Source organism: Loxodonta africana, chromosome 14 (assembly GCF_030014295.1).
Source record: "Loxodonta africana isolate mLoxAfr1 chromosome 14, mLoxAfr1.hap2, whole genome shotgun sequence".
Classification (NCBI taxonomy): Eukaryota; Metazoa; Chordata; class Mammalia; order Proboscidea; family Elephantidae; genus Loxodonta; species Loxodonta africana.
In genome coordinates, this window is record NC_087355.1 from 38,803,969 (window position 1) to 39,380,684 (window position 576,716).

At 37.3% G+C, this 576,716-nt stretch overlaps 1 protein-coding gene and 1 non-coding gene across 2 annotated transcripts; one reads left to right on the forward strand and one right to left on the reverse strand.

The window, feature by feature from the left end:
* Window positions 1–100,372: 100,372 nt before the first annotated feature.
* On the reverse strand, window positions 100,373–407,446 carry MMP16 (matrix metallopeptidase 16). The gene is made up of 10 exons (XM_003408378.4): window positions 407,039–407,446; window positions 246,597–246,745; window positions 231,449–231,571; window positions 220,690–220,994; window positions 183,379–183,540; window positions 180,875–181,086; window positions 141,713–141,851; window positions 129,179–129,329; window positions 119,394–119,509; window positions 100,373–110,256 (listed from the first exon to the last, which is right to left on the reverse strand). The coding sequence occupies exons 1-10, from the start codon at window positions 407,168–407,170 to the stop codon at window positions 109,922–109,924; spliced, it is 1,824 nt and encodes a 607-aa protein (XP_003408426.1). The 5' UTR covers window positions 407,171–407,446; the 3' UTR covers window positions 100,373–109,921.
* Window positions 322,914–323,020, forward strand: LOC111750109 (U6 spliceosomal RNA). Its single transcript, XR_002785266.2, has one exon. It is a non-coding gene; the product is annotated as a U6 spliceosomal RNA (small nuclear RNA).
* Window positions 407,447–576,716: the final 169,270 nt, after the last annotated feature.

The following is a 576,716-nucleotide window of genomic DNA, read 5'->3' on the forward strand; positions in this document are numbered from 1 at the left end:
CGACACCACGGCAGTGGGTTTTGTTTTGGTTTCGACTACGAACCAGGGATTTCTTTTGTGGTGGTGGTATTTGTTTGCTTTTCCTTTCCAGAAAACAATTTTACTAGCACACCATTGGCTGCAACCTACAACCTAAGCACTGAATTCAAACATTCAAAAAAACTAGACAGAAAGTTGATCTTGTGGTCATGTTTTCACAATTCTATAAAATGCACAGATTGCAATTTAGAGTCCATTTCTTTAAATTTTTACATTTGTAATTCTCTTAGCCCCTCATCCAAAGAGCCAGATATAGCTTTCTGCTTTTAAGTATGAATTTCATGAGATTTTTCTGTGGTGTAATGAAGACAAAAAGCCGTTTTTGACCAAACAAAAAACATTTTAATGCTCAATACAACAGATGTTCCAAGTCAGCTTTGAGTAAATATCAGTACCATCTGGATGACCTGTCACTTTATGCAAGATGGAAAAATTACTGTTTAATAGCTATTGTGAGGAGGCTAGTGTAAAATATCATAGTATTTAAAATTAAATGACGTTTGCATACCTAAAGTGGATACCATTTCGAGATGTTTCACAATTCACTAATTATTATGATTTATGCAGGAATTGTCTAGAAGAAAATTCAGATTATCTTTCCCTTATTCATAAAAGTAAATTATTTATGATGAAAGCTTAAAGGTTTGCTAGTTATTGAAAATTGCCATGCAGTCACATATAATTTTCTCTTTTAAAAAGATGTAAATATGCATATATATATCTAGAACAAACAAAACTTAAAGGACCTCATTAATATCCCTAAAAAGATAGATTACTTACTTGAACTGCCACATAGTTTTCACTAAAATCTTCTGATCTGGGTTCTGAAAGTCATAGTGATTATTATTATTAGACGATTATGATGATTATTTTCAAAGAGAAAATTCCCTATTTCAATATTCAGCAGTCTATCTTACCACTGTTGATTTCTTCTTTATTTTTGCTTTTACCAAGAAACAAATTCTTTTTTCAAAAAGATGATATTTTGTTTTGTTTTCAGTAAAGGTTTACACAGCAATTTAGTTTCCCATTCAACAATTTCTACACAAATTGTTCAGTGACATTGGTTACATTCTTTACAATGCTTGAACAGCCTCATTATTTCTATTCTGGTTGTTCTGTTTCCGTTTATCTAATTTCTCTGCCCCCCTACATTCTCATCTTTGTTTCAAAGTAATTGTTGAAATTTTGTCTCATATAGAGGATTTTTTAAAGGAGCACAGTACTCAGGGGTGATAGTCTTTACTTTTTGAGCCAACCTGTTATTCAGCTAATAGGTAACCTCAAGAATTTGTTTTGGTTCAGGGTTTAAAGCACTCAGGGCAGTTGTCCTGGGGAGTCCTCCAGTTTCGACCAGTCCAGTAAGTCTGGATTTTTTAAGAATTTGAGGTTCCTTTCCCCATTTTTCTCCCATTCTATCAAGATCCACTTATTGTGGCCCTGATCAGAACAGATGTCACACTATCTAATTCTAGCCTCAGAGTAGATGAGGCCATGGTTCAAGTAGAGTATTAGTGCTGTTGACTAATTTCCTCTTTGAGCCTTTGGTTCCCTTCTCTCTCTCTTTTGTCCGGAATGAGTAGAGACCAACAGTGTATTTTAGATGGCCGCTTGCAAGCTTTTAAGACTCCAGATACCACTCACCAAACTAGCATGTAGAATATAAACTTTATGAACTATAACATGCCAGTTGGCTGAGTTGTCCCGCAAGACTATGGTCCTAAACATTCAGACCCAGAAAACCAATCCCATGAGGTATTTGGTTAAGTCTAAGCAGTATCCATAACTGTGCCCCCTGTGAGTTTTACTATATACACAAACATATATGCATGCATATACATATGCACAAACTAATAAACATGAAGCCCTGGTGGCACAATGGTTAAGGCCTAAGGCTGCTAACCTTGAAAGTTGACAGCTCATAGCCACCAGCTACTCCTTGGAAACCCTTTGGGGAGTTCTACTTTGTCCTATAGGGTCACTATGTGTCAGAGATGACCCAACGGCAATGGGTTTTTAGAATGTAAACACACATATATGCCTGCATATACATACCCATATATAGATATACAGTTACACATATTTTTGGGGGGGTTGTTGTTACTGTTGTTGCAAAAAATAAATTCTAAGTGATGACGAAGGACTTTTTATGAGAATCTTAATATGAGGTAGGAAGGAGATTCAGTATAACAGGAGATGCAGTAAATTACTTATGCAATACCCATTCCAGAGATCAAGAATAAACAATAAAAAACGGCAAATACTGATTATTTTCTTGTGTGGTTTATATCTTAAAATAAACCATCTACAGAAAGTATTCAATTACTTTGATGTTGTTGTTGGTAGGTGCCGTTCATTCAGTTCCAGCTCATAGCTACTATAAGAACAACAGAATGAAACATTGCCCGGTCCTGCACCATCCTCAAAATCCTTGTTATGCTTGAGCCCATTGTTGCAGCCATTGTGTCAATTCCTCTCTTTGAGGGTCTTCCTCATTTTTACAGACCTTTTCCTTTACCAACCATGATGTGCTTCTCCAGGGTCTGATTCCTCCTGATAACGTGTCCAATGTATGTGAGACAAAGTCTCGGCATCCTCACTTCAGAGGAGCATTCTGGCTGTACTTCTTCGAAGGCAGATTTGTTCGTTCTTTTGGCAGTCCATGGTATATTCAATATTCTTCACCAATACCATAATTCAAAGGCATCAATTCTTCTTTGGTCTTTCTTATTCATTGTCCAACTTTCTCATGTGTATGAGGCAATTGAAAATATCTTGGCTTGGGTCAGAAGCACCTTAGTCTTCAAGGTGACATCTTTGCTTTTAAGCACTTTAAAGAGGTCTTTTGCAGCAGATTTGCCCAATGCAATGCATCTTTCGATTTCTTGACTGCTGCTTCCATGGCTGTTGATTGTGGATCCAAGTAAAATGAAATCTTCCACAACTTCAGTCTTTTCTCAGTTTATCGTGATGTTGCTTGTTGATCCAGTTGTGAGGATTTTTGTTTTCTTTATGTTGAGGTATAATCCATACTGAAGGATGTGGTCTTCATCAGTAAGTGCTCCAAGTCCTCTTCACTTTCAGCAAGCAAGGTTGTGTCATCTGCATTTCACAGGTTGTTATTGAGTCTTTCTCCATATAGTTCTTCTTCATATATGCCGGCTTCTCAGATTATTTGCTCAGCAAACAGATTGAGGAAGTATGGTGAAAGGATGCAATCCTGATGCACACCTTTCCTTATTTTAAACCACATAGTGTCCCCCTGTTCTGTTGGAAAGTTTGCTTCTTGATCCACGTACAGGTTCCTCATGAGCACAATTAATTAAGCACAATTCCTATTCTTCAAAATATTATCCATAATTTGTTATGATCCACATAGTTGAATGCCTTTGCATATTCAATAAAACACAGGTAAACATCTTTCTGGTATTCTCTGCTTTCAGCCAGAATCCAGCTGACATCAACAATGATACCCCTGGTTCCAAGACCTCTTCTGAATCCAGCTTGAATTTCTGGCAATTCCCTGTCAATATACTGCTGCAACCACTTTTGAATGATCTTCAGCTAAATTTTACTTGTGTGTGATATGAATGATATTGTTTGATAACTGCCACATACAGTTGGATCACCTTTCTTGGGAATAGGTATAAATGTGTATCTCTTCCAGTCGGTTGGCCAGGTAGCTGTCTTCCAAATTTCTTGGCATAGACAAGTGAGCATTTCCAGTGCTGCATCCATTTGTTGAAATATCTCAATTGATATTCCATCAGTTTCTGAAGCCTTGTTTTTCGTCAATACCTTCAGTGCAGCTTGAACTTCTTCCTTCAATATCATTGGTTCTTGATCATATGCTACCACTTGAAAGGGTTGAATGTTGACCAATTCTTTTTGGTATAGTGACTTTGTATTCCTTCCATCTGTTGCTGCACTCTGCATCTTTCATATTTTCCCGGTAGAATCCTTTAACATTGCAACTCAAGTCTTGATTTTTTTTTTCAGTTCTTTTAGCTTGAGAAATGGTGAGAATGTTCTTCCTTTTTGCTTTTCTAACTCCAAGTCTTTGCACATGTCATTACAGTACTTTAGTTTGTCTTCTCAAGCTGCACTTTGAAATCTTCCGTTCAACTCTTTCATTTCATCATTTCTTCTTTTCGCTTTAGCCACTTCATTTTCAAGAGCAAGTTTCAGAGTCTCTTTTTTTTTTTCTGACATGCATTTTGGTCTTTTCTTTCTTTCCTGTCTTTTTAATGACTTTTTGCTGCTCTTCATATATGTTGTCCTTGATGTCATTCCACAATTCATCTCATTTTCAGTGCATGGTGTTCAATGTGTCGAATCTATTATTAAGACGGTCTCTAAATTCAGGTGGAATATACTCAAGATTGTACTTTGGCTGTAATGGACTTGTTCTAGTTTTCTTCAGTTTCAACTTGAACTCGCATATGAGCAATGTTCTATTCTGCAGTCGGCCCCCAGCCTTGTTCTGACTGATGATATTGAGCTTTTTCATTGACTCTTTCCACAGATGTAGTCACTTTGATTTCTTTGTATTCCATCTGGTGAGGTCCACATGTACGGGTGCCACTTATGTTGTTTAAAAAAGGTATCTGCAATGAAGAAGTTGTTGGTCGTGCAAAATTCTATCATGTGATCTCCGGCATCATTTCTTTCACCAAGACCATGTTTTCCAACTACTGATCCTTCTTCTTTTTTTCCAACTTTCCCATTCCAATCACCAGTAATTATCAATGCATCCTGATTACATGCTTGATCAATTTCAGACTGCAGAAATTGGTAGAAATCTTCAATTTCTTCATCTTTGGCTTTAGTCGTTGGCGAGTAAATTTGAATAATAGTCATATTAACTGGTCTTCCTTATATGCGTATGGGTATTACCCTATCAGTAACAATGTTGTACCTCAAGATCGATCATGAAATTTTATTTTTGATGATGAATGTGACACTATTCCTCTTCAATTTGTCATTCTCGGCATAGTAGACCGATTCAAAATGGCCAATACCAGTCCATTGTAGCTCATTAATACCTAGGATATCGATGTTTATGCCTTCCATTTCATTTTTGATGATTTCCAATGTTTCTAGACTCATACTTCATATATTCCAAATTCTGATTATTAATGGATGTTTGCAGCTGTTTCCTCTCATTTTGAGTCATGCCACATCAGCAAATGAAGGTCCCAAAGGCTCGATTCCATCCATGTCATTAAGGTGGACTCCACTTTGAGTAGGAAGCTCTTTCCCAGTTGTCTTTTGAGAGTCTTCCAACCCGAGGGGCTCATTTTCTGTCACTATATCAGACTGTGTTTGGCTTCTATTAATAAGGTTTTCACTGGCTAATTCTTTTCAGAATTAGGCTTTCAGGTCCTTCTTCCTAGTCTGTCTTAGTCTGGAAAGTCAGCTGAAACCTGTCCGTCATGGGTGATCCTGCTGGTATTTGAATACTGGTAGCATAAATAACTTCTAGCATCACAGTGACACACAAGCCCCCACAGTATGACAAACTGACAGACAAGTGGGTGAATTACTTTGATAGGGGTTTGTAAATGATTTTGAGTGTCCAAAAATATTTAATCTCTGACCATTTTTTTCTCTATTATATTAACACAAGAAATGGCATTTAAGGCCATTTAAAAGGGAGTTTAGTTTCACTTTATAATAAATAACTGACATGCAGTTAATATGTGTGGATAATATAGATGACATGCAATGAGCACCTATGTATGTATGTACAGAACAATAACAGTAAAATCACCGTACTTAAGCTGTCTTTAAATTATAAGCGTTTGAGAAAATATTCCATATCTGGTATCCTCAAGCCCTTCTCTTCAGCTCCCACCTCCCTCACTCCCACCTCCATGCAATGGTTTGTACATAAGTGTCTTTCATTAATCGTTTTATGAGAGAAAGAAGTGAATAAATGAATGAACAGTGAATGAAGACCTATTCAGGATTTGATTTTTACCGTTACCCCCCCACACACACACATATGCAAACTATCTATTACAAATATTCCATAGTATTTCATGTTCTAAAATGCTTCTCTAACTCAAGGATACCATCAATGGCTACATTCATAAAGTTAAACAACCAAAAAGTAGTTTGTAGAAAAAATAATTTATTATGTTGTGTTTTACTACCCTTACACTAGAATGTATCTCACTAAGGATTAGTTCCACTTAGAAGCCAGTGATCGAAAATACCGTCTCTTAGTGCCCTGGCCTCTAACTATTGTGAGATGAGATGGGTAAGCTACTCTTGCTGTAAAGCATTATCCTCTCTGGGATGAAAGAAATCTTAGTGTTACAACTAGAACAGGGCTTTCTTGTAAAGCCTGTGAAAACACTTTATGTCCTGCAGGAACAGAATCAAAATCCCCTTTTGAGACCACAGGATGTCATTTTAGTGAACTACAGTGTCTCTTTCAGTGAATTAGACACTATTTAGCCATAGTCTTCAGATACACAAAGAAAGCTGTATAGTAAGAGCATTCTTGTTTTCTCATGAACAGATCCAAAGGACTCTTTCCTCAAATGAGACTGGAAGTATTTAGGTTAACCAGTCAGTAGGTCAGCCAGTCAAAATATTTTTTTATCTTATGTTTTTAACTGGTGACTATATTCAGATGAGAAAAATGAATGAAAACATGCTGATTTAAGGAGATTAAATTAAGCTAGAGTCATATAGGTTACCCAGATAAAAAGAATTAGAGGTGTTTGTTGAGCTAAATTATATTTCTGCAGTACTAATATGCCTCTTGACACAGTGACTGCCAAAAATGGGCTCAAACATAGCAAAGATTTTGAGGACCGGGCAGCATTTCATTCCATTGTACATAGGATCACTATGAGTCTGAACCAACTTGATGGCACCTAACAATGACAACTATATGCCTATGCCATATCTTGTCTAAACACAAAATGCTTCTTTATGCCATCAAACATTTACTCATGCTGTCCCTGTTCTGGAAACCCTGGTGGCATACTGGTTAAGAGCTATAGCTGCTACCCAAAAGGTCGGCAATTCGAATTCAGCAGGCGCTCATTGGAAACACTGAGGCAGTTCTACTCTGTCCTAACAGTGTTATTATGAGTTGCAATCAACTTGATGGCAACAGGCTATTTTTTTTTTTTTTTTTGGTCCCCTGTACTTGAGATTCTTTCTTGCCTTTTGTCATCCTTTTATTTTGTTTATTCTTGCTTTAAACCCCAGTTCAGATGTCACTCGTGCTGGAATATCTTCATTTATCAACACTGTCCTTCTTGTGAGTTGATTATTCATTGAATCAACACATATGCATTGAGTGTCTAGTCTCGGCAAACACTGTGGAAGGTTTCGGAATGCAGATGACATGTGTGATGACACTGATGTGGCCTTTGAGAAGATAAAGTATGGAACCTCCCCATAAAACAGCATCATCAGTGTCATCACAACAAAAATAACACAACAATTACAGCACTAACATAGGATTCTATTCTTGTATGCCAGATACATTGCTAAATGCCTGACGTGTACAATGTTTCCTTCAATTACTTGGCAATCTTAAAACTCATCAAATCTACTCATGGATTTTCAGTGGAAAAGAAAGTTTCAAACAAAAGGAACAGATCAACATTATAAATACCACTGAGAGGTCAAAAAGAAAAGTACTAAAATTTTTTTTATTGAATTTTGTAACTGGCAGCTTATTGGTAAACTTATCAAGAATACTTAGACTGCTGATGATAGACAGCTGGCTGCAGCAGGTTTAGAAGTGAAATGAAATGGGAAAAAGAAAATGTAAAGACAGCTGTCTTAAGAATCTTTTAATAAACATAACTGTAAAAAAAGGATACTAAGCACAGCAAACATTTATCGAATGCTTACTATTTTCTAGGACCTGTTTCTAGATGTCAGATATTATTCTAACTGTTTTACATCTAATAAGTGACCGAATTTTCACAATAAAACTATAAGGAACTGTTGTCATTATTCCCAAATTATTAATGAAAAACTACACTGAAGCACAAAAAGATTAATTTCCCTGCACAACACAATTAGTAATGGCCGAAGTCAAGATATAAACTCAGGCAGTCTGACTCAAGCAGTGGGCTCCAGGGCCTTATACCACTTTGCTACTTTACCTATAGGTAGAAATTGCTCACATTATGTCAAGACATCCTAATGGAGTCTTGATTTAACATTATCTTCTAACTTAGTTTGATTCTAATCTTTTTCTTGCCTTTTCAGCATTTCAAATATTTGTTTATGCTGCCTCACTAAGAATTTTTCTAACCAGTTCAGCCCTAATTTACTTTAAGCCATTCCTCTGAACCACATATAGATACTATGTAATCTAACTGTATTTTATCTACTAGCAGCATTGCTATTATAATTAGCACAGCTACCGAAATTACAGCAAGGTTCCTTTGGTGTTTTAAAAACAAATATTTTATTGAGAGAACACAAAGAGGCCTATTTTATAGTAGATGTCTCTGTATAAGAGGCTATTTTTATTTGAACCATGCTTTATAAATATGAAATTATATGGTGTAATGGTTAGTACTGGCTTTGGAGTCAGGTATACCCTAACACCGTTACTTCCTAAGAGATTTTCGATGGGTTTTACCCAGTCTGATCATGTGTTTTTAATTTTTAAAATCATCCCTTGCGTCATAAGAAGGGCAGTAAGTATTATAAAGTGTAAATTACCTAGAACAGGATTTGCAGCTTTATACACTATTCCATTTATAATGGTGTTAAATAAATGTGATATCTCTGCTTTTTACAAAGACCATTCAGAGTATAGGTCAGTACAATAGTCTGATAAACTTAGTCCCATTACACAGATGAAGAGAAATTCAGTGACTTTCTACAATTTGGAGAGCTAGAATCTAACTTTGAATGACTCTTATGTTAAACAATGTTAGAGTGCGGTTCAAAAACAAATAAAAGCAATCAAATAAACAAACATACATATGAGTATATATAATATACGGATATATATATGAAATTTCTGGTTTTGCTAATCTTTAATTCATTTTATTCATGTAGCTTTCGTTTTTCTCTATAGCTGTTAATCTGTACCTACTCTGAAAATCCATTTAAAACGGCCTGAATAATTCAAACATTTTTCTGTAAATAACATTTCTCTAAACTGTAATTATAAAATGCTTTGCAGAAGAAATATCCCAATTATTTTTTCCTTTTCTTCAATACTTATGTTTGCGTAGTGTTTCTTGCAATGCGCTGACCTTCCCATGTATTTTAAAATCCATATTAATAAGAAAGCCTCAAATGTACATTGCAACTCTACATCCTTAATTGTCTGTTTGTTTTCACTTGAACAGTCACAAAGCGTTTTTGTTCATTAGCTTTAGTGTTCATTACTAGCCACTGAAACAAAATAGATTTCATTTTATTTGAATAAAGCAGAATTCTATATGCTGAGGATTTGTAGATTCATTTTATGATGCTTGAATACTTTTCTTTATTGGTTAGGCTATTCTGGTTTTTGCTGTTTTTCATTACTTGAGGAAAGCACTTTCATTGCTGAAATAGGGAAAATGTTTATTATATATATGTAAGAGAAGTAATAATCTTAAAGCTGCCGTAAAACAAATTTTACCCAAAGAGCTATAAACTTTCATCAATATTACTAGTGTGTGTAGTATTTATACCCAGAAAACCACAGAGATGAAAATGTAGTCATCTTAATTAACAACAATTTTAATTTGCATTAATCACATTAAGTTGTGTAAATAAAGAAAAAAATCTGACTCATTTTACATGTAAAAGGTTTGGAAGTTATACCATATTTGTAGAAAAATAATAAATGACACCGAAAAATTATACTCTAAATACTTTTCTCACCTCATATGAAGCTTATTTTTCAAGGGATTTTAATTTATTTATTTATCCGAATATGTTGAGTTATTCAAGTCACATCTTTTTTATATTTTTGTTTTTCTGTATACTATACACTTCAGAGGGAGCCCTGGTAGCACAATGGTTAAGCACTCAGGTGCTAACCAAAAGGCCTGTGGTTTAAACCCACCAGCCTCTCTACAAGAGACAAGACCTGGCGATCTTCTTCTGTGGAGATTTCAGCCTAGAAAATCTTATGGGGCAGTCTAATCTGTTCTACAGGGTCGCTATGGGTCAGAATTAACTTGACAGTATACAATCACCACAGCGACCATACAATTGAGAGGACTGTTTCATGGTCCCAATCAGCAAAGAAAAAAAAAAAAAAAAAAGGTTAACTCAGCCACCCTATGTCCTAGCAGTATTTTCTCCTAAATGGCTTACTAGGAAAGTTGCTTTCTTCCGGACAAACGTGCTGATACATGATTCACAGCAGGGGTTTTGGAGAGTGCGTACTAGTTTCTGTTCCAAGGGGGGAACTGATTTAATAGGCAGTGTCATGTTTAAACTTTAAAAACTCTTTTCAATTATTAAGATCTGGTTGACACAGTTTGGCTGACTTTCACTTTGGGCCTTACGCTATTGTGGTGACCTATAGCTCTGCTTTCAAGAGAGAAGTCTGCATTCTAGATAGAACCACTGCTAGCCTTTGTGCAAAACAGAAAAAGACACTTCCTCTGGGAAGAACAAAAGGAAAATGTGTCTCCTCTGGAACGAGAGGAGGCAGTTCTTCAGATGGCCCAAATGGCTGTAATTACTCCTTCCTTCCCCCTGTTAGCATCTTTGGGCTTTGGAATAAACTGTTGCCCTCCCTCTCTGAAGTTTAACAGTTCGTCTAAGTAAGCAGCAGGGATAAAGAGATATAATCCAGGCTAACAATTCCTAGGTTAACAATTCCAGGCTGGCGCCCCCTCTTAGGGTTGTTGTTGTTAGGTGCCCTTGAGTCGGTTCCAACTCATAGCGACCCTATGCACAACAGAACAAAACACTGTCCTGTCCTGCGCCATCCTTACAATCTTTCTTATGCTTGAGCTCATTGTTGCAGCCACTGTGTCAATCCACCTCCTTGAGGGTCTTCCTCTTTTCCGCTGACCCTGTACTTTGCCAAGCATGATGTCCTTCTCAAGGGACTGATCTGTCCTGACAACACGTCCAAAGTATATAAGACACAGTCTTGCCATCCTTGCTTCTAAGGAGCATTCTGGCTGTACTTCTTCTAAGACAGATTTGTTCGTTCTTTTAGCAGTCCATGGTATATTCAATATTATTCGCCAACACCACAATTCAAAGGCATCAATTCTTCTTCTGTCTTCCTTATTCATTGTCCACCTTTCACATGCATATGATGCCATTGAAAATACCATGGCTTGGGTCAGGCATACCTTAGTCTTCAAGGTGACATCTTTGCCCTTCAACACTTTAAAGAGGTCCTTTGCAGCAGATTTACCCAGTGCAATGTGTCTTTTGATTTCTCCACTGCTGTTTCCATGGCTGTTTATTATGGATCCAAATAAAATGAAATCGTTGACAACTTTAATCTTTTCTCCATTTATCATGATGTTGCTCATTGGTCCAGTTGTAGGGATTTTTGTTTTCTTCATGTTGAGGTGCAATCCATACTGAAGGCTGTGGTCTTTGATCTTCATTAGTAAGTGCTTCAAGTCCTCTTCACTTTCAGCAAGCAAGGTTGTGTCCTCTGCATAACGCAGATTGTTAAAGAGTCTTCCTCCAATTCTGATGCCCCGTTCTTCTTCATATAGTCCAGCATCTCAGATTATTTGCTCAGCATACAGAATGAATAGGTATGGTGAAAGAACACAACCCTGACGCACACCTTTCCTGACTTTAAGCCAATCAGTACCCCCTTGTTCTGTCCGAACAAGTGCCTCTTGGTCTATGTAAAGGTTCCTCATGAGCACAATTAAGTGTTCTGGAATTCCCATTCTTCGCAATGTTATCCATAATTTATTATGATCCACACAGTCCAATGCCTTTGCATAGTCAATAAAACACAGATAAACATCCTTCTGATATTCTCTGCTTTCAGCTGGGATCCTCCTGACATCAGCAATGATACCCCTGGTTCCTCATACTCTTCTGAAACCAGCCTGAATTTCTGGCAGTTCCCTGTTCATGCACTGCCGCAGCCGTTTTTGATTGATCTTCAGCAAAATTTTGCTTGTGTGTGATATTAATGACATTGTTTCATAATTTCCACATTTGGTTGGATCACCTTTCTTGGGAATAGGCATAAACATGGATCTCTTCCAGTCAGGTGGCCAGGAAGCTCTCTTCCATATTTCTTGGCATAAATAAGTGAGCACCTCCAGTGCTGCATCTGTTTCTTGAAACATCTCAATTGATATTCCATCAATTCCTGGAGCCTTGTTTTTCGCCAATGCCTTCAGAGCAGCTTGGACTTCTTCCTTCAGTACCATAGATCTGTTCCTGATCATATGCTACCTCTTGAAATGGCTGAACATCAACTAATTCTTTTTGGTATAATGACTCTTAGTATTCCTTCCACCTTCTTTTGATGCTTCCTGCATCATTTAATATTTTCCCCACAGAATCCTTCATTATTGCAACTCAAGGCTTGAATTTTTTCTTCAGTTCTTTCAGCTTGAGAAACGCCGAGCATGTTCTCCCCTTTTGATTTTCCATCTCCAGCTCTTTGCACATGTTATTATAATGCTTTGTCTTCTGGAGACGCCCTTTGAAATCTTCTGTTCAGTTCTTTTAGTTCATCAATTCTTCCTTTTACTTTAGCTGCTCGACGCTCAAGAGCAAGATTCAGAGTCTCCTCTGACATCCATCTTGGTCTTTTCTTTCTTTCCTGTCTTTTCAATGACCTCTTGCTTTCTTCATGTATGATGTCCTTGATGTCATTCCACAACTCGTCTGGTCTTATGTCACTAGTGTTCACTAGTGACCTCTTAGGGTGATCAGGTGGAAAAACTTGCATTGCAGTCTGTGCAGTGAAATATATAACACCTGGAATGTAAAACCAGGTTGGGGAAATCCTCAGAGTTCTCCGTCCTTGGTGCAAAGAGTGGGGACACCTGTGGAAGTTTTCCATTCCCTCCTGGTAGTTTTTGAGCCAGGGAGGACAGCTGGTGATGGAACTTCTCCTGTTGTACACTGTCTGTTATCTGTGAGTAATTAAAATAGCTTTCACTATTGCCAACATGTTGTATGTGACCTTTGTGTACTATTTCATCAGGATGAATTGAACATAACACCCATGGAGTAGCTAGTCCCTCCAGATGTAATGCTCATCCCAGTAGTCTGGTGGGTACTTGGAACCTAGAGGTTGCCTTTAAGGTAACCTGCATGTGCAATGCAGGGAACGACTAGAAAATTGTAACCTCTGAACTCATGGCCTGGTGTAAGAGTACAAGCTCAATGTCGCCTCTATTCATCCTGTCAGCTAGGTGCCTTTGTACAATAAACAACCTCTACAACTGCACATGGACTTTGAAAATTATATCACTTTGTTGCTAATGCCTTTTTTCCAAAACAGGAAAGTGATAGTTTTTTTTTTTCTAAAACGTTGGTAATTCTAAGTACCTTCTTTTTACTAACCATTTTATTGTTTTGATCAATCACGTTGTATATCCAAATATTATTTGTAAGGTGGAAGGTGATTTTTTGGACCTCAAGTCACATTTTCCCATTAAACACTGTTGTGCATTGACGCCAGGATTATGTTCAGGTCCTGTGTTCAGTATTACTCATTGTGTGACCCTGGGCACATTACTTTACATCTGTGATCCAAGAGAGTAATAATACTAACAACTCAGGGTTATTTTGAAGGTTAAGTGAGATTAGATTGGTAAACTACCTAGCACAGTGCCTGAACTATGAGATGGCGACATAACCAGGTTTTAATATCTGGAGCTGTGTTGTTACAGTTCTTAACATCTACGGATGCTAACCAAAAGGTTGGCAGTTTGAATCCATCAGGTGCTTCTTGGAAACTCTGTGGGGCAGTTCTTCTGTGTCCTATAGTTTTGCTATGAGTCCAACTCGGTGGCAACAGATTTAGATTTTCTTTTTTTTGTAATATCTGGAGGCTCACCTGGGGAAACGCATTTTTGAAAGCACCTTTTCTTTCACACTTCTGATGGTAATATAATTTTTTTGTTGTCACTATAATCCTCACATCAATTTAGCATGAATCCTTTTTAATGTGTATTTTATACCTATCCTATGAAAATAGATTCTCTACAAATGGTCTTTATTGTTGTCAAGGAAGATGACTTAAGTAAAGGAAAGAAAAATGAGAGGAATAGGAAAAGGAGAAAGCAAAGAAAAAAGTAAGAAAATTTCCTCTTTCTTCCTGGTGGTATGGCCTGCTGTAACCCTTTTTCAAACTATGTTTCTCTGGAAGTCCTGACCTACTACATGCAAAAGTTAAATTAGAAAAAAAAAAGCATTTTTCCTGTCTTTTTTAATCTCTTTCTAACTTTCTATTTTTTTTTTATACGCTCTTTGGAAGGAGCCAAGCCCTGATGGTGCAGTCGTTAAGCACTTGGCTGCTAACTGAAAGGTCAGCGGTTCGAACCCACCAGCCCCTGTGAGGGAGAAAGATGTGGCAATCGGCTTCTGTAAAGACTTACAGCCTTGGAAACCCTACGGGGCAGTTCATCATGTCTATAGGATTGGTGTAATTCAGAATTGACTTGATGACAATGAGACGTGCTCTTTTCCCCAACTCTCAAGTGCACAGAGCCTTGGTGCTAATCTAAGCCTCCCAGTACAGATTCCCAAAGAAGCCCCTTACCAAAATCTGATCTATCCTCCAATTCTTCAGAATAACCTCTTTTATTCCTTTCATCACCCCAATAAAAGCTCCTGTTTTATCAAAAATTGGTTTCAAGGAGGCATTGCAAAGGAAATCATTTATTAAACTGATTTATGTGAATGTATGAATAACCCCTAGCTCCTTAACCCTGTTTGAGGTTATATTAGAAAGAGGAGAAAGAAATATATAAAAATATTGTTAACTGATAAGACTTTAAGAGTTTTGTAATACAACAAAGGAAGAAAGCACCTACCATTTCAGAGAGAAACCTTGAATGAGGGGGAGAAAAAGAGTCACCTTTAAGCAGCCAGCCACTCTTGGAAATCTGCCCCGCCATTCAGATCAGAAGTTTAAGCACTTCTTACTTTTCAAATTAAAATAACAATAATAATAACAATAATCTATTTCTAAACCTACAGCTTTTATTTAATAGCTCTCTGTGTTTGGTTGTTTTTTATACACTGGCTCGCACCAAGCAGCCTCAGGAGGTTTCACAAATAAAGGGGAGTTTGGGCCAGAGCCATTTATTTGCCTGTGTTGTTTGTAGAAAAACAAACAAACCCATTGCAGCTGAGTTGACACCAATTCATAGTGCCCCTATAGGACAGAGTAGAACTGCTCCATAGAGTTTCCAAGGAGCCTCTGGTAGATTCAAACTGCAGACCTTTCAGTTAGCAGCCAAGCTCTTAACCACTATGCCACCAGAGTTTCTGTTATTTGTAAAGTAGGTGTTTATATACCAAGGCTCTCTGCTCTGTTCAAAAGCTCTGTTCAATAACAGCATAATGAGTATAGGAACAGGTTATATTGTACCAAACAAAGGCATTATCTAACGTCTCTGTGTTATGGAGTAGCATGTAGCATTCTTAAGGCTTCTCACTTATACATTTCTGATATCTGGAAAATTTTGTCATACTTCCAGCCTCATTCCTAGGCCAATTTAAATGTTCACCCAAGGAGTTTGCTAGAAAAAGGAAACTAAACGTCTTGGATACGATGTTCAATTAGTAGAGATGATTCATGAATTTAGTAGATACAAAAAAGAATACCTGAAGCTATAAGACTATGGTCAAAGGGTGTTTTTAGTAACCCACACTTAATTGGGTTAGTAAATTGACTTTCAGTAAGAATCTCAACTAACAGGGAAAACACCATGATTGAATATGACTACAGTTTAGCAGTTGCTTCCTTAATTTCTTTTCCCTGAAGAACGACTATGCCTAGTGAATTGTTGAAGCCCCATTAATTTGCTGGACTAAATGTGCATTCCTGACCATCTGATCCAAAAATAGTCAACTGGAAAAAAAAAAAAAAAGAAATGACTTTTAACAGACTGGCATTTTGAGCTGGTATGTAAAGTTGGACAGATTACAGCAATTCATTTAAATTTCCTGGTTCCGTGTGCATGTCAATGATGACTCCAAAGCACCCTCTGATACTTACAGTGTGTCAATCACATTGAGACTCATTCACTCAATTCCACCAGTAAGGCAGCTTGTCACGAGTGGGCCACTGAACAGGCGAAGCTTTGTGAGCTCCTAGACTCCTTTGTCGGCCACCTGCTCTTGCTTTCGTTGGCTTCCACATAAGTCACTTTGTTCCAGGGATGCTGGCATGTGCTCAATACTGGTTAGGACAAGATTAATAGCGTGAACTGACATGGCTTTCCTGGCAGCCTTTGTCTTGCCTTTTCTGTAACACACTCCATCACTTCCTATAATGCTTAATATCTCTGCTCACACAACACGGGGGAAAAATTCTGGCTATCTTCATGTAGCACTTCAACTGAAAATCACACAGTTACTTCAAGTTCCATCATTTTTGAGCTACATATTATAATTAATACATTTATGAAAAGATGAGACAAAGAGGAAATTTAACAACATTGGAGAAAATAGCCTGGATCTCATAAGCCTATTTTTCCTGGCCCAAAATACCCTACTTTACCGTTCTGTAAAATGTTAAGTTTTTAATTTGGCAGACTGGTCTTTAAATTAAAAAAAAAAAAAAAAAAAATTCTTCATTAGACTATCTCAGCCTGTGAAAACTCAAGGTGTAATGTTATAGGTAATGGAAGTGATTTGTTGGTTTGATTGGGATTATTCTCACTTATCTTTGTTGTGGTTGTTGTTAGATGTCTTCGAGTAGATTCCAACTCATAGTGACCCTATGTACAATAGAACAAAACACTGTCAGGTCCTGTGCTGGCCTCACAATTATTATTCTTGAGCCCATTGTTGTAGCTACTGTGTCTTTTGAGTGCCTTCCAACCTGAGGGGCTCATCTTCAGGCACTATATCAGACAAGGTTTTCACTGGCTAATTCTTTTCAGAAGTAGACTGCCAGATCCTTCTTCCTAGTCTGTCTTAGTCTGGAAGCTGAGCTGAAACCTGTCCACCATGGGTGACCCTTTTGGTATTCGAATACCGGTGGCATAACTTCCAGCATCACAGCAACACGCAAGCCCCCACAGTATGACAAACTGACAGACACATGGGGGCAGTTATCTTTAAAAACCCAAAGAAGGAGCTTATGTGGACTGTGTCAGTTCTCCAAGGGGCTCCAAGTTCTCCAAGTAAGATAAGTTCTCACTATAAGAGGGAACAGTTGAATGCAGAGATTTGGCAAACATTCTTCAATCAATTTTCTACAAAAAAAGAATATTTAAAAATCAAACACTAAGTTGATACACAGCTGATTGAACAGAAGTGAGAAAGACAAAAATCTTTTACAGTGGCCTCAATTGGAGAAAATGGATGATGCTGATATTGAGTTTATTTTGGCTGTAGTGAAAGTTAGTTCAGCTCATAAGAGCATGGAGGAGGAAGGGCTGCTTCATTAGCAAATAACAGTAATTCATCAGCAAACCCAGCTATTCATGGGAAGTTTCAAAATACAAACATATAATGATTCTTCTCTCTGAAATTCAGACTTAATTGGAATGGGCTCTCTATGGTGGCACTGATATAGGTATGCTCTTGTTGCTGTATGCTGTCAATTCCAACTCATAGCAACCTTGTATGAAGAGTAGAATTGCCCCCATAGAGTTTTCTAGGCTGTAAATGAGAATATATATCCAGGTCTTTTCTCCTGTGGAGCCTCTGGGTAAGTTGGAAGGGCCAACCTTTCAGAAACCAGTGTAGCACTTAGCCATTGTGCCACCAGGGCTCCTAGATTCAGGTATGTCGTTGTCAGGTGCCATCAGTTGGTTCTGACTCAGAGTGACCCTTTGTACAACAGAACAAAACACAACTGTCCAGTCCTGCACCATCCTCGCAATCGTTGTTATGCTTTAGCCCATTGTTGCAGCCACTGTGTCAACCCATCTTGTTGAGGGTCTTCTTCTTTTTCGCTGACCCTGGGCTTTACTAAGCATGATGTCCTTCTCCAGGAACTGATCCCTTCTGACAACCTGTCCAAAGTCTTATGAGACAAAGTCTTGCTATTCTTGCTTCTGAGGCTGTACTTCTTCCAAGACAAGATTTGTTCCTTCTTTTGGCAGTCCATGGTATACTTGTTATTCTTCGCCAACACCACAATTTAAAGGTGCCGATCCTTCTTCTGTCTTCTTTATTCATTGCCTAGCTTTTGCATGCATAAGAGGTGCTTGAAAACACTATGGCTTGAGTCAGGTGCTCCTTAGTCTTTAAAGTGACATCTTTGCTTTTTAACACTTTAAAGGGGTCTTTTGCAACAGAATTGCCTGATGCAATGCGTCCTTTGATTTCTTGACTGCTGTTTCCATAGGAGTTGATTGTGGATCCAAGTAAAATGAAATCCTTGACAACTTCAATCTTTTATCCTTTTATCCTGATGTTGCTTATTGGTCCAGTTGTGATGATTTTTCTTTTCTCTATGTTGACATGTAATCCATACTGAAGGCTGTGGTCTTTGATCTTTCTCAGTAAGTGATTCAAGTCCTCTTCACTTTCAGCAAGCAAAGCTGTGTCATCTGCATGTCAAAGGTTGTTAATGAGTCTTTAACCCTGATGACCCATTCTTCATATAGGTGTAGATACTTTTAAAATCATACTAGCAGATTCTAATATGCAACCATGGTTAAAAACTAAGGATTTAGCCTATTAATTGGGCTTCTTTAGAGTTTGTTAATAATTGTTTCAATTGGTAAATGTGCACTTATGCAAAATTTCCCAGTCAAAATATTGGTGATCAGGGATGGATTCAGGCATGCGAAGGCCCTAAGCATAGATAATCTGTGGTGTTCCTTCCTCTGCTTACTCAAGCATTCGAACGGGATATGTGAGTTATATACACATGTATGTGTGTGTGTGTGTGTTAGCTATCCACAATGTAACTTATTTTTAAATGCAACTATAATATTAGCAATTGAACACACAAGTGGCATATGCCATTTTAGCAGAATGAGATGAACTGGATTATAAAATTTTTAGTGGATGTACTAAGATTTTTACTAGATGCCACAATTTCTACAAAAAGAATATTCCACATATTCTACAACAAAGAAAATGATTCAGTGAACTGAGTTGTTTCAACAATCTATATAAAATTCTGTTGATCTCTCACAACAAAAAATTGACTTTCACCAATATTGCTTTAAGCGGCTTATACTTCAATTTTGATGCTTGCTTTGTAATAATGCTGTAATTATGAAAGGAACAAATGAAAAGATGTCATGAAAGAAAATCTAATAATCAGAAAACAAATATTACAACAAATTACTATATTTTCTTTTTAGATAGCTCTTTTATCTCTAACATGTTATAATTAAAAATACTTCTTTATAGTCTTTGCTCTCAGAAAGTCTTCAGTGATGTCATCACAGTTAAGCTGCCAAAAAATATCTACTTCCATGCATAATAAGGATGATGAATCACGTTTTTCTTAAGTCATTGTGGTACACTGAAGGTTTTTTAGTTTCTTTAGGGCCAAAAATGAGCATTCTGTCATGCAGTTTGTAATCATTAAAGTTAGGAATATGCGTAAAGCAATTTCAGCATTGAGAAATACAGCTTGTGTATTATCTTCTGTTACAGAATCACACATTGCCCCATCACTAAAATTTGTCTTTCCTGAATCTGTAAACTTACTTCTCATGTAAAAATGTAATTGTTGCATTTTTTCCTAAAGGTTTGAATTTAAATCATCGGCATGCGCCTGCACTAATTTCTTGGCTGCCTTCATGCATTCTTCATCAGGTATATTCATGTTGTTTTAGAAGGAAACTCTATTTGAAAGAACTTCATACACTTTTGCCCATAGTGGTTAAGCGCTAAGGCTGCTAACTAAAAGTTCGGCAGTTCAAATCCACCAGGCGCTCCTTGGGAAATGTCTGGGGCAGTTCTACTGTGTCCTATGCAGTCACTTGGAGTCGGAATTGACTTGACAGCAATAGGTTTTTTTTTTTTTTTGGTATTTCATGCAAGATTCAAGTGTGTCAATGCTGGTGTAAGATGTGGTTATGTGAAATTGATCTCTGGCACTCAGTACTTCGGGAGCACTTCCGTCATTTACTTGTTTCTTTCTAACGCTTCTGTGACAGTGAACTGCTTGATAATCAGTATCTGGCAGTATTTGTTTTGTTGTGTTTTCAAAATTTTCAAAATCTTCTCTTAAATTATGTATGTACCTTGTTAACAACTCATAGAGATCTGTGCATGTCTTTAAATGTACTTCTGAATCTTGGAGAGCTTGTCTAATTCAATGAGAATGCTGGAGTGTGTTATTCCACATAACTAACATAAATACATACTCTAGTGTTTGCATTGTGTTGGCAATGTTTTTACCTTCTCTTTTAGTATCTGTGAATTGAATTATTTTCAATGTTTATCAATCATATTCTAGTTGTGACAATGGCTTAATCCAACCATAGCAAATTGAGAATTAAATGATTTAGGACTGAATAGTTTGCAAACAAAACAATATACAGAGCCCACTGGTAGAGAATACAGTAGCCACTCCCTCTTATAATTTTCACCATTAGCTTTGCACCCCAGAAATAAACACCGGCTGCAGAATCTTGTTTGTTTACCATTCAGAAATTTTCAACATGAATTATCAAATGATCCATTGTGATGTTGGCAATAACTTGGGCCTCTTTCAATCTGATAATTTACATCATTAAAAGAAAATTATTACACAAAGCAGAATCTGTATTTCTGTCATTTATGGGGTCACAGGTTCATTAGATTGTAAAATAGTTTCACCTTCTACACCATTATTACTTTTTTTGCTACAGCAAGGCATCGATGCAGAATTTGGGACAAATTCTGTTAGACTTGTATTGCTATTAGTAATTGCAGCGCTAGCAACATTAGTACAATTCGCACCCATTAAACTCGAACCTTCAACAGAAGAAGTCTCTTCTGATTCATTAAAAAAGAAGTTAATTTTGGAATCGTCTAGGGATTCACAAATCTTTCTCTTTTTATCTTCTTCAAGCTTTTGTTTTGGCATTCCACTTAGTTGTTGCTCATTTTACCTGGATATAAAATTGTGTCACTTTTTAAATTTAGCTCTACTGTAGCAAATAAATTTGAATAACTGAAAATAAATACAATTTATAAAACAAGTAAAATTTATGAAATAAAGTTTACATTTGAATTTGGACATTGCCACAAAAATTTAAATTTCAAAATCAGTAAGTAAAAAAAAAAATTTATCTGCAACATGTACTTTTGTTCTTCAGGTCTGAGAGAGTCAAAAGAAATAGTACTTATAGACAGTTGGAAATAATTTCATTCATTTGTTGTATGATGTTTGTTGCCGGGCCCTTTGCAGATCTCCATGAGTGCTTTTTGTCTTGAAATGACACTTAAAAACTTGCAAACTCACTTTCAGTCCTTTGATGCTGCATCTTCAGAGTTCGTTGGACCGATGTTGACACCCAATGGGATCAGGAATGATCGGAAAGAGCATGATAGAAATACAAGAGTGTGCTCAATCCTAAGGCATGCTTTGGTTTGCTTTGTGAGCCATACGACCAGATATGTCCAAAGTCACAGGATTGTAGTGCCGCTGAAGTGACCTTAGGTGATCGACAAGAGAGAATTGAATGTGAGGTTATACTCGATCAGTCTGAAATGAAAAGGAAAATATAATTTTTACTGTATACAAAATTTATAAAATGTACATTTTCTTTGTGAAATTGTTCAACTCTGAATTTGGAGTTATATACAAAATTGGTGTAACAATAGCACCACTTCTGAATGAGTAAGTTTGTTTTGCAAGTCATAACAATCAATCAATTCCTTAAAAGAACGTCAGTCTGAAAGGAAATGGAAAATAAAATCCATTTATATGATTTTTATTATCTAAGTATTCATTTAATTTATGTCCTCCAGGACTTGTTCAGTTTCCTTACACAGAGGTACACAAATATTCTGATCAAATATAAATGTAATGTTCTGAAAAATGCCTTTCATTGCTTTCTTGGAAGATAAATTTAGAAACACATCATTGTTGCAAAACAGAAACATTTTGCACAATAAATGAATGTTGAATTTTGAGTCCTTTTAATGTGCCTAATACCTCACTTATTAGCATAGATAGACTAATACCAAGCACTGTATCCCTCTCAACACACAATAAAAAATGAAACTCACTTGATACATAAATTAAAACTTTTCATGTTAGATAAATATTAATATTTCCAGTATTTTTGGGTGTTTGCTATTTTAGTATTATATCAAATCATTACTCTTGTTAGTATTAAATGTATGCTAGATTGCATTGATGTGCATGCCAACATATTTTAATGTTATAAATATTATTATTTACAAAACTTAAGACGTAACTCTGTACATAAATGCTGTACAGTTAAAAAGTAACTTGATTGAATGCATCCCACTGATCGACTGATTTGAGTTTCCTCACTTTTGCACATCATCTGGGACTGGAGTTTCCATTGGCTGTTTACCAGGACGTGCGCAAGAGCATATCTTTTGTATCAGAGCAAAGAACATTGCTGGCTTTCCTGGTTGGAGGTGCTGGATCAGCAGACGTGCATAGACAAGACGGGTCTCTCAAAATGGACCAGAGACCTGTTATCTATTAACATAATCCATCCTTGCTCAGTAACCATTTGTGTTGGATCCAGTTGCGTATACAGAGAATGTAGCAAGATTTAGACTTGACAGCCCACCTGCACCTCTTGTTTTATTAGAAAGAAATCGTATACTCCCAAGAGACCCTCTGAAATAGAAAATATCAGTTACATGGGAGGGGATCGTAGGAGACAGATGTCAACAAAGGTGCTGAAGTGGTAGGGGCCTCATAGCTTAAACAACCTTGCACGTGGGTGCCCTTGGGACCCTGTATGAGCTCTCCTTCCAGACTACACATTCTCACACGCTGGAGCTGGTATCAGTTTCATTTAGTGCCCTGCCAGTTCCCTTCTACTATGGTGCTCATTTTTCCTTGTGTTTTGTCTGCTTGGCATCTATGGGTCTTTGTTTTGGACAACTGGTGCCTCTATTTTGTTGATGCCCTAAGCACAGGCTTACCTTGCTTATTGTGTAATCCGTTCCTGCTGGTAACAGATTTGCATTAAGTAAATGAATGAATGAGCGAGTGAATGAATGAATGAATGAATGAATGAATAAGCAAGTAAATGAAAGCAGTAGTTGAGGAAGTTTTCTTTTTGGAGAAACAGTTAACACCATATGTCATCCTTCTTAAATTGGCTGCGGAGATAATGACAGTATCCTATCTGTAGATTTAAAGCAGCCAAAAATGTATGTCACTTGAACTAGAAAACTAAAATTCTGACTTCTCTGAGATTTTTCTTTCAATGTATAAGTCAAAAACAGGAATAAATGCAAGTTGTTTATCCTAGGAAATTGCCTTCTCAATCCTGTAATCTTCTTTTTGGTAAAAAGCCTTGATTACATTATCCTTTCCAAAATGTAAGCCTTCCATTGCAGTATCTGTAGCAGAATTGCCACTTAAGAGAACAGATATCCAATTTTTTCTCTGTTCCATGGTGAAGAGCCACAAGTTTCACTTACAGTGCAGGTTTCCATACATTATTTAAAAGATTTGTCATTGAACGAAAGTTTATTTAGGAGCCAAAAACTAACCCCAAGAGGAAATATGTTCCAATATATATGGTGAGATGCTAAAATGCTCTGCACAGGCATTATCCTTTGCCATTCTCCAACAGTAATTTCTAAATCCATATATCATTTGAAAACTGATCAGGTAATAAGCTGATCGCTAAAAGATGAATAGAAATGATATGATTTAAAACAGTGGTGTCCTTTTCTCCACATTCTTTCATTTTCAGCATACACATTCTTTTCTTTTCCAGGACTATTGACAAGACTCCATTCACAAAGATAATAGTCTATTTTAGTTAGTTAGGGTTTGTTTTTTGAGTGTTTTCTTTATTTTGTTTTGGTTTTAATTGCCAGGAGCATGCATTATCTGCTATTACTCAAAGAGGGCTTTTGTTTGATGGTTTGTTTCTTCCTTCTGAAAATATACATGCTGAAAGAAACTGAAACTTTTGCAAATCGTTGCTACTGTAAGAATCAACTGCTTTCTCTATCCCTCCTAAAATAGCTCAGGCTCTTACTCCCATTACCTCTCTCCATCCCCCTCTCCCCTCCCCCCTCCCCTCCCCTCCCCCTTCTCCTCCCCCTCATTATGCCCTCATTTAACAAATCCATTTCATTTGCTTACACCTTAATTAATTCAGCATATATTTATTGTGGTTCTTAAGCACAAAGCACTACAATATGTACTTAATCAAATAGATGTAGCCTCTGTCCGTAAGACCTACCAGTTCACAAGCGAGAGAAGCAATCATAACAATAAACACACATTTACAAAATGTGGTAAGTACTATGAAATTTGCTATAAGAGAGTAACAGGGAAATCTAATCTGGCCTGGGCAGTAAAGAAAGGATTTTTTAGGGAACTGACCTTTCAGAATCAAAGGGTTGTTGGTTAGAGAAATGCCCCGGGAAAGACCCTAACATAGAAAAGAGCTTAGCACATCTGAAGAACTGAAAGGTAGACAGTGCGAGTTGAACAAATGAGCGATGTGGTCATGGCATGAGATGAATTTTCAGAGGTAGGTAGGCAGGAGTTTATTGACAGCTTCAGAGTCTGGATTTTATTCTAAGGACAATGGAAAGCCTGCAACATATTTTAAGCAAGCAAGCAACTTGGGACAATTAACATTTTAAAAAGATCATTCAGTTTACTTCACGGAAAATGGATAGGAAGGAGGCAAAAGAAGAAATAGGAAACCTCTTAGACCGGTTGAGAGTATTGCTGTCAAATGGAGAGATGACAGGGTAAGATAGAGATGGAAAAAAGGTAGACATATTGGAAATGTATTTTGGAAGTACAATTTACAGTGCTTGGTGATTTTTTTGGTGATAGTTTGGACCTGAGGACAAGGGAGACCGCAGATTCATGAATGACACCTAGGCTTCTCACTTGAGCATCTGCCTATATTTGCAGTACAGACCTTAAACATGTCATTACCAAAGTTCATCGCACTACAGGCAAGAAGGCTTAATACAGTCTAAGTGGTGAAAAAGTCCTCTCTCAGAAAGTCCAAGTTTAAGCCGAAATTTGCATGATAAGAAAGAGTTAGCTTCCTATACAGAGAAGTTGCCTTTCTCTTTATACCATGACTTTCTTTCTTTAGTTCCTACTGTTAAATGAGTCAGTTGCTTTATATCTCCTCATTCAGGTACTTAAGAGAAAGGACGTCTAATTGACACTTCCTATCCTTTACATTCAGGCCATAGACCACAGGTCAGTAGTCAACCTATGTTTGGCTTCTCTTAGATCAAATGTCCACAGTAAGAGCCACAGTCAAGATTTCATTTAGAAGTGAAGGTATGTATTGTGATAGAGACAGATGGACAGCTCCAGAAAAGAAGCTTTCTGGTTCCATGTCTTATTTCATACTTAATGTGTCTCAAAATAATTTACTTGTATGTTCTACTTTTCACTTGGCCCAGTTGAGAGAAACACTACTTTCTTTCTCATGATTAATAAGGGCCTGGAGAGAAGGTGTGGTCCTCTTCAAATTGTTTTATATTAAACTGCCGACAGAAAAGAAATCATTAGTCATGGAAACATAGACATCTCTGAGAAGCCAGTCCAGGGTGGTCGGTTTGGAAAGTAATACTTGGGAGTTATCATTCCCCTGGGGAGATGACTCAGTGGGTGGGGCCTCTGGGACTTCATCTTCCTGTTTGCCAACCCACTTTTAGTGTGTTTCTTAACATCTGTGAATGGTTTAGTGTTCCAAATAAGTAGTCATTAATTCAGCTTTGTTTATTATGGACAGCAGGAACCTCTGAGCCTGTATAAATTCAAAAGGTAGGTAGAAATTTTCTCATGCTCTTATTTCAAGGAGCTATATCAAATATTTTTACAAGAGGTTTCTTATCTACAATTCTTGTTAATTTTAATGGCTCTGGGCTTATTTTTTAAATTGTAACAGAATTGTTTAAAAAAAAAATAGGTCTATTAGGCCAGATTACTGAGGCTGACGTGCATGTTCAGGGATAGCCACAAACGACAACTTGGAGTTTGCTGATATTACTTTCCCTTGGGGGGATCTACTGTGCCCAGGAAGCTGGGCTGAGAACACATCCAATGAAGTATACTTAGTGTTCCAGGTGATATAGATCCCCAGTGCCTCTTTGCTTCCCACTGAGGCACGCCCCAAGCTGGACGCTATCAATAACCTTAACGAATCAAGGCAGATACCAGGTGAGGAGAGCCCAGAGCTACAACTTGTTTTCCATCCTCTCATGCTGAGGGCTTGGGGATGAGAGGACATATCACATTACTGTAAAAGGAAAGTCAGCTTGCTAGTAGTTGCATAGCCTACTTAATTCTGTGTTTTATTTCTTGCTGTTTTATTGGACATTCACAAGGTTTCAGTTCAGCAGGTTATTGTTGTTAGCTGCTGTCGAGTTGGCCCCAATTCATGGAGACCCCATGCTCAATGGAACTAATTGCTGCCTGTTTCTGTGCTAGCTACAGCCTAAAATAGTAAGACACTCTATTAATTAAGGCAGTGTTTCCCAATCTTTTTATGTCATGCCATACAAGGAAAATTTATATTTATAGGGTACACTGGAATAAACAGAAAAGACTCCTTGAGAAGGTGATGACTAGCCTGGGGATTCTAGAAGCTTCAGGCTCTAACCAACCACTCCAAAGTCTAAGGAAACCAATGTCTTGGTGCTCTTGAAACTCATTTTGGCACACCAGTATTTTATGGTGTACCACCAAATTAAAATGAATTAAACAAGATAGTGGTTTATTTCTCTTAAAAGACAAGATGGTGGTCCAGGGATTGTATGTCAGCCAGGAACTCATGCCAGTTCTATCTTGCAGTTCCAGTCTCCCCAGAGCATTTCCCTTGTCCACAAGACCCTGTAGCGCTTGTCACCAATTTTGTGTTTCAGGAAGCAGGATAAAGGACTGGAGGAAGGGAGGTACACGCCTCCTTTTAGGGGTGCAACCTAAAAGTGAACATATGTCACTTCCTCACATTGCTAAACTTGGTCAAATGGCTGGGTCTAACTCCAAGGGGGGTCGGGAAATGTAGTCTTCGACTGGGAAATAGTTTTATTTTTCTATAAGTTATATCATGGAGGAGTCTTTCTGCTGTCTGCTCCCTTTAATCACCTAAACTCATGTATGTACAATTCTTTGCACACGTAAACTATACGCATCTTCTCTCCAAGGGAGAAAATCCCAAATTTCCATTCACCTATTTTTTTTATTGAATTCAGCTCAAATTGTAGGATCTTGATGATACAGAGCTGCCCCCATGAGTCCAGAAAGCCTTCTTTGGGGTCTGGTGATTGCTAAATTAAAAAAAAAGAAGTGGCCTTTAGCCACATCTACTCCCTCCCCTAAAAAAAAAAAAAAAAAAAAAAAAAAAATTTTAACCTGTCTACAATTATGGAATTAGAAAAATATAGCATCACTAAAAATTTATATTCAGAAAATGAAGGAGAATGGGAAATACACAGCAGCCACATGCCCATTATAATTATCAGAAGCCACCAGATGGAAATTGCAAACATGTCTCTGACTCGACAGTGAAGTAAATTCCTTGTTTGTTCCATCTCACAACCGCTAGTTCTGTTCTCTTGGAAGAACGTCCTTATACATTGTCCTCAGTTGTCCCAGAATTTTTCCCTGGGAGGCTCTTCCTTTCCATTGTCCTTGATGCTCACATCTGAAGTGAACAATGGAGGGTTTGCCATTCTTTGTGGCCCACACCTTTTATAGCCCTGTTCCAGCTGCTGAAATTTTGAGGGCACTGACATTGTTTTAGGTCACATACTCTTTGTCAGTCAGTTTGAAGAATTATTGGCAATACCACCCTCTTGAACCTCAGTAGGCTTTCAACAAATTTCATGTGCATGTAACCACCACCAAAAAAGATCTTACTTATTTATATTTTTAGGCCGGAATACCTTGTTTTTTCATGCACTAGTCTTTTAACTCATCGCTACTTTCTTAACTTACTGGGGGCTACCTTAAAGAAACCTGAGATAATAGTCTCTACCAAGCCTAGGGGTAGACATATTAAGACAATTCCTTTAATACGATTTCTGTCACCAGGATGGGTTCCTTTTTTCAGGCAAGAAAACCTCAAATGGGAAGTTTTTGAGAAATACTTGGGGGCATATCCCTTGCTAATATTATCTCTTTGGAGCCACTTCATATAAATGGTTTAGTTTAAGGCAAAAGTTTTTATTTTGTGTTTTAACTTTTAAAGCGCCTAGATACCAGCCACTCAGACAACTAGGATTGCTGGGTGAAGGCAGCATGAACTTCCCTATCCTAGAAAGGTAACTAGATAGATAGACAGATAAATAGGGTAGGGTAGGGTAGGGTAGGGTAGGGTAGGGTAGGGTAGGGTAGGGTAGGGTAGGGTAGGGTAGGGTAGGATAGGGTAGGGTAGGGTAGGGTAGGGTAGATACCAATTGTCTTAGTCATCTAGTGCTGCTATAACAGAAATACCACAAGTGGATGGCTTTAACAAAGAGAAATTTTTTCTCTCACAGCCTAGAAGGATAGAAGTCTAAATTCAGGGTGCCAGCTCCAGGGGAAGGAGTTCTCTCTCTCTGTTGGCTCTGGGGGAAGGTCCTTGTCATCAGTCTTCCCTGGTCAAGGAGCATCTCAGCACAGGGACCCTAGGTCCAAACATGCTATTCTGGCTCTTGTTTCTTGTTGTTATGAGGTCCCCATGTCTCTCCGCTCATTTCTCTCTTTTATGCCTCAAAAGAGATTGACTTAAGACACAATCTTGTAGCTTGAGTACTGTCTCATTGACATAACTGAGTAGGATTTACAGCACATAGGAAAATCATATCAGATGACAAAATGGCAAACAATCACACAATGCTGGAAATCATGGACTAGCCAAGTTGACACACATTTTTAGAGGATACAATTCAATCCAGAACATTAATACATACCAGCATTCGGGATTCCTCCCCCCCCATCTATTTTCCCTAGAGTTAGAGTCTCAGTAGGGTTCCTGAATGGCTCAAACATTTAAGTATTAGATTGTTAGTCAAAAGGTTGGCAGTTCAGCTTCCCCTCCCCGCAGAAGTACCTCAGAAGACAGTCCTGGTGTTCTGCTTCTAAAAGGTCACATCCTTGAAAACCCCATGGAGTAGTTATATTTTACATACATGGGCTCACCATGAGTCAAATCAACTGGAGAGCAATCAACAACTATAAACAATCCCAGCCAGCATATGGGCTGACTTCCAAGATATCACACACAACAATTTTACCAAATACATTGCAATAGCATAATAAGAGTTACTCTTTCCAGCCTGCAATATTTGTATTTTTGTCGTCCATTTCCTGATAGCTTAGCCAACAAATGTTACATATTTCAGGATGCATTATAAGATGACATCATTTTCAAGTGCCAAATTTGTAGCAGTTGAGATATATTTAATTCTTTATTACAGAAATTGAAAATGAAAGTACTGAAACAAGATGAAATTGTATTTCATTGTTAACGTTGCTGTGTACTGTTGAGTTGATTTTCTACTCATAGCGACCCTACATGACAGAGTAGAACTGACCCATAGGGTTTTCTAGGATGAGTAGGAATCAACTAGAGGGCAACAGGTTTGGAATCTTTATGGGAGCAGATCACCAGGTCTTACTTCCATGGAACCATTGGGTGTTTTCCAGCTGTCAACTTTTCAATTATCAGCCCAGCTTTTAACCATTATGCCACCAGGGTTCCTTAATAACAGTCTGCATATGGGCTATCCAAGTTTGCTTCAGGAGCTCTGCTTTACAGTAGCACCCAAACACCCTGGATCTTTCCAGATTGTTGCTTTACCTGTCCTAACAGGTTGTCCTTGGACACATGGTGAAAACTGGCTCATCATTGTATCCACTTTTGGGACAGAATAGAGGAAGAATAAGAGAAAGATATGGCCCTTTAAGATCATGACTTGAAGTGGCTCACACTACTTTCTTTCACTTATATCTTTAGCTAAAATTTAGTAACAAAGCTAGAGCTAGCTATAAGGGATGCTGGGAAATGTAGTTTTTGTCTTGGCAGTCATATACTTACCTTGAACTTCTATTATGTGGAAGAGGAAGTGAGCCTAAAATGGAGAAAATAATGTCTGTTTCTGTCACAAATTCCTTCATTTTTAAAAGGTCCTTACAACAGAGCAATTGATTTTGTTTCCTTTAGAGGAAAGGATTTATACTTCAATAATCCATGACCTCTAGAAATAGAATTTCTGAAAATAGAAAAAGTTGAGAAAATATTCTGATTATAGTCTTCTTTGTTTTACCCATGATTTATCAACAGTAATAGGCACTTACTAGAAGCCTAAAGTACCTGCAGCATCCTTTGAAAAAGAGAATTTTTTTTTATTAATTCTGATTTTTTTTTTTTTTTTTTTTACTTCTTGCTACCAAATATTTATTTGATCTTTCAGCTTAATGGAAGTTGAAGGTTTGTCATGTTTCCAAGACACAATAAGAGCTACCATTATATGTTGAATTTTTCTAAAAACTTATTCAGAATATAAATTACAGCAACTATTAAGGAAGTAGAGAAGGGAGCTACAGTGAACGAGTTTTTCCTGGATACTTGACATGTTTGTGTAACTTTTGAATTTGAAATCTGAAAAATTCTGTTATTACACAGCATGTAGTCACTACTAGTTAGACTATTTAACTGCAGGAAAAAAGGAGCTTCTTGTACTGATTCATAAAATACTGTGTCATATTAATTGTTCCAGCTAATATATTGCTATATAGTGCCAACAATATTTATCAGCAAGCTAAGGTATTTAAAATGGACTCCTTCAACGGAAAATATTTTTTCTATAAAGACTTTTGATAAAGAGAATAACCATTGACTCAAAATTCTTCCACTGTATTGTTTGACACAAGTAACTTGACTTCCAAACAAAAGAGAAAGAATAAGGCAATGAAATTCTTTTAATAATATTTTATTGTCTTTTAGGTGAATGTTTACACAGCAAATCTGATTCCCTTTTAACAATTTTTATACAAATTGTTCCATGCCATTGGTTACAATTTTTACCATGTGCCAGCATTCTCACTATTTCCATTCCGTTTGTTGTTTCCATTGGCCTAGCTTCCTTTCCCCTCTTTGCCTTCTCACCTTTCCTTTTAGGTGAATGTTGACCTTTCAGTCTAATATAGTTAATTGTTTAAAGGAGCACATTACTCATCGGTGACATCATTTATTTTATAAGCCAACCTGTTATTTGGCTAAAAGGTAACCTACGGAAATAGCTTCAAAGGTGATTTTAGGGTGATAGTCTCAGGGGTTCTTACAGTTTCTATCAGTCCAGTAGATGTGGCCTTTTTAGGAAATTGAGTTTTGCTCTACATTTTTCTCCCATTCTATCTGGAACTTTCTATTGTGTCCCTGGTCATAACGGTGGGTAGTGGTAGCCAGACACCACCTAGTTCTTCTAGTCTCATGTTAGGGAAGGCTGTGGTTTGCTTGGACTATTAGCCCTGTAGACTAGTTTCTCCTTTGAATCTTTGATTTCCTGCATTCTTTTCTGCTCCATATAAGTAGAGATGAATAATTGTATCTTAGACGGCCACTCGCAAGATTTTAAGGCTCCAGGCTCTACTCACCACTCTAGGATGCAGAACATTATCTTTGTGAATTATGTTATGCCAATTGACTAAGTTGTCCCCCGATACTATGGTCCCAAACCCGCTCACCCAATAAGCCAATCCTGTGAGTTGTTTGGATATGTCTATGAAGCTTCCATAACTCTGCCCCCTATGTGGTTTGTCGTATATGTGGATATATACGTAGACACACAAATGTGTATATCCATGTGCCTACAGATATACCTATACATGCACGTGTATTTACTTGAATAGGCCATTCTGTACACATATATGCTTCCATATCTGCCTACTTAACTACACACATATTTTTGGGTTGTTTGTACTGTTGTTGCAAAATTGTATATGTTACAGCATTTACCTAAATTATCCCTTTTTCTCATGTAGGTGTTAGTGTTTTTATTTAACCTAGTCAAGTTGTGCTGACTTTACCCATATTTGGTCTTGCCTTTCCCATCACCAAAAGTAAGAAGTGCCTACTATCTAGAAAGTGATTCCTCTTCCCTTTCCTCCCATCCTTGGTAACCATAAAAGACTTTGCTTTCTGTGTGTGCCTGTTCTTGATTTTGTATGGTAGTGGGACCATACAGCATTTGTCTTTTTGTGATTGACTTGTTTCACTCAGCATAATGTCCTCCAGATTCATCCATGTTAAAAGGTGTTTCACAGGCTCCTCATTGTTCTTTATAGCATTTCATTGTATGTATGTACACAGTTTGTTTATCCATTCTTCTGTTGATGGGCGCTTAGGTTGTTTCTATCTTTTTGCTATTGTAAATGATGCAATGATGAACATAAGTGTGCATACATCTATTTGTGTCACTGCTCTTCTATCTCTAGGATAAATATCTAGGACTGGGATTGCTGGATCATAAGGTATTTCTATTTCTAGCTCTTTGAAGAAGCTCCATACTGTTTTCCACAGTGGTTGGACCATTTTACAATCCCACCAGCAATGTATAAGAGTTCTAATACCCCCACAACCTTACCAGCATTTGTTATTTTCATTTTTTTTTTGACCATTGCCATTCCTGTGGGGGTGAGATGGTATCTCATTGTAGTTTTGATTTACATCTCTCTAATGCTAATGATCACAAGCATCTTTTCATGTATTTGTTGGCTGTCTGAATGTTATCTTTGGCGAAGTTGTGTTCAGGTGCTTTTCCCATTTTTTGATTGGACTGTTTATCAGGGCAATAACATTTTTATGTAAAGCGTGTATTCTTGAAGCCTTTGTATAATTCAAAAAATCATGTAATCCAAGACTAATTTTCTCACATCAATAAATGCAAATAAGCATTTGTACTATTTTCTGAAAAGATGGTTCATAAAATGAGGCTGCACTAATATATTATGCTGTACTATTTTAAACTAGTACAATTAACATAAAATGTACAGTATTTATAGTCATCAAGATTTCAGTAATAGCTAAAAAAAAAAAAAAAAAGATTGCATTTGCATCCCACCCTCTCTTTGGAGGCATGTAGGTATTTTAAGTATCCCTATGTCTGACAGTAACCCTGGTGGTGAAGTGTTTGAGTGCTATGGCTGCTAACCAAAGGTCAACAGTTTGAATCTACCAGGAAATCCTTGGAAACTCTATGGGGAGGTTCTACTTTGTCCTACAGGGTCACTATGAGTCAGAATCGACTTGATGGCAATAGGCTTGATTTTGGTGTTTTTTCCCCTGTCTAACAGAATATCTAGTAAATGTTCATAAATATACAATAAATATATACTGAAGGACTGATTTTTGTAAAGTGGTTAAATTCTCATATTTACATGAGGCTGTTGTTTTTCAAACTTGTGTAACTGTAACTTGAAGAAGCAAAGAGAACTCAACAGGATGTTAGCCCAATAGTCAGTTAATTCTTTACAGTTCTTCCAAATTTTCTTGGATGTAACTACCAATGTGAATAAAAACTAAATTGTACCGAGTACTTATTATGTTCTTAGGATGGTCTAAGGAATTTACATGTATTTTCACTTTTAGTTTTCACATTGAATCTGTGAGAGGTATTAATCTTCTCATTTTTCAGATAATGAACCTGAGGCACAGAGAGACTAAAGGAACTTGACCAAGAATGCCAATGGGAGCTGGAGTACAATTTGATGCTAAGCAGGGTACATCCAGAGAGATGCCACATAATTTACACTGATTTACCATGAGAGATGGAGTCCTAGGTGTTGCAAACGGTTAAGCTCTCCACTATTAATTGAAAGGCTGGTGATTTAAACCCACCCAGAGACACCTTGGAAGAAAGGCCTGGTGACCTGCTTCTGAAAAGCCGCAGTCTTGAAAACCACGTGGAGCACAGTTCTACGCTGCACATGAGTTGGAATCAACTTGAGGACAACTGATTTGGGGTTTTTTTGGTTTTAATGCCAAGGGTAGAAAAATCTTCTGGATATTACCATCTTTCCAGAAAATCATTTAAAAAAGTATTTCTTATGGACAAATCCTGTTTCTATAAAACAGAATGCAAATTTGCATGAACATATAAGATGAAACACAAAACCACAAAGAATTTTCAGGATTTATAGGGGGAGCCTTTTGCAGTCTTCAGATTTTCCCTGTTGGTATATCAGCAGAAATTTTTAAGGAGTTCTATGTGAAAATATTCTTAATAAAGGCAGTTAAGTAAAGCAAGCAACACATGAAAAATCACTTGAGTTGAACGGAAGATAGCTGATAACTGAAGGGATTCTATCAAACATAGAGCTTACCTTTCCCTTGTAAGTATTTGATTTAAAAGAAATTCTGTTTACCTATAAATTTATTTTGGAGCTTTTAATAATTTGCCTTCAGTATTTTAAATTCTGATAGACCTCTGGAGGGCACAAATGGTTTATGCTCATCTACTAACTTAAAGGTTTGATCCTACCCAGCTGCTCCAAGGAAGAAAGACCTAGTGATCTGATCCTGTAAAGATTATAGCAAAGAAAACCCTATGGAGCAGTTATACCTTGTAACACATGGGGTCACCATGAGTTGGAACAACTCAACAGCAAAGGGTTTAGGGTTTTTCATGTATGTGCGTTTAAATTCTCTGTTATGTGGAAACAAGAAGTGTTTGATTTGAAAACTGATAAACTGAAGAAAAGGATATACTTTTCAAAGAATATATTTTTCATCTAGTTGTATAAATATTTCTGCCGAGACTTAAATCAACCTGCCTAACTTTAAATCAATGAGCCAGTCAACAGCTAGTGAACTCACAGTGTGTCTACCCCTCTGAAATTGTTTTAGAGATTATTTCATTCTGTGCACCCTAAGGGAAAATACATCTGGTTAATAAAATTTAAAAATATGAATCAACTGACAGTGGGAAAAAAAAAAAAATTCAATCCAATGTTTTTTTTTCTATCATGTAGACAAAACAGCTGGTTGGCTGACTGATAACAATTTTTCACTTTGTAAACGGCTGTATCAGCCTTGCTTTGACAGTGCCTATAACTAATTACATTACCAGTTGATATCCCCTGGGTTTCTTACACCAGCTCGGAGAGCCACAATCTCTGAAAGGCTCATTTGTCTACTACAAATAAAAGGAATGTGGTCATTTTCAGTTTAAATTTTCTTCCCTCTGCCACTGTTACTTACTGTTCTCACTTCCCAAATTTACCAGCTGCTCTCACTACAATGAATAAACAAATCAACTTTATAAGATACTTAGAGAGATTCTTAACAAGATGTCCTCACAAAGCAGAGGCAGCAAGCTCTGTCTGAACGAAGATATCTTCATGCCTAATACGAACACCTGGCTCAAACTTTTAGAAACAAAGGAGAAAATGCATAATAGCCATTAAGATACAACAGCTAAAGAATTAATGACATCATTTAAAAATCTGAAGAGAAGTTTTATTTTTTAACTCTGAGCTCCACTTAATTTTCTGTGTATATAATAATGAAAATATTACTTAAAATAAGAACAATTGTATAAATTATTATTCACTGTGATGTGAAATAATTTGTAGATGTGGAAACATTTGAGAGGTATTTCACATTTTGTAACATTTTATATCAATATTTGACAATATATGTAGGATAAAACATATAAATCATAAATATTAGTAAACATGATGCACTTACATTTAACCAAGTAATCATAAAAGCTTTCCAAACCTCATAAACCTAATGGCCAATAAATTATCTTCTGGGTCAAATTGAAATAATAGACATTATTATGAAATATATGTTTATCTGTGCAGTTTTAAGCAGACATTATGTTCTTAAAATATTTTAAAAGAATAATTGAATTTATTTTTCTGTGCACATAATTATTTAAAATATGGAGTACCTGGGTGGTGTAAACAGTTCGACACTCAACTGCTAGCCAGAAGGTTGATGGTTTGAACCCATCTAGAGGTACCTCGAAGACAGGCCCGGTCATCTGCTTCCAAAAGGTCACAGCCTTGAAAACCCGATGGAGCAATTCTACTTTGCACACAAGGAGTCGCCAGGAGTCGGAATCAACTGAATGGCAACTAAATTATTTAAAATAGCTTTGTTTCATGCCAAGTAAGTGACAAAAAGAATTATATTTTGGCTGTGTATTAAAAACCACCTCAAAATAAAACTCAGAGTGCTCCAATGAATACTTCTTTACATGTATGTCAGAGCACTTTACACACTTGGCTCTTTCTTTTCACAACAAAACTGAGCTTCCGGTATTCCCTGTTTGCTTATGAGGAAACTGAAACTGAAAGTTTACTTAAGTCACACAAGATCTTGAACTCTAAAAGGTGAGTGCTATGTTTGGTCCCTGGGTGACCCAAAAGGTTCTCCCTTGACCTGAAGTTGGCATTTCCCACCCAGCAGCGCCAAGCAAAAAGGACCCAGTGATCTGCTTTCAAGACAAGAAAACCCTATGAAGTAGTTTGACTCCATGGCAATAGGTTTAGTTTTTGAGGATATGGTTACAACCTATGGCTCTTAATCTCCATTGTTCATGTCCAAACTACATATCTGCGGCATACAAGCAGCTGTACCCTTCCTTGAGCGCATGACAGACACTGCTAATCAATTACATCATTCCTTTGCTTCGAGCTTCCACACAGCTCCAGAATCCTCTTCTACTCAGCACTTCAAGAAGCCATTAACAATTGGCATTGGCGTACAAACCGAAATCTCTTTTCTTTCCCTGGACCTTGCATTTTTCACTACAACAGGCTTCCTCTGGAGAAGTCATTAAATAGCGGCTACTTCCCAGATGTGCTGAGGTTTAAAATGTAAAAACCCAGAATATCATGTAGCTGATTAATGTTTTCAAAGTCTTCTCTGAGAGAATATTAAATAGATTCTGTTCAGTGCATCAACTACTCTCTGGGAGCATATTTTTCTCTTTGGAAAGCTGTTTTGGGACAGTTCATTAGCATGATACATTAAATTAGTAATTTTGCAAGCTAAAGAGCACTTTAGTGCATTTAAGTGCCCTAAAATAATGCAGACTCCCTAAGTGCTCTCCGGAAGTCAGTTACACATCTGTATAGCGAATCAAGGAATTGAAAAAGATGAAGGAACAGGACTGTCAACTTTATTTTAAGGCTTCAAGTAGGATGAGTTTAGGAAACAAACAGTGACCAAGGAAAACATCCAGAGCTTGAACAGTTTTCTTAACTCTGTCTGGTTGAGATGCCTTGAGATTTCAGGAAGTTCAGCTAAGAAATTTTTAAAAACACAAGAAATCAGTTGTCTTATAAGGAGTCCCTGGGTAGTGCAAATAATTAAGGAAGCACTCAGCTACTAACCAAGCGACTGGAAATCTACTTCCAAAAAATCACAGCTACTGAAAGTCCTGTGAAGCCCAGTTCTACTCTGAAACACATGGGGACACCATGAGTCGGGGTCAACTCTAAGCAACTTTTTTTTTTCTTTTCTGGTATCATAGAAAATAAAATAAAATTTTGAGATATATCCTTCCAACTTTTGTTTCATTGCATCCTTTCAATTTCTCTTTTTTCATGACCTGTAAGACTTCGTGGGTGCCACCAGTTGTTGGAATGAAAAGTTAGGTGTGCGTAAACTGAGAATACTTTGCCTGAACAAAATGCATGATAAGGCATCTAATTGCCTGCTTTGCCGTCACACACACACACACACACACACACACACACACACACACACAAATCTGGGCAGCTCAACAAATCATCCCACCAATTCCGTGGTTTTCTTAATGAAATTTCTTGATGTGATTGACCATTGGGCTGCTGCAGCTTATTTGGTGGTTTCCTCTTTCCAGTCTTTGAGGAAATGTGACTTGAGATTTATGGGATTTTTCTCTTTAAAAAAAATTTAAATACGAAGATATGGCAAGAAATCCAAAAGCAACAGAGAGAAATGAGGCGAGCACAGATGCAGTGCTGTAGGAAGGCACACGAAATATTTAGACTCTCTGACAATCTTAACTACAGTTGTTTTGAGGACTATAAGCAAAATACAGTTGGAGACATTGTGTCTGGCAATGGATTCTTAGAAATGACATCAAAAGCACAAACAACAAAGGAAAAACTAAATTGGAATTTATCAAAATAAAACACTTTTGTGCATCAAAATACATTATCAAGAGAGTGAAAAGACAACTGAAAGAATGGGGGAATGTATTTAGAAATTATGTATATGGTTGTCGTTAGGTGCCGTGTTGTGCCTGATGTCCTTCTCCACAGACTGGTTTCTCCTGATAACATATCCAAAGTACTTAAGACAAAGTCTTGCCGTCCTCTCTTCTAAGGTGCATTCTTGCTGTACTTCTTCCAAGGCAGATTTGTTCGTTGTTCTGGCGGTCCATGGTATACTCAATATTCTTTGCGAACACAATAACTCAAAGGCGTCAATTCTTCTTCCATCTTCCTTATTCACTGCCCAGCTTTTGCATGTATGTGAGGCGATTGAAAAATACCATAGCTTGAGTCAGGTGCTCTTTAGTCCTTGAGGTGACATCTTTGCTTTTCATCACTTTAAAGAGGTCTTTTGCAGCAGATTTGCCTAATGCGATACGTTACTTGATTTCTTGACTGTTGCTTCCGTGGGCATTGATTGTGGATCCAGGTAAAATGAAATCTTTGACAACTTCAGTATTTCCTTTGTTTATCTTGATGTTGCTTACTGGTCCAGTTGTGAGATGAACAGATAAACAAAATGTGGTGCGTGTATATATATATATATATATATATATATATAATCTATAAATAGATATACAATCTATGAATAGATAAATGAAATGTGGTATATACATACAATAGCATATTATTTTATCAAAAAAGAGGGATGAAGTTGTGATCCATGCTATGATGGATAAATTTGAAGACATTATACTAAGTGAAATAAGCCAGACACAAAAAGGCAAATATTGTGTGATTCCATTTATATGAAATATCTGGAATAGACAAATGCATAGAGATGGAAAGTAGAGTAGTGATTACCATGGGCTAGGGTAAAAAAGAAAATGGGGGGGTAATTTTTTTAATGAGTACAAAGTTTTGGGGTGATTTTTTTAATGAGCATTAATTTGGAAATTAATAGTGGGAATGATTGCACAACAGGGTAAATGTAATTACTTCCACTGATGATACACCTGGAAACAGGTAAAATGTAAATTTTTATTTTAGCACAGTAAAAAAAAAAAAAAAATGCAGTTGGATAGCTTCAGGATGTGCATAGTTGACCATATTTGATTTAATAAAAATTTAAATCATTTCCGAATGATTCTTTTCATGCAATACAAGAATAAATTATCTTCCCAACTGCCAATCACATTTTAAAGGCCCAGACTTTCCTTCAGATCCTCAGGTCCCTGGGCCTGTAAGGAGATGCCAATTTCCCACCCTGGAGAGATGACCTCCTAAGGAATATATTCAAGCTCTTTTGAGGGTGGGCAACACTCTACATGACTATAGTACAAATGTTTGCATTTGTTTGATGTCTTAAATCATTTACCTTTACCTTCCCAAGAGTTCTCTTTTTGCACAGGCCAGACTCTGCCTTTAGGTAGGAGAGAAATGAAGATGCTCTCTTCACAGGCAAGTTATACAAGTTCTTTTTTTAGAAGTGGGTTGTTACCTAGGACCAGTCTGTGCTTCCCCACATTCAAATAATCTAAGGGTTTACCAGTTATAACACTGCACAGGCTACTATTCAAAGTGGGGTGTGTTTCTGGTTTCCTTTGGCAAATACGAGGCTGCAGATATTTGGAGCTCTCCTCTTTAATTTCACCAGTAAGACCTTTTTTTTTTTCCAATATCCAGAAAATGAATGTAATTCTCCTTAGACTTAGACATACACATGTGCACAAAAGCATGGAAAAGGATCAGAGATAAAGAAACAATATGTTCAAGTTCATGTTTGCACTCATTAATTCATAAATATATGCTTTTTGTCATCCTTTCTGTAAAAGTAAAACAGGAATCGGTAACAAACTCTTCTACGGTCACAGGAATGCCATCCTTCTCGTCTGAACGTGCATACTATTTACAAACTGCCAAGCAACCCAGCACTTTATAGACCAGAAACCAACTAATTCTGGGTTTAAGATTGATCCGGGATGACTTTTCTTCATCTCTTAAAAAACCTCAGAGGTCTTAGGTTTATTGAGTTCCTCATGTGTGCCAGGCATTAGCCTCAGTTATCTTTTATCGTTCATTTCACCGTAACAGCAATCACATGAAATAGATGCTATTGTCCTCTCTATTCCCAGTAAGGAAGAGGAAAATATCCAAGTAGACAGATATGAACCCAGGTTTGTCTAATTTCAAAGGATAGACTTTTGACTACAGCATGTGGTTTAGAGGATGGGGCGAGTTGCTCTAATTATTTATCTGATGTACTGATTTTTCTAAAAGACTAATTTAATAAATGAAATTACTTTCAGTTACATTCAGAAATGAAATTTCCCGGGACCTGCCTTACTATTTCTACTTATGCATATGACATGCTTCACTGTAAAAACGTCTGAAAAACCTGTGTATCAACAAATGGAGATGAACACTTGATAAATAATTTCTTCCAAGGTAGACATGGCAAGAAACGAACAAAGAGAAATGTAAAATTATTGACAAGTACTTAATTCTGAGACATTTATCATAATTTTTTTTTCTCAAAAGAAGAATGTTTAAGAAGGTATGAATTACAAGTTTTGCATTGTTTTATTTTTTGTAATTCTGGAGAAAAAAAGAAAAACAAACTCTCTAGAAAGAGAAGATTGATCTGGTAAATAAATTTCTGTCAGCTTAGTAAAATATTTTGCAGCAATTAAAAAAGAAAGATGTGAAGATTATAGAAATATAAGGTAAACCCGCTGCCATCAAGTCACTTCTGACTCATAGTGACCCTACAGGACAGAATAGAAGTGCCCCATAGATTAGAACTGCCAACCTTTTGGTTAGCAGCCATAGCGCTTAACCACTAGGCCACCAGGGTTTCCAAGAAGCATAAGGTAGAAGGGTATGATACAAATATTTCTACCTTATAATTAGTGAAAATTATATATGCATTTTGACAAAATATTAAAAATTATATTGAAATAACAAAAGAGTGAATGCGCTACAGTGGTGTAGAGTGGTGGGATAATTTTTTTCTTTAAACGTTTTCCTTTAAAGTGTCAAAAGTTTTTATAAAGTATTGCTTAAGAAGTAATTACTGACAGCTTACCTTCCATATAGCAAATGGCATGTGAAAAATTTTAATGCCTTTTTCCAAGTGCTTACAATGTAGTCCTGAGCATGTAAAGTACCCTAAAAAACATGGAGGAATTAGAAGCACTGTCTCTCCCATACCATAAGTTTCTGCCATCTTAGAAGTTATACTAACCCCCCAAAACTGCAGAAAGTTTTGTATGGTTACAGAGATCACTTGCTCACTGCCAGTATTATCCACCTCTCAGACTTCAAGGAACAAACACTCGTATTCAAATAAACACATTCTCCATTATATAAACTGCATCATTATAAACAATTTATGTTGTAATCTTGTACTCTAAATCAAATTATTGTTTAAAAAACCTGTTTTAGGTAAGGATTTTCCTTTCTTCCTACAGATTATATATAGAGTCAGTAAATAACATATTCTTCTTGTGATCAGATATACAGAATCTCAAAAAACTCACCAAAATATACCAAAAATAAAGGTACACTTGAATTCATTATAAAAGGATTTTTTATTTTTTGGATAAATCTAAAAACTTAAATGTTACAGATTGAATTGTGTCACCCCAAAATATGTCTTAAAATCCTAACCCCTACACCTATGGTTTTAATGTAGTCACTTTCCATAATGCAATCTAAAAACAAAATAAAACAAAAAAACCATTGCCATTGAGTTGACTCCAACTTCTAGTGACCCTATAGGAAACAGTAGAACTGTCCCACAAAATTTACAAGGCTGTAATCTTTACAGAAGCAGACTGCCACATCTTTCTCCCACAGAGCAGCTGTTGGGTTCAAACCGCCAAACTTTTGGCTAACATCTGGGCCCTTAACCACTGTACCACCAGGGCTCCTTAATGCGATCTCCTATTAAAGAAAAAAGCTCATTAAACTCATTGCTGTGAAATCAATTCTGATTTATAGTGACCCTATAGACAGAGTAGAACTGTGTGACGTAACTACTTATCATAATGCAATCTAATGCAATATAGTCAATCAATCAGTTGAGGTCACACCAGTGTAGGGTGAAACCTAAACCTAATCACTTCTGAAGAGCAGAATGGACACAGAGACACACATGCACACAAGGGAGACAACAAATGCCATGTGAGGATTGCCAAGGAACCAAGGAAGACCTGGGGCTACTGGTAAGGAAAAAATTGACTGGGCAAAGACCCCAATTTGAACTTTTAGCCTCCCATACTGTGAGAAAATGAATATTTGCTCTTTAAAGCCACTCACTTGTGGAATTTTTGTTACAGCAGTGCCAGAAAAGTAAGAAACCAGAGTTTCCCCCTCCCCCACATCTTTCTTCAGCTTTCTTTCTTATAGTATTCAACCTAGAAATTTAGAATTTTACAATTGTCCTTTATTCCTGCATTCGAAAGTGACAAATTAGCACTTATTTCTCCATAGTAGCTCATGAAGTAGGAGTCTGGTCCTGATACTTTGGAAACTCATCTTTGAGAGTCTGAAATTTAACTCACATTGTAAATGAGATGACTATAGCCAGGAACCCCTAGAAGACTAGGGAAAAGTACAAGAGCTAACTCCTTCCCCCCACTCCACTAGCAGTCCTGAAAAAGCTGTCTTCCTCTGAGTGGTAGTATGTGTTCTAACTGCCTTCACCAAACTGACCTTTGTCTATAGCCCCCAACCTAGTGGTCAGACACCTAACAGGGAATAGAGAGTCTACTCTCCCACGCACAGCATTTACTCAGCTTGACCTAGCAGGAGCAGGTTGTGACTGTTAAGGTTATGTGTCAACTTGGCTAGGCCATGGTTCTCAGTGGTTTGGAAGATATTATGTAATCATTCTCCATTTTGGGATCTGATGTGAGCAGCCAACCAGTTGAAAGGCCAGTCAGTTGAAAGCTAGTCAGGTGAAAGCCAATCAGTTGAAAGTTAATCAGTTTCTTTGGCGATGTGGCCTGTATTCAATGTATCTATGGATGTTCTGGCAAGGCTCTCTCTGGATCTTGCATCTGACTCATTATCCTCTGACCTCCAGTTCTTGGAACATGAACCGGTAGCCTGACTCCTGACCTTCAGATCTTAGAATTCATCAGCTTCTGCAATGCTCTGAGCCAGTAGCCTTTCGCCTGACCTGCTGATTTTGGGTTCATCAGCCCCTGCAACCAAGTGAGTCAGGAGAAGCCTCTAGCCTGACACCAGACCCATGGATTTGGGACTTTTCCTTGAAATAAATCTCTCTCTCTCTCTCTACGTGTGTGTGTATATATATAGAGAGAGAGAGAGAGAGAGACACATACGCTTCATTAGTTTTACTTCTCTACGGAACCCAGCTTTAGACACAGGTATCATAGAGGAAATGCTATTTCATCCATGGAGTGCCCCAGAAATTTTCACTGACTGGTATGAAGATGAAGCATTCTTATTGGGCAGGCTGTGGTTGAAGAACGATTGCTTCTTCTTTGTCCCAGTGGTTGAGGTGAGGGGGCATCTGTGAGGTAGTTATGGAAAGGAGGGGAAGCTTCCCATAACATTTTGAAATATTTTAATTTCTGTTCATTTTGAGAAAGTGAGATGGACTCGATGATTTCAAACTCCTTGCCTTTTCTATTTCTTTAACTAAAAGCTCTTTTCAGTTATACTTGAATATAGCACTGTATGCTGCTCTGTCCTCACAGAGACACATTATGCTATAAATGAGACAAAAAAAATAAATAAATGAGACAAGACAGCTTTATATATTCTTTCCAATCTTTGAAATCAATCATCAAAGGAAATCTTTACTTTTCCTCTCATTTTCTAAGAGATAACAAAGAAAATAAATGGCAACCTCAAAGGGAAAACACATCAGATGCAAAATCTAAAAGTTTGTGACAGAGACCGGAGTTAAAGAGATTATTCCATTTCCTGACGGTGGTATTCATAAATGAATTGAGAGCCAGTTTTGTAAAACACTACATGGTCAAGACCAATTTATATTGGTGGATAATTATGTGCCTCTTCTCAAATAGCAGATTTTTCAAATATAATAGATATTTAGTTAGCCTTAGTGTATGGGCAAGATTTCATTTTACTTGGATCCACAATCAAGACCCATGGAAGCAGAAGTGAAGAAATCAACATATTGCTTTGGGCAAATCTACTGCAAAAGACGTCTTTAAAGTGTTAAGAAGCAAAAATGTCACACTGAGGACTAAGATGTGCCTGACCCAAGCCATGGTATTTTCAATTGCCTCGTATGCATGTGAAAGCTGGACAATGAATGAGGAAGACCAAAGAAGAATTGATGCCTTTGAATCATGGTGTTGGCAAAGAACATTGAATACACCACAGGCTGCCAAAAGAGCTAACAAATCTGTCTTGGAAGAAGTACATCCAGAATGCTCCTTAGAAGCGAGAATGACGAGGCCTCATCTCACATACTTTGGACATGTCACCAGGAGGGACCAGTCCCTGGAGAAGGACATCACGCTTAGTAGAGAGTCAGGGAAGGAGAAGAAGACCTTCAACGAGATGGACTGACACAGTGGCTGCAGCAACAGGCTCAAACATAGCAATGATTTTGAGGATGGTGTGGGACCAGGCAGGGTTCCGTTTTGTTGTACATGGGATCTCTTTGAGTTAGAACCAACTCAACGGCACCTAACAACGAAGATTGGGGGCTTTTTTTTTTTCCTCCAGGAAATGATTAATATGCATCCATCAAGGTCTGAAATTAAAACATTCCACGTATGAAAACAACAAATTTAAGCACACGTATTTGTGCCTAATAGAAAATTACTTTACAGTAGGAATGCTATTTTTTTCTCAAAATCTACTATAGACAATGAATATCTCATTAGTGAATTAAATATGAAAATAATTGCCAAGGAAAGAATAGAATATTTCATGAGGATATATGAACAAAAACTTGGATAAGTGAAAGACCTCTAATTTTGCCCAAAACATAAAAAATGTTTTCAAATCACTTCTTTCCAGAAATAAAACTAAGCCATTTCCAAATAACATTCTGTGGGCTGATTCAACTTCTCTATGTGAAGAGCATATTTCGGGCTGCAGCCACATACTGTCACAACCTCTATTTAGTCTTCCCTTTGATGTTATTTATCACCACATAAATATGTACACTTGAAGGCAATAATACAAAATGATTCCCCAGCATCAGGATAAAACGTCTTTCAAACTCAAAGGAAATCAAATCACTTGTACTTACCTAATTTTTTTGCACAAATGAAACAAGGAAAATGTTAACCTACTAAACTCATATACCTTATGGTTCAAAGCTATACTTAAAAAAAACAAGTTCATTGTGGCTAGAACCAAATTTTGAGCTTTATGTGCGATTACTTGAGATGATGCCTTATTCTTTTTATGTCTACAGAATACAAACAAGGAATTGGAAATTTTTTTTTTATTTCAAACATAAATTGTTATAAATAAAGTACCCTGAGCTAGACAAATATGTAAGTATGTTCCCCATTTTGGAACAAAATTTTAAGACCAGGAAACTGATCGTAAGCAAGGGATAACAATTTTCGTTAAAAGACTAAATGTATTTTTATCTGATAGTAGCAATACATATTCATATGGACTTGTTGTTAGGTGCCTTCAAGTTGGCTCCGACTCATACTGACCCTACACACAACAGGACGAACCACCGCTCGGTCCTGAGCCATCCTCACAATCGTTGTTATGCTTGAGCTCATCGTTGCAGCCACTGTGTCAATCTACTTCGTTGAGGGTCTTCCTCTTTTCTGCTGATCCTGTACTCTGCCAAGCATGATGTCCTTCTCAAGGGACTGATCCCTCCTGAAAACATGTCCAAAGTATGTAAGACGCAGTCTTGCTATCCTTGCTTCTAAGGAGCATTCTGGTTGTACTTCTTCTAAGAAAGATTTGTTTGTTCTTTTTTTTTTTTTTTTTGGCAGTCCACGGTATATTCAATATTCTTCACCAACACCACAATTCAAAGACGTCAATTCTTCTTCAGTCTTCCTTATTCATTGTCCAGCTTTCACATGCATATGATGCAATTGAAAATACCATGGCTTGGGTCAGGCGCATCTTAGTCTTCAAGATGACATCTTTGCTCTTCGAAACTTTAAAGAGGTCCTTTGCAGCAGATTTACCCAATGCTATGCGTCTTTTTATTTCTTGACTGCTGCTTCCATGGGTGTTGATTGTGGATCCAAGTAAAATGAAACCCTTGACAACTTCAGTCTTTTCTCTGTTTATCACGATGTTGCTCATTGGTCCAGTTGTGAGGGTTTTTGTTTTCCGTATATTGAGATGCAATCCATACTGAAGGCTGTGGGCTTCATTAGTAAGTGCTTCAAGTCCTCTTCACTTTCAGCAAGCAAGGTTGTGTCATCTGCATAACACAGGTTGTTAATGAGCCTTCCTTCAATCCTGATGTCCCATTCTTCTTCATATAGTCCAGCTTCTCCTATTATTTGCTCAGCATACAGATTGAATAGGTATGATGAAAGAATACAACCCTGACACACACTGTTCCTGACTTTAAACCAATCAGTATCCCCTTGTTCTGTCCAAACAGCTGCTTCTTGATCTATGTAAAGGTTCCTCATGAACACAAGTAAATGTTATGGATTCCCATTCTTCACAATGTTATCCATAATTTGTTATGATCCACACAGTCCAAAGCCTTTGCATAGTCAATAGAACACAGGTAAACATCCTTCTGGTATTCTCTGCTTTCAGCCAGGATCCATCTGACATCAGCAATGATATCCCTGGTTCCACATCCTCTTCTGAAAGCAGCCTGGATTTCTGGCAGTTTCCTGTCAATATCCTGCCACAGCCATTTTTGAATGATCTTCAGCAAAATTTTGCTTGTGTGTGATATTAATTGCATTGTTCTATAATTTCCACATTCGGTTGGATCAACTTCCTTGGGAATAGGCATAAATATGGATCTCTTCCAGTCAGTTGGCCAGGAAGCTGTCTTCCATATTTCTTGGCATAGAGAAGTGAACACCTCCAGTGCTGCATCTGTTTGTTGAAACATCTCAATTGATATTCCATCAATTCCTGGAGCCTTGTTTTTTGCCAATGCCTTCAGAGCAGCTTGGAATTCTCCCTTCAGTACCATCATTTCCTGATCACATGCCACCTCTTGAAATGGTTGAACATCGACTAATCTTTTTGGTATGATGACTCTGTATTCCTTCCTAAGACAGACTAGGAGGAAGGACCTAGCAGTCTACTTCTGAAAAGCATTAGTCAGTGAAAACATTATGAATAGCAGTGGAACATTGTCTGATATAGTGTTGGAAGATGAGCCCCCCAGGTTGGAAGGCACTCAAAAGAGGACTGGGGAAGAGCTGCCTCTTCAAAGTAGAGTTGACCTTTTTGATGTGGATGGAGTAAAGCTTTCAGGACCTTCATTTGCTGATGCGGCATGACTCAAAATGAGAATAAACAGCTGCAAACATCCATTAATAATTGGAACCTGGAATGTATGAAGTATGAATCTAGGAAAATTGGAAATTGCCAAAAATGAAATGGAATGCATAAACATTGATATCCTAGGCTTTAGTGAGCTGAAATGGACTAGTATTGGCCATTTTGAATAGAACAATCGTATAGTCTACTATGCTGGGAATGACAATTTGAAGAGGAATGGGATTGCATTCATTGTCAAAAAGAACATTTCAAGATCTATCCTGAAGTATAACGCCGTTAGGGATAGGATAATATCCATATGGCTACAAGGAAGACAAGTTAATAGGACTATTATTCAAATTTATGCACCAACCACTAGGGCCAAAGATGAAGAAACAGAAGATTTTTATCAGCTACTACAGTTTGAAATTGATCGAACATGCAATCAAGATGCATTGATAAAAAATTACTGGCAATTGGAATGCAAAAGTTGGAAACAAAGAAGAAGGATCAGTAGTTGGAAAATATGGCTTTGGTGATAGAAACAATGCTGGAGATTGAATGATAGAATTTTGCAAGACCAACGACTTCTTCATTGCAAATACCTTCTTTCACCAACATAAACGGCCACTATACACATGGACCTCACCAGATGAAACACACAGAAATGAAACTGACTACATCTGTGGAAAGAGACGATGGAAAAGCTCAATATCATCAGTCAGAACAAGACCAGGGGCCGACTGTGGAACAGACCATCAATTACTCATATGCAAGTTCAAGCTGAAACAAGAAAATCAGAGCAAGTCCTCAAGAGCCAAAATATGACCTTCAGTATATCCCACCTGAATTTAGAGACCATCTGAAGAATAGATTTGACGCATTGAATACTAGTGACCGAAGACCAGACGAGTTGTGGAATGACATCAAGGGCATCATACATGAAGAGGGCAAGAGGTCATTGAAAAGACAGGAAAGAAGGAAGAGACCAAGATGGATGTCAGAGGGGACTCTGAAACTTGCTCTTGAGCGTTGAGCAGCTAAAGCAAAAGGAAGAATTGAGGAAGTAAAAGAATTGAACAGAAGATTTTAAAGGGCCTCTCAAGAAGACAAAGTAAAGTATTATAATGACATGTGCAAAGAGCTGGAGATGGAAAACCAAAAGGGAAGAACGTGCTCGGCGTTTCTCAAGATGAAAGAACTGAAGAAAAAATTCAAGCCTTGAGTTGCAATAGTGAAGGTTTCTGCGGGGAAAATATTAAATGATGCAGGAAGCAACAAAAGAAGATAGAAGGAATATACAGTCATATGGGCTAACATATTTATACGATACATGTTTAGGAGGTGTTAACAAATATCCTCATGCCCCAGAATCACAGTATTTTAGAACTAGCAGATCATGTGGTCCATCTGAATCACTCTCATTTCACAGATGAAGTGAGGCAGTAGAGAGTAATAGTTAAGAACACAGATTCAGGGCTCAGACAATGAAATAACAGCTTGTTGGCTCTTTCACCTATTGGCACCTAATATTCCTGGACAAATTATTAAAGTTATTATGGCTAATATCTATTGAATACTTTCTATGCGTGAAGCACTGTGCTAAGCAACTTATATGCATTCTGTATTTTAATTCTCACAACTCCATGAGGCAAGCACTATTATTATCCCCAACTTATGGAAGAAGAAATGAGAATTGGCAAGTGTGAATAAATTGCTTAAAGTTGTTGGGAGCTCTGGTACTAAAAACATATTGGTTCACTAAAGCCTATGCTAGTAAGTGCTACCCTATCCTATACTGTCTGTCTTAAATGCATCGAGCATCAATTCTTTCATTGTAACATGTAACATTAGAGGTCGTGATAATGAAATGAATAAATACATGAAAGTACCTGGAAATAGGAAACCCCAAATCTCAGGGATTGAAACTCCTATTTCTCAGTAGCCAACCCAGTGATTATTGTTTGCATTATACACCATGTATCATTTGGACTTCTTTTCTACTTCAAGCTAGTCAGGGTCACTATGAGTCAGAATCAACTCAAAGGCAATGGGTTTGGTTTGGTTGGGTGAAATCAGCATACAATCATAATGAGTTTTATCTGTTGACAATGTAGAGTTCTTCTACTTTATGCCATCTCTCAGGGCACACAAAACTAGTTTAAAACAACTTCATATTGTTTAAGAAAATAATTTGATAACTTGAAACATTTAGAAAAAAAGAAAATAGCCTGTTTCCATAAAAAAAAAAAAAAACTAGGCAAATTGGAAGACAATGGGATTAGAGTTTATTGAACCAAATGGGAACAGAAATTTACTGAACATGACTTGTGCATGGGAACAATCTTATTTTGTTTTTTATGAAAGCTGTAATTTGGAATTTTCAGCAGGAATTCTCTAACTGATGAAAATTGAGAAATTAGAGCATACTAAAATCTTGGTATATTAAATGATTAAAAACTTCATAATCATACTACTTGGTAGTATTCCATAAATAGCTGCATTTGGACTTGCTCTTTATATGCATAATGGTGCAGGAACTTAGGAAGAAGCCAAATGACACTGTGATCTCATCACACTTGGGGGGTGCAAGGAATGAGCACTGCTTCTGACATGATTGGGACTGGCTTCGTACAAGGCATTTAACATCTCACAATGAAATAACATATGGGAAAGTTGTAAAGTGCTGTTCAGCTGAGAGTCATTATGGTTCATGCTGATCGCATTCCATTTCTTCTGCTCTAAAATGAAGGATAGGATTGGGAAGCACTTTGTAAACATACAGTTACTTATGAATGTATAATTATAAAGTAATGAATTCTGCATTTTTCATTTTCATTCATAAATGTATTCAGAAAACATTTATTGAATGTCTGAATGTTTAATGGCACAGGTATATTTCATTTTCATGCCAAATTGAGCATTTCAGGAGAATAGGAACCACTGAGTGCTTATCCAATGTCTCCACTAACTCTGGAATTATTGTCCTAATCTCTGTCCTGGCCTCATACCTGGATTTACCCTAAGAATTCTCAGGAAGCCTTGAATTATTGCTGTACAACTAGCTGCATGCTGCGCCTTGCTTTCTGCTGCCAACTGCTTCTGACAGACCTGTTTGCCTCATATTTAGGAATGGGTGACTAGATAGAGTTGTGGAAAAATATTTTTAGAATCACTGTATGTGAGATTAAAATATCACAACCGTCTACATAAAACAGGTTTTTAAAGAAGTTTTCCGAGCTTGTTAGGATCATTCTTTAATAAGAATCGAAGAATGGAATGGAAAGAAATGGAAGGCAAGTCTTCTAGTCTGCTAGAATTTCATTTCTTAAGTTTAGTACTACTCTCAGATACTTACAGCCTTTCTTTTAGAACTTTCTTTTCATTGCCAACCTTAACAAAAGAATTAGAATTTGGTTTAACTGCTTTGTGTAGTTATTATTAGCACAGCCCATTAAAGCCTGGTGTTTACCTTCTCCGAGATAGAGTGAAGCAACAGGGTTGAAGTGTTCACTTGAGTTGAATTGAAAGATTGCAAAGCAATTAAGGCATAGTGTGTTTAGTTGGAGTCTGAAGCATCTGTCTGAGCATTCATTCTATATAATGTCATTCGTAATTGAAATGAGAACCATTTAACTCTAATGCTTTTTTAGGGTTCATTACTGAAATTGTAACACTAATGTCAGTTCATGAATAAGGCTCTGAATTACAGGATAGGACTATCTGCTTCCTAACTGGCAAAGTTTCAGGAAAGGAAGGACGCTGACACATTCACATCCACAGACTAAAACTGCAACTGAGTTGTCATTTAGTGTTTGCAATCCAGGAGAGTCATGTGTGCTGACAATGGATTCATTAGAACCTCTCCTTCCTACTGCCAACAGGCACTGGAAAAAAATGAGAATTTTCTGGCAGTTCCCAGTGTTGACAGAGGAATCAAAGTGGCCTTCAATGGGGCTGCGGTAAAAAGAGAGCTTTGTTTTGTGTTCCAATAGGCCTGAAAATGGTCATTTTGAAACTCAATAAAGGTGTGTGTTCTAGGAAGTCAGGGGGGTTGTTTGTTAATACGTTGGGCTCCCACTGAAGAAGTTGGATTAAATATGTCACTAGGAAATTTATGATACATGCAGGATGCCTCGTGGCTTTAGGTCCCTGAGGTATTCTGAATTAATAGAGAAAAATCAGAGGAAAACACCTTTTTAGTATGAGCCACAAAATAAGATGACTCCATGAGCTTTACAATTTTTTTTAGGTAAATTTTTCTAAAATGAAATTATTGGCTCTTATCGGAATGTTTCAATGATTCAGATAGACAGTAACTTGTTGAGAGTAAATCTTGAAAACTGTGTGTTTGTGTGTGTGTGTGCATGTATTTATAACCAGTTCGTTGAGCTTGAACAGTACAGTCAGCATGGGAGGAAGCTATACATCCTTACCACTGCAGTACGTATTTCTTTCATGTTTCTACAAAATATTACACCACAGTGACTTCCAACACTAGTCCCTGTATCTTTTGGATCTGGTGGCACAGTGGTTAAGAGCTTGGCTGCTAACCAAAAGACCAGCAGTTTGAATACACCAGCCACTACTTGAAAACACTATGGGGCAGTTCTACTCTTTCTTATAGGGTCACTGTGAGTGAGAATCGACTTGGTTTAATTTGTTTTGTTTTTCTTTTTAATTAAAAGAGTTGTTGATGGTTCAAGAAGCCTAGAGAAGTGTCTATCAGATCATAATATATACACCTAAATGTTGCTGGTACATAAGATCTTTCCCTCAGGGTACTAGTCCCCACATCATCATTAAAAGAAAGCATTGAAGGTTGTATTGAATATTTTACAGAATGGTTAGAAAAGGATTAAATTTGTTAAGGATTAAATTTATCAGTAGAATGCAAAGTCAAATTATTTCAAAGTCTAAAGATATTCATGCAATCAGTTTCAATTGACTGCACTAATTTATAGTAAGAATTAAAATTATTCATGTATAACTTTCCAGTACTAAAGAATTGTACAACTTATATTTTTAAGAACTAACCAGTCTAAGGATAAAAAATAAAGTCTGAGTAATAGTAATATTGTAACCCAATGCAGGTTATTGTCCTGTCCTACTAGCTGATCGAAATAAGATGCATGTCACATCACCAGTTGCAAGGGAAACAGAAAGTAGCAATTTATTTTTTGCACAAGCAAGGAGCAACATGGGGCCTAGCAGCCAAAAGGCCACTTGCTCCCCACCCCAAGGGTGCTTGGAGCTTTTTATGTCCTCCAGTCCCCAGTGGGCAGGGATTGGCACCCAAAATCCAACACCCAGATCTCTCCCAGGTCCATATTTGCAGATCCAGGTGTGGCGTCATGTTGTAAAGGAAGGGAACTTTCACTTTACAAATGGGCTCGGATGCACCTATGTGTCAGAGAACATCTTTCTCTCCAGTGATGTTCTAATTCAAGGGTTAAGTTCAGGGCCACTGCTCTTCAGGTCCCCTGCATGTGCCAAGATCCTGGTTTGCACATGCATGGGATTCCTGTGCCAAATTCAAACCAAGGTTAGGGCTGTGGTGATCAGGCCAAGCCGTAGCTAGAAACTGCAGTTTGGTGAGCTATGAGAGGTGGGTAAGCAGGGAAACCTCTGTGGCGGCTTCAATATCTCAAATATCATCTTACTTGGGCTCACAATGAACACTTTTTCTAGGTGCTGGAAATGTACACCTGGGTATCCTCAAGTACTAACATGTGTATCAGACACTCCTGTTATATTTTTAACTGTAGAGTGCTTAACACACCAAAGCTGCTCCACTTTCTATTTCAAAGTAAGAAATCCTTCTTTGCCCTTTGTTTGCTATTAAATTTGAAAGCTCCAAAGTCAGTGTTGTTCCTTACTGAATTTTAGTGGAACAGTCTTTTATACATGATAAACATGACTCTGCAAAATTCAAAATAAACTCATTCTGTTTTTTACCCATTATCTACCTTAATTCTTAGAATTTTTGGGAATTTTAGGTATTTTAAAACATGTCAATATAATTAAATACCACTTTTGTCTTAACAAAGTGTCAAAACTCATAAACAAACTCCTGATTCTCCATTTAAAAAACTTCTCTTTCCAAGTTTTTTTGCCAGCAAAAGACAACTACAACCTTCAAGTTGCTCCAGCCAGAATCCTTGGAATCATCCTTGACTCTAGTCTTTTTCTCACACCACACCCCAAAATACATCCAGAATCTGACCACTTTTTATTATCTCCACTGCTATCACTCAGTTCCAAACAATCATAACCTCAGCACAGATTATTACGAGAGTCTCCTACGTGGTTTCCTTGCTTCAGTCATGTGGATCTAGAATCTGGAAAAAAGAGTGATCCTCTTAATGTGCAAGTCAGGCCCTGCCACTCCTTTGTTTAAAACTCTTCAGTGAATTTTCACCCCACTCAAAGCAAATATCAAAGACTTTGCATTGTCCCAGCTCCATCTACCCTCTCAAAATGAATCTTCTACATTTCCCTTCCTCGCTTGGTCCACAGCAGCCACATGGCCCTCTTACCAGTTCATGTGGTGCTCAAGGTGTCTGTTTACATCATGTTAGCATTGAGCCCGAAGCTTCCAAACTTGATGCAGTGTCTAGTCATCCCCAGGATGTCTATATTAGGGGCAGAGATCTTGGCAACTGTCAGCATGCTGTATGAAGGGGTGAGAAACTGGATGAGGTTTGAAATTAAACATGTCAGGACAAAGAATGAAAATATTATTAGGGCTTAAAAGTACTGTCCGCTGAATTTCTTTCTTGCCGGTGAGCGAGCTGAAGGTGTGCCTGGCGTCCAAGGCTGACTGTGGCCTGATTTCTCAATAGCCAATGACCTTGCCCAGCTGAGCTGACAATCACTCCCAATTCTACTCTTTCCAATTCCAGCATGCTGGCTCTACACCATTCCTCTTCTCTAATCATGATGTACTTAATTGTATAGACTTTTGTGGAGGATGTTTCAACCTGCTTTTACAAAGTATGCAACTTTAATACCTCTACTTGCATATAGCATTGAGATCATGGTCTAATTCATGAAAGATGTGTCCTAGAGTCTGATGTTTGTTTTACCATAAGCAACGTGTGGATGACTCCGTGATCAGCTGGTTATCTCCTCCACCGGAGTTCGGTAAACCTGTACAAAAACTCTTAGTTTATGTCTCCCAAATTCAAGAAGCTGATTAGCCTTGGATGCTTTGTTTCTCTTGTTTTCATTTTCAGAAAGAATCAAGGTGAAAGAGGCCGGAAAAAAAACACAAATATTGCATTTTCATTTTGATGTGATTTTTTTTTCATTGCTATTTTATTTTGTATAACACATAGTTCTGCTGACAGAACCAATTTTTATTGTTTTCATTCACACTTTTGGCAAAACTCATGACAACACCAGGCTATATTCTTTAGATTTCATTTAAATAAGTTCTCTTAGCTGTTCTTCTTCTATTTCTTCTTATTATTTTTATTTTATTTTATTTTATTTGGCTTTTCTAACTTTGTTGACAAACTCCATTTCATCAGAACTAAAAATATGCCATTCAGCACCTGGGTCTCTTCTTATCTGTGCCTAGCATTATGAGGGAAATTTTAAACTAAATAACATGAAATAGCATTTAACTGTGCGGGGCCAGCTGTCAAACTAAACTTCATACAGTACACTGATGAAAAGTGAATTTTTATATTTAACCTCCAAAGCAAGAGCAGCTGGTACTAGCACTGTTTTCTCTCTAATAAAGATAAATCCTATTATAAACAACTCTAGAGGACACCTGAGATGTTCTGTTTCAGTGGAATTTTACTGAAAGCAATACAAATCTATAAATCACTTTCTAGTCTGCACTAATAGAATATGAAAGAGAGCAACTTACAGCCTCTCTCACTAGTGAGTTAACACAAGGAAAGAGAAGTTTTGAAATGTTAGGAAAGAAAGATGGTGTCTAAGAGCCACTGTACTCCTTTCCCTCTGAATCTTTGCCTTCTTGGATGATTTTTGGTGAGTGATTGGGTAATACTTAGAGTTCAGGTCGATGGAATATTCAAGTTGAGGAGGAACTGGGCAGAAATCATTGATACTTGACAGAAGAGAGAAGGAAGAGCAAAGGGCTTAACTATAAGAGACTCAGTTTCCCATTGTTTCTACGATGTGGTGAACTACTGACTGAAGCAATTTAGTTAGAACAGGGTATGTCATTTAGAGAGGAAATCAGATAAAGCACGGGCTATTCTTTGCAAGGAAACAATGCAATTAGTTTAACAAAATACTACTGTTTTCAGGGACAACTAGCCAGGACATAGGTCTAATTTGGTTGTATAAAAAGGCTTTTGTGCTGGTATTGTTGGACTGGGATTTTACCTATGGTTTTCCTGGTATTGCATGGAAAGCAACACTTGTTTACCTCTCTATGACCTTAAAAACGAAAGCAAGTTCTTTGTCAGCCCAAGGGTAGGTATCATTTATGTAGATTGTCAGTTCGTTTTACTGGTTTATTGCAAAGTGGTCTGAGGGGAGAAAAGGAAGTTGGATTCCTGCTTACTCTATGTCTCTATTACCTATTTTTCATATTTCTACCATAACACTTTTTGTGTCATGTTATGATTTGTCTTCTCTGAAACTGTGTGCACCTTGAGAACTATGCGCAGTGTAGTGGTTGGCACATAGCAAGATCTCAATATAAGTTTATTTATTAAAGGAGAAGAATTTTACACCTTTATCCACATCAGTCCAGTTGGCATATACTCCTCAAATTGTCAAACTGAAAAGTCTGAATGTGTTTGCTTAAAATAGAATTTGACCAAATTCTATTCTATCAACTTATGAGTGGATAAATATAAGCGTATCCATACTTACATGGTTGAATAACATTCAGCCATGAAAAGGAATGAAGTATTGATATATGTAACAACATAGTACAACATAGACGAACCTTGAATAAAATATGCTAAGTGAAAGAAGCCAGACCAAAGGGCTATATATTATATATAAGTCTGAAACATCCAGACTTACCAGACAATAAAGTCAGAACACTGAGTAGTGGCTGGCATGGGTTGGGGGGAGTGGGAAATGGGGAGAGACTGCTTATTGGTTAGGGAGTTTCCTTTTGGAGTGATGAAAATGTTCTGGAATTAGATAGGGTTATGGTTATACAACATTGTGAATGTACTCAATGTCACAGAATTGTACGCTTTAAAATAATTAAAACGGTGAGTTTAAAAAAAATGTGCCAATGAAAAAAATAATGAAATTTGAAGAGTAAGTTTCCTGAGAGGCACAAACTGCAGGGTTTATTTTTGTTTTAACTTATCATTTAATATGTGCCAGGTAGCCTTCATGTTTAATTTCATTTAAGCCCCACAAAACTCTGTCAAGCAAGGATTATTGTGCCCATTTTAGAGATATAAAAACTGAGGCTCAGAGAATACACTGTTTGTCTAAGATCTCTCTACTGGTAAATGGCCAGGACTAACATCCGATGCCTCAGTTGGCAAGTAGAGAAGAAGAGAGAGAAGAATGTATATTCCCCTCCTCCCACAACCCTCCCCCACCCTGTACATTCATTCACACCAGAGTAGGGACTTTTTAAGTATGTTTAAGGTGGTATGTTTACAGGAAGTTTCTTAGGCCTGAGGAAATAATGTTTCAGGAAGTAGTATGAAATACCATCTTGAAAAATAATACTCAAGAGACTTGAGAATTGTTATAAGGATGGTGATGCCTCTCTGTTGTTTTGTTTTATCTTTCCTGCACACCCAGAGATGTGACCCCTTCACCAAATTTACTCAGCCAATGCAGTGTCTGATTAGAATCCAAATCTTTCTGCCACAAAGTCCCTGTTCTGATGGACTGCATTATACTGCTTCCCTAGTTCTCCATTCCAATTGAGATGTGCCCTTAGGGTCTACTGTTTGTCTCAGTACAAAAAAAAAAAAAATAGCCACCTGTAAATTCAGGAATCCTAATTTGAAAGCTGAAAAGGCAAGAAAGAGTGGATATCCTCCACCTTCCTCTCTATATACATTTTGAGAAGTGTGGCAGGCTAAATAATGGCCCCTGAAGATGTCTCTGTCCTAACCCCTAGAACGTGTGAATATACTACCTTCAGAGCAAAAAAGAATTTGCGGGTGTGATCAAGATAAGGCTTCTGAAATGGGGAGATTATCCTGAATTATCCAATGGGCTGGATAATCACAAGGGTTCTCATCAGAGGAAGGAAGTAGGGTTAGAGTTAGTAAAGAGATGTGTCCATGTTATGCCGCTGGCTTTGAAGATGGAGGAAGGAGGAACAATCTAAGGAATGTAGGTGGCTCCTTGAAGCTGGTAAAGGCAAGGAAATGGATTCTCCCCTAGAACCTCCAGAAGGAATCAGCTCTGCTAATACCTTAATCTTAGGACTTGTGGCCTCCAGAAGTATAAGATCATATGTTTTTGCTATTTTAAGTCATGAAGTTTGTGAGAATTTGTTAGAGTAGTAATAGGAAACTAATACAAGAGGTTACTGTAAAACAACCTCTTCCTGTCCTCTCTTGTGAGCTGTTGAAAAGATACACAGAGAAGAGAGAAAGCTTTAACCTAACCTACTGCCGTCAAGTTGATTCCGACTCATAGTGACCCTATAGGACAGAGTAGAACTGCCCCATAGGGTTTCCATGGAGCGCCTGGTGGATTCGAACTGCCGACATTTTGGTTAGCAGCCGTAGCACTTAACCACTACGCCACCAGGGTTTCCAGAGAGAAAGCTAGCTAGGCTTAATTTCTTGCCAAGTGTCATATATTCCCAACAACTGTCAAGTAATCTGGATGAAGTTTATTTTGCAAACAAGAGCTTGAACATGCTAGACATGGTTCTAGAACCTAGGTAGAAGTTAAGTGTGTGACCTACTTCTGCCTATTACTCTGACACTTGAAATCCGAGTCTTCTATTTATCTGTCTGCAAATGAAGGTAATGCAATGCACTTGCCCACCTCATAGAAGGGCTGTTTAGCTTCATTTGTCAAAGCTTTTAAAATGCAGTGAAGATAATCAACACTGATCTTTATTTAATCAACTAGGCAAGAAGACAATTAAATGAAAGACCAGGAGTGTGTCTTGCAGCACAATATCTGATGGAGTTCTTGTAGCTCAAACCTACAGAGACCTATATTTAAAATACAATTTCCATAATCTGCCCTATCAAAGTGATAAATTAAGGTTTAGAGTTTCCAATTCCTTGTTTATCTCAACTGCTTAAATTCAATTACTTTAATTAAAATTGCATTGAGAATGCATTTTCTAATTTAGACTTTCAAAGGCCATTGGGGGTTTTGTTCCATTACATCCTCTTCATGTTATAATATTTGAAGAATCATCACTTAATTTTCTCAACAATAAAAGGAAATTTTCCGTCTCGAGTTAATAATTATTGTTTCATCTACCAAGTCACAGAGCAGGTCACAAAATTGACAGTCGCTATATGAGTCAGAATTGACTTGACAGCAATGGGTTTGATTTTTTTTTTTTAAGTTAGCAATAGGTAGAGATAGAATCCACTCTGGCAGAGAAATCTGAAGAGTACATAGAAACCACTTGAACAAGTCAAGGATTTACAACTAGATTGTGTCCTGAGAGTTAGTTGCTTGGAATATGAAAGACTTTTTCCAAGAAAGAGTTTTATGAATGAAGGTTAGATACTCTGCTCAATGGGTGATGGAGGGATGATCCAAAGGGAGATGGGAAGAGAAGACAAAGTGCTTCTAATTTGTTATAAAATAGAAGAAAACAATACTGTTAGGAGAGTTTTATTAAAAATAGAGAAGGATTTCAGATTTAATGGAAAAGTATGATGAAGGGTATATTCTGCAAAGCTTATAGAGATTCTGAAGGGAACTACAGGTCACTTACAGAAGTCTTTACAATAATATTTTATAAACCATATTTTTTTGCTCTATCTCTTTGTATAATAACCAAAAAAAAAAAAAAGAAAAAACCCAAATCCACTGCCATAGGGTCGATTTCAACTCATAGAGACCCCATAGGGTTTCCAAGGCTGTAAATCTTTACAGAAGCAGACTGCCACGTCTTTCTCCCACTGAGCTGCTGGTGGTTTCAAACTGCCTACCTTTCGATTTGAGTCAGGATCAACTAGACTCGAGGCACACAACAATGACAACGTTTCAGTTAACAGTAGATGACTTTAACCACTGCACCACCACCGCTCCTTCTTTGTATGATAGTGCTGCTAATTCATGATCTCTTATTTCAGAAATTTATAAGCTGTTCTTCCTTCTATAGGAAGGAAGGAAACTATAATAATGAGAAGAAAATAGGAAAGTTTAAACTGAATAAATGTGTTTGGGGCTAGACTTCTTCAGTTTGAATTCTGACTCCATCACATTTATCTGTATGGCTTTGAATAAATGAGGGCCTCAGTTTACTCATTTGTAAGGTAGAGATAACAGTAATACCAAGTGCTCTTTTAAACATTTTCTATGATTGACTCGATCAATCATTACAACAATCGTGCTGTTGATATGTGCCGTCAAGTTGATACCGACTCACAGCGACTGTATAGGACAGAGAGGAACTGCCCCATATGTTCTCCTAGGCTGTAATCCTTACGGGAGCAGATCACCAGGTCTTTTCTCCTGTGGAGCCATTGGTGGGTTGGTGCCACCAACCTTTCTTAGCAGCCTAATGTTTAACCACTGCAGGTCCAGGGGTCTTTATAACAATCATATGAGATGTATATATTTCATATATACACATGCAAACATATATGTATATATATTTCTAATCAATGGCAACTATTATAATTAATGCTGATAAGTGATTGACTGAGGTCACACAGTTTATTAGATTGCGAAATAGTGGGGAGTGCAGTATAACTCCCCAGTAAAGAAAAACATGATAAGGAAGAAACGTGAATCAAGTGCTGGTCCTGTGCTAGAAGTGCCTTTTCCTAAGGAAGAGGGAGAACTTTCTACCGGGAGGAGGCCAAACACTGATGAGATAGGATGCAATAGCATGTGATCAATTGTTTGTGCGTGAGAAGTATTTCATAGAGTCACAGAAATTTCAGGGTGAAAGATTCCTCTCAGAGGCTATAAAACAAAAACTCATCCCTTTGGTGATTGAATCACTTCTAAGCATCTCTGCCAAAAAGGTAGTCTGTTTCCCTCTAACACAGTCCTTTTAAACTTTGACAACTTTGGATTATTAAAAGACTATTCCTCTTATTGAGCTGAAATTGATTTTTCTCAAGTTGGTCCATTTGTTCCTGTTTCTATCCATGGGAACCACACAGTATAAATCTAGTGAATCTTCGGCAAGTCATGCCTTTATGTCCTTTATGTTTCAGATGATACCCACACACGTATACACACATGCACTGAGTCCCTAGGGCTAATTACCCCCAGATGTTTCAGCTGATACACTGCTGGCATGGTTTCAGTCTTTTACTTTTGGGCTACTCTCCTCGGAGAACCTAGGATTTTGATTTAGTCTTAAGCTACGGGTATTACCTTCATACAGGCATGGCCTGAGCAAGGCGATGTAGAAGACTGTCTCCTTACCTTAGTCCCATGTCTCAGTTAAACCCCCCAAAAAACCCAGTGCCGTTGAGTTGATTCCAACTCATAGTGACCCTATAGGACAGAGTAGAACTGCCCCATAGAGTTTCCAAGGAGTGCCTGACGGATTCGAACTGCTGACCCTTTGGTTAGCAGCCATAGCACATAACCACTACACCATCAGGGTTTCTGATGTTAGCACAGTTTAATCCACATTACCTTTTGCTTCCCTACCACAATGAAGGCTCTTTAGGTTGGTGATTGCTCAGACATGAGAGCTGAAGAAAGAAAACGAATCCAGGAACTGAGACTCTAGTTTCAAAGACTTTTGAGATAGGGTGCCAGTAATGAAATAAGACATACAAGAGGTTGAGTTGGGATGGAGGGAAGGGGAGATAATGTATCCAGTATAGTGCAAGTTGACAGAAAAAGTTCACATAGAAATGAACTGAAGGAACATGTAAGTGGTGATGCCCAAAAGTCACTGAGATAGATCTAGATCAGAATCTGTACATTTTAATCTGAAGCTCAGAAGCAAAATTAAAGCTGGTGATATATTTTTGGAAAATCATCTGCACATAGGTGTTAGTCAGAAGTGGATTTATCAGGAAGCTGATGGAATTTAACCTTTAGGTTCTGTCTTAGTCATCTAGTGCTGCTGTAACAGAAATACCACAAGTGGCTGGCTTTAACAAAGAGAAGTTTATTCCCTCACAGTCCAGTAGGCTAGAAGTCCGAATTCAGGGTACCATCTCCAGGGGAAGGCTTTCTCTCTCTGTCAGCTCTGGAGGAAGGTCCTTGTGATGCCTCATTCTTGCCTTGGTCTGGGAGCATCTCAAAGAAGGAACCTCAAGTCTAAAGGACATGCTGTGCTCCTGGCACTGCTTTCTTGGTGGTATGTTATCCCCATGTCTCTCTGCTTGCTTCCCTCTTTTATATCTCAAAAGAGATTGGCATAAGACACTATCTAATCTTCTAGGCCTCATCAATATAATTGCTACTAATCTACCTTATTACATCATAGTGATGGGACTTACAACACATAGGGAAATCACATCAGATGATAAAATGGTAGACAATCATACAAAGGAATCATGACCTAGCCAAGTTGAAGGATTTTGGCGGGGGACATAATTCAATCCATAACAGGTTCCCTCAATTGCCTGACACCTTCCTAGGTTAAGCTGTTCTCCCCGGTAGGATTCAGAAAGGGAGTGGCAGCCCCAACCTCATGTCTGAGACATGCAGCACTGTGTGTCCACTATTGCTTTCTAGGCCCTGGTGAATCTCAGTGAGCATCTAAATCCCTCATCCCCAGAGAAGGATCTGAAAGATGCTTCTCCACTCCCTGCAGAGAAGTGTGGTGACCCAGGTGTCACGGCCCATGAGGACCAGACCTGTGGCAGCTGGCAGGGGAACTGGGGCCAGGAGGTCTGAACAACCCAGGATAAAATTTTTGAGGTCATGCCCAGTAAATGCAAAGGGCTGGAATTCCTTGAGGGCTTGCCCCAGGCATAAAGTTGAAGCACTGCTTGAGCAAGAAAGTGAGTGGGAATTTTCAGACCTGACATTACTCCCAAATAAACAACAAAAATGAATTATGAAGCTGAAAGAAACATTTCTTAACTATCAATTATATATATATACACACACACACACACACATATATATATATATATATATACATGTGTACATACTTTGGAAACTCTATGGGGCAGTTCTACTCTGTCCTATAGGGTCACTATGAGTCAGAATCGACTCAACAGCAGTGGTGGGTACATATACATTTTTAATCAACAGTGCTACAGGGAAAACTGAATTATCATTCTATTTTCTATATACAAAGTGATATGAAAAAATGTTTCAAATAAAAAGACAAAACACAACCAAACATGTAGGAAGGAATGCCAGGCAGTAAATTAATAATAAGAAGTTATTTTTGCCTGGACTTTATGAAATTTGTGATACTACTGTATTTTGTTAAATGTGCTTTTTTCTAATTTTTCTCTGTTCTAAATAAATATCAACTACCAAAATTAATTTCATATTTATAAATTTGCTGAGACCAGAACTTTGATGAAATTGATGTTTAACATCTGGGCTGACAAAGAAAAGTACAAGACGAAAACCAAGATGGAGCATTCAGAGAGTTAGAAGTAGAACCAGAAGAAGAAACATCACCTAATGTCGCTGTTATTCTTCCCAGCTTTTTGTGACTCTCAAAGTCCAAATTCTAAATCACTGAGACAAAAATCTATGGCCCAAACCCCATCCACGACAGATACTCGTTCCACCACTATCTGCCCAATATCAATTACATTCCTATGTATCCCCCACCCACCACTCACTATTAATCCTTTACTAAGGCAAAAGAGATAATTAAGACAGAGGTTATTTTATATGCTAATATCTGACAAAGGATTGCAGTTCATGTTATTTTCTCTATCCAAAAAAAAAAAAAAAAAAGCTAACAATATTATTTTCCCCTTCATTTCTCGACTCTGATGAGAGGTACAGATAGTAGATTCAGAACTGAATTTGCTCTCTAGTCTGCTTCCAGCAACTGTAATGTGATGTTACACAGTATCCCTTCCACATATATATTCCACAGTCATATTTGATGTCTTTCCCCCACTTTCTGTAGACCAAATATGTTCTCCTCTAAAATGGGAACTGTGTAAACAGGATTAACACACATCACTCTGTCTCTCTTGTTTTCATTTCATCTGCAACACACCAGAATATATTCTTCACACCTGTTTCAACAAACTTTCACTGGAGTAATTGAATGAAGCAGCATGTGTGGCTCTCTGTTTCTTTAAATCCTGGGAAGACTGGAAAACCATGGGTGAACAGAAGCCATTCATCACAGTTTCGCTTCAACACATGCAGCTTATTTTAGGGCTTCCTGAGGCTCTTAAAGGTGCCTGACATGTCCTCTAGATATTGTCTTATTTGTGCAAATTATCAACACTAATCAGTATTTACATCTAGATTTCAGAAGCCTTTTGTAACTATTAGCTATATTTGCTTAGGAGGCTGTTAAAAGTGGATATTTTAATCCAATACTAGCAAAGCCTTCTAGGAGGACTCTGGGGAGATAGAGACTACAAGCACAGAAATTCAAACTGAAACTGAGTAAAAAGAGAAGAGCACTCTGTATAAACCCTTCCACAGTGAGCATCGGAGAGAAAAAATGATTACGATACCTGGCTGTGTGGCAGGCATTTGCAGAGGTTATGATTCTGTATAGCAAGCCTGCCTGTGATTAAGCCTTCCATGCAACAGTAATATAGGAAAGAGGAGAAAAACAGTTATAAACTTACAGGGTATTTAACATCGACTTCAGACATTTGAGGAAAGAGAAGAGAGAGAGGTGGAGATCTTTGCCATTAGAGTAAAAGTCCCAAGACAAGGAAAAAAATATTTTGTTGCATTCCGTCATGATAAGGGAAGAAACGAAAATGGATTGGTGGGCAGCACAGAAGCATAGTCCAAAAAAAAATGTTGCCGTCAAGTTGACTCCTACTCATGGTGAGCCCATGTGTGTTAGAACTACTGTGTTCTATTGGGTTTTCACCGGCTGATTTTTTGGAAGCAGATTGCCAAGCCTTTCTTCCAAGGCACACCTGGGTGCACCTTTAGGTTAGCAACCAAGTACACTAACCACTTGCACCAACCAGGGGCTCCAAATGAAAGTATAAGAGCATTCGAATAGGACTGGGACAGTTCTTTAGTGCCACTCCTAGACCTGGGAAATAGGGCTTCTGCCCAGGGCCCCTAGTTTTCAAGCTCTTCTGTCTATACTCCTTTTCAAGAAGTGAGAAGTCAATAGAAGTAAGCAAATGTGCCCACACAGAGACCACACATGCACATACACACACACACATTGGGCAACTGGGCACTGGAGTTCTCTGCCTGAATAGTCCTAAACTTGCTTTTAGAACCCTTGTGGGTCTATCCTTTTGAGGGTGGACCACATTAAGAAGTGCTGTTCGTGGATTGGTGGAGTAATCTTGGACATGTGGCCACTTGAGATGCAAGACTGACGTGGGAATGGAAAGAAAAATGGGCAGTCATGGGCTTGGCTTTATGGGTTGCTTCTCCTCTTGCTACCCCACTCTACAGCAGAATTCTGGGAAATCTGAGAATTCTCAGTTTAAGCCTAACTTCCAGGCCGTTGTGAAAGAATATTTGCCAAAGTCAGCCACTGAGCTCTTAACTACTGTGATACCAGGGGTCCAAGACCTCAGTTATACAGACCAGATGGTAAGTACCCCCCCCCTTTTTTTTAATAATTTTTATTGTGCTTTAAGTGAAAGTTTACAATTCAAGTCAGCCTCTCACATAAAAACCCATATACACCTTGCTACACACTCCCAATTACTCTCCCCCTAATGAGACAGCCTGCTCTCTCCCTTCACTCTCTCTTTTTGTGTCCATTTTGCCAGCTTCTAACCCCCTCCACCCTCTCATCTCCCCTCCAAGCAGGAGATGCCAACATAGTCTCAAGTGTCCACCTGATTCAAGAAGCTCACTGCTTATCAGCATCCCTCTCCAACCCATTGTCCAGTCTAATCCATGTCTGAAGAGTTGCCTTTGAGAATGGTTTCTGTCCTGGGCCAACAGAAGGTCTGGGGGCCATGGCCACGGGGGTCCTTCCAGTCTCAGTCAGACCATTAAGTCTGGTCTTATGAGAATTTGGGGTCTGCATCCCACTGCTCTCCTGCTCTCTCAGGGGTTCTCTGTTGTGCTACCTGTCAGGGCAGTCATCGGTTGTGGCCAGGCACCATCTAGTTCTTCTGGTCTCAGGTGATGTAGTCTCTGGTACATGTGGCCCTTTCTGTCTCTTGGGCTCGTAATCGCCTTGTGTCCTTAGTGTTCTTCATTCTCCTTTGATCCAGGTGGGTTGAGACCAATTGATGCATCTCAGATGGCTGCTTGCTAGTGTTTAAGACCCCAGACACCGCTCTTCAAAGTGGGATGCAGAATGTTTTCTTAATAGATTTTATTATGCCAATTGCCTTAGATGTCCCCTGAAACCATGGTCCCCAGTCCCCTGCCCCTGCTACGCTGGCCTTCAAAGCATTCATTTTATTCAGGAAACTTCTTTGCTTTTGGTTTACTCCAATTGTGCTGACATCCCCTGTATTGTGTGCTGTCTTTCCCTTCACCTAAAGTAGTTCTTATCTACTATCTAATTAGTGAATACCGCTCTCCCACCCTCCCTCCCTCCCTCCTCTCGTAACCACAAAAGAATGTTTTCTTCTCAGTTTAAACTTTCTCAAGTTCTTATAAAATTGGTCTTATACAATATTTGTCCTTTTGCAACTGACTAATTTCACTCAACATAATGCCTTCCAGGTTCCTCCATGTTATGAAAAGTTTCACAGATTCCTCTCTGTTATTTATCAATGTGTAGTATTCCATTGTGTGGACATACCGTAATTTATTTATCCATTCATCCATTGATGGGCACCTTGGTTGCTTCCATCTTTTTGCTATTGTAAACAGTGCTGCAATAAACATGGGTGTGCATGTATCTGTTTGTGTAAAGGCTCTTATTTCTCTAGGATATATTCCAAGGAGTGGGATTGCTGGATCGTATGGCAGTTCTATTTCTAGCTTTTTAAGGAAGCGCCAAATCGATTTCCAAAGCGGTTGTACCATTTGACATTCCAACCAGCAGTGTATTAGTCTTCCAATCTCTCCACAGCCTCTCCAACATTTATTATTTTGTGTTTTTTTGGATTAATGCTGGGCTCATTGGAGTGAGATGAAATCTCATTGTAGTTTTGATCTGCATTTCTCTAATGGCTAATGATCATGAACATTTCCTCGTATATCTGTTAGCTACCTGAATGTCTTCTTTAGTGAAGTGCCTATTCATATCTTTTGCCCACTTTTTAGTTGGGTTATTTGTCTTTTTGCAGTTAAGTTTTTGCAGTATCATGTAGATTTTAGAGATGAGGCACTGATCAGACATGTCATAGCTAAAAACTTTTTCCCAGTCTTTTGGTGAAGTCTTTGGATGAGCATAGGTGTTTGATTTTTAGGAGCTCCCAGTTATCTAGTTTTTCCTCTACATTCTTTAAAATGTGTTCTATACTGTTTATGCCATGTATTAGGGCTCCTAACATTGTCCCTATTTTTTTCTTCCATGATCTTTATCGTTTCAGATTTTATATTTAGGTCTTTGATCCATTTTGAGTTAGTTTTTGTGCATGGAGTGAGGTATGGGTCTTGTTTCATTTTTTGCAGATGGATATCTGGTTATGCCAGCACCATTTGTTAAAAAGACTGTCTTTTCCCCATTTAACTGTTTTGGGGCCTTTGCCAAATATCAACTGCTCATATGTGGATGGATTTATGTCTGGATTCTCAATTCTGTTCCATTGGTCCACGTATCTGTTGTTGTACCAGTACCAGGCTGTTTTTACTACTATGGCTGTATGTTGTTGTTGTTGTTGTTGTTAGGTGCCATCAAGTCGGTTAAAACTCACAGCGACCTATGCACAACAAAACAAAACACTGCCCAGTCCTGCGCCATCCTTACAATCGTTGTTATGCTTGAGTTCATTGTTACAACCACTGTGTCAATTCACCTCTTTGAGGGCCTTCCTCTTTTCTGCTGACCCTGTACTCTGCCAAGCATGATGACCTTCTCCAGGGACTGATCTCTCCTGACAACATATCCAAAGAACATAAGACACAGTCTCGCCATCCTTGCCTCTAAGAATCATTCTGGCTGCACTTCTTCCAAGACAGATTTGTTCATTCTTTTGGCAGTCCATGGTATATTCAATATTCTTTGCCAACACAACTCAAAGGCGTCAACTCTTCTTCAGTCTTCCTTATTCATTGTCCAGCTTTCACATGCATATGATGTGATTGAAAATACCATGGCTTGGGTCAGGCACACCTTAGTCTTCAGGGTGACATCTTTGCTCTTCAACACTTTGAAGAGGTCCTTTGCAGCAGATTTGCCCAGTGCAATGCTTCTTTTGATTTCCTGACCGCGCTCCCATGGCTATTGATTGTGGATCCAAATAAAATGAAATTGTTGATGACTTCAATCTTTTCTCCGTTTATCATGATGCTGCTCATTGGTCCAGTTGTGAGGATTTTTGTTTTCTTTATGTTGAGGTGTAATCCATACTGAAGGCTGTGGTCTTTGATCTTCATTAGTAAGTGCTTCAAGTCCTCCTCCCTTTCAGCAAGCAAGGTGTGTCATCTGTATAACGCAGGTTGTTAATGAGTTTTCCTCCAATCCTGATGCCCCATTCTTCTTCATATAATCCAGCTTCTCGTATTATTTGTTCAGCATACAGATTAAATAGGTATGATGAAAGAATACAACCCCAACACATACCTTTCCTGACTTTAAACCAATCAGTATCCCCTTGTTCTGTCTGAACAACTGCCTCTTGATCTATGTAAAGGTTCCTCATGAGCACAATTAAGTGTTTGGGAATTCCCATTCTTTGCAGTGTTATCCACAGTTTGTTATGATCCACACAGTCGAATGCCTTTGTATAGTCAATAAAACACAGGTAAACATCCTTCTGGTATTCTCTGCTTTCAGCCAGGATCCATTTGATATCAGCAATGATATCCCTAGTTTCACATTCTCTCCTGAAACTGGCCTGAATTTCTGGCAGTTCCCTGTCAATAGACTGCTGCAGCCATTTTTGATCTTCAGCAGATTTTGCTTGTGTGTGATATTAATTGTATTGTTCTATAATTTCCACATTCGGTTGGATCACCTTTCTTGGGAATAGGCATAAATATGGATCTCTTCCAGTCAGTTGGCCAGGAAGCTGTCTTCCATATTTCCTGGCATAGAGGAGTGAGCACCTCCAGGGCTGCATCTGTTTGTTGAAATATCTCAATTGATATTCCATCTATTCCTGGAGGCTTGTTTTTCTCCAATGCCTTCAGAGCAGCTTGGACTTCTTCCTTCAGTACCATCAGTTCCTGATCACATGCCACCTCTTGAAATGGTTGAATATCGACTAATTCTTTTTGGTATAATGACTCTGTGTATTCCTTCCATCTTCTTTTGATGCTTCCGGCGTCGTTCAATATTTTCCCCATAGAAAGATTCACTATTGCAACTCAAGGTTTGAATTTTTTCTTCAGTTCTTTCAGCTTGAGAAACGCCGAGCTTGTTCTTCCCTTTTGGTTTTCTATCTCCAGCTCTTTGCACATGTCATTATAATACTTTACTTTGTCTTCTTGAGAGGCCCTTTGAAATCTTCTGTTCAGTTCTTTTACTTCCTCAATTCTTCCTTTTGCTTTAGCTGCTCAACACTCAAGAGCAAGTTTCAGAGTCCCCTCTGACATCCATCTTGGTCTTTTCTTTTTTTCCAGTCTTTTCAGTGACCTCTTGCTTTCTTCATGGATGATGTCCTTGATGTCATTCCACAACTCATCTGGTCTTCAGTCACTGGTATTCAATGCGTCAAATCTATTCTTCAAATGGTCTTTAAATTCAGGTGGGATAGACTGAAGGTTATATTTTAGCTCTCACGGACTTGTTCTGATTTTCTTCAGTTTCAGCTTGAATTTGCATATGAGCAATTGATGGTCTGTTCCACAGTCGGCCCCTGGTCTTGTTCTGACTGATGATATTGAGCTTTTCCATCGTCTCTTTCTACAGATGTAGTCAATTTGATTTCTGTGTGTTCCGTCTGGCGAGGTCCATGTGTATAGTCGCCATATACGTTGGTGAGAGAAGGTATTTGCAATGAAGAAGTCGTTAGTCTTGCAAAATTCTATCATTCAATCTCCGGCATTGTTTCTATCATGAAGGCCATATTTTCCAACTACTGATCCTTCTTCTTTGTTTTCAACTTTCGCATTCCAATCGACACTAATTATCAATGCATCTTGATTGCATGTTCCATCAATTTCAGACTGCAGCAGCTGACAAAATGCAAAAAAATTGTGGCAGTATAATAGGGTCTAAAATCAGGTAAGGTAAGGCCCCCCACTTTGTTCTTCTTCTTCAGTAATGCCTTATTTATCCGGGGCCTCTTTCCCTTCCATATGAAGTTGGTGATTTGTTTCTCCATCTCATTAAACATTGTCTTTGGGATTTGGATCAGAATTGCATGAACCGTATAGATCGCTTTTGGTAGAATAGACATTTTTATAATGTTAAGTCTTCCTATCCACGAACAAGGTATGTTCTTCCACTTATGTAAGTCTATTTTGGTTTCTTTCAGAAAGGTACTGTAGTCTATGTTGTATAAGTCTTTTACATCTCTGGTAAGATTTATTCCTAAGTATTTTATCTTCTTGGGGCTACTATAAATGGCATTGATTTGGTGATTTCCTCTTTGATGTTCTTTTTGTTGGTGTAGAGGAATCCAACTGATTTTTGTGTGTTTATCTTGTATCTTGATGCTCTGCTAAACTCTTCTGTTGGTTTCAGTAGTTTTCTTTACAGTTTTCTGTGTATAAGATCATGCCATCTGCAAACAGAGATACTTTTACTTCTTCCTTACCAATCTGGATGTCCTTTATTTCTTTATCTAGCCTAATTGGTCTGGCTAAGACCTCCAGCACAATGTTGAATAAGAGCGGTGATAAAGGGCATCCTTGTCTGGTTCCCTATTTCAAGGGGAGTGCTTTCAGACTCTCTCCATTTAGGATGATGTTGGCTATTGGCTTTGTATAAATGCCCTTTATTATGCTGAGGAATTTTCATTCTATTCCTACTTTGCTGAGAGTTTTTATCGTGAATGGGTGTTGGACTTTGTCAAATGTTTTTTTCTGCATCAATTGATAAGATCATGTGGTTTTTGTCTTTTGTTTTATTTATATGATGGATTACATTAATTGTTTTTCTAGCATTGAACCATCCCTGCATACCTGGTATGAATCCCACTTGGTCACTGTGAATTTTTTTTGATATGTTGTTGAATTCTATTGGCTAGAATTTGTTGAGGATTTTTGCATCTGAGTTCATGAGGGATATAGATCTGTAATTTTCTTTTTCTGTGGTGTCTTTACCTGGTTTTGGTATCAGGGATATGCTGGCTTCATAGAATGAGTTTGGGAATATTCCATCCTTTTCTATGCTCTGAAATACCTTTAGTAGTAGTGGTGTTAACTCTTCTCTGAAAGTTGGGTAGAATTCTGCAGTGAAGCCATCCAGGCCAGGGCTTTTTTTGTTGGGAGTTTTTTGATTACCTTTTCAATCTGTTCTTTTGTTATGGGTCTATTTAGTTGTTCTACTTCTGTTTGTGTTAGTTTAAGTAGGCAGTGTGTTTCTAGGAATTTATCCATTGCCTTTTTTTTTTCTTTATTTCTAGGTTTTCCAATTTGTTTGAGTAGTTTTTCATAGTAATCTGATATGATTCTTTTAATTTCAGTTGGGTCTGTTGTAATATCGCCCTCTCATTTCTTATTCGGGTTATTTGCTTCCTCTCCTGTTTTTCTTTTGTCAGTTTGGCCAGTGGTTTATCAATTTTGTTGATTTTTTTCAAAAAAACAGTTTTGGTCTTGTTAATTCTTTCAATTGTTTTTCTGTTTTCTATTTCAGCTCTAATTTTTATTATTTGTTTTCTTCTGTTGCCTGTGGGTTTCTTTTGTTGCTTTCTTTCTATTTGTTCAAGTTGTAGGGAGAATCCTTTGATTTTGGCCCTTTCTTGTTTTTGGATATGTGCATTTATTGATATAAATTGGCCTCTGAGCACCGCTTTTGCTGTGTCCCAAAGGTTCTGATAGGAACTGTTTTCATTCTCATTGGACTCTATGAATTTCTTTACTCCATCCTTAATGTCTTCTATAATCTAGTCTTTTATGAGCAGGGTATTGTTCAGTTTCCAAGTGTTTGATTTCTTTTCCCTGCTTTTCCTGTTATTGATTTCCACTTTTATGGCCTTATGGTCAGAGAAGATGCTTTGCAATATTTCAATGTTTTGCATTCTCTAAGGCTTGCTTTATGACCTAATTTCTAGAGAATGCTCCATGTGGTCTAGAAAAGAAAGTATAGTTTGTTGCTGTTGAGTGGAGTGTTCTGTATATGTCTACGAGGTCAAGTTGGTTAATTGTGGCATTTAGATCTTCCATGTCTTTATTGAGCTTCTTTCTGGATGTACTGTCCTTCACCGAAAGTGGTGTGTTGAAGTCTCCTACTATTATTGTGGAGCTGTCTATCTCACTTTTCAATGCTGATAGAGTTTGTTTTATGTATCTTGCAACCCTGTCTTTGGGTGCATAAATATTTAATATGGTTGTATCTTCTTGGTATATTGTCCCTTTAATGATTATATAGTGTCCTTCCTTATCCTTTCTGATGGATTTAACTTTAAAGTCTATTTTGTCAGAAATTAACATTGCCACTCCTGCTTTTTTTTGATTGTTGTTTGCCTGATATATTTTTTCCATCCTTTGAGTTTTAGTTTGTTTGTGTCTCTAAGTCTAAGGCGTGTCTCTTGTAGGCAGCATATAGGCGGATCTTGTTTTTTAATCCATTCTGTACTCTCTGTCTATTTATTGGTGCATTTAGTCCATTTACATTCAGGGTAATTATGGACAGGCAAGAATTTAGTGCTACCATTTTGATGTCTTTTTTTATGTGTTGTTGACAGTTTCTTTTTCCCACTCGATTTTATGTGCTGAGTATATTTTCTTTATATATTGTCCTTTCCTCATATTTGTTGTTGTTGATTTTGTTTCTGCTGAGTCTGTATTTTTCCCTTCTATTTTATTTTGATGAGTAGGATTGTTTGTCTCCTTTGTAGGTGACTTTTCGTTTATCCCTCGCTGCTCTTATAATTCTCTCTTTATCTTTGGTTTTGGCAAATTTGATTATAATATGTCTTGGTGACTTTCTTTTAAGATCTACCTTATGTGGAGTTCTATGAGCATCTTGGATAGATATCTTCTCATCTTTCACAGTATCAGGGAAGTTTTCTTCCAACAAATCTTCAACAATTTTCTCTATATTTTCTCTTATCGCTCCCTGTTCTGGTACTTCAATCACTCGTAGGTTATTTCTCTTTATAGAGTCCCACATGATTCTTAAGGTTTCTTCATTTTTTAAAATTCTTTTATCTGATTTTTCTTCAGCTATATTAGTGCCAAGTGATTTATCTTCAAGTTCAGAAGTCCTAGCTTCTACTTGCTCAATTCTGCTTCTCTGACTTTCTATTGAGTTGTCTAATTTTGTAATTTTATTGTTAATCTTCTGAATTTCTGACTGCTGTCTGTCTATGGATTTTTCCAGCTTATTAAACTTTTCATTATGTTCCTGAATAATCTTTCTGATTTCTTCAATTGCTTTATCTGTGTGTTCCTTGGCTTGTTCTGCGTATTGCCTCATTTCCTTCCTGATGTCTTGAAGAGTTCTATATATTAAACTTTTGTATTCTGCGTCTGGTAATTCCAGGAATGCACTTTCATCTAGAATATCCCTGGATTCTTTGTTTTGAGAGTCTGTTGAGGTGGTCATGGTCTGTTTCTTTATGTGACTTGATATTGACTGTTGTCTCCGAGCCATCTATACATTATTGTATCAGTTTATGCTTGCTTACTGTGTCATAGCTGCTTGATTTGTTTTGTTTTGGTATACCTCTATGGGTTGCTTGAGTGAGCTAGCTTGATTATTTTCACCTTTGGAGGTCTGGTGTCCTGTTCTCAGCTGGCTAGAGCTGTTATCAGTATATCAGTCTAGGAATCCATTCAGTTTTCTTGTATGAATTCAGCTCAGGTTTCCAGGCAGCTGATATCAAGTGTGTGGTACAAGCTCTGTCCTACAGTCTTAGAGGGGCAGGGGTGATTGGCGCATATACTGGTATCTGATTGCAGCAGGGGGTCATGCTCTGAACAAGTCAGGGGGCTGAGAACCAACCCCCATGTGTCTCCAAGGAAAACATGTCTCTGTTCCCTACAGCGTGCTGGTGGGTGGGTTCTGCAGAGGGACCATGGGCACCCAAAGATTTTGGTTGCAAAGAGTGGGAGGTACCAGTTATCTTTGGACCCCTGTTACAGGTGGCTGGGTGACCTGAGTGGAGCTACCAGTCCTTAGGTCCCTGATGTGGGTAGGTGAGGACCTAGTTTAACAGGCAAAGCAATGTCAAACACCCACCTCCCCACTGCACAGCTGAAATGGTTGGAGTTTGCCAACAAGGGCCTATTTTCCCAAAATAGGCCCACACAAGTCCATGGAGAAAGGAAAGGTGCTCAAGGTCCATGGACGGTTTATGCCCGGACAGGAGCCGCTTCTGTCCTGAGCTCCCCCAGTTAATGGAGCTAGCAAATTATCTTTTCCCCCCAATTGCAAATTTTTTCCTTCCCCAAGGCCGGGAGGATGGTTCTAGGTGCTCACCAGGGTCTATCTCAGGCCCAGGGATTCAGCCACTGAAGCCGGCTTGGAGGTGGCGGGGGAGTGCAGTAAAATATACGCAAGTACTTAGCTTTAGCCGAGAATGCCATTCTCCTCAGGTTCCGGAGATGTGAGTAGGCTGTGTGGCTGGCTGCTTCTCCCTGAGGAAACTGAGGCCGAGAGCTAGCACCAGCCTGCCACTGCCGCTCCGGGAATGGTGCCTGAGGGCTCCCTGTGATTCAAGTCCAGTAACTCCTCTCCGCTTCTGAATGGTCTCTTCCTCCCCCTGCCCCTCAGTTCATTGTCTAAGCTTGCCTTTGTTGCTCAGGGCTCCCAGCTTGTCACAAATATACTTGTTTCACTTGTTTTTTCGGGTCTTTGTTGTAATGAGGGCTCGCCAGAAGTGTCTGTCTATTCTTCCATCTTGGCTCCACCTTGGTAAGTCCCCTTTTACAGACTGGAGATGGGTAAGTCCCAGTCCTACATGACCATGTCCCACATAACCCAAGATAAACAAAGTTGCCTTCTTAAGATCTTAAAACTTTGGAACTGGAAATGACTTTGAATAATGTAGGTTGATATTTCCATTTTACAAATTAGGAAACTGAGGCCCAGAGAGGCATTATTTAACACTACCCTGATAATCTCTCCTACATCAAAATGAAAGTAATTTAGTTGGCCTGAAAGATAGAAACCTCTTAAAAATTACTAGAGTTTTTAAATAGTGATTAAAAAAAAAATTATGCTGCATAAATGTGTTCTGGTTTTTGAGGTTGAATGTGTATTGGTTTTCAAGGTTTCTATCAAAATGCAGAGATCTACAGAAGACTAGAGCCCTACACATTTTAAGCTAAGCTGGCTGATAGCTGAATTCTTGGAAACTGAGCAGAATCCAAAAGCCTACAGTATGAAAGGCTAGAAGTAGGGGCAAGTTGAGGAGGTGTGCTGGACGAGGTGTTCTGGAGGTGAACTGGAGGAGAGATCCACAAAGATTTGCCTCCTAGACAATTTTGCCTAAGGCCAGCCCTATATGCAGGGAGATGCTGACTGGAGGAAAAGTGGCCCACTATTTGAAACTGCAGCACATAACATGCTTTGTGGCAAACAGGATGTGACAAAAATAACTACCTTTTCAAAGCACAAGTAGCAGATTTAAATGGTGCACAATGAATTTTTCATCTATCCATTAGATTGCAAACTAGAAAGTCATGGATAACAAGGATGCCTCCATATGTCACTTCAGGGGACTGTTTAAAAATAGAAGACTGCCGGAAAACAGGAGAAGCATAATCAATACTGTGATTAATGGCGGTAATTTCACACAAACATCTGGGCATTTAAATATGCTGTTTAGGAGGTGATTCTCCTAGTGACTAGTGAAGGAATGAATGAGTTTCAAATCAAACATCACTGTCAGTATATTGAGTAACTCGCAGCCACAAACAAATTCAAACTGGAATATTTCCAGCTGTCAAATCTATAAAAAGTTGTCTTTTATTTAGAAGAAAATATACTTTGGGTCACCTCTTTCAGCAATCTTTGTTCATTAAATTAAAGGCACCCTAACAAGTATGTACATACACACTGTCTGCCAGGTACCCAAGCTTTGGCTGTACACTATGGGAAATGATAGGAGTGTGTTACTTGGCTCATGCTCCCAGGTGTGTTAATATTTTTGTTGGATAAGGAAAGAATAATCTCAGGAAACAACTAGCAAGTAATGACAAATGACTGTATTTTCAGACCTTGGCCAATCATCAAAAATATTTTGAGTGTTTGTTAAATTTAATTCAGCAAGCCTGGGGTACAACTAAAGAATCTTCGTGGCCACTTAATGCCTTAGATGGTAATTACCCATGTTTGAGAAACATTGCTATATTGTATTTAAGGAAAGGTGATATAAAATCAATATCTAAATTATACAATCCAAGAGATGAAACTATTTTACCCTAAATAGTCCCCAAATGAACTGACATATTAACATCTTATTTTGAGTAAGTAACTAAGATCTATATTACCATATTAATTTTTTGTTATTTATGAAAATTTGTCACCCTAAAAATCCTCTCATTTCCATCTTCTGTTGAATCCTGGAACAATAATTTCTGTAGATGGGGAATAATAGGGTCAGAGAAATGATTCGCCCGTTCATTTGCTTCCTATCCAGCTCTAATCACCACACCACATTGCCCTGTCAATTAAAAAAATGCCACCATTAAACTTTCAACCTTAAATCAAAACTATCCCATGAAGTCTTCTTTGAAGCAAAAAATAATTTATCTCAATAAGTCAAGTATGCCTACCATGAGTGTTGTGCTCTTTAAAGAATTATCTATGTGAGATCAAACTGATGAAGGCAAATCAAAAGGTTAATGAGAGATTTAGGGCCAGTAATTCTAAGCTAGTAATGGTGGAATAATTTGGAGAAGAATGGTGAGAATCTTTGCACAGCTTGAAGAGTATAATCAATGTCAATAAGTCGTATATGTAGAAATTGTTGAAACGGTGTATGAAATGTGTACATTTTCAACAACAACAACAACAAAAAGCACTACCATTAGTTAGAAAATTAAAGTAAGTTTGTTGCTGATTTAAATACTTGGAGAGCTACTAAGAAACTAGCTGACAATGTCATACATATTTTTGGGAAAAAAACAGCTCATACTTTTAAAGTTTCATAATATTTTATAGCTAGAAAATTCAAACCATGAGCAATGTTATCAGTTAAGTGGATATTGATTTTAGTCATGAGAAAACATTGTTGTGAACAGAGTCTATTCAGTTTCTAAAACCAGAGACAATGAAGAATGTCCACTGGCAAATTGGTTACAGTGATTCCAATCTTGTCCCTTTCCACTCCCAGATTATCCAGCCAAGCCATTAGCCACAATCTATGCTTCAGTGTAGACACCTACCTCAGACCATCTCTCCCTTCAGGCAAAGTGGAAATTTGTCACTTGAATGATTTCTTTTTGGCATTCTACTTCAGAGCCACGCCTGAGTTGAACTATCTACTTCAGAGCCACCCCTGAGTTGAACTATTGCACTGCAACAATTCTCAGTTGGTGTCAGTATTTCAAACAACCTGCAAAACAGGCTTGAAAGTTTTCCTACTCAGGCTACTGCTGTGGCTTGAGGGAGAGGTGGCCTTGCAGCAGATTCAGGTACCTTGAGAATGTGCAGCATTCGTTTGTGCAATTACATAGTGGAGCGGGCCCAAGCAGACCTTGTGAATTCAGGGTCTGCTTGGGCCTGATCCACTGTATACCACTTCCACTGGATAATGGAGTCCTACTGGCATGCCTGACTTTTTGGCATGGTAGATCAGATATCATTGAGTTTATTGGAAGGGTAGGCATCTTGTGGTTCAATACAAAATAGGGCATAGCAGCAAGTCAAGAACTATTTTTCATAAGGAGAACAGTTACTTGCTGAAAAGGGCATAGTTGTTATCCCAGAACACTGCTGATTTCCCCTATGATGGACTGCTGTGTGTTGAGTCTGCCACAGGTAGTTTGAACCTTAGTAGACACACTGGGTAAAGAAAGCCAAGTGGAAGAAGTGTTTACATGACAGAGAAACATCCCTTTCTCTGAACCCTACTCAAACTTAGCAGTCTTTCACTTTATCGAGTAAACAATTAGAAGAACCATATCCAAAAGTAGTGCCTGTGCCTCTTTCTTCATGGTAGTGTCTGCAAAGTGAAGAAACTTATTCTCCAACTTAGGGAGAGTATTCTGGCATGCCCTAAATATTTGAACACCTAGACACTTCTTTGGATGAGACAGACCTCCTTGTGACATTCATTTCCAGTCTTTTGGCTTGTATGCATCTGCATCTCCTAGTTCTTCCTAATCAGGTCCAGCGACATGCTGTCATCTGTCTATTTGTAAAGTTTTAATTCTATGGAAGGCTAAGAATGATTAATTTCCCTTCAAACTAAATTACAAAACAGATTTGACATAACATAGTGGCAATATGGTAAGGGTATACCATCCTTACCAGGTGACGCAACTGACTCTGATACTCTGTACTTTTTGGAATAAACAATAAAATCATATGTCAGATCAGTATAGCTGCAAGTCAAGTGACAGGGACCATGTGATTTATTTCGGTAAAGCAATCACACCTGGAATATATGTAGCAATTTAAATCACCATCTTATTATCATGATAATCCATCATCATTCTCCAAGACCCATTCATATTTAGCACTGGCTAAAGTGGAGAGAGTTAAATGGTGGTATGAGAGAAATCATAGTCCTTGAATTTTTCAAATTTGACAATGGCTCTAATTTTGCTACATTTACTCCAGGGTGGCAAGAGCTCTGGGTAGTGCAAACAGTTATGTGTTCAGCTGTTAACCAAAAGGTTGGAATCTCAAGTCTACCTAGAGGCACCTCAAAAGACATGCCTGGTGATCTACTTCTGAAAAATCAGTCATTGATATCCCTACGGAGTAGAGTTCTACTCTGACACGCATGAGGCCCCCATGAGTCACAATCAACTCGATGGGAACTGGTTTGGTTTTTAGGTTTATTCCAAGGAGGTTGTTTAATTTTGGTATAGGGAAGGAGCCCTGAGAGTTTCCATTTGTTGTTGTTGTTAGGTGCCTTCCAGTTGGTTCTGACTCATACTGACCCCATGTACAACAGAAGAAAACAATGCCAGGTCCTGCACCCCCCTCACAATCGTTGTTAGGCTTGAATACAATGTTGCAGCCACTGTGTCAATCCATCTCATTGAGGGTCTTCCTCTTTTTACGCTGACCCTCTACTTTATCAAGCATGGCATCCTTCTCCAGGGACTGATCCCACCTGATAACATTTCCAAAGTATTGAAATGAAGTCTTGTCATCCTTGCTTCTAATGAGCATGCTGGTTGTACTTCTTCTAAGACAGATTTGTTTGGTTTCTGGAAGTCCATGGTATATTCAATATTCTTCGCCAACACCACAATTCAAAGGCATCAATTCTTCTTCGATCTTCCTTGTTCATTACCCAGCTTTCGCATGCGTATGAGGAAATTGAAAACACAGGTACACCTTAGTTCTCAAAATGACATCTTTGCTTTTTAACCCTTTAAGATCTTTTGCAGCAGATTTGCCCAATGAAATGTGTTGTTTGATTTCTTGACTGCTGCTTGCATGGGTGATGATTGTGGATCCAAGTAAAATGAGATCCTTGATAACTTCAATCATTTCTCCATTTGTCGTGATGTTGCTTATTGATTCAGGTGTGAGAACTTTTGTTTTCTAAATGTTGAGGTGTAATCCATACTGAAGGCTGTGGTCTTTGATCTTCATCAGTGAGTGCTTCAAGCCTCTTCACTTTCAGCAAGCAAAGTTGTGTCATCTGCATAACACAAGTGGTTAATGAGTCTTCCTCCAATCCTGATGCCACGTTCTCCTTCATGTAGTCCAGTTTCTCAGAAAATTTGCTCAACATAGGGATTGAATAAGTATGGTGAGAGCATACAACCCTGATGCACACCTTTCTTGATTTTTAAACCACACAGTATCACCTCGTTCTGTTCGAACATCTGCCTCTTGGTGTACATACAGGTTCCTCACAAGTGCTATTAAGTGTTCTGGAATTCCCATTCTTTGCAATGTTATCCATAATTTGCTATGATCCACATAGTTAAATGCCTTAGCATAGTCAATAAAACACAGATAAACATCTTTCTGGTATTCTCTGCTTTCAGCCAATATCCTTCTGACTGACCTCAGCTATGATACCCCTGGTTCCACATCCCCTTCTGGATCTGGCTTGAATTTCTGGCAGTTCCCTGTTGATGTGCTACTACAAGCACTTTTGAATGATATTCTGCAAAATTTTAATTTTGTGTGATATTAATGTTATTGTTCAATAATTTCTGCATTCTGTTTAATCACTTTTCTTTGGAATGGGTATAAATATGGATCCCTTCCAGTTGACTGGCCAGGTAGCTGTCTTCCAAATTTCTTGGAAGAGGCAAGTGAGCACTTCCAGCACTGCATCCGTTTGTTGAAACTTCTCAGTTGGTATTCCATCAATTCCTGGAACATTGTTTTTCGCCAATGCTTTCAGTGCAGCTTGGACCTTTTCCTTTAGTACCACAGGTTCTTGATCACATGCTACCTCCTGAAGTGGTTGAATGTTGACCAGTTCTTTTTGGAACAGTGACTTTGTGTATCCCTTACATCTTCTTTTGATGCTTCCTGCATCGTTTAGTATTGTCCCCAAAAAATCCTTCAATACTCAATTCAAGTCCTGAATTTTTTACTCAGTTGTTTTTTTAGCTTTAGAAATGCTGAGCATGCTCTTCTCTTTTGGCTTTCTAACTCCAGGTCTTTGCACACGTCATTATAATACTTTACTTTGTCTTCTTGAGCCGACCTTTGAAATCTTCTGTTTGGCTCTTTCTCGTCATCATTTCTTCTTTTTGCTTTAGTTAATCGACATTTAAGAGCAAGTTTCAGAGTCTCTTTTGACATCGATTTTGGTCTTTTCTTTCTTTACTGTCTGTTTAATGACCTCTTGGTTTCTTCACGTATAATGTCCTTGATGTTTCCATATGGCCCTACATGGTTAAATTAATATGATTATAATTATCTTTCACTTATATGGGCACCAAAGATAAAGATTCTACCAGATGCTGAATGTGATAGTCCAAATTCCCTAGACTCCACTGGGGCTAACTTGTATTAAAATCTATCTCCATAAGTCATCTGACTAGAAGATCATAGCTGTTATTTGGGTACCTAGAAATTACAGTTGATACAAAGTCAGTGTACGAATATTCCTGAAATGTCTAGGTATGTACGTTACCTTGGAACATAATTACCCTGGAAAACAGGCACAGATCCTTTTAGGAAATGTGAGGGAAAAGATTCACAGTCACAATTGTGATAAAATTAAAATGTTCTTTCTGAAAGGTAACCAGACACTTCTTTTTTTCTTTCAACAGATGCTGGGACTATGAACTGATTCAGATTTGAAAACTGTACCTTGCCCTGGAATGTAAACTTGTTCTCAGCAATGAGAAACCTATTGCACCACAAAATTTTATCTGAGGTTACTGCTCCTTTGCATTACTGGCTCCTTAGTCAACATCTATGCTTTTCATGTCTATATGAGCTTAACGCACACGTCCATGCTCTAAGTCAGGGGTGGTAAACAGTTCATGGGCCACATATGGCTTGTGGTGTTTTTATTGTACATCCCACGAGTTAACAATATGTTGTGCATATTTAAAGAATTGAAAAAAATCAAAAGATTTCATGACACGTGAAAATTACATGGAATTCAAATTTAAGTGTCCATAAGGTTTGTATAGGGTTGCTATGAATCAGAATCAACCTGATGACAATATATATATTTTTTAATAAGGTTTGTTTACATATTTTCTTTGGTTGCTTTCTCACTACGACAGGAAATTTGAGTAGTTGTGACACAGCTTGTTTTTGTCGCCCTCATCACTTTGCACTGCTACTTCATGCACTACAAATCCAAGTGATACAATTTTAACTTGATTTTGCCTCTTGGACTGCAAAAAATAAATATTTATTATCTAGCCCTTTAATGAAAAGTTTGCTGACATCTGCTGTAGAAGCAAGAGAGACTGGGAAAGCAAGTCATTGGCATTTCCAATCTTCCTTTTGTATGATAAAAGATGACAAAGATTTGTCTTCAATAAAACCTTCAACAATGATTACCATAGAGAATAATAAGTTAAAAATACAGTATTATATCCTGTATAATCCTTTGGATTTTGGCCATTTGGATCAGCACCTATTTTCACTGTATAGTGCCTACGGATGTCTGGAAAATCAAAATCTGTGTTTCTCTTTTGTTTAATCAGTATTCTAATATAATCATATTATGCAAAGATCATGGTTTGTTTTGATGCTAATAAAAAAATGTTATTCAAAATAGGAAAATTATAACTATAATACATAAATGCTTGGATTTTGGTGCCATATTCATCGAAATATATAGGGAGTAGAAGAAAATTTGGCATTAAGTGGCCTGAGTTCAAGCCCTGGCTCCACTTTCTGAATTCAATATAAGCCTGGGAAATTCACTTAACTTCATTTTTCTTCAACTTCTTACCTGTAAATTATAACTTCTAATAATAGTATGAGTACATAGGGTCGCTGTCTTAGGCTGAGTTCTCTAGAGAAGCAAAACCAGTAAAGCATATAAATATATACATAGAGAGAAATTTATATCAAGGAAACAGCTCACACGATTGTAAAGGCTGGAGCATTGCAAGTCCGTGGATCAGGACAGAGGTTTCAGGTAGTTGCTAGGGCTGGTGAACCCAAGATTGGCAGGCCAGAGAGCAGGGCTCTTGCTCACAGGCTGTGAAGTCTGATGAATACCAAGATGATCAGGCAAGATCGCAAGGCTTCTCCTGATTCATGTAGCTGCAGGGGCTGGCAAACCCAAGATCAACAGGTCAGAGAGCAGAACTTTTAAGATTAATGAAGACTAATGAATCTCGAGATCGGCAGGTAAGCTGGTAGCTCAAATCCCAAGAACCAGAGGTCAAACGAACAAGAGGCAGCTGCAGGATCCAGAAGCAGCCAAAATCCTTGACAAGATGAGCAGGAAGGAAGTAGACGGTGGAGGCTGGAGAGATGAAGGCTGAAGGGATGGTGATCTGCTGTAGGCACCACCCCCCACTGGTTCCACTCAGCAGATTTCATCATGCGGGTTTCAACGGGGAAGTGATCATAACATTGCACAACTGCCAAAACACTGAGAATCATGGCCCAGCCAAGCTGACACACAATCTTAACCATCACAGTTCATCCCTTGTCAAATTGGCACCTGTATACATCTCCCCAAACCACACATAATCTCTGAACAAAGACAATCACAAAGTCATACGTGCACCTAACATGATACAACTAACACATGTATAACCGAAAACACCTACCCCCCTTTACATTTTATATTTTATAGGTGAAGAAAACAAAAATATTTGATGCATACATACAAAGCAGAAAACATAACAATTACAGTCCTTGTTTCTGCAACTGGTCACATGGCTGTAACTGGTATTTAGAACTACCTTGTTCCACCTCCCATTCCATATTCCCTGTTCCCTCAGCGAGGACCCCGGCTGGTTGTGGTTCTTTGCCTGGTGGAGTGACCCAAACCTTCATTCCTGGAGGGTCTGGGCCATTAGCAGTCATGTCGGAATTGGGTTGCTGTAGTTTTCTACTGACTTTAATCACAGGACATAGTAGTTCTAAGAGACACCCTAAGGGATCTCCTGCATTCCAGACATACTTTTCTTTACCTCCATCATATAATATCAGTCAGATTTCCTCTTGGTAATCAAGATCAATCACACCAGCCAGTATGGTAACTCTGTTCTTTGCCTGTTGATCCAGAGGCATGAGCAGCCCAAAGCGGCCAGGTGACATTCTTAGCTTCCAGTTCAATGGAATCAGTGATGTGTTTCCAGGTGGGAGCATTATTCCCTTTGGAACTAAGACCTGTAGACCTACAAAGCATAAGGTCATGGAGGCAGGAAGCAAAAATCTTGCCAGTAAGTCACCAGGGGTAAAAGTGAGTGGTGCCACTCCCATTTCTACCCCTTGATTATTGAGCCCATGAATTCTGGCTATGGGAGAAACAGCACCGTATATTGGTTGCTGGTTTAGAGCACACACAGGGAATTATGTCCCCCCAAAACATGTGTCAACTTGGTTAGGCCATGATTCCCAGTACTGTGTGTTTGTCCTCCATTTTGTGTTTTGTAATTTTATGTTAAAGGGGATTACTGTGGGATTGTAATACCCTTACCCAGGTCACATTCCTGATACAATGTAAAGGGAGTTTCCCTGGGGTGTGGCCTGTACCACCTTTTATCTCTCAAGAGATAAAAAGGAAAGAGAAGCAAGGAGAGTGGGGTGGGACCTTATACCACCTAGAAGGCAGTGCCAGGAGTAGATCATGTCCTTTGGACCCGGGATCCCTATAAAGAGAAGCTCCTAGTCCAGGGGAAGATTGATGAGAAGGCTGACAGAGAGAGAAAGCTTTCCCATGGAGCTAATGCCCTGAATTTGGACTTTTAGCCTACTCTGTGGGGTAGTTCTACTCTGTCCTACAGGGTCACTATGAGTCGGAATCGACTCAACGACACTGGGTACCGGGAACTTGAAGAAATAAATTTCTCTTTGTTAAAGCCATCCACTTGTGGTATTTCTGTTATAGCAGCACTAGATGACTAAGACAGTTGCTGTGAGTCAGAACCAACCTGATGGCACCTAACAACAGCAACGATAATAGTGCACATGGGGTTGTGGTGCATCTTGAGGTACGATTTGAGAAAATGCTTTAAAAGCTGTATGTACTATCCAAAATATCCACCACTGGGAGCATGATAGATACTGGGAAATAGACAGTTAGTAAGACAGCCCTAACTCAGTGAGGAAAGTGCTAATATTATATATGTGTGTGTGTGTGTGTGTGTGTGTATACACACACACACACATATATACATACATACATATATAAAGAAAGAAATTGCTGAAAATTGTCAGATGACAAGAAGTATATCCTTTGTTCTGATAATTTTTCATTATCTTTTAGAATTAAGTATTTGTTTTAAATGTTTCAAATAGGATATTTTATTTACTATATGAAGATGTTACAAAGCATGAATTCTCTTCATCAACTCATGTTTTGGGACAATACCTGGGTCATGATAACCAGATCCTTATTTTCTATGCACAGATACAGTTTTTCTATATTCCAATAGATATATCTTATGATGCTTTGTGTACAGAAGACTCTGTATTCAATCAAAGAGTGTGTCAAAAAAGAAACTCCAATTGTCAAGACAAAACTGTGGATGTATTCCTTCCACATTTTGTCAGTGTTTTTGTCTTTACCGCTTTTTGGTCAAATCTTCCCTGACAGCTGGTATTTGTCATATTTCTCTTTAAATCCCTAAGACCTAGCACTTAGTGTGTGCCTAGAATGCAGTTACCCACTCACGTACTAGACAATGTATTAGCTTATCTTCAAAAAACAGAACCTGAGACAAGGATTTAAGATCAAGTAGTTCACTTGGAAGATTATCCCAAGAAACATGGGTAGGGAAGTGACAGGGGAAGGGTGGCCTATAAATGATGTGTTGTCAGACAAGTTATCCAAGTAGGTTAATCCCACTGGGGAATTCTGGTAGCTTATGTAATGTGTACCTTGAAGTTTACCACTAAAATAGTGAAGGGCTATTGACCAGCAGTCATTGGTTTGGGACTGCTCCTGAAGGTATTAGTTCTCTGATACTTCTGGTCTGCCCTACGTGTGGGTTGAGAGAGTTCTGGCAGCCAGAGAAACTTTAGGCAAAGAGTACTAGTAATTAAAGTCAGTCTCCTGTGCTAAGAAACAGTGATTCCAAGAAGATATTAGCGGGGAGGTGGGAACCAGTGGTTTCTGTCAGAGGTAACAATTCAAAAGTAAGTGACCGTAAGTCCTTACCTAAACCAGTGTACTTAGAGATGGCCACTTCTAGCTCAAAAAGTCCAAAAGCAAAGTCATCATTTTCTCCTCTAACTTTTCCCCTTCTGGCCTCCAACAAAATAATTAGAACTCCTGTCTTAACAGTTGCCAAATGCAGGAATAAAGCTTTTACTTCTCTTTCATGCCCATTTTTCCATATCCATTCAGTTAGCAAATCCTGCTTATTTTTCTTTCTGAAGAATTTAAGTCCAACCACTTCTTATTATATTTTCTTTCCTTAAAAATTATAATGTGGTGGAAAGACATGCTCATGGATTAGAAGACAATGTTTTAAAATGTCAATACTACCCCAAACAATCTGTAGACTCAAAGCAATCCGTATCAAAATTTTAAAGGTTTTTTTTTTTTTTTTTTGGCAGAAATGAAAACCCCAATTCTTAAAATTCATATTGAATTACGAGGGACCTAAAATACTCAAAAATAACCTTGAAAAAGAAAAAATAAGACTCACAATTCCCAATTTCAAAATGTAATGTAAAGCCATAATCAAAACTCTGTGAAACTGGTATAAAAATAGACATATGGGTAAATGGAATACAATTGAGAGTACAGATGTGAACCCATACATCTATGGCCAGTTGATTTTTGATAAGGGACTAGGACAACTGGCTCTCCACATACAAAAGAATGGAGTTTAACTCATACCTAACACATATACAAATTAACTCAAAATTGACTGATGCCTTAAACTTAAGAACTAAAACCGTAAAACTCTTGGAAGGAAATGTAGTTTAAGATCAAAGACATTGTTTTTGTCAATGGATTCTTAGATATGACACAAAAAGGAACAAAAGAAAATATAAACTGGACTTCATCAAAATTAAACACTCTTGTGCAGCAAAGGACTTTATCCACAAAGGGAAGAGACAAACTACAGAATGAGAGAAAATATTTGAAAACCATATATAAAATAAAGATTTGATATTCAGAATATATATGGAACTCCTAAAACTCAACAACTAAAAGACAACCAAGTAAAAAATGGATAAGAGACTTAAATAGATATTTCTCCACAGAAGATATACAAATGGTCAATAAGCACATAAAAATATGCTCAGTGTCAACACAGGCGAGGCCAGCACAACTGGACTAAAACCAAAAGCAAAGACATTTCCTGAATACAACCAAATGCTCCGAAGTCCAGAGTAGCAGGGACAAGGGTCTGGGGACCATGGTTTCGGGGGCATCTAAGTCAATTGGCATTACAAAATGTATTAAGAAAATGTTCTGCTTCCCACTTTGGTGAGTGGTGTCTAGGGTCTTCAGTGCTAGCAAGTGGCCATTGAAGATGTATCAATTGGTCTCAACCCACTTGGAGCATAGGAGAATGAAGAACACCAAAGACACAAGGTAAATATGAGCTCAAGAGACAGAAAACCAGAGACTATATCAGCCTGAGATGGAAAGAGCTAGATGGTGTCCAGCTATCACTGATGACTACCCTGACAGGGAACAGAACAGAGAGCCCCTGATGGAGCAGGAGAACAGTGGGATGCAGACCTCAAATTCTCGTAAAAAGGCCAGACTTAATGGTCTGACTGAGACTAGGGGGATCTTGGAGGTCATGGTCCCCAGACCCTCTGTCAGCCCAAGACTGGAACCATTCCCAAAGGCAACTTTTCAGGCAGAGACTGGACTGGACTATAAGACAAAAAATGATACTGATGAGGAGTGAGCTTCTTGGTTCAAGTAGACAAATGAGACTACGCAGGCAGCCTCTGTCTGGAGAAGAGATGAAAAGGCAGAGGTGGACAGGAGCTGGTTAAATGGACTCAGGGAAGACAGGGTGGAGAGGAGGAGTGTGCTGTCTCATTGGGGGAGAGCAGCTAGGAGTGCATAGCAAGGCGTATATAAATTTTATATGAGAGACTGACTTGATTTGTAAACTTTCACTTAAAGCACAATAAATTAAAAAAAATATGCTCAGTGTCATTGTCATTATGAAAATATAAACTAAAACCACATTGAGATACCACTTCTCACCCCTGAGTTGGCTATTATCTGAAAAACAGAAAATAAAAAGTGTTGGCAAGAATGTGGAGAAATTAGAGCTCTTGTGCATTGCTGGTGTAATGTAAAATGGGGCATCCTCTGTGGAAAATGGTTTGGCAGTTCCTCAAAAAGTTAGACACAGACTTACCATATAAGCCAGCAATTCTACTCTTAGGTATATACCCAACAGGCTTGAAAGCAGTGACTCAAACTTGTACACCAATGTCCATTGCAGCATTATTCACAACAGCTAAAAGAAACAAGCCTAGTGTCTATCAACAGATGAATGGATAAATAAAATACGTACATACATACAATAGTATATTATTCAGCCATAAAGCAAAATGAAGTTCTGATATATACTAGGACATGGATGAACCTTGAAAATAAGTCTGACACAAAATGGCAAATATTGTATAATTCTACTCATATAAAATATGTAACATACAAATGCATGTGTGTTTGCATAGACACCAAGGTAGATTAATGGTAGTGGCTGGTAGGGCAGAGCCCTGGTGGTGCAGTGGCTAAGAGCTATGGCTGCTAACCAAAAGGTTGGCGGTTCTAATTCACCAGCTACTCCTTGGAAACCCTTCGGGGTAGTAGAACTACTTATAAGGGTCGCTATGAGTTGGAATCAACTCAAAGGCAACGGGTTTTTTGGTTTAGTGGCTGGTGGGAGGAGGAAATGGGGAATTTTTGCATTTTGGGTACTGCACTTCTGCTTGGGGTGATAAAAATCTTTTGCAAATACTGGTAATGTTTGCACAACACGATGAAGTTAATATCACTGAATTTTACACTTAAAAACCGTTAAAATGACAATTTTTTGTTATATATGTTTTGCTACAATAATAATTTTAAAATTACAATAAGTTTCTGCCTGTCTTACTTCCTGTTTCTATCAGAGTGATCTTTATAATATTCAGGCCTCTTTATACTTCTTCTAATATTTAATAGATTCCCAGAATCTTTGAGATAAAATACAAAATCCTAAGCATGGCACTCAACTCTATTCATGATCTAGGCCCTGCCTATATTTTTGGACTTATTTTTCACAACACTCCTTCGTGTGCTGCAGCTCTGGAATAATTCAGTGTCTAGGATGTGCTACATTCTTTTGCATGTGTATGCCTTTGCATATCATACCATATTCTCTTACATTACATTTCATATCTTATACTGTTACATTATGCTATACATGTTATGTTATTTTTTTTTTTTTATTTAGGCAAATCTGACTACACCACTTGACTCTGTGTATCTTAGCCAATGTCCTAGCAAATATTTAAAATATAACCAAGATTCAATTAAATTGAATGGACAAATGAACCAATACTTTTTTTTTCTGAAAGAATAAGTCCATTGTAACTCCATTAAATTAATAGATAGTGGGTTAATGTTGCATGCATTTCATTAAACCATACAAAAAATTCTGTATCTGATCTTAAATCTAACCTGTCTCTTCAGGATTCTCACTTTCTGACAGGGCAAATGACCTAGAGTTGGTTGACATCTTGTCTCCATTTAATTTTACTGACTATTGCTCAGCCTACTGACACTTTCCTTTGAACGATACTCCTCATGGTCAATAAAGCTGAAAGACCTATCTTTCTTAAGCTGTCATCATTCAAAAACATTTGATTGCATAATTCCCTATGGCAAGGGTCTATCTTCCTTGAAAAAAAATTGCTAGGATTTTCATGGCTCCCCTTTTTTTTCCTGTCAAGTGAGGGGCCACAAATTCTGTATTTGAGGGGTGGAGAGTGGAGGGGAGGTGAAAGAAGAAGGACTATGCTGGGAGGTGGGGGAAAAGAAACATAGCAATCAAAGAGTATTACTAATGTCCAGTGGCAGAGGCAAAGCAGTGAAGTTGTAGTCAGAGTAACTCTATGTCCAATAAAATTCAAGCATGTTGACGATTGATTTTTTTTGGGCTTTATTTTAAACTTTATTTTATCAAAGCAATGCAGGAACACCATTTAAAACATCATATAATACAAAAACAGTGCTACAACAAAATATAACCTTTCCCAATACAGCCATTCCCAGCCCCATCCCCCACTTCCATATTCCTTCTCCCTGAAACCACTTTTGACAATTGTGGGTAATATTTTTCCCTCACATTTATACACCTCAGCCTAAATATATATACTTTTACTTTAAATCAATCAATTTGGGATATTATCTCTTGATTCCCCATTGTCAGGTGAAGATTCAGCTTTCTGCATCGTCTCCTCTGCCTCCACTCTCCCATCCTCTCAATATAGTTTTGTTACAATTTTTGGTTAGGCCAATATTCAGTTTTTACATTACTATGCCTATAGCTATTCAAAACTAAGCATTTAATTGTACTTTTATTATGATTTCTAAAAAAAAAAAAACTTAAATTATCAGCTGCCTTGCTTTTACAATCTTTGTTTTAATTGTGTTTATTGTTGATTCTCCCTATAACTTCCAAAAGCTCTAGGCAAAATTTCCCACAAAATCAATCATCGAGTAATCTATTAGTTTCACTTGTATGTGTATAAAAATGGCATATATGTACACACATATATACATACATATCTATCAATCATCTATCATCTATCTATCATTTATTTATCTATCTTCTATCAATCATCTATCAATCTATCTATCATCTATCCATCTATTGTCATCTATTTATCTCCTGGAGTCATCCATTCTCCTTTTATTTGGACTAGCTGCTCCCTAAACCTACTGCTGTCGTAAGATTTACTTTAGTTATTATTTTAGAAATCTTATGTGCTCCTATTCTTGATTTATTTTCTCGTTTTGAAGGAGCACATCCTGCAGCAGCTTCATAGGTTAAAAAAGATGACAGAATGACAAAAGCCATGAGGATGGAAGTTCTTAATGTTCTCGTATCTTGGTCATAGAGTTCCAACATGAAATAGTTGTCTTTTATGCCTGGTGCACAGTTGTCATCTTGGAAGTGCCCTTTACTATCTTGTTAGATAATTCCTTTACTTCTTTCTTTGTTTTGTTGAAACTCCTTCTATTTTCTGAATTCAATGTCTATTTCTTGGATTATTCATCATTTAATGAAGCACATCCTCTAGCTGAGAAATGACACATGGGTGGAAAAACTTTCTGAGAATTTACTTGTCATTATTTCTATCCCATATTTTATTAATATTTGCCTGGGTACAGAATCCTAGGTTGAAAACAATTTTTACTCAAAATTTTGAAGCCATTCCTTTGTGATCTTTGAGCTTCAACTGTCAGTGTGGGGAAATCCAAAGCCTTCTTAATTTCTTATCCTTTGTAAGTGAATTTTCATTCCCTGGCTTCTGAATTTTCACAATGATATGTCTTGGTATATAATTATTTTCATCCATTATATTGGATATCTCTTTAGGACATTTCAATCTGGAAATTTGTGCCTTTAAATTCTGGGAAATTTTGCTGAATTGTGTAATGATGATCTCTCTTATTTTCTCTGTACTCTTTTTCTGGAACTCCAATTGTTTGCATGTTGTACCTCCTGAACTTGTGGACTTGTCTACAAATTTTCTAACTATTTGTTCTAGCAATTTTTTTTTTTTTAAATATCTTGGTCTTTTTGAGGTATTCTGCACTGTAAGCTATTTATCTTCCAAACTGTCTATTGAGTTTTCATTTCTACTGTCATGCTTTTAATTTCCAAGCAAGAACATTTTTTTTTTTTTCCTCTGTGGATAATAAAGATGGTTTTAAAAGTGATTTTGCCCTGTATAATCTGTTTCCTCCAAGCTATTTTTGTTGATTTGCTTGTTTATTTTTGGTCTTCAGACTAGGAAAAAGGACCTGGCAATCTACTTCCCCCCAAAAATTGGCTAGTGAAAACCTTATGAATAGCAGGGGAGCATTGTCTGATACAGTGCTGGAAGATGATCTTGTTAGGTTGGGAGGCTCTCAAAATATGACTGAGCAAGAGTTACTTTCTCAAAGTAGTGTCGATTTTAATGATGTGGATGGAATAAAGCTTTCTGGGCTTTCATTTGCTGATGAGGTATGAATCAAAATAAGAAGAAAAAGCTGCAAACATCCACTAATAATCAGAATATGGAATACACAAACTATGAATCTAGGAAAATTGAAAGTTGTCAAAAATGAAATGGAATGCATAAAAATCTATATCCTAGGCATTAGTGAGCTGAAATGGAGTGATATTGCCCATTTTGAATCAGCTAACCATATGATCTACTATGCAGGGAATGACAAATTGAAGAAGAATGATGGCTCATTCATCATCAAAAAGAACATTTCAAGATCTATGCTGAAGTATAATGCTGTCATTGATAGGATAATATCCATATGCCTACAAGGAAGACCTGTTAATACGACTATCATTCAAATTTATGCACCAATCACTATGGCCAAAATGAAGAAATTGAAGATTTTTACTAATGCCTGCAGTCTAAAATTCATCAAACATGCAATCTAGATGCATTGATAATTACTGGTGATTAGAATGTAAAAGCTGAAAACAAAAAAGACGATTGGAATATACGGTCTTGGCAATGGAACCACTGCCAGAGATCATATGATAGAATCTTGCAAGGTAAATGACCTATTCATTGCAAATAATATTTTCAACAACATAAATGGTGACTATACACATGGATGGAATACACAGGAATCAAATTGAGTACATCATAGGGTCACTATGAGTTGGAATCGACCCGACGGCAATGGGTTTTTTAATGGTGGAAAGAGATAATGGAAAATCTCAAAATCGTCAGGCAGAACAAGACCAGCATTTGACTGTGGAACAGACCATCACTTGCTCATATGCAAGTTTAAACAGTAGCTGAAGAAAACTAAAACAACTCCACAAGAACTAAAATACAGCCTTGAGTATATCCCACCTGAATTTGGAGGCCTCTTCTTTGGATGACTATCTCAAGAACAGATTTGATGCATTGAATGCTAATGTCCAAAGGTCAGATGAGTTGTGAGATGATATCAAATGTGAAGAAAGCAAGAGGTCATTAGAAAGACAAGGAAAAAAAAAAAAAAAGTAAAATGGATATCAGAAACTTGCTCCTGAACAGAGTAGCTACAGAGAATGAAAGAAATAATGGAGTAAAAGAACTAAACAGAAGATTTCAAAGAGTAGCTGGAGAAGAAAAAGCAAGTATTATAATGAAACCCACAGAGACTTTAAGTTAGAAAGCCAAAAGGGAAGAATATGCTCTGCATTTCTCAAGCTGAAAGAACTGAAGAAAAATTCAAGCCTCAAGCTGCAATAATGAAAAGTTCTATGGGAAAAAATACTGAATGACACAAGAAGATGGAAGCAATACACAAGAGGATGGAAAGAATACAGAGAGTCACTGTACTGAAAAGAACTGGTCAATGTTCAACCATCTCAGGAGGTAGCATACGATCAAGAATTGTTCATATTAAAGGAAGAAGTTCAAGCTGGACTGAAGGCATTGGTGAAAAACAAGGCTCCAGGAATTGAGATGTTTCAACAAACGGATGCAGCACTGGAACCAAGCAACTGGAAGAGATCCATATTTGTGCCCATTTCAAAGAAATGTGATCCAACAGAATGTGGAAATTATTGAACAATACTATTAATACCATAAAAAACCCACCCACTGCCATACGCAAGTAAAATTTTGAAGACGTTTCAGATCAGTTACTGCAGTACATTGACAGAAAACTGCTAGAAATTCAAGCGGGATTCAGAGGAGGATGTAGAGCAAGGGATATCATTGCTAGTGTCAGATGGCTCTTGGTGGAAAGCAGAGAATACCAGAAATATGTTTACTTGTGTTTTATTGACTATGCAAAGGCATTAGACTCTGTGGATCATAACAAATTATGGAAAACACTGGCAAGGCTGGGAACTCCAGAACATTTAATTGTGCTCACGCAGAATCTGTACTTAAACCAAGAGGCAGTTGTCCCAACAGAACAAGGAGAAACTGCGTGGTTTAATGTCAGGAAAGGTGTGCGTCAGGGTTGTATCCTTTATTATACTTATTCAATCTGTATGCTGAGAAAATAGTTCAAGAAACTGGACTGTACGAAGAAGATTGTAGCATCAGGATTGGTGGAAGACTCATTAACAACTTGCGGTATGCAGATGATACAACCTTACTTGCTGAAAGTGAAAAGGACTTGAAGCACTTACTGATGAAGATCAAAGACTACAGCTTTCTGTACGTATTACACCTCAACATAAAGAAAACAAAAATCCTTACAACTGGACCAATAAGCAACATCATGATAAACAGAGAAAATATTGTAGTTGTCAAGGATTTCATTTTACTTGGATACTCAATCAATGCCCATGGAAGCAGTAGTCAAGAAATCAAATGAAGTATTGCATTGGGCAAATCTGCTGCAAAAGACCTCTTTAAAGTGTTGAAAAGCAAAGATATCACTCTGAGGACTAAGGTGAACCTGATCCAACCCATGATATTTTTGATTGCCTCATATGCACATGAAAGCTGGACAATGAGTAAGGAAGACCAAAGAAGAATTGATGCATTTGAATTATGATGTTCAGGAACAAGTGGACAGCCATAAGAATGAGCAAGTCTTTCTTGGAAGAAGTACAGCCAGAGTGCTCTTTGGAAATGAGGATGGTGAGACTTCGTCTCACATACTTTGGACAGGTTATCAGGAGGGTCCAGTCCTTGGAGAAGGACATCATGCTTGGTATATTAGAGGGTCAGCGAAAAAAAGGAAGACTCTCAATGAGATGGATTGACACAGTGATTGCAACAATGAGCTCAAACACAGCAATGGTTGTGGGTATGGTGCAATATCAGAGAGTGTTTCGTTCTGTTGTACATAGGGTTGCGAAGAGTTGGAACTGACTCAATGGCACCTAAAAACACCACCATCTTTGTGTTTAAAGTGTTCATTGGATGCCTAAAATACTTGGTTAGCTGATCCCATTGAACAGGTAGGAACAAACAGCTGATTGGAAACACTGACTACTTGGAGGAACATGTTATTTAGCCTCAGTGAAAGATAATCTTGCTGGTCATTTGTTGGTGAATTCCTGATTACAAAGTCTTATTTTCCTTCCTCTTCAGTTGGTCAGATTCACTAGAAAAGTGTTCCATTCTCTTGCCTAGAAGGAAAAACAAAAACAAACAAACAACATGGCTGTCGACATTTTGTTAGCAAAGCAGAAGAAGGAACCTCAGTGTCTCAGCATTCAACACTCAAAATGTTGTTCAGTTAATTCTGTCTTTGGTATAGACCACGAGCATTCCCCTCTTCAGAGATCCTTTTTTTTACCTTCTCCAAAGGACCAATTCTGAATTTTCTGCTGGGTTTTTTTTAAGAGGAGGAGCAGTTGCCCAAAGGGTCTGGAGTATTTAACTGTTCCTTAAAAATGATTTCCAATCCTTCTTGATCTAGTTGGGGCCCTGGTGGCACAGTGGTTAAGAGCTCGGACTGCTAACCAAAAGATCGGCAGTTCGAATCTACCAGCTGCTCCTTGGAACCCCTATGGGGTGGTTCTACACTGTTCTATAGGGTTGCTATGAGTCAGAGTTGACTTGACAGCAATGGGTTTAAATTTATTCACCCCATTCATCCCCGTTTCTACAGGTACTCGGTACTTCTCGTCACTGACCCTTTAGCATACTACGCTGTACTCTTTGGGTTTGTACTCTGCGTTCCCCTGACAGTTTATGAATTAGTTTCCTTGGATCTGCTAAGTCAGTTACCAGTTGTCCCTTTGCTCTTAGCTTCCCACATTTTGTTGCTATTGCCTCTTCCCTTGTTCTCTCTTTTCCTTATGTCTTTGACAAAAAAAGAAAAAAAAAATTCCGTTTTCTGTAGATTTGCAAAGCTTGGGAGGGAGTGAGACTATATGCCTATACCTGACCCACTGTTTGACCTGAAAGTGCTGCTATCACTTTTAAATATACGTCACACGCTAGATAAAATCTACAAAGAGTTCTCAGGTGAAAGTTATAATAAGCGTAAAGGCCCAATAACAACTGTTCAGGGCAACAGATAACTTTTAAAAACTATTTCTCTCTTTTCCTGGCCTTGAACTGTTCATTTCTGTCCTGCCTTTTGTTCTTCACCTGGCTGTTTCCCTTCTGAACTCTGCCACCCACCTCTTAGTTACTTCTCAGACTGAACGCTATGCTTAACTCTCTGGCTTATAGTCCCAACGCTAGCCCTGCAAGAATTTAGACTGCCATTTTCTCTGGGTAGACAAAATGGCTCCTGTTCCAAAGCCTTTTCACAATGTTTCTTTTGTAAGGACTCAGCCCTACCATCTTACTGTAAGCAAACTAATAACCATTTCTTTGATGCCCATGCATACGTTTGAGAAAGGGAGATGGAGTTTTTCAACATTTTAAATCCTGATCACTGCCGTCCATTCACTGTCTACCACACAGGTCTTCCCACCTCAGTAGCTACTGAGGAATTTCGTCTTGGTTGTAAAACGTGATTGTTACAAGTTAAAGATTAATATAAAAAAGATTAGGCTAACATTGAGGCTTTCTTTATGATGTAATGAGAAACACTGAAAGAGCTTCGGGAAAAAGTAAGCTCTTGAAAAGAATCAAGGACAATTGCTTAAAATATTTTATCTTGGAAAGAAATGCTTTTAAAAATCTTTATTTATAAGACTCATCGAAAATGGGTTAGAGAATGCATAATGCAGCCAAATCACATTTCTGTAATGCCAATTATAGTGACAAAAACACAACTGAATTTCATGCAGTAAACATTTATGGAGCATCTTCTGTATGCACCGCACTGCATGAGGTGCTCCAGGAGAGAACAGTAAGAAGAGTGCAGTCCCCAAGGAGTTTAGACATCAATAAGGGACAAGAAAAGCAAGTTCACATAAAACTATATGCTTTGTCTGAAAATGGCATAAGAATATGGACATAAACTTTTAATTAATCTAGGACATCTTTAAAGGGGAACGGGGCAATATTAATTATACTTGGAAAATAGGATCAACCTAACAAATCCAGATACAAAGGGATGACATAAGGGTTCAAAAGTGAGGTGTTTTATCTATTCAGTGAGGTCAGGAGAGATAAAAATGGAGAGGGTGGAATTCAGTAGGAGCAAAACCATTTGAATGGTTTCAAGTATAAAAAGTATTTACTGGCAAAAAGATCGAAAGGCAAGTTGAGAATAGGTTTGGAGTGTCTGCATGTAAAATCTTTGTTTTAAACAGAGAAATGATATGATTCAAACTCTAATTTGAGAAGATCATTCTGCCAGATGGGCTGGAACAGACAGAGATTAAAAAAAAGAGAGAGTAAGACAGAGAGAGATTGAGTTAGGGAGACCAATTACGAAGTTATCACATTTTGTAAGGCATAAAGTGATGCAAACAAAAATAGGTCAAGAATGTCAAGGAGAGACCAGATGACGATGATACTGTGGAAGGACAATTTTTAGACTTAACAAATGTCTAAGGGAGGTGGATATGTTAGGGAAAGAGAGAAGGAAAAGACCACGAACACTCCAAGTTTTTATGGGTAGGTAATTTTTTTTTTTTTTAACTGAGAGTGTTTAGTGCCATTAATAGAATTAGATAATTCAGAGAAAGCATGCTTACTCTGAGGGGAGAAAAGGGATACTGGCGAATTCCCTCCTTGGCATGTTAAGTTTGGGAGACTATAGAGCCACCTAGATTAATTCACCAGCAAGTGGGTAGAAATGTGAGTCTGGATTTCATGATCGCTCATTTCCACAAGGAGAGAGTACAGAATAAGAGGTTAAAAACACACAGAAAGCATATATAAACCCACAAGAATTAAGTGTAAGAAGTTAGCCATAACGGGGGAAAAAAGTGACTCTAAATTCCAATGTCTAGAAGCCAAAATTTTACAAAAGGCTATGGGCCCAGGTATTCTAACAGGATCTGGAGATGGTAAAACAATAGGAAATGGGTCTGATTCTCAAGGAGCTGTCTAGAAAAACTATCAATGAGAGAATAACATCAATATTAAATACCATTAAGAAGCCAAGTAAGATGGAGAATGAGAAAAACTAGATTTAGTTATAAACCTACTAATTACTCTAGAAGGAACAGACCCAGGTAAGTGATGAGGATTGAAACAAAATTATGACATAAAGTAGGAGTGGGTAAAGAAGAAGTGAAAGGAATAGATTATAGATTTTTCATTCCAGGAAATTACGGGAGATAGATAAGTTGCAGTAACTTGAGGGAGGTGACAGAGGGCATGAGACTGGCTCGAAGCTTTGCCCATTAACATACTTAAAAAAAAAAAGATATAAAATATGTGAAATATGCATACATTCAGCTCAATTAAATGATATTTAAATTCCTCTAATATTCTAGGTATGCTACCAGGCTCTCAATATCCATTAACTGAATCTTTTTATTCAAGATAGATTTTTCTAATTTGGTCCTTCATTGTGGCAAAAATCATGATATGTATCAATACCAATCTGTCTGTTTACATATATATGTATATATATATCATACAACAGTTTCTTTTAGCATTAAATGAAAAATGAATATATGAAAGAAAAAGTAATGATCTAATAAATCAGATTGGTAATATTTCTAGGTCATTCTGTTTTCTCTTTGATAATAAAAACAAGGTAGATTATAATAGTTTCATTCTTGGGTTCTGCCTGATATTAGGGTTTCACAACAAACATATTTCCCTTAGCAGCTTTATAAATATGATTTTAATCTTTGTTTAAAAGACTTGTACAAATAAAAATACATGTATATATATTGCTGGTTGGCTAAACTCTCTAGGTTCCCGCACACCAACATATTCTAAAGACCTAACAACTATTATTGGTAAGTCTTCCTGTAAACTCTTGAAACAGATTTTTCAAGTTCTCGGGAATTTACTCTTGATCCAGAATTCAAAGGTTTAACAAACAGTTCTGTGTTTCTCTAGTCAGAGACCAAATCTAGTCTAGATCAAATCTCTGTGATCCTCTTAGTTACCCTGCTTTGGAACACCTCATTTGTGTGTGGGTTAAAATTCACAAGATAAATTTCTTGGTGTACCTTGATTTTTTTCATGAGAGAATTCCTTTTGCTTCATTCTTAGTGCTCATTCCTAATTCTTTCTATAACTCAGATGATCTTTTGGGACTGTTGACACATATTAGACCTGATTTTCAGGAAAATTTTGGCTCAGCACTTGATTACCTGCAACTGTTTGAGATTCTCAGAAAGACATTTCACAGTGGATCCTGTGTTCAACACAATTCATTAAAATGTTAGATATGAAAATGTTTATCTTTTTTCTTATGTTCTCTGGGTCAGTTCTCTACTCATGACCACCCTTTACTATAAAAAAGAGAAATGTTGTGTGCCGTTGAGTAGATTCCAACTTAGTGACCCTATATGACAGAGTAGAACTGCCCCATTGGGTTTCCTAGGCTGTAATCTTTCTAGGGGCAGACTGCCAGGTCTTTCCTCCCTCAGAGCAGCTGGTGGATTTGAACCCCCATCCTTTCCTTTAGCAGCTGAGCTTAACGATTGTACAACCAGAACTCCATTAAAGAAAAAAAAAAAGGGAAATAGAAGTCCTTAAGTGGGACTATTTTAAGTGGGACTATACCAAAGATTTTTGAGATAAAATTGACTCTTTTGACTAAATTTACCTAGATGTTCATGGTGCATGATTTTAAACAATAAATTTTACTCACATATCCAAAAAATTATTTTTTATTTTTGTTAAGTGGTGGTAGAAATTTCTAACATACCCTATGTTAAGTTTGGGAGTCTATAGAGCCCATTCAGATTAATTTGCCAGCAAGTGGATAGAACTGCGAATCTAGATTTCATGACTGTTCTCCACAAAGGAGAGAGTACAGAATGAAAGAGGTTAAACACACACGAAGGGCATATGTAAACTCACGGGAATGAACTTTGGACTGCTCTTAGTCAGAAGTATATTTGTATGCACAGATGCTTTCTGCTCCTGTCCTCAACCACTGTCACGTGCGTCTGGTTGTTGTTAAACAATTCTCGAATTTACTAGGCCAGACTAATATATTTAATTTACTAGGTCAGTCTAATATATTTGCTATATTCAGGCAAACACATAGAGGATTTTGGCCTATACTACTTAAGAGTTTTCATTTTCTGTTTCATATTGATTAGAAAGACGTAGACAGTAGGGCTACTGCTATAGATCATATCCTACACATTGGTCATAAACGTACGTAAATCATTCAGTGAGTAAAACCACAATGTCTATGAACCATTTTTCTGTTCTCTTATTTATTGACAGTTTTTTTTGTTTTGTTTTGTTTTTTAATTACAACACAATGAGTTGATGGTAAATACAGAAGATGCAATAGTATAAAAAGCCATTTAACCCTTCCCTAGTTTAAGACACTTACAGCAGACAAAAACTGCCCCACCCCGAATCCCCTCCTCGAATGGAAACAAAATAAATATAAATTAATAAATACAAATCACTGCACAGCCCTTAACTCTTTGATTGCCATGGCAAGAACCATGCTGATGATTCTAGCTTGTGACATTTGTGTGGTTAAAGGTTGCCGCAGCAGTCAAAGGGTTATAGCATTGTAAACATAAGTACTTTGTGGAAAAGTTCAGTCATGTTAATGGTCTACAGCAATGAGATTAATAGCATGACCCCTTGACCTTTAATGACGCAACATTATAAGGAGTTAAAGAGATAGTAGCTTGGTGAGCTGTTACATAGTCAACCATTTTATTTAACAATGTGCTATGAGGCCTTGATTTACTAATAAAAGACAACTTGTGAATAATAAACACTGTTCAATGCATTGATCAATAAAATCAATGAAAAAATTAATTTAAGCACCACAAAATTTTGCCTGATTATATCTGACAGTCATAATACACTTTAGCACCATTTATTTAGCCTTATATTTGCACACAAACAAGCTTTGTGTTTGTCAGTAGAAGCTATCTGGAAAAAAAAAGCCAGATTTAAGATGGTATAAATGTATAGAATCTTATGTGAGCAAAAAAACCCCACTAACTTGCAAACCTCAAAACTCATTCAGCAAATAAATGTGTTATTTCTTTCTTTCCTTGCACATGGAAGACTACATATTATCAACATTTAATGAAATAGCATTGAGTGTAATGTGAACTATCCAGAAACTTAGATTTTAATACTCTCTCCATAACATGAAAACATCATGGGGAATTAAAATAAAGGTAAAGTATTATCAGACAAGCAAAAGTTAATGGCCTAAATATTTAATTTCCTGGTGTTTCTCTCTGCTTCACAGTTTGTTATTTAAATAAAGTCTGCTTTAATTTTATTCTTTCAATTTCCCATAACCACAATACAGAAAGGAAAAATGATTTTCATAAAAAGTTATAAAAGGTGTACTGTTTACCCAAGAGACAACTTTCCTTTGTAATTGCTTGCATCTCTTTCTGACTTGGAAAGATAAATGTCTGTGCAATTTTTAAAATTAAATATATGGTATTTATTTGACAAACTAAATTTATGGGGGTTTTCCCCCTTAATCTATCTAGTAAATATATATATATCCATATATACTATATATTTCCAAATCTATATTACCAGATAGCTTATATGGACGGCAGAAATCTCTATTCATTATCATACTGATCCATTATTGGAATCAAGATAATTTTAATACAGGTTTATAAGTTTTAAAACATATTGAAGTTACTACACTTGATGAAGCAGGCAAATTTCTCAATGCCAATAACTGGTTCTTCTAAAAAAACCATCAACAGACTATGGACTAGTTAGATTTTCTGTTTTCATTAAAAAAATTAAGTTTATTAAAAGTTATATTAGTGTAAAATTGAACTAGTAAACTCCATTTATTTCCCTCCTATAATATAAAAACAAGATATATTTGTTTATAATTCGATACCTAAAAAAAAAAAAACTTTCAAGACTTTTAAGCCTGAAGCAAATTTTTATGGCCAAGTTTCTAAAACCCCTGAAAATAGAGGTTCACAATAGGAATGCTGACGCAGTCAAAACCAATGCAGCAGAAAGCTGCCACTGTAATACCCCTATTCTTTTATTCTCTCCCTTTCTAATATATATGTAATTTACACATAAAGGAAAATAGACCGAAGAATCAAGCTTTTCAGCATTCATGTACCCATGATGTACCTTAACCAGAACACTGTATTTTGGTATTTACTTTCCTGTATAATTATTTAGGATACATTCCCCAAAAGCAAGCTTCCTTAGCCGTCTTATCAACAGACACCAGCTATCATACTCAGCATTTCACTTTTTCAGGGGACGAGCTCTATAAAAGTTAGAACCCAAGGAAAGAGATTGAGAGGTGTGTGAAATTTACAGGAACCAAGTCTTTGCATGAAATGTGTGGAAGAAAATACTGACGAACAAAGACATGTTTCCCAGGCACCTCTGACGCACAAAGCTGCTGAATTTGGGTTTTCACGAAGGGGCGGTAAAGTAAAATCTGTAAAAAAAGGGACAAGGTGGAAATTGAAAGGAATGCAAATATAGGCACAGACTGTAGAAGACAACACAAAATGATGCGTCCCTCCCAGCCATCTGCATTTTCAGGCGACAAACACAAGGCAAACAAATAATAATTTCAGAAAAACCAGGCACACAATCACCATTGTTTGGAAATTGTGTTTGTTTGGAAGCGACAAAGTAAGATTTGTGATATTTTGTATTTATGAACATTTAAAGAAATAATAGAGTCCATATAAGATATAAAAGAAGTCAATGACAGAAAGAACTAAAAACCTAACTTTACTGAGGCAATAAAAAAAAAAATAGTATATACTAAAGAGCTGTGAGAAGACAGGCAAAGTCAAAAATGTGGCCTCTGTGATAGTATTTCAGTGGTAACAGAAATATGATATTGATTTAAGGATAACCCTTGCGCTACCACCAAAATTATTTATTCAAAAGAAGTACATCATACCTTAACAGTTGGAGTGTCAATATATAGAGAGGGAACAAGTTCAAACTGGCATTACAGAACAGCATACGAAACATGCATGCTAGTGACTTTTCAAATAGACAGCTCACACCAGGCTTTAGTCATCCATATTGGCAAGACAGGCCAACATAGCAACATACATTCATATAAAGGGTGGCAAGTACAAGCAGCGCCACATCCTATCCTAGGAAAAGGCATCCTACCATGCAGTCATATCTCACCAATGCTTCATCCTATATGAGACATGTATAAAAAGGTCTGTGTCAAAAAGTATTACGCCTGGGATCCAATCTACCTACAAACCAAGTGCTACAGAAATGTCGGTATTGTGAGCAATATGTTTTCATAGATACAAAGAACTGGATAAAAGACTCAAGAAACATCTTCCTAAGTCAAAAAGTTAATCACTTCATTCTTGTTGACCATTCTCTCCTTCTGGATTTTCTACGTGAAATAAGAGTTTGTGGCCTAACATGATACAAGTATTATATTTTCATATTCATATTGAATTGATTTCCTTCTCCCTTCTTAAGGGCATATAAACCCAGCTCTATAGCAGAGCACCAGGCAAAGTTACGTGAATCAGCACAACATTCTAGTTTATGATGTATCTGTCCTGTAGCGTCCCATGCACCTTTTAACATGAGAACATTGAGTGCAAACTTGATTATTCCCAGTCCAATGCTAATGTAAGATAAACTCTAGGATGCATCGCTCTTTAAATTGAAAAGGTATAGCACCTTCAGAAGTCTTCATAAATAAGTATCTCTCATATGTAAGCTTTTATATTTATTACTCAGTGACCATGAGTTACCGGTTTTGCCCTCATTTTCGTTTAGTTATGGTGCCTGTGAAATCACCGTTATAGCACTAACTAGGCTTCTAGCGATCTTACAACCTTACTTAATATAAAGAATTCGCATTGTTCTAAGAAATGCCGCACGTCACGCCCAGTTGTATGCTCACAAGTGTGCTTAAAAATTGAAGGCTCTTACTTCAATATTCTATCAGAAACCTGACAGGAATTTTACAGTATCACATCTGTTACCCAATTTCTGTGACTATATCAAATCAATATTCATTCTTAGGCTTTATATACTATTGGTTTAAATTTCAAAGTAGACATATATATAAAACATTGAAAGTGATATTTGTAATTGAATGTTATTAATCTGACTTGAAAAATCTCAGAAACATTTCAACATTACACCAATGGAAACAAATGAAAATTATTTAAGTAGTACACTGTAAGACAAAGGTTATAATCTAATGAGGCCAAAACACTAAGGCAACTTCTTTGCTACTATGCCAACTGTTTTTTGTTATCATTGAGGTACACATCTATCCTAGGGAAATGGCTTTTCTCAGGGGATTCTAATATTATATATCTTTCCAGTTGAGGTTACCAAACACTTAACTCTGACAGTTTTAGCCTATAAGGCAATGCATGAGTGCTGGATGTGTTTAAGCAGGGTAACATCTAATGACCACTGGCTAATTACATACATTGATAGATCACATAACATGAAGTTACATTTTTCTGTACTATTTTTAAACTTGCTAAGGTAAAATTTCCAATTGTATTATTAAGGAGTGTTACAGCACGTCTTTATTATTTTTATAAAATATTCATTTTTCCTTTTTCTCCATTTCCATTATGTTTAACAAGTATAATATTTAGTGTTTAAATTTATGGTGTGGTATTACCCCTGGTCACTGCTTTCTTTACAAAGTTCTAATTTTTTAAACAGACACATATGCCTGCCAGTTATTTCTTATGGTCATAGTAAATCTGTATCATGAAGATGCATAAAATGCAATAGTATAGTTAGCTCCTCTAATGTGAGTGTCTTGCTATCTTTTGTGGGATGACAAAAGGACTGTGATTGCATTTATAGCTATTTGTAATAGCTCATCTGAACTGAACATCTTCAGTGTAGACAGCATGTTCTGTTTGACATCTGTGATAGTTTGGAATATGCCCCTGAGAGCATGAAACTAACTGAACTCTTTGCTGTATTTGCTGAAAAAGTTTAGCTAACCACCATCCACAAGGTCATTTCAGTACATTCTTCAACCTCACAGACTCAGTACTATCAGTAAAGCACTGTCTTTATTAATTTCTGGAAATAAATCTGAAGCCTAAAAACAAATATATATATATTTTAATGACTCTTGCGTTAACTCAATCTATTTGATTATAACATCCATTCCTCTTCAGATAGCACACTGAGTTTAGTCAATGTGGACACAATGGTTATTCTGCTGTAACACCCACAAAGTGGGGGTACATCTCTACCGTGTTAGAGATACCGGCATAATGATATGCAGAACTTACCAGTATTATATTATTACCCCTAGGATCCACTATATAGATTACCATCCAGGTACTGGAACTACCAGTGAAGTTTTGACAAAGTTCTTACCCATCACACTATATTTTTTAATCATTGACAGAGAAGGAATAATATTAAGTATATAATCACCAAAGTAATAAACCACCAAATTCAAATTATGTGTTAATAACAAAGATTATAGGCAATCTGACCATTAAAATATTTGCATATTTCATTAAACTAACCTGTATCCTTTATTAGTAATTATTTTTTAGTAATCATTACTTAGTAATTTATTACATCTGATTTAGAAAAGCCTTGCCCTCTGATTTATAGCAGAAATTGTCTTTGCTAGTATCTAATTTAGCTACGTTACCTTTGCAATTGTAAAGAGCCTCTGTACTGGTATGCTGTGACTGCATTCTTAGCCAATGCTTGGTTCTTAACGGGTCAACAGTGAAATTCATTATCATTTTTAGGTGGATTATGGACAACCTCCTGTACAGGTCTGATGCAGAGTTACTGCTTTACAGAGAATGTAGGCTCATCAACTGTTTTAATACTTCATTTAGGCCTGCTAATAATATATAGAATAGTATTTGACTAAAATTATAAACTATGTAGAAAATTTAGGTAAAGAACATAGCCATGTAATGAGAAATAATGAAACAGCAAGAGAAATATATCTGTATTTTTTGTGTGTGTGTGTGATCGTGAAGGGGTTTTATTTTAATTTGGGAAACCCAACCTTTTGCTTAACAGCCAAGTGCTTAATCACTGTACAACCAGGGCTCCTTTCATGTTATTAGTGATAGGATAAAAAACAAACAAAAAAAGATAGGTTGTGTGTTTCTACCAATACTGAACTGGTACATTGTGTTGTTGACCCATAGAAATGTATTGTGCATTGTTTTTGAATCAGTATTCATACGTGCTAGAGCAATTAGTCACTGTTTCACTATTCCATTAAAATTGAGGGCTTTTTTCCCCCGAACTTCAAGAGGCAGAGGAGTCAGCAAACATACTCACAAAGTGCCTGGTGTGCAATAAGCAAATGGAATCCCAGTGTTTGTGATTATGTTGCACTTACCAATTTCTTATCTCTTGTAGTCTTAGTCTAATAACTATTTAAATGTTCACCAACAGAATAGCCATATGCACCTTACAGAAATTTCATCTGATATTCAAGTAACTATGACCCAACCTTATCCATGACATCTGCTGGAATTCAAGCATAATGGTACTCTCCTTCCCTTCTTAATGCTAAGATTATTTTCTAGCCCTTATATACTTATAGCCTTAAGATGAATCCAGATATTGTGACAAATGAGTCAAGAAGCAATCGATTGCTTATTCAGTTTCTTTTTCATTTTAGAGAAAAAAGACCGATTTTTGAAAGCAAGTTGATGGAGTTCCTCAATGATCTGCACATGATCCAAATGACACCAATCTTCATTCCTATCTTTAGCAAAATATAATTGCAGTCATTTTTTTCCTGACATCATGTCCTAAAGCATTAACCCCTTTCACAAGCAAATGCTTTGTAAATGAGTTTATGTGTATAGTCCCCCATGCTCAGGAGCCGTGAGTAACTCTTTATGATATCAGCATCATCTAGAATGGAAGCACTGAAGTAAAGTCACAGGGCTGATTCTGGTCCTCTCTGTTTGCTTTCTCGGCCCACATGTACATAATCTCTGATGTCTTGTCAAAACACAGTCTGCGTTGCATAATGTTTTGCTGTAAAGCCTATCTCTTATCTAACTGTTCTTTTTTTTCTTAGCTTTATATTGTATATGCTCGGGTTGTAAGAAATAACAATCTGCCAGGCTCTGCAGCATACTACCCATGATTACAAAATATTTTCCCCAACCAAATCATAAACATGTAGTTTAACCAAAAGGCATCCTAATTTTCATGCTATGTTGAGTATAAATATAAATTCAAGGCAGCCAAACTATCCATTTCCAAATAAGAATGTATACCTACACTCATTAAAAATCATCTGGAAATGTGTATTATTAGCAAATGAGTAAGAAATTTTCACTAGTATAAAATTCCTGCTTTATATAAAAGCCACACTGGCCATTCAAGTATTTGAGGTTTTTTTTTTTCTATAGATTTTGTAATTTGTACTAAAAGGATAAAATTGGACTTGAACTTATATTAAAGGAAAAGCCACTTCTAACTATAGGGATTTTTAGAGTGTGCATGTAAAGAGCAAAGTGTCCATCTGTAAATCTATCATCAATACTCTTCCCCCCCCCCCATGGAAACAGCTCATGCTTACTAGGTTTTTAGAGAACAAATTAAACAATCCAAATGGAGAAGCAACACCAGATTTCCTTCAGTTTGTGCCAGTTTGCAAGTTAAAGGTCAAAGGGCAAAGACATAGAACAGGACTCTTCAAGGAAATTTTTCACAGAAGACAATGTTTAAGTTGTTGTTAATGACAGTCAACAGATCAATAGTCAAGTTCAAGGCAAGCTATTCATTGTTTCAAAAGTTAATCCCCTCAAAAGCTGGCTTTCACACAAAGCCAATGTCTGACTCATGGGGTGCATTCGTTCTGACCATCTCTAATAAGTTCACAGCCCAGTGGCTGTAAAGCCTTTCACTGCAAGAAGCAGCTCCTAAAAATCAATAAAGAGGTCTGTCAGTTGCTGACTTTTCTCTAGGAAAAAAATATTGATACAAACCTGCTCTGCAGGTCACATGAAAATGACAATACTGCTGTTAGGACAAATTACACTCAATAATGAAATGCTTTGGTGGTCTCTTGGCTCTGTCAGTGATCAAATGAAGGGCTAAATGCCAGAAGCCACACTAACCCTTTGAGAACTATGGTTGACATGCAAAGGTAATGCACTGAAGGGTACTCATGCAACCTCAGAGTCGTCGTTTTTGTTCATTTTTAAAACGGCAATGCTAACTGCATGTACCAAGGCAAAATGAATTTACATGCAATGGATTTTAAAACAAGAAATTCAATATGTCTAAGGAAAAAAAAAAGGCTATTATAACCAGTTGTTTAAATAAAATTTCACTCTTACGAGATACTTAATAAAATACCTTTTTATTTGCCAGAAAACGTTTGGCAAGTAACATCATTTCTGTGTGTTATAAATGCATTTATGTAGTACTGTAAATCACTTAAAAAATTACATGGTATTACAGGACATCTGTTTGAAAAACCTGAACTCCTTGAGCCTGTGCCCTGTTTTTACCATCGTCCAGCTCTATAATTTACCAGATACCAAGACTGACATCCCCAAGACTCTGAAAGCTGACCTGATAGTTCTCAAAGGGTTACTCCAATGTATCACTAGTATCACATATCCTTGTAAAATAACTGTCACTGTAATCCACTTCAGAGACAAACTGCTTCTCGCTCCGTTTTGTAATGAATATTCCTGACAGACTCATGAAAGGCCTGGGGCACTGGCCTAATACAGTCTGGGGAGATTATTACAATGATGTAGGGGACGGTGGCTGGAAGGGGTTTAGAAACACTTGAAAACAATTAAAAGGTCCTGTTTGAATATAGCTATGAATATAAATGCGATGAAACATTGAGGACATAGCTGAGAACAGCTGTAGAAAACGAAAAATGGATGTGTTATTAAGGCTGTTACTATATTGCAGATATTTTGGCCCCTTGTTTGTTGGAAAATGGCTGTCCCAACAGTCTAAAGTCCTGCATGTGTATTCCAGATCTCCCACCTGACACAAATGGTGCGTAGGAGACTATCCGTAGCAGTCAGAGAGCTATCTTCTTTGGAGACAAAGCTGTTTTGGGTCTTCACACTTTCCTGAAAGTTCAATGGTGGGTTTTTTGTTTTAAATCTTTTTTCCCCATTGCTTTTAAGCAAAAAAAAAAAAAAAACAAAAAAAAGTGGGTTTTCTCTCTTTTGCTTCCCCCCTCCCCAGAAATGGACTCAGACTTCAGAAGGAAAATCATATTAGAAACCTTAAGAAGAATCGTTTCTTCTTTTTTTCCTCTTCTTTAGTTAATCCTGAAAATTTACTGGGCATCGAGCGTGCAGAGGAAAGGCCTAGAACTGAATGACAAAGAAAGACAAAGGACTGAAGAACGGCAGATACTGTGCATCATGGAAGCTTTCCCATGAGTGTATTTCTACTCATGTGCAGGACCAGCGACCCTCTGGGTTTGAAAGGTTAGCCCCGAATCAGGCTGCCACAAGCCTGCTCCTAGCTAGGAAACAGCATAACAGCTCTTGTCTTGAATCTCAAGTTACCACAAACTCCTGGAAAAGAAAGGAAAACAAAAAACAAAAAACCCTACATCACACCCACTCTTGCATAGAGCGTTTGCAGTACAGTATGTGGCGGGGTGTTCCTTTCCTCTTGAACTGGAACACAGTGTAAACCAATACAAGGAGGCATAAGGCCAAGATGCAGGGAATGACAATAGCTATGGCTTTCACAGTGCTGGCTGTGTTGTCCAGTTTGATGACAATGTCTACATCATCTGGTGGGCTGTGTCCTTCTTTATCTCTGTCTGTTGGCCCATCACAGCCCATAAAATCCTTAAGGATGGATCTGGGATATCCAGGTTCTACCTTGAGTATTTGGTTGTTGAATTTCCAATACTCCTTTCCTTTGTAGAAATATGTAAAGCCTAGGGGTAAAAACACACACAGGTACCACCAATTATTTGTGAAAGTGTACAGTACAGAACTTTTCATTAAACAAGCTACTTTTTTAAAGATGCATTTTAAGGAGCTCCAATTTTTATAGGAAGAAAACGCCACCCTCAGCTCAGCTGACTGATAAAATGGCTTGTTAAAATATGTTGCATTAACTACAATCTGTGACTTGGTGCCTTCTAATGTATATGGAAAGCTCAGCTGAGAGAAAGAAATGTTATCTAGAAAGGACTACTGAAATACTGGGCCATACATCTCTCTCGATATGTTATAATTTACCCCTCGTCCACACCAGAAAGCGAACTATATCCTATTCAGTAACAGCAATTCTGTAAGCAAGCAGGATATCAACCTATATTGGAAGATGCTGAAATAGCCTAATAAATTTAAAATACTCTTTGCCCTCAGGCTACTATTGAGGACATTGTTCAATATGTTATGAAGAGACTTCTCCATGGCACACCTCAAGGGAAATTTCTTATTGTTTTAGTATCAGGAATACGTGTGTTTCTGCTTAACAATATGTTTGCTTTTACCATTTTGACAATAAATTATAAGCTTGGAGATGTTTTCCTTTGTCTTATGGGAAGCTTAAAAAGCACATAGGTATTTATTGTGTAGTAACCTCTTTTCTGGAGGTTTAACCTCTTTTCTGGCTGTAGGTTATGCCCATTTTGTGTACCTTCTCCTTTTGCCCCTTAATTTAGCTTTCTTATTTACTTAGTTTGTTAGATATCTGTCACCTATTTATAGGACTTTTAAAGTCACCATTAATTCTCTCAAGGATAAAGCAGAGCATAAGTAAACCTACAAATATATCTTTAATACTGGCAAGTGACATATATATCTCATGGGAAAGGAGGGTTATGTGGAAGGCTGAAATAACTTGGCACTACATATGTCCCCCAAAATTTACAGATGCAGATAACAGACTTTGAAAACTCATGATAATTAAAAAAAGACAAAAAAAAAAACCATTGCCGTCGCGTCAATTCTGACTCACAGTGACCCTATACGACAGAGTAGAACTGCCCCATAGAGTTTCCAAGGAGCGCCTGATGGATTCAAACTTCTGACCATTTGGGTAGCAGCTGTAGCACTTAGCCACTACACCACCAGGGTTTCCAGTTAAACTATAGATACGTATTTCTCTAGGAATATTCTCCAAGGTTTTGGTTGTTGTTGATCACATATTCAAATGTTTCTCTCTGTCAATAGTCCTTTTTCGTCAAGTTTCTTTGTGACTATACTGTTTATATACTGTTGTTGTTGTTGTTAGGTGCTGTCCAGTCAGTTCCGACTCATAGCAGCCCTGTGTACAACAGATAGAAACACCGCAAGGTCTTATGCCATCCTCACAACCACTGCTGTGTTTGAACCCACTGTTGCAACTACTGTGTTAATCCATCTCGTTGAGGGTCTTCTTCTTTTTCGATGACCCTGTACTTTGCCAAACATAATGTCCTTCTCTAGGGACTGGTCCCTCCTGATAACATGTCCAAAGTATGTGAGATGAAGTCTTGCCATTCTCGCTTCTAAAGAGCAACTGATTTATTCATTCTTCTGGCAGCCCATGGTATATTCAAAATTCTTCACAAACACCATAATTCAATTCTTCTTCGGTCTTCCTTATTCACTGTCCAGTTTCCAATGCATATGAGGTGATCGAAAATACCGTGGTTTTAGTCAGGTGCACCTTAGTCTTCAAAGTGACATCTTTTTTTTTTTTTTTAAATAATTATAGCATTAAAATTTTCTTCTTCACTTCTTGAATTTTATTTCAAGGTCAGAATTACATTCCAATAGTACAGTCACTATTTGGCTATAATTCTTACCTTGAGGTAAAATTCAAGAAGCCAAGAAGAAAAGTTTTAATGCTGTAATTATTTTAAAAAGTACATTTTGGAGCTATCTAACTTGAGGTCTGTAAGTCTTGGTGAGGTTTTTGTTATTGTTTTCCTATTTTATTGAGCATTTATTATGGAGGAGGCACTTTGTTAAAGCATGATATATGCAATTGCAGTTAATTCTCACAACCACTCTGTGAGGTAGACTTAATTACCCATACTTTTCAGGCAACGATACTGAGGCTGAAAGGTAATATAAAATGCCCAGGTCCTGGAAAAAATAGAATTTAAATCTTGGTTTAGTTCTACAGCCTAAGCACTTCAGGATTTTGCTAGGACTTGCTCATTTAGAGATTTCATATGTCTTCTGACGAATTCAACTTCCTAAAACATCACAGTCTGTGATGGATATTATCCATGAAATGAGGAGCTCTGACGTCTCTCAAAAAACTTCAGCTGGACTGGATCATCGCTTCAGGTCACTTCACCCTGGAAATGATTCTGCTCACGCCATGAAATTTTGCTGCTGCTTTTAGTTTCGAAGGACAGTCTCGCAATCAGAGCTGTCTGCCAAGCGAAAGCAGGTGTATGCAGATTTAAATTTTTCTGCAGGGAGCTGGTATTTGATCACGCTAATGAAATCCAATGTAATTACTCAACAAGCTTGGATGGAGAAATTTTGAGGGCCTGCCAGATAACAGTACATTAGATGATCACAGTTGAAAAACAGCATTGATCTAGAATTAAACAGACCTTCAAAATAGGTGAACGTGCTTCTCGGCTTACAAACTGAAAACCCATAGCTGGAAGTGTCTTCCTTATCTTTAGATTTTAGCCAAAGCTAATTACTACAAAGCTACTGGACAGTGTACAGAGGTTTAGACTTTCTGTTTTCATATTTATAAGGTCTGCAGGCCAAATTTTAGAGTAACATATTCCATATTAAAGAGTAGAATTGTAGCTTAGTGAATATACTTGTTAGAAATAAGGAGTCTAGTCAGCAGGAGTTAAATAATATTAAAAAAATATACGTAAGTCTTTGAAAAAAAGTAACCAGAAATCTTTCTGTAAACTGAAATCTATCACACCTTGACCCAGAAAATGTCTCTCTCAATATTTTAGTTTTTTTTTTTTTAATTCATTTATGAAATGTCAGTTGATTGAAGAAATATTTAGGTACTTGCATTTTTTTTTTTCTTTTTAAGAGTTACTGTTGTCGGTGTTGTGCTTATTAAGAGTAGCAAGTTCAGATGAATTCTTACCTGTATTATTCAAATTTAAGAAATTCTGAGAAAGAAATCAATGAAGCGCCAATGTATTATTTGATGATTTTTTTTGTTATATTAGACTTTACTGCTGACTTTTATATTGTTAATTCTTAAAAATATAATGAGTCATTGTCCAACATAGCTGTCTTACTATAGTTTAATACTTTAATTATTGCTTTCATTTCAATAAAAGATTGTTTTCTTACCACTATTACTTTAAGACACAAATGACATTCAGTTGACTGTATTTTCATGAGATGTATTCCATTGATTAAAATATTTATCATCATGCTACTATCTTTACTAACAAAGTGAAACAGTAAATTTTTGAGTAATTTGAACACATCTGCAAACATCCTTAATTAATTTAAATCTTTTCTGCAAATCTAAAAAAAATCGACAGAATCTTGTAGTAAAGACTTATTTTGAAATATAAACCTTTTCTAAAACATCCCCATATTTTTAAGAAGTAAAAGAGTCTCTAGTCACAACAGAGAATCCCTGATGGAGCAGGAGAACCGTGGGATGCAGATCTCAAATTCTCATAAAAAGACCAGACTTAATGGTCTGACTGAGACTGGAGGGGCCCTGGAGGTCACGGTCCCCAGACCCTTTGTTAGTCCAAGACAGGAACCATTCCCGAAACCAACTCTTCAAATAGGGATTGGACTGGACTATAAGATAGAAAATGATACTGGTGAGGAGTGAGCTTCTTGGCTCAAGTAGGCACATGAGACTATGTGGGCAGCTCCTGTCTAGAGGCGAGATGAGAATGCAGAGGGGGACAGGAGCTGGCTGAATGGACACGGGGGATACAGGGTGGAGAGGACAAGTGTGCTGTCTCATTAGGAAGAGAGCAGCTAGGAGTACATAACAAGGTGGGTATAAGTTTTTGTATGAGACACTGACTTGGTTTGTAAACTTTCACTTAAAGCACAATAAATTTTAAAAAAGGAAAAAATAATGGAGTCTCTGGTTTTTACTTTAAACCTAAAAAAAAACACTTTAATAAATGAAAATAATGGTTCAAAAGTCTTTCCAGTGTAATATAAGTTTCTGATATATCAAATATAAATTGAAAGTTGTTGAGTACCTTTATTTGTTGAAGCAATAAAGCATAATAATATTACATAAGTGTTAACTGAGGAAATTATCATAAATGTATAAAATAGCATTACAGTTAATCATTTGTAGAAAAAATTGTGGAGGTCAGAAATCCCCATGATTTTAACCTAAATCTTGGGTTAAATAATATGCCAGTTTTATAAGTTTACACCTTTTTCCAATAACATAGTTTAACTTATGAAATGTTTACCTGAACACTTGTATATGCCCTATTTTCTATTAGGAAAAAAATTCTACAAATAAAGATGATCCGTTAGCCTTTTTAGTAGCATAGTGGTATAGTTGACTAGTATTATTTGAAGTCAGTATGTAAAAAATTGCCATAGATGACTATCAGTATAGTCACGATTAACTCACAAAATTTATGTAAAATTCAGCTGAAACTTATATTAAATATATTTGAAGTTACCTTGGTCTAAAATGAAAGTGCTAAAAATATTGCAAAGAGGGAGACGTCATGTAGACAAATCAGAATGTCTTTTTAGAGGTTTATGGAATGCAGGAAAAACATACACAGCACAAAATCAGCGGGCCAAATTATTTCTTTTGTAGGAAACTGTATCAGATATTTCTTACTGGCATAGAATGAGTTTACATGGCAGTTTCCAATCTTTGTTCTATGGAAAATAAACATTCTGATTGATTTTACAGGACATTTCATATAAAACTTTCCTCTGTTAAATAAATTTAAGAAAAAACACTCGATTAAAGTATATATGTGCATTTTTTTATATGTGTATATACATATATATTTATAGGTTTCTTTAATGCAGCAAGCAATTCACAGAGCCTTTGTATGCTATTGAATAGTTCAAATCTCCAAAGAGAGAATATAATATGCAATCTTCCCAAATGTACTGGGTCACCAATTGTTTTTCCTCACAAAATTCCAGTGAAAATATAACAAGTGTTTCTCTGGAGTTTGGTTTGGATAATAAATTCCTTTTGAATGTCTTCTTTGACTAGCCTCACCTGATCGATTACTACTTTATAATTCAAAATAAAATTAATTGGTACATATTAGTATCTGTATGTATGTGAGTGAGTGTGTGTGTGTCTGTGTCTGTCAATGTGTAGTAGGTGTTGCTTGGTAACAGTGCCTGTGTTCTCTCTGTTTTCCTCTATTCCATGCTTGCTAATGAGAAGATATTAGTGTTTAGTAAACGTGAATGAATATACTGAATCTTGTGGAAGTAACATTTGCTTGCATCAAACTTGTAGATATTAATAAAAAGAGTGAGTATGGAGGTGGGGAATTGATACACCCAAAGAATAGAATTAAGATCCAAACTATTTAAGGCTAAAAGCTGGGCTGTAATCAATTTAATATGAAACGCAGCCATGTTAAACACAGAATCTTGTATGTGTCTTAAAACTGGATTTTCCAAGGAGAGAATATAAAATACCTGGGAGGTGTATCTTGACAGCAATTAATGCAGAAATATTCTGGGGGCGGGGGACTGCAGTGATTCTTTACCACAATTTCAGTATATGTTAAAAATCTCATGCAGCTACTTAAAAGGCTGTCAACTAATGTGTGCTAAGAAGGAAGTATTTCACTACACTTTGCATGTGGCAATTCTTATTTGGAATAGTGTAGCTATTTACAGGGGCAAAAAACAAAAACAGAGATTTGTTACGCTAAGATGATTTTAGGTGCAAAGTGGAAGGATGATGGCTAGGAAGTGACCTTCTGAGATAGCTGGGGTTTGCTTGGTTTGACCAAATAAAAATGTCGGTAAGACATGACATAGATTACTTTAATGACTGTTGTTGTTGTTATGTGCTGTCGAGTCAATTCCGACTCACAGTGACCCTATAGGACAGAGTAGAACTGCCTCCATAGGGTCTCCAAGGAGCAGCTGATGGATTCAAACTGCTGAACTTTGGTTAGCAGGCAAGTTCTTAACCATAGAGCCAACAGGGCTCCATTTTAATTACTATCATGTAGAAGACAATATTAATTTTTTTACTTTGGAGGCAGTGTTATTATAGCATACTCTTTAGGGTCTGGAGTATTTTACTTTCAAAGCTTAGATATGTGTCTACTAGTTGTATGGTCTTGAGCCATACTAGCGGCATGAGCTGAGTGTTGGTTTTCTCATTTATAAATAATAACTGGGTTGAAGAGGTGTTTGTGCCAGATAATTAAATTAAACCATTTATGTAACACACCAATAAATGGTACCAAGTATTCATATTTCATTGCTCAAGGTAGCAGAATTAATATCCATAGAGACATCACAGAGAGGTATCAAAAAAAAAAAAAAGCCCAAAAAACCCAAACCCATTACCATCGAGTTGATTCTGAATCATAGCGACCCTATAGACAGAGTAGAACTGCCCCAAGGAGTGGCTGGTGGATTTGAACTGCCAACCTCTTGGTAAGCAGCCAAACTCTTAACCGCTTTGCCACCAGGGCTCCATAGAGAGCTATATTTCACCTTAATATGAAAAATATCCTTCAAAAATCTATAACTAAATTTTAAGCTCATGGACTTCTTTGGAAAAATTAGCATTAGGGAGTAGATTCAATGAAAAGAATTCTTATACTGGTGGAAAGGTGGACTAGAGGAAACATTTCAAACAAAACATTGGTTTTTTTTTTATCATCTCTGATTTTATGAATGTCAAATACCATGTTCATGGGCTCATCCTTATAGGAAATTACTAGTTATTTTATAAAAAGTCTTCATACTCATTTTAGAAAAAGAATAAAGGCAAGAAAAGAGAAACTTTACTATCAAACTTACTAGAGTTAATTACTAGTAAGATCTTGGTTTAATTTTCTTTGTTTATATCTTTATACAATGTGTGATGACTATTATTTAAAGATAGTCTAAAGCAGTGATAAGAAGTCAATAAATGTCAGCTAGTGTTGGCTTTATCTGGGATAAAAATAAGCCCGTTTGGTCTAACCTCAGGAAATCGGCCCAATTGTTGTTTTTTTTTTTTAATACTTTTCATATAATTGTTCTAAATTTTTAAACCAGCTATAATTGTTAGGGTGATCTCAGTTTTCTGCCTTCAGTATCATCATCTTTCACATTTTTTCATTTCTTTGTCATCTGCGTTTTCAGAGTTTCTGGAGTCTTTGTCCATTCTTGATTTAATTTTACTGCCTCCAACGTGAGTGCATTGTGATGTCCTTCTTTTTCTTATTGACTTCCTTTTTATCTCAAACAAATTTTTTTTACCTCAATCTGTCCTCTCCTTACGGATTTGTGCTTCTGCACATACAGCCTATGTCTTAACTCAGCCCTTTAATTCTCTGAACCAATGGAATATATACACAAAAAAAATTAATTCTGGGCATCAGGGCTCTTTTTGACTTTGCCTCTGCTTACAGTGTTTTATTTGTAAGATATTATTGCAGAATGTAGCATTTCGTTACATATAACAATGCTCAAAAGCAGTATTTGTGCATATACTTTTCTGACTGGTATCCATTCACCCACAGTCTCAATTCTTCCAAGTTTATCCTCGGTGTAAATTTTTCTGACATTCTTGTAATATGCTGATGGTTAATGATAGTTTCCAGTAGTGGTGTCATTTTTTATTTCCCCCAATCTTCTTCCTTTTTTCTTCTTTTGGTTTTTCCTTCCACTGTCATTGTTGTTAGGCGCTGTCAAGTTGGTTCCGACTCACTGCGACCCTATGTACCAAAGAGTGAAACACTACCCGGAGTCCTGCGCCATACTCACAGTTGTTTTGGTTGAGCCGACTGTTGCAGCCACTGTGTCAATCCATCTCGTTGAGGGTTTTTCTCTTTTCTGCTGACTCTGTACTTTCCAAGTGTGATGTCCTTCTCCAGGGACTGATCCGTCCTGACAACATGTCCAAAGTATGTAAGACGCAGTCTTGTCACCCTTGCTTCTAAGGAGCATTCTGGTTGTACTTCTTCTAAGACAAGATTTGTTCATTCTTTTGGCAGTCTATGGTATACGCAATATTCTTCACCAATACCACAATTCAAAGGTGTCAATTCATCTTCGGTCTTCCTTATTCATTGTCCAGTTTTCCCATGCATATGAGGCAATTGAAAATACCTTTAATCTAAATGGGTTTAATTTTGCTCTTGCAAGCTATGTTTACTCTTCTTGCAAATGTTATGCTATGAGAACCTACATAACATATGATTTTCTTCTCATTCCTATTGTAAGCCATTTGATCAGGTATGTTTTTTTTTTCTCTGTATTTCAGAACAATGTCTTTTTCCTTTCCTTTGTTCTGGAGTATTGTTTATACATTCTATTTCGAATTATTATTATTTATTCTCATTTACTAATTTTTGAATGAGGAGAGAAAGGTTCAAACTTTGCATATGTCAAAGCTTCACTTGGGACCTGGCTTCATCTCAAATCCTAAAATGGATACCAAGGTAAGTGTGCAGCTCTCAGGCCATTTTCTTGTTATTAAGTAATCGTATATCCATGCTACCTGACTGTATTGACTTGGGATCTTCCTTGTTTTCTGACACTCTGAACTGAAGGAGTGTATGAAAAATTATAATCCCTAGCATGTACTATTATCAGGTGTCTCTGCGCCTCAGCCCTCACTTACAACAGGCCTTCCTTTTAACCAGCTCCTCTCTTTATAGGAATTTCAGTAGAAGGATAGGTGAGGTTACTTCAAAGGTATCCACATCTTCCATTTAAAAATACTTCCTTAATTTTTTCCAAATGATTTGTATAAACTAAAATAAGTTGAGGCAAAAATGTCTACTGCATAATATTAAACATGTATCTAGGAAGAATACAGCCCTGGTATGGCACTTTCCAATGGTTTAATCTAACACAGTGAAAAAGTAGAATGCATTATTAAAATATTCAGTAAACTCACAAAATGTATAACGTGCACATTGCATACCATTTTCTTTGTGGACAAAGGCTCCCTGAGGAGATTCAGGAATGCCTTTCCAGACTGTGATTGGCTTGGGATAGCCGGGATCCATGGTTTTCATTTCTTCACTGTATCTCCAATATCTGAAAAAGGAAAAAAAAAAAAATGTGCATAGGCAAGGAAATTGTGTATACAAATAGTAATAGGTAACATTCATTACATCCTTACTATGTGCTTGGCACTATTACCTGTATACCAGTTTCTGATTTACAGAACATGAGTTAGGAAGCTCTGATTTAAATCACTGGAAAGACACTGTTACAAAACATTCTCTTATTTCTCCTGCATATGTTAAAAATGGGTACGCTATTATGTATTTATTCAGCTTGACAAAATTAATAAAAAAATGCTAGCTAAGCATACGTATGATTCAAAAGGTTATTACAAATCTATGTATCAATTAGAGGTTTTCATGAGTCTTTTTTTTAATCTTAAGCAGCAGAACACTTTTTTGAAATAAAATCGTAAGCAGAATCTCAACTGACTGATTCATGCATTCTTTTATTCATCAAATATTTACTGAGTGCCTACTATGTTTGTGGCACTTTTCTAGGTGCTAGAGATACAGTCTTAAACAAAATAGATATGCCTCAGCTTTCATCGAGATGACATTTTAGGGTATGTGGGAGATACAGACAATAAGCCAATTAGTCAATGAACACATACAATGGCAGGAGAAAATAAGAGTCATGAAGGAAACAAAGCAAATAAGGAGTTATATAGGAATAGGAGAAGTCATTTTAAAATAGTGGGCATAGGAGTCCTTTCTCTTTGATAAGCAGACATTTGAGCAGAAAGCAGAAAAGAGTGGGGAGTAAGACAGCTTTTTGGGAGAAGGGCATTCCAGACAAAGAAGCTAGTGAAAGATCCTATGCCAGGAACATGCTTTGAGTGCTTGAGGGTCTACAAGGAGTCTAGCGTGACTAGACTTCAGCTAGCAAAGGGGTAATGAAGTTAGAGTGGGAATGCAAATCTATAAGTACATAGGGCCTTTAAGCTAGAGCAAAGTCTTCAGTTTTACTTTAAAATAGATGGGAAGCCGAAGTAGATTCTGAGCAGACCAACTGCAAGATATGGCTTATTTTTTAAAGAAAGATTCTGGTTGCCTTAGGTATGGTAGATTGAAGGGAATAAAACAGAAGCAGGGATTCCAGTTAGGATGTTATTGCAGTAATCCTTAGATTAAGGTGTATGCTGTAGAGATGTTGATAATTCAAGGGATTTGGGATATACTTTGAATAAACAGCCCAAAGGAATTACTAGTGGATTGAGTAAGAGAAAAGGAATCTGAACCTGACTCGAGGATTTGGGTCTGGTCATCTGCAAGAATAATGTTCCTTTTCAGGATGAAAAGGAAGGCCAGGGATGGTTTGAGGAATCATGAGTTTGGTTTCAGGTATGTTAAATTCAGATGTCTGTTAGACCGCAAAGTGGGGTTGTTGATGAGGCAGTTGGGTATGTGTGTCTTGAGTTTAGGACAGGTCTTGGCTGGAATCTTTGGTATACAGATATAAAGCACATAAAAGCAAACTGTATCCATATCCAGAACTCTTTGCCACCCATCCCCTCACAGGATGGCCCTTAAGTCACTTTCACAGAACCACTAGGCTTCTAAGGATTAAACTGTGAACATAATTACTTTGGATCAATCATTATCATTCTGTATATTCTAAGAGTCAGAGGGGTTTATATCATGAATATTCAAGAAGGTTGACAACACTGGAGAGAACTCATTTGGGAGTTCACACTGATATCATACAGCTAGGCCAGGAATAATGCTTTATATGTTATCCTCTTTAATCACAACAAACCCATGAGATGGTCATCATTGTTCTCACTCGAGGAAGGAGAATCCTTGGAGAAAAACAGTAGATTTATAACCAGGTCTGTCAGATTTCAAAAGTCTCTACGTTTCTCATCATGCCTACCAAATTTTCTAAATTTATTAGACAACCCTCCATACACACTAAAATATCTCTTACTCTCTCGTAAAGAAGGAGCCATGGTGGCGCAGTGGGCAAGTGCTTGGTGGCTAACTCAAAGGTTGGCTGTTTGATCTCACCAGCCACTCAGCGGGAGAAAGATATGGCAGTCTGTTTCCGTAAAGATTTACAGCCTTGGAAACCCTATGTGGCAGTTCTACTGCGTCCTTTAGGGTCACTATGAGTCTGAATCAATTCAACGGCAATGGGTTATCTCCTAACATTAATATTCTAGGAACACAGGTTTGGAAAATGATGGACATAATTTATGATCCCATGATTAGGCATTTTGGTTAAAATTAGAAAGGGTAACTACTTTCTCAAGGTGTTCATGTGCCAGATCTATGGAGGGTTTTTTTTTTTATCTCCAGAGCTGTGGGATCTTGTGCAGAAGGTTTTGCTATAGATTCCTAGAAACCTCACTCAAGTAACATCTGGAATATTAGTACATCCTCTATCTGCAATCTCATATTGAGAAACAATTTGTTTCAGAAAGTATCCCAATAAGTAAGCCACAACAGTTTATCCCAAAAGGAAAACAAATTGTCACGGGTGTTTGTAGAAGGTGCTTGTGGAACTGATCTCATGGACAGATACTTCAATGGAAACACTTCAATACTTCCCAGAGAAGTATTCAGCAGAAAGAATTGTGACGAGGCCTGTTTTGCTGGAGAACTAGTCAAAATCATTAGTGGATGGTTCTACCAATTGCGAAATACATTTTCTTCCACATTTTTGTTAAAACTGGAAACATCTGCTTTTAAATTATTTCTGAATATTCCTTTCCCATAGAGCTTTCCGTGATGAATATAGAACGGTTAAAAAAAAAAAAAACTTTTTTTTTTTTTAATGTGGTGGACATTGTACTGAGAATCCCAAGATCTCTTCTCTCTAGCAAATGTTTTGATGGGGTTTACAACAGTCATATATGTTAAGTGGATCTCCCATTTGACCCAAGAAAGCTCTTCATAGGGAAATAGTCAAATATCTTATTCAGCTGAGTCTAAGAAACACTTTTTTTTCCCACACTTTATATCTCTAAAAATCAGGATATACCTTACAGTTATATGATGTTACATTTATTATGATGTTATAAAAACAAACTGTGTCAAAGTTTACTTGGCAAGTTTTTTCCTTAATGATAGATCAAATCTTACAATAAATGGCATTTTTAGATGACAAAAACTACCTTAGAGCAAGCTTTTAAATGCTGCTAGCCTAGAAGTTTGGAATAATTTTAAATTCCTGGGAACAATGGGATAATATCATTGTCCCCAGGAATTTAAAATTATGTGGTTTAGGAAAGATTACTACATACTTAGGAACTAGATTTGTTTTTTGAGAAGTAGTTATAAATTATTTATGTAATAATCATACCTATATTTTATACGGGAACCCTGGTGGTGTAGTGGTTAAGTGCTACAGATGCTAACCAAAAGGCTGGCAGTTTGAATCCACCAGGCACTCCTTGGAAACTTAATGCGGCAGTTCTGCTCTGTCTTATAGGGTTGCTATGAGTTGGAATTGACAACAGCAACTTTTTTTTTTTTTTTTTTTAATATTTTATATAGCACTTTGTAGCTATAAAGTAAATTTATACATATAAATTATGCTACCTTATTTCACTTAAATCCCTCAGCCATTTTTTATTGTATATTACAATGTTCTATATGAAAATGTCCTGACCATAAATGTAGTATATATGGTCACTTGATTCAATCAATGTCAGAGCACTGGCCATTGTATTACTGAATTGGCAGAGCTGGAATTCAAATTTTGATTCATTGCTTAATAGGATTCTCTACCATGTTTCTGCTAGTATTTTCCTTTGTATAGCATTCCTAAAATAAATCCACCTGTCATTATTGCTTTCTCTTCTATTCACTCGTATACCATTCACTTACCAACCATTTTTTGAGTACCTGTATTATATGCCAGGCACATAAGGTTCTCAGAGATCACATTTCAAGAAAATATTAATGGAAAGTGAATTTTATTAGCCTCTCTTGGAGGAACATAATTCTGGTATGGATTTGTCAGAATAAAAGCATTTCTTCCTTCACTCTCTCCCCCAGCAGATAACGTAAAACTATAATTTGGGATCATTTCACAGTCTTTGAAAAACTCAACATAAGCTTGGGCCCTCAGGTTATCTGCTATGTGTCATCATTGATATATATCCAGTAAGCTTGAATAAAATTAGATCTATCTCTAACTATATTCAGAGCTCTAACTATATTGACAGCTTCCGTATAAAAGGTGCTGAGGTTCACTCATGAAGATAAGTTTGTATTTTAATTTTCAACATATTTGAACATATTACATGAACAAAAAAGCTCAGTCTACTGATTTTTGTTTCCCTTAAAAATAAGCTTATAGATTCACTGAGAAGTATATTAGCACATTCAGATTGGAAAACTATGGAAATAAACTATTCTTTGGGCTTAAACTTTTAGAAATTATGATGGGGAAAAATTTTGGAATTATAAGTAGGAGGGTCAGCAAATGAAAGGCTATCATAATAGAAACTTACACCTTTTTCTTCTGATTTATCAGTCATTTCTACTGTAGAATTATGACTTTAAACAGTTGATTCTTGGAAGAAAGTATTCCAAATTAATACTTCAAAATAAATTATGGTCAGAAATTAGATTTATTCATCATTTTTTAGCCTGGATCACAGGTCATATCCATAAGCTTTTCATGGAATAGTATATAACCCACAATATTTTCTTAAATTCCTTCTCTGCTAAGAAAAAAAAAAAAATGCTATGAAAAAGTCAGGAGTGAAATATTTCAAGGGGATATTGCTGGATATTGAACAAAAAGTGACTCTAAGAAACATTTCACATGGCCTTTCCATTTCTTCTTCCTATTTGTTCTCAATTCTTTCCTCCATAGTCAAGACTACTCACTTTTGTCAAGTTACCCCAAAATACAGCACTACTTATTTTTCTGTACCGAAAATATCACGTGAAACTTAACTCTAGAGACATTTTTAAAAATGCAACAGAACAGAAAATACTAATTTATGATGTCATATATTTTATAGTGTGTTCTTAGATGATTAAAAATACATTAAATAATTATTTCATAAACACACAACTTAATTTGGAATAAATATATTTTTTCTCTTTGACTATTCATGGTAATAAGAAAAACAAAAAACGAAACCAAAACCCGAAGGGGGTCTAAAATTTATCTTCTTTCTTTGAAAATATCTTCGAATTCTCAACAGTTAAGTTTAGAATGAAATATGGCACTAGAGTGCTGGGAATATCTGTGAGAAGATGCTAACAGATGATTTAGAAACATAACATTTTAGAGCTAAATGCTACGAGAAACAAAATGCATATAAGTTTCAAATGATAGTATATGAAGAAAAGGGCAAGTAGGAATCTGAAGGACCAAGTTTTCTATAAGTGAATAGTTAAAACAGTAGAAAATTTTAATTTGAATTTACAGATTTAAAGAGCTGCTATTGCATCTACTTCAGCTGTCTCTATACTTAGGAGACTTCATCCAGAATTTTAATGCCACTTATATACCAATTACTCTGCAATCTGTGCCTCTCTGGACCTGACCTTTCCACTGAGACGCAAACGAACATATCTTACTCGACTTGTTCACTTGCTGTGTAACTAGCCCTCAATCTGAATATGGACACTTCAATCCCTTAATCCCCTTTCTGTAGTACTTCTTCCCGCATATGTTCTAGATCCAGAAATGGAACCATTCACTAAATTATTTAGGTGAAAAACCTAGAAAATTACTTTTGGTTTTTCGTTTTTCCTCACTGCTAAAATCCAAGGCATAAGGAAAATTTGTTTTCATTTACATTCAGAATGTATCCTAGATCCATCCCCTGTACTCTACCTCTGCTGCTACTATCGTCTCTCTCATACTACTGTTTCCATAGACTTCCAGTCACCCTTCTTGCTTCCACTCTTGCTGCCCCTTCTTCACAAGGAACCTAGAATGATCTTTGTGAATGCTAATCAGACCATGTCTTTTTTTCTGTTTATAACCCTCCAATGCCTCTCTGTTGTATTCAGAATAAAAGCCACTTTGCTGTTCCCTACAGAGCTCCAAGTAATCCCTATGCTTTAGCTATCTTTTTTTTTTTCCTTTCTTATTTCTAAATATCCAGCTTTGTTTCCACATTACTGCTTTTGCACTACTACTTCATCTGCCTACAATACACTACCCCAAATAGCTTCATGTGGCTAAAAGTTCTCCCCACCAATTTCCTGCTCAAATGTCCTCTTCACAGAGAGACCTTCTCTGACTTCCACACTAATTTCCCAACTAATCCTACCACCCATGTGTCTCTATAACAGCGTCACCCTGCTTTATTTCTTTGTAGCATTTCTCAGTGCTCAAATGATCAGGATTGCTTATTTGTTCACATGTTTATTTGTCTCCCCCAATAGAATCTAAGTGCCATGACAGCAGGAGCCTTGCTGGTCTTTTCTACTACTATATCTTTATTACCTAGCACATATCATAGAGTATATGTTTAAATATATTTTTTGAATGAATGAGTGTCATGGATTGAATTATGTCCCCCTCAAAATATGTGTTAACTTGGTTAAGCCATGATGCCTAGTATTGTGTGGTTGTCCTCCATTTTGTGATTGTAATTTTATGTTAAGAGGATTAGGGTGGTCACAAGTACAAGAAATTTCCCTGGGGTGTGGCCTGCACCACCTTTTATCTCTTAAGAGATAAAAGGAAAGGGGAGCAAGCAGAGAGTTGGGGACCTCATACCACTAGGAAAGCAGCACTGGGAGCAGAGAGTGTCCTTTCGACATGAGGTCCCTGGATCTGAGAAGCTCCTCAATCAGGGGAAGATTGAGGACAACGACCTTCCTCCAGAGCCGACAGAGAGAGAGTCTTCCTCTGGAGCTGATGCCCTGAATTTGGACTTGTAACCTACTAGACTGTGAGAGAATAAATTTCCCTTTGTTAAAGCCATCCACTTGCGGTATTTCTGCTACAGCTGTACTAGATAACTAAGACAATGAGTGAGGACTGGGCCAGTAGCTGTTTACAAAAATCATAAGGAAGCAGGCATCACAGCTATTCAGAATGGGATTTGAGAATGATGAATACCTGTTCAGTGTATTTTTGAAGATTTTTAGATTTTGCTATAAAGAGAACAAGATGCAGAGCTAACATATAACAGCACTTGGACCAAATCCTATTTAAAGATGTTCTTTCTCTAGAAAGCTATTTTAAATGATTCTAATTTGAGTGCTTTTCTAGAGTTTTTGCACTTTCTAGCTTACCACAGTACCTATCACTCTCTATTGCCTATATGCTACTAGTGCTATACTCATTAGTATGTAAGCTATTTGCCTTATCCCTCAAAGCAACTGAAGTTTTTCTACCTGGTTTAGATTATCTCTAAAGTATCTTTCTGATTTTGGTCTTAGAGAAATAGAAGCCTGTTAACAGAGCTTTCTTCTTTTTTTTTTTTTTTCTTTTTTATAAGCAGAAAGAAGATAATGGGGGAGGAGAGGAATAATAAGTAAGAAGAAATTTTCAATGTTTGCTCTAAAAATATATATGCACCCACAAAAAATATATATGCACATATAAAATGGTTACTATTGATCAGTACTATAAATATACAGTCTATAAGGAAGAAGGAGGCCTGGTGGCACGCTGGTTGAAGAGCTTGGCTGCTAACCAAAAGGTCAGCAGCTCGAATCCACCAGCCATTCCTTGGAAACCTTATGGGGCAGTTCTGCTCCATCCTATAGCGTTGCTATGAGTTGGAATCGACTCAACGGTAACAGGTTTGGTTTTTTTGGTTATAAGGAAGAAAGACTCACTGAACTGTCATATAATGGTGACAATCAAATTAACTCAATCAATGTTGAAGTTAGATAGTTTACTATCTTTTCCACCTACTTTTAAATCTAAAATGAATATATTTATAAAATGTAGTGTGTCTGGAATTGTACAATTATATATACATAAAGTAATCTGTTTATGAAACATCTAAAACTCATGAAATCTTTAGAACAATAATAATTTTGTAAACTTTAACATAAGGTCACACATGGAAATTAATCTTGCTTTCAACATTTACAAAACCTACAATACCAGTTATTTAAACAGAACTTAAAATAATAAAAGCATTTCTAAACATTTGGCTATATTTTGCATGTGATTTTTCAAGTAGGAAACACACAAATTAAAAACTGTCTTTCATTTAGTGCAGTGTTTATTTTATTAGAAATTCTGATATCTAATCTTCATTTATTTCAGTGGTTTGAGTTGTCCCATACTTAATCTCTGAAACTAAATTTTTCACAAAGTGCTAAATTTCTAGAAGGGAAAACATTTTAAAAGTAATCCCTGCACATGTGGAAAAAATGGATGTCTGATAATGAAATGGCAGTTTTCATTATCTATGAAACGCTCATTAAACCTGTTTTATGAATGCTAAGCTTAGTCACATTTTCTATCTTCCAGAAGTTAACTTCTCCAATGTGTCTTCTCAAGTTTTTGTTTCTACCTCTTTCTAAAAAACAAACAAACAAACAGCAACACTCAATTGTGTAAGCAGCACGAGCTGGGGAGTTAAACTCTTAAGGGTTGTTACTTTTAAAAAATATTTTAAAAATATGTCATAAGTTTGCAGATTTATTTCCATTACTGGGCACACCTAGCAATAGTGCAATTACAATTTGATTTTTCATTTTTATTACCTTTCTATTTAACATTAATTTAAATTAACAAAAATATAATCTTGGACTTACATATATTTTATACGCACTGGTATTTATACTAAGAAGCCCTGGCGGTGTAGTGGTTAAGTGAATGGCTGTTAACCTATAGGTTGACAGTTCAAACCCCCCAGTTGCTCCATGGGCAATGACGTAGCAGTCTAGTTCTGTAAAGATTACAGCCTTGGAAACCCTATGGGGCAGTTCTACTTTGTCCTATAACGTCGTTATGAGTCAGAATTGACTTGAAGTAACAGGTTTGGTTTGGGTTTTGGTGGTATTTATACTACCTGTCAAAAAGTGGGCAGGGGGTGGAGTTATGTATATAGTAGCTTTTGTAAGTCATATAACTAACAATACATTTATTTTTTCTGACTATTGTTAGCAGTGTCATAACAGGAAAAGATTATAAGAGAGACAAAATAACATACCATACTGAAATCTAAAAGTATTTAGTTTAGCAATAGTTATGTTGGCTTACCATTCTTAATACCTGTTTGAGGTTACCTATGTAAATAACTTCTTAAGAAACAGAACCCACAACTAAAGTGAAATTATTTGAAAATGTTCACAATTAACAAAGGGCCAAATTTAAAAATGTAATGTTGAGTATGAAAACACAAAAAGCCTGTGCTAAAAAGTGTTTTTTTTTTTTTAAATGAAGTATGATCATAATGAAATGCAAAGCAAACATACATATATACATTACCTAGACTGGTTTATACGTATATTAAGATTATGGAGAAATAATATATATATATGCGCATTCATAAAAAAGTCACATTAGTTTAATATTTATACACAGAGTCAAATTTTTGAATATATTTGAGAATTGAATATCAAATTATTTTGAATATTATTTAAACATATATTTCAAAAATATTTTTGACCACATCAGCTCTTGCATTTATATCCACATAAGTGGATTTATCATCAACAGTACGTTTCTGTGACAGACCAAAAATGCTGACTTCTCTACTGTGATTCACACATTAGTTAACTGCTTCCCTCAGGAGAAGTGTGTACTGACCTGTCTCCCTTGAAGAAATAGGTTTTGCCAACATCCTCCCACCAAATGGCTGAATCAATACCGTGAGGGGGAATTCCACTTCCAAGAGTAATCAAGTCATGAGGGTAACCAGGTTGAAGGGTAGTATCCTTGAACACCCAGTATTTGTTACCTGTGTGAAATAAATGCAAATGTATAATGCATTAATTCAATTTCAGGAATTACTGGGATCTAGCTATTAATACAACGCATTAAAAATGATTTTACATTAAATCCAGTAAACAGCTCAGTACGGGTCACCTCTGGAATAGCAACACTATTTTTGAAACATCAATGTAATTTTTAAAATTGCATAGAGTGAATAGCTATTTAATAATGCAATTTGATTTTGTGAGTTAATTTAAGAAATAAAATAGACGTACAATTTACAAATAATTAAATCTGGATCAAGGATTCTTCTTCTAGGAATTAGAGGCTTATTTCTGTTCAAGGCTAAATCATTCAGGTGTTTTGCACACTCTGTGTGGCCTTACTGCTTTACTGATTATAACCGCTGTAACACTTCCTCTGTGCTGGCTCTTTCCTTTTATTATACAAACATTCACAGATCTCTTTCGTCTTATAAACTCATCCTCCTTTGACCTTACGCTCTCTTCTAGCTGTGACACGATCCCTCTTTTTTAGGGTTATAATTGAAGGGAAGAGAAATTTGGAGAATTTTAACCCTGATGTTTGGAATTGCTGGTGCATGGCACTATTAAAAAGCAGACAGACTTCAATCAGTTTTACTGCTGTTTTGAATTCTCATCGCTGCGCTGGCAGACCGCATCACCTCTCCCCTCTTTGCTCTGCCTCCTTTCTTGTCTCCCTGCCTCCAGCCTGTCTCCCTTTTATTTATTTTTCACAAAGTTGCTAAAAGGATCTGCCTGAAATACATACCTGATTATGCCTCTCTTTTGTTTAATTTTTTTCAATGAGAAGCCATTGAAATACAAATTCACGTACATGTTTTTTCAAGGTTCTTCTCAATATGGATCTCTTGAAATAGTACTGCATTCTGTTTATCTCCCTTTCTGGGAAACTGGTATGCATCTTTCAAGACTTATTTTGACAACATTTCTCTGGAAAGCATTTCCTACCTGAGAAAGGTAGACCTCTTGAATTGCTGGAGCACCCAGTCTTTACCTTTATCATATTACTTAGTCCACTGTATCTTCATAAATCACATGACCGCCACCCACTCCAGGCTGTAAGCGACTCGAGGACAGACTTGATACCTGACTCATTGTTTTCCTGCAGCACCTGGTATGATGCTTGAGAAGTAGCAGGCGCTTAATAAATGGTCATTGATTGAGAAAAACATGTTTAACATGACATGAGTAATCAAATATGGGGCCCTTGAGTGGTGCACATGGTTAACGCACTAGGCTGCTAACCGAAAGGTTGGCAGTTCAAGTCCACCCAGAGGCACATCAGAAGAAAGGCCTGGTGAACTACTTCTAAAAAAGAAAAAAAAATACTCATTGAAAATCCTACAGAGCACAGTTCTGCTCTGACACACGTGGGGTTGCTACAAGTTAGAGTCAACTCAGTGGCAACTAGTTAACTGGTTAATTAAGTATAGCATCAAAGATATAACCACCAGAGACAATAAAGACTTTATAATATTGTGGGGCATTACTTTAGCATGGCAATAAAAATGAATTTTACAACCATATCAAGTCTGAGAAATGTAAAGGCATGTCCCAGTATTGTGCTGGAAAGCCACTGCATTTAAGTGATTATATTTAACTGTATGTTGGGAAAGACTGTTATGAAAATACAAACTTATCGTGGACCATTGTTTAATTTGAATAGTTTATGAAGAAACAATTTTGCCCCAAAGATCCAGGATCACTTCCTTGCCAGAGACTGCGAGACAGAAAATCCAGAGAGCTATTTCTTAGCTTGTTCTATGTTTTAGTTATATCTCTGTGGCATTTTAAATAGGAAGTCCTGAAACAATAGAAGAAAAAGAAAGGTCTATTCTGTTTGCTTCTGTTTGGTAACTTATTGCATGCTTTCCTTTCATCTCATTTTTAATTAGGAAAGGGCGTACAGTTTGAACATCTCCCAGGCTGGCTGTTTAGAGTAAATCTTTTATCAGCTCATCTCAGCTGGTTGTCCCTTCTTTCAAGCAGAAGCCTTCTAGCATGCTTCAGAACACTTCTGTTTGCTCGTCCTTGCAGTTTCTAATGCTCTTTCCAGGCCTGGTTGTGCTCACACTAGGTTCATCAAACCCCAGGATGCCCTGGGCAGATGTAGCACTAGAAAATGTTACAGAAGCTCAGTTTACAGGGAGTCTCAGGAAAGACAATGTGAGAAAAATGAAAAGGAGTTTATAGTTCTAGGAAATTCTTGTTACTCTATAAAAACTATTTTTTAAATGTATTTTAAGAATACTTTCCAATACTGTTGGTTGGTGTTTTCCATCAATAAAAGGAACAATATACCTTTCATTTTTAATGATCAAGGCCTTTTACAGAAGATCTCAACTAACTTTATCCTCCTGTTAAGAACACCACCAAGGTATTTAAAAATGCACTTATGTTCCTTTTTAAAAACAGACAGAAAACTCATTAGTAAACATCTGTTGGAAGGTTGCATGAAAAAGATACCAGTGGTTATACACAGAAAGATTAAAAGAAACAACACCTTGCCTGCTAAGTATTCGTGGCATAGAAATCAATGAAAAGATTCGACAATTACTATGAGTTATACATTTAATTTTCCAAGGCTTTTTCTTTTGTACTTGTTGAGGTAAGATTTTCACATGACAAAACTGAAGTGACTTCATTTCTATTTTTCAGTTTTTGAGTAAGTATGAGAAATTCATATTCAACTATTTTAAAGCTTTAATGTATGAGAGGCCGGTTTTTAACCAGCTTAGCATCACAGTCTGGGCCTCAAGGAAAATATTGCCTCTTCGACAGAATGAAGGCATTTACTGGATTTCACAAGGAGGGGGACGTATTCTGAAGCAGGTGGAAAAACTGGTCCTTAGTGACATTGCACTTGGCTGAATGCAGAGGATAATATCAACAAATCAGAGTAAAGACAGAGGAGGGTTTATAAATAAAAATAATCTCAAAGAATGTTTAGAGTTGTAGATATCTTTAGAGATCATCTACTCCAGTGATTTTTCAATGGGATTCATCCATCCATCCATCCCACATCTGTTTACGGACAGCCTATTTATAGCCAGTTACTGAACTAGGCACTGTAAATACATCCAGGAAAGAAACTCACAAGGTTCTTGCCTTTGTGGAGCTCATGGACTAGTAGAAGAGACAGAAACTTAGTTTTTAAGTTAAATGCTACTCACACAATGAAAAATGTACTGCTTAAATGACCTTTTTTTTTTTTTTTAAATCAAGAAAACAGTGCCTTTTCTGTAAGCAAGATTCATACATGCATTTTTACTTGAACTGAGCCACTGTTACTGATGGGAGTGATTGTATTGTTCAGATGGTCCAGATCAGAAAAATGGTTGACATTCCAGCCTAACACCTTCATTTATTTTACAATTCATAGACGTTACATGCCTAAAGCCACACAACCAATTGCTCCTAGATCTGTAGTACAGTTCAGGTGCTTTAATTCATTTTTCATCTCACTATTCCAAGTTGACCTGGAAAGAGAAACCATCCATATTCTGGCTTTCAGAATTTATGATGATTTCCGGCTTCCTTCCCACTTTATCAACTAATCATTCCACATTTATTAATGGAAGTGTTGATGAATTAAGCTATTATATAATGCTCATCCCTTGCTCATTGTTTCTTCAGTAATCAGATAACCTTCGTGCCTTATTACTAAAAAGAGAAAATTCCACAGTATTTTTTTCTCCTTTAAGTTCACAAAACTAGAATCTATTAGAACAATGTTTCAGTAAACTAGAGCTGCTAACTCAGGGCTGCCTATTTTTGTAAATAAAATTCTCTGGGAACACACCCACACCCATTTGTTTCCATATTGTCTATGGTGGCTCTTATTCTACAACAGGAGCCTTATTGGTTATGATAGAGATCACATGACCTACAGAGTAGAAAATACTATGTGGTCTTTTAAAGAAAATGTGTGCCAGGCCCTCGGATTAGAACATAAATTCCTTAATGGTGGATTTTCTTCATATAAGTCTGCATTTAGATATTACCAAAAACAAACCCATTACCGCTGAGTCAATTCTGACTCATAGCGACCCTATAGGACAGAATAGAACTGTGTTTTCCAGAAGTGCTAACCTTTTGGTTAGCAGCCGTAGCTCTTAACCTCTCTGCCACCAGCATTTCCATTTAGATGTTATTTAGTAAATATTGTTTGTTGGTTGATTTACCATTCAACAATTAAATATTCCTTGAGAAAATTTCAAAGATTTAGGAAAAAATACTTATTTTCTTTGTTAGAGTCAGTGGTTTAATGGTGCATTCATCAGGATTGAAGTCAGATAGAACTAGGGGTGATAGCTCTCAAAATTATGAGCTGTGAGATCTTGGGCAAGTTAGTAAATCTCTCTGAGCCTTCCTTTCCTAACTTGTGCATGAGATGCTGACACCTCTCATGCAGAGTTCTGAAGATTATGAGAGAGCAAATGATAAACACCCACATCGTATCTGGCTCCTGGTAACCAACAAATAGGACTTATTATTATTATGTCATAATGATCACATTGGTTTACTACCTACATTAATAAATAATACCAAAAACACATAATTGAAAGTACACTGATCTAGACTGTGACCATTATTTAGACTAAGTTTTAATTTCTATATTTTTTGATGGGTTACTAAAGAAATTTGAATAAACGTGAGAGTCTGGGAGCCATATAACTTTTTTTGTTGCCAGCATTTATTTTTCTGAGTTCTACAGTATTATCTACTAAGCAGAGAATTTTGTATGATTATGTAAATGGGGCAGCGATGGAGGTGCCGTGTTCACGTTTCTCTTCAAGAAAGAACCTTTCCAGTTGAACTCGACTGCCTTAGGATCTTCCACATCCTTGAACCAAGATCATGCTCTTCTCCGGCAGCCTCTAATAAAAGAATGAGGGCAGCAGGGTACTAGGGTTCAGCCATTTCTGCCCCATGTGAGACTCTAACAGGCCTTCTTTGCTCCTGAACTCCCCGCTGGGTTCATCAAGACTCTTGTCCTACCTGCAGCACAGCCTGAGGCTCTCCCAGCCTGTTCTGCTTCGCAGTCTTTTATCTTTTATAGGTTTACCTCCCTCTCTCACAAACCTCCAGACCTCCTGACTCTGTCTCAGTGTTTGCTTCCCTCAGAACTCAAACTGACACGATAAATAAGAATGCAGTAAAGGTTTTTGAAAATAAGGAAAAATTTTAGATACTGAAGAGAAAATACAGTAATTTCAAATATACATGTAATACATGCAAGCAAGTATACATGAAATTAGCATAAGAAAAATATATTATGGGCTTTCTGAATCCTCATAAATAATCACGGGCAAATTATTAATGAAGATTTTAAAATACTAAATGCTTGAGCCTGGATGATCACTTCATTTCCACTTACAATAAAGACATTAATATTAAAACTCTCTGAAGCTTTACAGTGAAAGAAAATAACACAATTCATGTGTTACAAATCTAATTTGGGGAGTACCAAAGCTTCTGAATGTAAATTCCTTAATCTAGTGTAACTCACTAGATATATTTTTCCATTACCTCTTACAGAGAAATAAGTAATCACTGCACTCATTTATTTAGAGTAAAAGATCTTTTTTAGGTTTTCCGGTGTACTATGTAAGGAACAATCTATTTCTATCTCAAATGAACTTCATTAGCACTCCCTAAATGTTTCAAGAGCAATAGCATTTCTTAAGCAATCAGCTTTTCTGTGCCATTTTCCAGTGCCACATATTTCAGACAACTCTTCTGTCTTGGTACACATCTTTTGTGTGCCTTTATTACTTGCAAACTTTAAAATTTTATTCAAACCCATTGCTGTTGAGTCGATTCCAACTCACAGTGACCCTATAAGACAGAGTAGAACTGCCCCATAGAATTTCCAAGGAGCGCCTGATTTGAACTGCCGACATTTTGGTTAGCAGCTGTAGCACTTAACTGCTATGCCAGTTTCCAAAAACTTTATTTCCCTCCTCTTTTCCTGCCTCACATGTTTTACTTCCCATCTTACATGTAATTTTTGCCTCTTGAAATGAAACTGTCAAATAGGGTGATAAGTACTACTTAAAGTTATAAAGTGATAGCAGCAATACGAATTTCGAGACAACTTTTCAACTACTTGGTTTTGACTTTTACCAATTTTGACAATACTGGTGGATTCATTTTTAAATTTATTTATAATTTTTGAAGGAGATTATAGTAGCTCTATTTTTAATATAAAATTTTGATACTCTTATCTAATACCATTCGGCCTGAACATGACTAATAACTGAAAATGTAAACATCTGGCTTGATTATGCTTACCAATATTACTCTATTAAGTTGTGTTTACCCGAGCAATAGTGGGCTGGCTGCCTAGCACACAGCCTAAAGTATATTCAGATTCTGGAGAAAAGCTTATTGCTTCCCTGAGGTGTGATATACTTTCTGTTTCTGGGGCCATCTAACTGAAGAAACCACCTTTCGAACGTAAAAGACAACCACTCAGTGTCAGTTGCCAAATGTCAAGTAGAGGGATGACGCAGTCTGTTCACAACTTGGAATGATGCCAGATATACCATGTGATAGTCACACATAGCAAACCATGAGGCAGGCTGGCACTGAGAAAGGCCTGCACTTCATATATCTAGCCTCACAATTAAGTACAACCAGTGATACTGAGTAGCATCTCGACAGGTGAAGGGTGACATTAGGTACTAGCTTCCTTAAATGAAATCTGCATATGTGAAGTTGAAAGAAAAAAAAATCATTTAAAATATTTATCTACTTACTTGCACTTCATTTCACACACACACAAAATTGAGGGCTCTTATAGGAAACACATGTGATAAAACATTAATAAAAATAAAACTACGGAACTTAGAATACCAGAAAGACCAAACCCAGTGCCGTCGAGTCGATTCCGACTCATAGTGACCCTATAGGACAGAGTAGAACTACCCCATAGAGTTTCCAAGGAATGCCTGGCAGATTCGAACTGTGGACCCTTTGGTTTGCAGCTGTAGCACTTAACCAGTATACCACCAGGGTTTCCATTGGAAATTAGAATAGAGAGCAAAAATAGAACATACGAAGAAATATAAAATACCAAAGATGGGATTAATCAAAATGTGGGCACAGAAACATTTTTCATAGTCATTTCCAATATAAGCACTTATTAGAATCTAAATTATAATCATTGTAAATACTAACATCTAAAAATACAGATTTTATAATATTTTTAATATGATCTCTTCAGTAATTGGGTCCATTCTATACTAAAACTGTAATTTCTCATCCTACTGTATTAATAACACTAGAACTTTAACCAGGTAGAGGAGAGGTTGCTGTGGAGTTAGGTCCCTCTGCTATGACAGGACACTCCACTGTATTATCAGTGGGCTCAACTATGGAGCTAAAACCAGGATAGGGTTAATTTGCATGCTCATAAATAACATGCTCTAGAATAATGGAGGGAAGGAGCCCTGGTGGCACAATGGTTAAGCACTTAGCTGCTAACCGAAAGGTTAGCAGTTCTAACCCACCCAGTAGCTCTGCGGGAGAAAGATCTGGCAATCTGTGGCAATCTGCTCCCATAAAAATGACAATCTACATGCAACCAATGGCATGGGACACTTTATGTACAAACTAGCGAATTGGAAACTAATTTGCTCAGTAAACTGTCACCTAAAGTACAATAAAAAATGTATTAAAAAACAGTAAAAAAAAATTTGCAGCTTAGGAAATTCTATGGAGCAGTTCTATTCTGGCACATGGGGTCATTACAGGTTGAAATCGACTCAATGGCACCTAATAACAACAACAGAATAATGAAGGAGTAAAATTCTACTACCCAGGGTCATCGATGTATGTAAATTTATAAATACGTACATAAGCTTTCCCAGTATAAACTGATGTGCCTACAAAAGCTTTTTTTTTTATTTTAATAGCTTATTGAGGTATACTTGCACATGTTTAAAGTATATAATTTGTTATGTTTGATGTATGTATATACCTCTGAAAGCATCAGCATAATCAGATAATGAACAGATTCATCACCCTAAAAACTTCTCTCATGCCCCTTTGAATTCTGTACACTCCCTCCCACCCCAAATCCTGGATGTCATCATGCCACCACTGAATTGCTTTCTGACATTATAGATTACTTTGCTTGCTCTAGAATTTTATATGAATGCAGCAATATAGTTTGTATTCTTTTTTTGAATTCTTTCACTGAAAGAATTGTTCAATGGATTCTGTCACTCAGCATAATTATTTAGAGTGTCATCTATGCTGTAGTATGAGTGAATGGTTTGTTCATTTTCATTGCTGAATGGTATTCTGTTACACGCACGATCCACCCAGGAACTCTATGTGCACGTAATACTATTCAGCAATGAAAACGAACAAACTGTTCACTCATACTACAGTTATGTACCTATTTTGCAGATTGATCTGTAAGTACTTGGTACTTTTCGATGCTACTGTAATATAGGATTTTTAAAAATCAATTCCTGTTTATTGTCAGTAAATGACGGTAGACAGTTCTTTATAGATCTTTTGATTTTCAGCATGTCTTGCAGACAGACGCACTATCTCTTTCTTGATTATCTTTCTAAGGACATCTGTATGGCAAATAATCTTGGATTATACAGGTAGTGTCTCCCTGCTCAGCAAAGGGAAGGTTTGTTTACTGTCTAGTATAATAAAGAAAATAACTCCCTTTGGGCGAAAAAGTCAGGCATGCTTATTGCCCATTTTGAAAGATTTAGGTTCTCTAAGGTTGAGGTTCTTCTCCTGTAATGTAACCCATTGAATGTATAGTTGCTACCTGCTCTCTCTGTCAGCCTTTGGGAATTGGGGCTCATATAACCAGCACAACTGGTTTTGTCTCATTTGTCTGTCTTGAGTCTCATGTCTTCAGCCAGCATCAATGAAAGTGAGGCCGTCTAATTTATGAGCTTAGAAATAGAAATCTCAAACTCTTCATAGTTCTTGGAAAATGTACAGAAATTCAATTGATTTTTGTATATTGATCTTGTATCCTGCAACCTTGCCAAACTGAATTATAAATTCTAGAAGATTTTTTGTAGATGGCACCTGATTTTTTACCTAGACAATCATATTCTCTGTGAAAAAATACAGTATTATTTCCTCTTCCAACCTGGCTGCTTTTTATTTCTATTTCTTACCTTACCGCACTAGATAGAACCAGTAGTGAAATGTTTAATAGAATTGGTGTGTGTGAACATTCTTGTCTTGTTCCTTAGGGGGAAAGCATTTACTTTTCACCATTAAATATGTAGGTTTTTCTAGATGCCCTTTATTAAGTTGTGATGTTCCCTTTTTATTCCTAGTTTGTGGACAGTTTTTATCAGGAATTATCAAATTCAACAGTAGCCATGGTTCAATCTGGCTGGGATAAGCTGGGATAGACTTGTTTAGGACTAGAAATACTTATTTTGGTGGATAAACTTCACTTTGCATTTATTCAATAAGTCTTTGGTGAGGGTTTACCATATATTTCCACTATTAAGGCAGGGATCAGGAATCTACTACCTGTGGCCTATTTTTGTATAGCCCATGATCTAGGAGCAGTTTTTACATTTTTTAAAGAGTTTTTTTAAAAAAAGGATATATAACAGAGATCGTATGGTTTGCAAAGCCTAAAATATTTACTATTTGGTCCCTTATAGAAAACGTTTGGCAATCGCCGGTTTAAGTGATAGAGAATGTGATAATAGAGAGAGAGAGAAAAAAAAAAATGGACGGAATCTCTTGCTGATATTCTAGGGAGATGGGCCCACATAAACAATAAATAAGTGAACTGTGTAGTTTGTCAGATGGTTTGTAGAAAATTAAAGCAGGGAATGAGGTTTGGACAGGTAGAGAGGAGGTGTAGATTGCCTCATGTTCCACAGAGCAAAACTGGGGGGTGGGGATGGTCTGCAGCTTTGGGATGAGGAATGATGTGGGCATCCTGTACTTTTTGAGGAGATAAACCAAAAACCCAAACCCGTTGCCATCCAGTTGATTTCAACTTATGGTGGCCCTATAGGACAGAGCAGAATTACCCCTTCGGGTTTCCAAGGAGCGGCTGGTAGATTCAAACTGCAGGCCTTTTGGTTAGCAGCTGAACTCTTAACCGCTGTGCTGACAGGGGTCCTTTTCAGGAGATACAGGCCTTAAATAGATGTTGCGAAGGCAGAGAGAGTAATTCTGATTGTGACTGTTGTGTTGGGGGTAGGGACGGGAGGTGGGGTTTACCAGAAGCCCAGAGTTCTGAGGCTCTTCTCTCCTGACAGTGGTGAGCTGGAAATTAGGGGAGGGGGTGTGCTTACTAGGAGCACCCAGTGGGCTGGCTCCCTCTGGATAAGCAATGGCATCTGGATCAGCGTGGCTGCATGTTCATAGCTGGACTTTGAGATTTATATGAATGCAGTGTGGAGAGTAAACTGGAGGAAGGAAGCTCCAGAGCAGGGTCTTTTGAGTGGTAAAAGTTCTTAAACATTTCCTGATATTCTCAATGTGTCAGAAGAGGCCACTGATAAGTACCACATTTTAGAAATCAAATAAATATGTGACAAGAGACAAAGTTATTCCTGTTGTTAGCGCTGTAAGAAACATCACATTGAGTCAAATTAGTGTTCAACCATATTGACTTTATTGCTTTTTACTGAAATGAGTGTTGAGAGGTGTATGAGAAAATATAAACAAAATTCGTCTTCCTGGGTTTTGCATTTTTACGAGTGCTCTGTGTAGCTCGGAGGGCACCACTTTAAAAAGGGTGGCCTGGGAGGGCAGTCTAGGCAGTGCCTCTCAGGCTGACTGCTGGAAGATGAGAAGGAGCTAGCCATTTCAGGAGCTTGAAGAGGCAAAGGGAATAAAAGTGAGAAGGCCCTGAGGCAGTAAAGAGCTGTCAGAACACTGATTTGTGGCTGTGGCAGTTTTTCCTCAGGCAGTTTTGTCAGAGAGCACTATTGATCCTGTGATGAGGCAGAGCCCCTGGGACAGAACTCAAACCCAGGGCTACCTCAGAGCTTATCCTTCACCTCTTTCTCTGGCTCATGGAGCCAAAGAAGCGTGCCAGGGAAGGGAATTCCCTTCTACGTCTGTGCCCCTAAGATCCGTAACTTTTAGCTGGTCTGTTTGCTTCATCCCCAGTAACACAATGCAAGTTCACTTCATTTATATGCTCACTATAGATAGCTGGAAGGCAATAAGATTAAGTCGTCACAATAGCAGCAGCAACAGCTGGCATTAATTGAGGGCTTGCATGTGCCATGTACTTTATATGTAGTAATTAATTTAGTAACAAAATAATTTCAAGATGGGGACTGACATTAACCCCATTTCCAGATGGTGAAACCCAGGCAAAGAGAATTGAGGAACTTACCAGTACATACAGCTGGTATTCAGAGTTAGCAATATGACAATCTCCATATTATAACTAATGTACTGAACTGCCTCTTATCTCAAAGTACAATTTATAAAGATAAAATAGATTCCAGGTATACCCTTTCATTTTATATGGGTAGGTTGGGCCTCAATTAGTTACAAGTGTTTTCCAAACCCTGTGGTTTTCATTACCCTCCTCATTTCTACCATTTCTTCTATTTTGGTCCTCAGAATAATTGCTTATTTTGGTTAAGATATCCTCTTCCTTCCCTCAACCTCCATCCTTGTTTAAGATTATTTTTAATCCCATACTCTCTTGAGTAATACTTTCAGTCATATTCTTTCTGTACTCTAGTTCTCAAGCTTTAGGTCAAGTATGTTCTACTCACAATTGCCTCAATTCTCCAACCCAATCTGTCTCTTTTCCTTGTATTTTACCCGTGAATTTAAGTTTTATGGTTTTAAGATATCAGCAAGTGTTAAGGATAGGTGCCAAGCACTTGAGTAAATTCACTTTACCAGGTAATCTCACTTTTGAACATGAGTCATGTAGTACTTATGCAATTTAAATTTGTTACAGAAAAATGACAAGTTTAATAAATTTCATGATATATTCAGGTGAATTTTTCTACTCATGTGTTTACTTTGTCCCTTATAAGTAATTGCTTAGCTTATTGAAAATTATCAAATATATACTGATTAAACAAAATAAAGTTTAAGAGATTATATATAAAAATAAGTGAAACAGAATACTTTCCAAAGTGACTTAAAAAGAAGACTTACCATACGAAAAACCATCAACTAGAAAATTAAGATATATCTTTCATTTCACTTAATTTTGTATTGTGAATAAACAGATACGTTTTATGGCATAAAATCCCCTAGCTACCTAACTTCACTCAATAGGTTTTAATTCTAAACTTCTAAGTGTATTACAGGGACTTCGTCAAAATGACCAAAACACGACAAAGCAAGACATGGGAAGCATTCTTACCTTTAAAGAAAACAAAATTCCCGTCACTGTTTTCATAAACTGCGTCAATACTAGGAGGCAGCCCCCTCCAGAAGTAAGTAATTTGCATGGGGTATCCATCCATCACCCTGTTGTTTCTCACTCGCCAGAACCACTGGTCCTGGAAAGCAAGCAAAAGCATCTCTCAGCAAACACACAGATCTCTGCGGCAGCTCCCCTTGCAATGGTGCAGCACTTCTAAAACCAAGATAATGTCGATACCATTTGCTTCCATTAAAACAGTCAAAGAAAGAGCTAAACGACTTGACTATAAAGATCACAAATGTTTTTATAGTACAGTACCCACAGAAAAAAAAAAGGGAGTGGTTAATAGTGATGGAAATATCACATTGATGAAAGGCAGTTTCACAGCCAATTATTGTAACTGCTGTAAATAAGTTGTACACCTGTAAAAAGTTGAGTTTGCAAAAGTTGTGTGATAGTTATATATATATAAGTATGACAAAAAAAAAAAGAGTAGATGCTGAGGCTGCTTACGTACAACCAAAACATCCTGGGATTTGATTTCTTGGTTTGGAGTTTAGGGTCATGGTTTCCTGGGAAATCCCACTTATTGGCCTAGTAACATGTTTTTTTTTTTTAACATGTTTAGTGATTCTATTATACCTCTTAGTTTATTGCCTAGTGCCTGGGTCCTAAAAGCTTGTAAGCGACCAGCCAAGTCACAATGATTGGTCTCTTTTTGCCTGGAACATCAGAGGAAAAAAGAGGAATAGGAGGAGGACATGGAGTGTGTGGCTAATTGTCTCCATGACCAACTGTCTCTTTTGCCATGAGACCAGAACTGGGTGGTGCCTGGCAATGTTTTATATATATATATGTGTGTGTGTGTGTATATGTGTATATATATACACATATACACACACACACATATATATATCAGAAGGGAAATGAAAGTAGATCAAGTTTTACTAATTGGTTAAAAAAAAAAAAAACCTTAAGAAGCATCCTCTACTTAAAATAGGTCAATGACATCCTGATCTTTATATTCAGACGGCAGGAGAACACCTTTTCTGTACAGTTGTCAGTCAACAAGATGCCCATTAGAAGCAGAATTTAAGGGAAAAAAAAATTTTTTTTTAGAAGGAAAGAAAACTGAATTTCTCCTGTATGTTATTTTTTCATGCTGTACACTGCTCTGTACTCCTTGAACTTGTTATCTCTGTGAATATAATGGTCTGTCTGGATCCCATGCTACATGGAAAAATCAGTCTTGCATAAGCCCATGAATGCTTGTATCTCAAGTGTTTAAATGGGAATTTCTATTAGGTAATTTTTAGACACTATTTTATTTCATAAGTTGGCTTTGCATATATGCTAGTAGTAATTATTATTGGTGTATCTTATCCTCTGTCCACCCCCTTCTGTAAGGAAAAAACAAAAAACAAAAAACCCAAACCCACTGCCGTCAAGTTAATTCCAACTCACAGCAACCTTACAGGACAGAGTAGAACTGCCCCACAGGGTATCCAAGGAGTGGCTGGTGGATTCGAACTGCTGACCTTTCGGCTAGCAGCCATAGCTCTTAACCACTAAGTCACCAAGGCTCCATCTATAAAGGCCCCTTCTATAACGGTGCTAGCAAAAAAAAAAAGAGGCCAGTGGCAACAAGCAAATAACAGATTTACTGCTCCAGAGGTTATTCCTCTTTCTCTTTACATTTAAAGCCAAAACAAAACTTACATTGTTGGAAAGGGAGAAAACAAATTATTTTTACCTCCATGGTCTGAAGACCTTTATATATCACACCCTTCTAGAAAATGGAGTATATGCTAAACATCTGCTTATGCAAGTAGTACTTTTGTAATCTTGTGATTCATCTTTTTTTTTTTTTTTTTAACAAGGAAGCAGCTGGTCCACGGGGTGGAGGGGACTTGTAAATAATTTTAAAGTTTTGGCTTCTAAAAAGAGCACTCAGTTTTACATTGCTCTTTCCTGCTTAATTTTTATTTCCTTTATGTAGCTTCTACTATGTGCAAGGTACTTTTCTAGAAATAGGGACTCCTCAATGAACAAAAGTCAGATATCCCTACCAACCTGGAGGATACTCTCTAGTAGAGAGACAGTGATAATAAATAAGTAAAAGGTGTAATGTATAAAATAGTGATAATAAATATTACAAATGAAATAAAGCAGGGAAGGGGCGTGAAGAATGTTAGCAGATGAGTGTGTGTTGAGTGAGAGTCTTCAATTTTAAAGAGGGTGGTCAAAGAAGGTTTCAGTTATAAGGAGAGTTTGCATGGAGACTTAAGTATCATTTTAAATATCCTCTGTCTATAAATTGATCACAAGCCCCATTTCTGAAAGGACAAGTTTTAGTGACTGCAGTGTGCCTTTACATCCTCTGTGACAGAAAGCTTTCTAAACTATCTTTTGTACTGTAGTTTTCATCTATAGTGAGAAGTTGCTAATATGTTCAGTAGAGGCACATCCTGAATAGCTACAATGTATATGACTCTGGCAAGGCTTCTGTCAACAGAAATAGTCATGAATTCATCCATGATTCCATATTACCTGTTGAATTTTTGCAAAACGACTATGCTTATTTTAGGGCAGAACTTCTTTCCTCCATTTGGGGGTTGTGTTCCTATCTTCAGACTGCAGCATTTGTCTGTCCCAAAGAGCCATCGGCCCTGTCTCAGTATGTGGGGAGATTTCAGCAATGTGGAGAGCCTTCTCGGAGAAAAACTGGAGTACAGTCTAGAATTTCCCACTGGTATTTTTTTTTTTTATGGACCAGCGAGCACCTCCAGTGCTGCATGTGTTTGGTGAAACATCTCTTTTATGGCAGTCTATAATTCTAGCTCATAGCACTTAAACAATCTGATACCACCTTATTGCTTTTATGATTCAATGCCTTCCTCCTGTTCCACTGTGCTATATGCTTCATGTTGTTATTAGTCGTTATCGAGTCGGCTCCGATTCATGGTGACCTTATGTATAAGAGAACAAAACATTGCCTGGTCCTATGCTATCTTCACTTATTGTGCATTTTTTTTATCATTTATTTATTTATTGTTACACAGACTGCTGATATAATTTTGAAACTATTACAAATAAGAAATACGTTAATATTATTAAAAGGAAAGATTTTTATAGTTAAAGAAAGGAGATATATTAATCAATATTGAATTTCAATTAGAAATGTCAATATGATTCATGATATAAACACCCACACCCAATTGCTAGTTTGCTCAAAGGACACAGAAGTCACACTACCCCAGCAACAGTATTCCACATCTAGAATAAAGATATTTGGTTATAAATATCATTTCATCTATCCCCATTTAAATGAAACGGGGCTTCTACAGAATGGCTGATTCTAGTCCTGGAACAGGCAAATTGCAAGGTGAACCTGGAACAATTTGTTCTGACTAGGAAAGGCATCACTCAAAGACTAACGAATGTGTCAAAATATCACGGAAGCTAAAGAGAAGGGTTTCTAATAGTCAGACCTGAGATAAATTCAGAATCAAAAAGAACAGTGCCTGCAATAGCTTATAACACATTTAAAAAAGAAATATATGAGTTAAATGTAAAATGGACTTTCTGGTCACCAGTGGAGCAGGTCATTGCAACAACTCTTTCCATAGAAAATTGGTAACTAAAGGCAAAGAATTAACTACGGAAAAGAATTACGTTGCCTTTTCAATAGGAAACTGTTGATGAGAGAAAATTTTTTTAAGAAGAATGCCTGCTAAACATAAAAGGGAAAACAGAAATAGGAAAGTCACCATTTTGCAAATCCCAATGAATTAACTGGTTCAAGCAAGGACTACCATTGGATGCTAAAAATCATTTTACCTACTATAAAATATTTGCAAAGTACCAAAATTGCAGTTCACAAACTACCTGCTATTTAAAAAAAAAAAAAAAAATTGCTTTTTATATTGAAGTAACTGCAGATTCACATGCAGTTTTAAGAAATAATAAAGAGATATTCCTTATACGCTCCTCCTAGCTTTCCCCAGTGGTAATATCTTGTGTAACTACAATATCAGAATCAGGAAATTGAGATTGATATAATCCATCTACCTTATTTAGGTTTCACCAGTTCCATATGTACTCATATGTGTGTATGTGTGTGTATGTGTGTGTACTTGTGTGGGTACATGTGAGTGTGTGCATAATCATGCTAATTTTAATATTAGAAAAGTGTACTTTTACTATGCAGAGATACAGCAGAAAAAATCAACAAGAGAAATGGAACTAGTTTAAAAACCAAGGAATTTAAGCTCTAGGTCTTTTGTCTGAGGTTCTAGTCAAGTGATCAAACTTTGCATCAGTGATAGTGGGGAACCTGAAATTACCTGCGTCCTAATGGAATGCAATGTAGACTGGAATGCATTTGAAGGTCACAGAATCACCTATGAAGTATTCTGGCCAAATATGTCAAAACTAGAATCTAATTGAAACTTTAGATTGAAGTTTTGGCTTAACTAGTAAAAAATGTCTGCTTCGAGCATTATGCTCTTTCAAGGACTATCTATATGGGATCGAATTGACAACAGGAACTGGAAGGATTAGCTAGGAACCTTAGGGGGCAGTGAGTTTATGTTAATGCAGGAGCAACAACTCAGAAGAGGAGGGTGAGAATGGTTGCCCAAATTGAAGTGTACATGTAAAAACTGTTGAATTGTACTTACAGAAATTGTTGAATGTTTTGCTGTATATATTCTCAACAACAATAAAATTAAAAAAAATATGTAGGGAAAATAACAGTTGTTAAATCTAGATGTTAGGTAAGCACGTTTTCATTCTTTCAACTTTTCTGTTTTTGAAAATTTTCATAATGTTTAAAAAGTAATAAATACTAAAAAAAGAAAAAAAACTAGAAAATACAGGAATGTGAGAAGAAATAACTCCACATTATATTTTTGGAACATTTTCTTCTTGTAGGACTTTTTTATATTTATATTCTTTTTTAAAAATTTAACACAAGGAGAAATGACACCTATATATTCTCTATTTACTACTTAATATCACCTTAAAATATTATTACATAAACTTCATAAATATTTGTGATGGTTAAATACTATTTTGGTTGGTGAACCTCCATTTGTTAGCAATTTAAATGTGATACTATAAATAATGGACCCCTTTTGTTTTTTTTTTGGTGGCACAGTGGTTAAGAGCTCAGCTGCTAAACAAAAGGCCAGCAGTTCGAATCTACCAGCTGTTCCTCAGAAACGTTATGGGGCAGTTTTACTCTGTCCTATATAGGGTCGCTCTGATTCGGGGTCGCTCTGAGTCGGAATCGACTCGACGGCAGTGGGTTTTTTTTTTTTGTTGTTGTTATAGTGGGTTATAGGGTTGCTATGAATCAGAATTAGCTGGATGGCAACAGGTTTGGTTTTTGGTTTAGTTTTATTATAAATAATGCTGCAACCGACATCTTTGCAAATTAAAAAAGAAACACAAATGCAGTTTGTGCCATTTCATTAGATGTAATTATGCTTCATTTGATAGTAACGTGGACTGCAAATACAAAATCACATGGTAATACCATATGAGTGCATTTTAAATTCATTAATTAAGTTTCACATTAAACTATCGTTTTCAGATTCACTGTCTTTACAGAGAATTGTAACAAGTAGTGTAGTGTTAAAAGAAAGAGACCAAGCCATTTATATTTAATTGCCTACATTTCTTTTTGAATATCTGGAAAGAAAAACTAAAATTATAACTTGGAGGAAAAAAGAACTATATGAGGGAGGCTTAATAGATGTATCTGGCAAAGATAACACCCTTCTGAGAAGCTTTCATTATCTTACCCGAGAGCTGACATAAGGTGGCTTTTGGTATATAAATGTTACGGGAAAACCTGTTCAAAGCAACCATTAGAATGCACTTTTTCACTAAGACAGTCATAAATGTCTGCAGTGATTTTGCAGGCACGATTTTCAGAGTTCATCAATCAAGGATTGACCAGACGTAATTCTGCGAGAAATGATGCAGCTGTATATCTCAATAGGTCAAATCATTTTGAGTATTGCCTGTATTTTTGAAAAATGTTCAAAACACAGAATCACTATAATAGAGGAAGGAAGGAACATATTAACAAGTGATTTCTGTAAATCATTTCTAAATTCACAAGTCTGGAATTTCCCCTAACGTCCTTAACGCTTTCACAGAAGGATATGTCATGCCCTTTGAATTTAGAAATGCAAACTATTTTAATAAGTAAACTGCATCTTTGTGTTTCAAGGGAAGTGAAATTGACATTTTCAGAATATTTTGTTTACTGCTTATGCCAACTTTATATGATACAGTTTATACTCTCTAAGTGGGAAGTGTTTTTATAGTTTCATTGAAAAATCTGGACACCATAGAGTTAGATGATATGTCAGCTACAGATCACTTTCATGTTAATTCATATTTATTAAATAAGGCAGAGAACAGAGATTTTTTTTTAAATTAAAAATACACAAGTATCCATGCTATTGTTTTCTCTTCCAAGTGCTATACATGAATAATAAACACTAAAGAAGTGATGCTATACCCAAAGTTTGGTTTAATACAGAGGTCCCCAGGCTGCAGAAAATTCCACTGCCCTTGCTTGGCCTACCTCACAATTCACATTAGAATTCCTGCCTAACTGCTTGGCCTGCCTCGCAGCCATTTTTGCATTAAAATTGCAGTTCCTTTGCTTGGTCTGCCCTGTGAAAATCCTGGCGCCTGTATGGTATGATTAAGAATGTTGCTGACAAAACTTGTATTAACTTCCTACCTGTAAACCCCTTAAAAATAACTTTTTCCCTCGCCCTCTTGGAGCTCTTGGCAGCAATAGTTCCGATTGCTTCCTTTGCTTGCGCAACAAAATAAAGGTACCTTTATACTCTCCCACCTCGGTCTCTCATTTATCGGCCAATATGAGTCACGCTGAGCAAAACCTGGGGTTTCCACTCAGTAACAGGTTCATTTTTGATGAGAAGCAAAAGGAATATGTGTTGATGCTGTTTTATTTTTAGGTTCTTGTATCTTTTCTCCTATTTCTTCCTGAATATGCTCTTGCTTAGAAACCACTTTGAAATGGTTGTGATGAAGAAAAGAACAATTTACTTAGAAAAAAAAAAAATGCTTCATTGTTATACTGTATTTAGGGAAAGGAGACACATTGTCCAGATATAACTGTACCACACTGCACTATGCCATGTTTTGTTTTGTTTTGCTCTTCCTTTAGGATCTAAGCACCATGAATATTGGCAGGGTGATCTAAATTTCAATTTACACATCATATAATTAAGTGTTGAAAAATATAAAAGATTTCATTCCACTGCTCTAACAGTTCTGGATTCAAAAAAATGAATACTTCAAGAGTGTATATTCAGTCTAAAGAGGAGGAGAGGCAAAGAACCATTTCAAAATGCTGTGTGAAATACTGTTTTTGCTTGCTCTATAAAATGGGAACTACCATTTAGTGGATATAATGAGCTGGAAAACAGCTGTGTCATTAATACACCTATCAAGAATTAAAAAAAAAATTACCACGCCTTTATTTCTGACCTGAAAGAGATCGCTCATTTACAGTAAAAATGATCTTCTTGCTAAGTATAGAGCTATTTTTACTCAAGGTACATAGGGCAGTGTATTCAATTTAGTTTTTTAACTACCCAATCTAAAGTTGTCTCCTCAGTTTCTATCAAATTACCCCACTTTATTTTCTTCCTAAAACCTGCTGTTCTCTGAAATTATCTTGTTTATTTGTCCACCTGTATCTCATAAGAGCACACACCTAATTTGTCTTATTGAAGTACGGTATTCCTTAGCCTTGGAACAGTGCCCAGCACTGTTTGTTGAAAGAGTTCAAAGACAGAGAGTGACTAACAGTGACAAGAAAATGGAAAGACAGATAAGCAAATCTTTTGCGTGGTCCTGAATGTCAGGGATTGGCTGGTCAGTATTCAGCTTTGGTGTTCTCCTTCTCACAGAAAGCCTTCCTAGGTCCTGACCTCCTATGCCTAGAGCACCCTACCTCCACCTCAGCATCTAGAACATTGTATGGAAATCACCACTTGCCAGTCTGTTTCTACGTGCTCTTCTTTCCCATGAGCTTCATTATCATTCTTTGCCTACTTTTTTTTTTATAAAGACTCAATTCAGGCTTCACTACTCCAGGGATACTTACCTGCAACTATCCCTCCTATTCCTCAAGGACTCTTCTTGTCTTTTAGGTGACCCTCCTGCTTATTCCCAGAGGATCCTGTAACTCGGGTAATACTGGCCAAAGTACCATGAGATAGTCCTGTTGTGGAAGGTGGGAAAGGGAGATGTTTCATGATGTGACATAGGAAGAATCAAAGGGCTGAGCTAGGGCTGTGAGGTATTTTTTCAGCTTGGTCTTCAATCAGACATATTCTTTTCCCTCAGACCTCTGCCACAGCACAGAAGAGGAAACTCATTTGGCTGGAAGAATGTAGTAAGTACAGCAGACAGTCAGCATTAAGAATGATATACTGAACAGAAATAAAGAGACGACAATTAATAGACTCCACTTATAAACTCTAAGTGCAAAGGCCTAAGGGGGAGGGAGAAGGCAGGTAGGATACCCTGGAGGGAACATGCCAGAAGAAACGCATTTTTTTTTTCCTTCAAAGGGACCCAAAGTTACTTGTCAACAAATTAGGTGTTAAAGAACTATGTTAAATTAGATGTTTACTCCCAAGAGAAAAGAGGAGATGGGGCAGAGATTTCCCAAGAAATTATAAAGCAAAAAACCCTGAAAGATTCCTAAGTGACTTCCTTTCAGAGTTCAGGAGCAGTTGTTGCCATAACAGAAGAAACTAATTCTCATTAGCATTACCTAATTGCTTTATGCTAATGTGCTCTTGAAAACATTCCCTCTGTTGTTACTCTTTTGCTGTGGTTTATTTACTTGCATAGAGAGTTCAAAAGGTAACTGCCCTTCCTTACACTCAGAGTAAATCCTGAAGGAACAACTTGATTTACAGTAGTGATGAAGTTCTAAGGCAGCCCTGAGGGAAGTCAGATTATTATAATCATTAGCAAATGGAAAGTAATTGTGCTACTGGTTTGTTTATTCAAGTGAAACAAATACAGGTTTTGTCCACTAATCGCTTAACTGTTGAAGAAAAAGAAAAAAAAAAAAAAAAAAGAGAGATCTCCAAAATAAAAATAAGTAAATAAATGTCCTAATTATTCATTCAAACAACTGTGCCTTGAAGAACTATGCTGGTGGGGTCAAAACATTTTTGAAAATTATTCTGAGCAACTAGGAATCTAAAGACAGAGAGGAATTAAATAACACTGATATATAAGATTTGATACTTTGTGGATATACAGAAGTGTAGTATAGTAACAGGAGTCATTTTTGCATAGAAGGGAAGATGAGCTTTCTCACTTGGGTAGAAAGTTCGTAAGTCAACAGAAATTTCAGAAACCTTTGAAGGTAAGGAAGGATGGTGTTGAAAACCCTTTCATAGAAAAACTGTACGGGTGTTGTAGGAAAGGAAGTTAACTCAGTTCACACCAAAGGAAAGCACAAACAAATTTATGCTCCATTAAACTTAAGGGTACTTTGGAGTGCCCTTCTATTCAGCACACACGGGGTCATCATGAGTTGGAATTGACTCAATGGCAGCTAACAACTGGTGAGTAAGAGAGGACTACACATCTTGGGAGAAGGTGACACAGGATTTAAAGATTAGGAGAGAAAAGTTTAAGTGGTACCAGATGGGGATGGGTGTGCTGTGAGGGTGAAGTGGTAACTAAGGACAACTATGCCTCATATAAACGGCATATGAAGAGGAAAGAAAGGAGCTTGATGGGGCAGCCAAAACCATAATCAACAAAATGGAATATATAATAAAACAGGAATTGAAATGAAGGAATCAAAGGAGGAGGAAATGCGGTAAAAATGTAGAATTGGAAGAGTCTGACATGCGCTATGTCTAAGGGGCAGATGTTTACTTGGGGTTAGGAAAGAAAACGCTAGGGATTCGGCGGGGAAGCATATAGGAGGAGATATGGTTGAAAGTTAAGTGCAATTGAGAATATGTGACCCTGCCTATAACTCTTCATGAAGGTTCATGTTCACATGGAAATAAGAAGAGGATATCAGTTTATTTAGTTGGTCAATTTAATTTATTGTCTTTTGCCTATACGTGAAGGGAGAAATAAATTCCTATTTTTGGAATGTTTTGGAGCTTTTCAGCTTTTCTTACTTTTTATTGTGTAGTTAAAGATGGACTCATAGTGACCCTATGAGTCCATCTTTAACTAGGGTTGCTATGAGCCAGAATCGACTTGATGGCACTGGGTTTGGTTTTTGGTCTGTTTAAAGGTGAAAACCCTGGCGGCATAGTGGTTAAGTGCTAACCAAGAGGTTGGTGGTTCAAATCCACCAGGCGCTCCATGGAAACTTTATGGGCCAGCTCTACTCTGTCCTATAGGGTCGCTATGAGTCAGAATCGACTCAACAGCAGTGGGTTTGGTTTTTTTTTTTTTTAGCTAGAGATGAAAAGAATTTGAGATTGTAATTGGTTTCACAGATATCACAAATATAGGTGAGTCATACACATCTGTTCCTAAAAAGTTAGTTATTGATTATTTTGTAAAGCAAATACTATAGTAATTGAAATAAAGCAGACGGTTATTTAAAAAAATAATGTTAAGGCAAAGAATCATGTTATCTTACATATATTTTATAAATACTGTATTTCAAAACTTAAAACGATATGAAAAGAAGTTTGTATCGTGACTTTTTTAATGTTAGATATTTATGATTCAGATTTTTTTCATATTGGGCAACATTTAAACCCAAAATATTTTTTTCTATAAAGAAAACTGAGTTAGTGAGTTATCATAAGGATAAGGTCAGTGAGTTGGTGAAATACAGTCCAGATCATTACCCTCTGATTGATGCTCAAATTCATAGTGAACGTTCTCAATTATTAGATAATTAAAAGAAAAATTATTTGTATATTACTGATTATAAATTAAAAAGTATCTATGTTAATTTCAATTCCGAAGTTGAAAATAACAAAGGAAGGGGGCCTTTGGTAATACTGAAATACTTTTTGTTGTTTATTGTCGTGTGCCCTTGAGTCAATCCCAACTCACAGTAACCCTTTAGGACAGAGGAGAACTGTTCCATAGGGTTTCCTAGGCTGAAATACCTTCAGTGGTTTGAAAATCTCTCATCTGACCCAGTTCATACAAAATTAGCTTAATTACCTAAGTATTCTTCTCTTCAGTACAAGCATATTTATATATATACATATATATACAGTTGAGTTCAACCTTCCAAGGTAGACTAAAGAAAGTAATTCATATTCTTTCTAGAAAATCTTGGGAATTCTTTCTCTTTCCTATTTACTTTACAAAATGCATTTTTGACCTAAAATAACTTCATTTGGAGCCTCCTAAAATTACTCCCACAAGTCTGTCAGTTTGTCATACTATGGAGGCTTGTGTGTTGCTGTGATGCTGGAAGCTATGCTACCAGTATTCGAATAGCAGCAGGATCACTCGTGGTGGACATGTTTCAGCTGAGTTTCCAGATGAAGACAGACTAGGAAGAAGGACCCAGTGGTCTACTTCTGAAAACCCAGTGGTCTACTTCTGAAAAGAATTAGCCAGTGAAAACGTTATGAATAGCAGTGGAATACTGTCTGATATAGCACCAGAAGATGAGCCCCTCAGGTTGGAAGGCACTCAAAATACTATCTGGGAAAGCTTGTTTGCTTGCTGAAAGTGAAGAGGACTTGAAGCACTTACTGATGAAGATCAGCCTTCAGTATGGATGACACCTCAACATAAAGAAAACAAAAATCCTCACAACTGGACCAAGAAGCAACACCATGATAAACGGAGAAAAGATTGAGGTTGTCAAGGATTTCATTTTACTTGGACCCATAATCAACACCCATGGAGGCAGCAGTCAAGAAATCAAACGATGTGCTGTTGCTGTTGTTGTTAGGTGCTGTCAAGTTGGTTCCAACTCATAGCGACCCTATACACAACAGAATGAAACACTGCCCAGTCCTGAGCCATTCTTACAATTGTTGTTATGACTGAGCTCATCGTTGCAGCCACTGTGTCAATCCACCTCGTTGAGGGTCTTCCTCTTTTCTGCTGACCCTGTACTCTGCCAAGCATGATGTCCTTCTCCAGGGACTAATCCCTTTTGACAACATGTCCAAAGTATGTAAGACACAGTCTCGCCATCCTAACTTCCAAGGGGCATTCTGGTTGTACTTCTTCTAAGACAGATTTGTTTGTTCTTTTGGCAGTCCATGGTACATTCAATATTCTTTGCCAACACCACAATTCACAGGCATCAATTTGTCTTTGGTCTTCCTTCTTCATTGTCCAGCTTTCACATGTATATGATGCGATTAAAAATACCATGGCTTGGGTCAGACGCACCTTAGTCTCAAAGTGACATCTTTGCTCTTCGACACTTTAAAGAGGTCCTTTGCAGCAGATTTACCCAATGCAATATGTCTTTTGATTTCTTGACTGCTGCTTCCATGGGTGTTCATTGTGGATCCAAGTAAAATGAAATTGTTGACAACATCAATCTTTTCTCCGTTTATCATGATGTTGCTCATTGGTCCAGTTACGAGGATTTTTGTTTTCTTTATGTTGAGATGTCATCCATACTGAAGGCTGATCTTCATCACTAAGTGCTTCGAACATCGAGGAGCTAAAGCAAAAGGGAAGAATTGATGAAGTAAAAGAACTGAACGGAAGATTTCAAAGGGCCTCTCAAGAAGACAAAGTATTATAATGACATGTGCAAAGAGCTGGAGATGGAAAACCAAAAGCGAAGAACATGCTCGGCATTTCTCAAGCTGAAAGAACTGAAGAAAAAATTCAAGCCTCGAGTTGCAATAGTGAAGGATTCTATGGGGAAAATATTAAACGATGCAGGAAGCATCAAAAGAAGATGGAAGGAATATACAGAGTCATTATACCAAAAAGAATTAGTTGATGTTCAACCATTTCAAGAGGTGGCATATGATCAGGAACTGATGGTACTGAAGGAAGAAGTCCAAGCTGCTCTGATGGTACTGGTGAAAAACAAGGCACCAGGAATTGATGAAATATCAATTGAGATGTTTCAACAAACAGATGCAGTGCTGGAGGTGCTCACTTGTCTATGCCAAGAATTATGGAAGACAGCTTCCTGGCCAACTGACTGGAAGAGATCCATATTTATGCCTATTCCCAAGAAAGGTGATCCAACCGAATGTGAAAATTATAGAGCAATGTCATTAATATCACACGCAAGCAAAATTTTGGTGAAGATCATTCAAAAACAGCTGCAGCAGTATATTAACAGGGAACTGCCAGAAATTCAGGCTGGTTTCAGAAGAGGATGTGGAACCAGGGATATCATTGCTGATGTCAAATGGATCCTGGCTGAAAGCAGAGAATACCAGAAGGATGTTTACCTGTGTTTTATTGACTATGCAAAGGCACTGGGCTGTGTGGATCATAACAAATTATGGATAACATTGTGAAGGATGGGAATTCCAGAACACTTAATTGTGCTCATGAGGAACATTTACATAGATCAAGAGGCAGGTGTTCAGACAGAACAAGGGGATACTGATTGGTTTAAAGTCAGGAAAGGAGTGCATCAGGGTTGTATTCTTTCACCATACCTATTCAATCTGTATGCTAAGAAAATAATACGAGAAGCTGGATTATATGAAGAAGAAGGGGGCATCAGGATTGGAGGAAGACCTATTAACAACCTGCGTTACGCAGATGACACAACCTTGCTTGATGAAAGTGAAGAAGACTTAAAGCATTTACTAATGAAGATCAAAAACCACAGTCATCAGTATGGATTGCACCTCAACGTAAAGAAAACAAAAATCCTCACAACTGGACCAATGAGCAAAAAAAGATGCACAGCATTGGGCAAATTGGTTGCAAACGACCTTTTTAAAGTATTGAAAAGCAAAGACACCACCTTGAGGACTAGATGTGTGTCTTAGGCTCAATTCTCTAGAGAAGCAAAACCAGTAAATATATATATATACTGAGAGAGATTTATATCATAGAAATGGCTCACGGGATTGTAGAGGCTAAAACATGCCAAGTCTGTGTATCAGGATAGAGGCTTCTCTCAATTCACATAGCCACCGGGGCTGGCGAACCCAAGATTGGCTGGTCGGTGAGCAGGGCTTCTGCTCTCAGACTGTGAAGATCAATGAATTCCAAGATATGCAGATAAGCTGATAGCTCAATCCCAAGAGCCAGAGGTCAGACGAACTGGAGGCAGTGCAGGGTCCAGAGTGAGCAAAAAAAGCCAGAACGTCTGCTTATATTTGGATGCAGGCCACATCCCCAAGGAAAATCCCTTTCAACCAACTGGCTACTCTCAGCAGATTCAGTCATGGGAGTGATCACATATGAACACTGAGAATCATGGCCCAGCCAAGCTGACATACAATTTTAACCACCACAGCCCAGCTTGACACATGTACACATCTCCTTAAACCATATATAATCTCTGAATAAAGACAATTATAAAGCTATGCTTGCTCCTAACAAGATACAACTAACATGTGCTCAACCAAAAACGCACTAGCCCTGTTTACATCTTATATTTTATAAGTGAAGAAACAAAAATATTTGATTAGCACATACAAAGCAGAAATACTCATAACAATTACAGTCCTCATTTCTGCAACTGATCACATGATTATAACTGGTATTTGGAACCACCTTCTTCCACCACGCATTCCATATTCCCTTTCCCCTCAGCAAGCAGCTCAGCTGGTCCTCGTTAGGGGTCATTAGTAGTCAAATAGGAATTGAGTCTCTGTGGTTTTCCATTGACTTTAATCACAGGGCATGATAATACTAATAGATGTGCTAAGTGATCTTCTGCATTCCAGACATGCTCTTCTTTGCCTCCATTATGTAATATCAATCTGATTTCCTTTTGGTAATCAGGATCAATCACACCAGCCAGTATGGTAACTCCCCCTTCCTTGCCTGTTGATTCAGAGGTATAAGGAGCCCAGTGTGGCCAACTGGCATTCTTAGCTTACAGTTCAATGGAATCAGTGATGCATCTCCAGGTGGGAGAATTCCTCCTTTTAGAACTAAGACCTCTAGACCTGCAGAACATAAGGTGTTGGGAACAGGAAGCAAAAATCTTGCCAGTGGGTCACTAAGGGTAATAGTGAGTGGTGCCATTCCCATTTCCACTCCTTGATTCCTGGACCCGTAAATCCTGACTATGGGAGAAACAGTACCATATATTTCATGCTGGTTTAGAGCATATGCAGCCTTCTGGAGAATACTACCACACTCTCAATATCAAATGTCTTAGGCTGGGTTCTCTAGAGAAGCAAAACCCACTCTCAGGCTGTGAAGATCAACAAATTCCAAATCTGCAGATAAGCTGACAGCTCAAGTTCCAAGAGACGGATGTCAGACGAACAGGAGGCAACACAGGATCCAGAGTGAGCAAAAAAGCCAGAACTTCTGCTTGTGGTTGGATGTAGGCCACACCCCAAAAGAAACTCCCTTTCAACTGATTGGCTACTCACAGCAGGTTCAATCATGGGAGTGATCACATATAAACACTGAGAATCATGGTCCAGCCAAGCTGACACACAATCTTAATCATTACAATGCACCTGACCCAGGCCACGGTGTTTTCAACCACCTCATATGCATGCAAAAGCTGGACAATGAATAAGAAAGTCAGAAGAAGAACTGACACCTTTGAATTGTGGTGTTGGCAGAGAATACTGAATTTACCATAGACTGCCAAAAGAATGAACAAATCTGTCTTGGAAGAAGTACAACCAGAATGCTCCTTAGAAGCAAGGATGGTGAGACTGCATCTTATATACTTTGGAAATGTTATTAGGAGGGATCAGTCCCTGGAGAAGGACATCATGCTTGGTAAAATAGGGGGTCAGTGAAAAAGAGGTAGACCCTCAGTGAGATGACTTGACACAGTGGCTGCAACAATGGACTTAAGCATAGCAACAATTGTGAGGGTGGCACAGGTCAGGGCAGTGTTTTGTTCTGTTGTGCATGGGGTCGCTGAGTTGGAACTGACTCAATGAGATCTAACAACACTAACAGAGTTATGCAGGAAACATTATTTTCATACATGATTTCTGCAGGTTTTTTTTTTTTTAATTGGCAGCAAGTAATCATTATAAATATAAAAAATCATCTTTTACATGAGAGGAAAACCAGATTTTATCTACTGTCAATGACTAATAAAAAATATAGATCACTTACTGCTTTATAATATTTTAATGCTTTCATTCATTCTTGTCGAATGATTTTTTTTTGATACCAGGGCAATAATATCTACTTTTCTCCAGGAAGAACCTTATAGATGTTCTCTTCCTTAATAAGATTTTGTCACATCTATTTCTTACCAGTCATAAATAGTAGAAGTTATGACTGTGAACACAAAACATGTCAAGAAAAGAGAGGCTAATGTTCTCCAATTTGATAGCTTTCTTTATATTGTTATGGTTTAAATCTTCCCTGTCTACAGTGTTACACTAATATCTCCAAAGCCACTAGGTGAGAAAATTACATTTCAGCCCCTGCCAAAGGGCGAATGAATGAGAAGGTGGCATAGCAGCAACATGACTAGGTAATTACAAATGCACTATTTTTAAGATACGCTTTTAACCAATGTAATCCCAACTGTGACACAGAAAAAAATCTTCTTTGAACTTTTATTAATAGTCCAAAGGTAAGGCTTCAGAAGTAAAAAAAAAAAAATAAAATAATTCATATGTTCCAAGAAATTAATAAACCATTTAAAATTTATTACCTAGACCTGTGCTGTCCAATATGGTAGCCAGTAGCCACAAGTGGTTACTTAAGTTAAATTAATTGAATAAAAGTAAAAAATTCAGTTCATCAGTCATACTAAACCTATTTCAAATGCTCAGTAGCCACATGTGACCTTTGGCTACCATACTGGGTGGACAGCACTGGGATGCATGATCTCCATTACTGCAGCAAGTTGTACTGGACAGTGCTCCTCCAGAAAATTACACTTCTGTCCTTAAGATTTTAAAATATTCAAATGGTTGTTATGATTTTTTTTTCTTTTCTAATTTGTTTTAAGACCACTGTATTGCTAACAAAATATATTTCTAAATGCAGCAGTGGTCCAAGACTATGGGAAAATGTTGACTGAGATATCCAAAGGCACAGTGTTTCTAGAGCCACTCTTTAGCAGACATATTGTAAACTAAAAAAAAAAAAAAAAAAATTACTTTTTTTATTGATCAGGAGCTTGAAATGTTTCTACAAGTCAGCTGATATAGTCAGCTGAAACGCTAATTGTGATATCATATTTGGGGGCACCATGACTAACGTGCTCAGATTTTTTTTTAAGAAACCGAACAAAATCATAAAGTTTAACTGGAATGTTCTTTTTCTTTTAATTGTTTTCTTTTTCTTGTTTACACCTCAGCTAAAACATCACATCTTCAGAAAGACCCTCCTGGACTACTCAGTGTATAGTAGCTCCTTCCTACCTGTCTCAGCTCCTGGCTTCTGTCACATTACCCTATTTCACTTTCATCATTGCATTTATTTGTGTCTAATATACTTACATTTGGGAATATACTTATATATATTTATTTGATTTTATTCTGTTTCCTTCTCTCCCCAAATAAGTTCATTGTAAGAGAACAATTTTATAGTGATCAATCAAATCCTAAATGGTTTCTAGGCAAAGGCAAGCAGTCTATAAATATTTACTGCATGAATAAATCAATTAATGAATTAGAAACAAAATAAAGATTAAAGTTATTCAAAGTGGAAATATGTTTTTTCTTTTTTTAATAAATATAAAGTTGTATTTTCTTAAAAAAGATGTATTTTCTTTTTTTCTCCCAATGTCAATTTGGCCATTAATATTCTCTGAACTTTATATCTGAAATATAGTAAGTAACTACAATGTTGCATATTGTCCACATAAGTTTAACTTTATGGAAGTTAAATAAGATTCAGCCTGTAATAGATGAGACTGGCCATCTGTAGCAGAAACTCACTCAAGACATAGTATCTCTTGTTGAAACTGAGGATGCATGCAAGTCTTTTGAAGAATGACAAGAGAAATTAAGACCCAGTTTCCAAATATTCTGAAGAATTCTAGTATAAATGGAACCTTTGAAATGGGCAAAGAAGATTGTACATTTTCTGAAGGAGGGGCATAAAAAAGGTTTTTGTCAGGGAAATTTAAATACTACCCAGGGGAGTGGATGCCCTGAAAACATAACACATGTAACACATATGTAACTTAACACACAAAATTACAGCTACATGCTAGTAGTAATATTATGTTATGAATTGAATTGTGTCCCCAAAAATATGTGTTGTAAATCCTGACCTCTATGCCTATAGTTAATTCCATTTGGGAATGGGTTGTGTTTGTTATATTAACAAGGCAGGATTAGCGGAGGGTGTTTTTTAAGTCAATCTCTTCTTAGATATAAACAGATTAAACGACAAGGAAAGGCAGAGAGAGATAGAGAGATGCCAAGCCACATGAAGATCACTCAGAAGCAAAAGCTCAAAAGAAACAAGAACCTTCCCCCAGAGCCCACAGAGAGAGAGAGCCTTCCCCTAGAGCCTGCACCCTGAATTCAGACTTCTAGCCTCCTAAACCATGAGAAAATAAATTTCTGTTTGTTAAAGCCACTTACTGTGGTATTTCTGTTATAGCAGCACTAGGTTTCTAAAACACACGGGGAGTATCAGGTTATCAAAAATTAATGGCTCTCGGGACGCTGCGAAGATTGTATAACTGCTTTGGAAGCAACTTTCTGATTATAATCTGTTTTATCATGCAGACTTTTCTTGAGGATAAATAATTCATATTTTTCTTTGTGATACTTATAATTTTCACTGTAAATTGATAAGTTACTATTTTAGCTCATGCATCTGCCAGGCTTTTGCCACTTTAGTTTGTTGAGTGAGTCCTTGAGAGCCTGAACCACTAGGGAAGGTTGGCCTGTAAACCCAAGGACTAGGACTTGAAACCCTGTAAGTACCCGCCAGTGAGTAACAGCTGACCTCTTCCTAGCCATTTTTAACATCCTCAGAGTATAATGCAATTCTGATTTACAATACCTTAATTTTCTACTAAGGAGCCCTGGTAAAGCAACGGTTAAGTGCTCAGCTGCCTACCAAAAGGTTGGCAATTCGAACACAACCAGCGGCTCCATGGAAGAAAAAAGATGTGGCAATCTGTTCCCATAAAGATTACAGCCTAGAAAACCTTATAGTTCATAGACCTTGTCACAGAGGGTCCCTATGAGTTGAAAATAGACTTGTTGGCACCCAAGAACAATAACAGTTTTCTTCTGTATCCAGGTTTTGGTTGTTTTTTGCCTGTCTTAACAAATTATTTTTAATACAAAATGTAAAACAAAAAACAAAACAAAACAAACAAAAAAACCAAGCAATTAAAAAATAACAACACATTGTTGATATTTTTAAATAATCCCCAAGTGGAATTTTGGATAGCAGAAGAGACATCATTTTAGTCCTTCCCTGGATAGGCAGATTCCAAACGCTGGTTGTTGTGCCTTGTTTAAGGACTCTCTGAGTGACAGCTGAACACAAAACACAACCTGAAATGGTATTTTTCCCTTTTATTTTCCTGTATGTACTGGCAATTTCGGTGAGGCTATAAATGTCTTAAGTTTGTAATTAATTAAAGACCTTTAAGAAAACCATCTCTACATGCTGTATCAGAGATTGACTCAAAACTCACTTTAATATGACATGCCATAACATGTATTTAGTATAAGGTGGGTCTGTCTTGGGCCTAGACCAAGGTGGGATGTATTGCTGGAAATCAGAGAAAGAACTCTTTATTTCATATATAACATAACCACATACTGTGGGCTCTTGGGGCACCACAATGGTGTATTTTTAACGTGGGATAATTACATTCATTTCTTTTTCCCAAACATACTTTAAAAAAAAAAAAAAACTTTACCTTTAAAATAACTATTCTATGGTGATTTCTTCTACATAACCCAATAGAATTCTTGCAAAAACCAGGTAAATCCTAGATAACTACAGATTTTATTGACAAAAATTATTACTACCAAAATAATTTAAGATTGTTTTTGTGCTATTGTCAATTCATAGACTAATTTATAAAATAATTACAATTATCTAAATTATTGATAATAATAAGAAAAGTAAAAAATCAGAAGAATTAACTAATGATTTTAATTAGCATTATTTTTAATGCCAAATAAGATGAGTATTGCTTTATTTTCAAAATTGCTCACTCACCAAAACTGGTAAAACATGAGGTACTCAAAAGAAATGGAATATTTCTCCCTCTTCCTAGGTTCTGGCTATTCTTTAGTTTACATAGCACAGATCCAGGGTTAAGAAGGTCTCTTTATTTTTATAATTCATAAAATATTTTACAAAATATTTATGACATTGCAATATATAGCCCTCAAGGAAATGAAAGGAGACATTGACCAGCAACACTTCCCAAAAGAAGTTACGTCTTCTTTTCCCTCATCTAACACTTCAAAAACATAATTTCAAACTGAAATATCAGCAGTAGGAAAGTTTGTCCATTTTCTTTCCAGGTCTCATGAAAAACTGTTAGTCCCTTGTACTGCAGCAGCAGTTAATAGGTTTTACTTGGTGTGTTATGCAAAGCCTCTCTGTGCGCCAACATGAAAAAGGCTTTTAAAGGAATGTCAGCAGCTTTAGAAACTGCTTGTCAAAAGGATTCAGTTTTCTTTCTTTGGCCTTCCTAACCACTTTCAAAGGCTTATTTCATTCCTGGTAGTTTCCATATTATTAATGCATATAGCTTGCAACTGTAACTCAGGGTGGGCTGCATGGTTACAAAATTATAGGCAGAGTTGATTAGGTATAAAAATAAAAAGCAGAGCTCCGCAGATTTTACAGTACGTTAATATTTTACTGCTGGCAATGGTTAGTGGTATGGCGGAAAAGAAGGCAGCGATTTGCTGAAAGGCATTAAAAAAAGGCACTCCATTAATTTTGCCTTGAAAATTTTGCAAGTTTATTATTATTATTGTTACAACTACGGACAGACCAAAATGCCCAGAGATTTTTTTTTTTTCTTTTCTTTTCTAGTTTCTTTTTCCATCGGCGATGCAAGTCAGAATGGCATTGCAGGGAGTACTGGCTAGGAGACCTGAGTTTTGGTTTTGACCCTGGCCCTTGGGTTTGGCCTTCAGTAAATTAAGGCAAGTTGCTTACCCCTATGAACAGCACCTTCCCCGTCCATACAATAGGGAAAGGATATCTGAATACCATTTTCAGTTCAGGCACAATGTCACCGGGCAATGGAAAGCATTTCCAAGTTTCCGACTTGGCTAAAGCTTACTAGAAAATTCACAGGAACTAATTTTGCTGTTTACAAATATTTGAAAGATGAACAACAAAAAAAATTGCTTGATTAATTAGAGAATGTTTGTTTTATAAGGTGATTTTTCTGCTCTCATAAAAAAAAAAATGCAGTCCAAAATGTAGTACAGGTCTAAAACAGAATCTATGCCTGATTATTTAATGATCTCATGACTATATAAGGGTGTCTTTTTTTTTCTGAAAGTACCTTCATGAATAACCTCATCATGTTATTAGCTGAACATTCAAAAGACTTCCTAAATCAATGATTATCTAGAATTCATTCATTTAATAAATACATACTTTCACCCCCAAGGTCTAGGCACTATGCCATGCACTGAATATACAGCGGTAAATAAGAGTGCAATAAGAAAGCCATGTTCAAACTTTAAGCACACAACTTTTTACTATTTGGATCTCACTGACTTTTGAAATACTAAATAATGCTATCCTTAAAATACTGCTAAGGGAGAAAATACTCAAAATGTATTTTTACAATGTTTTACAATATATGGAAATCCTGGTGGTGCAGTGGTTAAGTGCCATAGCTGCTAACCAAAAGGCCGGCAGTTCGAGTCCACCAGGTGCTCCTTGGAAACCCTACGAGGCAGTTCTACTCTGTCCTATAGGGTTGCTATGAGTCGGAATTGACTCAACGGCAACAGGTTTGATTTTTTGTTGTTGTTGTTGTTACAAGACATATTATATGGTCTATAAAAAGTCTGGCAGTTTGGATCCATCAGGCGCTCCTTGGAAACCCTATAGGGCAGTTCTACTCTGTCCTTTAGGATCGCTATGTTTTGGATTCAACTCCACGGCAACAGGGTTTATGTAGTACCTTGAGGAGTCCAGGTGGCACAATGGTTACGCTGCTACCTGAAAGGTTGGTGGTCTGAACCTACTCTGTGGCTCCTTGAGAAAAAGACCTGGCTGTCTGCTTCCGTAAAGACTATAGCTTAGAAAACCCTGTTGGGGAGTTCCACTCTGTCACAGGGGGTTGATATGAGTTGAAAATGGATTTGACGGCACCTAACAACAACAACATAGTACCCTAGCCACAATTCTAAAAGCCTGACAGTTTGAAAAAAGAAAAAATCTTTCCTCGGTTTGGCACGAGCTTATTTGGTAGAGGAGTTTTAGAGATTTTTTTTTTTATCCACAGGTTGGATTATGGGTTTCATCCTATATGGAGATATTGTAGAATAAACGTTTAACTGGACATTACTCTGTGGAAATATAAATAAAAAATCTGATTTTTGAAATAAAACTAGCCAGCCTCAAGAGTTTTAGATAATAGATCATGGCCTAAAAAAAAGCAAAACATTAAGAAAAGTCTTACTTGGTCACATTGTATTAGAATAAAATCAGCACTTCAATGTTCTTAGTTCAAATTCACATGGCAACAGCAATGACATTTTTTCAACAAAATTGAGGATTGCATTTCCTGCTGCCTAGATTCTTCAGAGGATTGTTGCCACTTTTGTTTTGTCTTTTGGTGTTTTAAAAATCAACAAGAGAAACGGAACTCGTTTAAAAAACAAGGAATTTAAGTTCTAGGTCTTTTGTCGGAGGTCTTAGGTATATAATTTACTGCTGGGATGAGTGTTATATCCAGGAACAGCTCCTGTCAGGAAGATTGATGAGATGCCTTTCCAGCAGGCAATGTGGAGGCTGATGGAATTCATAAAATATGCAACCCTCACGTGGAAGTCACACCCTCTTCAGGCAAGAATTGTCTAAATATGGAGCTATTTGAGTATTTAGGTTTTAATTTTTTTAAGTTCCCAGCCAGACTCATCCATCATTGGAAACACGAGAAAACATCCTGACATTATAAATCCTAACATTGAAAACACTGAAAGTGATCATATTTTTTATTATGGCCAGTAGAGAGATCTTCCTTCCATCTCTGAAATATGAGTTTATGACTTCTGCAGTGACAATTCCAGTGTGAGGGAAGACATTACTGAGACAAAATCTGTTTTCCTAATATTGGTTCTAGTTCTATGTATGAATATACACAGAACAGTGCCCTTTACATGGCTGTTTTAAATATTGGAGGTCTATATTGTCAACGGCACTGGGTGGGTTAAAGTGGAAACCCTGGCGGCGTAGTGGTTAAGTGCTACGGCTGCTAACCAAGAGGTTGGCAGTTCAAATCCACCAGGTGCTCCCTGGAAACTATGGGGCAGTTCTACTTTGTCCTATAGGGTCGCTAGGAGTCAGAACTGACTCAACAGCAGTGGGTTTGGTTTTTTTGGTTTATACTGGAAAGTTATCTCTTTTAGTTTTTCCTGACATGAGTTTTGATACACTTAATCAGGCATAAAATGTGTTATGATTTCAGTTTAGATTATCTGAGAGGAAAAATAATTCATTTTTGAGTTAAATCTGACTATGATTTATATTGATCCTCAGTAAATAATTTGTCAAGGACCTTTTCTATACACAGGTCCATGTTACTCAAGTATTCTATTTGGATTTGGGAAGTAAAAGATTGTGGTTTGGAACAAAGGATCCTCCACTTTTCCAACTTGCAAATGAGAATCAATTATAAGGAAATCTACAAGTTAGCATGTGAAAGAATTACAAAACTATATTCAGATTCAAGGAGGCCTTACTACGAGAAAAGATGATAAACTAGAACATTTTTAAAAAAATCTCTTAGATACGCAAAAACAAAAACAAAAACTTTTCAATTGAAGAATATGTCACTGAGGTCAAGAAATCTGGGGAATTTGGATAATGGTAAGTATTTATTTCAAAGAAAAAGTGTGTGATTACAGATTAAGGAAAATCAAACACTTAGATGAAAATGTTTAACATTCATTGACTTTTGAGAAGAGGAAAGCAAGGTTGACAACAACTTTAGTGTCCAGAATCCACATGAACCAGCTGGATTTTGACAAGTGTGAAAGCATCCAAGTATAACATTACGAAAAATAATTTTACCAATATACAAAGAAATACCAAAATAAGTGGAAAATTCTCCTAGTGGACAGCTATAGTTGTCTGTAAGTGGACACCATGTGAAAAATTTTTTTTATGCCGATGGAATTATATGATCACTATGTTGCTCTCAGTTCATGTATAACAAATATGCAGATTCCTTATATAAAGCTCTTTACAAAGAGTTTCATTACCATAATTATAATAAAATTAATTTCTCTGCTATTATAACACCAATTTTTTCTTAGAAACACTAGAATAAGAGATATATCCATAATTAACTATTATCATAAAATCTAACTTACAACACAGTTCACGATATTCAATATCTATGCATAGGTTCTAAAAAGAATATAAAAAATTTATTCATTATGAAAAAGAGAATTCCTTAAATGAAAGCCAAAGCAAGTGACAAAGAACGACAGAACTTGACTAAAATTTTAATTCCCAACCTTGATTAAAATATGTCACGTTTCCAGGCTTCATATCACTCACAGTAACTATCATTTTGTCCACTTTACTCACTTGAAATGTCTACTTTTTAAGACAGCTGAAGCCTCCAATTTAGCATTAATGAAATCTAGAATTACAAAACTGATATATAGGTATCATACATTAAAAAAAAAAGTATCCTAAAGTTTGTGCCAATGATGACAATGCCTCACATTAGTTCAGCTCCTTTGAAACATTCAAATGCTTTCACGTATTTTGCCTCGTGAGATGGGTAACACAGCTCTTATCACGCACCCTATTTTCAGTGCAAAGACTGAAACCTCCTCAAGTTAACAATATTCTAGCATTAAACCTCATGTCTCCCAATTCTTAGTCCAGGTTTCTTTTCAACAGAGTATGCTATTTCTCTTATAAAAAAGAATGGACTGCTTATTTTCAATTTAAGCATCTCTTCGTCATAAAAGCCTTTCCTGATCTTATGGAAACCCTGGTGCAGTGGTTAAGCGCTATGGCTGCTAACCAAAAGGCTGGCAGTTCGAATCTACCAGCTGCTCCTTGGAAACTCTATGAGGCAGTTCAACTCTGCCCTGTAAGGTCGTTATGAGTCAGAATCGACTTGACGGTAATGGTTTTTTTTTTTTTTTTTTGAATCTCAGGGAAGGTCCCTGGGTGGTGCAAATGATTTGCACTAGACTAGTAACCTAAAGGGAGCCCTCGTGGTGCCAGTAGTTAAGCTTTCAGCTGCTAACCAAAAAGTCAGCAGTTCAAATTCATTAGCTGCTCCTTGGAAACTCTATGGGGCAGTTCTATTCTGTCCTATAAGGTCACTATGATATGGAATCAACTTGATGGCAGTAGGTTTGGTTTTGGTTTTTTACTAACCTAAAGGGGCCCTGGTGGCGCGTGGTTAAAAAGCTTGGCTGCTAACCAAAAGTTCGGCGGTTCAAATCCATCAGCTGCTCCTTGGAAACCCTGTAGGACAGGAAGAGGTTGCTGGCTACCCAGCAGCTCTGTGAAAGAAAGGTCTGGCGATCTACTTCCATGAAGATCATAGCCAGGAAAGCCCTATGGAGCACAGTTCTACTCTGTAACACATGGGGTTGTCATGATCAGATCTGATTTGACAGTAACTTTTTTTTTTTAAATCTTAATGACCAGGTTTAAAACAAAACACAAAACAAAACAAACCTATATGCTTTTATTGTACCATCTAACTTCTTTGCACTTAGTACAGATGTAATTTTCCTTCTCTTCTGATTAGTTGATTAATGGCTATATTTTTCTACTAGGCTGTTAGCTCTTTAAGAGCGGTGGCACTGAGGTAGTTACAAGGATCCTCATCTTACAGATGAAGAAACTGAGGCTCAGTAGTGGAATCCTGACCACACGGGTATACAAAATCTAGGCTTTTCCTCTTCTATTATCTTGTATATTTTCTTAAACAGAGCAAGGACTCAATACATATTCATCAGAGGAATTAATTAAGAATGCCCCAGTATGTTCAAATGACTATATCAGTACCCATTTCTCTTATTTTCCTCTATTAACTAATTCCTACACCATATATTTGTGACCAAAAAAAAAAAAAAACAACTTTCATAAATACCCAAAATGGGGGTAAGGGAGCTGCCCATATAGTAAACACTGTAATTTTTTCAACGGTCTTCAGAATTCCTGATCATAAAATTTATTTTAGACATTTTATTTGATTCTTTGTCTCTTTGTGAGCAATATAGGAACCAGACTGATATACGCACAGTAAAGAAATTTTTAAAAACTGATAACATGACATTTAAAAGTTCCAGAAGTCAACAATGAAACTTCAGCATTTGTCTTTCTAATATTAACTGCAAATACAGTGGACAGCTGGAAAACCTTGTCCCCATTCCAAGGGATTTCAGGATTGTGACAGAGGAGGTATGTGTGTCAGTGGCACAGGAAGGGCCAGCTCTGACATCAGCTCCTTTGACCTTCAGCTCAGGGGTATAAGCAGTCTTTGTTTTCTTAATGATCTCACCAGTACCTGGTTCTAAAACCTGCACTTTACAAGTGAGTAGCACAGCACCATGAACACAGAGACACAGCAGGTGCTTTAGGTGAGATGCAAAGAACAGAGGCTACTAAACGCTTAATTCTCCAGATAAAGAATATGATGCACCATTCTTCTGAATAAAATTTGAGAAAGAAATATTTGTACAGAGAAAGAGAAAACAATCTAACTTCTTTACACAGAAGTCTCAATAATCTGGTACGTGAAAGGCCTGGTACTTCCCACCCAGTTCTACATAGTACATCTCCTTGTGTCTGACCCTCTTTGATCTGTTCACAGAATCACCTCCCGGTGACACATGAAGGCAAGCCCCATCTTTGCTGCTGCTGTTGTTTTTGATCTAATTCTGGCCCTCTGTGATTCAGTGTCAAGCCACCTATTCCTACAGTTGCAATTCTTAGAGATGCTTTTTGTCACGCTCCCCAGGTTTCTGTTTTGCTACTCTTCTTCAGTCCAAACATTTAGGAACAGGGCTGTCTTGCCCTTACCAATTCTTCCTTCCAGGAACCATCTTTTACCTAATATTTGTCATAAGCTCTGCCTCCTACATTCTGTTCCCACTGAGGCACGCCTACCTAGCCTGCTCCGTTGTCCAGTTAAACAAGCAAGATTAAGTCTCAAGTTCTCAACATGGCATATAAGATCTCTTCCAATTTTCTTCTAGTACATTTATGATTTAATGTTTTTATATTTAAATAACTGATTCACCTTGGATACTATTTAGCTATCTTTGTATGTTTTTTTCTTTTTACTCTATTCTCTTGTTCTGTCTAGTTATTTTTCAGTATCAACCTGTTTTAAGTAGATTTGTTTAATAGTAATTTTTGAAATCCAGTGGGCATATTTGGTGCTATTCTTATATTAATTTCTTCCAAATGAATCTATATATTACCTAGTTAAAGAATAAGGTGCTCTTTTTAATTGATTTCTCATCAAAACTATAGATTAATTTAAAAAATGTCATTTTTATTTTTTTGAGTCTTCTTATGCAAGAATACAGTATGTTTCCATTACTTAAGTTTTCTTTTGGGATTTTTATTGCAATTGTTTTTAATTTGTGGAATAATTTGGGGAGAAGGAACACATACACACACACATATATCTATATATAGCTCAGTTGCTAATCAGAAGGTCAGCAATTCGAATCCACCAACTGCTCTGTGGCAACCCTATGGGGCAGTTCTACTCTGTTCTATAGGATCACTATGAGTTGGAATAGACTTGACAACAATGGGATATATATATATATATATGTATTTTTTTCCCACAAAATTCTTTTCTTTCAAACACACAGTGATTTTTTTCCATTTATTTATTTTCATCTTTTAAATTGCACATTTTTTATATGGAGCCCTGGCGGTGCAGTGGTTAAGAGCTTGGCTGTTCACCAAAAGGTCAGCAGTTAGAATCCGCCAGCCACTCCTTGCAAATCCTGTGGGGCAGTTCTACTCTGTTCTATAGGGTCACGATGAGTAGCAATCAGCTGGGCGGCAATGGGTTTGGTTTTGGTATAGAGAACTGACACTTTTGAAGACCTAGATAAATGTCACATAATCCACAAAGCACAAAAGTAATCATGATATACTTGACTGAAAGTGGGAATGGAAAGAATAAAATCTAATTGATGATTTATAGAAGTATAAGCGGGCAACAGTGGTACAGTCACAAGAGACAAATATGAGGGAAAAATCAGAAAAGTGTTATTTTCAAAACTTAAAAAAAATAAACTACTCTTTATTTTCAGTGGAAACCCTGGTAGCATAGCGGTTAAGAGCTATGGCTGCTAACTTAGAAAGTCGGCAGTTCAAATCCACCAGCCGCTCCTTGGAAACTCTATGGGGCAGCTCTACTCTGCCCTATAGGGTCACTATGAGTCGAAATCAACTCAATGGCAATGGGTTTGGTTTGGTTTTTGGGTTTTTTATGTTCAGTGTAAAATCTTGAAACTACATTTTGCATATAAATCTTGAATTAACATAAAACTGGTCTGAACCATGACTTGTGCATATGAATACTTTCTATATAAAAACCTCAATATAAAGTGATAAATTCTAACAGATATATCTGCAACAGAAGAATACACATTTTTGATACTGAAAAGATCTGGATTATCATTAATGCTAGAACACAAAGACTGACATTGCTGTGTGGTGAAAGGTTTTGCACACTGGCTTACAGCAGATATATTTTCAGACAATTTTTTGCATGATCATGTAAAATTACACTGACCATATTCTAAATTTGTATAAAAATAAAATGTACATGAGAAAATTCATCTTATCTCTAAAATATGTTACCATCTAAGTAAGCATGCATTAAATGGTCTATTTTATGTTGCTAATAAAAATAGTTTTCCTGAATCCAACAAAAGTATCCAAATATACAGCTCAAAATGTTTAAAATCACCCAAAATAAGTAACTGGAAAGGAAATTGGAACCCTAGGTGACTACGAATCCATTCCTGCTAAATGATACTTATAAGCTTGTCCTAATGGTTAAGCAGTCAGGAAATGTCAACAGAAGAATTTAAAGGTTTCAAGGAGAAATCTTAAACTATAATTGAATACAAATATTGCAAAAAGCAATTAAAATTGCCATTTAAAATGCAGTATTACACACAATTCCAACTGCTTCTAAAATGTTTACCTAAATTATTTGAAAGACTATTATTCTGTAGTATAAAGAAATTTTAATTAATCCTCTGCTTACACTGTCTTAGTGATTGCTCCCTTTGGTCTCATTTGAATCTAGCCTCAATTAGAACTTACCATTAATATTATCAGATAACATTTCCTGGCAGCACAGAAATGACGCTATGACTCAGGGTAATTTCAGGTTATCCCATGCTGTATGATTTCCCTAAGCATTTGTTTGTTTGTAAAACACTTTTTGGATTCTCCAAAAGAATATTTTAAATCATTTCATTGAGTAAAGTGCTGTGAACAATAATAACAAACCGTGCCATTCCTTTCCCTTATACCATAAGTCTTAAAGTCATTTTCTATGATCTTCATTCAGCTAAAAATTATTTTAAAATATAAGTTCAAATAGAATGGGGATTTGAGTTAATGAATATAACAAGCAGTTAAAAATGCCGAGTCTATCTTGCTATATAAGAGCTATTATTTTCTAGGCTATGATTTTCTAAGCTTACTATATACCTAACACGACAGTTATTAGCCCATTATACAGATGCAGAATATAAGCTCAGAGATATTTAACAAATATATATTGGCCACTATGTTCACGGCACTCCGCTCGGACTTCTGCAATCTAGTAGTGAACAAGACGGATATAGTCCTGGCCTGGAACTATAACTTAGTATTATGACCATACTGAGATCACAAGACTGTTAGCAAGTGGGATCTGACTCCAAGAAAATTTCTAACGTCTAAGTGTTTAAGCACTGCACTATCCTGATGTAAACAAGGACACACAACTATGCAACAGGAATGACTTACACCTCTAAAATGAGATTTCAGAAAGAATTTTTCAGTTGTAAAAGACAAATCCAGCCCATTCTTTGGGGGTCACAATACACCACAAAGTATAGAAAACCCACAGTTATTCAACTTTTCTGAGCCTCTGCAAACATTGTCGTTACCTCTCATGTATCTATCCCCATGTAGACTTTAGTAGCAGACAGACTTTATAGGAATAGAGATTGGAGATAACATTCTGCTACTTTACATACAGCCGCAGAAGTCTGGAGGAGCAATGAATATTTAGAATCTGATGGACAGATCTGCAAAGTCCTTGAGGTAGGAGTGCCTGGCAAGTTCAAGAAAAAAACAGGGATGCAAGTACGGCTGGAGTTGAATGAGTAAAGGTAAACAACAGAGAAGGTTCGATCAGAGAGGTAAAGGGAAAACGGGCTTATCACAGAGGCTTGTCGACCACTATGAGAACTCTGGTTTTTACTTTGTACAAGGTTGGATGGAAAGATATTGAACGGTTTTCGGCAGAACAGAGATATGATCTGATGTCGGTTTTTACAGGATCATTCTCTATCTAGTACTGAAAATAGATTGAAGGGTAGGGGCAAAGGAGGAAGCTGGAAAACCAATACTCAAGGTGAGATGTGATGGTATTTTGGACTAGGATGGTAGCAGTGGCCAGGGAGAGAGATGGCTGGATTCTGGATGTATTTTGAAGGTAGAGAAAAGGTGATACTGATGGACTGCATTGGGCTATGAGGCTAAGAGACTTCAAAGTTTCTTCCTGAAGAAATGGAAGAACGGTGCTGCCAGTATTTTGGATGGAGAATAGAGAGGCAGGAGGAAGAGGTTTGTGAAGGAAGATCAGTAGCTCAATTTTGAGGATATTGACTTTGATGTCTGAGTGGAGAGGTTAAGCAGGTACTTATATAAATAGTTTTCAGGTGCTTCCTTGCTTCACTTTTCTAAGTCCATAGGTGTGTATCTTAGAACTTCCAAAGCTGATCAAATATGATCAGGCTAATGATTTTGAAATTTTGGGTTTTCTTCTTATCCTGACCATGCTACTTGTTGAGAAGTCACCATTTGGACCTTATGATTGTTTCTACTGTGGCTGCTTTATTACTCCCACACTTAACCCTCTAGCCTCTCCTATGGAAACAGACCATTATTGTTCTCTGGTTTGTGGGCTTCAACATAAAGGAATCATTTCTGACCGTTCAGTTAATTTTAATACTTATATACTACCCTTTATCTAGGAGAATTCAAGCATTTTCAGGGAAAAATGTGTTTTTAAAAATACCAAGTGTTCTTTGTTATTCATACAAAAAAGGTTCAACATACACTTGGGGGAAAAAAAAAGCAAAAATGTTCTGTGTGTGTGATGTGATAAATTGGGCAGAGTGGATTTATTTATATAAGTGATGTGAGAAAGATACAGTTCCACATTTTAAGGATGCTAGAGTTGAAACAAGAATATGCAACAAAGGAAGAAAAAAAATTTTGAAATTAATATAAAAGAGTAACTCTTGGTCCAGGGTAGAAATTTTGCATAGGATGAGAAATAAATTGGGATTAAACACCAAGAGATAAGAAGCAACTGAATAGAATAGATGAGAACGAAAATGTAATTGAGGGGAAAAGCTTACCCCTCTAAACTATATTTCAATAAACACCTCAGTTCTGAGTCTCTGCCACTCTCTCTTTTTCTGTCTCTGTCTCTCTTTTTTTGGTATAAAACCTCTCCTTTAATGAAACAAACCACCACCTTGTCTTGCAATCAGGCCATACCCTATACTTAGCTTGGCTAATGAGATATTGCACTTTCAACGCAAGTCAACCTAGAGCTGCTGAGGGCAGAATCTGGAAACTGTGTTTCTATGGAAATGCCTGGTGCTATGATTTCTCAGTAGAATAAAGTAGCTGGTCATAAGTGAAGACAGTAACATTTAAGAACAAATAGTTTGTGACAAATAAATAGAAAAAGGAAACAAATGGTTTCTATTTTGGCTTTTTTTTTTTTGGCGGGGGGTAAATGAAGAAATGCTTTTCTTACTCAGAGCCCTGAGCCCTGCCCTTCTATGTTAATTGGGAAAACTCATTATCACACTTCCCTGAATGCCATTCCATGACAGTCTTGCCTCTTAAAACCATCCTTTCTAGCTCCAGTGTAGAACAATGGTCTTTTCTTGTTCCCTTGGTATAAAAAACTAGTCAGTAAGCAAATGGAACCGTCTTTTTATTTTTTGTACTAAAAGAACTTCAGGTGTTTGATACAATTTCTCTTCCAGTTCCCAGGTTTAGGCAGAATATAGATACCATTACAGTCTTTCATATACAGTGAAAAACACTGTGTATTGAAATATATTCTGTGTAACTTTGGCTAATTATATCTTCTAGCTTTCTTTCATACCACAAAATAAATAAAATATTCAATGTTTTTATCTAGTCAAAAGACATTTTGAGAGTATTCCTGTGAACAATCAGATCTTGCTATTGTCAGCTAAGTCCCAACAACATGGTATGACACAAATAGCTTACAGTCTTCAGGGAACATCTTTACAATCACCGTCTCTAAAGTAAGGACAAAACTTCTTTTGTTATTGCTATTCTGTTTCTCTGTTCTTTGCATTTTGTTTCAATTTTCATTTCCTTGCTTTAGCTGGTTTACTTTCGCCAAAGATTTAGAAGCTGCATTGAAGGCTTCACTTTCTCATGCATAAGGAAAGAGGTTTATATATAATTTTTCCCCATACAGAAGCACATATGTAGGTAAACTTACTTTAAATAATAATTAAGTGCCTAGAAAGTTCAATGAAAATCAAATTCCTAAGAGGACACCTACTACATACATATATATATATATATATATGCCGAAACTCCTATTTTTAAAGAAAAGTATCTTCCTCATAAGAAAACAAAAATTACCTGATATTAGCTTTCATTTAGATATAGATTTTCATATATTTTTCTTGAAGACCATACATATGGAATTTAATAATACTCATGGAAATCTTTGAGCAAGTAAATACAAAATACCAGAGTAAAATGGTTTCAGTTCTTTTGGTTGGCTATTATTGTGTGAGGAGCCTGATGGCACGGTGGTAACGAGCTTGGCTGCTAACCAAAAGATGAGCAGTTCAAGTCCACCAGCCCCTCCTTGAAAACCTTATGGGGCAGTTCAATTCTGTCCTATAGGGTCGCTATGAGTCAGAACTGATTATTTTATTGAGAATACTATTCCTCGTCACTGAGTTCTATGAAGCCCACATGAACCGATCTCTGCTTTGAGGAAGTTTATAATACAGTTCTGGAACATGTTACAATAAGAAATAATTGGAAAAGGCAGAAGTTGATAGCATGTTAAGAGAATAAATATAAAAATCACAAGAAACAGATTTTGAGCCAAAGTAGTTATCAGAGAGGGTTGGGGCATTAGGAAAATATTGATGAGGAAGATATGGACAAGCAGAGGCCTAAGAAGAAGCTTCAGACATTAAAATTAAGGTGAAAATCACTGTTAGATGGGTAGGATTGAGGGGACAAAAAGACCTGTCTATAGCTTACATAGAGAGTTTTTAATTAAGGGAAGTAAAAAATCAAGATAAATTGGAGTGAGTCAAATAATGAGTAATCTTAAAATATACTTGAAGTCAATAAGGAGCAAACTATGAGAAATGATGTGTACATTAAAGAATATACACGTCATTTTTCATCCCCGGTGGTATAGTGGTTAAGTGCTATGGGCTGCTAACCAAAGGTCTGCAGTTCAAATCTGCCAGGTGCTCCTTGGAAACTCCATGGGGCAGTTCTACTCTGTCCTATAGGGTCGCTATGAGTCGGAATCGACTCGATGGCAATGGGTATGGGTTATATTAAAGAAAAGTTTAGAAGGTGGGAGTGTGCAAGGTGGGCTGGCAGAGAGTAATTTCAGGCAGGCAATTATATTCACTTAGAGAAGAAGGTAGTCTAGACAAAGTAGCTAAACCCAGTGCCGTCGAGTCGATTCCAAATCATAGAGACCCTATAGGACAGAATAGAACTGCCCCCTAGAGCTTCCAAGGAGCTAGAAAGGGAGAAATTAGGAGACAAGTAGTCATTCACAGAGAAAAACAGAATCCCATTATTGTCATGTGTATGCATGCTCACATCCTTCTGTGGCAAAGAGGTGAGGAACCTTTGTGTAAGGTGCTCTCACTCACCTGTCCAGCTTGAAAACTAGAATATATAGTTCCAAAAATCCAGAGCCTTGTCTGCTTTGTTCACTGATACACATCCAGTGTCTAAACCAGTGTCTGGATCACAGCTGGGATTCAATTAACATTTCTTGAATGTACTCTTTCAAAATATAGTTTAAAATCCACCTTTCTTTTGAAGCTTTTTTGGACTTTTTCAGGGAGCAAAGTTCAGTGGGAAAGACGTGGATTTTGGAGTCAAGCAGACCTGTGTTCAACTACTGACTACCACTTAAAAACTTTCTAACTTAGACTAGCTACTCAACTTTTATGATTCTCAGTTGTCTTACATGTAAAACAAAGGGTGAAATCTACCTTTCAGTGTTATTATAAGGTGTAGAGACTATAGATATAAAATGCCTAGTGTACATTGAAGCACTTATCAGTTACCCAATTCATGGTAGCTATTAACTAAAAGCAGGTATCATTCCATCACGCTCTGTGTCTCCATTCAATGCGGTATGTATTTGCATTATATCACTGATCACTTTGTATTAGAGTTAACAAGGAATCCTGGTGGAGCAATGGCTAAGCGCTTGGCTGCTATCTGAAATGTCAAAAGTTTGAACCCATCAGCAACTCCAAGGAAGAAAAGACCTGGTGATTTTATCCCAGAATATTTCAACCTAGAAAATCTTATGGGGCAGTTCTACTCTGTCCGATAAGGTAGCTAGGAGTCGGAGTTGATTTGATGGCACCTAACAACAATTCCAACAACATTAGAGTTAACATGTCTTTCTTCCTGCCCTCAATACACAAGCTACTTATTGTACCAAATACTCATTTCATTAATGTTCCTAGAAACTTCCTCTAGAACAATTAAGTACAAGTTTCCTTGTTCTACTCAAGCAGACTTGGTACTTTCACTTTGTGTCAAGGTTGTACCTTCTACTCTTGTATGTTAAAAGCATCTTCATGTCTGTGTTCACTTATGGAGTATGAGCCATGAGGACAAGGATGCTATCTTCTATTCACACCTTCTTAATGCTTTGCAAACTACCCTGGGCATAAACATTCATTATGTGAAAGATGAAATAGTTATAAAAATTATGAAGTTATATGACTAGGTTTCCTTAAGCAAGTGGCGATTAAGAAGTATACAATACCTATGAAAAGATGTTACCTTCACCAGGACTTATTCTTAGCAAGAGAGCAGAAACTGATGAAAAAGAAAATGAATTCAGACATACTTTAGGAACTCTGTCTCACAAAGAGTTTTGTTTAAGGAATCCATGATAACATGGGATTTTAGAGGAGCAGGTTTTACTAATGTTTTTTATACACTTGTTTGGATATTGAAAATAGTGACTTTTGCATTCTACTTGAAAGTTGATCTATATACTTTTTATCCATTCCTGATTCCAGGAACCTGTGATCGTAGGACCTCATTTTGTCAGTCAGCAGCACTTACTAAGCTCCCACAACGCGGAGAGCAAAGCAGTTGGTGAAACTGATCATTACATATACAGATACCTGTTTCTCTGAGATCAGCAATCTAATTAGGCAGGATAAATCAAAGAGAATAGACCACAGTAAATGTCACATCACGTTTTGTATTTCTGCAGTGTGATAGTTAAGGTTAAGTGTCAACCTGACTAGGCCACGATTCTCAGTGGTTTGGCAAATATTATGTAATCATCCTCCATTTTGTAATCTGATATGAGCAGCCAATCAGTTACGAGGGGAGTTTCCTGGGGGCTGTGGCGTGCATCCAATATATATGGATGTTCTAGCAAAGCTCGCTCACTCTTGACCCTGAATTCAATACTGCATTCACCTTGTCATTCTCTGACCTCCAGTTCTTGGGATGTGAGCCAGCAGACTGCTGCCTGACCTGCGGATTTTGGGTTCATCAGCCCCTGCAACCACGTGAGTCAGGAAATGCCTCCAGCTTGCCACCTGATTCACAGATTTGGGATTTGTTAGCCTCCACAACTTTGTGAGCCATTTCCTGAAATACATCTCTCTACATATATTTATATATACACGTCACTGGTTTTGCTCCTCTAGAGAACCCAGTCTAAGATATATAAGTGAGAAGATAAGGTTGACACTTTGGTGATATCGGTATGACATAAAGGTACAAAGTTGTGAGGTTAAAATTCAGTCAGAGTGAAAAGAAAATTCTTCAGCTATCATCTGGTGTCTTGTAGAACAAATGACTATATTGTGTTTTCATTCTATATTTGCTGTGGAATTTGCCACAATGAATAATGATCTATATATACATATAGTGGTGTATTGAATTACTGTTACATGGTCCTTCTAGCCAAGATCTTGTGACCACCTGGCCCGTCTTGCCATGATCTTGTGACCACCACAAAATGACTGGATGGAACTATGCAAGTAAGGTGCTCGTGGTCCACCAAGGGGATTAGACAGTCCACTGATAATGCAAATAAGGTGCATGCAACCCTTGCAAAAGTGGGGCTATGTAAGTAAAGTATAAGGAAGCTTTGTAGGTGATTGGTCAGTGTTGCCATTCGGCTAGGCTTAATAAAATGAGCCAATTCCCAAGAAGTGAAGAGGGTACTTCACTACTGTCATAAAAAGAGCCAGAAGTGGATCATATCCTTTGGACCTGGGGTCACTGCATTGAGAACCTCCTAAACCCGGGAGATGGAGAGAGAAGTAACGCTGGAGATGAAGTGAGTAGGCAAGAAGTAGCTGCAGAGAAAGAGTGGCAGCAGAACCACAAGACTGGTGCGAAATGGTGCAGTGGGCCTCAAAGCCCAGAGAGAGAGATAGCTACAGTGGGCATGTTGACCCCCCACGTGGTAAGACAGCTGAGTGCTTTTGGGCATGAGGCTTCCTGGTGGAGTGGGGTGCCTTCGAGCAATTAATGGCAAAGCTAAAGAGCTCTGTAATACTTGCCCAGGCAGTAGGGCAGAGGCAAGGGGGAAAAGGGGCTGAGGAAGAGGCCTGCTGCAGGTTGTCCTGATTGAAGAGCTGTATCCTAAGTTGTTCCTGATCCTGAACTGTAACCTGTTACTTCTTTAATAACCCCCATAATTGTGAGTACAGTCTGTGAGTTCTGTGTGGCCATTGCATGAATTTTCAAACTCAGCAGAGAAGCAGAGAATGCCATGGGAGGGCTGACTGGTGTCAGAACTGGTAAAAACAGTTGGAGAGAGGAGGTATGCCTGACCTCCACCTCATAGGAATCAGCCTTGGGCTGATGCTGACGGTGATTCTCCTTCCCTATCGTGAAGTTAGAGCAGGTCTGATGCCACCATACCATTTTTACAGCTATATGTATATATATAAAAATGTGTACATATATGTGTGTATATAAAAAATGTGTATATATATACACACATACGCACACACACATATACATATATGTACACATTTAAGTACACTTTTTCTTGTTGAATCTAAATTTATTAACCTACTTGAAAACTGAACGGGAGATAGCTAATAAGCATTGCAGGGCATTTTTATAATTCAAAACTCTTTTCATGTATTTAACAAAAGCATTGATTTCTCCTGGAAAGTATAATGCTCTTGTGCAAATTATATCAAATCCAGATCTTATTTTCCAATACAGTAAATAGCATACTTTGTCTACTAAAAATTATATGAAATCTGTATTTTTAAAACATAGCCTCCGGTAGAAATGACATTCTGTATAATAGGACAATATTTCATTACTTATTGATTCATGTCCACCATAAATGAGAGCATATTATTTTATTTTTAAATGGATGATAGTGGTACCATGTGGCTATTTTAATACTCTAATGTTTAATGCCACCATACAAACTTAGCTTCTTTATTAATCTTTAAGATGGGTTTACAAATATCGAGAGTGCAAAATTATTTTTCAGTATTGCAACTACATTCACTTACTTTGATACGCTGTTTATTATTGTCATTATCTGAGAATAAAATGGCATTGGGAAGCACATTTAGTAAAATGTAAAATTATCATAGCATTTTCAGAAAGATGACTCCATGTAATGTGCCTAGTTTTAGGTTGTAGCTTTAAAAAAAAAAAATGTATATAAATTAAAAAAAAAAAATTAGATATAAATGCCTGACTAAAGAAAACAACAACACATTTGGAAATATTTAAATTCAAAACGATAATCTCATAGAGGAGATTGACTCAAATGGTTACCAGTAGACCACAAACAAAATGATCAATACTCTTCCTAAAAGAAAAAAAGCAACGCTTTGTCAAGTGAAATTATACGGGATTTCTTAAAGATGTATAAACCAAAGATACAATAATTGCAGTAGGTGGGGAAGTGCCTAAGCTCCCAAGCAAATCATCCCTATTAGTTCCTATTCATGATTTAAATTACGTTTTTTTTTACCTCTTCATAACATGCAGCGCTTTCATACTCTCGCATTTCTGGGCATTTTAGCTTTTGCTGACATGAATGCGTTCCCAAAATAGAACATTACTGCAATCTTCTGCTAGACATTTAAGCCCGTTTGTACGTTTATTTTTTAAGATGCTTTTTTTGAACCTTCTGTGAGAGGGCTGGGAAGGTAGTGTTAGAAAGAATGAGAACTTGTTTTCTAAAGCGACACAGTAGACATTTGATCTACCACCGTTAGCAAAAAAAAAAAAAAAAAAATCACAGCTTCCTACCTTGAAAACAAACATCTCACGGCGAAGAATAGCTAGAGTGTTAAAGTTCCCATCACAGATGTTGGGTTTGGCTCCAGGATAGGAAGGTCTGCCGGTAGGAGGCCTCGGAGGTTTTGGCCGGTCGTTCTTCCTCGGGTCAGCCGGGGGAATAGAGCGGTGCGGGGGCACTGTTGGTAGAGGTCTTGTAGGTGGAGGAATCTTGTCAGGTGGACCTTTTGAAAATATGAGGACAGTGCTTGGCTCACTTAAAACTGGAATAGTGCTGGAAAATATTCTACAGAGGACAATCACTCATCAGTGGAGGGCACAGACTAAGTGAGCTAAGAGGTCTTTAAGATCATATATTTGGTGAAAAAACAAACCATCCTACCCAAACAAATCATTCCCAGGCTATCTGAAATTGTCCTTAGCATGCTCAATTCTGGATCCAAGTAGCTAGGCTTTCTTTGTTAATTTTTAATGATATTTTTATAGCTTCACCACAGTCCTTACAGAGAGAGCTCCTTTCAAATCTTTTTTGGAAGTAGGTGGTATATAAATACTAAATAAATGAAAATGAATCCTGGAACCATTCACGTAAAACTCAACCACAGCTAATCCCAGATTTCAATAAACAATGATTCTATGCAAATATTTCTAAAAGATATATATCATCGAATCAAAGTTTATTCTATCCTATGTTTCCAACTACATTTTTAACCTTTTCTTGACTTTGATTATTTTCTTCTAATGAAATCTTTTCACAAATTGCTGGAAAGCTCTTTTATTTGAATACCTGTACCTAAAGCATCTATTGATTAAAATATCACTGGTAAAATATTAATGTGAAGAAGCATTTCTAAAAAGAAGCTTCTAAATCAAGCCAAAGTTTACACATGTAATTTGGCACAGATGTTAAACATCTTTCCTCAAGAGGTTTATTCTTTTTAACAGAAATACAGATCTGTTCTCACTTAGTGTTTAGATTTGGAAAGAATATTCTTTTGTAGACCTTCAGTCTAGACTACTAATTCATGAGGTCATGAGAAAGAACCTCCTTTCAGTTAACCACTTAGGAGGAATTTCTGATGACACACATTCAGGCACAGGATAATATGCCCTCATAGTCAACATATGAGCTATTTAGCTTTGCGTCAGAGACATTTCTCTTTTCTCAGTATCCCAACCATAAAGAACAGCACAAAAATTGACCTTTTTTTCAAATCCATTTTAACCCTGAGAGAATGCTTACCATTGAGACATTTAAATTGAAAAAATAATGAATGCAAACCAAATTAGTGAACTTAAACTATGCTGTTTAAAAATGCAAATGACATCTTCCGGATACTGGATATTAACATACAGATAGCACATATTTGTCTTTGTAGTATAAAAATGAAAGCTTCACTTCATTAATTTAGTAAAGCATAGTCACTAATATGTAAATTATAAATATCACATTCTTAATAATTATGGATGAAATCAATGTCTTCACAAAGGTCAACAGTTGTATTATGGGAGTTAGGATCATAGTAAATATGTATAATAAATAATCTTTCCCCCTTTTCTCTTACTTTGCATTCACATTGACTAAGTGATAGTAATTTTACTCTACTAGAATTCACCTTTATTTTGAGCTATGTGTTAGTAAACTCAGCCATTTGTTAAATTTCACTCCCATATTTGTTAACTTTTACTCTGAATCAGTAATTATATGCTTTTGAGGTCATTTTGTTCTAACCATCACACAAGGGTAGTTTCTGGAACTTGAAAGTGATTTATCTACAAACTACCTCATATCAAAGCTCGTAAGCAGTGAGCCAATCTGCCAGTTTGTACCAAAGACTTAGCATCTTATTTTAAAGGCTTATATTTATCACTGTTTTCATTGGTTACATTAACTTATTACATATTTTACCTGAATTTCAAATACTAAAGTTGATCAGATCATTAGTATAACTATAGGTTTAAGGCTTTCCCATAAGGTATACATCAAGATACCTGGGGCTTTTGCCAACAAAATTTATTGATAGAAGAATTTTGCAAACAGGCCAGGTTTTTATCAGTTTTTACTTCTCACATATACTTAGAACATCTATCTCGAAGAGGAAAACACAGCAGGAATTGTGGACTTCACTGTAGGGCTAACCAAACAGAATTTTTTTTTTTCTTTTCTTTTCTCTTTTGGTACATACATATATATGTACCAAAACATCTGACATCCTAAAAATCTTCACATGTACAGTTCAGTGACATTAATTACGTTCATCATGTTGCTCAACTATCACCCTTATCCAATCCCAAATTTAACCATCACTCTTAAGAGATGCTCAGTGTCCCCTAAGTATTGAGTCCTCCTTTCTTCCACCTTCCCACCCATTCTGTTAACCACTAACAAACTTTGGTCTCTACATGCTTGCCTATTCTAGGTATTTCATGTAAGTGGGATCATAAAATATTTGCCCTTTTGTGACTGACTTATTTCACTAAGCATGATGCTTTCAAGGTTGACAGTAATTACCTACCGTATATCTTCTGAATGCCCTGCAAATCATCATTAGGTAGTTTGAAGTTGTCAGTTTCCATGTACTGGTAAAATGGAGCCATGATGGCTGTGGGGTCATTGGAATGCTCCAATCCCAGAGCATGTCCCAGTTCATGAACTGCTACAAGAAATAAGTCATTTCCTGTGTAAATAAGAAGAAAAGAAGATATTGTAACTAATATCCAAGTACAGGCTGAAAACGACAATTTGGTATTATCAAAAACAAAGAAAAACAGAAGGAATACTTTACTTCAACTATCACCATGATTTGAAGATTGACATTCCTACTTGGCAAAATCCAATATGCATGTTAAAAAAAAAAAAAGTATGGATAATGAAGTCACAGAAGAAAATGGAAGAAAAGAAAAAAGCATAAAAGTTGAAGAAAAAGTAGTAGCATCAGACATTGCTACTACTGCTGTTGAAATAGTCTTCAAATTATTAAGCACTTAATATGCAACATATCACATTCAACATGATTCTACCAACAACTCTGTAAAAAATAATAGGAGAGATAAAATTCTTTATTTTGGGTAAGTTAAGGAACAGAGGTGACAATTCTTGTCAAGAGGGGCAAATCTTTGTATTTTCAGAGCTATGATGAGAACTTGGGTTATTTTGACTCCCAGACTAAGGCTTTGATTTCCTACTAGCCTAGAATATAGGAAAATATTGTAAAATAAAAGCCACAGATAGGATAGCAGTCTTACTAATGGAGGTTCTAGTCTAAGCTTATAAATATAAATTCTAATCAATTCTTAAGTAATCTCAACAAAATATATTTATCTCAGAGCAGCTGCTTCTCATTGAGATGAACATCTCTTTTGTCTCTGGTAAACTTGCACAGTGAATCATGCAAACCCTACAGGGACACTTGGTCTGACTTTGTGCAATCAAATTCCTGCTGATGACGTCTACACGGTGTCCACTCCTGAATCATCATCACTACGCTCATGAGAAAAAGAGGCAGTCCTACATTTGTATTTGTTAATTCTAAAAATTTAGTTTAGCCACGCAGGATCAAATAAATGCCGCAGTTATGCTTACGTGACTTATGTTTCCAAGTGAAAAGTTTAACATGACTGACCATAAAATGTAAAGTTTTACATGGATGTCTTGCTATGAACACAAATTATCTCAAGCAATTGTCCTGAGTCATTTTTTAAGAAAAAAAACAAAACAAACTTCCCAACCATTTTTGTAATGCACCATGATAATTCTCTCTAGAGGGCTACGTTTTATACCCCAAATTCAGGAGTATAGCTAACATTTTTTCCACTCCTGGCTAGTCTGTCATAGAGGAATGAAAATGATGGAGCATTGACTCCTTGTATGACACTAGCACATGGCAAATGAGTCATTTAAACAATACTTCCAGGTGACTACCTGTTTCTTGAAGAATAACTCACTAAATACCAGAGTGAAACAATGAGGTTTAAAAAGAAAGAAAAAATCCTGTTTCCATCCTTAAAAAGCTTATTTTCTCCTCTTCTTAAATTGCTTAAAAGTGAAGATCAAGACAAACAAAAATAATACATATTACAACTCATTGCCATTGAGTTAATTCTGACTCTTGGCAGACCTATAAGACATAGGTTTTCCACAGAGGAAGTGGTAGATTAGCACTGCTGACCCTTTTGGTTAGCAGCTGAGCTCTTAACCACTGTGTCATCAGGGCTCCACAATATGTATTAGCTATAATAATAAAGTTTTATAATAAAGTAGTAACTATCATTTACTGAAAGCTACTAATATTTCTCTGAGAATTTTGAGTATTTTTATCTCCATTTTATCATTTAAATCTTGCAACAATCCCATGACATGCCAATCATTGAGATGGAGCAAACCACAAGAGGAGCCATTTTTGCTTTTTTTTTTTTTTTAATCAACACTAAAATGAACACATTTGTGATTTCCAATAAAAAGACACCATTGTTTGAGATGCAGATCTGATATTGACAGGGCTTATTGCCAACCCCAAATAATGTGTTAAGTGGTACAAGGACAGGCATATGAGTGTTTTTGAGCATGCTCACACCTAGAAACATGGGTCAAGTTTGTCTGGAACATGCAACCAATGGATTAAAAGTGAAAGGAAATTTTCACCAAGAGCAAACCTAATTATGAAACAAAAGTCTATCAAGCAACCAAAGGGCCAAAAGAATTAAGGCTGTCAGAGCAAGAGCTGAAGACTCAGGAGTGGGCAGTCAATTCTACCATGAAGAATTACAGTCATAACTGTGAGAAGACACTGCTGATTCAAAAAATACCCACAGAGACTCTTGGCCTCTTATCTACAAAACAGATACAATTTCTTGGTTAGAAAGTCCCAATGTGGCCTCACAGGGATATGTCTTCCTTTTATTCTTCAAGTGAAGAAAATTCAACCTTCATAATCTTCCTCCTTGTCCTCTTTCCTAGAAAAAAGTACCTTATACACTGTGCATGGGTGGTGCAAATGGTTAGCATGCGTGATGTAACTGAATGGCTGGAGGTTCGAGATCACCCAGAGGCACTTCAGAGAAAGGCTTGGTGATCTACTTCTGAAAAATCAGCCACTGAAAACCTGAGGAAGCTCAATTCTACTCTGACGCACATGGAGTCACCACATAGGAATCAGCTTGACAATAACTGGTAACTGGTAACCTATGCCTAGATAAATGTGTAGAAACTCACTCTCTCATTCTGAATATTGCTTTTAACCCATCACTAAACTTTTGGACCTAGCTGAATTATTAAAATCACCTCAAATTTTTCACAGGAAAGCTGTCTTTCAGTCACAAATAATTTCTTTTTTAAAAATTTTTCGGCTAGTAAGAGGAATTAATCACTGAAGTCATTTAGTTTTATGTACCTGTTCTCTACAGATCAATCAAGTTTTTCCTAAGCAACATTTCCAAGTGTGGAGTGATTCCTTGTCTAAGGAACAAAGTAAGGCTTTAGAAAATTAATAGGATCAGGATCTGAACCTATGACCTGTTGCATATGCCACAGCACTTTTAATCCGAAATACTGGCCACGGGCACCAAGTAATTACCATTCTTCAAATGATTGGCAATAATGTAATTAAACCTTACTTGGAGCTTCACAATAATTTAAAAGGATAAGTTGTTAAATAAAGTGCTACCCTCTGATTTGAATGCTACTGGGAACAAAAGTTGTTGGCACATGATGGGTTTTAGACAATTAAAATGTACCAGACCCTTTTCCTAACCATGAAAATAATAACTGCTCCTGTAACTTGTCATTAATTCACATTATTCAAAATTCTCAGTTGTAATACGCCTAGATCTTATCACTGTGCAGGCAACAAAGGAGAAATCAGCCTCCCAGTTCTTAGTACAGAAATAGTACTTGCTCCTTTTGCAAGGTTTGGAGTTTTGAGTCTGTTGCTTTCAATTGTATCTCTAATCTTCTTCCCTTTGTATACTCCAATACAATTTCAGAATACTGAACTGTATAATATGAAAGATAACACATTATTTATCACATCATTGTCACAATTATGTCTCTATATTTTATTCCAAGCTCTTTCACCCTGCATGCATTTTCACATGTTGTTCCCTCTGTTGGTCTATCCCACATGTTAAAAAATGATTATATGTGTATATATGTGCTTACTAGTGTATAACATTCCAGTCACAAAAATTTTAAGTAGATGTTGTGAGTAATCTTAACGTTTATAATCCTATCAACCCACTTCAACACTAGAATGTTACCAGCAGCACTGAATCTATTTCTGGTTTCTATTTTATACCATGTATTTGACTCTCCAATTCACTCCAGAGGGAACCACTAACCTGAGTTTTGAATTTCTCATGTCCTTGTTTACCTCTTTATGGATATGTATATATTTTATACAAATATGTATGTTTCAATAAATCATAGTTTTTACTGGAGTTTGGGCGTTATAAAGATGGTATCATTTTGTATGTCATCTTTTAAAACTTGCTGGAATCCAGGATTATTTTTTTTCTACTATGTATTTCTTAACTTGCTTTTTCAGTCTTGCAAAAATCTTACTAGTCCTTTAAAACAAAACTCAAAACCACCTCCTCTATGAAGCCTTCCTTAACTTTTCTTTCTCTCTGTATCCTTTACTTCTGGCACATAACTGGATTTTAAGGCAGCTATTTTAAGGCATACCATAATTACCCTAGCAGCTTCTGATACATGCTGTTGTTGTTGCTGTTGTTAGTTACCATCATTTCTGATTCACGGAGACCCCATAAGCGTAGAATAGAACGCCACCATAGGGTTTTCAAGGCTGTGAACTTTTGGAAGCAGATCACTAGGCCTGTCTTCCAAGGTGTCTCTGGGTGGGCTCGAACTGTCAACCTTTCAGCTAGTAGTTGAAAGCTTAACCGTTTGCACCACCATGTCGTTGTTAGTTGCCATTGAGTTAACTCCAACTCATGGTGAATCCATGTGTGCAGAGTAGGACTGCTATACAGGATTTGCAAGGCTGTGGCCTTTTGGAAGAAGATTGCCAGGCCTGTCTTCTGAGATGCACTAGGTGGGTTCAAAATGCCAACCTTTCAGGCAGTAGTCAAGTGCTTAAACAGTTGTGCCACCCAGGGACCCCTCTTTGTGCCACCATAAAAGTCCTTAATATTCGCTTGTAGGTTGGATAACTGACAGAAGAAATTTGAACACACTCATAACTTTAAAGTCTAAATATTAAATTTAAAATAATTAAATTCATGTTTAGTAATAAAATTCAGAAATCATCACTGAATCTTTGATTAGTGGAAAAGTCCCTTGTGCTTAGTAGATAGGATGGGACGGGCCTTTTCAACCCTGAGCCCTTTCAGAACTATGCATACAAAATAGTTTGACAAATTGAGAAGCTAAAAGGTATGTGGTAATCAGCCTCCAAGATGTCTCCCAATAATCCTGCCTCCCGATAATCACACTCACATTGTATCAGAGTTGTATCTGGCTGAGATAGTGGAATATGGTAGAAGTGGCTTCCAAGGGTAGGTCATAAAATATAGTGTGACTTCTGTCTTCCATCTTGTTTTTCTGTTTTTTCTTTTCCTCTCATTCTCTTTCTTCTATCAGTCACCCTGGGGAAGCCAGCTGTCATGTGTGCAAACAATCTTTTGGAGAGACTGCAGCCCAGCAGATAATTTGACTGCAATCTCATCTGCTACCCGGAGCCAGAACCATCCAGCTAAATTGCTCCTGAATGTCTGATCCTCACAACTGTGTGAGATAATAAATGCTTGTTGTTTTAAGTTCCTAAGTTTTGGAGTAATCTGTTATGTAGTAATCAGCTATTTCCCTGCCTGGTGTGCTTTTTCTGGGCTGTTAAACCTGATGACTTGGTTGTACCTACTCTACTCCTTTCTTTGCATTTCTCTGAAGCGGGGGCCACTACCTAAGCAGAAGGCAATGCTCTGGCTATGAACACCTTGGTGGTCAGGGACACTGGTGGCCCCTGCAAGACTGCCAGAGAAATCTGGTATACAGGTCTGAAAAAAATAACAGGCCAAAAATACTCCTTATTGAACACCTATTAAGAACCAGGAATATGGCATTGAATTTGTCACTGAAACATCATGACCTATACTTTATTACTCTCCCTTCATGAATAACATTCTCAGAGGTCATGGAATTTGCTCAGTTGGGTAGCCCATCCAAGGCAGAGTTGATATCTTAGTCCTGGGCTGCTCAGCTCCAGGCAAGAGTTACATCACAGCTTTGGTCTACAATATAGAAGCTGAGAGAAACCAATCTTGGGTGGATTTTTGCACAACTCTTTCAGTTACTACTACTCTTCTATCCAGCCTCCAGTACTTCAAGGACTTGGTACCCTTTTTTTGCCGTTCTACTTGTCCACCATTTCTGTCGTCAATACTTCACCTATGCTTGGCTGCTCCCCTAGTGCTGCAAGCATCATGATAATTGCTTGCTTCCTCCTCTACACGCTTTCCTCCAACTGAGTCTTATATAGTTTAACTATAAAAAAAAGAAGTCATTTATTAAGTTGTTTACCACTTGTGGACAAATACAATGCAATGCACAGTTGCTGTTATGAGTAGCATTTTACATGTGTGTCAGATATATTTTACTGAGTTTTATTTAATGGCAAGTCTGATTTACTTCCATATATGATCTGATCTTTACAGTTTTTGTTGTACATAATATTCTGCTCCCACACTTAAAAAATTAAAAGGCAATAAAGTAGTATTTACAAAGTATTATAAAGGCAATTGGAAGACACAACAGTTAAGATCCGTGTGTTGAGTAGAGTACTAGGTATTTTACATGTATTTGATTGTTTACTCCTTACCATATTAGCCACCAGTTGACATCAAGTCAGTTAGGACTCTTGGTGACCCCATGTGTGTCAGAGTAGAACTGTGGCTTTCAATGGCTAATTTTTTGGAATAGATCATCAAGCATTTCTTCCAAGGTGTCTCTGGGTGGACTCGAATTTCCAGCTGAGCACGTGAACCATTTGCACCACTCGGGGACTTCACCATATTAGTTAGGTTTTGTTATTATCATCATTTTACAGATTAAGAAGCTAAGACTTTCATAGATTATGTGACTTGCCAAAGTTACACAGTTAAGTGGCAGAAACGAATTCAAACCCTATATAGTCTAGCACCACAAATCTCAGTGTGCTAAAGAAATGTATTTCACACTTTTTCTTTAGCCCTCCACATTTTTCAGTGCTTGAGCCTGCACATCCCAGGACACAAAGGCCACTTTGTCAAGCCACCTATTCAAACAGTACCAAAACACAATACAACAAAACAAACAAAAAAACCCACTGCCATTGAATTTTTTCCAACTCATGAAGAGTTTAAGTCCATCCAGTGGTGCCATGGGAGAAAGGCCTGGCAACGAGCTTCTGTAAAGACCACGGCAGGAAAACCCCATGGAACAGTTCTACTCTGTAACACATCGGGTCACCATGAGTCAAAGAGCACACCTGCTGCTTAAGGTTCTTTCTAGGACTCCGTAACAATAGTTAATATTTCTTGTCTTGACTGAATTAATGCTAAAATTAATATTTTAAAATTTACTTCCTCAGTACAGTTCTGGCTGCTTGAAAAGTTTTACTTATTTTCATTGCTTCTAACTTATAATTAAGTCTAAGAGCCTGGAGCGAAATAAGTAAATAATTTTCAAAAGAAAAGGAACCAGTATTGTTACAGTTAGGAGAAAGGTTCAAAGGCGCAGTACATGAATTTTCAAATTTAATTATATTTCACAACATTGCTTCAGAAACTTGAGGAGGGCGTGCTAGGAATGTTAGAGACCTGTGTGTTTGGATGTGGTTAGGTTCGAAGCATGACACTAGGCACGATGAACTGCCAGACTTAAAATACAAGGAAAATGAACTGCCATCTAACAGGTCTTCCAAAATGAGTAAAAGTATTTTTTTAAAATATGCAACTACTAAGCATTCATACTTTGAATTAAACAAGCACTTTAGAATATATCAACATAATTAAAACAACTTGCGTCTATGTTATCCAAAGTGGAAAACCTAGGAAAATATTTGCATTGTCAAGGTCAAAGTATATCTTTTTATTACTTTAAGGCTGCAGTTTAGATATGAACTGAATCTGTAGTGAATCAGACATGTCTTCAATTAATCCAGAAAATTCTTGCTAAAAAAAAAGCAAGACTGAATGTGTCTCATTACACCATACTACTAACAAGGCTGTTTTTCCCCCTGTCTCCTGTTGAGCCTAGTCAAAGCTCTAGGAACATTCTTAGTTAGGTCCCCTGTCACTTAGTCATGTGGGGTTTATCTGTGCAGTAGTATTACCCCTGGGCAGCTCACTCTGACTGGTCTGGATGATTCTGGGGGCCTATTTCCCTCTCTCTGCCGTTACGTGCAAAAGAGGTCAATTGTAGTGACTGTTTCAATGAAAGTAATCATACAATAAATTGCAAAGCTGTTCTTCAGTAACTGATTTGAATACTTGCTCCTGAACAGGATGTGAACTAAACCCCCATGCTGTCGAGTCGATTCCGACTCATCACGATCCTATAGGACAGAGTAGAACTGCCCCATAGAGTTTCCAAGGAGTGCCTGGCAGATCTGAACTGCTGACCTTTAGGTTAGCAGCCGTAGCACTTAACCGCTACGCCACCAGGGTTTCTGTATGTGAATTATATGTGCTATATTCTTCAGTTATAATTCTAAACATGCCCAGGGTGACAATCCTGGCATATATGCTACAATTTCCACATCTGCAGTAACTCTGGAACATACACATACACACACACACACTTTTTTTTAAAATTACTAATTAACCTACTATGCACAAGGAACAATTTATAGGATTATTGAACTTCCAAGAAACAATTTATCATGAAACGCAATTAGTTTTTCTACTGTGTGTTAGACGATGAGATGTTCCAGGGCTCTAAAGATAGATCACTCATGGTTCTTGTTTTTAATTAAGGGGCTCTGAGTTTAGTTCAGTGATTCTGAGCTCTTTTGGGCTCACAGGTCACTTGGAGAATCAAGAAGTATGGAACTTCTTCCAAGTTGCAAAAATATTGGATGTGAATATAGAATTATTTTTATTCCATCAGGAAACCCTGGTGGCATAGTGGTTAAGAGTTCAGCTGCTAACCAAAAGGTCAGCAGTTTGAATCTACCAGGTGCTCCTTGGAAACCCTATGGGGCAGTTCTGCTCGACGGCAATGGGTTTGGTTTGGTTATTTTTTTAAGTACTTTATGACAAAACTGATTTAAAATTCTGACTCAGCTATTGACCATATAAAACATAGTAAATTATCAATCTCTCTCCCATTCAGTTTCATCATCTGTAAAGTGGGTCGATCATCGCCTACGATATAGGGTCGTTGGTAGGATAAAACAAGATCATGTATATAAAATATTTAGCATAGTGCTTCAGACATAGTTAAGTGCTTAAAGAATGGAAGTTGTAACAATAAAAATAACAACTGCTACTACTCCTATTCCAGTAATTAATGAACTTCACAACAAAATTTTAGGCAGAAAAGAGAAAAAATTTCACATGAGAAGATATTAAAACTTACACAGAGTCAGAAACCCCTTAAATATTAGAATAGGAATTTAAATATCAGTTCTGACTTTACCAAAACTAGCATATTAACTGGTAAAACATGGTAACGATAGGTAGTGATAGGGTGGTGCCCTGGTGGTACAGTGGTTAAAGCTTGGCTGCTAACCAAAAGGTTGGCAGTTCCCATCTACGAGGCAAGCCACTCCTGGGAAATCTTACGGGGCAGTTCTACTCTGTCACATAGGGTCACCGAGTCAGAATCAACTTGATGGCAATGGGTTTGGTTTTTGGATTTAGTGATAGGGCTGGGAAAATATGTTGGGATCAAGTTTTGAATTACGGGCTTAAGAGTTTGGTCATTATGTAGGAGGCAGTGTTACGAAGGTTTGATATCGAAACGATATTGCTGTAGAGTAATTCAGCAAAAATGTGCAGGTTTAACTGGAGTGGAAAAGTGGCTGAAGGGAAAAACAGTAGTTAGAAGACTACTTCAATAATTAAAGTTACTAGGTGATGAGAATCTAGACTAACGTAGTAATGAAGAGAACAGAAAACTGGAGGCCCTGAAACTGGAAAGGAAAATGTTTAAGTGATAGAATGACTGAAATAACGTTTTGAATTATGCTGTTTCTCATTAGTATATTAGAGTTGGTCATAAACCTTGAGTCACCAAAATCCATTTAAAAATGCCTCATATTTTACTATCACTATTGCTAAAGATAGCAATATTTAAACTAGATTTTCATTTTGATTTTAAAATGTACTAAGCTGTAATGATTTTTAAAAGCTGTTCATTTAAGACTCACATAAATACTTCACATTATTTTCACATAGCAGCTAAAATTGGCTTTTCTTTGCAATTTTAAGCTTAACTGAGTGATGAATAATTAGCAAGCGATTGTACCAAAATTTGTAAAATGTTTCATCCACTTGCTTGTACTAGCATATCTAGACTGTAGTTCCCATATGTACTTTATTATATCCGTCAAGCATTTCTTTGCTGATGTGAGCTTATCCTACGGCAGAGGTTCTCGAAAGGCTTAAGGCAATATGATTGATATGGTGCTGCTATTGCTGTACACAGGAGCAGGTTCACGACAATAGGATGGGTTGGCTCTTTTTGAGTAAGGGCATTGGACTTAACTGTGGTGCAAAGCAACAGAACTGGAAAAGGCCTGGCCTCTGTAAACCGCATACGCAGCTGCGAGCTCAAGGTCAGTCTGCGTGCATGCAGTGGAGAAATGCCTTCTCTGCCTATCAGCCTATCACAGCCTTCACAAGGTTGGAAGCCAGTACATGCTTGCACGCTTGCAGATAAGATGAGATAATAGGCAAAATAATTAATACCTTTTGTTCACAGCTTAAATTCATTGTTTTTTTAGCCTAAATATTTGGACACCAGAAACTGTTTTTTTTTTTTTTAATTTTACATTGGAGAGGAACTTCCGATCATAACCCTAATGAAACAACTGTTATTAAAGCATACCTAAGGAGCGAAGCGTAGAGCAATTATATTTGAGGGGTTGTATTTTGTGGTTTATACTTTACGTATTAAGGCCAATGATGAGTCTGCACCCCCTGGAAAAATGCTGGGAAGTTATCTTTTTTTAGGATGCCATAGGAAGAAGACTAAGGAACTGGGATGGGTGCAGGACTCATTTGGATACCTGGATAGGCTCAGGTAGTTTCCTGGTACATTTTCACTTCTTAAAGGAAAGAATGGAAAAAAAAAAAAAAAAAAAAACTTGGAGCTGGCCCTTGAACTTGTGTGATTTTTAAAGGAATATTTTATTCATGGTTTATTAGTTACTTCTGTAATTCAAAAGTTTTGGATTAAAACTGTACACTCACTTAAAACTATAGGGTCGCTATGAGTCGGAATTGACTCGATGGCAGTGGGGGTTTTTTTTAAGGAAAAAAAAAAGGCTGAGGAATGGTTGGATTAAAATAACCAGCTCTGCAGAAATGGGATGCAGGCCCTCACAGACTGAGTGTAAAAACCTCAACATGAAGAGTGTAGCTGGGAAGAATTAATAGGAAAATAAGTGGAAAAATGTTACAGGAAGACCAGAGTAGGTTTAGTTGTGTATGAAGTGACCGGAGTTGGGCATATGGCCCTCCGAGTAAGCCCACACACCATGTTTCTTTGGGCCTTAATGTGTTTGCATACGTAGAAGTGACTGGTCTTTATTCAAATATAACTGCTCGCTCTCTGACAGCTAGGAACAGAAGAAGGGATTATAGAATTTAAAAGTTGAGGGATAGAATAGTTGTTTTTTGAATTTTGCTTTTTCTAGCTCATTGCCACCTGGCAATTAATTTTAGTGCTATTATTGACCTGACGGTTTAGGCCTGGATAATTTTCTGTTTTCGGGGGGGGGGGGGGCGGAGGAAGCAGAAACAAAAACCCTCTAGACTCAAGTATTTGTACAGAGATTACTAAAATCATTATAAACAAATTTGTTTATATAGAACATTAATATAGAAATCAAACAACAGCAAGTTTAGTAAAGAAGCTATGGGAATGGCTCATTCACATCTCCTGAATGTGTGTGGCTGAAGTCTTCCCTTTTTTTTGTGCTTGGAGAAGAGCCTGTTTTCACTGAGCAAGATTTTTTTGTTAATATTTATTTTTTAGAGGAGACATTTCATTTTCATTTTTTCAAAAGCAACTCTTTCTTATTCTCCCCATCCTGCCTTTTTTCATGAAGATCTTCAATTGTAAAACTAGACCAAGGTGTGCAAGACATAGAAACTCAACAATATAAGCTTAACACCTTAATGTAATTATGTATTTTTATAGCACACTTCATACATATATATAGTAAATATATATAAAGTGATATATATATTACTTTCTTTATAGAACACTGTGAAACTTATGCTTGCCAGTAGCGTGGCTGGCATCAATTTACTGGACTGGCCTACAGAGTGATTTACCCAGACCTTGAAATCAACAACCCAGGGCTCTCTGACAAAAGGGTTATTTATTTTAAATATTTATTTTAAATACGATTTCTCAACTTGATTAAAGTTGTTGACACCAACAAGAAAGTGTAAAATCTGTTTGACTTTCTGTAATTCTCATTTCGTCACAGTAAGTCAAGCTCATATTTGTGTCCTAGGGACTATGAGATAAATGTAAATTTTCATTTGAGTAATAAATTATTCTTCACTTGTGAAGAAAAAAAATTTAAATGCAGAATCACAAATTTGAAAATTCTTTGTGCCATCATTAACAGTGAGGCCAATTTATAAAAAATATTTTAGTCAAGCAGAGAATTATAGATATACATTCAGATGGCACACACGAATAAAATCAGAATTCATGATTGGCCTGGTGATCACACCCCAGAATTGTGCAAACTATTTCTGGATCTTTCTAAAGGATGTGATGTCACCTAAGTGTCTTCCTTATTTTCTTTCTTTACGTTCGCCTTCACAGTAGTGAAACTGAAATAACAGAGTAAAAACGGAAGCAAAAAAGGACAGTTCTTTTTAACAATAATATTTTTCTCATCAGGCTGTGAGTTATTCAATGCATTCTGTAATTAAAACGCATATTTAAATTATTTCGGCACAGGTGTAGCAGAATAGCTAGCCCTTTTTATTTACTAAACAAACATTTGAAAGGCCAGGGTTTTAGCTTAGCAGTTGGCAGACTATTTTGTTGGCAATATGCTTATGAATTTCAAAAGTTCTGAAGACTGTTTTCTTTCTAGGATACATGACTTGGAAGGAAACCATAACCCCAAGGTCTTGACAAATTGTGTGTGTGTGTTTATAAGTAATGTAATGAGTAAAGCACCTATGTTTCATGATTTTTACACATTCTATGAAAATAAATTCATTTAATAACTTTAGTGCAGTCTTGGAAATTTCTTCCAGCAAGACTTAAAAATATATTAGAAATACTGACTTAATAAAAAAGCATGTAAATTCTTGACTTTGAGGTTTCTTTTAATTATCTTTTAATTACAAAGGATTTAATTAACTAGGAAGTAGTTTCCTCATCTACTAAAGGAGAGTGAACATTAACATCTTGGAGTACATACTATGGCCCAGAAAGTTAATCCTCATAATAATCACTTGAGGTAGATATACCCCCAAAAACCAAACCTGTTGCTGTCAAGTTGATTCTGACTGATAGCAATCCTACAGGACAGAGTAGAACTGCCCCATAGGGTTTCCAAGGAGCAGCTGGTAGATTTGATATAATCTCCCCCATACAAGAGCTGAAGAAACAAAAGTACAAAGTGAATAAGGTGATAAAAGTGCCAAGTGACACAGGTGACTTTGTACCCAAGTCTGTTTGAGTCCAAAGTTTTTACCTATACTGAATATGACTCTCAATTAATTTATGACCTCACAAAAAGTCCTGTCTTAAGTAAAGTGCATCATTTTAACCAGGGTAGAAGATACCAACGTACCTGATGAAACAAATGACAAAGATGGGAAATAATACTAATGCCAAAAGGAACATGATTTCCTTTAATGGAAATCAGAAGAGAGGCCTGGTAATCTACTTCTGAAAAATCTGCCATAGAAAACCCTATGGAGCACTGTTCTACTCTGAAACACATGGGGTGGCCATGAGTTGGAATCAACTTGATGGCAACTGGGTCCAAGTAAGTATTTGTTAATGGTTTACTGCATGTCCAATCAGTAATAGATAATATCAATGGGAGATACGAAAGTCTCCGGGGAACTTAGTAAACTCTACTACTTAAGGCCTTATCATCCTATGCCATATTAAGGAGTGTTAATAAAACAGCACTATCATCACACTACTCCCTTGCTCAAAATCCTAAAATGGTGCCCTACTAGAGTTCAAATTACCTATAAAAAACTATGCTTCATAATTTGTTTTAGCCTTTCCTCTTCAACTTGTTTGCCACTATTAACTAACATATCACTTAATTCTTAACAGACCTGCTAACAAGCTATATTAAGTTTTACCCCTCTCGTTTTCTTCATGCTACTACCCTGAAATTACAAAGCATTTACCTCTCCTCTCTCGCTGTTTTAAAGTTTTAGTATCTGTCGAATTGTGATCAAACAGTCTTGGGCAGTCACTATTATTACATCATCAAGAATTTAAACCTGGAATTATATTAGTCTCGTATTGTTCTCTAACTGTTTAGAGTATGAAGCTAAATACATAAAATATATAAAGACAGAGTCCATGTTTTAGACTATTTTTGTTTTCTCTATTAATGATTATCAAAGTGTTGATAAGTAGCAGGACTTTAATAAATATTTATTCATCAGAATTACAATCAATTAAGGACCATATTACATGACAACTTTAACAATTTTAGCTGTACCTCGAATATGCTGACAGATTGCAAATTAGATGTACTTGAAATACTCTGAAAAGTGATGCCATCATAATTTATTATTAACATCAACTATAATTGTCCACATTCTACTTTCTAAAGTAAAGCAGAAATTTGACATTTTTCTATTATTTTCTACTTTTCACAAAAAGTCCACTCTTGTCCAAATTATTCATAAACATTAAACAAAACCATCCCAATTCATACTGATTTATAGGCATGCTGCAACTAAAACAGATGTCCATCTTAAAAAAGTTCAGAAAAATCTTGGACTGATTATGTCTTTTTGTCCCTCAGTGGCCTTGTGTTTTGATAGCTTTGTTGCTGCAAGAGACATGTGTACTTCAGAGCCTGAATCTCCCTCCAAAACTACCCTATTTTCACATATTCCCTCTGGCCTTGTTCTGCTCTGTTTTGTTTGTCATCCTAACAGCAAAGTGATATTTACCAAAAGCTATTTTTTATTCTTAGCTGTGGAGAAACATACATTTTATATATTCCACTAAGTTACTAATATATGCTATGCCTTAGTAAAAAATGGCAAATGAAAGATTTTGTAATTAGACTGAGTTAAAATACCTGAAAAGTCTTGGAAAAAATCTTTATGATTTTTCAGGTATGCGTTGTAAATAACTTCAATAATGAAAACTGTTTTTTATTGCTGCATAGTAAATTGGCAGCTTAAAAAAAAAGACATTTATTATCTCACAGTATCTTTGGGTCACAAATCTGGGAGGGGCTTATCTGGGTGACTCGAAAAGGGGAAGATCCACTTCCAAGCCCACTCACCAGCTGTTGGACAGAGCTGAGGTCCTTACCACGTGGGCTCTCTGTAAGTTGCCTAAGTGTCCTCTTGACATGTTATCTGGCTTCCTCCACATGGAGTGATGAGAAAGAGTGAGGGGCTGCTTGAGATGCAAGCTGCAGTCTTTCATAACCTTATCTTGGAAGTGATTTAACATCATTTTGCTCATATTTTATTCATTATACATGAGTCACCATATCCAGCTCACATTCAAGAAGAGGGGATTACACAAGGCCATGATTACCAAGAGGTGGATCACTGGTGGCTATTTGAAGACTGGCTTCTCCAAGATCAGTGACAAGAGTGTGATGATTAATGTTATGTGTCAACTTGGCCAAGCCATGATTCTCATCATTATATAATTATCCTCCATTTTGTGATCTGATGTTAAGGAGAGTTTCCTTGGGGGTGTGGCCTGCATTCAATATATATGGATATTCTGGCAAAGCTTGCTCCCTCTTGATCCTGCACCTGACTTGTCATCTTCTGACCTCTAGTCCTTGGGATGTGACCCAGCAGTCTGTGGCTTGACCTGCCAATTTTGGGTTTGTCAGCCCCTGTAACTATGTGAGTCAGGAGAAGCCTCCAGCCTGATGCCTGCCACATGGATTTGGGGCTTACCAGCCTCCACAACTGTGTGAGCCATTTCCTGAAATAAATCTTTCTATATATATTTATACACATACACTTCATTGGTTTTGCTCCTTTAGAGAACCCATCCTAAGACATTTGCTACCGAGAGTGATGTGCTGCTCTAACAGATATCTAAAATGTGGAAGTTGTTTTGGAATTAGGTAATGCGTAGAGGCTCGAAGAGTTTTAAGGTGCCTAACTACAGGACTGCTATGAATCGGAATCAATTTGATGGCAATGGGCTCTTTTGTTTTTTGTTTTTTAATAGTAAAAGCCTAGATAGCCTTGAAAAGACTTTTGGTCGAATTATAGATGCCAAAGGTGATTCTGATGACAGCTCAGAAGGAAATGAGGAGAGCTACAAAGAAAGTTTCTATCATCTTAGAGGATACATATGGTGCCAGCAGCAGAGTGTTGCTAGAAATGTGGACATTAAATATGTTTCTGGTGAGATTTTAAAAGAAAATGATGAACATGTGACTGGACAATGGAAGAAGGGTGATGCTTTTTGTGCAGTGGTAAAGAACTTGTCTGAATTATGTTCAAATGTTTGTAAGTGATGAACTTAGATATTAAGCTGAGGAGATTTCTAAGCAAGATCTTAAAAGGAGTCTCATGGCTCCTCCTTGCTGCTTATAGTAAAATGTGAGAGAAAAGAGATGGACTTGAAAATGAACTGTGCAAAATGAAAACAGAACTTAAAGATTTGGAAAATTCTGTACAAACTAAGGACATGTGTCCTAGAATGTTCAGCAAGGATGTGGCTAAACAATCTTTTGTTAAAGAGATTGAGCCTGTGACTGATGGATCTAATCAACTACCAAAGCAGGAAACCCATCAACTTAGACTGAATGGGTCAGAAATAGGATAAAAGGGAAGAAAATTGTCTGCCTCTTGAATTCTACAGGTAGGAAAAAGGCCAAAGGTGTTACATCTGTTGTCCTCCAAAGAAGGAAAAGGACCATTCCCGGAGCAGCTTGGAGATCAGCACAACTGTTGGAAGGAGCACGGGAAGCAGGGCCTTCTTGGCTTCAAAGGGTGGGGCCATAGTCTCCTGGAATTCAAAGGGTGTGGCCACAGCCTCTTATGTTTAAAAGAGTCAGATCTGCACCAACTTGGCTCCAGAGTGAGGGCTGCCATTAAGGTGTGCCAGGGGGATGGGGCCACCACCCAAAGCTGAGAGGTTGAGGTTGCCATGCCCAAAGAGCAGAAGAAATGGGCTTGCCAGAGGCAAGGGGGTGAGGTCATTACTCAGATGGACTAGGAGAATGGGGCCTCTCAAAGCAAAAGGAGCAGAGTGCCACTCCAGTGGGCCTGGAAGGTGAAGCTGGAGCCCAGGGCTGAGGGGCCTCCACCCAGAATTCAGAGGGCATGGCCAACAATAGAGTCTGGAGAGCAGGGCCATCGTCTAAACAGTCCCAAAAAGCAGAGGATTATTTTCAAGCCTTGAGAGCTAATGTAAATTTTTCTGCTGGGTTTTGGACTTTCTGGGTGCCTGTTATCATTTCTTTCCCTCCAATTTCTCCTATTTGTAATAGAAATGTCTATCTTGTGCCCGTTCCACCATTGTACTTTGGAAACAGATAACTTGTAGCTTAGATTTCACTCACAGATGAAGGGGAATTTTGACCCAGGATGGAATAAGCCTAAAGACTCATTCATATTTGATTCAGATGATTCAGAAGGTGAGATTTTGGACATGGAGATGATTTAAGACTTTTGGCATAAAGTGAGGGGGTGACTGTGTTTTACATGTGGGAAGGACATGAATTTTAGGGGGACAGAGGGTGGAATTTTAGGGACTGAACTGTGTACCCCCAAATATGTGTTGTAAATCCTAACCTCTATGCCTATGGTTATAATCACATTTGAGGATGGGTTGTCTTTGCTATGTTAATGAGGCAGGATTAGTGTAGGGTTTATGTTGAGTCAACCTCTTTTGAAAAATAAAAGAGATTAAACAAGTAGTCTAGGAAGCAGAGACAGGAGAAGAGACATGCCAAGCCACATGAAGACAAGACTGCCCAGGGACAGAAGCTCAGAAGAGACAAGGACTTTCTTCCAGAGCTGACAGAGAAAGAAAACCTTCCCCTAGAGCCGGCACCCTGAATTCGGACTTCTAGCCTCCTAAACTGTGAGAAAATAAATTTCTGTTTGTTAAAGCCATCCATTGCATAGCAGCACTGGATAACTAAGACAAATAGTGAATACTACCATTTTGGAGCAATGTCTAGGTTCTAGATATTAAACTAGGTATTTATACTCATTGTAATAACTATTTTTCCCATTTGTAACAGCTATTTCTCCATTTTTTTCCCTATGAGGAAACTGATACCCAGGGATGTTAAATAGGTAACTAATAAAATATTACTAGAAATTGACAGAACAAGGATTCAAACTCAGGTCTGTCTTCAAATTCAGCACTTTTTTTCCCCTTGAACATTTTGCCTTCTTTACCTTCTATAATAGTAATAATGATAAATTATGCAAACTGTGATGAATTGTACTCCACACACTCTTTCGGGAAATTATGTTCCTCAAGTATAGAAAGAATAGGAATCTTTTCAAATTATCCCACTGTTAACTTTTATATATTTGGTTCTAGAGGAAAACTACAACCTTAAAGTTTGCCACTTTTCAATGTGACCCTTAGATGGACACAGAAATACTATCAAACAGGTTTGATTTGCTAAATTCTGAAATGGAATGTTTGTGCTCAGAATAGTTCTTCTCCTAAGAGTCATACAGAAAAATGGGGATCTCTTCATCTTTGCCTGGAACACTGTGGGGGGTTGCATGAGTTCTCCCCAGTCACCTTTCTTTCATACAGGCAAGAGAATCAGGGAGTAGGTGGTTAAACGTAGTCTGTGGTGATTAAACAGAACTTTATCAAGTGAATTACAATATCTGTTGATTGTCTGAAGGCTATACTTTCCATTCCATTCTGCCAGAGTAGTCACATTCTCCACAAGTCATCACAGCAAGTAATCTAGAGTCTTCCCTCTGCATCGTTAGCAAAGAGATGACGCATATTTTCAGATTAATGATTCTTAAGATTCTGTAGCAAAATTACTGGACAAACATAATTAGAGCTTAAAATAATGATATAGAATTAAATACACTGCTTGGAATTTAAATTAATAATCTGACAAATATCATTACCCAAGTTAATATCATAAATCTGATTATGCTTTTTTTAATTGCCATGGTTACTATTATGAGAGCTATCCTATCATCATCTAACATATTAATTAGATTCATTTTTGGTCTTTTTGTATCCTGCTGACCTTCATCCTGTGAGATCATTCTCAAGTCAACTGTGTAAAAAACAAAAGGAAAGAATTTGGATTGTACTTTTAATATTCAGTATGCAGAGAATTAGGCACCGTTACCTGCTGTATAGAAAACAGAATGCGAAAACAAGAAGAAACAACTAAGTCAGTGCTTCAAAAAGTATCAAAAGACTAAAAAGCAAGATACTACTGTACATAAATGTAAAACAATTGTGAAAAAACGTCCATATAAATAATTATTTTTTAACATTTGCTTCTTACTAATCTAATTAGGAAACCCCAATATTATTTCATCATGTGCAACAGCTCTCAACACCTGCCCCTGATCAGCCACTAAACTATAAAGACACATAGCTCTTACATTACCAAAAACTTCTTTCTTTGTACTTACAAAAAATAAAGAGATCCTCTCTATCTACAACTAATCTTCCTAAGAAACCCGATTTTTACCCAGGGAAGTGCCTGTATTTTCTATACGTTTCATTTCCTCTTTCTAAGCCAGTTTCCACTTCATGACACAGCAGACCCACCTACTATCTTCATTCAATTGTGGTCAAGTGTTTTATGGTCTTTGGTATTGTACACTGTCAAAGATTTCTGAAAGTCTGAATAATTTTAATACACATATCTCTTCTATTTTCTCAAATATCCTCTCAACACATTTCAATTAGTCAGACTTTACCCTTTCTCAAAACAATATTGCTTTTTGTCTAGTAGTGTATTGAATACAAACGTTCTCTGTACCTAACCTTTATTATTTTTATCCTTTGCCTGACTATAAATGAAACTTGCTAATATTCAATTTCTGCCCCACACTATAAAGCACCTGGGCATAAAGCCACTGATACTTGTAGTTTTATTTTGCTAACTTGGCTTAAAATATCACAAGACTGACAGGTATTTGATTTGTTATTCTCCAATCTGTTGATTTCTAGAAAAGTATGTGATGGAAACTAACAACAAGAAGTCAGTAGACTTTTGCCCAATAAGCTTTCCATCATAAAAAATAAAGATAATGAATAAATCTTTCCTTTTTCCATAATGAATGCACTGTTACCAAACGAAATCCATTGTCAATGAGTCAATTCTGACTCATAGTGACCCTATAGGACAGAGTAGAACTTTCCCATTGGGCTTCCAAGGAGCTGCTGGTGAACTTGAATTGCTGTCCTTTTGGTCAGCAGCTAAGCCCTTGACCACTGAGTCACCAGGGCTCTGGCAACAACTGTACCACTGATCTTAAAATCGTCCCATTTATTCTTTATACAATTCTCTTGCTTTAAATTATTTTAAAGCTCTTTTATTGATCTTTTAGTCCTTACAAGTTCCTAATCAAAGTTTATTTCAGTCTAACTTAATCCACCTACATACATTTATTCATTAAGTAAACATTTATTGAGTATTGAATTAAGCACACAGACCTAACTCTCAATGAGCTTAGTCTGATAGGACAAATAAATAGAAAAATAAAAACAGCTGAAATTACAAAGATATCAGTGAATTCAATAGCTATACGCTTGGTATCTAAAACACTGCAGGCAGCGTCTTCAGAGACAAGTAAGAACCCAGCCTTACTCTATGACTGTCAGAAAGATGTGTAAGCAAGTTCAAGAAATATTTACGTGTTAAAAGTGCTAAGATACAAGTATGTATAGGCTAGTGAAGATTTAGATGAGCAAACAAACAGTTCTACCTGATTTTGCTGAGGAACTCAGTTTTCAGGTTTGAAACTGGAAGCAGGGTAACCAGTTATGTTCTATTTAAAACACCTATATGAAAATAATTAGGGTCTGAATCAAGGCAGATCCCTGGTGGCACAGTGGTTAAGTGCTTGGCTGTTAACCAAAAGGTCAGCAGTTCAAACCCACTGCTGCTCTGTGGAAGAAAGATATGGCAGTCTGTTTCCAAAAAGATTTACAGCCTTGGAAACTCTGGGCAGTTAGTCTCTCCTACAGGGTCTCTATCAGTTGAAATTGATTCGATGGCAATGGATTTGAATCAAGGCAAAGGAAGCATGGATGGCAAGGGTTGTATGGCTTTAACAGATATTTTAAAGGTACAATCAATGGGACTAAGTTAATATGGAGAGTAGATAAGATAAAGAGGGGGGGAGGAAAGAAAACAGAATGACGCCAGGTTTCTGGTTTAGATGATGAGATGGATACTGATACACTAACAAAGGCAGCAGATTTGAGGACATGACATGATATGCTCACTTTTGAATGTATTCAGTTTGAGATTCCTGGGGAGCAGTAATGTTTGGGAGTGGAGTTCAGAAAAAATATATGGCTTAATATTAAAGCTTTCACAAGTATTTATTATGCAGTTTGGGGATATTAAAAATAGTGCTCCTATAAACATTCTACATGTCTTTACATACACACACACATGCAGAGGCTAACACCTGTTCAATGATCATGCATATATTCAGATTAAATAGTGACAAATAGTTTTCTAATTTGTATTTCAATTTATAACCTTCTCCAGCAGTGTATGAGAACTCCAACTATTTCACATTTTCATGAACAACTGCTACAGTCAATCTTTTTATTAGCTATTCTGAAGGATGGGTGGTATCTCGCTGTGGGATTAGTTTTTATTTCTCCTATGACTAATGATGGAGCCCAGGTGGCTCAGTGATTAAGAGCCATGGTTGCTAATCAAAAGATTGGCAGTTCGAATCCACCAGCGGCTCTCTGAAAACCCAAATGGGCAGTTCTACTCTGTCCTATAGATTCCCTGAGTCGGAGTCTACTCGACGGCAGTGTGTAATGGGTATGACTCACAATGTTGAGCAACTTTTCATATGATTATTTGGATATTACTTTTTGTGAAATGCTTGTTCAAATATTTTGTTTATTTTTATATTGGGTGATTTGTCTACTTCTTTTGACTTGTAGCAGTTCTTTATATTAAGTCAAAGACTGGGAGAGGTCTGAGTTTGATCCTACTTGGGAGTAAGAAGTTAGCAAGCCACGACTGCATAGATGCTGGAAGAGAAAGAGGATCTTATTACTTATGGCACAGTAAGTATCATGTGCATCAGTTCTCATTTTCCTACATCTCACAGGGGTAATGTGCATGGACCCAGATGGATGTCTGTATTCAAGTGTGATGCATTAAAGGAGTAAAACTCTGAGATCAGGAAACCCAAATTTTCTTAATTGGCAGTAAGCATGCCTGCTGTTTGTTCTAGAAGCTGGTATTATGTTTAATTTACTGGACTGTAAGCATGACCACATCACAATTCTTTACAACACACCAAAAAACACCAAACCCATTGCCGTTGAGTCGATTCTGACTCATTGCGACCCTATATGAGTTACAACATACAGATAATATAAATATCTATCCCTAATCAATGACTTTCCTTTTCATACTCTTAATGGCATTTTTTTTAATGAACAAATGCTCTTAATTATAATGAAGTTCAATTTACAATTAATGTATTTTTGTTTCTATATCCAGTTGGACTAACACTATTTATCAAAAGGCCATCTTTTCGCTACTATACCGTTGTGTAATGATTGTCGTTAAACAGGGGCTATATGTATGTATGGGTCTATTTCGGGATTCTCTATTCTTCATTATTGTATTTTTATGCAAATAACGAGCATGTTATACATTTTTTGCCAACTTCATCCTCCCCTGTGAGGTATTTTCGTAAGTGCACTGTGTTAATATTTTTACAGCAATATGTAAAAAAATTAGCATACTGTGCTAATGAAAAATACATCTCAGAGGGAGGGCTAGGTTGGCAGAAAATGCCTAACACGTGCGTTATTTATTTAATAATATGGTAGTACCTTTGTTGACCTTTATGCCAATATATCACTCTCATGATTATGGTAGCTTTACTAAAAATAAACCCTGGTGGCATGGTGGTTAAGAGCTGTGGCTGCTAACCAAAAGGCTGGCAGTCCGAATCCACCCGGTGCTCCTTGGAAACTCTAAGGAGCAGTTCTACTCTGTCCTTATAGGGTCACTATAAGTTGGAATCGACTTGACAGCAGTGAGTTTGCTCGTTATCTTTTTGGTTTGTTTTACTAAAAGTCTGGATATCTGGTAGTGTAACTCCTCAAATGGGTTTTTTTCTTCTTCAGGATTGTCTGGCTATTCTTGGACCTTTACACGTACATCTGCCTTACGACTAACTCCCTTTACGTTTTATTCTAATGTGGGTCTGTTAGCAGCACATTATTTTTGCTATTCTCTGTTCACAAATTTATTTTGCACTCATTTTGGAGAGATTTTTTTCCCCCTGAAATAGAGTTTAAGGTTCACAATGATTTTCCTTAAACATTTTAAGATGTCATTGCATTGCCTTCTGACCTTTAATGTTCATTATGAGAAGTCAGATGCCAGTGTTACATTACTGCCTTGAAGGAAAATTTTTTGATCCCATGGCTGCTTTTAAGATTTTCTCTTTAGATTTCAGCAGTTCTATTAGGATGTGTCTTTGAATAATTTTCTTTGCATTTAATCTAATTGGTGTTCAAAACACTTCTTGAATCCATGATTTGATGCTTTTCATCTATTTAGGAAAATTCTCTGTGATTATGTCTTGAGATACTACTTCTATTCTTTTTCTCCCTTTCCTGTCTTTCTGGTACTTTAATTCCACACGTCAGATTTTTTTTCTCTTTCACTGCGTCCTATTTGCATGTATATATCTGTATCATTTTCTCTCTCTTTTTTTTCAGTTTTGCTTTCTCTGTGCTTAAGCCTGGATATTATCTACTGACCTATTTTCTAATTCACACGTGCTGTATTCTACTGTGCCCTCCCTTATTTTTTCATCATTATTTATTATCTTATTATTCTCTATCATTTTTTCAGTCCTAGTGTTTCTATTTGATTGTTCGTAAAGTATTTATCTGTTGAAATCCTCCCATTTTCTAATCTACTTCTTGAATATATTTACCACAGTTATTTTAAAGTCTATGAACGATTATTCCAATATCTAGTTCACTTGTGTACCCATGTGTGTTAGTGTCTATTGATGTTTTCCTCTACACACATTTTTTTTTTTTTTAATGGCTAGCAATTTTTACTGAAAGTCAGACATAGTATATTAAAAAATCTGGAAAATCTAGATGATGAGATTTTCCTTCAGGGTATATTCATCCTATCTTTTATTATATACTTAAAATGGGAGAAGATCACCTTCATCTTTTCAGAGATTTCATGAGGATCTCCACATCTCAAGTCCTGGTTTTCCTGGCTGGAATCTGATGCCTTTAAACACACACACATACACATACATATGTATATTATTTAATCTGTCTTTTCTTGATCTCAGTGGCAATAATGAATGCTCTGTTGTGAGCTCTGCTATCACAGCCAACACATTAAAATTTTTAAGATACACTCAACTATTTTTTTCTTTTTTTACTTTGCCAGTGAGCACTAAAGACATTTTAAAATGCTTATTACAATTTAAATTCTAAGTGTATGCACACACACACACACACACACACACGCACACACACACATATATATATACATACATTTATATGAAATAATAGTTTTTCCTAATTATCTCTAGGCTACTTTGGGACAAACTAAGTTCTTTAGTTACAGTTGATTGTTCAGATCCTAATATTTTTGTGTCTCATTTAGATTATTTTTCTGTAGATAATTTCCTACACATCTCACAATAAACACATTTTCTATTTTCATGCTCAGTCACACCTCCGTGGATTCCCCTTATAGCTTTTCACATTTACCTCTGCAGTTTTTCTTTTCGAGTGAGTTTAGTGGCTTTAAAAATTCAGGTGTTTCACAATCCACTCTCTCCTTCAAGTTACTTATGATATCATAGCCATAGCACTTATTCTCAGAGAACCCCATTACTAAACATTCCTTAATCATATATGTAGCCATTTCTATATTCTACATATTTCCCTTAGGTCATTCTCTTTAAGCTCATAGTAATTCATACATAAGTATTTCCTAACCTTTAGTATAAGGCTCTAGTAAAATCCTTTCGTGAAAAAATGCATCTATGTACATTTAGGTAATTTTTCCATTCTTTGTCCACATATTAATTGACTTTCTTCCCTCAAAATATGGGAAAAGCAAGGAACATGACCATTTTTCTAACCTCTTCTTTATTTCCCGATGTAAGTAGAAGAATCAAAGTTAATAACAATCCCTTTTTAACTATTCATCATTAAGTGAATGAATGCAATTTTATGAAAATTAGAAAAGTTATCCATATTTCAACTGGTCTTTTGAATACATTCCCCAACTTTTCTTTATCTTTTCCCCTCAAAATTTTTTGCTATAGTTCTTCGTCTTGAATTTTTTCTATGATTTTTTAAGAACCATACTTTGCTTTTGTACACAGTAGTATTAGTTATCTTATGCTGCATCACCAATCTCCCCAAAACTTACTGGCTTTAAAAAACAACAATCAAGAGGCGAGGCCAAGATGGTGGAATAGACAGATGCTTGTCTATTACAACAAAGACCCAAAAAAACAAGTGAAACGAGTATATTTATTACAAACTAGGAGCCCTGAACATCAAAGGCAAAGTTAGAAAATGAACTGAGTGGCAGGGGGAGGAAGAGACAGTTTAGAAGCAGAAAGGAGTTTCTGGACCTGAATCGCTGGGAGCCTGCAAGCACCATTCCTGGGAGAGGCTGCAGTGGGCTGGTACAAGCATTTGGCTACAGTTTCCTCAGGGAGAAGCAGCCAGCCATGCAGCCTACTCACACCTCCAGACCCAGAGAAGAATGGCGCTCTCGGCAAAAGCTAAGTACTCCCATATATTTTAGTGTGCCCTCCGCCCTCAAGCCTGCTTCAGTGGCTGTCGATTCCCCTAGGGCCTGCTGCACATCCTGAGCCATTCCCCCAGCCTTGGAGAAGGAATAAATTCACAATTGGGGGAAAAGATAATCTGCAAGCTCCACTAACCTGGGGAGCTCAGGACAGAGGTGGCTCCTCTCCAAGCATGAATGGTCCATAGACTTTGAAGACCTTTCCCCACTGCATGGACCTATTTCAGTAGAATTGGCCCTTGTTGGCAGACTGCAACTGTTTCAGCTGTGCGGTGAACAAATGGGTGTTTGATGTTTAACATCGCTTTACCTATTAAACAGGGTCCTCACCTATCCACAGCAGGGGCCTAAAGACTGGTGGCAGTACTCAAGTTGCCCAGCCACGTGCAAAAGGGGTCCAAGGATAACTGGTACCTCCCAGCCCTTACAACCAAAAGCACTGGGTGCCCATGATCGATCTGCAGAACCCACCCACCTATGCACTCTAGGGAACAGGGATGTGCTATTGTCATAGACACTCGGGGAGCTTGTCAGCCCCCTGCCTTGTTCAGAGTGTGACCCCCCTGCTGCAACCAGCTACTGGTACCTACACCAATCATCCCTGCCCCTCTAAGACTGTAGGACAGAGCCTGTACCACTCACTTGATGACCAACTACCTGGACACCTGAGCTGAATTCATATAAGAAAAGTGAATGGACTCCTAGGCTGATATACCTGATAACAGCTTTAGCCGTCTGGAGACAGGGAGTTAGAGCTTCAAAGGCAAAAATAAGGTAGCTCAGTCAAGCAGCTTACCTCCCAGCCCTTATAACCAAAAGCACTGGATGCCCATGGTCCATCTGCAGAACCCACCCACCTATGCACTCTAGGTAACAGGGATGTGCTTTTGTCATAGACACTCAGGGAGCTTGTCAGCCCCCTGCCTTGTTCAGAGTGTGACCCCCCTGCTGCAACCAGCTACTGGTACCTACACCAATCATCTCTGCCCCTCTAAGACTGTAGGACAGAGCCTGTACCACTCACTTGATGACCAACTACCTGGACACCTGAGGGAATTCATATAAGAAAAGTGAATGGACTCCTAGGCTGATATACCTGATAACAGCTTTAGCCGTCTGGAGACAGGGAGTTAGAGCTTCAAAGGTAAAAATAAGGTAGCTCAGTCAAGCAGCCTATCTGGGCATATCAAAACAAAACAAAACAAGAAGCTAGGAAACAGTAAGCAAACATTAAATAAACCAATACAACAACTTATAGATGGCTTGGAGACAACAGTCAATATCAAATCACATAAAGAAGCAGGCCATGATCACTTCAACAAGCTCTCAAAACAAAGAATCAAGGGATCTCCTGGATGAAGGTGCCCCCCAGGAATTACCAGATGCAGATTACAAAAGATTAATATACAGAAATCTTCAAGACTTCAGGAACAAGACCAGGAAGGACATCAGGCAATACACAGAACAAGCCAAGGAACACACAAGATAAAGCAGTTGAAAAAGTTAAAAAAGGTTATTCAAGAACATAATGAAAAATTTAATAAGCTGCAAAAATCCATAGAGAGATAGCAATCGGAAATTCAGAAGATTAACAATAAAATTACAGAATTAGACAACTCAATATAAAGTCAGAGGAGCAGCATTGAGCAAGTGGAAGACAGAACTGGTGAGTCTGAAGGTAAAGCACTTGGCACCAATATATTTGAAGAAAAATCAGATAAAATAATTTAAAAAAATGAAGAAGTCCTAAGAATCACGTGGGACTCTATCAAGAGAAATAACCTATGAATGATTGGAGTACCAGAGCAGGGAGGAATAACAGAAAATACAGACAGAATTGTTGAAGATTTGTTGCCAGAAAGCTTCCCTTATATCCTGAAAGATGAGCAGATATCTATCCAAGATGCTCATGGAACTCCACATAAAGTAGATTTTAAAAGAAAGTCATCAAGATACATTATAAACAAACTTGGCAAAACCAAAGATAAAGAGAGAATTTTAAGAGCAGCTAGGGATAAACGAAAAGTCACCTACAAAGCAGAGTCAATAAGAATAAGTTCGAACTACTCGGCAGAAGCCAGGCAGGCAAGAAAACAAAGGGATGACGTATATAAAGCAATGAAGGAAAAAAACTGCCAGCCAAGAATCATATATCCAGCAAAACTATCTCTCAAATGTGAAGGCAATACTCGGACATTTCCAGATAAACAGAAGTTTAGGGAATTCGTAAAAACCAAACCAAAACTACAAGAAATACTAAAGGGTGTACTCTGGTTAGAAAATCAATAATATCAAATATCAACCCAAGACTAGAACACTGGGCAGAGAAATCAGATGTCAACTCAGAAAGAGAAATCACAAAAACAAATCAAGATAAAAAATGCTCAAAACAGGGAAAGATTGATGTCATTATGTAGAAGACAACATTAAAACAATAAAGAGGGACTAAGAAATGTAGTCATAGGTCTTTATATGGAGAGGAAGACAAGGTGATATAAAGAAATAAAAGTTAGGTTTAAGCTTAGAAAAATAGGGGTAAATATTAAGGTAACCGCAAAGGAGACTAACAATCTGACTCATCAAAATAAAATACAAGAAAAAAATAAAGACTCGGCAGAAATAAAATCAACAACAACAAGAGGAAAAGGCAATATATAAAGACAAACTATGCAGCGTAAAAAATTAAGTGGGAAAAAGAAACTGTAAACAACACACAAAAAAAGACATCAAAATGACAGCAGTAAGCTCATACCTACACATAATTACACTGAATGTAAATGGACTAAATGCACTAATAAAGAGACAGAGAGTGGCAGAATGGATAAAAAAACACAATCCGTCTATATGCTGCCTACAAGAGACACACCTTAGACTTAGAGATGCAAAGAAACTAAAACTCAAAGGATGGAAAAAAAAATATCAAGCAAACAAAAATCAATCAAAAAGGAGCAGGAGTGGCAATATTAATTTCTGACAAAATAGACTTTAAAGTTAAATCCATCTTAATGGAGAAGGAACAACACTATACAATGATTAAAAGGACAATATAACAGAAGGATATAACCATATTAAATATTTATGCGCCCAATGACAGGGCTGCAAGATACATAAAATGAACTCTAACAGCACTGGAAAGTGAGATAGACAGCTCCACAGTTATACGAGGAGACTTCAACACACCACTTTTGGTGAAAGACAGAACATCTAGAATGAAGCTCAGTAAAGACATGGAAGATCCAAATGCCACAATCAACCAACTTGACCTCATAGACATACACAGAACACTCCACCCAACAGCTGTGAAGTATACTTTCTTTTCCAACACACATGGAACACTCTCTAGAATAGACCATATATTAGGTCATAACTCAAGCCTTAGCAGATTCCAAAACATTGACATATCACAAAGCATCTTCTCTGAGTATAAGGCCATAAAAGTAAAAATGAATAACAAAAAAGCAGGGAAAAGAAATCAAACACTTGGAAACTGAACAATACCCTGCTCAAGAACTGGGTCATAGAAGACATCAAGGATGGAATAAAGAAATTCATAGAATCCAATGAGAATAAAAACACTTCCTATCAGAACCTCTGGGACATAGCGAAAGCAGTGCTCAGAGGTCAATTTATATCAATAAATGTACACATACAAAAAGAAGAAAGGGCAAAAATCAAAGAATTAGCCCTACGACTTGAACACAAAAAAAAAAAAAATAGAGAGTGACAAAAAAAACGAAAAAAACCTGCCAGGCACCAGAAGACAACAAATAATAAAAATTAGAGCAGAATTAAATGAAATAAAGAACAGAAAAAAAATTGAAAGAGTTAACAAAATCAAAAGCTGGTTCTTTAAAAAATTAACAAAATTGATAAACCACTGGCCAAACCAACAAAAGAAATACAGGAGAGGAAGCAAATTACCTGAATATGAAATGAGATGGGCGATATTACAACAGACCCAACTGAAATTAAAAGAATCATATCAGATTACTATAAAAAATTGTACTCTAACAAATTTGAAAACCTAGAAAAAATGGATGAATTCCTAGAAACACACTACTTACCTAAACTAGTACAAACAGAGGTAGAACAACTAAATAAACCCATAACAAAAGAAGAAGTTGAAAAGGTAATCAAAAAACTCTCAAGAAAAAAAAAAAGCCCTGGCCCGGAGGGCTTCACTAAAGGGTTCTACCCATCTTTCAGAGAAGTGCTAACACCACTACTACTAAAGGTATTTCAGAGCATAGAAAAGGATGGAATACTCCCAAACTCATCCTATGAAGCCAGAATATCCCTGATACCAAAACCAAGTAAAGACACCACACACACACAAAAAAAATTACAGACCTATATCCTTCATGAATTTAGATGCAAAAATCCTCAACAAAACTCTAGCCAATAGAATTCAACAACACATCAAAAAAATAATTCACCATGACCAAATGGGATTCATACCAGGTATGCAGGGATGGCTCAACATTAGAAAAACAATTAATGTAATCCATCATATAAATGGAAACCCTGGTGGCGTAGTGGTTTAGTGCTACGGCTGCTAACCAAAGGGTTGGCAGTTCGAATCTGCCAGGTGCTCCTTGGAAACTCTATGGGGCAGTTCTACTACGTCCTATAGGGTTGCTATGAGTTGGAATCAACTCGGGGGCACTGGGTTTTGGTTTTATCATATAAATAAAAGATAAGAACCACATGATCTTATCAATTGATGCAGAAAAGGTATTTGACAAAGTTCAGCACCATTCATGAGAAAAAACTCTCATCAAAATAGGAACAGAAGGAATATAATAAAGGGCATTTATACAAAGCCAACAGCCAATAACATCCTAAACGGCGAAAGTCTGAAAGCATTCCCCTTGAGATCGGGAACCAGACGAGGATGCCCTTTATCACCACTCTTATTCAACATTGTGCTGGGAGGTCCCAGTCACAGCAGTTAGGCTAGATAAAGAAATAAAGGGCATCCAGATTGGTAAGAAAGAAGTAAAAGAATCTCTATTTGTAGATGACATGATCTTATACACAAAACCCTAAAGAAAATTACTGAAAGTAATAGAAGAGCTCAGCAGAGTATCAGGATACGAGATAAACATACAAAAATCAGGTGGATTCCTCTACGCCAACCAAAAAAAATTGAAGAAGAAATCACCAAATCAATACCATTTACAGTAGCCCCCAAGACGAAAAAATACTTAGGAATAAATCTTGCCAGAGATACAAAAGACCTATACAAAGGAAATTACAGGATACTACTGCAAGAAACCAAGAGACCTACGTAAGTGGAAAAACATACCTTGCTCATGGTTAGGAAGACTTAACATGTAAAAATATCTGTTCTACCAAAAGCGAGATATACATACAATGCAATTCTGTTCCAAATTCCAACGACGTTTTTTAACGAGATAGAGAAACAAATCACCAACTTTATATGGAAGGGAATGAGGCCCTGGATAAGTAAAGCATTACTGAAAAAGAAGAACAAAGTGGGAGGCCTCACACTACATGATTTTAGAACCTATTATACCATTACAATAGTCAAAATAGCCTGGTACTGGTGCAAAAACAGATACATAGACAAGTGGAACAAAATTGAGAATCCAGACATAAATCCATCCATATATGAGCAGCTGATATTTGACAAAGGCCCAAAGTCAGTTAAACGGGGAAAAGACAGCCTCTCTAACTAATGGTGCTGGCATAACTAGATATCCACCTGCAAGAAAATGAAACAAGACCCATACCTCACTCCATGCGCAAAAATGAGCTCAAAATGGATCAAAGATCTGAACATAAAATCTAAAACAATAAAGATCACTGAAGAAAAAATAGGGACAATGCTGGGAGCCCTAATAAATGGCATAAACGGTATACAAAACAGTACTAACAATGCACAAACACCAGAAGGGAAACTAGGTAACTGGGAGCTCCTAAAAATAAAACACCTATGCTCATCCAAAGACTTTACCAAAAGAGTTAAAAGACTACTTACAGACCAGGAAGAAGTTTTTAGCTATGACTTTTCTGATCAGCATCTGATCTCTAAAATCTACAACGCAAGTGCAAAAACTCAACTGCAAAAAGACAAATAACCCAAATAAAAAAAGGGCAAGGATATGAACAGGCACTTCACTAAAGAAGACATTCAGGTAGCTAACAGATACACAAGGAAATGCTCAAGATCATTAGCCATTAGAGAAATGCAAATCAAAACTACAATGAGATTCCATCTCACTCCAACAAGGTTGGCATTAATGCAAAAAACACAAAATAATAAATACTGGAGAGGTTGTGGAGAGACTGGAGCCCTTATACACTGGCGGTGGGAATGTAAAGTGGTACAACCTCTTTGGAAATCGATTTGGCGCTTCCTTAAAAGACTAGAAATAGAACTACCATACGATCCAGCAATCCCACTCCTTGGAATATATCCTAGAGAAAGAAGAGCCTTTACATGAACAGAAATTTGCACACCCATGTTCACTGCAGCACTGTTTACAATAGCAAAAAGATGGAAGCAACCAAGATGCCCATCAACGGATGAATGGATAAATTATGGCATAGTTACACAATGGAATGCTACATACCAATAAAGAACAATGATGAATCCGTGAAACATTTCATAACATGGAGGAATCTAGAAGGCATTATGCTGAGTGAAATTAGTCAGCTGCAAAAGGACAAATATTGTATGAGACCACTATCATAGGAACTCAAGAAATAGTTTAAACAGAGTAGAAAATATTCTTTGATGGTTACGAGAGTGGGGAGGGATGGACGGAGAGGGGTTTCCACTAATTAGATAGTAGATAAGAACTATTTTAGGTGAAGGGGAAGACAACACACAATACAGGAGAGGTCAGCACAACTGGACTAAACTAAAAGGAAAGATGTTTCCTGAATAAACTGAACACTTTGAAGGTCAGCGTAGCAGGGCGGCGGTTTGTGGGTGATGGTTTCAGGGGACATTTAAATCAATTGGCTTAATAAAATCTATTAAGAAGGCATTCTGCATCTCACTTTGGAGAATGGTGTCCGGGGTCTTAAACGCTAGCAAGCGTTCATCTAAGATGCACCAATTGGTCTCAACCCACCTGGAGCAAAGGAGAATGAAGAACACCAAAGACACAAGGTAATTATGAGCCCAAGGGTCTGAAAGGGCCACATAAACTAGAGACTACATCAGTCCGAGACCAGAACTAGATGGTGCCTGGCTACAAAGGATGAGTGCCCTGACAGGGAGCACAGTAGAGAACCCCTGAGGGAGCAGTAGAGCAGTGGGATGCAGACCTCAAGTTCTTGTAAAAAGATCAGACTTAATGATTTGACTGAGAATAGAAGGACCCCAGAGATCATGGTCCCCAGACCTTCTGTTAGCTCAAGACAGGAACCATTCCCAAAGCCAACTCTTCAGACAAGGATTGGACTGGACTATGGGATAGGAAATGATATTGGTGAATTGAGCTTCTTGGATCAAGTAGACACATGAGACTATGTGGGCAGCTCCTGTCTGGAGAGTTGATGAGAGGGCAGAGGGGGTCAGAAGCTGGCTGAATGGACAGGAAAACAGAGAGTGGAGAAAGGAGCGTGCTGTCACATTACAGGGAGAGCAACTGGGAGTATATACCAAGTTGTATATAAATATTTGTATGAGAGATTGACTTGAACTGTAAAATTTAACTTAAAGCACAATAAAAATTAAAAAAAATAAAAGAAATACTAAGCACCCACTTAAATAGCCTTATAGCATCTCATAAGAGTGAATATTAAATTTTTTTGGTATCTTAGAAACAAACAAACTTGATATTTTATTTTGAATTACTATGCATGCTGTGAAAACAAAAGGTCTTGTTAAAAAAAAAAGCATTATTTCAATTGGTGTGTGTAGGTGCATGCACACGTGTGTGTTTATTTACTTATTTATTTTAACATATTTATTGTTAATTATTCTGTAATTCACTTAATGGGTTTTAACTTGAGTTTTCGAAAGGTGTCATGACTATAAGCACATTGATAGGGAAGTGGGTAACAATGAATTAAAGGTTACTGGCAGCCTAAGACACTGTTTATCTCTTGAGGTAGACGGAATTCAAATTGCCTTCATTAACCGAGCAATATGCTGTGGAATATGAGCTGGGTTCTTATCAAGAGGCTCTTTCATTTGTATTTTTGCTAAATAACCAGGCTGCTCTGTTTTCTAGCTGCTCAAGAGCTGTGAATAAGAGAGAAAGGAAATAATTCAGGTAACCGAGCCAAAGGGGCATTTGAGGACTAAATTAAAAAAAAAAAAAAAAGCCTATCAATGAAGATATCAGAATTGTGCCTTATATATGTCTAATACAAAAAGACAGTATTACACATAGTTACGATCTAAGATGTACAAATACATTAATTCTTTCCACATTCACCAGGACCATAAGCAAAGCTAGAGGCTGTTCTCTTGATAAATGATCAATACTTCAGCCTGACACTACCCTAACTGCCCTGCTTTGGCTGGTAAGAGTTTGAATTTCAATTAAGCAGTAAATCTTTATGGTATCTCATCTTCAATAGTCAATTAACATCTCCCTAATCCCCTGCAATTCTGAAACACTATTGTTTTGCACAGTCATTTCCTTTAGGCTCACTCACAAAGCAAAATATCCTTATGCAACTGGTAAAGGATATAGACACATATTTTCCTCCAAGTGAAAAACCAAATATTAAGTAATTGAGTAATTGTTTTATTTAGGTTTTTAATGGCATGTCTGTGTAAAGAATATTATAATTCCAAAGTATAAGAGGCAAAAAAATATATTAATGCATACTTTCAGTCAAAACGCTATATACTTGATTGTATGCCTTTAGTTAATACGTTACATTTCAGAAATTTTTTATATATACTTTCCTTGGACCACTTTTATAAGCATTTATCACACTGGTCAGACTCAACTCTGTAGACATTCTCATCCAAATGGCTCTCTAGATTTTTTTCTTCAAAGTTTTTGTTTATTTTCAAACATGTTAGTTGATATCTAAAAAATCAGCCAACCTAAAAAATACATACACCTAAAGAATTTGTGCACTGTTCTTTATTGAACTTCAATACTTTAAGAGAAAATATAAGCAGTTTGACAGGGACCATCTCCTATACATAGGATTTTAAAGCAATTTTAAATTTATGAGGCCACAAAGCCAAGTCAGCACAATTTCAAAGCTATGGATTTAAAGTAACCTTAACAATTAGATATACTTTTGGAGTAAAATGTAATTTTCTGTGTTCAAAAGTTTAGAAGAAGGCTTTTCCACTAGAACCAAATGCAGTTTTACCTTTCTCAGCAAAATTCTACCATTAACTGTTGATCTTCTCCATTATTTAGAATGTAAAGATTTCTTCCATTATTTAAAATAATCTTAATAATCAACTTGAAAGATTCTGAACTACTTCATTAGAATGCCTGAATGATTTTGATAAAAATGGGATAAACCTATTTTATTTTAAATGATTTATGTATCAGGCCGTTATGAGTCAACCGCCACATGCCCGATATCTTATTATTAGATGTTCAGGTACAGCGTAGGTAAGACATGCGTTCACTGAAAGTACTTCTACTTAGTGTTCACAGCCCTGTAATAGATGCTACACAGTAAGAGGAGGCATAAGACACGAGGGGCTTTTTGAGCCAGGATTTAACCATAGGTCTGTCTGACTTCAAAGAATCTGGCTTTCTATTCCATGATACTTAAATCCCCCAACATACTTGGTGTCAGTCTCCAAGCCAATTCTTTTTCTTAATTTTTTCTGCATTTTATTTTATTTTTTAAATTGTGCTATAGGTAAAAGTTTACCGCTCAAGTTAATTTCTCATACAAAAATTTATACAAGTATTGTTTTCTGACATTAGTTGCAATTCCCACAACGTGAACAGCACACTCCGCCTTTCTACCTTGGGTTCCCTTTGTCCCCTCAACCAGTTCCTGTGCCTTAAAAATAAAGTCATAATTTAATATTATAACATGCAAGACTCAACAGCAATTAACAACAATAATGAACATATTAACAATTCAAAAGATCACCTTGTTCACAATTAGATACTGTACCTTCTTTTGGAAAACATGGGCAGCAGTTATTATTTTTTCTTTCTTTGAAAATTGGCTTTATTTTAACTCAACTGAATTCACTCCATCCAAAACATGCTGAACTCTGAGTATCCTAAAATGCAAGGCTATTGTACTAATAATACAGGTAACTAAACTTTCTAATGACTAACAAAGCTTAATTTGATGACAGGTTTAAATTAATCAAGAAGGAATTAAGAATTTTATTACCTGATTACTATCCATTAAAGTAATGCAACCTTGAGTTTTTGACAATATTTTACTATGGCAAGAAAACAAATTTTAAGTCTTGATAATAAGAATTCCAGAGAGTTACCTTTGTAACTCTAAGATTCTATAATTGTGCAACTTTTTAAAATATAGAAATGAAATATAGGCTGTTATCAAGGAAGAAACATCTTTGATATCAAGTAACTACTCTTTTAGTTACTGAGTTTTTTTATTTTTACATATTTTCACATATGGGGATAATTATAACGATTAGAAAACTGAGGTATATTATAATATAGTCACAAGAAACTGGTTTTTGAGGAAAATAGACATAATACAAAAATAATAGACTATAGAGTTAAATCAAGTTAGAAGGCCAAACCAGTGACTGAAATAGAAAATGAATAAGAGACGAAAGAGAATGGAGCAAAAATGTATAGAATAGAAAGACAACAATAGTACAGGAAATAACACAGAAAGCATTTGGATGGCAGTCACTTCACAAGTCAATGAGGGTTAAGTCTCAAGTGAAAAAACTGGCATAATGTGTAGATAAAATAGCAGAATTTGCTTGATGTATGCCCCCTGACTTAAATAAACCCCCCAAAAAAGAAAAAAAAACCCACTGCCGTCGAGTCAATAAATCTTTTCAGACATGACACTTTACAGAAAACAAAACTCCCTTCGTAGTATTTCTAGAATACAGGGCAAGGTTCTAGTCTTCATTCAAAAGAACACATGAAAAAGTATATTATCTAATGATCCATAGAAATTGCTGTCTTAAAAGGTTATAAAGATTCTCACATATTACTTTATAATTTTAAAAGGAAATTTAGAATCAAGACATCTTAAGTTTGTAAAACAGTGAGTCGCTAGGTCATTGTAAAATTAAAAATAAAAGAGGGGAGCCCTGGTGGCACAGTGGTTAAGAGCTTGGCTGCTAACCAAAAGTTGGCAGTTCAAATCCACCAGCCACTCCTTGGAATCCCTATGGGACAGTTCTACTCTGTCCTATAGGGTTGGTATGTGTTGGAACCGACTCAAGAGCACCCAACAACAACAATACATATTGGGGTGAAAGGCACTTACCATCATGATTCGGATTTCCTAGAGTCCATGGCTCATCTGAATCAAAATGAGTATCTCCCCCAATTCCTGGTCCAGGAAAATAGGCATGTGCCAAAAATCCTCCCTCTCCATCAAAGGGAGAACTGTCTCCATGAAAACCAGATGCAAAAATGATGGTTATATCCACATCACGTTTGCCATTTTCTAATTCACTGTAGGGAACTTCTTCAAATGTCAGAGGAGTTACATTCTGCCACACATCAAAGGCACGGCGAATAGCTTTACGGGTCTCAGGGTCACCTACTTTTGGAGTTACGTTCTTTATACTGAAATTAAAAAAAAAAAAAGAATAATCACTATGGTTTTGCTATATTTAATCTGATTTATTACAGATTTTGATATATTCAGTTCAATAAAATATTAGGGAAAATAGTCTTATATTAAATAGGAAAGATCATTCATTCATCATGCCTGTATGGTTAGATTTCACTATGTTGTGATCATTTGATGCTCAGCAGTAGAGTATTCATCCTCCAAGGCTATAAATGAGAAAAGCTTCTCTGCAGAATGTTTAACAGTGGGGTAACTAGATCAATCAGCCACTTTGTTTGTGGACCACAACAGGAAGGCAAACACGTACAGCAGTTTCAAGCAGAAATAAAATTCTCAATTTCTTTGTGGTTATAATTACTTTTAGAGACACACCAGTCTGGATGCACAGCCATTTCCAAACAATGTCTTTATCCTTTCCTTTATCTAAAAGCATCAATTCAGCAGACACAGCCATTTCTTAGTTTTAAGAAAAAGTCTGTTAATTATAATTTCTGATGTTCTATTATTTTCTCATTAATATTGTGAGTCAATAGCTGTTTAATACAAAAACTTAACAATTATATAAACATAACGATGTAATGCTGACATTTCCTTTAACAAGTATATTAACCTTGGTATTAATAAAAAAATGAACAAAAAATATGAATATTGTTTTTGATTCTTTCAGCACTAATCAGATATTTCCCTTTTCCCAGTTCTTTTTCTACTTTTTGCTAAATAGGACATAATTGAAACTACTAGATATTTTTTACATTGTGGTAATATAAATTCATACCATCCTCATGAAAAGCAATGAGTAAATACCATAAAAGTCATAAAAAATTTCAGACACCTTTCAACCAATAATCTTACATCTACGAATTTAAATGCAGGAAATAATCTTAATAAAAAAGAGGATACAGTATCAGGTAAATATTTATTGCAATGCAATAATAAAAGATACTTAGAAGGTAAATTATTTACAATGAATAGAAAAATACAGTAGTCCCTGGCTTAGGACAGGTTTATGTCCCAACGACTACTCCTCCATGAGTCAGGACTGACATAGTAGAATACCTCATTTTTTTTTTTAGTTTTCATTATTATTGCCTTTGATTATCAGTATCTTTATAAATCTGATCTTTATTTGTCTTTGGGGGTTAGATGCATTACATCTGAGAATGGTAATATCAGCAAATTACACTCTGCAACACTGTATGTAGTACATATTACTAACGATAAGATGTAAAACAAAACAAAATAAAAAGTGAAGGTCGTAAGTGTGGTTCGTCGTAACTCGAATACATCGTAAATCGGGGACTATCTGTAGTTAGATTATGATGTCTTCACTGCATGCCATAATACATATGTTGTTGTGTGCCATTGAGCGGATATACAGGACTCAAAATTACTTTGCCTTTTGAAGGACATTTAGCTAGCTGCGTGGAAAAAAATTTAAGATGTATTGTCCAGTAGAATAAACAATATACAGATTATATTTGTAATCTAATTGTAACTATGTCAACAAAATTATGAATATTAGGAAGAATTATACTTAAACAATAATGATGTTTATTGGACTCTTACTATGAGCCAGGCAAACATATCACAATATCTTATTACGTAACTGAAAGAGATGGATATTTACACATGTTTTACAAAGAAAGAAATTAAGATTTAGAAGAATTTAGAGAAGGAAAAGAGGAAGAAATGTTGGGAAAAGGAAGGGAATATTCTAGGAAAAAGAAATGGCAAGTGAAAAGTATGGTAATGAAGACATGCTTGGCATGTTCAAAGAACAGCAAGGCAGCCTGTATGGTTTGATCAGAGAGAGAGGGCAAGTGCTAAGATAGGAGATCGGAAAGGTGGCAGGAGACCAAATAAGGTAGGCCACGAATGAGAGGGGAAAGACCTAGGACATCATGAGCAGAGAAGTGCCAGTTGTCACACATTTTTAAACAATGACCTCAGCCACTGTTAAAAGAAATTGGGAGGTTTGGATGAGTAATGTAGAAGTTGATATTGTTTTCAAATAAAGGAAAATCTTACAATAGAGAAAACAAATGAAATCTTATTAATGTATGTATAATTCATAATAGTTCTGAGAAAATGGAGCAGTTTAATATAATACAGAATAATAAACATGGAACACTAGTTAGATTTAAAAACACATCACTGTGTTTTTGAAAGCCATGCACTAACTGGCTTCCAAAATTACTTAGCCATAATATATATGATATATGATGTCATTAATAAATACAAGACAGTAGAGAATACTCGAAACATAAAGGTAGAGCTCTGAACTAGGTACAAACATAACAGAGTTTAGAAATTTTTGTATCATAGAGAAATGGGTTTTATATTTACTAATAACTGAAATAATAAAGGGCATAAAGAGATCATGGAATAATAAGTAAAATAAGGCTGTTATTCTTGATACAGTAATTCTAATAAATGATACACAGATGACTAATGTATATTTGCTACTAAAGACTATGCTATAAAATGAGTAAAATTAACTTTACTGAATTTTATGTTATGTGAACTTTTATGATAAAAAAGAAGCTTAAGTTTTGAAAAATTTAACAAAGCCCAATTTAAAATTCAAATGTTTTAACTTTGCCTCTCTTTTTGTTCAGTAGAGTAGTTAAAGTGAACAAATTTCTCATTTTAATAAGAAAGCTAATTTCATTTTTTGAAGTCTCTATCAGGCTATTTCGTTATACTATTTCATTGATTCTTTGAAATTTGCATTTTGGTTAATTTTGGAACTTTATCCAAAACAGTGATAAATGTTACCTTTAATGATGATGTTTTACCCTATCCTATGTAATGAAATTGATGAAGTGAAAATTTCCAGATCTCTTTATTCGTCAGAATGATTGGTACTGCCAGGGAGGTATATTAATTGACTTACAAGCGAACCCTGTAAAGTCAGGATTCTCTAGTTTTCTCATTGGATGTGTAACAACTCATTTGATAACAAATTCTTTTCAATTTTTTGATAGAGTGATGAACTTTTTCAAAGTTAGAATGCTGTTTTGTCTCTAATACTTGAAAGTTAGAAGGAAAAAAAAACCTTAATAGCTTGATTTTTGGTCTTGTATATTAAAATCAAAAAGGCTTGTGTCCTGTTTTTAATTCTTAATAGAAATATGCAAATTACTCAATGATAAGTGAGATGGTAGGTTTACTATACCACTTCTAGGGTAATTTAAGAAAGTGTGAGAAACTGACATTTAGAGAAACAGTACATTTTGAGGGAAAGAGACCTTTACTAACAAAATGCAGCTGAAATGTATGTGTGTGTTTTCTTTACTAATGGTACTACAGAAATTAATTTGCTTATCAGTTCTGTAAAATAAATTAATGTGCAAATGTCAAAACAACAAACATCTACTCATTTGTACAGATTTATAAAAGATGTGAAATAAGGCCTCGTAATATGTTTTGTCCCTTTCAAATCATGTAATCTCCATTTACCTACTCAGGGGGACATAAATATTACACAATTCTCAACAGTATTTTGCTCTAGTTAAGATGCTGAAATGATACAGAATTCTTATTTCAAAATTATTTTGCTATGGACATGGCTCAATAACTTTAGTCAATTCGAGAGACAAAAATCAGTTTTACAGACCAGCATACCCAACTTTTTATGCAAAAGGATTAGCAACTAAATGGAATTTACTGCAATAATTGGGAGAATAGATATGATCACTAAGAATATAATAGAATAAAATAATAAACAATTCAGTTAAATTCTACACAGATCTATATCCAGAATGTATTTTAATACTCCATCAGGAGAAAATTAAACAGAATAATTTACTTTCGTCCACATTAGTGTATTTCTACACAAATACATTTGTTTGCCAACTGCGCCCTCCCCCCCATTGAGGTATTGCCATAAGTGCCACTATGCCAGTTTTTTCCACATGTTGCTGTAAAAAAAATACAAGCATAGTGCTCTTACAAAAATGCCTCGCTCAGTGGGGGGGAGGGGAATGTAGTTGGCAAAAAACACATAGAAGGCACACATTATTTCCACAAAAATACGGTATTTTTGTATAGTTGATGTGGCTGCACAACATATTCTTTTTTTAATTTTTTTTAAGTACGAGAAATGGTCACAGAATAGAGATTGAATATGGAGTTCCTCCAGGAAATCCTACATTATATATTTGGCTATTTCCCAAGATACTAGCTTTCTAGACAAGGCAGAGTTCAGTATGTACTACTTTCAGTCTTATTTAAATAGGGTCAATTTCTGGACACACGAGTTGAGTTCTCTTTGAAGTCAGTAGGATCACCAAGTTCAGTGCACTCTTTGGGTTCAGAGAGAATGATGAAAAACTTTTCTGGGCAGGAAGTCCTTCTTCCTTACCAACTGTTAAGTATCTTTGCTCTGCATACACTACTGAAGTAAAATAATAATTTCTAGTGTGGGTCCTCAGTAGTTACAGAAACATTCATTTGAAACCAGAAGTGTGAGCTAAAGGATGAATGGACTGGGAAAATTAATATGGATTGATAAATTATATACTGTTATATTAATGTAATATAATACCACATATTGTTAGTACTCATTAATATAATATACTTTAAATATATATTTATCTGCTAATGTAGATACGTGTCCCATTGTTTAACTTTCCCGTAAGACACTATTTTGGGATTTAGAACTCATAGAGAAAAGGAATTTACTCTAAGTCTGCTTTATACAATCGCCAGTAAACTTGAGAAATAAAGATCTATTTGATAAAAGTGATAACTATCTTATTGTCATGAAGAAAGTCTAAGCAAAATCTGCTTACAGTTCGTAATTTATGATACAACCATTCACTCAAGGCCTAGTAGGTTCTGGAGAGAATAAAGCAGATATATTCTCTGATCTAATCAAGTTCTGGCTTGGTCTATTAATTCGAAGTAACACACAATGGCCTATTTTGAAATTATTCATTTACTTACTTGTCTGCCATACTATACTTCATACTCCATGAGAGCAGGGACCTTGGCTAACTCACTCATCTATCGCCTGTGCTTGTCACATAATTGCTGTTCAAAAATCATTAGTTTAACAAACAGGGCCTAGTTATTCAGGAAGTAAAATTTGCCAAAACAAAAAAAAATGATCATAAAGATTCAAGTAAGAGATGAATGGCCATCAGTACTCATACTATAATTACTACCAATGTAAAAGTCAAGCCATTAGTCAAAGTGACATGCATCGCTAAGAATCCTTAAATGAGTCTTCCTGCAAGGCCTCGGACGTTCCCATTTTAGGCATGAAACACCAAGGACATCAAAGTGCAATGCTTAGAAGCCTAGATATTCCCTTTAAATAGACTTTTCTGGAATGTTCCTTCCAATTTCACATTTTATTAAGGTTGGGTAGAGATCTTAAGGTCATGTAATCTAACTTCCCAACATTTTAAGAAATGGTCTCTATTAACGGACAAGTGGTATCAGACAAATGATAAATTTCTTGGTTTAAAGGCCTCTTAACCTCTGGTGGCTCAGTGGTTAAGAGCTCTGCTGCTAACCAAAAGTCCAGCAGTTCGAATCAACCAGCCACTCCCTGGAAACCTTATGAGGCAGGTCTACTCTGTCCTATACGGTCACTATGAGTCGGAATCGACTCGAAAGCAAGGGGTTTGGTTTGGTTTTAATGATGAGGAAGACACATAGAAGATTTCACTTTTTGATAGCTCCAAATATTAGATTTTTCTGAAAGTCTTTAAACGTTTGAGAATTTTCCCCTTAAATATTCTTTCTATTATGTTGAGAATCGTTGGCTCTAATCTTGAGCTTGTCTTCATGCACATTTCTGTCAAGCTTCCTTAGCATTCTGATTGATTTCTCAGAAGTGGACATTAATTTGCCAGGAAGCAGCTTAAAATGTGGTGGCTAGTAGAAAAAAGAGTACATCAGGCAAAGCTTGGCCAAGAAAGCAAAGAGGAAAAACTAGTATCATCACTGTCATGGGCACTATGCTTTCTATCCATGTAACCTGGTCATTTTAGGGTTTTTTTGTTTTTTTTTTTAATTAATTTTTATTAAGCTTCAAGTGAACATTTACCATTCCAATCAGTCTGTCACATGTAGGTTTACATACATCTTACTCCCTTCTCCCCATTTTAGGGTTTTTTTGAGCCACCTTATACTGTTGGCTCATAATGAGTTTGCAATTAAATAAAACCTAAATTCTACCACCCACCACCTCAACACCTGTCGGCATGCTGCCACGGCACATTTTAGCTATCCTTTTCATGAATAATAATTTTTTTTTGTTTGTTTAAATGTCAGACTTTGTATTTCTTTCTCTATATATAGTATGAAAATAGTAGAAAATGCTTATATACTACTTATACACCAGGTAACTTCTTAAAGCCTTACATATATTAACTTTTCAAATAAAATCTCCTTAGCTCTCACAACCAACTCACTATAGTCCTGTTAGAATACTCTCAATAATTTTTGTGATTCGACTGGGAAACTAAAAGTAAAAATGATGCTTAACATTTACATTTACTAAGCACTTCTTATATTTCATGCACTGTGCTAAGTTTTTTTATTTATTATTTCACTTAATTTCCCCCAAAACTTCATGAAGTAGGTACTGTTATAATATTTACATTACGCACAGGAAAATTAAGACTTAGGCAATTTTTAAAAACTTGATCCTGGTTTATAGGTAGCCAGTAACAGAACCATGATTAAAACCCAGGTCTTACTGCAAACTAAGACTATTAACTGTGATGTGCTCATCAACTTGGAATTTTATGGGCCAGACACCTGGTTATAGGAATGTCTTAAAACTGACAAAGACAGTTGTCAGTATAAGGACACAGCATAAATGGCACTATAATCAGTTGGCTTTTAACTTGAACACAGCGGCTTTTTTTTTTTTTTTTTTTTAAGACAAACCATGTAATCAGTACTTAAGGATGCAGGGACACTAAATAGATTGCATTGTGCACTGTCAAGAGTTTAGAAATCAGATCAGAAAAAAGATACCACCTGAAATGAAAACAAGTAAGTATCAATATATAGAGCTGTCTGTGGTTTCATAGTTCTATAGTGGATTATGGTATTTCACCCACTTAGAATTTACCTTTTTTTTTTTTTTATTTAAACATTATGGGGTAAGCATCCAATTAAAGTCCCTAGGTGGCGTAAACGGTTTATGCTCAACTGCTAATTTAAAGGTTGGCAGTTCAAACCCACCCATGTACCATGAAATAAAAGTCCTGGTGATCCACTTCCATTAAGGTTACAACCAACAAAATCCTATAGAGCAGTTCTACTCTCTAGTGCATGGGGCCACAACGAGTCAAAACTGACTCGAAGGCAACTAACAACAACAAAGCATCTAATTCCATTGATTCCCGTATGGGTGACTGATTTTCTCAGAATAACTCGGTAAATAATATAGTCTATCCTGTCCCCACTAATCTACAAGTCTGCTCAGGTTTAAATCACATTTTTATATATGCCTGGGTCTGTTTCTGTGATCTCCTATTTATAATACTAGCCTATTTGTCTACTTTTGCCTCAATTAGTATTGCTTTAAAAGAAGTCTTCATATCTAGCAGGTGAGAATATCTCAGCTAATCTTGGGCCTTCACTCTTCCTTAGAAATTTTTTATTCAGTTTTTTATACAAAATATCCTGTTACGATTTTTGTTAGAATTACATCAAATTTGTGGAATATTTAAAATTTCAATGTATTGAGTCTTTCTACTTAAGAGCACAATACCTCTCTACATTTATTTTGAGCCTTTTTTCATGTTTCTTGATAAAGGTCAGTCTTCTGTAAATTTATTCCTAACTCTTATATTATTGTGTCTATTTTAAATGGCACCTTTGTAAGGATTATATTGTTTTTTGCACACGTGTGTGTTTACATACACTTTGTACATGGATTTTGTATCGAAAGGTAGCTATATTCTTTTATTAATTTAAAAAATTATTGAGACTTTCTTCTGAGTTCCCTATATAGAAATGATACAAACTGTGACTAATCAATTTGTTTCTTCTTTTCAAATCCTTATACCTTTTATTTTTCTTTCCTTACTATTAAAATTAGTTGTATAATGCTGCTAAACAGAAGTAGCAGTAGCAGGTATTTTTACTCTTCTTATAAGATTTTTTCAATATTTCACATTTATTAAATGAGAAATATATAACCAATCTGTAGTATTTAATTTTTAGATATTCCTTCTCAGATTAAGAAAGTGCCCTTCTTTGCTCAGATTTGTAGTTATAAAAAGATGTTAAACTTCCTTGAATACTGTCCTACAACTACTAGGGTGATCATCTGGAATTTCTCCCTTAACGCTCTACACCACTGTAAAATGGAAGCTCAATGTCTCCACTTGACCTACATACTCACTTCCCTCCTGTTTCCTGGTTTCCCTTTACTCTTGGCCTCTACAGATTCCTTCTTTTTTATTTCGGCTTAAAGGTGATTTTTTTAAAATATATTTTAATTTATTTAATGTATTTTAATACAGTTCATTTAGCATTTACCTCAATCAGGAGAGTGGATCAGAATGTCTACTCTGCCATCTAGCCAGAAAAAGAATCCCTTTCCGTCATTTTTATCAAAGTCTACAAAACTTTTCAAGATCTATACAACTCCCTCAGCTCACTAAGCCTTATCTGATGACTCACTTGGGGAAAGAGAGTGTGTTAGAAAAGGGACATAAATATTCCATTTACCAGAAAAATATAAACTATTTCATATTAATTTATTGGTATAATAGATTCTTAATTGTGTTTTGGAAGTCTAGATGTTATAGATGATAAGCAAGTTTGTAAAGTAAAAAATCTGATCATCAAATTTAAACATTTGGAGAGTAGGGGGGTTAGAAGCTGGCGAAATGGACACAAAAAGCAAGAGTGGAGGGAGGGTGCGGGCTGTCTCATTGGCAGAGAGCAATTGGGAGTATGTAGCAAGGTGTACTGGTGGCGTAGTGGTTAAGTGCTATGGCTGCTAACCAAAGGGTCAGCAGTTCGAATCTGCCAGGTGCTCCTTGGAAACTCTCTGGGGCAGTTCTACTCTGTCTGCAGGTCGCTATGAGTCAGAATCGACTTGATGGCACTGAGTTTTTTTTTTGGTTTAGCAAGGTATATATAAGTTTTTGTGTGAGAGACTGACTTGATTTGTAAACTTTCACTTAAAGCAAAATAAAAATTAAAAAAGAATTTTTTTAAACATTTGGTAAATACTAACTTTGTGGTCTTGGCGTAAAGCTGCCTTCTCTTATTTTTCTTAGCTACTAAAATAAGTATGTATAATAAATGAGTAAGTATGCAGTAAGTATGTATATGACAATAATCTAAAAGCATGCTAAGAGGACAGTATAATACTGTAAAATTAGACTGAAAAGAGTTCTTGAAATAACCAAAATAAGTTCAAATGGCACATAGCAGACTGTATGGATGGGAAATACGCCTATATTAAATTTTTAATTTTATCTTTAAGCACATGTGAATGGCTACTTAACACAAAGAATGAGAATTATAAAAGTTTTTTTATATTCTATTCATGTGATTTGACAGAGTTGGTTCCCGACATCCTACTCTTTCCCCAAAGCACCCTCCTTCTATTCTAATCAGTTCTTTCTCACCCTTTGGGTCTTAGAGGAAGGGTAAGACCCTTCTTTGGTAAGACCATTCCTGGTTTTCTGTAGAGTGCTTTAGTGTCCCTGGTTTACATCACTGTTGTGTTCTCTTCTTTCCCTCTCATAAATGGCATCACGTTTATGGTCGTTCAATTCCTCCATACAACTGTCAAGTTCCATGAGGACAAAAAGCATTACCATATTTTATTTATTGCTATATCCTTAGTGCCTAGCACTGTTCTTTACTCATACTGGGATTCAATAAGCAGTAGTTCAATGAGTATATATGAACATCTCCATGAATAGCAATTGTCACACCAGCTTGGAAGACACTTAAATGCCTTAGGCATCCTTCACTTGAAGACAAAACAAGATAGGATGGCCCACTTGCATCACTGCCAAAAAAGATACAGAGGAAAATGGGTAGCCTGAGATTACAAGTTAATTAATAGATTCCAAGACATTTTCTTTAAATGGAAATTATTTAAATGCTACTTTATCATATGATTACTTTTAGAATAAATGCTTGCCAAAGAATGTAATGTGTTAGAATATATATATGTATATATATATAGCGCATCTCAAAGTCCCTGACAATATTGGCATTCATTCCGTAAACTAGATCTGATCTACCAAAAAGACCAAGTGTCTCAAAGAATTTTTACAAATAAAGAATTTATTCTCTTCTCAATTGCAGAGTTTTAAGTACCTTAAGTCAACGTTACACCACCATATGTTAACACGCAGTCATTGTGCAGAATATAGCCAAAAAAAAGTCAAAATAAATATTAGTGCAAAAATGAGAAGAAAGGAAAATTCACCGTGAATTGTTATACCTGTAGGTGATGTGTCTGTGCTGCCACTTCTGTCCTGTTAATGCATATCGCTTCCGACGGATATTAAATTTGGAGCTACCTCTTGTCTGGTCAGGTACACCACAGCGAGGCTTCTTCATCCAGCTGCAAAAAAGCAGTACTTTCCAGTTATTTACCAGCAACGCTAATCAATAACATCAAAAGGAAATCAATGAAGAAACTAATCTTAGACTGTGATGATCAAAAAGGGAACCATAAAGGGGGAAATGATCAATTTTCCTGAAATTTGAAATAGATTTTTTTTTTCCTGAATGATCCAGAATCACAAAGTAACTACTCAGATTCTTCAGATAGTTTTTATCTCTCTAATTTGTTTTGCACTAAGGAACTATGAAGCTTAAAGCTGAGGTGAGAAACTACGAAGCTTAGAACTAGAATCTGCTGTTAACAAAGTATGTGACTTTGAGCAAGTCATTCATCCCTGGTCTCATTTATAAATTGAAACTGTTTAAAATTAATAATCACTAAGGTCTATTCTAGCTTTAACATAAAATAATTACATTATTCTATGACATTAACTTAAATTCCAGGAGTCAAGAGGTTACATACGATTTTCTTCAAGCTTATATAATAGCCAAATGTTTGTTCAAATAACATTTGCATTTAACCATCTTTTTCTTCTTTCCACTTTGATCATAACTCTAATATCCAAGTAGCAGTCATTGGCTAAACAGTGTCAGGAAAGCAGTGCATCAGGGTTTTATCCTTTCACCATACCTATTCGATCTGTATGCTGGGCAAATATGCTGAGAAGCTGGACTATATGAAGAAGAACGGGGCATCAGGATTGGAGGAATACTCACTGACTACCTGTGGTATGCAGATGACACAACCTTGCTTGTTTTGAAAGTGAAGAGGACTTGAAGCACTTACTGATGAAAATCAAAGACTACAGCCTTCAGTATGGATTACACCTCAGCATAAAGAAACCAAAAATCCTTACAACTGGAGCAATGAGCAATATCATGATAAACAGAGAAAAGATTGAGCTTGTCAAGGATTTCATTTTACTTGGATCCGCTATCAACACCCATGGGAGCAGCAGTCAAGATATCAAAAGACACACTGCATTGGGCAAACCGGCTGCAATAGATCTCTTTAGAGTGTTAAAAAGCAAAGATGTTACCCTGAGGACTAAGATGCACCTGATCCAAGCCATGGTGTTTTCAATCACCTTGTGCATGTGAAAGCTCGACAATGAATTAGGAAGACTGAAGAAGAATTAACACCTTTGAATTGTGGTATTGGCGAAGAATATTGAACATACCATGGGCTGCCAAAAGAATGAACAAATCTGTCTTGGATGAAGTACAACCAGAATGCTCCTTGGCAGTAAGGATGGTGAGGCTGCGTGTCACATACTTTGGACATGTTTTCAGGAAAGATCAGCCCCTGGAGAAGGACATCATGCTTAATAAAGCAGAGGGTCAGTGAAAAAGAGGAAAACCCTCAATGCGACACAGTGGCTACAACAATGGGCTCGAGCATAACACAGCGGCTGCAACAATGGGCTCAAGTATAACAACGATTATGAGGATGGCACAGGTCCAGGCAGTGTTTCTTTCTGTTGTGCACAGGGTCACTATAAATTAGAACCAACTCAGCAGCACCTAACAATAACAACAGTCATTGGCTTGGGAAGTTTAATAATAATCAAAATTCAATGATTAAAAAATATATCTGTTCTATAATGTGAGATTTAGCATCACAAGAATGAGGTTTAGTATGCATATTGGGAAAATGAAATATGGCTTTCAATGTATTAATTTTAATAGATATATACATATATGGAGCCCTGGTGGCACAGTGGTTAAGAGCTCAGCTGCTAACCAAAAGGTTGGCAGTTGGAATCCACCAGCCGTTATTTGGAAACCCTATGGGGCAGTTCTACTCTGTCCTATAAGGTCGCTATGAGTTGGAATCAACTCGATGGCAATGAATTTTTTTTTTTTTTAATACATATATATTTGTGTAACTTTGTTCTACAGGGTCCCATTTGACCTTTACCATGTTTCCTCCATATTCTTACATCCCGCCTAAGGAAAAAGATGTTCACGATTTTGAGTAGCATTTTTTTTTTTCTTTAGTACCTCATAAAATGGTTTGTTGTTCATTATTTCCTTTAATTTAACAGTTACAAAGCTAATGCAGGATCTACATGGTGCTACATGAATCAGAAAGTAGACATTAGAAAAAAAAATCAATTTCTGCTGTATTTCACCAACTACTTATTTTCTCCTCTCTTTAAACAAAAAGAATTGAATGTGGAAAATGACTATTTAAAGATGAACGAAATCATTTGCATGTTATGTGAGATAAGTCAGCTTATCTTCATTTGTGAATATAAGAATACTTTCATGTAACAATTAAACAGTGACTTTTATTTCTTTAAGAAAGATGTTATTTTTCCAATTAACATTAAAATTTTCTGTTTAGCAAATTCTATCCCAGGATTAAAGGCACTCTAGGATTATTTTGGGAAATCACCCTTTCCTTTTTTTAAAGTCTCCAAATCATCTGAGACTCTGTAAGTACGAATTCCAAAGAGGCTACCCAGATCTACTGAATTGAACTCTCTGGAGTTGAGACTAAAACCAAAGCCAAACCCATTGCCATCAGGCCGACTGTGACTCATAGCGATCCTACAGGACAGGGTAGAGTTGAGACTGGAAACCTCCTATTTTTAAGCAGCATTCCTAAGGCATTCCTAAACCCAATAAAATTTGAGAGGCATTTCACCAAACTGTAAAACACGGGCAGAAAAAAAAAAAAAAAAAAACAAACCCAGTGCCGTTGAGTCGATTCTGACTCATAGCGACCCTACAGGACAGAGTAGAGCTGCCCCATAGAGTTTCCAAGGAGTGCCTGGTGGATTCGAACTGCTGACCCTTTGGTTAGCAGCCATAGCACTTAACCACTAGGCCACCAGGGTTTCCACTCATGGCCAGGGGATATACATATTCCCAGCACCTTCCACAATTCCAGCATATAAAAGATATTCAATGAATATTCATTGTATAGATAGATAGGAACATTAATTTTTTACATGAAAAATTATTTTTTATTACTTTTTGTAAGACTTAGATACAAATTTAACTAGCAAATATTAATCATTAATGGTATGCCTATGATGATTTAAGCTGCTTTCATATAAATGTTTCATTAATTATAATATTCCTCAGGCAGGTACTTATCCTTGCTTATCTCACTGAAGGTACTGGGACAATAAACAATATGCAACTATGAAATATAAGGAAATTCACTTAATGTGAAGTGTGCTACACTTACATTTAGCAAAGAAAAGTATTTAAGTAAGCCCCCTGGAAGAGAAATATTTTTGAAATGGTTAGTGGGATAAAAATTGGAAAAAAGAGAACTAGCTATTGTCAGGGTAAAAACTTATTTTCATATGAGGATATAGTCTCTAAAATTACTTTAATCATCCATAAAATCCAAAGATGAGGGCGGTAACCATTTTGGACTCAAAACTTCAAAAATACTTAAATTTATTAATGTAAATTTTCATTTTAAGTCATGGATATGTTGGTTGCATTAAAAAGTTTATTAGCAAAGCATGTACATCATCCTAAAGACAGGGTTTATGAGTATTTTACTCCTCCAAGGAGCCCTGGTGGTACAATGGTTAAGTGCTCAATTGCTAACTGAAAGGTTGGAGGTTTGAACCCACCAGCTGGTCCATAGGAGAAAGACCTGGTGATCTGTTTCCATAGAGATTACAGCCAAGAGAACCCTATGGGGCAGTTCTACTCTGCCACATGAGGTCACTGTGAGTCAGAAGCAGTCGGATGGCACCCTCAACAACAACAACAACAATTTAACTCCTCTGCTAATTCCTTACGTATTTCTTAGGCTTTTGCCTATTTCATATGTTTTTTTCTTATGCTTCAACTACTTGTTCGTTAATTTACTCAATCACTGACTCATTCATCCTATAGTATTTTTAGCTCTTACAACATGCCAAGAGATGTGAAAGAAAGCATGGATAAAAAAATGAAAGAGGCGAAAAGTCCTTTCCTTGCGAAACTCACAGTCTATAAGTAAGACACACAGGATAAAAAATTACGATATAATTGGGTAAGTGCTCTTATATCTTCATGTAGATATCTTGTCACCATTTCTATAATGTTACATGTAACAAAAACAAAATCATGATTTTCCTATCCCAAATTTACATTACTTCCTGTGATATCTCAGCTGAAAGCCTCAACGCTCTTCTAATGCCCAAGCCAGAAATTCAGGTAACAGCCTTTGCGGCTCTCTCCCCACATCCAAGCAATCACAAGGCAATTTCTTTGGCCCCCAAAATTTCTCATGTATCCCTCATTCTCATTCTCATCTTCCTTCTCACTCCTAAAGACGAGCCTTCCCGAAACACAGATGTGCTCTCTGTATGCTCCTGAGTATGCAATGCTTCTACAGAAAGAATCTGATTCAGGCTCTTAGAAAGCATGTCTCCCTAATTCCCAAGATCCACCCAGGTTTCTGCCTTTGTATGCGGTGATCTCTGTCTGGAATGCTGTTCCCTCCTTGTTCACCCTGAGAATTCTTCAAGATACGACTCGCAGAGGTATGGTTTATCATCTCAACACAGCACTTCTTGTACTGTGAATTCCAATTTGTGTGTGTCTGTCTCTGTCTTCCACCGCCTGTGAGTGGGGCAGCAAGCTCAGCATGAGGCCAGAGTCCAGTGATGTCGTCGATAAGTAACATGAAGCAAATGAACTAAGACTGCACGTTGTGTCCCCTATACTGATTCCCTCACTATCCCGCGGGTTTCTATCCTATGTACTTCTCAACTTAAAAAGAAAAACAAACAAACAAACAAAACAAGATCAGTACTCTTGAGAAAAGTTATATTGTAAAGGTTGAGAACAGAACCCAGGCTTCCAGAGTTCCTACCCAGGTTCCACAAACTCCCTAGCTCTATGACATTAAACAAGTTACTTTTCCTTTCTATGGCTCAGTTTCTTTATCTATAAAATGGGACTGATAATGTTACCTCCCTCAACCTCAGAAGAAAGGCCTGGAGATTTACTTCCAAAAACTCAGCCATTGAAAACCAAATGGAGCACAATTCTACTCTGATGCATGTGGGGTCACCATGAATCGAAGCTGACTTGACAGCCACTGGTTTTATTGCTGAGGACTGAGTTAAACCATACGAACACACAGAATATAGAATAATGCCTGGCAGGTGGTAACTGCTGCCGATATTATTATTATTACACAAATATGAGGAAGTAGTGGTACTGGTAGTAGTGAAAGCAGCAGCAGCAAGAGCAACACATAGAAATCAACATATTTCAGCCCACCTTGTTGGACGGGTTACACCAAGTAATTCATGTGGTTCCAACAGGGTATTCTTTTTTTTTTTCTAAATAATTTTTATTGTGCTTTAAGTGAAAGTTTACAAATCAAGTCAGTCTGTCACATATAAGCTTATATACACCTTACTAAATACTCCCATTTACTCTCCCCCTAATGAGTCTTTTTTTTTAATGAGTCAGCCCTTCCAGTCTCTCCTTTCATGACCGTTTTGCCAGCTTCTAACCCCCCCACCCTCTCATCCCCCCTCCAGGCAGGAGATGCCAACACAGTCTCAAGTGTCCACCTGATACTGATACAAGTAACTCACTGTTCATCAGCATCTCTCTCCAGCCCATTGTCCAGTCCCTTCCGTGTCTGATGAGTTGTCTTTGGGAATGGTTCCTGTCCTGGGCCAACAGAAGGTTTGGGGACCATGACCGCCGGGATTCCTCTAGTGTCAGTCAGGCCATTAAGTCTGGTCTTTTTGTGAGAATTTGGGGTCTGCATCCCACTGATCTCCTGCTCCCTCAGGGGTTCTCTGTTGTGCTCCCTGTCAGGGCAGTCATCAGTTGTGGCCTGGCACCATCTAGTTCTTCTGGTCTCAGGATGATGTAAGTCTCTGGTTCATGTGGCCCTTTCTGACTCTTGGGCTCATAGTTATCCTGTGACCTTGGTGTTCTTCATTCTCCTTTGATCCAGGTGGGTTGAGAGCAATTCATGCATCTTCGATGGCCACTTGTTAGCATTTAAGACCCCAGACACCATACTTCAAAGTGGGATGCAGAATGTTTTCATAATAGAATTTACTTTGCCAATTGACTTAGAAGTCCCCTTAAGCCATAGTCCCCAAACCCCCGCCCTTGCTCTGCTGACCTTCAAAGCATTCAGTTTATCCCGGAAACTTCCTTGCTTTTGGTCCAGTCCAGTTTAGCTGACCTTCCCTGTATTGAGTATTGTCCTTCCCTTCACCTAAAGTAGTTCTTATCTACTAACTAATCAGTAAATAACCCTCTCCCACCCTCCCTCCCTCTCCCCTCTTGTAACCACAAAAGAATGTGTTCTTCTCAGTTTATACTATTTCTCAAGATCTTCCAACAGGGTATTCTTGATATTTTGATAATAAAGATACCTATACACTGTCCTATTTTATGTAAATGAAGTTGGCTTTGACTTCCACCCAAGTTTGCAGTAATAAGTAAGAACCACTACATATGAAACAATCAGTGTTCATCAGCTTCAGTAAAAAAAAAAAAAGAAAATTTTCCCACAAATAATTAGGGCATTTGTGCCATAACGATAGTGCCACCATAGGATAACTCCAGGAGGTATCTTCACGTTATAGTCAATATACATGGTGTCACCTGAAGGTGTGCCAGGAAGGCAGCACTTAAAACAGAATTCAATGGGAACAATACCTCTTGGACTTGGAGTTGTACCACACACAGGCCCTGTATACATATGCCTACTTTTAGCAGGAAGAAAAAATAACTCCCTTAAGAATTGATACTTTAAGAAAAATATCCACCAGTAAAATATATGAAACAGGCTTTCACCCTTCAGGTTTCTCCAAGTTTTAATTACAGATAAGAATAATGTCTACTGTTTCTAGTTGTGCCCAACTGATCCTTCTAGAAATTTTTGAATATGCTTATTTTTATCACTTTGAAAATTCTTCAATTCTGTTTGTATTCATAGAGTCAAGCCCAGTAATCATGGCGTAGTAAAAATAAATCAACTTAGGCCTCAGAAATGTTACACTGACAGCCCATTCTCATCCATGGTCTCTTTTGTTTTTTTTCCTATCAACTCATTAACCTTCTGTACAGGCCCACATGTTACTCACAAGGCTAAAATGGCAAAGTGAAAGTACTTAAGAACCTGAACACAGAAAATAAACATACTAAGCTACCATGATCTGCAGTGTGGACAAAAGTTCAGTGTTAGCACCTACTTTTACTTTCACCTTTTACCTTTCAAAACAGGAATCTAAGCTCCCTACTCAGTTAACCATCAACTAACTGTTCTTCTGTAGCTACCAAAGTGAGGGCTGACCCAACATCACATTTTGTAGTGTTTGAGTACCACTGAGGTATTCTGAAATGAAGAAAAAGAACTTTAATTTATGACGAAACTGACTTTTATATTCAAGTTGAAGGAAAAAATGCTGTCTTAACTTGATAATTTAGATAAAAGAATAAAAAAATCAAGAAACATATTAATAATTGAGGCAAGAAAAAAACTTGGAGCTCTTGATTTATCTACATAAACATTTCAATCCTTAAGTTATGAGTTAAAATACAACTACAGTTTCATAATAACTCTCCAACGAAAGTTACTTATTCAGCCTTAAGATAATTTTAATTAATTAAGTTAAATTTCTGGGTATGGTTTGACTAAATTAAGTCAGCTTACATCATCAGATATAATTCTCAATGTCTTTCTTTAGTTAAAGCTAGATACATGTTAAGAAAGTACATTGGTTTTATATAATAAATTTTGATATTCTCAAATGAGTGAAATTACTAGTCAATTAGCTAGTTTTCTGAAGCACCACAGTAATAAAACGTGAATTGGGAAAATGGCATTTTCATATTTTAAAATTTTTTTCTAAGTTTTAAATTTATCATTGAGGAGTTTCCATTCTATATATCTCCCATATTGGACTGAATGATGAAGATAAAAATAAATAAATAATCCTCCAAAATTCCAGACAAATTAAATCACCAAATTATTTTACAATTCTTTTTATTTCCTCTTTTAAGATACCTGAAACACAGTTTTGTGCTTTTCTTTATTTTTTAAATTATTGAAAAGAATTACAATACGGCCTTCAAACAGGCAAAGCTAACAAGAGAAATTATAGGCATAAAATTAGTTGAGGTCACCCTGTTGATCTGAGTGTCAGTGGTGGGATCAAAAATGTTCTTGTCATATCATGAATAAAGGAAGGGGAAAATGAGAATGTAGTAGTATGAAACAGAGTTAAAACAAAAAGAGGGAAAGCAAAAAGGAAAGTTTGCAACCTAATGTGATATCAAGCAGGCTTCAGAGCACACCACTGTGCACACAAAAAAGATGAACTAAGATAATGAAATTCCTAGTATCATTATAAAAACCTCACAAACTCATTTTCATTAACTCCTTGCTATTTTCCCCCCTTGCTAAATATATTCCTTTTATGCATAATAGAGATTGTTTCAGTTATTAAGAATTGTAAGTAAGCATGCTTATAAAAATTCGCTAAACATCCCACAATAAAAGAACCACTGCAATGTATGAGATTGCGTTCATTTTCTTTGAGGGAATAACTATCTATTACAATCTTCCCAACACCACAGCTAATTAATATAAAAACAATATAATATGCCATTTAATGTAATAAGTAAATTTATTGCTTAAAAATGGTTAATTGCTTCAACGTAACATAGGGATAACTGCAAATAGGTATCATTACTTTTAATTGTTGATGTTTTGTTGTTGTTAGGTGCCATTGAGTCATTTCTGACTCATGCACACCCTATGTACAACAGAATGAAATGATGCCTGCCCTGTGCCATCCCCACAAATGTTGTTATACTTAAGCCCAACATTGTAGCCACTATGGCAATCCATCTCATTGAGGGTTTGCCTCTCTTTGGCTGACCCTCGACTTTACCTATCATGATGTCCTCCTCCAGGGACTGGTGCCTCCTGATAACATGTCCAAAGTATCTGAGATGAAATCTTGCCATCCTTGTAAGGCGCATTCTGGCTGTATTTCTTCCAAGATAGACTTATTCATTCTTCCGGAAGTCCATGGTATATTGAATATTCTTTGCCAGTACCAAAATTCAATGGCGTCGTTATCTTCTTTTGACTTCTCTATTCATTGTCCAGCTTTCACATGTGTATGAAGCAATTGAAAACACCATGGCTTGAATCAAAGCATCTTAGTCTTCAAAGTGACATCTTTGCTTTTTAACACTTTAAAGAGGACTTTTACAGCAGATTCACCCAGTGCAATGCGTCTTTTGATTTCCTGATTGTTGCTCCCTTGGGCAGTGATTGTGGATACCAGTAAAATGCAATCCTTGACAACTTCAATCTTTTCTCCATTTATCATGATGTTGCTTATTTGTCCAATTGTGAGGATTTTTGTTTTCTTTATTTTGAGGTATAGGTTGAGGTGTAATCCATACTAAAGGCCGTAGTCTTTGATCTTTATCAGTAAGTACTTCAAGTCATCTTAGTTTTCAGCAAGCAAGGTTGTGTCATCTGTATATCACAGGTTGTTAATGAGCCCTCTTCCAATCCTGATTCTGTGGTCTTCTTCCCAGCGTTCAGCTTCTTGGATTATTTACTCAGCACACAGACTGAATAGATATGGTGTAAAGATACAACCCTGACGCACGCCTTTCCTGTTTTTAAACCATGCAGTTTCCCATTGTTCTGTGAGAATGACTGCCTCGGGTTCTATGTACATGTTCTGCATGAGCACAATTAAATGCTCTGGAATTCGATTCTTCCCAGTGTTATCCATAATTTGTTATGATCCACACAGTTGAATGCCTTTGCATAGTCAACAAAGCACAATTAACCATGTTTCTGGTATTCTTAGCTTTCAGACAAGATCCATCTAACATCAGCAATGATATCCTCGATCCATGTCCTCTTTAAACTGGCCTGAATTTCTGGCAAATCCCAGTTGATGTACCGCTGCAACCGTTTCTGAATTATCTTCAGCGAAACCTTACTTGTGTGTGATATTGATGACACTGTTAGATAATTTCCTCATTCTGTTGGATCACCTTTCTTTGGAATGGGCACAAACATGGATCTCTTCCAGTCAGTTGGCCAAGTACTGTCTTCCAAATTTCTTGACATAGATGAGTGAGCTCCTCCAGTGCTACATCCATTTTTTGAAACATCTCAGTTGGTATTCGGTCAATTCCCCTGGAGCCTTGTTTTTCGCCCGTGCCTTCAGTGCAGCTTGAACTTCTTCCTTCACTACCATCAGTTCATAATCATATGGTACCTCCAGAAACAATTGAGCATTGACTAATTATTTTTGGTACAGTGACTCTGTGTATTCTTTCCATCTTCTTTTGATGCTTCCTGTGTTGTTCAATATTTTGCCCATAGAGATCTTCAATATTGTAACTTGAGGCTTGAATTTTTTCTTCAGTTCTCTCAGCTTGAGAAATGCTGAGCATGTTCTTCTTTTTTGGTTTTCTAATTCCAGGTCTTTGCACGTGTAATTATAATACTTTATTTTCTCTTCTCAAGCCACACATTGAAATCTTCTCTTCATCTCTTTTACGTCTTGATTTCTTTCATTTGCTTTAACTGCTCTACATTCAATAGCAAGTTTCAGAATCTCTTCTAACACCCATTTTGTCTTGTCTTTCTTTCCTATCTTTGTAATGACCTTTTGCCTTCTTTGTGTATGATGTCCTTTATGTCATCCCACAGCTTGTCTGGTCTTTGGTCATTAGTATTCAATGCATCAAATCTATTCTTGAGATGGTTTCTAAATTCAGGTGGACAATACACAAAGTCATATTTTGGCTCTCGTGGGGTTCATCTCATGTTCTTCTTTTCCAACTTGAACTTGGATATGGGCAATTGATGGTCTGTTCCGCAGTCAGCTCCTGGCTTTGTTCTGACTAATGATATTGAAGTTCTCCATTGTCTCTTTCCACAGATGTAGTCGAAATGATTTTTATGTATTCCTTCCAGCCAGGTCCATATGTACAGTTGCTGTTTTTGTTTTTTTAAAAAAGTATTAGCAACGAATATGCTGTTGCTCTTGAAAAATTGTTTCATGAGATCTCCGGCATCATTTCTATCACCAAGACTGCATTTTCCAACTATAGATTCTTCATTGTTTCCAACTCTCGCATTCTGCTCACCAGTAATTATCAACGCATCTTGACTGCATGTTTGATCAATTTTAGACTATAGATGATGCTAAAAATCTTCAGTTTCTTCACCTTTGGTATTAGTGGTTAGTGCATAAATTTGAATAACAGTTGTATTAAACGGTCTTCCTTGTAGGCTTATGGATATAATCCTATCACTGACAGCATTGTACTTCAGGACAGATCTTGAAATATTCTTTTTGATGATGAGTATGATGTCATTCCTCTTCAACTGGTCACTGCCTGCATAGCAAATGATATGATTACCCAATTTAAAATGGCTGATACCAGTCCATTTCAGCTCCCTAAAGCCTAAGGTATCCATCTTTATGTGTTGCATTGCATGGTTGACAATTTCTAATTTTCCTAGGTTCATACTTCATACAGTCCAGGTTCTAATTATTAATGGGTGTTTGCAGCTGTTTCTCCTCACGTTGAGTTGTGCCACATCAGCAAATGAAGGTCCCGAAAGCTCTAGCCCATATACTTCATTTAGGTTGACTTTTCTTTTAGGAGGTAGCTCTTCTTCAATTGTATTTTAAGTCCTTTTCAGCCTGAGTGGCTCATCTTTTGGCAGTACATCAGATAATGTTCCATGGCTATCCATGAGGTTTTCACTGACCAATTTTTTTCAGAAATAGACAGCCAGGGCCTTCTTCCTAGTCTTAGTCTGAAAGCTATGCTGAAATCTGTCCATTACAGGTGGCCCTGCTGGTATTTGAAATACTGGTGGCATAGCTTCCAGCATCACAGCAACACACAAACCACCACAGTATGACAAAAAGACAGACGCGTAGTGGTACTATTAATTACCCAAGAATTATATATTAAATGTACCAAATGTCTGTCTGCCAGAGAAGGATATAATTTATTTAATTTTAAAAACAACTTATCTTGACGATAGTATAAAATCAGATGAGAGTTTATAGCATCAAAAATAGAGCCTAAGGTATTATTTTAGTATTAGGGAATAATTTTGGTCTATAACTGTAGCCCGTATTTCCTATCATAAAGCTTAGATATAAATTCATACCTGATAATTTGACAATGTAAAATAATACAGTGCAATTTCAATAAGGATTGTTACCACATATTCATTTAAGATTACAAAACACAGACAATTGCTTTAATAGCAGGATTATGGGGATTATACTTCCAAAAACAATACACTATATGAGCTGAACACCTAGAGCGATAATATCAGTGGAGAAAAAAAAAATGCACAGGAGGTAAATTAAGCCACAGAGTTGGTAGCTTGAGTGATAAGGAGGGTGAAGTCCCCAAGCAGACGTAAGAAAACATAGGAGGCATGGCAGGCTATAAAGGGAAAGTGAAGAGGGTTTAATGAGGCTTGAGCGCATTCACTCAGAAACCACTATCAGGTGTAACACTTTTTAGATGGAAATGTGTGTCTCCAATTCTAAAGTATAAATTAGGACAAAGTTTTGTTAAAAAAGAAAACAAAACTAAACATGAACATCAACAAAAGCAAACAAAAAAATGCTTTTAAATTGAAGTCTGACTATACAATTGATCTTTTCTCTATAATTTGCAGGAAATGCTCCTTTAACTCCTGCTCACTGACAACATCATGTCTCCCAGTCTGGACTCTGGGCCACCATATACCAGAAAAGGACCTGTGTCCTCTTCCACAGGTCCACGTTTTTTTACATCATGTGGCCAGAATACAACTACATAGTTGCTTACTGCTCAGACCCTTTCCCACAGAAGCATACGAATAAATTCTGCACAAAGTCCTTTCCATTAATATTCTGACAAAGACTTTCCCCAGCTATTTTAGGAAATCAAATCTATTCATCCCAAGTCCTTCCAATGACCAGCAAGAGCTCTCAAAACTGGGGGAAAACGCAGCACCCACCTTCTGTAGAACTACACTTTCTTAATATTGCTATCTAGTATTTAATACTTTTTTTTAATACTTCCTTAGTATTCTGGCACTAGTAAGTTAGACATTTAAACAATTTAAGCAATATGTTTCCTAAGTCCTCAATTTACATGTTTTTTTTTTTTTAAATATGTGTCATATTTTCTAAGAAAGTAAATCAGAAGATAAGAGCCCTCCATAAAAAACAAGAATGCTGTCCAGAGCACTTCGTAAAATGTTGGGATGAAGAATACAATTTGAATGAAATCCTGTACTATACACCACAACAAATCACAGTACTTGCTGGTTTTTGTTTTTTTTTTTCCAATTAACTAAAAACTATATTTATTCACGACAAGAGATATATTATAAATTAAAATGAAAGTTTGATATTACATTATTAAGAGAGAATTGCAATGGTTAGAGAGCAGCAGGCCCAAAATCGCCAAATTCTATTCCCAATATTGGTAAGTTTAGAATTATTGCAGGATAAATTATATAAACTATTGATTCTGATTTTCCATATACAGACCAAAGTTAATACATCTCTTTAAAGTGCCAGAGAAGATAATTTATTTAGATTTTCAGACTGCTTTGAAGTTTAAACATCAAGCCCTGTCATGTGCTTTTTTGTCTTTATGAATTAGAAACAGTATGATTAACGTTGTGATGTAAGGATTAGAGGGAAAAATTGAATTTTAAAAGCATATATTAAATTAATTTAATATGTCAAAATTAATTAAAAATACATCTGGGCCCAGATATTTCTATTTAAGTTTTAAAAAGAAAAAGAAATGTGTTTTTCTTAAGATAGATAGCACAGCATAGTGGAAACATTCCCAGATTAAATGTCAAAAGACTTGGATTCTACAACTAACTGGGACTTCACTTAGCCTTCAATTTTCAGTTTCTTTACCTGAAAAAGGAGAGAGAAAAAAAATTCTGTCTGGTCTGTTGTGGAGAGTTCATGTATGATGATCAAGTTAAATAATGGAAATAGATACACTTTGTATCAAAGACCCTCTGAACACAAATGATTTTTCCCTCCACCTGATATGGAAAGGAGTAATCACTTTCTCCTTTGGCGTCCACAAGCAATAAAACTGTTTCATAATATAGTGGGAGTTACAGTGTACCTGTGGTGAAATAATCTGTGCCTATATTTAGATATACAGTTTACTCTCAATTCCCTGGAAGAAGAGATTATTACTATATATGCCTTTTTTAAAGACCAAGTACTCAGTAAGCAGTCACTCTCTGAATAAAGAAATGAATGATCAATCAATCAATAAAATCTCAAATACTAGCAAAGAGTAAAAACAAACTCTTTTTAGATAATAACTCGAAAGTAGAGATTTTCCAGTGAAAACACCTTGATTTAACTCATTTGGGGAATTATCAACAGGCTAGGAAGACCTTGATTTGCATTGTTTCCCAATTTCCATGATGTAAATATTTTCACTACGGTCAATTTGAAGCTACTAACCTGATGTCACTTAACAGGGATTTAGGAAGAGATGTACACAATCTTCTCTTGTGGCTCTACAAGCCAACCCCAGCACACCACTGCTTGTCTCTCCTTCTGTAGTAACTTAAATTGCACACCAATTTTTACTCTCATTTTTCATCTTTCCTTTGCTATTTTAAAAAACTGTGTTGTGAAAATCAGGGAAGTAAACTTGACTTTGGGCCTTGAATGTTTTGGAGCCCTAGTGGCACAGTGGTGGTCGGCTGCTAACCAAAAGGTTGGCCTTTCGAATCCACCAGTTGCTCCTTGGAAACCCTATGGGGCAGTTCTACTCTGTCTTATAGCCCAAATTGTCTTATAGGGTCGATGAAATCTCAGAGGTGTAGAGTTAACATAGGTTAAATTCCAAAGAAAAGTTCATGAGACAAATTACTCAATTTGCGGTTGGTGGAATTTACTTAAAATTTTCCAGGCTACTTAGTTTGGCTCAAAAGCAAAAAGGAGAGGAATGTGGGTGCCATTACTTACTCAATTGTGTTTCTGTCCACTTTTCCTGTCATGTTAATGCCATAGAACTGCTGCATGGCAGCTAGGGCGGACTGCATGGTCTCTGCAGAGCGCAGCACCGACATTCTGGGGTCAGTCGGTGGCAGGTAGCCGTATTTTTGTAACCAAACCTGCAATAACAAGTACAGTTCCTTTTAGATCAACTTACACCTTCACAATAATTTTCTAATTAATTCATGTCTATTGTAGATTTTTATACATTATTTCCTCTACAAGGGCATACATTATTTAAGTGTTTGATCTATTTGTTATATATACTGCATAGTTTAGGTTATTTTAATATAATTTCAGAGGTTGTTACGGATTTTTCTACATACTTACAAATTATTATGTATATATGCATACATATATGTATATGATTAATCATTTGTTGCAAACTCATAGTATATAAGGTACTACAATAAATAATGGATAAAATCACAAATAAGACTGTCCCTGCCCTCCAGGAACTCAACCTCCCAAAATGAAGGATGGTACTTTTCAACAATGTGACCCCATTGAGACATTTATGCTGGAAGGGGTAGTTAATATGCTCATGTTATCTAAAAATGCCATTTTCCTGAAAAATAGACCAGTGACTACAATGGTGACAAATAGCATCTTCACAGGGAAACTTGTTTATTAGATATTTTGGGTATAAATTCCATGCAATCAGTCTATTTGATTATAGCTAGATGTCTCCAAGTATAAGTAACTGTCATGTAAGGAACAGTCTTTAAGTTTCACTTTAATCCAAACCCTGTAAGTAATCAAAATTTTCACATATAGATGAAGTCCAATCCTCTTAGTAATTATATCTAGCTCTCTCTTTAAAAGTGCCAAGATTTTTATACGTTCCCCCCACCCCGCCCCAGACTACTCCCCAACTCTTACCCCATCCTCTGGGGAAAGAGGGATCTGTAGGATAGTGAGAGAAAGAAGATGGAGTTGAACGTACATCTAATCTTGATTGGAACTGGAACAACAATTCAGAGTCATCTGAGATTAGATTGGAAAAGTAATACAAAATTTATATTCTTGGAAAAATATATCTCCACCAGGGAGCAATCCTTTCCAGTTTTAGAACTCTACATATTCATTTTAAATGCAGGATCATATGTTCAGCCCATATCCCATCCTCCTGTCCTTTACCTCAGTCTTCCCTAGGGCTTTAAGCTTTTTCTAAGCTCAGTGAACTACCTGTGTAATTGATAAGGGCCAAGTATTCTGCCACTGGTACAGAATAGAAGCTGTGCTATTTATTGGAAAGTGTTCACCAGGGTGTGTTTTCCTTACTACCTGGCTCTATTCATCATATAAATGATGATCCTATGAAATTGCAGCTTTTCCCCAATACCTGATACACTCCCTTTATGAACTTACAACTACAACACAGGAGAGTTACTTTCCCAGTGGAATAAACAGGATATTTAGAAGTTAAATTTCACCAAAAGAAAGAAAAAAAAAAAGGTGATGCTGACTATCTCAAAGTCTTTATGTGAGAAACACGAAATGGAATAGTTTGTAGTTTTTCTAAGAAATTGACCCCCCCACCAAAAAAAAAAAAAAGTCCAGTACTATAAGCACAAACCTTTGAATATAAAATGAAATTATTCTAAAACAATTTAAGAGATGAGCAATGCATCACTGTCAAGAAGCTTTATTGGTGAAACTCAGTCTAGTAAACTCATCTACCATACAGCAATAACATACCAAGATATGCTTCTCATTTAATCTGTAATGAATAGGCTGCCAGGAAAGACACATACATTCAGTTATCTAGTTAACAGTGATGAAGTCTGAAAGAGACTCCATTTTTTTCTGAATGAATGAGACAGTATTTCACTGACAATTTACTATTTAATAGGAAATTCAATACCTATTATACAATTTCTCAAAAATTAAAATATTTTATATTCATTTTTAACAATATAATTCAACAATATTCTTACACAAAACTCCATTTCTGTAACATGTTGCTTGCATTCATTTCTTGCTGGAGACCTGACTTGTTGCTAAATTACTCACGGGTGCTAAGCTACTGAAATTACATTTATGAGGACAGTAAAGAGAAAACCATTAATAAAAAAAAAACCTATGTTTTATATAATAGAAGTACTGTATATCACTTTTAAATGCATTATAAAAATAGCATGTTACATGTTATATATGTTACATATATATGCCTTAATTTTTTCAATCAAATGATTTAGAATAATATGAAAAATAAATTGTGATTTTTCTTCAAGTTCCCTTTTACATTATGTCATTTATCATGAGAGGCTGTTTCTCAAAATGATTGAGTAGTGGGTAATTCTGTTTAATTTTAAAACGTCAAAAAAGAATCCACCACTTTATGGGCAATATTTGTTTCCTGGCTGACAAATCAAGGTTATTAAGATCAAGAGTCACCCTGAGATGGTCACTCTTAATGACGTTTCATTTGTTAACAAATAAAGATGCTTTCATTGATACCAAGAATTGACCAAAAATAATTCCCAATTCCACTATGTATCTGTCAGCTTGTCATACTGTAGCAACTTTCATGTTGCTGTGATGCTGGAAGCTACTCCACTGGTATTTCAAACACTAGCAAGGTCACCCAGGGTGGACAGGTTTCAGCAGAGCTACTAGAATAAGACAAGATAGGAAGAAGGGCCCGGGAGTCTACTTCTGAAAAAACTGGCCAGTGAAAACCTTATGAATAGCAGTGGAACACTGTCTGGTATAGTGCAGGAAGATGAGCCCATCAGGTTAGAAGGCACTCAAAATACGACTGGGGAAGACCTATTTCCTCGAAGCAGAGTCTAACTTAACGACGTGAATGCAGTAAAGTTTTTGGGACCTTCATTCACTGATGTGGCACTACTCAAAATGAGAAGAAACAGGTGTGAACATTCATTAATAAAAGGAACATGGAATGTATGAATGTGAAAGTTGGAAACAAAGAAGAACCAGTAATTGGATGATAGAAATGACACAAGAGACAGCATGATAGGATTTTGCAAGACCAACAACTTATTCAACAACATAAATGACATCTATACACATAGACCTCACTGGATGGAAAATATAAGAATCAAATTGACTAACATCTGTGCAAGTGCTAAAATGATGGAGAAACTCAGTATCATCAGTCAGACCAAGTCCAGGGGCTAACTGCAGAACAGACCATCAACTGCTTAAATGCAAGTTCAAGTTAAAGGTGAAGAAAATTAAAACAAGGACACTAGAGCCAAAATATGTCATTGAATATAGTCCACTTGAATTTGGAGACCATCTCAACAACAGATTTGAAGCACTGAACAATAATGCCTGAACACCAGATGAATTGTGGAAGGACATCAAGGACATCAAACATGAAGAAAGAAAGAGGTCATTAAAAAAAAAAAAAAAAGACCAAAATGGATGTCAGAAGTGACTCTGAAACTTGCTCTTGAATGTAGAATAGCTAAAGCAAATGGAAGAAATGATGAAGTAAAAGAGCTGAACAGAAGGTTTCAAAGGGTGGCTCTGAAGATAAAGTATTTGTACACTTCATTAAGTGTGTAAAGTTCTGGAGACAGAAAACCAAAAGGGAAAAACACACTCAGCATTTCTCAAGCTGACAGAACTGAAGAAAAAATTCAAGTCTCATGTTGCAATTCCGAAGGATTCAATGGTCAAAATATTGAACACCACAGGTAGCACCAAAAGATGATGGAAGGAATACACAAAGTCACTGTACCAAAAAGATTTGGTGGACGTTCAACCATTTCAAGAGGTAGCATATGATCAAGAACCAGTGGTATTTAAGGAAGAAGTCCAAGCTGCGCTGAAGGCACTGGCAAAAACAAGGTTCCAGGAATTGACCAAATACCAATTGAGATGTTTCAACAAATGGATAGAGCACTGGAGGTGCTCACTCATCTATGCCAAGAAATTTGGAAGACAGCTACCTGGCCAACCACCTAGAAGAGATCTATATTTGTGCCCATTTCAAAGAAAGGCAATCCAACAGAATGTGGAAATTAACTAACAATGTCATTAATATCACACGCAAGTAAAATTTTGCTGAAGATTACTCAAAACCAGTTGCAGCAGTACATCAACAGGGAATTGCCAGAAATTTAAGCCAGATTCAGAAGAGGACATGCAACTAGGGATAGCATTGCTGATGTTAGATGGATCTTGGCTGAAAGCAGAGAATACCAAAAAGATGTTTACCTGTGTTTTACTGACTATGCAAAAACATTTGACTGTGTGGATCATAACAAATTATGGACAATACTGTGAAGAATGGGAATTCCAGAACATTTAATTGTGCTCACTAGGAACCTGTACATAGAACAAGAGGCAGTTGTTCGAATGAAACAAGGGGATACTGCATTTCTTAAAGCCAGGAAAAGAGTGCTCCATGGTTGTATCCTTTTACCATACTTACTCAATCAGTATGCTAAGCCAATAATCTGAGAAGCTGGAGTATACGAAGAAGTATGCAGCATCAGGATTGGCGGAAGACTCATTAAAAACCTGTATTATGTGGATGACACAACCTTGCTTGCTGAAAGTGAAGAGGACTTGAAGCACTCACTGATGAAGATCACAGACTATACCATCAGTATAGATTACACCTCAACATAAGGAAAATATCAATCCTCACAACTGGGCAAATAAGCAGCATCACGATAAATGGAGAAAAGGCTGAAGTTGTCAATGATTTCATTTTACTTGGACCCACAATCAACACCCATGGAAGCAGCAGTCAAAAAATCAAATAACCTATTGTATTGGGGAAATTGTTTGCAAAAGACCTCTTTAAAGTGTTGAAAAGCAAAAATATCATTTTGAGGACTAAGGTAAACCTGACCAAAACCAAGACATTTTCAATTGGTTCATATTCATGCAAAGCTGGACTAAGAATAGGGAAGAACAAAGAATTGATGCCTTAAAATTTTGGTGTTGTTGAAGAATAGTGAATATACCATGGACTGCCAGAAGAATTAACAAATCTGTCTCGGAAGGAGTAAAGCCAGAGTGCTCCTTGGAAGACAGGATGGTGAGACTTCGTCTCACATACTTTGGACATGTTATCAGGAGGGACCAGCCCCTGGAGAAGGACATCATGCTTTGTAAGGTAAGGTAGAGGATAAGCAAAAAAGAGGAAGACCCTCAATGAGATGGATTGACACAATGTCTGCAACAATGGGCTCAAACATAGCAATGACTGTGAGTGTGGCACAGGACCAGGTAGTGGTTTGTTCTGGTGTATATAGGGTTGCTATGAGTCAGAATCGACTTGACAGCACCTAACAACAACTAACAATTCCCACTTGAAATTTGCGGTGCATCTTTCTACAAAACATTCAGATATCAAGCATGACCATAATGGTGTTATGTTACAGCATGAAACCAGCAAGTCCTCAACAATATTTCAAAAACTACAATAGAAAACATCATTCTATGTCAATGTAAAGCTTAATGCATTAATCTGATCCATAGTGCTTTTTCAAACACCTAATATTGACTATCTAATATGGAAGCCCTGGTGATATAGTGGTTAAGACCTATGGCTGCTAACCGAAAGGCTGGCAGTTTGAATCCACCAGGCGCTTCTTAGAAACTGTATGGGGCAGTTCTACTCTGTCCTATAGGGTCGCTATTAGGCGGAATTGACTCGATGGCAATGGGGTTTTTTAATACACAAACTACAGATGACAACAAATACTTGCTTAATCTTTGAATCATCAAGGGAGTATACTTTTTTGAGGTTTTTTTTTTAAACTACTTCCTTTAAGCTGTTGAGACCACAGAAGAAATCTCAGTCTAATTATTGTTGGTAACCTGTTGAAGAAGATTTGTACCATAGAGCCCTATATAAGAAGATGCTTATGCTTCTTGGAGAAGTCCAAGTAGTTCAACATGGTGACCTAACACTGGTCAAATACAAGCTGTGCTATAAACTCAATATCAATGGCAAAAAAACCACTATGGTCCAAACTCATAATGCTTTGTAAACATTGGCTCTCAAATTACCAATGAGTGAAGTTCAGGTACAAAACTTTTCCATAATCATCAGAGAAGTCTGGGAGCCTCTGGTATAAGCAACACTTGAAATGTCACGTTATTCTATTTCTATAGAATAAAGCCTTTTCTTTTATAAATAGAGAAATATAGCCTTAGGACTTATGATTCTATAGTAGTCAGCAGTATGAGGTTTTAGAAATTGAGATATAACAGGGTAACACAGAGGAAAATCTTTCTCTTTCTCTCTCTTTTTTTTCTTTCTCTTTAAATTATAAACTGATCTTAAAGAAGACATTAGTCTACAGGACTAACTGCCTACACAAACCACAGCCTCATCTATCCTGAGACCAGAAGAACTAGATGGTGCCCAGCTACCACCACTGACCTTTTTGGCCAGAGACACAATAGATGGTCTCAGATAGAAACTGCAGAACAAAACTCAAATTCTTAAAAAAAAAAAAAAAAAAGGCCAGACTTGACTGGCAAAGGCTAGAGGAACCTCCAACACTATTACTTTGAGATACTCTTTAAACTTTGAGCTGAAACCACTCCCGGAGGTCATCTTTCAGCTAAACAACAAATTGGTTCATAAAATAAACAGTATCACCCATGAGTCTTGTGCTCCTTTAAAAAAAAAAAAAATCTACATGAGAACAAATGGTCAACATTTACCCTAAAGTAGAGATGAGAAGGTCGAGAGGACAAGAAAGCCAGATTAATAAAATGGAATAACCAGAACAGAAATAATGAGAACATTGACACAATGTGAAAAATGTAACCAATATCGCTGAACAATATGTATAGAAATCATGAAATGGAAATCTAATTTGCTGTGTAAGCTTTCACCAAAAACACAATAAAATATATTTTTTTAATTATAACCTGATATAATTTCCTATTTGATAAAATTTAAAATAGATCTGCAAAGCAGTATTTAAAGGTGTATTTTATCACTTAGTCTTCTGCTGTTCAAAGTTTGGTATATAATCTTTTGTGTCTTTTACACTGTTTATAAAAATACATTTTGAGATATACATATATATCAGAGCCCTGGTGGCACAGTGGTTAAGACCTTGGCTGTTAACCAAAAGGTCGGAAGTTTGAATCCATCAGCTGCTCTCTGGAAACCCTATGGGGCAGTTCTACTCTGTCCTATAGGGCTGCTATAGATGTATATATCATGAATTATACCACAGATATTCATTCTCATCCCTTGGTATTTGAAAAAATATCCCTGTTATCAACATCACTGTAAAATGCTGCCTCTCTTGGATGATTGAACGTACTAAATTTGACTCCTGTGATTGTTCATCCCTTGATATATTTTTGTCTTAAGTGTACGGATGGTTAAGAGCTAATTTCTTCATCTGTGCATTTAGGAGAAATGATATCTAATTTATAGGGCTGCGGTATGTTTGGTATGTGTTAAGCAAAAAAATCCATAAGGCCCCCAACATAATTCTTGCTCAGTCTTTTTTTTTTTTTTTTTTTAATACTTATTACTTGATGCCAATTACAGATTATTACCCTGAATTCTTGACATTTCTCCTGTTCAACTTAAGATTTGTTCTTGGAATTGAGTAAAACTGAAAGTACAGGTGAGGTTTAAGTGGTCACACTTGTGACGACGGTTGAACTACAGAGGATGAAGAAGCACATACTGCTTGAAAATTCCAAAAAAAAAAAAAAGGGGAAAGTATGAAAAATTTAGTCAGTTGGTTTTTTTGCTTTTTTTTTTTATTTTTCTCACTGGACTGACGTGCATTGGAGAGCACTGGAAATGTATCAAGGACAATCTGTGAGGCAAAACTTTTCTCCTTATGTCATCTGGAACTTAATCCCATCTCATTATCACTGTAACAACCAACCACAGAACCTCAAATGGAGCAACAAAATCTGGCCTTGAACTGCATTCCTTGGATGACTAACTCAATCAAATGTCTTGCTATCTTACAGGCAAAACCAATTTTCTTGACTTAGTGATAATTCAACTGGATGAGAAAACAGAAGATTGCTGCTCTTTGCAGAGCGAGAAGATGTATCAAGCAATAAAAGATAAACACTAAATATGAAATCATGTGCCAATAGGCACTGCCTTTACTAGACTGCAGTATAAATAAGAAAAAGTGTAGGAGACACACAAAGTTTCAGCAAAATCCATTTGAGAAAGAATGTCTTTGTCATTAATATTTCATGTGATCATATTGTTAATTAACTCAGTTATCCACACCCACATATCAGAGTAACAACCTAATAGATGGTTATCAAACAAAGAAGACATCAGTAATTTTTACAACTAATAGCAAATCTAGGCAGAGCATTTTTAGAATATATATTGTTCTTTATTCTTTCATGTCAATACTATATAGAAATAAAATTCCCTCTAGTCTTTGAAGCTAAGAAATTTATCAATGCCTTAATATAAAACTAAGTACTATTCATTTACTGAGGTGAATCACAAATGCAAAGACAATTTAAAACTCTCTCATTGGCAACAGATAACATATAGAGAAAACCCTTTGAAATGATGACCCTGAATAACTCTAAGAAGCTCGGATATTCTTCCAAAAAATTCTTTTTAAATAATTAAACTACTGAATTCATTAAGGGAAGAAAGGATATATTTTAGAGAGTATAGAAATGTTTGGATGGGAAAAAACAGGGTAATCGGGGGGTCATGTTTGGCAAATTTAATTTAATGAAAAATCATTTTGCTATACCATAATGCTTATTTGTGACTTAGCCAGTTATTTCAAGTATAGCTCATTTCCAGCTAAAGTGTCCTCTGGCCAAATGTAAGTTCCTTGTACCCAATGATAATACAATCCAAATTCTGGTACTCAGTGTGAAAAGAAAAGTGCAAAGGCGACAAATATATTTTGTAGGATTTACTTAGTGACAATCGTGTTCATTACATGACTTTACAAATATTTCCTTTTATTATTTTTGAATATAATTTTAAAAAATAATTGACTTCACATTAAATTGTAACATACTAGCAAGATATTTAAATACATAATGGAAAATGCGTATTCCGATATAACTGATTTTCTCAGATAAAATGCAACTGAAATAATGTATTTTTACTCATTAGATTCTCTGATGTTGTAAAAAGCTAACTTGTATTTTTGAGTATAAGCTTTCTAAACATATTTGTTAAATTCAGTTATGAACTAAAATGAAAAATTAAAAAGTGATCAACCCTTTATGTGATAGTTTCATCGGCAAAGTCAGCATAGATATTGTCTAAGAAATACCATATATTCACTGGTTATAAAGAATGGCAAGATTTAGGGCCTAAGTTTTCTAGTCTGAAAAGTGGTCATAAATATGAATTACAACTACCTATTAACCAAAAAATTAAACTGATACGAGAGTAGTCATTCAGAATTGGTAAAATTGAAAATTCATAGAGTCAGTTAACGAGGCAGAAATTAGCCATTCTATTCACTGAAAAACCTAAACGTGCTCTAAATCGCCATCCCCTCTCCACCACGAATGAATCAGTGTATGAAACTGCACATACAGAATTCAATTTCTTTAGAATATTACTGTCTATTAAGTGGCTTCTTAAAATAGAAATGAAACAGTGGAGGGACTAAAAGTTACTCCACTAAACATTTTATCAAGCAAGAGGCAACTACCATTTGGACAAGGAGACGGAAAACAGCTGAGTCATTAGTACAAGTAATAATCATAAAGAGCCCTGGTGGAGGAATGGTTAAGCGCTTGGCTGCTAGGCAAAAGGTTGGCGGTTTTAACGCCCCCAGCATCTCCGCGAGAAAGACCTGGCCATCTGCTCCCATTAAAGATTACAGCCTAGAAAACTCTATGGGACAATATTACATGGGGTCACTATGAGCCGGAATCCACTCAATGGCGCCAAGTAATAGCACAGTAATCATCATCATGACCATATTTTTACCTTAATATTAATCTCACTTGTAAAGGCTGGGTTAAGTTTTATCCGTGCTGCAAAGGCGTGCACTGCACTTTGTACTTAGCAGCTATGTGGAAAAAACTCTCAAATAGTAATGGCTTAACTCTGGAGAGAAAAGCTGCGGCCCTTAATTGGGGTTCTACCATGTGCTAGTCAATGTGCTGAAAAGTTGCAGAGTCCTACGATATACTCTTTATCTAATCTGCCTCTGAACTGACCCGACGGCAACGGTTTTGGTTCAGTTTTGGTATCTGTCTTTACTGGCTTTTCCTAAGTATATTTTAGATTTTTAAAAACATTTTATACATAGCAAGAAGAAAGTCTTGGTGATCTACTTCCAAAAATTAGCCAAAGAAAACCCTATGAATCACAACAGGACATCATCTAATGATATAAGATGAGCCCCCTGGGTTGGAAGACACTCAAAATACACAGCGGCCACAACAGTGGATTGGAGATGACCAATGATTGTGAAGACAGAGGAGGACCTGGCAACTTCTCTGTTCTGTTTTACATGGGGCCGCCATCAGTCAGAGCCAACCAGAGGACAACTAACAGCAACATATACAGCAGAAACACACACACGCCCTGCTGCAACAAAACAACCCCACTCCTCCAAAAAAGCAAACACAACCAAACAATAGCAGGATGTGTATATTCTAGCACAACCCCCAATGTGTCTTCGGTAGACAGAAACAATTACCAAAAAGTAACTCCTTACAGTGATTACCGACAGGATTCTACTTTATATCAAAATCCTTTCACAAACCCAAAAGCAGAGTAAAATTCCCCTCAAATCTGTGTTTGTTTACATGAGCCAAGAGAAGAAAAGAGCTGGGCGATATCCTAGGGCACATCACCCAGCTCTTTTCTAAAATGCATGTATTTGAGATTAAGTTATGTGCATCTTCGACGCAACTTGCCTTTATTTGGCAGATTCAGTCTCATCAACACAAAAAAATGGTTGAAAAAATTAATTTTAATTAGGGTCTTCAAAGTGGGCTGCAAAATGCGCCATTGAGATGTAGGCACAAAATACTGCAGCATTTTATGTAATGCGCACACACGTGCACAGATGCACACCTACACATGAAACCTAAAACAGAAAGAAGAAATAACATTATTTTTATTTAATGTACATATTGACCCTGGTACTCTGACTCAGGTCAGACATCAAGTCTTCATTTCTCTCCTACATTCTGCTGGTAAAGGTTCACAATGTAAAGTGGTCGTCAGTGTCACTTTCAACAGTTAGTTCGATTTCAGCACATGGTAACATATGGCTCTTTTAAATGGATTTATGGATTATATCATTTAAAAATTAGAAGTCTCATCACTAGTTGATTCCTACTCATGGCAACTCCATGTGTGTCAGAGTAGAACTGCACTCCACACGGTTTTTAATGGCTATGATCTTTCAGAATCAGATTGCCAAAGCACCTCTGGGTGGATTCGAACCACCAACCTTTTAGTTAGTAGCTGAGCACTGAATTTTACCACCCAGGGACTTCTAGAAATCTTACAACACTTTGTAATATGATGGAGAGTGACCAAAAAATATTTTGTAGAATATACCGGTTTGTTGATTATCTCACGACAAATTAAATGGGTTGTCAAACTTAAATATGAGTTAAGTATTTTCTTTTACAAAATGACAAAAGTGCTGACATTCTGGATGCTGATTCTGCTGATTTAACCCCTGAATAGCTATGTCTGGGGTTTAAAAAACAAACACAATCTGTCTCATCAAAATAAAAGAGATGTTTTAATAACACAGGAAAAAGGAACTGCTTTTGAAAGAAACATGTGCCATGATGAGAGTATTTTAAAGATGGATGTCCGGAAATGTTCGCATCACTGTATGACTTTGTGCTCAAAGAGATTTACCATTTATTAAAATTCTCTCATAATTTTCTACTTTAAAATCTTGGCAACAGAATTTGACAACTATAAAATAATCTGCCAAAAGAATACTTTCAGCAGGTTTTAAACTCATTCGTTGAAAATATGAAAATACAGCACCTTCTGATTAGTTGTCAGGAACAACTGGTGAATGTCAGGGAAGACGCAAATTCACCTGCTGTATTTTACCTAAATCCTTTGCGTAACTGATTGACAGGATTATAAAATGAGCCTCATCATTTGTAATCAGCCAATGATGCAACTTTTCCATTTTCATTGACGTATCTTCCTGATGTGTCTCTTGGCAACAGCAATTCTTAAGACAAAGATTAGAAATAAACTGATCATGGAATTTGCTGTATTAGGAAGTGTTTATACTAACATTTTCAAGAATAAAGACACATGCATAGTCAGTAATGGAACTCTGAAAAAAAACAGTAGTTAATGATATTTCTGATAAAATCAAAACAATGTAAATATAATAAAATAAAATGATTAAAATTTTGTATCATCTTTAGCTTAACATCTATTTTTAGTATGTTTTACCACATCTATAATATTTAGTACAACAGTTCAAGAATATACTTATAAATAAAAAATGGGTACATGTTGAAAAATTGATGGAGATATAAAATCAAAAAAGTGTCGTGATCACTGAACTGCTAGAAACTGTTTTTTAAAATGTAGCTACTTTCTTAAATTTTCTCCAAAGAAGCCCTGGTGGCACAGTGTTTAAGAGCATGGCTGCCAACCAAAAGGTCAGGAGTTCAAATCCACCAACGGCTCTTGGAAACCCTATGAAGTAGTACTACTCTGTCCTGTAGGGTCGCTATGAGTCGGAATCGACTTGACGGCAATGGGTTTATATATTATGACTATGACAATTCCCAATCCCTTCTTTTTCTGTTATGCACTATTGAAGCTGCTCACATCTTACAGAAACAATTCCCTAGAATGGCTTCCAAGTCATTCATGATTTGGTTTCAAACTACATATGCCCTTGTTACTTTGTTCCATGGAACCTATTTTTGGTCACACTAATACACCAGTCCCAGCTCTAAAAGGCCTTGAAAATGACAGAAATCCTACCACTCCTCTACTGCCCACTATGTACCAGGGGATTTATATGCATCATCTTTAATTCTTCCACCACCTGTCTGTCAGTTTGTCATAATGTAGTGGCTTGCATGTTGTTATGACGCTGGGAGCTATGTTACTGGTATTTCAAATATCGGCAATGTCACCCATGGTAGACAGGTGTCAGAGGAGCTTCCAGACTAAGACAAACTAGGGAGAAGGGCCTGGTCATCTACTTCTGAAAATTACCCAATGAAAACTCTGTGAATCACAACAGAATATTGTTCGATATAGTGCTGGAAGATAACTTCCCTAGGTTGGAAGGCAACAATGGATTCAAACATGTTGGTGATCGTAAGGATGGTGGGGGACCAGGCACCATTTTGTTCTGTTATGCATGCGAGTCGCAATGAGTTAGAGTCAACCCGATGGCAACTAATGACAATGACAATCCTTAATCTTTGTAAAATGTCTGCAAGCTAAGCATTATTAGCCCTGTTTCATAAATGACAGAATTAAACCTCAGAAAGATTAAGTAAGTTGCCCAAGGACACACCAATAGTAAGAGGAGGAATCAGTATTCAAGTAGAGGTCTGACTGACACCCAAGCTTGGCTCCCTGCCTGTCTGTATCTTAGGAAACCCTAGGAGACCCTATTCACATTTCAAAATGAGAAGGCGGACTCTATGAAAACATACATATAATAACTGAGAGCATTCCATTTTTATGTAAACAAAACACCCCATTTAACATCAAGAAAGGACACCGAATTGCGGCTGCATATGTTCTAGATATAACACTAACACCTACTTTCCAGGGGCTCTCTAATTGCCAATGTAAAATAGTCTTGCCCAAAGCCAAAAAACCAAACCCAGTGCAGTGGAGTATGAGTCTTGCCCAGCCCAATTCCCTGCTAAAATATTTCACTTAGGGCCATTTCAGTTTCACAGTGTAAAGACCACTGAACTCTCTTTGCTAAAAGCCCTTTGGTAGGGCTTTTATCCTTTCTTCTCACTGTATTAATTCTCTCAGAGAAGTTTATTATTGTAGCCACATCACTACCAGTCAACAGTGTCTACGCTCTTTGATTATCTCTTCAAAACCCAAACGTATCTGCCAAAGACACATCATTTAACTCTCTAACCCTGACCTCACCCTAATGTCCAGACTCTACTATCACACTGCGGTTTAAAGAAAAAATATAGGAGTCATCCTTAATTTCACCTTTTTCTTCATCATGGATATCCAATCCATCATCACATCTTAGCTCCATTTTGACCTTGAATCAAAACTCTTATTTCTGCTGCTATCCCTTGTTCAAGAATTCCTGGTGGTGCAATGATTAAGCCCTCAGCTGCTAAATGAACAGTTGGTGGTTCAAATCCACCCAGCACCTCTGCAGGAAAAAGACCTGGCAATCTGCTCCCATAAACATTACAGCCTAGAAAACCCTACGGGGCACTTCTACTCAGTCATATGGGGTTGCTGTGAGTCAAAAATTTCTTGCCGTTACCACCACCACCACCAACAACAACCCCTTGTTCAAAACACCATCATTTCCCACCAGACATTGCAAGATTCTCCAACTGGCTTCTGTGCTTTCATATTGCTGCCACTCTCTTTCCTTCCCCCACTAATGTGAGTTATACTTTTTAAAATGTAATCAGACCATGTTATTCATTTGATTACAGCCCTTCATCAGTTATTCACAGCACTTAATAAAACATCCAAAGTCATTACTATGGCTTACAAATCCCTGCACAGTCACAGTTAACTCTCTACCCTGTTTTCACAGCACCCTCTCTTGATATTTCAAGACACACTGTCCTTTTTCCAGTTCCTGGAACAAGTCAAAGTTTTTCCTACTCAGGCCATTGCATTTGCTTTTCCTAGTGTAGGAAATTTGTTTTTTTTCTTCTTCTTTTTTTAGAATTTAACTCAAATTAGACTTTTTCAAAGACGCCTTCCCTGGCTCCACCTCACCACCACCAGTAATCCCATATATTACTATTTACATTCCACATCACAATAGCCATCCAGTTGTTTTGTTTATTTGTGGGTTTGTTTTTTACCTTAATATCCTGTTTAACATTGTAGGCCCAACACAGAGAACAGTTCCTGGCACAAGGTTGAGCTTCAGTAATACTTGTTAAATGAATACACAAAACAGCAAATTTAGAGAGACAGCAAAAGTGTAGAATGCATGTATTAAGGCCCAGTTAATATCACAATTGAAACCATACAAATAATTTTTTGCTACATTTTCTGCCCACTGGGTTTACTATCCAATTATTTACCACCACCACCACACAGCTAGGCTCCACCAGAAGTCTGGTTCTCCAAATGTGAATATCAGATCTTTGGCTTATCACATACACAGCGGAGGTTAGTAACTTCCCAGGGAAAACTGGGTAAGCTCTAAGAAATATGGACCATGGTAAAATATGAGATGACAATTTAGATCACTGGTAGGAAGGCATTGGGTGGTTTTCATCTTTGTTTTTGCAGGGACAGATTACCCAATAAACAAGGTACACACAGGCTGAATTATGCTTACTGACTCATCCGTACTGCACAATTTCCCCTGGTTTTCACCACATCATGTGCAGTTGTGCATTCCAGATTAGTAAGTAAGCACAATTAAACCCGAGTCGGAATCGACTTGACGGCACTGGGTTTGCTTTTTGGTGTTGGTACATTACTTATCTGCTCCACAGGACCCATATGTTAAAAAGGAACAACTCCCAAAATGTAAAACTTCTATTTCTTTTAAAACACCATACCTGTCTGAAGACAAAGGAGAGATGGTACCCTGCCTTTTCCTGATTCTACCCAATGGGAAGAAAGAGGTTTGATTTTACCAATCCATTAGTAAGTATACTGAGTTTTGGAAGTGCTAAACCTCAATGTCAATTTGGGTGCAGGGCAGAATTACTGAAGCAAATTCTTCTGATATAGCCTCAGAAGACAGAGTGAATAATGGAAGGGTACTGAAAAACAACAACAACAAAAACAAATGTTTTTCTCCTTTCAGTAGTGGGTGCTCTCACAAATCAGTAATCTCTCTCCAGGGACAATCTTATGTTTTAATATCATGAAAACAGTCTTTGCCCCAGAGGCTATATCAAACTCTAAAACTAAACCCGCTGCCATTGAGTTGATAGGACAGAGTAGAACTTCCCCATGGGGATTCCAAGGACTGGCTGGTGGATTCGAACTGCCAACCTTTTGGTTAGCAGCCGAGCTCTTAACCACTACACCGCCAGGGCTCCAGAGGCTACACAGTTCTTAGAAATGTTACACTTGTTTTCCAGGGGAATAGCGTAGAATTAGGTTATGAGTTTAACATCTATTATAACTAAGATAACAAAAAGATTAAATGTTTTTCGATATTTAAAACTTTTTTTTTTTTCAAAATAACGTTACCTGTGTTTTAATAACATATAGATTTATAGTTAATGAGTGAAAAGTAATGAAAGTTTCTCAAGGGCAAGAAGCAGTATTTCAGGTTCCTTGAATGATGGACCAGTGCCATCGAGTTGATTCTGACTCATAAGGACCCTACAGGACAGAGCAGAACTGCCCCCATAGGGTTTCCAAGGAGCACCTGTTGGATTCAAACTGTTGACCTTTTGGTTAGCAGCTGTAGCTCTTAACCATGACACTACAAGGCTTTCTTCCTTGAAAGAAGAAGGGACTAAAACAAAACAAAAAACTCTTGTATGATGTACTCATTCAATGAATATTTACTGAAATCCTATTATGTACAGGCTCTGGGCTAGGCCTTGGGGGTCACAACAGTGAACAGTACAGTAGCCCTTGCTCTCACGCAACCCTCTAAGTTTTGGGGTGGACTGTTTTGTGGCAATGTAAAACTGGAACAGCATCAAAGAACTTTGAGTTTTCAGGGAATTGAAAGAAGGCCACTGTGGCTAAAAAACAGTGAATCTAGGAGAGTTGCATGATCAGATCACACAACAACTCTACGACTTTATGCGTGGTGTGATATGGAAGGCAGAGAAAGGTTTTAAACCTTTAAGTGGTATGAACAGATCTGTGTTAGAAAGGATCATTCTAGCTCATTCTAGCTGCTGTGTGGGTGGGTGATGAATTGGACGGAATATGAACACAAAAGCAGTTAAGAAGTCACTGCAACTATGGTGGTAACTGGGAAGATGGAGAAGTAGATGGATTCATGATGCATTTTAGAGGTAAACAGACACAACTTTGTAAGCTGTAAATTATCGTAGTTATTACTATTATTATCATCCTACTTAAGTGTGTAGGGCAGTGGTAGTGCAGTGATGTAATTCTCGTCTTCCATGCAGGAGACCCGGGTTTAATTCCTGGGCAATGCATCTCATGCGCAGCTACCACCCGTCTGTCAGTAGAGGCTTGTGTGTTGCTATGATGCTAAACAGACTTCAGCGGTGCCTCCGGACCAAAACAGACTAGGAAGAAAGGCCTGGTGATCTATTTCCAAAAACCAATCACTGAAAACCCTATGATCACAATGGTCTGATCCCATTGTACATGGTGTTGCCATGAGTCAAAGGCTGACTCAACCGTAGCTAATAACAAAACAACATTTAAGTGTGATCCACTATTTGACACATACTGCTTTTTGGGAGCAGACTGCTAGGCTCTAGGGATACAAAGATAAACAGCAAGCTGCTTGCTATCAAAAAGTTCTTCCATCTAGACATCAGAGAAAGAAGCAAGCACTTAGTGTGGTGTTTTGATAGAAGTTTGTATGTGGTACTATAGGAGCATATAGATAGCACGCTCAAATCTAACAGGGTGGATTTGGGGGTGGGGGGCGGAGGTGGTAATACAACCTTAAACATAATTTGAAAAACATCTGAAAAATCTAAATCTTCTGAGTTTATAAATAGCCTCTTCTGTCTCCTTTCCATCTTCAATGGCACCTCCGTAAACCAAGCTCTCTTTCACTTGTACTTACATAGTGCAACAGTTTTCTAATTGACTGATTCGTTTCCCTAGCTCCTTACTCTTTCCATTTTGAACTATCCTACTTAATACTGAAGATTAATTATCTTAAAATATCATTTCCTTTATTTAACTCTCCTGCTCAAAATATTATGATTGCTATCATTTACTTACAAAACCGGTTTAAAATTCTTTATCGTGCATATAATAAATCCAAGAGTTCATACATCTCTATTACTAAAAGCCTATATACTCCCCAGACATTATCCAAACTGATCTATTTATGGGCTACCAAATGTAGTTCCTAGGCTTCGCCTATGTTTACACTGGCCCCATACTACTACGGCTCTGCATACACCAACATGCCTTGGCCGACTGAGTCCTTGTATTCCATGAAGTCTTTACCCTTCCTTATCTCTCCCCTCTAGCCTCCCACAGCATTTAGTGTGTGGATAGCTCACAGGGCAATTTGCAAGTCATCACATGAGAGGTAATGACGAGTGTGGGTATGGGCAGAGGCTTTGGGTCCAGAAGACACAAGTTCAGGGCCTGAATCAGACACTGAACAAACTTAAGCAATAGTGCACGGCCTTTGTAAGTCTTAGTTTCTATGCATGTAAAATGGAGATAATGATATTGCTACTTCATAGGGTGATGATAAGAATTCAATAAAATACTCTGTTCAAGAGTGCTTAGCACAGGAATAGCACAAAAGAGCTCAGGAATAGTAAATCTAACTACATATTTATACATGTTACATTGCATACACAGCATAATTACACTTCCAAAATATCTGCAGAATACATGGCAGTTTTGCTAAAATTCTTGATTAAAATATCTATGATCTCTAAACTCATTAAGAAGAAACTGTAAGACCAAAAAGAAAACACAAAACTGCTCCTCTGCTGCCACAAGCCCTGGCTGACAAGCATCTCATGAGCTTCTCTGGGATTTCATCTTCCTTTGAACTTTATCTACTCTGTGCTTCAAGTCCTGTTCTATGCTCACTGGATTCCTCTCGGCCTCTTGTCATATGTTGTAACTTATATTAACAAGACTTTTAGAAGACTATCTCAAGTCTGGCACAGGCATCAATGTCAGCTTTCCATCTTACCTTCTCCCACGTTTCCTTCAGCGAACATGTCCCTAACTGCATTTATTGTATCTATGTGATTTTTCACCCTTCCTTAATACCTCTGTGGTTTAGTTCTCCTAACCAATCAACAGTTACTTCTACACACCAACTGAGTTTTCAGTCCCCTCACCCTTAATTGACTTCTCTTTGGTAATGCTGCAGGTAAGCTACATCCTTGTTATCTTATGCTTCCTGGCAATATGAACACTGATATAAGATTAATGAAATTAAAAGGGCTGTTCTATTTCAGAACGAGAGACAGTGGGACAGAGGAGAGGTTGAGGGAGACAGAAAAGGATAGATAGATAGGGAGGGAGGGACAGAAGAAGAGGAAAGGAGAGAAAGCGCATGAGCCACATGTGAGTGATCACGTTTAAAGGAAGAGGAATGTTGAGTGGCTAATGTCGGGGGACAAAAGGAGAGATTTCTATCAGCCACAGCTTTTCATTATAATAAATTATTTCAACATCCTGTTGCACAACCAGATATGATATTCAATAAAAACCAGTTGCCATCAAGTGGACTCCTACTCATGATAATCCAGTGTATGTCAGAGTAGAAATGTGATCCCTAGGATTTTCAATGGCAGGTCTTTTAGAAGTAGATTGCCAGGCATTTCTTCAAAGACACCCCTGTATGGACTTGAGCCTCCAACCTTTCAGTTAGCAGCTGAGCACCATAACCTTTTGTATCACCCATGGACTACAATAGGCAAATGGAAATAGAGGTATGGAGAAAGGTTAAAGCCAGAGATATGTATTCGGTACTTAACAGTCTAAAAGTTTAAAGCCACGGGTGCTCAACAGATGAAAGGCAGTATAAAAAAGACAGAAAGAAAGAGAGAAGAAAGAATCAGCATTTAAAGTTTATCAAAGGAATCAACAAAAGAGGCAACTGAGACACCAGGAAAGGAGGGAAAACGCAGGAAACAGACATGAAATCTGAGAGAAGATTCTTTCAGACCATATGCATCAAGATTAATAAATTTTAAACAAGCAACTCAGAAAACTAGTATTATAAAGTACTGGCAAAGCTATAGAGTAACAGGCCCTCTTCCACAATGCTTTGTTGTTGTTGTTGGGTATGAGCCGATTTTCGACTCACAGCAACACCATGTGACAGAGAAGGACTGGCCTGTAGGGTTTTCTAGGCTGTAATCTTAACAGGAGCAGATTGCCAGGTCTTTGCCCCATGGAGCTACTGGGTGGGTTAGAACTGCCAATCTTTTGGTTAGGAGCCAAGCACTTAATTGCTGTACAACTGGGGCTCCTTTCCACAATGCTAGTGGAAATGTAAATTTGAACAATACACTGGGGAAAAGATAGGAATATATTCAAGTAGATTTAAATTCACTAAGTCCCCATAGAGTCGTTTCTAGGTATTTCCTTACTGAAATCCTTGTACATGCGCACCTGGGTAATTAAGTTGTGTTATAATATTTCAGCGGAATACTATATAGGAGGGTGGAAAAGAGATGTTGGCCTTCTCTTGGCGTCTGGCTGCTTCCTTCCAATATTACAGGTCTCAGCTCAAGTGGTACCTTCTCATGGAGAAGCCTTTCTGGATCATTTTACATAAATAGGTCTCTTCTATTATTTTCTATTATCATAGCCTATTGGATTCCTCCAAAGTATTTTCCAAAACAGAAAATTATTTTACTTAACTTGTCTCTCACTTCCAACACTCTGGGTTCCATGAAGGTAGATCCAGGCGTGTCTTGTTAAACAGTACATAGAACAGTTCCCGGTATGGAGTATGTATTTGATAAATGTTAAATGACTAGAAAAATGATTATAATAGAATATGAGACAGCCATAAAGAATCAGATGGACTCCTATGAACAGATATGAAGAGGTGCACATGAAATATTGGCTCTGTGAAAGTACAGACACATGTCATAGTTGTTAGCTGCCATCAAGTCAGCTCTGACTTATGGTGAACTTATGTATAACAGAATGAAACAATACACTGGGGAAGAGATAGGAACATATTCAAGTAGATTTAAATTCATTGCCTGGTCCTGCATTGTCCTTATAATCATTGGTATGTTTGGGCTCAAACATTCACACACACACACACAAACACACACACATCTATATATTATGCTTGCATGTGCATAAACCATTTCTAGATGTTTACACAAGAAATTATAAAAAATCGATATGTTTCGTGAGTAGAAGTGGTAGGTAAAGGGTTGAAGTAGAAGATTCCACTTCTGCATGGTAAACTTCTAAAAAATTCTATGATTATGATTTAAAAAGACCTAGTAAATATGAAAATTCAGAGACAAAGTCTAGTTAAAAGCAATTCTTTTTTTTTTTTTGTATAACATATGATGTCCCACATAATTTTTAAAGATTGCTTAAGACAATACTCTCTAAATGTATTTCAGGGACTGTACTTGTACTGATTAAACATAATGAGTTCTATGTTTCCGTAGCAATATCATTAGACCACTAACCCAGCAAACATTATGTTAAGATCCTCCACACTGATTCTTACATGTTACTCCTTTGTGTTCAATTTAACATGTTATTTTGACTTGATAAATACTGCAAATTAAAATTTAAAATAGGTCAAGACCCCAAGCTGTTTGAGAATAAGGGAAACGGCTTTGTGGAAGAGAATCACAGGATTATGTTTTCATTTATTTAAAAATATTCCACCCCATTCAACATTTAGCATTGTTCCCACAAATATATTCAGTAAGATTAAAATAAATAACATTGACATTTAGAGGAAGAAAAAGAAGACAATACAATAATGCCAGTGAAAATGATCAATTATAACTGTCACAGCATTGTTTTAAAAGGAGCACAATTTTTTCTCTGGTTTTAGTACTAAGTGCCATCTCTCCCATGAGCCTTCTGACCTTATTACCCTAAGGTCATATATTAGCCTCCAACTCAGATTCCTGATAACAGACCAAAGAATAAGCAGTCTGTAAAAAGAAGTAATCACTTAGAATGGTGAGCATTAACTATACATATGAAAATAAATCAGATTGTTCTATTGGTTTGCCCATAATTTTTCTTCCTTATGCCCCCAAAATGGTATCACAAATATTTGAATTGATCTGTCTATTCCAATCCCTCTACACTTAGAGAACTCATCTTCTCCTAAGGAAACACATTACTGAGACTCCTTGACCCTACCAGGGGCCTGGCATACAGTGGTTTTTCAATATATCAAGGTTGTTAACAATGACGATAAAAACAGTGTCTTCAACCAACACCTAAATGTTGATGACTCCTTTATCTATAGCTCCAGACCAGCCTTTCACAAGTGCTCCGGAAGTATGTGTAACATATTTTACCAAATATCTACATCTAAACCCTGGTGGCATAGTAGTTAAGAGCTACAGCTGCTAACCAAAAGGTCATAGTTTGAATCCACCAGCTGCTCCTTAGAAACTCTATGGGGCAGTTCTACTCTATCCATACGGTCGCCATGAGTCAGAATTAACTCAAGAGCAACAGGTTTGTTTGTTCTGGTTTTTATCTACATCTATTTGTCTCCATGGACACCTGAAATTCACTATGTTTAAAGCCGAACCATTCATCTGTGTTCTTCTGACTTCCAGTACCGGCAAAAATGGCCCAGTTCTTTTAGTATTTATACAGGTGAAAGGCACTATTCAACCAAATTCCAGATTTAGAAGTTAACCTAAATTTATTCTTTTTTTTTCTTACATCTCTTAACCTCTGTGGAGAAAATCTGTGGGGGATTTTAAGTATATATCTCATTTAGCAATAGTGGTATAGATTATTAATATTCAAGATAATACATACACATCTTACAGTCTAATTTTGGGAAAATATGGGCCAAAAATACTCCTGATGCAAATATGCATCACAATATCACCTACAGGAAGCTAAGCAACTCTCAATAATCTAAATCAGCAATTCAAAGCTTAAAACAAGAATGCTATCAATCAAAAACCTTCAGATATAATTCAGTGGCATTGATTACACTCTTTGAGTTGCTCAACCATGCTTACCCTCCTTTTGAGTTGTTCCTACTCCACTGACATAAACTCACTGTCCCCTAAGCTTCCTATCTAATTTTTTGAGTTGCAGTTGTCAATTTGATCCCATATAGTTCTCAAAGTAGACATTTTTTACTAGTTAAGCTAAATTACTGGCTGGTTTTAAGAAGACTTAAGGGCATCTGCCTCTCCATCTGGGAATCAAACCCTGGTCTTCTGTGTGACAAGTGGGGCTACTCAGCACTAAAAGTTTTGCTGTGTGTATTCTCAACAAAAATTAAAAAAAAACAAAAAACAGATGACTGGACAAATAAAATGTGGTCTATCCATACAATTGGATATCACTCAGCCATAAAGGGAAATTAAGTTCCAATACATGCTGCAATATGGATGAACTCTGAAAACATGCTGAGTGAAATAAGCCACACACAAAGGACAAATTTTTTATGATCCCACTTATAAGAAATATCCAGAAGAGGCTAGTGCATAGAGACAACAGTTTATTAGTAGTTACCAGAGTTGGAGGTAGGAAGAAATAGGAGTTATTGCTGAAGGGGCACTAAGTTTCTGTTCAGATGATGTAAAACTTTTGGAAATGGATAGTGGTGATATAGCACAACACGGTGAATGTAATTAATGTCATTGAACTGTATACTTAAAAATCATTAAAATGGCTAATCTTTTGTTATATATATGTTTTACCACAATAACTTTTTTTTTTTTTAATGGGGGGGAAAAAAAAAGCCTGAAATACTGACCACATTTACGGTGCCCTGATACCAAGAGTTCTTCCAGAAAATCAACAGATTGCCTGTGTGCTTACACACATGCTCAGAAATCAAATTACGCATCAAATTTCATAATATGCCATTAAATTAACATTGTAAATAAATTCCAAAAAATGACCAAGAATAGTTTATGGTTATTATATTTTAGAAACTCTTATAAATCATTTTAGATATTAACATATTAGTACTAAAAATATATTTATTAGGTATGTAGCACTTGGTGGCTGGTTCATTCATTGAATTAAATCACTAAATATTTATGGAGCACCAACTGTGTGCAAGACACAATTGAGCAGACCAGGTAAGATAAAAATCTGGGCCCTCATATAGCTTTCATTCTAGTGGAGTGAGAAAGATAATAAACAATAAGTATAATGAAAAAAAGGTATAGATAGATAATCTATCCATTTATACATATAATATTAAACAGAGGTCCCTGGTGGCACAGTGGTTAAGGGCTACGGCTGCTAACCAAAAAGTCAGCAGTTCAAATCTACCAGCCACTCCTTGGAAACCCTATGGGGCAGCTCTACCCTGTCCTATAGGGTCATCGTGAGTCGGAATCAGCTTGAGGCAATGGATGGGTTTGGTTTGTTTTTAAGAGCCACGGAAACTATAAAACAGGGAAGAAGGACTGGGAAGGGCAAGTTACTGACAGAATGGCCAAGCAGAACCTCACCAAGAAGATAAGAATTTGAGGACAGCCTGGAATAAGGTAAGGGAGTGAGGCATGTGGATATACCAGTGAAGAGCCCCCCAGGCAAAGGGAACAGTGATTGTAAGGGCCATAAGGCAAAGGTATTCCTACAGAGCTAGAATGGGTTGAGGGGAGAGCAATAGGAAATGAAGTTACAAAAGTTGTAGAGAGGATAAGGCCACACGGGCTGTTCTAAGGACTTACGGCTTCCCTTCTTTTGGAGATCATGGACCACGGGAGAGTAAGTATATGTATTTATCTTATCCCTTTCTGTAATTATAAATAAATAAATAAGCTCACAAAAATTGTTTATAAATAATACTGTCTTTTTTTTTTTGAAGGTACAGTGTTTTACTTATTTTTGCCACTTCCACACAATGTTTCACTGAGATCTATATAAAGTTGAAGGCCTATCAATATGTAGCTATTTTACACTTCCTAATTTTTTTTTTAATACCAATCCGATCACGTCCTCTATTTTATCAAGGCTTTAGGCTTTGGCTTAAGGTATTATGAAACTCAGTCTTTTGGGCGGGGGGCTTTTATTTTTTATTTTTCTTGTGCTTTAAGTGAAAGTTATAAATCAAGTCAGTCTCTCATACAAAAATTTTTATATACCTTGCTATGTACTCCTAGTTGCTCTCCTGCTAATGAGCATACTCCTTCTCTCCACCCTGTATTCCCCGTGTCCATTCAGCCAGCTTCTGTCCCCCTCTGCCCTCTGATCTCTCCTCCAGACAGGAGCTGCCCACATAGTCTCAAGTGTCCGCTTGAGGCAAGAAGCCCACTTCTCACCAGTATCATTTTCTATTTTATAGTCCAGTTCAACCTCTGTCTGAAGAGTTGGCTTTGGGAATTGTTCCAGTCTGGGGCTAACAGAAGGTCTGGGGGCCACGACCACCAGGGTCCTTCTAGTCTCAGTCAAACCATTAAGTCTGGTCTTTTTACGAAAATTTGAGGTCTGCATCCCACTGCTTTCCTGCTCCCTCAAGGGTTCTCTGTGGTGTTCCCTGTCAGGGCAGTCATAAGTCGTAGCCAGACACCACCTAGTCCTTCCGTTCTCAGGTTGATGGAGTTTCTGGTTTATGTGGCCCCTTCTGTCTCTTGGGCTCATAAATACCTTGTGTCTTTGGTGTTCTTCATTCTCTTTTGCTCCAGGTGGGTTCAACCAATTGATGCATTTTGGATGGCCGCTTGCTAGTGTTTAAGGCCCCAGACACCAGTAACCAAAGTGGGATGCAGGATGTTTTAATAGATTTTACTATGTCAATTGACCTAGATGTCCCCTGAAACCATGGTCTCCAGACTCTTACCCCTGCTACTCTGGCCTTCAAAGTGTTCAGTTTATTCAGGAAACTGCTTTTGATTTAGTCCAGTTGTGCTGACCTCTCCTGTATTGTGTGTTGTCTTTCCCTTCACCTAAAATAGTTCTTGTTTATTATCTAATTAGTAAATACCCCTCTCCCTCCCTCCCTCTCCATGCTCGTAACCATCAAAGAGTATTTTCTTCTGTGTTTAAACTATTTCTTGAGTTCTTATAAAAGTGGTCTCATACAATATTTGTCTTTTTGCAACTGACTAGTTTCACACAGCATAACACCTTCCAGATTCCTCCACGTTATGAAATGTCTCATGGATTCATCAGTGTTCTTTATCGATGCGTAGTATTCCATTGTGTGACTATTACCATAATTTATTTATCCATTCATCTGTTGATGGGCACCTTGGTTGCTTCCAACTTTTTTCTATTGTAAACAGTGCTGCAATGAACATAAGTGTGCATGTATCTGTTCATGTAAAGGCTCTTATTTCTCTAGGATATATTCCAAGGAGTGGGATTGCTGGATAGTATGGTAGTTCTATTTCTAGCTTTTTAAGGAAGTGCCAAATCAATTTCCAAAGTGGTTGTACCATTTCATATTCCCACCAGCAGTGTACAAGTGTTCCAGTCTCTCTAAAACCTCTCCAATATTTATTATTTTTTGTTTTTGGATTAATGCCAGCCTTGTTGGAGTGAGATGGTATCTCATTGTAGTTTTGATTTGCATTTCTCTAATGGCTAATGATCGTGAGCATTTCCTCATGCATCTGTTAGCTGCCTGAATGTCTTCTTTGGTGAAGTGCCTGTTTATACCCTTTGCCCATTTTTTAATTGGGTTCTTTGTGTGTTTGAGTTGAGTTTTTGCAATATCATATAGACTTTAGAGATTAGACACTGATGGGAAATGTCATAGTTAAAAACTTTTTCCTAGTCTGTAGGTAATCTTTTTACTTTTTTGGTAAAGTCTTTGGATGGGCATAGGTGCATGATTTTTAGGCACTCCCAGTTATCTAGTTTCTCTTGTGGTGTTTGTGCATTGTTAGTAATGTTTTGTATACTGTTTATGCCATTTATTAGGGCTCCCAGCATTGTCCCTATTTTTTCTTCCATGATCTTCATCATTTTAGATTTTACATTTAGGTCTTTGATCCATTTTGAGTTTGTTTTTGTGCATGGTGTGAGGTTTGGGTCTTGTTTCATTTTTTTGCAGATGGATATCCAGTTATCTCAGCACCATTTGTTAATGAAACTATCTTTTCCCCATTTAACTGACTTTGGGCCTTTGTCAAATATCAGCTATTCATGTGCAGTTGGATTTATGTCTGGATTCTCAATCCTGTTCCATTGGTCTACATATCTGTTGTTGTACCAGTACCAGGCTGTTTTGACTATTGTGGCAGTATAATAGGTTCTAAAATCGTGTAGTATGAGGCCTCCCACTTTGTTCTTCTTTTTCAGTAATGCTTTACTTATCCAGCACCTCTTTCTCTTCCATATGAAGTTGGTGATTTGTTTCTCCATCTCATTAAAAAATGTCATTGGAATTTGGATTGGAAGTGCATCGTATCTATAGATCGCTTTTGATAGAACAGACGTTTTTACAATGTTGAGTCTTCCTATCCACGAGCAAGGTATGTTTTTCCACGTATGTAGGTCTCTCTTGGTTTCTTGCCGTACTGTCTTGTAGTTTTTTTGTATAGGTCTTTTACGTCTCTGGTAAGATTTATTCCCTAGTATTTTCTCTTTTGGGGGCTACTGTAAATGGTATTGATTTGGTGATTTCCTCTTTTACATCCTCTTTGTTGGTGTAGAGGAATCTAACTGGAAACATCAGTCTTTTAGATACTTGTTAATTTCTTGATTTTAGAAGACTCTCTTGTTCTGTTTTTTTATGGTATCTTGATAAAATATTTGATAAATATATTCATGTCAAAATAGCTTTTTATAAATAAAAAAAATATAAATAGGATAGAATAATCACAAAATGCAAACAGGTATCTCATGCCCACCTCAACAGAACTTTCCAGGCCTGCCCACTTCATGCCACGGTAGTTATTCCAGTGGAAGTAAGTGTGTAGATGACATGAAACTACCTTCTTAAAACTTTCAATCAAGTGGATGTGAAAGACTTTTTAAAACATTATAAATGATAACCTGCATGGGAGATAGAGGCAAATAATTTAATTATGAGACAGTCAGGAAATGTTTTCCTGGGCAGGTTGCATTTGGCAGGGACTTGAACAATGTGAGATTTTGATAGCCAAACAAGGCAGAGGTGAGCTCTAGGACATGACAAAGATGTGAGGGCCATAGGTGTATGAATTACCCAAGAACAAGTCATGAGATTTATCTGAGTGCCAGTGAGCAACAAAATTAAAAGGTAAATTAAGCCACACTGTGGAGGCCTCTGAAGGATTGCAAGGAAGGGACTCTTATGATCTGAATGTTTAAAACAGTTTCAAAACATTAAAATGCTAGTATTGGTCCTATCTATGAAAGTCATTTTTTTTTTTTCTCCTATAAGGAAATCTGCCTGTTCTCATTCTGCGCATCATCTTTAGGTTGTAAACCAGTTGAGGCTCAGGTTTATGTTTAGCTGCTCTTCAAGAATTCAGTACAGGATTGTAGACACCATGTAATACAAATCATATGCCTGATTAGTATATCATACATAATCTTATAAGCAGGATTATAAATATGACAATAAACATAGCTACATATACTATAAACAGATGCTTTTGGTTAATTTTTTTCCGTCAATAGTTTCCTTTTTCCAATATGCATATTTATTTATTGCTTGAAAAGGGTTTTTATTTAGGCAGTTCATATAAATAATCAACTATGCCATTTGCACATTCAGTGCTTAAAAATGAATTCTGATCACTGCATCCCAAACTACTATTTACTACGTTGTTTTGTTTTTAGCTTTAGGAAGGTCAGAATAAACTGGTCATGTAGAACTATTGGAAACAACTATTCTGACCTGAAAATAAACCTGCTAATGTGTTTGAACTGAATAATTCAGCATATCATTTCTCAAATTACAGAACCCTACTTTCAGAGTATGTTAACAAGTGATTTTCTGAGAGGGGAGGGGGGAGGGGGGAGTTTCATAGTCAAACATATGTGGTAAATGCTGAGTGAAACAAAGCTAAACAAGTTTCTTTCTCAGGGACCTCAGAGCGCTAATGTGAACTAAAAATCAACAAGAGAGGATTAGAGTAGACGGCATTTTCCAACCTTACTTGACCACACAACCTTTAACTTATGTATTTTTTCCAGAATACCCATTAACATCTCAGAACACAATTTGAGAGAGTTTCTGGCCTAGAGGATTAGATTAACCTCTGATCTTTTCTGCTATGTTTCCTGAGCGAGGTGTTAAATAAATCCTGACTAAAACTTCACATCATTTAGAAACAAGCACCACCTGTTTAAATATTTGAACTACTTGCTCTCATTTTATATTGTGCATAAAGGATCTCTTTCAAATCAAAAATAAATTCCGAAGACTTATAATTTACAATTTAACTAGGTTTAATGTGAAACATCCAAAAGATATTTTATGTTGGATAAAAATGCACTGAGAGAGAAAATAGAATAGCTCACACTAACATTATATAAAAAAAATTATATAGCTCAAATTAAAACTTCGCACTTCACATAAAATGTATCCACGGCACATTTAAAATGTATACAAATTGTTGCTTGTCCATTTTCTGCTTTTAATTTATCTCTTTATACAAGCTATGTAGAATTACCATATTTATTGGGATTTGGGGAGGCATTTTAGTGTCCTTAGAGATACTCCTTTACAATTACTGAAAATATTTTTCGTTTTAGTTAATCGTAACAATCTTTCTCTGAGTATAATGAAATGGATAAATACACAGAAATACATGAATGCACACTCATTGGAGAAAAATGTAATTAAGAAAATTAATCCCACCTATCCAGCCATAGCTACAATGGTCTTTTCAATGCATTTGCTTTGATTTTTCTCACTCAGGACAGGCATATTCATTGACACATGCACACACCCATAAAAACATAATACATATACAACCCTCCCCAAATCTCCATACTACCACAGTCACCACAGCCATAGAAGCACCCGCTAACACTCATACTAACCTTTCCACATCCCTGACATACTGAGCCATACTCCAAACACACACATGAAACACACGTATATATAAATATAAACCAAAAAAAAAAAAAAAAAAAACCAAAGCCACTGCCATTGAGTCGGTTCTGACTCATAGCGACCCTATAGGACAGAGCGGAACTGCCCCAGAGAGTTTACAAGGAGCACCTGAAGAATTCAAACTGCCGACCTCTTGGTTAGCAGCCAAGCACTTAACCACTACGCCACCAGGGTTTCCACACATATTAAAAAGAAAAACCCAGTGCCATCGAGTCGATTCCGACTCATAGCAACCCTATAGGACAGAGTAGAACTGCCCCATAGGGTTTCCAAGGAGCACCTGGAGGATTCGAACTGCCGACCCTTTGGTTAGCAGCCATAGCACTTAACCACTACACCACCAGGGTTTCCCCACACACATATAAACACCTAAAAACATATACACGTACTACGACGTGTTGACCTCAGGATGTACACCCAGTTGTTTTCCTCCTTCTATTTAATGTTACATCGTGAACATTTCCCCATATCTTTAAACTTTTAAAACATGATCTCCTTTTTTAGCCTTGCCCAGTATACTTTTCCCAGATTCCATATTTTTTCTAATTTATAAAGCTGATTGTGTTTTCTAGCCTTGATCAAAAGTATTCAAAGACTCTACAATACCTATAGAATATAATTTAATTTCTGCTCCATGGTCTACAATTTACTTCATAAGCAGACAGGACGTGTCTGAAGCATAGCAAACACTGTTTAATTTAACTTTGAACAGTAAATTCCTTAAAACATGTAAGAACTTAAAAATATTGTCATATTATTTTTTTTAATGACGTCCATAGATAAAGGGTTAAGATCATTAACAGCAAATGAAAAACCGTACAACCACAATTTAGAAACTGGTAAAGACTATGTACAGAAAATTCCTAGAAGAAATACAGATGACTAAGGAACATGAAAATATTCAAATACAGCTAATCAAAGAAATGTAAATTAAAACAAAATACCATTTTCCCCTATAAACTTAGCAATGATTAAAACATTATAATCTTCCTTTTTAAAAAGGGAACACTGAATCAAACATTCTCATACCCTGCTGATGGTATAAATTGGCAAACCACTCTGGAAATGATTTTGGCAAGATGTTTCAAGAGCTGTAAAATGTTCATACATTTTATGCATTTCTAGGAAACTTACATAAGAAAATAGAGAATCACAAAGTATGTTTGTACAAAGATTTTCATGAAGTATCATTTTAATAGACTTTAAAAATAACTAAACATAAAATAATAACAATGATTAAATACCCACACCTTTTAAAGTAGAATATAACTCAGTCATTAAAATGATTTTTATGAACTCTTTTTAATGACATGTTAAAGGGCTCCTGTGAAAATGTTAATGGAAAAAAGTCAGGGTAAATGTGTATGATACTGACTACATATAAAAAATGTTCATCAAATAAAGACTGGAAGTACAGTTGATAGAATATAATTTACAGTTCCCCCTAAGTGATAGATTATAAGTGATTTTTATTTACATGTTTATAACATTGAACCCAATGTTTAATGGGTTTAATGTCATCCTCACTTCTGAGAATCTATCTTAAGAGAAACCCAAATATGGGCAAACTGATGACATACAAAGATCTTCTTTAGACCAATATTCATGAATATGGCCTGAAATAGTCCACGTCTTATCAGAAAGCTACTACTAAATAAACTATGGCACACTCATACTAGACTTTTGTGTAGTGAATAAAATTATATTTAAAAGTGAATTCTTAATAGCATAAAAATTTTATGAAAAGCAATGCATAAAACCAAATATATAAGATGGTTGCACCCATAGGAAAAAAATGCAAATGAAAAAGATAAATAATTAAAAGAATTACTAATATAGAAGTGATAAGATTGAAGTCATTGTATTGTTTTGTTACTTTCTCTTCTGTTATTTTGTATTTTTTCTGAGGTATCTAGAATATATGTGTATAACTCTTTTCACATTAGGAAAATACAAACAAATTAAGCAGTTCTAGTAAACAACCACATTCTGTGAGAACACATATTCCTAATGCATGAGGAAACAACAACAAAACAGGAAAAAGTAGAAAGAAAGAATGAGAAAACAGGATTGGCTCTCAAATCTAAATCTGGCTAAAAGACATGGTAAAAACGATGGGAGACAGGGTAGAAAAGATAGGCTTTAACTAGATTAGAGGAGGTCTTAGCCAGGGTAAGATGTTTGGCTTTTATGATGTTGGAAATAATTTGTTTTGTTTGGGTTTTATTTGTAGAAGAATGACAGGATCAGACCAAATATTTTTGTGACATTTATTTTTACAAAATGTTATTAGATTAAGAGATACTAGAGGAACCTGCTCAGTTAACAGGCCAGAGCTATGACCTACAAAATCAGTGATTAAGTTTAGAAATAGGTGGGTGATTATGGATAAATAAAGACAGGAATGGAATAAGTTGTAGAATTGCTAAATTTTTTTAAAAAAATTGATAGGGGAAAAGGGGAAACAAATCTGTTACCATCGAGTCGATTTCGACTCATAGCAACCCCATAGGACAAAGGAAAAGAGGCTGGTGGATTTCAACTGCCAACCTTTTGATTAGCAGCCCAAGGCTTAACTACTGCGCCACAAGGGCTCCGGAAAAAGGGGAGATGAAAGTAAATTACATGGATCTGTGCTTCCGAGTCTAAACGACTGGAAGAACATGGGGTGAAGCAATGGAAAATTCAGTTTGTGGTTAGGATATGCAACATATTTTAATCCTTTGTTTATGTCTTGTTTTTCCCCCTTTGAGAGAGTGGTTATGCCCTTTTTTCATCTTTGTATACACATATCCTAGCAAAGTATGGATCACTTTCTCAATAAAGGTAAATAAGTATACAGAAACAAAACATAACCAGCATGTCAACAATTTTACATGGAAGCCAAGTGTCACACATGCAACAAACATTACTATTTGTAATGTTTGTTATTGTTCTCGGCATATTCCTAGGATAAGGCTTCTCAAACTTTGCTGTACCTTAGAAAAACCATAGGGCTTTTTAAAAAGACAGATTGCTAGGCCCTACTCCCAAGTTCCTAATTCAGGAGGTTAGATTGGAACCTGGAAATCTGCATTTCTATCAAGTTCCCAGGTGATGATGATTCTGCTGGTCTGGGGACCACACGTGAAGAATCGAGAGCCATGTTACTCACGAATAGTAAAGATAAACTATTTTAAGTAACTAAGAGTAAAGGAAACATAGTGAAGGACTAATACTGCAAATGATAACTCTCGTGCAGACCACATACAAGAACTTTAATGGGTAGGTAAAATGGCTGTTTGAGTAGGTCATGTTTCAATTGTCATCAATACAAAATCTGAGGTCAAGAACCTAGACTGCAATTTCAAACTGAATCTAAATACTAACTTCTAGATAGTCACTAGATCAAAGTATTTCTTTAGTGAAAGATAGAAATGAAAACAAAAGGAAAATAGTTAATAATTAAAATTTCACTTTCTTATACTGATTCTCAACACATTACAAGCCAGTTCATGGGAGGAGGGGAGGTGAGTGGAAAATCAGACCACATGTGACTTACTTAAAGTTTGCATTTGTCAATAATGGCAATGATAAAAAGTGATATTAAGATCTTCTAAGAAATGTGATCATCTTTCATAAGATTAGTTGTTGTTGTTGTTGTTAGGTACCAAAGAGTCAGTTCTGACTCACAGTGACCCTATGTACCACAAATGAAACACTACCTGGTCCTGCACCATGCTCACAATTGTTGTTATGCTTAAGCTCATTGTTGCAACCACTGTGGCAATCCATCTCATCGAGGGTTGTCCTCTTTTCTGCTAACCCTGTATTTTACCAAACGTGATGTCCTTCTCCAGAGACTGATGCCTCCTGACAACATGTCCAAAGTATGTAAGATGCAGTCTCACCATCTTTGCTTCTAAGGAGCATTCTGGTTGTACTTCTTCCAAGACAGATTTATTCGTTCTTTTGGCAGTCCATGGTATATTCAATATTCTTCGCCAACAGCATTGGTATGCAGTCTTATAAATACTGGGTAAACAAGCTACGTGGTTTTTCTTATTCCCAAATTTGCCACTTGCATACCTATTATTCACAATTATTCTGGAAATCATATGAGGTTACATAAATTACAAAATCTTAGAACTCAGAGATCAAGTCACTCCAAGACATGTAGTGAAAGACCTCTGGCATTTACTATCAGGGTTTAGGAAGTCATGTAACCTTGCTAGGCCTGAGCATTTTCATTTGTAAATGAGGATGAAACATTTCACCTTCAAGGCATTGCTGAATTAAGTTAGGCAATATACATATTACTTCCCAACATAAAGAAGGTCAATAAACATTATTTAAATGTTTTGTTTGAAGTATCTATAATACTATCTTTGAACCAGTTACAAAATTCCCTTTTCTTCTTTCTTTGTACCCATGATGGAATTAAAAAAAAAAAAAATTTTATGATGGATTTGAGCCAAAAAAGTAGAATCAATAAAAACCAGAAACAGTGAGTAGATGTTCTAATAATTCACTGAAATAACAAAGGTGTATCCAACTCAAAACTGAGCCCTATTTCTCCCAATATTGGTATAAAATTATTAACTCTTTAGTCAACATGAGATTTCCAGTGTATGTTGCAATTTATTTGATGAGCTTAATAAACATCATCCCTAGAATTTAAAAGTAGAAGCTGAAATTATCCAGGATGTCTTTACCTAAAATCTGTACAATACAGATAAGAGCACTCACAACTTTTTTTTTTTTTTTTTGCCATGAGGGTTAAATAAAAGGATATATGAAAATTCTTAGCAGAGTAACCATAGCATGTGCTCAGTGTTAGCACAGAAAGGCACACACATTCCACCAACTCTAGAAATGAAAGTCCAGCGTAGCAGATAACACATCAACCAGGACACATGTCACATCTAAGCCATGAAGCTCTTTTCTTCAACCAAAGCTTACAAGACCCATTAAAAGTCACTGGGATGCCACCTGGGAAAATATCTTTGGTTGATTCCCTCACTTCTATATCCAAAAATATAAACTTCACCAAAATTATAATAATTTTTTTTTCTTTAAAATATGTTGAAGTTGCAAACAAGTTCTGTAATAGGATGTAAACCATTTTCAAAAAGTTTTTTTTTCCCTCAAATTATTTCTAAATGCAATAAACATATATATACATACTTTTAGGTTATAACCTTGAAAATGTCACATTCTGATTCATCATCTTACTTAAAAAACCATTAAAACATTCCGAATTCTAATATGACACAGTGTTATGACGCTTCCTGAGTCAAGATATTTTAAAATGCTGGTTTCATTTTGCAGCACGGATACCAGACCATTTAAAGAAGCAATGGAATGGGGAATGGGGAGGAAATCTAGAGGTTATCGCATGTTAGTTCACTAGCCTTTCGACTATGAGGATCAGAATTCATGTAAGGGAAGTGAAGAGGTGGTTTCCATCATCAATTTAAACCTTGATGGATATTTAATGCAAATCTGAACTTCTGAAAAAGCTCTCACCTCAGATTTCAAAGTGAGTTAGTAAGAGACTACGCTTTATTTCTTTAATTGCATTGACATGCACTTACGCAACATAGAAAATGCCATTTTATAGACAGAAAAACCAAAGCAATCTTCCAATGAGTCGGTGACCCAGAAAAGACACTTCCTAGACTGTATAAAACTAGCCAAACGATTCCCAGATTCAACAGAACTATATTCACTGCACATTAAACAGATTAAGCACATATTTGTAGAGACCTCATTAAACCAAAACCAAACTTGTTGCAGTCGAGTCGATTTCGACTCATAGCAACCCTATAGTGACCCTACAAGACAGAGTAGAACTGTCCGATAGGGTTTCCAAGGAGTGACCGGTGGATCTGACCTGCTGACTTTTTGGTTAGCAGCTGTAGATCTCAACCACTGTGCCATCAAGGCTCTAGAGTCCTATTTATTATCTATAAAGATTTTTTATAATATTTTTCAACAGAAATGTCCCAAGGCCCCTGAAAGAACAGTACTATGAACAGGTTGATCCACAGGAGGTTTTGTATTATGACACTCTTCACAGAAACAAAGTCTCAGGAGGTTCTGAAGTTTTCTAAGTATTTCCTAAAGTTGTATAAGAGAAAGCACTCTAGTTCACCAAACATTTAATGTTGAAATACACGATTACTTTGCAAATATGCTTTACCTGGCAAGAGAGCCAATGTAAGTCAGCAACAGCTATTTTACACAGTTAAATGAATCAAATATTGTCAACATAAACAGCAAATGGAGCCTGAATATAAGCCATCAATTTCTTTTTGAGCAACAACTACATTTAGCATTGAGTTAAAGGAGTGTGGAACCGGTGCAATAAAACAAACAAACAAACAAAAAAAAAGGAAAAATCTGTTGCCGTCGAGTTGATGCAACTCATAGTGACCCTTTAGGACAGAGCAGAACTGCCCCACAGGGTTTCCAAGGAGCGCCTGGTGGATTCAAATTGCCTACCTTTAGTTTAGTGGCGTAGCTCTTGACCACTGCACCACCAGGGCTCAATAATGAGACAATTTTTGCTTTTGGTGAATTGAGAATCTACCTAGAAAAAGCATTCACATACATAAAACAACTTGAGAAGCAGCAGTGATCAGTACAGGCGGATGACATATAACATATGTAAATACTGTGGGGGTCATAGATATTAAAGGAGTCATAAGTGCACTCCAGTTACAAAAAGGTCCTCCTTCAGAAAGCAGTAAAATCTGGGCCAAGTTCCCTGCTCAAATCTTTGCATGGATGCAAATGAATTCCATGCATTCCCACTAACAGTATCTTATTTTCATGTCTCATTGCTTTTCTTTCACAATCTCTCATTTCTACTCAATGATCTAAATTATACAGTGTTTCTAGAATACCTTCCTAAAGCTTAAGTCAGATCATGGTGCAGCGAACAAGAAGAGTTAGACTGCTCTGGAGTCAAGAGGATCAAGCTTTGAATCCCGTGTCTGCCACTTATGAGTCGGAATCGACTCGGCGGCAACAGGTTTTTTTGGGTTTTAAGTGACCTTATATATCTTAATGTTTCTAAACCACAGATTATTCATCTGTACAACAGGGATAATAATATACCTACCTTTACATTTGCCATGAAGAAGAAAAAAAAAAAAAAGCCCGTTGCCATCCAGTCGATTCTGGCTTATAGTGACCCCATGGGACAGAGTAGGGTTTCCAAGAAGCAGCTGGTGGATTGGAACTGCTGACCTTTTGGTTAGCAGCTGAGCTCTTAACTACTGTGTCACCAGTGCTCCTTTGCTATGAGGGTTAAATAAAATAATACATGAAAATTCTTAGAGTACCCAGAACACAGTAAGTGTTCAATTAATGTCAAACATTATTATTATTATCATGACATTCTCTGCATCCCAACCCCTACAAAGAAAAAAAAAAAAGTCCTTTAAAATTGCTTATTAGATAAATTCTGGCTTCTAAGCCAGAAATCCAAGCCCTTTCACTTTATGGCCCAGCCTGCTTTTCTAGATTTCTATCATACCACCATCCCCTTGGCAATGTGTGTTGTAGTCAAAACCAGATGGCATGCCCTGCCCTGAATTTGCCCCATAATGTCCTATCTCTCTGCTTCTGGATATCTTCTTTGATCAGCCCCAAATATCTTCCTATCCCACATTCAAGGAGCCCTGATGGTGTAGTGGTTAAGGGCTTCGCTGCTAACAAAGATGGGCAGTTCAAACCCACCAGCCTCTCCACAAGAGAAAGATGTGGCAATCTGCTCCAGTGACGATTTCTGCCTTGGAAACCATACAGGGCCATTCTATTCTGTCCTATAGGGTCGTTATGAGTCGGAATCAATGCAATGGCAAGGGGTTTGGTTTTTTGGTTTAACCCACATTTGCCTTATCAAGGTCTTTGATGGTCAAAGTGCTGCCTTGTGCACGATGGAGCAATGATCCACAACCAGATACAAAGTCTCCTTCTTTTTGACTCTAAGACCACAGTCTATCTGGACAGATGACCATCATCTACCATGGAAGCTGTGTTCCTGTCAGGGACTGGGCTTTTCTTACTTTTAAGTGATCAAAGCTGCCTGCACATTGTCTGCACAAAGTAAAATTGAAATAATGCTGAAAGGACGATGAATGAAACATTTAACAAAAGGCTTTTCAAGACAAAACTTGTCATTAAAGTGGGGACTTCTCATAGAATAAAGCTTATTCACATTTGGACAAATATCTAAGTACGGGATACAGATGAACGGTGCTTTCCAATTTTATACAATTACTGTACTTGAAAGGACCCCAAAGTGGGTGTCAAATCTAATTATTTAATAGTGATGGCTGTATTTTACAGCCAAACAGGCAAACTGACATACACATACATTATATACAACTTCAAGGACCTAATCTACCCTCTTGAGAAAATATTATTCAATTAAAGACAAAAAAGTAGCTAGCAATGAAAAATTAAATCACTGTTTCATTAAGTGCATGCTTTAATAAATCTCTCAAAAACAGATTTATGCTCATTTTTAGATTTAAAAAAACCTTAAATCACTTATCCTTAATAAAACAATATAAAGTCATGTTACGCTCATATTACCAAACAGCAGATAGATAGCTTAGACACTCATTTAATTAACTAAACATGTTTATTCATTTGAGTTCATGATCTTGCAGGCCTAATTTCGCCTCAAATATAAGCTAGAATTTTGGCTATGTTACAAATATAAAATGTGACATTCACGTTTTCCTGACAGTTTAGTAAAAGTTAAACTATTCAGGCAAGAGTATGATATAATTCAAATTGAGTGAAAACAATTACCTTTCACCCTCACCCATTCCAGGGATAGATTCGGATTTAGGAGCAATGTATCCAAGCTCTTCTGCTTGAATGGCTCAGGGCTCCATGGGTCTCTCCAGTAATTATTTTTAAATTAATGACTGCTTTCAGATTTAATCATTTAACTAACTTTTCTGCCTCGACCCCTCTTTAACGCAGCTGATCTTTTGTTTCCTTCAAGAGAAATTACGGCAAATATAGCAAACTCCGGGTTAGGCTCTGACCTTTAATTGCAGACACAATTAGAGCTGGGCCGCTTTAACCACTGTGACTCAGCTGAAAAGAAGGGCAGTAGAGAAAGGTCACGAGGCTAATGGAGGAAAGGTGCTAAGTGGCCTTTCAAACCCCAAAGTATCTATTGCCCTTTATTCCATGCACTCATTCCTTGTCTAAATGTCTTTCAGAAAAGGGACAGTAAGTTCACAGCATTGCCAAGTTAATACTTGAGGGTAAATAAGGCTCAAACCATGGATCAGGTACTCTTCACCTGTGTCCCCAGGAAGGGCTTCAGGCAGTCCATAAACTTCCTTGAACTCTATGAAAATTCCGTGTTTCTTCCCTTCTTTTTGCATAGCAAGTTCATAGCTTCATCAGTTTCTTAACATCCAATGATGTTAAGCATCATTGATAGAGAATAATAAGATTTGTGTGGAAATATAAATTAATTTACTTCCAAATAACTTTGTAAAAAAGGTTTATGCGTGTTATTTTCAAAGCCCGTAACAGTCAAGTCGGGGAACAAGAACATAACTCCCAGCACCTAGGCAGAGAGTCTTTAGTGAAACAGCTAGATGTCTTAGCAGAAATGAACTAGCAGTTAACTCATCTATCAGCTTTTTTCCTTGAACTGATGATTTACTAGAAAGAGGAGGCGTTTCCTAAAGTGGAAATGTGCACTCGGAGTTGGAAAGTGGAGGCAAAAAGTCTACCAAGAGCAGGTAAAGCAGATGAAGCAGGACAGCACAAGAGGAGGAAGTGCAGCGGAGTGGCTGAGACTACACGTTCTAGAGTCCGACACTCTGGACTGGAATCCAAATCTAGTGGTGCAACCTCAAAATTTGTATCCCACTGGGTTTTTGTGAGGATTAAATGTAATGTTTTTAGGACAGCAACTGGCCCATAATAAGCATTCATTATCTGTTAACTAAGGGCAGTGGTAGAATTTCCACCTTCCATGCAGGAGACCTGGGTTCGATTCCTGGACAATGCACCTCAAGCACAGCCGTTGCTCTTCTGTCAGTGGATGCGTTTGTGTGTTGCTATGACGCTGAACAGGTCTCATTGAAGCTTCTAGACTAGGACAGTCTAGGAAGAAAAGCCTGGCAATCTACTCCTAAAAATCAGCCAATGAAAACCCTATGATCACAACAGTCAGATTTACAGCTAATCATGGGGATGACATAGGACTGGACACCTTTTATTTGCACTGGATATGGAGTTGCCAGGGGCTGATGGCAGGTAATAACATCCGTGAACTGCTGCCACTGCTGATGACATTAGCTGCTGGTGGCAGTAATCACGATTATCTTAGTTATCTAGTGCTGCTATAACAGAAATACCACAAGTGGATGGCTTTAACAAAGATAAATTAATTCATAGCCTAGAAGGCTAGAAGTCCGAATTCAGGGCGCCACCTCCCGGGGAAGGCTTTATCCCTGTCGGCTCTGTGGGAAGGTATCTGTCATCAATCTTCCCAGGTCGAGGAGCTTCTCACGGCAGGGACCCCAGTCTAAAGGACACGCTATTCTCCTGGCTCTTGATTCTTGGTATGAGGTCCTCATGTCTCTCTGATCGATTCTCTTCTATCTCAAAAGAGATTGATTTAAAATAGAACCTAATCTTGCAGATTGCATCCTGCCTCATTAACATAACTGCCTCTAATCCTGCCTTATTAACATCATAGAGGTAGGATTTACCACACATAGGGAAATCACATCAGATGACACAATGATGGAAAATCACACAATACTGGGAATCATGGCCTAGTCAAGTTGACACGTATTTTGGGGTGGACACAATGCAATCTGCTGCTATTCATAAGGTTTTCACTGGCTAATGCTTTTCAGAAATAGACTGCCGGGTCAAAAGACACATTGCCTTGGGCAAATCTGCTGCAAAGGACCTCTTCAAAGTGTTGAAGAGCAAAGATGTCACCCTGAAGACTAAGGTGAGCCTGACCCAAGCCATGGTATTTTCAATTGCATCATATGCATGTGAAAGCTGGACAATGAATGAGGAAGACCGAAGAAGAACTGACGCCTTTGAATCGTGGTGTTGGTGAGTAATATTGAATATACCTTGGACTGCCAAAAGAATGAACAAATCTGTCTTGGAAGAAGTGTGGCCAGAATGCTCCTTAGAGGCAAGGATGGCAAGATTGCGTCTTATATACTCTGGACATGTTGTCAGGAGGGATCAGTCCCTGGAGAAGGACATCATGCTTGGCAGAGTACAGGGTCAGCAGAAAAGAGGAAGACCCTCAAGGAGGTGGATTGACACAGTGGCTGCAACAATGAGCTCAAGCATAACAACGATTGTAAGGATGGCGCAGGACTGGGCAGTGTTTCGTTCAGTTGTGCATAGGGTCGCTGTGAGTCGGAATCGACCTGACAGCACCTAACAACAACAACAACAATGCAATCCAAGACAATGATGGAAGAAGATCCCACCTAAAATGGACATCCAGCTATTATAGTAGCTAAAAGTGACGCATGGATTGATTCTGTTCACATTCTCTCTCCTTCCTATGACTCACTCTTCAGATCTGGGCCACCACTGACCTCACCTGCTCTGACACTTACTCTTCAGCTATCTGTTTCAGGATTTTTCATACTATAAAGTACACATGGCAGAATCAGTACTGGTAGTAATTAAAATAAAATCACTACTTCACAGTTTCTGTGATGCAGGCAAGTCAGGCCAGATTATAAAGAGCCTGTACAGATGAAAAATTTATCTGAAGGGCTGTTCAAAGTCTTATATAAATTAATTTTAAGTGAGCACATAAGCATTTGACGGTGTGGTAATTAATAATCCCACTAAACCTTGGGGGTCTGTCTCTCCATTTTACTGATAAGATCATTGTCATGGACTGAATTATGTCCCCCCCAAAAATGTGTGTATCCAACATGGTTAGGCTGTGATTCCTAGTATTCTGTAGTTGTCCTCCATTTTGTGATTATAAATTTATGTTAAGAGGATTAGGGTGGGATTGTAACACCTCCCTTACTCAGGTCACCTCCCTAATCCAATGTAAAGGGAGTTTCCCTGGGGTGTGGCCTGCACCACCTTTTATCTCCGTGGAGATAAAAGGAAGGGGAAGCAAGCAGAGTGGTGGGGACCTCATATCACCCAGAAGAAAGCAGTGCCAGGAGCAGAGCACGTCTTTTGGACCTGAGGTTCCTGCACCGAGATGCTCCCAGTCCAAGGGAAGACTGATGACAAGAACCTTCCTCCAGAGCCAACAAAGAGAGAAAGACTTCCCCTGGAGCTGACACTCTGAATTTGGACTTGTAGCCTACTCAATTGTGGAAAATAAATTTCTCTTTGTTAAGGCCATCCACTTGTGGTATTTCTGTTATAGCAGCATCAGATGACTAAGACAATCATCTTCCAGGGCATTCTTCATAAAAATTCTGGCTAGAATTTTAGAAATGGAAGGGACTGTGAACTTTATTTGTCCAATCATATTTTTTTATACATAAAGAAAAAAAGGCATGGACATTATGTGTTTTGTTCAAAGTCACATAGCTAATTTAATAGCAGGGTTGCTTCAAATGCACATTCTGAAACTCAGCTTTTCTTAATTATATGGGGGCACTGCAGGTATATATTGCAAATTGTTGCTACAGAGGTTGAGGCTATTACAGGTGATCTATATTAGTGTGGGCATTTGTTTAATTGTTTCAAATACTGAACATGAATGTATTGGCACTAAATTGATGATCCTATTATTGTGACCAATCTTTTATCTTGGAAATGATCCATGGGTTTATAGTTACTCTCATTTTCACACAACAGTATATTTGCATATTCACTCTTTCAAAAAATGCTTTGGCATCAGTCAACCTAACGTTGGCGGGAAAAACTCCAAAGTAGCATGCACACTCCTGGCAGCCTAGTAGACAGAAATCAGTTATACTGGGATGAATGTTTCAGAAACGTATACACATCACGTTTATCAAAGCTTTGGGATGTCAAGCAACTACTTCAGCAACCTCAAGGTGAGGGTTCAGTCACAGAATTCATGACTTCCGTGTAGGAGACACAGGTTGGATTTCCAATGAATGCACCTCACACACGGCCACTACCATCTGTCAGTGGAGGATTCTATGTTGCTAAGATGTTCAACAGGTTTTAGTAGACCTTCCAGTCTAAGACAGACTAGGAAGAAAGGCCTGGCAATCTACTTCAAAAAGCCAGCCAATGAAAATCCCATGGATCACAACAGTTCAATCTGCAACCAATTGTGCATGGGCTTGCCATGAGCCAGAGACAACTCAATGGCAGCCAATAACAACAATAATTTATCTCCATGACAACACACGAATACCTACAAATTATAACATATCTGGAATAAAAAATCTTGAGTTTACCTTTCTGCAACTTTATAATTTGGTGTTTCCTTACCCTCCCATTTGTGCAGGTAGCTGGAGGTACTATGGTGACACTGGGTATTAAAGCAGTGAATTAAACAGACATGACTCCTGCTCTTAAGAAATATATAATCTAGTGAATAAAAAAAAAATTAAAATATAATCGCACTTACAATTTAACTGATATTACCAAATTATACGTATTACATTGGCAAATGTTGTGTTATATATAATTTTATAACAATAAAAAGTATTTAAAGATCTATAATCAGACCTAAATGGGATTGGATTTTTAATAGTAAAGCACAGCATAGTGGGAAAGGCTCTAATAAAAATCCGCACTCTGGAGTCTGGGAAGCTTTCACCTGAAGAAGGACATTTAGTTGCGATCTGAAAGTTAAGTAAGAATTATCCAAGGAAATGTGGTGAACAGTGTCATCCATGGAGAGAACAGCATGGTGGAGGCCCCAGGCAGGAAGGAATTCAGCACATTTGCATATTTTAGAAATAAAATGAAAGAACAGTATGACAGGAGAGCAGGAGGCAAGGGCAAGGGAGAGGGAAGTGGGGCAAGATGTTGGGCCTTGCAGGAAACGAAGATTTTATACTTTATCCTTGGACTAACGGGAAGTCATTTCAGGCTTATACTTAAAAAAAAAAAAAAAAAAAAAAATTTTTTTTTTCTTACTTAAGCAGAAGGGTAGCATGATTCGATTTGCTTTGTAAACTGATGACTTGCTGTGTAGATAATGGAATGAGAGGAGGCAGGAGTCAAGTCTGGAAGAATGGTTATGAGGCTACTCCAGGGATCTGGAATTGTTCCAATCCATCCAAATTTTCCAAGCTAACTGGCATAAATTTGTTCATAATGCCCTCCTAGTCTCTGCAGTGTGTATAGTTACACCCCCATTTCCAGTTTATTTGTGCTTGCTCATTTTTAATTATTAATCCTACCTGAGGTTTGTCTATTTCTATTAGCCTTTCTAAGAACATTATGGCTTTTGTGGATCCACATATTATATGTTTGTTATATCATTTTGTATATATTTAATGTATATATATATTTTCTATATCATTAATTTATGCTCTTCTCTTCATTACATCCTTTCACCATTTTGGATATACTCAACTATTTTCTAATTTCTTAAGTTGGATATTTAGCTTCTGAATTTTTGAATCTGATACTAATATGTAGTACTTATTTTCATTTAATTCCAAATGTTTTCTAGTTCCCATTAGAATTTCCTCTTTAATCTCTGAGTTGCTTAGATGCATGATTTTAAATTTTCAAACATGCAGTTTTTTTCTTACTATATACTGTACTTCCAACTTTTTGCACTGTGCCCAGAAAGTAGTTTCTGCATGAGACATGTTTTAAGATGTTGAAGCTAACTTTATAGTCCACCAAAAGCCATTTTTTATAATGCACCATATGTTCTTGACAAACATGTGCATTTCCCTTGGGGATGGGTAAGATTACCTACATAGAGAGTTTAAAGGGATAAAAAGAGGAAGAAAAGCCATGTCCCCTTTCTACTAAATGAATATTTGCCATATGTTTGAGAATTCCTGACATACACATACTACCATCAGTCATACAGAATTATTGGTTGTTGTTAACAGTCATTGAGTCAGCTCCTGGCAACCCAATATACAACATAACAAAACACTGCCTGGACCTCTATCTTCATGATCGTTGGCATGTTTTAATCCATTGTTGCAGCCATCCTGTAGTGCCTTCCCACCTAGGGAGCTTATCTTCCAGGCACTATCTGACTATATTCTGTTGTGATCCATAGAGTTTTCATTGGCTACTTTTTGGAAGCAGACCACCCGGCCTTTCTTCCTATGCTGTATTAGTCTGGAAATGCCACTGAAACCTATCCAACATGGGTGACCTGCTGGTATTTGAAATACTGGTGGCACATCTGCCAGCACCATAGCAACATACAAGCCACCACAGTGTGACAAACTAATAGACAGGTGGTGGATAGGATTATTTAATGTCTTTTTTTTTTTTTTTTAACATTTCCATTCTCTCTCAGATTCTCTTTCCTGTCCTAGAACACCTGCCACCCTTGTTCCACAACACACATTTTCTTCATCTAGCTAACGTGTAGTTATCTTTTACAACATCACCTAAAACAAAGTCTCAATTCATGAATGGATAAATCAGCCAATGAGTTTTGTTTAAATTGCAAGTGAAAATACACTAATGAAACACTAGTTAATTGTGTAAATTTATCCTGTTTCGAGAAACATGTTAGGATCACTCAAAAGTAACTGCTTTATAAGAAGAAAAAAGTTTATATTAAAAGTTGATTATAAAATTTATTTTTTTTTAAAATGCAGAGAATCCCTTTACAAAAAAGTTCAGTATTGATTGTATTAAACACAACACACTTTCCAATACTGAACAAAAACGTCACTACAAGGAATGCTTTCTTCAAAACTGAAGGGCAGTTTATCGAGTTTTCTCTGTAGGTGGTGGCAGTGAGGTGTTCCTGAACTTGGAATGAGGAAAAAACATGACCACCTTCAACGCAGAAACATATTATCTACACCTTTATGTGGAGGGCCAGTGTTTCCCCCGTTTTCATTGAATTAGTTCTACAAGCTGACTGCGGAGGCGATGGTGGTTTCAAACTGTCAACCTTTTGCTTTAACCACTGAGGTATCAGGGCTCCTTTATCTGAAGTAAGCATTTATTAATATAAAGATTCACACAATAGGGGAATTGTTCTGTGTTTGACAACACTAAACAGAGGTGAAGATGCAGAATTTTGGAGACACAATCTTATCATAGGACAGTGTACTTCTCTACATGGAAGCTATTTCATCTGGAATCATCTTGACCTAGAAATATACCTAAGGGGGGGGGGCGCGGAGAATCTCTCTTCACTACTTTTCTATGCTTACGAAAAACCCATGATTACTAATTTTGTTTCTCAATTTCCCTTGTTTTTTTTTCATTGAAGCATTAATTTGAAAGAAATTATTGCATATTATTATTGTCCTTCTAAAAAACGGAAATTCAAATAATCAAATGCACCAGTAAGCACCTTAGTGAAATTCAGGAATCTCTGCAAACTAATCCACCAGGCGCTCCTTGGAAACTCTATGGGGCAGTTAAACTCTGTCCTATAGGGTCGCTAGGAGTTGGAATAGACTCGATGGCAGTGGGTTTGGTTTTTGGTTTTCTGCAAACTAATGACCATAACAGGAAGCCAAGGTAAGGTATATATTTGGCACAGGGCCAACACCCTTTTCCAATAGCATCTCCAAGTACCATGTATCACCTTCGAAGTATCAATATCTATTCAAAAAAAAATCGGAAAAAAGCTTTGCATTTCAGGCATGTATGAGAAAAATTGCACACTGTAAACAAAAAACATTGCCGTCAAGTCGATTCCAACTCATAGTGACCCTACAGAACAGAGTAGAACTGCCCCATAGGGTTTCCAAGGAGCACCTGGTGGATTCGAACTGCTGACCTTTTGGTTAGCAGATATACCTCTTAACCACTACGCCACCAGGGTTTCCAGTATGGCCTTACACAAAACAAAACCCACTGCCATCGAGTCGATTCCACTTCAAATCTCGCCTTATCCAAAAAAAAAAAAAAAAAAAAACCTGTTGCCATCGAGTCGATTCCGACTCATAGCGACTCTATAGAATAGAGTAGAATTGCCCCACAGGCTTTCCAAGGAGTGCCTGCTGGATTCAAACTGCCGACGTTTTGGTTAGCAGTCGTAACCAGAGGTATTATATTTAACTTACTTTTCGGAACAAACATGCTTACTAAAAATTTCTAATAGGCATGGTTATCCTTAATCTTAGGTTACATTGTAACTTGAGGAGATGATGTAATTTTGAATGTTCAGAGAAAAGGACTAAGTATTTTTTTTTGGCCAAGGCGGATATGAAAATAGAAAATATGACATATCATTAGAGGTATCTAAAATCTGGTACTTTAGAATTCTTCCCTTACCTGTTTTTGGTCCCAATCTTAAGAATTAAAAAATTAACGGAAATTTAGCTCGAAAAACTGAAAGTATATAAACTTTTTGGTTTAAATATGGTATTAGAAAATACATAATATTTACTTAAGCCACAGGGTAGCATACATAATATTTTAGCGCTTGGATAGAAAATGAAAAAGGAAGGTATGGAAACAGCTCATTATAAGACCTTGAAGTAAAATAACAAAATAAAATGAATATATGTTTTCCTTTTTTTCTAGATCCTCTTTACATTTAATGGTGACAGAAATAGCACACACAGCTGTAGGTGGCAGTATGTAAACATAAAAAAAAATAGATTTATCACTGTTTCTTTTTTTTCCTTGTTTCCTAACATTTTTTTATTTTCATTTTGTGGTAAAGTTCCAGGCAAAGTTTCTAGATTAGTTGTGAAAGAGTTAGACATTTACTCTGATGCTGCCTTATCAACAATAGCCTTCTGGCCACTTCCAGACAAAGATTATAGTGGAAGAGGAGATATTTCAAGCCAAATGATACTTTGCAATAAAATGGAATATGTTTCCCTTGCATGGTCATAGCAACACGAAGACCTGTGGTCCAACAGACTGGGCAGAAACTTGAAACCAAACTCTGGTAAATTGTAGAGGAGAAGATACCACAGAAAAGTACTGTTATTTTGTTGTCCACATAACCTCCACTCAGGCAGGGTGAACTCCCAACCTGAATGCCACATGTATACAGTAACAGATGGTTTCAGTCAGTCCGAAAGTAAAAACAGTACTCTGAAATTGTAAATATGGGAAAACTCTATCATGGACAATACAAGTCACCATAATAAAGGCCTTGGATAGACATAATTTAAATACTATGACTAGAAAATTTATATCCTTAGCCCTCTTCAGGTTAGCTAGTAGACTAGAATTAATCTCCACATTCCTACATTGGTGGAAAAGAAAAAAAAAAGTTAGAAAAGAATGTTACTCTGATAATTTTTTTTTTTTAATGGTTTCTGGTTGAAGAGAGACATTTGGATAGTGATAGCAAGCCTACACTGACCTTAACATTTCTAAAAACAAATGTCCTCTGATTTAAGAAACCAAAGCTAAATGTCTGCTTACGAGCTTGTTTTTCTGGATCCTACATTTTCAAAAATCTGAGTTCTTAGTCCTTTGATCAAGCCACCATCTGCTTCCCAACCTCAACCTCAGGCTCCTGACGAACTGTGCCCCAAAATGAAAGTTACCATTGTTAACACATTGTAAGAAAAGAAGATAAAAATATTCCCAAGGTCATATATGTTTGTTGAGGCTTCCTATTTGGATTAAATGCCATTAGGAATCATTCTGTTTGACATTATTTAGGAACGCAGAGATGTACTGTGCTCATACTTCCACCCACACGAGCCACAGGAAAGCTGGAAGGAAAGACTCATCAGAGTGTTGATGTACCAAGTAAAGGTCAAGGTCCGGTTCTCACCTGACTGCCTCCAAGGCTCCATTTGCAATTATGGCTGACACCAGCCCTGGCCGTTCCTGAGACTAAAGACATTTAATTCCTGTCACATATATCTTTCTAATTTTGTTTCTACAGTCCACATCATTTCACTCAGATAATGCAGCAGCAAAACTTGAAGGAGGACAGAATGATATAGTAGAAGCTTAAAAAGCTGTATTTAGGGCAAGAGTCCTCAAATTTATTATGGAGTTGTATTAATACTCATTTTTGCTGACATAGGTAAGATTTTACGTTAACAGTTGGAAGAAGGCCCAAACCTTTCTGTGGAGCTCAGAATTGTTTAGTAAGCAGGGCTCTTTTGTGCTGCATGTTAATATAATGGATGACACCATTGTTTCACTTGGGCAACTGTTCAAAAGAGATGAATAATGAACTGCTTTCTAGGTAACAGTCTTCGGGTTCCCTGCTGAAGATAATACAAAGCTCGGGTTGCTAGAATTTCATTCTTACAGCCATTCATTTTAGCCAAAGCATTAACCAAGAGGGAAATACAAAAGCAAAAGACAGCTGCAATTTAATATTTTTACAAAGGTAAATTAGTTACCTGAGTTATTTTCTATTAAAGGTTAAAAATAATGAAACCTTTTTTTTTTTTTTTTTAGTTTACGTGGTGAAAAATCCTCCTAAAGAACTTTTAGAATTAAGTTGATGACTGATGATGTGTCCTTTGCTCAAGAGAGGTGTTGATTATCACTCTAGTCACAAATGTCTCTTTGGCCCGAAGCCACCATTGTATTATATCAAATCACAAGAAAATAAATGCAAACTTCTCAGCAGCCTCGATTTCTCATCTGTAGAGTACACTTGCCTAATCTATTTCACAGAAATGTCATCGGTTGGAAAATGTGCAAGTGTAAGATCTATTATCTTGTGAATATACAGAAATATGTTTTATTACTTCCAGAATCAAAATAGGACTGAATAGTATCGATGGACCTGAATGTAGAAGCCACATCAAACTGTGGGGGTGAGATTCTGAAAACTATTTGGAGATGAGTAACTTAAGACCAAAGGGTAAAAAGCAGTTTTAATTCCCCTCATGGTATATTATTCCTTTTCTTCATAATCTAAATCATATATCATATGTGTGTGTATATGTGTGTGCTTGTAGTTATGTAGACATACACACATATATATTCTCTGATAATGATCTTTTTAGCTAACATATATTTAGCATTTTTTATGTAACAGGCACTCTCAAAAATAAATTACTTTCACTAACTTAATTAATTCTAACCATAACCCTATGGTATACATTATAACATGAGAAAATTAAGACACAGAGAGGCTAAGTAACTTGCCAAAGGTCACATAGCTGGTAAAAGGCAGACCAAAGGTTTGAACATTAGCAGTGCAGCTCATAGTTTTTGGCTCCTAACTACTCCACATAGCATTCTCATGACACACAGACACAAACAAAATTATGTACCAGAAAGGTTTTGAACATATTTCTATCAGTACTCCATTATTATCCCTCTTAATCGCAGTAAGTACTACTTAGATGTCGCCTCATTACCCTGGGATTTAAACTCCTTAGACTGTCAATAAACCTCTGGCCAAATACACGTCCTCAGCTCTACTGAGGCATCTCTTAGCTCCTTCTTTCTGTACCAACACACTGGAAAGGGGGGTATAAGGCCAGACTGATTTGACTTCACTATTTTTCCCCCTAACTTTTAATGCAAAATCTCTATTCTTTCTTTGTTTTATGGTTTATGACCCTTTTCTTCTCTCAATTCTCCAGTTCCCTCTTTTTCTAAAAATTCTTAACAGGCATGGCTCTTAACACAGATATCAGAACTGAAATTCTTCTGGTTAAATACATATATATCTATACACACGCACACACATATGTCTATATATATATATATGGAGCCCTGGTGATGCAGTGGTTAAATGTTAGGCTGCAAACTGACAGGTCAGCAGTTTGAACCCACCAGCCACTCCTCGGAAGAAAGGTGTGGCAGTCTGCTTCCGTAAAGATTTACAGCTCTGGAAACCCTATAGAGCAGTTCTACTCTGCCCTGCAGAGTCACTATGAGTCGGAATCAACTTGATGGCAGTGGGTTGGTTTTATATATATGAGTCTGAATCGACTCGATGCCAATGGGTTTTATATATTTATACACACACATATATATATACATATGTTCCCATACCACAGTTTTTAACCATACAAGGTACCCCCAACATGGAAACCAATAACTCTACATCTGTGATATTAGGTGGGCCATTCCTCACTACTAAGAGTCTAAAGCCATTGCCATCGAGTCAATTCTGACCTACAGTGACACTATAGAGACCCTTTAAAAAAAAAAAAAAAAACCCTTTAGGAGAGGATAAAACTGCCCCATTGAGTTCCAAAGACTGTAAATCTTTAAAGAAGCACACTGCCACATCTTTCTCCTGAGAAGAGACTGGTGGGTTTGAACCATCGACCTATTGGTTAGCAGCCCAGTGCTTAATCACTGTGACACCAGGGCAGAGTAGAACTGCCTCGTAGGGGTTCCAAGGAGCAGCTGGTGGATTCCAACTACCAACCTTTTTGGTTACCAGCTGTAGCTCTTAACCACTGAACCACCAGAGCTCCAGTTGTTAGCTCCCAGCAACCAGTTGTTAGCTAAAAATAGCTACTTACTACATAAAAATAGCTAGGAGATACTAAATCAATTTTAGTCAAAAACAGAGTGATTATTTTCAGGTTTTAGTGAAATATTCTAGAGCTAACAGGAAAACTAAAATTCAATGTACTTTTTCTAAGAAGAAAAAGTCCACAATGACAATATGGTCACCTTAAATCATGTATTTCATAGTCGGTTAATTATCAAACATAGAAACAGCCAATGACTTGATTGTTTATCTTCAGTAATATTTCAAATAATGGCTAAACCTTATTTAAAAGGTGGCCTATCTTGAGGTATTTAAACATCCTTTAGGATAATTAATCCAATATTTTCAAGTCAGTGTGCTAACCAACTCATCCATAGTCTAGAAAAAAAAATATATGAGAAGGTCCTTTTCATACTGGGTTACTTTGTCACTACTTTTTTTAAATTGTACTTTAGATGAAGGTTTACAGAACTAGTTTCTCATCAAACAGTTAATACACACATCGTTCTATGACATTGGTTAACAACCCCAGGACATGTCAACACTCTCCCTTCTCAACCCTGGGTTCCCTATTACCAGCTGTCCTGTTCCCTCCTGCCTTCCAGTCCCTGCCCCAGGGCTGGGGTGCCCCTTTAAGTCTTGTTTTATTCCATGGGCCTGTTCATTCTTTGGCTGAAAGGTGAACCTCAGGAGTGGCCTCATTACTGACCTGAAAGGGTATCCAGGGGCCACACTATCAGGGTTTCTCCAGTATCTGTCAGGCCAGCAAGTCTGGTCTTTCTTTTTGAGTCAGAATTTTGTTCTACATTTTTCTCCAGCTCTGTCCAGAACCCTCTATTGTGATCTCTGTCAGAGCAGTCAGCGGTGGTAGCCCGGCATCATCTCATTGTACTCGTATGTCACTACTCTTAATCTCCCCTGTTCTACTTGTTTCCTGCCTTTGACAATACATGTGAAGTAAAAGATCTCAAAGTCAGGCCCCTTACATTTTAAGGGATCTTTTTCGGTAAGCACTTGTACAAAGCAATCTATTCTCATTCTGACTGAACTAGTGTTAATAATAGCTATGCCAAAAATGTGAGCAATTTGGCCATTTTCAGGGAGGATATATTTTATATTTAATGGTTCATTTCATTTTCCTCATGAACATTATCTTATCCGAAGGCATGACTGCAAGACATCACATTCCATAACATGAATAAGTTTCCCTATGCAAGCCATGCACTACAGAAAATGTGGCAGGGTTGCAATGGCCTACTTTAATCGAGTATCTATGCGAAGCATCCCTGCTTATTTCAGTGTAATGGAGCATTGGTTTAAAAAAAAAAAAAATGAGGAAATTGTAAATATACCTAGATTACGATTTAGAGATCATATTTATAAGAATGTTTTTATATTCTAATTTAATAGTATTCATTCATGTGACTTTTCAAGTTATAGATCAAATGTTTTTGAGTCACTTGTTAGACCTAAAAAATTAAATTCATCAAATAGTATCATCATTTCCAATTCAGACACATGAGCCTAGACACAGAGTATACAGCACACCTAAAACCATACCTAAAGAATAAAACCAGAAAAACCCACTGCCCAGTTGACTTCAACTCATTATGACCTTATAAGAGACAGTAGAGCTGCCTCATATGGTTTCCAAGTCTGGAAATCTTTAAAGACTGCTACATCTTTCTCCTGTGGAGCAGCTGGTGGGTTCGAACTGCCGACCTATCTGTTAGCGGCCAAGCACTTAACCACTGTGCCACCAGGGCTCCTACCTAAAGAATAAAAAAAAAAAAAAAAAAAAAGCTTCTGTATAACAGCCAAAATGATGAACAGAGTGGCCAACCTGGTCACCTTCATGAACGATTGTATGGCAATCTCTCATCAACTATTAAGATAGTAGAAAGATGATACCGCTTTAGTGGCATAGTGCCTGTGCATCAAGGCAATTCCTATAAAAGTCTATTGAAAGATAAACACTAACCAGTTCGACCTCAGCAGATTAAACAGTTTTTTTATGGAAACGTTTAACGGTCCAGATTTTTTAAAAAATTATGCATATATACTACTGGGTAAAGGGAGAACTTAAGTCTATTTTTGTTTAAAGAAAAAATCCTCTCAAAAGACATGTGATACTATTTCATTAGAGTAACCATGTCTCTTATTCAGTGGACATTAATATCCAGCAATTTCAACTATCCAGACACAGTCCCCAAAAAAGAAATATGCCACACATTGCCTTCCAGAATTGAAAATAAATTTCAAAAAATTTCATTCACCAAATAAAGTCTCACTCTGAGTATACTTATACTTTTTACATCACTCTAAATAGAATGAATATCACTTTATTTAATCTATGAGAGAATAAAATGTTGAATCAGAGAAAGCAATTCTTCTAGAAGTCAAAGATAATAATAGTAATAAATTAATGAAGAATAAAAATATTAAACAGCTCCAAGAACTGCAGAGGTATACTGGGGCCATTCAACGCAAGGGCACAGTCAATAAAATTTCCTTGAGTCTTTACAGAAAGTTTAAAACGCATCCAGAAGGCAGTGTTTAAGATGGCAGGAAAATGTTTAATAAATATCTTTTTAAGGATTCCCAACAAAATTTTACTGGAATGTTTCCAGGATAAATATTCCACTGGAATATTCTCTACTGTACACTAGAATATTTCCTTCTATAAAGCACTTTCAGTCTTGTCATTTTGAGTATGTTGTAACTCTCTAATATAAATTGTTATAATTTTATTCATTTTCGGGAACAGATAACAAGGTACCCGGTGGCCAACAAGGAAGCACGTAACATGTAAGGATCTGCTTCTGTGCAGCACTGGTTGCCCCTGTACATTCCCCACCGATGTTCACAGTGAAAGGCCAACAGGCTAGAGAATAAGTGTTGCGGTTCCCAAAAAAAAACCTCATCCAGGAGATGGTGCACAAGGAGGGATACTGAAAATAAAAAGATGGGGTATCCTTGGGGCAACTCTAGATGGAACAGCTTAGAGACAAAGAGCCCTGGGTCATAGATGGGGGGTATGCTATGTGTATAATAGCTCTTCTGTTTCCTCTCCCAACATTGTCCTGGGCAGATCATTCATCACTTCATTGTCATTCCCAGCTGCAATAATAAAGTCATAGGAGCACATGACAATGCGGCGGTCCCTGCCAATCTCCCGGCATTTGCTCCCTCCACCCTCTCCTACCATGAGCATTAGGCCTCTGAGCTTCTCAAGGTTGGCTGAACACTGGCATCACCAAGGCAGCTTTTAAAAATATAAAGCCTGGGTCCCACCCCAGACCAACTGAATTAGAATATGGGGTGGAGGGCATCACCAAGGCATAGATATTTTAAAATTTCCAGAGATTGTACAGTCATCACCCTGTAGCACCATCTCCTCAAGTAACTCCCAACAAACCAAGAAAAAGACAAGCTGATAATCTCTGGAGATTCTACACATTTATAGCTCGACCTCTATAAAAGAATGACAATATACTGAGCACCTACATCACATGATGCAGAACTGATAATCCAGGCAAAATAAGTATCTAAAATAAGCATATTAAATATCATCGAAGAGATAAGCTAGAATTTTGAAAATGTGAGCAGGCAAAAGAAGACCTAACAAACAACTGAAAACATTGGATGTCTAAAATATAATAGTGGAAACAATAAATTCAACAGATTACCTAAAGAACAGAATGGTTCTGGGTGAATAATGAATTACTGAGCCAGTAATGTAGACTGAGGAGTGTAATCAGAAGGCATCAGGAAGGAATAAAAGGATGGAAAAAATAAAGAAAAGGTGCAGAGACGTAGAAGACAGAAGCAGAAGTGGCAAAAGATGAGGCCCCTGTCAGTGATAGAGGTTCTCACACGCACTTCTCCTTCTACCAGAGAACATCCGTTCTTAGAACCTCCTGGATTAAGGTCTCATGGCTCCCTGTGCTTCCATTCTGGACCTCCAAGGTCAGTAATACCTCACAAATCTGCTCATCACAATATACCCAGAAGAACCTACCTGTGCAGGAACAGGAAAAAGAAACTATACTAGGTGGAAGTTGATGAGAAGAATCTTATTGCTGGAGTTGTGTTGGACATTGTTAAAAAATAAACTTCTAGAATATTTCCCAATCCCAATACAGTTTACAATGCTATGACCAATAGCTGGGACTTAAAGTAATATTTTCATAAAATTTAATTTGTAATTTTATCTGTGATTATATTAGGGAAAATCTTGTATTTGATCTCTTATAAAATTAATCTTCAAATGAAAATAAAAAGCCCTGTCACCTAAAGAACTCTTCAAATTAGCTAGCCTGGGAGGGATCAAGGGTCAGGGTTCCTCAGAGGTGCCTGGAGCCAACAACCCTCACCAGAAAGACAAACAGGAGACACCAAACTGGAAAAGCTGATAAAGCCACAAGATGCATTGCAGAGCCAAGGTTCAAAATGCCATTCAAAACACCAGAGGGTAGGTAGCAAAAAAGAACCTTATCTGATTGGGACTGATGTAGGTTTAAGGAAAAACCCAAAATTTGGAACCCAAATAGGCAAAAATGAACATAAACATTCCAATAAAAAAGAAGCACTCCAATGGGGTACTGAGAAAATACTTAGGAAATGAATTATTGTTTATAGCTTGCTTCTTAGGTACAGCAGAAGCCTGATGAATGGGTGAACCCAAACAGGATAAGAGCACAAGGAAAGAACAAAAAAGACCTTTCTGATATTACAACTATGCTTATATAATTTACCCAGCCTAAAGATGAATGTGTCTCTAATCTTTAATGATGATGTCTACTCTTTCTGACTCCTGGGGTAACCTTCCCATTCTTATGTTGGAAGGGGCTTTTTCCTTGGAGTGGCCCAGTAATAGAAGTCACCTTCTATTTCTGAAACCTGAAAACACCCTGCCTCTTAGCCAGACAAGTAGTTCTCTGGAGTATCATCCTCCCTTCTCAGCAAACACCTCCTCCAGACTTGAGGGAGAAGGCAAACACAAGAACCCTCATAGCTGTGGAACCCTGTGCCATAGAGTCACGTCTGTGAGAACACAAAAAACCTATGAGAAGGGGGAGCAAGAGTGTAGGCAATAAGATGGAACTGAGTCTCTAAGGAGCCTTGGTGGTGCAGTGGTTAAAGTGATGGACTGCTAAGCGAAATGTCAGTGGTTCAAAACCACCAGCAGCTCCGCAGGAGAAATATGTGGCAGTCTGCTTCCTTAAAGATTTACAGCCTTGGAAGCCCTACGGGGTTGGAGATTGCTATGAATCGGAATCAACTGGAAGGCAGTGGGTGGGTGTCTCTATCCAACTAGATGTGTTTCTGATATATCAGTTCCTAATATATCAGCTAAGAGGCAGACTATAAGATTTTGTCTGTTAAGCTTTTCTGTCTGCTTTTCAACACGCACTTTATCTATTGTTCCTAAAATATTATACTTCTTTTATTTTGGCAGTGTTTGAGCACATGAATAGTCTAGTTAGACAAGCAAACATTCACTGTTGTAGCCATCTTACCTTCCTATTAGCTGATTCTATATTTTCATAGCACTGAAGATATGCTCTAGCCATAAAAATAATTTCAAAATCACATCATGCCTTAATAGCTTGGCCAAACATATATTCTCAGTGCCCAGAGAATACTTCCCTTTCTCCCTTGCAAATTCTATACCATTCTCATGATCCATCTCCCAGAAACCATCAAGATTAAGTAGCTCCCTAATCAGAAAGCTTGCAAAGCTTACTCTACTACAGAGCATACTGTAAAAGATTATACTCTTTTTTTTTTTTTGACTGGGCATAGTCTCTTAGTTTTATATTCCAAGTATCTAATATGATGTCTATATACAGAAGGCATACTTGATAAGTGCTGATATTAAGAAGATACAAGCTTTCAAACTTTTCACATCATTAAATAAAAGGCCGTAAAAGTTAACTGTGATGCTACTATTAATTTTGGCTCCCTGGGAGGCACAAACAGTTCAGGGTTAGAATACTATCCAAAAGGTTCAAGGTTCAAATCCACTGAGAGGTGCCTCAGAAGAAAGTCCTGACAATCTACTTCCAAAAGATTACAGTCACTGAAAATTCCACGGAGCATAGTTCTACTCTGAAACGCAGGGGGTCGTCATAAATCAGAATCAACTTAATGGCAACTGGTTTGGTTTGGATACTATTAATTTTATTTTAAACTCAGTCAACTATGAACAATTTGATTTTTCCTTTGGGTGTGGTTGCTTTTCCTTGGGAAAGCCATTAAGGAGCTCAACTATTAAAGCAGGTTGTTCTGAGAAGTAATGACAAAAATCATCAACCAGCTACATAAAATGTGCAAAATATCAGTGGGTGAATGATGAAAGTATTTCATCTTTTAAAATCCATATTAAGCATGTGTACGAGTAGCATTAACAAGCCCTTGAAATTTACCAAAGCAGTTCCTCAGTGGCTGTAATTCTTTGGTGCAGCTTTTCTAATTGTCTCGTTTCAATGACCTTCTGATAGTTGGAGTTTTTTCAATAGTACATTGTGCTAGCCCTCATGCTCACATGCTGTTTCTAGCTCACGATGCTCATTATCCTAATGGACAATTACAGCTCTCCAACTGATTTCTCAATCACTACAGTTAATAGAAAGATTGTCATTATTGCCTATACTTTCAGCCTTTGAATGGCAAATGGCACAACTCCATTTTACTTATCTCCCTTCTGAATTATTTTCCCAGCTCTGTAAAAACAAACCAATATTCTCTACCAGGCAAACATAAAGAAGGAATATAAATAAATATGAAAGTTCAAAATCTAAAATCAAGCTCTAGGTAAAAATTAAGTTAAACAGCACTTTTTAATAAGAACATTTTAGGAACAATTAGTTTCTGCTTCTTAACAAAGGGCTTTTTTTTTTTTTAACAGAATTTAGCAGAATTGTAAAAAATTTAAATCATATTCCACATCATTTTCCAGACTTTTATTATACTCCCAAACCTTTTTTTAAGTACGCAATAAAAACTAAATGAACTTAAAATACTCCTTAAAACATCCAGTCTTAATATTTTTGCAAAATAAGAGCGGAATATTTTTCATTTTTTTCTCAGAAGCAGATATATGAGTGGTAGCCACCTAAAGCAGAGGTCAGCATCAAACGTAACGGCTAACGATAAATTCTCTTCACTGAGCATTATGTGTAGTGGTCTCTTCATCAACATTATGTTCAGTTTTGTAAACATAAGGACACAGGCACAGAGGCTAAGTGGCTTGTTAAGGACCAATTACCTCATGCTGGCTCTATTTCAAACTTCTAATTCCTAGGCTAGAAGAAGTTAGTTGCTAAAAGTCTGACTCAGATTTTAAAATGGTATGCTCCTTTGATTTTTATGGGTGATTTTATACATATATATTTTCATCTAAAAAATAAATAAAAATACAGCCTTCATTTTCTATTTTTTCAAATAAATATCTATAAATGAACTTAGTGAATGTCTCTGTCAACTTCCATCTGAAGGTACAGACAACATGCTGTTTTTACTTTTATCATGTCTTCTACTCATGGTATTTTTTTCTAATGGATAGTGTCCATATTTTTCTGACAATTTTATCTATTGTCTTAAATAATAAATAAAAGGTGACTTTCTTTTTGGGCCTATATGTATAATTTTTGTTGAATGAACATTGAGTATTATTATACATTAAAAAGCATTTTTCTGTGGATATTTTACTTAAGAGTTGAATGTCTGCAGATATATACAGTATTTTCGAGATGCTAATTCACTTATTCTTGCTGTAGAACAGCAGCTTTTCATTCCTGTTTTTTTTTTTTTTTCAGATCCAATTGGGACATCTAAAAAGATCAGAATTGGGTTGCATTCTCTCCATATTTCCATATCACTCCAGTTTGTGCTAAAAAATTGATTGTAAAGAGAAAGTCTACACAGAAATTAATTGAATACGTGTCACGGATTGAACTGTATCCCCCCAAAAAATTTCTGTCGACTTGGCTAGGTCATGATTTCCGGTATTATATGACCATTTTGTCATCTGATGTCATTTCCCTATGCGTTGTAAATCCTATCACTAAGATGTAATGAGCTGGATTAGTGGCAGTTATACTGATGAGATCTACAAGATTAGACAATGTCTTGAGCCAATCTCTTTTGAGATACAAAAGAGAGAAGCGACCACGGAGACATGGGGACCTCATACTACCAAGAAGGCAACACTGGGAGCAGAGCATGTCCTTTGGACCCAAGGTTCCTGCACTGAGAAGCTCCTTGACCAGAAGTAGACTGATGACAAAGATCTTCGTCCAGAGCGGACAGAGAAAGAAAGCCTCCCCTGGAGCACAAGGCCCTGGATTCAGACTTCTAACCTACTGGGCTGAGAGAGAATAAATTTCTCTTTGTTAAAGCCATCTGCTTGTGGTATTTCTGTTATAGCATCACTAGATAGATAAGAGTAGTAGAAGGAAACTTAATTTATCTGACTCAAGCCAAATATATTTGAAAAAGCATTTACTAACTCAGTAGTAAGTAAAAAATAAATGAGCACATCTTTGTGAGCTAGTTTAGAACACTTGATAAAGAGTGGAAATGAAAATTCTGAGAGGGTAGTTATTCGGGAAGACTGTTTCTCCCTTAATTAAAATTCTAGTTTCCTTCTTTCCATCTACTCTCTCGGCTTTGCAGTATGGTAGTCACTTATTTAAAGAGGTGTTGGTTAAACAGCACACCCTGCATGTATTTGATGCTCTTCTTATTGGAATTATTATTAGTATTTTTTTATCCTAGAGATGGCACATAACTCCTCAGCCCTAAAGCGTGAGTTGTTCATTGTGACTTCCTTCCATAAGCTGCAGTTTGGAAAGGGAGAAAAAGAGTAACCTTATAATAAAGTAACCTAACAAACACTACCTCGGCTACATGATCAAGGTTAGCATCAAGTGATAAGTCATGATGATAGTATGTATCCTTGATATGGTGCGATGAGATTGGCACTTTTCCTCTGTGGTCTTTCTCACAAATACTGATAAAAACCAAACTCATTGCCATGGAGTCAATTATGACTCATACCGACTCTATATAACAAAGTAGAACTGCCCCATAGAGTTTCCAAGAAGGCCCTGGTGGATTCAAACTGCCAACCTTTTGGTTAGCATCCATAGCTTTTAACCCCTATGCCACCAGGGTTTCCAAATACCAGTGACCCTAGTCTAATCATGAGAAAAACATCAGACAGTTGAGGGACATTCTATAAAAAATGTCTGACCAATGATACGCCTCAAAACTGTCAAGGTCATCAAAAGCAAGGAAAGTCTGAGAAGGAAAGTCAGCCAAAAGGAGCCTAAGGAGACAATATAACTAAATGTAACATAGGACCCTGGATAAGATCCTGGAACTGAAAAGGGACATTAGATAAAAACTAAGAAAATCAGAATAATGTATGGACTTCAGTTAATAATGACTCAATCTTGGTCCATTAATTATAACAGAGGAAACTGGTTCTGGAGTATATGGTACTCTCATCATAACTTTTTTGTAAATCTAAATTTAACCCAAAATTAAAATTGTGTTTAAAAAAAGAAAAAGAATTTATATACACACCCACAAAACAGGTATTATCCTTATTTACAGTTGAGAAAACGGAAGTTCTTAGAGATCCAGTGATCTGCCAAGATCAATAGAAGAGCTTGAATTTGAACCAATGAAGGATTTTCAAATTTAAAAGCAAAGTTTTCCTCCAACGTACCAGTTGCCTCTTGAACAGGATTTAATCACAAATAAAGACTTGACACATCCTTTTGAATTAAAATAAAACCCACTGCCATCGAGTCAATTCTGACTCATAGTGACCCTACAGGACAGGGAAGACCTGCCTCGTAGGGTTTCCAAGGAATGGTTGGTGAATTTGAACTGCCAACCTTTTGGTTAGCAGCCGAACAATTAACCACTGTGCCACCAGGGCTCCAAATGGCATGGTAGATCTCCATTTCCTAAAGGATGAACAGGAAGAGAAGGGCTGTTAGAATTGTTTATATATGTGCATGAAACATGGCAGACTCTTAAACTTATACACACTGATAGGTAGTTGAGCAATAGTCTAATTTTTCCACTGGTAAATAGTATAGCTTGGACAGTCCTTTTTTGAAAGTGATGAATCCAATCACTTATATCCCAGTTTCTGCAGTCTGCAGTCATGGCTTTAGAGAACTTTTTTGCAGATGCTGGTTTCATTTTCCCCTACTCTATCTTTTCATTTATCCAGAGGTCATTCTTATCTCTCCTTCTGCTTGAACCTCAAAGTTGTCCCAGCTTATCTTTGTAATGTCTCTGCACCTGGCATCCCTGATCTTATTAAAAGAGCTCATCTCCTGTCTTCCTGCTTGGAACTTTTTTAGGCAAAAAATTTTAACCCATTTTTTCTACCTCTGCCAATTCTACCTTCATAGCTGCAATACTTTATAAGCCCAGTTTATAATCAGTAACATTCTGAATATTTAAATCATAAGGAAAATGCTTCCTTAGGTTACTTCTTCAAAGACAGAACCTAACAAAAAGACAATGTTTCTTTCTGTAAAACAATGTGATGAATGTACTATTAGCCTTTGTCTAATAAGAATTCATATTTTTCTGTGAACAGATTAATGGGTTAATGTTCTTTCCTTACACCATCAAAAACTGAATGGTCAAATGGATTTTTCTCAACAAGATCCAATGCTGAATGATCTAAATATGTGGTTATGTGACCTAAATGCTTTGTTTTCTCTTTTAAATATAGCCTTGTCTGGACTCTGATCTCTTCCCCGCCCAAGAAAGAAAAGTCCTAAAGCATTTAGAATCCAATAACCTTATTCTTAAAGCCAACCCCAACTTTTAACTACCCTCCCATAGACAATTGTGAATGTTGGCTACTAAACCAGTATAGCCACAAAAGCACGAGAGGCCAAAAAATGCTGTTAGTGTTACTTACTGAAGACCCTCAGTGCCTGGCAGTAAACTGACTGTGCCCTTTAACACTCCAGTGAACTGCATAGTCACTACTCTCCCACCCATATCCATCCAGTATAGCAGCTGCTACATGGACAAGAGATAAACATCTGGGAAGCAGTTTTAGGAGCCTCTAAGAGGAGATATGGGAGCAGAGCACAGGAGTAGGCCCCGGGCCCCTGTACACATAGGTCCTAATGGAAAGAAAAAGTTCTTCTGGGAACTGTGAATGCTTAGGAGGATGACAGACATACACTTCTAGGTATATCTAGCCAGGCAGTGACAGAGAGATTTCCTTGGTTTCTGAATTGTTTATCCCCAGCCCTACCTTTATCTTCTCACTTAACTTACCATTTTGAAATGATCTCCTTTTGTTAATAACTCCCCAAGTGCTCAGATATTCCTCCCAGGTGGGAACTTGGCTTAAGCATCTTTTTATTCCTAGGATGTAATGGAGCTTAGGCAAGTAGTCAGTTATTTCATAAATGTTTGCTGAATTGTTGAATGCTTTCCAGGTAGGCACTAAAACTACAATGTAAAGACGATCTCAAAAAGTGAGTATATATGCCCTTTATGCTTCAGGTGTTCCAGAAAAAGAACTGCAGTTTGGTTTAGTTACTCCTTGTTTTATTGCTGCTAACAATTTGAAAATAACTGGTAAGATTCAAGAGTTAAAGATGAAAGTAATGCGAAGCTGGCAGATTTCTAAAGATGCATTTTCTTCTTTAAAAAATGTTATGCTGCTAAACAATCATAGCAGGTGGGAGCTATTGAAAACCTACAGCAAGAAAAAGCTTAATATTAAAAATTAAAGACAATTCAATTCAGCCATAAAAAAGGCCTTTGACATAGTTGATAATCCATGCAGGCAGCTAGCTATATTTAACAATAATTATTTTGGTTCTACTGTTAATGTTTAAATCAGATACATAAACAGCACTTTTATGTTGTTTAATAATCTCAGATCAGTATCCCTTCTGATGTCAATCCTGTCTCTAAGTCCCAGAGATGCTTGTGCGTGGCTCCTTTCAAATAATGCTGTTTTCATGAATGAAGGCAAAAGGTGGGGTGGGAATAACATGTCTAATGAAACAGCACCTTCCTATTTTTCTGACTGAAGTCAGGCTTCCCTCTGCTCCCTGAGGTTCCCATAATAACAAAGACACACAAAGGTTTTATTGTTGGTGAGAGGTAGTCCTGACTCACACTGTGTCCTTAATGGTTTGCCAAGAACTGCTGGAGTCAAATCTATCACTTAGTGACTCAGAGTCATTCTGAAATGGCAAAAAAGTCCCTATAAGAGCCCATCCATTTACTTGAACTAGTTTAGTAGTTCTAGGTTGCAGAAAATATATCAGAGTTACTTCAATTTTGCCACAATAGTAGTTTTATTTTCAGAGAAGTCTCTTGAGAAAACATCTGCCAATGATATCTAATATTTATTCAATGTTCTCAGAAGACTTGTTTATGACTACTCTAATAGACACAGTATCTTAGGCTGAAAGAACTTAGACATCAATTACTCTAGCTCAAAAGATCTCATTTCACAGATGATGAAACTGGGTTGTAAAGATGTTAGACCACTGGCCCAATGTTACAGACCTAAAGAAGCTGAGATAAGAACCTAGGTCTCCTGACAGCAAGAGGAGGTGCTATTTTCACCATGTCATTTTTCTGCCCAATAAACATTTCTGTGTAAAATCATAATAATCAAAAAGGAAGACAACACTTGAAACAATTTGTTTTCCTCCTTCACTAAAACAGTCTTGAAGTATCTGAGATTAATGAGGGTCAAGCTGACTTTTAAAATACATCCAGAGAACTTGGCAAGTCTTTCCCAAATTTAACAATGATTGATCCATGGAAAATTTTCCTCCTAACATACGAATCCTTTTTGTGCAAACATGTTCAATCAACCACTTGTGAATGTCTTCTATTTATAGGAAAATGTTCTGATGTCAGTCACAGCATGATAGACTTTGGAAGCAAGCACAATTTGAATGTACATTTTCTGGCATATATGTGAAAATAACCACGTATTATCAATTAAAGAAAATCATTTATTTCTTTTTAACTTTAGTAAATTATGTGAGGTAACATTTAGAGAAATACAGATAGTTTGAATATCCACTACAATCAAAAACTGCTCTGAATTTCTGCTTTCTTGTTTTTAGTAATCTTTCAATATTCTAGGGCCTTGGACCCCTTTTTGAGTTGTCCAATACCCCCAGAAAACTGAAACTGGAGCCAGGATTAGACCTACACAAGGCATGGCACACTGCTTGCCTCAGTCTTCCTTCCTTCTAACATATAATCAAAAAAAACCAAACCCAGTGCCGTCAAGTCGATTCCAACTCATAGCAACACTATAGGACAGAGTAGAACTGCCCCATAGAGTTTCCAAGGAGCACCTGGGGGATCTGAACTGCTGACCCTTTGGTCAGCAGCCATAGAACTGAACCACTACGCCACCAGGGTTTCCTATGCATGTCTAAATTCTGGGTTTCCGATATAAGATTAAGCACCAATTTACACTCAGAAAAGGAACAAGCAAAGCTTCTTTTATTGCCAATTCCCATGGCTTTTTTCTGAGAAGACAAACTACTGAAGTATGCAGATATATATGACTTTGTCATCATCTTGCTTTCTCCCCTCCTCTCTTCTCACTGTTCTTCCATAATTACTCCATCTCATTCCTTTCCTCTCTCTGTGTCACACACACACACACACACAACACACACAAATACACACACACCATCTTACCATCAGAAAAGCTGTAACACAGGATTCCTAACTCAGAGAATGACTGGTTTATAATCTCCTGTTTTAGTCTACTTATCACAGAAATACCACAAGTATGGCTTTAACAAAGAGAAATTTATTCTCTCACAGTCTAGTAGGCTACAAGTCCAAAGTCAGGGTGTTGGTTCCAGGGGAAGGCTTCAATTGCTCTGTCAGCTCTGGAGGAAGGTCCTTGTCTTCAATCTTCCCCTGAAGTAAGAGCTTCTCATTGCAGGAATTCCGAATCCAAAGGAAGTGCTATTCTCCTGGCTCTTTGTTTCTTGGTGATATGAGGTCCCGATGTCTCTCTGCTCCCTTCTCTCTTTTATGTCTCCAAAGAGACTGGCTTAAAACACAACCTAATCTTGTAGATTGAGTCCTGCCTCAACAACATAACTGTCATTAATCCTACCTCACTAACATCACAAAGGTAGAATTTATAACACATAGAAAAATCACATCAGATGACAAAATGGTGGATAATCACATAATACTGGGAATCATGGACTAGCCAAGTTGACATACATATTTTGGGGGACACAACTCAATCTATAACACCTCCCTTAGCAAGAATACAAACGTCTACATTTTATGACCATGCTTTTCTTGCTAGAAACTTTTGACAGGTCACCATAGCTGTTTTTTTTTTTTTTCCCTTCCTGAATCTATTTAATTAATTCTGAACATAACATAAAGGCTCATTTTAAAAATATAGAAGTCCAGTTTCTAATGTTTCAAATTCAATAATTGCATTTTCTTAAACTTTATAACTACTTGTCACTTTGCATCCTATTATAGTGCTTCTTCACGCACATTATAAGGTTAAATTTGATCTGATCCCACCGGACCCAGTGAATCTACTCATAGAAAGATTGGTTTACCTATTCATTCAACAAACACTTATATGGTTTACCCCCTAGTTGCTTACAAATCAAAACTAGCTCTGTAAGATAAAATGGGTATTAAAAATTCAACATTAGTTGCAATTCATCTGATGAGTTCTGAAATAGCCACGGCTGGTTCAAAAGTGATAAGGAGGCAATGAATATGGACCTATTCAAAAACCACCTTTAAAACAGGTGACTTTCAGAAAGAAAATCACTGTCAAAAAGGTCTATTTAATTGAAACATACAAACTTTTGAATAATCAAATAATTGTGGCATAGATAGCAATGTCTTATATTTCTAAAGTTATTGATTTATTTTCTTATTCCTTAGCCACATTATAGTACAAACAACAAACACCTCCACAGAAACCTCTGGAATCTCCTGGAAGAGACCACACAGGGATAGGAGAATCCCCTTGTGCTTCATTTCTCCTGGCTTTGCCTTTCTCAGCTTCACATGGCTAGAACCAGTGAACTTCAAAGCTGAATAGTCAGTTCAATTTTAGTTTCTAAACTAATCCAACCTAATGCAGAAAATACTTCAAGAATCTTGACCATCCAGTCACTAAAACTTGGAAATTAATACCCATCCAAATTCAGGGACCAGGTGCTCCAGCTCTCTATCCCACACGACTTCCTTTACGGTTCTCTGTTCCTCATCTCTTGTCAGATGGCTGGAGCCCTGCTCCTCCTAGACAACTGTCCGCTGCTCTCCAGGCTGGAATCCTCATTGGCTCATCCAATTCTCATAAATCCTCATGAGCTGGGTAAGACCATCTTCAATTTACATGTAACAAAACAGTGTTTGGCCCAGAAAGAAAAGCCACTCATGGTAAAATTAGAAATGTGGTTGGGCTTTGGGACACATAGATTGGTTTTCTCAGTTCTCAAGGTCAAAATGCTTAGGTCAGGAGAGAGAGCTGGTTCTGGGCAGCACGTGCCCACACCAGAAATTCCTCTAGGGTTTAGCATCCACCATGCCTAGCATGGTCGATATGTTCTGGAGAAAAAAATGTGTGTGTGTGCGTGTGATAGAGACAGACAGTGACAGAGACAGACAGAGGCAAGGGGAGAGAAACTGAAAGACAACTAAGAGCTATTTAAGGAGTAATACATGAGAAGTCCTGGTAGTGCAGTGGTTAAACTGCTCAGCTGCAAGCCAAAAAGCAGGCGGTTGAAATTATGGGAGAAAGATGTGGTAGTCTCTCTTCCTTAAAGATTTACAGCCTAGGAAACCGTACAGGGCAGTTCTACTCTATCTTATATGGTCACTATCAGTTTGAATCAACTTGATGGCAGTGAGTTAGTCTGTTTTTGTATACATTTATGCAGTGTGATGACTGCACAAACCCAAGGGATATTATTCATAATAGCTACAATGAAAATAGCATTCCCTGGCATTGTCCAATGCAGCAACCCTGAAAGAGTAACATCAGGAACCCAGAACTACTACAGTAAAACCTGTGAGAGCCGGAACTCAAAGGGACTGATTTGTTTTTCCAGGTCTCACAAGTTTTTCCGCCTTTGATAGGGTGCAGTCTTACCACTTTTCTATCATTCTCTATTAGTGGATAATATTTGGCTTTTCCTTCTCTGACAGGTTTCCACCTTACACAGGTTCCAGTTTTCACAGGTTTTTAACGTGAAGGCATGAGTTTTAAATTTGAGAAACATTCTGCCCTCTGTAACCCAGAGAAATAAATGTTGGCCCTAGGACCAGAAGCTCTTTAGCAATGGATTGTGGTCAGGTGTCAGAATGGGTGCTTACTCAGGGGACAAGGAGTAAAAACTTATTAGTTAGAATCGAACTCAAGATCTCTGTCCCTTTCCAGAAAACAAAAGCCTGTTTTACCCACAATCTTCCATGTCCCAGCTGATGACTACTGTATCTTTCCAATTGCTTAGGCCAAACCTGGAAGCCACACCTGACTTGTCTCTTTCTTACACACTCTTTCCGAATCCTTCTGGCTCTACTTTCAGAACAAAGCCAGATTCTGAATACTATAATGACCTTCTAACAGGTGTCCTGCTTCAACTTTTGTCCCAATGGCTCCCCCAACACCATTATAGTCTATTTCCATCCTCCCTGGAAAAGTGAATGCCCTTACAATGAAATCTAAAGTCTTAGTGGTCAGGGCCCCCTTCTATCACCTTTCTGGCTCCCCTCTACTAATTTCCTTCTTCCTCACTCCTCTCCAGTGATGTAGCTTCCTTGCTCTTTCTTGGACAAGACAGGCATGTTCCTCTGGCCTTAGGGCCTTTGCTCTCTGAATGCTCATTCTTCATGGAATACTTTACCCCAGATATACATTTCAATCACTCCCTCACCTTCTTCAAGGTTTTGTTCACTTGTTAACACTCTCTATGAAGTTCTCTAACCATCCTAGTAATACTGCAAATTACCCTTTGATTCCTCAGTCCAGACATTTCTGATTCCCTCTCCACTGTTCTTTTTTCTTTCTTTCTTTAAGTCATAAATGTATCTAAAACTGAAATACTAGGTTGAATATATCCTCATCATCTTTACTATATAGTATAATAAATGTGAGTTACAAGAGGAATCTGTTTGTTTTTTTCACTAATGTATGCCAAACACTAGAACATTGCCCAGCACAGCGTAGCTGCTCAACTAACAGCTGCTGAATGAATAAATGATGTCTGAATTTTAAAAAATATTAGCCAAAGTAGTGGCCAGTGACCACAACAAGAGGCACAAGTAAATAAATAACTCTTTAAAAGGGATTGTGGTTTTCTTACCGTCAAAAGTCTTATTTTTAGTAAGCATTTCTGAGAGGGCCTTGTTATTATCAAAAGTTCAGTGGATCTCATGATAGGAGGGTAGGACCCGAGGAACTGGAATATAAAATATAGTGCTACCTCATTTTGTTCTCCAGTTTGGTCAAGTAGATTATATGCAGACAAGGAAAGTGAGGTCCAAAGAAATTAAATTCTTATTAAATACTGCAGAGCTAAGCCAGAGAACCCAGGAGCGTTAAATCCACAGTCCTTGGTGTTTCCATTCCCCTTCACTTCACTCAGTCAGGACAGGCTTCCTAACGTGAGAGTCTGCATGGTAGCAGCCGCCTGGTGACCGATATCACTGTCTACAGCTCAGCTATGAAAAGGATGGACAATGTAATAATTAGATCATGGGGTATCAGAATTGGATATGTATATTGTTTTATTTGCTTCAGTTGCAAGAACTACTGGCTCTACATTCTTAAGCCTTTAAAATTGTTTGTATTTTCATAATCTGAATCTTTTGTGACTGCTAATACTTGGAAGCACATCAAAGACAGCCAGACACTGAAACTCTGAGGTGACCCATTTTCATCATAGGCTGAATGACTATCCAGCAATGGGTGGTAGTGAAAATTTTTACTTTTCAGGGTGGCTGAAATAAGTGATCCTAAAAGCTTCTTCCTGCTCTCAGTTTGTTCAATCATTGGTTACTCACTCCCAAGCAATGATCCTAACACTTGTATTTCCTCACAGTACTCAGTTATCAAAGCTCTTTTTATTGCAATTAATACCTGTTCATAAATATCATGACGTTCATCCTAGGCACCAGTGTTTCTAATGATACGGGTCAAGGTTCATGTCACTCTATTACATTTGTTTTGCCGATTGCTTCATCTTCTATCACTTGCGCACCTCTATTTAAAGATCTGGGAAACTTTGGAGAATTCTCTGCCTTTAAAGGAAACCCACATTTCTATCACATCTGGATCGTTTGTGATGCCATATGAAATTCTGAGAGTTTCTTCTCTCACTTGGATTTGAATTCTTACATTTTTCTCACCCTGGGATTTGTGAAACTCTGTCTTTTTGTTTTTCCCAAGTCCCCGTTACAAATCTAAATATCCATAAGTTCCTTGTCTTGGCTGTTATGTCTGAATACTAAGATTAATATCATCTCCATTTCACCCATGTTTTTTTCTGGCTGATCAGCATTATGCACAATCCATTTGTTGTTCTTCGTCAACATTTACAGACATGAAATTTTCAGTTCAAGAAGATAAGACTTTATCAGATGCTCTGCTTTCAACAGAATGAGCTTCAAAAGAACTGGATCATCATATGTAAGATTTTAACCAAACCAAACCCTTAAAAAAGAAAAAAAAATGATAGTCTTCATTAGTCGGGTGAAATTAAACCAAACGAACTTCTCAAAGATTAGACCAATACGACTGTAACTGTTTTGTCTATTAAATTAATTGTCATAGTTTGATTAGACCAGAATACACAGGGCAATATATATATATATACACACACACACACACACACACGTATATTTCAAATCGTACAAATTAAATTTATAAACCAAGAAGAGAAACAACTTTTCAAACTATCCAGCTAAAAATGATATATGTACTTTACTTGAACGTCGTTTATAGGATTCATAAATGTGTAATGATTCTAAACCAAATCAGATAGTTTTCTCTTTAAAAACAAAGAATTTAGAAAAATTAGGTCATGTAATTAACAGTAGTATATATACATATAAATACTATATATATATATATATATATATATATGAATTTAGAAAATGACTTAGGGAGAAGGCACTGCATTAAACAAGCAGACAAATAAAGGCCAACATTATCAGGAAGGCATTGTTCTAATGAGGACATGCTCTCCAGATCCTGGGAAGTATCTGTTGACAAACCACAAATGAAACACATGAAATCTTCATGCTAGCATGTTGGTAGATTTTTTTTGACCCTTTCATATTTTCATAATGCAAGCCCAACACCAAATGGAATATCACGACACAAAAATATAAACAGTAGAAGAAGTCAAGTTTACACTGCTGAAGTAACTGGATCAGCTAAAATTTACTTCATCTTAGCTAGAAAACATTCTCATAGGAAAAGGGAAAAAGCAAGAATTTGACAAGTAAACTGGAGATCAGACCCCGAGCACCTTTGCTTGTTAGTTGTGTGTCCTTGAGATGCTTCCTTCACCCTAAGGATTTGTTCCTTATTTATGAACCAGGAATAATGATAATAATACCTGCCTAGCAAGGTTTTCACAAGAATTGGATGTAGGCTAAGAAGCTAATTCACAGCATGATAAACAGCTGCTGAATATGTGATACTGTTTTAAAATTAAGCTTGTTCTATATAGTACTCTTTATATTTCTTAGGTTTACATGTCTTGAAAATAGTTTTCAATTACGTCCTAACATTTAAAAGATAACTCAAGTGGCTTTTATTTTAATTATTCCTACTCTCACTGCATCTAATTATACTCTAAGCTCTTCAACTGATAACCACTGAATTTACATACCAAATAAATATTTATTTTGTGATTCTTTCCAGATAACTGTATGGTTATATTTTAATTCTTTAGCGTCACGTCCTATTATTTTACACTTTCCTTCCACTAGAAATGTTTATTCCTAAATGAAATAATCTCATGCACTTAACCTTCTGGTAAATTATATTAAAAAAATTAAAAAAACAGGTGTGGGGGACAGAAAAAAAAGCTTTAAATCAAACAGCAGTTTCACATTTCATGCAGCTTGCCTACATTTAGTTTCCATCCGTTTTTTAATAAAATAACCAAGACTAGCTATATGACTTCACTTCATTGTAGGTCACTTTTATCACCTGAAATATTAGCATATGGACTGAATGACCAAATAAGTTTCAAAATGCTATAATTTTATTAGTACTCATTTTAAACCTAACATTGGAAAACGTCAACCAGCCCTCTGTGTTATCTTCAGTGCAGATCTCTATGTTCATTCATACTTGGAACCCTTTTGCATATCCTTAGGCGTATTGCAGGGTTTTTATTTATAATTTTGTTTTAAATTCTATATAGCATTTTACTCAGGATTTTAAAACCTTTTTATTTGTAGACTTTTCAGAGGTGTTTTTCGCTTCATTCATATTCCTTTTCTCTGCACACTAGCAAAAGCTTCTTGAATACGTGTTCTTATCAAACCTACTGTATACAAGGTGATGTGCTTGTCCTCAGGATACAGAAAATGACACAAGACGGTCCTTGCTCTCCAGGAACCCAGAATCTCCTAGGAGACAGCCATGTGTATATTTGAGTAAATATCTATGGACAATGCCCTCTAGAAACATGTACAAGGCAGATGAGAACCAAGGAAAGAATTACAAGCCAAAAGTCGTGAAGATTTACTAGGAAGAAGCCATGTCTATTACGAATTTTGAAGTATAGGCAGTCCTCAGCTTATAAACGTCCCACATTTTTACTAACCAACCCCCGTAAAGCCTATTGTGTTAAAAATTCGAGGTACATTCAGTGTTCGTAATAACGAATGGGCACTACTTTGCAACATGCATCAAAACATTATTATTATTACTGTGTTATTATGTTAAAGATGTTTTAGTGTATCTGGAAGCTTTTTTTTAGTATCTTTATGCAGAGAAAAGTACTCTAAGACAAACATTTGACTAACTGATCTTAGATAGCAACCACACTTAACTGTTCCAACTTAAAGGAAAGATTTAGGAACGGAACTCGTTTGTAATCCAGAGATTGCCTGTATGCGTAAAAAGTACAGGTAATGAGGAAACAAAAATACCAAAGAATGAAAAGTTAAATATAATTTATAGTTACTTTTGACAGTCATTGGCATATTTCATGTACCTATTGAATATTAAATCTTTCTAGTTATGTTAATGCCCTGCAAAGTTGGTGGTTCAAATAACCTGGAGGCACCTTGGAAGTAAAGGCTGGTGATCTACTTCTGAAAGGTTACAGCCTTGAAAACCCTATGTAGTAGTTTTACTCTGCCTACATGCGGTCGTCAAGAGTCACAATCAACTTGATACCAACTACCAACAAAGGTATGTACTATATACAAGGCTTAATATCTTTAATGGTAAAGCTCTTTCTAATTTTACTTATAATATATTGCCATGAATTCCACTAGAATATAAACTCCATCAGGACAGGGGCTTTTTGTTTTTTTGGGTTCACCAACATAAGCATTAAGAAAAATGCCTGACTCACACTATGCATTCAATGAATATTTGTTAAAATGACTAAAGGAACGAATTCTCTGACATTTCAGTTTTTACAAATATTTACAGAGTGAGAGTACACTCTCTATATAATACATTTTTGTCTCACTATCCAGTATAAGGAGATACAAAGAGGACTAATGTCTGAACCTTATCTCATGGAGTTCACAATAGAAGATAATACTAGGATCGGCTACTCCTCAACTCTCTGAAAGAAAAATGCTTTCCACGAATAGAGGGCAGACTAATGGAGAAAACCAAACCCAAACCCACTGCCATCGAGTCGATTCCAACTCATAGCGACCCTATGGGTCACAGTAGAACTTCCCCATAGAGTTTCCAAGGAGCGCCTGGTGGATTTGAACCGCCGACCTTTCGGTTAGCAGCTCCAACACTTAACCACTATGCCACCAGGGTTTCCGACTAACGGAGAGGACAAGTGAAAACACAGAAAGAGTTTCTAGTTTAATTGCCTGAAGCCAGGAAAGTCAGTTAAACGATGATGACACTCTGCCTGCTCAAGGCTTGCTTTTTACCTCCTTCTCTTTATCTCTTGCTTTGTCCAGGTTGCCTGTGTTACCACCTTTTTGGGTTAATATCGTTTCCTTCCCTGCCAGCCTTCAAGAATGAAGATGATTAAAGTGGGCCTAGTTCTGCAGTCAGAAGCCTATACTTAAGATCAGTAGCTATAACAGGCCTCCAATTTCAAAAACTATGAATAGGTACCAAAGTGAGTTTCCAGTGAGTCAGCTGTAAGGCATAATAATTCCTGCCTAACATCACATCAGGTCCCTCCCTGACTTGAAAACTCACTGTCTGCCTAAGACCTCAATCTCCATCCCTACATCTCTCCCTTCTATTAGCTGTTGCCCTTCGTTCTAAAACCAAGGAAATCACTAAAAAAAGAAAGACTAAATAAAACTTTTTATTTTTTATGAACAAAGTATTCCATTTGAGTAAAATTTGCCCTGTAAATTCCATACTGCCTGGTGCACAGTAAATGTTAAATAACTGCTTACAATAACAGGGAAGAGAGAGCGCTTATAACTCAGAAAATGATATTTTTATTTCTGATCTGGGCAAAATGAATCATGCTCCTTGCTCTCAACCTGAACAACTTAGAAATACTGTCTTTCTAAGAAGGCACAGTATAAAAGTTGGAATAGTGCAGGAAATAAAAAAAAAGAAAACTATCACTGATAGAGAGTAATTTAAAATCAAACTAGTTGACTGACTTCTATCTAATTTATACAAGTTGCACAGCCATGATTCAGAAATTTAATCTATCACTTACAACAATGTGACAACTTTGGAACCATCATAAAAACCCCAAGGACCTCAGGTGGTGACTGCATGAAGAAATATACCTCCTATCTTTCTTTCTTCCTTTATTCATCATTCTCACATTACAGGTAAAGAAAATGAAGATGCTGGGGCACAAAGAGATTAAGTGCTTTGTCCAGGACCATATGCACAAAAAAATGGCTGAACTGTCATTTGAACCCATGTCTGTCTGACTCCAGACCCCAGGATCTCTAGAGAGCTACAGCTGCACTCTCTGGATACTTTCTTTCAAGTCAAATTTACACAGTTTCAGAAGAAATAGGTTAGGCTATACAATTGAATGAGCTCTCAGTGGATGTGTCGCCAAAGAGCATAGTATAATGATTAGACCAAAAAGTCACAATTATTAAATTAGAAGAACAAAAATGATAATGTTCCCACACTGATAAGAATGCAGTATGTGCACAACTCAAGGCATTGTTTATTGCTATTCGGTAGCATCTATCACAATCTTTTTTTTTTTTAATCACAATCTAAAAAAGTTAATATTACTTAGTGCTTTAGAAAATAAATCCCAAATAATTTAAAATTGTGGACAAAACAAAATGTATGGAGAGATCCACCTTACCATTATTTATCATAGCAAAAAATAAAAAACTAAATAAAAAACAAACAAAAACAACAAAAGACATTTCCAACAATTAGAATCACAAACCCAAAACCAAACCAACTGCTATTGAGTTGATTCCCACTCATAGGGACTCTACAGGACAGAGCAGAACTGCCCCATAGGGTTTCCAAAGAGCAGCTGGTGGATTTAAACTGCCAACTTATTAGTTAGCAGCTGAGCTCTTAACCACTGTGCCACCAGGGTGCCAATAGCTACGTTAGTATTGGAAGTTGATTCCATTAAATACTATGGAGACATGAAAAATAACTGATTATGAAGATCATTTTAAGAACATGTGAAAATACTTATGATACATGTTGGTCCTATCCCTCAGCTCCAGCTACCTTACCCCCGAAGGTCAGAGAGAACAGAAACAACCTGACTCCAACCTGGACTCCCTAAATGTTAAGTCAGTTCAGTATGCTAAGCTGGCATGAACAAGGACTAACCCAATAAATGAACTGAATGTTGCTTCCTTGTCCTATCTCCAAAAACACATTCATTGCTACTAGAAAAGGTAGAAAGCTTAACTAAGTTGACCAAGTGAAATGAAAAATGATGTATTCAAAAAATGCACGACAAGATAAAACAAACCTACAACGATATCATTGGAGGGAAATAGTAAAAATACTCCCAATAATAAAAACTTTCTTTTTTCAATTATGACCTATTTTTTATATTTGTATAGTGTGGTTCTGTGACTTTTCAAAAATAGTTCAATTTTTTTAATCTATACGGTCATTCACAAACACTCAAATTTAAGGTATGCATGTTTGCTTTTGCAAAGTCAAAGATATTATAACATAATGAAGATAAAAAGACATTTTCTTCGCCACCTAAAGCATCATTATTTTACTTTTTTAATCTAAAATTTTGTAATATCTTTCCTACTATTGCTGTACTCAATTACTGCAAGCCTCTGACTAAGGTGCTAAAATAAGCATATATTGACATATTTTCTATTTTGTACAGCTCTAACTGAATATTCATGTTACCAATAAAAACTTGGTGTAGTCTCTCCATAGTCTAATATCATAAATGACAATCAATTTACAAATAAAATCCAAAAAGACAAATCCTTTCTTCTTCTACCAAGAAAGTAAGTCAATCAACTAAGACTAAAATTACTAGTTAAAAAACAAAAAAAGTGCTTGCTTTGGCAGCACATATACTAAAATTGGAATGATACAGAGAAGATTAGCATGGCCCCTGCACAAGGTAGGCACACGAATTCGTGAAGTGTTCCATATTTTTGTTCAGCAGAGTATCAGGATACGAGAAAAACATACGTTGGATTCCTCTATGCCAACAAAAAGTACATCGAAGAGGAAATCACCAAATCAATACCATTTACGGTAGCCCCCAAGAAGAAAAAATACTTAGGAATAAATCTCACCAGAGATGTAAAAGATTTATACAAAGAAAACTACAAAACACTTCTGCAAGAAACCAAGAGACCTACATAAGTGGAAAAACATACCTCGCTCAGGGATAGGAAGACTTAACATTATAAAAATGTCTATTCTACCAAAAGCGACCTATAGATTTAATTAAACACTGATCTGAATTCCAACGATATTCTTTAATGAGATGGAGAAACAAATCACCAACTTCATATGGAAGGGAAAGAGGCCCCGGATAAGTAAAGTATTACCGAAAAAGAAGAACAAAGCGGGAAGCCTTATTCTACCTGATTTTAGAACCTATTATACCGCCACAGTAGTCAAAACAGCCTGGTATGGTACAACGGATACACAGACCAATGGAACAGAATTGAGAATCCAGACATAAATCCATCCACATATGAGCAGTTGATATTTGACAAAGGCCCCAAAGCAGTTAAATGGAGAAAAGACAGTCTTTTTAACAAATGGTGCTGGCATAACTGAATATCTATCTGCAAAAAAATGGAACAAGACCCATACCCCACACCATGCACAAAAACTAACTCAAAATAGATCAAAGACCTAAATATAAAATCTAAAATGATAAAGATCATGGAAGAAAAAATAGCGACAATGTTAGGAGCCCTAATACATGACATAAACACTGTACAAAACATTATTAACAATGCAGAAGAAAAACTAGATAACTGGGAGCTCCTAGAAATCAAACACCTATGCTCATCCAAAGACTTCACCAAAAGAGTAAAAAGACTACCTACAGACTGAGAAAAAGGTTTTAGCTATGACATTTCCGATCAGTGCCTGATCTCTAAAATCTACGTGATACTGCAAAAACTCAACTACAAAAAGACAAATAACCCAATTAAAAAATGGGCAAAAGATATGAACAGGCACTTCACTAAAGAAGACATTCAGGTAGCTAAGAGATACATGAGGAAATGCTCACTATCATTAGCCATTAAAAAAAAATGCAAATCAAAACTACAATGAGATTCTATCTCACTCCAACAAGGCTGGCATTACTTCAAAAAACACAAAATAATAAATGTTGGAGAGGCTGTGGAGAGACGAGAACACTGATATGCTACTGGTGGGAATGTCAAATGGTACAGCCACTTTGGAAATCGATTTGGCATTTCCTTAAAAAGCTAGAAATAGAACTACCATACTATCCAGCAATCCCACTCCTTGGAATATATCCTAGAGAAATAAGAGCCTTTACAGAAACAGATACATGCACACCCATGTTCACTGCAGCGCTGTTTACAATAGCAAAAAGATGGAAGCAACCAAGGTGCCCATCAATGGATGAATAGACAAATAAATTATGGTATATTCACACAATGGAATACTACACATTGATAAAGAACAGTGATGAATCGTGAAACTCTTCATAACATGGAGGAATCTGGAAGGCATTATGCTGAGTGAAATTAGTCAGTTGCAAAAGGACAAATATTGTACAAGACCACTATTATAAGAACTCAAGAAATAGTTTAAACACAGAAGAAAATAGTCTTTGATGGTTACGAGAGGGGGCAGGGAGGGAGAGAGAGAGGGGTATTCACTAATTACATAGTAGATAACAACTACATTAGATGAAGGGAAAGACATCACACAATACAGGCGAGGTCAGCACAGCTGGACTAAACCAAAAGCCAAGAAGTTTCCTGAATAAACTGAATGTTTTGAAGGCCAGTGTAGCAGGGGCGGGGGTTTGGGGATCATGGTTTCAGGGACATCTAAGTTAATTGGCATAATAAAATCTATTAAGAAAACATTCTGCATCCCACTTTGGAGAGTGGCACCTGGGGTCTTAAATGCTAGCAAGTGGCCATCTAAGATGCCTCAATTGGTCTCAACCCACCTGGACGAAAGGAGGATGAAGAACACCAAGAACACAAGGTAATTACGAGCCCAAGAGATGGAAAGGGCCACATAAAGCAGAGACTACATCAGCCTGAGACAAGAAGAACTAGATGGTGCCTAGCTACAACTGATGACTGCCCTGACAGGGAGCACAACAGAGAACCCCTGAGGGAACAGGAGAGCAGTGGGATGCAGACCCCAAATTCTTGTAAAAAGACCAGACTTAATGGTCTGACTGAGACTAGAAGGACCCCAGTGGTCATGGCCCCCAGACTTTCTGTTGGCCTAGGACAGAAACCATTCCCAAAGCCAACTCTTCACACAGGGATTGGAGTGGACAATGGGTTGGAGACGGATGCTGGTGAGGAGTGAGCTTCTTGGATCAGGTGGACACTTGAGACTATGCTGGCATCTCCTGTCTGGAGGGGAGATGAGAGGGTAGAGGGGGTTAGAAGCTGGCAGAATGGACATGAAAAGACAGAGTAGAGGGAGGGAGCAGCCTGTTTCACTAGGGGGAGAGCAACTGGGAGTATGTAGCAAGGTGTATATAAATTTTTGTGTGAGAGACTGACTTGGTTTGTAAACTTTCACTTAAAGCACAATAAAAATTTTAAAAAAATTCATCAATGACAGTCATATAATTATAGTATAGCTTGAAATTTAGAAAAAGATGTGAATATATTATTTATAAACATAGCTACAGGATCAAAAAATCCTCGTGTTTATATATTAACTATATTATGTTCTTCAGTTAATACAGACACTTTAAAAATTGGCTACCAGATGTCAATTTATGCCGTTGTCGTTGGACAAAGCTGTTAACCATTGTTTCTTGCTCATCTACAGATAAGGATAATCCTTTCTCTCTGTTAATAAAAAATGCTTAATGATTAAACAAAATACTATTTGTAAAACAGCATGTACAATCAATGGATATTTCATTTTTATTCTTATGATTATTAACAGAAACCCTGGTGGTTAAGTGCTACGGCTGCTAACTAAAAGGTTGGCAGTTTGAATGCACCAGGAGCTCCTTGGAAACTCTATGGGGCAGTTCTGCTCTGTCCTATTGGGTCGCTATGAGTCGGAATCGACTCAATGGCAATGGTTGGTTTTGAGTATTAACATCACTACTGTTACTAGCACATAATGAGTACATATTCTTTATCACATCATAGTTTAAACTTGTTAAAACACTGTCGTTAGATGCCATCGAATCAGATCTGACTCATAGCAAACCCATGCACAACAGAACAAAACACTGCCTGGTCCTGAGCCATTCCCACAATCACTGCTACATCTGAGCCCATTGTTGTAGCCACTGTGTCAATCCATCTTGTCAAGGGTCTTCTTCTTTTTCGCTGATGCTCTACTTCACCACCTTTGATGTCTTTGAATTGTGACAAAGAATATTGAATATACCATGGACTGCCAAAAAAAGTGAACAAATCTGTCTTGGAAGACGTATAACCAGAATGCTTCTTAGAAGTAAGGATGGCGAGATTATGTCTCGCATGCTCTGGAAATCTTATCAGGAGGGATCAGTCCCTGGAGAAGGAAATCATGTTTGGTAAAGTGGATGGTCAGCAAAAAAGAGGAAGACCCTCAACGAGATGGAGTGACATAGCGGCTGTAACAATGGGCTTAAGCATAACGATGATTTTGAGGATGGCGCAGGACGGGGCACTGTTTCATTCTGTTGTACATCGGGTTGCTCTGAGTCGGAACCCACTCGACAACGGCACCTAACAACAACTGCTACTTTAGAAAGCACAATGTCCTTATCCAGGGATTGGTGCCTCCTGATAACATGTCCAATGTAAGCAAGACAAAGTCTCACTCTCCTCACTTCTAAGGAGCATCCTGGCCGTACTTCCAATACAGATTTGTTCGTTCTCACAGGCCATGATAATTCAAATGCATCAACTTTTCTTTGGTCTTCCTTATTCATTGTCCACCTTTCACATATATGAGATGACTAAAAACATCACGATTTGGGTTAGGCGCATCTTAATCCTCAAAGTGTCAATATACAACTGCATTAACCCTGGTGGTATGATGGTTAAGAGCTATGGCTGCTAGCCAAAAAGATGGCAGTTCCAATCCACCAGGCACTCGTTGGAAGCTGTATGGGGCAGTTCTACTCTGTCCTATAGGATCTCTATGAGTTGGAATTGACTTGATGGCAATGGGTTTTAAAAGTAAATTATTCACATTAAATGGACATTAATGTTTTAAGTCATAAATGGCTTCTAATATGTAAATTGATAATTGGCTAATTACATTCATGATCCCAGGTAACTAATGAATTTACAGAAGGATCTTGCACTCAAGTACCTATCTTACAGTTCCTTTCAGTCAAGCCTGTCCTAGGCAAGGGAATACACTGAATTCTGAACTGCTGAAGGTATTTAAACACATTTGTGGAAAATATGTTGCAAATATGTTATAAATTTTCTTCTTTTATTAAGCAGAACTTGGTGATTTTGATTTAATCATTCCCTTAGGTCTCAATGCCATCACTATAAACAGTGATTTTTACCATCACCTAGTATATTTACACACAATGGATTAGATGTGTGCTGATTCTGATAATGTCTTATGAAGATCAGAAAACACTCAGGAGACAGATATGCTGATCTTCGATTCAACTATTTCACATGGACAGTCATATTATCCAGCCCTGAACAATTTTACTGCATATTAGTACTACGTTTTTTTTTTTTTTTTATAATAACTTTTATTAAGCTTCAAGTGAACGTTTACAAATCCAATCAGTCTGTCACATATAAGTTTACATACATCTCACTCCCTACTCCCACTTACTCTCCCCGTCTTGAGTCAGCCCTTTCAGTCTCTCCTTTCTTCACAATTTTGCCGGCTTCCCTCTCTCTCTATCCTCCCATCCCCTCTCCAGACAAGAGTTGCCAACACAATCTCAAGTGTCCACCTGATATAGTTAGCTCACTCTTCATCAGCATCTCTCTCCCACCCGCTGACCAGTCCCTTTCATTTCTGATGAGTTGCCTTCGGGGATGGTCCCTGTCTTGTGCCAACAGAAGGTCTGGGGAGCATGGCCGCCGGGATTCCTCCAGTCTCAGTCAGACCATTAAGTTTGGTCTTCTTATGAGAATTTGGGGTCTGCATCCCACTGATCTCCTGCTCCCTCAGGGGTCCTCTGCTGAGCTCCCTGTCAGGGTAGTCCTCAATTGTGGGCGGGCACCAACTAGTTCTTCTGGTCTCAGGATGATGTAGGTCTCTGGTTCATGTGGCCCTTTCTGTCTCTTGGGCTCTTAGTTGTCATGTGGGCTTGGTGTTCTTCATTTTCCTTTGCTCCAGGTGGGTTGAGACCAATTGCTGCATCTTAGATGGCTGCTTGTTAGCATTTAAGACCCCAGACGCCACATTTCAAAGTGGGATGCAGAATGATTTCATAATAGAATTATTTTGCCAATTGACTTAGAAGTCCCCGCAAACCATGCTCCCCAGACCCCCGGGCTTGCTCCGCTGACCTTTGAAGCATTCATTTTATCCCGGAAACTTCTTTGCTTTTGGTCCAGTCCAATTGAGCTGACCTTCCATGTATTGAGTGTTGTCTTTCCCTTCACCTAAAGCAGTTCTTATCTACTGATTAATCAATAAAAAAACCCTCTCCCACCCTCCCTCCCTCCCCCCCTCGTAACCACAAAAGTATGTGTTCTTCTCAGGTTTACTATTTCTCAAGATCTTATAATAGTGGTCTTATACAATATTTGTCCTTTTGCCTCTGACTAATTTCGCTCAGCATAATGCCTTCCAGGTTCCTCCATGTTATGAAATGTTTCAGAGATTCGTCACTGTTCTTTATCGATGCGTAGTATTCCATTGTGTGAATATACCACAATTTATTTAACCATTCATCCGTTGATGGACACCTTGGTTGCTTCCAACTTTTTGCTATTGTAAACAGAGCTGCAATAAACATGGGTGTGCATATATCTGTTTGTATGAAGGCTCTTGTATCTCTAGGGTATATTCCTAGGAGTGGGATTTCTGGCTTGTATGGTAGTTCTATTTCTAACTGTTTAAGATAACGCCAGATAGATTTCCAAAGTGGTTGTACCATTTTACATTCCCACCAGCAGTGTATGAGAGTTCCAATCTCTCCGCAGCCTCTCCAACATTTATTATTTTGTGTTTTTTGGATTAATGCCAGCCTTGCTGGTGTGAGATGGAATCTCATCGTAGTTTTAATTTGCATTTCTCTAATGGCTAATGATCGAGAGCATTTTCTCATGTATCTGTTGGCTGCCTGAATATCTTCTTTAGAGAAATGTGTGTTCATATCCTTTGCCCACTTCTTGATTGGGTTGTTTGTCTTTTTGTGGTTGAGTTTTGACAGAATCATGTAGATTTTAGAGATCAGGCGCTGGTCGGAGATGTCATAGCTGAAAATTCTTTCCCAATCTGTAGGTGGTCTTTTTACTCTTTTGGTGAAGTCTTTAGATGAGCATAGGTGTTTGATTTTTAGGAGCTCCCAGTTATCGGGTTTCTCTTCATCATTTTTGGTAATGTTTTGTATTCTGTTTATACCTTGTATTAGGGCTCCTAGGGTTGTCCCAATTTTTTCTTCCATGATCTTTATCGTTTTAGTCTTTATGTTTAGGTCTTTGATCCACTTGGAGTTAGTTTTTGTGCATGGTGTGAGGTATGGGTCCTGTTTCATTTTTTTGCAAATGGATATCCAGTTATGCCAGCACCATTTGTTAAAAAGGCTGTCTTTTCCCCAGTTAATTGACACTGGTCCTTTGTCAAATATCAGCTGCTCATACGTGGATGGATCTATGTCTGGGTTCTCAATTCTGTTCCATTGGTCTATGTGTCTGTTGTTGTACCAATACCAGGCTGTTTTGACTACTGTGGCTGTATAATAGGTTCTGAAGTCAGGTAAGGTGAGGCCTCCCACTTTCTTCTTCTTTTTCAGTAGTGCTTTGCTTATCCGGGGCTTCTTTCCCTTCCATATGAAATTGGTGATTTGTTTCTCTATCCCCTTAAAATATGACATTGGAATTTGGATCGGAAGTGCGTTAAATGTATAGATGGCTTTTGGTAGAATAGACATTTTTACTATGTTAAGTCTTCCTATCCATGAGCAAGGTATGTTTTTCCACTTAAGTATGTCCTTTTGAATTTCTTGTAGTAGAGCTTTGTAGTTTTCTTTGTATAGGTCTTTTACATCCTTGGTAAGATTTATTCCTAAGTATCTTATCTTCTTGGGGGCTACTGTGAATGGTATTGATTTGGTTATTTCCTCTTCGGTGTTCTTTTTGTTGATGTAGAGGAATCCAAGTGATTTTTGTATGTTTATTTTATAACCTGAGACTCTGCCAAACTCTTCTATTAGTTTCAGTAGTTTTCTGGAGGATTCCTTAGGGTTTTCTGTGTATATAATCATGTCATCTGCAAATAGTGATAACTTTACTTCTTCCTTGCCAATCCGGATACCTTTTATTTCTTTGTCTAGCCTGATTGCCCTGGCTAAGACTTCCAACACGATGTTGAATAAGAGTGGTGATAAAGGGCATCCTTGTCTGGTTCCCGTTCTCAAGGGAAATGCTTTCAGGTTCTCTCCATTTAGAGTGATATTGGCTGTTGGCTTTGCATAGATGCCCTTTATTATGTTGAGGAATTTTCCTTCAATTCCTATTTTGGTAAGAGTTTTTATCATGAATGGGTGTTGGACTTTGTCAAATGCCTTTTCTGCATCAATTGATAAGATCATGTGGTTTTTGTCTTTTGTTTTATTTATGTGATGGATTACATTAATGGTTTTTCTGATATTAAACCAGCCTTGCATACCTGGTATAAATCCCACTTGATCAGGGTGAATTATTTTTTTGATGTGTTGTTGGATTCTATTGGCTAGAATTTTGTTGAGGATTTTTGCATCAATGTTCATGAGGGATATAGGTCTATAATTTTCTTTTTTTGTAATGTCTTTACCTGGTTTTGGTATCAGGGAGATGGTGGCTTCATAGAATGAGTTGGGTAGTATTCCGTCATTTTCTATGCTTTGGAATACCTTTAGTAGTAGTGGTGTTAACTCTTCTCTGAAAATTTGGTAGAACTCTGCAGTGAAGCCGTCCGGGCCAGGACTTTTTTTTGTTGGGAGTTTTTTGATTACTGTTTCAATCTCTTTTTTTGTTATGGGTCTATTTAGTTGTTCTACTTCTGAATGTGTTAGTTTAGGTAGGTAGTGTTTTTCCAGGAATTCATCCATTTCTTCTAGGTTTTCAAATTTGTTAGAGTACAATTTTTCATAATAATCTGAAATGATTCTTTTAATTTCATTTGGTTCTGTTGTGATGTGGTCCTTCTCATTTCTTATTCAGGTTATTTGTTTCCTTTCCTGTATTTCTTTAGTCAGTCTAGCCAATGGTTTATCAATTTTGTTAATTTTTTCAAAGAACCAGCTTTTGGCTTTGTTAATTCTTTTGATTGTTTTTCTGTTCTCTAATTCATTTAGTTCAGCTCTAATTTTTATTATTTGTTTTCTTCTGGTGCCTGATGGATTCTTTTGTTGCTCAGTTTCTATTTGTTCAAGTTGTCGGGACAGTTCTCTGATTTTGGCTCTTTCTTCTTTTTGTATGTGTGCATTTATCGATATAAATTGGCCTCTGAGCACTGCTTTTGCTGTGTCCCAGAGGTTTTGATAGGAAGTATTTTCATTCTCGTTGCTTTCTATGAATTTCCTTATTCCCTCCTTGATGTCTTCTATAACCCAGTCTTTTTTCAGGAGGGTATTGTTCATTTTCCAAGTATTTGATTTCTTTTCCCTCGTTTTTCTGTTATTGATCTCTAGTTTTATTGCCTTGTGGTCTGAGAAGATGCTTTGTAATATTTCGATGTTTTGGACTCTGCAAAGGTTTGTTTTATGACCTAATATGTGGTCTATTCTAGAGAATGTTCCATGTGCGCTGGAAAAAAAAGTATATTTTGCAGCAGTTGGGTGGAGAGTTCTGTATAAGTCAATGAGGTCAAGTTGGTTGATTGTTGTAATTAGATCTTCCGTGTCTCTGTTGAGCTTCTTACTGGATGTCCTGTCCTTCTCCGAAAGTGGTGTGTTGAAGTCTCCTACTATAATTGTGGAGGTATCTATCTTGCTTTTCAGTTCTGTTAAAATTTGATTTATGTATCTTGCAGCCCTGTCATTGGGTGCGTAAATATTTAATATGGTTATGTCTTCCTGATCAATTGTCCCTTTTATCATTATATAGTGTCCTTCTTTATCCTTTGTGGTGGATTTAAGTCTAAAGTCTATTTTGTCAGAAATTAATATTGCTACTCCTCTTCTTTTTTGCTTATTGTTTGCTTGATATACTTTTTTCCATCCTTTGAGTTTTAGTTTGTTTGTGTCTCTAAGTCTAAGGTGTGTCTCTTGTAGGCAGCATATAGATGGATCGTGTTTCTTTATCCAGTCTGTGACTCTCTGTCTCTTTATTGGTGCATTTAGTCCATTTACATTCAGGGTAATTATAGATAAATAAGTTTTTAGTGCTGTCATTTTGATGCCTTTTTATATGTGTTGTTGACAATTTCATTTTTCCACATACTTTTTTGTGCTGAGGCGTTTTTCTTAGTAAATTGTGAGATCCTCATTTTCATAGTGTTTGACTTTATGTTAGTTGAGTCGTTACGTTTTTCTTGGTTTTTGTCTTGAGTTATAGAGTTGTTATGCCTTTTTGTGGTTACCTCATTATATACCCCTATTTTTCTAAGTAAAAACCTAACTTGTATTGTTCTATATCGCCTTGTATCACTCTCCATATGGCAGTTCAATGCCTCCTGTATTTAGTCCCTCTTTTTGATTATTGTGATCTTTTACCTATTGACTTCCATGATTCCCTGTTATGTGTATTTTTTTTTTTAATTAATCTTAATTTGTTTGTTTTTGTGATTTCCCTATTTGAGTTGATATCAGGACGTTCTGTTTTGTGACCTTGTGTTGTGCTGATATCTGATATTATTGGTTCTGTGACCAAACAATATCCTTTAGTATTTCTTGTAGCTTTGGTTTGGTTTTTGCAAATTCTCTAAACTTGTGTTTGTCTGTAAATATCTTAATTTCGCCTTCATATTTCAGAGAGAGTTTTGCTGGATATATGATCCTTGGTTGGCAGTTTTTCTCCTTCAGTGTTCTGTATATGTCGTCCCATTCCCTTCTTGCCTGCATGGTTTCTGCTGAGTAGTCAGAACATATTCTTATTGATTCTCCCTTGAAGGAAACCTTTCTTTTCTCCCTGGCTGCTTTTAAAATTTTCTGTTTATCTTTGGTTTTGGTGAGTTTGATGATAATATGTCTTGGTGTTTTTCTTTTTGTATCAATCTTAAATGGGGTTCGATGAGCATCTTGGATAGATATCCTTTCGTCTTTCATGATGTCAGGGAAGTTTTCTGTCAGAAGTTCTTCAACTATTTTCTCTGTGTTTTCTGTCCCCCCTCCCTGTTCTGGGACTCCAATCATCCGCAGGTTATCCTTCTTGATAGAGTCCCACATAATTCTTAGGGTTTCTTCATTTTTTTTAATTCTTTTATCTGATTTTTTTTCAGCTATGTTAGTGTTGATTCCCTGGTCCTCCAGATGTCCCAGTCTGCATTCTAATTGCTCGAGTCTGCTCCTCTGACTTCCTAGTGTGTTGTCTAATTCTGTTATTTTATTGTTAATCTTTTGGATTTCTACATGTTGTCTCTCTATGGATTCTTGCAACTTATTAATTTTTCCAGTATGTTCTTGAATAATCTTTTTGAGTTCTTCAACAGTTTTATCAGTGTGTTCCTTGGCTTTTTCTGCAGATATCCTAATTTCATTTGTGATATCATTAAGCATTCTGTAAATTAGTTTTTTATATTCTGTATCTGATAATTCCAAAATTGTATCTTCATTTGGGAAAGATTTTGATTCTTTTGTTTGGGAGGTTGGAGAAGCTGTCATGGTCTGCTTCTTTAAGTGGTTTGATATGGATTGTTGTCTCCGAGCCATCACTGGGAAACTAGTTTTTCCAGAAAATCCGCTAAAAAAAAACTGCAGTCAGATCCCTATCAGAGTTCTCCCTCTGGCTCAGGCTATTCAGATGTTAATGAAGCCGCCTGGGGAGGGTGGGGGAGGGAACAGAGAGATAGGAGAGTAGCACCTCAGAATATAGCCAGAGTTGCTTGTCTTGCTTGGAATGACTGTTATATCTGAGATTCCCGCGGGCGCGTCGCCTACGTATGCTGGCTGTGTGGAGATTGCCCCCAGGGGGTCTGGCCCGCTGGAGTCACGGTCAGACCCTCCGCTTCCAGCCCCACGCCCAGCGTCAAGGCTCCCCTACTGGGACGGTGCACTCTCAACTCCAAAATCAGTCGCTGCCTCCCGGGGACTTCTCGTCCCTCCAGCCGCGTGGCCGTGCCGCCCCCGTGAACCAGGTGGGCCCCCTCCCGGGGTTAGTTCAGATGGGTGGAGTAGCTCCCCGTGCTTGTGCCGCGACCAAGTGTCCCGGCTGGAACGCTGTTCTCCCCACTCCAATACCAGTCGCTGCCTCCCGGGGACTTCTCCTACCGGCTGCGTCCCACGCCGCCCGCGCGACCCAGCTGGTCCCCTTCCCGGGGTTAGTTCAGGGGGTGGAGCAACTCTCCCTGTTTATGGCGTACCTGCAAGCAGTCCAAATCCCTGCGGGACGGTTCCCCGGCTCGGATGCTGCTCTTTCTGCTCCAAGATCAGTCACTGCCTCCCGGGGACTTCTCCTACCGGCTGCGTCCCACGCCGCCCATGGAACCGGCTGGTCCCCCTCCCGGGGTTAGTTCAGGGGGGTGGAGCAGGTCTCTGTGCTTGTGCCGTACCTGACTGGTACGCTGGCTCCAGGCTCTGGAAACTATCGCTGCTTCCCTGTATTAGTTCGTTCTCCGTCTCTAAATCTGTGTTTGTTGTTCAGGGTTCGTAGATTGTTATGTATGTGATTGATTCACTTGTTTTTCCGTGTCTTTGTTGTAAGAGGGATCCGAGGTAACGTCTGCCTAGTCCGCCATCTTGGCTCTGCCCTCTAGTACTACGTTTTTATGAGAAAAAAAACCACAATTTATAACAGTATTAAGCCTATAAACTGCAATTCCCCAAACTCCTGCCCTATTGCTCATTTTTTACTACCGTACTTGATGATATAATCAATACTTGTTCACTCCTGAGGGTATGTTTTCTACCCAGTCACTCAATTAGAACTCCATCTCTAATTCTGACTCTTTACAAACTCTTGAGCAAAAAAGATAACAAGCAGAGTGTGAATCACCTTCCATGTCTACTAAAAGAAGCATCTCAAAGTACTTTCCATTAATATGCATGTATATACAGACCATATAATCATCTACAGATGGAAGAGGAAAAAGATAACTGATATTTACTGAGTGTATTTTATGATCCAGATACTACATTTAGTATGATACATACATTATATCATTCAATCTCCAGAGCAACCCAGTGAGGTCATAAATAACTTAAGATTCAGAAAGTAACCTGGTGAAGGTTACTTGGCTAGTATCTCAGTTCTAAAGCCTATGAGCTCTTCAAGGCTAAAGGCTGGCTAGCTCTGTATTCCAGGGCCTACCACCGAGCCAAAAAAAGTGAGTCTTTCAATGCTTAAGAATAAAGTGACATTTGAACTCTAGTTGATCCAAGCCGAAGCTCTGCTCTCACCGAAACCAAAAACACACAAACAAAATTACAAAACAGAAACTCTCAGGGCTATGCATAGCAGTGTTACCTGGAAGAGGGTACACACAGGGACAAAGCTATGTACTTTTTAACAGTAACATTTACTTGAATTTAACTATACAGAATGCCACCTGTTAACAGGAGGGAGGCGCATGATAGGCTTAACTGAAGAAACAAAACTACGCCCATGTTTTATTAAATCAGTAGAAAAACACAAATAATAAAAAAAATTCCTTTTTGTAGGTTATGTTTGTAGTTTATTTGATTCTCAAGGCTTTCTGCACGTTTGGCATGGTAATAGGGACTTGTTTACAACATTTTACTTCATAAAACTCTAAAGCATTTTTCTGGAACTTCAGCAGAAAGAGAGGACAAGCCACCCATTTTTGTTTTACTGTTTTTTGCAAGCATTAGACAGAAAGTGCACACCTTGAGGCTCCTCCCTGGAAGAACTGCTTGCTACTCACCAGAATCTGTATGTTCAGGTTTGCTGGCTTCCATCTATACAGCGGCTGTTGGTTGGTCCCATTTTAGACTTCTGAGTTTCTTTGGGCTTTGAGGGCATTTTAAGCTCTTTGTTTTTAATATCCTTTCAGGTAATGGGAAATTTTAGAGTAAGGAAGTTTTTGAATTCAAGATGATTCTTTACGCACCACTGTCTCTGCCACCACAACACTATATAAATTACAGATATAGAAAATCAATTGCGAGAAATAAGATACTCTGCTCCATGAATTATAATAATGTCATCTTCCATTATCCCAACAAAAATGTTCAAAAACAAATGTAACACAAAGAAAGATGCAATTTCCTAATAAACTATTTTCTTCTGTATTTTAGACGTCTAACTACATTGACTTCAATTTTCCTCTTTGGTTAAGTGCTACAGCTGCTAACCAAAGGGTCGGCAGTTTGAATCTGCCAGGTGCTCCTTGGAAACTCTATGGGGCAGTTCTACTCTGTCCTATAGGGTCGCTATGAGTGGGAATCATCTTGACGGCACTGGGTTTGTTTGTTTTTTTGTTTGTTTTTAATCCTCTCAAATGTATCATAAAACCAAAAAACCAAACTTGTTGCTGTCAAGTCGATTTTGACCCATAGCAAGCCTACAGGAAAGAGTAGAACTTCCCCATTGGGTTTCCAAGGAGCAGCTGGTGAATTCAAACCGTGGATCTTTTGGTCAGCAGCTGAGCTCCTAACCACTGAGCCACTATGGCTCCCAAATGTATCATACCCTGTATAAACTTCTCTGGCATAGTATTCAACGCAGAGCAAAAATTACAGAAAAGCCAAAGGGAAGAGGGGCTCTATGAGTAGAGATTTCCCCCAGTCAGGGGTTGGTGCTTAAAAATCCTCCACAAAATACATACTGTATATATCTGATATATTTATCTACCCCAGCTCGCCTACAAAAATGACAAATATATACATCACTTTAAGTTAGAGTTAGACACAGAAGAGTACCTAATAACTATTTAACAGAAATAAAAAATCTCATAGTTTTGATTATTTACATTCTGTATGTTTTAAAGTATTAGAAATGGGAACAAGAAAAATTTTAGGACACACTGATAGATCAATGATCAGACATGCACTGAGCACCTCATAAGTGCAGGTACATGTAGTGGTTATCTCCATTGCCCAAACAATCCTTTGGGACACGATACAGACCAGGCCTGCCATGCTCAGAATCTCCTGGGCCTGGGACACACCACCCAGATAACTACCTATGGCCACTGACTAGTCATCATTAGCCACATGTGCTGGGGCTGCTCTTGTGTCATAGCTAAGCATTGTTACATAATGTGGAGATAATGCAACTATATGGCAGATCACAAAAATGATTACATAAACTCAGATATTAGATTGTTTATCGAATCACATATAAAAAATCATCCTAATGATTCAGGGCACTGGGACAAAAAAGTTCCTAATTAGTCTTTCGGTGATCAGGAAGCATACCACCTTGTACTGGCTTACCATTTCCCTTCCATGGGTATGTTTACCATGATGGAATTAGAGACCTGAAAAGCTAAACTGATCAAATATTCTCTACTTGATACCACCTGAATCCTTTGCTTTAAGCAATATCCTTAAAATTTACTGCAGAAAGGTATAATTTAAGTATCATCCATGTGCCTAAGCATTCTTTCTCACCGATATTCAAACCCTGTCCTCAGCGGAACTATCATTTCCATTTTTCAGATAAGAATACCGAGTCGTAGAGAGGTCAAGTAGCTGTACCAGTTAATAAGGCTAGTAATTTACCAGGGACGTGATCTATCTGAACTAAGGTCTTTTGACTCCAGATCCATTTTGGGTTTTCCATTTAGGATTTCAAGCATTCAAGATATTAGAAAACTGTGTGAGGCACTGAGCATTCAGCAGTAATAAGACACGGTCCTTATTCACAGGGAGCAAATAGTTTAATGGGGGAAAAAGACCATTAGTCAGGAAATCACAATGCAATGATGCAAGTGGTATGATAGGGGTAACCGAGTAAAACAACAGTGAATCTTTTGCACAGACATGGAAGGGTTAGAGAAAGCCTTGCAGGGGAATTGGTGCCTTCAGTAGGAAAAGTCTGTGATTATATTCCTAGTATAGTCTGAAAGTACCTTTAGACAAAATAAACAAACATGCAAACTCCTTTGTAAAACAATCTTATCATTGTTCTTTGAGACCATAATATTTGGCTATTCCATGACTACAGGAATATTTATGTTCTGGAAACAAATAACGTTTGACAGAACGAAACCCTGACATATGACGTTATGTGTTAGATAACTTCTGTATGACCCAGTGAATACATTAGTGATGGAGTTGACCCAAGCCGGGGAAAGGAAATCTACACTGGCAACTCAGGGGCTTTAGGAAGACAGAGAAATGGAAACGAAGGACCTAGAGATCATGAAGTCCTGGGTTGGTCACAAACTCAGCAATCTGGACCATTAACTTTACTAGAATTGCATTTTCATTTGTAAAATGAAAGCTTGCTCTATCAATCTCTCTTAATGGGATACCATTGACATTCTGTGAAGGACAGTTCTTCATTATGTAGAGCAATTCCAAAATCATAAGACCATTAGCATCAGTACCCTCCCTCAAAATGCTAGATGTGCCCCCATTAGTGAGACAGACAAAAATACCCCTATTCTACCCACTTCTAAATGTCCCTATCCCCTTATGGAGAATCATGCCTGGTTGAAAACCAGTAGGCCTCCAGGTTCCTGATTCTGCCATCTGTAACTGTGTTTATGCCCATCAGAATAACAGCATCTAGTTATTGGGGAATATGCCATGCTTTGATATACTTTCTTCACTTGAAAAAAAAATAATCTTTGAGTTGAGATTCACTAACTAAATTTTTATAAAATCACAGAGTTGCCAGCTGTTTGGGAGACTACCTAGTACAGAATTATCATTTTATAGATCAGACAACCTAGTGAAAATGTCACATAATTGCATAAGAATCAGGTCTCCTAACACCTTACCCAGAATACTTCTTTTATGGTTTCATACTTCCACTTCTCTTGCACCCCCACATTTTTCTAAGTTGCCTCCTACTACTGTAAAATGGGCATTTTGCAACTTTGAGGAAGTTTTCTCACAGAAGTAGAGTTCCATTTATTGCTCTCTAAGAGATCATCTACTTAGTAGCCTGTAGAGACATAAAAAGAAAAGTGCCTACCCTAAGGTGAGCAACTGTTCAGTTTCTCAAATTGGAGGCCCTAGAGCATGAAAAAGGGAACATTTTGCAATCTTTTTCTAGCCAGTTTTATTATTTGGACTTCAATCATGTTGTATCAGTGGCAATTATCCTCAAATAGCTATTTCATGACTCCTGTAAAACTCTGCTTTATACATTTTCTTACAGAAACTGGTCTCATTAGTTGAGAATCTAATATCCATTCTAAAATAGGTGCAAACATGGGAAAACCACAGGAAATTAATATGCATACAGAAGGAAGATGCTTATGTGAGGAGTGTTAACTAACGTGACAGTGGTGGGCAACCAAGAGGTTATTCCTAGTCATTTCCACCATTTGCCCCCTCACATCTTCCTGCAAGTATTATGAACTTTCATTTGTTTTTACATAGGAGGACATGTATAGAGTTGTTAGGTGCCATAGAGTTGGTTTTGACTCATAGCAAACCTATGCACAACAGAACAAAACATTGCCTAGTCCTGAGCCATCATCACAATCATTGCTGCGTAGGAGCAATTTGTTGCAGGCACTGTATAAATCCATCTCGTTGAGGGCCTTTCTCTTTTTCATTGACTCTACCTTACCAAGCATGCTGTCCTTCTCCAGGGACTGGTCCCTTCTGAAAACACGTCCAAAATATGTCAGATGATGTCTCACCATCCTCACTTCCAAGGAGCATTCTGGCTGTACTTCTTCCAAAATAGGCTTGTTTATTCTTCTGGCAGTCCTTGGTATATTCAATATTCTTCGCCAACACCGTAATTCGAAGGCATTAGTTCTTCTTTGGCCTTCCTTATTCATTGTCCAGATTTTGCACGTACAAAGAGAGAGCTAATATTTGTATAGTGCTTTAGGAATCACAAAACCTTTTAGGAAAACATGATCATTTGATTCTTATAAATTCTGGGCTCAGCCATTGCCATTTACAGCTGTGCAAACTGAGGAGTCTAAAAGGTTAAATAATTTGCCAAAAACACTACTGTTAGCAGTAATACAGTCACATCTTAAATACACAGCTTCTCACTTGAGGTCTCAAACACTTTTCTTTACCCAAGACTCTCTCTCATTTATTATTATTTCCTTGTGCCCCCACAATACCCAAAAGAGACACTGACATAACACCTCATTGCACTTATTAATATGCCTGCTTCCTCACACCAGATTGTGAGCTTTTGTAGTCTACCAACCACATCTGCCTCACTTTTCTACAGCCAGCACTTAGCACAATACGAGGCACATCACTGGCACTTAATAAATGCTCACTGAATGCATAAAAAAGAATGCCAGCTCAGGCCTAGTTCCATATTTTCCTCGTTAAAAATTAAAGGTTAGTGGGTACAATTATTAGACATAGTGCACGGTGAAATGATGTCACTCCTAACTAACGCAATGAAAATTCACGTGGAGATTCAGGTTGTAATATGTTCAATATAGTCAATTTGTGTACGCTCATTACAGTTAATTAATAAATGAGTAAAATGCTAAAAATACAGAAATTAAGATAAACATTTTTGCAAAAATTCTATTACTGGTTCTAAATTTCACATCATATTCCTATTCAATGGTACTGAAAGACGGGTTATCATTACACACTAGTGTGAATGAGGAGGTCAAAAGATAAACAGCTTTTAACATGGTTTATATAGAAAAAAGTTAGAATTAAACCAACTCGATAGCAACGGGTTTGGTTTTTCAGGCTTTTTATCTGTATGAAACAGAAATACCCTGCCAAAATATACAAATATCTCCAGAGAACAGACTTTCTATCAAACGTTTATTCATTCATCTCTTCAGCAAGCATGACTATTCTATGCCAGGCACAGAGAACACAAGGAGCAACTTCAAGGAGCTTGTAGTCTAGTTCTATGATTTGCATACTTTTTAATTTTTTTCCCCCCAGATAACTCTTTTTTTTTTTTTTCCCCTCAAGTGGAATCTTACAGGAACGTCAGCTCCTACGTAAAAGAGATAAGACAGAGGCACCTCCAATTAAAAGGGATATGTGGGAGGGAGGTGGAGGAGCCACAAAAACTCAACTTCCCTTGTTCCTTAGAAGCCAATTTCTCTCCAGAAGTCAATTAGAAAACCACTGGTCTAGACTTCCAAACATCTGGATTTTCGGCAAATGTTTAGATTTTCCTTCTGTCCATATGACAGACATCAGTATAAGTACAATGTTTCTGTTCATTCTCTTGTCAATATGCATGTCACCCTCTGCTTTTCCTCAAATCCCCTAGCCCTTTATTGTTCTTTTTTTACTCTTCCCACTCACTATTCTTCCATTCTTTCCATCCCCAGCATGCCGCCTCCCACATTAAAAGCACTGTACGCCTGTCATGATTCTTAGCTACATGTGGTAAACAAAAAAGCAGGTCCCATTTTTCATAGAACCTTGGGATAGTGGATCTGTGCAGAGGCCCCCAAGTGGAAGAAGCTGCAGCTCAGACTGAAGCACTGGGTTGTATATAAAACGCAAACAGAAGCCACTGCACGTGGCTGATAAGGAAGGGTTCTTTATACAGTTTGCGGAACAGACTACGGGGTGGGGGGGAGGGTATTGGTTCTGTGCCAAGGTGTTTCTGTGTTAGGATTTCATGGATTTATTATTATTGTTATTTTACTTTCAATTTTATTTATGGAAAATAGTACTAAATAAGCATAAAGATAAAATTTAAAATCATTCAAGTGTTCCTGTCAGAGCACCAGAAGGTTTGATCACTATTTGATGGGACAGTGACCCTCTGACAGAGCGGTCAGTCCGGGCTTTTCCTTCAGCCCTCAAAGGGGCTTGATCTAAGACTTCAAAGCCAAGGCAGTAGTGACCCTGTCACTGACATGGTGCTTGTCGCTCACTGTGCATGCCCTAAATAGCCAAAAGAGCAAAAGAGCAAAAGCTCTCCCTTTGAAGAAAACACTATCATAGAGGAACTAAGATGAGCAATGACAAAAGTAGACAAGGTCCCTGCACCCATCTAAGAATAAGAGAGACAGAAAGGGGAATGGGAGGAATAACTTATTTGCTCAGAAATATAATAAAAAATAAGATTGTGAGAAACGAACTGATACTGAAACGAAGGCTGACGGTCCTCTGGAATGAGCCAGTGCTGTTACAACTCTAAATGTCTTCCACCCAGGTTAGTTAACAGCCACTACCCCAACCCTTCTTCCATCAATAACCAATGATCCAGCTAAAAAAAAAGAAAAAAAAAATTCTTAGCTGGGTCTCAGGATCTTGATTCAGGTCTGGGAACAATGTCCATATAACTGGTCACTGCTGTGCTCTATGATCTATTATAAAGTTTAAGTACTACTCATGATGAAAACCTATTTATACAGAAAAGTGTTTAGGTGGAATTTCAAAGAAAAACTAGACATACTACAAGTTCATTTCCCAGGCCACCATTTTTAAATGCATATGTGTTTTACATGTTCACCGTCACGAGAATACCTCATGTTACATTGAAGTAGAAAAATTCTTTACCTTTTGTTTCCTTTATCTAGTTAGAATCAAGTATACAGAATTTTTTAACACTGACATTATGTGATTAAATTGATGTGCTCACATATACATTCAACCACCTCAACCCTTCTGGAATGGCACTGCCTTTTTAACTAGTCTGTTAGGCAGAAGAGCAATGTTGTATCCCCAGGATCCAAATTAGTGACTTCTAGAGTAGAAGATCTCAATAAATAACTGCTGAATAAATGCATTATGAGCTTATTAAAATGCCATAACTCTCAAGTACAAAACTCAAGACCAGACCCATGTCACAAAGTTATTAAAACAATTTTAATAAATTTTAGGAAACATAATGTGAGAATCCCACTTCCAAATTTCCTCCAACCCTTATCAGATCACTTCTGAATATATCAGGAAGAAAAGGAAGGAGCAGAGGGTGACATTATACAAGAATCAGAGAGTAGGGCCTGAAATTATCATATTCCCAAAGCAACTCATACAGTACCTTAAATACAATTTCAAGTGTAATTAGACAAAGTATTTATAAGTCAATATATAGTTTTTTTTTATATATAGTTTACAAATATATGCATAGATGTTATATCATTGAATATTTACAACAGCCTATTATGCCCACTGGAAACCCTGGTGGAGTAGTGGTTAAGAGCTACGGCTGCTGACCAAAAGGCCAGTAGGTCGAATCCACCAGGCACTACTTGGAAACCCTATGGAGCAGTTCTGCTCTGTCCTATAAGGTCACTATGAGATGGAATCAGTTCGACAGCAGAGTTTGGTTTCTGGTTTATCATGCCCATAAGGTGCCCTAATGGTGCAGTGGTTAAGCGTGCAGCTGCTAACTGAAGGTCAACAGTTTGAACCCACTAGCCACTCCACAGGAGAAAGATGTGACAGTCTGCTTTCCTAAAGATTATAGCCTTGGAAGCCCTATGAGGTGGTTCTACTCTGTCTAATAGGGTCGCTATGAGTCGAAATCAACTCGATGTCAATGGGTTTGGTTCATTACACCCATTTTATACATAAGAAAACTGAGAATCAGAGAAGCTACTCTAGAAAGCAAAAGAGAAAGGGGATGGATGCCTATACTAAATTCACAAATGCTTGGCCTAAGCCTATAAGAAGTCTTTGACACAAAATAAACATATACAGGCAACTCCTATTCATCCACTGGCTGTCAGACCAATTGTCATTTCATCCAAGGTGTCTCCTTAATAGCCTATACTAGGTCATATCTCTCTACTTTGTGTCTTCCAAGTTTCTTGATTTCTCTACACTCATACAACTTGATTATTTTTACGTAATTAATTATCTTCCTAGCAGAATGCCTAGAATCAGAATACAAACAAGTTACAGACATTCCAGCAGCTACTGGAAAGAAGTCCATCTAACTCATTTCTCTTTGTTTATGCCCAAGACCTGTTACAGGATCTGGCATTTGCTGGATGTATGAATAATAGATGAACGGGCCTAAAGTAAAGGAGGCACACTTGATTCGGAATTAAGATGCGGTTTAAAGCCCAGGACAGCTTAATGTAAAATGAAAGAGAGAAATCCTGATATTCTATGGGGGGAGTATACCACAGAATGTCACACCAGATCAAAGACAGAAGTGATACTTTACGGATTATAAAACTAAAAGAAAAGAAACAGTACTTATGGGAAACTTCATCTATCTATTAATTCCAGAATTCTGAATTTATTAAGGAAGAATGCTGATGGATTCTTTTTTTTTCTTTCTACCTTCTTTAGTTTACTAGTAAAAAAAATTTTTTTTAATTGTACTTCAGATGAAAATTTACAGAACTGTCTTCTCATTAAACAACTAGCACACATATTTTTTGCGACATTGGTTAACAACCCATGACATGTCAACACTCTCCCTTCTCAACCTTGGGTTCCCTATTACCAGCTTTCCTGTCTCCTCTTGTTCTAATCCTTGCCCTGGGCTGGTGTGTCCCTTTAGTCTCATTTTGTTTTACGGTCCTGTGTAATCTTTGACTGAAGGGTGAACCTCAGGAGTGACTTCATTACTGAGCTAAAAGGGTCTCCAGGGGCCATATTCTCAGAGTTTCTCCAATCTCTGTCAGGCCAGTAAGTCTGGTCTTTTTTTGTGAGTCAGAATTTTGTTCTACATTTCTCTACAGCTCTATTTGGGACTCTTTTTTTATTGTGATGCTTTTCAGAGCAGTTGGTGGTGGTAGCTGGGCACCACCTAATTGTGCTGGACTCTGTTTGGTGGAGGCTGTGGTAGTTGTGGTCCATTAGTCCTTTGGACTGATCTTTTCGTTGTGTCTTTGGTTTTCTTCATTCTCCCTTGCTCCAGACGGGGTGAGACCAGTAAAGTATCTTAGATGGCCGCTCACAAGCTTTTAAGATCCCAGACGCTACTCACCGAAGTAGAATGTAGAACATTTTCTTTATAAACTATGTTATGCCAATTGAGCTAGATGTTCCCGAGACCATGGTCCCCAGAGCACTCAGTCCAATAATTGGGTCCCTCAGGGAGTTTAGATGTGTCTATGGGAACATAGATTCTTAATTGCTTCGCACTATGCTTTTATTACTTGGGTTATGGAAGCAAATACAGGAACTTTTCTCTAGATTTGATTCTAAGATAATAAATATTTTGGTGAGCTATATATTTTTTATATACTAGAGGAATCTAGACAGAAAATCATTGTCTAAGCAGATCACTTAAGCGCTAATGAGTAGCAAGCACACTAGGCATTATCAGTTATGGATTCAGGTTTTAGGAAAGCACATTTTCAAAGTTCCAGATAAAAATTTAAATTTAAGCCCACAGGCAAATGCAAAAATGGAACACCTCAAAACTGAGCATCCCAAACACAAAATGTTGGCTTAAATGTGCGTGGTAAAAGGGGCAGCTACAAAATAAAAGACGGAAACTTGATCGACAATATAAAAGTTAGTTTAAACAGGTAAAATGTGTACCCATGTGTTCCACTATGATTATATAAACTGGCTTCGGGGTCAGAGAAGGTTGGATCTGGACATCAGCTTAGGAACCCACCAGCTAGGAATTTAACCTCTTAGTTTGTCCATCTAGAAAGTGGAGATAAAATTTACCTCATAAAGCTTTTGTGGAGATTAAATCAGAGAGTTTATATAAAGTGCTTAACACGGTTTGTGGCTAGGTAGTGCTCAGGTAGATATATGTGTGTGTGTGTGTGTGTGTGTGTGTACCAGTGTAGTGATGGTCCTACTATATTAATAGCAGTATTACATTGTTATCTTCACCAGGGTGGTGATGGGGTCAGATGGCCAGTGGCATTATCGTTGTTATTAGCATCACAGCATCATCAAGATCATCATCATTAGTCCCAATAATATGAGTCCTGGACAAAGAGGAAGTGTTTTTAAGTTACTCTAAAAAACATCAACAACAACAACAAAGGTGTAACAAACAACAAGCTTAATGGCTAGAACATATGTGCCATAACAGTCAAAAAGCAGAATAAATTGAATTCTATTTTATTTCTGCTTCTTTATCAAGGAAAATGACAGTGAACACTGAAAAGACAGAAAAATGTGCTTAAGACAGAATTGAAGCCCTGAGATTAAAAAAAAAAAAAAAATCTACGCACACACTAACAACAACAACAAAAAGAACCCAAACCTGTTGCTATCGAGCCGATCCCGACTCACTGAGATTTTATAGGACAGGGTACAATTTCCCTATAGAGTTTCCAAGGAGCTGCTGGTAGATTTGAACTGCCAACCTTTTGGCGAGTAGCTGAGCTCTTAACCACTGAACCACCAGGGCTTCAACCACACACTACTGCTATGTGTAAACCCAAATTATTCTGTGGAAATGGAATAATTTGCAGGCAAATGTGATCACATCAGCATGGTGGATAATATTTGTGTTGCCATGAGAAACAGGAAAGCAGCCAAAACCTAGAGGCATGCAATTGTGAAACCCATGTTGAAAAGGTTGGCAGGAGATGAATTTTTAAAATTGCAGATCAGTGAACATTGATCGCTGATGAAATCTTGCACAGATGTTTTGTCAGCACACAGTAAAGGGAGCAGTGATCACCAAATACTAAGTCAGGGATATTGAATCAAAGCTTGGACTATCTGACCTCAAAGTTTCTTCCCAAGAGACTCTCAGAATCAAAATCCTATGATTCCATAATTTTAGACAAATCAAATAAGATAGAACAGTAATGGAACTCCAGAGTTCAGTCTCTGCTACTAGGCAGGCTTCAAATAAATCATTTCAGGAAAAAAAAGTGTCTCTCCCGCTTTGAATAGCTAAATAATAAAGCATCTGTCTGCCTTTGATGGAAACCTGGCCCTGAATCCTCTGAGGTGACTCATTTGAGGAATATGCCATTTTGTTTTGGGTTAATCTTGCATACAGTGATATTGTGACACAAATTCTAACATAGAATGGTACTATACATTCTAGCCACAAATTAAATTGAATAAATTAAATAAAACAAATGGTCATACACCAGTGAGAGTTTCCTAATTAGAATGGTTGAAACTAATTGTTGGTTTTTTCAAATGTTTTATAGATTGGTAGGAATTTACCCTTTGAAGGACTTTTTCTTATGCAAATTTTTTAAAAACCACAAAATTTTTGCAGAGTTCTTAAAAAATAATGTTGTTTTTTGTTATGGGTTGAGCTGTGTTCCCCAAAAGTGTGTGTCAAATTGGATAGGCCATGATTCCCAGTATGGTGTGATTGTTCACCATTTTGTCAAGTGATGTGATTTTCCTATCTGTTGTAAATCCTACCTCTATGATGTGGAGGAGGCAGGATTAGAGGCAGTTATATTAATGAGACAGGACTCAATCTACAAGATTAGGTTGTATCTTGAGTCCATTTCTTTTGAGATATAAAAGAGAAAAGGGATTAGAGAGACGGGGGACCTCATACCACCAAGAAAGAAGTACCAAGAGCATAGTGTGTCCTTGGGACTTGGGGTCCCTGAGCTGAAAAGCTCCTAGACCAGGGAAAGATTGATGGCAAGGACCTTCCCCAAGAATCGACATAGAGATAAAGCCTTCCCCTGGAGGTGGTGCCCTGAATTCAGCCTTCTAGCCTCCTAGACTGTGAGAGAATAAATTTCTCTTTGTTAAAGCCATTCACTTGTGGTACTTCTGTTAGAGCAGCACTAGATAACTAAGACATCATTTTTAGCTGCCATCGAGTTGGCCCCCAATTTATGGTGACCCCATGCACAATGGAACAAAATGCTGCCCGGTTCATGATCAAACAGTTGGGATTCACAGGGTTTTCACTGGCTGATTTTCAGAAGCAGATCACCAGGACCTTCTTCCTATTCCATCTTTATCTGGAAGCTCCCTGAACCCTCTTCATTATCATAGCAACAATGCAAGCCTCCACTGACAGATGGGTGGTGGCTGTTCAAGAGATGCATTGGCTGAGAACTGAACCTGGGTCTCCTGCACGGATCCTACCACTGAATCACCACGCCCCATTACATATAATAGAAACTGTCCACTTGCATCTTCAAATCCAATTAATTTCCTTAATAATTTAATAGCAGCAAAAACTGTATTCTAAACATTGCTATTTCCTTCTAGGAAAGAATTCTGTAATAAAATGGTATTCTTCAGCAAAGACCCTTGATGTTGGCACAATGCAGCAGGAGGAGAAGGCATCAAGAATGCCAGGAAGGAGTGGTCCATGACATAGGAGGTAAGCCAGGGCAGGGTTAAGTCACAGAAACCAAGAGAAGGAAGTGTTTCAAGAAGGACGTAGAAGTCAAGTAAGGTAAAAACAACAAAGAGGTAGACATTAGATTTGTCATCATGGAGGTTACTGATGTTCTTCACAAAACAAAAACAAAAGCATCCTGTCAAAGAGTTAGACATCCCACGGGTTGTTAGAGAGTGTGTGGTAAGGAAATGGAGAGAGCAACTATAAAGCTATCACCGTTTGCAAAAAGTTGTTGTGAAGGAAAGCAGAGAAATGGATGGAATGGTAATTTAAGGGGCACTATTCTGTCACATGGAAACCCTGGTTGCATAGTGGTCACATGGAAACCCTGGTTGCATAGTGGTTAAGTGCTACGGCTGCTAGCCAAAGGGTCGGCAGTTCGAACCCATCAGGTGCTCCTTGGAAACTCTACAGGGCAGTTCTACTCTGTCCTACAGGGTCGCTATGAGTTGGAATCGACTCGACGATACTGGGTTTGGTTTTTTGGTTTATTCTGTCACATGAAGCCCGGGTGGTGCAGTGGTTAAGAGCTATAGCTGCTAACCAAAAGCCTGGCAGTTCGAATCCACCAGCAGCTCCTTGGAAATCCTATGGGGCAGTTCTACTCTGGCCTATAGGGTCGCTATAAGTCAGAATAGACTCAACAGCAATGGGTTTATTCATTCACATGTGACTGCCGCATTTACTCAGTTTCAGGCTCTCTCTCTTCTCTCTCACACATATACACATTTATATATATATACACACACATATATATATGTAGGTATACATATATGGAGCTCTTGTGGTGCAGTGGTTAAAGTGCTTGACTGTGAACCAAAAGGTTGACGGTTTGAATCCACCGGCCATTCTACAGACAAAAGATGTGTCAGTCTTCTTCCATAAAGATTTCAAACCAAACCCATTGCTCTTGAGTCGATTCTGGCTCATAACAACCCTACAGGAGACAGTGGGACTGCCCCATATAGTTTCCAAGGGGCACCTGGTAGGTTTGAATTGCTGATCCTTTTGTTAGCAGCTGTAGCTCTTAACCACTACAGCCTTGGAAATCCAATGGAGCAGCTCTACTCTATCCTCTAGGAAATCGACTCTACGGCAATGGGTTTGCTTTTTTTGGTGTATATATATAAATACACCAGCGGAAATGATTGAGTGGAGGAGAAAGTAATATTACAGGAGTAGAGAAAGAATATGTGCAGAATCAAAGTTCAAAGCTCTTCATAAGATGACGGGACACAAAGCAGTAGCACCAGCAGCTGCATTGCTAACATTTACCGTCCGCTTTCTATATGCCTGCCAGACACTGTCTTAAGTGTATTACTTATACTAAAACTTGGATAGACTGGCCTTTAAGAAAAGTGGTTTTATAGAAAGAGAAGAAGGTATAAAAATTATTTCGGAGAGCAGGAATGAAAACATACTAACAGGAGGGCAAGAGACTGTTCAGCCGTACTGAGTGTCTGTCTGAGATATGTGAGGCTGAAAAGGGAAAATCTGTGTTTTTCTTCAGCAATGTTCAACTCCTTGGGTGCAGGCGTGAGATCTATGGGTGGCTGAGATTACCCAGGGCTGGAGATTTGTTTGTCTGATGAGCACAGTGAAAGAAGAAATGGAGAAGGAATGTAAGGTTATTTGCAAGGGAAGAATTACGATGTTTTCCTTTTGATTGTTACCCAAACCCATAGGTGTATTTTATAACATTCTTTGTGATTGGTCTCTGATTACTTTTCCAATTTATATTTTGTCCTTCACCCATATATCATCCCTAAGCCCACGTACAGATTCAGCTCCTTGTACATGGCTAAATATGTTAGGTGCTGTATCATCTTTATGCCTTTGCCCGCACTGCCCCCCTTTCTGGGCTCTCTCTGCCCTGGCTTCCTCTTCACCTGGCACACACTTCACTGGTCTTCTAAGCCTCAGCTCTACACTCAGCTCCTCTGTGCTCCTACAGCTCACAGCTTGCCTTTATTCTGGCATGTCTCACCTTAACTACGAGTGTGAGACTTCACCTGCCTTCACCAACAGACGGTGATAACTCCTAGAGGATGACACTCTGTTTTACTTAGACTGATACATCTGGTACCAACCCCAGTCCTTGGCACAAAGTAGATGCTGAAAATAAACGTGTTGAATAACTGCATGAAAAATGATTGATTGGATGAAACAATGAACGGCGCGTATATTCACTTACAAACAGATTCCAGAAGATGCACTGCCCAAATGTAAAAGATTCAATCTTCCGGTCAGTAAAATCTGCCTCGTGAAAGGCAAATAAGGAATCTGATGAGACTCTTTCATCTATGATCTTCAAGCAAGGATGGAAATTAATATTTGCTGTTTTACCAGGTGCTAAGTGATAAATTTTTAAGTGATAAAAGGAATCCCTAGATGGTACATGCAGTTAACAGAATCAGCTGTTGGAGGTTCAAGTCTACCCAAAGGTGTTTTGTAAGACAGATCTGGCAATCTACTCCCAAAAAGCAGCCACTGAAAACCCTACAGAACATAGTTCTACTCTGACACACATGGGGAGTCACTGTGAGTCAGAGTCAACTCCACAACAACGGTTTTTTTTTTTTTTTTTAGGTGATAAGAGAATAACTCACAAAAAAGAGAGAGAGAGAGAAAGACATTTAAAGTCAGCCTGGACTGAGAGGAAACAATCAGAGCAACCAACATCAGTACCAAAGACTTTAAACAAACCAGAAACAGGCAGGTTTAAACAGGATGTCCTGGAAACTTCCCTTAATAATAACCCGAATTTACATACAAACGCATATTCATTCATCTATCCTTACCGTATGTTATTGCCTCCTAGAAAGAGACCCACATTAAAGTCCAAATAACAATAAAGCAATGGTTAGCTGGCCAAGATATTGGAGGAGGGTTCAAATACTTAAAATAGAGAACAATATGAATAATTTAGCCTTGCAGTGCCATTTCCCTAAAAGCATAAGAGTGTGTATGTGTGCGAGTAATTGTGTAAGTGCATGTGTGTGTGTTTGCATGTGTCTATATGTGTGTGAGTGTGTACGTCTGTGTGTAAGCATGTGTGCATGTATGTGCATATGCTTTTTAATAATCTGCAAATATTCTGTGGTCTGGGGCATCTTTGGCTGCATGAGTTACTCGTCTCCCTTGGGAAAAATTCTGTCATCTCTGTAGAAGCTTAAATAAGATATGAAAGTAATTCTCTGCTTCCTGCTTTCAAATACATTGCTTTGTATTCATGCGAATGTTCAGCTCTGTCGCTTGGAAAATTCCGGAGAAGTACTACCCTACATAACTGTGAAGAAAAAAATGAGTTACCCATCATTTCGAAGAACTTATTTTTAAATTTCCTTTAAATATGTAGGATTTACAATACTAAAATCACTTGCTTCATCAGTCCATGTCTTACATCATGAAAGCAAGTGTGTAAAGCACTCATTCTGACTCATACATTTTTACCCAAAGCTAGTTGGGGCTTGGTAATTACCTACCATTGAAGAAAAGTTAGCATTCCCCATCTCCAAATTATGAATAAGAGAATAAGTGGTTAAGAGTAACTATTCTGAACTGATTAAGTTAATTAAATTTTAATTAGGTAAAGTTTTATTCTGCCAGATTTCAACTTAAAAAATATAATAATGATTCCGTTGAATACACAAATCACAAATGTTTAATAGTAATGCACTAAACTAAAACAGTCATCTTTCTTTTCTGCTAAGCATTTTTTCACTTCATAAGATTTTCAATCAAAAGATTTTCCGTGTATTGAATATTTTTAAAGTTAGAACATCTTAGTTACACTACACAGTTTAAAAAAGGAATGAAATAAATCTTTATGGAAAAGAACATATGCAATACATATTAACTAACTATTCTCAAGCCACCGAAGTAAAGCTAGAGATGTTCAACTTTTACATGTTCATTTTTTATTCCAATTTCAAGACATTTGGAAATCTGAATATGAGCAAAAGCAGTGAAAAGCTCAGCAGCTCAGTACAAATTACTTTGGATGTATCTCCCCTATATATTTAATTTATCATTATGATTATGTGTATTTTCTTCAAATTCCTTTAATTATGAATGTTTCATCTATTCAGACTAAGTTTTAAAGCCTCCAGATTTACGTCTACACCCAGGTGTACCATTAGGATGAAACTCATCTAAGTTTTAGGAAGATTCTAATCAAGAGATTCACAGATGTCTTCCAAAGAGTGCAAAATAGAAACAGATACATTTCATTTTTTCTCTTTTCTGATCCACCATAGCTGAAATTGTGCTCCAGGCAGCTGCACTGGTTATTCAGACTTTGTGAACCATAAGGATAATAATATTTACTTAAATTTACTACCAAGGAATCAGGTTATAAAGTTGACTACTCTTTTGATGATAAATTCGACAAGCAATTAATTTATGGTCTGCTACTAAGCCTTCAGGTCCCTGGGTGGTACAAATAGTTTGCACTTGACTACTAACATAAAAGTTGATGGTTCAAACCCACCCAGCAGCACTGCAGATGAAAAGCCCGGAATCTGTTTCTATAAAGATTACAGCAAAGACAACCCTATGGAGCAGTTCTACTGTAACACATGGGATTGCCATGTGTTGGAATAGACTTGAAGGCAATGTTTTGTTTTTGTTTTTTTACCAAGTCTTCACTTTGTATAAGACTAGTGATAGAATAATCTTTAGCACATTCACTTTTCAATTCTAAGACTAGCTCTATAAAATTGGACCCAATGTGTTCTCAGATGATGCATTTGTTTTGAGAAACGAAGTAAGAGAGGTTGACCCTTCCTTGCCAAAAGTAGGTAGTCACCTACGTGGAGATATTTGACGTGCTAAAACTTAAAGTGTATCTACAAGATCTCCCCCAGCGTTACCAATTGCACTGAATTCCCAGATAATTAATGAGACCCTTCAATGAGTAAGGTGCTAATGCTAGGTACATGTGCCTGAAATTCTACATATAGGAAGGGGAAATGGCTAAAAGTATTTGAAAGGGAAGGCCAAAAAGACCAAAGGCAAATTGTCATCATTCATTGCTTAAATCTACTCCTCCTCTTGGTCTCCTAGTTTTTAAACCATTACCACTCAAAATGAAATCCTGAAGCCTGTACTTTTAATTCTTCTGATAGCCTGATACCTCAAATTATATTAAGGCCCACAATGTAGGTCTAAAATGTAAGTTTGTAATGGACTGTGAAGACCCATCCACTTCATGGAAATGCTTTTGTAAAACGTTTGGGTTGTAAGCTGCTGTGTGGCGTTTGATCCTGAGATCCCGGTGTGTTTTAATATCGGTGCTACAACATCTTCACGTAGGTTGACAGTTCTTTAGAAACATGAAGTCATGGGAAGCATAAGAGACATAGGTTTGGGGTAGCTCCCTTTAGAATTGGTGTAGAAGCTACCTTAATTACAGTGGAAGATATCGCAAGGTTATAGCAGCTGTAGAAATGAATCAGCTTCCAAAAAGAATCTGAGTAAAACTCTTCTACATGATCTAGAATTTTTTAAAACATTGGAGTGTGAAGAGGCTTATGTACAATAATTTTGAATTTTCACTGCTTTGACCTAAAATGGGAGAATGATAGGATGGCCATTTTGCAATTTGGTAGAAACTAAGAAATGCCTCAGAAGGGGAAATTTTTCACATTGTAGGAAGCAATTTGAGAAGATTTTACTATGTTCTGCTTGCAATATGACTTTATCATCTGGGGGAGGTTGTATAGTCCCAATAGTGAGTTTGCACAGAAAACACAGCTGCATCTAATTCAAGAAAGGAAACAGGTAAAGGGTGAACTCTTGGCCCAGTGCTGCACTGTCTAATATGGTGGACAATAGACACATCTGGCTACTGAACACTGGAAATGTAGCTAGTGTCACACTTCACATTTTAAAACTGGAGCACTGTAAAAGAAAATGTAAACTATCTCATTAATAACTTTTGTTGATTACATCTTGAAATAATATTTTGAATATACTGAAATAAATAAAACATTAAAATTAATTTAGCCTGTTTCTTTTTCTACTTTTTTTTTTTTAATGTGGCTACTAGAAAATTTAAAAGCATCTATGTGGCTAATATTATAATGCTATTGGGCAGCACTGGTCTAGTTTATTGAGTGGGTAAAACAACACCTTTTAGAAAACGTTTCAGTGGCTTCTGGAACAACATCAAAGGTTATTTTATGCAAATTTTGAGGGGCTGAAGTGGCCACTGCATCATTCCCACATAGGAGCGAGGGAGTACAAACAAGGTTTGTAAAAGTAACCTCACAAAGTTGCAAGGCAGGGCTTTCCAGGAACTCATTAATTACTGTCTCAAGAGGGGCAAACCCTATTTTGCCATAAAAGGAGTCACTGGCTTTGGTGATTAAGAGGGAAAACAAAATATGGAGGAATGTTTACCATACATACCAACTATAAGCAAGCGCTCAACAATTCTCCATACTCCTTCTCAGGGTATCCTCTAAAAGGAACTCTTCATATGCAATGGAGTCTTCAGACACGTGCACAATTAGGCCTCAGGGAAGATGGTACGTCTCAGTTAAGAGGCATAAGGCCCAGACTTGAGTGATGTGTTCAACAGAAATGTCCTGAAGCCAGAACGCTGGTGGCAGCAGAAACTAACAGGAGGCTCCCAAAGAGGCAGATGAACCTCTGGAAAGAATTCAGAGGTCTGGCCAACATTCCCCACCATTCCTCTACTTCTGTCCTACCAAGCAGAGAGTCTCCATCCACAGATAACCTTCAAGAACCTGCCTGTGACTTTACAAAACTCTGAGTCCACAAAAAGCTGGACTAGCAACTGTTTAAGTGGCACAATTAATACACATACTGTTTCCTCTGTGTTTTCTTTTCATGTCACATAATGAACCAAAGACATTCTGGGGTTAATGCCACAAAAATACTGTATTCACTTACTTTATGCAAATTTTTGTCCATAGAGGGAAGAGACATGTTTGTGAAAAGCATCCTCAAGATTGAAACTACCTGAACAATACTTATTCTTCTGTGTATTGACATTATCGACATTAAAAAATTAAAAATACATCATTTAGTTACATACATAGAAAGATGACAAATAGAGAAATATAAATTGCTTTTATTTTGAGGAAAAATCTCTATTGAATTCATACTTAAAATGTAATTTAGAAATCTGGTATAATACAACATTGGTCTGCAATATGGATTATACTTGTCCCAGGATTTGTGGAAGATCATCTACTGGGGAGATGGAATATAATTCTGGACCTTCTTTCTATAATGATTTTATCTTGTCCTTCTTTATTTCTATTTTGAGTATGCTTTAGTAGATTTATATAATTTATCAATAACCAAATACTTTGGGGTATACCAAAAAATTCAATCTTTAAAATAAAACATTTTAGATATCATTGCAATAATTAACTGCACAGTTAAAATAAAGACATCATTTAATAATGAACAGTCTAAGTTCAATCCACACTGAGCCACTTTTAAAGGTTTACTAAAACTTGTACACTGATAATTAAAAATGGACAATTTAAATTATGAAGATCTTTACATCTTCTTAAGATTCTGTATCTGCATTTCTGAGTCCCTATAGCCCTAAAATATCTTCCCCACTATGTTAAAGTGTGAGTGCATCACTGTTCTCTTTAACCAGCTTCTCACGGTACACATGAAATCAGAAGAACACAAACCTGAAACAAAAAAATTTTACTCCAAAGCAAGAGCTGGAAGTCATAAAAACACAGGAATCCTAAAAGAGTGCAAGCCTTTGATCAAAGAACCCAAAAGAACAACGCTTTGCAATTCCAAATTTTAACTTAATTCCTCTAGTTGTCTATTCAGGTAGAATTCATTTGTCTATTCAGGCAGAATTCAAAAACATTCTCTGTTAAATGTTGTTCTTTAAGGATGTTTCAAGGCAGAAGAAAAATTATTCAGATTAAAAAAAGGCTGTTTTAATTAAGAGTTTATTTATACTATGCTTTTTTTTTTTTTTAGGACCCACCTTAAATTCACTGGGAAAAAAAAAAAACGGATTATAGATAGAGTTTATTGGCTCAAGGATCAAGGAAGAGCCTCCATGGGAAAGAAGGCATCCTTATATACTTTTTAGTCAAAACATCAGGGGAAGATACACAAGGGTAATACAGGTGAAACTCATTTTTAAAATGATCCTTTATGGAAATCCTGGTGGCACAGTAGTTAAGAGCTACAGCTGCTAACCAAAAAGCCAGCAGCTGAATCCCCCAGGCGCTCCTTGGAAACCATATGGGGCAGTTTTACTCTGTCCTATAGGGTTGCTCTGAGTCAGAATCCATTCGATGGCAATGGGTTTGGGTTTTTAAAGGAAATTTGGTGTAATGTAGGAATGGCAATGGCTTTGGCTGCATTAAGTAGGATACTGAAGCTGTTCAGGCTGCTAATATTAGAATCAAATTAGAATCTTACTCTACTAACCCCCAGGCCGGCTATCTTTCTAGTCAGTAGTTCTTAGCCAGGGATACCACTGAAATCACCTGTGGGCCTTCAGGTAGTACATTTACTAAAACCCCAAGAGCCCAGAGATCTGATTCTATATGTCCACAGAGACAGCCTGACACACACCTTGTGGCAGAAGCACTGCACAGCCCCCCACCCCCCAACTCCCCTCAAAGTCATGGAGTAGACAATTAGCAGTTTCTGAGATCCATTTATGTTTTCTCTTGTGGGCCCATGCTACACCATCAACCCAGGAAACCCTCTTTGCCTGGAAAATGTCTACTAATTCTTCTGGGAATTTCTTTATAGAGCATCTCCTGACCATTCTTCCCCTGTCCTGACAACTCTTCACCCATAAGCTATTTTAGGTCCCACGGCAGAGTTTTAAGTTTTCTTCACATTCCTACCTGTTCCTTGATAAATAAAATTCCACACAGTAGCTTGTAAAGAAATATCAACAGACTTCAGTAAGGAATTGAAACTCATATTAAAAAATTTCAGTTTTTCTATACACAATGAGGTAAAACATATAATGAAGTGAAAACTATACATATTCTGTCAATGGATTCTACTGGGTGTCCCAGGGATACAGTCATATAATAGGAAAATAATGATGAACATGTCTTCTCTCTTCCAACATGTATATGCTTTTTTTTCCTTCTTTCCTCATTATATTGACTGGAACTTCCAAAACAATATTCATAACAGTGAAAGTGATCTTGCTGTAGTTGTTTTCTCTTGACTTAACTAGAAATATTTCCATCAAATCACCATTATTCATGATGTTGATCAATAAACAGGCTATTTAAGGAGATAGTCATGTAATTGTATCCTACTAAGACGGTTTTTGTTCATTAAAAAAAAAAGTTATGGAAATCAGAGTTTGTCAAAAGCTTTTTGAAATTCTTTGAAAGAACCATATAGTCTTTCTCTATAACCTGTTAATACAGTATACGATATTAACAAATTTCTTATTTTTAAACAATCTTTATCTCCCAGGTTGAGTTTCACTTGGTCATTTTTTTTTTCGTATATTGTTTAATTCAATTTTATTCAAGATTCTTACACTGAAATTTGTGTTGGTAATACTTTATGACTTTCTGTTTTATACGTGCCACATTTTAAGTGATGTAATGTCAATATGGCACTCTAATACAAATTCATTCTTCCATCACCTTAATTACTACACATCTCTTATTCACAGTACCCTGGTCCTGTCTCAGTCGGCCATTGTTTCCGGGTACACTGAGGTAGATCATTTAATAAACAGAATAAATCCTCCTCTTCTTCAAGAGAGGTCCATTGGTTTCATTTAACTGTGGAAATCATAAGACACCAGGGGTCAAGATGAGATTGGATTTTATTATAATTATGATCAAAATATTTTATATAAAACTACTGTAATTCTATTCTTCCTTTTTTGCTGTTTTCTTTCTTTGGTTATGTTTCCTTTTACATTAACACAACTAAAGCAGCGTGTTAACTGCATGCAAACTTAAGTCAGCTAGACCATCCCTTTGGCTATAGCTGTTAATGCTTATAAATTTGTAACAGTGGGCAAGTTATTCAATCTCTCTATGCCTCCGTTTTCTAATATAGTTTTTGGCTAAAAACTATGTTAACTAAAAAATAAAGTTACTGTGAAAATTAAATGACACAATGTACGAAATGTGGTTAGCACTTTACAGGTACTTGAGTCATGTTTCCCTTCCCATCCTTTTTCTAACCCCCTACTTGCTGTTTATGGATACATGTCTATGAAAAAAACTTGTTGCCATCGAGTCGATTCCAACTCAAAGTGACCCTATAGGGCAGAGCAGAACTGCCCTATAGGGTTTCCAAGGACAGGGTAGTGGATTCAAACTACTAATCTTTTAGTTAGCAGCCAAAGTCTTAACCACTGTGCCACCAGGGCTCCACACGTCTATAGGGTATACAATTAATTTCACTCAAATAATTTGGCCTTTGTTCTAGATTCCTGGGAAATACCTCTAAATCTTTGGGAATGCCTGAGTGATTAAAAATCTTTATGTTAATGAGGTGACTTGGCATGTGGGGTTCAGAAGACCCACCACTTGATATCAGCCCAACCTTTAGGGAGGGAAGAGAGCTGGAGATTGAGTTCAATCACATAAGCAAAGTTTCAATCACTCATACCTATGTAATGAAACCTCAGTAAAAACTCTGGATACTGGGAGGCGGGGCCAAGATGGCAGAGTAGTCAGATGCTTTCTGTGGTCCCTCATACAACAAAGAACCAAAAAAACAAGCGAATAGATTATATATGACAATCTAAGAGCCCTGAACATCAAAGGTAAAGTTGAGGAATCAGACTGAGCAGCAGGGGGAGGGAGAGACGGTTCAGAAGCAGCAACAAGTTGCCAGACCTGATCCAGCAGGAACTGGCACCCTGCAGGCTGAATTGGCTGGCGCAAGCGGTGAGGCAAGCAGTGGTGCTCAAGATGCATTTTCCATATCGGGAGAGACCGAGCGGTGGTGAGTCTACTCCAGCCTCCAGAGCCAGTGAAAAGCGACTCTAAATCGGCAAAAGAGAAGTAAGTGTGTCTAACCTACCATGCGAATCAAAAAACACCCTTTTGGGAAAAACTTCTCTCCCATTTACCTGCCCCCTCCCCACTCTGCGCTGGGTCCCAGGCCAGCTTCAGAGATTCCCACATCCCCTGGGCCAGAAATAGGACCTGTCATGCACCCTGGGCCATTTCCCGGCCTAGGAAAGTAAACAAATTAACAAACAGGAAAAAAACAGTTTGCCGGTTCCCCTAAGCCTGGAGCTCAGGGCAGGCACAGCTCCTTTGCCTAGGCACAGGCATAAGAGGTCCATGGACTTTGAATGCCTTTCACTCCTGTACAGATCTGTATGGGCCGTTTTCAACAGCGCAAGCCCTCATTAGCACAGTATAACAGGATATATACCTGAAGCCTAACTTCAACTGTATCAGCTGTATAGTGAAATGACTGGTTCGTGACATTTGACATCACTCTGTCTATTATGCAGGGTCCTCACCTACCCACATCAGGGGCCTAAGGACTGGTGGCTCCACCCACACCACCTTACCACCCACGACAGAGGTCCAAGAATAAGTGGTGCCTCTCAGTCCTTACAGTAAATAGCACTGGGAGGGATAGTCTGGCTGCAAAACCTGCCTACCTACGCACTCTAGGGAAGAGGAACCCGCTTTTCTCCCACACACTCAGGGGCAGCTGTCAGCCCCATGCCTTGCTCAGTGACCCCATACTGCAGCCAGATATCTGTGCCTACACCAATCACTTCTGCCCGCGTAGGACTGCAGGTGAGAGCCAGCACCACAGACTTGATGACCAACTACCTGGACACCTGAGCTGAATCTATACAAGAAAAGAAAACAGACTTCTAGGCACACATACCTAGTAACAGATCTAACCACCTGGTGATAGGACATTAGAGTTTCAAAGGCTCCAATTATCCAACTAGCTCACATGAGCAGCCCATTGGGGCATATTAAATCAAAACAAAACAAGAAGCTAGGACACAGCAAGCAAACATAAAATAAATAAACATAATAACTTCTTGATGGCTCAGAGACAACAGTCAATACCAAATGACATAAAGAGGCAGATTATGATGGCTTCATCCAGCACTCAAAACAAAGAATCAAGAAATCTTCCAGAGGGAGATAACTTTCTGGAATTACCTGCAGTAGAATACAAAAGATTAATATACAGAACTCTTTAAGAAATCAGGAAGGAGATCAGGCAAAACACAGAATAAGCCAGGTAACACAGAGACAAAGCAACAGAGGAACTTCAGAAGATTATAGAAGAGCATAGTGACAAATCTAATAGGCTGCAAGAATCCACAGAGAGATAGCAAACAGAAATCTAGATGATTAACAATGAAATTTCAGAATTAGACAACTCAATAGAAAGTCCTAAGAGCAAAACTGAGACAACAGAAGTCAGAATTAATGAGACTGAAGATAAAGCACTTGACACCAACTTATTTGAGGAAAAAGCAGATAAAAAAATTTAAAAAAATGAAGAAACCCTAAAATTTATGTGTGACTCTATCATGAGGAATAACCTACGGGTGATTGGAGTAAGAGAATGGGGAATTGGGGTGGGGGGTAACAGAAAATAGATAATTGTTGAAGATTTGATGGCAGAAAACTTGCTTGATATTGTGAAAGATGAGAAGATATCTATCCAAGATGCTCGTGGAACCCCACACGTGGTAGATCCCAAAAGAAAGTCACCAAGACATATTATAATCAAACTCGCCAAAACCAAAGATAAAGAGAAACCCTGGTGGCATAGTGCTTAAGAGCTATGGCTGCTAACAAAAAGGCTGGCAGTTTGAATCCACCAGGCACTTTCTGGAAACCTTATGGGGCAGTTCTACTCTGTCCTTTAGGGTCGCCATGAGTCAGAATCAACTTGATGGCAATGGGTTTAGTTTTGTTTTTTTTTTCACTGGTAGGCATGAACGAATACTCATCTACAAAGGAGATTCAAGAAGACTAAGCTTGGACTACTCAGCAGAAACCATCCAGGCAAGAAGGTAATGGGATGGCATATATAAAGCCATGAAGGAAAAAATTGCCAGCAAAGAATTATATATTCAGCAAAACTGTCTCTCAAATATGAAGGTGAAATTAGGGCATTTTCAGATAAATGGAAGTTTAGGGAACTTGCAAAAACGAAACCAGAATTATAAGAAATACTAAAGGGATTCCTCTGGTTAGAAAATCAATAACATCAGATAACAACCCAAGACTAGAACACAGGACAGAACAACCAAATATCAACCAAGATAAGGAAGTCACAAAAACAATTCGAAGATACAACACTGAAAATAGGGAAATAAAGATGTCACTACGTAAAAGATGACAACATTAAAACAGAGGGATTAAAAAATGTAGTCGTAGATCTTTCAAAGGAGAGGAAGTCAAGGTAATATAAACAAATAAAAGATTGGTTTAAACTTAGAAAAATAGGGGTAAATATTAAGGTAACCACAGAGGAAACTAACCAATCCTACACATAAAAATAAAAAACAAGAAAAACATAAAGACTCAGCAAATACAAAATCAACGACAATGAAAAGAAAACACATAAATGACTCCACACAGAAAATTAAGTGCAACAAAAAAACTATCAACAACACACACACACAAAAGACATCAAAATGACAGCACTAACCTATAATTATGCTGAATGTAAATGGATTAAATGAACCAATAAAGAGACAGAGTGGCAGAATGGATTAAGAAAAACATGATCCATCTATATGCTGCCTATAAGAGACACACCTTAGACTCAAAGATATGAACTAAAACTCAAAGGATGGAAAAAATATATCAAACAGCAATCTTAAAAAGGGCAGGTGTGGCAATATTAATTTCTGACAAAATAGAGTTTAAAACAAAATCTACCACAAAGGATATGAAAGGACACTATATAATGATTAAAGCGTCAATACACCAGGAAGACATAACCATAATAAATATTTATGCACCAATGACAGGTCTTCAAAACACATAAATCAAGCTCGAAAGCATTCAAAAGCGAGATAGACAGCTCTACAATAATAGTAGGAGACTTTAACACACCACTTTCGGTGAAGGACAGAACATCTAGAAAGAAACTCAACAAATATACGAAAGATCTAAATGCCACAATCAACAAACTTGACCTCATAGACACATACAGAACGCTCCACCCAAGAGCAGCCAAGTATACTTTCTTTTCCAACACACAGGGAACATTCTCCAGAAAAGACCACATATTAGTCCATAAAGCAAGCCTTAACAGAATCCAAAGCATTGAAAAACCACAAAGCATCTTTTCTAACCATAAAGTCATATAAGTAGAAATCAGTAACAGAAAAAGAAAGGGAAAAAAAAATCAAACACATGGGAACTGAACACCTTGCTCGAAAACTGCTAGGATTACAGAAGAAATTATGGATGGAATAAAGAAGTTCACAGAATCAAATGAGAATGAAAACAGCCTACCAGAAGCTTTGGGACACAGTAAAAGCAATGCTCAGGGGTCAATTTATAGCAATAAATGTACATATCCAAAAAGAAGAAAGAGCCAAAATCAAAACATTAACCCTACAACTCAAACAAATAGAAAAAGAGGAGCAAAAGAAGCCCTCGGGCACCGGAAGAAAGCAAATAATAAAAATTACAGCAGTATTAAATGAAATAGAGAACAGAAAAAAACAACTGAAAGAGTTAACAAGGCCAAAAGCTAGTTCTTTCAAAAGATCAACAAAATCGATAAACCATTGTCCAAACTGACAAAAGAAAAACAGGAGATGAAGCAAATAACCCGAATAAGAAATGAGATGGGCAATATCAAAACAGACCCATCTGAAATTAAAAGAATCATAACAGCATACCATGAAAATTGTACTCTAACAAATTTGAAAACCTAGAGGAAATGAACAAATTTCTAGAAACATACTACCTACCTAAACGAACACAAACAGAGGTAGAACAACTAAATAAATCTGTAACAAGAGACTGAAAATGTAATTTAAAAACTCCAACAAAAAAAAAAGCCCTGGCCCTTACAAATTCACTGCAGAATTCTACCAAACATTCAGAGAAGAGTTAACACCACTATGACTAAAGGTATTTCAGAGCATAGAGAAGAATAGAATACTCCCAAACTCATTCTACGAAGCCAGCATAACCCAGACACCAAAACCAGGTAAAGATACCACAAAAAAAGAAAACTTCAGATCATGAACATGGACCCAAAAATCCTCAACAAAATTCTAGCTGATAGAATTCAACAGCATATCAAAAAATAATTCACCATTACCAAATGGGATTCATACTAGGTATGCAGAGACGGGTCAACATTAGAAAAACAATCAATGTAGTCCATCACATAAATAAAACAAACAAAAAGAACCACATGATCTTATCAATTGATAAAGAAAAAGCATTTGACAAAGTCCAACACCCATTCACAATAAATTCTCTCAGCAAAATAGGAACGCAAGGGAAATTCCTCAGCATAATAAAGGGCATTTACACAAAGCCAACAGCTATCCCCCTGAGAACAGGGACCAGACAAGAAGGCCCTTTATCACCACTTTTATTCAACATTGTGCTGGATGTCCTAGCCAGAGCAATTAGGTTAGAAAAAGAAATAAAGGGCATCCAAACTGGTAAGGAAGAAGTAAAAGTATCTCTGTTTACAGAGGATATGGTCTTGTACACAAAAAACCCTACAGAATCCTCAAGAAAACTACTGGAACTAATAGAAAAGTTCAGCAGAGTATCCAGATACAAAATAAACATACAAAAATCAGTTGGATTCCTATACACCAACAAAGAGAACTTCGAAGTGGAAATCGTCAAATCAATACATTTACAATAACCCCCAAGAAGATAAAATACTTAGGAATAAATCTAACCAGAGATGTAAAAGACCTATACAAAGAAAACTACAAGACACTACTGCAAGAAACCAAAAGAGACTTACATAAGTGGAAAAACATACCTTGTTCATGGATAGGAAGACTCAACATTGTGAAAATATCTATTATACCCAAAGCAATCAACAGATACAATGCAATCCTGACCCAAATTCCAATAGCATTTTTTAATGAGATGGACAAACAAATTACCAATTTGTTTGGTGGAAAGGGAAGAGGCCCCAAATACGTAAAGCATTACCGAAGAAGAAGAACAAAGTGGGAGGCCTCACACTACTTGATTTTAGAACATATTATACCGCTTGGGTTATACCGCCACGGTAGTCAAAACAGCCTGGTACTGGTAAAACAGATACATAGACCAATGGAACAGAATTGAGAATCCAGACATAAATTCATCCACCTATGAGCAGCTGATATTTGACAAAGGCCCAAAGTCCATTAAATGGGGTATGGCAGTCTCTTTAACAAATGGTGCTAGCATAACTGGATAACCATCTGCAAAAAAACAAAACAAGACCCATACCTCACACCATGCACAATAAATTACTCAAAATGTATCAAAGATCTAAATATAAAATCTAAAATGATAAGGATCATGGAAATAAAAATAGGGACAATGATCAGAGCCCTAATAAATGGTATAAACCAAATATAAACCATAACAATGCACAAACACCAGAAGACAAACTAGACAACTGGGAGCTCCAAAAAATCAAACACGCTCATCAAAAAACTTCACCAAAAGAGTAAAAAGACAACCTACGGAGTGGGAAAAATTTTTTGGCTACGATGTATCCTATAAGAGTCTAATCTCTAAAATCTACAAGATACTGCAAAACCTCAGCACCAAAGACAAATAACCCATTTAAAACATGGGCAAAGGATATGAACAGGCACTTCCCCAAAGAAGACATTCAGGTGGCTAGCAGATACATGAGGAAATACTCAGGATCGTTAGCCATTAGAGAAACGCAAACCAAAACTACAATGAGATACCATCTCACCCCAACAAGGCCGGCATTAATTCAAAGCACACAAAATAATACATGTTGGAGAGGCTGTGGAGAGACTGCCACACTTACGCACTACTGGTGGGAATGTAAAATGGTACAACCACTTTGGAAATCAATTTGGTGTTTCCTGAAAAGGCTAGAAATAGAAGTACCATACGATCCAGCAATCCCTCTCCTTGGAATATATCCTAAAGAAATAAGAGCTGTCACACGAATAGATATAGGCACACCAATGTTCATTGCAGGACTGTTCGCAAGAGCAAAAAGATGGAAACAACCTAGATGCCCATCACGGATGAATGAATAAACAAATTATGGTATATTCACACAATGGAATACAACACAACAATAAAGAACAACAATAAATCTGCGCAATGTCTCACAACATAGATGAATCTGAAAGGTATGATGGTAAGTGAAATTAGTCGCAAAAGGACAAATATTTTATGAGACCACTATTATAAGAACCCAAGAAAAGGTTTAAACAGAAGAAAATATTCTTTGATGGTTACGATGGTGGGGAGGGATAGGAGTATTCACTAACAAGATAGTATACAAGAATTATCTTAAGTGAAGGGAAGGCCAGCACACAATACTGGGAAAGTCAGCACAACTGAACTAAACCAAAAGCTAAGAAGTTTCTTGAATACAACCAAACACTTCAAGGGACAGAGTGGTAGGGAACCTGGGGTATATGGTTTCAGGGGATATCTAGGTCAATTGACCTAACAAAGTTTATTAAGAAAATGTTCTGCTTCCCACTTTGGTAAGTGGGGTCTGGGGTCTTAAAAGCTAGCAAGGGGCCATCTAAGATACATCAATTTGTCTCAACCCACCTAGAGTAAAGGAGAATGAAGAGCAACAAAGGCACAAGGAAAATAGGAGCCCAAGAGATGAGGGCCACATAAACCAGAGACTCTTATCAGTCTGAGACCAGAAGAACTAGATGGTGCCCAGGTGCCAGCCATGACTGCCCAGACAGGGAACACAACAGAGTCCCTGAAGAGCAGGAGAAAATTGGGGTGCAGAACTCAAATTCTAGTAAAAAGACCAGATTTAATAGTCTACCTTACACCGAAGGGACCGCAGACAACATGGCCCCTGGACTCTCTGTTAGCCCAAAACTAAACCATTCCTGAAGCCAACTCTTCAGACAAAGATTAGACTGGACTATAAGACATACAATGATACTTGTGAAGAGTGCGCTTCTTAGCTCAAGTAGGTGCATGAGACTAAATGGGTAGCTACTGCCTGGAGGTGAGATGAGAAGGCAGAAAGGGTCAGGGGCTGGTTGAATGGACACGGGAAATACAGGGTGGAAAGGAGGAGTGTGCTGTCAATTATAGGGTACAGCAGCAAGGGTCACATAACAATGTGTGCATAAATTATTGTATGAAGAACTAACTTGAACTGTAAACTTTCACTTAAAGCACAATTAAAAAAAAAAACTCTGGACACTGAAGCTCAGGTGGGCTTCTTGGTTGGTGAAAGACAGGCAAGGACAACATGTCTTTGGGATACAAATGCTCCACGTTTAAGGCGCACCCAGACCTCACTCTATGAGACTCTTCTTTATGCAAGTCCTGATATGTATTCTTTTTTGCTATAACAAGACTGTAATACTAAATATAGCATTTTCCTGAGTTCACTGAGTCGTTCATGTGAATTATCAAACCCAAGGGTTTAGTGGAACCCCCTGAATTTGTAATCAGAGGGTCAAAGTGAGGGAGCCCTGGAGACCCCTGAGCTTGCACTAATGTCTGCAATCTTCGGCTGATCTGGCAGTCTGGAGGACTTTAAGATCTGACCCTGCTCCAGGTGGTTAGAGGAAGAAGAACTCCACTTGCTCTTGGTGTTAGAGAGGAGGACATTCAGAGTTGGTGCTGAAAGACACACTTTAATGCAATTAATTACCTATGACATCCTTTAGGGATGTCACCTTTTCTTGCCTAGACGCTGAACCAAAACCTAGAAAATTCACCATTGACTGAAAGCACATTTTACTACTTGCAAATAAAGTAAAAAAAAAAAAAAAGTTTTGAAAATAAACCACATTAATAATAACTCAGTTATACTCTGATCTTTGATGGGCTGAACATCCAAAAATTCACTTACATTCCCATAAATGTACTGCTTCAATGTGTTTCCCTCTGCTAATACAGGCAACACCCACATAAGCTGCTTGGTGATATTAACTCATGTTAACAAGGTGAATCATAATATTTTGAAAACATTACAATGGTACTAACAGTTCTGTGTTTGAACACTGAATAAATGTTGAAACAATCAGTGATAACTGTTAACAATAAATTCATGGCCTTTTCTAAGTCAACCACCCCAAAGCAACATTTTCTTTTGTCCACAAACTGTAATTTCTCAGAAAAATTTCTTGATCACACCATTAAGACAGTAAAGATTGTCCTCAATTGTTTTTGGGAAAGTCACTTGCAATGGCAACAGGTGCTGGTTCACTGTACTGCTAACCCTGAAAACACACAAGGCAATGTTTGTCACACCAATCTAACAGCTTTTACAGATGATGCTGCTTATGTATCGCAGACATACAGTCATGGGTAAATAGCTCTCGAATAATTTCTGTCAACACTTGGCTTTTGCTATCAATGTGTTGCATATTAACTACGCGCTTATCCAAACTGCTTTGTTAAAAAGAACCTGAAGAATCATGTAGCATAATTCTTTCCATTTAAAATGATGATACTGATTTTAAGGAAAACATTAAATAACTAGACCAAGGCCATGCAAGCAATGAGTGGTAGAGGCAGCACTAAAGTGTAGGCCTGATTATTCCCAACTCGGTGCTCTTTTCAATACAACCTGTTATCTTAAAATCAATCATGAAGACCACCAGCACTGTGGTCTTGAAACACTGGGAAGCACTTCTGCAAAGGAGAAGACAATGTTGATCGCCAGGATACTGCTGCTGAGCACCATTACTCATCCCACACATATTTAGACTCGCTCTACAGGCTCAAGTTTTTGCATTAATGTTTCCTAAAATAATTTCTCTCCAGCCAACTCTGAACTGCTTTAATTCCTCGAATGTTTCAAACTCTCTTTCCTCCAAAGCTACTTCCTTTATTTCTAAGTATGTACATACTTATTTAAATTATCTATGTCCCTGATATACTATAAGCTCCAGGAGAGAGGGGCTATTTTTTCATCTTTCTCACCATTGTATCTGCAAAGCTTTTTAGACAATGAAACCCAAAGAAGCTATCCATGAAAAGCCCTTCATTTTCACAGTATCACACTCTCTGCACTATTTTTTCAAACTAAGGCAAATCCCTCCGACTATATTAGAACACATTCCCCCTTCATGTTTTATTGATAGACGTGAACTTTTGATTACCTCGTTTCTTAGATATATCACCTCTTCCCCTCAACTAGATCCTTCCAATGCTTTTAAACATACTCAAGCATCTCCCACTTAAAAACGAAATGAAAAACCCTCCCTCTTACCTGCCTCCATCAACTACCCTTTCTCCTCCTCTTAAAAGCCAACTTCATATTCTCATGATACTTATTTTCTCAGCAACCACTCACTCCGAACTCACTCCAATCAAGAATGAGTTCTTACAAACTTCTTCCACCAATATTCTTCCAGTATGATCTCAGTAAGTCACCAATAATGGTCCATATTGATACCCTATTGAACTCTTTTACCTTTCAACAGCCTGCTGAATTGTTATCCACCCCTTTCTCTTCAATACTCAATTCCCTTCAAATCCCTGACCCAGTGTACTTCTTGTTTTCCTACTGTCCCTTTGCTGCTTTTTTTTATATCCTTTGTCTGTTCTTTTTCCTATACAAGGCTCTCTTTTTGGTCCTTCTACTATCTTTATGCTTTCCTAGCTCCCTAGGTAATCTTATCCCCACCCTTGGCTTTGGTTACCAACTATGTACTCAGGACTCCCATATTTATAGGGACAGTCCAGCCAAAACTTTTCCTTTGATCTTAAAAATGAATTGAAAATTTCTTTTTTATCATTCCTTATAAATGCCTCCAACTCTACATGTTCCGTGTCAAACTCCTAACCTCCTGCTCGAAGTTCCTTCTGTTCCAGTGTTCCCTACCTCCCTGGGTGTCACTCTCATTCAACCAGTTACATTAAGCAGAGACCTAGAACTCATTTTTGACATCTCCAACTCCTTCTACTGCATACTTTTGGTCATCAGTGCTAAAGATTTTTCCTACTATATTTTCCCTTTAATTCATCCTCTTCCTTCCAGCTTCAGTGCAACCATTCTAGACCTGGCCTCATCTCCCATCTAGAATGCTTCAATAGCCATCTAACTGGCTTGTCTACTCTGGCTCCAATTCAATACTTTCTCCACACTGCAACATACTCTCCTGCCTATTTAGGACCATGGAAGGGCTTGTCATAGCTCCCAAGACAAAGACAAAGCCATTTAAGCTCTGCATGGTCTGATGCCCTACCTACATTTCAGCCCCAATTTATAACCAGCTACACCAGCCACACTGGCCTTCTTTCAGTCCTTTATTCTCAGCACCACTCTTCCTAACCTCTTCTGTATGTCATTCTATCTGCCTGAGAAATTCCTCCACCCTCTTCATATTTTAAATAGATAATCCCTGTCCATTCTTTAGAAGGCAGATCAAATGTCACTTGTGAGGAGAAGCCTGCCACAGCGAGTTCAAAGCTAAATATTAGTTTTCATTCAATCGAGTACTCTTCTTCTAGTACCTACCACAGTATTAATTTTTTTATTTGCTTAACCCATAAGTACCTCTCACCCTTTGGGCCTTTGACTTGATGCAGAGACCCTGCCTCTTTTTGTTCACTGTTAAAGCCCTGGACTAGAGTGGGCATTCAATAAACATTTGTTAAACAAAATAATGAAGATGTGAATGGATAAATGAATTGCAGGACTCAAATATTGGTCGGTAAAACTCACTGTTTCAACAATAAATAATGAGTACCTATTAAGTGCTAGTCGCTGTCTGATACATTAGGCAATAACTAATGATTATTGAACTCTTCCTGTGTGTTACATAGTGCCTAGAGCTTGAAGTTATCAGAGCTTAGTTTATGTAACTTCCACAAAAAGGTTGTCAGATAGGTACTAATATTATCTCTTTTACAGATAAAGAATGTGAGACTCAAAGAGGTTTCATGATTTGCTTAAGGCCACTTAAGCAGTAAGCAGAAGAGTCTGAATAAAATCCAGGTCAATCACACTCCAAAGTCTGACTGAGCTCCTTGAATGAGTGATGATATTCATACATTTCAAACATAACAATTTAAATAAATGACTCTTTCAACTTCATGAACAAAATGTGGAAAGCACAGTCCTGAAATTGCCTAAAAGAGAATGTTATATGTACCACTTGGCCCACACTAACTCAAAGCCTCATTTGCTTTTGATTCACAAGTCTGCTGAGTATGATGCAGGGTGATTTTGTCCCTATAACTGATAAACATGATATCCTTCAATTGCTGAAATAACTAATTTAACCATTCCATTAGTAAAGACAAGCCCCCTTAAGCTTAGGCAATTGCACAATGAAACACATCTCTGAAATTCGGTGGAAAATGGTTCTTCTTCCAAATGCAGTTAGGTAATTGTGGCAATTAACACACACATTGTAGGACACCACATTTGCTGCTGAAAGACCATAAGCACCAGGTGCTGTATCAGATGACAGCAGGTTGCTGGCACTAAGTACTTCAACCAATGCTGGGAACATCCCAAGTCCTACCTAACCTTATTAAAAAAAAAAAAAAAAAAAAAAAAACCTTATAGACCCAAAAAACCCAGTGCCCTCGAGTCAATACCGACTCATAGCGACCCTATAGGACGGAGCAGAACTGCCCCATAGAGTTTCCAAGGAGTGCCTGGTGGATTCGAGAAGGTTCATTAAGCACTCCGCTGAAGTGTACGGTCCATCATTCGGCAATTCGTAAACATCCTCTGACCAGTACTGGGTGTCCTTAGGGGGAAAGGTTGTTGCAAATTAAAACAATAGAGTCCATTTTTTTCTACCCAGAAAATTGGCAAAGACTTCTTTTTTAATATAGAAATTGATGTTGGTGAGGATGCTATAAGATAGAAACCCCTATCGGGATTATTGGTACAACCTTTTGGTAAAGCACTGTTGACATATATATCCAGAATTTTAAAAATACCCATACATTTTGACTTAACAATTCCAGTTTTCTAGAACTTGAACTTCAGGAAATAATCAGAGACGTGGACAAAAACAAATTCACTCGTGCCCTATGAATTCATTTATTCAAACTCATTTGTTCCTTCATACACCAAATGGTTATTAGACACCTTCTGGCTGGGTTTTAGACTGGGAGGAACAAAAAGAGCAAGACAAATTCTATCCTCACAGGTCTCATAAGGAGCCAAATAAGAAACTGGATAGTTTCAATTTGTGGGTAAATAGGAGATGAAGTCCCTCTTCCAGACTGGGGGTGTTGGTGAGGTTCAAGCCGATACCTGACAACAAGCATGCATTCATCAAACAACAAGGACATGGAGACAGGGAAGAACAGCCGAATCAGATGGTACACCACAGAGGGTGCAGCACTTGGGAGGAGTGCATAAGAGTGGCAAGGGATTGAAGATAAAAAAAAAGACTGAAAGGAATGTATCACAGGTTGTGGCAACATGAGTCATTTTGTTTTCTTTTTCATACATTGCCATATTTCTAAAATTTTCTACATTGTTCATTAGGACAAAAACATTTTAAAAGCCATCACTTAAATTAGAAAAAAAAGAAGACAGTTGTAACAGCACGGTTAGGCGACCCATAAAGTAAGCCTTTAAAAAATTCTCACTTCAGAGGACGACTGTCGTCAGGAAGAAAGTAATAGAGTAATAGATTTCAAAAGCTTCAACAAATAAAATATATGTGTGTTATACACATACATACACACAAATTATTTTCTGCCATAATGACTGTCATTACACACATAAAATTTTAGATCTTAATTAAGAATATATATGAGTACTGACACTATGGATCAGTTCATGTCATCCTCTGATATACAGGATCTGCATTTTGTGGGGTACAGTGCAGAGTCTGTCAGCTTGGAGATTTCCAGTTAGCAGATATGCTATTATGAGCAAATCATATAACCTTTTGAAACCAAAATTGCATACTCTGTTCAATGAAAAAAAAAATGGATTATATAATCTCAGAATTTTATTTGCCCCTAAGTCTATGGATCTCTAAGGTCTTTTCCAGGTCTAAATAATTTTCACTGTAAGAGTTTTATGAACTTATAGAGGTACTTAGTTATCCAACAATAATTCAGTGAGTTCCACCTCATTTGTGAGGGACAATTTTCTCAATAGGCATTAGAATCCACAAAACTCTTAGGTAGAAAAGCAAGGAGGCACAGGTGAGAATTCGTGGCACATTTCATACTGAATCTAAACACCAATCCCAAGTTGATAACACAGGAATGGTGCTCTCCAGATCATGACACCTTACCTGTTTTTCAATCTTTTATAAAGAAAACACAGAAGTGATCTTAGCCAAGATGGAAAAATTTCACTAAATATTTAACAACTGAGAGATTACCCCATTCTAATGAGTAAAACTTTAATTTGAAATGTTAAGTCTGTTAAAAAACAAGATCAATTTTTAAAGGAAACAGGATTTAAAGTTACATTCTGCTACAAGCCAGTCCCTGGAGAAGGACATCATGCTCACTAAAGTAGAAAAAAAAAAAAAAGTAGAGGGTCAGCGAAAAAGAGGAAGACCCTCAACGACATGGATTGACAAAGTGGCTTCAACAATAGGCTCAAGCATAACAACTGTGACGATGGCGCAGGAACGGGCAGTGTTCCTTTCTGTTGTACATAAGGTCACTATAAGTTGAAACTGATTCGATGGCAACAACAATAACAACAACAGATGTGGCTAAAAATTTTTAAAGCACCCATTAACACAGAAGTACCATTGTATGCCAACACCACCAGCTACTACTGAATGCTAAAAGAAATTGTACTTAGAGAAGTACATTAAAAAGACTCCTGCTTCTATAGAAAGATTTTATACCTTGGGAGGGCATCCTGGTTTTCTTTTACTCCCTATTTTAGTGAAAAAGTAAACTCAGTGTATCAGAGCAAGGAGATGGAGAGGTAGACACTTTTCTAGACTATGAAAGAGGCAAATGAAAGCAGCTTTTTCTTAATTACTGGAAAAAATACAATTGGGGTAAATTAATGAAAACTGAAGGTGAGGCTAAAAAGTTCAAGAGAAGACAAGGCTCTAGGTACTTGGAGAATAAGCACTTGTAACTTTTTCTTTTTTTATTGTAATTTAACATTTAGAGTATATTGATTTAAAAAATTGACCAAGGACAGAAAAATTAAAAACATATCAAATTTTATTCGCAATAGATGTTGTTGTTGTGTGTCATCAAATCAATTCCAACTTACGGCGACTCTATAAGATACAGTAAAATCACCCAATGGGTTTCTTAGGCTGTAATCTTTACAGGAACCGAGCACAGTCTTTTCTCCAGCTCTTTTCTCCAGCGCAGCCACTGGTAGATTCTAACCACCAACCTTTTGGTTAGCAGCCGAGCTTTAACCCCTGCACGACCAGGGCTTCTTTTCAATAGATAGGTTTTTGTTAATACCAGTTACCATTTTGGATGATTAGGTGTTTACCAGATGCTTTACAAACATTATCTTTAATCCTTACAGCCGTGGTACTGGGCAAGCATCATTGCCTTGGTTTTTTACATGAAGACACTGCTATTCAAAGACGCTAAACAATTTGCCTAAGGTTACAGACAGCTAGTATTTGGAGGGGGTGTTATTTTAACTTGATCTCCCTGGGTACAATGTCCATTCTCATGCCACTGCACAATGGACATTGCTCATTGCTTTCTGAAAATAGTACCTTGACAGCTAAGGTCAAAAGTTATTAAATAAGAATTACTTGAAAAGAATTACCTGCTTTGTTAAAAGGATTAACTTTAATACGAAATTATATTTGTAAATTAGAAGTTAACAAAATCCTATGAACCTCTCTTAGTTTATTTTTCTACTCTCTCTTTTTTTTTTTAGTTCATGGTACCAGTAGATTTAACTGTTTTTTGATGGGGGTCATGGGGACAACAGATCTCTTTGAGAGTCAGAATAAAAGACCTCAGGAAAATTCAAATATATGAATACTACATATGACCTTCAGAGAGTTCATAATGACTAATGTGCATATATCTCACCCTCTAGGGTACTGTGAAAGGTGGTACAGAGGTTAAAGCACTCAACTGTTAACCAAAAAAGTCAGTGAATCGAATCCCATCTGCTCTGTGGAAGAAAGATGTAGCAGTCTGCTTCCTTAAAGATTTACAGCCTTGGAAACCCTATGGGGTAGTCCTGCTTTGTCCTATAGGGTCGCTGTGAGTTGAAATTGACTTGACAGCAGTGGGTTTGGGTTTTTTCGTTGTTTTTTTTTTTTTTTTTTTTTTAGGATACTGTGAATACCAGCTAAGGAACCCTCAGCACTAGGTACCAAAATTATCCCAGCTAGACAGATCGAGCAGTCTTCAAGTAATACTGACACCTGGTGATCATGTACCCAAATTACAAGTTGGGAAAAAAGATAAAAATAAATAAAAAAAAAATCAAATCAATAAACAATTGAAAATGAAATACGTAACAGAAATTATGATTGGAAAAAGCAAATCTATAAAAGAAAAAAGATCACTTTCTGAGATGATAATGAAATAGGTTGTACTTAGCATCTGGATAACTAAGCAGATTTTCCTTTACTGATATTCATAAAAGCTTAAATATGAAAATTCATAAACATTTTTTAATCCAATCATTACCACCAAATATGCATTGAAACACTTGGCTGCAAAAATTAACATGCAATAGAACTATATTTGTAAATTAGAAGTTAGCAAAACCTATAATCCTCTTAAGTATCACTGTATTTTTATATTAATACACTGTGTCGGTAGTTTTAATTCCTAGTTGACAGCAGGTTTTGAACACCTCTCAGAATCTGAAGAAAGAACTCCTGGACAATACACGTATTCGAATGTTTCATATGACCTCACAGTGCCCTGATGTCCATCTACATAACCATCTAGGCTTCCATGAACACCAGGTAATGAACACTCAGCTATGAAAACCACAACTACAAGATTTGACAGATAAATGAAATTCCCCAACTGTAAGTTTGGTTGTATCATTATCAATATTGAGTATATCAAAGACGGTCTTAAGTAGTTAAAAGAGAATTAAAACAAGGAACACTAATCATATTCCACAAAGTTTTCTAGGCTCTGGGAACTGGATTTTATTTCCTATCACCGTCTTGCCTTTTCCTGTTTCCCCATACAACTTATTTAGCTAATAGTGGCTTAAGCTATTCCCTCTCCAAACACTACTGATATTTATTTTAAGACAACTTTAAAACCTGATAATGGGTAGAACATACCTTTAAACTGACAAGTGGGTCCCTATCTAATGAAATTCAATCCATTAAAAATATATTAATGTAACAATCCAATTTAGTGTATTAGTTTCCTAGGTCTGCCATACAAAGTACTCCAAAGTCGGTGGCTTAAAACAGAGATTTATTGTCTCACAGTTATGGAGGCTAGAAATCTGAATTCAGGGGGAAGGCAGGGCCAAGCTCTCTCCAAAGGCTATAGGGGGAGGTCCTTCCTTGCTGCTTCCAGCTTCTAGTAGCCCCAGGCATTCCTTGGCCTGCAGCTGCAGCGTAACTCTATTATCACATAGCTGTCTTCCCTCTGTGCCTATCTCTATGTCTCTTCTCTCATTTTACAGGAACACCACTCACATTGGATTAGATCCAACCAACTCCTGTATGACTTCATGTTAACTGATAACACCTTCAGAGATCCTATTTCCAAACAAGGCCACCTTCACAGATACCAGGGGTTAGGAATATATCTTTTTGGAGAACACAGTTCAATCCACAACAATTAGCTATTGTTCTTTTTTCAAGTAAAATTATCACCTAAATGACAATGAGGATAAACACTTTTTTAATTTCCTTTGTGTTTAAAAAAGAACAACCTCCACTTTCTTTGAATTTGAACATATAACAAAAATATAGTGGCAATAATTTATCAACCATATACTATATTGTGTTTTTTAGTCTCATGTAATTCCCATAATCTTATTAGGTAGATACTATAACCCTATTACCTATAAAATAGGTAATCGTATTTTAAGAAAATCAAAATGAGCATCAGAGCATTTAAGCAATTTGTCTAAAACCACAGAGTAATCAGTGAAGTCAGGATGTAAAGACAAGCCAGTGGGTGCCTCTCCCAATCGCTCCTCTACGTGAAGCATTCCTAGTTATTCCAAACCCTATTAGCCAGTGTCTGTTGAACAACTACAAGGTTTTGAGCACTCTTTTAGGGACTATCTAATTTGAGGAGCAGTGGTTAAGGGACTGGCTGCTAACCAGTTCGAATCCACCAGCTGCTCCTTGGAAACCCTATGGGGCAGTTCTACTCTGTCCTATAGGGTGGCTATGAATCAGAACTGACTCGACAGCAATGGGTTTGTGTGTGTGTGTGTGTGTGTGTGTTGTCTCTAATTTGAGAAGAAACACAGGAAAGAAAACATAAATAGTAGTCTGAAGATCATGTTAAAACACCTGAAAAGTAGGCCAGGCATCAGTTCAACTGCTATTTATAGTTGCTCAAGCTGATACGAACTTTCCAAAAATGGACAGTTACTGAAACTTGATACATGAAGATATCTGTGCTTTTTAATAAATCCTCACATTCCATTAACTATAGAAATCTTATATTCATATCTTTATGTGCACATGTGCACATATACACAGTAAGCTTTCCTGACAACCATATGGTCTTGGGTTACAGTTCCCCAAGTCAACGTCTGGAACTGAAATCCATACCAACTATGAGGCTGCATGAATTGATGATTAAGCTGTGTGTGTGTGTGTGCGCACACATGTACAAGTATGTGGGTGTGTGTTTTCGTTTGTATTTCTTTTTGTTAGACCTAACGGCTCACTATTAGCAATGAAATACAGGAGTGATACATTCACTTGAGTCTTAATCCCTATTTTCAAGGGATTAACAATGTAAGTATCCCCTTGATCTTACAAAATATTGTGCACATTTCTGGGTATAGTACATAGGAAATAAGAGTCAAACCTCCTCCTAATTCACTAACATTACTAGTAATTAATCAAGGCACACTTCGCTTCCACGTTGACTCCTGGATTTAAAAGTATTCTTTTCTAGAAGATATCCTCAACACCAACTTCCAATTTTCCATCAACAACCAAAAAATTGATCTCAGTTCTTGATGCTTATCCCTGGAACAGAGAAATATAGGTTCTCTGAGACACAGAAAGGAAAATAACAGCTGAGCAAAACTCAATAATTTCAGGTAGAAACGGCTATCGGTAGCAGAAATCCACAGTTTGTGAAGCTGAAGAAGATGGAATGGAACATACATATATATACACACATACATATATATCTCATATCACATAGCCCAATAAGCTCTGTATTCATAGATTCTTTCAAGAAAGGTTTATACTATACTCTACATTACCACCAAAACCTAACCAAACCAGTTGCCGTAGAATGGATTCCGACTCACAGCAACCCTAAAGGACAATGTAGAATTGGCCCATAAGCCAAGAGCAATTTAGCTATTTTTGAATGATGACCTCAATTTTCCAAAGGGACTGAGTCTATCAAAGAAAGATATTTTCAAATACCTTTTTTTTTTTTAATTGCTGCTCAAATTTGATAAAACATGGTGGTTTCTGGAAAGAATTCAGCAATGTTCTCCAACCTTTAATCGGTGTTCATAAAACACATGTTGGGTTCAAGAAGTAGGTAATTCTGGAAATTGTGTAGTAATTTCTGTGGAGGTAATACGTGAAGCACAGATGGTAATACATTTCTTCTACAGGATATATTTTTTATGCAGAATGATATTATCATGAACCCTGTACTCTACCATATTTCTCTAACAAGATGTGAAACCCCACCATAATAGGCACATAAAAAAGCGAAAAAAAACTTTAGAATGTTTTGCTTGAAGACATTAAAAAGTTTCATAAAGGTTTTATGCACGTGCACACACACACACAGATTGCACATTGATTCTAATTATTAATTGAGAAGAGTCTATATGAAATACCTGAATATGTTTGCTATAATCCACTTGTTTTTTCCACCTTAAACTTCTACAGTCTAGATCATGCATTCAACAATCATTTACTTAGTTTCCACTATTTACCAGGCAATAGAGGACACAAAGGAGTCCCTGAGGGGTGTAAGTGGTTAAAACGCTCAGCTGCTAACTGGAAGGATGAAGGCTTGAGTCCACCCAGAGATGTCCTGAAAAAAATCTTGTGATCTACTTCCAGAAATTCAGCCATTGAAAACCCAACGGAGCACAGTTCTACCCTGACACAGGTGGGGTCGCCACAAGTTAAAATCAATGCAACTGCAACTGGAGGCTTTATAGGTTAAAGATGAATAAGAAAAAGACTCTACTCTCAAGAATTCTAAAAGAGAGCTGAAATGAAATGAATAATGATTTAACTTAGTGATTTCAACCACATTTGCTCCAAACAACAGAGATGGCAATAATTTTCCTGGAAAACAGAGCCAACAGAGGCCTTCAGCCTGCTGCCTGACCCATGGATTTGGGACTTGCCATCCCTCACAATTGTGTGAACCATTTCTTTGAAGTAAATCTCTCTCTATATATTTATATATACACTTCATTGGTTTTGCTCCTCTATATTATCCAGTATATAATGGATGTTCCAGGTAAGGCACACTCCCTCTCCCTCTCTCTTGATCCTTCACTCTCCTCATCACCTGACCGTTGGTTCTGGGGACGTAAGCCTGCAGAAATCTTCAGCCTGCCTCCCGACCTGCAGATTTTGCATTTGCCAGCCCTGCAACGCACATCTAAATATCTATGAAAAAAATTGTCATTGAGTTGATTCCGACTCACAGCAACCCTATAGGACAGAGTAGAACTACCCTATAGGGTTTCCAAGGAGTGGCTGGTGGATCTGAACTACCAAGCTTTTGGTTAGCAGTTGTAACCCTTAACCACTGCACCAGTAAAATTATTATTCTAAAATTAAAAACGGATTTCTAGTTTGCTTATTAAAAAGAAATAGCGTATTTTGTTATTCAAACTTTGGACCTCCACATTTTACTGTTGCATAGTCATATCTTTATCAGATCGACTAAGATATGGCTTTGCTATTTTATTTGAAAGCCCAAAGAATTAGCTCCCACAAAGCTAAACACTTGTGCCTGACACCTTACATCATAGAAAAAAAAAAAATGATTGCCAAGAATAACCAGAGAAGTTAGCTGTCATGTTTAACGTTATGTGCCAACTTATCTCGGCTGTGATTTTCAATAGTTTGGCGGAGGCTGGACTGATTGCTCTTCTATAATGTAATACAATGTAATCACCTCCACGATGTGCTCTGATGTGATCAGCCAATCAAGTGAAAGAGGAGTTTCTTTGGGGGTGTGGCTTGCCTCCAGTATATAAATGGATGTTCCAGGTAAGGCACACTCCCTCTCCCTCTCTCTTGATCCTTCACTCTCCTCATCACCTGACCTTTGGTTCTGGGGACGTAAGCCTGCAGAAATCTTCAGCCTGCCTCCTGACCTGCAGATTTTGCATTTGCCAGCCCTGCAACGCACAGAGCCAACAGAGGCCTTCAGCCTGCTGCCTGACCCATGGATTTGGGACTTGCCATCCCTCACAATTGTCTGAACCATTTCTTTGAAGTAAATCTCTCTCTATATATTTATATATACACTTCATTGGTTTTGCTCCTCTAGAGAACCCGGACTAAGACACTGGTTAAAGGCAATATAATGGAAATGGGCCTTACAACCACCAATGGCTGCTATTCACAGAAAAAAAAAAGAGCAGAGTGCTCGAAAAAGGAAATGCCAACAACTAAAAAAAAAAAAAAAGGCCCATATGTGTTTTTGCCAACTCCCAACAACTTTGCTGTAATATCCAAGAACGTCTCTGAGACCCCAGTACAAGCCTTTGTTGGTGCTGGAGAGAAGAAATGTGCAAAAGCCATTCTGATTAACCATAGAGATAACCTCTTTAAATATGACCCACCCCAAAGCTCAGGATTAGTCGCCAAAGCTTTAAGGGCTTGTCCATTAGAGAAAAGACATGGTGGCACTTCCTCCTTATAGACTCAGTAGTGTTTTTCTGGTGAAGGCATTGGTATAGTGCGGATGGAGGCTGCTTCTCAGCAATAATTCACCTCAGCTTAAATTCTGTCAGTACTGTGCAGCGGTTGCACAAGTATGTTCTGGAGTTAGACTGCCTGGAATTGATTTCCAGTATTCACATTGATAAGTTGCCAGGCTTTAGTTAGGCAAGTTTCTTAATTTTTCTGCAACCTCAGTTTCTGTATCTATAAAATGAGGATGGTAATAATATGATATACACCTCAAAGAGTTAAAAAACAGAATAATAAATGTGACATTTGTCACAGTGTCTAGCACATTTGTAAACTGATCAATAATTTTTGGCTCTCTTTCAAGGCAAAGAAGCCAAGCATTTGAAGATATCAATTTGAGAAAGGAATTTATTTCAATGAAATTGAACATTACTGTACAATTCTACCATATCAAACTAGATTCAGTAAGTTCAGTTGTACCCAATGCAAAGACCTGAGTCTGTTAAAAAGGGTAGTGAAAAAAGAAAGTGTTGGGTAAATAAAAGTAAAAAGGTAACTAAAAACATACCTACGTCCATTCAAAGTGATTACAGGGTAAAGACAGAAGGTCAGTAGAGGAAAAATGAAGACAAAAGGTTGCAGTAACATTTTAAGTAAAACTCATAATAGCTTTGAAACATCTCTCCCCCCTAGTCCCCCTACACTCCATGTGAGGAACAGTATAAGAAGGCAGATCCATCTAGGTGTCAAAGTGCAGACTCAGAAGGAGAAATTGTACTGCTTGTAATTGCCAAATTTACGTGTGGAACAAGAGATGAACCAGAGAATTACAGGCCAATAAACCTGAATTCAATTTAGAGAAAGAAATGGAAAACACGTGGAATTGCTCAGATAACAAACCTTGAGGAAATCCTGTAACCATGGTTCTCAAAGCAAGATCAATGGTTTGGAGGCATTAAAATCACATGGGGGGCATGGAGTTTTTTTTTTTTTTTTTTAACATAGATTCTGGAGTACTACCCCTCCACAGCCTTGAACAGACTCTCTGGGAGAGCCCTGGTGGTGCGTTGGTTAAAGCGCTCAGCTGCCAACCAAAGGTCAGTGGTTCGAATCCACCAGCCACTCCACAGGAGAAAGATGTGGCAGTCTATTTCAGTAAAGATTTACAGCCTTGGAAACCCTATGGGGCAGTTCTACTCTGTCTTATACGGTCACTATGAGTCGGAATTAACTCAATGGCAATGGGTTTTCTGGTTTTTAGAGAAGCCCATGAATCATTCTTCTAGACAAGCTTTCCCAGGTGACCCCACTGCACACTGAAGTTTGAGACCCACAGTTCCAAGGCATGGAAAGACATGACAGTGGGAGATGATCAACAAAAAATTAAATACCACTGGCATCGTTTCAAGTCAGGGCTACTTATTCTGTAATTAGCAACGTACATGAAAAATGTTATTTATATCATTTTATAAGGGATGTATTATTTCAAATACATGGTTACATGGCAAGAGTACGCAGTTTGAGGATCACAGTGGATTGCAATACATGATAACAGTTAATTTTAAAATGATCTTTTGGGTTTTTTTTAAAACCTGGACAAGCTATAGGTAAGTTATCTTAGTTATTTTCTAACATTATACTTGTAAATTGTAACTTATTTAGTACAAATCCAAAGCTTTTCTTTAGACTAAAGATTTTAAGATTTATGGGGAAAAAGGGTAGAGATAACCTTTCAAGGAGTAAAAGTTACAATAGACTGCGAAATAAAGTTGGCCTCACTCAGCGAAAATCTTAGTGCTGGTTACTCGCACACAGTGCCTCTGTGTGCATCTGTTCCCAGTCTGAAGAAAATATATGGGAAGCAGATTAGTTCATACATATATATATATATTTTTATATATACATATATATATTTTTTTATGGCTGACCTCTTCTGTTCAGAAAGTGAATATATAAAACCCCTCACATCACAATTTTGTTTATCCATTGGTAAACCAATATGATGTTTAAATAAGAACAAAAAAAGAAAGTGTTCAAAACTCCAAATTCTTAAATTAATGCTAACATCACGCCTCCTGACCTTCTATTTGGATTTCACCTAGAAGCAGAGAGCAGAAAAGGAGAGAATCATGGGAGCTGAAGCCCCATTTTCCAACACCCACTTCTTCCTCACCTTGAAATAATACTTTTGACAAAAGCAGCACCACAGCCATTCCTATGATACAAACATAAAAGTGGATGATCCTGCCTGCTGATTGTAAAGCTATCCAAATATTTCTCAAAGCCAATTGCCACCTAAGAACTTTGAGTTGTCATTACTTCAACAAATGAGTCAGTTTCAGGTGATCTATAATGATATATATAATAATATTAGATTGTTGTTAATGTCTTCTGCAGTGATAAGACTTGAAAAAAATCAATGAGTCACCTGCATCTAGGAAAACAGAATCCTTCTTATCCTCAAGGTCCTTGCTCCCCAGCCTTCTATAAATGAGTCTATAAATGATGACTTACATTACAAACCTCAGAACTTGGAAGCATATTGTCTTATTTTCTACGTCTGCATACCTTGACTCCCCAGACTACACAGACGGTGTAAGCCTTCACATCTAATTTTTCTGTGTCCTAGATTCTGGACACAATCCAGAATGCATCTTTATACACACAGGCTTATATTTCTTTCCAATTAAAGTAAATATAAATGGCTGCCATGCCAAAAGCATTCACATTAAAAAGATGAAAGCAATGTAGACTACCTGCAAGTGGTACCTCTGGAAAAGCAGGGTTGATACTTTTATTGTAGCAACTACCATACTTATACACATAAAGTAAAAATACCTTCTACTGGAGGGGTAAAAAAAGAGGTCCCTAGGTGGCACAAGTGGTTTGTGATCAGCTGCTAACCTAATTAGTTGTTCGAACCCACCCAGGGTTACTATAAGTCAGAACTGACTTGACGGCAGTGGGTTTGGTTTGGTTTTGGAAGCTCTACAGAAAGACTGGAACAGAGAAAGAGGTAATGAGAGAATATGAAAGTCTTAGAATTCTCACACTAAACAAAGGCTGAACTTCAGAAGGTCATGTCCTTTTAAGAGCCTGAAATTGAAGTAATTTTTCTCCTAGCTAATGAAATGCCATCAATCAAGGGGGATAGAGTACAAAAATGACCTCAAAGCCATTGTAGATAGGAAAAACGAGGAAGAATCATGAAGTTCACCATTTTCCAAGCATGTGTTGAGAAGTGTGCAGAGACAGGAAGCTGAAAGATTAATGTGAGAGGAGGCATCGCTTGCTTAATCATTATTTTTTGCCTTATATAAATGCATTGAAATATTAATAAATCATTTACTCTGCCTTGCCATAAAAACAATATCCTTTATCTTAAACCTGGCTTGATGAAAGACTGGGATTACCCCTCAAAGGTCTCCGTCTAATAATTTTAGAACAAAGGACAAGCATTCTTTCTAGCAATCCTAATTCTTCTAGGGATGATGTGCCTGGGGAAAGTAAAACCTCCTTCCTCAGCCTCCCTTTGTTTCCTCCATAACCCTCCTTCTCTGACTCTTCCCATTTTATAACTGTAATAAGTCTTACATGTAAGATTTAAAAAAGGGATCATCTCTGGAGCTTAAGTGTCTGATCCTCTTTACTCTTTTCCTGGAAGCAGGAAAGCAGTTATCACGTTTTAGTATCTCTATGACTTTTTTGCTACAAGGTTTAAAATAAGATGAAAATCCCACTCATATCCATTGCCTTCCAGTTGCTTCTGACTCATAATGACCCTTTAGGACAGAGCAGAACTGCCCTATAGTGTTTCTAAGACTCTAATCTTTATGGAAATAGACTGCCATAGCTTTCTCCTGTGGAGTGGCTGTTGGGTTCAAACCGTGACCTTTAAGTTAGCAGCTGAGCACTTAACCAGGGCTCCCAATGAAAATCCCAATGAACAGCTGATTTATTTTTTAAATCATTCAGAAAGATTTCTTTCAATATATGCATCACACATATGCTATATCCTGTATCTTTCTTTTATGAACACATAGATACATGGATGTGTACATTATGTGGACATAGTTGGAAATGTGCTTAATTGTAACATTATAGTGATATTAAACAAAGATGAAATAAAGATGGTCCTATTTAATAGTGTCTAGAACTAAATGACTGAATCATCTTAGCATAAATGCTACTGAGGAAGAAAACATATATCCAATAAAATTCTTTGAGGCACACTGAACTTGTCATAGTCTGAATTTATAGGGTTTTTGGTAATGTCCTGATAATCTCTTTCTACTCTTTTGCCCCACTAAAACCAGTTTTCAGGAATACACACATACAATCAGACATCAATATTAAAATGACTAAAACTTTCTATTGTTTCACATGATATTTTTATTAACAGAGACGGGAATCCAAATAATAATAAAAAACATTTATCAATCATGAAGCACAATGATTATTTCTGAAATTTGACCACAGACATCATAGCAGACTGAGTTTTTTTTTTGTTGTTGTTCCTTTTTTTTTTTTTAACAGTAGTATATTCTCATAATCCCTTGTAATAACAAGGACATGGGAGTCAGAGCTCCATTTTCTACTCTGGTTTCTCCTGTAAACATTCCATTAAACCTGTTACTTCCACTTCCAGGTACTCCCATTCATCAACTAAAAAATAAATTGATCTAGATTATAGTTAAGGTCCTAATATGGAAAAAGAAGATTTAAAGGAACAAAGAATGACACCCTAAGCACTTTGCTGTCACATTATCACATGAAGTCAGTGGAATGCTTCTAGGAAAAAAAAGTTATTCCTTTGTTTCTCTCACCTCTTGAGGACAAATACTGAGCATATGTCCCAAACTGGCTTCTTAAACTCAACCTAACGGAACTTTAAATGGCCTCTTGGTTTTATCTTCTTCTCAGTCACACTAGCTCAGAGCCCTGCCTCATTTAGTCAATTTTGTCTTTGATTATACAGAGAAATCTATGCACCAAAAAAGTTCCTCCTGTACTCCTTCTTCGCTGTCACCTAACTCCTGTACTCATGACAACTGTCTCTGAATTGGTAACAATCCCATAACACAAATCCAAACTTCTATAGAAATACAGAGGGGGAAATGACAGAAAAAAGGAGAAAAGAAAAATAGTCTGAAGGTAATTGCGAACATATATGTGGGCGGGGGGGAATGTGGAATAGAAGGGAATATAGAGAAAATGGGCAGAAAAAGAACAAGTGAGTTCATGTGTTTTAGACTCTAACTGTTAAGTTCTGTCCAGCATGCCTTCTCAATTTTCAGAGGAAGCTGCTATTACCCCACTCCAACTCTCCGATTATATTAGGAGCTGCCATTTATGAGCCCCATAAACTACCTCCAGCTACAGGGATGGGCAACTGATCCGACTGGGCTGACGAGAAACCTTTAGGAATTTCCATAGCAAAGCTGGGAGTATATGTCAAGGGAAGCAATTTTCTCCCAAGTGGCAAAGTGATAAAGAAGGTTTCCAGCTAATAAGAGAGACCTACACTACATGGAGAAAGACCATCTACAGCAAGAAAAAATGAAAACAACCAACAAAAGAAGCTAAGAAGGCAAGAGAAAAGGTTCTGCAGAGGGTTCTGCTTTAAGGTACCTACAGCTGCCCCACACTCGTGTATGCAGTCCTTATCCACCATCAGGGAACTACGGTAGTATTTTCCAATGAACGTCCTGTATAGAACTGCCCCATAGGGTTTCCAAGGAGTGCCTGATGGATTCGAACTGCCAATCTTTTGGTTAGCAGCTGTAGCTCTTAACAACTACACCAGCAGGGTTTCCTATATGGCTCAAGGTAGTTCTAACTGTCTTTCTGCCGGATAAAACCAAGATTCTTAAATAAGTGAATACCCAAATCCCATCACAAAATGAATCAATCCATTCATCATTTCACTCAGGCAACAATTTTTTCCACCTACCATTGTGATGATCATTAAAATAAGTCAGGGATCTAAACTTTAAGGAACCTTTTAGTCTACAATGTTAAAAGAAAGAACACATTAAAAATTAAGGAAGAAACACAGAATGTCTGTAATATAATACAAAATTTAATTTGTCATGCTGGTCATGAAATGTCCTCACCAACAATCTTAATTTAAAGGCAATACATGGAGATTCTAGAATTAATTATCCTGGATAAAGTGGTTAAGAATTTAATTCCTTTTTTAAGGTTAATAACTGACAATTGAAAACAAATGGCTCTTTATTTCCCTTAAAGTCAGAGTAAAGACAATGATGCCCAGTATCACAATAATTACTTAGCACTGCTCTGGAAGAAGCAGTCAGTGCAATTATCTAATAAAAATTAAAGAGAAGGAGGCAAGGTATCTTTAAGTATAAATGCTATAACCACATACCCAGGCTCCTCGGGACAATCCCCAGAAAGACTATGGGAAACAACGTGAGTATTCAACAAGGTGGCCATTTCAACATTAATACAGAAAAGTCAGTAGCCTTTCTTTAAACAAAAATCACTTGGTAAATACAGCAGAAATTTGCATTCTAAATAGCAACAAAAAGTAAGGGATTAACTCCATATTTGCAGAAAACTGCAAAATTCTACTTAAGAGAATAAGCAAAAAAAAGCTTGGTATTTTCCTAAGAAGATTTAGATAAATTTGTGGACAAAATTGTATCCAGAGATGGTTGAGACTGTTCTGCGGAGATGACAAATGTAGAACAAAATTCCAATTCACACACAAAAAAAAAAACAACAGACTTACCGGCCTGTCGGAGACTGGAGAAACCCTGAGAGTATGGCCCCCGGACACCCTTATAACTCAGTACCAAAGTTACTCCTGAGGTTCACCCTTCAGCCAAAGATTAGACAGGCCCATAAAACAAATGAGACTAAAGGGGCACACCAGCCCAGGGGCAAGGACAAGAAAGCAATAGGGACAGGAAAGCTGGTAATGGGGAACCCAAGGTCAAGAAGGAGAGAGTGTTAACATGTTGTGGGGGTGGCAACCAATGTTACAAAACAATATGTGCATTGTTCAGTGAGAAACTAATTTACTCTGTAAACCTTCATTTAAAGTACAATTATTAAAAAAAAAAGAATCCACTAGGATACTCCCTCCATTTAGGGAAGCTGGGAAATTCATAACTTTTTATGACCTGCCAGGAACGTCAAGGCACTTCAGCAGAAATTTCCCATTATCTTGTTTCAAAAAGAGTTGGAAAATTTTCTGTCACCATTTTTAAGTCCCGTGAATATTAAATGTCATTAATAAACAATGTCAGTGCTGTATAAATTTAAAAAAGAAAAGAAATAGATTCAAATACATATGAGAATTGGTATATGGTAAAGACAGCACTTCAATCAGGGAGGATGTGGTAGACTGAATTATTGGTCCAATTTTTCCCTTCTCTTTGCACCCACATCATTGCCATGGCCTCATCAGAGGCTAAGTATACAACCCTGCTCCTTGACTTTGGGTCTTGCCATGTCACTAACCTGCTTTGGGCAACTGAATGTGGTAAATGAAAACTGTGTGCTAATTACAAGGCTAAGGCTTAAGAGATGTTAGATATTGCTATTTTCTCTCTAGAACTTTTGCCATCACCAAGAGAACATATTCCAGTCTACCACTAGTTCCAGGATATGAGATGTATGCGTGAAGCCACCCTAGCCAATCTACATGAAGCACAGGTCCCCAGAACAGCCCATAGATCTAAGAGATCATATGATGGGTCTCTTAAGCCACTGCATTTTGTAGTTATCAGTGTTCAAAAACACTAAGTGATATAAAGGGTTTATCACTCAATATATAGTTCTAAAAAAACAAAACAAAACCCATTGCCATAGAGTCAATTCCAACTAGAGTTTCCAAGGAGCGACTGGTGGATTCAAACTGCTGACCTGTTGGTTAGCAGCCATAGCCCTTAACCACTACACCACCAGGGTTTCGAGCACCTGTTAAGCAATTCTAGAGAGAATAAGAATGAGTTAGATTCCAATTTCAGTGCCTACACCAAAATTATTTTACATAGATCAAAGATTTAAATTTTAAAAAAAGTGAAAAAGAAACATGAATGGATTTTTAAAACAGTTTTGAAATGCTAGAGACTTTTTGAAACATGATATAAAACTAGGGCATAATATAAATAGCTCATCTGAAGCAAATCTATTAACAAAATCAAAACATCAACAAATTCATTTTATTACATATAACAGTATTTAATAATAAAAATAAATAAAATGTATTTTTAATAAAAATAAAATTTTAAAAAAGAAATACAAATGGACTAAAATATATAAAATTGTCCAATATTGATATTATTAAACTAATTTTGCACCTATCAGATTAGCAAAATCATAAAAAGCACTGGCAAGTGTATGTGGAATCAACCATTCTCAACCACTATTAAAAAAGAAAATTCAACCACTATTAGTAAATAGTAAATTGATGGATTTGGGAACGGTAATTTGGCAGAATCTATCAAAACTAAAAATAAATTTAGCCATGAATTCAAAAATTCCACTTTTAGAAATTTTCTTCAGTAGATAAACTCACATATGCTTAAGGATGAACAATGCATTACTGTTTATAATAGAAACGACATTAGAAATAGCCTCTTCGTCCATCAACAGTATCATACGAGTTATAGAGTTATATAGCCGTATACAGCGTGAGGTATTCTATATGTACTGACACAAAAAATATCTCCAAGGTATATTTTTATGTTAAAAAATGCACAGAACGTTGTATACAGTGTATTCCTTGGAAAACAGGAAGGAAGTAAAAAAACGTAGCAGGGTAAGAGGGAGGGAGAGAGGGAGGGAGGGAGAGAGGGAGGGAGGGAGAGAGAGAGGGAGGGAGGGAGGGAGAGAGAGAGGGAGGGAGGGAGGGAGAGAGGGAGGGAGGAAGGAAGGGAGGGAGAGAGAGAGGGAGGGAGGGAGGGAGGGAGGAAGGGAGGAAGGAAGATATTGTATGTTTATATCTAGAAAACTTCTTGAAGTTACTCAAGTAAGCACAAGAGAATAAAACAAGCTTTTTAAAAAACTGAATGCAAACTCCACCCTTGAGCAGATCGCTTTCTTGAACCAACAGTTTCAGTAAGTTTTACCACTCCTAATATGATGCCAGGGTCGCTATGAGTCCCGATGGCAGTGCGTAATATGATGCCATAATAGCAAGACTCATTTACCTTGTTAAAGGCTAAAGTGATTTCATATTCAGAGGGCTACATCCCCTCTCCTTTTCTTAAGAAGGGGGCAATCCAGATAGCCAGTCTATGCATCAATGAAAGACTAAAGAAAGCCTTGTGATTTCCCTGTGGTCATCCTACCTATCACCAACAAGGGGGTGCTCTGCTGGGGAAAATCCATCAAGTCCGAACGTCTCAAATCAAGTCTTCACGGGTCTTCAACACTGTGCTTGTTAGAGCACTCAACACAAGGTAAGTTATTCAAAACAAATTCATATCATTAAGCAATTATTCTCTCTTGGGGTTTTACATGGTAATGGATACCACAGTTAACAGCATATCAATTTTTTTTCTCATCTATGTTGCTAAATGATAATTACTGAAATCATTTAAGACATTTCTTAAGTATTGAAGTAAAATTGTTTTTGCTCTTTCCTAGAAACTATATTGGGGAAGTTGCCATTTATTAACAGTAACAACCAGAACAAAATTATTTTCCTTTTATAGTTTTCAGAGGTATTCTGATACAAACCTCTGGAAAAACTGACCTGTTTTACAACTTTTTAAATGCCAAACCAAAAGGTATTTATATAAATGTTCTATTGGTGAAAGAAGATGCAAAACTCAATTTGCACCAGAAATACTAATGTAACATGATGGGTGATAACTAGAAAAAAATACAAACATCTGGCTGGATTTGAACTGTCAACCTTTTGGTTCCAGCCAGGCTTTTAACCACTGCACCCAAAGGCTCCAACCCCTAAACAGGGATTGTTATATATATGTTCCAGGTAAAAAAGAGAGAAAAATTATTTTATACAGTCCCCTTAAATCTCTCCCCAGGAAAGACTAGTTTGGCCAACATGGTTACAGAGACAAGAATACCAAAACACAAAGGCAGAGAGAGGCAAATGAAGTTGATTCTTAGCTTCTAAGTGTCCTTGGGCCAAGTCCAACCAGCTAATAAGCCATTTAAAGATTTTCAACAGTAATTTTAAGAGTAAGCCTTTTGTCTTACATACAAACATCAATATCTAACTTTGAGGTAAGATGAAACTATTCATGATGATAACTGTGAAAGGTACTTTGAAGCGTAAGCAGAGAGTTTATTAAAAATGCATAATGGGGTCATTATCTGGTTGGGGTGAAGATGGGAATTACAGAAGACCTGAAAATGGTTATGCTGAGCACTAAGAAATGTACACAAAGGTAGGGGCAAAATGAAGGAGTTAAGCATTTTGATAAAGGCTCAACGATAGATCCTAGGTATACCCAGGAGGGAAAAAGAAAACACTTTAGCTGCCAGAGCAGTGGCTCTCAAAGTTTGGTCCAGGAACTCCCGGGGGTCCCATACTGCGTTCAGGAGGGTCTGTCAGTCAAAACCATTGTTGTATGATGTTATTTTTCTTTTCATTCCCATTATCTTGCAAATAATAGTTTACCAGAGGTTATATGATGGGAAAAATAACAAAGAGTGAATATAATGTGAATATGAGAAGGCAGCTGTATTCTTTTAAGACAGATATAAGATATTTGGGAAAATATAAAACAATGTCTCTTTTCTTACTAAGTTTTTATTTTATAAAGTATGTTCATTTTTCATAAACATATTTATTATAACTTAATGGCTTTATAATTTATCTTTAAGTGAATAAATAAATCTTTTTACACTTTCTGATGTCATTGACTACTGCTGTAAACATAAATATAATCCACATTAAAAAAAAGCTCTTTGGGGTCTTCAGTAATATTTAGGAGTATAAAGAGGTCCTGAGACCAGCTTGAGAAACACTGTGCTAAATCATAGGAAACAGATGAACTTCTAACTATGAGACTCAAGAAAGTGTTGGGGTCCAATAATGAACCGTTTTGCAGACCATAAAACGATACAGTGTGGCAAGACCACAGATAATAAAGGCTCAAAATGGGGTTGCAGCAAAACAAACAAAATAGATGAACAGATCGAAGATACGTGTTCTAGGAAATAAGGCAACTGATTAGATGGCGCAAGTGAGGGGCAGCAAGCTGGGGTTTGCTCTCACTTTTCTTACATGAACAACTATGTGGTAGGCTGTTCCAGCACGGTGGGGGAAATACACTGGAGGAGAGGACGGATCAAAATGCCTGGCATCGGATGTAATACATTTAACAAGTAGATGAACATATAGGTTAGACCTGAGAGGAGAGACATGAACTGGACACAAAAGCTGGCAGTTGTCTTCATTTAGGTATTTTACACCATAGGAATCCAAGGCATTTCCGAAAGTAAGATTATAAAGACAAAAACACAGGCAAATGCCAAGCCCCAGTCAGACCAGTTAATAATCAGGCGCTTTGATTTTACAGAATAGTATAATAAAGCAGATTGCAACAGATCCTTTTCCATCTCAGTTAAGGCTACAGCATATGTGTGATTATCAGCACTTACCATATATTAGGCTGGTTTCTACATTCAAAGAGCTCTGGTGGCACAGCAGTTAAGTGCTCAGTTGCTAACCAAAAGTCTGGCAGTTTGAACCCACCCAGCAGCTCCACAGGAGAAAGACTTGGAAGTCTGCTTCCACAGATTACCGTCTAGAAAGCCCTACGGAGCAGTTCAACTCTGTCACATGGGGTCTCTATGGGTAAGAATCGATTTGATGGCACTTAACAACAACTACATACTAAGAACTGGCTTACATAATCAATATACTATTTTTAACAGCTGTGTTTTTTGCGGTATAATTAATATACAATAAACTGCACATATGTTAAATGCAGAATTTTATGTTTTCACATATACTAAGAAGCCATCGCCAACAATCAAGAAAATTAACATATTCATCTCTATCAATAGCCTCCTCCTGTCCCTTTGTAATTCCTCCCTCCCCTATCTCCTACATCTTTCCTGATCCCCATGGAAATATATCTGCTTTCTGTTACTATCTACTTTCTATAATTTTATATAAATGGAATTCCAGTGTGTGCGCTTTTATCTAGTTTCTTCCATCCAGCAAAATTATTTTGAGATTCTTTCATGCCATATTGTGTATCACTAGGATATTCCTTTTTATGGCTCAGTAATATTCCTTTTTTTTTTTTTTTTTAATATTCCATTACATGGAGGTATCAAAATTTGGACATTTGGGTTGTTTCCAGTTTTTGGACTTCCTATAACAGTTCATGCAGTGCTGGTCTGTTGATGATAGAATCTTTGAGCTTTTGTATATCTGAAAATTTCTTTATTTCCTCTTTATTTTTGAAAGACGTTTTCACTGAGCATAGAATTCTTGGCTGACAGTTTTTGCTTTTGTCTTTTGGTATTTTTAAGATGTTTCTCCACTGTCTTCTCATTTGCATTATTTCCGACAAGAAATCTGTCATCCTTTCTTTGCTCCTCTATACGTCTTTATCACTTTTTTTTTTTTTTTGGTGTAGTTTTCTTCATGTTTCTTGTGCCTGGGATTCACTAAGCTTCTTGGATCTGTGAGTTTATACATTTTTCAACAAATAAGGAAAATATTCTTTCTGCTCCCCCTACTTCTTCAGTAACTCAAATTACACATACAGTAGACCACACATAGATGCTCCCATCTCATGATGCTTTATGCATTTTTTACATGTTCTTTTCTGTGCTTTACTGTGGATAGTTCCTATTGCTATGACTTTACGTTTACTATTTTTATTCTTCTGTAATGCCTATCTGGTATTAATTTCATCAAGTTTATTTTTTATCCCACGTATTGTAGTTTCCATTTCTAGAAATTCAATTTGGGTCTTTTTTATATAGTTCATGTCTCATATTTTTTTAACATAAAGAATAAAGTTATAACAACTGTTTTAGTATTTTTTTGTCTGCCGATTCTAACATCTGCATCATTTCTGGGTCACCTTAAACAGATGAACCTTTCTCTTCATTATGGGGTGTGTTCTCCTGCTTCTTTGAAAGCTTGATAATTTTTTATTGGATGCCAGACATTGTGGATTTTGCCTTGTCGGGTACTAGCTATTTCTGTATTCCTAGAACTATTAGTGATGGCTTTTGTGGAAAGCAGTTAAGTCACTTAGAAACAGTTTGATCCTTTCAGATTTTACTTTCAAAATTTGTTACAAGGGACCAGAACAGAGTTTAGTCAGAGGTTAATTATTTCCCACTCCTGAAGGAAGATCTTTCTGAGAATTCTACCCAATTTCCCATGAATTATGAGGTGTTCCATGATGGAACAGACACTATTCCTAGCCTTATATGAGTTCTGGGCACTGCTCTCCTAATCCTTTCAGTTGATTCTTTCCCCAGCCTCCAGTAATTTCTTCACCCACCAAAACCAAACCCCTTGCCATCGAGTCGATTCCAACTCACAGCAACCCTATAGGACAGGGCAGAACTGCCCCACAGGGTTTCCAAGGCTGTAAATCTTTATGGAAGCAGCCTGCCACATCTTTCTCCCAAGGAGCCACTGGTGGTTTCCAAACGTTGACCTTTCAGTTAGCAGTCTATCGCTTTAACCACTGTGCAACCAAGGCTCCTAATTTCTTCACTGTAATGCACAAATCAGAACTCAACTGAATACTTGAGGGGAACTCTGTGCAGATCTTCAGTGTTTTTTCTCTGTGCTGCTCTCCCCATTCCAATATTTTGACCTGGCCACCTTGGTCTCCTCGTACTCCCAGCTCCATCTCCTTAGATCAGAGAGTCTGCGGGGCTCAACCTGGGTCCCTTCTCCCTGTGCTACAACCTGGAAAGTGTCAAGGCACTAAGTTGGGACAATCACAGAGCTCATCTCATTTGTTTCTCATCTTTCAAGGATGGCTCTTCTTCACTGCTTGATGTCCAAGGGCCTGAAAACCATTGTTTTTCTTATTATTGTTGTTGTTGATGATGTTGTTGTTATCTCAGAAAAGAAGGTAAACCAGTAGCTTATTACTCCATCTTGGCCCAATATACTTTAACTCTTTAATCTTACAACAACCCTTGCATTGAGTCTTATCATCCCTACTTTACACATGATGATGTTGGGACACACGGTGAACAAGTAAACTCGCCAGCATTCACAGAGCTTGTGTTACATTTAAGATTTCTAAGCATGTTGCTTCCAAAGTGATTGTACATGACCATTATGATATTGCCTCTACATGAAGTGAGAAAGTACCAGGGTGAGTGTTTAACACTGGGACATTTTGTAAAATCAGCTATATCCAACTCCATAAGCTGGTTAAGAAATAGTGCTCCTTTGAGAGGCTAATGAATGAATGACGTGCATCATGAAAGATACACACAGTAACAATCTCAAGGGCTGAACTGTGTTTTTACATCTTTGGTCAACCACCAAGTTGGAATTCCCATGCCCTCCACAATGAAGCTAACAGCCAGACAGCGGGCCTATTCTCAAGCAGTAGGGTAGAGCTCGCTCACTTCTGAGGGATCTGCTCCATCTTTTGACTGACTTACTCTAAGGAAGATCTCCTTTGTATTTTAAATAAATAAATAATAAAATAAAAATTTAAAAGGAATAAAATTACTCTGTTTCCTTGTAGCCTCCACCTAATCGATACAAGTTATAAACACAGCTAACACTAGCACTTATAAAACGTGGTAGTCAATGTTGTTGCTGTTATTGTTGTTAAAAAAAAAACAAACCCAGTGCCGTCGAGTCAGTTTGGACTCATAGTGACCCAACAGGACAGAGCAGAACTGCCCTATAGAGTTTCCAAGGAGCGCCTGGCGGATGCGAACTGGTACCGTCAAATAGATTCCAACTCACAGCGACCCCGTGTACAACAGAACGAAACACCGCCCAGTCCTGCATCATCTTCGCAATCGCTGTTATGCTCGAGCCCATTGTTGCAGCCACTGCGTCAATCTATCTCGTCGAGGGTCTTCCTCTTTTTCGCTGAACCTCTACCTTACCAAGCATGATATCCTTCTCCAGAGACTGGTCCCTCCTGATAAGACATCCAAAGCATGTGAGACGATGTCTCACCATTCACACTTCCAAGGACCGTTTTGGTTCTGTCAATATCCATATACACATACTTACTCTCTTCCCCAGCAGGGACCTGTGTGACAGGTCTTTTAACACAACTTTCCCATTACATTTTCTGTAACATTATACTATAATCAAATCTTCCTAAATCATTCAAATAGCACATTCAATGATAAAATGCAACATTATAAATAGTTGAGTGAGATATTATGATTTATTTAATATTATAGGTAATTTAAGATTGTCATACATAAGTTATCAATTTTCTAATGATTAAAAAAATCATAGAGTAGTCAACAGTAAAACTATATTGACCACCACATAATCAATCTTGAATCAACAAAGCAAATCAACAACAAGTCATTCAGTTTTTACTCTAGGTAAGACGCTCTGCTCAGGATAGGCTCAGAATTTTCATTATGCAGACAAATTATCTCTATTCAATTTGTAATATAAAAGATGTTAGCAGTATACCTGAATCCAACTGTCCTTATGGGGAGCCTGGAAATTAATTCTTACCTATGTTTACTTAGAGGAAAAGGCTCCCAGGCCAGCCCTCCTGCTTTGAATCTGGGCTGCTGCACTTCAACACTTTTTAGCTGTGTGGCCTTGGAAAGTTCCTTAACCTCTCTGTGCCTCAGATTCCTCACTTGTGAAATAGGAGTTGTAATGCTAACTCACAAGATTATAATGAGAAGTAAATTAGTTAATATATATGAAGCAATTGGAACACTATCAGACACATAACAAATGCTCAATAATTGCTAATTAACAGTGTTTTTATTATTATCATTAAAATAAACGTGTTCAAATATTTCCATGTATTTGCATTTTATTGGCTATTTGGACCCGTGTCTAATTAGAATGTAATGCCAGTGCATAATCGTTTCTATACTCCCAGTCATCAGCAGGAATCACAGAACCGAGGCACCAACCTATTCTTGCTTACAAAGGAGGCTGCATGGCATTGTCTCAATGCTGTATGATGACACCTGTGCTATAGATAAGCAATAAATATCACATATCTCTTTTATAAATGGTCAAAATCAGGCAAACGGCTGCTTAAGTAACATGCTTGAGTCATCATGGTGCAAATAATATCAATCAATGCACCCAAAAACCCACTGCCGTCGAGTCCATTCTGACTCATAGCGACCCTATAGGACAGAGTAGAACTGCCCCATAGAGTTTCCAAGGAGCGCCTGGCGGATTTGAACTGCCAACCTCTTGGTTAGCAGCCGTAGCACTTAACCATTACGTCATCAGGGTTTCCCAATCAATGCACAGATGGGAGCAAAACTGTAAGTTATGTGAATAGAGTTGTTGCAATGACAAAAACGCCCAAATCTTCAAAAAGGTTTCATCCCCTAAATAAGTGTGCCCTTACGTTTTACAAGTTTGTCTGCAATGTCATACAAACTCTTCAGCAGGTATTTGTCTCTGGAAGTTTTCTGAATTCTATTCTACCCTATTCACATGGAAGGGAAAGGGGGATGAATGTGGTTTCTCCTAAAATTTCTCCCCTCTTCCAAGCCAGAGATCTTGCCATATAACTAATACCTGGGTCACCATGGTGGCGTAGTGACCAAAGGTCAGCAGTTAGAATCCACCAGTCGCTCTTTGGTTTTATTCTGCCTTACAGGGCCACTGTGAGTTGCAATCAACTCGAGGGTAACAGGTTTTTGTTTTTTTTTTTTTTTGCGGGGGGTGGGGAGGGTCACCATGAGTCAGAATCAACTCAAACGCAACTGGTTTGATTAAAGACTCCAGCTAGAAGAAACAAGTAGGATCAGGAAAAGGAACACCCTAACAATCGCTTAAAGTGAAGAGAGAATACACAGGCATTAGAACCCTGAAACAAACAGTGAATCACTAAAAACAATGAGAAACTATTAACATAGTGTCTAAATTCAACCCTGGAAAAGTCCCCATGGGGAAAATACCTCCACCAACCTCACTCAGGGCCTCACTGCCCATCAGCTGCATGCAAGGTACAAGGCTGCATTTCGCTGACATCACGTCAGCTGGGTGCAATTTTGGGACATGAAACAAAGTTCATAAAATGATCCAGCTTCCATCTAAAAAAGGAAGCTTATCCCCCCTTGATTTAACCGTGGCTAAAAAAAAAAAAAATTTTTTTTTTTTAAGGGCAATACTGTAAAATTCCATTCAACTGAGTTAGGTTTCTTTCGGGTTTATTTGGCCATTTGAAGACATCAAGTCTAAAGACAATCTCTTCTGAGAACATCTGTTTGTGGGTCATGACTTACTTCATTTATCCATATCTCACTTTTCTATAAAATAAAGAAGCTGACTCAAAAAAAATTTCAAAAACCTGTGAATGATGCTTGTGAGTAGGTTATAATACCTTAACTAAATTTTGGCATCTCTAATGCATTCGTGGATTTTTTTTTTTTTAATCTCCTCTGCTCAACTGAAAACATTTCTGAGGTTCCTATTTAAAAACAAGACACTTTCACAGTTTGGTGGATAATTTCTTCCATATTTTTTAAAAAAGAATAGGTTTAAAAAATATTTTAAAATCTGCTTTCACTGAAAAGTATTTTTTTTTCTAAAAGGTCCTACATTAAATAAACATTAAAAATAAAAAAACTTTACTTTCACAATTTTTTAAGATACACATAATCTAAAAACCATGATCAATTTAAATTTACTCCACCTCTAAAATTTTATTAGTCATTTGAGTTAAAACGGGAATACCAAAAGCACCTAAAGTCACTACAATGTACAGTTTCTGATCTATTCGAAACCTAAATTCAGGAGACATAAAAAGCAGTCTTACATTATAACATCCATTATTAAATTGTCACACCCAGAACTTTTTACCCAGAAAAGTGCTATTTTCCTCCTTAGTTCATCAAAAATGTGATCACTGGTGTCAAGCGGCTCTCAGTAACCCCAATTCACATCTAAAATTGTCAACCATGTGTTCACTGATCTCCCAAACTATGTACGATCGGCTATGATTCATTTTAAGACATCTGATTGCAACCGGTGTCCTTGATTTTAAACAAGTTCTTCCAAGCCATTGGAGTTTTTAAACAGCTCAATAGCTCCCTCTAGCCTCTTTTTATATACTACACCTGGGGGTCACATTTTCTAATCAAAGGTTAGGGGGCTATGGTAGAACTGCTCTTGCTCTCTTGGCTGAGCTATTATGTGGCTCATCAAGATATTCCACTGATCTAAACACAAGGATGCACAATGCCAGATAGTCATGGTGCAACACCAAGACAAAGAACATCCAGAGTGCTAAATGACAGAAAGCAACAATCAAATATGGTTTCATGAATTACCTCAAAATCTATAAATCACTTTCCCGAGAAAAAGAAAAACTGAGAGTGATACATATTTTTCAGTATTTTAGCATTTTAGTATGAAATTTTTGTTGTTGTTCACATAAGCTACAGATTTTATAAAACACATGCAATCTGATTTTCACATTCAAAATCAACCGTGTGGTGAAGAACAAAAATAATCCTCAAAGAGCCATTTGCGGAAAATTATTTTCCACAATCGGCAAATGAGACAGAGCATAAGCACTTTCATTTTACCACAAAATATGTGTGTGTGTGCATGTGTGTATGAATTTTCAGATTCTCCTTTAAAAAATCTCAGGTGATCTTATTCCAGCTTGCCTTTTTTATGACTGAAGTATCACCTGAAGATGATACATGTTTTTCAAAATAACATTAAGCCATATTTTTAACATCAAAATTTTAAAGTTTGCTACCTTCGCCAAAAATTGATTTCAAAATTACATATAATTTGCTGCCAGTGTTTTTACTACTCAACAGAAGGCTAGGATTATTTCCAAAATGGAACACCCTGTGTCAATACAGATGATAACAAATGTTAGATCTAAGTTGTACATTATGTATTTCTTCATGACATGCATTTCAGAATGATTTTAGGCAGAAAAAAAAATCTGAATTATCTACCTTTGTGATCTACCAGTTGCCAATGAGTTGAATGTGACTCATGGTGACCTCATGTGTGTCCGTGTGGAACTGTGCTCCATAGGGTTCTCAATGACTGATTTTTCAGAAGCAGCCCTGGAGGAACAGTAGTCAAGAGCTTGGCTGCTAACCAAAAGGTCGGCAGTTCAAATCCACCAGCCGCTCCTTGGAAACCCTAAGGGGCAGTTCTACTCTGTCCTATAGAGTCACTATGAGTCCAAATCAATTTGATGGCAATGGATTTGGTTTGATTTTTGGTAGATGGCTAGGCCTTTCCGAGGTACCTCTGTGAGGCCTGGAACCCCTAATCTTTCAGTTAGCAACCAGAAGTTTAACTATTTGCACTACCTGGGGACTCTCTCTGTGGTCTATGTACTCCCAAATCTTCAGAGTAAATATATGTACATTTGTCCTCCTCTTTGGCTATACAGATTAAAGCTTGGAAACTAAATACTACAGAATTCCAAATTTGGGAAAGGGTCCTAGTGACTATTTGGTTCAATTCTCATTTGTGCAGATGAAGCCCTTAAAGAAATACTCGTTCCAAAATGAAAGCTATGTGAGTGGAAGAACCAGAGTTGATGCCCATATCCTTTGACCACTAGTCTAGTGCTCCACTATGCTATGCTATTAGTCCCAGTGTTACACCTACAGGTTTGTTTGTTTTTCAATGTCTCTGTCATTGTAGAAAACCCTCTAACCTCTTTTCCTGCCCATTCTCTTCCTCCTCTATAAATTAAAAAAAAAAAAGAATGAAAAAAACTTTTACATTCTGGATTTGGGATATATTACAGAGCTGGCCTTAGTTATACACTGAATTCTACCTCTACCCTGGAAATGAAGCACTTGGACCTTGAGCCAATTAAAATAAACAGGCCCACTGAATCATAAAGCTCTATTTATTTCCCATGGTATTAGAAAAGATGAACAGATTTCAGCAAACCCAGTCCTGTAAAAAGAAGGTGTGAGCTGAACTTGACATTCCATGATAGTAACAGATGACAAGACAAAATGTGAAAATCACATTCCTGAACTAAACTGTCTAAGAAAAACCCACGGGAAGAAAATGTACTGATGTTAGATTGGGTGATTCTCAGTATATTACATTTTGAAAAAATGAAAAAGGTATTAAAATCTTCCTAGACCAGTTGGTATGTGCTAACCTGACAGACTTTTACATAATTGTATGCTAGCATGACAATTATTTTTTAATCTTTATTTTGAAATATAGAGAGACAGAGAGAGGGAATAGAACATGCCTTACATAGTTAAGCACTCAATAATTTGTACATGTCATTATTGATATATATATATATATATACATACATTAAAAAAAAAAAGTTGCTGTCGAGTCGATTTCAACACACAGCGAACCTATAGGACACAGTAGAACTGCCTACATAGAGTTTCCAAAGAGTGCCTGGTGGATCTGAACTGCCGATCTTTTGATTAGCAGCCATAGCTCTTAACCACTATGCCAACAGGGTTTTTATATATATAAAATCTCTATGACTATATAATGATATTCATTTAATCTCCAAAACAACCCTGAGCCAGGTACTATTTGTATCCCCATTTTACAGATACGCAAACTGAGACTCACCAAGATTAATTAACTTGCCCGTTATTACTCTGATTGCAAACAAAAGAAATGGAATTAGCGCCCAGGCAGTCTGGCTTCAGGATACGTGTTCTTAAATACTATACTATACTGCAATAAACAACAAATTGATGGCTATAATTACATTCATAGATATTTAAAATGAATAGTGATGGAAAATAGCATGAGAAATGACTTTCTAAATTTGAAATACAATTGCTGAAAGGTCAGAAAGTTCCTAAAGGAATAAAGAAATAAATCTTTTCTGACATTGAAAAAACCTAACTCACTGATTCAAATGTTTAATGGCTTTTTTTGTTCCCAAATAATTCTAACTGGTCATCCATCAAATATTCTGAACAGTACATTTACAGTAGTTGAGGCAGGTCAGGTAGTGAAACAAATTTGCGTAAAATAATTGATTAATCCAACTTCAGAGAAAAGAATTATGTTACTAAACAAGTACACTAAAATTTCTTTATGTTATAATGGTGGCACAACATGAAAAATGTAATCGACATCATTCAGTTGTAAATGTGGAAGTTGTTCGTGTTGGCTGATGCTTTGGTGTGTATGTTTTCACCATAATGAGAGAGAGAGAGAGAGGAAAAAAAATTGTTAAAAAGCAACATATCAATCCAAGGAAAAAATGAAATAATAAAGTTAATAACAGAAGTAAATTTGAAAGTGCACTATTTTTATTGTAACCTTGAAAAGCATGAATGAGAAAAAGTTGAAACTTTAGATGTCATTTTTAACCTAACTCCTGATATATGAAAGCAGTTATCTCATGAGACTCTATCCATACTTAATACGGGAGAAGAGAGTGAAAGAAAAAGACCAGATGGATAAAGAAGGATGGACTGGGGCTGTTGCTCTCTGTGATTCCTCATGGGGGTAATAAGAAACACGCTCACCTGTAAGGCTTTTGGAGCCCTAGTGGCATAGTGGTTAAGAGCTAAGGCTCCTAACTAAACGGTCAGCAGTTTGAATCCTCTAGCCACTCTTTGGAAACCCTATGGGACAGTTCTACTCTGTCCTATATGGTCGCTATGAGTTGGAATTGAGTCGATGGCAACAAGCTTGTTTTATTTATACATTTATTTATTTTAATAAGGCTTTTATGAATAACCCTATATAAGGGCAAACCTAACCATGCAACTTTGAACAGAGAAAGGTATAGTCAGGGTGGTACACAGAAGCAGCTGATAAACCTTAGGACTGGCCAGCCTGCTGGGTCTCCCTGTCATTGTTTCTGGCCTTCTGAACATTTTGAACAGCCAGCATATTTGGGATGACTTATAAAACTTAGGATTTCCAGCAGACAAAAATTTTAATGAGTCAGTCCCGTAACTGCTGTCGTTGGTCAGTATAAACTGCTATGTTAGACAATGATGGGATGCAGTCGGGAGATTCCCTCACTCCAGCAGGCTGAGGAGATTGTGGTAGCATCATTCCTCCATCAGCAAATGAAATAATGAATCTTGATTATTTAAACAAGTGGAGAAGAGAAGATATGAAGAGTTGTCCCACACATATATAATGTTTTAAAATCTGTAAATGGTAATATTTTATCTCTGGAAAGTATTATGATCCAATGACTGCCAAGTTTATATGTAATACCATGCTGCCCAAAACAAATTCTGATCTTTTAGGTAGGTCCAGACCATTCTGACAAAGTGATGAATAAATCCTAAAACAGAGCAACACATTGCAAGTAAAGTCTAGTAAATGCTTATGCTCACAATTCATCATATTTGTCAAAGAGTTCCCTTTAAAGTCCAGAATCTCCTTTTATTTTTTTAAATAAAGAGCAACGAAATCAATTTTTGCTTTATCAAGATTTTTTTTTTTTTTTTGGTCACAAAAAGCAATCAACTTCCTATGCTTTCATATATGCACAGGGTTTTAAATATCATTGGTTTACCAGTAAATTGGCTTAAAACCATTTTTCTCAGTAGAAATGTATGGTATTGTTTAAAAACAATAAAAATGTTGTATTTAACATTAAATGTATTTAATATCTGACAAATTATCAGAGTTGATGAGAGTTATTATTATCATGAACTATACTCATCTCAACTTCCATGAGGAAACTGCTTAAGGTATATGTCCCCCCCCCCCCAGAAAAGGGACCCCAGGATCATGGACATTCCCACTACAACATAACTATTTTAGAGACAAAATGGCTTTTAAAAGGGTAAAGATTAAATCATAACTTTAACAATTCAGCCGCTTTTGACCAATGAACACCTCTGATTCAGACTACTGTCCAATGATAACAGTCTTTGACTTTTAGTTAATATTACCTACATATGGGTAAGTTCTTTGTATCATGCTAACACTACACACTTACAGACCCATTTCCCAAAAAGGGATCCAATGACAGACAAAAATCTTTATCTGAATGAGCATGTACTGAAAACTGAACTTTAAAAATTCTTTTCCCTGAAATAAAATGAGAGGAAGGTATTGAATTGCTTTCATAGTACTACTTCTGGTAGTGTCTGACTTCTTCTTAGCTGTCAGAGATACTCCTTTTTGCTTCTTAATAAACACACAAATGCATTCTTGCTCTGTAACAAGATTTCCTTAGCATACTAAAAAATACCTCTCACTCCAGTAACTGAAAATCCCAAATGTTTACTTCCTTAAAAAACCGACAGGAAAGAGCTACATGAATACTTCTATCCCTAGTTCCCCAGGAAGGGAAAAAAAAAAAAAATAGGTGTTTAAATCTTAAATCATAGGGATACAAAGTATGGGGTACCACCAATTGTTAAATTCAGTAAGGAATAAAACATTCAACGTTATAATCTTAGCTGTCAGCATAAAAACCATCTCTCAGGAGCTTCATTCCAACTATAATAACCTGATGTGCTCATGTGAAAAAAAACTTATGATCATATGAGCTTCATGCATGATTAATACCATTAATACCAATACCATTACTGGTATTTTAAGACTGTCCTTGAGAATCAATCAAATACAGCACGCCCAGTATACGTTTTGCAACCAAAAATGAAAAACACAACATCAGTGCCTCTTCTGGAAAAGTGATGGACTACTCTTCCCATTAGTGTTTCCTGTCAAAAAAAAAAAAAAAAAACATCTAACACAAAAGAATCAGGCAGAAATTCATTTTAGAAAACATCCTGACATCCCATGATCTTTACAATATTTTGATTTAGCTAGCAGCTACTCCCTATGATTAAAAAAAAAAAAAGAGGGATAGGGGTTATTCTAACACAAAAAAAGAAGCATACAAGCCTAACTAATAAAATGCTCAGGGGCTTAAAACAAACTGTGAATCATAATCTACTCTAAGATGTTAAGTTATTAGAAAATTTCTTCTGTATCAAATATGGTTTTTCTTTTTAGTTCTCAGGTGGCATATTCCTCTTATCTTACCCAATTGAATCATTTCATTACTCAACATATATGGATGGAATCTTTTAAATACTCTAAAAATGGGAAAATAGCTCTTTTTTCCCCCATGAAGCATATTTTTCATATATATCTTAATAAAGAAAGAGATCCTGGGAAGTCAGAATTAAATCAGTTTGGTATTTTTAGTAAAAGCATAACTTTTTTGTCTAATACTATCTAATCGAACTGACTGATTCAACTTAACAAAAAAACACAATCTATGTTTTAGCTACAAAAAGGAACCTAATAATCATCAACATAGATATTATCCCAATAATACCTGAAAGCAAATGTTAGACTTGCCAAAGGCAGGCAGCCAACAATCCAGGCTAGCCTTTCCTCCTTCCCTCCCCGCAGTGAGCAAGGTACAACCTAGCACTGACTTTTAGCCAGCCCCCATGCCCCATCTCAGCACCTTGACCACCACCAAACAGTAACAGGCCCTTCTGTTTACATTGTAATTAACAGTTTCCCACTCTCATTCCTCCAGGCAATGAACATTATTCCTTCATTTCAACATCAAATTATCTCTTGATTTAAATATTAGGTACAAAAATCCATTTGTGGCATGTAATTCCAAAAGTTCAAACTTGCAATCAAGAAAATTCAGACTTTCAGCCCCTTTCCATTGGTCTCTTTATACAGAAAAACAAAGCTTTATTTTTTTTTAAAGGTTAAATGGATTTTGGCTTTCAAATTGGGGTTTGTGTGTAATATATTCACACTTAACATCTGTAAATGTCTTTGGTGCTTTTAATAGTGGCTGTTACTTCTTCAAATACTGTTTCCCTACAAACCATCACTTATTACATGAAGTTCTCAGAACAGTTTATATAAACAGAGTTCTATTGAGAATGCTTTCACACATGGCATTTATTATGCACACTTTGTACATAAATCAGTTACATGGAGTATGTTCAAATACTGTGCAACAGGTCCTGCTATTGTGTAAACACACACTCCCCAAAAGATGACAGTGAGCTTTATGAGATCAACAATATAAGGGCAACACACACACACAAACACACGTGCACACACACTATTCCCTAGAGGCTTAATCAAAAGTCTTTTGAGATGTCAGAAGACTTAAAATTTATGACACGGAGTTTATTTTAATAAGACCCTCTTACTGTCGTTGTCACCCCCCCCCCAAGTGCATGATACACTGGTGTTAAGCCCAGGTGCACACCCGCTTCCATTGATTTACTGCACATTACTGGCTTTAGTGCTGAGTTGATGACAGGAAGAGTACTTTGGCAGAGATCTGACAAGTCTTTATCCTTAAGTTCCCTTTTGCTTCATGCTTGTCTGTTCCCAAAGCTATCAAAGTAAAGCCAGTGACAGTTTAAAAACCTCTCAGTTCTGCCATGAGGGTGTGAAATAAAATTAAAAACACACCCCAGAACTACTACATTGGGCCACGTTTATTTTCAATTGGCGGAGGAGGGGGGAGGGAAGACACTTTGAAAAGCGATAGATCTCATGTCCTCTGTGTAGCCAGATCTAGTTACAGTGTATTAAGTTATGTCTAAATGAGAAAAAGACTGTCTAGTCAAGTGTTTTATCGCAAAGTAATGTTATTGAACATATCAAGTATTCCCATGCTCTCCTCTAGATTCTTTGATTTTTAACCTCCTTTGTTAGGCACTAAACACGGGGAGAAAGATTTCAGGAACAATACCAAGGAAGCACATGATGCCAAGGAATTAATTTCATTTTTCGCGAGCTGTATATTCATCACAAACCCAAGCTCCCTTTATTAACCTACACATTTGCTAAGTGAAAAAATGGATCGGCTACAATTGTGCCTCTGAGCGCGCAGCATCGTGCTTTGTGCTGCTGGGGATAACGGATTCTAGGTTTCAAGCGCATCCATCACTTAAGACACAAGGAAACTCAGCAAGGGTCTCGGCGGCAGCAAAGGAAACAATGTGTTGAGACCCTGGCTGCTCTGAGCTACGGGGCTCGGAGGGGTGAACGAAACGTTTCGGCGAGCAACCCAGGCAAGAGGGTAGAAGAAAGCCCTCGTACTCTTACCTCCACATTGAAATACTGCTCCGATCCGCAGACTGTAGCACATAAAATCCAAAGCAAGGTTTGCAAGAAAAATACCCCCGAGTGATGCACGAAATCCAACCGTCTTCCAGTGCTGAATGTGAGTAAGATCATAGTGAACTGTGCTTCAATGGATGGACGAGCTCCCCTTCGCTTTCTCCCTCTTTCCCTCTCCCTCCCTCCCTCGTTTCCTTTCAAAAAAAAGTCCTCCGGGTGGGTAGGGAGCTTGCAGGTTCACCCACAGCCGGGCAAGGGGAGGAGACAGGGGGCCCCAATCTCCGCAGCCCCGAGAAACAGCGGCGGAGGCAGGGTCAGCAGCTCGTATCCACCATCCTCAGGGGCCCGTCACCCGGAACGTGGCGCCCAAGTTCACCGGCTGTTCCGGCTCAAAGCGCCGAGTCGCAGCCGCAGCAGCAGCCGCCGCCGCCGCTGCCGCCTCCAGCCCTTGCGTCCTGCTCCTTCTGCTCTTCCACCTCCTCCTCCTCCGCCGCCGCCGCCGCCCCCTGCTTCAGCGGGAAGGGCCTCCGCTGCTCCTCGCACTCTCGCCTCTGCTTCTCCTTCCCTCCTCGCCTCGCTCCCCTCCAGAATGTTCATCCGTAATCTACATAACTCCTCCTTCCCGGGGTTTGCCTGGCTCCCCGACTCTTAGCGCGCGCGCGCGCGAGAACACACACACACGCACACACACGCACACAATCCGAGACACACACGCTTACACCGACACACACACACACACACACACACACACACACACACACACACACACACAGCCCGACACATACACACAGGCGCGCGCGCGCTTCTTAAAGGAGACAGCTCTTAAAAGCTTCCCCGCGACTGTACGGCGCACCGTAGGTAGCCAGCCCGCGAGAATGGCCCGGGTTTGGGACGAGCTCTTTAACAACATCCCCTATCCCTCACCCCCGAGGCAGGCTCAGGGGAACCTGGGCGGGCTCCATCTTTTTCTCTACCCAACCCTCGTGTAACACAAGGAACAAGTGCGCCCGGCCTGTACTAGGGTCTGGGTAGGGCTCAGGCTGTGGACCCCAGTTGGAGCTGGGGAGTGGTCCAGGCCTCGTCCTGCTTTAATCCAGCGACCCTGGAAGGTTCGGGGCGCTGAGGATCCAGGACCGTCCGGATCACTGTAAACTGCCTGGGAGCTCAGGTCGTCTGCCAGGGCTAGCCAAGTTTGGAAAGCGCAAGATGGCAAGTCCTGCGTGTCCAAAACTTTATCGGGGTCCCCCATCCTGTGCCCTGGTGTCTCCCTGAATTCCCTCTACCATCACTAAACCCTCCTCCCTGTCTCGGGGGCGGAAGGGCGGGTGCTGGGAGGGTAGGCACAGGGTTTGGGTAACTGGCCTAGCATAGAAGCGGAATGCAAACGCTCATTTCCCAAGGTTGTTCTGTCCGGTGGACCCATGCACACATTGGGACTCAGGAGGGGTGGTCTTGGGTGTTAACAAAACGTCGGGCAAGAGCGGGAAGGGGCGCTGGGAAGAGACCGGCAGAGGGATAGAGGGGAAGGGTTAGGGAAGGAAGGAGAGGGAGCCGCCTGAGGAAAGGCAAGTGAAGCAGCTGGCAAGGGCGGGAGGAAGAGGCTGCGCGCAGACTGAGCGGGGGAGAGGCTAACGGGCGAGAGGAGAGCTGCAAGCGAGAGGGGGAGGCTGCTGGCAAGAGGCGCAGGATTGCTGCGGGCAGGAGAACTTCAGAAAAGGCTGCCAAAAAGGACTCAAGTTGCAGTAGTGTGAGGCAGTGGACAGGGGGGGCAGCAACCACCAGCCATTGGCAGGTGATGGTTTAGCTTGAAGAGAAAGGGGGAAGGGCAGGAGGCAGGCATCTGTTTGGGTGCGATGCCAATAAATGTGCTTCTCCTTGGCAGCCAGCAGAGGGGAAGAGGAACCCACGGGAAAGAAATGCAGGTGGGGATGGGAATGAAGTATGCCCCAGGTAAGACCGCTACCTCGGTGAGGTGGAGGACAGAATTGATGAGGCAAATTTCAGGGGTGAGCTGGAATAGCAAGTAGGACAGCAAAAGGTCCGCAGATAAAAACGTTGAAAAATGGTTTGCCAGAAATTGCATTCCCAACCAAAAAAAAAAAAAAAAAAGAAAGAAAAACCAGTGCCGTCAAGAAATTGCATTGGAAGGTAGTAAATTGTATCCTAAAGAGGAAAAAAGCTAAGGAATGGGACTTTTCGTCTATTGTTTAAAAATTGTAATATGAGGCAGCCAACCTGACCTAAAACACACAGGAAGCCTTTCCTGACTGTCTGCTGTATACACAGCATGTAAGATCACACAGAAGAATTTTTGAAGAGGTTATAAAAAGCAACACCTTATATCGTATAAGCATATTCAAATTTACAACGCATTTCCACACATATTATCTCATTAAATTCTCACAGCATTCCTGGGTGTTTTGTTCACATTTTATGGATGAAGACAATGATGGTAATAAAAGACAACTTCTCAGAAAACTGTACAAGTGGCACAGTTCAAGCCTGAGTTTTCTGACTCCTAGTCCAGTGCATTTTCCACTATACTCCAGTGACTTTCCATGTGGAAATTCATTCCAGCTCTTAATAGGTTTATGACTCATAGATTGAGATGAATTACATGAAGGAAACAATGAACAATTTAGGGTAACATGAAAGTATGGTCATTATGTAGAAATTATATGGTGTTTTTTTCTACGTCAATGACCACTGCACCACCAGCACTCAATGTTGATAAAGTGGTCCCTAGGTGGCGCAAATGGTTAAGCTCTCAACTACTAACTTAAAGGTTGGAGGTTTGAAGCCACCTAGAAGTACCTCTGAAGAAAGAGCTGGCAATCGGATTCTGAAAGAGCACAGCCTTGAAAACCCTACTCTGCACACATGGAGTTGCTATGAGTTAGAATCAATTTACCTACAATTGGTTTGGTTTTTGTTTTTGTATATCAATATAGGAGTCTCCGTGGTGCAAATAGTTAACCACCTCTGCTGCTAACTGAAATATTGGAAGTTCAAGTCCACCCACAGGTACACTGGAAGAATGGCATGGCATCTACTTCCAAAAAATCAGCCACTGGAAACCCTATGGAGCATAGTTCTACTCTGACACACATAGGGTCACCATGAGTCAGATTCAACTCCAAGGCAATTGGTTATGTCGATATAAAGTAATGCTATATGGTGGGAGCTATTTGTCGATAAATGAAGAATAATTTTTGGTATACATTAAAACTAGCAGGCTCAAAATTGTAGAAGAGAGGAAAGAAGAAACAAAATAACATTAAGCCAAAAACAACCAAACCCACTGCCTTTGAGTCAATTCTGACTCATAGCAACTCTATAGGACAGGGTAGAACTGCCTCATACAGTTACCAAGGAGCACCTGGTGGATTCGAACTGCCAACCTTTTGGTTAGCAGCCATAGCTCTTAACCACTATGCCACAAGTGTTAGAGATAAATAGTATATTACAACCATCAGACAGAATCTTGAAGGTTAAAAAAAGTTCAAACTCTGTTCCTAATCCTTAAGGTAGTTTTGCAAAGCAGATAAAACAAATTTACATAAGACATACGTGAGAGAACAGTTTTCATTTCCTTTCTACATAAACCAGAATATAGCCATTCTTTTTCAAGGAAGTTGAATAGGATTTGAGTACTGCTGGGCTACCAGCAAGGTGAGATTTATTACTGCAAGCAAACTTTTTAGTCAAAGATAATATATGACCTCAGAATGGAGAAATATATCGACAGGGTATTGGTGGAAGGTAAGGTCTGGGAAGGGGCTTATAACAAAATATTGAATTAACATTTGATCAAACAGGGTAACAGAACTAACTGATTTTAAAAAGGAATAGATGTCTAGGGAGAATTATCTTAGAAATTATGTATAGGATTGCCCATTTGGAGGGAATGGGTGCAAAGAAAAGCAATTAAAACTAAGTTGTAATCCAACTATGAAACTGTAATGTGCAGTGATGTGTCCTTGGAAGGCTATACTTTTCAAGAAGGGATTGTGACCGGGGGAAAAAAATTTCCATTTAAAAAAAGGAATCCTAAACTCAAAAGATAATCTCAAAACAGTGATTAGTAATAATGACAATAATTGTTATTTATTTTGCAAACACAACATGTTAAATTCATTAATGGCCATTCAATGAGCAATGAATGAATTAATTAGTGTTCAAAGTTCTGGAAATACTAACAAAAACAAAATACTGTTCCATTCCAGTGATAGGGGTCAGAAGGATTCACAATCCAGTGAAAGAGACAAATATATAATAGTTATGGCAATGTGGTAAGCACCCAAAAAAGCCAAAAGCCAAGCCCACTGGCATCGAGTCGATTCCGACTCATAGCGACCCTACAGGACAGAGTAGAACTGCCCAATAGAGTTTCCAAGGAGCACCTGGTGGATTCAAACTGCCAACCTCTTGGTTAGCAGCCATAGCTCTTAACCACTAGGCCACCAGGGTTTCCACACCCAACTAGTGGCAAATGCAAGATGCAGTGTAACAGGATGGAAGAAATAACTTGATTTCCTCAGGAGCTTTTGAAGAAAGTACCGCAAGAGAAGTGGTCCTAAAACAGAAGCTTGAAGGAAGAGTAGAAATTCACCAGGTGGATCAGAAAAGGAAGGGCGTTACAGACTCGTATAAAATACCACGGAGGAATGGACACATAAGATGTGTATGGGGAACTACAAATTGTTTGTCAGGACTGGAGACCAGGATGTGTGTGAAACAATGTCAAGGTCTGAGGTTGGATGAGCATGCAGGGATAAGATCACGAAGGGTCTCGTGTGCCATGTTTAGGGCTTTAGACTGTACCTGGAGGGAACCCTTAGGAGGAAATCGAATATTCACTATTTTTGCTGTATGTTTGCGAACTGTGACAGTAGTCACCTTCTAGAAGTTCTCATATATATATATTTTTTTTACCTCAGATGTTAATATCTACTGTTTTTATCTTTGTGGACCTTATATCATTATCTACGTGGGCCCACTTGCAGAAATGCAAATGTTTCTTTGTCAGGTGAGTTTGTTATTCCATCTCTTACCTGTTATACACAGTTATCTTTTAATGGCCCAGAATTGTGAAGCTCCTTTTTTTATCTTAGTGGTATGAGCTTCTTCGTTGTGGTCTTTTTTTTTTTTTCCTTATCCACAGTAATTTAAAAAGTTGTTTTCCTATCCACCAAGCCAAAACTCCATTGCCATTGAGTCGATTCCAACTCATAGCAATCATATAGGACAGAGTGGGATTGTTCCATAGGGCTTCCAAGGTTGTAATCTTTATGGAAGCAGATTGTCACATCTTTCTCCCACTTGCTATCCACAGTAACTTAAAACATACACTATCATCTTTCCCATTAATGAAATCTTTTCTCACAACTCTTGCCTTAACTTTGGGTGATTTCTATCAGTTACCTTCTCTCTTCTCAAAATTTCACAAAACTAAGGAACAATAACATGTGACTAAAGAACAGAGAACACAAAAGAGATTTAAAAACGAATAAGAAAGAGTAGGAATAATTGCCCCTGGCAAAGGTTAATAGCAATTCAACAAAATTATACATGAGATCCAGGAAGGAATCTGAGGAAGTAAACAATACATGTAACTCTCAAGAGGCAAATGACTAATACTTAAAAGTGAGCAGTTCAATGATATACTGCGATGTTCAAATGATTATAACTGCCTAAATAACATTGGAGTCCTGGTGGTGCAGTGGTTCAGCTCCGGGCTGCTAATCAATAGGTCAGCAGTTCGAATCCACCAGCTGCTCCAGGGAATAAAGATGCAGCAGTCTGCTTGTACAGGTTTACTGCCTTGGAAACCCTATGGGGCAGTTCTACTCTGTCCTATAGGGTCACTAGGAGTCAGGATCCACTCGACACTGGGTCTGGGTTCTTTGTTTTTTTTTTTAATAACTTAAAAAAAAAAATTGTGGTCGAGTTAATTGTGACTCATAGTGACCCTATAGGACAGAGTAGAACTGCCTTTGTAGGATTCCAAGGAGCAGTGGTGGATTTAAACGGCCAAATTTTGGTTAGCAGCTGAACTCTAAACCACTGAGGTAAATAATACACTACAACCTTCATTGAACCAGATTCCATAGTAAGCTAGAGCCTTCAGGGTGAGTTATAAAACTTGGGAAGTTACATAAACTTGTTCATTGCTATATCGTATTAAAGTAAGTGCTTTCTACCATATTTGCATCAGATGAACCTGCAGCATTTTTATAAATTTTACTGAAATAATGCAGAGCATCAGAATTCTTTCACGCATGCGCTATGACCAGGGTGTGCATATATGTTTAGCCATCATCTACAGCCTTGTTATTCAAGGTGTGCTCCCTGAATGTAACCTTAAGACACGGGGAGGTTGTTGGAAATGCAGAATCTCTGGCTACACCAAGATCCCCAGGTGGGTCATGTGCAGGTTAAATTGAGAAGCATTGCTCTAGAATTTGTACACAGCAAAGCTAGTTGCACAGCAGCAAAACCTTCCATCAGTTTAATGTTATTAGTATCATGCTTAAAGCACAGGAGCTGACCAATTTTAATCAGGATAATCCTTGTAGTACTGAAATGGGTTTTTTCTTCACAAAATATAAACCCCCATGGCCTGGATTCGGTGATATAACTTCTAACTTTCATTGGCATCATGTTTCTTGAATACCCATTCTGTGCAGAGAGCTGTCCTAGTTTGTTACTTAGAAAAATTACCAGCTATTATCACTGCTCATGAGGCAGTATGGTTTTTGTTTTGATTGACTTATGCTCTCTTTTTGCCCCAATAACTCTGAGTTTTCTCAAATATTTGGTTGTCTGCCCATTTATTTATTTCATTTCTCCACTGAACATTCATTAACCACTGCAAAATGCCAAGCAATTAAAGGTGTAAAAAGATAAAAGTGAAGTGAGCTAAGATCGACCACCTCAGTTTGGTTAAGTTCTAATGTAAATGAGAATGGAGTTTTGGACTTCAAAGTTGTTTTCCCTTGGATTTACTGCTGAATCAAAGTGTGTAGAAATGGTGCCCAGTGCCTTCCTATTTCTTCATTGTGGAGTACTTGAGTTCCCAGATGGCTGGGAAATATGACGAAACCACCAGGTCAGAGAAGCTAAGAAACAGTGGACTTATAGCTTTTTATTCCACTGGACTAGTAGTAGAGGGCCTCGTCTGCACCCATAGCTGTGTCCATTGTCATATAAGGCCTTTCCTCCAGCAGTACAGTTATATACTTCCCAGTGACCTTGGTCTGCTATAACACATACTAGGATTTGCAGAAGCTCAGAATCTGACTCTGCTCTTCCCTCTCTCTACCATCTCCCTAAGAGTGGTTCTTTACTCTTTATCTGTTCCAGTCTGGCGATGCTCAAATCTGCATCCTTAACCTTAAGCTCCATCTTATGGCCTAGAATTCATACCATTTTCATTTAAAACTCAGCATATCCCCAACCAAACTCACTACCTATCCTCTTAGATGGTGTACTCTTTAGATCATTGATTTCAGTCTGGACCCACTATTCCACTGGTCACAAAGACTCCGAACGTTGAAGACACCTATAACTGTAATGTTAGTTTATATTCTGTGTCAAATCAGTCACCAGAAGCTGTCATGCCTTTCTGTGCAATACTACTCTTTCCTAAATTCACACTCTCATTATTTCACAACCACTGAAGTAGTCTCCAATATGTAGCACATGTATGTGGTCTTTTTATGTCTCCAATTATTCTTCATGCTCATCCATCAAAACCTCCCCATTTACTATTTTTACATATTATTTTCAGCCTAGACATGGCATTTATAATTTGGAAGGGTATTTCAAAAGCTCTCTTCTTTAAATTCTTCATTTTTCAGAAAAGGAAATTGAGGCTCAGTTTTGAGGTTGAATAAGTCACATGCTAGTTGGATAACCACATGCGAAAAACACATGTATTCTGATTTATAGATGATTGCTTTTTTTTTTCAAAAGATATAACTTTTTTCTTTTTAATTCTTGCTACACTGAATTGTTTATTTTTAGGCGTCTCCAGAAAGGAGCTGTTCTGGATTGAGCTGTGTCCCCCAAAAAGATAGACAAGTTCTAACCACTGGTAACTGTCACCTTGTTTAGAAATAGAGTATTTTTTTGTTTTTGCTTTTTTTTAAAATTGTTTTTTAGGTGAAAGTTTACAGCTTAGGTTAATTTCTCATACAAAAATGTATGCACATATTGTTACATGACACTAGTTGCGATTCCTATAATGTGACAGCACAGTCCCCCTTTCCACCCCAGGTTTCCCGTGTCCATCCAACCATCACCTCCTGCCTTTTCATCCTGCCTCCCAACAGGAGCCACTCATTTGGTCTCCTGTATCTGCTTGATCTAAGAAGCACACTCTTCACGAATATTATTTTGTGTTTTGTAGTCCAGTCTAATCTTTGTCTGAAGAGTGGGCTTCTGGAATGGTTTTGATTCTGGGTTAACAGAGCATCTGGGGGCCATGGCTTCGAGGGTTGCTCCAGTCTCAGTCAGACCATTAAATCTGGTCTTTCTACGTGAATATGAGTTCAGCTCCACACTCTTCTACTGCTCTGTCAGGGACTGTCTGTTGTGTTCCCTGTCAGGGCGGGCATTGGTTTTAGTTGGGCACCATCTGTTTCTTCTAGTCTCAGGTTGATGGAGTCTCTGGTTTCTGTGGCCCTTTTAGACTAATATTTTCATTGTATCTTTGGTGTTCTTCATTCTCCTTTGCTCCAGGTGGATTGGGACCAATTGATGCATCTTAGGTGGCCACTCAAAAGCTTTTAAGAACCCAGACGCCACTCACCAAAGTGGGTTGCACAACATATCCTTATGCATTTTGTTACGCCAGTTGACTTAGATGTTCCCTGAAACCATAGTCCTCAGACCCCAGCCCCTGCCACTCTGTCCCTCAAATTGTTTGGTTGTATTCAGGAAAATTATTAGCTTTTGGTTCAGTTCACTTGTGTGGACTTTCCCTGTATTGTGTGTTGTCCTTCCCTTCACCTAATATGATTCTTGTCTACTATCTAGTTAGTGAATTGCCTTCTCCCTCCCTACCCTCATAACCATCAAAGAATATTTTCTTCTTTATTTAAACCTTTTCTTGAGTTCTTATAATAGCGTTGTGAGATGTTTCACAGATTCATCATTCTTTGTTACCGTTTCTTAGTATTTCATTGTGTGTACATACCATAATTTGTCTATCCATCCGTATGTTGATGAGCACCGAGGTTGTTCCCATATTTTTGCTATTGTGAACAGTGCTTCAGCAAACATGGGTATGCATATATCTAGTCATGTGACGGCTCTTATTTCTCTAGGACATATTCCAAGGAGTGGGATTGCTGGATCTTGTGGTACTTCTATTTCTGGCTTTTTAAGGAAGCTCCAAATTGATTTCCAAAGTAGTTATACTATTTTACATTCCCACCAGCATTGCATAAATGTTCCAGTCTCTCCACAACCTCTCCAACATTTATTATTTTTGTTTTTTGGATTAGTGCTAGCCTTGTTGGGGTGAGATGGTATCTCATTGTAGTTTTGATTTGCATTTTTCTAATGGCTAATGATTGTGAGCATTTCCTCTTGTATCTGTTAGCCGCCTGAATGTCTTCTTTGGCAGACATCTGTTCAAATCCTCTGCCCATTTTTTATTTGGGTTATTCATCTTCTTGTTGTTGAGGTGTTGCAGTATTTTGTAGATTTTAGAGATTAGACCCTTATTGGATATGTCGTAGCCAAAATTTTTTCCCAGTCTGTAGGTTGTCTTTTTAATCTTTTGGTGAAGCCTTTGTATGGGCATACGTGTTTGATTTTTAGGAGCTCCCAGTTATCTAATTTGTCTTCTGGTGTTTCTGCATTGTTAGTTATAGTTTGTATTCTGTTTATGCCATGTATTAGAGCTCCTAGCATTGTTCCTATTTTTCTTCCATAATCTTTATCATTTTTGATTTTGTATTTCAGTCTTTGATTCATTTTGAGTTGGTTTTTGTGTATGGTGTGAGGTATGGGTCTTGTTTCATGTTTTTGCAGATAGATATCCAGTTATGCCAGCAGCATTTGTTAAAAAGACCATCTTTTCCAGATTTAATGAACTTTGGGCCTTTGTCAAATATCAGTGGCTCATAGGTGGATTAATTTACGTGTGGTCCCTCAATTCTGTTCCGTTGGTCTATGTATCTATTGCTGTACCAGTACCAGGGTGTTTTGACTTCTGTGGCAGTATAATAGCTTCTAAAATCAGGTAGTGTTCTTCTTCTTCAGTAATGCTTTACTTATTCAGGGCCTCTTCCCTTTCCATATGAAGTTGGTGATTTGCTTCTCCATCATGTTAAAAAATATCCTTGGAGTTTGGATTGGAATTGCATTGTTTCTGTAGATCACTTTGGATGGAATTGACATTTTCACAATGTTGAGTTTTCCTATCCATGAGCAAGGTATGTTTTTCCACTTACGTAAGTTTCCGTTGGTTTCTTGCAGTAGTATCTTGCAGTTTTCTTTGTATAGGTCTTTTACATCTCTGGTTAGGTTTATTCCTAAGTATTTTATCTTCTATTGTAAATGGTATTGATTTGGTGATTTCCTTTTTGAAGTTCTCTTTGTTGGTGTAGAGGAATCCAACTGATTTTTGTATGTTTATATTATATCCTGATACTTTGCTGAAATCTTATTAGTTCCACTAGGTTTCTTGTGGATTCTTTGGGGTTTTCTGTATATAAGATCATAGCATCTGCAAATAGGGATATTTTTACTTCTTCCTTACTAATTTGGATGCCCTTTATTTCTTTTTCTTGCCTTATTGCTCTGGCTAGGACCTCCAGCACAATGTTGAAGAAGAGTGACGATAAAGCGCATCCTTATCTGGTTCCCATTCTCAAGAGGAATGCTTTCAAACTCTTTCTATGTAGGATGATGTTGACTGTTGGCTTTGTATAAATTGCCCTTTACTATGTCAAGGAATTTCCCTTCTATTCCATTTTTGCTGAGAGTTTTTAACATGAGTGGGTGTTGGACTTTGTCAAATGCATTTGCTGGATCAATTGATAAGATCATGTGGTTCTTATCTTTTGTTTTACTTATGGGATGGATTACATTGATTGATTTTCTAATGCTGAACCATCCTTGCATACCTGGTATGAATCTCACTTGGTCATAGTGAATTAGTTTTTGATATTTTGTCAAATTCTGTTGGCTAGAATTTTATTGAGGATTTTTGCATCTATGTTCATGACGGATATAGGTTTATAATTTTCTTTTTTTGTGGTGTCTTTACCTGGTATTGGTATCAGGATTATGCTGGCTTCATAGAGTACTACATCCTCTTCTATGCTCTGAAATACGTTCAGTCATAGTGGTGTTAACTCTTCTCTGAAATTTTCGTAGAATTCTCCAGTGAAGCCATCAGGGCTAGGTAGGGTTTTTTTGTTGTTGTTGTTAGGAGATTTCTTATTGCCTCTTCAATCTCTTCATTTGTTATAGGTCTATTTAGATTTTTTACTTCAGTTTGTGTTAGTTTAGGTAGGAAGTGTGTTTCTAGAAATTTGTCCATTTCTTATAAGTTTTCAAATTTGTTGGAGCACAGTTTTTTATAGTATTCTGTTATGGTACTTTAAAATTTCAGTTGGGTCTGTTGTGATATCCCCCATTTCATTTCTTATTCAGGTTATTTGCTTCCTCTCCTGTTTTTCTTTTGTGAGTTTGGCCAATAGTTTATAGATTTTGTTGCTCTTTTCAAAGAACCAGCTTTTTTGGTCTTGTTGGTTCTTTCAATTGTTTTTCTATTCTCTGTTTCATTTACTTCTGATCTGATTTTATTATTTGCTTTCCTCTGGTGCCTGAGGGCTTCTTTTGTTGCTTTCTTTCCATTTGTTGGAATCGTAGGGTTAATGTTTTGATTTTGGCCCTTCATTTTGGATGTGTGCACTTATTGCTAAAAATTGATCTCTGAGCACTGCTTTTGCTGTGTCCCAAAATTTCTGGTCGGATGTGTTTTCATTCTCATTTGATTCTGTGAATTTCATTATTCCACCCTTAATTCCTTCTATAACCCAGTAATTTTTGAGCCAAGTGTTGTTCAGATTTGGATTTTTTTTCCTTTGTTTTTCTGTTATTGATTTCTACTTTTATGGCTTTATGGCCAGAAAAGATGCTTTGTAATATTTCGATGTTTTAGATTCTGTTAAGGCTTGCTTTGTGGCCTAATATGTGGTCTATCCTGGAGGATGTTCCATGTGCTTTGGAAAAGAAAGTATACTTGGCTGCTGTTGGGTGGAGTGTTTTCCATATGTCAATGAGATCAAGTTGGTTGATTATGGCATTTAGATCTTCCCTGTCTTTAATGAGCTTTTTTTCTAGATGTTCTGTCATTCACCAAAAGTGGTGTGTTGAAGTCTCCTACTACTACTGTGGAGCTGTCTGTTTCTCTTTTCAGTGCTGTTAGAGTTTGTTTTATGTATTTTGGAGCCCTGTCATTGGATGGGTAAATATTTATTATAGTTATGTCCTCCAGGTATATTGATCCTTTAGTAATTATATAGTATCCTTCCATATCCTTTGTAGTGGATTTTGCTTTAAAGTCTATTTTGTCAGAAATTAATATTGACACTCCTGCTCTTTTTTGATTGTTGTTTGCTTGATATATTTTTTCCCATTCTTTGAGTTTTAGTTAGTTCGTGTCTTTGAGTCTAAGGTGTGACTCTTGTGGGGAGCATATAGACAGATTGTGTTTTGTTTTGTTTTTTTAACTCACTCTGCCACTCTGTCTCTTTATTGGTGCCGTTAGTCCATTTACATTCAGTGTAATTCTTAATAGGTGTGAGTTTTTTTTTTTTTTTTTTATGAGTTTAGTGCTGTCATTTTCATTTTTTGTGTGTGTGTGTGTGGTGTTGAGTTTCTTTGTTCCATTTAATTTTCTGTGCTGAGACCTTTTTTTTAATATATTTTCTTTTCATCTTTTTCATTGTTGTTGATTCTGTATTTGCTGAGTCTTTATGTTTTTCTTCTTTTTTATTTTGATGTGTAGGTTTGTTAGTTTCCTTTGTGGTTATCTTAAAATTTACCTCTATTTTCCTAGGTTTAAACCAGTCTTTTATTTCTTGATATAGCCTTAATTTCCTCTCCATATAAAGGTTCTATGACTACACTATTTAGTCCCTCTTTTTTGTTTTAATGTTGTCATCTTTTATATATTGACAGCTCTGTTTCCCTATGTTCAGTGTTTTAGCTTTGACTTATTTTTGTGACTTCCCTATCTGGGTTGATATGTGGTTGTTTTGTCCTGTATTCTAGTCTTGGGTTGTTATCTGATATTACTGATTCTTTACCTGGAGGACTCCCATTAGTATTTCTTATAATTTTGGTTTGGTTTTTACAAATTACCTTAACTTCTGTTTATCTGGAAATGCCCTACTTTCACCTTTATATTTGAGTGGTAGTTTTGCTGTATATATAATTCCCGGCTGGGCTGGCAATTTTTTTCCTTCAAGGCTTTATATACACCATACCATTGCCTTCTTGCCTGCATGGTTTCTGCCAAGTAGTCAGTTTAGTCTTATTGACTCTCCTTTGTAGGTGACTTTTCGTTTATCCCTAGCCAATCTTAAATTTCTCTATTTTTGATTTTGACAAGTTGGATTATAATATGTCTTGGTGTCTCTCTTTTGGGATCTAACCTGTGTGGGGTTCGATGAGCTTCTTGGATAGATACATTCTCATGTTTCAGGATATCAGGGACGTTTTCTGCCAGCAAATTTTCAACAGTTCTCTCTGTATTTTCTGTTATTCTCCCCTGCTCTGACACTGCAGTTACTGGTAGGTTATTCCTGTTGATAGAAAAAAAAAAAAAAAAATAGAGTCCCACATAATTCTTAGGGTTTCTTCATTTTTTTAAATTCTTTTACCTGATTTTTCCTCCAATATGTTGGTATCAAGTGTTTTATCTTCAGTCTCACTAATTCTGACTTCCATTGCCTCAATTCTGCTATGACTTTCTATTGTGTTGTCTAATTCTGAAATTTTATTGTTAATCATTTGGAATTCTATTTGCTGTCTCTCTGTGGATTATAGAAGCCTGTTAAATTTGTCATTTTGCTCTTGTGTAGCCTTCCTAAATTCCTCTATTGCTTTATCTGCGTGTTCCATGGCTTGGTCTGCATTTTGCTTGATCTCCTTCCTGATCTCTTGAAGAGCTCTGTATATTAATCTTTTGAATTCTACCTCTGGTAATTCCAAGATCTTATCTTCTTCTGGGAGGTTTCCTGATTCTTTGTTTTGGTCGCTTGCTGAAGCCATCATGGTCTGCCTCTTTATGTGATTTAATATTGACTGTTATCATCAATAAGTTATTGTTTTTATTTATTTTATGTTTGCTTACTATGTCCTAGCTTCTTGTTTTGTTTTGTTTTGATATGCCCAAATAGGCTGGTCATGTGAACTACTTTGATTATTAGTATCTTTGAATCTCCATGTCCTGTCACCAGGTGGTTAGAGCTGCTACTAGATATGTGAGCCCAGGAGTCTGTTTACTTTTCTTGTGTGAATTCAGCTCAGGTATCCAGGTTATCAGTCACCGAGTATGTGGTGCAGACTCCCACTTACAGTCCTAGATGGCAGGGCTACATAGGGGTGATTGGAGCAGGCACAGGTATCTGGCTACAGTAGGTAGTTATATGCTGAGAAGATAGGGGGCTGAGAGCTGTCCCTGGGTGCCCAGGTGGAAGGTGCATCCCTGTTCCCTAGAGTGCATAGGTGGGTGAGTTTTGCAACTAGACTTTGGGCACCCAGTGCTGTTGGCTGTAAGGACTGGGAGGCACCACTTATTCTCAGACCCCTGTTGTGGGTGGCTAGGTAGAGTGGGTGTAGCCACCAGTCCTCAGGCCCCTGATGTGGATAGATTAGGACTCTGCTTAATGGGCAGGGTGATGTCAAATATCATGAATCTGTCACTCCCCCTAAGCTGCTGCAGGTGAAAATAGGCTTCCAGTATATGCCCTGTTGTGCTTTGCTAATGAAGTCCTATGCTGTTGAAACGGGCCCACACAGGTCTAGGCAGGGTGAAAGGCATTCAAAGCCCATAGACCCCTTTTCTTGTGCCTAGGCAAAAGGGCAGTTCCTGCCCTGCGTTCCCGGCTTAGGGGAGCTGGCAGATTATTTTTTTCCTGTTTTATCATTTCTTTATTTTTTCCCTCCCTAAAGTGGGGAGACTAACTCTGACATGCAGTAATCGCTGAATGAAGCAGAGCAGGTGGGGGATGAGTGAGGAGAGAGAAATACTTCCCAGAAGGGGAAGGGTTATTTTGATTCTGTGTGGTAGGTTAGATGTTTGCACTTAACTTTCGCAGATCCAGCTCTGCTTCCTCCTGGCTTCAGAGGCTTATGCAGACCCTGTTCCACTTGGCTTCTCCCAATGTAGAGAATGCATCCCAAGCACTAGTACTTGCCTCAGCCATCATGCGCCTGTCAATCAAGCCTGTCACGTCCTTGCTGCTTCTGTGCTGTCTGTCCCTCCCCCTGCCACTCAGTCTGACTCCTCACTTTTGTCTTTGATGTTCACAGTTCCTAATTTGCCATATATAATCGATTCACTTGTTTTTTCAGGTGTTTCTTGTAAGAGGGGCCACAGGAAGCTTCTTGACTATTCCACCATCTTGGCCCAATGGCTGCTTTTTAAAGAATAAAATTCCTTATGAAATAGTTTAGATATGCCAAAAAACAGTATGAACCAACAACTGAGTTTAAGAAATAGTTTCATTGCTATTTGACTCATGATATGTAAATAATAAGTAGCCCTGTTGGTGTAGTGGGCTGATAATTGTGAAGATTAAAAATAAATAATATTCTGTGAATTATCAGACATACCATGATTTGGTATGTGGTGGCAGATGTGATAAGAAAGGACATTTCATTTTGTGGGCAACTGGTAAAATGAAAGAGAGGAACTGAGAGTTCCTTTAGAGAATTGTGTAGCTATAGGAAAACTATTTTTCTAGCTTTTATTTTCTTCATCTGTAAAATGGGATTTGATACTATCAAGGTGGTTGTGAGGATTAAATGAGACATGTGTGGAAACATTCTGTAAATTTTAAATGCTAAACAACATAAGGAATTATGTGGAAATCACCTTTTGTAATTATTGCATGGTGGCACAGTGGTTAAGTGCTCAGCTGCTAACCAAAAGTCGGTGGTCAAACCCACCAGCCACTCCACGGTAAGACGATGTGGTGAGGGATATGGTAGTCTGCTTTCGTAAAGATTAGAGACTTGGAAACCCTATGAGGCTGTTCTACTCTGTCCTGAAGGATCAGTATGAGTCAAAATAGACTCAATGACAGTAGATTTTGTTTTGTTTTGTTGGCAATGCATACAGCAGGCATGCAGCAAAGGCTCATTGAGAGTCTAGTTAACAAGGGAAGCTAAAAATGAAAACAAAACAGAAATGTTCAGAAAGTGAAGATGCTGTGAAAATATTCCTAATGGGTTATATTGGGAAGTAATAAACACAGTGTATTTAACTGCTATTAATAAAAATAATAAAGTTCATATTTCTTAGCAAAAGAAAAGGAACTATAGAATGGCAATCTTTAACATTGTTATCGAAATACAATTATTGCCTTTTAAAACTATAATATAGTATTAAATGCTCTTTTTATTAGTTCACAGGCAAAGAAAAGGAAATGGAAAATGGAAATTAGATTGACATCCATTAAAACCGTTAAGATCACAATGAAAATGTATGATATAAAAGTGAATATCTTATATTAAATTAGAGACATTGCATTAGAATCTAAACTTGTGGAGTTCAAAGAAACTTTTATGAGCTCATTTCCAACAGCAATGAGAAACTAAACATCCAAGTTGAAATGTCCTTTTTCTACATATTAAGCCAAAAATAAAATTGAATTAGCTAATATCAGTATAGTTAGAAGGACAGTAAAAAGAACATGAGAAAAGATGTTAGAAAACCTTAGTCCTAATATATTGAATACTTCCACTGTATATTCTATCATTTTCAGATTATTTAATCTCACTTGTCTTCAATTCTCACAATGTTGTAATAGGTAGATTTATTCATATGGTGCTTATTATTAAGAAACTTAATATGATAATGAACTTGGTTGTCTCCTTTATCTTTCATGATCTGGCTCACTAACAATTTTCCCCTTTGTTGAAAAGGGTGGTGTTGTAATTGTCTGATAGTCTGACTAAGAGATTTACTTGTATAAATCCAGAGTATTCAAATTTCCTATCATGTATGTCCCTGTGTGTTAATTTATCATACTGTGGTGGCCTGCATGTTGCTATGATGCTGGAAGCTATGCCATAGACATTTCAAGTACCAGCAGGGTCACTCATGATGGACAGACTTTAGAAGAGTTTCCAGACTAAGACAGACTAGGAGGAAAGGCCTGGCAGTATCATTCTACAAATTAGCCAATGAACACCCTATGGGTCACAACAGAATATTGTCCAATATGGTGCTGAAATATCAGCCCCCTAGGTTGAAAGACATTCAAAATACACCAAACCCATTGCTATTGAGTCCATTCCAACACATAGCGGCCCTATAAGCCAGAGTAGAACTGCCCTGTAGGGTTTCCATGGAGCAGCTTGTAGATTCAAACTGCTGACCTTTTGATCAGCAGCTGAGCTCTTAATCACTGCCCCACCAGGGCTCCTCAAAATGCACAGCGGCTGCAACAGTGGCCTCAAGCATACTAAAGATCCTGAAGATGGCGCAAGACCAGACAATGTTTCCTTCTATTGTACCTGGGGTCAACATGAGGCAGAGCTGTTTCAAGGGCAGCTAGCAACAACAATGTCATATATGTTAGATGTATTTTATTAACATCATTAAAATATCTGATTTTTGTTTAAATTGGAATAGTTGTGATTTTTTGTCATTTACAAAGTCAAAAATAAATAACTCATTCATTGTAAACTACAAAGTAATCAATACCTGGAAATCGGGAAGTTTTTGCTATAAGAATTTATTTCTTTGAAAAAATAGCCATAGCCATTTCAAATGAGCTAAGACTTCAGAAGGTTTGTTTGTATATTCAATAGGTAAACAGTGTGATTACACTCTAAGAGCATAAATGTCAGTATATCATACTTCAGCATTACAGCTAGGACTTAGATTTTTTTATATAATATTTGACTATTTTCTATAAGATTAAAACTTACTCATCCAAACAAAAGTCTTAAAAAAGAATTAGAAAAAATGTTGTCTAAAGTATTTATACCTAAGACTTTCTTGAACATCAGATATCATTATATATTTCCATGAAAAACCATCATCGTGTTAGCTTAAAGAGTCAGAAAAATATTTTAGGACTTGGCTTAGAATCTTATAGTTTCCATAAACCCAAACTAAACCCATTGCCATCGAGTCGATTCCAACTGAAGCCATCCTATAGGACAGAGTAGAGCTGCCCCATAGAGTTTCCAAGGCTGTAATCTTTACAGAAACCGACTGCCATATCTTTCTACCAGGGAACAACTGGTGGTTTCAAGCTGCTGACCTTTGTATTAGCAGCTGAGTGCTTAACCACTGAGCCACCAGGGCTTCTCTATAGTTTCTACAGAAAAACCAAATATACTGCAAATTGCCCACAAGTGCAACTAAAGTGTTACTCTTAAAAAATTCTGGAACTAGAAGCATGATAAAGCTTTTGAAATTTTAAATTATCCATATCAAAGGGAATCTCCTTTTATCCGTTTTTTGTTATTTAAACTTCTTAAAAATTCTGTGTAGCACAGTTATTTTGAAAATATATTAAAATAATGAAGTCAGCTGGATATAATTTACATGAAGTTTTGCTTCATTTTTACTTTTCATTTTAATTGGATTGAGACCAAACTTCCTATGTCTTGAGGACTCAACTGCTATTCCAAAAATTATAGAAACACTTACTTGTGGAGTGATAAAGGTGTATATTTCTCATTTCACTTTCTCATCCAATGAAAAAAATGCATTCTATTACTAATAAATAGTCTTTCAACCACTTCTTGAAGACATCCAGCAATGGGGGGAGTTTGACTGCCTCATGAGACAAAAATACTTAGGCGAGCTTCTTTGACTACCTCACAAGGCAAAAATACTAAGGTGTGCCTGACCCAAGCCATGGCATTTTCAATTGCCTCATATGCATGCAAAAGCTGTACAATGAAAAAGGAAGACCGAAGAAGAATTGACGCCTTTGAATTATGATGTTGGTGAAGAATATTGAACACACCACGGACTCCTAGAAGAACGAACAAGTGTGTTTTGGAAGAAGTACAGCCAGAATGCTCCTTAGAAGCAAGAATGGCGAGACTTTTTCTCAAGTACTTTGGACATGTTATCAAGGAGGACCAGTCCCTGGAGAAGGACATCATGCTTGGTAAAGTAGAGGGTCAGCGAAAAAGGGGAAGACTCTCTACGAGATGGATTGACACAGTGGCTGCAACAATGGGCTCAAGTATAACAACAATTGTGTAAATGGCACAGGGCTTGGTAGTGTTTTGTTCTATTGTACGTAGGGTCTCTATGAGTTGGAACCGGTTCCATGGCACCTAACAACAACAATGATAAGTGTGTGTGGTCTATGGGATTTTGATTAATTTGCTCTATTGATATTATATAGAATTTTTGTAACTAAAATCATTTTTCAACAAAAATGATATATACACAGTTATTTTTATAATTTATTTTATTTTTGTTGTTGTTGAGAATATACGCAGCAGAACATACACCAGTTCAACAATTTCTACGTGTCAGTTCAGTGGCATTGATTACATTCTTCAAGCTGTGAACCATTCTCACCCTTCTTTTCTGAGTTGTTCCTCCTTCATTAACATAAACTCACTGCCCACTAAGTTCCTTACCTAGCCTTTCAAAATGCCGTTGTCAATTTGATCCCATACAGATAGATTTTAAAAGAGTGCAGTGCTCAAGGCAGACATTCTTTACTTGTTAAATTATTGTTTGGTTTAAAGAAGATTGCAGGGGTATTTTTTGATTTAAGGTTAAAAGATTATCTTAGAGCAATAGTTTCAGGGGTTTATCCAGTCTCCATGGTTCCAGAAAATCTGAGTTTCATGAGAATTTAAAATTCTGTTCTGCATTTTCCCCTTTGTGATTAGGATTCTCCCATAGAATCTTTGATCAAAATATTCAGTTAACGGTAGCTGGGGACCACCTGGTCTTCTGGTCTCATGGCAAAGGAGGCAATTGTTCAAGGAGGCAATTAACCACATTCCATTTTCTTCTCCTATTCCTGACTCTCCTTCTTCCTCTCTTGCTCCAGTGGAATATATATTAGTTACTGGTGAGAATGCAAAATGGTACTGCTGTTGTGGAAAACAATATGATGGTTCCTCAAAAAACTAAAAATAGAACTACTATAATTCCACTCCTAGAAATATACCCAAAAGATTTGAAAGGAGAGACTCAAACAGATAATTGTACACCAATGTTCATTGCAACACTATTTACGATATGCGAATGGTGGAAACAACCTAAATGCCCATCAATGGATGAATGAATATACCATTATTTTTGAAGCTTTAATCCCCACAGTATATGAAGTCTTTGTTCTCAGCATATTTTGTCATTTTCCAGTTAGATAATCTGTTGCTCTGGAAAATACCATCATCTCAGGTATACTATCAACAGAGCATACAAGTTTCTCCATTTTAAAATGAAATTAAGAACATGAAAACTTGTGATTCGTGAAACTAACCAGAGCAGAAAAATTATATGTTGGAATTCTGCTTATGAACCTACAATTGGTTTAAAGAAAGTAATGCATGAATACAGTTCCCACAAAATGTTAATCTTCAAGGTTTCTGGGGGCTTTGTAGGGATGAGCTAGTTCATCTTCCTATCCAAGATTTGAATCTTCTGTACAATGTCCTCAAGGTTTTTAATTAAAAGACTCCATTATTATATCGTAATTAGTTAAATAAATATGAATTCTTAGCAAAATTCCATACTAAAAATGAATATAAAATGTTCTTAGTGCAAATTGAATCTCTATTTTCAGAATATTATAGTTATATTATTTGATCTTCTGTTATTATCACATAATGGCTTAAGCTTATAAAATTCAATTTTAAAAATTTTCCAAGTTTTATTTGTCATTGATCTATGTACTTGGTTGTGCCTTAACATTAATCAGAATTTAGGATTTTATTTCTTGCCTTTTAGGATGTGAATATATTCTATAGAGAATAAAATTAGTACCTTTCTTCAGGAAAGGTATTATTGACTTCCCTTACGTAAAATTAGCCCTAATACAGAACCAGAAGTCCCCGGGTCGTGCAAATGATGAAGCACTTGACAACTAACTAGAAAGGTTGGTGATTCAAATCCACCTTCCAAAAGGTCACAGCCTTGAAAACCTTGCGGAGAAGTTCTACTCTGTACACATCGGGTCACCATGAGTAGGAATTGACTTGATGGCAACTAACAATAATGATAAAAAAAAAATGATACAGAACCACAAATCTCTGCTCTTTTTTTTTTTTTCCTCTCACAGTAAATGGTGTGACATTTTAATAAGGAGGCACTAGTGGATATTGAAAATTGCACTTAGATGCTAGTCTAGAAAGTTTGTTTCTTTATTCTGGCTCTGTCAGTAAAAAGCTGATTGACTTTAAACAAGCCTGTCGACCATTCTGTGCTCTGTTTTTCCTGTTTGTGAAATGAAGAATGTGGATCAGATAAATTTTGAAGTATCCTACAGTTCTCAAGCTCTTTAAATCTATAAATTGATGCTAACTCAAAAGTCAAAATCAATGCCTGTCTTGCTAGAAAGTCAGAATATAAAATATTAGACTAGGTGTAAGTGTAATTTAACTTAAATATTTTTCTGTTAATTTCATCTGTATCGTATATTGACTCAGAAACCCTGGTAGCATAGTGGTTAAGTGCTAGGGCTGCTAACCAAAGGGCTGGCAGTTCGAATCTGCCAGGTGCTCCTTGGAAACTCTATGGGGCAGTTCTACTCTGTCCTATATGGTCGCTATGAGTTGGAATTGATTCGACGGCACTGGGTTTGGGTTTGGTTTTTGGTTATATATTGACTATATTAAGTAAGTGAGAGCATTTTCCTGGATTACTCTGAATTTAATTCAGAGGAACACATGGACTGATATAATAGTAAAGAGTTTTTTTTTTTTTTTTTTTATGTCCACATAAGTCTTCTTGGTTAAGAAGTACTCTAGCACTGGTACAATGACAGACACATAGACCAATAGAACAAAATTGAGAATCCAGAAGTAAATCCACCCATTTGTGGAAAACTGATCTTCAACAAAAGGTCAAAGTCCCATTCAATGGGAAAGAGACAGTCTCTTTAACAAATGATGCTAGCAAAACTGGATATCGATGTGCAGAAAAATGAAACAAGATCCATACCTCACACCAGATACAAAAACTAATTCAAAATGAATCAAAGACCTAAATATAAAGCTAAAACTATAAAGTTCCTGGAAGATAACATAGGAACAAAGCTAAAAAAAAAAAAAAAAAAGTCCTAATTTTTGGCATAAATACACTATCAAACACAACTAAAAATGTACAGACAACAGAAGATAAACTAGATAACTGGGACCTCCTAAAAATTAAATACTTATGCTCATGAAAAGACTTTACGAAAAGAGTAAAAAGGGAACTTGCAGACTGGGAAAATTTTTTTCGTAATGACATATTTGACAAGGGACTACTCTCTAAAATGTATAGAAAACGTCAACAACTCAACAACAACAACAAAAGACAATACAATAAAAAATGGGTGAAAGACATGAGCAGGCACTTCACTGTAGAGCACATTCAGGCAACTAACAAACACATGAAGAGATGTTTGTGATCATTAGCCATTAGAGAGATGCAAATCAAAACTACAATGAGATACCGTCTCAGCCTTGCAAAAATGACACTGATAAAAAAAAACAAAACAGAAAACAACAAATAGTGGCTAGGTTGTGGGGAGACTGTAACTCTTACACATTGCTGGTAGAACTTTAAAATGGTACCACTTTGAGAAACGGTATGGCACTTCCTCAAAAAGCTAGAAATACCTTATGATTCAGCAATCCCATTCCTAGGTATATATTCTAGAGCCATAAAAGTAGTGACATAAATAGACATATGCACACCAATGTTCATTGCAGCATTATTCACAATAGCAAAAAACAGAAACAACCTAAGTGCCCATCAGTGGATGAATGGTTAAACAAATTGTGGTACATACATACAGTGGAATACTACGCAATGATAAATAATAATGAGTCTGTGAAACATAACATGACTGAATCTGGAGGACATCTTGCTGAGTGAAGTAAGTAAAACACAAAAGGACAAATATCGCATGATACACTTTTATAAAAAATCAAGAATAGGTATACACACAAAGCAGTGTTCCTTGATGGTTACCAGGGATGGGAGGGAAAGGAGGTGTAATTGCTTACTAGATAGTAAACCCAGTGCCACCCAGTCAGTTTCAACTCATAGTGCCCCATAGGGTCTCCAAGGCTGTAAACCTCTACAGAAGCAGGCTGCCACATCGTGCTCCTGCAGAGCCGCTGGTGGTTTCGAACTGCCATCCTTTCTGCTAGTAGTCAAGTGCCTTAACCACTGTGCCAGCAGAAACATGTTAATTCTAGCGATGAGAAAGGCAGTACACAATATGGGGAAAGTCAGCACAACTTGACCAAGGTAAATGACACTGAGAGGTACACAAGAAAAAAGAACAACTACCATAAAGGCTACCACATGTTCAATTTTGCAACGACAATAATAACAAGAAAAAATATGTGAGTGGTTACATAGGTAGATATGTATGCTATATGGGTATGGGAAGTACATGGTCATACATATATAGGTATATTTGTGGGTGTACAAAAAATATGTTTGGTGTGCTGCATATATATTCATACATACAATTAAGCACATAGGGGCCACGGTTATGGATATTTTCTAGTCATCCAAACACCTCGTGGTGTTGATTTACTGGGTTTGAAGGCTCAGGACCATAGTCTTGTGGGACAACTAAGTCAGTTGGCATAAATTAGTTCATAAAGATAATGTTCTATATCCTAGTTTCGTAAGTAACGTCTAGGATCTTTAAAACTTGCAAGCGGCCATCTGAGATACAACTATTGGTCTTTTCTCATCTGGAACAAAGGAGAATGAAGAAAACCAAAGACCCAAGGAAGGAATTAGTCCAGAGGACTAATGGCCCACTCGAACCACCCCCTCTTCTAAACCAGAACTAGGTGATGTCTGGCTACCACTACCACCAGTTCTGACCAGGGACACAATAGAAGGTCCCGGTTAGAATGGGAGACAAATGTAGAACAAAATTCAAGTTCATAAAAAGAGAGAGATTTACTGAACTGATAGAGACTAGAGGAACCCCTGAGGCTTTTGCCCTATGATACCATTTTAACCTGGAACTGAAGCCACTCCCAGAGGTCACCTTTCAGCCAAATAAGAGATTGGCTTACAAAAGAAACAATAACACCCATGAGGAATGTGCTCCTTTAAACAATCAATTATAAGAGACCAAATGGTCAACATTTACCCAAAAGTAAAGATGAGAAGACAAGGAAAAAAAAAAAGGAAAATTGGATGGATGGAAATGGGGCAGATGGGGTGGAAATGGTGAGAGTGCTGACACATTGCAGGGCTGTAACCAATGTCACAGAACAATGTGTATATGAATTGTTGAACAAGAATCTAATTTGCTGTATAAACTTTCACCTAAAACACAATGAAATATAAATACTTAAATAAAGAGCTACTCTGTGTATTTGTATCTGGGTGTGTCCTTGTCTGTGTGGCTCATTTATCTGATTTTACCACTAGGGGTCATCATAAAGTGTACTACTGAGAGGAAGACAGCTTCTCAGGTTGTTAATGCCTTTTTTTTTTTTTTTTTTTGGATAGGTATAGCAACACATGATAATCACATTTCTTTAGGAATTTTATAACTTAAAAGTGAACTTCTGTGTAAAGTGGCCTTTTATATTGACAGTTACGTAGAAAGAAAGAAAAATCATGTTTAATCTTCCACCTTCCATTCAGTTGCTTCAGATTTAGCATCTGGTTCGCATTGTGAACTTCTCGCATTTTGTTTTACTTCTGCCAGTTCAGCTGCTTAAAGAGATCAATATAATTTCTAAGTATTTTAAAATAAGTCAATATATTGGTTGGTATAAGGTGGTCATTTACTTATTTGTAAGCAAATATCTGTTTTTCATTTCAATCAAACAGAGATAAATCATAAGAAATAATAATATATGACAGTCGATTACTATACAAGTGAGAATAAGGAGTTGTATAAGTTAAGATCTCAAGCTGCTAACCAAAACGTTGGCAGTTCGAATCCACCAGCTGCTCCTTGGAACCCTATGGGGCAGTTCTACTCTGTCCGATAGGGTTGTGTGAGCCTAAATCTATTTGACGGCACACGATAACAACAACATAGTAACAAGTATAATATATACCAATAAAGCATTTTGTCTTGTTAAATTTGGCAATTTCTAGTCATGGTAGAAGTTGTTCCCAACTCCTTAGTGGATCATTAATATAGTTTTAATGTTTAAAATTCATGAATGATTTTTAGCACTGCTTAATTGAAAAACACATTTAACAGACTTGTAAAAAAAAATTAGGATTAGGGTTGCCAGATTTAGCAAATTAAAATACAGTATTCACAGTTAAATTTAAAGTTCAGATAAACAAGTTTTTTGTTGTTTTGTTTTTAGCGTAACCATACCCTGTGCAATATTGGGATATACACTAAAGAATTAGCCTTTGTTTATCTGAAATTCAAATTTAATGGGCCATCCGTATTTTATATGGCAACGCTACTTAGTGTATAAATATGTAGTTGCTTAAAGCTAAAATGTGTGTGTGTGTGTGTGTGTGTTAGCTATAGTTTTACTTTGGTTACCTGGAAGTCAACTTTTAGACTTCTTTAAGGCTAAAGAATGAAATACAGTCAAAATGACAGTCAGGCAAGCAGAGGAAGGCAAGCTGGAAGGGAAGGAAGAAGAGAAGGGAAGTGAAACTGAGAGAAAGAGGAAGGAGAAAATAACAAATGTTTCTGTCTCTGGAAAAGTGACCTGTCAGCATCGCAACTGTGGAAATAACCAAGCGGGTGTAAGAGGAAGGATTGTGCTTGATGCTCTAAAACCGATATACTTCCCACCAGCTGAAAAGCAACATTCAGATTGGTGAGCAATTGGTAAGCCCCTTAGCACAAAAAATTGAAAAACACATGGCAGAGAGAGGAAGAAGGCAAAAACAAAAGAGAAATGATGGTGAAAAGGGAGTTACAAAGAGCCTAGGTAATGACAGAATAGGAGCAGAGGTTAGAATCTTAACAGAAATGAACAGCCAGTGACATAATTTAGCTCTGTTATCTGTGGAGATAGAATGGAGTGGGTAGGGTTTTCATTCTCAGGAATTACGAAGAACATCCGTGTCCCACACGAAAACCACTGGGCCACCTCTGCATCATGTAAGGAGTAGAAGTTTGGAGGGTGATGGTAATAAGAGATAGGTCATACTGATTTGTATTAGTACTAAAAAAATAAACTGGTATTGATTAACATCTGCTTCCTTTTTCCATACATTAGAAATTGTGAGATTCAATTAGCCAATTTGGTTATTAATTGTTGCTGTGCTATGCTGTCCACTCTTTAACAGCACTCACATTAGAAGTTGATGTGCTCACATCTGATGTCTCTCCAGGGTACCAAGATGACTTGTGTGATGAGTCCAGCCATCATGACTTTTGGACTCATTGTTTTCATACTTCCTAATACCTGCAATATTATTTATAGGCTGTGTTATGGACTGGATTGTATCCCTCAAAAATATATGCTGAAGTCCTAACCACTGTACCAATGAATGTGATCCTGTTTGGAAGAAGGGTTTTTCTTTTGTTATGTTATACTGGAGTAGTTGTTGTTGTTAGTTGTTGTCGAGCTGATTCCCATTCATGGCAACCCTGAGTAGAGTGGGTCCTGATTCTATTCCCTCCTTAGTGGTCTTTTATAAAGGGGAGTATGGACAGAGAGAGATAGACACACACTGGGGGGAGACACCATGTGACAACCGAAGCAGCTGTATCTACAAGCCCAGAAACACCAAGAATTGCCCCAGTTACTAAAAGCTGAAAGACACAAGGAATTTCCCCCAAAGCTGATGCCCTAAATTTGGACTTCTAGCCTACTAAACTGTGAGAAAAATAAACTTCTGTTCTTCAAAGCCAACCACTTGTGCTATTTTTTATTGCAGCCCTAAGTAACTAAGACAGGCTGGAAGCAGACAAGGTTGTTTGTTGTTCTTGTGTGCCGTCGAGTCAATTCCGACTCATAGCTACTCTATAGGTAGGAAGGTAGATATGTTCATCCATCTAATCTTCCCACACATACCTTATTCCAAAAAGCCTTCAGAAGAGAAATATATTTCCAGTCACTTCATTTTATAGCCTAGAAAATTGATTCCAGAGAGTTTAAATGAATGGCTTGTTCAAGGTTAGGTCACCTCTCTTGACTCTTTCTTCATTATTTTTTCCATTAAATCATTTGCATGTTACATTTGGAAGCTATAGATCCAATGGTTTGGGGATATAGAATACGTGAATGCATGTTAAAAGATTACACTAGCTATTTCTTCCACCATCATGGACTTCTTTTCTCTCTTGCATTTTCTAAATTGAAATAGTGTTTCAAGTTGGAGTAAGACAGAATAAAATAAGATTTGGGTATCATGCTTTGTCTCTGTTGGCAGATGGCTTAAACGGAGAGCACCTTTGAGCAGTGTGGCTATTTCTCTTCATCCTTGTATTTTTCTTGCTCTGAATACAGCTCCGAAAGTCCCAAACTGTCTTTAAAATGTTCACTAAATGTTTTTATTACTGTCTTTATAAAATGTTTACTAAACATAATCACATCTGAGCTTTGTTCTTCAGACACTATTTTTCCTTTTCATGTTATATTTTTAAAATAATATTTTCTTGGTTATATGTTACTCATATGATTGTAAAAATAATTTGAAATTTACAAAATGTGTTGCTAATTAAATCACTGCAATAAACCAGAATTTAGTACCCAAATTATAGCTAACAAGAACTAAATTACTGCAAAGTGACACATTTAAGTGGACAAAGCACTGTTCCATCCCTCCAAAACTGTGTTTTAATGTATAATTTTTGTGGAACAGCTCTCCTCAGTCCATATGAAACCAATTAAGTCACTACTAGAATTAAATATTAGCAGATGTTACCAAATACAATACTTGTTAGCTGTCTTATCTAAAGCATGCTATTACATGGTAAACATGCATTAATCTATTTCAGACTATAATTTAAGGTCCTCTGAACATCGGCAGTTGCCTTCTTCTTTCAATGTCACCAACGTATATCAAACAGGAACTTGCTCACTTCTCTTGACACTGTCCAGCTCACAAGCAATGTCCCATGATTTGTTTCCATTTTTTCCTGTTTAACAAACATTTTAGAGTTTTTTTCTGAGAACACATCGTTGCTGTGCAACCATGATGTTAATAACTAATCTGAGGAATGAAAACAATCATTTGAACTGCAAAGAAATTTTATACTTCTTGAGGGTGGATTGTATAAAATTAATAGAATGAATTACAGGAGACAGCCACCTCTTCACTTTATTTTTTTATATAACAGTACCTAATTTATATAAAAGAGTTTTGGCTTATTAGGATATTAGGAGAAAGATTCTTAATTCTAGTCCCCTATGAAAGTCTAAAAAAAAAAAAAAATTTTTTTTTTTTTTTTTAATGAAAGCCCAAGAGCCCTGGTGATTCAGTGGTTAAAAGTTTGGCTGCTAACCAAAAAGTTGGGAGTTTGAATCCACCAGCCGCTCCTAGGAAACCCTATAGGGCAGTTCTACTCTGTCCTATAGGATCACTATGAGTCAGAATTAACCTAATGGCAATGGATTTGGTTTTGGTTTTATGAAGGTCCATGACAATTCTTGGAAAAATTATGAATTCTGTTTAGTAATAATTTCACATTACTGTTCTTATTCGGAGATAATATTCAATGTGTTTCACCCATGTCTACATGTCTTATAAGCCAGACACTCACTGCCCTTTGTTCTCAACTCTCTTTTCAAGGATGTTTGTACAGTGATCAGACTTTGAAGATATAGTGTCTCATTCTGGAGCAAAGTGTAGGCATGTTTACTACCTAGCATAATAAGATAATGATTTCCACAGGAGCAAAGGGCAGGCATGCCTACTTCCTATTATAAAAGGTCCAGATTCCCTAAGCTTAGGTTTCCTCTCCTGAAATCCATCATGTTTCCAGCAGTCATCTGGCCCTCTTCACATCTCCCTGTGAAAACTGGGGCTCAGTGAACCTATGCAAAAATACAGATACCCTGGTTAATGTTGCTGCCATAAAAAATAAAGTCCTTTGTTTTTGACCCAGTTACCCTGTGTCTCTGGCCATCATCTATGAAACTGTGGCAGACTAACTTGTTAACTTACAAGCTGGGTAAAATCTCAGACCCTTCACAGTTCTTGAAATATGCTTTGGTGATGAGGATGGGATGCTGACAGAGACATGAGTTTCTGGAAGAGGAAGGATGAGGCCACCCAGACTGATAGTAGAATTTAAGAAAAGTGCTTGGGAATTGGTGGTAGACATGTTGACCAATTGTATGGCTGGTCATGTAGGCAATAAATAATCACCCATTTTATTGCCTGTTAATGAGAAGAAATTGGGGATATATAGGCTGACTTCCAGGAAGTAGGTTCAGAGAGCACTATACTGACATTACCCTGATTGTTGCTAATTCTCCTTTGTGGGAAGGGGTAGGGGGAGAGTGTTCCTGAACATATGAGCAGATTCAGACCCATCCCACTGTGGCATCTAATAGTAAGATTAGTACTGGAAGGGCGAAAGGTTCTGCTTCCTTTCAGGCAACTATTACAGAGATGGGCACCTACATAAGCGTGAAAGGGGGAAAATTTACAAGTGCTATGGGCAGAAACCAAGGAGCTCTGTTGGTATGGTGGTTACAGCAATTGGCTGCTAACCAAAAAGTCAGCAGTTCGAAACCACCAGTGGCTCCAAGGGAGAAAGACGTGAGTCTGCTTCTGTAGAGATTTACGGCCTCGGAAACCCTATGGAGTCACTGGAGTCAGAATCAACTCAATGGCAGAGGGTTTTTTGGGGGAATGTGCAGAAACCAGAGAAATTATAAAAAACCTGACTACTTCATTTCAGAGGAGAGGAGGAGGGCCTTGTAATGCTTGTTAAGAAAGGAAATAACTGGGATATTTGCTCAGCACCTCTTACAGTCTATCATGCCAATCTTAGGTCCATTCAGAGATGACAGTAAAAGTTTTTTTTGCCAACAGGCCCTGGATGCTATAAGGGAGCTTTGGTGTTCTGGAGAACAATTCTGAGACAGAAGAACTCTTGTTGGGAAACACAGATGAGGCATTGACTAGAATTCAGGCTTTTACTGCCCCAGGTGAGAATTATAATACTGACAAAGCTGCCCCACTGGAGAATGAGAAACAGACCCAAACAAATACGAAAAGGAACCTCTTAAAACTAGAGGTAAATGTGTCTTACTTGTTGATGTGCCATCATTCTTTCCCTTTAGTCCACAGATCCCTGTTCCCCCTCTATGATAACCTCAACTGCTTTAAAAAGAAATATTATTAGGGTGGGGTGTAAGTCTTCTTGTTTTCCAAGAGGTACTGAAGGCCATACATCCAAACGTGGGCAACTTTGGAGGAAGGAAGGACTAAAACATTTATGGCTATATTGGATTCAGATACTCAAGCCACCATCGTACCCAGTCCTGTGGGTGTTAGGCAGGGTTCATAGTGGGGAAGGAAACCTAAGTGACCTTGTGGGTGGGACCCATGGAGCTAATTCAATCAAGTGTTGTTTCAGTTTCTACTACTGAATGCATAATTACTTGTATTGATGTTTTGTATACATGTAATTTGAATACTTATAAGTTTCAGAGGAGATCCCCTGATTGGAAAGAGCAGCTTTAGGAAAATACTAATACTTTTGGGGCCACACAATTCAAGTGTCCCCTTTGAGCTCTAAGTGCCAGAGATCAATGATTTGCCACTGGATCCTTTGTCAATAAGAGACAAGCTCCTCACCATGGTGTCTCTTGGGGGTTTGGAGTCATATCCTCTCCAATATGGCTACCAAGCACACTCCTTTTATAAATCAGCTATTGTGTTGTTACTGGGATTCTTACTGAACCTGAATACCTGAACCATGGAGGCTTATGGCTCTCTTGCTTGATATTCCTGTTTTAAGGTGGGTTAATTCAAACTCAAAAACCAACAAGGTAGGAAGGACCAACAACTGGAAATTACCTATTTGGTAATGCAGCATGACAGAAGAACTGGATGATAACTCACTACCATTACTCAACATTTTGATCAAAGAACCTATAGAAGAATCTTGATGAAAAGGGGGAAAATGCAGACCAGAATTTCAAATTATCATGGAATTCAGACTTTCTAGAGCCATTGAGGCTGGATGAATCCCTGAAACTATTGCCCTGAGATAATCTTTGAACCTTAAACCTTAAATAAACAAATAGTACCTGAAATCATCTTTAAACTAAACCCATTGCCATAAAGTCGATTCTGACTCATAGTGACCCTATAGGACAAAGTAGAGCTGCCTCATTGGGTTTCCAAGGTTGTCAATATTTATGAAAGCAGACTGCCAGATCTTTCTCCCATGGAATGGCTGGCGGGTTTGAACCACCGACTTTGCAGTTAGCAGTTGAGCACTTAACCACTGTGCCACCTGTGGAAACCAACCAATAGGTTAGCTTTATGAGTAAAGTTCTTTTAAAGAACTGTCTATGTGGGATCAGATTAACGACAACATTCAAAATGTCGGACAGGAAGCTTAGGGGGTGGGCAGAGAGTTTATGTTAAGGGGAAGGAACAATTCAGAAAAGGAGGATGAGAATGGCTGCACGCTTTGAAAAATGTAATCAATATCATTGAATTGTACTTGTAGAAATTGTTGAATTGGTGTGTTTTGCTATGTATGTTTGTAACAACAATGAAGAAAGGAAAAAAAAGGTGGCGGGCCAGGTCCTAGGGTCATTGCAGCTTTACATAAAAAAGTGGCAGCTATAACTCTGGGAAAAACTATAAATCCCTTCTAGCTTCTGAAGCAAAGCTGGTTCTATAGGGCACTCAATTCACAGAAGTTCCCCTAAATTCCTGAGCCTGGTTCACTGATGTTTCAACTGAACTGAAACTTGGTAGTGTCCACTAGGGCGTTGTGGCTGTTCTGCCTCAGCTGAGCTATGTTGAATTGAAAACGGATGTGCTATCTTCTTTTAGTGAGTAGGACTCAAGGACATTGTCACGGCTCAGGCAGTATTCTGCTTGATGAAAACAGTTATAATTTTACTGGCTCTTGGGACTTTGCCAGTGGCCTACATATTTGGTTGGCCACACAAATCATGGTAGTTGATTGAATTTTCTGGGTCACGCTTGTAGATGTTCATGGTAAGGGCCTATTTCTGAAGTTTCACTAAAATCATGAGTGAGTGAGCATGTACCGCCCAGATTTCCAAAATTGCTGCTTAGATCCTTCATCTTAGTATGGTGACATATCCTTCATCATGATGTGGGTAGAGCTTAGAAGACTCTATGTTTCTAAAGCTGGGCATTTGTATCAATGAATAGAGAAAATCACTGTACTCCCACGATAGCTGATTTCAAACTACCAATGTAATGTCACTGAGCGTAGACTTGTGAAGAGATGCACGCAGTGGATTGTCACAATGCAGTACAGTTCAGCTCCAGCACATTTAGTGCTTGGTCCTAAGTAGGTGCTTGATAAATGTTTCTTGAATGAATTATGTTTTATTATTTAAGGTAATGCATAACAGCATAAAGGAGCCCTGTTGACACAGCAGTTAAACTCTCAGCTGGTAACTGAAAGGTGGGTGGTTCAAACCCACCAGCTGCTCCATGGGAGAAAGATGTGGCAATCTGCTTCTGTAAAGATTTACAGCATTGGAAACCCAATGGGACAGTTCTACTCTGTCCTACAGGGTAGCTATGAGTTGGAATCAACTCAATGGCAGTTGGTTTTTTATAACAGCATAAGGAGAACTAGGGACAAAAACTAAATGGCTAAGAAAAAAACAAAAACCAAACCCAGTGCCGTTGAGTCGATTCCGACTCATAGCAACCCTATAGCTAAGGCAGCCTCCAAATATAGCATTAATAAGATGCATACCCATAAACTAAACCCATTGCCATCGAGTCAATTCCAACTCATAGCGACTCTATAGGACAGAGTAGAACTGCCCCATAGTTTCCAAGGAGCAGCCGGTAGATTTGAACTGCCAACCTTTTTGGTTAGCAGCTGTAGGACTTAACCACAACTCCACCAGGTTTTCCTAATAAGATGCGTGGACCTAGTTAATTAGGAAAAAAGGATTCTGAGATAGGAATCTGCATGCATTAACATTTTTGGCTTTTAAATACTGATCTTTAGTATGAAAATAAAGTAGAGCCTTGCTGAGAAGTGTGAAAAATGAATGTTAATTGAATTACTTTATGATAATTATTTTACATCGTCAGTGAAAATTGTGGGGCAGTAGGTAAGCTTCAAAAAATGAATTGAATATGATTGAGTGTATAACACTGTACTTTTCTGGATATGGCACTTGTTATAGCTGGAAGATATTCAAACCACACATTTTTGTGAGGTCTGAGAATGATAAATCATTAACGGTAAACACATCATACAACACATAATAAAGAAGAAATGTTAGAAGATAGTCTGCAATAGGATAAGGAAGAGAAGAAAGTTTTGTGAGAAAGCTATATTAGCAAGATAATGGGGATGCGTAAGCCTTGGCAAGTTATTGACGCCCATAAAACCTTAGAAGCCTCCACCCATCTAGTCCCAATTCATCTCACTCGTTCGTTGACAAAGGGCACTAATTAGAAGTATCTATTTTTTTTTATTTCTTCAGGTATGTTGGGACAGAGAATCACTGAGAAGTACGCAAATAGTACTATACACTGTACTGTGTTGCTGTTTCTGGTTTCTAGAGATGTAGAAATTGCTCAAACTCCAGGCAAAAGGTAGACAGGAAGAAGCTCCAAGAGGGAAACAGAGGAACTAGGGGTGGGGGAGGACATTATGTGGGGTAGTAGAGGAGAAAATAGTTAGGAACCTAATCCAATATGTAGTTAGAATGACCTTACCCACAAGGCCTAAAATATGGGATGTAATCAGCAAAAGTTCAACTGAAGTCCTAAAAAATAGGCTTTGTCTAACCTATGTACTCCCTGTTAGTTTGCTTTTCATGGAAACTGTGGTATGAAAAACAAACCCATTGCCATCAAGTAGATATGACTCACAGCGACCCTATAGGACAGAGCCAAACAGCCCCATAGGGTTTCCAAGGAATGGCTGGTGGATTCAAGCTGCCGACCTTTGTTCGGCAGCTGAGCTCTTAACCACAGCACCACCAGGGCTCCCTGATATGAAAGTAGATATATATTTGTGTTTACTTTTTATAATAGCACCAAAAAAAAAGCCTTTGCCATTGAGCCCAACTCATAGCAACCCTATAGGTCATGGTAGAACTGCCCCAGAGAGTTTCCAAGCAGCGGCCGTTGGGTTTGAACTGCCGACCTTTTGGTTAGCAGCCAAAGGCTTAACCACTGTACCACCAGGGTTCCTTATAATAGCACAGAGGTGAGGAAATCATAGGAGAAAATAATGTTTGACACATAACATAAATCATTATTAATGTCACTTTTAAATATGAATGTCCTACCTTTCAAACCAGTCCCCAGAAGGTAGCCATTGAGGCTTTTATGGGGTACAATGCCAGCATCATTTACAATGACATGTTCAAAGTGGCATCGAAAGATTGTTGACGAGGAGGTGATAAAACCAAAGCTACACCAAATCTTTATGTGCAATGTAAAGGCCAAAGAATTTGTCACACGATTTTGTTTGCTTTTGTTTTTGTTTTTTTTTTTTCGTAATCCTATGGCTTGTCTTTTAGCATTACAGCCTGAAAGAGTGCCATTTCAAAGGCTGTTTCATGAGAGTGGGAGCAGCATAGACCTGTTCCCATAAAGCAGAGGTCACAGGCAATCTCCATGGGAGTGTTAGAGTTAGGAATTGCCTTGCTGTAAACAGCTGTTTAAAAATTTTTTTCCTATTGCTTTTCACGATTATCTTTTATTCTTTCAAAGAGTGACCAGTCGATCAATAATACTTATTACCTGACACTGCATTTACTGCTCATTTATTACTCAGCTCTCCCAATTTACTCTGCCTCACCTAAGAAAAATATTGAATATACTACATTATTTGAAGAATTACAGAAAACCAACTAACATTCTAGAAAAGTGACTGAGGGAGAATTTGGTAAAATGATATATTTAACAGCTTTCTTAGGGAACATAGAATTAAAAAAAAAAAAAAAAAAAAACCACCCAGCGCCACCAAGTCGATTCCAACTCATAGAATGAAAGCATGGAATTTCAGCCACATGTGATTGGGTGAGAGTGTAAACGTATGTCTGTGGAAGATGCGAAGGGGGATAATCTCATTTATAGGTAATTAACATATTAAATTAACCCGTTATTTTATAAATTGAAATTAAAAGAATAGAGTGGCTAAAATACAGCTCCCCTCTGTCTCTCCACAGTCAGCACGGTTGGAAAATGAATTCATATGGGATGCCAACAGGGCCAGGACCAGGCATATGTCTCTTTCTCCCTTCTTCATCTTTTTTTTTTTTTTTAATAAACACACATCTTCTTTCCAATGCACTTAGTCTCCCACAGTTAGTTTTTTCACTCTTCCAATTTTCTCAGATTTGTGTATTTTACTTACCTCGATATTTCTCAAAGTTTGATCCTTCCACCAGTATCAAAGTGATCTAAGGTTCTTGTACAAAATGCAGATTGTGAGCCCCCGCACAGGGCTCTGGAACTGCTGTAAGTGGGTCTAAGCATTTGTATTTCTAACAAGTACTTGCTGTGCTTATGCCCATTTGAGTTTTAGAATCACTACTCCTTTTTTTGACTCCTGGTCTTTGGATGAGGTAGCAGGGAACCCATTAGAAATGTCAGCAAAGACCTCCACAATATGAGTTAGTCCTTATATGGGTAAAGACTATAATAACAAGAAAGAAGAAAGAAAGAGAGAGAGAGAAAAAGAAAGGAAGAAAAAGAGAGAAGAAGAGAGAGAGAGAGAAAGTAGGGAGGGCGGAAGGGAGGAAAGAAGGAAACAAAGAAAGGGGGTAAACTGGCATTACCTCAAAATGAATTATGTACAGTCTGGTAGGATCAAGACAGTCTCTGGAGCCCTCTGGGTTTCCAAACGTTAAAGATCACCCCCTCATCTTTTCTGACCTTGAGTAAATTATGAGATAAGAAAAACAGATTCAGATACACATTTTTTTTTCCTTAAACATGATCAAGGCATTTTATAAATTTAACAGAAATTTTATTTAGTGTAAACGCTATGAATAGTGTGAAATTTTCCAAAGTTCACAAAATTTTTCTACTTTTATAAATGATTATTGAAACAGATTGGAAAGCAGATTGTGTCCTTTAAACTACAGCAATTACCTGAAATGGGAGCCTCATCAAAAGAAAAGAAGGGAAAAAAGAAAGGACGGGAGGGAGGGAAGGAGGGAGAATGGAGGAAATGAAGGTAGAAAGGGAAGAAAATAGAAAATGGGAAAGTTTCATATTCAAAATATCAAATATCTTCCTTTCAAATGTTATTCTATCAAATGTTTTCCCCTTACATTACAATGACATCCTTTCACCAATTTTCAGTGTTTTAATTTTGAAAACAAGTTTCTTAAACTTCACAGTTTTCTGGAACATCAGTGGAAATGATTAGGTTCAACAATTTCTCAATTACAAACTGAGGAACCAAGAAACCCACATTTATTTAAAAACTCCATCTCCATAATTTCTATGAAAAGGGAAATATATTAAAAAAAAAACTCTCTTTAAGCTTTTCAGATGATGAAGACTTTTATGTACATTAATTCATGTACTATAATTCTTTATTAGATGTTGAGTCACTTTACACCAAAATTTATTTTTTAAATCTTATGGACATAGGCTAATTGCTTAATTCTGTGGCTGATCTGCCTGTCATACTTAATTATAGATTGTTGTGAGCTACATCAAAGTTTTGTTTGGTGCCTGAATTGCCTGCTTGTTTATTGGTTTAGGCGCAAATTGCCTATTTAAAGAAGATTGTAGTTTATGATATCTGGTTTAGAATAGCATTTGGCAAGCAGTCCCCTGATACAGCCTCTCCTGCTTTCTCATTAAAATTCCTAAGAAGACACTGGAAAAAAGATGGAAACTCACAATGCCAAGTAAGGAGAGGGAAAGAGGAACTATCCATTGACAGACTCTGGCAGGAATTAGGGAAAATAGTGTTTTCACCTTATTTCCCCTCATTAAAACAGAAAAGCTGAGAAAGGATTAAAAGAAAGGATTAACCCTACCCCACTGATGCTCCTGGCCCCAAGACCCAGGGTGTTTAGTAGAATTCAATTGTCTTTCCTCCTGGGCCAAGGCTGCTTTTTGAGACTGTGACAATATTGTTTTCCCAGCCTACTCCTTCATATATACAGTCACTGATCCTTCAAAGCTCAAGAAGTCACCAGGCAGGAATAGGGGTAACTGCTGACAGCACTTTGTTTTCTAGAGGGTGTGGTCCCACAAGTAAAGGGTTGTCAAAATGGCTGGAGAGTGAAGGTAATTTAGGTGCACAGCATCTAAACCAACCAGATCACAATGATACAGCTTGGTATGGAGGTTGTGCCTGAGTAAACTCTTAACAAATTATTCATTTCCCAGCTTCTGCCATATATTTAAGTTTAGTTCTGTTGATCTCAAGCATAATCATCTCCTACATGCCAGGGCTGATCTCTGACATTCTGTGCAGATGAAGTTCATGGTAAATCTACATTCCCTCCTAGGACACAATGCTTTAAGGTGAGGATATTGAACTTTACCCAAGCGAGGCCTGAGATCCTAGAAAACAGAGATGGTTAAAGAAATCACCCTCCCTTTTTCTGTTCCACAAATGACTTCAGGCAAGGAACCATACTTCCCACTAAGAATTAGATAGGGCTCACAAATGCCTTCCTTGCTTACCCTATGACAAGGCCGGACACAACCACTCTAAATTTCCATTCTTTGCCTTATAAATGATTAGCTGATTTGTTTATTACCACTATCAATCAGAGCAAAATGCTTGTTAATCAAACTTTCGTTAAGCTTTTCTCCTTCCGCTAGGCTCATAAACTTTGACTCATTCTTAACCTAAGCTAGTATGTGACCCTACTTTAATGACCCTTCTTGAGAATAGGCAGACCTCAGGTACAACATTTTCTGATCTGCTATCCAATCACTCCATTCTTTCACCCCACTCCTCCACACCCTATTCTTTTTAGCTTTGTTTACTTCTCCCTATAAGTGAAACATTTTTTTTGCCTATCTCTGAGATGCTTTCAGATTTGATGGTTGAAATGTCCCCCTGTGGCAATGATCCTCCTCCCCTAGTGTAATGTCCCTTTCCTCCTTCTTGCAAGAAATCTCTCTATCTAAGTCTGGATTTGTTTTTTGTTTGACAAAGAATTCTTCTAAACTCCATTTTTGCCATTCTTTTGGGGGCTATATTTATTTCAGAACTATGCATATATTCTCCTTTACAACACACATCACCTGATCTTACTCAGACTAGTGGTAATCCTTTGTGATCCTTGAAGATATTTTTCTTTCAGAAAAACTTCCCTAACCCCCTAAGCCATATGCTCCCATGGCAAACCATGTCCTAAATTTGGTTTGTGTTGTATTTCCCCACAAAATTATAGACTCTTTGAGGGAAGCAAGTCTTATTCTGCCAACACCTAATATAGGCACATAGTAGATGTTCAAGAGATATTTGTTGAAGGAATAATTTAAAAAAATCGGAAGGCAATTTGCCATGGCTCTTCCTTCCTACACCCTAATCAATAATCTTATGAAATGGGCAGTGGTCTCAAAAACAGCATCAACATGTTCCAAGTATGATCATTTCCTGGTTAATTAAGAATAAAGCTATCTGGCTGAAGAAGTAGACAAGGGAGAAAGACAGAAAGCTTTCCAATTTTCAGTCAGGCTGGCAGTTTTCTTTCTGTTTCTGGCCTAATACTCAGAAGAAATTAGTTTTTCAATTCAGTTACCTCTGCCTTCTAAGTGGTGCGAATTTCTCCAACTTTCACAGTAGTCTGCAAGTCATTCCTTGTGTTTCAGGGATGTTGTAATTTTCCATCATCTATTCTGTGTTTTTTCCAGGTATTCCAGTGGAAAGTTAGAAGAGGTTGTGTAAAGACCACTAGCTAAAATGAATTTTAAACCGCAAACTTAATTAGAGAAAATTGAAAGACAGTTTACTTGAAAGACTTTGGAGTTAACCTTCAGAGAAAGAATTCTTTTTCTCCCTCACTCCACCCTGCCTCTGCTTCTCTTGCCTGCTGCTTCTGTCCATGTCAAAAATTGTTATAATAAGAAGATGTACCAGGAAAGGGAGGAGATGCAATTCTAGCTGCACTTAGCAAGAATGTGATATGTATCAAATGATGTAGAATTATGTTATGATGTACTAACTCTGAGAAATTACTCTTAGTATCTGAACCAGTAGGTTCCCAGCAGAATATACATATAGTACAATTGGGGTAGTTTGGTTAATAATTTTTAAAGGCAGGGTATAGAAAAACCAGAAGGGGAGAGCATGATGCAGGGCTAGTAATGCTGAAAACTCCTTAGTTCACCTAGGCATGGAAGAGAAAATGGAAGGAATTGTTAGTGGAACCTAGAAACAGATAGAACTGCCAGCCTGCACCAGTACCACAGAAAGCAGGCAGTAATAAAAGAGTAAGTACCCCAAACTCACTCTTCTCTCTTCTACCAATCTTCTGCCAGTATTCTACATTGGGCAAATACCACCGGAAAACAAAAGCAAATAAGCTCATTGATATAGTCCATACAGACGGGGGGTCAGCAAACTATGGGGCCACGGACCAAATCTAGCTTGCTGCATCTTTTACCATGGCCCACAGACCAAACCCAGTTTTCTGCCTGTTTTTATAGGACATGTAAGTTAACACTATTTTTTACATTTTTTAAGAGTTCCAAAAAAAAAAAAAAAAAATCGTGATGTGAAAATTATATGAAATGCAAATTTCAATATCTATAGAAATTTTTATTCGGACACAGGATGGTCATTTGTTACCTATTGTTTATGACTGCTTTTGTGCTATGACAGTTAAGTAATTTCAGCAATGCTAATCAAAATCAAACCCACTGCCATCGAGTCGATTCCACTCATAGCAACTCTATAGGACAGAGTAGAACTGCCCCATAGGGCTTCCAAGGAGCAGCTGGTGGATTCAAACTACTGACCTTTTGGTTAGCAGCCATAGCTCTTAACCACTGCACCAGCAGGGCTCCTCCTTAGAGCACTACAAATCACAGTAACACAGTTATAACTCAACAGTCTTTTGAGTACCATATTAATCACTGTAGTGTTCTATTTTATTATTTTTTTTTCATTACTAGTGAATACTTATGTCAAAATAAGAAGAGAATGGTGGGCTTTAAACATCCATGCTTTCAAGGCAAATTGGGATATGGGTTATTTTGATACAGAATTTGATGAAAAGAATTGTGTTTATTATTCAATGATATTACAACTGTGCTAAAAGTACAATATACATTGATGTAAACGTAAACACTTGTGACATTTTTCCAAATTTTCAGGAAGGTGAAGTCAGAAAAATTAGAAAAGTTTAAATGAAATATTTAATCACAGCAGCATTTCTTAACAATAAAAAATGAAAGTGAGGCTAGAAAATAAAACTAAATTTCTGAGTTGTTGTTTGTAAGCCAAGCAAAAGAAATGCATTTACTGATGGTGACTTAATTAAATTGTTTTTTTATTGCAGTGGCCAAAAGAAGGTGCCCAGAGAAAATGAAATTGTTTAAGATTATTAGCTTTTCAGTAAAAACAATTGTTTAAAGAGTTGAAGACATTAGAAACAACAGCAATAGTCAATTAAAAAAAAAAATTGATTTCAAGTGTTTTTCCATAGCTCCAGATGACTCAACAGATGTTGCTGATATTGATCAGATGTTGTTTATTTGCACAGTCAATGCCAAATTTGAGGTAACTGAAGAATCAGCATATGTGAATATTCTGTGTGAACAGGCAAGAATACTATCAAAAATGTTGAGGAAACACAATTTCAGTGCAACCTGAAGTGGAATCGGCTAAGATGTATTGTACCAACTGATGCTGGTTAAAAAAAAAAAAAAAAATTATATGTATATATATACACATACACACACACATATATATGCGTGTGTGTGTGTGTGTGTGTATACAGGCCAAAATCCCTTATGAATATAGATGTAAAAATGCTCAAAAAAATACTAGTGAACAGAATCCAACAGTGTATCAAAAAGTCATATACCATGACCAAGTGGGATTTATACTAGGAATGCAGGGATGGTTCAATGTTAGAAAATTCATTGACATATTACACCACATCAATAGAAAAAGGAAAAGAATCACATGACCATTGCTATGAATGCAGAAAAATTATTTGGTAAAATCCAACACCCTTGGAAATGCTGGTGGCATAATGGTGAAGATTTTGGCTGCTAACCAAAAGGTTGGCAGTTCGAATCCACCAGGTATTCCTTGGAAACCCTATGGGGCACTTCTATTCTGTCCTTTAGGATTGCTATGAGTTGAAATAGACTTGACAGCAAGGGGTTTGGTTTTTTGGTTTGTGACGAAAACCTTACAGAAGACTGGAATAGAAGGGAAATTCTTCCGCATGATTCAGGGCATATATAAAAAGCCAGCAGCCAACATTGTACTTAAAGGAGAAAGACTGAGAGCTTTCCCCTTGAAATCAGGGACAAGTGTGCTCATTCTCACCACTTCCATTCAATATTTTATTATAAACCCTAGCCTGACCAATAAGATAAGAAAAAGAAATAAAAGGTATCCAGATTGGAAACGAAGTAGAATTATCTCTACTCACAGATGATCTGATGCTATATATAGAAAACCCCAAAGAGCCCACAAGAAAGTTTCTACAGCTAATAGAGGAATTTTGCAAAGTTGCAGGGTGCAAAGTCAACAAAGAAAAATTAGTTGGGTTTCTATACATCAGCAATGAGAAATCTTAAAAGAAATTAGGGAAATGATTCCATTCATAATAGCATCTAAGAAAATAAAATACCTAGTAATAAATCTAACCAGGAGTGTGAAGAACTTATGCAATGAAAATTATGAAACACTGCTGGAAGAGATTAAAGAATACTTAAATAAATGGAAAATGTTCCATGTTCATGAACTAGAAGAGTTAACATTGTTAAGATGTCAAAACTACACAAAGCAATCTATAGGTTCAATGCAATGCCAATCAAAATTCCAACAGCCTTCATTACAGAAATGCAAAAACAAATACTCAACTCTATGTAGAGTAGTAAGTGTCTCCAAACAGCTAAAGCAAGGTTGAAAGAGAAGAACAAAGTAGGAGGACTCACATTTCCTGGTTTGAAAACATATTATACAGCTACAGTAATCAAAACAGCTTAGTACTGGTATAACAATAGACACGTCAACCAATGGAATAGAATTGAGAGTCCAGAAATAAACCCACACATCTATGGTCAATTGATTTTGACAAGAGTGCTAAGTTCATTAGATAGGGAAAGAATAGTCTCTCCAATAAATGGTGTTGGGAAAATTGGATTTCCTTATGCAGAAAAATGAAATGGGATTCATGGCTCACACCATACACAAAAACAAATTCAAAGTGAATTAAGGATCTAAATGTTCACACTAAAACCATAAAATTCTAGGAAGAAAATGCAGGGGCAACTCTGTTGGGACGAGCTTTTAATAATGGATTATCTAATATAATAACAAAAGAATAAACAGCAAAAGACAAGACAGATAAATGGGACCTCCTAAAAATTAAAAAGTTTCATTCATCAAAAGACTTTACCAAAGAAGTGAAAAGACAAGCTACAGATTGGGTATATATAACTTCTACAACTTAACAGCAAAAAGACAAATAACCTAGTCATAAAAAAGACAAATTACTTGAATACACATTTCACGAAAAAGGGCATTCAAATACCACCAAACACACACAAAAATATACTCGACATGATTAGTTATCAAAGAGATGCAAATCAAGATCACAGTGAGATACCGTTTCAGTGGTTAAGTGTTCAGCTACTAACCAAAAAGTCAGCACTTCAAATCCACCAGCCACTCCTTGGAAACCCTATGGGGGCAGTTCCACTCTGTCCTACAGGATCGGTATAAATCAGAATTGACTTGACGGCAATGGGTGTGGAGGATGGCTAAGTTTTTAAAAACAAAGAGAATAACAAGTGTTGGTGAGAATATTGGGAAATTGGAACCCTTCTCCACTGCTGGCGGGAGTGTAAAATGGTACAGTCATTCTGGAAAACAAGCTGGTAGTTTCTTAAAAAATCAATAATAGGACTACCATATGACCCAGCAATTCCAATCCAAGGTATATAACCAAAAAGACTTGAAAAGCAGAGACTGAAGCATATACTTGTACACCAATGTTTATTGCAGCATTGTTCACAATAGCTAAAAAGTGGAAACAATCTAAATACCCACCAATGGACAAATGGATAAACAAAATATGGGTGCACACATACAATGGAATACTACTCAGCCAGTAAGAGAAATTAAATTTTGATACATGCTACAATAAGAATGGAGCTTGAAGACATTATGCTGGATGAAATAAGTCAATCACAAAAGGACATTCTATGACCTCATTTATTTAAAAAGACAAGAACAAGCAAATGTATAGAGACCAATGTTTATTAGTTGTTAACAGGGACAGGAGGAAGGGGGAAAGGAGGGGTTACTGCTTATGAAGTACTACCTTTCAGGTTAAGATGATGGAAAAATTGTATTGATTCAGGGTAGGGTTGCACAGCCAATTAATGTAACATCTGGCAATAAGATGTATACCTGTAAAAAGTTGAATTGGCAAAAGTTGTGTTGTAGATATATCTACAACAATGACAAAAAAAAAGAAAAAGGAGTAGTTGTTGAGGCTGCTTATGTACAACCAAAAATTTAGTTCCGCGGTTTGGAGGTTTAGGGTCATAGTTTCATGGAATATCCCAGTTAATTGGCCCAATAACGTGTGTCGTTCTTTTCTTCTACCTCCTAGTTCTTTTCATAGTGCCTGAGGTCTTAAAAACTTGCAAGTGACCATCCAAGGCACAGGCACGACAATTGGTCCCTATTCACCTTGAACAACAGAGGATGAAAGAGAGTCAGGGATAAGAGAAGAAAATGGAATGTGTGGCTAATTGCCTCCATGAACAACAGCCTCCTTTGCCATGAGGCAAGAGCTGGATAGTACCTGGCTATCTTTACTGGACATTTTGATCAAAGATTCCATAGGAGAATCCTCATCAAAGGGGGGAAAATGAAGACCAGAATTTCAAGTTCTCATGGACTGCAGGCGTTTTGGAGCCGTGGAGGCTGGATGAACTCCTGAAACTAGATAATCTTTAAACCTTAAACAAAAAATATCCCCTGAAGTCTTTCTAAAACCAAACAGTACTTTATCTTAACTAGTAAAGAATGTCTGCCTTGAACATTATGCTGTCTTAAGATTTATCTATATGGGATCAAATTGATGGGGGCAGCACATGTATGTAAAAAGAGGAGGAATAACTCAGAAAAAGGTGGGTGAGAATAGTTTCACAACTCAAAGAATGCAATCAATGTCACTGAAAGGTACATGTAGATACTTGAATTGATGTGTTTTTTGCTGTATGTATTATCAACAACAACAAAAATAAACTACTTAAGATATATGTGCGTGTGTGTGGTAGAAAAATAATTCTAATTCTAATTTATTTTTACCTGGGCTTAGGTGCCCGGGTATAGGGGAGAGGGTGGGTAAATTGACTGTTCCATATGTAAACCTTCAATTAGTGCCCTATTTTCAGCCATATAGCTTTCTCTGTCCCTATGCTGAACTTGCCATGGCTTCATCTGTGAATACAGTCACCACAATGTATATTCTATATGGGATCAAATTGCTATTGTCAATTTGATCCCATATAGAAAAATCTTAAGTGACTGTCTAGTCACTTCCTCTGGTATCCCTGGACAATCAATAATAGTAATTTACTTTGAATTTTTCAGATATTTGTTGAAATATTTAATCACCAGTGGCCCATTCTCATGTTCTTTTCTTTAATTCCTTCTGTATTTTTCAGTGAAGTTTTGAGAGAGAGAGAAGAGATAAAAATGAGACATGTGTCTCGGTCTCTCATATTGAATATGGAAACACACATTCAGCAAATATTCGTTGAATACCACTATGTGTCATAACTCTGCCATATCATAAGCCAAACAAAAATCTCTACTCTTGGAGATTTTACCCTCTAGTGGGAAGAAGGAAACCCTGGTGGTGTAGTGGTTAAGAGCTATGGCTGCTAACCAAAAGGTCAGCAGTTCAAATCCACCAGGCACTCCTTGGAAGCCCTATGGGGCAGTTCTACTCTGTCCTATAAGGTTTCTATGAGTCAGGATCAACTCAACAGCAATGGGATTGTTTTTTTTGGTTTTAGTGGGAAGAAAAATTGGTAAGTAAACAAACGGTGAAAATACACTAAAACCTTATGATAAATAATATGAAGAGAAAGGACAGAATCCTGTGAGAAAGAATGACAAAGGAGACCAAATTTCGATTTGATGCTCGGGGGAAAAATAACAACACTGAATAGAAAAGAATTAAGTCATTAAGTAAAGTGGACCCCTGAAGGATAATCAAGAGCAAAGCATGCAAACAGAAGGCGGCTGGAAGAGCAAGGCAAAAGGAACTCTATTTGAAAAGGCCTTTATATAGGAGAAGTGAGTGAATTCAAGGAATTGAAAGAAAGTCAAAGAGCCTGAGTGAGAGAGTAGTAGACCAAGAAGAGTTTAGAGACAAAGGCAAGGTTCAAATTATTCAAGGCATTATAAACTACAGAATAGTATAGATTTTATGTACATTGAAATATTTTAGTCAAGGTTATGCCATAAATTAACTGGTGCTTTAAGAAGATCATTTGCTTTTCTGAAGATAATAAGTTGGAGGGAAAAGGTGGGAGGCAGAGATAATAATCAGGAGAGTATCTCAGTAATTTAGGTGAGAGATAGTGCAGAAGAGAAAGGAAAGATGATAGATTTAATTGGATGTGAAAGACAGAATCACTGAGACTTATTAATGAATTGTTTACGGAAAATGAGGGAAAGAGAGGGATCCAGGGTGACTCTTGAATTTTTTATTATAAAACGGATTGTCTGGTGGAATTTTTATTGAGCTGGGGAAGACTGCGGAAGGGAAGAATGGATTGTAAAATATCCATATGCAAATACCAAGAATAGAAGGCTGGTCTGAAGATTTAAATTTTGTTTTATTGGTACATATGTGGCAGTGAAAACCGTGCAATTAGATAAGAAGACTTAATGAGAAAGGAAAAAAAAAAAAAAAGAAAGAGAGAAGAGGGAACAGAACCAAGTGGTCAGGTCAGGAAGAAGCAAAAAAAAAAAAAAAACAGCAAAGGAGACTGAAGAATAATTTAATTAGAAAGGTGCAAGGGGAAAAAAAAAGTACAGGAAATTCTGTATCATGAAAGTCAAGAGAAAAGAGTTCAAAGAAAGAATTTTTCAAATGAGAGACAGGTATACATTAGATTTGTCATTATGAAGATCACTGTTGACTGAAATTGTTGGCAATTTCAGCGGATTGGGAACCCAAGTTAGATTGGAGGATGTGGAAGCGCAAATGGGAGATAAGGGAGTGATTGCGCAAAGCATGTGCTGAAAAGTTTTGTAAGACTTCTAGATATTAAGGAGATCAGAAAAGAACTGAATTGGGTAAAGAGGAGTTTTATTTGTTTGGCTATAAGATGAATGGTATTACATCTTATGTAAAACTTCCTGCCCAGTTAGCTCAGACCCATAGATATGCCTCTAATGCTCTGAATGGCTGCTACAAGGGAAGACGCTTCCCTCAGTGAGTCGTTGAACAGCCTCAGCAGTTGTCCTCAGTGTGACTTAAAATTATTATAACTTTAGATGTGTGTCATGATGCAAAACGTGTTGTCTAGCAGTGACTCTGGTACAAGGAAATCATCCATGAGAGAAAGGAAGCTTAATGATGTAGGAGGAAGTGAAAATAACCAGAGGCAGTCATGGAAAAGGCAGCATATATAGAATGATTTCCCTTTGCCGAGAGAAAAAAAAAGTCCCGTCCTTTTTTTTTTTCTTTTGAGGAAAAAAAAAGAAGGGAGAAGTTGCTGGGAGATGCAGGCAGGTTTATAGTTTTGTTTTTGAACAGATGTGCATGTTTTCAATATAAAATACAAGGTAAGATTATCATGTGAAAGTGAGAAGGAAAGTGGTAGGGTAGCATTTGAAGAGTAAGGTGGTAATGTGGAGTAGTTATTGCAAAGAGAATTAAAGAATAATTTTAGTTGGTAGAATGGTTGTATGCTTGTTGAGGTCCTACTTTTTGTTGGATTATTCTGGTTAAGGAAACACTGGTGGCATAGTGGTTAAGAGCTATGGCTGCTAACCAAAAGAGTCAGCAATTCGAATCCGCCAGGTGCTCCTTGGAAACTCTATGGGGTAGTTCTGCTCTGCCTGACAGGGTTGCTATGAGTCGGAATCTACTGGATGGTACTGGGTTTTTTTTTTTTTTTTTGGTTTTATTCTGGTTAAAGAAGATGTAATAGTGTTAAATTTAATAATATAACCATTTTTATGTAGTACCTAAATTCCAGTGTAGCTAAAATGGCAATTTTCAAAGGTCAAGGATGTTTTTCTCCCTTAGGGCTTTAGCCCTGACATTATAGGCAAAGTAAGCACACAATAAATATTTGTTGAATGAATGAATGAATGAGCGAACCAACACCAACCCTGACTCCTACAAAAGATTTTAAGGGACCAAGAGGCTGTTCAATTTTACAGCATTGGTTTTTGGAGAAGAGCCACATTTAGTCAATTTATCATCTCTTCCATCTTCTCCTTTTCTGCTTTTTTCCTTTCCCCAAATAAAATAAAATATTGAAGCCACCACTTCCAGCCAAATCCTTTTAAAAAATATTGCTCCCTAATGTAAAGGTTGATTTTCAGCCAAAATGCCTATAACTGATTTAATTGGACAAATATTAGAACATTAAAATTTTAATCATAAATCTTCCAAGTAAGAATTATCTTTCTAGCATAATATTTCCATCGTGGATGTCCGTTCCCAAAGAATGCCGAAGTCAGCTCTTTTCCATGAATACTCTACGGCATCAGATTTAAGCTACAGCTTTAAGTTGATTGACGCCACTTTCTTTCTGCTTCAAGGAAACCTGTTGCCTCTTTTGGCATATTTACTGCTGCCTTTGCAGATGTATGAACTATCCCAAGCATAACGTGACCACAGGTGTTAGAAATCTCACTTTGATCAAACCCCCACTGTGTTGCTGGAACTGCCACTGGCAGACCCTGGTTCATGGCTGATTGTCATTGTTCAGCCTGCACACTGGTTGTGTGGGGGCACTAATGGGTTTAATTTTAATAGCCCACAATGCAACATCTTTATGTTGCAGTTTTTAAGAGAGTAAATATTTATTCCTCACTACCTTGTTTTTTTTTACTCTCCAGTTGGTTAAAGGATGACTACTCCGTCTGAGCTAAGGGATTTCAGTGTATTGGTGCTTTCTGTTTAAAACAAGTACGCAGATGATGTGAGATGGTTTGATCTTCCCCAAGTGACTATAAAGCATTTTAAGCAGCTTTATGCTTCTTTAGACCAATAGAAAAGGTCTATAGAAAAGCCATGTTATAGTAACCAAATGGATAGCATCGCTGTCTGCTTCTGGGGAAACCAAGCTTGAGGTTTGTTTACCAATTTCAAGTAGAAAGTGCTGTGTGACTGCCAGCTTCTGATCTGAGTGAAGCACACTGTCTTTCATCTTCACAGTTCTAGCACCTGTTTGTGAAATTGAAATGTAGTCTTGGAAGAGATTTTATCCTCTGCTAGCTGCAGGGTAAAAGCAGCATTCCTAACTACTCTTAAGGCCTTGGGGGGGATATCAGGAAAAGTAGAGAAAATGCATCACAAAAAGGCATTATAAAGCACAGCAGAAGGAGTGATCTGATTAGACCGAGTCTGCCTCTTGTACCTATAGGTAAATCACAGAGACTGGGCTAAAGATTGCTGGAGATCATTGTGAAACTCTAGGTCAGTGGAAATTATGACCTCTGAATTATGAAAATTAACTAAGAAGGTGTGATCCTATCCAACTAAAGGAGATGTGCACATTCCTCTCTTCAGCAAATTAGTTTTAAAAAATCTGAAATACGACCTTTAAATATTATATTAACCTGTTGCAGTGACCTCATGTGTTTCCGAGCAGAGCTGTGATCCACAGGGTTTTTAAGGCTGCTACCTTTTTAAAGTAGATTGCAAGGCCTTTTGTCCTAGTCTACCTTTGTCTGGAAGCTCTCCTAAAACCAGCATCATGGCAACATGCAGACCTACAATGACAGGCGAGTTGTGGCTGCACATGAGGGGCATTGGCCACGGATCAAACTTGGGTCTCCTGCTTAGAAGGCAAAAAGCCTTTTCTCAAGTCAATAATCTGCCTGCTGATAAAGCTGCGACAAAAGGACACAGATGAGAAAATCCCATACAAATAGCGCAAGAGTCATTGGATTTAGCCCACTCTGAAGACCACCCTCCTCTTGGTCTTCTAGTTACATGATCAGTACATTTTATAGTTTGATCCAGTTTTGGTTTTATGCTACTTACAGATGAAAGCATTCTGACTGATACATATGGCTGTTATTATTCTTGGTTGATTAGTTGCAGTACTCTAAAAAGGTGCCAAATATGTTCTATGTGTTATTCCCCTTGAGTCTCACAACAATATAAGGAGCACTGGTGGTGCAGTAGTTAAGTGCTTGGCTGCTAACTGAAAGGTTGGTGGTCCAAACATACCAGGCTCTCCGTGGGGAAAAAAAAAATTGGCTAGACATATCTGATAAAGGTCTAATCTCTAAAATCTCTAGAATACTTCAACACCTCAATAGCAAAAAGAAAAATAATCCAATTACTAAACGGGCCAAGGATATGAATAGACACTTCAACAAAGAAGACATTCAGGCAGCTAACAGACACACGAGGAAATGCTCGTAATCAGTAGCTATTAAAAAAGAAATGCAAATCAAAACCACAAAGAGATACCATCTTACGCTAACATCACTGGCATTAATTAAAAAGAAAAGAAAATAACAAATGTTGGAGAGGTTGTGGGGAGATTGGAACTCTTATGCACTGCTGGTGGGGATGTAAAATGGTATAAACACTATGGAAAACCATATGGCACCCCCTTAAAAAGCTAGAAATAGAAATACCATAAGATCCAGTAATCCCACTCTTAAGAATATATTCTAGAGAAATAAGAGCTATCATATGAATACCCATGTTCACTGCAGCATTATTCACAATAGCAAGAAATGGAAACAAAAGTGTCCATTAACAGATGAATGGATAAACAAATTATGGTACGTACACAATGAAATACTGTGCAACGATAAAGAACAATGATGAATCTGAGAAACATTTCACAACATGGATGAATCTGGAGGGCTGAGTGAAATAAGTCAATCACGAAAGGAAAAATATTGTAAGAGACCGTTATCATAAAAACTCAAGGAAACTCTTACACACAGATAAAACAATCTTTGATGGTTAGGAGGGAGGGAAGGAGAGAGGAAAGGAAATCACTAACTAGATAGTAAACCAGAAAAACCAAACCCACTGCTGTCGAGTCGATTCCGACTCCTAGTGACCCTATATAGTAGACAAGCATTAAGTTTGGTGAAGGGAGAGACAACACACAACATAGGGGAGTCAGCACAACGTGTCCAAGGCAAAGTCATAGAAACTTCCTAGATAACATCCAAACATCATGAGGGACTGAGCTGCTGAGGCTGAGGGCTGGGGACCATAGTTTCGGGGTATATCTAGGACAACTGTCAAAACCTAACTCATAAAGAAAGTATTTTACATCCTACTTTGGTGAGTAGTGTCTGGGGTCTTGAATGCTTGTGAGCAGCCATCTGAAATACACCTATTGGTCCCATCATGTTCAGAGTAAAGGAGAGTGAAGAAAACCAAAGACACAAGGAGAATATTAGTCCAAAGGACTAATGGACCACATGGACCACAGCCTCCACCAGCCTGAGTCCAGAAGAATTAGCTGATGCCCAGCTAACCCCACTGACTGCTCTGACCAAGGATCACAGTAGAGGTTCCCAGACAGAGCAGGAGAAAAATGTAGATCAAAATTCAAATTTACACAAAAAAAGACCGGACTTGCTGGTCTGACAGAAGACCATTTGGGCCCCTAGTGTTGTCTCTATTTTTCCTCCATGATAGTTACAATTTTATGCTTTATATATTAGGTCTTTGATCCATTTTGGGTTTGTTTTTGTATATAGTGTGAGGTATGGGTCCTGTTTCTTTTTTTTTTTTTTTTTTTTACAGATTGACATCCAGTTTTACCAGCCCAATTTGTTAAAAAGACTGTCTTTTCCCCCATTTAATGGACTTTGGGCCTTTGTCAAAGATCAGCTGACCATAGGTGGATGGATTTATATCTGGGTTCTCATTTCCGTTCCATTGGTCTACGTGTCTGTTGTCATACCAATACAAGGCTGTTTTGACTACCATGGCTATGAGACCAGGCAGTGTGAGGCCTCCTATTTTGTTCTTCTTCTTCAGTAATGCTTTACTTATCCAGGGCCTCTTCCCTTTCCATATGCAGTTGGTGACTTGTTTCTCCATCTCATTAAAAAATGCCATTGGAATTTGTTCAGGATTGCATTGTATCTATAGATGGCTTTGGGCAGATAGACATTTTCACAATGTTGAGTCTTCCTATCTATGAGCATGGTATGTTTTTCCATTTACTTAGGTCTCTTTTTTTTTTTTTTTTTTTTCTTTTGGTATCTTGCAATAGTGTTTTGTAGTTTTCTTCATATAGGTCTTTTACATTCCTGGTTAGATTTATTCCTAAGTGTTTTATATTTCTAGAGGCTATTAAAAATGGTATTTTTTCCCAATTTCCTTTTCAAAGATCTCTTTGTTGGTGTATAGGAGTCCATCCAATTTTTGTACATTAGTCTTGTATTCTGCTGCTCTGCTGAATCTTTCTGTTAGTTCCGGTAATTTTCTTGTGGAATCTTTGGGGTTATCTATGTATAGGATCATAACTTCTGCAAATAGAGAGAGTTTTACTTCTTCCTTTCCAATTTGAATGTCTTTTATTTCTTTTACATGCTTTATTTCTCTAGCTAGGACTTCCAGCACAGTGGTAAATATGAGTGTGATAAAGGGCATCCTTGTCTGTTCCCATGCTCAGGGAGACTGCTTTCAGCCTCTCTCCGTTGGCTGTTCGTTTTGCATAGATTCCCTTTATTTTGTTGAGGAATTTCCCTTCTATTACTATTTTATTGAAAATGTTTATCAGGGACAGGTATTGGACTTTATCAAATGTATTATCTACATCTATCAAGATGATCATGTGATTCTTTTGTTCTATTTATGTGATTGATTACATTGATTGATTTTTCTAATGTTGAACCTTCCTTGCATACTTCATATGAATCCCATTTGGCCATGGCATATTATTTTTTGATATGATGCTGAATTAATTCTTTGTCCATTTTCTCTGGGTTCTCAAATTTGTTGGAGTACAATTTTTCATAGTATTCTATTATGATCCTTTTTAATTAAGCTGTGTCTGTTGTAATGTTATTCATCTCAGTTCTTATTTGGGTTATTTGCTTCCTCTCCTGTTTTGTCAGTTTGGCCAGTGGTTTGTTTATTCTGTTGATCTTTTCAAAGAACCATCTTTTGATCTTGTTGATTGTTCCCATTGTTTTTCTGTATTCTATGTCATTCTGCTCTAATCTTTATTATTTACTTTCTTCTGGTGGATGTGGACTTCTTTTGCTGTTTTCTTTCTATTTGTTTGAGTTGTTAGGGCTAACATTTTGATTCTGACTTTTTTTTTTATGTGCATTTTTTTTGCTATAAATTGACCTCTGAGTACTTCCTTTGCCGTGTCCCAAACTTTCCGGTATGATGTGTTTTCATTCTCATTTGCTTATAAGAATATTTTATTCCCTCTTTGATTTCTTCTATTACTCAGTCATTTTTAAGCAAAGTGTTATTCAGTTTTCATGTATTTGAATTTTTTTAAACTTGCTTTTCCTGTTATTAATTTCTACTCTTATGGCATAGTGATCAGAGAGAATGCTTTGTATTATTTCAATGTTTTAGATTTTACTGAGTGTTGCTTTGTGGCCTAAAATGTGGACTATTCTGAAGAATGTTCTATGTGCAGTGGAAAACAATGTATACTTTGCTGCTGTTGGTTTAAGTGTTCTATATACATCTATAAGGTCAAGCTGTTTGATTTTGGCCTTTAGATCTTCTGTACCTTTGCTGAATTTCCTTCTAGATGTTCTGTCCTTTACTGAGAGTGGTGTGTTGAAGTCTCCTACTACTATTGTGGAACCGTCTATTTCTCTTTTCAACGCTCTTAGAGTTTGTTTTATGTATTTTGGAGCCCTGTCATTGTGTGTGTAGGTATTTATGAAGGTTATGTCTTCTTGGAGGATTATCCCTTTAACCTTTATATAATGTCCTTCTTTGTCTTTTATGGTAGATTTTCCCTTAAAGTCTACCTTATCTGTGATTAGTATAGCCACTCCTTTTGTGGTTACTGTCTGCTCGATATATATTTTTTCCATCCTTTGGATTTTTTAATATATTTATGTCTTTGTGTCTAAGGTGTGTCTCTTGTAGACAGCATATTGATGGGTCATGCTTTTTTATCCATTCTGCCACTGTTTTTCTCTTTACAGGTGCATTAAAACCATTTGTATTCAGTGTGATTATCAATAGGTATGAGTTTATTGCTGTTATATTGTTGCCCTTTTTTTCTTTTTATGGTGCTGATGTTTTCTTTGTTTCTCTCGCTTTCCCGCACTGAGTTCCTTTTGTTTGTGGATTTCCTTTTCTTTTGTTATTATAGATTTTGTTATTACTGAGACTTTATGTTTTTCTTCTTTTTTATTCTGATGAGTACTTTCGTTAATTTTCTTTGCGGTTATCTAGAAATTTACCCTTAAGTTAGAACCAGTATTTTATTACTTGATATCACCTTGACTTCATCTCCATTTGAAAATTCTATACCTACACTATTTACGCCCTCTTTTATTGTTTTGAGGTTGTTGTCATTTACAGTTTGAAGTCTTTGTTCCCATGTTTTAAATCATAGGGTCGCTATGAGTTGGAATCAACTCGGCGCTACTGGGTTTAGTTTAGCTTTGTTTTATCATTGAGAGTTCTTTACCTAGGTTGCTATCTGGCTGATATTGTCCTGTGTCCTAGACTCCAGTTGTTGTCTGATGTTGTTGGTTCTCAAACTGAAGGTTCTCTTTAATATTTCTTGTAAGTTTGGTTTGGTTTTTATGAATTCTTTCAATTTCTGTTTATCTGAAAATGTCCTAATTTTGCCAGCATATTTGAGAAAGAGTTTTGTAGGATATATTATTCTTGGTTGGCAGTTTTTTCCTTCAAGGTTTTATATATGTCATGCCATTGCCTTCTTGCCTGTATAGTTTCTGCTGATAATCACAGTTTAGTCTTATTGTTTCCTCTTTGTAACTGTTTGTTTTTCCTTAGCTGTTCTCAGGATTCGTCCTTCGTCTTTGATTTTGGAAAGTGTGATTATGAAATATCTTGGTGAATTTCTTTTGAGGTCTATCCTGTATGGGTTTCATTGAGCTTCTTGAAAGGTCAGCTTTTCATCTTTCATGGTATTTGGGAAATTTTCTGCAAATCTTTGACAATTCTGTTTTCCATTTCTCCCCTTGTTCTAGAACTTGGATCGTGTGCAAATTTTTGCTCTTGATTTTGTCCCACATAATTCTTAGGTTTCCTGCATTCTTTCCTCTGATGCCTTCTCAAACAAAGTGCTGTCCATGGAATTGTTTTCAATCTCACTGATTCTGTCTTCCATTGTTTCAAATTTGCTCCTAAAATCTTCTACTCCATTGTCCATTTCTGAAATTTTATTGTTTATCATTTGGATTTCTAGTTCCTTTTGTTGTATAATCTAATTGTTTATATATTTAGACATTTTGTTCTTCTATTATTTTCCTGAATGCCTCTATTGCTTTGTTTGTGTCTTCATAATTTTGTCTAATTTTTCCTTGAATTCTGTCTTAGTTATCTAATGCTGCTGTAAGAGAAATACCACAATTAGATGGCTTTAACAAAAAGAAGCTTATTTTCTCACAGTAAAGTAGGCTAAAAGTCCAAATTCAGGGTGTCAACTCTAGGGGAAGGCTTTCCCTCTCTGTTGGCCTTCTCATCAATTTTTCCTCAGACTAGGCGCTTCTCTGCACAGGGACACGGGGTCCAAAGGACACCCTCTGCCCCCAGCACTGCTTTCTTGGTGATATAAAGTCCTCCTGTCTCTCTATTTCCTTCTCTCTTTTATGTCAAGAGATTGCCTCAAGACACAATTCAATCTTGTAGGTTGAACCCTGCCTCACTAACACAACTGCTGCCCATTCTCCCTCATTAACATCACAGAGGCAGGATTTACAACATATAGGAAGATCACACAATACCAGGAATCATGGCCCAGCCCAACTGATACACACAAATTTGGGGGACATAATTCAATCCATGACACTTTTGTCAGTGTTTTCCTTGATCTTTTTCCTAATCTCTTGGAAAGCCCTAAATATTAGTCTTTTGGATTCCATGTCAGGTAGTTCCATTACCTTTTCTTCTACTGGAGGTCATCTGATTCTTTCTTCTGGCCACATGCTGGAGCCATCTTGTTCTGCTTTTTAGTATGTTTCGATATTGTCTGCTATCCCTGAGACATTAAGGTACTATTTTCTTTATTTATTGATTGTAAATTCATTTGTTTTGTCCTGTTTCTTTTGTTTTGTTTTGATATGTCTGAATGGTTGGGCCAGGTGTGCTATTCTGCTTGTTTATCTGTGGGCATGATAGCTGTCATCACCTTGTCTGGGTGACCAGGTCTGCAGCAGGCATGGCAAGCCCTCTTCACTCTACATTGGATTGGTGAGGTGGCTGAAGGTGGACTGGGCAGGTGCCTGCCTCCTGATGTTGGTCTGGAGTTGTGGGAACATTCACAGCCCCTTGTCAGATAGGTGGGGGTGTCAGACAGGGAGTGTTATTGGCTTACTTCCCACCGTTCAGCACCTGGTCAAGTGGCAGGAGGGAAGGGGCATTGTTGGCCCATTGCAGCGGTAGGCCTGATCTTCAGGAACATTCTATCCACACAAGGAGGTGGGGTCAGTGGGCGGGAGGATGGTGTACAGGGCTAGGTGAGGGGGTGGGGGAGAAAGAAAAGGAAAAGAAAGAAAATTAAAAAAAAAAATAGCTGACTTGTGGGGATGGCTTGGGCCTGGGGGTCAGTGGGAGTGGGGAGAGGTGATGTTTGGGGCTAGGTGGGAGGTAGAAAGAAAAGAAAATAAATGGCAGTGGGAACAAGTGTACAAGTAGGGCCTAGGAGAATAGCAGTCCAAAGCACCAGTGGAACTCTATCCACGGCGTCACAGCGTGGGATGGTGGGAAGGTAGGTGAGTACTTTTTGATTGTGGAAACTATGTAGTGTAATTTCAAGACACCTTAGTCATCCCAAAGAAAAAGGAACATTTTCATAATTCTCATTGCTATTAAAGTTCAATGCTGTGATTAGACATCACACATTTTTAATCACATAATGTCAAGGTGGCCACATTTATTCAGAGCTCTTTGAGCTAAAGTATTTATGTAAAGCTATTAGTGAGACAGTTGGAGTGCTTTAAGGCACAAGAAAAATGCCAATGGAGAGAATCAAGACTGCTCTCTTATTGACAAATCTGGACTCTTGCAATTACTGTGACAAAATGAAAATAAAGGAAAACCTATAATCTATATGAAATAATGTCACACAGAAATCATGAGATGTTGCCCTTTCATTGGCCACAAGAATGAATGAGGCACTAAAGAAATGAGACTCTGGTAGGTCTTTGAGGCCACATTCCTTCACTTAGAAAGGTTAAGGAATTCTCTGTGGAAGATACACTCTGTCCTTTATATTTCATCCTTTATCCTTTATGTTATACAACTAAGTGATATTTTGAATGGTTTCTTACAGAATTGGGCTCATTACTTCTACCTTTGCTTCTATGGAATGTTCAGCATACCCAGCACGCAGAAACATTCTGCCTTCCCCCAGAAATGGAAAAGACCCAAACAGAACAACGGGATAATTAATATATTAGTTGCTTCTACATTTATCTTTAGGGAGAGCTAAAATAAAGGCTATTGAAAATATCACAGTGTAATAGAATAAAGGGCATGGATTTTTTTTTTTTCTTTTTTACTTATGAGTAGTAGTGACAGGGTCCAAGAGAATGTAGCGGTTAAGAGCTTAGACTTTGGAGCCAGACTGCCAGAGTTTGAATTTTTCAGGGTTTGATTTTACATATACATACTTTCTATGGAAACCCTGGTGGACTACTTTCTATGGAAACCCTGGTGGGGTAGTGCTTAAGTGCTACGGCTGCTAACCAAAGGGTCGGCAGTTCGAATGTGCCAGGTACTCCTTGGAAATTCTATGGGAGAGTTCTACTCTGTTTTATAGGGTCGCCATGGGTTGGAATTGACTCAACGGCACTGGGTTTTTTTTTTTTTTAATACTTTCTATATATACATATGTAGGTTTTTTTTTTTTTTTTGTAGTATCTATATAGAGTTGTGGAACACTGGTGCTGCAGTGGATAAGAGCTCGGCTGCTAACCAAAAGATCAGCAGTTCAAATCCACCAGCTGTCCTTAGAAACCCTATGGGACAGTTCTACCCTGTCCTACAGGGTCACTATGAGTCAGAATTGACTTGATGGCAACAGGTTTCGTTTAGTTTGGTTTATATAGACTTGTGGTATTTAGGTGAATTAATATATTAATAAGTTTAAACTATGACATGGTAAAGAATAAACAGTCAAATGTGTTCTAGTAACAGTACTGATGTTAGTAATCATAGTAATAAAAATGAAATGGTTACCATATAATATGCCAGGTACTGACTACATTTGGTGTTTTACAAATAGTATCTTATTTAATCATCAAGCATCACCTTGTTAAGAGAGAGAGAGGATTATCCTTGTTTGTAGATGAGCAAGTTAAGAAACATGGTTAAGAAACTTGTCCAGATTTATATATGAGTTCCAGCAAACTTGGATATGCCTTGTGTCAAAGACTATGCTGTTAACCACAACCCCAAAGGATTTTCTTTGATGTGTTCTCATTTGAGCTACAATAGACCACTGAGTCTCATGTAAGGAGACATAACTCTTTTTTATTCATACACAAATATTCTATATCCTTTGAACATGATGTATTGCTTAAAACAGAACTTGCATTTTGAGGAAGTGAATTAATGATAGCATCATTTTTAGGAAACTATTAAACCATTGCTGTGATTTAAATGGTGTCAGAAAAGCTGACAGGCAATATCAGTCTATGCTTACAGCTTGCAAACATATGACTACAAGGATGGGGAAGTGCAATGAGGCAAACTTATAACTATGCCTCTGCACCATCAAAATGCATGGATCAAAAATTTAATAAAAGCAGGCAAAATTGCAAAATTTTGTACTTAAATATTATTGACGTTGATTATGTGCAATGAAAAAAAAATAATTATGATCAGTATTTACTTAACTGCAGGCTGTTTAAGGACAGGGATCATTTCTTGTTCATATTCCCCCACACTACATGTACTAATTTATCCTTATACTATACAGCTGAATGAAACCTGCACAAAATTCATCAACCTACCTTTTTCTCTACTACATAATTCTTGTTCCTATGGAAGAAATGCCCTGGTCTCATTTAAAATCAATAGCTGCCTTTGTGCCCTGAATTTAATTCCCATTTACTTTTCTCAAGGGTATAGTTCTGCAATTTCCTTTTCTCTCTCCTGCATCATTGAATTATCTCTCTCTCTTTCTCTGCTGGAGCATTCCAATTGGTATGACCCTTCTTTAAAAAAAATCATCACGTAACCTCACAATCCATCTGGATACCACCCCATTTTTCTATTCCTCTTCCAAGCAAAACTCCCTAAAAAGCTGTCTGTTTTTCTCCTTCTCCTTCCTCATTCCCCAATCTCCACCCTTCAACCCACCTGAATGAAGATTTTCCCAGTGCAAGTCCAATAAAAAAGCTCTTTCTGAGATCACAAGTGATTAAAGCTGGTGGTCAATTTATTTCCTTATTTTTTTTTGACTTTCAGTGACATTTGACCTAGATGATCACTTTTCTTTCTTGAAACACACTCTTTTCTTGTCTTCAAGGATACCCCAGATGCCCAATTTTCTTCCTACTGCTTTATCCTGTTTTCACAGTCTCCTCTGGTAGCTTCACCTCCTCCAGACACCTAAACATAGTAGTGCTCCAGGACTTTTGCTTTTTATTCTCTTCTAAGCATAATCTCTAACTAGATAATCTCATCAAGCTTCATGACTTTAATTACAGTTTATGCATGGATGATGCTCAAATTTGCAATTGTTTTCGTAGAAACAATTACTGAGTTCCAGATTTTTCAATTTTAAATGATCAAAACTGTTCTACCAAGCCTTTCTCATGTCAATACATGGCACCATCCTGTTGACTCATTTGTTCATTCTTAAGACCTGGGGTCATCATTGATTCCTCAGTTCCGCTCACATGACATACTCAATCCATCAGCAAATCTTTTTGGCTCTACCTTTAACTGCTTCTAAAATATAATCACTTCTCCCGATGTCCACTGTTGAACCCAAGCATATACCATCACTGTCTTTTACCTAGACCATAGAAACAGCTTGCTTTCTTCATGTATGATGTCCTTCCACAACTCGTCTGGTCTTCAGTCACTAGTGTTCAATGGGTCAAATATATTCTTCAAACGGTCTCTAAATTCAGGTGGGATATACTCAAGGTCATATTTTGGCTCTCATGGACTTGGTCTGATTTTCTTCAGTTTCAGCTTGAACTTGCATATGAGCAATTGATGGTCTGTTCCACAGTCTGCCTCTGGCCTTGTTCTGACTGATAATATTGAGCTTTTCCATCGTCTCTTTCCATAGATGTAGTCAGTTTGATTTCTGTGTGTTCCATCTGGTGAGGTCCATGTTGTGGAATGACATCAAGGACTTCATACATGAAGAAACCAAGAAGTCACTGAAAAGACAGGAAAGAAAGAAAAAACCCAGATGGATGTCAGAGGAGACTCTGAAACTTGCTCTTGAGCATCAAGCAGCTAAAGCAAAAGGAAGAATTGATGAAGTAAAAGAACTGAACAGAAGATTTCAAAGGGCCTCTCAAGAAGACAAAGTAAAGTATTATAATGACATGTGCAAAGAGCATGGGTGTGCAAAGAGCTGGAGATGGAAAACCAAAAGGGAAGAACACGCTCAGCATTTCTCAAGCTGAAAGAACTGAAGAAAAAATTCAAGCCTCGAGTTGCAATAGTGAAGGTTTCCATGTGGAAAATATTAAATGATGCAGGATGCATCAAAAGAAGATGGAAGGAATACATAGAGTCATTATACCAAAAAGAATTAGTCGATATTCAACCATTTCAATAGGTGGTATATGATCAGGAACCGATGGTACTGAAGGAAGAAGTCCAAACTGCTCTGAAGGCATTGGCGAAAAACAAGGCTCCAGGAATTGATGGAATATCAATTGAGATGTTTCAACAAACAGGTGCAGCGCTGGAGGTGCTCACTCATCTATGCCAACAAATATGGAAGACAGCTTCCTGGCCAACCGACTGGAGGAGATCCATATTTATACCCATTCCCAAGAAAGGTGATCCAACTGAATGTGGAAATGATAGAACAATATCATTAATATCACACGCAAGCAATATTTGGTGAAGATCATTCAAAAATGGCTGCAGCAGTATATCGACAGGAAACTGCCAGAAATTCAGGCCGGTTTCAGAAGAGGACTTGGAATCAGGGATATCATTGCTGAAGTCAGAGAGATCCTGACTGAAAGCAGAGAATATCAGAAGGATGTTTACCTGTGTTTTATTGACTATACAAAGGCATTTGACTGTGTGGATCATAACAAACTATGGATATAACATTGCAAAGAATGGGAATTCCGGAACTCTTAATTGTGCTCGTGAGGAACCTTTACATAGATCGAGAGGCAGTTGTTCGGACAGAACAAAGGGATACCGATTGGTTTAAAGTCAGGAAATGTGTGCATCAGGGTTGTATTCTTTCACCATACCTATTTAATCTGTATGCTGAACAAATAATACGAAAAGCTGGACTCTATGGAGAAGAAAGGGGCATCGGGATTGGGGGAACACTCATTAACAACCTGCGTTATGCGGATGACACAACCTTGCTTGCTGAAAGTGAAGAGGACTTGAAGCACTTACTAATGAAGATCAAAGACCACAGCCTTCAGTATGGATTACACCTCAACATAAAGAAAACAAAAATCCTCACAACTGAACCAATGAGCAACATCATGATAAATGGAGAAAAGATTGAAGTTGTCAAGGATTTCATTTTACTTGGATCCACAATCAACAGCCATGGAAGCAGCAGTCAAGAAATCAAAAGACTCAATGCATTGGATAAATCTGCTGCGAAGCACCTCTTTAAAGTGTTGAAGAGCAAAGATGTCATCTTGAAGACTAAGGTGTGCCTGACCCAAGCCATGGTATTTGCAATTGCATCATATGCATGTGAAAGCTGGACAATGAATAAGGAAGACTGAAGAAGAATTGATGCCTTTGAATTGCGGTGTTGGTGAGTAATATTGAATATACCATGGACTGCCAAAAGAACAACAAATCTGTCTCAGAAGAAGTACGGCCAGAATGCTCCTTAGAGGCAAGGATGGTGAGACTGTGTCTTACATACTTTGGACATGTTGTCAGGAGGGATCAGTCCCTGGAGAAGGACATCATGCTTGGCAGAGTACAGGGTTAGCGGAAAAGAGGAAGACCCTCAAAGAGGTGGATTGACACAGTGGCTGCAACAATGAGCTCAAGCATAATGATTGTAAGGATGGCGCAGGACCAGGCAGTGTTTCGTTCTCTTGTGCATAGGGTTGCTATGAGTCGGAACCAACTCGACGGCACCTAACAACAACATAGTAACAGCATTGTAATGTTATCTTCATCTCCATCCTTGCCTCATTATGTCACACCATTTACACAGCATCCAGACTCTTCCTTCAGACGAATAACTCAGATTATGTCACTCCATTGCCCAAACTCTCCAATGGCTATGCCTTATCCTTAGAATAAATTGAAAACTTATCACAGCCTTTATGACCTCACATGACCTGGATCTTGGCTATCTCTTAGAACAATCTTTGAACCACTGTCTTCCTTGCTTACTCTGCTGTAGTCACACTGACTTTCTTTCCATAAGACAAGCTTATTTCCACTTCAGAGTTTTATCCTGGGTCTGAAATTCCCTTTCCCATTACTTTGAATGACTGACTTCCTGAAGTAACTTATTTTCTCTGAACGCGTCACCTTCAGTGTCTTCCTGATGTGATATTCCAAAGTAGCTCACCCAGTCACTTTCAAAGTTATTACCTTGCCTCATTTTTTCCACAGTATTTATCACTCTCTGAAATTAGTCTTTTTGCTTACTTATCCATTTATTTATGCATCTTCTGACCCACAGACACTAGAATATGTTGCCTGATAATGGAGAATTTTGTTTTTAATATTCATCACTGTATCTCCAATGGATAATTCCCGGTTCTTAGCAAAAATTGAGTTTGCAAAATAAACAATAACACCCAAGAGGAATGAGCTTCTTAGAACAGTTAATTATATGAGACCAAAAGGGCAAAATCTACCCAAAAGCAAAGACAAGAAGGCTTGAAGGGATAGGAAAACCAGAAGAAATATAATGGGATCTCAGGGCAGAAATGAGGAGATTTCTGACACGTTGAGAGGACTGTGACCAATGTCTTGGAACATTCTGTGTAAAAATTGTTGAATGGGAAACTACTTTGCTCTGTAAACCTTCACCTAAAGCACAATAAAATATTTTCAAAAATTTGAGGTAGAAAAGTGAGAAAGAGGAAATAATGAAAAATTAAATAAAGATAAAGCACCATTTTTTGAACAAATAATAGTCATGTAATCATGGTAAACTGAAAACTCTTAGGATGTGAGCATATCCTTTTTTCTGAAAGGTGATTGCCTGATCCAAATCGATCATTACTGTGCCACACTTTGATGAGATGCAGCAGCCTTTAAATACAAAGAACCGGCTACTGGGAATAAATGATAGCCAGAAGCACACAAAGAAAGACAGATGGAGCCTAGAAATACAATTCTGTTCGTTTCTGTCTTTCTTCTCCTCTAGAAAATAGTTTTCCAAAAGTCGTTGGTCTTATACTAGTTTTTACGTTTCGCCTAGCTTTTAAGGACCCAATCATCATCATCATTATCATCATCATCATCCAGAAAACAACTAAACAGGTTGAATTCTTAATAGATTTTAAAATTTCACTAGATTTTAAAATACAGATGAAAGGTTACTGATATATTTAATAACCATCATATTCCTGTTAATTAACACAGATCTTAAGACTTACTAAGCATCCAAATACTCTAGGAATTTTGTTCACAGCTTCATTACGCTGTCTCCTTACCCTTTGCCTTCCAGTCAATGGCGACTCAAAGCAACCCTATAGGACAGAGCAGAACTGGCCCGTAGGGTTTCCAAGGAGTGCCTGGTGGATTCAAACTGCCAACTTTTTGGTTAGCAGACGTAGCTCTTAACTACTATGCCACCACGGTTTCTGCTGTCTCCTTAGTCTTCCTAAAAACCATATAAATTAGGTTCTATTTATTTATTTATTTACTGAGTGTAAGTTTACTGAGGTAACTGAGGCTTAGATTTACTTGTCCAACAAAAATGACAAGCTTATAAATAAAATGCTGGGACTCCAACCAAGTTGGTGTGAATCTGATAACACATGCTTTTAATCACTAACCCAATAATTTTCAAACTTTAGTGTACAAAAGAAAATCATCTGGATTATTACTTAGAGAGGCAAATTCCCAGTTCTTGTCTCAGATATTCCATTGAGAAATTCTTGGGTCAGGTCCGTGAATCTGTATTTGGGACAATACTACCATGATTCTCATGTAGAAGGGAATAGACCCTTTGAAGAACAGTGTTCCAACTTACACTATCCCACTGAACTTAGGCATATTGTAGGCTTTTAATAATATTTACCAAATGCCACTATTTGCTATCAAGTCAATCCCAACCCATGGTGACGCCATGTGTGTCACAGTAGAGCTATGTACCCTAATTTTTCAATGGCTGATTTTTTGAAGTGTATCTTCAGGCCTTTCTTCTGAGGTACCTCTGGCTTGACTCAAACCTCCAATCTTTTGCTTAGCAGCCAAGTTATTAACTAGTTGCACTAACCACAGACTCCTTTACCACAAAAGAAATAATTAATTGGGAAGAATGAAGCCTTTTTTGACATAAAATCACTTTTAAATTTAAAATTATAAGAAAGTATCCTCTCAAATATTCTTATATTACATACAACATGTCAAAAATGTTTCATAGATGCTAGCAGAAACATTAGAATTAACCCTTCATGAACATTGCTTCTGTCGTAAAATCAAACACTTCTTTTTTTAAACAATTGTAATGAACCACATAACCTCAGAAATTGACTGTTAGCCTCAATGATAGTACAGTGCTAGAGATTTACCATATAACCTCAAAAATAAGTTCGCATGACTTTTTCAGTGCCCTGTAAATCAACTAATGAAGATGATTCAAATCTCCTAAGCAACCAACATGTTTTTCATTTATTAAGATAACTGAAAACTTTCAGCTCATTCATATTTCCTATTATTGTCTTTATTTGACCTAGGAGATTTTTTCACCATTTAAACCCGTAAAAGATCATGATCAAAATTTAAAATCTCATATGGTTATTTTGGAAAGTGAGAAAAAAAATCTCAATACTTCCCGTTCAAGATCTTTGTAAGATGAAGAAGACTCACTCATTCAATTTAGTGAGAGGGAAGGGGAGCACCCTTGCTAACTCAGAGAACAAAGGCATAAAGCATGCATTCAAAAATAGAGAGACAAAAGCAGTACATATAAGAAGACAAGGATGTAATCATAAAATTTATAAATATCTTTAACAAGCATGCAGAGATCAAATACAAGCCAGACCTTTGCATTGACACAAAGAGAAAGTGCAAATATATTCATAGCTTATTAATCAAAAAATAATTAAAGGATATAAACAAACTTCCTTTCCCCTGCTCTTTTTGTGTTTGTCGTAAAGTTAATCATGTAATAAACACAGCAGGGAAAAATAATGTGCTCTAATTTTCCATTCCTGAAGAGAAGCCATCTGTAATTTTTTTTCTAAAATACTGATCTATTAACCAAACGAAAACCAAACCTGCTGCCGTCGAGTCAATTCCGACTGAAAGCAACTCTGCAGGACAGGGTAGAACTGCCCCATAGAGTTTCCGAGGAGCGCCTGGAGAATTCGAGCTGCTGACTTCTTGGTTAGCAGCTGTAGCACTTACCCACTACGCCACCAGGGTTTCCACTGACCTCTTAATAAACAAAAATGCTCAAGCATAAAACTTGTGTTTGTCATTTCAGATAATATCATAAAGTTCAAAACATAATTTCTGTTATCAAATAGATTAAAGATTAGCTGAGATACTTTACTTTTGTACATTTTATGTTCTAATAAACTAAGAGCCAAGTGAGAAATGCAGACAATAACATTACAAGAAGGAAGAGAATACATGTATCAACTAGATTAAAAATGTCCTTGTGAAGCAGGTGGGATTTAAGATGCATCTGGAAAGATAGACTTTGATTAGTGGAAAGATGGGGCAGAGAATTCTAAGTGATACAAAAATATAGGTAAACTCACAGAAAAGGAATATGCAATGAATATGTGGGAAAAGAGAATTGGCTAGACTGGAGAAAAGTGAGAGTTTAGGAGAATAGAGATAAGTGTTCAAGGACAGGGTTATTGTCATAGATTGAATTGTGTCACCCAAAATATGTGTCAACTTAGTTAGGCCATGATTCCCAGTACTGCGTGGTTGTCCTCCATTTTGTGATTGTAATGTTATGTTAAAGAGGATTAGGGTGGGATTGTAACACCACCCTTACTCAGGTCACCTCCCTGACCCAATGTAAAGAGAGTTTCCCTCGGGTGGGGCCTGCACCACCTTTATCTCTCAAGAAACAAAAGGAAAAGGAAACAAGCAGAGAGGTGGACCTTGGACCACCAAGAAAGCACTGTCAGGAGCAGAGCATGTCCTTTGGACTTGGGGTCCCTCTGCAGAGAAGCTCCTAGTCTGGAGGAAGATTGATGAGAAGGCTGAGAGAGAGAGAAAACCTTCTCCTGGAGCTGACACCCTGAATTTGGGCTTTTAGCCTACTTTACTGTGAGAAAATAAACCTCTTTGTTAAAGCCATCCACTTGTGGTATTTCTGTTATAGCAGCACTAGATAACTAACACAGTTATGACTCAGAGACTTATGATTGCTAATCTAAGAAAGTAGAAAGTTTAGAGATACTGAAGGGTTTGGGGTTAGACGAGATATTTTGGAAACCTTTTTGTAGCAAATCTGTAGAAGAGGGGAGTAGAAAGAAAAAAGGGAGAATAGAAGATTACAGATTGTAGTAGCAATTAAAGTGAAAAGAACAGGACAAACGTGATGACGTGTTTTTGGAGACTTTTAGGAAAACACCCTAAAGTGGCCTGAAATTTCACACCCTGGTCACAAAAAGAATTTTTTTTTTTTAATGGGAATAGAAAATACTCACAGGTGATAAATGTTATCCTTAAGGAAGGAACTGAACATCTCTGTGGCTTTTTCCTGAGAGAAGCCTGAAGATCTTTACTGGGAATAATGAAAAACAACAACTAATTCCTTTGCTTAGGTATCTCGCTTGCTTTATTTTTGGGCATGTATGTCTCTGAAGATAGATTAGGGAGAAAATATATCTTATTTATTCTATAATACAAATAAAAACAAAATAATTTTCTCTGTAATTCTAAATTCACTGCCACAGGCAGATAATAACAGGAGATAAAACTTTGGCTTCTTTGCTGAAGATCACCAAAGTGGTCTTAGGTCATCTCCCTTTGGTGTGTACTCCAATCATAGAGGAAGCTATATAGTCCTCTGAACAAATGAAGAGTCTTCTTTCAGGCAGAGAGCTGAAAATAGCAGGACAAACATCTAGACCTTAGTGTGCATCACACTTGACAGGGATTAAAGGACCTGTAAACCCTTGACTGCTCTGTTATTTGGTGTGTTGAATTTTCCATTTCATTAAGGAAAAACAATCACAGTTTGTTCTAGGTCAGGGAGACTTCCCCAAATTTGGCAAATCCCAAAACACACAGAATGTAAAAATGAGTGATAACTTCAGGTCTAAGTGGATGATGAAAAAGCAGAGACATCAGGAGTATAACAGATTTTGAACTGACACTAATGAATTTATTTTGAACGTTTTGAATGTGATGTGATGGGGAATCTTAACACGCTAAGGGAGAGAAATAACTAAAGATATATGGGGCTTACCTCATACCATATGTGAAAACTGACTCAAAACAGATCAATGACCTAAATATAAAAGCTAAAACCATAAATCTCTTAGAATAAAACATGAGGGCAAATCTTTACAATCTTGCATTTGGCAACAAATTCTTAGATATGAGACCAAAAGCACAAGCAACAAAACTAAAAATTAGATAAATTGGACTTCTTCAAAATCAAAAACTTCTATGCATCAAAAGACATTATCAACAAAGTGAAAAGACAATCTGCAGAATGGGGGAAAATGTATCTGATAAGGGTCTATATCCAGAATATGTAAATAACTCCTACAAATCAGCAACAAAAACAGATTAAAAAAAAAAAAAAGCTCAATTAAAAAATGAACAAAGGTCTTGAATAGACATTTCTCCAAAAGAGATATACAGATGGCCAATAAACACATGCAAAGATGGTCAATATCGTTAGTCATTAGGGAATTACAATCAAAACCACAATGAGATCACAATGAGATATTGCTACGCCCCCAGAAAAATGGCTACTATGAGAACAACAGAAACAACAGGTCTTAGCAAGGAAGTGGAGAAACTGGAATCCTCATTTAAGGCTGAGGGGAATGTATAATAGTGCAGTTTCTGTGGAAAACAGTCTTGCAGTTCCTCAAAAAAGTTAAATGTAGAATTACCATTTAATCTAGCAATTCTACTCCTAGGCTTATGCCCCAAAATTTGAAAGCAGGAACTCAAGTAGATATTTGTATACTGATGTTAATTGCAGCATTGTTCAAAATAGCCAAAGGTGGAAACAAAGTAATTGTCCATCAGCAGATGAATGGATAAACAAAATGTGATATATGCATACTTTAGAACATTATTCATCCATAAAAAGGAATGAAGTGCTGATGCATGTGATGACATGGATGAGCCTTGAACACGTTATGCTAAGTGAAATAAGCCAGGTATGAAAGGACAAATATGGTATGCTTTCACTTATAAGAAATATTGAGAATAGTCACATTCATAAAGACAGAAAGTAGATTAAAGGTTACCAGCAGCTGAAGGGAGGAAGGAACAGGAAGTTATTGCTCAATGGGTACAGATGTTCTATTTGGGATGATGAAAAAATTTTGGAAATTTATAATAATGATGGTGTCTCAACATTGTGAATACAATTAATGCCACTGAATGATATACTTAAAAATGGTTAAAAGAACAAATTTTATGTAACATATTTTGTGTGTGTGTGTATATATATATACACAATAAAAAGTATACAAAAAAAGATACAGAGCTGGATGTCAGTAGAGAGATCTTAAACTAAAAAACTTGAAGTCACTTATACAGGGGTAAAAATCATATAACTGGATTAGGTGAGAATTTGGATAAAGAATAGAAAAAGATCCAAAGATATAGGCAATGTAGGCTTGGAATTTTAGACATTTGAAAACAGTTATTATTATCAGAAGGAAGAACAATATAAATGTTAATGATTCGCATTTATATTCAAATGTGATATGTTTTTGAAAGTGTTCAATTATTTTAAAATATCCCTGTATTTGATACTTCTAGGCACCATGTAAAACAAATTCTGGAGATAGCCCATAAGAGACAACTATATATTTGATTGATATATTACAGATATATGTAGGTATTAATGAATCTTAAACAAATGTATTTCATAAAAATACTCATATTGTTTTTAGTTATAGAAATAAATCACTTAGTGCATATGACTTACATTATAAGGTATCATTTTAGTCAAAGCAAGGTTATTTTTCATAATAATTGTTATAGATTGAATTGTGTCCCCCCAAAATGTGTCAACTTGGCTAGGCCATGATCTCCAATATTGTGCGATGTCCACCATTTTGTCCTCTGATGTGATTTTCACATGTGTTGTAAATTCTTCCTCTATGATGTTAATGGGGCAGGATTAGAGGCAGTTATGTTAATGAGAAAGGACTAAATATACAAGATTAGATTGTACCTTGAGTCAATCTCTTTTGAGATATGAAAAAGAGAAGGGAGCAGAGAGACAGGGGAACCTCATACCACAAAGAATGCAGCCCTGGGTGCATACCACATCCTTTGGACCTGGGGTCCCTGTGCTGAGAAGCTCCTAGATCAGGGGAAGATTGATGACAAAGATCTTCCCCCAGAGCCGACAGAGAGGGAAAGCCTTCCCCTGGAGCTGGCACCCTGAATTTGGATTTCTAGCCTCCTAAACTGTGAGGGAATAAACCTGTTTGTTAAAGCCACCCACTTGTGGTATTTCTGTTATGGCTGCACTAGATGACTAAGACAATAGTCTTTAAATTTCTCACCCCTCTCAGAAAACTCTAAGGGTCGTCTAATGTCACATAAAGAGAAATTTCATCATAGCTAGCCCTCACTGACCATTGTGATGATGATGAACTACTGGGCAATGTTTTGTTCTGTCGTACATAAGGTCGCCATGAGTTAGAGCCGATTCAACTGCAGCTAGTGTCACAACCACCCTAGCCTTATACAGTTATTATACCTTATAACTGTATAAGGTCAGTATACAATAAGTGAAGATTTCTTTATCTACCAGCTCAGTCTTTTTTATACCTGCTTAGACTGCCTACCTTCTCAGAAAGAAGGAAAAAAAAAAAGTCCTCCTTGATTAACATACCCATGCTAAGCTAAGTTATAAAGCTACTTATGTCTACCTTTTGTAGGCTAATATGATGACAAAAGGGACTATATTATTATCCCATTTAACAGAGATAAAAAAAGGAGTCTTGGGGAGGTCAAGTAATTTTATAAAGCCATACAACAAGTAAAAATAAAATGAGCTGAGATGTGAATTTAGGTTCTGTTCTGATTTCAGTGATCTTTCCCCTATAGCTGGTTACCTACCAGTATAAGCCTGGGTTGGCATAACTTGAAAGTACTTTTGTAGACAGAACTAGAAAAAATAGTTTCAGATTTTGCACTTGGGTGTCCAATGTTAGATCCTATAAATATGTTTTTGAAGAATGTTAACGAGTAATGATTATACCTCCTTTCACTATTCTTATTCAATCTGTATGTGAAGTAAATAATTTGAGAAGTTGGAGTATATGAAGAAGAATGCAGCATCAGGATTGGCAGAAGACTCATTAACGACCTAAAATATGCAGATGACATAGCCTTGCTTGCTGAAAACAAAGAGGACGTGAAGCATCTACTTATGAAGATCAAAGACTACAGGCATCAATATGAATTACACCTCAGCATAAAGAAAACAAAAATCTTCACAACTGGACCAATAAGCAACATCATGCTAAACTGAGAAAAGATTGAACTTGTTAAGGTTTCACTTTACTTGGACCCACAATCAGTACCTATGGATGCAGCAGTCAAGAAATCAAAAGATGCATTGCATTGGGCTAATCTGCTGCAAAAGACCTCTTTAAAGTGTTTAAAAAACAAAGATGTCACTTTGAAGAGGAAGATGCACCTGATTCAAGCTATGATATTTTCCATAACTTCATATGCTTGCGAAAGCTAAACAGTGAATAAGAAAGACCAAAGAAGAATTGATGCCTTTGAATTATGATGTGGGTGAAGAATATTGAGTATACCATGGACCGCAAGAAGAACAAACAAATCTGTCTTGGAAAAATACAGCCAGAATGCTCCTTGGAAGCAAGGATAGCGAGATTTTATCTTATATACTTAGGACATGTTATTAGGAGGGACCAGTCCCTGAAGAAGGACACCATGCTTGGTAAAGTAGACAGTCAGCAAAAAAGAGGAAGACACCTGATGAGATGGGTTTACACTGACTGCAACATTAGGCTCAAGCATAACAATGACTGTGAGGATGGCGCAGGCCTGGACAGTGTTTTCTTCTGTTGTACGTAGGGTTGCTATGAGTTAGAACCAACTCAACAAAACCTAACAACAACAACAACAACAATGATTATAAGTATCTTGTACATAAAACTTAACAAAATAAGAGGGGAAAGGTCCTTAAAGTTTGTCAGCATTTTCATTTTGCAGTGATTGCAGGTGTAAGTCTGTAAAATATAACAAGGAGCCAGCATTCACTGTGTCTCAGTCTTTGTTTTCCTCTATGCAAAATAAAAACTATTTACTAGAATCATTACGGCAGGCGCTGACATTCCCTATATTGATCACTTTAATCTTTTATAGACCTAGAAATAAAATCATAGTCTTTCATTATCATATTCCTATTCATCACCATATGATAGATTTTTCAGAAAATATTTCAATACATCACTGTCCTGATACAAATGATAAAAACTGTAATGAAATACATGCATTCTTGAAAAGCCTCACTTTCTGAAAAGTTAAATACTAAAAATATCAGGATTTATGTGAAAAATAGTGTGGAATAAACCATTCAAAATCTGTACAATTTTTGTCTCCAGAGCCCAAGACAGTATCATTAGTAATTAAAAATATTAACAAAGTTAAAAACACATGATAGATTCCTAATAAGTAATGAAATACTACAGTGCTGGTCCAACAGCATTAGTCTCACATGAAACTTGTTAGAAATGCAAGTTCTCAGGCCCATCCCAGGCCTATTGAATCAGAAGCTGTGGACTGGACTGGGTGACTATAATATAATTTAAAGTTAGAGAATCACATATAAAACATTTTAAAAGTAAAAAGTGGTGAAATTACTGGGTGGTAATAATGTAAGGAAGGAGTCTGTGTGGTTACGTTATGTAGTAAGGTCAAAACGTGTGAATTTCTGAGAGAATCTCTTCATATGCCCAGATAAAATAAGCATCCTTAAAAATGGCTTCCAATGGGCTCATCTCCTGATATTCATATCCTTGGGTAATCCCATCTTCTTTAAAGCAGGCTGGATATAGTAACTTGCTTCTAATGACTACCCATTGTCATTGAGCCAATAGTTACCATACAGGACAGAGTAAAACAGCCCCATATGGCTTCCAAGGCTGTAATCTTTACAGTAAGTACTTCAAGTCCTCTTCACTAAGAGCAAGCAAGGTTGTGTCATCTGCATGACGCAGGGTGTTAATGAGTCTTCCTCCAATCCTGATGCCCCGTTCTTCTTCATATAGTCCAGCTTCTCAGTTTATTTGCTCAGTATATAGGTTGAATAGGTATGGTGAAAAGATACAAACCTGGGGCACACCTTTCCTGACTTTAAACCACTCGGTACTCCCCTGTTCTGTTCGAACAACTGCCTCTAGATCTATGTAAAGGTTCCTCATGAGCACAATTAAGTGTTCTGGAATTCCCATTCTTTGCGATGTTATCCATAATTTGTTATGATCCACACAGTTGAATGTCTTTGCATAGTCAATAAAACATGGTAACTGCCCTTCTGGTATTCTCTGCTTTCAGCCAGGATCCATCTGACATCAGCAATAATATCCCTAGTTCCACGTCCTCTTCTGAATCCAGCCTGAATTTCTGGCAGTTCCTTGTTGATATACTGCTACAGCCACTTTTGGATGATCTTCCACAAAATTTTGCTTGTGTGTGATATTAATAATATTGTTCTATAATTTCCACATTCAGTTGGATCACCTTTCTTGGGAATAGGCATAAATATGGATCTCTTCCAGTCAGTTGGCCAAGAAGCTGTCTTCCATATTTCTTGGCATAGATGAGTGAGCACTTCAGCACTACATCCATTTGTTGAAACATCTCAATTGATATTCCATCAATCCCTGGAGCCTTGTTTTTCACCAATGCCTTCAGAGCAGCTTGGACTTCTTCCTTCAGTACCATTGGTTCCTGATCATAAAGCTACCTCTTTAAGTGGCTCAACGTCAACTAATTCTTTTTGATGTAATGACTCTGTGTATTCCTTCTGTCTTCTTTTGTTGCTTCCTGTGTCTTTTAATATTTTCCCCACAGAATCCTTCACTATTGCAACTTGAGGCTTGAATTTTGTCTTCAGTTCTTTCAGCTTGAGAAATGCCAAGCATGTCCTTCACTTTTGGTTTTCTATCTCCAGGTCTTTGCACATATCATTATAATACCTTGCTTTGTCTTCTTGAGCCACTCTTTGAAATCTTCTGTTCGGTTCTTTTACTTCAACATTTCTTCCTTTTGCTTTAGCTACTCGACGTTGGTGAGCAATCATCAGAGTCTCCTCTTACATCCATCTTGGTCTTTTCTTTCTTTCCTGTCTTTTCAGTGACCTCTTGCTTTCTTCGTGCATGATGTCTTTGATGTCATTCCACAACTCATCTGGTTTTCAGTCATTAGAGTTCAACGTGTCAAATCTATTCTTGAGATGGTCTCTAAATTCAGGTGGGATACACTCAAGGTTGTATTTTGGCTCTCGTGGACTTGCTCTGATTTTCTTCAGTTTCAGCTTGAACCTACATAAGAGCAATTGATGGTCTGTTCCACTGTTGGCACCTGACTTTGTTCTGACTGATGATATTAAGCTTTTACATCCTCTCTTTCCACAGATGCAGTCGATTTGATTCCTGTGTATTCCATCTGGCGAGGTCCATGTATATAGCTGCCATGTATGTTGGTGAAAAAAGGTATTTGCAATGAAGAAGTTGTTGGTCTTGCAAAATCTATCATTTCATCTCTGTCATTGTTCCTATTATCGAGGCCATATTTTCCAACTACTATCCTTCTTCGTTTCCTACATTCACATTCCAATCACCAGTAATTATCAATGCATCCTGATTGCATGCTCCATCAATTTCAGACTGCAGAAGCTGATAAAAATCTTCAATTTCCTCATCTTTACCCTTAGTGGTTGGTGTGTAAATTTGAATAATAGTCGTATTAACTGGTCTTCCTTGTAGGCGTATGGATATTATCCTATCACTGACAGCATTGTAGTTCAGGATCGATCTTGAAATGTTCTTTTTGATGATGAATGCAACACCATTCCTCTTCAAGCTGTCATTCCCAGCATAGTAGACTATATGATTGTCCGATTCAAAATGGCCAATACCAGCCCATTTCAGCTCACTAATGCCTAGGATATCGATGTTTATGTGTTCCATTTCATTTTTGATGATTTCCAATTTTCCTAGATTCATACTTCATACATTCCAGGCTCTGATTATTAATGGATGTTTGCAGCTGTTTCTTCTCATTTTGAGTCATGCCACATCAGCAAATGAAGGTCTTGAAAACTCTACTCCATCCACATCATTAAGGTCAACTATACTCTGAGGAAGCAGCTCTTCCCCAGTCATCTTTTGAGTCTTCCAATCTGGGGGGCTCACCTTCCAGAACAATAAAAAAAAACTAAAACCCAGAACTATATCAGCTGCTATTCATAAGGTTTTCACTGGCTAATGCTTTTCAGAAGTAGACTGCCGGGTCCTTTTTCCTAGACTGTCTTAATCTGGAGGCTTAGCTGAAACCTGTCCTCCATGAGTGACCCTGCTGGTATCTGAATACCGGTGGCATAGCTTCCAGCATCACAGCAGCACCCAAGCCCTCACTGTATGACAAAATGACGGACACATAGAGGACCACGGCCTTCAGTATGGATTACACCTCAACATAAAGAAAACAAAAGTCCTCACAACTGGACCAACAAGCAACATCATAATAAAAAGAGAAAAGATTGAAGTTGTCAAGGATTTCATTTTACTTGAATCCATAATCAACATCCGTGGAAGCAGCAGTCAAGAAATCAAAAGACGGGCCAGAGCCAAGATGGCAGAATAGACAGATGCTTCTGGCGAGCCCTCTTTATAAAAAAGACCCGAAAAAAACAAGTGAAACAAGTATATTTGTGACAAGCTGGGAGCCCTGAGCATCAAAGGCAAGCTTAGACAATGAAACTGAGGGGCGGGGGAGGAAGAGACCATTCAGAAGTGGAGAGGAGTTACCGGACTTGATCGTGGGGAGCCCTCAGTCACCACTCCTTGAGCAGCGGCCGTGGCGGCAGTCTGGTACTAGCATTCAGCCGCAGTTTCCTCAGAGAGAAGCAGCCAGCCACACAGCCTACTCAGGTCTCTGGAGCCTGAGGAGAACGGCACTCTTGGCAAAAGCTAAGTACTTGCGTATATTTTATCGTGCCCCCCCACCCCATCCAGAAGCCGGCTTCAGTGGCTGAATCCCTGGGCCTAAGATAGACCCTGGTAAGCACCTAGAGCCATCCTCCCAGCCTTGGGGAAGGAAAAAATTTGCAGTTGGGGAGAAAAGATAATTTGCTAGCTCCATTAGCTAGGGGAGCTCAGGACAGAAGTGACTCCTGTCCAGGCATAAACTGTCTGTGGATCTTGAGCATGTTTCCCTTCTGCATGGACCTGTGTGGGCCTGTTTCAGGAGAATAGGCCCTTGTTGGAGGACTCCAACCATTTCAGCTGTGCGGTGGAGAGGTGGGTGTTTGATGTTTGACTTTGCTTTGCCTATTAAACAAGGTTCTCACCTACCCACATCAGGGACCTAAGGACTGGTAGCTCCACACAGGTCACCCAGCCACCCGTAACAGGGGTCCAAAGATAACTGGTACCTCCCAGTCCTTACAACCAAAAACTTTGGGTGCCCATGGTCCCTCTGCAGAGTCCACCCACCAGCATGCTCTAGGAAACCAAGACACGTTTTCCTCAGAGACACTTGGGGGTTGGTTCTCAGCCCCCTGCCTTGTTCAGAGCATGACCCTCTGCTGCAATCAGATACCAGTATATATGCCAATCACCCCTGCCCCCCTAAGACTGTAGGACAGAGCCTGTACCACACACTTCATGATCAGCTACCTGGAAACCTGAGCTGAATTCATACAAGAAAACTGAATGGACTCCTAGACTGATATACCTGATAACAGCTCTAGCCCTGGGGACAGAACACCAGAGCTCCAAAGGTGAAAATAATCAAGCTAGCTCACTCAAGCAACCCATAGGGGTATACCAAAACAAAACAAAGCAAGCAGCTATGACACAGTAAGCAAGCATAAGCTAATACAATAACATAGATGGCTCGGTGGCAACAGTCAATATCAAGTCACATAAAGAAACAGTCCATGATCACCTCAACAGGCTCTCAAAACAAAGAATCCAGGGATCTTCTAGATGAAAGTGCATTCCTGGAGTTACCAGATGCAGAATACAAAAGTTTAATATATAGAACCCTTCAAGACATCAGTAAGGAAATGGCGCAATACATAGAACAAGCCAAGGAACACACAGATAAAGCAACTGAAGAAATTAGAAACATTATTCAGGAACATAATGAAAAGTTTAAGAAGCTTGAAAAATCCATAGACAGACATCAATCAGAAATTCAGAAGATTAACAATAAAATTACTGAATTAGACAACTTGATAGAAAGTCAGAGGAGCAGAATTGAGCAAGTAGAAGCTACAATTTCTGAACTCGAAGATAAATCAGTTGGCACTAATATATTTGAAGAAAAATCAGAGAAAAGAATTAAAAAAAATGAAGAATCCTTAAGAATCATGTGGGACTCTATAAAGAGAAATAACCTACGAGTGATTGGAGTTCCAGAACAGGGAGGGATAACAGAAAATACAGAGAGAATTGTTGAAGATTTGTTGGCAGAAAACTTCCCTGATATTGTGAAAGATGAGAAGATATCTATCCAAGATGCTCACCGAACTCCACATAAGGTAGATGTTAAAAGAAAGTCACCAAAAACCAAACCCACTGCTGTGGAGTCGATTCCGACTCATAGAGACCCTATAGGACAGAGTAAAACTGCCCCATAGAGTTTCCAAGAAGCGCTTGGAGGATTTGAACTGCCAATCTTTTGGTTAGCAGCTGTAGCACTTAACTACTACGCCACCAGGGTTTCCAAAAGTCAGCAAGACATACTATAATCAAACTTGCCAAAACCAAAGATAAAGAGAGAACTATAAGAGCAGCTAGGGATAAACGAAAAGTCACCTACAAGGGAGAGCCAATAAGAATAAGCTCAGACTACTCGGCAGAAACCATGCAGGCAAGGAGGCAATGGGATGACATATTTAAAAAAATTGAAGGAAAAAAATTGCCTGCCAAGAATCACATACCCATAAAAACTGTCTCTTAAATATGAAGGTGAAATTAAGACATTTCCAGATAAATACAAGTTTAGGGAATTTGTAAAAACCAAACCAAAACTACAAGAAATACTACAGGGAGTTCTTTGGTTAGAAAATCGATAATATCAGGTATCAACCCAAGACTAGAACACTAGGCAGAGCAACCAGAAGTCAACCCAGACAGGGGAATCCAAAAAAAAGAAAGCAAGATAAAAAAAAAAAAAAAAAAAAAAAGCCCAAAATAGGGTAACAGCAATGTTATTATGTAAAAGAAAAAAAAAGAAGACAACATTAAATAATAAAGAGGGACTAAGAAATGTAATCAGACACCTTCCATGTGGAGAGGAAGATACAGTGATACAAAGAAATAAAACACAATAAAAATTAAAAAAAAAAAAAAAAGAAATCAAAAGACGCATTGCATTGGGCAAATCTGCTGCAAAGAACTTCTTTAAAGTGGTGAAAAGCAAAGATGTTACCTTGAAGGCTAAGGTGTGCCTGACCCAAGCCATGGTATTTTCAGTCACATCATATGCATGTGAAGGCTGGACAATGAATAAGGAAAACCGAAGAAGAATTGATGTCTTTGAATTGTGGTGTTGGTGAAGAATATTGAATATACCATGGACTGCCAAAAGAACGAGCAAATCTGCCTTGGAAGAAGTACAGCCAGAATGCTCCTTGGAACCCAGAATGGAGAGACTGCATCTTACATAGTTTGGGCGTGTTGTCAGGAGGGATCAGTTTCTGGAGAAGGATATCATGCTTGGTAAAGTACAGGGTCAGCGAAAAAGAGGAAGACCCTCAACGCAATGGATTGACACAATGGCTGCAACAATGGGCTCAAGCATAACAACGATTGTAAGCATGGCGAAAGACCAGGCAGTGTTTCATTATGTTGTTCCTAGGGTGGCTATGAGTCAGAATCGACTTGTCGGCACCTAAAAACAACAACAACAACAATCTTTACAGAAGCAGAATGCCACATCTTTCTCCCATGGACTGGCTGCTGGGTTCAAACCACTGATCTTTTGGTTGGTAGTGGAATGCTTAACAACTGTGCCACCAGGGTTCCAATTCTAATACATAAGGTGTAGCAAAAGTGATAGGTTGTAACCTCTGAGATTAGTGTCCATTTCATTCTCTCTCGTTCCCTTGTTTACTTACATCCATGTTGGGTGGTACAAGTGGTTAACGTACTTGACTGCTCACTGAAAGGTTAGTGGACCAAGCCCACCCACAGTTGCCTTGCAAGAAAGCCTAGTGATCTTCTCCTGAAATATCAGCCACTGAAAACACTACAGAGCACAGTTCTGCTCTGAATGACAGGGTGTTGCCTTGAGTCAGAGCTGACTCAGTAGTAACTGGTTGTCTATAATGTGAGCTACCCTGGGGAGTGGTCACAGTAGCCAACAGCCAGCAAGGAACCAAAGTCCTCAGCCCACAGCCAGCAAGGAACCAAAGTCCTCAGCCCAAACCCAGGAGGAGCTGATACCTGCAAATAGCCATGGGGGTAAGCTTGGAAATGAATCTTTCTCCATTTGAGCCTTTAGATGACCGCAGCCATAGCAGTTGCCTTAATTGCAGCCTTGTGAGAGACCCTGAACCACAGGACCCAGCTAAGCTAAGAAAATGTTTAAAGAAAAAAAGAAAAAGTTTATTGTTTTAAGCCATTAATTTTGGGATAACTTCTAACACATGAGCCAAGAGGAAAAACTTGTGGTAAGTTGGCACACTGGGTAATTCTGTGTTTTGCTGCTGCTTGTACTAGTGTGCTTTGCATTCAGTTGCTGTTTGTTGGGGAATAAAGCATTAAAAACTGGGGGAAAAAATCACAAATGCTCTCATACAACTTCATATTTTATTGACATCATTCCTCCTATACTAGTTGTGTGTGACCTAATTTACTTTACGGAAACATGGATTTTAGTTTAAGTCTACTTTCCAGAAGTAACAATGTACACTTTCTTAAGAACAACCATGAAGCTCATTAAATTTCTCTTCAAATTGCTAAGATTTTATCCAATCCCTATGATCCCTTAACTCTTATGTTACCATTGGATTAACAGTATACCAGCCACTTTTTATTCCTCTGGACCTCAGAGGTAAGGTGTTATTCAGGTTCTAAGGTGCTAACGCATTTAGTGTCAAGGTGAGTCCCTTTTGAAATCCATGAAGCTCAGCAGACCAGCTTTGGAGCCTCACTGTTGTGTAGGTTGAGCATTCTATGAGGCTGTACTTCTGGATTTTTAGTTTTGTAAACTTCTGCCTTTTTCCCCCCTTTATTTCCTTTATTTCTGAGAGATAAGGCTTGTAAGCATAATTATGGCTGTACTGTGTGATGGTTAGGGGGCTCTGATGGTTTGCTTTGGCTTTTCTGTGTCATATTTAGAAAACCAGAGATTCCCATGAATCTAATAGAAAGGCGCCTGCAATAAATTATTTATATAGTTCTCATTGGTATATTGTCATACCATAGATTGGTGGTGCCACAGTGCCACTCACCTCATTAGTGGCTTATATTACCAGATCATATTTCTCAAAATCCATATTACTAACCAGAGGTTTAAACACACTCAAATAGTAAGCAAGCATTCCAATACTGAAAACATATGCTATCAAAAAAAAAAAAAAAAGAATCAAGGAGAAAAAATGTAGTAACAAAAAGGTTTTAAGGATTACATAATGGACCTGATAGGATGGGGAACTTTTTTTTTTTTTTTTTTTTCTTTTACCCTGATTCTCTTCTTTCTTTCTTCCCCTTCTTGGACAAGAGTTTTTTCGTAAGACATTAGGGAGAAGCTTTTGGGATAGCAATGCATCAAAAAAGAGTCATTATTAACAAGATCAACAAGAGCTTGTCTTCTGTAATGAGAGGACTTTCCCATGCCGAGCTTCTCCCTCTCTTGCTCAGCCACATCTTTTTTTTTTTTTCTTTTTCCTAGAAAGGAGACAGGAGTAGCTCTAGGATTGAGCAAGGGAAGGAAAATATAGAGGGAAGGAAGAGATTTAGGTGAATGTAGTGGGAGCAGTGAATAGAGATTGAGATAATATAAGAAATTCTTAGATAAACTTTCAAGGATGATTCTGTGTGGACAGAAAAGTGATTTCATGGGAGGAGCAAGGAAATATTTTGCATCATGTCTTGAAAACTACGTATTCATGATCAATTGTTTTATAACATTGTTTTATTTCTCATAATGCCCACACAGCTTTCCAGGCACTGTGAACCCACTGAAGGGTAATATATAGGTAATCTGTTTCCATCATTTCTTATTCATTTCTTTCATATGTGTAGTTGTAGGTGCGTTGATGCGGCACAGGTAAATGAGGTAACACTTGTTAAGTACTCTAAGAGTGCCTAGAATATAGTGAGTACTCAATAAGTATGGACAATTAACACTATCATTGAATTTAAAAAAAAAAAGAATTTTAAGATGGCTTCAATTTTGTAGATATGACTGCAGAAATTCAATAAAACTTCAGTTAATCAGCAGCCAACTGAATAAAATGAATTTTGTTTTTAATTGGCAATTCATTCTGAAATAATCTAATAATAATAAAATATACTTTCTATGAGGGGAATCTGAAATTAGGGGAGTCCCTTACCTAGACATGATTCTGTCGGGATTTAGAAATATCAACCCTCCCCCCCTCACCCCACCAAGCTGCTATAACACCAAATCTATCAGAGGGAAGTCCTTGGAGTTCATCTTCCTTTCCTTCAGTCAATAACATTTAGGCTAGGAGGAGCCCTGATGACACAGTGGTTAAGAGCTCGGCTGCTAACAAAAGGTCGGCAGTTCGAATCTACCAGCTTCTCCTTGGAAACCCTACAGGGCAGTTCTCCTCCATCCTATAGGGTTGCTATGAGTCGGAATTAACTTGATGAAAATGGGTTGATAATAGGCTGGTAGGAGTCCTTGAGTGCAGCAAACCTTTATTGTGCTCAGCTGCTAACCAAAAGGTTGGAGGTTCGAGTCTACCCAGAGTTGCCTAAGAGAGGGCTGGTGATCTGCTTCTGAAAACCAGCCACTGAAAAGCCTACTGAGCACAGTTCTACTCTGACACACATGGGATTGCCATGTGTGGTAATCAACTTGAAGGCAACTCGTTTGGTTTGGTTTTGGTATAGGCTGGGCTCTATGCTACAGACTGAGAGGGAAAGGTAGACAAAACTGACACTGTCAGCTCCCCAAAACATGAAGCTAAGTCTGGTGAAGACAAACCTTTACAAGTGAATACAGATCATTAACGAAATAACTGCAAATGTGAAAACACTTCAAAAGTAAAGGGGCACACATACTTTTGTGGTTATGAAGGGGGGAGGCAGGGAGGGAGGGAGAGGGTTTTTTATTGATCAATCAGTAGATAAGAACTGCTTTGGGTGAAGGGAAAGACAACACTCAATACAAGGAAGGTCAGCCCAATTGGACTGGACTAAAAGCAAAAAGGCTTCCGGGATAAAATGAAAGCTTCAAAGGTCAGCGGAGCAGGGGCTGGGGTCTGGGGAACATGGTTTGAGGGGACTTCTAAGTCAATTGGCAAAATAATTCTATTATGAAATCATTCTGCATCCCACTTTGAAATGTGGTGTCTGGGGTCCTAAATGCTAACAAGCGGCCATCTAAGATACATCAATTGGTCTCAACCCACCTGGAGCAAAGGAAAATGAAGAACACCAAGGTCACACAACAACTAAGAACCCAAGAGACAGAAAGGGCCACATGAACCAGAGACCTACATCATCCTGAGACCAGAAGAACTAGTTGGTGCCCGGCCACAATCGATGACTGCCCTGTCAGGGAGCACAACAGAGAACTCCTGAGGGAGCAGGAGATCAGTGGGATACAGACCCCAAATTCTCATAAAAAGACCATACTTAATGGTCTGACTGTGACTAGAGGAATCCCGGCGGCAATGCTCCCCAGACCTTCTGTTGGCACAGGACAGGAACCATCCCCGAAGACAACTCATCAGACATGAAAGGGACTGGTCAGCGGTGGGGGGAAAGAGATGCTGATGAAGAGTGAGCTAATTCAATCAGGTGGACACTGGAGAGTGTGTTGGCAACTCTTGACTGGAGGGGGGATGGGAAGATAGAGAGAGAGGGAAGATGGCAAAATTGGCACGAAACGAGAGACTGAAAGGGCTGACTCAATAGGGGGAGAGCAAGTGGGAGAAGGGAGTAAGATGTATGTAAACTTACATGTGACAGACTGATTGGAAGTGTAAATGTTCACTTGAAGCTTAATAAAAGTTAATTAAAAAAAAAAAAAAGTAAAGGGGCTTGGAAACCACAAGCCATGGTTTACTAAGTCACTCAACAGGTTGCTGCAAGTCACTCACTGTGCCTCAGAAACCTACCAATGACTGTCTTCAGAATTAGGGATCTTGTTCCAAAACCATTAAATAGGCATCCTCTATTCTAACTAGAAGGAGTCCTGGTGGCATGAAGGTTAAGCACTCAGCAGCTGCTAATGGAAAGATTGTTGGTTCAAGCCTACTCAGCGGCTTCACTGGAGAAAGACCTACTTATAGCCTAGAAAACCCTATATGGCAATTCTACTCTATTACATGTGGTTGCTATGAGTTTAAAATGGTCTTCATGGCACTTAACAACAACATTCCAACTATGATAGAATCTCTGTCTAATGAGGAAGTATTTTGATCCCATTAGAATTAGAAAGCTTCTAAGGAAAAAATAGGGTTAACCATCTTATCTACTTCTATTGGGAGCCTCAGTTTTGTTTAGGTCTTTTCTTAGAAATCTTTGATCTCCTTGTTATTCTCTGTTCAAGCACCTTTATGTAACCAAGTGACTCATATTCCATCACGTCTCTGAATCTCACCATGATCATCACCTACTCCATCCTGCTACCGCTCAACAAACCAGGTCTGCGTGTGGTTGATGAGACTATGGCTGAAGGCTCAGCTTCAAATAGAATAATTTGTTTCTATCAGTAATAAAATATTTTTAAAGTAGGTTCTCACTGTCAATACACATTCAGTTTAATTATTTTATCTTATGCAACTATAGTATTATTCAATATCATGATCAATTATATCCAGGAAAAAAGCACCCAATGCACTGAGAAATGGAGAAATGGATTATTTTCAATTCATTTCAAGTACTGCCTGAAGCTGAAACTAGACTATATTTAAGAATAATTTTTAATAACAGAGATTGAAGTCAAAGTGTTTTTCTGGCTTATCTAATATATTCTATGTCCCCTCAGATATTCAGCTAATCAGAGCTTTAGTGTAATAATGTGAAATTAATGTAGAAATTATGTTTCAAGTCATGAATCTGTTCCAATAGATTTCAAGGTAATAACTTAATCAGTTTTATTAGACTAATTTTAAAAGGAGGTTGGAAAACCTATCCAATATTTTGCAGCATAAGTAGAATCAACATTAATTTAGATGTGACCTGTGAAACTTATATTGAGGATAGAAAATAATTAATTAATAAGTCAAAAAAAAAAGTAAAAAAAAAAAGCCTTCTATAAATGAGGTACTTTTCACTTTATTACCTACGATTAAAATTCTAAGTATGATTTTTCGGATTCTACTTTTTGAGGTAAAAAAAAAAAAAAAAAAAACCCCGCATGGTGCTTTATTTTTAATTTAACAAAATGCTCATATAAAAATTAGGCAATTTATTTGAAAATAATGCCTTCAGGTTTTTTTTCTGAACATTAAACATAAACAATTACCACACACAACAAAATCATTTAAACAATGAAATAATTCTCTGTCTATATAGTAAATTATAGGCCAAAGATTTTCCAACATTTTAATCAGAAATATAGGCTCAGTGGCTAAGAGCTATGGCTGGTAACCAAAAGATCGGCAGTTCAAATCTACCAACCACTCCTTGGAAACCCTATGGGGCAGTTCTATTCTGTCCTACAGGGTTGCTATGCTTTGGAATTGACTCGACGGCAACGGGTATATTGTAAGATAACTAATAAATTCAACAGATATTATTAAATGGCACTTTCTCTTTCAGACATTGGAAGTGTTGGAGTATGTATACTGGATTAATGAAACCAGTTCCCTGTTTTAGAATATAAGCCCTGGACCTGGGGAAACAGTGAAAAATCTTGGGTTTTAGAAAGTGGCTTAGGAAACTAATTAAAGTTTTGTAGTTTAATTTATATCATTCTGCTTCAGCTAAATTCTAATACTTGGATTATACGCTGAATTTCCCATTTGTTGGGAAGGGTTGTGAGAAGATGGAATAAATGCTATTATCATTTGTTTTTCGGAGTCCCTTAAAATGTACCCTAAATCTTATAGTAGCAAAACAAACTTTTCAAACTTTAAAAAAGAATGTATTTGGGCAGACTTGACTGTGAGAACCTACTATGGTATTTATAAACCACACTTATAAAATTATTACTAAGATCACGAAGTAGACACTTTTCATTGACTGCCTTACTTCAATAACTTGCCCTGTTTCTGGATCAATTTTATCCTTTTATCCTGCCCAACACTCCAGATGTGTCCCCTAATGATTTTACACTGCTCAATTACGTCTTTTTAAGCTCTAGGTAAAAAACACACCTCATTCCTTGTAAAGCTTAGTCAAAGAGCCTTTTGATTTATAGATTTAATAGTTGAATTAGTCTTTAAACTTGGCTGTTTGTTGTGTATTCCTTGTGCTTTTAGTATCAGGTAGAGTATTTACTGTCACTTTTAAGGAAAAAAGTAGTTTTCAAAGGTAAAAGATAAAGAACTTCTGACATATTCACTCCCACAGTCAAACTTGTACACGGACTGCCTCAGACAGTCACAAAAGTTAAAGAAGAAATTGGTCTTTCACATCCAAACTGTCTGTTTTCCATTATGTTTCTGCCTCTTCATCTCCCTTTTGTTTATGCCTCTGAAGTTTCTTCTTGGAAGCTATTGATGTGGTGGTAAGAGGAAAAACTTGCTTTGAGCACTCACCATACAAATTAAATTTTAAGTAAAAGCAATTGGTGTTGCTGCTGAGTAAGTTCTTCCTGTAGATTGCTCAGATACTCCGCAAAATTGTCTGCTGACCTACTCCATGGGCCAGAGATGCCAGTGGCCTGATAGCCAATAGTATCTATCATAGGTGACATTTATAGTGGCGAGCTCACTGTGCTTGTGCCAAAAGTACACAGCAACTGCAAATAGGCTATTTGGGATGAAATGATATATTAAATGATATGCTGCACTTTCAACTGAATAATGAGCATCCTGGAGAAATAAAACACTCCTGAATATCAAGCTGGAAAAACACGAAAATTTGAAAGTAACAGAATGCTTTTAGTTTGATGGACTGTGTATGTAAAAATGCATAAAGGTGGCATATGCACATTTATGAAATGTAAAGTGCATTGATCCTTTTAATTCTCAGTGTAGTTTTGTGATATAGGTGGTAACCCGTTGCAGCCAATTCCTACTCAATAGCAACCCTACAGGACAGAGGAGAACCACCTCATAAGGTTTCCAAGGCTGAAATACTTATGAAAGCTGACTGCTACATCATGGAGCAGCTGATAGTTTCCAACCAAAGCTCTTTGTAGGTGGTATCTTCTCCATTGTAAGGAGCCCTGGTGTTGAAGTGGTTAGGCATTTGGCTGCTACCTGAAAGTATGGCTGTTAGAACCCACTGGCTACCTTGTGGAAGAAAGGTGTGGCAGTCCACCTCCATGTACATTACAGCCTTGGAAACCTTATGAAGTAGTTCTACTCTGTCCTGTAGGGTTTCTATGAATTGGAATAGATTTGACAGCAAACAACAACAACAGAGGAACCTCAGAAGAAAGACCTGGTAATCTACTTTAGAAAACCAGCCATTGAAGACTGTATGGAGCACATCTACACTGACACATATGGAATCTCCATAAGTTGGAATCAATTAATGGCAACCACTTTTTAAAGTCCATTTTACAGATGAGGAAATTAGGCCTTAGATAAATTAAATGATTTGCCCTAGTTAAAGTAGCTGTTTTTAAAAATGAATTAACATGCCCATAAAAAGATAAAAACCAGTTCTCATTCAGTCAGCTTCAACTCGTGGTAATCCCACATCTGTAATAGAATTATGCATAGGGTTTTCTACTCACTGAAATGTATTCATAACTCCAAAATCTATATCCATGGCACTTTCGGACATGCACAGAGCTTCCAAAAACTTGAATTGCTTGACATATACATTCCCAGTTGAGGTCAAACAAGGTGACAGTCTACCTTCTTGTTTTAGCTCTCATACTGTAAACAAATGGCTTTTTTCAGTCTATTTAGCGCCACTTTTTTCACATTTTTGTGCTTTTTATTGATAATTTTGCTCTTTAAAACAACTGCAAGGTGTAGTGCTACGGCACTGTCTAGTGTTGATGCTCCTTATGGAGAAAATACATGTGTTAGATAAACTTCTTTCAGACATGAGCTACAGAGCTGTTGGTCATGAGTTCAATGTTGATCAATCAACTATATACACTAAATAAGGGGGCTTTAAGCAGAAACACACATAAAACAAGATTACACATTGATTGGTTGACAAATATGCTGTGATCAGAGTCTTATAGGAGTCTAACCCTCTATATCAGCATGGATTGAATTCTGTTCCCCAAAAATATGTATATCAATTTGGCTGGGCCATGATTCCCAGTATTGTGTGATTATCCACCATTTTGTCATCTGATGTAATTTTTGTATGTGTTATAAATCCTATCTCTAAGATGTTAATAAGGCAGGATTAATGGCAGTTACATTAATGAGGTGAGACTCAACCTACAAGATTAGGTTTTGTCGTAAGCCAATCTCTTTTGAGATACATAAGAAAGAAACGAGCAGAGAGATATGGGGACCTCCTACCACCAAGAAAGCAGCACCAGGAGCAGAGTGCATCCTGTGGAGCTGGGGTTCCTGCCCAGCGAAGCTCCTAGACCAAGGGAAGATTGAAGACAAGGACCTTCCTCCAGAGCAAACACAGAGAGAAAGCCTTCCCCTGGAGTTTGTGCTTTAAATTTGGACTTCTGTCCTACTGGAAACCCTGGTGGCATAGTGGTTAAGTGCTACGGCTGCTAACCAAAGGGTCAGCAGTTTGAATCTGCCACATGCTCCTTGGAAACTCTATGGGGCAGTTCTACTCTGTCCTATAGGATCACTATGAGTCGGAATTGACTTGATGGCACTGGGTTTGGTTTACTTTGGGTCTAGCCTACTAGACTGTGAGAGAATAAATTTATCTTTGTTAAAGCCATCGACTTGTGGTATTTCTGTTACAGCAGCCCTAGATAACCAAGACAATCTCCTAGAAACAATGGTTCAGTATTTGCTAATTCAGTATTCAAAACAACGTTATAGAATATAACTACTGCGGATAATGAGAATTGACTGTATTAACTCAGGCAAGGATTGCCAAATGATGATAAAGCCTTTGTGATTATTGCTTACCATTTTTTACAGTATAGCTGCTAAATCTCTGCTTCATTCCATTCTTCCGTAGTGGTGTACTAACTAGCTAACATAGTCTCCATATTGGTTTCCCAGGGCTGCCATAACAAAATACCACAAACTAAGTGGCTTATAAGAACAAAAAATCATTGTCTCACAGTTCTGGAGGTTAGAATTACAAATTCAGGTTGTTCACAGGGGCACATTCTTTCCAAAGCCTGTAGGGGAAGGCCCTTTCTTGTTTTTCTCAGCTTCTGGTAGCCCCGGGTGTTTCTTTGTGTGTAGATGCATCCTTACAAGGCTGTCTTTATCTCTCTGTGTCTCTTCTCTTTTATAAAGACACCAGTTGTATTGGATTAGGATCCAGCTTACTCTAGTACAACTTCTTGTTAACTTATAACATCTTCAAAGACCCAGTTTCCAAATAAGATTACATTCACAGCTACCATGGGTTAAAAACCTATTGCTGTCAAGTCAATTCTGACTCATAGTGACCTTATAGTACAGAGTAGAACTGCCTCATAGGGTTTTCAAGGAGTGCCTGGTGGATTCGGACCACCAACCTTTTGGTTAGCAGCCAAATTCCTAACTACTATGCCACCAGGGTTCCCACCATGGGTTAGGACTTCAAAATAAATTTAGAGGGAATCACAATTCAGTCCATAACAGTCTCCGAACTTTCTTTTTTGTGTATTGCTTTTTAAAAAACAACAAAACATATTAACGTAGAATGCTTTTGAAGGCACAACTCTCTTCTATTCCAAATTTGAGTAAGAAATCTGTGCAAATGTTTCTATGAAAAAAATGGATATGAAGTCAATGAAATGTAATAATGCACAAAGTGATTTTGAACTTTCATATCATTGTGACGTTAATTTCAGCTGACAAAATTGAATCTTTTAACTATCAGGCTATTTATTTAAATTGTGTTGTTCAAATATCAATGGTGTTTGAATATTTTCAGTAAAAAAAAAAAAAAATTTTTTTTTTTGTATGTAAGTTAAAATGCATACTAACCCAAGGTAAGATTTTCCTTAAAGTTTTCAATACCCAAATTCAAATAAAAGCTTTAAACTCACAAAACTTACATCTTAACTGTCTCCGTCTCCAAAGATTCATCTTAAAATGGTTGAAAACCAAGACAGGAAATTGAGAAACTCCTGGAGGGGCGGGGGGGGGTGGGGGGCAGGCCTTTTGAACTTGTTTGCTCTTGGTGGCTTTGGCCTGAGGCAGGAGAAACCCAGCATGGCCGTGTGAGGATAAAGTAGGAAAAACATCGTCTAGTTCCCTGTTTTGCCTCTCCTCAGCCACTGATTAAGACAAGTAAGGCTTCTTCTCATGCATTAAATTACTCGAGCTTTTGTTCAACTGTCATCAGGAATAAATTGGAACAGTGCAGAAACTTTGTGTTTGAGAGGATCTGAGGAAAACAAGTGGGAAATAACTAAACTTGGGCAGTTGCTTCCCCACTTCTTGCCCTCTAAGCACTGAGGCCTGTGAATTATCATCTAGAAGTTTATCTCTTACCTCAGGTGTGAGGAGATGTTGCAAAGCATAAAGCCCTGACTTGAGGACTTCTTTGGTACCATAAAGAGTGCTTGACTATGGTTGTACGGAACCAAGGGTGCTCTAACAATAGGACTCATCCATTGCTCACCCACCAGCTGCTCCTTGGAAGCCCTATGGTGCAGTTCTACTCTGTCCTATAGGGTTGCTATGAGTCAAAATCCACTCAATGGCAATTTTTTTTTTTTCTTTTTCTACTCTTACACAGTGCCTGTCAGAGTAGCTAATAGCCCCAGCAGGAAAAAAAAAAAGATTCATAAGCCAAAAAAAAAAAAAGACATTTAATAAGCACAATTTTATCAAAAGCAACACAAAAGAACTGATTTGTAGATTCTATCAGATGCATAGATATTAGAGCAGATCTAGGTAAGAATTTAAAATTAGCTTTAAAAACGTACTAAAAGTGATAAAGAAAGATGATGCCAATATAAAACATGAACAGGAAACAAATAATAAAATAGAAATATTAGACATGAAAAGTGTAGTAATTGAAATAAATTACATAATTTATGACAAAAAGAAATAGAAAATATGAGTAGACCAGTATCTATTTTTAAAATTGAATTTGTAATTAATATTTTTTTCACAAGGAAATATCCAGGTCCAGATGTCTTTACTGAAAATTCTATCAAACATTTAAGAATTATGTTAATTCTAAACAAACTTATAGAAAATAGTGAAGGAAAAAGACTTCCTAATTCATTTTATGAAGCTAGTACATCCCTGATACAAAAATTTGACTTTGATATTATAATTAACAAGGAAATATTGAATGCTTCCCCCTGAGATTGGAAAGAATGGAAAAAATGTCTGCTGCCACCGCTTCTATTTTACATTGTACTGGAGATCCTAGTTAGTGGGGAAAAAATAAAAACAAGAAAAAGACATGTTTATAAATTTACAATTCTATATTTAAAAGTGGCTAAAACATAATCACAAAAGGATAAATATTGTATGAGACCATTACTGTAAAAACTCATGAAAATGTTTACATACAAAAAGAAAGAATCTTTGATGGTTATGAGGGAGGGGAAGGGTGGGGATGGAAAAAACACTAAATAGACAATAGAAAAGTGGTAACTTTAGTGAAGGGTAAGACAGTACACAATACTGGGGAAGCCAGCACAACTTGTACAAGTCAAGGTCATGGAAGCTCCATAGACACATCCAAACTCCCTGAGGGACAGATTTCCTAGGCCGAAGGCTGTGGGGACCATGGTCTTGGAAAACATCTAGCTCAATTGGCATAACATAGTTTATGAAGAAACTGTTTTGTTTTTTACTTTGGTGAGTAGTGTCTGGGGTCTTAAAAGCCTATAAGGAACCATCTAGGATACTCCACTGGTCTCACGCCTTTGGGAGCAAGGAATAATGAAGAAAACTAAAGACACAAGGAAAAGATTAGTCCAAAGGACTAATGGGACCACATCTACCACAGTCTCCACCAGACTGAGTCGGCTACAACTAGATGGTGCCCAGCTACCACGGCTGACTGCTCTGACAGGGGTCACAATAAAGGGTCCAAGACAGAGCCGGAGAAAAATATGAACAAAATTGTAACTCAAAAGAAAGACCAGACCTTGCTTGCCTGACAGAGACTGGAGAAACCATGAGAGTATGGCTGTCTTAGTCATCTAGTGCTGCTATGATAGAAATACCACAAGTGGATGGCTTTAACAAAGAGAAGGTTATTTTCTCACAATCCAGTAGGCTAGAAGTCTGAATTCATGGCACCAGCTCCAGGGAAAGGCTTCCTCTCTGTTGGTTGGCTCTGGAGGAAGGTCCTTGTCATCAGCCTTACCTTGGTCTGGGAGTATCTCAGCACAGGGACCTCAGGTCCAAAGGATGCGCTCTGCTTTCTTGGTGGTATAAGGTCCCCACGTCTCTCTGCTCGCTTCTCTTTTTTTTTTTTTTTTAATTAATTTTTATTAACCTTCAAGTGAACATTTACAATTCCAATCAGTCTGTCACATGTAAGTTTACATACATCTTACTCCCTTCTCCCACTTGCTCTCCCCCTATTGAGTCAGCCCTTTCAGTCTCTCGTTTCGTGCCAATTTTGCCTTCTTCCCTCTCTCTCTATCTTCCCATCCCCCCTCCAGTCAAGAGTTGCCAACACACTCTCCAGTGTCCACCTGATTGAATTAGCTCACTCTTCATCAGCATCTCTCTCCCACCCACTGTCCAGTCCCTTTCATGTCGGATGAGTTATCTTCGGGGATGGTTCCTGTCCTGTGCCAACAGAAGGTCTGAGGAGCATTGCCGCCGGGATTCCTCTAGTCGCAGTCAAACCATTAAGTATGGTCTTTTTATGAGAATTTGGGGTCTGTATCCCACTGATCTCCTGCTCCCTCAGGAGTTCTCTGTTGTGCTCCCTGACAGGGCAGTCATCGATTGTGGCCAGGCACCAACTAGTTCTTCTGGTCTCAGGATGATGTAGGTCTCTGGTTCATGTGGCCCTTTCTGTCTCTTGGATTCTTAGTTGTTGTGTGACCTTGGTGTTGTTCATTTTCCTTTGCTCCGGGTGGGTTGAGACCAATTGATGTATCTTAGATGGCCGCTTGTTAGCATTTAGGACCCCAGACACCACATTTCAAAGTGGGATGCAGAATATTTTCGTAATAGAATTATTTTGCCAATTGACTTAGAAGTCCCCTCAAACCATGTTCCCCAGACCCCAGCCCCTGGTCCGCTGACCTTTGAAGCATTCATTTTATCCCGGAAACCTGTTTGCTTTTAGTCCAGTCCAATTGGGCTGACCTTCATTGTATTGAGTGTTGACTTTCCCTTCACACAAAGCAGTTCTTATCTACTGATTGATCAATAAAAAACCCTCTCCCTCCCTCCCTCCCTCCCCCCTTCGTAACCACATAAGTATATGTTCTTCTCAGTTTTTTCTATTTCTCAAGATCTTATAATAGTGGTCTTATACAATATTTGTCCTTTTGCGTCTGACTAATTTCACTCAGCATAATGCCTTCCAGATTCCTCCATGTTATGAAATGTTTCAGAGATTCGTCACTGTTCTTTATCGATGCGTAGTATTCCACTGTGTGAATATACCACAATTTATTTACCCATTCATCCGTTGACGGACACCTTGGTTGCTTCCAGCTTTTTGCTATTGTAAACAGAGCTGCAATAAACATGGGTGTGCATATATCTGTTTGTGTGAAGGCTCTTGTGTCTCTAGGGTATATTCCGAGGAGTGGGATTTTCTAGGTTGTATGGTAGTTCTATTTCTAACTTTTTAAGATAACGCCAGATGGATTTCCAAAGTGGTTGTACCATTTGACATTCCCACCAGCAGTGTATGAGAGTTCCAATCTCTCCGCAGCCTCTCCAACATTTATTATTTTGTGTTTTTTGGATTAATGCTAGTCTAGTTGGTGTGAGATGGAATCTCATCGTAGTTTTAATTTGCATTTCTCTAATGGCTAATGATCAGGAGCATTTTCTCATGTATCTGTTGGCTGCCTGAATATCTTCTTTAGAGAAATGTGTGCTCATATCCTTTGCCCACTTCTTGATTGGGTTGTTTGTCTTTTTGTGGTTGAGTTTTGACAGAATCATGTAGATTTTAGAGATCAGGTGCTGGTCTGAGATGTCATAGCTGAATATTCTTTCCCAGTCTGTAGGTGGTCTTTTTACTCTTTTGGTGAAGTCTTTAGATGAGCATAGATGTTTGATTTTTAGGAGCTCCCAGTTATCGGGTTCCTCTTCATCATATTTGGTAATGTTTTGTATTCTGTTTATGCCCTGTATTAGGGCTCCTAGGGTTGTCCCTATTTTTTCTTCCATGATCTTTATCGTTTTAGTCTTTATGTTTAGGTCTTTAATCCACTTGGAGTTAGTTTTTGTGCATGGTGTGAGGTATGGGTCCTGTTTCATTTTTTTGCAAATGGTTATCCAGTTATGCCAGCACCATTTGTTAAAAAGACTATCTTTTCCCCAATTAACTGACACTGGTCCTTTGTCAAATATCAGCTGCTCATACGTGGATGGATTTATATCTGGGTTCTCAATTCTGTTCCATTGGTCTATGTGCCTGTTTTTGTACCAGTACCAGACTGTTTTGACTACTGTAGCTGTATAATAGGTTCTGAAATCAGGTAGAGTGAGGCCTCCCACTTTCTTCTTTTTCAGTAATGCTTTGCTTATCCGGGGGTTCTTTCCCTTCCGTATGAAATTGGTGATTTGTTTCTCTATCACCTTAAAATATGACATTGGAATTTGGATCGGAAGTGCGTTATATGCATAGATGGCTTTTGGTAGAATAGACATTTTTACTATGTTAAGTCTTCCTATCCATGAGCAGGGTATGTTTTTCCACTTAAGTATGTCCTTTTGAATTTCTTGTAGTAGAGCTTTGTAGTTTTCTTTGTATAGGTCTTTTACATCCTTGGTAAGATTTATTCCTAAGTATTTTATCTTCTTGGGGGCTACTGTGAATGGTATTGATTTGGTTATTTCCTCTTCGCTGTTCTTTTTGTTGGTGTAGAGGAATCCAAGTGATTTTTGTATGTTTATTTTATAACCTGAGACTCTTCCAAACTCTTCTATTAGTTTCAGTAATTTTCTGGAGGATTCCTTAGGGTTTTCCGTGTATACGATCATGTCATCTGCAAATAGTGATAGCTTTACTTCCTCCTTGCCAATCTGGATACCCTTTCTTTCTTTGTCTAGCCTAATTGCCCTGGCTAGGACTTCAAGTACGATGTTGAATAAGAGCGGTGATAAAGGGCATCCTTGTCTGGTTCCCGTTCTCAAGGGAAATGCTTTCAGGTTCTCTCCATTTAGAGTGATATTGGCTGTTGGCTTTGCATAGATGCCCTTTATTATGTTGAGGAATTTTCCTTCAATTCCTATTTTGGTAAGAGTTTTTATCATAAATGGGTGTTGAACTTTGTCAAATGCCTTTTCTGCATCTATTGATAAGATCATGTGGTTTTTATCTTTTGTTTTATTTATGTGATGGATTACATTAATGGTTTTTCTGATATTAAACCAGGCTTGCATACCTGGTATAAATCCCACTTGATCAGGGTGAATTATTTTTTTGATGTGTTGTTGGATTCTATTGGCTAGAATTTTGTTGAGGATTTTTGCATCTATGTTCAAGAGGCATATAGGTCTATAATTTTCTTTTTTTGTAGTGTCTTTACCTGGTTTTGGTATCAGGGAGATGGTAGCTTCATAGAATGAGTTGGGTAGTATTCCGTCTTTTTCTATGCTTTGAAATACCTTCAGTAGTAGTGGTGTTAAGTCTTCTCTGAAGGTTTGGTAGAACTCTGCAGTGAAGCCGTCCGGGCCAGGACTTTTTTTTGTTGGAAGTTTTTTGATTACCGTTTCAATCTCTTTTTTTGTTATGGGTCTATTTAGTTGTTCTACTTCTGAATGTGTTAGTTTAGGTAGGTAGTGTTTTTCCAAGAATTTATCCATTTCTTCTAGGTTTTCAAATTTGTTAGAATACAATTTTTCGTAGTAATCTGAAATGATTCTTTTAATCTCATTTGGCTCTGTTGTGATGTGGTCCTTCTCGTTTCTTATTCAGGTTATTTGTTTCCTTTCCTGTTTTTCTTTAGTCAGTCTAGCCAATGGTTTATCAATTTTGTTAATTTTTTCAAAGAACCAGCTTTTGGCTTTGTTAATTCTTTCAATTGTTTTTCTGTTCTCTAATTCATTTAGTTCAGCTCTAATTTTTATTGTTTGTTTTCTTCTGGTGCCTGATGGGTTCTTTTGTTGCTCACTTTCTATTTGTTCAAGTTGTAGGGACAGTTCTCTGATTTTGGCTCTTTCTTCTTTTTGTATGTGTGCATTTATTGATATAAATTGGCCTCTGAGCACTGCTTTTGCTGTGTCCCAGAGGTTTTGATAGAAAGTATTTTCATTCTCGTTGCTTTCTAAGAATTTCCTTATTCCCTCCTTAATGTCTTCTATAACCCAGCCTTTTTTCAGGAGGGTATTGTTCATTTTCCAAGTATTTGATTTCTTTTCCCTAGTTTTTCTCTTATTGATTTCTAGTTTCATTGCCTTGTGGTCTGAGAAGATGCTTTGTAGTATTTCGATGTTTTGGATTCTGCAAAGATTTGTTTTATGACCTAATATGTGGTCTATTCTAGAGAATGTTCCATGTGCACTAGAAAAAAAAGTATATTTTACAGCAGTTGGGTGGAGAGTTCTGTATAAGTCTATGAGGTCAAGTTGGTTGATTGTTGTAAGTAGGTCTTCCGTGTCTCTGTTGAGCTTCTTACTGGATGTCCTGTCCTTCTCCGAAAGTGGTGGGTTGAAGTCTCCTACTATAATTGTGGAGGTATCTATCTCACTTTTCAATTCTGTTAAAATTTGATTTATGTATCTTGCAGCCCTGTCATTGGGTGCACATATATTTAATATGGTTATGTCTTCCTGATCAATTGTCCCTTTTATCATTATATAGTGTCCTTCTTTATCCTTTGTGGCGGATTTAAGTCTAAAGTCTATTTTGTCAGAAATTAATATTGCTACTCCTCTTCTTTTTTGCTTATTGTTTGCTTGATATATTTTTTTCCATCCTTTGAGTTTTAGTTTGTTTGTGTCTCTAAGTCTAAGGTGTGTCTCTTGTAGGCAGCATATAGATGGATCGTGTTTCTTTATCCAGTCTGTGACTCTCTGTCTCTTTATTGGTGCATTTAGTCCATTTACATTCAGGGTAATTATAGATAAATAAGTTTTTAGTGCTGTCATTTTGATGCCTTTTCATGTGTGTTGTTGGTCATTTCATTTTTCCACATACTTTTTTGTGCTGAGACGTTTTTCTTAGTAGATTGTGAGATCCTCATTTTCATAGTGTTTGACTTTATGTTAGTTGAGTCGTTACGTTTTTCTTGGCTTTTTTCTTGAGTTATGGAGTTGATATTCCTTTTTGTGGTTACCTTCTTATTTACCCCTATTTTTCTAAGCAAAAACCTAACTTGTATCATTCTATATCGCCTTGTATCCCTCTCCATCTGGCAGTTCAATGCCTCCTATATTTAGTCCCTCTTTTTGATTATTGTGATCTTTTATCTATTGATTTCCATGATTCCCTGTTATGTGTATTATTTTGTTTATTTATTTATTTTTTAGAATTAATCTTAGTTTGTTTGTTTTTGTGCTTTCCCTATTTGAGTTGATATCAGGACGTTCTGTTTTGTGACGTTGTATTGTGCTGGTACCTGATATTATTGGTCATCTGACCAAATAATCTCCTTTAGCATTTCTTTTAGCCTTGGTTTGGTTTTTGCAAATTCTCTAAACTTGTGTTTATCTGTAAATATCTTAATTTCTCCTTCATATTTCAGAGAGAGTTTTGCTGGATATATGATCCTTGGTTGGCAGTTTTTCTCATTCAGTGCTCTGTATACGTCGTCCCATTCCCTTCTTGCCTGCATGGTTTCTGCTGAGTAGTCTGAACTTATTCTTATTGATTCTCCCTTGAAGGAAACCTTTCTTTTCTCCCTGGCTGCTTTTAAAATTTTCTGTTTATCTTTGGTTTTGGCAAGTTTGATGATAATATGTCTTGGTGTTTTTCTTTTTGGATCAATCTTAAATGGGGTTTGATGAGCATCTTGGATAGATATCCTTTCGTCTTTCATGATGTCAGGGAAGTTTTGTGTCAGGAGTTCTTCAACTATTTTCTCTGTGTTTTCTGTCCCCCCTCCCTGTTCTGGGACTCCAATCACTCGCAAGTTATCCTTCTTGATAGAGTCCCACATGATTCTTAGGGTTTCTTCATTTTTTTAAATTCTCTTATCTGATTTTTTTTCATCTATGTTGGTGTTGTTTCCCTGGTCCTCCAGAAGTCCCAGTCTACATTCTAATTGCTTGAGTCTGTTCCTCTGACTTTCTATTGCGTTGTCAAATTCTGTAATTTTATTGTTAATCTTTTGGGTTTCTACATGCTGTCTCTCTATGGATTCTTGCAACTTATTAATTTTTCCACTATGTTCTTGAATAGTCTTTTTGAGTTCTTCAACAGTTTTATCAGTGTGTTCCTTGGCTTTTTCTGCGGTTAGCCTAATGTCATTTGTGATATCTTTAAGCATTCTGTAAATTAGTTTTTTATATTCTGTATCTGATAATTCCAGGATTGTATCTTCATTCGGGAAAGATTTTGATTCTTTTGTTTGAGGGGTTGGAGAAGCTGTCATGGTCTGCTTCTTTATGTGGTTTGATATGGACTGCTGTCTCCGAGCCATCACTGGGAAACTAGTTTTTCCAGAAAATCCGCTAAAAAAAAATGCAGTCAGATCCCTACCAGAGTTCTCCCTCTGGCTCAGGATATTTGGATGTTAATGGAGCCGCCTGGGGAGGGTGGGGGAGGGATCAGAGAGCTAGGAGTGTAGCACCTCAGAATATAGCCAGAGTTGTTTGTCTTACTTGGAATGACTCTTATATCTGGATTTCCTCGGGGCGGGTCGCCTATATGTACTGGCTGTGTGGAGATTGCCCCCTGGGGGGTCTGGCCCCCTGGCGTCAGGGTCAGATCCTCTGCTGTGAGCCCCACCCCCAAGGTTAAGGCTCCCCTACTGGGACGGTGCACTCCCATCTCCAAAATCAGTCGCTGCCTCCCGGGGACTCCCCATCCTGCCAGCCGCGTTGCGCGCTGCTCCCGCGAACAGGGTGGGCTCCCCCCCGCCCCGGGGTCAGCTCAGGAGAGTGGAGCAGCTCCCCACGCCTGAGTCGTGACTGTGCGTCCCGGCTGGGACGCCGTTCTCCCTGCTCCAAGACCAGCCACTGCCTCCCGGGACTTCTTCTGCCGGCTGCTCCGCCACACCACCCGCGCGAACCGGCTGGGCCTGCGCGAACTGGTTGGTACTGCCCAGGGGTCAATTCAGGAGAATGTAGCTGATCCCCGCGCTCACGCCCCGCCCACACCCGCCAAAATCCCGGCGGGGCGGCTCCCCGGCTGGGACGCTGCTCTCCCCACTCCAAGACCAGTCACTTCCTCCCGGGGACTTCTCCCTCCAGCGCGCCGCACCACTCGCGCGAACTGGGTGGGCGCCGCCCGCACGAACGGCTGGGCCTCCCCCCCCGGGGTCAATTCAGGGGAATGTAGCTGGTCCCCACGCTCATGCCAAAATCCCGGCGGGACGGCTCTGTGGCTGGGACGCTGCTCTCCCCGGTCCAAGACCAGTCACTGCCTCCCGGGGACTTCTCCCACTTGCTGCGCCGCCACGCTGCCCGCGCCAACCGGCTGGGCTCCCTCCCGGGATGAGTTCGGGGGCTAGGGCTGGGCCCCTCGTCTGTGCCGTCTGCTCCCCTGGGCTCTGCCTCAAATCGGGCACCGAAGGTCACCTGCCTGGTACGCTGGCTCCTGGCTCTGAAAACAATCGCTGTCTCCCCGTATTTGTTCGTTCTCTGTCTCTAAATCTGTGTTTGTTGTTCAGAGTTCGTAGATTGTTATGTATGTGATCGATTCACTTGTTTTTCCTAGTCTTTGTTGCAAGAGGGATCCGCGGTAGCGTCCACCTAGTCCGCCATCTTGGCCCCGCCTTCACTTCTCTCTTTTATATCAGAAGAGATTGGCTTAAGACAGACACTACCTAATCTTGTAGACTTATCAGTATCACTGCCGTTAATCCATCTTATTACATCGTAGTGTTAGGATTTACAACATATAGGAAAATCACATAAAATGATGGACAATCACACAATACTGAGAGTCATGGCCCAGCTAAGTTGACAGATATTTTGGGGGGACACAATTCAATCCATGACAACGGCCCCCAGGCACCCTTTCAGCTCAGTAATGAAGTCACTCCTGAGGTTCACCCTTCAGCCAAAGATTGGACAGGCCCATAAAATAAAAGAGACTAAAGGGTCATGCCAGACCAGGGGCAAGGACTAGAAGGAAGGAGGGAATAGAAGAGCTGGTAATAGGGAACCCAAGACTGAGAAGGAAGAGTGTTGACATGTTGTGGGGTTGTTAACCAATGTCATAAAACAATATGTGTACTAACTGTTTAATGAGAAACTAGTTTGGTTTGTAAACCTTCATCTAAAGTACAATTGAAAAAAATGACTAAAATAATTTATAACACTGTCTTCAGTTTTTTTATAATATACTTATACTTTCCAGGAATACATATAATATTATTCCAGGAATACATATAATATTATTATATTTGTATATATTAAAAAAAAAAAAAAACAGTGCCATCGAGTCGTTTCTGACTCATAGCGATCCTATGCATATAATGATTCTATATAAATAGTAAATCGGTGGATGAACACTGACTCAAAATAATGTTTACTATAGGTGGGAGGAGAGGCAAGATGAGTGGACCATACATATAATAAGAGAGAGATTTTTTCCCCTACTTTGGGCATTAGATTTTTTTTAAATGAATGAATGGACAAATGAATAACAAACAAATACGTAAGCAAGCATGGATCAATCATGAGAGTGTGTCATAAACCTGGAATTTTATTTTATTCCATTTCATTTGAGTTCCATTGATGAAAACTAGATAAATACTTAAAACATGTTTATCTATATAGAATCTCTATTTTAGTGACTTTCTGATAGAAACATTGATTTATGTTTTGAATAACTCATTTCATTACATTTCTGTGTTTTTAGAGAGTTCTTTTGAACATTTCTTCTGCATATTGATGTTTTGCAGGATTTGATCTTTGGATCATCATATTCTTTCTGCATGAACTCTACTCAAAGTCCCTCACACTTTCAAGTTCACCTATATTGAAATATCTGAAGGTGTCTGGATTAATCATGCCTCAGTGATTTTTTTTTTGCATTTGTTCTCTGTCTATAAATTGTTGCTTCCTCTGCTCCTTGTGTCTACTTTTTCTCAATACTCAATTCAAACATCTAGAAAGATTCTCCTGGTGAACCACTGGGGTAGACATTTTGTGCACCATCCAGATTTCTGATTCTTTGCACCGATCTCGCAACTTCTGTGTGTTCTGCTTCTCACTGAACTGACAACCTTCTTTGGAACGCTAGTCTAAGCTGGATAGGGTGCTGAAGATGCCTGGGATCTTATGGATAGCCAATAACTTATTGCTGCTCAGATGTGAAGGGCCAGCTCCCTGCCCTCCAAGTGAGACAGACTGTAAGGAGGAATTAATATATTCTGATGATATACTGCCCAATACGGTAGCACTAGCCACACATGACTATTGAGAACTTGATGTAGAGTAAGCTCAAATTGTGCCATGCTTTAAGAGTAAAATACACATCAGATTTCAAAGACATTATAAAAATAATGTAAAATATCACATTAATAATTTTTTGGATTACATGTTGAAATAATATTTTGCACATATTTGATTAAAATATATTAAAATTAATTTCCATTTCTTTTTACCTTTTTTATTGTGACTACTAGAAAATTTTTAAATTGCATTAAGAGTTCACATTGTATTTCTACTGGTCAGTGATACTCTAGAACCATCCTTCTCCACTGCCTCCGTCAGGCTGAGTCTAGAATTTTGCCTGAAATCACACACTTCAATGGCTCTTTCTCTACTTCTAGTTTCTCCTGGAATTATTTCATTAATAAACCACTTACCTCAGTGACAATCTCAGGGTCTGCTTTGGGGAGCCAGACCCTAATTCCACACTTCAGGATTATACTGGGTTAGGAGGACCTCTTCGGTGTTGGCCATGTACTTTATTCATGTTTTAATGACAGTATTGACTCCTTAGTGTCATAATTAACTCTTTTAGTATCTGCCTAATAATGTGGTAATAGCTAAGGGAGAGGACCAAAACCAAACCAAATTCATTGCCATCTAGTTGATTTCAACTTATAGTGACAGGACAGAGTATAACTGCCCCATAGGATTTCCAAGGCTGTAATACTTATGGAAGCAGACTGCCACATCTTTCTCCCATGGAGTGCCTGCTGGGTTTGAACTACTGACCTTTCAATTAGCAGCTGAGCACTTTAATCACTGCACCACAAGTGTTTCTTTCAGGGAGGGGGCCCTGTCAAATTCTTCTGTGTATACCCTATGCCTACTAGGAGAAATAGAAGTCACACAAAATAAAATTTACTGGATAAATTATTGCCTATCAGTCTCATGATTCTCCTTTCAAGTCTTTTGCCCTCTTGTCCTATACTATGTATTTGGCAGAAGTCCATTTCTGATTGGAAGTTACTCTCTGCCTTTTCACTGTTTGTACTCAGGCTACTGGAAAAAAATGATACAACCAGAATGATTGTGCTAAAACTCTGATGACTGTCCTCAATTGAGTCATCATCACAATTTGCACTACTTTATATTTCTCTAAACAGATTATGCTCCTACTCTGTTCAATCTATGTATAAGTTTAATCTTTCTTCTAACCTCCAGTTGTCCTTAAGACCATGGCTTGCTCGTTCAACATATGGTGTGCTTCTACTTAGGAGATAAAATAGACCATCAGATGAGTACTCTATCAATTTCTCATCACCAAATTTTCAAATCTATCTGTATCTGCAGTGCTCCTTATCTTGTTTTCACTTATTAAAATCTAGAACTACTCTTATCTTACATCAATTATGCCCTAGATGCCATCTCTTGAATTCTCAGCTTTTTTTTTTTTACTATTGATTAATTGTCTCTCTACTACATTTCTAGAAGCCATAAACATATTCAAAAGTTAAAATAATAACTGGTTCTCAATCCTTTCCTCCCTATCATATATAAATTTCATGGAAAAAAAGAAAAAAGATCTACTTTCATGGGCTTCATTTCCTCAATCCCTTACTCAGTAACCCTAAGCTAGATTCTACCCCATTATTATTTAAACCATGGTTATTTGACTCCATGGCAATGGGTTTGGTTTGGTTTTATTCTAATCAGAGTCACTAAAGAGATCCTGGGGACTTTCTCAGTTTTCTCCTTTACATTCAAAGTAGTTGGTCACTGTCATTTTAAATTGCAGCCTTGTCTTGGCTTCATCACCCCACATTCACTTAGTTTAACCCTAACTTTCCTCATTCACTTGGTTTAACCATACCTCTTCTGGCTGCTTCTTTGCCTTTTCCTTTGGCAATGTATCCTCTTCTACACACATATTAAGTATTAAAGTTCCCTAGGTCTCTATAGTAAATTTTTTCTTTTTAAATTTATTCTTTCTCTACACAATTTTATCTATTCTATTAATGGTTAGTACCAATTCATCTGTAAAATTATTCCAACTCAGTTTACATTTACATTACATTCTCTTTTGAACTCCAGATTCACATATTCACCTGCTAAAACAGTCAATTTTATTTAAGTGTTCATGGCCTTTGATTTCAGCTAGATAATAAATTGAAGAACAAAATTTCACTTTTAAATTCTTTTGGTTGAAAAAGACTTATTTAACATTCATTAAAGTAACTAAAATTCCATTTGTTAGAGGACTGTTTTCCCAACTGCTAAACTAGAAGGTAGGCATGTTGAGGCATTAACTCTTTTTCATGACTTCTTCAGTTTCTTGGTATTTTTTGAAGAGAGTATGCCTCGAACTCTGGTATATATAATGCATACATACCTGTTGTTGTTGTGTGCCTTTGAGTTAATTTCAACTCATAGAGACCCTTTGTGACAGAGTAGAGCTGACCCATAGGGTTTTCTAGGATACAATCTTTGCAGGAGCAGATCATCAGGTCTTTTCTCCAGCGGAACCATTAGTGCGTTCTAATAGCCAAGCTTTAGGTTGTCAGCCCAGGCCTTAACCACTGTATCAGCAGGGCTCCTTGCATATATTCCTAGAAATAATCTTTACTGAAGCATTCGAACAATGATATTAGCTAACATTTGCATGCCAGTCATCGTTCTAGCTACTTGGTATAAATTATCACTCTTAACTCTCACAACAGTTCTGCAAGGAAGATATTGTTGTGATAATCTTTTCAACCAGTACTTTATACTCAATGCAGGAGCTCCCCCAGTGGAAACATTTGTAAATACACGGGCTGTTGGTCAGAATACACTAGCATTTAAAATGTTCCTAGCTGAAAAGATTCACCCTTCATCATAAAGCTCCATTTGCAATGTACTGAAATTGTTAGTGTTGGCACTCTTTGAATCCTAAGGATGAATTAAAAAAAAAAAAAAAAACAGAATTGACTTTATAATGAAAAAATTTAAAAGCCTGGCATCTCTGGAATAAAACTAAGGTGAAGTTGAAATGAAAAACAAGAACTGAGGCCTAGCCAAATACCTTGTATCCTCTTTGCTTTTGAAAAGGATGAATAAAAAGGGACTTGTTTCTACCCATTGCTCAGTAACCTGCATATGTTACTTTGTGCATGCAAAACTAAGATAATGGCACAGAGAAGTTACAAAAGCATTGGAATAAAAACTCAGATGCCACAGAAAAAATAAACTTATAAACTCTCAAGTATACTAAATGACCTTTAAAAAATGCCCTTTATGTAATTCTTCTCCATGGGAAATAACATCAAAATTTTTGATATTTTTTTCTCAAATGATATATTCGGTGTTCTTTGAGTGGTTTTATGGTAGCTTCTGGGACCACTTTAAGAAAATTTTTCAGCTTAGAGTTTTCTAGACCACAGTCAGGACAACCAGGGGTTTTAACGGTTGCTTATGGAAGCTCTGGGGGCAGTTCTACTCTGTCCTATAGGGTCACTATGTGTTGGAATTGACTCAACAGCAAACAGATTTTAGGATACTTGGAAGATACTGCTTCTTGCTTTGGTCTTAATACTGTGTCCATTTGGGGGTAGTGATACTATTTAGAAAGTAAAAACAAAAAATGTTCTCACAATTTCTCAGAAAGATTTGATACAGTTGACCATGGCGGGGAGGTCATTTTTGGCTTGTTATATTTTTTTCTCATTAAAAAAAATGTATCTCAGCATAAACCTTATATTACTCCCGTTCTATATATTATTCACTTCTGAAATGGGATGTGGAAGTAGGCCAGGGCAATCAGCAAGTTCAATGCGTAAATCTGGTGTAAAATCATTTCTGAACAAATTTCCTGTAATTATTGGCATTTTCTCATTCAGAAAAAAAAAAAAAAAAAATCAGCAAGTAAATCACCTTGAGCCAGATTCTTCTTGTGCTTATTTCTGCTCACCTGACTCTCAATAGCAACTGCCTGGGTGATTGTGCCTTCCCTTACTCCTTCACGCTAGCTCCTCCTGGCAGCTTTTCTCCTGATCCAGAGTCTGCAGCTGAAACTTGGTCCTTTCAAGGGCAGTTTTTGCATCTCTCATGATCTACCTATTCCCCTAGATTCATTTTTCCATGTAGAGAGTGTCCCTTAGAATTTTCACTTAGTTTTAATGAAAGCTGTCCCTTAAATGAGGTCTGGGTTGGTATTTGAAAAAAACTGTTGCGGTCAAGTTGATTTGACTCATAGGTTCAGTATCAGGTTGGGGGAGGCATAGCAAAGCCCCCCTCCCTGACTCCATATCAATACCACCTCATATTTTTCCAACATCGTTTTAATTTCGCCTGAAGTTCACAAAATTTGAAAAACATTTTTCATACTTTGTGTTTTGGTAACAAGAATCTTTTCTTATTCTTAACTTTTTCGATATTTCTATTGTATTTGGTGGATTCCAGATTGGTGTGAGGATTAAATATTTCCTAATTTGGCATCTGGTGCCAGGACTTGAAGAGTAGAGAGGCAGTGCAAGATAATGGCCAGGAAAGCAGATTCTAGAGACAGAATGACTGGATTTGAATCAGAGCTGCAACTCTTGCTAACTATGCAGTCTCAGTAACCCACTTCTTGCCTCGATTTTTTTAACCTGTATAATAGAGATAATAAGATTTCCTATATCATAATATCGTTGTGAAGATATAAAGCATTTAGAGCAGCAGCTGACATAAAACAAATGCTGTATCATTGTTGAGTAATATTATTATTATTGTTAATGTTGAAATTATTGCACTTTAAAGTTAATTATATAGTGATACTTCCTGTCTTTCATTTTCTATTTCAGCTGTTGTTTCAGTTTCTTTGATTAGATTATAGCCATTTCAATGACAAAGGACCATACCGTATTAATCTGTGTACTTTCCACAGTGCTTGATTTAATAATATGTTTCATATCGTTAAAACCCCATTGTCATTGTGTCAATTCTGACATAGCTACCCTATAGGACAGAGTAGAACTGCCCCATAGGGTTTTCAAGAAGCAGCTGGTAGATTCAAACTGCCAGCTTTTTTTGGTTAGCAGCCGAGCTCTTAACCACTGTGCCACCAGGGTCCTTCATATTGTTGACAATCCGCAAATATTTGTTGTATTAAAATGAATTGAGTGTCAAACTTCTGATCATACATATTTTAAAAGGTTCTTCTTAATCTATAGAACTGGTAAATTTGTTCTCTAAGACTTCTGAAAATAAAGACATAGGAAGAAATATACAGGTATGATAAAATGGAAAATCGGTATCCCTTTATTTTCTCTATGGTGTTGACTTGTTATAAAATAGACATCATCAGATAAAGTGAAAATGAATTAATTGTATCATTTTTGTTCTAAAAAATAGCTTTCAGTTCAATTTCACACTGCTTCTCTTTGTGCCATTAAGAATCAAGTAACTGTCCCAGTAACCACATATTCCCTCGATCCTCAATGACAGTACATTTCAAGGTCAAATATGTCTTACTAGATAAAACATTGGATTTGAAATCTTGATAATTTTATAAAAGAAGATTTGGAAATTGTTCTTCCTGCTTATCCACAAGTCATGACTCTTCCAAAGAAAATGAAACTTTATTAGAGCAAAAAATTGGCCTTCATTTTACTTATCACTGCACAGACCTTAGTACAACTTGATTAACCATGCCTAATTTTTTTAATATGAGACTGGAGCCCTGGTGGCTGCAATGGCTAAACACTCGGCTGCTAAATGAAAGGTTGGTGGTTCAAAACCACCAGTCACTCTGCGGGAGAAAGATTTGGCCATCTGCCCTTGTAAATATTATAGCCTTAGAAACCCTATGGGTCAGTTCTACTCTCTCCTATAGGGTTACTATGGGTTGGGATGGGCTCCTCTGCAATGGGTTTGATTTGGTTTTAATACGAGACTTAGGAGCCCTGTGGCACAGTGGTAAAGTGCTCAGTTGCTAACCTAAAGGTCTATGATTCAAAGCCACCTACTGCTCTGACGAAAAAAAACTGTGGGAGTTGGCTTCGTAAGGATTGTAGCCCTGGAAACATATTGGGCAGTTCTACCCTGTCCTATCGGCTGCTGTGAGTCAGAATCAACTCGACAGCAAGGGGTTAATATAAGACTTACAAATACTATTCCAAAGTCTGAATGTAAGAATATATTAATTTTTATCTGTATTTTTGCTTGTCAAAAGACATTTATACATAATGTGTAATTACAGAATTAACTCTATGTTTCTTAATATGCTTTGCATTTTATTATTTAGGCAAACAATCAGTGCCATCTGGATTTTGAAAGACTAATGTCTTGTGATCAAGTGTATTCAATACGCAACTCAGAGTGGTGGGTCAGCAGCACAAGTCTTTCTAATCAGCCTCTCAGCCAAAGACCCAGCCTGCTCTCAACAGGAGATGGACTTTGATTACCCCATGACAGACAGCAGAAGTGTTTTCCTGGTCACTCCCGCTTTAAGCATTTTGCTATGTATTGTGTTCCTTTTGATTTAATCAGATTTTTTTGTTGTTGTTGTTCTTTGTTCTTCAGGGAATGTAATATGAGAATATTAAAAAAAAAAAAAAGGCAACAACTTCCACACTGAGTTTTATATCTAAAAAGCCTTCCAACCCACTCTGACAATCTGAGGAAACATTAACAAAAAGATGTCTCTACCTCAAATCTATGGAACCTAATTATTTTCCTCTGGTTTTCCTACCATGTTGTTGTTTGCCCTCAAGTTGATTCTGAGTCATAGAGACCTTGTAGGACAGAGTAGGGGAGCCCTGGTGGGACAGTGGTTAACAGCTCAGCAGCTAACCAGAAGGCTGGCAGTTCAAATCCATCAGCCACTCCTTAGAAACCCTGTGGGGCAGTTTAACTCTGTTCTGTAGGGTTGCTATGAGTTGGAATCACCTGGACCAAAACAGGTGGGTTTTTTAGGACCGAATAGAAGTACTCCATAGGGTTTTTCAGGCTGTAAATCTTTCCAGCAGACCTTTCCATTAGCAGCTGAGCACTCAATCATTGCACCACCAGGGCTCCTTTTTCCCATCATGAAAACGCATTGCTGTTGGGTCAATTCCAACTTGTAGCGACCCTACAGAAGATGAAAATATACATAGATGATAACACTATTTCTTTACTTTAGTTATAATAAAGTGTTGTGGGGTATTAGTTTTAAAGTCTGACAATGTTTCCAAGTCATAAGAGTAGTTATTGAATGCAATATGCCTATTCGAAGTAGGTTTTTCCACATTTGAGAGGTATGTTTCATTTTTAGTCTCCAAACACCTCAGTTCATAGTATCATTTATTTTGAGATACAGTTACATATATCTGGTGTCTTGTCATTCCACATTTCGAATGCTTGTGAGGTAAAGCAGTAAATTGTGAAATAGAGTTAAAAAAAAAAAAAATCCTTTGGTGTACTGGTACTGACCATCACTGCGATCCACTTCAATGCCTTTAGGAAATATTTTAAAAGAGGAAACAGAAAACCAGGATATGAAGTAAACTTTAAATAGCTGCCTCATACCTATGTCAGGTTCAGGGAGGGGAATTTTTGTGAATAAACTGCAACACTGCTGCAAAAAAAAGATGTAAGAAAATATAAGGATCCATTAAAAGGGTTCTTTTTTTTAATGCTGTGCTGTTTTCTTTGACCTAATTCTAACTTTTTCTTTAAGCACTGGAGCAATGCATTCTACAAGTGAGTGGGTGTTCAATAAACATTTTGCTGACTAATAGGTATAACAGGGATGTTCTGGGGTTTGTTAAGAGGAGAGACTGGGCTGGGACACTTCCTTGGGGATTGTGAAGAAGACTAAAAGAGGGATTGAAGTCTGGAAAGTTAAACTGGTGCCACGGAGTTGATTCTGACTCATGATGACCCTATGTGTGTCAGAATAGATCTGTGCTCTGTAGCGTTTTCAATGGCTGATTTTTTTACAAATAGATCTCCAGGCCTTTCTGGGTAGACTTGAGCCTCCAAACGTTTATTAACAACCAAACTCGTTAAACTTTTTTTTACCACCCAAGGATTCCTATCTAAGTTCCAAAACAAACAAACAAACAAACAAAAAAATCCACTGTCATCCAGTCGATTCCAACTGATAGGACAGAGTAGAACTGCCCCATAGGGTTTCCAAGACATTAAGGCTTTTTTTAAATTTTATTGTGTTGTAGATGAAAATTTACAGCTCAAGTTAGTTTCTCATTCAAAAATGTACTGTGACATCCCCACGATGTGACAGCACTCTCGCCCTTTCCACCCTGGGTTCCCTGTATCCATTCATCTAGTTCCTGTCCCTTCCTGCTTTCTTATCTTGTTTTGGGCAGGACTTGACCATTTGGTCTCATATATTTGAATGAACTAAGAAATATGTTACTCACATGTGTTATTGTGTTTTTTTTTATAGGCCTGTCTAGTCTTTGTCTAAAAAGTGGGCTTCAGGAGTGGTTTCAGTTCCAGGTTAGCAAAGTGGGTTCCTCCAGTGTCTGTCAGACCAGTGAGTATGGTCTTTTTTAGTGAATTTGAATTTTGTTCTATATTTTTCTCCCACTCTGTCCAAGGACCCTCTGCTGTGATCCCTGTCAGAGCAGTTGGTGGTGGTAGCTGGGCATCATCTAGTTCTTCTGGGCTCAGGCTGGTGGAGGCTGTGGTTCTTGTGGTCCTTTAGTCCTTTGAACTAATGGTTTCCTCGTGTCTTTGGTTTTCTTCATTCTCCTTTGCTATGGACAGAATGCGACTATTTTGTATTTTAGATGGCTGCTTGTAAGCTTTGAAGACCCCTGATACCACATATCAAAGTAGGATGTAGAATGTTCTCTTTATGAACTATGTTGTGTCAGTTGACCTAGATGTCATCTGAGACTAAGGTCCCCAGCCCCCAGCCTCTCAACTCGGTCCCTCAAAGTGTTTTGATGTGTCTAGGAACCTTCTCTGGCTTTGCCTTGGTCCGAGTTGTGCTGACTTCCCCTATATTGTGTGCTGTCTTTCCCTTCACCAAAGTTGACACTTGTCTACCATATCTACTTAGTGATTTCCCCTTCCCCTCTTTCCATCCTCGTAACTATCAAAGAATTTCTTTTCTGCGTCTAAACCTTTTCTTGAGTTACTAAAATAGTGGTCTCAGACAATATTTATCCTTTTGTGATTGACTGATTTCACTGAGCATAATGCCCTCTAGACTCATCCATGTTGTGAAATGTTTCCCAGATTCATCATTGTTCTTTATTGTTGCCTAAGGCGATAAATCTTTACAGAAGCAGACTGCCACATCTTTCTCCCACGGAGTGGCTGGTGGTTTCAAATCTCCAGCCTTTTGGTTAGCAGCCAAGACCTTTAACCACTGCATCACCAGGGCTCCTCTATCTAAGTTAGGTTACCTAAAAATGTATGGGGGTGGAGGAGGATGCTGTGTGGAATAATTGTGAAAAGCATTGTTTTTGTTTTATACTGGTTCTCATCTAGACTAATGGATATCATGAGATATTATTTGGAAAATCAAGAAATGATTTCAGATATTATAAATGTAAATATATTCCAGATTTATTATGAATACATTGTATTATGTAATTTTATTCTGATCCAATATATAACTAAATTAACACATGTGTTGAACACTGCTATTGAGATGACTGCAACTACAAATTTATCCTAGTTATAGAGGAAAAAGATGGTATGGACACAAAAAATCTAGAAAAACATAAGAAAGTGTAATTATAACCCATAATCTTCCTCCATCTTGTAAAACCATTTTTTTCAGAGCTGCTAAATAAAATAGCACTGAGTGCTTGAGTTTCACTTCTATTCTAGCCTTTCTCCAAAACCCATTGCCATCAAGTCGATTCTGACTCATAGTAACTCCATGTGGAAAGCATCTGCCACATCTTTCCCCTGCAGAGCAACTGGTAGATTTGAACTGCTGACCTTTATGTTAGCAGCCAGTCATTTAACTACTGCACTCCCATAGCTCCTAAGTTTTCCCCAGCTTCTTTTAAATATATTGAGAAGCTCCAAAATGACTAAAAATACTGACAGTTGAATTATAACAATTTATTTCTAGGCATTTATATATTGATCAATTAATTGAGTTAGCTTTGGGGAAAAATTATTCCAGCCAGATTTAGTATAATTTGCATAAAATGTTTAGTTAATTTACTTTTCTTATCTCTTTCTTACAGATGATATGAAAACCTTAGAGACTGATTTGTCTAAGAAATGCGTAATAATTTGTGGGCTAACTGAACATTGAATATGGTAAAATAAAATACTCATTACATTTCAGATGTTTATTTGTCAAAAACAGTAGATAATAAAGTTCTTTACAAACCCCAGTTCATCTTCCTTTTTTTTCTCCCTGTTACACCATTTTGCTCTTCCTTTCTGTATTGTCTCATTCTTATCTTTTGCTTCCTTTCCCTCCTTGTGGTTTACCATGTTTATTTTCCTATTATGTAGTAAGTGTTATATAAATAGTCACAGAAGAAAGCTGGTTGCTTCTGATGCCGGCTCACAGTCTTGACCTAAAAGTGTCCCCTTTCAAAGGAAATGATTTGCTTTTCAATGTAGTGAGCATCCTGAGACTGAGATTCCCCTAAGGAGAGTGGAACAGCCACACATTTCCTTTAACTCATAATGGTCCATCCATGCACAAGAATTGCTGTGTTCTTCATTGACCCCTTTTCACACTGATTTTTGGAAATAGTTGAACAGTCTAACATTTCATTCTTACAAATGTGCTAAAAATAAGCTGCACATAGCCAGCATGCAAAGATTAATTTTTAACTGTAATGCAGTCTTATTTTGAAGAATTTTTCTTTTTTAAAATAATAGTAATGTAACATTTCCTAAATTAAACTTAGTTATCTCAAAATGATTCCACAAAAAAATTGCTACAGGTCATTATTCTGACAGTATTCCCTTAGCTAAGAGCTAAAATTCAGAGACTTTTCTACCAGTTCGATTTCCATCCGCACCAACATTTGCTCACAATATAATTCCTATTGAAAGAAACAAAAGACACCGATATAAAGTCTACCCATGTCTTCTTCTCAAGGTACATAACTCCATCTTTCTTTTTTATATTTCATTTTACTTAATAAGCATATGCTAAAAATTACAACTATAAATTATGATCTGCTTCAGGCTATTACAGTTCTTTTATGTTTTACAATATTTAATATTAGTTGAAATGGATTATTTTCCTTTCACATATGCATATTCAATATAACCAAGTTGAGTTGATAAATTAAGAAGATTATGCTCAATGGAAGATTTTCTATTAACAATTTAGAACAATTGAAATGTATCACTCTTTTACAATGTACATTTTATTTTTAGCAGGATATTTTTTAAGACAAACAATTACTCGTTGTAATGTGGCAGTAAGTTGTTTTCTTTGACATAATGTTTATAAGGGTTTATGCAATTTACTTGGCAAGACAGATGTAAACAGTTTACATTAGAGTTCCCTGGAATTATTTCTGAGCTCCAGGCCCTTACCAATTCTATTCAAGAATCACAGATCATGTAATCTTAGAGTAAGAAAACAAACTAACAAACAAACTCTGAGAGTGTCTGATTCAATCTCGTTTTATCAAGGAGATAAAATTAATGGGGTTAATGATAACAATTAATTTATGTTACCTTCAGGTTGGGAATCCACTTTCTTTATATCAAAGCAATAGCTGCACTGGACAATGTTAAAATAGGCAAGAATGACTTTACTCAAAAAGAATTATAGTTTAAGAAGGGGAAAGCACTAAAGGAATGGAAGAAAACCAAACCAAACCAAACCCAGTGCCGTCGAGTCGATTCCGACTCACAGCGACCCCATAGGACAGAGTAGAACTGCCCCATAGAGTTTCCAAGGAGCACCTGGTGGATTTGAACTGCTGACCCTTTGGTTAGCAGCTGTAGCGCTTAACCACTGAGGCACCAATGTTTCCAAACAGAAGAAAGGAGTACTAAAATAAGAGGAGAAATCTATGGTGATGGGAAGAGAGACTAGCTCCTACTTTCTGAAACAGAAGTCAGGAAGGTTTTTAAAGCCTTAAGTGAGCTAGTGGGAAGATATTGAAGTACTGAAAATCATTAAAACACCAGTTGCCTTCAAGTCGATTCCTACTCATTATGACTCCATGTGCATCAGAGTAGAACTGTACTCCGTACAGTTCAATGGCTAGTTTTTTGGAAAGTAGATTGCCAGGTCTTTCTTCCAAGGCACCTCTAGGTGGACTTGAACCTCCAAACTTTTGGTCTAATATTTTATTGTGTTTTTGGTGAAGGTTTACATAGCTGTTTAGGTCCCCATTCAACAATTTCTACAAAAATTGTTCAGTGACATTGGTTACATTCTCAGTATCTCAGAGAAGATTCTCAGTATTTCTGCTCTGGTTCTTCCATTTTCATTAATCTAGTTTCCCTGTCTCCTTACCTTCTCATCTTTGTTTTAAAGTAATTAGTGACCATTTGGTCTCACACAGATGATTTTTTTAAAGACGCACAGTGCTCACAGGTAATATCCTTTATTTTGTAAACCAATCTGTTAGTTAGCTAAAAGGTGACCTCAGGACATCAATATATTCTTACTAAAGAAGAATGCTTATCTCTCAGTTAATTTTTGCCTACTGAATGAGCCAATGATCAATGTATTTTTGTTTCCTCCCCTACCTTTTTTGGGTCTCATATCCCTATGCATCTCTCTATTAGAAATGCCATCTGAATACATACGTTACCTTTTCATTTACAAATTCTAAGAAGTACATCATTATTATTTTTCATTTTTATCTTTATTATAATTGTACTTGTGATGTTAACTAATAATAAAAATTTGTGGCAAATATGAATGAAAATGAACATATGGAAGCATTATCAATGGATGATTAAAGTTAGGGGTAAAAAAAAACTTTCGTTGTAGTTGTCATTTGATATAGAAAAAAAATATATAATTATTCCATGAAAATTCAGCACTTATCAAATCACTCTACCATTTACTAGCTAACAGAAAGTAAAGAAGTGAGAAAATCTGGAGAATTCTGAAAAAGTAGTAATTCCTAGCTGCTACTATTAGATACAAACTGCTTTAACATTGTCTCCAAAATTGATTGAAGTTTGAATATGCCCACCTTTATTTTAAAAACTGTAAGGCATGCCTCTATAGGAAATATTTTCTGAAAGACTGTAAGGGTGAAGTAATTTATATTCTACCCTTGAAGAGACCTTTATCAGGTTTAATACCATTTACTGTCAGCCACACAGATTTTAATCTATCATTCTACTTTGTTACTGTTTGTTTGTGGGAGGACTTTTTCACATTGCACAGATATGTGAGGAGCCTTGGGCAGGATGTGGCAGTACATTGCCAAAAGGTCTATTTTCTCAGTGGAATTCCGATTTTCTCAGGGGAAATTACAACTCAAAATTACCCCCTTATTGCTCAGTTCAAGAAAATTAAGAAACTTCATCAAATTAGGGTTTTTTTTTTTTTAATTGATGTCTTAGCCATCTAGTGCTGATATAAAAGAAATACCACAAATGAATGACTTTAACAAAGAGAAATTTATTTCCTCACAGTAAATAAAGTAGGCCAAAAGTCCAAATTCAGGGTGTCAGCTCCAGGGGAAGGTTTTCCCTTTCTGTGGGCCTTGTCATCAATCTTCCCCCAGATTAGGAGCTTCCCTGTGCAGGGACCCGGAGCCTAAAGGATGCACTCTGCTCCTGGCACTGCCTTCTTGGTGGTATGAGGTCCCCTGTCTCTCTGATCACTTCTTTTATATCTCAAGAGGTTGCCTCAAAATGCAATCCAGTCCTGTAGGTTGACTCCTGCCTCACTAACACAACTGACACCCATCCTCCCTCATCAACATCACAGAGGCAGGATTTACAACATACAGGAAAATCACACAATTCTGGGAATCATGGCCCAGTGCAAATTGATACACACATTTTTGGGGGGACATAATTTAATCCGTGACACTTGACTTGCATAGGAAGAAGTTAAATGACAAAAAGAGGGGGGGTAGGATTTTGGAAACTCTGAGACTATTGTAGATTTAATCATTATGCTAGATAAAATAACAGTCCAAAGTTGTTTTTTGTAAAATAGCTGGTTAAATTAACTAGTGAGAAAGCAAATCAGGTATGATTTCGTGGATGAAAAAGATGAAAAGATCCCCTGATTGTTTGAAACAGGTTATGCACTTAATATTGGGTTTCAAAATAAATGAATTTGCTCCAAAAGTTTGAAGCATCACATGCTTATACTGCTTAATGATGCCCCATTCATTATTGTTGTATTATAACACCATTTGTCTTATAAACGATTTCTTTAGCAATGCATATTTCAACACTAAATTGCATTTCTAAATGTAAAGTGTAAAATTGTATATTTTATTTAATATGTATTTTAGCACTACAATGTACATTTGACACTATTTATGTATGACTTTTTTCTCCCCATTTCTCAGTATCATGTGCCTTTATCCAAGATATCACAGCAGACCACATTGTTTTTTTGCACACACTTGACCTGTGAGCAGAAGCAGCTTAGTGCATATATCTCAGTCATTGAGCACTGTATTCCACTTGGAAGTGTTAAATACAGTTTGAGAGCTCTGAATTTTACCCTTATTTGGCATGTTGTGACCATTATGACTTTGTATATTTCAGGTTACATTTCTCTCTTCACTCTTTCTGGGGCTTTATATCCACGTATGCTGTCTTTTGACTGTGTCCCACATTTCTCTTACATTTTTTCCATTTATTATTATTTTTTAGCACTCTGTGCCTTAGACAATTTTTATTGGCCTGTATTTCACTTCAATATTTCTATATTTTGCTTCATCCAATCTGATATTAAACCCATCCACTGAGTACTTAGTTCTACATTTTCTATAAGTCATTTCAAATTTTTCATTAGATTCCAATTTACTATCTTTTTCTTATCCATCTTTTTCTTTATTTTCTTGAACATATTAATGATATTTCTTTTAAGTTTCTTGTATATTAACTCCAGTATCTTGAACACCTGTGGTTCTTTTCTCCAAACCTATTTGTTTTTCTTTTTGGTTATCAGATATATATTGTCCAGTCTCTCTGGATGGTTATACTGAATGCAGGGTACAGTATAAAAAGATCGTATTTGCACCTTAGAGGTTTTAATCTTGTATATCCAAGACAGAAGGAGCCCTAGTGGCACAGTGATTAAGTGTTTGGCTGCTAACTGAAAGGTTGGTGACTCGAACTCCCCAGGCACTCTGCAGAAGAAAGGTGTGGCAGTCTGCTTCAGTAAAGATCTACAGTCTTAGAAAACCTATGTGATGGTTCTACCCTGTCCGATAGGGTCACTATGAGTTATAATCAACTCATTGGCAGTGTGTTTGGTTTGGTTTTATCCAAGACAAGTAGGTTGGAGGCTGATCTCTTGTTTCAGTTAAGGCCTACTTTGGGGTAATCCTGGGTTGCATTTTGGTAAGATTTAGTCTGGCTCTGGTTAGTCCATTTTTCTAAGTCATTGGTTTACAGTCATTGGTTTATGGTTAGTATCATAGTCTAAGCAAAAGAACAAATGCTTTTCCTCTAAGACAGTTTCTCAAAATATTGATATGTTGGGCAAGATCATTCTTTGTTATTGTGGACTGTCCTCTGCATTGTAGGATGTTCAACAGCGGACATGCCTTCTGTGCACTAGATGCCAGTCATACCTTCCTCCCAGTTTGTATCAAACAAATACATCTCTAGAGTTTTCCAACTGATTCCTGGGATTGACTGTGGGGAAAAATTAACTCTGATTGGGAACCGCTGTTCTAAGACAAGGGACAAGACAAGAACGATCACACTAACCATTTTATTCAACATAGTTTTGGAAGTTCTAACTAGTGTAGTAAAGCAAGAACAATATCAGGGATCTAGATTGAAAAGTTGTGGGCACAGATATAGAGACGGTATGTTGAGAGGGCCTAGAGGCACTGGCACCTCAGTATCCATGAGGACACCTAGTGCCAACAATGCCTTTGTTTAAAAATACCATTCTTGGTTAAAAGGAATTAATGCTTTTGGAGAATTAGATGATTCCAGGGCAGGGACAGAGAGCAGAAAAAGGATGAGCCTAAACCATCTTGCAATGTGGTACCCAGAAGTAAGGGAGAACTAAAAAAAATGATGGAGACATGTTGAAAGGACACAGAAGTCGACTTGAATGACTTCCTAATGTCTACACCTAGCATAGTAATAGATTAAAACACACAAAATAAATACCTATGAGAATATACTGATAAATACGTAACTGAAAAGTGAATGAATTGTAAAGAAAGGAAATCCCTTACAATGAAAGTCCAAATAATAAATGTAGAACAAATAATGAAAAAATAAAATCACTATTTGACTGACACTACCTGGCTAACACTTCAGTAATACTTGTCACTAGCAAGGATCATTGACAGATACTAAAATTAGTGTGTAAATGTATGATGAAACCACAAGATATTTGCATAGTCTCAAAGTATATTCTCAAAGCATACTTATTAATTACAAGGGGAAAAATAGTAATTTTACAATGAAGACAATTGAGAGAATGGGGCATGAGAAATAATTGAAAAAATAATGGCTGAATACTTTTCATATTTTGGAAAAAGAATAAATATACTGATTCAAAAAATTCTGCAAGCATGAAACAGGCTATATTCAAAGAGAGCCACACATTGAGACAACCTAGTTAAACCACTAAAAACCTTAGAGAAAGAAAAAGGTCTTTGACCCAGCCAGAAAAAAAAAAAAAAAAAAAGACATTACATGAAATAGAAGAAAATAAAAAGAAATCAACAGATTTCTCATCAGAAACAATGGAGGTCATAAGATGATGGGACATTTTTAAAGATCTGTGTGTGGGAGTGGGGTGGGAGGGGGTAAGGAGTTCTGCCAACAGAATTCTATATCCAGCAAATGTGTCTAAGAAATAAAGTAAAAATAAAAGAACATATCTAGGTGAATAAAAATGCAGACAGTTTGTCACTAACTGACCTGCTCTACAAAAAAAAAAGAATTTCTTCAGTATAAAAGTTGAGAACAAGGCAAAGATTCCTGCTTTTACACATCCATTGAACATTGTACTGAACAGCCTACATAAAATAAGTGAACAAAAATAAACAAAGGTGTACAGATTGAAAACGGAAAAGTAAAACAGTCTTTAATTTCAGATAATAAGATTTTTTACTTAGAAAATCGCAAGGAATCTATTTAACAGTTACTAAAAAAAAAAAATATTATTTTTTTTATAACTAACATGTTAAGTTTTTTTTTTATATAACTAACATGTTAATTTAGGGAAGTTGAGCATACACGGTCAATATAAAACATCAATTGTGTTTTTATTTACTAATAGCACAAAATTAAAAAAAAAGAAATTATAAAATCAAGTCCATTTACAATTAATTCATCACCTCCATTCATTTTAGCTACTTTACATTCAAGAGCAAGTTTTAGAGTCTCTTCTGACATCCATTTTGGTCTTTCCTTTCTTTTTAATGACCTTTTGTTTTCTTCATGTATGATCTCCTTGATGTCATTCCACAACTTTTCTAGTCTTTGGTCATTAGTGCTCAGTGCTACAAATCTATTCTTGATATGGTCTCTAATATAGGTGGGATATACTCAAGGTCATATTTTGGCTCTTATGGACTTGTTTGAATTTTCTTCAGCTTTAAGTGGAGTTTGTACATCAGCAATTGATGTTCTGTTCTGCAGTGGGTCCCTGGCCTTGTTCTGACTGATGATATTGAGCTTTTCTATGGTCTTTTTCTACAAGTGTAGCTGATTTGATTCCTGTGTATACCGTCAGACTTGGTCCACATGTATAGTCACCATTTATGTTGTTTAAAAAGAAAAGTATTTGCAATGAATAATTAGTTTGTCTTGTAAAATGCTGTCACATCATCTCCAGCATTGTTTATATTACCAAGGCCATATTTCCCAACTACCGATAGTTCTTCTTCATTTCCAACTTTTGAATTACAAATACCAGCAATTATCAATGCATCTTGATTGCATGTTTGATCAATTTCAGACTACAGAATTTGGTAAAAATCTTCAATTTCTTCATCATTGAGCTTAGTGGTTGGTGCGTAAATTAAATTGGTCTTCCTGTAGGCATATGGATATTATCCTATCACTGACAGCATTGTACTTCAGGATAGATCTTAAAATGTTCTTTCTGACAGTGAATCTGACACACTATTCCTCTTCAATTTGTCATTCCTGGCACAGTAGACCAAATGATTTTCCAATTCAAAATGGCCAATATCAGTCCATTTCAGCTCACCAATGCCTAGGATATTGATGTTTATGTGTACCATTTCATTTTTGACAATTTCCTATTTTCCTAGATTCATACTTCTGTATTCCATGTTCTGATTACTATTGGATGTTTACAGCTGTTTCTTCTCATTTTGCATCATGCCACATCAGGAAATGAGGGTCTCAAAAGCTTGACTCTATTTACTTCATAAAGGTTGACTCTTCTTTGAGGAGGCAGCTCTTCTCTAGTCATATTTTGAGTACCTTCCAATCTGAGGGGCTCATCTTCTGGCACCAAATCAGACTGTATTTCACTGCTATTCATAAGATTTTTGCTGGTCAGTATTTTCAGAAATAGACTGTCAGGTCCTTCTTCATAGTCTGTCTTAGTCTGCTCAGCTGAAACCTGTCCACCATGAGTGACCCTGCTGGTTTTGAAATACCGGTGGCATAGCTTCCAGCATCACAGCAACATGCAGGACACCACAGCAAGACAACACTGACATCTAGGTGTTGGGAATTCTGTTTAATCCCTTATATGTCTTTAGACATAAAGACAGTCTCTAAAGTATAGTTTATAGCTGGTTGTAATTTATATGAGTTACTTAACTGACAAATTATGTAGTAGTAGCATTTATAATTGTTCAATAAACTAGAGTGTTAGATGAGTTAATTGATTGAGGCAATACTGACCAGATCTGATTTTATTACTCTTGGAAAACACAAAAATGAAGAGGAAAACATAACAGGAGATTATCAATATTTTAACAATATTCTTGTGATATAGTCTGGTTTTTATATGTATATATGTGCCTTGAGAAAGAGCAGGCATTCTGTGATGTTTTCTTTTTGCCTTAGGCTAATGTCAGGCATTTATTAGTTCAAGGGCTTCTGATTCAATACTTCTCTGTTTATTAGTGTAATTCCTATGGTTGCTTGACATCAATGTTTAATATGAATTTCAAACTCTTTGAGACTGTTTAAATCTAAAAAGAAAAAAATCTTTTTTTTTTCTTTTTATCTAGATGTCATTAATTAGGTGACAAATGTGAATTGTATTTTCTCATGGCAAAGAAATAAGTTGTCACTATTTATGCTTCACTTTTAAAAACATAGGGATTTCAAAGTACTAAAAATATTACCTATTGTTTATGTTGATGCAGATTTTAACACAGAGGACCCTAATGTTCAGAAAAAGAAAAAAACTAAATTAAATTAAAGCAATCGAAAGAACAAACCAGCCTCAATGGAATTTTCTCACTGAATATTTACTAAAGTAGTTCATAAATATACAAGGGAGCATTTTCATTTCCACCTTTAGATACAATTTCTACATTAATAATTAAAAGTGGCCCCTTGTTTCATACAGAACTCTGCTCAAATGTCATTTTATCAAAGAGAATATAGAGAGCATTATTCTAAAATACCAGTCCTTGTGACCCTCCGACTCATTATCCTACTTAATTTTATTGTAAGCCCATTTTATATTATATATTCGTTTATTTATTTTTTTATTATCTGTCACTCCCCAACAAAAACATGTTACATGAAAGCAAGGACATTGTGTCTGTCATTCATTGCAATATTCCTAGTACTATCAAGGGCGTCTTGCCTTTAAATAGTATGCAACAAATTTTTGTGAAATGAATGAATGAATAATCTGAGATATTTCGGCCTAAGAAAATTGCAGATGGAGTTCATACTCCACTGCCCTAGGAGATAGAGAAAAAAACAATTTTTGTCAGGCTAAAATTATTCATGGCCATTAGATTTATGTAAAAGGAAAGAAATATGTTTTTCCTTTCTCTTGAGTATGCCACTTACTAAATTTCAATTTTCTTATCTGTATAGAAGAAATACTGATACCTATTATTGATATTCCAAAGTCTATCTTAAACCAAAAATCAAATCCATTTTCTATCATGTTGATTCCCACTTGTGGTGACTCCATGTGTGCAGAATAGAACTGCTCCATAGGGTTTTCATGGCTGAAGTCAGACCCTTCCTCTGAGGTGCTAATGGGTAGGTTCAAACCAACAACCTTTCATTTAGTAGCCCAGCACTTAATCCTTTGCACCACCTAACCACCTACAGACTCCTATCTTAGACCATTGAATTTTGCCAAAGCCTTCTTTTGGAGGTTAGCTCCAGACTTTTTCATTGCAAGGATGAAAGGGTGCCCATTTTAAGCACATTTCTGGAATTCCTGAACTTGGGGTAAACTTTGTCAATGACCATGTAACTGTCATATCAAACACCATTACTATGTCACTTGGATATATAGTTACATCTGAATATCAAATATCAGTAAGCATTTTAGATATAACTTCAATTGGAAAATACCTCATATGTGCATTATATGTTGAAATCTATCAATTTATTGTGTTATTGAAATGAAAATGCTACAATTAAAAATTTTTAACAATTATGAAGAATGTTAAAATAAGAAAATAGATTGACAGTTAATATAAATAGTGAGAACACATATGTTAGATAACTTTAAGAAAAGTGATGGTAATTTTGGAAGAAATAATGAAGTAAAAGAGCTGAAAAGAAGATTTCAAAGGGTGACTCAAGAAGACAAAGTAAAGTAAAGTATTATAATGAAATATGCAAAGACCTGGAGTTAGAAAACCTAAAGGGAAGAACACATTCGGCATTTCTCAAGCTGAAAGAACTGAAGAAAAAATTCAAGCCTCAAATTGCAATATTGAAGGATTCTATAGGGAAAATACTAAATGATGCAGGAAGCATGAAAAGAAGATGGAAAGAACACAGAGTCATTGTACGAAAAAGAACTGGTCAATGTTCAGCCATTTCAGGAGGAAACGTATGATCAAGAACCCATGGCACTAAAGGAAGAGGCCCAAGCTGCAATGAAAACATTGGCAAATAAATAAATAAAAGTCTCCAGGAATTGACAGAATACCAAAAGAGATGTTTCAATAAATGAATGAGGCACTAGAAGTGCTCAGTCATCCATGCCAAGAAATTTAGAAGTGTTACCTGGCCAACCATCTGGAAGAGATCCATATTTGTACCCATTCCAAAGAAAGGTGAACTGACTGAATGCGGAAATTATCAAATAATATCATTAACATCACACAAGAGTAAAATTTCACTTAAGATGATTCAGAAGCTGTCGCAGCAGTACTTTGACAGGAACAGCCAGAAATTCAAGCCAGGTTCAGGCGAAGGTGTGGAACAAGAACAAGGGGTATCATTGCTGTTGTCAGATGGATCCTGGCTAAAAGCAGAGAACACCAGAAAGATGTTTACCTTTGTTTTATGGACTACGCAAAGGCGTTCAACTTTGTGGATCATGACAAATTATGGACAACATTCCAAAGAACAAGAATTCCAGAACACTTACTTGTGCTCATGAGGAACCTGTACATAGACCAAGAGGCAGTCATTTGAACAGAGCAAGGGGATACTGTGTGGCTTAAAGTCAGGAATGGTGTGTGTCAGGTTTGTATCCTTTCACCATGCTTGTTAGATCTGTATGCTGAGCAAATAATCCGAGAAGCAGAACCATATGAAGGAGGACAGAGCATCAGGATTGGAAAAATCATTAACAACCTGTGATATGCAGATGACACAACTTTGCTTACTGAAAGTGAAGATTACTTGAAGCACTTACAAATGAAGATAAAAGACCACAGCCTTCAGTATGGATTACACCTTAACATAAAGAAATGAAAATCTTCACAACTGGACCAATGAGCAACAGCATGATAAATGGCAAAAAGATTGAAGTTGTCAAGTATTTCATTTTGCTTGGATCCACAATCAATACCCATGAAAGCAGCAGCCAGGAAATCAAATGACATGCATAGGGCAAATCTGCTGCAGGGCAAATCTGGAGTGTTAGAATGCAAAGATGTCATTTTGAGGACTAAGGTGTGCCTGACCCAAGCCATGGTGTTTTCAGTCACCTCATATGCATGCGAAAACTGGACAATGAATAAGGGAGAACAAAGAAGAATTGATGCCTTTGAACTATGGTGTTGGTGAAGAATATTGAATATACCATGGACTTCCAGAAGAACAACTGTCTCAGGAGAAGTACGGCCAGAATGCTCCTTGGAAGCAAGTATGGCGAGACTTGTTCTCACATACTTTGAACGTGTTATCAGGAGGGACCAGTCCCTGAAGAATGACATCATACTTGGTAAAGTGGAGGGTCAGCGAAAACAAGCAATACCTTCAATGAGATGAATCGACACAGTGGCTACAACAATGGGCTCAAGCATAACAATGATTGTGAGGGTGGTGAAAGACCAGGCAGTGTTTCATTCTGTTGTACATAGTGGTGCTCTGAGTTCAAAGCAACTTAAAGGCACCTAAAAACAACAACAACATCCTTTAAAGCTTACAAATAATAATGTTAATTGGAGATGTATTTCAAAATTGTTCCTTCTCAAGAATAAGAATTGTGGTTACTGACCATCAGAAAAAGCCAAACAACCAAAGTAGGTGGAACTAATGTCTTGTGTCTGTAAATTCTAACTGGGTAATTTACTGTAAAAATATGACCATTGTTGTTGTTATTAGCTGTTATTAGTTGTTATTAGTTGCCGTCGAGTTGATTCCAATACATTGGGACACCATGTATACAGAGTAGAACTGCTCCATAGGGTTTTCAAGGCTTTGACCTTTCAAAAGTAGATCACCAGGCCTTTCTTTTGAGGCGCCTCTGGGTGCTTTGGGTCCCTGATGGCACAGTGGTTAAGAGCTATGGTTGCTAACCAAAAGGTACCGGTTCAAATCTACCAACTGCTCCTTGGAAACCCTATAGAGTATTTCTACTCTGTCTTATAGGGTTGCTATGAGTTGTAATCAATGGAATGAATTTGGTTTGGTTCTGGGTAGGTTCAAACCACCAATCTTTGTTCTAGTAGTCAGTGCTTAACCATTTGTACCACCCAGACCTCAAAATATGACCTACTCACTGGTAAATAAAGCTCCAGTGTCAACACTAGTGAGATTTTTAAGATTATAAGACTCAATGCTTTTTTTTTTTCCTGATAGAACAACATCCTGAGCATTTGCTATAAATTCTTTCTATTATGCTAAAATGAATAGACATGTCAAATCAATTTGTTTTTAAATTGGAATTGACATGGGGAAAAAAGCTGCTTTAGCATGGTTTCCTCTTTAATCTGGAACACATTACCAACCAACTTTTGTAACATCAGAATATGGAAGAAAACTTGAGAAAAATATAACTGGAAAGTGAAAGAGAGTAATGAGGGATGGAAAATACTAATGAAGATGATTACCACCAAGAAATTCTATTTTGATTGGATGTCATCCTTTTTAGCAGAGTGTTATGCTATAATACTTCAACAAGTATTTATTTAATATATGTAGTACCTACTCCGAGCCAGGCACAATGCTAATCACTGGGGTACAATGACAAACAAATCAGACATATTTCCTGCCCTCATGCAGCTTACAATTATCAAAGAATACTTATAACAAAGGTGCTGAATGTATTGTTAGATTATTTTTATGTAGTAGTTTACATGGAATTGTGCGCAATAAATGTTTCATGATAAAGAGAATTATGAAGCTTGTGCCAGTATAAAATGATATCGTAAAAAGTCATTATTTGCATGGCATATTTTGGCAAATGTTAATGCTTTTGATCATAGAACATATCAGTGAGGACTCAATTCAGAAAGTTTTTGATGACAGTATTGTGATCGCAAGGAGCTCCGGCAGCTCAATGATTAAAGTGCTTGGCTGCTAAGCAAAAGGTGGGTGTTTTGAACCTCCTAGCTGCTCCAAGGGTGCAAAAAAGTTCTGGCAATGTGCTCCTATAAAGATTTACAGCCTAGGAAACCCTATGGGGAAGTTCTACTATGTCTTATAGGGTCACTATGAGTTGGAATTGACTTGATGACACCCAACAACAACTACAACACTGTAATCTCGGAATGAATTGAACATATTCTGTCACTTTGAAGTAGTTTATTCTGGAACAGCTTTCCCCAGATTGCATGCAGCGGATAATTTCCTGATCAGTTCTTTTAGCAAAAAAGGGCTTTTTAACTTACCATGCCTTCATCCATTAAGAGTAAGCCAGTGTAGCGCACTGCCTTGTAAGATCTAATAGCTGCATTGTAAAAATGCCTGACGTGTCTGTTTAAAGAAGATATTAGTCAGTAACCCCCACATGTCTGTCAGTTTGTCATACTGTGGGGGCTTGTGTGTTGCCGTGATGCTGGAAGCTATGCCACCGGTATTCAGATACCAGCAGGGTCACCCATGGAGGACAGGTTTCAGCTGAGCTTCCAGACTAAGACAGACTAGGAAGAAGGACCCGGCAGTCTACTTCTGAAAATTATTAGCCAGTGAAAACCCTATGAATAGCAGCAGAACATTGTCTGATATAGTGCTGGAAGATGAGCCCCCCAGGTTGGAAGGCACTCAAAACATGACTGGGGAAGAGCTGCCTCCAGTCGACCTTAATGATGTGGATGGAGTAAAGCTTTCAGGACCTTCATTTACTGATATAGCAAGACTCAAAATGAGAAGAAACAGCTGAAAACATCCATTAGTAATCAGAACCTGGAATACAAAGTATGAATCCTGGAAAATTGGAAATCATCAAAAATGAAATGGAATGCATAAACATCGATATCCTAGGCATTAGTGAGCTGAAATGGACTGGTATTGGCCATTTTGAATTGGACAATCATATAGTCTACCATGCTGGGAATGACAACTCGAAGAGGAATGATGTTGCATTCACCATCAAAAAGAACGTTTTAAGATCTATCCTGAAGTTCAACGCTGTCAGTGATAGGATAATAGCTATACGACTACAAGGAAGACCAGTTAATACGACTATTATTCAAATTTATGCACCAACCACTAGGGCCAAAGATGAAGAAATAGGAGATTTTTATCAGCTGCTACACTCTGAAATTGATCGAACATGCAATCAAGATGCATTGGTAATTACTGGCAATTGGAATGCGAAAATTGGAAACAAAGAAGAAGGATTAGTAGTTGGAAAATATAGCCTTGGTGATAGAAACAATGCCAGAGATGGAATGATAGAATTTTGCAAGACCAATGACTTCTTCACTGCAAATACCTTCTTTCACCAACGTAAATGGCAACTATACACATGGACCTCGCCAGATGGAACACACAGAAATCAAATTGACTACGTCTGTGGAAAGAGACGATGGAAAAGCTCAATATCATGAGTCAGAACAAGGCCAGGGGCCGACTGTGGAACAGACCATCAATTACTCATACGCAAGTTCAAGCTGAAACTGAAGAAAATTAGAGTAAGTCCATGAGAGCCAAAATATGACCTTGAGTATATCCCACCTGAATTTAGAGACCACCTGAAGAATAGATTTGACGCATCGAACACCAGTGACCGCAGACCAGACGAGTTGTGGGATGACATCAAGGACATCACCCATGAAGAAAGCAAGAGGTCACTGAAAAGACAGGAAAGAAAGCAAAGGCCAAGATGGATGTCAGAGGAGACTCTGAAACATGCTCTTGAGCATCAAGCAACTAAAGCAAAAGGAAAAAATTGTGAAGTAAAAGAACTGAACAGAAGATTTTAAAGGGCCTCTCGAGAAGACAAAGTAAAGTGTTATAAGGACATGTGCAAAGAGCTGGAGATGGAAAACCAAAAGGGAAGAACATGCTTAGTGTTTCTCAATCTGAAAGAACTGAAGAAAAAATTCAAGCCTCGAGTTGCAATAGTGAAGGATTCCATGGGGAAAATATTAAACGATGCAGGAAGCATCAAAAGAAGATGGAAGGAATACACAGAGTCATTACACCAAAAAGAATTAGTCGATATTCAACCATTTCAAGAGGTGGTATATGATCACGAACTGATGGTACTGAAGGAAGAAGTCCAAGCTGCTCTGAAGGCATTGGAGAAAAACAAGGCTCCAGGAATTGCTGGAATATCAATTGAGATATTTTAACAAACAGATGCAGTGCTGGAGGTGCTCACTCATCTATGCCAAGAAATATGGAAGACAGCTTCCTGGCCAACTGACTGGAAGAGATCCATATTTATGGCCTATTCCCAAGAAAGGTGATACAACCGGAAGTGGAAATAATAGAACAATATAATTAATATCACACGCAAGCAAAATTTTGCTGAAGATCATTCAAAAACTGCTGCAGCAGTATATCGACAGAGAACTGCCAGAAATTCGGGCCGGTTTCAGAAGAGGATGTGGAACCAGGGATATCATTGCTGATGTCAGATGGGCCCTGGCTGAAAGCAGAGAATACCAGAAGGATGTTTACCTCTGTTTTATTGACTATGCAAAGGCATTTGACTGTGTGGATCATAACAAACTATGGATAACACTATGAAGAATGGGAATTCCAGAACATTTAATTGTGCTCATCAGGAACCTTTATATAGGTCAAGAGGCAGCTGTTCGGACAGAACAAGGGGATACTGATTGGATTAAAATCAGGAAAGGTGTGTGTCATGGTTTATTCTTTCACCATACCTATTTAATCTGTATGCTGAATAAATAATCCGAGAAGCTAGACTATATGAAAAAGAACGGGGCATCAGGATTGGAGGAAGACTCATTAATAACCTGCGTTATGCAGATGACACAACCTTCCTTGCTGAAAGTGAAAAGGATTTGAAGCACTTACTAATGAAGATCGAAGACCACAGCCTTCAGTATGGATTACACCTCAACATAAAGAAAACAAAAATCCTCACAACTGGACCAACGAGCAACATCATGATAAAGGGAGAAAAGATTGAAGTTGTCAAAGATTACATTTTACTTGGATGCACAATCAACAGCCATGGAAGCAGCAGTCAAGAAATCAAAAGACGCATTGCATTGGGCAATCTGCTGCAAAGGACCTCTTCAAAGTGTTGAAGAGCAAAGATGTCACCCTGAAGACTAAGGTGCGCCTGACCCAGGCCATGGTATTTTCAATCGCATCATACGCATGTGAAAGCTGGACAATGAATAAGGAAGATCCAAGAAGAATTGACGCCGTTGAATTGTGGTGTTGGTGAAGAACATTGAATATACCATGGACTGCCAGAAGAATGAACAAATCTGTCTTGGAAGAAGTGCGGCCACAGTGCTCCTTAGAGGCAAGGATGGTAAGACTGTGTCTTACATATTTTGGACATGTTGTCAGGAGGGATCAGTCCCTGGAGAAGGACATCATGCTTGGCAGAGTACAGGGTTAGTGGAAAAGAGGAAGACCCTAAAGAGGTGGATTGACACAGTGGCTGCAACAATGAGCTCAAGCATAATGATTGTAAGGATGGCGCAAGACCAGGCAGTGTTTCGTCCTGTTGTGCATAGGCTCGGTATGAGTTGGAACTGACTCTACAGCACCTAACAAGAACAACAACATTAGTCAATAAATATTTTCTCTATTTTTTTTTATGTTTCAATAATAAAAAGTAAAAGAAAAAAAAAAAGATTGGTGAAAAGTCATTTCTACAATTTTACAGGTAATTATATTCTAAATTACAATAATGAAGGCAAAATGAAAGTAAAAGAATAAGATGAATTATTTAGCATTAGAACACAGTATAGACAGCTCAGGTCTGTAATTTTTACTAAGTCTCATGCATAGATGTAGCTATAGGAGTTCTGAATGCCAATGCTTACAGAAAGAAAGAAAGCAACTCCAATTTAGAGTTGGCAAAATTGTAAATGCATGCATAATTCTAAATTAAGATTGGTGTCATCCAAATTAAATCCAATGAACCTACTGTAAATTTTTGACTGTCAAGCTCGTTTCATCTAATTAAATACTTTGTAAAGTATTTATGTTAAACTAATACATACGTAGTGAGGAGGTTTCTAGCCAGCTTATTATTTTGCCATTATATAAATTACCAACATTGTTGCCTGTACTTTCTTTCCTTTGTCTCCACTGGTCCATTAAAATCTATTTTATCCCAATTGAAAAATCTGGTAACTCTGCTTCTCTCCAGCCTCAACCAATAATACAGATATAATTATGGTTTGTGAATCATTCACAGTGATTCAGTTATATGGTGAACCAAGTAGTCTCCTTTTACAAAAGGATATTCTCTTTGTCATATAATTTTGGAAGAGATTTTTTTTTTTTATATAATAACATTTAACTATGAATCATGAAGAGGAAAAAATTTCATAAAACCTTTAGGGTCCAAATAATATTTTCTTGGATATAGTTGCATAAAGCAGGGAGCCTTGGTGGTGCAACAGTTAAGTGCTTGGCTGCTAACCAAAAGGTTGTGGTGCTGAGGGAGAAAGACCTTGCAATCTGCTTCCATTAAGATTACAGCCTAAAAACCCTATGGGGCTATTTTACTCTGTCACATGGGGTTGCTATGAGATGAAAATGGACTTGGAGTCAACCAACAAGAAGAGATGAATATAAGTTAAAGATACTGAAATCTGTAAAGCTTAACAGTATATTGTTTTCCTTTTTTAATATATATTTCTCATTGAAATATGTTTTTATTTCATTTAGAAGTACCAGTACCGGTGATTTTAAATTACTGTTTTATTCCTTTTAATTTGAGTAAGTTTTAATGACTACTTTTGGAGCACACCATACATTGTATATATTTTTATTTAATAAAAAAAAAATAATACTCAGTAGGAGAAAATTGAGAACTTAGTCTCCACCTTTGATACAACAACTTGTTAAAATTTTTTAAAGCTATTGCCAAAGGATAGATAATTAGTTCTGCCATGGGCCAAAACAAGAATGAGATAAAAAAGGAACTTCCGAAAAAAGTGACATACAAAATTAAATTCAAGACATAAATGTATTCATGATGTAGAAATTGAACAAAATTGGATTCAGGCAGTGAACTGAGCTCATTAATCAGCAAACTGAATTTATTTTATTTAGGTTGAATAGAAAATGGAATGTAGAATGGGATGAAGAAAATGAAAGGACAGGCTCACTGGCTGAGATAATTATGCTGCTAGATTATTACCAGATTTTTTGGCAATTCCATTATAATTGCTACAGAAATAAAAATAACTGTAAAATCAAGTTTCTTGATTTTTGACATCATAGGAGGTCTTATGCTATGCAGTCAACATTTCATTTATACATCAGATACACACGTCATAAGAAAATAAGCCAGAAAACAATGTTAAAAAGAAGTGTGCCTGAAAGACTATCCAGAGCATGACCACAAATAATTTAAAGACTAAGAAATTACTCATACTTTAGAAACTTCACTAAATACAAAAAAGCTGCATTTTAGATAACTTTGTAAACATGAATCAGTTCTGAGGGTATATTCTTAAGAATTCTAAAGCTAACTTTATATGATTGAAAATAATATTTACATTTTCTAGCTTGTGAAATCCATTTACAACTTAGCAGAAAACTAGTTTCATTGTAGAGCAAACCTTAATTCATACATTTTATTCATAATTCATATAAAACTTAATTCATATATTCATATATGACTTTAAAAAAAATATGCCCTGTTTATTATGAACAAGAAGTTGTATCAAGCTCATATGTATTTTCTATCAAGAAAGGATTTGCTTACAGTGAAGGTTTCAATCAATGAAGTTAAATGATCTAAAAATATATTTTTGTGTTACTTTTAGCTGTATAATTATGATGATATCCTAGGAAGAGGCAAATATTTTATTGCTGCATCAAAATTATTTAATAAAGTTCTCCCCTTTTTGCATTACTAGAGCACTTTAAAAATTAAAAAAAATAATAAATTTAGTTTTGTTTCATATCGTAATGTGATTTGGTAAAATAGAAAATGTTTTCCAAAATGCAATTTTTGTCAAATACATTTTTTAAAAGTTCTAGCTTTTTAGAAATTTCCAATGATGTATGTATATTTGCATTTCATCAACCTTTAATAAACAGGAAATTAAAGGACATACCTTTGGCAAAACAAAGATTTCTCTCTACTAAACTCATATGAAATATGCTCCTCTTTAAAGAAAAATTATGTATGGAGTTTTCAGATATTTATTACAGAAATTATCAGAACTTTCTGAAAGCTGAAATCACTGACTTACTCACTATTTACCACCATTTTTCCCCTCTCTCCTTTTAATACAGAATTTTTGTTTTGCTCAGAATTGTACTGGTTAAGTGTTAAACAAGGTAAGGTAGAATGAGGTAATAATTCAATTTTAACCAAGATAGAGTATAGCAATGTAATTATTCATTTTTCCTTCAGGAAATAAAAATAATAAAATTCTGAGAACAGAAAATATTTATTACCATATTTTTGAAATTGGTCAATTACAGAATTTTAAATTGATTTTTATAATAAAATTGAAAATTCTTTTAATGTTTCTACAGAATTTGAGTTTAAATAACTGAAAATTTGCATGTCCGTGAGAGGTTTGCACATAATTTCCCAGAAAATATAATTCTGTTTCTACATTAAATTATTTTTAAAACGACCACACTTTTTTTTCTTTTATCTTCAGGGATTTCTCCTTATTTTACATAGCAAATCCAATCCAATTATTTTGTCTTTAAGCTTATCTAAACATTGTATCTTTATATCAGTTGAAAAATATATAGTGAGGATGATATACCTGCCTTTACTCTGAATGCTGGCAAACAGGAAATCTTGATGTCTTAAGGCAAGAAAACTAATATAACCAGAGTGTAGAGACTCTCTCTCTATGTGTATATGTGTACTTTAAAAAGTATATATTTTTTGCAGCCAAGAAGTAGATGATTCTAGGGCAGAGGACCAGGGTTTTGTTCCAAGGAACTGAAATTTAACAGTGAAAAATGAAACAACTATTATAAAATTTTGTAACCTCATTAGTGAAAATAGGAGATGAAGAAACAGAAGATATTGCTAATAAAATGACCTATTCTTGAGCCACATTACAAATTGTGGGTGAATTACTTGTGGGTGGTTTTATCGGTTTGTCATTAGTCAATATTTAATAATAATTTTAAAAGACAATTTTGAAACCTAAAGTTGAGTGGAAAAATCTTCAGCCTTCAGCTTAAAGATCTGAAGTAAAAAATATGATATCAAACCATAGATAAATAATGCAAATATTGAGGAATTCTAAACTCACTTTCTTTTGCCTATTCTCATTAAGGATAAGGAAATTGAATATACAGTGCAGTTAGTATAAATATGATAATTTAAGTACACCATCAATTCTAATAAGTTATTCAAAGTTGTTAATCAATGTGAGAATTAACAGGAAATATTTCAATTAACATGAAGATATACTGACAGCTCCATATATGACACTGAGTAAACAAATGAGATGTTTTCCAGGTGGTATGTATAAAGTAATACTGATTATTTTATGCTGTCAGGTATAAAGATTCAAAATACTCTGTAAATGATGATATAATAGAGGCCAATTACTATATTTTGCCACATTAGGCAGGAAAAACAACAAAAACGAAGGCTCTGGGATCTACCCTTTGAAGTGTCTCAATCCATATATTCTTCAATGCCTTTAGAATATCCGAAATACAACGTTTTTACAAATAATACTGTCCTGAAGTATTTCAGATCTTTTGAAGATGACTTTGGAATATGGACTAAAGTTTAACTTTTTGAAAAATCATCATTAAAATAAATATTCATGTTATCCAAAACCCAACCAAACCTATTGCTGTCAAGTTGATTCTGACTCATAGTGGCCCTGTAGGACTGAGTAGAACTGTCCCATAGGGTTTCCAAAGAGCACCTGGTGGGTTTGAACTGCCGACCTTTTGATTAGCAGCCATAGCTCTTAACCGCTACGCCACCAGGGTTTTCATTCATGTTATCGGAGCAGGAATATTTACAGTGTCATAAACAATGTATACTGTTTGATAAGAAACTACTTTGTTCTGTAAACCTTCATCTGAAGATCAATTAAAAAAAAAAGCACATGAATATCTACTTCCTTTATTCAGGTTGCTTATGCTTTTTTTATGCTATACACAATAATGAACAAAAAAGCTGGATTTCATATATTCATGCTATAAGACTAGAGTGGTCTTTGTTTTACAGCAAAAATTTTACAAAGGCACTAATTAAAAATTAAGTTAAAGTCAATAAAAAATTAGCTAATTCAGCGTGAGCAACAATTATGACAGTACATACAGGGTCACTATGAGTCAGAATTGACTCGACGGCAGTGGGTGGGTTTTTATTGGAAATATATTTTCTTTTTACAATGTTCAATAATCCAACCTTCTATGTCTTTCAGAATATTATGTGAGTACAAATTTTTAGAAGTCATTCTAACTTTCATCTTTCCAGTTCTATGAGAAAAAATTACAACTTGCACGCATAAGTTATATTTAAAAAGAAATTTTAAGTAGTAACTTGAACTATCAAGTAAATATTAAATTAGGTTAACTTGATAGTGAAAAGTAAAGGAGAACATTTCATAATGTTATAATGTGTAATGTATTCTATAAAGCTGTGTATTTCTATAATAGAAAACAGTAGTAAACTAGAACATACTATTATAAGTAGGTATGTCTTGGTTTACATCCAGACTTCTCTCTTCTTGCTTTCTCCAGATTTAAAGAACTTGACAACTGGTTCTAATAGTGGTTCAGGCTCTTCAATGCTTTGTTGTTTGTTTCTTTTCTACTTATGATAATCAAATCATACAGATGAGGAAGAAGATATATATATATATATAAATACACACACACACACACACACATATATATACTGATATGCCTAGTTTAATGTCTGTTTGGGTAACGTCAGATGGTATATACTTCCGTGTTCTATAAGGTTTCTTTCTTTTTTTTTTTTTTAAGGGAAAGCAGCTCTCCTTTTTTTATTATTTTCAAACTCAGGCTTGCAGCACTGGACCATGAGTAGGATACAGGCAGGTGAGGCAGAAGACATGGCTCTGGGCACCACCTCTTGAGCTATGTCGGGTGGGCAGGTGTGTGGTGGCCATTGGGGCTTTGTGGCCCTTGCTACTTCTGCTTCTGAGGCAGGTGGAACAGCAGATGAGGCTGGTTGCACTTTGCTCCATCCTACCTGGCTTCCCCTCACTGTGCTACCACTGCCTTCTGAGCCCCCGCCACTGCCTTCACCTATTTCTTCAACCTCTGCCAACAGCTCCAGCAGCAGCAGCAGTGGTAGTAGTGGCTAAGAGGAAAACCAGAAGTGGGTTCCCATAAGGTTTTAATAGGGTGTTCATATAATGACCAAATCACACAAGGTCTTAGTTCACAGAGTATAACATGGACACTACGTGACTCATGCCTGTATATATATTGTTGTTGTGTGCAGTTGACTTGATTTCAACTGATAACAATCTTATATATTATACACACACACACACACACAGTTGTGGTGGCAGAATGGTTAAGAGCTTGACTGCTAACCAAAAGGTCAGCAGTTCTATTCCACCAGCTGCTCCTTGGAAACCCTATGGGCAGATCTACTCTGTCCTAGGTTATTGTTGTTATTAGGTGCCGTCGAATAGAGTCAGTTCCAAGTTATAGCAACCCTATGTACAACAGAACGAAACACTGCCTGGCCCAAGTGCCATCCTCACAATTGTAATATTTCAGCCCGTTGTTGCAACCACTGTGTCAATCCATCTCATTGAGGGTCTTCCTCTTTTTGCTGACCCTCTTCTTTACCATTTATCATGATGTTGCTTATTGGTCTAGTTGTGAGGATTTTTGTTTCCTTTATGTTGAAGTGTAATCCATACTGAAGGTTGTGGTCTTTGATCTTCATTTGTAAGTGCTTCAAGTACTCTTCACTTTCAGCAAGGAAGGTTGTATCATCTGTGTATCATAGGTTGTTAATGAGTCTTCTTCCAATCCAGATGCTGCATTCTTCTTCATATAGTCCAGTTTTTCATATTATTTTCTCAGCATACAGATTGGATAAGTATGGTGAAAGGATACAATTCTGATGCACAGCTTTCTTGACTTTAAACCACACAGCATCCCCTTGTACTGTTCAAATGACTACCTCTTGATCTATGTACAGGTTCCTCATGAGCACAATTAAGTGTTCTGGAATTCCCTTTCTTGGAAGTGTTATCCATAATTTGTTATGATCCATACAGTCGAATTTTTAATACAATCGAATTCCTTTGAATAGTCGATAAAACACAGGTAAACATCTTTCTGGTATTCTCTTTCAGCCAGGATCTATCTGACATCAGCAATGATATTCCCGGTTCCACATCCTCTTCTAAATCCAGCTTGAATTTCTGGCTGTTCCCTACTGATGTCCTACTGCAGCTGCTTTTGAATGATCTTCAGCAATATTTTACTTGTGTGTAATATTAGTGATATTGCTCGATAATTTCCACATTTAGTTGGATCGCCTTTCTTTGGGATAGGCATAAATACTGATTTCTTCCCATCGGTTGGCCAGGTAGCTGTCTTCCAAATTTCGTGGCATAGACCAATGGGCACTTCCAGTGCTGCATCCGTTTGTTGAAACATCTCAATTGGTGTTCCGTCAATTCCTGGAGCCTTGTTTTTCATCAGTGCCTTCAGGGCAGCTTGGACCTCTCCCATCAGTACCATCTGTTTCTAATCATATGCTGCTTCCTGAAATGTTTGAATGTCGACCAATTCTTTTCAGTATAGTGACTTCGTGTATTCCTTCCATCTTCTTTTGATGCTTCCTATGTCTGATATCTTCCCTGTAGAATCCTTCAGTATTGCAACTTGAGCCTTGAATTTTGTTCTTCCATTCCTTCTGCTTGAGACATGCCAAGCTTGCTCTTGCCTTTTGGTTCTCTAATTCCAGGTCTTTGCATATGTCATTACAACACTTTACTTTGTCTTCTCAAGCCACCCTTTGAAATCTTCTGTTCAGCTCTTTTACTTCATCATTTCTTCCTTTCACTTTAGCTACTTTACATTCAAGAACAAGTTTCAAAATCTCCTCTGACATTCATTTTGGTCTTTTCTTTCTTTCTTTAGACCTCTTGCTTTCTTCATGTATGATGTCCTTGTGCAACTCATCCAGTCTTTGATCGTTAGTGTTCGATGCATCAAATCTATTCTTGAGGTAGTCTCTAAATTCAGGTGGGATGTACTCAGGGTCATACTTTGGCTCTTGAAAACTTGTTCTAATTTTCTTCAGTTTCAACTCGAACTTGCATACTAGTAACTGATGGTCTGTCTATTCTGCAGTCAGCCCCTGGCCTTGTTCTGACTTATGTTGTGAGCTTTTCCATTGTTTCTTTCCACAGGTATAGTTGCTTTGATTCCTGTGTATTCCATCTGGTGCAGTCCACATGTATAATCGTCATTTATGTTGTTGAATAAAAAGAAACACTTCAAGATCTATCCTGAAGTGCAACACTGTCAGTGATAGAATAATATCCATATGCCTACAATGAAGACCAGTTAATATGACTATTATTCAAATATATGCATCAACCACTAAGGCCAAAGATGAAGAAATTGAAAATTTTTACCAAATTCGAAATTGATTGAAAATGCAATCAGAATGCATTGATAATTACCGGTGACTGGAATTTGAAAGTTGGAAACAAAGAAGAAGGATCAGTAGTTGGAGAATAAGACCTTGGTGATAGAAATGATGCTGGAGATTGCATGACAGAATTTTGCAAGGTCAATGACTTCATTGCAAATACCTTTTGTCAACAAAGTAAATGGCAATCCTGTCTTATAGGGTCACTATAAGGCTGTATGGCAATGGGTTATATAAACATATGCACACATATATATGTGTGTGTATATATATATATGACCATATACATATGCATAATATATAATGATGACGTGAATAAAAGATAATGCAAATGTCAGATTCAGATTCAATAACTGATTAGATAGTATAACTTGGCTAAATTAACTAAGTGCCTTAAAATTTGGATACTAATACCAAGTCTATGACATTTCTTTCCTGATATGAAAATATTTTATTACATAATCTTTTCATAGCACCCTCAGAAGTAGCAGAAAATGTTATTCCTAGTTCCTAAACCACATCCTGAAAAATATACATTCGTATTTGTATATTTATATCCATACCCCACTCCTATCCCATAATTGGAAACCCTGGTGGCGTGGTGGTTAAGCATTACAGCTGCTAACCAAAAAGTCAGCAGTCCGAATCTGCAGGTGCTCCTTGAAAACTCTGTGGGGCAGTTCTACTCTGCCTTATAGGTCGGTATAAGTCGGAATTGACTCGAAAGCAGCAGGTTTGGATTTTTTTGGTTTTATCCCATAATTTCACCACCTATTGTAGGTCTTTCTTTAAAGCAGGAAATTGTTCTCTCAGGTAAGAAAATATATACGAAAACTAAATAAAATACAGTTAGTGACTGGAGATAGCTTGGTTTTAGGGGCAGGCAGGAAGGGGCTAAGTCCAAGCTAGTCAGGATTTATCACTGGGTCCATCCTAAGTGAAGGAGGACAGTGCAAAAAAAGACAGCTTTTGTTGTCCTTGGTCCATTAATGTCTATGGTAGCAAGTCTATGGTATTGCTGTGGATGGTAAATGAAATAACTTATGTGAAGTCTTTAGCTTGAGTTCTAAAATCCAATAAATGTATAATAGCTATTATTATATTATCAGGTGGCAGTTTCTCATATATCAAATGCCCCTCTCCCCCAATGTCACCTTAATTAGATCACTAGATTCAGTATACATAATTTTTTGTGTCACTCAAGATACAGTAAAGTGAGAAAAATTCCATTCAAAATAGATGAAAGTAGACTTTTAAAATTCCAGGAATAACTTCTCTGTAATAACATAGACTGATAGTTATTATATAGACATAATACAACTTAAAGAAAAATCACTTTATACTGGAAAATTGATTTACCCATTATATAAAACATGACTGTGTAACTGTGTAACTGAATAAATATAGCTGGATAATTTAGCAAAAATGTCACTTCAGGGTATAAAATAATTGGTTTGACTACCAAAATGCAAAAAAAAGGTTATTTTAAATTTCTCATTTTCATTTATATTGTATCTATGCAAGTTAACCTATGACGGTCAAATAGAATTCTGATAATAAGTTTTTGAGTGCTTGTCGAAATGTGCTATGAGGTTATTTAATCTGTTCAAAAGACTAAAACTGGTTAAACTGAGCCCTCTCATTATTTTTTGCTAAGTATGCACAATTTGAGTCTTCATTTTTGACTCAAAAAGTATGCACAATTTGAGTCTTCATTTTTGATAAAGTCTTCATTAAAATGGTAACCAGTTCAAATGAAATGATGAAAAAGTCCTATTGCTTACTCAGTAATTCTGAACTCTAAAATTAGGATGCCTCAAAACAGAGGTTCATAAAGAGTAAAATGTCATATTTCCTCTATTGTATACATATTTTATTTTTACTGTAACCACCAAAATTTATTAAATGTTAACTTTTTCTTAAGATAATATGGACTATAGTACCAGATATCTATGTTATATTGATCTTTATGGTTGTTGTTAGGTGCCCTCAAGTTGGTTCTGATGCATAGCGATCCTATGTACAACAGAATGAAACACTGCCTGGTTCCGCATCATCCTCACAATCGTCATTATACTTGAGCCTATCGTTGCAGCCACTGTGTCAATCCATCTCATTGAGGGTCTTCCTTTTTTTTTGCTGACCCTGTACTCTGCCAAGCATGATGTCCTTCTCCAGGGACTGATCCCTCCTGACAACATGTCCAAAGTATGTGGATTTGATCTTTATAGTATTTTAAAATACTATATCTTAGCTTTGGGAGCCCTGGTGGTGCAGTGGTTCAGAGCTATGGCTGCTAACTAAAAGATTGGTGGTTCGAATCCACCAGCCACTCCTTGGAGATCCTATGGGACAGTTCTACTCTGTCCTATAGGGTCACTATGAGCTGGAATTGATGCCAAAGCAACAAGTTTTTTGGCTTTATATTTAGCTATGCTAAATTATTTAACAAAATATGTAAGAATAGTGATTGATTTAATTAACAATTTAGATGTCTTCTACTGACTTTGATTTTTTTAAATGAACTAATAGTTATCTAGTATTCCCAAATACTTAAAAACAGGGTTTTTACAATAAATTAATTGATATATTACCCAAATATGAAATTACAAAGCCTGGCAATCTATGAAATGTTCTGTGACCTTAAAGAGGTTTTACATAAATGAATTTAATTGTTAAGAAAGAAATTAGCCTATTGAAAATGAAGGGAAGGGGGCCAAGATGGCAGACTAGGTGGACGCTGCCGTGGATCCCTCTTGCAACAAAGACTCGGAAAAACAAGGGAATCGATCACATACATAACAATCTACAAACTCTGAACAACAAGCACAGACTTAGAGACGGAAAATGAACAAATACGGGCAGACAGCAACCGTTTTCAGAACTAGGAGCCAGCGTACCAGCTGATTACCTGGAAAATCTAGTTTCCCAGTGATGGCTCGGAGACAGCAGTCCATATCAAACCACATAAAGAAACAGACCATGACAGCTTCTCCAACCCCCCAAACAAAAGAATCAAAATCCTTCCCAAATGAAGATACAATCCTGGAATTATCAGATACAGAATATAAAAAACTAATTTACAGAATGCTTAAAGACATCACAAATGACATTAGGCTAACTGCAGAAAAAGCCAAGGAACACACTGATAAAACTGTTGAAGAACTCAAAAAGATTATTCAAGAACATACTGGAAAAATTAATAAGTTGCAAGAATCCATAGAGAGACAGCATGTAGAAATCCAAAAGATGAACAATAAAATTACAGAATTTGACAACGCAATAGAAAGTCAGAGGAGCAGACTCGAGCAATTAGAATGTAGACAGGGACTACTGGAGGACCAGGGAATCAACACCAACATAGCTGAAAAAAAATCAGATAAAAGAATTAAAAAAAATGAAGAAACCCTAAGAATCATGTGGGACTCTATCAAGAAGGATAACTTGCGAGTGATTGGAGTCCCAGAACAGGGAGGGGGGACAGAAAACACAGAGAAAATAGTTGAAGAACTCCTGACACAAAACTTCCCTGACATCATGAAAGACGAAAGGATATCTATCCAAGATGCTCATCGAACCCCATTTAAGATTGATCCAAAAAGAAAAACACCAAGACATATTATCATCAAACTTGCCAAAACCAAAGATAAACAGAAAATTTTAAAAGCAGCCAGGGAGAAAAGAAAGGTTTCCTTCAAGGGAGAATCAATAAGAATAAGTTCAGACTACTCAGCAGAAACCATGCAGGCAAGAAGGGAATGGGACGACGTATACAGAGCACTGAATGAGAAAAACTGCCAACCAAGGATCATACATCCAGCAAAACTCTCTCTGAAATATGAAGGCGAAATTAAGATATTTACAGATAAACACAAGTTTAGAGAATTTGCAAAAACTAAACCAAGACTGCAAAAAGTGCTAAAGGAGATTGTTTGGCCTAATGACCAATAATATCAGGTACCAGCACAATACAAGGTCACAAAACAGAACGTCCTGATATCAACGCAACTCAAATAGGGAAAGCACAAAAACAAACGAATTAAGACTAATTCTAAAAAATAAATAAATAAACAAAATAATACACATAACAGGAAATCATGGAAATCAATAGATAAACGATCACAATAATCAAAAAGAGGGACTAAATATAGGAGGCATTGAACTGCCAGATGGAGAGGGATACAAGGCGATATAGAAGGATACAAGTTAGGTTTTTAATTAGAAAAATAGGGGTAAATAATAAGGTAACCACAAAAAGGAATATCAATTCCATAACTCAAGAAAAAAGCCAATAAAAACGTAACGACTCAACAAACACAAAGTTAAACATTATGAAAATGAGGATCTCACAAGCTACTAAGAAAAACGTCTCTGCACAAAAAAGCATGTGGAAAAATGAAATGGCCAACAACACACATGAAAAGGCATCAAGATGACAGCACTAAAAACTTATTTATCTATAATTACGCTGAATGTAAATGGACAAAATGCACCAATAAAGAGACAGAGAGTCACGGACTGGATAAAGAAACACAATCCATCTATATGCTGCCTGCAAGAGACACACCTTAGACTTAGAGACACAAACAAACTAAAACTCAAAGGATGGAAAAAAATATATCAAGCAAACAATAAGAAAAAAAGAAGAGGAGTAGCAATATTAATTTCTGACAAAATAGACTTTAGACTTAAATCCACCACAAAAGATAAAGAAGGACACTATATAATGATAAAACGGACAATTGATCAGGAAGACATAACCATATTAAATATTTATGTACCCAATGACAGGGCTGCAAGATACATAAATCAAATTTTAACAGAATTGAAAAGTGAGATAGACACCTCCACATTTATAGTAGGAGATTTCAACACCACTTTCGGAGAAGGACAGGACATCCAGTAAGAAGCTCAATAGAGACACAGAAGACCTACTTACAACAATCAACCAACTTGACCTCATTGACTGATAAAGAACTCTCCACCCAACTGCTGTAAAATATACTTTTTTTTCTAGTGCACATGGAACATTCTCTAGAATAGACCACATATTAGGTCATAAAACAAATCTTTGCAGAATCCAAAACATCGAAATATTACAAAGCATCTTCTCAGACCACAAGGCAATGAAGCTAGAAATCAATAACAGAAAAAAAAACTAGGGAAAAGAAAGCAAATACTTGGAAAATGAACAATATCCTCCTGAAAACAGACTGGGTTATAGAAGACATCAAGGAGGGAATAAGGAAATTCATAGAAAGCAATGAGAATGAAAATACTTCCTATCAAAACCTCTGGGACACAGCAAAAGCAGTGCTCAGAGGCCAATTTATATCGATAAATGCACACATACAAAAAGAAGAAAGAACCAGAATCAGAGAACTGTCCCAACAACTTGAACAAATAGAAAGTGAGCAACAAAAGAACCCAGCAGGCACCAGAAGAAAACAAATAATAAAAATTTGAGCTGAACTAAATGAATTAGAGAACAGAAAAACAATCGAAAGAATTAACAAAGTCAAAAGCTGGTTCTTTGAAAAAATTAACCAAATTGATAAACTATTGGCTAGACTGACTAAAGAAAAACAGGAAAGGAAACAAATAACCTGAATAAGACACGAGAAGGACCACATCACAACAGAACCAAATGAAATTAAAAGAATCATTTCAGATTACTACGTAAAATTGTATTCTAACAAATTTGAAAACGTAGAAGAAATGGATAAATTCTTGGAACAATACTACGTACCTAAACTAACACATTCAGAGGTAGAACATCTAAGTAGACCCATAACAAAAAAAGAGATTGAAATGGTAATCAAAAAACTTCCAACAAAAAAAAGTCCTGGCCCAGACGGCTACACTGCAGAGTTCTACCAAACCTTCAGAGAAGACTTAACACCATTACTACTGAAGGTATTTCAAAGCATAGAAAAAGACGGAATACTACCCAACTTATTCTATGAAGCTACCATCTCCCTGATACCAAAACCAGGTAAAGACATTACAAAAAAAGAAAATTTTAGACCTATATCCCTCATGAACATAGATGCAAAAATCCTCAACAAAATTCTAGCCAATAGAATCCAACAACACATCAAAAAAATAATTCACCCTGATCAAGTGGGATTTATACCAGGTATGCAAGGCTGGTTTAATATCAGAAAAACCATTAATGTAATCCATCACATAAATAAAACAAAAGATAAAAACCACATGATCTTATCAATAGATGCAGAAAAGGCATTTGACAAAGTTCAACACCCATTTATGATAAAAACTCTTACCAAAATAGGAATAGAAGGAAAATTCCTCAACATAATAAAGGGCATCTATGCAAAGCCAACAGCCAATATCACTCTAAATGGAGAGAACCTGAAAGCATTTCCCTTGAGAACGGGAACCAGGCAAGGATGCCCTTTATCACCGCTCTTATTCAACATCGTACTTGAAGTCCTAGCCAGAGCAATTAGGCTAGACAAAGAAATAAAGGGTATCCAGATTGGTAAGGAGGAAGTAAAGCTATCACTATTTGCAGATGACATGATCGTATACATGGAAAACCCTAAGGAATCCTCCAGAAAATTACTGAAACTAATAGAAGAGTTTGGAAGTATCTCAGGATATAAAATAAACATACAAAAATCACTTGGATTCCTCTACATCAAGAAAAAGAATACCGAAGAGGAAATAACCAAATCAATACCATTCACAGTAGCCCCCAAGAAGATAAGATACTTAGGAATAAATCTTACCAAGGATGTAAAAGACCTATACAAAGAAAACTACAAAGCTCTACTACAAGAAATTCAAAAGGACATACTTAAGTGGAAAAACATACCCTGCTCATGGATAGGAAGACTTAACATAGTAAAAATGTCTATTCTACCAAAAGCCATCTATACATATTACGCACTTCCAATCCAAATACCAATGTCATACTTTAAGGGGATAGAGAAACAAATCACTAATTTCATATGGAAGGGAAAGAACCCCCGGATAAGCAAAGCATTACTGAAAAAGAAGAAGAAAGTGGGAGGCCTCACTCTACCTGATTTCAGAACCTATTATACAGCTACAGTAGTCAAAACAGCCTGGTACTGGTACAACAACAGGCACATAGACCAATGGAACAGAATTGAGAACCCAGACATAGATCCACCCACGTATGAGCAGCTGATATTTGACAAAGGACCAGTGTCAGTCAATTGGGGAAATGATAGCCTTTTTAACAAATGGTGCTGGCATACCCGGATATCCATTTGCAAAAGAATGAAACAGGACCCATACCTCACACCATGCACAAAAACTAACTCCAAGTGGATTAAAGACCTAAACATAAAGACTAAAACGATAAAGATCATGGAAGAAAAAATAGGATCAACCCTAGGAACCCTAATACAGGGCATAAACAGAATACAAAACATTACCAAAAATGATGAAGAGAAACCAGATAACTGGGAGCTCCTAAAAATCAAACACCTATGCTCATCTAAAGACTTCACCAAAAGAGTAAAAAGACCACCTACAGACTGGGAAAGAATATTCAGCTATGACATCTCAGACCAGCGCCTGATCTCTAAAATCTACATGATTCTGTCAAAACTCAACCACAAAAAGACAAACAACCCAATCAAGAAGTGGGCAAAGGAGATGAACACACATTTCACTAAAGAAGATATTCAGGCAGCCAAAAGATACATGAGAAAATGCTCCCGATCATTAGCCATTAGAGAAATGCAAATTAAAACTATGATGAGATTCCATCTCACACCAACTAACAGGCATTAATCCAAAAAACACAAAATAATAAATGTTGGAGAGGCTGCGGAGAGATTGGAACTCTCATACACTGCTGGTGGGATTGTAAAATGGTACAACCACTTTGGAAATCCATCTGGCGTTATCTTAAAAAGTTAGAAATAGAACTACCATACAACCCAGAAATCCCACTCCTCGGAATATACCCTAGAGATACAAGAGCCTTCACACAAACAGATATATGCACACCCATGTTTATTGCAGCTCTGTTTACAATAGCAAAAAGCTGGAAGCAACCAAGATGTCCGTCAACGGACGAATGGGTAAATAAATTGTGGTATATTCACACAATGGAATACTACGCATCGATAAAGAACAGTGACGAATCTCTGAAACATTTCATAACATGGAGGAATCTGGAAGGCATTATGCTGAGCGAAATGAGTCAGTTGCAAAAGGACAAATATTGTATAAGACCACTATTATAAGATCTTGAGAAATAGAAAAAACGGAGAAGAATACATACTTTTGTGGTTACAAAGGGGGGAGGGAAGGAGGGAGGGAGAGGGTTTTTTATTGATCAATCAGTAGATAAGAACTGCTTTGGGTGAAGGGAAAGACAACACTCAATACAAGGAAGGTCAGCCTAATTGGACTGGACTAAAAGCAAAGAGGTTTCCGGGATAAAATGAATGCTTCAAAGGTCAGCGGAGCAGGGGCTGGGGTCTGGGGAACTTGGTTTGAGGGGACTTCTAAGTCAACGGGCAAAATAATTCTATTATGAAAACACTCTGCATCCCACTTTGAATTGTGGCGCCTGAGGTCCTAAATGCCAACAAGCGGCCATCTAAGATACATCAATTGGTCTCAACCCACCTAGAGCAAAGGCAAAGGAAGAACACCAAGGTCACACGACAACTAAGAACCCAAGAGACAGAAAGGGCCACATGAACCAGAGACCTACATTATCCTGAGACCAGAAGAACTAGTTGGTGCCCGGCCACAATCGATGTCTGCCCTGTCAGGGAACACAAAAGACAACTCCTGAGGGAGCAGGAGACCAATGGGATACAGACCCCAAATTCTCATGAACAGAACATACCTAATGGTATGATTCAGACTAGAGGAATCCCAGAGACAATGCTCCCCAGAACGTCTGATGACACAGGACAGGAACCATCCCCGAAGACAAATCATCAGGCATGAAAAGGACTGGTCAGTGAGGGGGGAGAGAGATGCTGATGAAAAGAGAGCTAATTAAATCAGGTGGACACTGGAGAGTGTGTTGGCAACTCTTGACTGGAGGGGGGATGGGAAGATAGAGAGAGAGGGAAGATGGCAAAATTGGCACGAAACGAGAGACTGTAAGGGCTGACTCAATAGGGGGAGAGCAAGTGGGAGAAGAGAGTAAGATGTATGTAAACCTACATGTGACAGACTGATTGGAATGGTAAATGTTCACTTGAAGCTAAATAAAAATTAATTCAAAAAAAAAATGAAGGGAAAGAAGCTGTAGTGATTTAGGGCTTTATTTGTTCCCTTCTTAAGACAATCTCTAACAAGATTTTAAGCATATGAGTCCTCTTTTTGAACAGCTATTATTATTGATAGGGACAAACTGAGCCTTCAGTGTCAAAAACACCTAAATTTGTTCTTCGTCCCAGGCACTACCACTCACAAGCTATGTAACATCATCATGTTAACTGCTAAGCTTCAGTTTGCTCTTATTTAAATAAGGATAATAACCAGGACCTTATAGGGCTGTTTTAAGAGTTAAATAAATTTTAAAATGTAAAAAAAAAAAAATTGAAGGTGTACCAGATCAGCAGTTATAATTATAGGTTCATGATTTTGTAAGAGTTACAATTTGTAATGGGTTCTTTACCCTATCATCAAATTCACCGATTCTCAACCATATCAGACCAAATGTCCATCTCTCTTTTTATAATAAAGTATTTTTAACTCCCCCTTTACTCACCTTAAATGAAACATCGAAAATATTTCCTACTTATAATTTTAAAAATTCAATAAAATATCCTGGTGTATGTGAAAGAAATACAAGGTAAGTCCTTTATAATAATGTACTTTGCGTATTTCAGCATACAATTGCTTAGCTGAGACACTAAACCCCACCCCCAAAACAGAACAAAACAAAACCAGCTGCCCCTGAGTCTATTCTGACTCATGGAAACTTCATGTGTTTCAGCCTCACAGCAACCCTATATGACAGAATAGAACTGCCTCATAGGGTTTCCTAGGCTGTGAGCTTTACGGGAGCAGATCCCCAAATCTTTTATCCCTTAGACCCACTGGTGGGTTTGAATGATGGACCTTTCTGTTAGCAACCGTGTGTTTAAGCATTGAGCCATCAGGGCTTCTTGAGAGTACACTAAAACCCCAAAAACCAAACCCATTGCTGTGGAGTGGATTCCAACTCATAGAGGCCCTATAGGACAGAGTAGAACCACCCCACAGGGTTTCCAAGGAGTACCTGGTGGATTTGAACTGCTGACCTTTTGATTAGCAGCATGAGCTCTTAACCACTGTGCCACCAGGGCTCCTAGAGTGCACGAAAACATACAAAAGAGTAAACAGATGCTGACACTTCTGGATACGATCGCCGTGATGCAGCGGCTACAAATGCAGAATCATAGAGACACGTTTTATGAAGTTCAACATCATTTTTTTTTTCTTTCTCAGACTGTACTTTTGGTGTGTCTAAAAAAATTATCATCAACACCAAATCTCCTAGAGTTAATATTTAGGTATAAATCCCATTTTGAGCTGGTTTTTATTTGGTTGCAAGGTCTGTGTCCAGGTTTATTTTTTCAATATGGATGTTCAATTGTGTCAACACCATTTGTTGAAACGATGATACTTTCTAGATTTAATTGCCTTTGCTTCTTTGCCAAAAAATGAGTTGACTGTATTTGTGTGGGTCTATTTTTGAGCTCTATATTCTGTTCCATTAATCTATTTGCCTGTCCTTTTGCTAATACCATACTGTCTTTATAACTAGAATCATACATTATGTCTTAAAATTGAATGTGTAAGTCTTCCAGCTTTCTTCTTCTTCAAAATCTCATTGGTCATTCAGGGCTTTTTTAGAATCAGTTTGTTGATGACTATGAAATAGCTTGCTGAGATTTTGTCTGAGGTTGCATTGAGTCTGTAAGTCAAATTAAGAAGAAATAACATCTTAACAATATTTAGTTTTATAATTTACCAACAAGGGTATCGCTTCATTTATTTAGATCTTCTTTTTTTTTTTTTAAGTAGTTTTCCACATTTAAGTCCTGTATGTATTTTGTTAGATTTATAGCTAAGTATTTTTGAGTGGTTTGCTATGAGTCAGAAATGACTTGATGGCAATGGGCTTGGTTTTGGTATTATAAATGCTATATATATATATATTTATTTCAATTTCCAACTATTCATTGTTGGTGCATAGGAAGGTGGCTTCCTGGATGTAAAACAACAGCAGAGTGGGGCCCCCTGAGACTGTGGTCTCCAGGAGTTCCTCACTGTCCCACTACTCCACAGTTAGCTCCCAGCAATACTTTAAAGTTACCATCCACATGTTCCTGCCAGCTTATGACTCCAGTGGCTTCTTGTCCACATGAATGATCTTGGCTGTGATTCTCTATAATTGTACCTTGAGCTGAAAGCAGAAGACCAACATATCTTTTAAAATAGCTTATAGTAAAATAAAAATTCTGAAGTTTTCATGAAAGTTGATATATTGAAAAATCAGTACTGTGTATATATTATTTGTTAATAAGCTATATAATTTCTATTAAATTTTGATATGTTGTTGTTATTTGCCACCAGTTGATTCTGACTCATGGTGGCTCAAGGTGTGCAGAGTAGTACTGCTCCAGAGGGTTTTCAAGGCTGTGACCTTTCAGAAACAGATCACCAGCCTTATTTTCCTAGGCACCTCTGGGTGGATTTGAACCACCAGAGTTTAGGCTAGTAGTCATTTAATCACTTTATCCACCCAAAAACTGAAATTTTAATATACTTGAGGGAAAAAAAAGACAAAAAGAAAACATAACTAGCTTCTCTTTCCATTCAGGGGAAAATGGAAATTATTTCATTATCAACATTGAGAAATAGAGAAGCACAGTGCACATAAATGAGACCACAAGTAGAAATAAAAGCAATATGTATTCCTTTCAAATTATCACAGAAATAAAACAGTCTAGGACTTCTGGTACGTAGGATGCAATATATAGCACAGCTGTCTGATTTCCAATATACCAAATAAGAGACAACAAGATGAGCAAAGTATAAACAAAAGAATAAACATAAAATCAGGCAAGTACATAATTTCTATTACAGTAAAATCAGCATTAAAAAAGCAGCAAAGGAAGAGGGCAAATAAAACATAAAACAAGACAATAGGAGACAAATAGATGGTACACTCATACAGAGAAACAAAATGTAGCTCTGCAAATACTTCTGCCTTTAGGTTTAAGAGCGTAGGATCAATATAAAGAAATAGAACCGCTGGAAATTTTTAGCACCACTGCCATTCAAAGAAATGCCACAGAGGTTTCAATTTTTTTTAATTACCAAGGTTGAATTAATCTGTACTTAATTTTTAAACAATCAGAAATGTCTCTTCTAAAGCCCATATGCAAAAATTGACCATATTTGCTCCCCAAATAAACACCTGTAATACATAAAATTTACAACTTACTTGACCTCTGTTCTTGACCATAATGAATTAAAAGTACGAATCATTAACAAATTTCTGGAAAAAAAAATCAATCAGAAATTAATTAGTGCCATAATATTGAAAAAGAGCATAAAATATATACTCCCAAGCTATTTGTAGAATAATGACTTGTTGTTAAAAAAAAAAAAAAAATTTTTTTTTAAAAAAAGTGCCATCAATTCAGTTCTGACTCATAGCAACTCTATGTACAACAGAATAATGACTGTACAACAGACTAATGACTGTACAGCAGGATAATGACTGTACAGCAGGATAATGACTGTACAGCAGGATAATGGCTGTACAACAGAATAATGACTGTACACCTGAATAATGACTGTACAAAAGAATAATGACTGTACAAAAGGATAATGGCTGTATAGTATCAAATTTTATGAGAAGTAGCTGAAGAAACACTTAGTGGAAAACCCCACAACTTTAGATTATTTCATTTTTAGAAACAATTAACTAAAAGAAATGTTCCACGTTGTCATTTCATGAAGTTAGAAAAATATCTGCAAACTCTGCTCAAGTACAAAAAATAAATAAATAAAATTATTTTAACTCATCAGTGGGTTGTGGAAGAAAATCAACCAGACAATAATTAGCATAAGCTTTATTTGAAAATGCTAGGTTTGAGAAGGCTCAAAGAAGCATTTAAGCTTGGGGAAAAAAAGACAGAATTTTCTTGACTACTAACTGAAAGGCTGGTGGTTTGAACCCACCCAAAGGTACCTTGGAAGAAAGCCCTGGCAATCTACTTCCAAAAGGTCACAGACATGAAAATCCTATGGAGTGCAGTTCTAATCTGCAACACATAATGTCGCTATGAGCTAGAATCAGCTTGACGGCAACTATTTTGTTTTGTTTTTGGCAGTGAGTGTCACCTGAATTTCATCTCAGTTTTGAGAATGTTTTCCGAAAAGAAATAAATTTTACTTGTGAAACTAGCTGCCATTGTTTGTGCAATTTGAATTTCACAGGAGGAGTGGGGAGGAGCATTTAGGGGCTAAGGCTATGTGTAACAGAGATGGGGAGGAATACTTGTGAGGACAAAAACATGAAAGGGCCACAGTGAAAAGTTTTCAGTTCTTCAACATCTCTTACACCGTAAATAACCCTGGTGGCCAGGCTCTAAAATATTCCTTTATGATCCTACCTCCTGATATTCATACTTTTGTATAACCCCTTGCCCTTGAGTGTGGACCCAAAAACCAAAAACCCAAACCCACAGCTGTCAAGATGATTCCAACTCACAGCGACCCTATAAAAAAGGACAGAGTAAAACTGCCCCACAGGGTTTCCAAGGAGCACCTAGTAGATTCAAACTGCTGACTTTTTGGTTAGCAGCCGAACTCTTAACCACTACACCACCAGGGTTTCCAGAGTGTGGACAGGGCCCATAATTTGCTTCTAACTATTAAAATATGTTAAAATTGATGAGATGTCACTTCTATGATTATGTTCTTTTATATGACTCCATCTTGCTAAAAGACTCCCTGTAAATACTCCCCTTGCTGGCTTAATGAAGAAGTGGCCTTGCTGGGAAAATCCACATGGCAAGGAATGGTAAGCATCATTTAGTAGCTGAGGAGGACCTCAGCTGACAGCCAGCAAGAAGCCGGGTTCCTCATCCCTACAACCACAGGAAATAAATTCTATCTACAGTGTGCCTGGGCTTGAAAGTGGACTCTTCTCCAGGCCATTCTGCATACACAACCATTAAAGCAATTAAACTAACAAAAGGTGAAAGATAAGAATAGAAACAATTGTCATATAAATAATTTTTACTTGTCCATCTAGCCACTACATATCTGAATTTCAACTAATTCATTCAGAAGTCTCTGAATATTTTTTGGTTAGGAAATTTCAGACAATTATTATTAGACAGAATGTCTGATGATACATTATATTTTATTTAGAATCATAGCTAACAAAACATATTTATTTCTTTATCTTTAATAGAATCTACTTTGAATGGAGGAAAACATTCTTTATCCTGTTAGAATTGCTCTATAATTCTGTGTTCTAGCTTTTGGTAATAACAGAGAAAAGCTTGTTGGAAGCCTATGATTATAGAAGTTGCAGAAAGACAAATCATGGCTGATAATTTGAGGCTTTTAGACCCTTTCATCTTGATAATTAGCAGGTATTTAATGTTTTGTGAACATTTCCAAATTAATCACTAATTAGTCCATTTTTTGTAAGTCATGTCAATCCTATTACATATTTTGTTGTAAGAAAAAAAAATACAAGATAAGAAGTCTTTCTTAGACCTCTTTAGTAACGACAATGTTTTAGAGATATTCAGTACTGAAGAAAAAAACAATACCGAATGCTTTGAAAGAAGTTTAATGCACTTCCGTCTTGGTGGAGCTTGGAGCAATTCTAAAGAATTTGTGCAATATTCCTAAATCAGCTTACAATATAGTGAGGCAAAGATTATCTGTCGTTATTGAAACTATGACCTTACATTTTTGTGAGGGGCTATAATAGCCACCAATGGGTTTGTGCTGTGTAAATAGATTTTAGAAATTTGGTGAAGGAATATTTATTTGGCTATTATAAAGACAATGAATATAGCGCAAAGTTCCGAAGAAAGAGTGAAAATGCTTTAAAATTCCTGAAGTATTGTTGATGGAGAGTTGGAATCCATGCAGGAAGCAGAGTGACTCTTAGTGGAGAAGCATGTAAACTTGTATCTCTCTTAAAAAAAAAAAAAAAAAAAAACGCTAAAATACGCAGTTATTTAATTTTACTTACTTTTTTATTTGTTTTTATAATTTATTTAATTTTTTGTTATTGTTGAGAACATACACAGCAGAATGTACACCAATTCAACGACTTCCACCTGTGCAGTTCAGTGACACTGGTTACATTCTTCAAGTTGTGCAACCATTCGCACCCTCTTTTTCCAAATTGTTCTTCCCTTATTAACAGAAACTCACTGCCCCCTAAGTTTCCTATCTAATATCTCCAGTTGCTGCTGTCAATCTATCTTTTTATTATATTCTGTTCCTCCCTTTTCTGAAGTGGTGTTTTATTCCTATCATCCATGCATTTTTATACAAAAGAGCAAATGAGGGACATTTGTTCAGTTGACCTGGAAGTAGATGTTTTGTGGATGTGGTTGTTTCATTCGAATGAAATGATAAAGACTTCTTAGCTGAGCTTGTTAGGATAGAATTCATGATAAGAAGGTATAGCTCTTCTGTACAAATCACTTGACATTACCCTGGCTAGAGAATGAATCTCTTACTTTGTTATTGGAAACATAGCATTGACAGACTTACACTAAATTATAGAAGACATAAATATTTGAACCAAGTACAGAATTCAGAAACTTATCTCAATGGATATTTTTGTGCAAGTTTCTAGAAATGGACCTTTTGAAAGTCTATAAAATAACCCTCTGAAGGATTGCAAAGAAGAATGACAACACACACTAGATAAATTAGGCAACAATGAAGAGCTGGTCCATAGGATAAGTTTGTCAAGAAAATAAAGCGATCACATGAATATGCCCAGAAGAGAGATCAGTTATAGGAACTAACTAGCTATAAAAAAAAAAAAAACTCTTTATCGATTAAGAACTGCTTCCTGAAAAAAAGAATATGCACTTACAAAAACAAAATAGAAGATTTAAAACTAGATACAATAAAAGAAACATCAGAGCTGTTACCCGCATTTATCCTTTTTTTAAACCATTCAGTGCACTTTTTTTTCCCAGTTGTTATTTCTTTAGATTTCTACAGCCTGTAAGCCTGATATTTGGGCCTCATGCCTGCTGTAATCATGTCTTTTTTCATTTACCATCATACTTTAAGCAGTTATTCATCTGTGTAAACATGGTACTTCTTTAATGTCTGTGATCAATTTTCCTCTTACTGAATGGGGAGACAAACTTCATGTGTCTCTCCAAAGGCAATAATTGCATGAAATTTGAAATCACCTTATGGCTAGGAAATATTCCTGAGCTTCTTTGAAAAGATAAGTAAGTGTTGGTTTACACCAGAAAACACCTTAATTTTGATATGTAGTCTATCATTGAGAACAGAATTAAGTAAATATAAAAGCTGTTATACAACTTTAAGATATGTCACTCAGTTAAATATAAACACGAGGTGAACACATTCCTTCTAATAATCTGTTTCTTTTCCTTCTTTTTGTTCTTGCCTACCTTAATAATTTAAAAACTATTCTAATATGCCTTCCTAAGACTTTTACTTCAGTATTCATTGGCAAGAATTTAGAAATACCCTTGATTATCAAATACATTTTTTTAAAAACATAATAAGACCTAGTCAGTTGCTTAATTAATCTAAGTGGGATCAGGATCCCTTTGATAATTCTCAGTTAAGAAAAAACAAATAGACAACATACACACATGTACCAAAATCCCTGAATCCCATCTATGAGAGATCTATGAATCTGAGGTTAGTACTTCATACTCTCAGGGAATTTCATACTGATAACGAACCTGAATTATCCTCTCCCGAGTACACCAGATATGTTGCTTGAGTGGTGCAAACACTTTGCACTCCACTACTAACCTAAAGTTTGGTGTTTCAAATCCACCCAACAGCAGCATCATGGAAGAAAGCCCCAGCGATCTGCTTCAGGAAAGATTACAGCCAAGAAAACCCTATGGAGGAGTTCTGCTCGTAACTCACCGTGAGTTGGAATCATTTTGGCAGCTGCAAGTTAAGTTCACTGTAAAAGCCTATGAGGAGCCCTGATGGAGCAGTGGTTAATCCCTCTGCTGCTAACAGAAGGGTCAGCAGTTTGAACCTACCAGCCGTTCCAAGGGAGAAAGATGTGGCAGTCTGCTTTCATAAAGCTTAAACCAAAACAAAACCAAGCTCATTGCTGTTGAGTCAATTCTGACTCATAACGACCCTATAGGACAGAGTAGAACTGCCCTGTAGGGTTTCCAAGGAGTGGCTGGTGGATTCAAATTGCCGACCTTTTGGTTAGCAGCCAAACGCTTAACTACAGCCTTGGAAACCCTATGGGGCAGTTCTACTCTGTTCTGTAGGGTTGTCATGAATCAGAATCAACTCAACAGCAATGGGTACAAAAGCCTAAGAAAAAATTAAGAGGAAAAGATCCACTAATAACGTTGGAAACTGAAGGAGACAAGCTGAATATGTACCAGAGGATGAGAAGATTTGTAATATTTGAAGTGTTAAAGAAGTTTGAGAGTTAAGCTACATGGTTTTTGGACACTGTCAATTTTGTGTAAGAAGAAAGAAATCTAGGTCAAATACAAATCTCTGATCCTAGCTTGGGCAAATAGAAGGTGGAACAAAGAGAAAATCTAGAAGCCTTTCTTCCACACTACAGAAGAGTACTTTTTACAAACGTCAATGCCCGATATGGTGCAAGGTTAGAAGATTCCTTTTATCTAGTACTAAGTTGTCACTTCAGGGGTAAAGCATTGGATCTTACACACAAAAGCATTGTTGTTATTGTTGTTAGTTGCTGTTGAGTTGATTCCTATTCATGGTGACCCCATGTGTGCAGAGTAGAACTGCACTCATAAAGTTTTCAAAGCTGTGACCTTTCAGCAGCAGATCGCCAGGCCTGTCTTCCAAGGTACTTCTGAGTGGGTTCCAACCACCAAGCTTTAGGCTAGTAGGAGAGCATTTAAGCATTTGTGCCTCCAAGGGACTCATGCTTAGAATTTAGAGAAAGCTTAAGGACAGTGATTTTGCTGTTGTACTGTACATTAAAAAGCAAACAAACACACAAAAAATTGTCTTTAAGTCAATTCCGACTCATAACAACCCTATAGGGGAACTGCCCCATAGGGTTTCCTAGGCTATAGTCTTTACAGAAGTAGATTGCCACATCTTTCTCCTGTGGAGTGGCTGGTGGGTTTGAACTGCTGACTTTTCTGTTAGCAGGTGAACTCTTAACCACTGTGCCTCCACGGCTCCTTTTCGTTCTGTACATATGTATGTACATAGGCATTGCATGTTACCTATATTATACATACATATTGACTTCATATTAATTATGCATTTTAAAGTGAATCCTAGTTCACTTTCAAACTGTCTTAAATTCCATTTCTTGTGCTAATATGATAGAGAAACAAATGTTCAAAGATTATTTTTGAACATTCAGAACTAGGGTGACAAAATTTAAGGGCTGTTGTGGCACCAAAGAATCCCTAGGTGGCACAAACAGTTAAGTGCTTGACTACTAACCTAAAGGTTGTAGCTTTGAGCCTACCCAGAGGCACCTGGAAGAAAGTCCTGGCAATCTGCTTCCAAAAGGCCCCAGCCATCAAAAACCCCATGGAGTTCAGTTCTACTCTGAAACACAGGGTGTTGCCATGAATTGAAATCAACTGGTCTTTTTTTTTTTGGAGGTGGGGAGTTAGTAGTGAAAATGAAATGTTTGGTCATGCCATGACTGGGTTGTCCCATGATATCACAAGGGTACCCATACATGTGCCATCTGAGCTACGTTCTCATCTGGGCCCAGGTTCCTTTTCCAAGGGCACATGATTGTAGTAGAATTCAGTTCCTTCTGGTTGTAGGACTGAGGTCCAAGTTTCCTTGTTTGCTGTCAGCCAGGGGCCACTCTCAGCTCTTACAGGCCATCTGCAGTTGCTTGCCATGTGGCCATTCTGTCTTCAAAGCCAACAATGGAGGATCTCTCTTATATTGAATCCTTTTCACACTTTGAACCTCTGACCTCCTCTGTCTCTTACCTTTAGAATCAAATTTAAGTCTTCCTCTCATCAGGTCAGGACCACCTAGATAGTCTCCCTTTCTTACCTTAATTGTGCCATATAACATAATCACAAGAGTAAAATTCATCATATATGCAGTCTCAGGGATTATGCCAGATATATCCACTGGGGATTAGGTATCTTTAGACCATCAAGGAATTCTGTCTACCATAAAAAGTAATAAAAAAAATAAAACTTGAGGGTAACAGTTCATTATAATATACCTATCCCTGAAGAATATCCTATGCTGATGAAAATTCACTTATACATTGTATTAAGTATAATACAAGTAGGGTGCCTTACATATTGGCTCACTTTGGACAGTACCAAAAGACCATTGTGTGTTATTCTCCTTCCAATGAATTGTTTTCTGCCATATATTTAGATTCTTGAATTCTCCAAATTATACGAATACCACCTAAATGCATCAGTGTCTTCTTCGTCAGTTTGCAGTCTAAAAATAACTTCAAATAATGGCTAAAACTTTGCTCTTGTTAGGTTGTTGTTGCTTGCCATCCAGTCGATTCCAATTCATATTGACCCTATAGGACCAAATAGAACTGTCCCATAGGGATTTCTAGGCTGTAACCATTATGGGAACAGATCGCCAGGTCTTTTCTTCCTTGGAAAGGGAGACGGATGGAACCACCGACCTTTTCGTTAGCAGCCAGCAATTAACCCTTGATCCAATAGGTTTTCTTTCTTGTCAGATAGATGGATTAAAAAAATTAAATCCAAAAAGGCTTCTCAAGTCTATCAGATCTACCAAAAGAGACTTGGAGAATAAATTGGTCACAATGCTTTAGGGAGAAAAAGGCTACTCAAGGGAGAACATTTTAGCAGGGGGCAAAATGATCCACCAGTCGGAAATAGCAAAAGAATTGCCAAGAAGAAAACAATAAGGTGTAGTATTTAATAACAGCAAATGGAGAGTTCTTTATTAAGAACTAGTGCTTCATTTCTAAGCTGGTTCATTGATTACCGGATATTTCCCCCAGAGTATCTTTAATGAATCTCCATTAGGTAGACTTTAGTCATTCTTGAAGTACAGGTAATCCCCGAATTATGACGTATTTGAAGGACAACAAACTGCACTTAACAGTCTTCTGTTGTTTGTTTGTTTGTTTTTAGTACCTCTTATTGTTAGTAGTATGAACTACATACAATGTTGCTGTGTGTAATTTGCTGATGTTATCATTCTCAGATGTTCACTTAAAAATGTTTATATGTCATGTCTCCAACCCTCAAGGACAAAATCAAATTTAGAAAGGTACTGGCAATAAAAGGCAATAGTATTGAAAACTAAAAAGAAGAGGTATTAGACTTAAGTCAGTACCGACATAACAGAGTCATCGAAATAGAGCCTAGTTGTAAGTTGGGGACTAGGTGTAATTACAAAGAATTTCCAAATATAATTAAAAGTTAGATTGAGTTTTATTAAATGAAAATAAGTGTGATAAAATAAGCATTATTTTCTTGTTAATGAGCTACTGACTGGGCAGTGGAAAGCATCTAGGAGTTCACGGGGGGTGCAAATACTTACAAATAGTTAAACACTTGACTAACCAGAAGGACGGAAGTTTGAATCCAACCAGAGGCTCCTGGGAAAAAAGGTCTGTAGATCTACTTCTGAAAAATCGGCTATAGAAAACCCTATGGAGCATAGTTCTGCTCTGGATGCCATGAGCTGGAATTGACTTGACAACAACTTGGTTTGGTATTGGTTTAGAAAGCGATAGAGAGAGGTAAGAAGTCTAGGAATAGAAAGTCATTAAACCAGAAAATATATTTAATTCATGATTAGACTTCTTAGACAACTTGATTTAAATGTGGCTCATCAAGGAATAATGGTTTTTATGGTATCCTTTTTTTTTGGCATGTGTTTAGGCTATATTGCTGGGCTGATAAAATATGTAACAGGAAACAAAGAATTAAGTTCCTGGTTATCTGAGTCAAACCCATTTGGTTGGCTAATGCTTCAATAAAACCCACAAACCAAACAACAACAACAACAAAAAAAATCCTCCCACTTCAAACACCTCAATGATGAAAAAAACATGAAGAAAAACAAAACGAAGAATAATTTTTTCTTATTGTACTTTAGATGAAGATTTACAGAACAAACTAGCTTCTCCATAAACATTTAGTATACATATTGTTTTGTAACATTGGTTGCCAACCCCATGACATGTCATCGGTCTCCCCTTCTCGACCTTGATTCCCTATTACCAGCTTTCCTGTCCCCTCCTGCCTTCTCATTCTTGCCCCTGGGCTGGTGTGCCCATTTAGCCTCATTTTGTTTTATGATTCTGTCTAATCTTGACTGAAGTGTGAACCTTGGGAGTAACTTCATTACTGAGCTAAAAGAGTGTCTGGGGGCCACACTCTCAGGGTTTCTTCAGTCTTTGTCAGACCACTAAGTCTGGTCTTTTTTTTTTTTTTGGTGAGTTAGAATTTTGTTCTACATTTTTCTACAGCTCTGTCTGGGACCTTCTATTGTGATTCCTGTCAGAGCAGTCGGTGGTGGTAGCTGGGCACCATCTTGCTGTGCTGGACTCAGTCTAGTACAGGCTGTAGTACTTTGTGGCCTAATCTTTGGACTAATCTTTCCCTTGTGTTTTTGGTTTTCTTCATTCTCCAGGGTGAGACCAGTGTACCTTAGATGGCTGTTCGCAAGCTTTTAACACCCCAGAGGCTACTCACCAAAGTAGACTGTAGAACATTTTCTTTATAAACTATGTTATGCCAGTTGAGCTAGATGTTCCCCAAGACCATGGTCCCCACAGCCCTCAGCCCAGTAATTTGGTCCCTCAGGGAATTTGGATGTGTCTATGGAGCTTCCATGACCTTGCCTTAGACAAGTTGTGCTTGTTTCCCCAGTATTGTGTACTGTCTTACAACAAAGAGTAATGTGATGGGCTAAAATCCAAATGAAGAGTTCTGTAAATGAGAAAAAGAAGAGAGTTGCAAAACTGTGGAGTCTGAAGGCACAGTATGCCAAACTGTAGTGAGGAATTATGAAGAGGGAATTAAGCTCCTTTAAGTTAAAAAAATAAAGCTCTCAGCAATATTTTGAAGGAAAAGTATACCTTTATATGCTGATTAGGGAAGTAGAAAGGTCAGTGTCTCGAAGTTTCAAGTTAAGAGGCTACAAAAGAAGAGCAAAATAAATGCAAGTAATTAGAAGGAATGGGATATGAAAGATAAAAGTAATCAATGGAATAGAAACAAACAATTGAGAAAATTGACAAAACTGAAAGTTGTTTATTTGCAAAGATTTTTAAAAGTTGATAAGATGTCAGAAAACACAAAAGTATCAGTATCAGGGATAGAAAGATGGTTATCACATTATCACTGCAGATCATTTAGAAATTATGGAATAATAATTTAAATTTTATTAAAAAACTAAAAAATTGAGGTAAAATGGGAAAAATTACTAAAAAAATTGAACTTGACATAAAATAACATGAAAAATCTAAAAGCCCTATATCTATTAAAGAAATTGAGTTTGTTAACAAATGACTTCCCACCGAAGAAATTCCAAGTCAGGTTGTTTCACTGATAATTACATACAGCATTCAAAGAAAGTAATGTTGGCTACACAAAAAGTCATCAATAAATAAGGAGAGGGAATGCTTCCTAATTTATTTATTGCAGTTAACATAGCCCTAATAATAAATCTGGCAAAGGCATTACAGAATATTATAAGAAAACATCCCTCATGAATATAGGTGCAAAAATCCTTAGCAAAATATTAACAAATTGTATTAACAGTGCACAAAAAAGATAATTTATAATGACTAAGCGGGGTTTTCAATTTTAATCTTCAATTTCTTCATCCTTTACCTTAGTGGTTGGTGAGTAAATTTGAATAATATTTGTATTAAGTGATCTTCCTTGTAGGCATATGGATGTTATTCTGTCACTGACAATGTTGTACTTCAGGATAGATTTTGAAATGTTCTTTTTGACGATGAATGTAATACCATTCCTCTTCAATTTGTCATTCCCAGTAAAACATATCATACCATTCTCCGATTCAAAATAGCCCAGACCAGTCCATTTCAGCTCACTAACACCTACGATATCAATGTTTGTGTTCCATTCCTAATTTTCCTAGATTCATACTTTATACATTCCACATTAATGGATGTTTGCAGCTGTTTCTTCTCATTCCGAGCCTTGGCACATCAGCAAATGAAGGCCCCAAAAGCTCGACTCCATCCATGTCATTAAGGTCAACTTCTACTTTGAGGAGACAGCTCTTTCCCAGTAGTATTTTGGGTGCCTTCCAACCTAAGGGGCTCATCTTTCAGCACTAAAAAGTTTTGCAGTTTCTTGTCAATGTAATATGGCATGAAAAAAGAAATAAAAAATATAACAATTGGGAAGGAAGAATAAAGCTGTTTCTATTTGCAGACAACATGATTGTTTACATAGAAAATCATAAGGAATCTACAAAACAACTAAGGAACTAATAAATAAATTTGGCCAGTAACAGAACACAAAGAAAATATTTTAAAAAATCCAATATAATTTTTATATTCTATGAGTAAATAAAGAGATTATTACTCTAACACCAGTATGTACTCTAACACTGGGTATGTATGAGTATGAAACACTGTATGACATCTAAATAAAAAATAACAGAAGACCTGGGAATTTATTCAAGAGTAAGGTAAAACATAAGCCTCTTTTAGACAGACAAATGTTAATTAAACTTGTTTACCACTACTCTTATAATTCTATTAAGAAACGCACTGAAAAAAATATGTAAATTCAGAAGGTATTAGAGGAATACAATAAATTGAGTTGAACCAGAAATAGATAAAATATGTTGGTAAATTAAGGGCATAGAGTAATAAATAAAATTTTAACAAAATGGACTTAAAAAAATATGTAATCTTTTGTATAAAATTACCAACTCACGAGTATAAATAGATATTAAAAACACATAACTACTTTAAGAAATATTAAAACACTTTTCTTAGAAATGACAGAATGAATAGACAAAAACTGAATATGGAGGTAGAAGCATTGAAAAATAAAAATTAACAAGCTTGGTCTAATAAAGAAATATTTCATTGAAGGGCACAAGTTGTAAATTTTCTGCTCTCTATCCAAAATTTTCTTTAATTGGCTTGTATTATTGAATACTAGCCTGTGGAAAAAATTTAGATTGGTTATGTTCTTTAGCACTTCTGTATATTACTCTATTGAGTTCTAGTTATTATTATTATTTGTGAAAGGCCTATTAATCAAAGTATTGTTAATTTGTATACATCTTTTTTTGTTCTTTCTAGTTGCTTTTACTTAATTTTTTGGTGCTCTATAATTTCATATAATGTGTCTAAGTACGGGTTTCTTTTCAATCTTTCAATTTCCTGGTCATCTTCAGTTGCATCTAACCTTATTATTAGGCTTTCTGTTGAGCTTCCAATTTTAGTGGCTGTATTTAGGCAGAATAAGGGGATACTGCATGATTTAAAATCAGGAAAGGTGTGCATCGGGAGTGTATCCTTTTACCATACTTATTCAATCTGTATGCTGAGCAAATAATTTGGGAAACTAGACTATGTGAAGAAGAACTCAGGATCAGGATTGGAGGAAACCTCATTAACAGCTGTAATAGATTGAATTGTGTCCCCCCAAAATATATGTCAACTTGGTTAGGCCATGTGTGGTTGTCCTCCATTTTGTGATTTTCCTGTGTACTATAAAAGAGCATTAGGGTGGGATGTAACACCCTTGTTCAGGCCACATTCCTGATACAACATAAAAGGATTTTCCCTGTGGTGTGGCCTGCACCACCTTTTATCTCTCAAGAGATAAAAGGAAAGGGAAGCAGGCAGAGAGTTGGGAACCTCATACTACCAAGAAAGCAGCACCAATAGCAGACCGTGTCCTTTGGACCCGGGGTTTCTGCACCTGAGAAGCTCCTTGACCAGGGGAAGATTGAGGACAAGGACCTTCCTCCAGAGCTGACAGAGAGAGAAAGCCTTCCCATGGAGCCAAAGCCCTGAATTTGGACTTGTGACCTACTAGACTGTGAGAAAATAAGTTTCTCTTTGTTAAAGCCATCCACTTGTGGTATTTCTGTTATGACAGCACTAGATGACTAAGATAATGAACGGCCTTCAGTATGGATTACACCTCAACATAAAGAAAACAAAAACCCTCACATCTGGACGAATTAGCAGCATCATGATAAAAGGAAAAAAGATCGAAGCTGCCAATGATTTCCTTTTACTTGAATACATGATCAATGCCCATGGAAGAAACAGTCAAGAAATCAAATGATGCATTGAATTGGGAAAATCTGCAGCAAAATACTTCTTTAAAAGTGTTAAAAAGCAAAGATGTCACTTTGAGGACTAAGCTGTGCATGACCCAAGCCATGGTATTTTCAATTGTCTCATATGCATGAGAAAGCTGGACAATGAATAAGGAAGACTGAAGAACTGATGCCTTTTAATTATGGTGCTGGCGAATAATATTGAACATATCATGGATTGCCAGAAAAAGAAACAAATCTGTCTTGGAAGAAGTACAGCCAGAATGCTCCTTAAAAGCAAGGATGGTGAGACTTTGTCTCACATACTTTGGACATGCTATCAGAAGGGACCAGTCCCTGGAGAAGAACATCACGCTTGGTAAAGTGAAGGGTTAGTGAAAGAAAGGAAGACCCTCAAGGGAATGGATTGACACAGTGGCTGCAAGGATGGGCTCAATCATAGCAGCAATTGTGAGGATGGCACAGGACCAGGCAGTTTTTTTTTCTGTTGTACATAGAGTCCCTTTGAGTTGGAACTGACTAGACAGCACCTAAAAACAACAACAATGTTTATACATACTTGCCTTGAGTTCTCTGTCAGGTTTTCATTCTTTTATCTTAAATACTTAGGGATCTCATTTCTACTGTTTATTCTGTCTGTTTCCTTTTTTAGGTAGTGGGTTGTTTCCTCATTTACTTTATAATTTTTATTGTGAACTCATCTTTAGTGGGAGTTTTCTTTTCTTCTTCCTTATTTAATGTTTAATTTGATTGTGGCCTGGGTTGTGCTGGAAGTGTCATTCCCAAATAGTTTTACTTTGTTTTTGCCAGGAGCTGGAGGTTGGGGCCAATTTATTAAAAGTCCATCATAGGTTCCTACCCAGTGCCCCAGTGCCGTCGAGTCCTAGGACCAGGTTTTTTGTTGCTTTTGAGCTCTAAACTGATGTGAGACGGAGGCCTGGGGTTGTGAATTCTAGGATAAACCTGTGCCAGAAACAGAGCAGTTTTTTTTTTTTTCCTCCCTACTCTGTTATTGTCCAGATTATTAGGTCTACTTGTTAGTGAAAGTTAACCTCTTCAAAGGTTCTTGGCTTTATATGAGGATTTTGATTTCAGGTCCTCACTTCTGTAAGATTCAAGGACTTGCATCTCATCCCCGTACTCAGTGTTAATGACCTCAGGTACTGTTATGGATTGAATTGTGTCCCCCTAAAATCTGTATCAACTTGATTAGGCCATGATCCCAGTACTGTATGGTAGTCCACCATTTGTGATCTAATATGATTACCCAATGTGTTATAAATCATAACCTCTATGATGTTACTGATGCAAGATTGGAGGCAGTTATGTTTACAAGTCAGGACTCAACCTACAGGATTAGTTTGTACCCTGAGTCAATCTCTTTTGAGATATAATAGAGAGAAGTGAGCAGAGAGAAGAGGGGCTTCATACCACCAAGAAAGAAGTATCAAGAGCAGAGCACTTCCTTTGGACCTGGGGTTCCCGTGCTGAGACACTCCTAGACCAGGAGAGGATAGATGACAAGGACTTCCCCCCAGAGCTAATGGAGAAAGAAAGCATTCCCTGGGAACTGGTGCCCCGAATTTGGACTTCCAGCCTCCTAAACTGTAAGAGAATAAATTTCTGTTTGTTAAAGCCATGTACTTGTAGTGTTTCTATTATAACAGCACTAGATAACTAAGACAGGTACCAAGACCAGTAAACCCTCTTCCAAGGCACCTGCAATATAACTACACACCTTAATTGCTGTAGTTTACAATATCTTCTTCAATTTTGTAGCATATATGTTCTTTCTTGTGAACTCCATTCCATCCTTAAAATGATTGGGAATAAAAACAACAACAACATGCATTTCATCCAAGATTTCCAGGTGTCTCTAGGGGAAATTTTTCAGGTTTTTTAGTCTGCAATGTTCCTTTAACCTGAAGCCAGGAAATAGTTTCCAAAGACCATAAATACAATTTTTATAATTATTAAGTTTATGAGTTCTATTCTATATTTAAGACACATCTTTGTTGTATCAATTCCTTATTTTTTAAAAATTCAGAATGTATCTAATTTTAGCTGTTATGAAAATGGCTATCATGAACATCTTTGAATATTGGAAATCAGTATGCCTGGAATCTGAGACTACCTAGTAACCCACATAAAAAGATATTTTTCTGTTCATGAAAATAGAGGGTAATTAGAAGAATATCACCATTGTTTTGGATGAAAGTATGCCAAGATCTGTGTGCCATTTTCAGGTAATAAGCTGTATAATTGCAGTGAGGGAGACAAACTTACAATGTCACTCCGTGTTGCTTGTGAATCATTTTTTCTTCATTTATTGATATGTGTCTGTTCATCAGTTTTAGTTATACAAAAACGAAGGAAAATTTTCATTCATCTTTGTCCCAAATAAATTCTTTTTCAAGTTTGGACCAGAAGTCATTAGAACTTTTAATTATTTCATATATATATATGAAATAAACCAAGAGATAGATTCCCATTTTCATACATCTGGGAACTGATACCTGGTTGCCTTATAGGGTCTGAGCATCAGGACTGGACAGCACTCCTTGTTTATCACCATCATCATTGTTAGTAAATTAGCATATTCTTTAGCAGGGGATGGGAAACTATAGCAGTGGGTCAAACAGATGAGACTGTTTCTGTGTGGCTCTTGAGTTAAGAGTATTTTCGCATTTTTTAGATGGCTGAAAAAATCAAAGGAACGGTAATGTTTCTGAGATAAGAAAATTGTTTGAGGGCCAAGCCGAGATGCTGGACTATTCAGATGCACTAAGCCATCCATCTGCAACAAAGACCCGAAAAATCAAGTAAAACATATACAGATGTCAATCTTGGAACCCTGAACCTTAAATAAAGCATTAGATTGGAAGGCACAAAAAAACTGATAGAAAAAGGCAAACAAGTAGAGATAAGGAATGTAGGTTCTCAGCTGATTGGCATGACACAATGTGACCATCTTGGAATAAAGCCAACAGCCCTGAAAAAAGAACTCAGAAAGGCACGTTCATGGAATTCCAAATAGGAGATAGAGGTACAGTGTGAACACACCCAGAACTAAATAAGACCATGTTTGCTGGCTGGAGCTCCAGGAAGTGCGGAGATACTCTCACACAGTAACCATGGGAGCACGCTCCTACTACCACCATCCCTCTGGTGAATTGCGGAAAGAACTGCCCTATCCTGGCAGCCCCAACTGCCGGGCACCACAGTACAAACCCACCGTATTGTCCAACTCTATCTAGCCTCATCTGCCCCTCCTTTTGCCCCACTCCTGCTCTCTCCACTGCTCCACTACGTGCTATGGCCCTGAGTGGAATCGGCTCAGTCCCCAGACCCCTCTGGGCTGACCCTGGCACTGCCCCACCACAGGCCGCAACACTGAACAGAACTGGCTAGCCCCCAGATGCCCCCTGCCAACTCTGGCCCCACCTCACCACATGCCATGGCCCTGAGAAAAACCAGGCTGACCCCCCAGGCTCACCTTCTGTCAGCCCCAGCCCTGCTACATGCCAGGGCCCCAAGTAGAATCTGTCCTGCTCCAGCTATGGGCCCAGTTTATGCAGCAGACAAATGACCCATCCTCACCGCTCCCCCTGATATACAACAGCTGAAAAACCAGCCCAGCCACCTGGACAAGGTAGTGAGAACTGTCATGCTCACAGCAAGCAACAAAGCATGCCCAGACAGCCTCTCCAGGCATAACCAAACAAAACAAAAAATCAGTATGAAACAAACATCTACAATCAGTAAATGAAGAAAATAATACCTGAATGTCTTAGAGACAGCAGACAATATCAAAACATATATTAAAAAAAGAAAGACAAAATGGTTCCAGTAAGTGATGAAAATAAAGCATCAGGTGACCTTCTGGTAGAAGAAAAGTCACTGAAACTACCTAATAAAAAATTCAAAAGTCTAATATTCAGGGTTCTCCAAGAGAAAAATGAAGACCAAAATTCAGATTCACAAAAAATAGACCAGTCTTACTGGTCTGACAGAGGCTGGAGAAACCCCAAGAGTATGGCCCCCAGGCACCCTTTTAACTCAGTACTGAAGTCACTTCCGAAGTTCACCTTTCAGCCAAAGATTAGACAGGCCTGTAGCACAAACAATAACACACATGAGGAACATGCTTTGTGGTTCAATTATGTATATGAGACTAAATGGGCACACCAGCCTAAAAGGAAAGACAAAAAGACAGGAAAGGACAGAAAAACTGGATGAATGGAAACAGGGAGCTGGGGGTAGAGATGAGGAGAGTGTTGACACTAGCAGAGATGGCAACCAATGTCATGAAACAACCTGTGTATTAATTGTTTAATGAGAAACTAATTTGCTCTGTAAACTTTCAAATAAAGCACAATTAAAAAAAAGAAAATTATTTGAAATTCAATTTCAGTGCTCTTAAATATAGTGTTATTAGAACATAGCCATACTCATCCATTTATGCATTGTCTATGGCTGCCATTGTACTACAACAGCAGAGTCCAGAGTCATGCTGTTATCTCTGAACCTTATGACCCACAAAGCCAAAATTATTATCAGGCATTTCCTGAAAAAGTATTCCTGCTCAACAGTAACCATGGGTCCCGCTACTGTTCATATTCTTGAAGACTCTCACTACCTGAGAATGGCAAGTATACCCACCCACTGCCGTCAAGTCAATTCAATTCAGTCAAGTCAATTCCGACTCACAGTGACCCCTGTAAAGTTTCCAAGGCTGTAAATCTCTACAGAAGCAGACTGCCACAATTTCTTCCATGGAGCCACTGGTGGTTTCGAATTGCCAACCTTTTGGTTAGCAGTTGATAGCTTTAATCACTGCGCCATCAGGACTCCTTATGGCAAGTATACAGAGGTCAGTATCTTGCATGATTTAACCATCAGGAAACAAAGGGTTACCCTTTAGCTGAAACCGTGTAACTGGCCTCAGTCTCTTTGTACAGTCATGTGACTTTCAATTTACTCTGATCACAAGTACTAAGATGCAATATACACTGAAGAGAAGAAATACCAAAATGGCATGTCCTAAAAAACATGTCCTTGAGCCTGTCTGATGATTTTCTTAACTTATGTTTCTGAAGCAAGACCAGATTGTACAGACTTTTAAGGTTTCGATGCATATTGCACCACTCTTATTTGTAAAGATAATGCCAAATTTAGCTCCCATTCGAGGAGTTAAAAACCAATGATTTTCCCATACTCTTAGCCATCAAGACTTTTCTGACTCATGGTGACCCCATGTGTTACAGGGTAGAACTGATTTACGGAGTTTTTTTGGCTGTACAGGCAGTCCTCTGGTTACAAACATCCAATTTATATGCAACCTGTAGTTAAGAACCAACTCCTGTAAAGCCTATTATGGTATTTTTTACTCAAATAATGTGTGCCTTTTACATTTGTTTGCCAACTGTGTCCTCCCCCCACAAGGTATTTTCATAAATGTGCTATGCTAATTTTTTTTTACAACAACATGTAAAAAAAATATTAACATGTGGTGCTTATGAAAATAGCTCATGGGGGAGGGTGCTGTTGGCAAACGAACGTAAAAGGCGCACATGATTTGTATAAAAATACGGTATATTAAAAATTCAAGGTACAGGCAGTCCCTGGGTTATGAGCATCTGACTTACATACTACCCACAATTATGAACCAATCCCTGCAAATCCTATTATATTAAAATTTTGAGGTATATACTCTGGTTCATAATAATAAAAGGGTGTTACTTTGAGACGTGTCAAAACTTTCTTATTATTACCGTATTATGTTAAAGATGTTTTAGGGTATCTGAAAATGTTTCTTTAGTATTTTTTATTCATAGAAAGGTACATTGTATACTATATAGTAAGACAAACATTTGACTGATGTCAGATATGAACCGTATCTGTTAAGACTTACATACAAATTCAACTTAAAGAGAGATTTAGGAACGAAACTCACTTGTACTCTTGGCAGTGCCTGTAATCTTTACAGAAGCAGATCACCAGGGCTTTCTTTTGTGCTGCTACTGGGTGAATTTGAATCACCAACCTTTAGCTTAGTAGCCAGGGTACAGGGACTTGACCACGTATGTATATCTATATATCTATACACACACACACACAAACACAAAACACTTGTTGCTGTTGAGTTGATTCCAACTCATTGCAACCCTATAGGACAGACAAGAATTGCCGCATGGGGTTTCCATGGAGTGGCTGGTGGATTTGAACTACCAACCTTTTTGTTAGCAGCTGAACCCCTAATCACACTGCGCCACCATAGATAGACAGAAAGATAGATAGGCAGACAGATAGGTAGATACATATATTTCTTCATTCCAATTGATAATTGAAAAAATTATCATGTTGCTTAATATTAGTTCTTCAGTTCTTATTTATGTGTTCACGTATATTGCTTCTATTAGTGTTTCTTCAATTTTAGATATCAATTATATGTGAATATTTGTACTACATGAAAAATTATTCAACATGAAAAGTGTTTTACATCTGTGATACCAATTGCCAAAATCTGAAATTGTTTATATTTTGGCTTAAATCACACAGTACGGCATCATTCTCTTACCAGTAGTAGTTAACAAAAGTTCAGTCACGGTAATTCTGACTCAATGTTAAACTTAACGGTGGCTTTTTGCTTTGAATTCTTATTTTAATGACATTATATACCACAATACCGTTGATATCTAATATCTAGGCTCAAATCTCAGAAGTTCTAAATTCTTACCAAATGCTGTCAATTGAGTTAATTCCCAGCATATGTACGATTTTATGTATATAAAACCATTGCCATCAATTTGATTCTGATACATATACAAATGTATATGCCGTTGAGTCAATTTTGACTCATAGTGACCCTACAGGACAGAATAGAATTGCCCCTCATGGTTTCCAAGGAGCACATGGTGGATTTGAACTGCTGACCTTTTGGTTAGCAGCCATATCTCTTAACCACTACGCCACCAGGGTTTCCAAAACACTGCCCAGTCTTGTGCCATGCCCATGATTAGTTTAGATCAGACTGTTGTGATCCACAGGGTTTTCATTGGCTGATATTTTAAGTAGATCATCAGGCCTTTCTTCCTGATCCATCTTAGATTGGAAGCTGTTCACCAAGATAGCAACACACAAGCCTCTGGCATTCTGACAGACAAGTGGTGGCTGGGCAAAAAGTGCTTTGGCTGGAATTGAGCCTGGGCATAAAGTGCATTGGCTGGAATTGAGCCTGAAGGAAGCCATGTTATAACCATATAATCAACTTACCTTAGAACAAGGGAAACCATGGTGGTGTAGTGGTTAAGTGCTATGGCTGCTAACCAAAAGTTCGGCAGCTGAAAATCAGCCAGGCACTCCTTGAAAACTCTATGGAG

Coding starts and splice junctions, on each gene's coding strand:
- MMP16 (XM_003408378.4), bottom strand. CDS start 407,170: ATGATCTTACTCACATTCAGCACTGGAAGACGGTTGGATTTCGTGCAT. Junction 141,852..180,874: donor GTGAGATGTTTGTTTTCAAG/GTAGGAAGCTGT, acceptor CTTGCTTTCCAG/GACCAGTGGTTCTGGCGAGT. Junction 110,257..119,393: donor CTTTGTCCACAAAGAAAATG/GTATGCAATGTG, acceptor TTTTACCCCTAG/GCTTTACATATTTCTACAAA.